Raw genomic sequence first — 436,295 nt, 5'->3', positions numbered from 1 at the left:
TAAAAAAATAATTGCATCTTGTTTTTTCTGCCATTCACTCTCTTGTTCGTTTTGGCGTGTTAAAAAAAGGACTGAAGAACGGGAATGCGACCGTTCCAATTAAGGAAAAATCGCCAGTATTAATAAATTAAATTTAGTACAATATTCAGTGCTCTGTAATCACTATGTTTATTGATGTGGCGCGCTTCATGTCTCAATGCCGACTAAACTGGCAATTCTCGTCTTACAATATTCGAATACCAACGAAATCAGTAATCACGCTCGGCGCACGTGTCATTTTCCGCGAGGACAGCGCGCTCATCGACAAGTCCAAACAGCATCTAATTTACAATAATTAAAATAATAATTTTCTAGATTTATAAAAAATATCAGAATAACTGCAAAGATTATTTTGAAAAATCTAAATATAATTATTAAAATTAATATTACTAATATAGATCTTTAAAAGAAAATATCTTAATATTTATATGTAATGCTGTTTTTCTTTATATTATAGTTATACAAATTTATTTTACATATTTCTAATTAATTAAAACAGGAAGAGATAAATAGGAAGTAAAGTTTAAGGTGTGTTTAATTTGAAAAATTTAGAAACATATATTTTTCATTAAAATATTTCATTTAAATATTATCTGTTATCCTAATAATAAATGTAGAAGCAATCTTTTCGTGGACGTATTTCTAAACTTTTCAATTAATATTATAATTTAAGAGGTAATAAATAAACCCAAACAAATATTTTGTTTCATGAAGTTTTATTATTTATTAGCACAATAATTATCATTACATAGGATATTCATGAACTTATGTCTCCAAGTGTGATTGATTATTGCGAATACATTGTTACGAAACGTAACGATACAAATACATATATTTATATCACAGTCGTAGATAATGAAATTAGTATTAATTCGAAGTTACAGTGTACTATTTAAATGCCTAGAATAATCGCCCAGACTTTTCTCCTGAAAGAAATTTACGACTCACGTGATCAAAGTATTCGTATAAGTCCCGCGGAAAGTATTACGTCTCGGATAATATGATAAAGGATTCCTCTGGGCGAGGCCTAACTTAGATATACATATCGACGCTAATTAATCTTAATCGCTAAAAGTTTGATTCGCAATGGATATAAAAGCGAAACACGCGTGCGCGTTTCTCCGCCCGGCGAAACGGAAGTTTCGAAGCGATATAAACGAGGATGACGCTGAAGGGACGTTCGCGTAGATGATACTAAGGATAAAAATTAACACGTTTTAATGACAACTATTACTACATAGGTACCTATTGTTAACTGTGCCTACATTCGCGGGATTGTGAAACCAGTCTTCTCAAAGAAAGTCGTAAAACGACATTCTCGCGCGTAACTTTCTCGGAAAGAATACTCATCTTTATTTTATCAGTTATGGACTGCTATGGACCAAGTACGTCTAAGTGAAATAATACGAAAGAAAGATTGAAAAGAGACTTCTAATAAAAATTAGAAAGACATAACCGATTAAATAATATAATATTTATATAGAACTACAAGTGCGAGATGTAAAGTTAAATTATTCGTGCGAAGACAATATTTTTCTTACAATACAAAGTGGAACGTCCCAGTTTGACGCCTAAGAACTTAAAACTTAAAAATCAATTCTTCAATATTATTTCACTTGGATAGAATTGATGATCATAGATCTTCATAGTTTAACATTTTATCGAGCGTACACATTGTCGACAACAAGATCGAGAACTTCTACCGAAATCTACGGACACATTAACGACTCGAGGGGACAGGAAGTAGAATTTGTTATAGATGGACACGCATCAATTCCACTAATTTTCTACCTAGTTAATAATCTAATTAACATGGTGTAATGTGTTACGCGAGCGTTACGAGTTTACTGGAAACGTTGCTGGTCAATACGTTGTAATAATTTATTAACTACGATGTGGACTGGTTTTTCAAGTCTTTTTCAATGTCAAGTGGAAGCGCGTGATACTCGATTCCTCGTATTAATTAAGATTCTGCTTTCTTAAACTGGTCCAAGTAAGTTTTGGCACAATACGTTCGTTTCCAGTCGTTTCTCGTCGTCGCTCCTTACCACTTTATTTCGCATTAGAATGTTCGGCAGTATTTCGTTCTTTGATTTATCGACTTCTATGTTACGCTATGTCCGCTTATCGAAGTCGCGCATCAATCTTGCGTACTTACAATTACGAATCCACAACACTGACACGTCAACGACTTGTTTTATGTTTAACATACTACGTTACACGAAGAAACTGGCTGTCCTTTTCGATTCGTTTTTCTTTTCTCTCGACGTCCTGTCTAACATTATTTCAATTACTATGCCATAATATTTCGAATTCGCCCTAACTCTTCGAGCTCTAATCTAAAGCGACGTTGCTGCAACATGCGTTAAATCAGCAGGTCTTTGCCTTTCTTCAAACGGCAGTAAAGATGGTTTTTTTTTTTTCCTTTAATTAGAAGATAATTTCTTTAAATCTTTCCTTATGAAGTTATTGGCATTTTACGGTGAATGCGGTCGGGAAAGCATTAGACTTAATTCCGTCGCGATTATTCACGTCGTGCACTTTGAAAAGCCTTTTCGACGCCGTTTTCACCGCGGCGACGCGTGTCTTTAATTAAACGTTGTATGGAAAACAACCGTTTCCTCCACTTGCCCGGTAGAGAAAGCTTCGTTCCCGCAGCGAATAGCAACAATGTCTAATACAACCGATACGATGCCCCCGGAAATATTTTGCATATATTTGCATGATTCTTTCTAATCGCATGCTCCGCTGTTTGGTTTCCGTGTCAAGGTTTCGCGTTTCTTTGACATTCCATTACGAAAGCGCTTGTTCTTCCCCTCACATTACATCGCCGCATTCGAATTGCAAAGTGCGACAAGACGGCCGGCTGTCCCGCTTTATTTATTTATTTATCTTTTTCATGCGAACCTCTAAGGATCCTTTAAAATAGGTACATACGGAACCATTCGTACACGCGACATAAAAATATAAACCGAAAATCTCTCTACTCCTTACGCGTAAAGTAAAGAGGCCGTAAATGTACTTCATATACGTATAATTAAAACGACCTTCTATCTCTATCTATCATTTACATCATCGGCTCTAATTTTCATTCCGATTAATTTCCCCTCCTCTCTACTCTATTCGACGATTAACAGCTCAACACCAGATATATTTTTCGTACGGTGTATTTAATGATAATGAAGTGATCCGTCGAGAGCGCGTTCTCCGCGGGCGAGAAACGTTTGTCACCGAAGAGACCGTCTATCGCCGTAACGTTTGATATAGGGACTTTCTTTGCGTCTACATAATAAATCTCACGACATCGATAGTTACGAGACGAGAAGGACTCTTCTCGAGGAGAAAGAAAGTGCGCGGAAACGACGTGAGAGATTTCTCGGTGAGTCTGACAGCCTTTTCGGGGCTACTTTCTGTTTACGCCCCTCCCCCGGGAGGCTGGAGTCGGGATTCCCAGTCGCGGACATAAATCCCAGTCACTCTCGAGAGTGCTTAGCGGGATTGATGAATGTTCCGTCTCGGCTCCGGCTGGACGATCCCGTAGCTCGCCGTGACACTAACGGATTAGTCCATTTCGGAGGAGAGACACGAGATCGCTCCCCTCCTCCTCGCGATCGCTCGGCGCTTCTTCTTCGTCGTCTCCTCGAAGCCCCTTCGAGCTCGGGGATCCCTTCATCACGCGGTTTCACGGACGATCTGCGTCCGCCGCGAGAAACGAGGATAACGCGGAATTCGGAGAATTCAAGGGGTCTCCCACGTGACCATTAATTCTTACCAACTAGTCGGCCGATTATACCGGAAGTGACACGAGAGAAGATAAGGGACGAATCCGAAGAGTAAAACTACGGAGGGCAAACCGCGAGGGCTCTCAGCTCTCGGATGAGAAAAGTATATCCGCCTTCTCTTTTCGGCGGTTAAAGCTTCTCCGATATATCTCCTCCTCGTCCCTCGGCTCTTGGACCTTCGCTACAACTACTTCGGAGGAGGAGCAAGAAGATAAAAGGATTTCCGGTGAATCCGGTGTCGCTTTCCAGCGAGTTCGCCTCCCTTCGATAGCTCTCAAATACAATCTCGTGCGCGCGCGCGCGCGCACTCCCTTTGTAGACTTTATCTGTTCTCGCACGCGACATTAATCGGCTCCCTCTTCCCCCGGTGGGAGGATTACTTCCGGAGGAGAAGGCGAGGATCGGGCGTCGCGCTGCGCCGTCGACCCTATGAGAGCCTGGTGGCGTCGGGTCTCTCTCAGAAGTTCGCCTCCAGCGAGCTCTCGAGCTCGGTCAGCGCCGGCACCAGCGTCTGCAGCGAGAAGTAACGCGAGCGGTCGGCCGCGTCCACGCTGGTCACGTGTTGAAACTGGCACGGCTGGCTGATGTTGCTCTTGGCCGGCAGCACCACCTTCTTCTGCGCCGGTTTCTTCTTCTTCTTGCCGGGGGCCGACAGGCTGATGTTCTCCGGGCATGACACGAGGCGCTCTATGTGCTGCCAGAGATCGTTCGCCGCCTTTGAGTTGTCGAAGCTGAGCCCGGCCAAGCGAGTGTGATCCGACGAGAGGCACATCGTGTGAAAGGCGGGTCCCGACACCTGCAAACATTTTGAGGGCTCTTAATGTTATCTTAAAATATGTATAAAGAATGTCGGAAGGCCCGGTTCTACAATATGTCGGATGCTGTAAAGCGGCAGCGCAAGTCGCGCTTTTTTCCACGGGCGGGCAGCGACCTTTGAAATCGCTTTGAAGATTTTAAAGCTGCACGAGATTCATAACCCGCCACTTACGGTTTATTGTGTCTGGGGCAAGCACGAGCGGGAAATACGAAACGGTGTTAAATGTCCGATTTTGAAATTTAATCCGCTTTGTAACATAGCGCGCCGTAATCTAAGTCTAACGAGATAAACAAGAACGCGCGAATTATTTATGGCTTCAAACTATCGTTAACATTGCGTCGCAAATTTTGCACTGTACAGATTGACATATATTTACACCGTTCGACAAATTTTAACTCTTTTTCTTAGTCCACGGACCGAGTAATTCTTTTGTTATGAATTCTTTTGTTATTAAAAATGAATTTGTAAGAGAAATTATCCTATAACGTCACATTCGAGAAAATTCGACTTGAAAGTGCCAGAAGTGACATTTTTAGTTCCTTTGAGCGTAAATAGCTAAAAGAAAACCGTGATAGAGCAATTACGTGCATTTTTAGTGATAAAGACTCTATAAGAATCCGGTTTGTGAAATCAGTGTTGGACAGTGTTACTTATTTTGTCCTTATTTAATTTATACATCATACTTTCTAAATTTCTTAAAGTGAAAATACTATCACTACAATTTTTCGAGTGATTTTCCACTTAATAAGAGTTAAAATCCACTCCAATAGAGAATTTTTTACTTTTATTGGAAGATCACTCGAAAAACAATTCTTATTGGAGTGGAAAATTTACTTTATTAGAGTGAATTTAACTCGAAAAATTGTAGTGGCAGCATTTTTACTCTGAGCAATTTAGAGAGTACATCTATATTTTACTCAATAATACATTTGTATAATAATTCTCGTTTCGCAAACATATCGATATACTGGCTTATTTACATCTGAAACCATTAACGATGATACTCTACCTTGTACGATGAGAGGTTGTCGATAGTTTCGCGCCAGAGGGTGAAGCAAGTACCGCGTTCTGCAAGCAGGATTTGAATTCGTCTCTTGGATCTGGATCGTGTTTCTCCAAGATCAAGAACTACCACGGGGATTCCGGTGAAACGGAGCTCCCACCTCTCGGTCTGAGAGGCGCTACCGAGATACAGGTTCGCCAGTGATTCACAGACGAATACCTGCGAAACACCCAGATATCTTCTCTTAAACGACATACACATGTGTCGTGACACCTACAGTCACATTTTACAACAATTTATGTATCGTCATCCGTCCGCTTAATTATGCTTTAATCTCAGTACGTTGTTCACAATGTACGGTTCATCTCGTTTCGCGTATAAAGCTCACCTGTGATTTTAATCCGCGAAAGAAGGTCTCGAGCTGCTCTCGTTCCATCTGGCTAACAGGATCGAGACGAGACTCGTCGCTGTTCTCGGAGCTGTCACTACCCTCGTAACTCGACGTTGCGGAAGTATCCGCCTCGCCCGTTGAGGACAGCCGTCTCCGTGTGGTCCCGCTATACTCGCTGTAATAGGACGAACTGTGTAGCGACAGATTCGACTGCAATGCAGGACAAGATGACGCGTAAACTGGCCCGTTCATTGTTTTCTGTAAAAAAAAAAAAGAAAAAAAATAATACATGTAAAAGATTGACAGTTCCGTAGGCGTATTTGCATTCTCTATTTATTGCGGGAGATGGATTTCGTTTCATCATCAATTTCTTTATTATGATTATTAATAAATTACGTATCATCATTTATTATAGGATTGAGTAGTATAAAAATTAAAAGGTTAAAAGGCTAATTACTTTTAATAAATTAATTTAATTGAATTGTTTTTTAAACTTTAAAGAACAGTATTTTTAAAACTTATAAACTATAATTGATTAGCTTTTTTCTCTAAGTTAAAAACCGATTCCTCCTACTTTGTAGCGATGTTCTTTTATAGCAAAGGTAGAACTTTTACGGAATTTATTATGCAACATAATATTTACATACTTCGTAATATTAAAACACATCGGATACAGAGGAAGTTTATTGTTTTGCATAGAGGGAGAGAGAGAGAGAAACTGTTGTTTGTGCATCCTGCGAGCGCGCATGAAAGTTCATTGATTTCTACTCCCGGGATTGTAGCAAGTACCTTGCCGTTCTATAAATATCCGTGACCCATTTTTTATTAGGTTATCCCAAAAGTTTTGATTGTTTTAAAAAATAAATCCGTAGAAATGTCACAAACAGTTAATCAGCACAATTCAGTCTTTTTACACTTTTAATTATTATTCCAAATTTTAAGTTTATGCTAATATGTGATGTAACAAATAATTATTTGAAAGCATAACATCCTGAAGATCTGGGAAACATTTTTCATAAGAGAAATTTAAAAAATGTCAAAATGTACTACATATTCTAAAAACAATAAAATTATCTACGTTTTGCTGTGTTGAATAATATATATTTGTGTGGTCATAAGTCTCGAGTGAATAAAGTTTTATACGAAACACAATTTCGAAAAAAAAAAACCGACAGCGTTTACAGGGGGTAGAAGACCTCTTTACACTGTGCTAACACCTGATCTCAGAGGTGAGAAAAACTAGGTCGTCGACTTGGATACCAATATGACGCAAGAGACAAAGAGTGAGAAAGAGGGAGACCTGTTCAAAAGAGGGGAAGAGAGAGAGAGAGAGAGAGGGGGGGGGGAGGAGAGGGACAACCAGCTCCGTGAGAGAGCTAATCAGCCACCAGCAGCCAGGGTCGGCCTACTTTAATGTACGCGAGAAAAGCCCGGCCTTAATTCGATTGGCATGGCATTAATGAATCGGCCGGATGAGTAATCGCTATCTACTATGTGTCATCGGTGCGGTGTTCTAGGAAGAAATTCTACTACGGGTGCGCGATTACGACGATGACGGCGACCTCGTATCCCTTCTCGTTCATTGATGGTGACGCTCTGATGCGCGATCGTGTCAACGATACCCTGGCACTTGACGAGCGCATTCCTATATGTTACTCACGATCGTTGCTGCTGACGCATCGCTGATCCGATCTCGTTAACCCTTAAACGGTCGATTAGAGAAATGCTAATCAAAATTTATTTTTCTAATGAACCATGAGGCGATGCACTTATTTGTGCATCTTCACGAAGAATAAAATTATTTTTCTCGCTTTTTCTGCTTTTATTTGTAATTTTTATGTATACTCAGCACATCGCAATCACATGGCATATTCGGTCCACTAAAAAATGGATAATGTAATGTTCGTCGAATTAAAAAAGTAGGTCAAATTGAACATTCATTAGAGTGTCATCAAAAATAATATAATCTCTTTTAATAAAAAGTAATTAATGAAATATGTAGATCAATCATACATATTAAAAATTTTGTTAATAAAATTAAATTCTTTTCCTGAATTGGATTGATAATAAAAGTCATGTATAATTCATACAGAATAATACGTTTGAATAATATATTATGAATTATGATGAGGCATTTTATATAAAACTTTTTATAAACCGGAAATAGAGAGACACTTTCTTTAAGTTAATTAATACGATACGGTATGTATCACGACAAACCCGCATTCTTAACGAATTGTTAATTTTAAATTATACACTGTCGGAACAGTGTATAATTTAGCAAGACATTGTCCAAATCGTGCTCAAACGTCATTGAAATAATTTATCTCCCCAACATCGCTTTAGATAAAATTCCGGCAGGTAGAGGATTAAAATATTGATTTGTATAAATTTAATACGACCGTATCGATTTCGCGTGAAAAGGAAATACAAATACCGGGAAATATACCGGTAGGAGAACACGACTCTCCCTTTCACAATCGACCCGCATCTATCGGTCGTGCTACCGGACATCAGTATCGTGTTTGAGTGATGAGTGATGATATCACGGTGGCGCAACATAACGATACAAATTGAAACGCGAGCCGGTCCATGTCCCCGGGTGCGTGAAACGCACACCGGAAGTGCATTGTCCACGTTACGGCGGGGGATGTGCCATTGTTCCGCGATAAGAGCCCGGTTTCGTTTCGCTTCTAGATAAACTGCAGATAATTACGATCGCACGCCGCCGCTCCGTATTCTCACGAAGCCGGCGCGCACGCTCCGCTTGGGAGGCAGGAAAATAATTACCAAGCGAATTAATTGGATTGCAACGCGCGGCGGTAGACATACTTGTGAGACTTCCTTTCTTCTTCGAGTAAAAGTATTTCAGGATTTCATAATTTTTCTGCCACTTTTAGCAGATTTCTTGGATTAAACTTTTCATTGAATAAGAAAGAAAAATAATGAAAGAAATAAGAAGTGGAAATTTTTCGGTCGAAACGGACCTTGAAGCTTAATAATATTTTCACATTAATTATTAAATCTTTATTAAATCTGACAATCTGAGAATTAATTGGAGGCGCGTGCGCGCATTATTTCTACCTTCAGTTTATAATTACATTTTAAATCTGACAATAATATTGACGGTATAATAATTTCATATGAAAATATTATTAAATGTCAGAATTATGATCTGCTTCGATCATAAAATGGCACTTTTTTATTTCTTGTGTTATTCACATATCTGTTTAATAATTTATTATTGGAAATAATAATAAAGTTTTATGTAATGAAATATTTATTAATAATTCATTAAAATTATTATAATGTCACATTATAACCACAAATACATTTATAATTTAGTCAGGATACTTCTGAGATTTTGACTAAATGATTCACTGGATAACTGGTTACTAAAAATATATGCACGATGAATTATGATGTCTTAAAAAAAAATAAATTTAAAATTATAATGAAAAATGCTAAACTTCCAAAGAGTTTAAGATTAAAAATTAAAAGTTCTAAATTAGTTGCTCCTTTGTAAGTTTCACAAATTTCAAAATAAAATTACAAAATTAACATATTTTGTATGAAAAGTCATCTCCTTAAAATAAGTCAAATTGAATAGAATATATGTACAAATGTAAAATTATATTTGTATCTACTTATGTAATCATAAGTGTATCATTATGTTATTTTTGCTCTAATTTTTTAATCTGCCGACACAGAAAAATTTTGCTCGTAATTTAACAAACACGTCCCGACTTTTTGTCCCCAATCGGGGATTGCGTAAGTGTACACGTGTGATTGCGAAAAGCATTAGAAAGTGGGACGACGATAATATATCTTATCGCGTTGCGTCAATTAAGAGGCGATAAACAACGCGGAATGCACTTAAGAAAAATTCGAGGATGCAACACGACAGGTCGGGTTAATTGCGGATAAAACTTCGCGTGTAGGATGCAACCGGACGACGAATCGTTATGAGCAATCCGGTGGAAGTCGAAACGACTCTGCCATAATTGCGCATCGTTAGAGACTCGAGACGAATTCACGCGTGAGTAAAAACCTATTTGCGCCAAATGAACTTTAAGGGCAAGGTGCGGTCTTAACATGTTCACTACCAGAAATGGATTGGAAGAACCTTTGTCACAGACTACGCTACATTTTTTCATAATTTTATTCTTATTGCATATTATTATAACGCACGCACTTTAAATATATTAATCTTTTTAGTACAGAGCTTCAAAATGCAAAGTGGGCCTAAGAAGTTCAGGATTTTTTCATTGATTGATTTTTATAACAAGATTTCAATGAGGAACATCGAGTTCCAATTTTTAACGTTTATTTGCGTTTAGATCATTAAATGAAGAATGTAATGAATAATAAACACAAGGGATATACATATTTTGTAACTACACGGAGAGAATTTTCTCTTAAAAATTACCCTGAATATTATGGTAATTGTGAGACAACGTAAACCTTGAAAAATTTTACTGTACTTTTAGCAAAATTTACTAAAATTTTAATAAAATTTTAGTACATTTTAATAAATTTTGTTAAAAGTATATGTGCATTTGTCATTAAAGCAATGCCACCATCGAGCAACTAGAATACAAGAAATTGCGATTCGAATGTAATGCTTCGATCGCGTAAAATTCTGATATCGCGCCCGATAAATCGATGGGATAGTTGTGGGATAGTTCATAGTTAGAGCGAGGCACGAAATATAGGTCAGCGCCAGGTAATCCCGATCAATGTAATCAGGTCGTCGACTTACGGTCACTGGATGCTGCGCACAGAGATGTTTCCTATATACCCCACCCTTTCCCTTCTTATCTCTTCCCTTACCGCGTCGGTTCTGCTTGCAGAGTGCTGTTATCTAACGGTCGCTTTTAACAAAGCGCGCGTATGGAGCCGTGAACGAGACGTACAGGCGTGCAATAGTTTACACGGAGATACGTACGCGCGAAGTTTTCGAATCACGGTGACAGACAATGAAACGATCGCGAGTCAAAGCCCTGTTTCTCGCGCGCGTACACGTACACGACATCGGCGAAACGAACGTTCACGTTCTCGTGCTGTCCCTTGAGACATTAATAATGCACGAGAAAATTAATTAAAAAAAATTAAGCTAATGTTAGAACGCGCTTTCCGCGGGGGAAAGATGGCTTACGGGACATTGCATTTCAACGTTTACGCTGCGAAATCGATGTCCTTATTTGATTCCGGGAAATATTGCAGGGGTAAAGCGGATTAACCCGTATGAATAATTAATTAATCAATTGCGTTGAATGGATATTAATTATTTACATATAAATCATTTAGTTATAATTAACGAATATGCGTTGCGAATGTAACTCTATCGATTTTTACTTAACTCCACACTTTCATGCCGCCGAACGGGGACGGTATTCTTAATTTAATTAAAAAACATCACGTTGCTTATTTAATTTTCGAAAAAACGGTAAAGAGGTATACGAAACTTGTTTGGTTTTTAATTTACAGCATGAAGAATTACTTTTTGCAACAAATCGCAAAAGCGCGTCTCTAGTCCTCACCTTGTAAGTGTTTTAATAAATAATGATCTTATATTCAAAATTCTGTTTTTTCTAGATTCTACATGTTACATTATGTATTCTAAAGAATAATTTTTAATTATCACATATATGTGTTATCACGAGAGATCTCAGTGCGCTATGTCATAATGAACGTGTTAAGGTAGAAAGATTTTTATCGCAATAACTGAAATATCATTAATATCAAATATTATGTTCCGCCTAAGTAATTCTGAGTAAAGTAACGCGAGATGTCTTGGCAATATCAGAACGATATCGCAATACCGAGAAGCGAGTACTCAAGTTTTCTTCTTTTAAGTAACGGTTATCTTTACAAAGAATTTTTCTTGATAATGATCTTGAAATACATTTATCGTTGGAACAAATAATATTTATTTAGAATAAACTTTTATGTATACATCTGGAAAAATATACACGTAAAGTAAATATTACTTATTTTGAATAGATCATAAATTCAGATATCCGCAAATCTAGCACCATAAACATCAAAATTCAAAAATATATTCTGAATTATAGTAATTTAGGATGCGATCAACTTGATGCTACCAATCGCCTCGAAACGGTTATCTTCTTTAATTGACCAATTCGTAAAATCCTTTGTTCTGATTGGTCAATCAAATACTTCGAATCATTTGTAGCGTCAAGTGGATCGCACCATTGATACTTCAATATTTTATGAATACTAGTTAAAACAAAAAATTCAATTTGTTTATTTTTTTCGAAAGAGCATCCTTTTTTAAAGGAAAATATTTATATACAAATTTATCTCATGTATTTATTTATATATAAATTCTTTTTAATTTAAGATAACGAGTTTTTCTAAAATCTGTGATAAAAGTATATTTTAAGGCGCGATGATCAAGAAAATATCCTCTATTAAAGATAACCGTTACTTGCTGAAAGAAAAAAAAAAAGAGCAAAATTGAGTAATCGCTATTCTTGGCAGCATTTCTTGCGCCCCGAGCGATCGTTTCGCCGGAGAGATACGAAATCGGCGACCGCAATCGCTTCGACACGTCCGTGAGACGATAGACAGGTGCGTCGCCCGGGTGTGGATGAAAGATTAATTACTGCCGGACTAATTAGTTTTGTGGTCGCGGCGTGGATACACGCTCGGGCTGGAAATTTATAGCTCGTCCGGCGCGGGGCGCGCTCCGCCGAGCGTAAAACGTGCTCGCAATTAAAAGTAGGTAACCCGGAGGCCTTGTCGGCTCTATTGTCGGCCTGTCCGGGTTAGAGCGCCGGTTCTTCCGCGGCTCATTCGTTTTGATTAGCCGACACGATTAATTGCCTTCTTTCGCAAAGCCGCGCGGAAATTCGGCGAACCTTTTGTTTCGCGGAAGGCCATAAATATCGGTTAACGCTAGCCGCGGTTTAACTGATTCCCCGCCCTTTCCAAGAAACACAGAAAAACGAACACGACGTAGGATTTGTCAGAGTCTCGGTCGACTTTAAGGTAAATAAATCTGCGAAAATTGTAACACGCTTATAAACGCGGAAGCGTATTGCAAATGATAAATTTTCCCTGTCTTTTTTTTTTTGTGAAATTTATTCGATTATTACTTTATATAATTAAGATTAGGATTTGGACAATTGGATAATTAAAAGATAAAATGATTATAAATTAAGTGCCTCTTTAGACAATTCTGTCGCCTTAGTTGAACTTACACGATTCCGTGGCTCGATGCATTTTCAGAATGTTATTTTAAGTGCAGCGGTGCGTCTCGCTTTCGCAGAGCTGCCTCTACAATGACGCGGGATGTTCAGACGCGCGTCTCCTCTGCTCGTGACACCCTTCCCGGATATTTCTCATGCCTGTTGCTGGCGAAACTCTCCTCCACTCTCGTCTCTCTCGACGGCAGTCATCTCTCCTTTGCGCCGTCTCTCAGAGCCGAGAGTCGTGACGGCACAATAAATGTGACTACAAACGACAACGGGATCCATCGGCACGTCTTTCGTCTACTTCTCTCCGTATTTCAACTCTATCATCCATCTCGACTGCCCTTTCTCTCTCTCTCTCTCTCTCTCTCTTTTTCCTTCCCTTTCCCGCTGCTTCTATCTCTCACTTTGCGCCATTCTGCGCCTATCTACCGTATTGTCTTTTCCACCTCGATGCTCCATTGCATTCCCCGCATTATGTCCCTCTGTTAGGCTGCATCGTAACGCACCCCTCAGCTACCGGTGCATATGCACGCGGAATGCATTCGCGCCGCGGAAATGCGGTTGAGCGGTGCAACGACCGGCGAGAATTCCGCGCCTAACGCATCGGGGAAACTTCGGAGTTCCCAATGGTTAACGTGTCTATGGACTCGTGAAAGTCCTTCTATGTTACAGGGAGGCGCGTAATGAGGACAAAGGAGAGGAGAGAAAGGGACGGTAGAAGGGGAGAAAGAGACGGCGGGAACGAGCCAAGTCAAGCTCGTTAATGGAAACGTTGGAGGGTGGAGTTGCGCGCATTTATTGCAATGTGCAGAAACGCATCGCCGTTTACAATGTCACGTTGTGACAGTGCATTTAAATGCCCGCCGCGTCTCGCTTATTAATGTCGCTTATTAACGCGCTTGTTAATGTCGCATTGATACTTGTAATCTACCATTGCTCGGCATTGTGTTTAGAAGTATTCGGGTCGAAGGCAGAGATGTATCTTATGTATATTTATTAATTATTCGCTGGAAGAGAGGGGACTGTAATACATCTCGCAGCCTAACATCAATCTCCTTCCGCATTATCCTGCGCGTTCGCGCATGCTTCCCCATTTTTCTCTCCGAGTTCTTCTGCTTCTCTCGGATTTTACTTTAAAAGTATTCTGGAAGTGTCCGGGAGCACAGGCGAGATCTTCTCTTCTGTTTTACATTCCCCATTGTGTGTGGCGTCTCGAGATATTTGAGACACCTCGCGTCTTAATATTTTACGTGACGCGGACGGGAATGTCGGAAAGACATGCTAATTAAGGGCTAACGTCGCTCGCCCCGAATACAACAGCGACGTCGACGTTCGAATAACGTCGTCACTATTGCAATTGCTACGTGGCCGACGCGACGCGACGCCGAGATTAATGCAAGCAACGTCGCCCCCGTTCACGTTAATTATACATGGCACTTAATATGCATTATAAAGCAACGACGCGAGAATCCCTAAAGTTTTTATTTGCATTTATCAGTCTTTTTCCAGTTTTACGCACAATCATTAATCTACGCTGTCGTATGAATTTTTCGCGTTACTCTATCTGTAATAGTCAAATAGCATGACCAGCAAGCTGCAAAAAAGTTTTAACATTCCAGCAACTGGTTTGACAGTCCTACATAATTATTTTGGTGATTTAACAAAAGTTATTTGCAGATCTGTGGCTACTAAATCTTTTTAGCAAAATCGTTATTTATTGTAATAAAATTTGATGATGCTATTTAGAAAACTTGATAAATTTTACAAAAATATTGATTAAATCTTTGTAATAATTACACATGTATACACAATAAATAAAATATTCTACAATAAATCATCTTTTATAAATATCTAAGGAGTCAATAAAATTATGTAGAATTGCATGATTTATATGATTAGCTGCATAAATTGATTTTAAAAATTATTAGTTGTGCCTTATTTCTTTAATATTGCACAAAACAAGATGTATTTTCTTAATTTTTTTTAACTTTTATATAACTTATTTTATATTTATCGTATCTTTATACTAAATGTTGCTTATGTCAAATAAGAATATAAACTATTACGATTATAGATGTAATTTAAGCTAGCGGGACACATTTAACAACTTTTCCCTAATTATTGTTAAATATATGTCATGTTAATAATTTTTACAATTGTTGTTGTTTGAAATTTTTGTTTATCGAGTTCAGACAAGCATCTTCTTGCTTGTCGCAAGAGACGAAGGTTTGCCATGGAATCTTCAAATAAATTAATTGATAAATTGCCTTAATTGTGTCAGGGAGAGAGCCAATAGAAGAGAGACACATTCGTTCTAACACTGTCCGAAACTCGGTCCGCACTTATACAGCGTTAATTATCTCCTCAATTAGGCGTGTGTCGTCGTCCACGAAAACAAGCGTCGGCCGGCTACATGCGAGGTACGACAGAAATACCAGACGCGTGACTGCTCGCATAGTAGCGTAATTATTACGAGGTATATGAATGGCTGTAATGGGAGATGGCGTCATTTTCATCAGCAGCAGCAGCCGGCGCTTGCGGAGAAATCGAGGGGACGAGCACTCACGGACAGATTCACTCACTTTCTCGTCTGTGTTTCGCAGATATTCAATCATTCATGCATCACAGCGTATGATTAATGGTGAGCGAACATACCCGGATCGGATTTGACTCAACGTGATCTATGAGTTTGCCAGTCTGATTCCATTCCATGGATTGAGTATTGGATTATTATGTTTCTCATTGGGGATTAAAATGCATAAATAATATATTTTAATAGCACATTGTAAAATTAGAAATAAAAATTAGTTGGAAATTAATTGAAAATAAAATTAGAAATCCTAAGATTAAAATGTCCAGATTATATATAATAATTTTTATATTGTAGACGATTAAAATTAATATACGTCACAAAAATTACTTTTTACTTAAAAATAATTATTGAACTTAATATTAAATATCTCTATTTATAATATAATATTTATAATATATCTCTATTTACAATATAATAAAAATAATAATAGGCATTAATTTTTATTTTGTGATAAAACCAAAAGATAGAAATTATATGATTTATATTTTATTTTTAATTATTAAAAAGAATTTTGTTTTTAAATTTGAAAATATGAAAAAGACTGATTTTAACAAACTAACAAAAAAACTAATTTTTTAATTTCTTTACAAATTTAAATTTTGCATTTATTTATTTCAAAATTGCAATATTTTATTTCTTTAAAAATACCAAATTATATCAAAAATTTAACATTTGACATGTAATAAGGTAATAATAATTTACGTTATATGGTTTTCACTTTAAATAAATTAAAATTTAATATTTTACTATTTTAATATTTAATATTTTAATATCTTAAATGAAGTAAAATTCATTTGTTATATATATGTTAAATTTATTATGCAATAGCCAATAGCAAAGTGATAACCGATTTATTAAAATAAATTGAAAACATACGAAAATATATCAAATATTTAGAGTAAATATATAGATCATATAAAACAACTATCAAAAAGTAAAAATAACAAATCAGTTAGTGCTCAACGAGAATTTGTTTTTCTACGTGTAGCGTACATACACAAGATTGTCGCGTGATCATTCGCACGGTAACGCTCGAGTGAATAACAGTACGGATCATTCGGTGTTATCTCGCACTACCTCTCGAGATGCAATCGCAACAAGTACGAGACACCAAATGCGATCATTTTCTACGATTAATTAGCAATTACGAGTGCAAGAGTTATTAGCTAACTCTCGTGATTAATAACTTGTGCGTCTATGGCTATTTGTCGAACCGGATATATCGCACGATTTAGTTAAAGAAACGATAAATGGTAGAAATTTTAAGTTATTATTTTATCACGATCTTTTATTATCACGGATATCTACGATCGATAATTATTTCTTTAACAATATTTAATTTTGTTCATATCTCGCATCACACTTTGTAATTAAAGTACAAGCGATGACAACTTGATATACGATCTTAATTTTTTTAAACATGCCAATTATTACATGATTTCTCGCGGACAAGAACAATCTTGAAGCGATAAAACTAACGTACTTCGCTGATTTAATTTGAACAAACAAACTGCAGATAGTTCGTCGCATTACGCGTTCATTTCAGAAGTGTCGTTCGAGTAATCGAACTGAAAGTCCTTTCTTAATGCCCGGTCGATTAATATCTGAGATGATGGTTCCGTTTCCGATGTGCTGATGAGATGTCGGGCAACGTTCGGACGTCAAATGCACTGCGACGAATCCTTAACCCTTGCTCGAAATTACTGTGTGTCCTAATTTACACGTTAATTTGAAATGCAAATTCAATAAAGCTGGATTATAAGCTATATGAACGGGAATGTCATAAAATGTCATGCAAAAGGCTCTTGCTAATAATTAATCCGCCGTCATAATTACGAGTATTTTTTGTGAGTGTCGTTTGAGTGCAACGCAAGGACAAATCCAGACAATACTGTTAATCTGAGAAGAGGGGGAGATTTAGAAAGTACATCGGGCAACTTTGCGATGAGCGTTATTTTTTTTTGTATTCGCATATATTTCTTCATACACGTTATATAACGTATAACGTACATTATCGGATAGTGTACACAGAAAAAAAGGATATTGATATTTTGACAATACCTTTAGTTTCAAAATGAAAATCTTGAAATAAGATTATATTGCGTTAAATAAAAAAATTTACTTGAATAAAGATTTATTTTAAGATTTTATAGTTTAATCAAGAAAATTATATTCTAATTATTTAAGAATAATTTTCTTGAATGGAAATAAAAAAATGTTGGATAGAAAGTATTGTACGTTCAAATCGAAGATTATAATTTTTTTAGAATAAAATTATTAAAATAATATTATATTTTTGAAATAACAATTATAGTATTGAAATAAGGCTACAATATTGTTGAAATTCAAGATTTTTAAATTCTATAAAAAAATTATATATTGTTGCGTATACATGAAACAATGCGTTTATATGAATATATAAGAGTTAATTTAACACTTGCTCTTTTTCTGTGTACATCTCGTCATATTATTCTTGATCACTGAGGAGCGTCTCACCCGATTGATCATTAGTTATTCGGATTAACCGATCGATAAACTCCGATAATTTCCATTATCACGTTGCAGGATTAAATCGGAATCAACGAATCACGCACGAATAGCGAGATATCATTTGCATTGCAGCTGATTTTAATGATCTTCAGCGCCCGAATAGATATTCGTAGCCAACTGGATACCGAGTATCGTTCACTGTCTCGTCCGGCCGAGATCCTCGATTATTTACACGCAATCACGTTACTGTATCACTGGAGAAATATAAACTAATTAATCTTGTTTACTGACTTGGATATCGCTGACGAGTCTGTAAATCTCAATACTCACGATTTGTACGAGCTATCTCGCAATAGCTCGGAATTGCCGAATGTTTTACTATATGATTAATGATATAGGATCATGCATTAGTGCCAAATCGAATCATCGAGCATTTGTCGATCAATCGAGAATAAAATACATTAAATGCAAGACAAAAAAGAAACAATTTATTTAACGAATTATTTAATACTCAAATTGTTATTTGTGTTCGCGTGTCAGAATTATCGCCTGATTTCGAGACGAGATTCTATTATCGAGAACAATCGTATGGGTATACGATACCATTTGAATAGTATTGACGAAATCGATTTGTAGGCGAACGCAGAGGCAGATGTTAATGCTTGAAGCGAAGAATGCACTTTCTTGTGCGCGGATGTTCATAAGCGATATCGTTGGCGTAGGATTATAAGCTAATGAATTTCTCGCGCACTAATCCGGGTCAGGCGTTGAAGGGGAAGTAATAAAGTTGTAAATCTTAGTCTTCGTCGACTCGTTAACTTCCTACGAAGTTCATTTCTTGGAGGGAGAGATGTGTTTTATTACACCTGGCCAAATACAGGCTTCTATCGCAATGTAATCGATACGAATGTGGAAAGTCATCAAGTAACAAATTTCATGGTCTTCGATCAGCGTAGTAAATTGGTAGTGAATGTGACAGAAATTATATTTTATAAACTAGATAAACTTGTTATGACGGTTAAATAACATATATATATAGCCTTGAAATCTACAATATGCAGCAACGAAAATTAATTGCAAAATGTTTATACGCCGTTTTATTTATATCTAGCAAATTGATGCAAGATATTATCTAAGATTTTATATGTTAAACAAATTTTAATCAAACCTTGTTTAACTTTTCCTCTCCTTTGAGAAATAAATTGGAAATATTCATGGTTTTGATAATAATTATTTTATACACAGTTATATATTAATAAGAAATGTATACAGAACGTTGGGGATTTTTAATAATTTGAATATTCAAATAAATTTAATATTTCGACACAATAAATGTAGTCGGAATAATTGCATGAATCCCCTATTAGCTAATAATATTCGTCTTGGTCGGAGATCGTGATCAGCAAAGAAATTCTGATCCTTGATCCTTGACTATCTTGATCACGTTTGTTTCTTGCGTGATTGATTTATGCAACAGCAGTTAGTAAGTCTCCTGAGCATTCGTGACGCTGTCGTACGTTTCTTATAAAGATAATAAATTGCACGACTGCCTTCCATCAAGAATAGTAAGCCACATTAACTTCTGAGGTTTTTGAAACCTTGATCTTCTTTATACTTTAATATAAAAAAAATATAGGTCGGATTCTTTACAATTATTGTGTTTGTTAACGATTAACTCACGGTTTATGCAATAATAAAATGGAGCATGACCAATGTGCATTCTCTGCGTTATAAATGCAGTGAGTATATGTACATGTGTCATGATAATCAAATAAACACGTAACGAGAAAGTAGCCAATGACCGCCTCGCGTTTCTACTGGTTATCGTGACGATCATCAGGCTTCACTTCAAAACAGTCGGAGATTTCCCAACCGGTGCATTTCTGTTGCTATAATCGCGACCATGCACGCGTCATATAGCGTTTGGTTGCTCCATTTCGAAACGAAACGACGTCGTTAAGTCACGTGCAACCTAGATCCTAAAGAGGATCTCTCCTTCGTTCAAATGTTACTTTACTTATTTACTCCGATATCGAGTTATTCTTTGAAAACTTGTTTCACTCCGATGAACGCACATATATCGTGTACACATTTTCCCTCCCCCAAAAAATTTGTTTCGCTCCGATAAATATCGATGTAAAATGGATTGCAAAATGTGAACTGGGGGACTCGCTGGAGAAGCTTTCGAAAATTTTCCCCGAGAAAGATATTTAAGTGGAAAATTTATTTTGCTAAAAATTCATTCACTTTGCCAGATTCCTCGCAATTCGACAGAAATAAACGGAAAGCTTCAGCGGAAATAAAACGCGGAGTAAAGAAGAGGAAATACGTATAAATTTAAGTAAAATAATATTTTTGTGTTTTACGGCAAAGTCAAAAGGTATGAGAAACTGCGTAATGTTTTTGGCACTTATGTTGTTTTACTCCTGAAATTTGCATTTAATGAAATAATGCGGCTTGCATGTCGTAGCTTTCTCTTAATGTATTCACTGACATACATTGTAATGTGTTGAATTGAGAAAAATGACATAAATTTAACAAATGGAGGCATAAAATTATTTCACATTTTATCGTTTATATTATTGTAGTATTATGTAAAATTTCGAATGAGTTCTAAAAGCTCGAAAAGCTCGCGATACGCTGTACGTACACGGTTACGCAGATTTTACTTGATAGGATTATTACGAATTCAGATATCCTTTTTGTACCATCCCGTTTACATCGCAACTACAACCATATCGGTAATCCCCGGAGATCTCTCTCTCTCCCTCTCTCGTATCCTGTGATACCTTGGCACTCTCATTCGCGAATAAAACGAATAATAAATGAGGCCCTACTGCGAGTTCTCGTAGCGTCGACACGCAAACATGTCGCATGCAATTTTAATAAGAGGATGCTTTCGAGGCGCCAGGATTCCCGCTGACGGGAATTATTATTGGCTATGCCCTGGGGGGCACCCTCTCGAGCGATTTTCCAAGTCGCGAGAGCGGATACGCGTAATTGAGAGGATGGAGCCGACGAACCGTCACGCGCCGATGGGAAATCGAGAGTAATTTAAAGTTGCTTTCTTCGTGGCTTGCGTGGGATAACGATTCCGGCGACAGATTAGCGTGTATCGTCTCCCGACGTTGCCCGTCGCGTTTCCCAGTCTGTCACGCGCACGCAATTCCGCTAGATAGGCCCAGGCAAATTCAGCGAAATTGCTCTTCATTAAAAGTACACGAGCGAATTAAACGTCATCCGGGATAAGTGGCGAGGGAAGTTTCATTTGCCTTTCGCGCAGCACGTCGTAGATAATGGTCGTAACTACTTGTCCACAGAGATCTCTCCCAACTCGACTTGGACCCCTTAAATCACCTGAGTGATAGAGACGATCTTTTCTCCGTCCACCGAACAACGGTAATTCTGAATACTTAGAAATTTGGCACAATGGCCGAATTGCCAGGTAATCAGGATAATTTCCTTCAATTGAACTTTGTTTCTTCCGCTTTATTCAATCTTGAATCAGTTGTACTTATGTTTAAAATACGCTTTTTTTTTAAAGAGAAGATTAAAAAAAGATTTTAGGGATGTGTGATTCGTATGCTTATTTTTATTTACACATAAAATGTTTATTTCTTGTAAATATTATTTTAAAAATTATATCTTTTTATAAAATATAGGTATTCAAAACATATAGAAAGATATAAACAAAAATTATATATTTTTGGTTTTATTATTCAAGTTTCAATATTTATATTGAGAAATTCTATTTAGGACCGGTTGTTTCAACTTCTTAGTAAATTTACCTGCAAATATGTATCTAGTTTTATTTATTTAGAAAAAAATAAAAATAGACATGCTTTTCTAATAGGTCAATTTACCAAGAAGTTGGAACAACTTAGGCGACATATAAATTATTTGTAACATTCATAAATAATGTTATTCTTAAATTAAAATATATAAAGATTTTTTTTATATTAAATTTTCTTATTAAAAATCTTATAATCTTGATTTAAAAATAATATTTCTTTGTAATTTACACTATTATATATTCTATATTATATTGTTATGTATAATAATTATTGTTTATCAAATTTTTACATTATAGCATAAAATATAATATGACACATTGTATTACAAAATGGATAAATTATATATTTATTATATGTTTTAAACAAAAAAATCAATGTTTTGTTAATAAAAGAAGAACATTTAAGATTTATATCAATCCCGCTTGTAACTGCGTAATTCATTATATGATCAAGGTATCATACACAACATAAAACTTGTTATCATACGCAGTATAAAAGTTTATCTCTCTTAAAGTGACACACTCGTCGTATCAGGAATAGATATGACACCTCTATTTTCATCGACATTATCTACGGTGAGGCTTATCTCGGCTGTTGATTAATCCCTCACAATCTCGCAAAGCCGCGCCTATCCCCGTAGAATAGTTCTCGATTGTGTCTCTCGATTTCGAAAAACTCGTCTAATTCGACGAATCAATACTTTCAAAGACGAAAACCCGGAATGGCTCTACATAGAGAAGCGGATGAAAGAAAAAGTATGCGGTACTCAATCTGTCCGCTTTCTCCGCACACGTGTCGGAAATCGCGCGAAATCGCCTCGCCGTGTAGAAATGTCAGATCCGAAGCACGTGCTACGTACTACTACCGTGAACAAGAGATCTCAAGATGTCACGCGGCCAAACATCTCGACGTTTACATCTGGCGTTTATTATTTCCGACGGAAGGGACCGACGCGGAAACGCTATGCTAGTCACTGATCGATAGATACAGCATCCGGCTCTTATGCAAACGTCCGGTTTATACGTTTGCGATATTACACGAGATTTTACGTCGAGCGTACGTCTTCGCTCGTGTTTTCTCTATCCCAAGTGAGATCTCGCGCGCTGGGGAATTGAAAAGAACCACCGTTACCTCACCGCCTTTTTTACCCGATCATCAGTAGACACGGTTCGCCGATACATTGTCATTGCGAGGATAGCGCGGGACAGTTTAGCGGGACAAGTTTCAACGCGTGATTACTTAGTAAACATGTCGTTGTACGGCTTTGAACGTCCGACGTGAATGAATAACTGTAAATTATTATTAAGCGAATATACGTAAACTATGAAACTTGTTTCGCCGCTCGGAGGCGTCCTAAGCGAGGTACATAAATCCCGAAGATGCTGCTACACGAAGACGGCGCACGCCGTCGCCGGTCGTGATATGCCACGAATCCAATCGGCCGGACCTCTCTTCTCTCCTTCCCTCTCGGTCCGCGTCCAGATTCGTATTCGCGCGTCAAAGGCGAACGATAAATAAGGGGATTTACGGCGAGTATCTCGCCGAGAGCCATGAAATTCCGTATGACGAAAGTGTAATATCGCTCCGCGCGATTTTCAAGCCTTCTATCGCGCCGATAAAATTTATTCCCCGCGCCTCGTATATGGGTGAAATGCGTGGCTCGATTTTGACGTGGCCGGTATTTTCAACGTAACCGACCGCGTTCGTTATCTGGACCGGATCGGTCGTCAATCTATGATTCGCTCGCGCGAAACTGATTGTGAGAGGCGATACGCGTAGATTTTTGCGAGGAACACTTTTCTCCGTATTTCGTTAAACCTGCAGCAAGTTAGAAAAGATACATTACATCTTTTCAATAGCTCGTTGGCTTAAATATTCTGTATTAATGTGTAAAATAAGATAAATTAATGCGAATTATTGCAACAAGAGAAAGTTGTGCTGGATACATATCAGTCGGCCTAGATAGTTTTATCAATATTTTATATTTTTATTTGATACAAGCAACAACAATTTATAGTAACAAATATACAAAACAAAAATAATATGGATAAATTGAATAGATTATACATATATTTTGCTAACAATCTATTTGAGACATTTATTAAATTTTCTAACTACTATAAATATTATTACAATATGTAATACTAATTGATAAGTGTTAATAATAAAATTATTAATTGATACAAATAAAAATATGTCAATTGCAAAAATTGAAATCAATTTTATCTGACGTCCTTATTTTTTCATAATTATTATTTATTAATTACTTGCAGTTGTTTTCTTTTTAGATGCATTATTACTAAAATGAGTATTAATTAATAATTTGTCATATTTTTAATTTATAAATTTGATATTTTCAAAGGCAATGTGTGCAGCTCGGGAGATTCATAGAGCGCACGTTTTGCAGTATGTCGTAAACAGATATGTAAAATATTAATTTGTTATTGATGAAAACTTAATTGTAGCGGTAAATGTCTAGCTCCAAATTTTAACATTCTTTTGCGTATAAGATCATTACCGAATAGGAAATGTAGTGGAGAGACACAAGTGGTATGTACATTCTGCCACTCTCTCCTATTTGTCATTAAAGCAATGCTACAACCGAGTAACCAGAGAAAATTGGAGATTGCGATCCGAACGTTAAGCTCCGGTCGCGTAAAATTCTGATATCGCGCGCGGTGTGAAACAAGGGATATGGGGATAGTTCATAAATTGGAGCGAGGCTTGGGAATATAGGTCAGCGTCAGGTAATTCCGATCGATGTAATCAGGTCGTCGACTTTACGTCGGTCACTGGATGCTGCGCACAGAGATGTTTCCCCCACCCCCCACCCCCCGTTCCACCCCCTTCCATTCTTATCTCTTCCCTTGGCGCGTATGCATACGCGTGCGCAAACCGTATATCCGTCCTGTTAGTAGAGTGCTGTCACCAAGCGGTCGCTTTTAGCGAAGCTGGCGCGTATGTTGGCGCGTATGGAGCCGCGAACGAGGCGTATTGTGTGCAGGCGTGCAATAATTCACATGGAGTTACGTAAGCGCGAAGTTTGCTGGTCACGGTGACGGACATTGAAATGATCGCGAGCGAAAGCGCTGTTTCTCATACCGCGCGTACATACGTATGTACACGCGACAGCGGCGAAACGCACGTGATACGTCGACGTGAATCGAAAGCCCCGGCGATTCCACGCTGTCCCTCGAGACATTAACGAAACGCACGCAGAGGTAAAATAGATGGAAAATCAGGCTAATATTTATGGAACGCGTTTCCCCGGAGGAAGACGGCTTGCTGAACATTGCATGGAATGTTGCGCTACGAAATCAACGTTCTTATTTGATTCCGGGAAATATGGCGGCGGGGAAGAGGCGAATAAACCATATGAATAATTAATTAATCAACCGCGTTGAATGGTTATTAATTATTTACGTATAAATCATCGAGTAATAATTAACGATCTGGTATGCGTTGCGAGTGTAGCTCTATCGATTTTTACTTAACTCCGCACTTTCCAAGCGCGGGCGTGCACGCCCCATCGCGCCATCCACTTAACTCCGAGCCACATTGTAACCAATCGGGGGGGTTCCCAATAAGTGTACACGTCGTTAATTCCGAACTTATTTAAAATCGTAGCGGTACAAACACGAAACTCTACACAAAACGGCCATTAAACAACGCCGATGTCTTCAGCCAACGCGGCCTGTCGCGGATTATTAAACGCATCATTTCCGTTGTGTGGACACGAGAGATAATAACAAATATAAAGTGAATTTCACAAGCTCGCACAAGCGCATTTATCATCTTGGACGTAAACAGAAATAAATAGCGACTTGAATTGTAGAATCCGATGGAATATTGAATGAAAAATGAAAAATTTCAATTTCACGATACGTGTTTACTTCCTCAATTCTATCAATTCTCCCGCTTGCTGCAACCTTTGAGGCTCCGATCCGTGATTCTGCGGTTTTACGCCTCGGATTATTATGCCAATGGGAGAATTTCTCGTGGCCGCGCGCTCAATAAGCACGCCATGCGTGCGTCGCGGTCGTACGCGTTAGCCACGGACGCACGCATACCGACATTTTGCATTTCATCGGTTCGATTAAGCGAATGAAGGCACGAAAGGCGACCGCCGGGGATTAATATATCGAAATTAAATTCTACCCGGAGGGGTAACGTAAAGGGAAGATTAAAAACAGGAATGAACAGCCCGGCGATGCGTGCGTTATTACGAGGGAATCTTGCACGCGCGGGAAAATACTGTTGAGGATGATGTAATAAATTTTCATCGTTCGCGGGGCAAGAACGTAACACGGCCGATGTCTGAAAGTGAAGCGGCTCCGATCCCCGTCTCGTTTTCCGGCTACGCAATAATAAACAATGTTGATACCCCTTCCCGAACGATTGTGTACGCGAGCCGCCGCGACTGACTCACCTGGATGAGATGCACCGTAATGCGAAAACCAATTGCGTAACTCATAATAGCGTGCAATTCGTGCGACAGCGTAATGGAGCCGGCGCAACGAACCGGTAACGTAATGAGATTAACTCTTCATCGCTTGGTTTCGGTCCGTAGAATTGATTTCTGGAGAAAATTAGTCGAGCCGCGTTCGCTCGAGTAAGGGAAACTCGACGCGATTCGTTATATGGAGTAGTTACGCTCTCGTTGTAATCAACTTTGATTCGCGTCGCGTGCATCGGGATTTTACGAGAACTTAAAATGGATTGGCGAGGAAGAAATCTTTGCGCAACCTCGACGGGCAGCGAGAGAGAATATGTCTGTATTAAATTCTTGCCCCCCCCCCCTTCTCTCTCTCTCTCTCTCTCTCGCTCTCTTTGAATTTCTCTTTTTCTCGTGGGCGTTAAAGTTTTTGCGAGCGGTGTTAATATCGCGGATATTCGTCCATATAGTTTGGTACCTGAGAGATGGCGGGAACAAAGAGATGCCTTCTCACATTCCAGATTTTATTGTATGAATAAGTGCCCTTTATGCACTTTATCAAATGCGGTATACCTCGCTTTCACTCAATCTCCTTTACCGCGCGGATGATTCAACAAATGGTTACATTAGGAAATTGCATGTATTATTATGTCAATCATAATAAATTTATAGTGTGTTTAATGCGCAATGCTAGACATTTAAAAAAAAGATTGCAATAAGTTTTACAAATTTTTAAGATGTTTGTATGGTATCGTTATTAGATTGACAATCAGTTTAATTGGCATTATTTCGAGATATTGTTTGCGATTACGTTTCGAGTCCAGCAACTTGTGTTGGTACGTAATTTATGATAGATATGAAAAATGCATTTAATATAAAAGATATAGAAATATTAAACATTAAGATTCGTTTTGACCAAAAATGACAATTCTTCTCATTTCTTGTGAAAACTAAATATTTATGATAAATAATTTTGCACAAATATTCGTTTTATTTTTTTTATTTTTTACTTTTTAAAAATAAATTGCGATAATTGTACAGATAATCATCTATACAAATTATTATTTGCTAATTCCGCGTCAACATTGTCACAGTTTTGACAGTTGCCAAAATTCAATCGCAATGATAATTATTCTCCCAACACAAAGTAAACGCTGCGAGAAAACCAATCAGCATCGTGGAAAACTGTCAACAATAAAATCGGTAACATCTCTTTAAGAGTAGAATATCTTGTATAAATGTATCATAATCTCATTAACGTTCTCTATATATTTTTTATAATTAATATCTTTACTTGTACAGCTTTTTAAAGACCTTAATTAGCGTTTGTGTTATTAAACGCATTAAACATGATTGAACTTACTTAAAAAAATATCTGAAAGCAAAGTAGAGTATTGCCATATCGCCGTACTACTAAAGTACTATGAAGCGATCTCGCAGATATTAATTTCGCGATCGTAATTGGATAAGTATCGAGAATGGGCAGCGACGATAGACATCGATCGTTCGTCGCTCAATTATAAGTTGGGCAATTTTGTAGCGTAGCAGTTTGAATACGCGCGATTTGATTGTCGATTATTGTGCGCGAAACGATCGACCTACTTAACTCGATTCACTTCGATAATACCGATCGACTCGATACGCGATACGAAGGAACGGGAGGAACTCGTTAGATAGTACTTTTGTTAGGCGAGAAAGAGTTCAATTTGGTGGATGAGAAAACTCGAAGAACCGTCTAGGCAAACGCGACAGAACTTTCCGATCGTTGTCAATTATAAGCAGCAGGAAATTTTGTAACGGAGCAGTTTGAATACTTTGAATACGTGCGACTTGCTGATTATCGCGTGCGAAATGATTGACCTGACCGATTTATTTCGACAATTCTGACGAACTCAACGCCCGACACAAAAAGACAGGAGAAACTAGTTAGACAGCACTTGTTAGCCGAAAGAGCGTTCAATTTGGCATTTAAAAGTCAAAGGACCGTCTACGTAAGCGCGACGGAACTTTCCGGTGGAAACATCGACGGCATAGGTCGTCACCAATTGTAAGTAGCGAGAAATTTTGTAGCGTGGCAAATTGAACATGTGCGGCTCGCTGATTAGCGTGTGCGAAGCGGTCGACGCCCGTCTCGATTGGATTTATTTCGGACAATGCCGACCGACTCGACACTTGACATTATAAAGAAATGGGAGGAAGAGAGAGAGACTCGTTAGAGAGTACTTGTTAGATGAAAAAGAGTTCAATTTGGTGGATGATGAAACTCGAAGAACCGTCTACGCGACAGAAACTTTCCGCGTGAAAACTTCGCCGAGAAAAGACGAAAGGTCAAATCCGACGCGTCTTATGAACCGTGAATTGAAACTTTCGTAACTTACTCGAATCTCTTTCGAGAAATTTTTTTTCAGCACTGTTTGCCACATATTAGCTCCTTCGTAATTAATAATCGTTTCTGTTTGAACTTTCTCTTTCACGTATAAAGCAAATATAGTTTAATTAGACGGTTGGGAGATAACAATTTTTTCCTGGAGGGGAATAAAGATCAATTTATAATATTTGTCATTAGCCAAAACTTTTAAAAAGAATTTTGTCAGCGTCATTACAATGTGAGTTATATATTCCCTAAATATTTTTCACTTTAACTTCCATTTGTGTGTTAATCCAAGTCAAAAGAAGAACATTTTATATAACATTGATTTATAGAACTCTCGATTTAAAAAATATAAATACAGATTTATAAATAAAAATATTAAGACATTAAGTCTTTATTTTAATAGTTTTGCTAGAAAAAAAATAAGATAAATCATTTAGATAAAACGATATATAATTTTATTTTTTATCTGGATTAATTCAAATTAAATCTTTATCTAGGATGTAACGTATGTAATTTTTTTAATTATTATCTAAATAGATCTTAAGTTATTTGAAGACAGTGCTGTCAATTTGAGTTGCGCGAAGTCTGCGCAGATGTAAAGCGATTCTCAGGGATTAACAATTTGGAAATCGCGTACTCTAGATATCGCGAGAGCTGCAGTTCGCATGCGGAGAAGATGCGGTATGTAGGTAGACAGATAGATATATAGTCTCTATCTCGGGGAATGTGCGCGCGCTATCAATTCAGGGCTGATGATGCGCTTCCGCCCACGCAGTCTCTTAGTCATTCGACGCAGCTGCCGAATAACAAATAGATGCCACTCCACAAAAATTCACTTCCGCTATCTGGTCGCACGCGTACGCGTCGGCCGCGTTGCATATTGAGCGCCGTTGCGTGCTTCGTGCATAGCGTGATATTTCTCACGTTGTTTTGCAATCAAAACACAAAAAAGCGCTTCGCAAACGTTGTTTCTACACCCGGCATGAAAACCGCAGAGATTTTATGATTCTATTCGTATTTTTTCTACGTCAAATTTAAACCGCTCGGACACAAATGTACATACATATGCGTTACGGTTAAAATTCGAAATTCAAAAGCAGATTTAAAGTTAAAATTAATTCCAGCAAAGCTTTTTTGTCAATATTAGTTTCAACAAATTTATTCCATAAATTACCTAGGTTCTAGCTTTAATTAGTTAAGATTAAGAAATCTTGTTGAAATAATTTTGACTGGTTAAATTGATTTGTAATGAATTTTGTAATTGCAACGTACACGTAATTCAAAAAAATAAATAACATTAAATTTAAAAAAATGTTATTTTATGGAACTGCTATATTTAGGATAACTTGTCGCTGTCGTCGCCTGCGATAAATTCATCATTTTTAACGACCGCGGAGGGTCGTTAAATTCCACCCACGTGTCCTCAACTCACTCACATCGTTAGTCATCCTTATTGGTGCAAGTCAGTACGTGCCATTAGCAGACATTAATCGTTAGGAGCATTTCAAAGCGCGTTCGAATAAATGCATAACTAACTGTAACATGTGTCGCAATTTCAAGATCACTCGGCGGATAATACTACGCGGCCGTTCTAAATTCCGTATACGTTGAGAAATCGCGACGGCATGTTTTATTTATAACGACGATTAAACCGTGGATTCGCCGCGCGACTATCGATGCGATTCGAAAATAAGTACATACTCACATTGTGCTGACGCGTGCGATTTCTTTTAAATAATTTCCTCCCCCGCGTCGAGCCCTCCGTTCGTATTGATTTCTCCCGCGCGTCCGCGAACTCCTCGAAGGAAATTCACCCGTGTTTGAATGAACGATAAATATGCATAATTATCGCGAAGCGATAAAGTCTGTGCCGAATGATTAATTTTATCGATTGACATCAGCAGGTTATATAACTGGGAACGCTGTAAATATCTGTTATCGCTGCTTTAGCAATAAGCTCGCGTGCATTTTAAAACAGATGCGGCCTTCGAAGCGTTAAAGCTATATCGGTATATTTACTGCAGAATAAAAAAGAAAAGGTTGCGAAAAACTTCTTAAAGAGACTTTGGTGAAAATTTCAGAGACGCAATTTTTTTTCATGCAAGAAAAGAAAACTGCGCGACATTTACCGGCGGTATATTTTTGCATATTATAAATAAGATATAGAAAAATTATATCGGCCTGTGTATATAAAAAGGCGGGAAGATCTCGCAAAGTTGTTTCACGGTCTCTAGGAACTACGTCGATTAGAGGAAACGTTTTTACTTTCTTCGTATCAAGAGTCATGCGAAGCGCTTTGTGTCGCGGGTCTCGAGGAAGAAATCCTTTGAGTAACCTTCCGAGTGTAGTAAGGTGGCAACAAGATTCTTTAGCGATATTTGCAAGTCTCGTCCGGTGACAATTACGGAAGATTCCCGCAACAGTATAACAAAAGTTCTTTCCGTGCGAAAAATCACCAACCTCTCGGGAGAATGGGTCTCGTCTTACCTTTCTGACAAAGGTCTGGGAACGGCGATTAGAGTTGTAGACCGAGAATGATGCGTGCTGCAATCGTTCTGCAAACAATAAATTACAATTACAATCTATAGAACCTATTAAAGATGTTTTTGTTGTTTTTAACTTGCATTTCTCAAACAAAAACTAAAAATAAAACTTTTAAAACGTAAATACAAACTAGAAAATGTCTTTTCTTAGAGAAAATGGTAGTTTTTATAATAAACCGCGTTTCAAATTTTGCTTTCTTCGCAAGATAATGAAAACAAGCTTCTGATAAAATAAGACTATTAATCAATAAGGATATAGACAATAATTAACACATTTTCCTTCTCTTTTCTTTAACATGAGCTATTTACAAAAAAAAAAACAAGTTAATGTATGTGAAGATCCCTAGAAGCCTTTCTGTGGAATAAAAATGTCAATGTTTAATGTCAATTTATATTTACAAAACACTTTATGTTGCATGAGATGCAACACGTTAGTACGACACACAAAAATTAAATTATATTTCTTAATGCTGTTTTTTATTCTAATCTATATGGAAAATTATAAATAAAATAGTTTTAATAGTTTTAACAAATATGTAAAATAAGCTGAAATTGTTATATGTAATAAATTGTCAATATAATACTCATTATTGTTTAAAATAATGTCCAATTTGCAAAGAAATCGTGTAAATATAAAACCGTATTTTATTAAATCTGAAAAATTTTTAGCAAATTTTATTTTTAGCAAATTTTATTTAAAAACCCATTAAAAAAAGCTATAATTTTTCAGTTCTTTAATTATCTAAGCAAATTATTTCATCAGTATTAATAAAATGCAATATTTAATTTCCGAAAAATAAGGAAATGTTGCTTTAGGAAACCTATGTTAATATTAGCGACTTCTCTCTACTTTAAATATGTAAAACACAAAACTAATTTATAACATAACGCAGAACGTATAGATAATTTTCTAAAATTTTCTCTCGACACGAGCGAAACACCAGTGGAATGTACTGAAACGAATTTTGCCTCGACGGCGAAAAAGAAAAATATTCGACGACATGGATTGGCCCTAGAGACTCTATCTCTCTTTCTCTCCGAGAGACGTGGCCGTCCATATTTTTACGACACACCTCGTCAACGATACCCGTGCCGTGCGAACGGGAAACAAGGAGTCGTCTGTTCCGAGAAAGTCTGATGTCACGTTTTACCTTCCGCCAAGGTTCCGAGCTGAGGTCGATTCTACTACGTCGCGCAGGAATACCTGCACGGATGATGATGACATAATATATACGTCGCGTCAGACCCGGCGCAATTCATTTCCCGCTGGGATACGCGAATACGAATCGTCTTAATAGACGGCGGCGGCCGCGGCGACTCCGATCGAAAACAATCGGAGGAGGTGGAGGGATTTAATTGACGTAACGCGGACGACATAGCGTCGCTGCATCAGCGAGTTTTTCGAGCGCGTTACGTTGTACACATATTCCAATTAGCGGACACGCAAAGTGCGTCACTATAGATTTATCGCGCGAGAGAGATAACGCGCCACAGGTTGCGAGCGATCACCGCGCTGACGGAACGTTTTTTTTTTTCTTCATTTTCCTTTACATTTGCGCACAACATTGACATGACGTCGCCGCCGTTAAAACTCATCGTCGGACATGCTCGCTCGATTTCCCGTTGGAAATAAAGGTTTCCATCGATCGAAAATTCTTCCATTCTCCTTATTTTACGTTAGAATTTAAATTCGAAGAAGGACGACAAGTATCACCCGAAATAGTTATTTATTCATATTTCACAATGGTCCTTAGATTTTTATTTATTCGAAGAAACGAAATTGAAAGTGGACGCGCCACGCGGGGAGCAGTTTCGGAGCTGTAAAAACGCGCGTTCACGACCGGGCGCACACGGGAGACCTTTAAAGCGAGACGGTGTGTCGGACGACTTCGAGAACTTGCCGATTAGTTCCAGCGTTAAAACAGGTTATCGCCGCGGCTGGAGGAGAGGACCGAGGATGTCGGGACCTTGCTTGCCGTCGCATGACGTCATCCACTGGTATACGGCCAGATTCTTGCCTCACGGTCGTCTCTCTCTCTCCGCGAGGTCTCACCTAACGTTAATAATTCGCGAGGATAATCGAGAATCGAGAATCGGGCTCTCGTTTCATATTAATTTAATAATAATACGAAATAATTGTCCCGCCCGTACATCCTATTCTTGTATGCTTTCAATTTTTACGAATCTCGCTCATTAAACTGCCGACCGATCTCGCTTGTAAATCACCCGTGGCTGTTATTAATCAACGTCATTAGTGCGCGCGAGAAAAATCGCCGCGGGCCTTCACGATTGTTGTTAACAAGATATCGCGTTCAAGCTGACGACATTTCTGACTTCGTGCCCGCGCCAAGGACGGGATTTATGCGCGCGCATTCAAAACCCCCCCGATGACTAATCGGCGCGGGAAAAAGACGCTCGCATAAAGCAATAATCAATTCGTTTCTTACGATCCGAGCGATGAATAATCGCGGCCGGGCGCTTTAAAGCAAATGCACATCGCGCACACGGGCCCCGCTCGTCCGTATAATGCAAGCGCGGCCGCGGTTTAACCACCCTGGAAACACGAGCCGTTGGACAGGACGATCACGTACAACGAACGTGGCTTATCACCCTCTCGGCAAAAGGATAAATAACACGTGCGTGCACACCAAGCTCCGCGATACGCAGCTGACTGGCTGCTGCCGCTCCTGGTCGCGCAGACGAACCGGAGTTGTGTAATGGAAATTTTCAAAGTCTCCTACTCCGGGCGTGATATTGGTTAAAATTTGCCTGCTAATTTTTCAGAGCTTTTATTTCCAGTAAAGTTTCAAGATCTATTAATAAACTTTAGGATAAAATTTAAATTGCGGCAGAATAATCGATGAAAACACACTGGGAACAAAATGATTGCAATTACCATAATTTAATTATAGTTTGTAACCATTTTCCGCGCCAATTCCGATGTAAATTGTAGCTGTGAGTTATTATCACTACGTAAATAGTTAGCGAATGTACGCGGAGAGAATTTTTGTCTTAAAATTTATCCTCAAAATCTGGTAATTGTAGGATAATGTGTTAACTCGAGGAATTTTACTATACTTTTAAGTAAAATTTACTATACTAAAAATATGGTAAATTACCAGATTTTGAGGGTAAATTTTAAGAGAAAATTATCTCTATGCATATTAACGTTATAGTTATATTCATTATAATTATGGCTGCATTTACTACGCAGAAACGTTCGTTTTATTTCAAGTATTCGCATAAAACGTCTTGACATTTCGCACATAAATATTTCAAGTTTTCACAACTTATTAAAAATCTTTCCGCAGTTGGTGGAAGTACAAACACGCAACAAAATTATTATCGCTAGCATTATGAGGGCAATAATTATAAAGATGGGAGCTCCTAACCGTACAATTATTCTGCAATACGTGTAATTACGGTCGCCAAACGCTTTTTCCCTCGGCGCGGCATTTGCGCGGCCCCATTACTCTACCAATTTCCTCATGAAGCTCAGCATTGTTTTCTTTCTCTCGGCTTTTAATTAAAGTTTCCTCGCAACAATAACAAATTTTTTTTAAACGCAGACACTCCGAGAAGCGCGGCAGCCCTCTACGGATTTAATCCGAGAGTATAAGTATACTCGGCCTCCCGCTGGTCGATCTTGCTCAATGACGACTCAGAATCGTGCGAAAGCCGAGGTTACAGGAGTAACCTCGCGGACCTTCCCGTTTGGTCCTTGACGGAGATGAATATTAGAGTCACGCGCGGCCCGTCCGTCGTTTAATACGAGCCGGAGGAGCCTCTGCCGTGACGTGACCGCAAACTTCATCTATCCCCGCGCGTTTTCTGCCATCGCATTTGCGCGGCGGCTATTTTTTCCGCCGGGGTCTCGCCTCGGTCTTGTCCCGAGAGCGATTCCGTCGACGCGCGAGAGAGTGATAGGGACGCGCCCGTAATTGGAGCAGAGCTGCGCGCGCGAAATTCCCACGTCGGCCGTTTTTCAACGTACGTATTCATTGCGCGAGGGGGAGGGAAGGGAATCTTGAGAAAAAAGAACAGGGCAAGGTGAAAGAAAAAAAGAAGAGAGAGAGAGAGAGAGATATACCTCAAGCAATAAATCCCGCGAAGATGAACTCGATTACGGGGAACTTTATGGCCGCGTTGGTTTGTTTCCAGCGAGATAGAACTCGAGGAATTCGTCGTGGGGTGCCAGCACGGCACGGGACGCGTCCCGTTTCCCGGGAGATATGGATCGCGCGTATCTCGTCGGGGCTCGGTAATGGTCCGCGATAAGAAATTTAAAAAAAAAAGAAAAAAAACATGGGAACAGTTATCATGAGCTTCACGGAGATACGATCTCGAATGCGCGCGTCCCGGGACGACCTCCTTGATCGCGGGCGAACGAGACGGACTCGCGTAATTGTGCGGAGTCGTTGGAAAGCACCTTTTGTCAGGTGCGAGCATCTTCGCGGGGTGCTTCAAGTAGAAACTAGCCCGAGCTCCCGGCCGTTTAACCAACGGGATTTGCGTAATTATTTCACTTATTACTCCCAGTTCCTCCTAGCTGATAAAGTCAACGAGCGAGCGAGCTTTAATTAAGTTGGAATTTATTATATTTCAGTCTATTTAAATTTAATTGAAAGTCGAGAAGAACTACAGAAATAAGGGGGAAAAAAAGTAATCCCCATCGTCAGTTGCGCGATGATAAATTATAAACAACATATTGACATATTTACATTTTAAGTGGACATAAAACCGTACTCCGTAACTGTTGTTTGTAATTGCGAGTCTAAATTAATAGTAAATTATAAGCTGCATAATAAAGAGAGGAGTGCAGCCGGAAAAAGGCAGTTACAACGTTAATTAAAAAAAAAAAAAAACTTGCGAGGGGAGAGAAAAACGGGCAAAAGCGGCGACCGCCGCCGGCCAGTTGGCGCACAGCGTAGCCCGATGCAGTCGTGTGTCTGTGACGCAAGTGCATCCAGCATCATCTGCTCCCATGCGGTTAACCCAACCGGATATGGCACAGACCCCTAGAGGTTAAGAGACATTAATGGGCTAATAGGGACGCTAATGATTCATTAGCCGGCACGTGAATGTCGACTAACTTTCCGCGACAGTCGTCCACGTCAACCGCAATGTCAACATCCGATAGCGGGGGAGGTCAAAGCCCCCTGGAAATTTCTATTTTCGGGCGCGCTATCACGCGAATTGTGAAAAGCGACCCGCGTTAGAAGAGAAATCAATAATTGACGGGAAATGATTCGTCGGTTTTAAACGCAGTTATGAATGGCGCGCGCATACCCAATTGATTGCGACCGATTCATGAAAAATTCCATTAAAGTGATACAAAACAATACGTTAATATAAGAATTCCACTGTAAAAATAATGTTTCCTTTGTCGACTCAATTGACAAAATTTTATTATTAAGTTGAAAACAATCAGTAAAGCAATATCATAAGTGTGTTTAATAATTTTTTATTCAATTAATAAAATTAATAAAATTGTACCAAGTTCGGATTGACAAACGAAAAACCTTATTTTAAGTGTATTATCACTGGCGACAACGGAAATAATTCTTCCATATTCGTCCATTCCGTTGTACGCCCAACAGATGAATTTGCCTTCATCAAATAATGACACGATATTACTTCGGAATATGAAAAATGAAACTTCTATCATTGCAATGGGAACTGATAAGATATTCAGCAGATTGGTTCCAATCGTTTTCCATCGACCTTCCTTAAACGGAGAGGCACGGCCAGTCAAATGAAATATTAATTTCCTTCTGTCACGCGCGATTTTCCACGAATCGCGTCGAGGCGACCTCGGCTCGATAATACAATGACTCAATAATACAATGATTCATTCTATAAGTTTATTTCGTATTCCTGGTGTCTCGTGTCGTGCAATTTTTTTTTTATTCGTGGGTGAGTCGCGGAAAAGGCTTTTAATGCCTGTGTGTGCACATTAACGGCGCGATATTTATCAAGAAGCGCGTTTCTTGCGCGCGACTCGCGCGCCTGCAACCGGTCGGGCCGCAAATTGCAGATCCCGAGACCCTGTTCGAGCCCGAGAGCCTTCCCACTCGATCTTCCTGTTTCGCGAAGGAGGTTTCAGGGTCTTGACACCTGACACGTTACCTAAAAGGAACGCGTGGACCTCCGCTCCCCGTGACGGAGACAGGGGAAACCGCCGCCGCCGCGCCGTGCCGTGGGCATTTTTTCCCACCGTGACCGCGCGTAGAATTTTTATCACCTACATAAGTGCATTCTTGACGAATGCATTCTTGTGCGCGGCCCCGCCGCACGTACGAGTCCGGCGGCTCTGTAGCTCGTAAAAGATTATGACACGCCGCTGAGGATGTCATTCGATGCGTTTCCTGGATGCGTCACGTTTGACCTTCGTGCGCGCTTTTATGATTTCGATCGCGGACAGATGTTGCGCCGGATAGAAATCATCGCGGAGAAGCATCGCTCGTCAACAGCATTAATTTAAAGCCTGGCATTCGCCAGGAATCATCGCATCCGCCGTCATCGAGATTCGCTTTAGCGTCAGGATCACCGACAGACGCAATTATCCTTAAACATGAACACCGCGACTCGTAATTATCCGTTACTAGTAATTGAACAAAAATGAACGGCTTCAAATTGCATCCTTCCAAATAAAATAATAACTGAGGTACAAGCGTTTATTTTCCCGGAAAGTGTTATAATAATACGTAATAGCATAAATCAATGCCGACACTTTTGATCATCGAAGGAGGATCCTTTATATCGAACGTTAATATCAAATTAAAACTGTATTCTATTTAACAGTCGTTTATGTATAAGCAAGAAATTGTAATTTAATCTTTCTTAATAAATTTGATCTTAAATTTTTGCCAAATTTTATATTTTTATTTCAATATTATTCAATATTATTTTTAAAGATATTTTTATTCGATATTTTATTGTTGAATAATAAAAGTATATTTTTTTGTTAAAACTATACAAAATTGTTCGAGTTGTCTGCCTAACGCTATTTAAGTCTTATTTCAATATTTATCTTGATGAACGAATGTTTGTTAAAGTGTACTTTTTTCTACACTATTTTTTATAGAAAAATTGTTATCGGACTACGATTCTGACCGCTATTTACTTTTTACACCGTCGCAACAATATTCCATAGTCGATTGAAGTTTTGCTTTGTCCATTCGTCGCCTGTGATCCAATCATATCGATCGTCGACACATTCGAGTTTCGACACTCTATCGACACGCTTTGAATTCTCGTCGCGCTATTATCTTTTGTTTAACATGTACGGCACATACCTTGGGGCGCGCGCCAAAACGATTTGGGCACATCGAGCATCGAGTTTAGACTTTGTTACGTCTGATCGGAAAAAAACGACCGATGCTGGATATCTGCTAAAAAACAGTTGGAGCGCGGAGCGAGGAAAAAAATCGCGTGGCGAGTTATTCACGCGTGATACGTTTGTAAAAAAAAAATTCATTACGTCACATAATATCTTTTTCGTGCACGGCGCACACCTCGCGGCACAGAAACGGTTTGAACACATCGAGGACCGAGTGAATATTTAACTTTGTAACGTCCGATCGAAAAATTAACGATGCTGATATTCGCCCAAAAACAGTCAGAGCGCGGAGCCAGAAAAATTCGTTTGGCGGCACGCGCGAACCGCTTGTAAGTAAAAGAGTTTATTACGTCACGTACTCTGGAAGAAATAGTTTTCCTAAAATACAGTTATAGCCCACTTTGGGGCTCACGATTGAGTAATCAAATTATTTGGATTGCTCGTGATTCTAATTTTACGTTTATTTTTTTTTTTTCAAATTAAACCTGTATTAACTAAAAATTGCAATTAGCTATTCTATTTCAAAGATTTTTAAATTATACTTGCCAAATCCCTCAATTAATTCCGTCAATGTCCAGTTACGCAAAAATGCCCCTTATTTTCATGCCACAACGAAGAGCAACGGCTGCATATCGAGTCTTATCCAAATAAAATATCGTTACGTCCGCAAGAAGGTGATCCGCGCGGAACTCTATCGCAAGGAATAATCCGTGGAATTTTCTTCGCGAAAGTAACCGCAGTACTTTATCGCACACGAATGCAATTCACTTTTCACATACGTGAAATTATATTCCTGTGCTGAAAACTGAGGCGGAAAGCCAGGCGTATGAAATCGATATTTGCCGGCCCTCAAATTCTCGTTTTCGCTCGGCCGAAAAATCCGCTGTGCAAACTGAACTTCAACTTCACGGGGAGGAGAGAGAGAGGGAGGGGCCAGGGAAGGGTGCGTTCACATTTGACATTTGAATGACGGCGACCCAATTATTCCTGCAACTCCTCTTTTCTCCTTGTCTGATGATGTGCCTGGACCACCACCCGCGTGACTTTCGAGAACGAGAACGAGGAGGCGCGCGCGTCTCTCTCTCTCTCTCGCGTGCCTGGGAAGAAGAAGTCGTCTCTTTGAAGTTCCCCACGGAAAGTGGAACTCGGTAGATCTTCTGTCGCGGGAGAGACGACCGACATGCTTTCTCGGCCGCGGCCGACTACTACTACCTGCCGCTGCGCGAAATGACACGCGAATACAAGTTGGTAGCTCTTTTAGCGTGTCCGACCACCACCGGAGGGCTGGTAGGGAATTCGCGTTACACCGCGGTCTCTTCCGCCGTGACGACGAACGGCGGGGGAAATCGGGAGCACGGGGACGCATTAGATTACAATAACGATTCTTTTCTTAATTTTACCTCATAAACTTACATTTATCCAATTAGCCCTGGGGAAGGGGGGGGAAATGTTTCGCGGCGCTCGCGGCAATGCGAATCGGTGAACGGGCGGAACTCGCGCGCTACATTCTTCGCGTACAAATTAACAGCATCGCTTGGGACTCGCGTGCACGTAATTGTCACTGTCACGGATCACGCATGCCGGAACGGTTACCACCGAGCGAGTTCCCTCGGACAGATCGGGGTTCCCGAATTTCACCTGCCTGAGATAAGAATGTGGAGCAACGCGCCGACGACGACGACGACGTGGTCGAGTGGGAGTAAACCTGTTCCCGTACGTCTGGGTGGAATGTCTCTCGGGTGCAGGGAAGAAAAGGAAGCCGCGGGGGCCGCCGGTGGATCTCACCCTGTCACGGCTGAAAAATGCGGGGAACGCGCCGGGGAATTACGTTGACGTTGATCGCCCGAACTGGGACGCGGCTGGAAAACTTGGGCGGGTTCCACTCACCTAATCCCTCCCATGGCTGATAACCGCGATATTGCGAGAGTAACCGTCGGACTTTTCAATTTCGCCGTACCGTTAGGCGATCGTCCCGATTAAACGTATATAGATGTACGGATATATTGTACGTCGCGACGCGCGTGCTTCTTCCCCGCGCGATCGAGGCGGAAAATTGGCGATCCATTCTACTTCTGGTAGATTTATCTCGGGGACAATGGAATGATCGCTCGCCTGAGAATCACCCAATTTCTGTTAATGCGGGATGTTTATGTTTGTTGATCCCACCGTGACTTAACTTGCACTAACTCGCACTAAAAATCTGGGTTATCTAACTTCGGAGATTCGCTCTTCCTTTTGTGTACCTTGCCCCCGCGGTATATATAAAACGGACAGAGCAAACTTAGTTAACTAAGTTCAGACTTAGGATCTTGGAGTAACAGGCTTTAGTGTAGCTGCACCTGCCTATCTGTAACACGGATTAGCGCAGCTAGTTTGCTTCTAGGATTTCCCGGATAAATATAACGCGTAATATTTTCTAAATTATAGAAAACTATTACTTGTTTTAAATATTATTGATTTTCTATGAAATATGTTATTAGCACTATTCAAAGAAATATTTATTTGAATTTAGTATTTTTTTCTGTCAGTGTACATTGCCTTAAAAAAACATGTTTACTTTAAATAAAATTCAAACCCGGGATTTTCGAATTTAAATTACGATTTTCTGCCTTGTGCTGTGTTATTTTTTTCAATGACAAATGTATTATATATATTTATATACTGTTCATTCATACTACAACAGTAGTGCATCAATCAATTACCATGTTGCATGATAAAATTATTGCAGGCAAGTCAGAGAAAATCACATTTTTCGAAGTACAATATTGTACTACGATTTCCGAAATAAATTTTATAAAAAAATTGTCTCTTAATAATTTCTACTATCAATTACAACGTTAGAACAAAGGTTAATCTCCCGAGCGTTTTTGCTTTCAATAACTTACGTTGCGTCGCGATTCTTCCACGTATATCTCGCGTATTTTCGTGTATTTCTCACCGTCGTACGAAAGAAGTGGTCGTACTTGTTTGGGAACGCCGAAATCGATACTCATTAATTTCATTTATCGGACCGCGCGAATCTACCGCGTGGCGGCATTGCCTCGAAAACCGGTTCAATTTCGCGCCGATTAATCATGCACGCGGTGCGCACGGCGCGTTTCAGCTTCACTCGTACGGTTATTCTTCGTACGAACTCGAGAGAAGAGGAGAAAGAGGAAGCGAGTATAGGCCGCGCCTAAGGAGAAGGAAGTTTGAGAGGAATTCCAGGCGAAAAATGCATTTCACGCCGAACGTCTCGCTCTCTCTCTTTCTCTCTCTCTCTTTGCGTATCCTCTTTTGCATGCTTCTAAAAAGGATGACAAAAATGAGCGCATAATAGACGCAGGGCTTGCAGACGCGGGAATTCTGCTGGCAGCGCACAATTTTTAATGTGCACGTGGGCGCAAAGTGCACGACGTGTAATATATAAATGGCACTTTTTAACGCACCGAATTTGAGAAATGGAATTCCAAGGAGCGATTCTCGAATCTCTATTGATTGGTTAAAATATTAAATTTTACGTTTTTTTATATTTATAAAATATTAAACCATGTAATAAAATATTAAACCTATGTAAATATTAAACCATTAATCTCGATTAAATTAAATTGCAATATTTAATTTATTAATAGTTTTTTAATAATAGAGTATTTTCGAACAGCACGGAGTTTAATTCTGATCAATTAAAGCAAGGCTGTAATATCGGATTATTGAATTCGACTGGCTTTAAAATTTATAAAGGCAGAAGTGTGAATATGTCAGGGAATTAAAAAATGGCAGTTCGCTGTCAATGTTGAAATGACAGTCGCGAACAATTGCGTTTTTCGGCCTTGTACTATTGCGCGCGATACTCTTTCCAGTAATTGCATGTAATTGCTGGGCGAAAGGGAACGTTCAATAATTCTACACCTCGATCGAGCCGTGCAAAGTTCGCGTTTTATTGCACAGAATTTTCAAAAACAACACATGCGTAGTATTTGCTTCAAATTGAATTAAAATAATTACATTCCGAACATGTGTAAGATCAAAATAAAAAAGTTAAATAAATAACAAGTATACATATGTACATCTTTCATGAAACAAGATTTTAATAATTTTATTAACCAAGCATATATGAAAATAAATATTTTTACATACAGTCGTAGAATAAGACCTTTTATAATTAGAGGTCTATTGAATTCAAATTATTCTTCTCTCAATTATTCCTTTCACCGCGTAATTGCTTTCGGCCATAATGTTCAGAAGCGACGAAAGTTGTAATAGCATCGGTTTGATTGATACGCATCGAAGTAGCCGCTTTCAATTGGTACGGTTGATAACTTTCACACTTAATTACAAATCCCCCACTTAATTACGATCGAAGACGTCAGCAGCTCGTTGACCCGTCCCGGGACTCGTGCGCCGCGCACCGCTACCAACATCTATCGATTTCTCGGAGGGGAGGGAAACCAGCAGACCGGAAGTGGACTCTCCCGTGCGCGCTCAAGGAGATGCACACGGTAATTAATGGAATCGCTTTTGATAGCGCGATTTATTTTCGCGGATTTGCCCCTTACATCTTCTCGCGCCTCCGCAAGTTACGTATTAATGAGACAACGGATGAGTCCTCTCGAATTTTCCCCGGACCCGCTTTGTACACCGTAAGTGCTCAAAGTCAGCGACATGATAACCGAACGAGACGGTTCCATAAGGGCTCATTTCACAAGCCGTTGAACCATAAATTGTCCCGATCGCTTCTCCTTCGACGGTACGACGGATACCCGTAAAGAGAATCTCCTTGATCCGACAACGGGCGATTCAATAGGTCGCTTCGTCAAAAGAAAAAAAAAAGGTCAACCAAGCGGTCTCGCAGTCGGCGATCGGGAGAAAGGCGAATCTCTCTCTCTCCGCCTGTCGCACATAAATCTTCATTTCGGCGATCGGGAGGGAAGTCGAACTCTCCGAGAGAGACACACCGTGACCCCGCGTCCGGTCGCGATTTTCGTACACTTCGATACATCGCGTGGCCGAAGGCGCGAAGAAGGCAAAGAGGTTCCTTCCGATCCCGTTCCTCTCTCATGCGCGCTGGAAGGCAAAAGGACCGCAGGGAGAGAGAGAGAGAGAGAGAGAGAATCGCGGCGCGAGGGGCGAAGAGGAGAGGCGGAGAAGAGGAGAAAAGATCGGTCAACGAACCAACTGACCATACAACTGGGTCCTGGTGTGTGCGTGTGACACACCTCACCTCGCACGTCCCCTCAGCTTTCCTCCGTATTACTTCTCGGTGAATTTTTGCATACCGGTCACGGCACCTGAATTTAAACACGTCGGTCCGTCTCTCTTTCTCTTTGTCTCTCTCTCTTGCGCCCTCCCTCCCCCCCCCCCTCTCTCTCTCTCCGGACACGGGAGAAGAAAGTAGCCGATACACGATCAGGTGCGCGCGCGTGATCGTTCCCGTGTTCTTCAGCAGAATAATACAGTAACACTGTGTGTACAGAGAGTATAACGTGCTACTAGCAAACTCGATGATCAATCATTTACGCGTCGTGAAGAAGGAAAATTCGCGCCTCAGCTCTCGTTTAGTTCCGAAGGATATTTCTGTTCGGGCTGACGATGATGACTACGCTTGTTTCAACGACGGTCGTATAACCGTCGCAACGGAACGGAATATAAGCGAGGGAGGCCGTAATTTCACTTGCGCTTAACGTCGCACTTCTGTAATTAATTAATTAATTAGTTAATCGACGCGCGCGTTGCTCGCGCCGCGGGAAAGTCGGCGCCTCAGCAGCCCCCCGGCTCCGCGGGTCCTCATCGCGAGGATTTATCGTCGTCACGGTTAAACCAGATTGATAAATATATTTATTATTATTCAGCTAATGACAATAAATAACGTACAAATTAACGGTTCACCTATTCGCTTCGTTAAACCTTCCTGTTCCTAATTTCTCGTTTATCTCGTTTCCGTTTTCTTACGCCATGCAGTTCCTTTTCCGCTCCGTTTTTTCCTCACTTTTTAAGCTCACGTAAAATTTCTCTTTTTCTACCCACAGCCATATTATGAATGTAACATTTATCTTTCTTTTGCAGTCTGACTTTTCTTTTGAAACTGACGGAATTTGGATTTCAGAAAAAGGAAATACATGCATAGCTTGCAAAGTAAATCTACCCAGATGGATATACTTCGATTTCCTTTGAACCAAAATTCTTTCCCTTCTTGATCACAAGTTCCCTTCTTGGTTCTTTCAATTTTTATTTATAAATAGAATAACAATATATAAGATGAAATGTATTGCAAGATATAAGAGTTTTCATAATAGAAAATCTAAAAAAAACTCGTATATCTTATATTACATTTTATCTTACACAAATATAATTCTATTCATAGATATTTTTTGTAATTGTACATTTGTTCCAAGTTTGAAGACAAAAACGAAATCTACTTATTAATTCGAACGCGGGATACTTATTGAAAGAGAGAGCCGCTCGTAAGTCTAGTTTTCACTGTTATCTCTTGACGTTGTGACAACGCGCTACATTTCTAACATCCTTTTCATCTGCTTCTTTTTAATAATTGATATTATAATCTATAATCCCCCACATTAACACAAATAAATGTTACACCAAAACGAACGGTTCTTTTCTTCATCACCCCGCGCTCGAAGATAATACTTGCGAGACTCGCGACGCCCGGATGAGCCAAACTGCTGGAGAAGTTCGGTCGAAACCTAGAAGCTGAATTTCACAAATTGACCACGCGCCGCGTAGACTGTAGCAGCCGGCTCTGCGAAACAATGTCGCACAATAGAATCAAATTGAATGTCGCGATTCCATCGGTTAACTTGCTAAGCTATTTCAAGTACCTACGTGTTTCGCGAGTTTCGGCCCCGCGAGGGGTTAAATCCGGATTGCGGATAGATCATGTCCCCCCCCCTCACCCCCGAAGTTCCTCGATTTGTCGGCTACCGAAAGACCATAAACCGCCCATACGGACACACCGGTGTCTGGTGTTCACGCACGATCGCACGCAAGAGAGATAATCGCGGTTCGCGTGGCATTCGAAGGCGCGGTATCGGCGATACCCCTTGACACAGTTTTCCGCGTGATGTATTTCTTTTTTTTTTCCCCTCTCTCGCTCTTTTTTCACTTCTCGACTTATAATCACACGGCGGGTGATTTCGAGCTGCCGCAGCTATCAATTTTCCCGCGGCGCGGCTCTATCCATCCGCGAAGCGGCGAAAGCCGAAAAAAAAAAGGGGAGAAGAGTCGCGATTAGCGATTTCTACGTGCACCTCCGGCGACTTTCTACGGCGCGAATCTACCGGGCGTCGAATCATGCCCAGTCACGTTAGCGCGACTCCGCTTAATTGGATCCTAACGAGACGGGTCCTGCTCCGTCGCGCGGCGCGTATGATGAACTCGCGAACAGGAGCGGATTGGAAGACGGTAGCGACGCGTGAGCTGCCACAAATTACGACTCGCTGCAATTTGAACGCGCCGGAGTCGTTGATGGAACTCTCGCAAATCTTCCAACGCGGTCGTCGTCGGCAAATCTCCTCCTCTTTTTCCTCTTCGCTTCTTCGCCTGCTAATCTCTCGCGCGAGAGTCTCGAGGGCATCGAGGCATTTTCTTCTTCCGTGCGAACTCGTCGCGTAACGGCCCCTTCGTTCGACTATAGAAGTGTACGCACAATGACCGATCAGCCGACCGATTATCCCAAGCCGATTAGAGCCGAGCGTGATGTGCATTCACCGATTTTTTTAATCGGCCGGCGAATCCGTCGAGACGCGAACAGGGGGATCGATCGCGCGCGGCGCGCATCGTTTAACCTTTAAGCACGTGCGCGTAACCGAGATTTCTATTTCCTACTTAAATGTTATCTGATTACCAGTCACCTGTGCAGGCTTTGCCGTCTAACAATGCGAATGCACCTGGTGGAAGAAGCGCCGAGTTGGGTAACGACGAGCTATGCCAGTTATTTTATCCCCCGACTTACCATACGTCAACGCTGTATAAGTCGAGTTTTAGTATGCGATTAGGCTCAATTTAGCAATGCTGAGCACCGATCGATTAATTTACTTGTTAATTAAACCAATCGACTAAACATTTTAATCTCTCTCGTAATTAATGCAAGCAATTAGTAGAACGGTCGCGAAACGATTTTGTATAATTAATCGTTTGATTGAAGGAAATTGTAAGCATTTATGATAGGCATAATTACAATTGATTTAATCAATTATTGAGAGAAGTCAAACATTGTTAATTAAAGAAGAATTTACCATTAATAACTTTTATGAACTTAATGAATGTGTGTGACGTGACGCGTCCGGTCGCGCTCGTCACAAGGGCGTAAGTCCGACCGAGGGGGTCGGTTTGGGGCTCCTCCTCGCCGAGTCGAGGGGGACGCGACTTTGTTTTACGTTTGTTTCTTTTCTTTTCTAGTTTCCGCGTTACCGTGTCAGATTAATTAGGGTTTAGGACTAAAGGCGCCGAGTGAAGGCTTAATTTTATTGTACCACGAACGGAGGAGGAGCAGCCATCGGGGGGAAAAGTATCGCGAGCAGTCGACAGTAGGCGAGGTGCCCCGCAAAGAGTTTCCCCGCCGAGCCGTGCGACGAGCCCGGCTGATTGTTACCGCCCTGAGCCGCAAGGATACCGTCGCCGTAAGGATACCGTGGCTGAAATTTACCGCGTGGCAACATGAGGGATTCCTGAGAGGAATCGCGCCACCGGGCTGCAGACCGGGGGAGCGACCGTCAAACTGTCAACCGCCCGCCACGCAGATCGGTACGGCCACGGCATGGCCAGCCGGGCCGACCGAAAATGGCAGAGCAATAGCACTCGCAACGGCGGAAGTCATCACGCGCGGACGACGAGGCAGGGCCACCGCACAAACTCTTCCATAACGCGTTACGTTACGTTAAGTACTCCATACGAACCTAAGTTGTACTTAAAATTTAACTCAAATCAACGCACAAAGAAATCCTTAACGTAAGAACTTAAGAACTTACGTTAAAAGTTTCTTTGTGCGTTGATGTAAGTTTAATTTTAAGTACGAACTTAGGTTAATGGAGCACTTAACGTAACGTAACGTGTTACGAAAAAGCTTGTGCGGTGGCTCTTACGAAAAAGCTTGTGCGGTAGCTCGCAGTTGGAGAGGCGAGGCGGCGCGGCGGCTCGAGCCGGTCGGCGCGGGACCGGGGCTCCTCACTGTTCGGCAAGCCGTGACTGCGTGTACTTGGCAGAGGACGAGCCCCAGATACCGCGACAGTTACCGAAGACCTCAGGGACCAGGACTCCGTTCATTATTGTAAGGCCAGCACTCGGCAGCCATCGATTAAGTAAGGTTCGGAAAAAGGCGGTCAACCCTCGTGCGGGACCGGATATCGGATACCGTTTCGACTGGTGACTTCGGTTATTCGAATCCGATACCGTTAGTGATATTGTTGTGTAAGGTAACTCGAAGTAAAGAGTAGAGTTTTGTGGCCGCACGAGGGCTCGGACCGACCGGCCCCGACTGATTGATACCGCGAGTACGTCCCTCTCGGACTACGCCGGAGCCGACAGTCCTAGGATTAGAATCGTTGTTACCGCGACTTGTTTCCGCCATTATTAATTTTGCCATTGTTCGAGCGGAGAGCCTCGTCGGCCTCCCGCCGCGTATTATCAATTCTGTCTTTTCCACATTTTTGTGTCTATAATTCGTTTCTGTCTCTATCACAGTAATATCCATGAATTAATCGTGTGCAGACGCATTGAGTAAGCTCCTTGCAGCATTGTTACCGTTTTCACTCAGAAAAGAAATATAAAATGTTCTTTTATTGTTTAATAAGTGAGTACCGAATCTTTATACGACCTACCTCGATCCGACTTCTCCACGCTTTCCGCCTCACTAAGAACCACGCCACTCTACTGTCTCGAGTAAACGAGCTACCGGCACTTGTAACGCTTTCTAGTTAGTTACCGTATTATCGTTGATTATTGTGTGGCGCGAGAAGTCGCGCCTGGCGCCCAACAATTTAGCGTATTGGGAAGTTACCGTTCTTGCAAGTTACCGCTATCGTATCGAGAGCCATCTCGATCGATATTGGGGGATACCGTATGCAAGCTGCTGATACCGTATCGAGAGCATTCTCGAGAAATATTGAGGCTACCGTTCTCATAAACTATCGCACCTAACTAGAAAAGCGTTACTCATTACCGTATAAACAGAGATTCCCGTTTAATTGGGCGTAGCCCCCTCGGACCTGGCGTTCCCGGGGGAAAGCACGTCGCATGTGTTTGCCATGTGGAAGAGATATTTGCTTTGTTTATTATATTAATCGACGCTAGACTACAAATATAATTGAAGTATTACGACGCACCGAAACAGAAATTTATCCTATCCTCATAAGCGTTCACCAAGTTCGAAGCACTTGCGAGCACTGAGTGGCAAACTTACCGAGCGCACAGTCGCTAATAGAGCAACAGTGAATAGTGTCGGACAAAGTGGTAATAATTGAAATAATTTGAAACAATTACATACAATTTGTTAACACGTGCTTTAAGTGATTCATTAAAACTTTAATTTAATGTTTAAAATCTAAAAGGTTTCCATTGTTTACTACAACCAAAAACTATACTTTTAGTCGTAATTAATCGATCGGTTTTACCCAACACTGCAATCGGGAATCGAAAACGCGCGTCGATTTTTTGTTTTATCGTAGATTTGAAAGAGTCGGCCGCAACGCACGGAAAAGAATCAAGGAAACCGGAAACGCGCTAAAGTTATTTCAGAGAAGAAGAATGCGAGAAAGAGCGAAGTGAACTCGATCAACGAAACCTGGCCGACAGTGTCGATATCGGGCGCGAAACGTTAGAAGGGAAACGTTTTACTTTACGTCATCGTCAGCTCGAACGTTAGCCCGCTATCTCGCGGCTCCGTGTATTTGAGGCTCTATGGCGGTATCGTTTTCCGCCAGTGAAATATACGTCGGGTATATCGACACCGGTTACCATCGCGCGGGTCCGCCGAGCTTACATCTGTCATCAATACCTCGAATTTACGACAAGAAATGACGTGTCGCAACGCGAAGAAGAAAATACGTGTCCATCGATAAAACTCGGCGAACCGAGCTACCCCATTGATTCGAATTTTTTTTTTCTCTCTTATGTTTTTCCTTCTTTATTAATTTTTCTCTCGTTTTGTGACGCAACGTCTGAAAAAAAGAGCTTGTTACATACGAAGCGCAAGACTGAGAATAAACTAAATTATTATTTCCGGCACCATATATTTCCTGTTTTGCCGTAATCGAAATTGCAAATGGCCGTAATAGTGCTCCGTCGTAATTACGGTCGGAGTTACGAGACAATATTTTTTGCTAGATAGACGAGAGAGTCTTCTTGCGTCGCACGTCAAGTGGCAATTGCTTCCGTAGGGATGACTGATCCCCACGGTCATTTGGACGGAGCTCGCTACTACGGAAACATTTACACATAAATTCATATACTTTCGCAGAAAAGTTAAATCGAGGCAAAACACAAGTCTAGTTTAAGAAGATTAAATGTAAAAATAAGAAAAAGTAGAAGATTAATACACACATTTGATATGTCAAAACTTGGAAATGCTTGCGATTTTCTCGCATTTTGTGAAAAGTATAAAAACATAAAAAAAGTCTTAAATTATATGACAAAACCTTTTCTCTTTCCTTTTCGTAAAATCTTTAGTTCCGAAGTTAAAAAACATTTTATGAATGAGTTCTTATACAAAAAATTTGATGTTGCAAAAAAACTTTATATTAATTTTTTTGAAAAGAATATTAAAAAGCTTATTTTTATGTAATATGCTTTTATATTAAATTTTGTTGGATAATATTTTTTAACTTCAAAGTAAAATAAAAAATATTGAAAAAAATATCAATTTTTAATTTTATGCAAATTAAACAAAAAGTCGTTAAAACAAAATTAAAACCTAGTTCGAGAGTTCCATTTTTTTTTTAAACTCCTCTACAATTCTTTTTCACAATTTTTTCGTGAAGTTGCAAAAAAATCGCAAGCGTTTTAGAACATTTGATCTGCCGTATAGATAAAGCTCATTTTTAAAGCGCAGTTTTCTGAAGAAAAGTTACGCAAGTAAATAAGTTATTGCCAAAGAGATCCTCGTGACGCGAGGAGAAGAGCACTTGAAAAAAGAGAAAAACACTTGCACGTTATTTGCAATTATACTCGCTGACTTTGCTCGAATTTCTGAATTTATCCCCGCGGCCTCGTTCCGGCCATTAGATAAAACCGAAAGAAAAGGCAATGCACGAAGGAAGCGCGTTCTTGTCCATCGACTTGCGGCTCCGAGTTCCAAAGTACAGCCGCTAATTTCAGATTACACAAAATGCAAATGCGCCATCGGCGCGCGCGTTGCGTCAAGGCCTCTTAAGTCGCACTTGATGCACCTGGGACGGGAGTGAGAAAAAGTTGCGGCAACCGTAGAGCGCGTCGAGCCGAGATAATTGGTCACGACGACGACGACGACAACGACGACGACGACAACGACGACGACGGCGTCCTCCCTTCTCGCGGGAACTAATCCTCTAATTTCGTGACGCGGGGGCCTCGAGTTTTGCCCGCCCGAGTTCGCGTTATCTTATCGACGCCGGGCTGAATCGTAGCAGCCATTGCTCAGCGCGCGACGTCACAGGTGTAATAAATTACGCTAATGTTAGCACAGGACGACACGTGGTGTCAGGGAGGTGGCCTTCCCTCCTCGTTTGCTCGTCGCGTCAACGCACGTGTCACATGACGATTTCTTAATGTCTCGATAAACGTGTGCGCCGGCCACGCCTATGTTTGCCGTCCTGCACCAACTGTGTGTGTGTGTGTGTGTGTGTGTGTGTGTTCCAACTGTGCACATTGGCAATTAACATTAAAATGGAATTTCTACGCGTGCAGGAAACAATTTTCCGCGCACGTCGCAGAGCCGAGCGTGAAATTAACTTCGTTTCGATGCCGCGCGCAGCGCGAAAACCATCGATTATTGTACAAAGTTATTTGTCCCGCCTCACAATACACCGGTATTGCATTTGATCCCGCGTACAAAGTAAATTAACCGCGTAGGAGGAGAGGGAAAAAAAATCCTGCAAGCTCGCGCGCCGCAGCTGCCTCCACCTTCGCGGGGCGGCGAAGCTATTATGATTAATGAACGAAGTTACCGTTAATTAATATTACCGCGATAACGTATTAACGAACGAAGTTACCGCTACAAGTAACGATGGAAGCCGGCGCACAATATTCCGCTTCCCGCGCGTACGCGCGCCCCGGGAGTAGCGTAATAGAGCGCCGAGGCGAACGTCAAAGGCACCCATAATGATAGAGCTCGATCATGCTGCGATTACTTCTCGATTCGTCTAGTCATCGCGACGACGGCGGGAAACTGTTACGTTACGGAGGTTTATTCGATGTCATCCATATTTCATGGAGCGATCTGGACCAGTAATCCGTTCGCAACGACGACAAACGGAGGTGACGATGATACGTCGACGGGCGAACGGTAATCCTGTTTGCAAGGATATTAATTTTTCTTTTTTTCACAATGGGAAACTCGATTATGCAGATCTCTTTAGAAACGAATGGACACTGAGAGAAATAGTGCCGAATGGATAATAACGAGAATTAAAAAGTGTTTAACACTTATTATCAAACCAATCATGTTACGCTTTTCTTTTTTTATAGATGACTATTATAATATTGAAATAAAAATAGAATATTTCCTGAGATTAAAAAGAAGCAATAATTGTCAAATAAAATATATCGGTAAAAAAATTCAATTTATTTGGATACCGCGTTTCCGCATTCCTTCACGTCAACTTTCCGTCTCGATTTTTCTCTCTATAGCTCGCGATTCAGCGGCTGGATGGAGCAATCGCAGAATCGCGTCTCGAAACGCGATTCCCAACATTGGGAATTGCGATTTTCGGACGCGTAAATGTGTGTGTGTGTGTGTGTGTGTGTGTGTACGTGTGAGTGACACGGTGATCTAATTTTCCATGTGTGCCGACAGGAGCCGGCTTATCCGCGCGACGCGACACGCGATTTCGCGCATCGCTCGCTTTGTCCCGCCCGTCTTTTGCTTCCTTTTCGCAGTCGGCGGTTTTTCACGGCACCGCGGCGCGTATCGGCCCCGAGCCTCGATCGATCGCGCACGCTTCGACGGCCCCAGCTAGCCGTGTCGTCATGACTTATGCTCCCGGCTCTCACGCAGGATCTCGCGAGCGCATGGCAAATATGCGAAAGCCGCAACGGAGACCGGCGGCGATTCGATTACGTTACGATCGAGCGCCGCAATAAATTCGTACTCTCGGGATAGTTATCGGTGGCTCTCCGATAACAGATGCGCCCGTGCCGGGGAGAAATCCCGATGAAAAAGAAGAAAAAATGGTAAATCCCTGAGCGTCCCGCGAGTTTTTGTTTGCAAATGAAATGTGCGGTGCAGAACTCGCGCGGCGATTTCGGCGCTTTTCTCTCTTTTTTTTTTTTTTTTTTTTTTTTTTTCTACAACGTAGTTCTGTCAGCGCCCGGCACTCTTGTTCACGCGACGCGGTCAGAAAATAAACGTAGCGGCGGGAACAACAAAAACGAACGCGCGCTGAGTCCGTGTCACGGAGGAAAGGAAATCTTGTATAAAATTATAGAAAATTTTATAGAAAGTTTTTTATAAAACGTTAGACATAAAATAAACTGATGCATTTTTAAATTACATTTAGATACTTAGAATATTATATTTTGTAAGAACTTTTTCTTACATTTTCTATAAAATGTTAAAAATAAAATAAACGGATGCATTTTTCATATTTAACGTATATTAAAGTCATTATATGTTATTTATACACCGAATGAAAATCCGTATGTGTTGCATTTAAAATCTGTATTTTAATAAAAAAATTTACCTTTTGCAACTTGATTGTGGAAGCGTTCATAACAAAAATATTATTTTAGATAATTTTATATCTAATCATCCACAATTTATCACAATGATTAGAAAATTTTTACGTGTTTATCTACAAGGAAAATCAATAATAACTGCGAACATATTTAAGCATACTGTGATAGTTCTCCATTAGACGTCAACCAAGGCACAAGAACAATGCAAAAGCAAAATCTTTTCGCCGTTACCATATTTTTGGTAGTCATACTCTCTACATTGCATTCAAGTAAGTGATGTAAATTTTTGACAACTTCTTTAATCGTTAATGGTTTTACAAATAATAATAGCACAAATTTTGAAAAAGTTAATTTATAACTTTGCTACACTGTACTGCCATTTTGGTACTATACAGCTATATAACTATATTTTAATATAATTCCTAACATTTTAGAATTTCAATAGTTTTTAATCTAATAAAAATAATTAGGAGAATATAGATAATAATTGTTATAGATTATTATACATTGATATTATTGAAAACAATAAATTATAAAATTATTAATTTCGTAACAATTGTATAATTAAAAACTTGCTTTTTCTTCTTTCTCTCTCTCTCTCTCTCTCTCTCTCTCTCTCTCTCTTTATTAATTAATTAATGTAATGTTAATTTTAATATATAGATATTTACACAAATATTTTTATTAGTTTATTGTTTTATCTACTTTTTTAAGGCAAGGCATTGAAATGTTATGGTTCGTTGTCAGACGGATCATATGTACCGATATTGTGTGAATACCCTCTGGATGGATCATGTATTAAATTTACAAATAGTAAGTGTTCAAAATAAGAAAATTTATGACTTTTACCACACATTGTGGATCCTACGTTCCAAATAATTTATAAGAGTAATGTTGTATCTATTAAAACGTTGGCTTTAGTTAGTTCTATTTTTTGAAATAACTACACAGTCCTGCGAAATTACACTTTTCTCAGTTTTAAGAATGGGTGGGGGTGATTCTTGTAGATTTTTTTGCGCTGAAAACGGATCTGAATGTGAAATTGCTCCAGCACGTCAGGTTTTTTTGAAATTTTAGCTTAAATGGTCAAAAAATGGTTATTTTAACCATTTTTATGAATTTCTTTTAGAGAACCAAATTTTTTCACAATTGCATCGCATATGTAATTAATTGGCGACCTCAAGAATCCCTGTGTAGGCGGAATAATAAAGAACTTGTCAAAAAGTAAGTTTGGCGCGGTAAAACGAGTGACTTTCTATGACTAAAAGTCTTGAATTCAATATTGTATATTTTTATTTTTAAAAATCGTAGAATAATTAAGGAAACTGGATTTTAAAGCTAAGTAGTAATACTATGCGATGCAATTGTGGAAAATTAAAAAAAAATTTGGTTCTCTAAAAGAAATTCATAAAAATGATTAAAATAGCCATTTTTTGACCATTTAGGTTAAAATTTCAAAAAAACCTGACGTGCTGGAGCAATTTTATAGTCAGATTCGTTTTCAGCGCAAAAAATCTACAAGAATCACCCCCCACTCATTCTTGAAACTGTACCTCACAGGACTATGCTATTATTGTGATAAAACAGTTTATTTGAATTTCATTCAATATTTGAGTTTTTTCTACTTTTCTGTTTAAATCTCTTGCAAAAACTCACATATACTACTCTTGTATGTCTAAGACATTTTATGAAGCGCTCAAAAATGCTTTAACGTTCTATTTATATGTATATATAAATATTAAAATTACAACATCTTTTTGCAGAGCTATATACCGATTTACGTGGATGCGCTATTAAAGAATTCTGTACATCTCAAGAGCCAATCTACAAATTCATCAGTTGTTATGAATGCAATACTGATCTATGCAATGCCTAAAATATGGTGTCAGCTATCACAATAATAACTTCAAGATTATTTGCTCTGTTCTGGTCAATTCAATAATTTTTATAAATTTTATTTATGATTTAATCTTAAATTTAATTTAATGCAGCTTGTTATATTACAATCTTCTTAATGAGCTGTTAATGTAATGCACAAATAATGTTATTAAAATATTTAATTCTGTTTAACTAGCAAGTGTGTTTTAATTCTAAATTATTTTAATTCATATTAATTATTACACTGGATGTTAAGCAAAAAAATATTAAAGGAATTTTATTTAATATATTACGTAATGTCCATGTCACGGAGGAAAGGAAATCTTCTATAAAATTATAAAAAATTTTATAGAAAATTTTTTATAAAATGTTAGACATAAAATAAACTGATGCATTTTTAAATTACATTTAGATACTTAGAATATTATATTTTGTAAGAACTTTTTCTTACATTTTCTATAAAATGTTAAAAATAAAATAAACGGATGCATTTTTCATATTTAACGTATATTAAAGTCATTATATGTTATTTATACACCGATTGAAAATCCGTATGTGTTGTAATTAAAATCTGTATTCTAATAAAAAAATTTACCTTTTGCAACTTGATTGTGGAAGCGTTCGTAACAAAAATATTATTTTAGATAATTTTATATCTAATCATCCACAATTTATCACAATGATTAGAAAATTTTTACGTGTTTATCTACAAGGAAAATCGATAATAACTGCGAACATATTCGAGCTGTGATAGTTCTCCATACTGTGATAGTTCTCCATTAGACGTCAACCAAGGCACAAGAACAATGCAAAGGCAAAATCTTTTCGCCGTTACCATAATTTTGGTAGTCATACTCTCTACATTACATTCAAGTAAGTGATGTAAATTTTTGACAATTTCTTTAATCGTTAATGGTTTTATAAATAATAATAGCAAAAATTTTAAAAAAGTTACTTTATAACTTTGCTACACTGTACTGCCATTTTAGTACTATACAGCAATATAACTATATTTTAATATAAATATTCTTAAAACTTTAGATTTTCAGTAATTTTTAATGTAACAAAAATAATTGGGAGAATATAGATAATAATTGCTATAGATTATTATACATTAATATTATTAAAGACAATAAATTATTAAATTATTAAATTCGTAACAATTGTATAATCAAAAACTTGCTTTTCTCTCTCTCTCTCTCTCTCTCTCTCTCTCTCTCTCTCTCTCTCTCTCTCTCTTTATTAATTAATTAATGTAACGTACATTAATTTGGATAATTTTAATATATAGATATTTACACAAATATTTTTATTAGTTCATTGTTTTATCTACTTTTTTAAGGCAAGGCATTGAAATGTTATGGTTCGTTGCTAGATGGATCATATGTATCGATATTGTGTGACGTCTCTATGGATAGATGTGTTAAATTTACAAATAGTACGTGTTTAAAATAAGAAAATTTATGACTTTTACAACACATTGTGGATCCTACGTTCAAAATAATTTATAAGAGTAATGTTGTATTTATTAAAATGTTGGCTTTAGTTAGTTCATTTTTTTTTTTAATAACTATTATTGAGATAAAACAGTTTATTTGAATTTTTTGGCATATTTGAGTTTTTTCTACTTTTCTGTTTAAATCTCTTGCAGAAACTTACATATACTACTCTTGTATGTCGAAGACATTTTATGAAGCGCTCAAAAATGCTTTAACATTCTACTTATATGTATATATATATATATATATATATATATATATTGTAAATTAAAATTACAACATCTTCTTGCAGAGATAATTACCGATTTACGTACATGCGCTATTAAAGATTTCTGTACATCTGAAGAGCCAATCTTCAAGTTCAGCAGTTGTCATGAATGCCATGATGATCTATGCAATGCTTCCGCCAAAAATATGGTGTCAATTATCACAATAATAACTTCAGGATTACTTGCTCTGTTCTGGTCAATTCCATAATTTTTATAAATTTTCTTTATGATTTAATCTTGAATTTAATTTAATGCAGCTTGTTACATCACAATCTTCTTAATGAGCTGTTAATGTAATATTCAAATAATATTATTAAAATATTTAATTCTGTTTAATTAGCAAATATGTTTTAATTCTAAATTATTTTAATCCATATTAATTATTACACTGAATGTTAAGCAAAAAATATTAAAGGAATTTTATTAAATATATTACGTAATGTAACTTGGTCTGATTTGAAAAGAACGGCACAAAAAAATAAGTTTGTTTTTGGCAATAACTTCCGACAAAACCTTCGCCGACCGTAAAGATCTTAATTAAATTAATTTTGCCGTGCCAATAGTTCCGATTTGATTTATTCTTGCAAACCTGTTTTTTTTTTGTGCAAATATATATAACACGTTAGAATATAAGTTTATTTTAAAACATCTTATTTGTGAAATGATAAATTATCTGTATAAAAAATTGTTTCGAAAATACTACTAGTATATAAAATGAGATATATCTGTTTAAGACTTTAATTGTTATTGTTATATTGCCACATTCTGCTCCTCTGTTTTTTCTATTCCTCAACCGTTGCCACCGCCCTGCCGCCCGCTTCCACCCGGCGATTTCTTGCGTGCGCCTTACCTGCAAGCAGCAGGGAAATGCGGACTCGCGCGGTTTCTCTCTCATACCATAGTAATTGCGTTGGATTGGCCTAACGATTCAGGATACGCAATCTCTCTCTCTTTCTATCCTACCGGCTTCCCGTTTTGCTTTTCCCTTCATACCTTTCCGACCTGACTCGACCGACATTCGGCGGATATTTGTTCGCGGCTAGCGAATTTCCTCCGGTACGATTTAATTGTGGCACGAGTTGCGAAATGCGCTCGGTCGTTCATGCGGCGAAACAGCCGCGGCTGTAAGATTTATTATACGACGGTCGACGCGCAAAGAGCGCGCGGCCGCACGATCTCTCGCGAAATTGAAACAGAGAGGTGCAATTAATGAACCTCTCTGCGGCTGCGGCACGCGATCACCGTGTGTTCGTTACACGCGCGTCATTCTTTTTTTTTTTTTTTTTTAATCGTAGAATCGCGCGCGGAACGTCCGCGAAAAGCGCGTCGCGGCGAATTTTTTACGGGCAAACAAGTCGTTTCAGTGTCCCGTCCGTTCGCGTTGAAATTGAAATTAGGAGCAGCGGAGAAATGGCGAGTAATCAGGTTTGGAAGGCAATCGTCAAAGCAAGTGTCTATACGAGGATGTAAAAATTACGTACGTTTTTTCGCCATAATAAATTTATTTCAATATAACTCATGCGAAATTAAAGTCTCGCCACGTTCACGCCTGTACGTGCATCCGTGAAAATGGGGGAAGGCATCGAGCAAAAAGGAAAGAGGAAAGGAAAGGAGGAGGAACAAATCCGATCTGCATTGCGATCACGCGGAAATACGCTTTCCACGGAAAAACTTTCCTCCTGCGTTCGCGGCCGCGATATTTCACACGCGTCTCTGGACCGTCCGCAGGATATCCGTTTTCTCGCACACATAACGCGCGCCACGAAAGTGGTCGGGTGATGAAGGAACAACGGCGGAAAGAAAGCACGACGGGCACGTCGATCGCGAAAGGCGTTAGCGAGAAACCAAATCCGGTTCCGTGCGCGGGCCGCGGGTTGCTTCGCACGTAGCGCGGCCGTGTCCACATTTGTACTCGGTCGTCTGTGCAACGCGAAAGAATTGCACTTCCTAGTCGCCGAGGTGTAACGATATTGACTCCGTGGGTTCAACGTTCCATGGGAAACCGCTCGTACCCTCTGCGGCGTACGCGCGTTTCGCGTTAATGATGACGATCCGAGTTATGTGATCGCGGTTGAAAAGTTTAGGGAGAACTTCCGATCGCGTTTGAGGAAATGCATCACGAAATGAAATGTAGAGACGGTTGCGCGATACAATGCAAAATTTAGACTTCCGTTTACTCTTTGTTATTAAAATTACTCTTAAAGTCGTGGTAATTGTGAGACAACGTAAACCTTGAAAAATTTCACTATACTTTTAACAAAATTTACTCAAATTTTAATAAAATTTGGCAAAGTTTTAGTAAATTTTGTTAGAAATATAGTGAAATTTATTAAAATTTTAGTAAATCTTGTTAAAAGTATAGTAAAATTCTTCGAGGTTTACGTTATCTCGGAATAATTTTTAAGAGAAAATTCTCTCCGTTATATCAATCGAACATTTAATTAAAATTATTTCCAAGCTTGATTATAATTATCAAACTCATTGTTACCAGCGCGCCCTTAACTTTTTTCATCCCCTTACCGAGTTTAAAGTTAAGCTACACTGGTGTAGACGGGTCTTGGATCCCAGACGCGTAAAACTCATTCGCTCGGCTTCGTATTTAATAATTTAAAACACACGCGTCAGTCCCGTTTTCATCTTGAAACGTACGTGAAGTTTCCGAGATAAGGGCGTATCGCGAGAAGCGCGGTCATCCCCGTCGAGCAATTACCCTCATTTTAACGGGGACCGATCCTCGATCTCGCGCCAAGTTTCCCCGGGTTAACGACGGTTTCGTGGGCGCGGGGGATGAAAGAAGCCGCGTATCCCCGCGTGCACCTGTGTGCAATCGTGTCTTCACGGGCGCGCGAATGACGGTCGTTAGTTCCCCGTTAACGCACGCTTCGTTATCCTCGTTAGTGGAAAGTACGCGCGCGGGCGCGAAATGCATGATTTCGCGTCTCTAACGAGCTCGACCGACCGGATACCTTCGATTCCGCGATGCTCCGTAAGCGACTAGAAATAGTTTGGAGGAGGCACAATGGAGCCGCAAGACATACGTTGTTTCAAAAAATTTTAGAATCCCTAATTTTCTATTTTGATTCTTTTTATTGAATAATTGTCTTGAAATTTGCAAGAGATCTTTTGTGGTCGATTTTTACACAAGGCCGAGATCTATACAAGTGATCTCTTCTGACAAAATACCCGTAGGCATGTGCTCGCGAATTTGGAGAAAGGGAGAAATAAATGAAATTCGCGGTTTCCCGGGAAGGAGGATCGAGCTACGCTCGAATAATCGCGCTACGCGTTAGAAAAATATCATTTCTCGCGCTAGAAAAAGCGATCGTTCAAACTTCACTTTTCTTCTTTTAAGTGACGGTTATCTTCAGAAAGAATTTTCTTGATAATAGTCTTAAAATATGCTCGTTATTTACTTAAAATTTTTCTATATGTACAAACATAAAAATACATATTTTAATTTACTTAAATTAAGTAAACATCGTTTATTTAAAATATCTAATAAAATCATATATTTATCATAAGCATTAAACGTTTATCTTTAGCATCAAATTTATTCAAAATATATTCTAAATTCTAATAATATACTTTAATTTTTAAAAAATTCCATTTTTTTATTATTTTGATATTTTATCAATAAAATTTTAATATTTAAAAAAAAGGATAAATTCTTATTTTGAGTGTATATGTTTTTTCTCAAATTTGACAAATATATTTTTAAACAATTATTAAGAAAATATTCTTTATTAAAGATAAATATTAAAAGAAAAAGAGTAACTTTTGTAATCTCTTTTTGGTGAAATTAATATTTTTCTGTGCGAATATCCATATCTTTAAAGATTCAACGCAGTTCTATTGACATACGAAGACACAAGAGTGTCAGATATGGAAGGAATTACCATAATTTATACAAACGCGAGAAAGGAGCGGTGAAAAGATAAAAGATCCGATCCTACGTATGACGTCACAACTGAAACGTCTCTACGCGAATTGCTTTTGCACCCGTTCCACGGACGGTGAGAGCTCGATCAATGTCATCGGATTTCTTTTTCTACCGCTAACGGATGTTCTATACGTAATCCATAGACAGACACGCGCAGGTTTTCCTTCTTTAAATCCAAGGCACTCGGAGCTTAACCACGATTGAGAGTCTCGCGGAAACGATTGCGCGCTCTCATTTTCGAAACTCGTTTCTTCCGTTCGCGGTGACACGCGACGTGTCGTTTCCTCCGTGCTCTCAGCCTTACTGCAAACAATGGATAAAATAATACGCGATTAAAAGAACGTTGAATTTGCACATGAAATTAATATCTTCCTTTCGATTATTTACATGAAAAATTATGTAAAAATTTTACAAACGTGCCTTATCTTTTATTATTAAATGAATAAATCAGTAATGTTATTTATAGATAAAAAGGACGTAGTATTATCGCCTTTGTAGATTATATCTGTCACTTATAATATCTCCATTATTAAGTTGATTAATTATGAAATAATTTCTTTAGTAGCTCGTTATTATGCAATACTGCTACCTCAATATTTATAATAGCTGAGATTTGTTATAAGTTTTTATTTTTGATTTTATTTTCAAAATTGTTTCATTGTATATTTTAGAATAATAATTTAATTATACATTTTTTCTCATTCTTTTTAAGTCTCGAGTTATCATACAGTGTCATTACATTTTTATAAATAACATTCTAAGTAATAATTATATTTCGTTACTTTAAGTGTAGAATCGATTGAATAACATATTGGTGCAAAATGTTTAGTTTAAAATATTAATCATTAACAAAGTTATTGTACATAAAATATAAATAAAAAGGGAGAGGAAAAGGTGTATACCACTATTATTTTTAGATTAATTACCAATATGTTTATTGATATATTTTTGCGTGTAAAATATGTCTGTGGCTTCCGCATGTGATATTGCAATAATGTATGCTAACAATGGAATTGTGTGCCGATTAAAGCGTTCATTAATTTTTGCTATAAATCAAAATATTTATTATATATTCGACCACATGTGTTCATATTCTCTTTCACGTTATAATTGAACGGTTTATTAGTACGTTTAATTATCACGTGGCGTAATTCTTCGGCAAATTTATTTTAAATCACACTACCTCACGTGTCAATAATCCGTGTTAATGAGAAAACGTCAGAACAATGGCAAATAAAAGATAATCCCTCCACCGGAAAAATATCTCTGATAACAATTGCAGCTCTTAGCGATAAAATAATAATAGTCGGTTTTCAACGTTTTCCAGTATTCTCTCGGCCAAATCCAGAATCGCAAATTACAATTTTTCTTTCACTTTACGTCTTCGTACGACAGCATAGCTTCAAAATATGCAGCAGACGCATTGCACGTCAGTGCAATATGAAAATCCCTGATTTCTTTTGTTTCGTTTATGAAAACTGTTATTTGTTTTTACGAAAACGCCGTATTTGTGTCGTCGGGGAAAAAAAATTAAAATCACACGAGCGAAGTTTGATTAGAATGTATCGCGATTACTAAAGTGACTGAAAGAAGTTTTGTTATTTTATTTTAAAAAAAAAACATTAAAATACTTACGGTTGCGAGTTAACGTGAACCGCTTGAATTCTGCCTCTGGGGGAGAAGAGGCGACTCCTCAAACTCAGCAGTGACACACAATAAGCATTCTTGGGGTCAAGGAAAGAGGAAGTAGGTGGTCCACTACGCAGGGAGGTACGCACCCCCTCGGCCCACCCTCGGCGATTCGTGTATGACCGCACGCACCGCGAAGCACCGGGACGCGCGCACCGCGAAATCTCACTGAATGAAAACGTATTGGTCTCTTTCTCTCTTTCTCTCTCTCAAAGCTGGAGCAGAGGATAAACACCCCGGAGTGCACGGCCAGGTCAGAGCTCCCCTCCTACTCGTTTCTCTCTCCGACGCGCTAGCGGACGACGAACCGTCGGTCGCGAAGGGTGGCGGTCGACTGAGCCGCTGAGCCGCTGCGCACCTCCCTCCACCGAGCTCCACCGATCACCGTGCATGGTCCGTGAGCACACGCGTGACTCTCCTGCGAGACCGTGTGTACACGCGCGCGCGCGCGCGTGTATGCGTGCCCGGGAAGGAATATACTCTCTCAGCTTGCACAATCGCCTATACTCCTTCACGTGGCGACAATGTATGCCACGGGAATCTCTCGGCGACTCTTTCTGTTTTCGCTTCCACGATGAGAGGCTCTCGCTCCGCGATGATTCGATGACGGTTCACTCGCGATTGAACGTTTTTTTTCTTCTTCTTCTTTTTCACGTGAGAGACTCTCAGCCGAACTCCGTTCGGTCTCCCCGGCGACGAGTCGAATTTAGGACACCTGGATCCGCTCGCGCGGATACCGAGCGTCTAAACGAGTCTTTGGTTGGTCCCCCGATGAATGGAGATTTATATTACCATTGTTCCTCTGGTATATGCGACTAGGCGCGATAAAGGGGCATTTTTATCGGCACTCTCCGACTTTCCCAGCACGGCTGTCCGCGCGTCGCGCATTTATACATCTTGACTAGTGTCGTGAATATTATGCATTTTAAAATTGGGGTCAATGTGTTGGGGTCCGCGCGCCGGCATGACCGCGCAAAAAGGTCCGGGCGGTAATCGCAATTCATTACGGGAAAAAAACGTGACGTACCCGTGGGACACTTGTTTCACAAGTGAGCTGGTTCTTATCGCTGATTTTGTACACTCTCCCGCGCAAATAAGGGCGTCCTCTCCAAAGAACTTTAACTGCATAATGAAATTTTCAGGGCGCTCTGAAAATACCCTTTGTCTTCCGCCTCTTGCAACGCACAATGAAACGCACTGTAAAGGACCACGGGTATAGAGGTAATAAAAGCCGTTTCCATAGCGACTCTCGTTATTAAAGGGAATAATTATTGAACAAAAAGAGATAATGGAGATCATTCTGTGAAACAGCAGAGACGTATAATCGTGAATAACCTTTTCAATGCTCGTAACGTGATCCGGAAATCGCGTGCTCTTTACGAGCGAATTCCCGATGCCGATAGTCAGACAAATAGGTGTGGTTTCTGCACGTTACACACAAATTTTTCTTGATCTTAATCGTAATTATGTTTCAAAAAATAGATAAGGCTCTTACATTCTAATTTATTTTCTTATATTTGGCACTGATCATATTCTACAGAAAATAATTATACACGATCAGAATATTCTACACAAAAAATTGTACGTGGGAAAACTGTGCACAAGAATTATCCTTGAATTAAAAACCGCATACGAATATGACCATTAACAGTTTTTCTACGCACAATATATCCGTGTGCAGTTTTTAATTCAAGAGTAATTCTTGTGCACAGTTTTTCCACGTACAATTTTTTTGTGTATAACATATTTGTGTAGAATATTCTGATAATGTACAATTATTCTGTGTAGAACGTGATCAGTGCCTTATATTTAGATACCCATTTCTTGTATTACAAATCAATATGTATTTGTAAAATTCGGAAAAGCACGATCCGTCACGCGATTTATCTTGTAATTTAGGACGCGGAGGATTTATTTCGAATTTCTGTTCCCGAAGCAGGGATTTTTTTTTTCTTTCAATTTTCACTGGTTTAACGGTGTTGAAAGTGACGGAAAAATCCTGACTCTGCAAGACGTCACTTTCGGTGGAATGCGTCGTTATCTCTACGTTGAAAAAGAATGAAACTGTCCATCATAAAATTTAACGATTCGTCATTGCTGCTATTTGTTGGAAAGCGTTTAAATCTAAATTGAAGAACAGTAAAATAAAGTGTTTATACAATTTTGTGTGTAAAACATGTTATGCGTCTATAAATAATTATAAATAAGGGAAAAATGCAACAATGGAGAAATTTGAAACAAATGGAATTCGACTGCACTTTTGTTTCTACGGGATTAACGTTTCGATTAGTGGAATGATGCAAGTAGATCGTGCGTAATTCAGATGGCAAATCCTGTCCCTCCTGAAAGCTTTCGTTTTTGATCGTAAATCCGTCCGAAAATTTACGAGACCGTCCACATCCATCGAATTGCATCCGCTTGATTCTCCTCCCGTCGATAAATCACAGTTATCCCGTGTATGTTGTGGATTCGATGCGCTGTTAAGCGGTCCCGTATTTCAGGCATTAAGCGATTCAAGATCTGTGAAATACGAAGCGGAGAGATTTGCAAGGTAGAGAAATTTATTCTCGAGATGGAAAACAGAACAATTTAATCGTAATTTAATTGTAATTACGAGTTGAAACGTTATCGTATTACATTTCTTAATCCACTGCGAATTAAAATACAATACTAATATGTTATAATGAATGAGCTTTTATGTGTGACGCTAAATTTATTATATTTATATTTTATTTGTTGTAATTTTTGAAATTTATATTCACTCTTAATTAATTTTTAATTCTTTATTACTAATTTTATACGACACACAACATTGAAAATTTAAATACGCACAGTGTTGCTGAATAATTGAAAATTATTTAGCTAACAATAACATAATTTACATGTAAATTAAATTTTAAATAAGATTAAGATTAAATTTAATATTCGAGTTATCAAAAAATAAAATTTATACAATATATTGTTGTTGATGTATGTATATCTATATCTATTTAAAAATAGATAGAGCCAAAAAATTCGTACGCTAAGATATATGACTGGATTGTGCGCGGGGGGGTGAGAAAAAGAATAAAGATCAAGTTTAAGATCTGTAAAGAATATTTTTACTTATTATACATTATTAGCCCACATTGTCTGCCTTACGAGAAACACAACAGCTTTATAAAAATAATTGTAAACTATTGAGTGCAATAATTTAAATTTAAATTATAATAATATACACTTATCTATTTTTAATTAAAATTATTTTTTTACCTAGATGATAACTTAAAAATTAAAATAATTTTATGTAGATACACTTATCATACGATGTTTCTATTTAGTTTTTATTTATAACTCTCTCACACGCAAATAGAACTGTTAAAGAATATTTCGTAATTGATCGGTGATCGTTCATCGAACGTAATATCACGTGTCAATTATGATACATGAAAGTATAATCGCGCGTGTCATTTGTCAACGTCACGAAGTTTATAAAACGCGAGTGCTGTTTGCACGTCGCGAATGGCGAATAATTCGCAAATATATCCGTGCTTCCGTTCTCTCAACCCCTTTGTCGCAAGCCTTTATGTATCTAACTAGCGCGCGAGCCGGATACTCGGCAACAATAACGCCTTTAATTATCGCACGCAATTAAAATTGTTTCCATCCGCGTGCTCGTGTTTGCACGCTGTCCGACGCCGAATGTCGCGCGTTTACGAAGAACAATGAAAACGTGCTGGATCTAAATTAAAACCGCCTAATTGTATTTGCATACGCAAGAACAAGATACTTGTGAAATCCTAAAAAAGTTTTATCTCAACTATCTCAACAGCGACAAGGGTTAGGTTTTATTACCGGACAAGCTCTATTTGGTACACCGCCCTCCCAATTAAACACTCCGATTGACTAGAAACATCTCTTTCTTTGCATTTAGAAAGGATTAAGCACTAAGGAAAGAGTGAAGGCTAAGAAAGGGGTAAGAAGTAGTACTTAAGAACATCTACAATCTAAGAGAGCTGTGTATCGGAGATCCCACAGCTGATCCCCCTGATGATACAAACTGCAATGTCGGCACGACGTTGTTACGGTACGCGGTATTCATCCGCGTACATCGCGGTGCGTTTCCAATCAAGAGTTTAAATCTGTTCGAGCTTTCATCGATTTTCGCAACCGGGGTCGCGCGTCTACTTCACGTGGCCGGCCGGTCGTACGATTCGCCGCGGACAGAGTTACGTTCGCTCAGCGATAAATAATAGTTTTCATCCACGTCGGTACTAATTGCGTTTAGGATTTGCATATAGTGTGAGCGATTTGGTAGGTAAGTCTCTCGGGGTTTTGCTAATTAGAACTATGCGTGCGCATTAACATTTCTCAACTGATACACGAAGGGAATCAATCAAAAGCGACATGCATAAATCTAAATTGACCTGCAACCCTGTCATAATTAATATCGCGTAATTTTATGCATTAAGAAGCGCGTAAAACGAGGAAGCTTTTCATGATGATCAAATCAATGCGAAAGCTTCCAGAGTTAGTAACAAAACGAAACTAGTAAAACAAAATATTATTCTCTGTACACACATCTCCGGAAACGAAAATCACATCTTTTCCTTTGAGTCAAAACGTACGTAATGATTTATGTTAAAATTATTTTCTAAATTATTATTTAAATTCTCTCTCTCTTTCGTATACCGCTATTGTTAACTGTTCTGTTATGCATGGAAAAATGTACGCATGGAGCATTCTCTCAACGAATGCAAAATGATCAGAATTAGCAAGTATAATGAATGAAATTCCTTAATTGGGGATAGAAAGAGCGCGAGGAAGAAGTTGTGGCGAAAATGGTAATAAAAGCTAGGCAAGAAAGACGTAAATGCAACCAACGTGCAACCCGGCAGCAAAAGTATATCCAGAAGAAAAATGTAATATTTCTTCTGGGACACGTTTTGCACAAAGGTGTTGGATTTCCCAATGTTAGTATATTTGAATCTTTGCGACATCAAAGCTTCGCGTTCAATGCAACAGAATAACATAACATACCACAACGTATTTAAACGTGAGTACTTATTATTTGGGAGCTGGCATAAAATTTACGAGGAAAGAGGGAAGGAGGAATTGCAGTCAGTCAAAAGTGCGTTAAAAAACAAAATGTAAAGCATGTATATAATTTGTCACGAAGCACATTTTTTTAAAGGAATTAAGGGATTTTTGTTTTAGAGAAAAAGAATTTAAGGGGTAACATCACAGTAGAATTCTAGTTTTAAAACATAAATTTGGCGATTTTTCATGGGCGTATAACAAAAAAAGTAGAAAATTTGTTTAAAGAACTTTGTTTTATATACTTTGAAGAGTATAAAAATTCTTTTTATAATTATTTTATTACAAAATGGCGGCGCTATAACCCTGGAATAAAAAACCACTTCTACGCGGCTGAAAAGGTAACTCTGGTATTTTTTATCTTCGAACAAAAAAACCAAAGACTTTTTTAGTCCATAAAAGATTGACTAGAGAAGTACATAGAAAATTTTTAAAATACTATTTTTTTTTTAAATAATGCATGTTTAAAAAAATTTACAACAAATCACAAAATTCCTATGTCCTAAAAAAAATTCAATTTTTCCAAAAATCTACCTGTTGATGTTACTCCTTAAAGCTTTCATTAATATAAAATATCTATATTTCAGAAATATAAATAAGAAGACTAACACAATTTCTTAACCAATCGAGGAGCAGGGATAACCGCCCGTTTTTCCATGCGTATGGACACGCGTCAAGATAGCTTTGCTCCTTCGCGTTGCAAGGTGCGGACGCTTCCCTTTGACGCGCGTCGTAATTTCTGATGCTTCGCGGTTAATCTGGCGTGGCCGTAATACACGCGCGGCGAACGCGTAACTGAAAGATGAGATTTATTCCACCGGTACGCGCCGGGGATGACCATAATAACACCATAAACGCCGTGAGAGCACGTCGCGCAACAACTCAATATGTTACCATCAAATTTATCTCCCGCGGCTCTCGTGCGCGTACAGCTATCGCGGTGCGTTCCAATCGAGAGTACAAATCTGCCCGAGCTTTTATCGATTTTCCCAACCTGGATTGTACCACCGGGTCGCGCGTCTGCTTCGTGTAACCGTGCCGGTACGATTCGCCAAGTTACGTTCGCCTACCGATAAGTGATAGTTTGCAGCCACATCAGTTGCTAATTGCATTTAGGGTTTACGTACAGTATGAGCGATTCGGTAATTCCCTCGAGGTTTTGCTAAGTGAAGTCAAACCGTGCGTGCGCATTAACGTTTCTCAACTGATACACGAAGGAAATCAATCAAGCGACATGCATCTAAATTGACCTGTAACCTTGCCATAATTAATATCGCGTAATTTTATGCATTAGGAAATAAAATAAGAGTTTCGATTATTATGTAAGGAGCCGCAATAAATTTCTTGCCGTTCAGCGGTTTTTATTGACATTTAAATTGAAAAGTTAATTTTTTTTAATTTATATCTATTTTATATTTATATGTCTGCAGAGAAAAATTACTGTATTTATACAAAGAGAAATATAAAAGGATACTTTTGTTAAAAACAATTTGTAAAATTTTGTAAACAAAGAAAATAATTGCTAGTATTTGAAATAATAGTTTCCTCTTTATCTTCATTATTATTAACATTATAAGGAAACAAATTTAAAATATAGAAAATAAATATAGGTAATAAATGAAAAACTTTTCCAAAAACCAAACAAGTTTTTTTTATTTTTGTAAATAAATCTTTAAAATATTAATCAAAACTATCTTATTATGTGTACACATATTTAACAAAAAAGTTATTATACTTACACAGAAAATGATTTGAAGAAAAAATTTTTTTATTTGCTAAAAAATTAATTTTTTAGATTTCAATAACTTTTTAATTATATTTAACCGAAATAATTATATTGGATCTCTTCTAACTGGTTGTTATCAAAATTTTTTACAATATTTTATCATTTTATATAATTATTTTGATAATATAACGTTATTTTAAATTTGTATTTGTGGTTTAATTCTTATATACTTTAGCAAAATTCTTTTATTCTTAATCTATTACGATATAATTTGGGGGAAAAGAGCTTTAACACTAATAAGATAATGCGGATATTATCTTGCAAACTCCACAAACAAGATTGCTATAATAAAAAATGATTTTGCTTCAAAACATTACCGCAGAAACGATTGCTCCGCACAGTCATTTGGGTTTAGAAAACCTATGGAGACGCGAACACGTCAATATTACTCACATACACTTATACATTATGTAAACTCACGTATATAAATTTCCACGAGCGATTGCGTAACAAATACTCGAGGAAAATGGAGATGTGACTTAATTTATATATAAGTATAACAAGAAACGTAAGAATAAAAATAAGAACAAGATGCACATGCATGTTTGATGAAGCAAGATAGCGAAAGCTTATTTTTTATTCATATCTCGTAATTAAGAAAAAATCTTGCCGTAAAATGACCCGCGCTTATTTTGCCGTGACGGTGCTTTTATAAAGATTAAAGATAGAGGGGCGAGCACTTGAAATAAACTGCTTCGTGACGCTTTCTTTCATCGATGACGAGAAAGAAAAAGGAAATGAGGAAATTCTAAGGGAATGGGCGGGCGATCGGGGAAATAAACGGGAAAATTTGCCTCCCAAGGGACACAGCGAGAGTACTGCTTTCTCAACCGTAATATTGGAAGTTTACGAGGTTTACCGTAATCGAATCTCGTTATACGGCCACAGAAGGCCTTTGGCAATTTGCTAGAGGGCCGATGCGACATCGACGACGGGACGTGTCGTGGAAATGCGAGCTTTACACTGCAAAGCATATCCTCTTTATATATAAAGGACATGTATATTTTATAACGGAATATACAATATTAGAACGGATTTCTTACGTGTCCATTTTACTTAAGCGTGACTGGCGCAATTCTTAATGTGACATTTTATCTATGTATGACAATGTCTTTTATATAAATAGGACTGAAAATAATTATTATAGAATAGACGTTAAACCGGACATTATAAAGGATGTGGTCCGAACATTATAAAGGATGTGGTCCGTCATGTATATTAAAGCGGACGAAATAAACAAAACTATTCTGGCAACGCAATATGGCGCGAGCGGTAGCGATAGCTTTGTCGTTCACTGTTACAACAGTCTGTTAGCTTGTCTGCTTTGACGGCCGTTCTCTTCGCAGTTGTGATGAGTGTTTTTGTTGCTAATTGTTGGTGCTAGTTGTGGGTGTCGATCGGCGCGGTGGCCGTCGCGGTGGGTATGCGGCATGTGATTGCGAATTTGGGTTGCTTCCCGAGGATGGTGACGCGGGTGTGTGCTCCTCTTGCGGGCATTATTCGCCTTTACATGAGCGTGTGAGAAAAGAAGCACACGTTTGCGTTGTCATCCGCGGGAGACAACTCAAATTCGTCGCGATCGCATGCCGTGCATTTGCCGCGGTGGTTGCCTCGTCGATCAGTGCCCGTGTTGGCACCAACGGTTAGCAATAGAGATGTTTATTGCAACTGAGAGGAGGGCAGCCGTTAGGGCGGACATTAGTCCGTTCTATTTATGAAGGACATTAAAGACAATGTCCTGCATATATAATTCCGTTTTAATTTCACACTTATCTAAAGTGGAAAAAAAGTCATTTTTTTCCATTATAGTTTCGCGGAATTTAGAGCGGATGTGTTTTGCAGTGTACCAGAAATAAGGCGCGATATACTGTAGTTCGGTGGCGCTTTAAACAAGACGAGGTTTTACGGTAAACGTTCAGCGAGAAAAGATCATTAATTCCTTTTAAGAGAAAATTGATCTGCTTATTACGTGACATTTATATAATAATTTTTATCACTAAATTTGTGGAATAAAGATAACATTTCTACGATTTTAGATCATATCAATTAATTAAATCACGATTGTTATCTGAGTAGTAACGAAAAAGATATATTTTATTGCCGATTATATCATGATTATATGGTCCGATACGGCGAATTTCATTCGAGCTAATATTCAAGTCGCAATTCAACGAAGTGTTTGAAACTGTAGTTAAGTTTCAAAGTACAGAATAATAAGCGGAACGCATGATGGTTGCATTATTCTCGTCTTGTGCCGGCTAATTAATTTATACGCGCATCAAGGAACTAATTAACCGTCCCGAATAAACTTTCGTTTACGATCAATTTCTTGCAAAGTGCAATGACCGACTGAAATGTAATATCTTAGAGCTATTGCCGCGGGAGAGTTGCATTAATTTATATGAAATTGCAATTATTGAGATGAGTTTTCAGCAGTAACAATCGTTACTAAATTTTTAATACGTACTAAAGTAATTAATCTAATCGTTGACTAGTCTCTTTTTGGTTTGTTTTTTTTTTTTTGCGAACTTACACTATTTTGGACTCACATTTCTTCTTTCTTTTTCTTTTTTAAAATTATTTTTATTATATACTTTTGTATGTACAAAAAAAGTGAAATAAAATAAAAATGAGTATACAAAGAAAAATCGTCAATACTGGCATATTATTTTAATCGTTTTATTTTATAAACTGCTATTTCAATTTGGTTATTATTATTTACTACGTGAGCTTGGGATCTAAATCTCAAATGTACATTTTTAGTTATTTTACGAAAACGTTAATTATTACAAAATGCAATAGTATTTTTAAAAACTGCTGCATATAAAGACACTTTCTAATTTACATTTGTTTCCAGAGTTTTATTATTAGATTTTGTATTAGAAATATTATCTAAAAATAAAATGGTATGCCAGTATTGGTGATCATCCTCTATAATACAACAAGAAAAAGCCATTTAAAAACATAAATCTTATTTCATAGATACATCAGTATATCACATATATCGGTTTAAAAGTCTTAAACAGATATATCTTATTTTATATATCAGTAGTATCTTCAAAGCAAGAGATCTTTATAGATAATTAATTATGAAGCAATCTCGCAAATATCTCGTAAATAAGATATGTTTTACGATAAGCTTATTTTCTAACATGTCACAAATACTTTTACAAAAAAAACCAGTTTTTCAAGACTAAACAGATTAAAAACCAAAATTATTAATAAGCCGAAATTAAATTAATTAAAATCTTTGCGGTCGGCGAAGGTTTTGTCGGAAGTTATCGTCGGTAAAGAACTTAGGTACTTTTCTATGTGCCGTTTTTTTCACGTAACATTAATGAAAAATTAGATGTGCATCACACGTCAGTAACTAACTGCTAATATATTATGCATTATGTGAGAGTCAAGGGATAAAAGTTATAACGATATACTATGTATATGAATTTATAAACAATATGTACGGAAAAATCACGTAGGAAATGCTTATCATAGTAATTGCACGACGGGGCACATGGCGTTACGCGCGATGAATGAATAATAAATTACTTTGCGCGTCTTATATTACATTACATCGAATTATACAAAAGAAAACATGCAAACAAAACATACTTACTTTTTGAACATATTTAATATGTTAATTATTTTTTATTTTAATTTTTAAATTTAATTTTATCAAAAAATTAAAACTGATATAAATAATAATAAATTATAAATGATACACTCTATATATATATATATGTATAGTTAACAATTATACAAAAATTCTACATACATATATTAACATTACATATATTAGTTCTACAATTCTCTATTCTCTGTTCAGATAATAATTAGCATTAAATTAGGTTTTTAACGCATTATTCGGAACGGAATAATTTTCTGTTATACAATATGGTGTGATAATAGATGTAAATAGATGTAAAAGATACGATTGTGTAGATTATTATCCATTTAAGAAAACAGAATGCCAATTTTACGTGTCTGTATAATTTCGTTTAAATTTTAGTTTTCTTTTAATACAAGACCATATTTATCTTCATCCGCTGGTGTAACAAAAGTATAGTCAAGACAAGATCAAGACAGAATCGCAGTAAGAGTATTCCATTATTAAAATAAACTATCTTTATGCAATTTCGTTGCGTAGCCAGCGGTTTATAAGACTTACAGTTAGCTGCTGCACTTTATCGTGATGCGTAAGAGAAGTGCGGTGAATGTTGAGAGGGACATGGAACCTTGAGAATTTCCTCGCTTATTGTGATTCGCGAAAGAAATAAGGTTTGGTACGTGTTCTTCCTGGCATATCAGAACGGAATTTCCCACACTGCCACGACCCAGTTTTGCATAATGTAGAAACGCAGAAAAGTTGTCTTCCGTCAAAGAAAAGTTATCTTATGTCGGATACCGATAACGCGAAAGTATTTGTTCAAAACTTAAAACAATTTGACACGCTTTATTAATTTGTTCACGTCTGCTTTATTACAAATTCACATTGAGGATTAAAATTTATTTATATATTAATATATATTTCTGTGAGACGTAGATGTACTATGAATATTAATCTAAGAAAAGAAGTGTATGTAGGTTGAATACTATTTATATAAAAAACTAAAGACCAAGTTACATTATGTAATATATTTAATAAAATTCCTTTAATATTTTTTTGCTTAACATCCAGTGTAATAATTAATATGGATTAAAATAATTGAAAATCAAAACACACTTGCTAATTAAACAGAATTAAATACTTTAATAACATTATTTGAACATTACATTAACAGATTATGATCTGTCATTAAGAAGATTGTGATGTAACAAGCTGCATTAAATTAAATTCAAGATTAAATCATAAAGAAAATTTATAAAAATTATTGAATTGACCAGAACAGAGCAAGTAATCCTGAAGTTATTATTGTGATAGCTGACACCATATTTTTGGCGGAAGCATTGCATAGATCAGTATGGCATTCATAACAACTGCTGAACTTGTAGACTGACTTTTGCGTTTCACAGAAATCTTTAATAGCACATCCACGTAAATCGGTAGTTAGCTCTGCAAGATGTTGTAATTTTAATTTACAATAAATATATATATGTATACATATAAATAGAATGTTAAAGCATTTTTAAGCGCTTTATAAAATGTTTTAGACATACAAGAGTAGTATATGTGAGTTTCTGCAAAAAATTTAAACAGAAAAGTAGAAAAAACTCAAATATTCAAAAAAATTCAAATAAACTGTTTTATCACAATAATAATTATTAAAAAAATAGAACTAACTAAAGCCAACATTTTAATAGATACAACATTACTCTTATAAATTATTTTGAACGTAGGATCCACAATGTGTTGTAAAAGTCATAAATTTTCTTATTTTAAACACTTACTATTTGTAAATTTAACACATGATCCATCCAGAGGGTATTCACACAATATCGGTGTATATGATGCATTTGGCAACGAACCATAACATGTCAATGCCTTGCCTTAAAAAAATAGATAAAATAATAAATTAATAAAAATATTTGTGTAAATATCTATATATTAAAATTATCCAAATTAACATTACATTAATTAATTAATAAAGAGAGAGAGAGAGAGAGAGAAAGAAGGAAAGAAGAAAAAGCAAGTTTTTGATTATACAATTGTTATGAAATTAATAATTTTATAATTTATTGTTTTCAATAATATTAATGTATAATAATCTATAGCAATTATTATTTATATTCTTCCAATTATTTTTGTTACATTAAAAACTATTGAAAATCTAAACTTTTAAGAATTATATTAAAATATAGTTATATAGCGGTATAGTACCAAAATGGCAGTACAGTGTAGCAAAGTTATAAATTAACTTTTTCAAAATTTTTGCTATTATTACTTGTAAGATCATTAACAATTAAATAAGTTGTCGAAAATTTACATCACTTACTTGAATGTAGTGTAGAGAATATGACCACCACAAATATGGTAACGGCGAAAAGATTTTGCCTTTGCATTGTTCTTGTGCCTTGGTTGACGTCTAATGGAGGACTATCACAGTGTGCTCAAATATGTTCGCAAAGTTATTATCGATTTCTTTTGTAGATAAACCCGTGATAAATTTGGGGATTATTGTGATAAGTTATCAATGATTAGATATAAAATTATCTAAAATACAATTTTTGTTACGAACGCTTTTACAATCAAGTTGCAAAAGGTAAATTTACTTTATTAGAATACAGAGTTTAATACAACAAATACAGATGTTTAATAGATGCATGAATAAAATATAACGCTTTAATATACGTTAAAAATAAAAAATGCACCCGTTTATTTTATTTCTAACATTTTATAGAAAATGTTGTCGTAAGAAAAAATTCTTACAAAATATAATATTCGAAATACGATATTATGTAATAATTCTGTAAAAGCATTACGTGACTATATTAATTATGTCTAGTAAACTTTTCTTACAATTATTAACAGATTCCATGTAGTGTGAATCACTGATGTCTAGAATTCTTTATTTTATCTTTTGAAAGAGTGATTAATTAAAACTTTGATGTACTGTGAGTGGATTTTTGGCACAGAGGACAGATGCGTGATCTTTATGTCACAGTCATCATAAGTAATTATTACGATAAAAAGTGTAAAGAAGGAAATATATAGCAAATATAAAGCAAAATTTTTTTTTTTTTTACAAAAGCCTAGTTAGTTGTTTTTAACAAAAACATTTGTTTATATCTTTTTTTTATAAATAATTTTTCTTTAAACACATAGGTATGAAACGCAATTACTTGCTAATTTTTCTATATACGAAGACATTTGCGTATCTTAGGATTCAAATGTTGCAATTCTGTTAGTTAATTAAAGTCCTTAATACTGTTGAGTAAATTATCGCAAATTCCTTTCATATACCTGAATGAAGAATAACGAATGCAATTAAGATAGCAATCACAAATGGACGACTTTCTCATTTTTTATATATCATGAGATTAGTTGAACCAACAACCGGTATAGTATTTCCAGAAATTTGTATATTCTTTTGTTATCGTTAATTTTTACCATGTAACTAATCGCAATAAACGCTGGATTATCGCAAGTACCCTCAATGTTATCATTTGAACGACATACTATATATTGATTAAATAAATATATTTAAGATGACAAGTGTATCAAACACTTCTATTTATTCAATTTTATAGTTTTTTATTGACAGTCAAAAAATATATAATAATTTTTTTTATTGCATGTTTATAGTTGTATAAACAAATTCTAAAATTAAATTTGAGGATTCATGACATTCTTAGCACTTTAAGCGATTGTTTTCACGGACGACTGAGCGTGACGTCGCTTGACTGGCGCGCGGGGATGTATTTTCAGTTACGAATTATAGCTAATATTGCAAAGAATACACGTTACCGTAACATTCACATTTTTTGCTTATTCAAGCGAGAAAACTACTTGACCGTTAGGTCTCGCAGCACGAGATAGCGAGTGCTACACGCTTTGATCACTTCTTAGTGTACTATAATTATTTTAAAAAGTCACAGAATGCATGCATTAATCAAACAACATCAAACACAAGTTTAAGATATAATTGATATAGATATTGTTAATTGTGAATAAAATATGTGAAAAAGTTTTAAATTTTCTATATTGACACGCGCAAATTTTACATAATAAGTCTTAAATGTCTGATATTCAATTAGTTTCCACGAAGAAAGCGATGAATCACTTTCCACTAAAGCATTATCTAAGATTCTCAGAAAATAAAGCTCAAAATAAAAAAAAAAGTCATTTGTACAAAAATAAAGTATTATTAAATACTTACGCGATTTACAGCAAATGCTTGATTTATCTCTTTGTCCTCGGCGATTTCTTTGCATTATCGCGGAAATCTTTCTCGTCCGGTACTTTAATTTCATTTCCTATGTCTGTTGATTCATTCAAAGCGTCCGTACGTTTTAACTTTTTCTAATGAAATGATCAATTTTATCTTTCAATCGATTTGCGAGAAATTTCTCTTAAAAATAAATTAATCGTTGATGGAGATTTAATTTCGTTGATCAGTTAATTCGTTTATCAGCAAAATACCGAATAAAATAATGATTATTTAAATGAAGAAAATATAACTGAAATTTATCTTAGATTTGGATTGATATAGGTAACTGATTTACAAAGTATTACTTATCTTTAAGATGATGATGTCAGTATTACATTTATCGATATAATCAAATTATTCACATTAAATCGCAAAGACTGATAGAGTATCATTTTTCAAAGTATTAATATCTTTCTACACAAAGTAAAATTCTGTAAAAACACATATTACGTAAAAGTAAGTAATTAATTTTCTATAACATGTTTTCACATAAAGCATCTTTGCATTTAAATATGAAAAATTACATAACTTAAATGTCTTGTTTCTAAATATCTCAATTTTTTTATTTTTAAAAACTGAATAACTGTTGGAGTTTTAAAGAACTTAAAGTTTTGCATATCATTTCTCCGGAAATTTATACGAAATTTACTGTACCATCGCTACATTATGCGCTCATTAACGCTGTTCTCTTTAAATACGATGCACATTTTCGTATAGCTTAAACAATAGAGTTCCTAAGTTTAAATTTATTATACTACATGATTATTCAAATATCTATTTTTTTTGCTCTACAACGTTTCAATTTAAAATAATTTAATAAAACAATAAGCCATTATTTATATATTAATTTATTTGTTTATGTATTGATTTTAACTTAATAGTGAAAAAAAGTGTGTGTGTGTGTGTGTATTTATATATACATATAATATAAAAATATTTGTGTCTAATTTACATAACTTAATGTTACGACAAATACCGTTTTTTTATAAATAATACAATATGATATTTTAGTTTTACCAACTTAATATTTTGACTTTCGAACTTTTGTAAATTGTCAAAAAAAGTGCCAGAGATAATAGTTATTTCGAAGTTACTTTGAATCCGATGTAAAGAACGGTAAAACTGAGGGACGATAAAACCGAGGAACGATTATGTTGTGAAAAGGGAGAACCCTTGTGGGTGTTCGCCAAAGCGTAAAGGTATTCGCTTCCCACGCTTAAATCACGGAATAACAATAACAATAATGCTCACAGATGCTTGAGCATCCTTGCCGCCTCCAGTTACCCGGCGTCAACGCGTTCCGCTTCGCGTTTCTTCAAAATTTTCCTCGCCATGCTAAATCGGCTCTTTTTGATCAGGCACTGAAACGCGGAATGGTAATTTCTTTTTTATTCTGTTTTTTTGTTCTTCTCTCTTTCATGTGTTTTCTAGAAACATAAACGAATAGCTTTTACAAATATATTTATTTCATACTTATTTGAGAATTTTTTATTTACTCATAATTGCCTCTTTTTACAGAAAATATATAAACAAATTAAAAATACAAGTATGTGTATCGTGAACTGTTGCAACTATAACTCGATAACTTTTAATGCATTAAACTATAAACCAACACTAATAATTTAATGCCTTTAGCAAAAGTCGTTTAGTTAAAATATTATATGTAAACAGAAAAATATATTTTACATTTATTTTATTAAATTCTATCAAAAAATCTTACAAAAGTAAAAAATATCCCAAACACATATATGCCAATGCGTAAACGCGTGCACATTTAAAAATAAGATTAATATAAATTATTATTAAATAAATATACTTAAAAGACATAGCAAAATTCTATAAAAATCTATTCAAAAAACAAACGCAAGATAATGTTCCGTAATGAAATTATTGCAATATGGTATCAAAAATTACTATTGAGCAACCATCCATAAGCAGAGAGCGTAAAAATGTCGTAGAAGATGACAGATACACTTTCATGGATTCTTGTAAACAATAATAGGATATTACAGATAGTTTGCAAGTTTGTTATCAAGTATTTGAAAAATTTACCAATAGAGAACGGGCGAGATGTTATCATTTTAATTTAAAACTATTTGACAAGAAAATCACTAAAAGTTAAACGAATACAATTCAGTAGTTTTCGAGATTGCTAATCACAAATCTGCTGTCAAAATATAAAATAGCCGATTCGGTAAATAAAATTTTATAGATTTTTATTAAAGAACGGTTTTTCCCATCCTTTAATATTGATCGAAGCGCGTCACATGTACCCTATATGTAGCATACACGTATAAAATTGCTTACGTGAGATAAGTATATCTGCTTGATATCAAGTATCGTTATAATGGTGGATTTGTACAGCTATCAAGTCACCTCCATATGTTGCAATGATACGAAATGCCGTTGAGTAAAATTTATAACGCTAATGACGCAGAGAAAATGTTCCGCGCGTCTACGAGGCGAATCCCAGCGTTTCCGTATTTTACTAATTATACTTTCTTCAATAGATCAAAGTCGTTTAGATTTATGTGGCGAAAGCGTGGAGCATTTTCAATACAATAGAGCTAATCGATATACTCGGCTTATTTTTCTTTCATTACACGTGGTACATTAATATATCTTTTGTCGCATCTTCCTTATCGTCATTAATATGATAATTTCTGTTTCAATATCGCGGAGCGATTTTATTAAAAGTTAACATAAGATAGCCCTTCGAATAAGGGCAAACATTTTTATTGATTTCTCGAAACTTAGACTGTCATGAACGATACCAACCAGAAATAAAATCTTCGTCGTGTTTTTAAAACACCAATTGAAGAGTTTCTTGCGCGTATGAATCAAATGAGAAACAAATAGAATGTAGGGACAATCGCGCACTTGTAAGACTCGCGGCTTACCTTTTCCTCGAGTTTCTGTCCTTTTGCGACACGCGGAGATGCGCGTAGAATGTCGAAAAAAAAAGAAGGTGCGGAGAATACGTGGGTGTACAAACGCATTCCGAGAGGGGGGAGAGAGTAACAAGTATGACGTAAAGTTATATGCCAGTACGTTAAGAGTTGTCAGGATAGAACTCTTCGAAACAAGGACGCCCGGATCAAATCGACATCTCGGCGCATCGCATCTCACGAGCATCAATATTGCACGGACGCGCATCATGCGGAAATAAATTTATAGCGAATCAAAAAAAGCACATGATAGCCTGGACGGCAAATTTACCTCTCTCATATACATTTCTGACAACGTCCTGTCAGTGCAATTCGCGACTAAACTCGGTATCCTAAAGCCAATAAACTTATTTTAATTTAAGTTTGTTTAAAAAAAAAGGTAATTTTGCGTGAGATAAGATTTTCCCAAAGATATTTTTATTAACGCAATTCCTAACATTATGTGTTTCTTATTCAAGCAAAATGTCATCATTAAGATAAATTTGGGCTAAATAGGGCTATTTATATAATTAATTTTGTTTATTTAAAAAACTATATATATATATTTTTTAATAGTTTTAAAAAATAAAATAAATAAAATAATCTTTTTATTTATCCTAAGTACCTTATATTATTTTATATTATCACGAAGTGAGGTCAGAAAGTTTTCAAACTAAAGTTATTAAAAAATTCAAAACTCACCATAAATTCTATTGTGTGATTTCTGTCATCCTCGAGATGGCGTATATGCATTAAAACATAGCATTTTTTCTGGTATTTTCCACTGCTGGAGTGTTCCCTAAAAAACTCTTTTTCGTCAACCATGTTAAGTCGTTCAGACAGATTCACTACTTCCTATGAATATTTTCAGTAGTTTCCAAACGGTGTGTTTTTACTTTTATTTTTGACAATAAAATGACCTAGTTCCTTGCTTCGTATTTCTAAATACTTATTAACTTTGTATTCCTAAAAATTAAAAACTTTACAATGTTTATCATTTATCTTTAAGATAAAGATTAAATGAATTTACTTGATATAATAGTTTATCGATGATCTCAAAGAGTTTCAAAAAATTCTCTGGGATATCCATAGCGTATTAAATCGTACCAGATAAAATAGATTTCCAATGGCTTAGTCTTTGATACGAGAAGTGAATGTTTTGCTATTTATTTTTCTGCTAAACCAAAGTTTATTGAACGTTGATTGCTAATCCAATAAGATCAAAATAAAAATTATTAAAAATAAATTTTAAAAATTTGTTTATTTAAAAAATTGAAGATAAAGTTACTGCCATTTAAATAGTACATTTCCGCAATTTTCTTTTATAACGATGTTTATGTATAAAATATTTTGAACAAGAGCATTTTATTTTATTACATGAATGTACTATACATAATAACAACGAAATGAGATCGGCTTGCTAAAAACACTTATGGCTGTGGCATGCGTAGATTGTAACGAAGAACTAAGATCGCACTATAAAGAAATAGTTATCATTTATCGCTAATGGACGACGGACACATTACAATTTATCTGACGAGATGATAGCGTTGCACTAGACTTTATGAGAGATTTTATGATGCATAAAATAATATTTTTTTACCACTACAGAACTGTATGTTGGTTTGTTGTTTAAGGGGCCGATTGTTCTAACTTCTTAGTAAACTTACCTGTCAGGTAAGTGTTTGTCTTTATTTATTTAGAAAAAAATGAAAATATACACACTTACCTGATAGGTTTACTAAAAGTTGAAATAACCGTTCTTAATTCAATAAAAAGGGTAGATTCGAGCTCCAGTATTCCATTATTTCTATCATCGAAAAGAAATATTTAATATTTTAAACTTTCAACAAGAGTTAAATGCGATTTATTTAAACAAACATTGCATATACCTGCAGCGTTTATTCTTTGTCAACAAGTAAGACAAGAAATGTAACGAGCATTGTGATAATATATGCCACGGCCATATAAATTTACAATAAATTTGCGTATAGCGGATAAGGAAAGAGACACGTCACGCAAATAAATAAAAAATAAAATGCGAGTGATTTTTTTCAGAATTTAAAAGAATATATATACCTTTATTAATATACATTTTAAACTTATCCAAGTTACAATTCGTAACTTATTTTATTATTACCGATACTGCAACTTAAAAACAAGATTATATTATCAAGCAAGCATGAGATTAATAAAACATTAAATAAATAGATAAGTTTTATGTATACACTTATTCTAATATTTATCATTTGAGAGCAATAATAATCGTAAACAGATGGATAATAAATACTGCAGAAAATATCGACAGTATTCCCAGTTTTGTTGTTTATTAATATTTTTTGTGTTATTCCGTTTTATTAAGTCACGTTTTTTATATCGTATTGTCAACAAAGTAATAATATTGAGTCATAAAAGATAATGCACAACGTGCCGCACAACGCATTTAATTTTTTAAACATTTTTTTTCTGACACAATAGAGTTTGAATCCCTATGGCCTTGCATACTTCAAATCAATAGATACCGTGCAAAAATTCATGTACATATCAATAGTTAGCAGTAAAATTAAACCTTGATAAATTTTTTGTGTGCGCTTTTTTTAAACATACATTTTTTATTACCCTGACAATTTTTTTATGATACTATTCATAGATTATATTAAATTTTTTAAATTTACAAATACAATAGTTTTATTTCTAAAATTTGTTAACATGTTTCTGAACATTTTTATTATTTTGTTTATATTTTTATTTACACATATTTTTTTAAATTATCTTGTATCTTATAATATATACTTATTTTATTATAACTAATAAAATATAATAACATTACAATTTCTATTTTTGATATTTTTTATCGCTACACTGCAAAACACATCCACTCTAAATTCCGCGAAACTATAATGGAAAAAAATGACTTTTTTTCCACTTTAGATAAGTGTGAAATTAAAACGGAATTATATATGCAGGACATTGTCTTTAATGTCCTTCATAAATAGAACGGACTAATGTCCGCCCTAACGGCTGCCCTCCCCTCAGTTGCAATAAACATCTCTATTGCTAACCGTTGGTGCCAACACGGGCACTGATCGACGAGGCAACCACCGCGGCAAATGCACGGCATGCGACCGCGACGAATTTGAGTTGTCTCCCGCGGATGACAACGCAAACGTGTGCTTCTTTTCTCACACGCTCATGTAAAGGCGAATAATGCCCGCAAGAGGAGCACACACCCGCGTCACCATCCTCGGGAAGCAACCCAAATTCGCAATCACATGCCGCATACCCACCGCGACGGCCACCGCGCCGATCGGCACCCACAACTAGCACCAACAATTAGCAACAAAAACACTCATCACAACTGCGAAGAGAACGGCCGTCAAAGCAGACAAGCTAACAGACTGTTGTAACAGTGAACGACAAAGCTATCGCTACCGCTCGCGCCATATTGCGTTGCCAGCATAGTTTTGTTTATTTCGTCCGCTTTAATATACATGACGGACCACATCCTTTATAATGTCCGGACCACATCCTTTATAATGTCCGGTTTAACGTCTATTCTATAATAATTATTTTCAGTCCTATTTATATAAAAGACATTGTCATACATAGATAAAATGTCACATTAAGAATTGCGCCAGTCACGCTTAAGTAAAATGGACACGTAAGAAATCCGTTCTAATATTGTATATTCCGTTATAAAATATACATGTCCTTTATATATAAAGAGGATATGCTTTGCAGTGTACTATTTAGATACAGATTTTCCTATAAATTAGTTAGGAATCAAATATGTAGGTCAATAGATAACAAAACGTAGTGCATTTCTTTATTGCTACACGAAGAGAGACAAACATGAAAACTGTAAATTTATTATTTGCTGTAATTACAGCCTTTGTCACAGTTATTCTTCAAGTTAATGGAAAACCTGCAGCCTCAAATAATTCAAAAGTCGAATCCCATCCGGACAGTATTGGACTAGGGCTATTGATTTGGATTGGTATAGTTTAATAATTGGATGCGGATAATACAGATACTTGGATATTACTCATCAACATTTAACCATGTAAAAAATAAACTCTCTATTTGTTTATTTTTAATAAAACCACACAGCAAATTAAATTAACCTTAATTATCAAATTATTTAATAATACCCATAAAAAAATATAGAAAGTAATAAGTTATAAAAAGTTAAAAACTATAATAAATAAAAATTTTCTATTTAGATTTTAATAAAAATTAATATAAAATGTTAAATAACAGTTAACAAATTAATATTAATATTAATATTTAAAAAACTTTATAATTTTTTACATAAAATATAGGTAAAATACTAAAAACAGATAGGTATATAATAGATATATAATAATAAAACGTTTTCACGATGCGTGATATATTTTATTACATATAACTAAAAAAATAAAAAATTAACAACTTCTATTTTATGTTTTGGATATTTTTTATTGTCCATTTTTAAATACAAGTTTTCCTATAAATTAGTCAAAAATTGAATAGTCAATACAAATACGTAACAAAACAAAAGTGCATTTTATTTCTTTATTACTAAACGAAGAGAGGCGAATATGAAAGCTGTATATTTATTATTCGCTGTAATTGTGATCTTTATCACAGTTATTCTCCCGGCTATTAACGGAAAACCTATTACCAAATCATATGCTGAATCCTCGCCGGATGGTGGTGGACTAGGATTGGTACTTTATATCGGTCTACTTTAATGGAATTGAATTCGGATAATAAAATACTTGGATATTATCCATTCATAATTAATTTTGTAAAAAATAATCTATTTATTTATTTTAAATAAATGCAACAGCAATTGAATGTCTTAATTGTCAAGTTATTTACTAACACCCATGCAAAAAGCTGTAATAATTTAAGTTTTTATTAAATAATAGCTAAAAATAAAGAAAATTGTGGCTTTAAAATTCGGCGTAATACGTAAAATAATATTGTTGCTTTATTTGAAATTAGCAAGAAATAATTGAATCAAAAATTTAAAACTTGAGTGTCTTGAGTATTTACGCATTATACATACACTATACATGAGAAAGTTTCCGGACATCTAGGATAATAAAATCAAATTTTTTATAATAAAAATATTTGTGACTCATACAGCATTAAAAACAAAGGAACTTAATAAATTTAATTTTTTTAAATAGATCTAAATACATAAACATAAAAAAAGAAACATTTGACTTTTTAATATTACTGCACTCTTATATAATATATTATACAATACTATTTTTTCAAAAGAATTACATAAAATAATATAATTTTGAGAAAATCCTAGTAAAATTTTAATAAAACATCTTGTAAAACTATATTTTAGCATCTTGTGTTTATATTTTTATAAATTATTTTAAAAAATAAAAAAATGGTTTTATTTATAGAAAAGTGCAATTTTATTTTTTTGGTACATAATCATGACATATGTACATATTTATAATTCTTTTTCTAAATCTTTATCTACATTTTCCTCTCGAAAAAAATTCTTTTGAAACTCAACGTAAATAGCGTAAAGAAAATAACTGTGATATTTCTTTTATCGTTCTTTGTTATGAAAGCCGTTAGTTTATGTTTTATAGTTTTGTGAATGTTAAAATTACAGTCTTATGCATAAAATAAATCGTTATTGTTGCTTATACTTTTTAACATTTAATAAATTTTATCTCATAAAGGATTCCTTTCTAAGTGTGCATAAATAATTTTGCGCTTTATTAAAACTTTTAAAAATAATTATTTCTTTGGAAAATTTTATGTAATTATCACAACAACAAAATTATAAGTTGTATTACGACAATTTTTATAAGAATAACTTTTATATAAAATATTTTGTAGATATTACATATATCATCAATTAGTCATATTTAATCTTAACTTTTTGTAATTTATCGACAGGATATTACTATTACGTGAATTTCAACATTTTGGTTTATTGCGCAATCCAGTCGCAATGTAGTAATATACATTGAAGTTTATCTGAAAACAAAACAGAACACTTTATTGTACATATCGGTACATTTATGAGATAAGTATGTATCATAAGAAATGTATGAAAATCAATTCGTATTATAACTATAATTTGCTTTATCAGTCAGATGTACAGTGTATCTAACCTACCTGTTCTCAATATGGCAATGTATCTAATTTGGCTAACCTTTCTTTCCCCCTCTATTCAAAACAATTACACAACAAATTTCACAGATAACGTTAATATATCTCAAGAAGTCGATACAATATACTTGTGTCAGTTAATTGGTCAATATCTGCCTTCTAATTACACATTATTTAAATTGTGCTCTTTTTAAATTAAAAATTTCGAAGCTAAGGTTTTGCTTTGCATAACTATCATGTGTAAATATACGCAATTTATTATTTTAGCTCTTTGTTTATGCTTTTTAATACTATATTTACTTTACATTTTTATTAAAATATTTTGTTTATAATTAAAAAAAAAAACTCTTTGTATTGTAAATCCATTATGGCCAGGAGTACTGGAAACACAATATATCTTATTAATATACAGAAGTTAAGATTTTGTTTTTTTATTTAGTGTTTAACTTTTGATTAGCATTTTTTGTCTTTCTTCAGTTAGGAACTTTGTAACAAGTAAGAGTTGTTAAGATAACGTCTTTTATAGTAAATAAACAGTTTTACGTTTAATAAATAGCAGTATGTGTCATTTTTTCCGTAAATAAGATAATAAAAACTTAATTAAACATGTTAATTTTTTATTTCGCATTCTTGCGAAAAAATATTTATAAAAAAGAGGCCACATTTGGTACATATGTAAACGACATGGCACAAGTGCTATCTTCTTCTTTAAATCTTTATTATATTTATATGAATAATTGAAAATATTTCATATACTTTTTCTAGGTCTCAGAAATGTTTTCTAGTATACATCTTATATTTTAATTTTGTATTTATTAAAAAGTGAGAAAAATCTTCAAATTTTAGGTAGGCAGTATGGGGTACAGGTATTTTCTTTGGACTGGTTAAGTGTTAAAATTGTATAGTAGTATTTATGTGATCTGTTTTATGATTTTTTTAATAAAAAGTATAAAAAAGATAAATTATTGTTTAAATGAAAAAATCATTTAACAATTGCGCATAATCATTATATTTACAATATGTAAATCGATTGTTTGATTAAACATACATATTCATACATATATATTGTCATTTAATGGAGTGTATGTGTGTGTACGTTAAATCCAATATATACATATATTATATGTCACAGCAAAGAATTGATCAATCTTTAAAGAACTTTTGGTGACTACCATTCTTTCTTCTCAGAAGCTCAAAAATCAGGCATATATGACTAAAAGTATAGAAAATATAAATTTGATAAAAACAGTTTTTAGTTTAAAAGCTTCGTATTATTAAATGATTGGCTTGTAATTAACTATAATTTTATTCATAATTTAATAATTGTTGTCTATTGTTAAAGTTTTTAAACGTTGTATTACAACGAGAAGAATGGCTTCTTCCAAAACTCAAAACATGTGGATGACAATGGAGAAAGAAGATCAGGGGATGATGGCAGTGTGGCCGGACGTTGTTCGCGATATTACGGAAATGGTTACAGATTTAAACATTCCTGATGTTGATAAATGGTTGGAAAAAGTAAGTCATTATTGATAAAACATACAATATTATACAATAATCAATCCAAGCAAAAAATAATTAAAGTTTTTTTTACGATTTAATCAATTAAACCTAGAATAAATTTTTTAAAATAATCAAATATAACATGAAATAATTTAATGTAAAATATATTATAAACAGTTTATATAAGATTTAAAATAAAATTTTACTGAAGGCAACAACAACAAAATTTGTCAAAACAAATGATTATAAATATGTTAAGAAACTTTCGCTGAAAGTGAAGTAAATAAGAATAGTAATATTTTATGTAAAAAAAACGCCAAATGTTTTAATAACACTAAAATAAATCTATAATGATCGAATAAAATAAAAAGCAACAGCATATATTATATATATATATTAATAAAAGATTTGCATATTAATATATTTCTAATCTGCGTATAATACAGGTATTACACTATAATGTCCCAACAACAAAGAAAATTTTGGGTTTATCATTAATCTATATTTATAAATCGCTAGTACCTAAGGAACAACAGACAGAAGATAATATTCGCTTAGTGCAAATTTTAGCATGGTGTGCGGAAATGGTGCGTAATTCTATTCTTTTTTCCATGACTGGTGATATCTTTTATGAACAAATTTGATTTAATTAAACACGAGATAATAATATAACATATTTAAGTCCAAAGATAATACAATGACGCAAAAAAAACTAGACAAAAATTTTGATCAAATTTTTAGGCAATTTTCAAAGTAATGCAACTTTGCGAAAAATTATCTAAATTACATGAACTTTTTTTTTTAATTAAAGGGTAAAGACTCTAATTTCAGAATCTCTAGGCAAAAGTTTGATTTGTTAAGTGTGAACCTTTTGTGTTTTATAAAAACCAAACGTGTTTTTTTTAATTGAAAAAAGTAAAAGTTTGTTATCATTTTTCCCAAGTTTTTTGTTAAAATTTTGCTAATATTAATCCAGATCCTTAAAGTTCATTCTTTTCTAAGCAAAAAAAACATGTTGAGACGATGTTTTTTGTTGATTGCACACGAGTTTGAAATTTGCATTTTAGAATATTTTAGCGAATAAATGCGGTATTTTTTGAATATCATGAAATTTAAGTATCAATATAATATTGCACATTTAATCTTGTTCGTATTTAACTCATCATAATCATACCTCGGTCATCAGAGTGACCCAATGCGCATCACGTGGAGATATTGATGGTCGGATTTTGCATATCATGTGGCAGTACACATTTCAAACTCGTATGCAATCAGTCAAAAACATTATATCGACATGTTTTTTTTAATTGCTTAGAAAATAAATATAAACTTTAAGAATCTGGATTAATATTAGCAAGATTTTAACGAGAAACTTGAGAAAAATGATAACAAACTTTTACTTTTTTTCAATTAAAAAAAACATGTTTGATTTTCATACAATACAAAAGGTTCACACTTAACAAATCAAACTTTTGCCTAGGGATTCTCAAAGTAGAGTCTTTGCCTTTTAATTTAAAAAAAAGTTTATATAATTTGATGATTTTTTGCAAAGTTGCATCACTTTGAAGATTGCTTAACAATTCGATCAAAATTTTTGTCTCGTTTTTTTTTGCGCCAGTGTACATTGTATAATAACAGCAACTTTAATAAAGAAAACATAAAATATTGCGAGTATGAATAATAATACTAACACATTTATTGCTACACAGGCATTATCCAATTTAGTCATGATCGACGACATCATGGATCGATCGTCATTTCGTCGAGGCCAACCATGTTGGTATCGGTACAATAATATTGGTTTAATGGCAATCAATGATGGTTTATTATTAGAGAGCGTTGTGTATTATTTAATTAAAAAACATTTTAAAGGAAAAGAATGTTATATTAATTTACTGGAAACATACCAAGATGTAAGTAAATATCATACAATATTGTATTTTATGTAGATATTAGTATGTCCTCTTCGTTTCTTTTTTAATTAAACAATTAATTATAAAAATATTTTACAGGCTATTTTCAAGACACAACTAGGTCAGAGTTTAGATATGTACATGATTAAATGCAACAAGAAGCCTAATGACTTAATAAATCTGGATCTATTTACAATGAATCGATGTAGATTACTTGTTACATATAAAGCATATTTAATAGTTGTACCAATATTCGCAGCAATGCATTTTGTAAGTTTACCTGATTTCTTTTTACATAAATAAAATTTTTCGTGACGATAATGCACTGTGATGTTATTTAATGTAGGTTGGAATAAAAGATCCAGAGATGTTCAAGGAAGCAAAAAACATCGCGTTAGACATTGGGTATTTAATACAAGCTCGAGATGATTATTTAGCCTGCTATGGAAGTTATGAAACTATCCAAAAAATAAGTACTGATATAGAAGAAGGAAAATGTTCGTGGGTAGTTGTTACGGCTCTTGAACGCGTCACTCCAGAACAGCGTAAAATTTTAGAAGTAAATATTATTGATTATATGATTTTTGTTAAATGTTTTCGTCAAACGTTGTCAAATTAATTTATCTTTTTATTTTTTTTCTTCTCCACATAGGAATGTTACGGAGTTTCGGATCCAGAAAAAGTGAAACGCGTGAAACAGCTCTTCGCTGATCTAGATTTGCCGAACATATATTCTAAACACGAAAAAGAGACATATAATCAAATAAATGAACAAATACAGCAACTATCATGTGGACTTCTACGCAATTATTTCTTTGATTTTTTAGAAAAGATTTGTCAGAGGGAGGAATGTTGTTTTTAAACTGTCAATTTAGAAACATGTATTTTTTTTCAAGGAAGGGTCTAACATAGGTTATTTAGGTCGGTATAATCTATTTTCTTATGTTTACACAAGTAAAAAATCTTTGTTTTAATTAAAGCTCGCAGAAAATAAATATTTTGCGGTGCTTTCTATGTCAGTAATACATAATAGTATATGCTATCATAAAAGAAACATTTTTAGATTTAATACATATTCAAATCTTTTAATTCATTTTGTTTGATTTTTTTGCAAACAGTACACGTTAATATTTTTTTTTATCACTATTGCATTTTATCGTAATATTTATATCGTAATAGGTTGTGTTTAATTCGGCGTTCATCATGATGTTTGTAAGCATTATTTGTTCTTGTTTAACTTTAAGTACACGGAAAAAATTTTATATCAAATATTACTATGTACGATAGACACGATAGTAACTATAGACTATAAGATAACATTTTAGAGAGTTATATATAGTGTGGCAATTTAATAAACAATAAAAGTTTTAATAATTTTTTTCTTGATCCGTTTTTATTACTATTTACCAAAAGAATTTTTAATATTAAATGCCCTCTGTGTAATTTTTGAACCTTTTTTAAAAAAGATAATTTTTGTTAGGATTTCACTCATTTTGTAGTATCGGATATCTCATTTCTTTTTATAAATATATTTGAAGATCCTTAAGACAATTTTAAAATCTGTATCTAATTAAAGATTGAGATTCAGATTGAATTAAAATAACAAAACAAAGTTATATTGGTTTTATTTTTTTTCTGATTACATTTTAATTATCATTTTCACATATGCTTATTACATCAGTTGGAAATACGGCTGTCCAATTTGAAGATTAATATAACACTATGTGTGGTACTTTGTACTGGTTTTGCGCGCGCGCGCGCGCGTGTGTGTGTGTGTGTGTACATGTAAATCTGTGAAAAATAATTCAAGTGAGCTTTCTCGCACAAGAGATCTCGAGATCTTAGAATTGACTCAGAATTGAGTGTACCAATTTTAATCGGACTGGTCGCAATCGGAAGCTCACGTCAATATTATCCTATCTAAAAAAGGAGATGTTAAATCGGATCGAATTTATTGTTGCCGCTTTTCCGAGATGCTGATTGGCTGTCTCGCTATAAAGTTGTTAAGTGCGTTGTGACTGTCTTCACTTCGTGTCATTTCCAGCTGTCAAACTACTTCGTGTCATTTTTAGCTGTCAAACTGTCACTTTTGATAGCTGATTGAAATAATTACAAGAAATCAGGGAAAAAGAAAAAAGAGCCAAATAAAAAATATACGAGAGGAAGAGAAAGAGAGAGAGAGAGAAAGAGAGAAAGGGGGGGGGAGAAGTAAGAATCCTTTCTAAAAAAGGGCATGGCATCGATACTCGGATCTCTCGAAGTATTGTTGTCGCTTTTCCGCGATGCCGATTAAACGTGTGTCAATAGTTTTTAAAAAAGTTATGGTGTTGTAATTAATAAAAACATTTTTTTTTAAATTATTTTGCCCGGAAAACTTGAACTTTGAAAGCTGGACGTGAAGTGCTAATTGAATATCGACAGATTTATTTATTTTAACGCAGTTTTCATATAGTTCCGGACGCGTCCAATAATTTTCTAAAGAGTTCCAGTGATATAATTAATTAAAACATTTTTTAAACAATTATTTTGTCCGAAAAACTTGACTTTTGAGGGCTAAAGGTGAGATGCTGTTCAAATATCGACAGTTCTATTTATTTTAACGGAATTCTTATATAGTTCCGGACGCGTACAATAAATTTCTAAAGAGTTCCGGTAATATAATTAATTAAAACATTTTTTAAACAATTATTTTGCCCGAAAAACTTGAATTTTCGGGCTAGACGTGAAATGCAAATCGAATATTGACAATTCTGTCTATTTCAAAGCAGTTTTCATATAGTTCTGTACGCGTATAATGGTTTTTTAAAGAGTTACGGCGTTATAATTAATTAAAACATTTTTTAAACAATTCTTTTGCCCGAAAAACTTGAATTTCTAAGGCTACACGTCAAGTGCTATTCGAATATTGACAGATCTATTTATTTTAACGAAATTCTCATATAGTTCGGGACGCGTACAATATGTTTCTGTAAAGTTCCGGTGATATAATTAATTAAAACATTTTTTAAACAATTATTTTGTTTGAAAAACTTGAATTTCTAAGGCTACACAACAAGTGCTAATCGAATATTGACAGATCTATTTATTTGAACGTAATTCTCATATAGTTCGGGACGCTTACAATATGTTTCTATAAAGTTCAGGTGATATAATTAATTAAAACATTTTTTAAACAATTATTTTGCCCGAAAAACTTGAATTTCTAAGGCTACACGACAAGTGCTAATCGAATATTGACAGATTTATTTATTTGAACTTAATTCTCATATAGTTCGGGAAGCGTACAATATGTTTCTACAAAGTTCAGGTGATATAATTAATTAGAACATTTTTTAAACAATTATTTTGCTTGAAAAACTTGAATTTCTAAGGCTACACGACAAGTGCTAATCGAATATCGACAGATCTAACTATTTTAACGTAATTCTCATATAGTTCGGGACGCGTACAAAATGTTTCTATAAAGTTCAGGTGATATAATTAATTAGAACATTTTTTAAACAATTATTTTGCCCAAAAAACTTGAATTTCTAAGGCTACACGTCAAGTGCTATTTGAATATCGACAGATCTATTTATTTTAACGTAATTCTCATATAGTTTGGGACGCGTACAATATGTTTCTATAAAGTTCAGGTGATATAATTAATTAAAACATTTTTTAAACAATTATTTTGCTTGAAAAACTTGAATTTCTAAGGCTACACGACAAGTGCTAATCGAATATCGACAGATCTAATTATTTTAACGTAATTCTCATATAGTTCGGGACGCGTACAATATGTTTCTGTAAAGTTCCGGTGATATAATTAATTAGAACATTTTTTAAACAATTATTTTGCCCGAAAAACTTGAATTTCTAAGGCTACACGTCAAGTGCTATTTGAATATCGACAGATCTATTTATTTTAACGTAATTCTCATATAGTTCGGGACGCGTACAATATGTTTCTGTAAAGTTCCGGTGATATAATTAATTAGAACATTTTTTAAACAATTATTTTGCCCGAAAAACTTGCATTTCTAAGGCTACACGTCAAGTGCTATTTGAATATCGACAGATCTATTTATTTTAACGTAATTCTCATATAGTTCGGGACGCGTACAATATGATTCTATAAAGTTCCGGTGATATAATTAATTAGAACATTTTTTAAACAATTATTATGCTTGAAAAACTTGAATTTCTAAGGCTACACGACAAGTGCTAATCGAATATCGACAGATCTAATTATTTTAACGTAATTCTCATATAGTTCGGGACGCGTACAATATGTTTCTGTAAAGTTCCGGTGATATAATTAATTAGAACATTTTTTAAACAATTATTTTGCCCGAAAAACTTGAATTTCTAAGGCTACACGTCAAGTGCTATTTGAATATCGACAGATCTATTTATTTTAACGTAATTCTCATATAGCTCGGGACGCGTACAATATGTTTCTGTAAAGTTCCGGTGATATAATTAATTAGAACATTTTTTAAACAATTATTTTGCCCGAAAAACTTGAATTTCTAAAACTACACGTCAAGTGCTATTTGAATATCGACAGATCTATTTATTTTAACGTAATTCTCATATAGTTCGGGACGCGTACAATATGTTTCTATAAAGTTGAGGTGATATAATTAATTAAAACATTTTTAAACAATTATTTTGCCCAAAAAACTTGAATTTTTGAGGCTACACGACAAGTGCTAATCGAATATCGACAGATCTAATTATTTTAACGTAATTCTCATATAGTTCGGGACGCGTACAATATGTTTCTGTAAAGTTCCGGTGATATAATTAATTAGAACATTTTTTAAACAATTATTTTGCCCGAAAAACTTGAATTTCTAAGGCTACACGTCAAGTGCTATTTGAATATCGACAGATCTATTTATTTTAACGTAATTCTCATATAGTTCGGGACGCGTACAATATGTTTCTGTAAAGTTCCGGTGATATAATTAATTAGAACATTTTTTAAACAATTATTTTGCCCGAAAAACTTGAATTTCTAAGGCTACACGTCAAGTGCTATTTGAATATCGACAGATCTATTTATTTTAACGTAATTCTCATATAGTTCGGGACGCGTACAATATGTTTCTATAAAGTTCCGGTGATATAATTAATTAGAACATTTTTTAAACAATTATTATGCTTGAAAAACTTGAATTTCTAAGGCTACACGACAAGTGCTAATCGAATATCGACAGATCTAATTATTTTAACGTAATTCTCATATAGTTCGGGACGCGTACAATATGTTTCTGTAAAGTTCCGGTGATATAATTAATTAGAACATTTTTTAAACAATTATTTTGCCCGAAAAACTTGAATTTCTAAGGCTACACGTCAAGTGCTATTTGAATATCGACAGATCTATTTATTTTAACGTAATTCTCATATAGCTCGGGACGCGTACAATATGTTTCTGTAAAGTTCCGGTGATATAATTAATTAGAACATTTTTTAAACAATTATTTTGCCCGAAAAACTTGAATTTCTAAGGCTACACGTCAAGTGCTATTTGAATATCGACAGATTTGTGTATTTTAACGTAATTCTCATATAGTTCGGGACGCTTACAATATGTTTCTATAAAGTTCAGGTGATATAATTAATTAAAACATTTTTTAAACAATTAATTTGCCCAAAAAACTTGAATTTTTGAGGCTACACGACAAGTGCTAATCGATTATCGACAGATCTAATTATTTTAACGTAATTCTCATATAGTTCGGGACGCGTACAATATGTTTCTGTAAAGTTCCGGTGATATAATTAATTAGAACATTTTTTAAACAATTATTTTGCCCGAAAAACTTGAATTTCTAAGGCTACACGTCAAGTGCTATTTGAATATCGACAGATCTATTTATTTTAACGTAATTCTCATATAGTTCGGGACGCGTACAATATGTTTCTATAAAGTTCCGGTGATATAATTAATTAGAACATTTTTTAAACAATTATTATGCTTGAAAAACTTGAATTTCTAAGGCTACACGACAAGTGCTAATCGAATATCGACAGATCTAATTATTTTAACGTAATTCTCATATAGTTCGGGACGCGTACAATATGTTTCTGTAAAGTTCCGGTGATATAATTAATTAGAACATTTTTTAAACAATTATTTTGCCCGAAAAACTTGAATTTCTAAGGCTACACGTCAAGTGCTATTTGAATATCGACAGATCTATTTATTTTAACGTAATTCTCATATAGCTCGGGACGCGTACAATATGTTTCTGTAAAGTTCCGGTGATATAATTAATTAGAACATTTTTTAAACAATTATTTTGCCCGAAAAACTTGAATTTCTAAGGCTACACGTCAAGTGCTATTTGAATATCGACAGATTTGTGTATTTTAACGTAATTCTCATATAGTTCGGGACGCTTACAATATGTTTCTATAAAGTTCAGGTGATATAATTAATTAAAACATTTTTTAAACAATTAATTTGCCCAAAAAACTTGAATTTTTGAGGCTACACGACAAGTGCTAATCGATTATCGACAGATCTAATTATTTTAACGTAATTCTCATATAGTTCGGGACGCGTACAATATGTTTCTGTAAAGTTCCGGTGATATAATTAATTAGAACATTTTTTAAACAATTATTTTGCCCGAAAAACTTGAATTTCTAAGGCTACACGTCAAGTGCTATTTGAATATCGACAGATCTATTTATTTTAACGTAATTCTCATATAGTTCGGGACGCGTACAATATGTTTCTATAAAGTTGAGGTGATATAATTAATTAAAACATTTTTTAAACAATTATTTTGCCCAAAAAACTTGAATTTTTGAGGCTACACGACAAGTGCTAATCGAATATCGACAGATTTGTGTATTTTAACGTAATTCTCATATAGTTCGGGACGCTTACAATATGTTTCTATAAAGTTCAGGTGATATAATTAATTAAAACATTTTTTAAACAATTAATTTGCCCAAAAAACTTGAATTTTTGAGGCTACACGATAAGTGCTAATCGAATATCGACAGATCTATGTATTTTAACGTAATTCTCATATACTTCGGGACGCGTACAATATGTTTCTATAAAGTTCAGGTGATATAATTAATTAAAACTTTTTTTAAACAATTATTTTGCCCGAAAAACTTGAATTTCTAAGGCTACACGTCAAATGCTATTTGAATATCGACAGATCTATTTATTTGAACGTAATTCTCATATAGTTCGGGACGCGTACAATATGTTTCTGTAAAGTTCCGGTGATATAATTAATTAGAACATTTTTTAAACAATTATTTTGCCCGAAAAACTTAAATTTTTGAGGCTACACGACAAGTGCTAATCGAATATCGACAGATCTATTTATTTTAACGTAATTCTCATATAGTTCGGGACGCTAACAATATGTTTCTATAAAGTTCAGGTGATATAATTAATTAAAACATTTTTTAAACAATTATTTTGCCCAAAAAACTTGAATTTTTGCGGCTACACGACAAGTGCTAATCGAATATCGACAGATCTATGTATTTTAACGTAATTCTCATATAGTTCGGAACGCGTACAATATGTTTCTATAAAGTTCAGGTGATATAATTAATTAAAACATTTTTTAAACAATTATTTTGCTTGAAAAACTTGAATTTCTAAGGCTGCACAACAAGTGCTAATCGAATATCGACAGATCTATTTATTTGGACGTAATTCTCATATAGTTCGGGACGCATACAATATGTTTCTGTAAAGTTCCGGTGATATAATTAATTAGAACATTTTTTAAACAATTATTTTGCTTGAAAAACTTGAATTTCTAAGGCTACACGACAAGTGCTAATCAAATATCGACAGATCTAATTATTTTAACGTAATTCTCATATAGTTCGGGACGCGTACAATATGTTTGTATAAAATTCAGGTGATATAATTAATTAGAACATTTTTTAAACAATTATTTTGCCCGAAAAACTTGAATTTCTAAGGCTACACGTCAAGTGCTAATCGAATATCGACAGATCTAATTATTTTAACGTAATTCTCATATAGTTCGGGACGCGTACAATATGTTTCTATAAAGTTCCGGTGATATAATTAATTAGAACATTTTTTAAACAATTATTATGCTTGAAAAACTTGAATTTCTAAGGCTACACGACAAGTGCTAATCGAATATCGACAGATCTAATTATTTTAACGTAATTCTCATATAGTTCGGGACGCGTACAATATGTTTCTGTAAAGTTCCGGTGATATAATTAATTAGAACATTTTTTAAACAATTATTTTGCCCGAAAAACTTGAATTTCTAAGACTACACGTCAAGTGCTATTTGAATATCGACAGATCTATTTATTTTAACGTAATTCTCATATAGTTCGGGACGCGTACAATATGTTTCTGTAAAGTTCCGGTGATATAATTAATTAGAACATTTTTTAAACAATTATTTTGCCCGAAAAACTTGAATTTCTAAGGCTACACGTCAAGTGCTATTTGAATATCGACAGATCTATTTATTTTAACGTAATTCTCATATAGTTCGGGACGCGTACAATATGTTTCTATAAAGTTCCGGTGATATAATTAATTAGAACATTTTTTAAACAATTATTATGCTTGAAAAACTTGAATTTCTAAGGCTACACGACAAGTGCTAATCGAATATCGACAGATCTAATTATTTTAACGTAATTCTCATATAGTTCGGGACGCTTACAATATGTTTCTGTAAAGTTCCGGTGATATAATTAATTAGAACATTTTTTAAACAATTATTTTGCTTGAAAAACTTGAATTTCTAAGGCTACACGACAAGTGCTAATCGAATATCGACAGATCTAATTATTTTAACGTAATTCTCATATAGTTCGGGACGCGTACAATATGTTTCTATAAAGTTCCGGTGATATAATTAATTAGAACATTTTTTAAACAATTATTTTGCCCGAAAAACTTGAATTTTTGGGCTAGACGTGAAATGCAAATCGAATATTGACAATTATGTCTATTTCAACGCAGTTTTCATATAGTTCTGTACGCGTATAATGGTTTTTTAAAGAGTTACGGCGTTATAATTAATTAAAACATTTTTTAAACAATTATTTTGCCCGAAAAACTTGAATTTTTGAGGCTACACGACAAGTGCTAATCGAATATCGACAGATCTAATTATTTTAACGTAATTCTCATATAGTTCGGGACGCTAACAATATGTTTCTATAAAGTTCAGGTGATATAATTAATTAAAACATTTTTTAAACAATTATTTTGCCTAAAAAACTTGAACTTCTAAGGCTATACGTTAAGTGCTATTTGAATATCGACAGATCTATTTATTTTAACGTAATTCTCATATAGTTCGGGACGCGTACAATATGTTTCTGTAAAGTTCCGGTGATATAATTAATTAGAACATTTTTTAAACAATTATTTTGCTTGAAAAACTTGAATTTCTAAGGCTACACGACAAGTGCTAATCGAATATCGACAGATCTAATTATTTTAACGTAATTCTCATATAGTTCGGGACGCTTACAATATGTTTTTATAAAGTTCAGGTGAAATAATTAATTAGAACATTTTTTAAACAATTATTTTGCCCGAAAAACTTGACTTTTGAGGGCTAAAGGTGAGATGCTGTTCAAATATCGACAGTTCTATTTATTTTAACGCAATTCTCATATAGTTCCGGACGCGTACAATAAGTTTCTAAAGAGTTCCGGTAATATAATTAATTAAAACATTTTTTAAACAATTATTTCACCCGAAAAACTTGAATTTTGAGAGCTAGACGTGAAATGCTAATTGAATATCAACAGTTCTATTTATTTAAACGCATTTTTCATATAGTTTTGGACGCGTACAATAGTTTTTTAAAAATATACGGTGTTTTAATTAATTAAAACATTGTTTAAACAGTTATTTTTCCCGGAAAACTTGATTTTTGAGGACTAGACGTGAAATGCTAATCGAATATCGACAGTTTTATTTATTTTAACGCAGTTCTCATATAGTTTCATACGCGTTCAATAATTTTCTAAAGAGTTTTGGTAATATAAATAATTAAAACATCTTTTAAACAATTATTTTGCCCGAAAAACTTGAATTTTGTGGGCTAGACGTGAAATGCAAATCGAATATCAACAGTTCTATTTATTTTAACGCAGTTTTCATATAGTTCTGGACGCGTACAATAGTTTTTGGAAAGTTACGGTGTTATAATTAATAAAAACATTTTTTAAACAATTATTTTGCCCGGAAAACTTGAATTTTTAAAGCTAGACTTGAAATGCTAATCAAATATCGACTGATCTAATTATTTTAACGTAATTCTCACATAGTTCCGGACGCGTACAATAATTTGCTATAAAATTCAGGTGATATAATTAATTAAAACATTTTTTAAACAATTATATTTTCCGGAAAACTTGAATTTTGAGGGTTGACGGGAAATGCTAATCGAATATCGAGAATTCTATTTATTTTAACACAGTTTTCCTATAGTTCCGGACGCGTACAATAATTTTCTAAAGAGTTCGCCAGAAAGTGAAAGTTTTGAAAATTGATTGAAAATTAACAGGTAACATTACATATAATATATTATAATTTTTAATTTATTTAAAGGGGATTAAGTATGGAGATAAAGTATGTAAGAGTGATGTTAAGAAACATGAAAATATAATATAATCACTAATTTGTGTTTAGTGAGTGAGAGAGGGGTGGAGGGAGGAGAGTGGGAGAGCGTGAGAGATAAAGAAGAGGATTAAATAAGAAAGTAAAGTGTAAGAGTAATATTGAACAATATGAAAATAATATAATTAATATCATTAATATTATAATTAATAATTTAGAGAGTGGGAGAAAGAGCGTGAGATAGAGAAGGGCATTAAATATGATAAAGTGTGTGAGAGTAATATTACAGAAGAAAAAAAAGTGCAATGTTCAATATAAAAATGCTAAGTGGCGCGCGCGAAGCGCGCGCAATGTTGTGGTCTAGTATAATAAAATTGCCATTAGATTTTTTATTATGATTTTAGTTTCTAAGATTTTTTAACTGAAAGTGAATGTCAGATTCACTGACAGCTAAATTCCAGAAAGCTTAGTAGCGACGTGACATTTGCGTAGTGAAGTTTGCGTCGTGCATCACGATTTTTTATGTATGTACTTCGTCGCGCCACTATCGCGTCGCTTGATTACATTTGTAAGTAAAGAAGCTTGAATGTAAGTATTAATGTAATGGAAAAAAAGCGAGTTCGGAAACACGGAGAATAAAACAAAGATGAATGAATAGCAGACTGAACCGGCCACTCGAACTTGTTGAGAAAATGGTAGGAGAATCGTCAGTGAGAAGAAGAGGTTGCAAGAGGCGTCTCTTACGCAAAGGAACGGTGGGCCATTTACTCTCCGGACGGGCAAGGGAGGTGAGACGGAGTGAGACTTGTTAGCCCTGAACTTGGTCACGAGGCTGGTCGGTGTTCCTATACATATATGTGGCTTGAAAGCAAGATTAAACCTATTTCCCCATCAAGCTGCCGGGGACGTTGATTTTTTTTTTGCTTCTTCCTTCGAAGAAATGGAATTTTCCAGCGCGAGAAATTTAAATGAACTAAACAACAGAAAGTCGAAAATAGTCTTAGAAGAATAAAAAGTTTGGACAAAATATGAAGGAACTTATAGAAGTGCCGAGCGAGATCATCATGGAATATGAAAACTTTCGCCAATTAGATTTCTAATATACAAATTTCCAAAGTTAATTTCAGTTGTGTTAACAAACACTGATTCTGGGACGCCATGTGCGCGCCGGAAAATGTAGGACGATGCGGGATATATTTCCGTTGTAATTGTAATGTAACCCGCTTTTACCAGCGCGACTCTCGCATGTGCATATTTTCCGGCAAATGCGTGAGCTTCCCAGAGTCCCTCGAGCTATCTTTAACACAATGGGCACCGTTACGGCCCGCGGGAAAAAAAGATCTCGGAAACGGTGTCGCCAATCTGTCTCACGAGACCAATCGCGCGCGGTCGCTTCAAGCAGATGCGATTCGCGGAGAAAACGGCTTTCGATTTGAGAGACACGCCAGCCGATTGCCTGTTAAACGCCCTAGGAATGTTTTAGAAAACGAGTCGTAAATAGCTAATGGATCAATAAGGCCGCGACGTAGGGGTATTGAAGTCTCCGGCGAGAGACGCAATTGGGTTTACGAGATGTTACCGGGAAGGTTCACGGACGGCGGCGTCCGAGAGCATGCGAGAATTGACGAGAAAGCGCACGGCACGCAAATGTGCGTGCAGAGGCAGAGGTGCGTTTAAACTTTAAATCGACGACGTCGTTATGTGCGTGGCAACTATTCTCCGCGAGAAGAGGACCTGTAATCGCGACTTCTTGAACTTCTTAAATTACGTGTACCTTGAATTTAAGTCTCGTTCGTTGTCTATCAGATGCGTACGTATGACATTAAATTGCCTAATGTATTCAAAGGCAATCGCTAAAGAGTTTTTTCAACGTTTATAGATGTGTAAATACGATTCGTGACGAGTACGATTGTGTTTTTGATAGCACGTACACATAATGGCATGTGCTATTGCGCAAACCGAGGGCATATTACGAGTGATATTGAGTCATTTAACTTTGAGCCACGTAGCTCCGTGTACACATAAGTTTCGCAATCAAAGGATTAACAAATACACGTCTAGATTAATCTTATTCTGGTTATATGCATCATCAAACATCTCTCATTACTTTCAAATTGCTTATACAAATATATACAAATTAATTATGTCTAATTCTAAACGCTGTATTTTCTATAATAAAAGAACACCAATTATAACAAATATAATTTCATAAATAAATTTTCTTTAGTGTGAATAAAACGATAGAGAATCTATAACTTTATATATATATATATATATATATATATATATACATATATATGTATAATACAATTAATTAATTAAACATTAAGAATAAAAAACATACCTATAAGAATCTTTTATTGCAAAGAAAGTTATGTATATATTCTATAAAATAAAATGCTTATTAATACTATAAAATGTGTGATAACTAAACAAAATTATCTTTTTTTTAAGGATAAAAAAGCGCTAAGAGAGTGTGTGTGTTTATTTAAAATAAAACGCTATTTATATTATATAAATCCAAGTAATAATATTTTTATTTTACATTGTTCTCATGTTTTTACAAAATAAAGGTAAATATGTGAAATCACACAAGAAACTACCTTTAAAATAAAAGGACAATAAATTTATCTGTTCTATAAAAGTATATAATAATATGACGAAAATGCTTCAATAATAACAATGGATATTTGCTGTAACTATTTGCTCTAACTATTAATATAATTTGTATGTCAAAGCATTTTAAAACATAACGTAACATAATATGTATCAATTATTTGACTTATACCAAATTTTTTTATAATCAAAATATCGAAGAAAACGTTACGAGAAATATTTGGTTCTCCATACTTCAACATTTCTTTTCGGTGCAGAGAGTTTATGTTCAGAAATATATGCAGAATTTATATACAGAATTATATACAAAACTTTTCTTAAATGTATTGTTTATGAAATAAAACTTTTTATTTTAAATATATTGCATTTTTAAAATTATGTCCCCGAATATGCAATACATGAAAAAAATATATATATGAATGTATGTACATATGTATGTATATTGTAACGACCGTAAGCATGGCGCGCCGTATATTACGGCAACCACGACGCTCTTTCGCGGAGCGATGAACGCACGATACAGGCGCGCACTTTCATTGTTCACCGCGAAATGATCGCGAGATGATTTTCAGATTTAAGTAAAATGACCGAACTTGATAACAAAAGAAACTCAACGAAAGTAAGGAAACTCGGTTCATAGTCGCCACATATATCTCCTTATCATTTTGTATATTAAATAAAGTCCGTGATTATAACATCACCGGATTATTAACCCTACATAACTTTATTACCTTGTTTATTTTTATTCTAATTTATATTTTTATTTTTATCTAACCTTTTATCTAACCTTTAAAGAGACTGCGATTTTTATCACGACGCATTAACGTGCTTTCTGTATAGTGATATTGCTCGATTGTTCATGTGCCAGTAACGATAAGTGTTATTTAAAGTGACTCCTGGGCGAGACCCATTTTGCGTGAAAGGAAGGATCATTATTTGCGGTTCTTTCACGGTACTACCGACGTGACTCTAAACCCCATATTGACCTGGACTACGCGAGCTGAATGTTTTCACCGTCGCATACTTCTGTCCGGGATCGTTCATGAGCGAAGACCATTAACCTGTGTTTGCGTGTGTCGTTGGGTCAACGGCTCATTACGCGAAAGTTTTCCCATGTACGAGAAAATTACCATCTTTGAAGAAATACAAATACTCGTGATACAAATATTACTGCTCTATAAATAAATTTGATAATAAGATCTGTGAAAAGGTGATTATATTTTGAAAGATGTATCACTTTTTAAAGAAAAATGTCGTAAAACAAAGAAAACTCTGTGAAAAAGATCGGAATCCTAAAAGAGATTCATGAATATTTTAATAACTTCTTTCTTCTTCTCGTCTATTCATTATCATTTTGATTACTTCTAATAATTTGTTGCATTTTGTAAGACATTATCGCATATACATGTGTAACAGCTTTCGTCTATCCCTTTCAAAAAGAATACTTAAAAGGACATTTGAAAAATCGATCTGTAACGAGTAAAGAAAAAGACAGATTTATATTCAAACTGAAAAAAGAATCTACGCAAATAACATTATTATCGTAAAAATAATCTTTTCCATGCAGATTTCGCAAAATCCCAAAATTCTCCGAAATCTCTTCGTAAATTGTCAAGAGGCCGGGAATCTGACCGATAAAGTTTCAGTCGAGGTATTTAGGTTGCAATGCGAGCGGCAATTTTGGCGTCACTGCAACCTTGTTCCCAGTTAATTATGCATTCGTAGGGTCGTCGACGGTCTTCAATCCGATAATTGCAGTATCGTAGGCCCGCGCAACGATCGATGGGAGATCGTCGATCGATGTTACGCCAAAGATACACCGTTAACCGCTCGTCACTTTCGGTCGTCCATTGACGAACAAGAGATAGGCATTTGGAAATTGGAACCGTGTCGGCGGAAGTGGGACTTTCAATAATGTAGCGAGGGTACAGCGAGAGTAACGCGTTCAGATCCTCTCCAGAAACAGGAAAGTTCTCGTTCGTTAAATCGGCGCTCGTAAATGTCATGAGGCCAATTAATATAATGCGTTCTGCAATACGAATACTTAACCGGGATTGACGCTCGTCGATCAACAGGATATCGACATCGGATCCCGCGCTATGTGATTGTAGCTGCAGTCGCATGTGAAGTAGCGTGCTTAAACAGGGGAATTCCTGGAATTTCGTTCGCCGAACCGTGAAATGTTTCGCGCGATTCGTGCGGGCGCCGTGTGTTCTTCGCTTCATTATTTCGAATTGATCGGAAAAGAGAGTGTTGCGTTAAACGATCGACCGTATCGCGGTCATAGAATTAGAATAGAGGAGTGGCTATCGGATTACTTCAATATTTTATTATCCTCCCTGAGAATTTAAGTTAAAGCTGGAATCATTTCCATAATTTATATTATATCAAGAACTTTAATAACAAACACGAGATAGAAAATGATATGGGCCAAGGGTTCAAAAAATTACTTTGAATAATATTTATTTAAACTACAATTTGAGTCAATAAAAAATTATTTCTTGCATAAACTGAATTAATCTAAATAAATTAAATAAAATTAGGATCTTCTGTACCTGTTGGAAAGATTGAAAATACCGTTATAAGTAATATAATTAAAAATTACTCGATTTCTTAACTTTCATAAAAATTTTTATGAACACTTGTATGTGTATCTTTATTAAAATAGACACACATTTTTTATATAATTACATAATAATGTAAGATTATTTAAGACGCGTTCTATTCTATTGCACGGGATAAAAATAAAGAAAAAACCAGACATTACATTTTTTTTTTACAAAAAAGATACTATTAGTCAGTCTTTGATTCATATTTCAAATATTACTTCCACAATTTCTCTGCAAACTGGCTTCTTTACACAAACTGAAAATCTTCATTTTGTCGCATATTTCACGTCGTTTGCACTCGGTTCACACGCTTGACTAGTCTCACACTATCCGATTCTATTCTTGATATATATTAATGATTCTCTTGCTTGCTCAAGTGGCACATCTAGGCAACTTTTTCGAGAGAGACATACATACACACATACATGCATACTTGTAATAATTATTTTATTTGCGTATATAAATCAAAGTCTGCGCAATGCAACCGAAATATTTGCGTAGTATTTTCGTATATAGAAATCGAAGTAAATTCGGAATAAATATTTCCGATAGAAATTATCTTAAGTTAGAACTACGCGAACACGTGATTTTTACTGAACACTTTCGACGATTTCCATGGCAGCCAATAGTCTACGCGTTCGCACTTCCACACGTTAGGAATTTCTCACGCCCGCCGGTTAATCAGCGCGAAGTTGCGATTTCATGCGAACGCGTCGGATCGATTTCCTTTTTCATTCCCTCTTTTATTCCCCCCTCCCCATATCGATGGATCGATATTTCTTGATGCCTATTTCCAAATCAGCGCCGGGGCGAGCCATTGAGAAGGCTCGATTAACGTGCGAGCGATCTCATGGCGTGTCTAATTCGTAAAGCAACAATGGCCGATAAGCAGCTCCTCTTGATCTCGTAGAAGTCGCTCGTTTATGTGAAATAAACGTAACGCTTTACGACAGTGTGTGTGTGTGTAAGAGAGAGAGAGACTATTTTCTCACGCGTGACATTATTCAGCTACGTGAGATCGGAAACTCGAAATCCTCATTTTAGTCAGGTGGTTTGCACAAAACACAAAGACCGTATAACGATCCCCGGGAACGCTTAAAACTTGAACTTTGGCCGATGTCACGGAAGAAGGCTGCTCCTCACTGGCCTCTTGTTGTATTCGTCGTCGATGTCATGGAGATCGGGCGGATCCGCGAAACCGCTGTCCTCGTAACGGGTGCAGCGTGAACCGGGCGATCTCGGATGAACTGGATGAATACTGTAACGAGAAGAGTAGATAACAAGAATAAAAATATAGTTGAATCCAAAATATAAAAGAACACAAAGTTACGTAATATATAATTTGTATAAGCGCAAGTTTTGTCAAGTTTATCTTTATCTTTAAAAAAGATAACATTACACAGAAAAAAATATTTTGTTTTAAGAATATCTTTATTTTTGAAATGAAAGCATGTAACATTAAATAGACATAATTTGTTGACATTTGTTTTAAAAAAATTCTGTAATATAATTCTATCAAGAAATATATATTCTTATTAATTAATAGTTTTCAAAAAAATTAAAAAAAGAGTATCGGATAAAAAAATTACAACATTTAATTATACTGGCACGGATTTTAGAAAAAGTTTAATGCAATGGCATTTGCTTCTATCTGACTGTTACCTGGTGCATCTCGAGGGACTCGTTTCCAAAGGCTCGTCGTATCGGCGAGAGAGCATCGTAAAGTCTCGATGAGCCGCGACCATTTTCTGCAGCCGCGAAATGATCTCGTAATCGGGCGTGCAGATTGGCTCTGACAATAGCTTTGCCACAGAGACGCGGAAGCTCTGAAGCTAAAATAGGAAATGAGCAATTTAAGAATTGAATTATGTTTGACATTTGCGTGACTTGCTCGAGCATTAACTTTTCTGTCACACAAATTTTGCATTCAAATAATAGTTGGCAAATGTGTGGCAAAATATAAGAACTTTAATTTTATAGAATATTTCTTATAAATACTTTTTATTGTATAAAAATATCTAGGATATATATTTTTTTTATGTTATATACAAACTTGAATTATTTCTGTAGATTTAATAATTTTAACATTTGTTACACTACACATATGCACCTAGAGTTAAAGCTTAAATCAAGTTTTTCTAAATTATATTATTTTATAAAAAACAACGTTTTCAAGAATTAATGGTCACACGTTTTTGAAAAATATAATTTGAATAGCGACGACATTCTATATTATTTTTTAATAAAATTTAAATGTAAAATATAATGGAAAAATATGACTTCTACGATGAAATAAACACAACTTATTTATCACTTTTTTTTGTTTTTCCACAAAAAATTCGCAAAACTAAAGCCTTGTCTAAGTTTATCATCCTCTTTTAAAGTTTCAATTTTATACTGTTGTTCACTCTTTCCAAATAATGATCTTTCTTCTTTTATTTCGTTTCTCTATTATATTTTCTCTATTAATATTTATATTTTCTGTACTTTTAAATGCTATTTATAGCGTACGCGACAGATGCAGCGGGGATATTGAGACTCAAGTGCCTCATGTATAATTTATTATAATTAATGCTCGCTTGTTCGAACTAAATCAAAGTTCCGCGACGCTTCGGAAAGCGAAGTTGCGCCAGCGCGACGGCGGGATAAAGCCTCACGAAATCGCATGCGAGATTTACAGTCCTTTCACGGAGTATACCGCGGCTCAGGTTTAAGTCGAAGGAGCTATTCGCTTTACAGCCCGGCGACGCGCGCGTACGTGTCTCGAATTATTATGATATACAGTCGACTCGAAATCGTTCTAAACAAGCGATGAAAGAGAGAGAGAGAGAGAGAGATTGAGCGCACAATTATACACGAGTGGTCGTTGTCGCGAATCATTGAGAGCCAAATTAACGCGAGTCCTTCGGCTTCTACCCCCGTGAAGAATTTAAAAAAAGTTTCGTTGCAAGAATCAAACTTCCGGTGAATTTATCGTAATTAGTTATCCTTTCTTTTTTGTTATTGAAGAAACAATTCCGTGCGTTCCCTTCTCGCTCGAGAGAAAACACGTGTCGCTCGAAGGAGACTTACGTAGGCTTTAAAAAAAAATGGGGACTCGAGAAGTGCATATGTAATGCACCGAGGCAGTTTGTCTGCGTAACGGAGCCCCGTGGTCGTTTCGACAGCGACTTCTTTTGCGTAATTTAATCGCTCGCAAATCCCCATTCGTGCACACGACGGATCGTAAATCAGAATTACGTGAGTACCAATGCGCGCGCCGAATATACAATCCGGCATCGAGAAACGCGGATTTCGCCCCGCGCGCTTTTTCGGCGAATAAAGGAAAACGTCGGCGTCGCAAACGCGAACTCCTTGATATTAATGATACAACTCATTTATTCCACGTTCGTTCGAACGGATCCATTTTACTTTACGTATTTATCTGTATATCCATTTTATATTTTCTATCCTTACAATTAATGACGCGTATCGCGATGAAACATCAACGCATAATGGACCGACGTAAACGTGCGAGATGGGAATATGGCGCGCGCGATATCTGAACACCATACGAAAGTAATAATGCAACTCACCTGGGATTCCCTTCTCGTGACCTCGGAGAGATTTTGCTTGACCTGAGCCATCTCGTCGCGGAGAAGCTGCAGGGAATGGTCGTTTATCGATCTCTCCTGATCGGCTGTCTCCGTGGCGGTCCTCATCTGCTCCTTCGCCATCGTCAACTTTCTGTTGTAACGCGTCCTTAACATCTCACTCTCGACGAGACGCTTCTGAAGCTCCTCTATCTTCCGGCTGCGTTCCAGCGCGGCTATCTACTCGCGGGAAATGTAAAGTGTCATAACGTCTGTGATCGATATAGTTTGCAGATTATGAAGGGTTTTCCTCGCGCGATTTACGAAGGGAATTTGTTCCGGAATTTTGTTTTCCCACTTTGCGAACAACGTTCGCAAGTGTAAAATTAATTTAACGAGGCTTCCTATAAAACTCCGGGATTAAATTATTTAAAAAATAAAATGCTCTTCTTTACTAAAGGAGAATAAAATCTTACGGAAATATGTAATAAAGTTTACGAAATGTAGCCGACATAATTGTTATTAATTGTACAGTCACAAAACTAATTATTCAGACCAACTAATTGTACAGGATATAAAAGTTTATTTTATGCTACAAGCTTATCATTTTTATGCACCAAATAAATTATAATATTTTACGGAAAACTAGATTAAAACTGAAAACGCTTGCCAGTGATGCATTTCCGTCAAAAGCGTACTTTTAATTTGCAGCATAAAATAATCTTAAACAAGTTAATTGCGTAACTAATATAATATTATTTTACTCATTTAATATTATTTCATGCTATAATTTTATCATCTTTACACACATTTTCAGACTTAAGTAAAAACATATAAAAAATGAAAATAATGTAAAAGTAATGTTTTGTTGCAATTTTAATTTAAAAACATCTTTCAATCTGATTTTGTTGATGAACAACGAGCCAATGAATCCTTTTAGTTTAAAACACAGGTTTGCTTTTGACGGGAACGTATCAATAGCAAATTTTTATTCTAAATCCAGTTTTCTCTAAATAATTGTAATATTTGATGAATTTGTAGCATAAAATAAACTCATCAATCTTCTGTGCCGGGACAAATAGTCTTATAACTGTGTATAACTATGAAATCATTGCACGCACTACGTTCTACGTGTATTTTTCGAAGCATTCGGGTTTATCTAATTGTGAGAAAGTACGACGTTCTTGAAATTACATGCCTTGTAATCCGCGGCTTCCGTCAATTGTGCACTCAATTCCCGATTCCGCGACTTTTCGTCCGACAATTGAACCTGAAGTCGCTCGATTTGTTTCGCCAGCTTTTTTGCGCTGAAACAAAATGGAAAGAAAACCGCTCATATTTTTACCTTTTTTTTCAATTAGAAGTCCTGCTGGACATTAAATGCTTAATAGCTACCTCGTATGCGGCGACAAATATAGAGAGATGCATATTCAACGCATTTGGAATAAATTGCTAACCAAAAATTATAGGTAACTGTAAACAATCACGGCATAGAAAAATTCATACCGCATCTCGGATGCATAAAGCTGCACTATTGTCAGCTGGTTAAATTTTCCAATAAACCGCGACTCTACATATCTCTCATCGAGCAACTAGTCGAGAGATATTGTTTTCTCGGTAACGTAATCAATAAACGATAACGATTGGAAACACAAATTAATTATTACAACACTTTCTGTAATGGCTTCTAAATTATTATTCAGAATGGATAGATAACTTTCGGAAATATTATTTATGCTAAATTTAAACATTCCGAGTAAATAATAGGTTTTACAAATTATACGTTTGTAAAGAGTAGGCTCAAAGTTTGTTTAAAGTTTCGTTGCAATCGACTGCATAGTATTTCAAAACCAACCGTATATTCGCCTCGTCGCGCTCGCTCTGCAATAGCGACTTCATCCTCACACTATCCTCCTGTAGAGACAGCTTTCTACGTAGAAGATCTAAATGCAGGTCCCTGCGCTGCAATTGCTCCCGCAGAGTTCGGACGCGACGTTGCAACTGATAAACCACGGAAGTCTGTAAGACGAAAAAAGAACCACATTTGTCGAGTTTTCCCTTCCAGCAAAATGTTGTTTTCCAGCATTAAAGCAAACGTTCAACTAACTCCTCGTGCAATTATTAATTTGGGTTTGAACGACAGCTCATGAGTTTTGAAGCATAACGAGAACTAAGGTGATTTTTTCATGCGACGATATTTCTATTGTAGGAGAGTTGTCGAATGCGTACTACTTGAGTAAACAATTTTTTGTTATACTTTCCGTTTGATACTAATTTGTACAAAAATAAATGTTAAAAATAAATTAGCTTAATATTTTATATATTTATTATTGTACAACGTACACGTAAAATACAGACTAACCTTTTAACGATAGCAAATTAATTTATTATAAATTTTTTGCAATATATATTGTAAAAGGTACGATTTAGGTATAACCAGTCATATACAATAATACAATTTTATATACATATATATAAAATTATATCATTACATTATTATCAATTATATAAACTGATGATAAAACTTAACATCAGTTCTGTATCTAATTTTTCAAAATGTCTTTAATATATGATATGTAATCTGTTAAATTTTTATCTATATGTCTTATTTATTTTATAGTTTTATTTTGCTAAATATTGCCTATATTAAGTAAAAGTATAAAATATAAATGAGATACAATTTAATGAACCGCATTCATTATTCTCTCTTATCTACATATCATTAAATATGCAATACATGGAGAATGAAATTATTTTTCACGAAATGAGAGGAACGTCCTGTCAAAGGAAAAGTTTCGTTTTTGCTGACATGTTATCGGAGATTATTTAATTAAAAGTTTATTTACCGCGTACCAGTTTTACGTTTGAAATAGTGACCGCAATATCGACGCTCCATGAACAGCATTGTTGATGCTATACTAAATGGAACTTTATTACGCGGCATTTCCGATAAACTGTCAATTTGAAGCAACAATTACGCCGCAAGCAAAGCTCGTCCAACGTCCTACTCGGCTATCAAAATCTATCTGGGAAAGGAGGGGGGGGGGGGGTAAGAGGGTGGGACGAGAGGAATGAAAAGCGCCTCTTTCTACGTCAAGAATACTCTCCGCGAACGGGTACAATGAAATGAATGTCTACGAAGAGGATGTCTGAGAATTCTGCGAAGTTTCTCTCTAAGGCGCTTTACTCGCACCGGGGTCTTACTTCTTTGAGGCAGGGAAGCTCGTGGAACGATCGCTCGCGAATCCTCGGTAGGGTCGTGTAGCTGCAGCACAAATACTGCGACGTGCGGTAAGCACACACGATTTGCGCGATACAAAGAAACACAGAACAAAGGAGAAGAAATTAGCAACGTGAGAGCGGCGAAATATCGAAAATATGTAAATATCAATCGTATCCCTCACCTTGTCGACCAGCTTGTCGGTCTCCAACCTGGCCAGCTGCTCGGCTCGCACCAACAGCGACTCGGTTTGAAGATCCAGCCCGATCTCTTGAGAAATCTCGTCCATTTGCATCGCCTTGCCCAGTCGATCCAGGAAGGTTACAAACTGTAAAAGAGTTTACGATAAAATCTACTTTGAAACCAGATTCTTTATGAGAGATAAATGATAAACATTGTTAGTAAAGATCAGAATCTGAAATAAATATCTTTTAATAAAAATCAGAAAATTATAACACTAGACATTTAAATAAGACATTTCTAAAATATTGTTTAAATCTTTTTAGATTATTTCTATATACATATATACATATTTATATTATATTAAATTAAGATTTAATATTTTATTTAATTTGAAGTGCTGCAGGATAGTCAATTGAATAATATCCTTAGCTTCCTGTCCTTTATGCTACGTGTGTCAAGATTGCTTTAACATTTCCCAAAGATAGAAGCGTTTGAAATTACCGTCTGCTTGTCTCTGCGTAAAGACTCTCTGGAGAGATCGCTGCTCGTGAGTTCAGATTCAAGTTTGTGTATTTTAGCTTCCAGGGCGGCGCGCTCCTCCTCTAAACTGCGTACCTTCATCATCGTGGATTCGACCAAATCGCTCTGCCGATTCGTCGACTCTGTCGCCGTGCTCACCTTTTCTCGGAGACTTTGTATTTTCTGCGGGAAAAGAAGGCGTTCGTGGCGTTTATCAATTTCGCGTAGATTAAGGGACGTTAAAGTCGAAAGTTTCCACGCAATGTTTCACGGAACTTCGACAAAATTCTCGATATATGGATTTAATAATATTAGATTAAAGGGAGTTATTTATGAAAGATTTTTCGCAAGCGAAAGCACAAAAGAATTGCGATTTTCAATAGCTACCAGCGACTGATCCTTATTGTCAGCCAGAATTTCCCGAATGCGATCCTTGATCGCGTTCTCATGGGACTCGACAAATCGGGTTGGCGTACTGACGAGGATTGCGATCGACTCCAGGAGATGATGTAATTCATTTTGTACACGTTGCGTCTTCTCCTCGCGGGCCTTCAGATCCTCTGCAAGCGGAGCAACGCGGGTTACAAAATGGCACGAGGTCGGATCGATCCAACTGTGTGATTTACCTCGCAATTGGCAGATCAGCGCCTCTTGATTGGATATATTCCCCGTCGCGCTTGTTAAGCTCCTGTTCGCGTTGACAAGCTTATCTCTCAGATCGTTCATGTCCTTCTCGGCAACCCTATATTGCATTTCTAGGCATTCTTTCTCCTAGGATAATACAATAATACGGTAATTTCTAAATTACAATCAGTAAAGATACACTGATCTTTCAGTGATAATACGTTAATTCGAAATTACTAAAAAAAAAAAGGATATTTTGCATTGATTATCACAGTTACAAATATAGCAAATCAGTGAAGACTACACTGATTGCCATTTAGAGAACGAAGGGAGGTAGGTAAAATTTTATTAAAATTTAACCGAGCTATTTTATATTGTTTTTATCATAGAACAGTTTTATTAAGTTTTATCGAAATTTTATTAAATTGTACTATAAAATATATAATAAGTTACTTCGAAGTCTATGTTACCCGACTATAAAAATAAAAAATTTTAGTAACGTTTATGCATTAAAGTTACGAATAAGATTTATTTATTCGGATTCAATCGTAAACAAAACCATGAAATCCTCGTACCTGACGCAAGCGATCTATATCGACTAACTGGACGGATATTTGTCTCTGTAACTGCTCCTTTTCCGTGGTCGCGCGATCGAGAGCGTCCCTGCAGGTTCTGAAATCCACCTCGACGCCCGTCAGCTGGGTCTCGACGTTTGTGCTCTTCGTCCGCAAACGGTTCACCTCTTGCACGAGCTCTTCGGCCTTGTGAATCACCATCTCCGGGCTGTGATGCGCCGTCTCGCAGTACTCGGCATTCAACGCGTGTGCCAACCTTCGTACGAAATCCTGTCAAAAACCGATATAAGATATCGAAAATGTGACCTGAATACAGAGGGAGGGGGGGGGAAAGGAAATAGAAAGATAGAATTGATACGATTTTTCTGTGCTCGAGGAACGAATGAGGGACAGCGTGTCGAGAGGCATGATCGAGCGCACGTGGCGCTCCGAAATATACGGCACCTGCAGATTCAAACGTGCCCGTTCCTTCAGTTGAATCTCCTCGGATATATTGTGCTCCAGTTGTCGAATTTTCTTGTCGTACTCCCTGACCTTTTCCTCGTGGTACTTTACGTCACGCTGCAAACCCTGTAGCGTGATCTCATTCCTGCCCTGGGACGCATACAGATTTCGCTCCCTCTCCTCCAGCTCCTGAAATCGTTATTGAATTCTACAAGATGTACAATTGTCTGCCGTCCGTCGGGACTATTAGATTCCGCGAGTTTCTCTCGCCGATCGTTCCGAACGAAAGACGGAACGAGGCAGAAGGAACGGAGGAATTATCCCGTCGCTCATTAACGGAGAGGCCCTTTAATCGTCCGCTTGTTAAGGCAGCAAATTAACCTGAATGCGCTTCTTGAGACTGGAGATGACGGCATTCTGCCTGGCAGCTTGCTCGCGAAGCTGATCCGCCTCAACCTGTAGCTCCACGACCCTCTGGTCCCGCGATCTCACGGCGCTTTTCATTTCCTGAAGCTAAAGAAAGAGAGAGATAGACCGAATTGATTGCTAACGGCGGCCGATTATCGAAGCGGCGAAACGATAATCGTTTTACCTCAGACATAAGCCTGTCCCGCTTGTACTCGAGGGCCGCCAACTCGCTCCTCAAAGTGGTCGTTAGATCATGAGTCATAGCGTCGTCTGGATCCACCTGAAATCACGAAGGTATTCGATGTTGTTCAAAGGTGTATCAATAAAATAAAATGTATATTTTACATACATTTCAGTTTTTATATTTTGTCGTATCCACTCATCAATAAATATAACGTGTGGACGACTTTTGTGAAAAGAAATCAAATGTAGTTTTATTAGTCAAAGATTGAAAAAATCATCTTAATTTTTACATCTAAATCTACATTGAATGATTAAATAATTTCGCAAAAATGCGAATTTGTTAGCGATGTTGGCATAATTTATTTCACGGAAGAGAAAAAAAATTATTAAAACAACTATAAATCTCACTAATTCAGCAAATCTATAATCTATAAATCCCAGTTTTCTGGGTTAAAGTAGCAAAAATTTACAGCCGAATAAAATTAACAATTATTACTAATTATATATTTGTTCTAATAACACAGTAAATTTGCAAGACAACTTTCTGCAAAAATCAATCACAAATATATAAGTTAAAACTTTTAAATATACCGATCAAGATGACGCATCTTTTGCTGCTACAATAAAACTTGTTATATGAGCAATTTTTGTTATGGTTGTTAAGAATTAGTCGCTCTAACAATTCATTGCTTTCATACATTATTTCTTTGTTGAACTATCAAATCTCCTTAGTTATAGATATTGAACATGCACGCTATAGAAGCTATAACTTTGTTGAATCATTCAAGTTATTTATTTATTTTATTTTTTTATAATGATTTTATGAATCCCCCGATATAGTTGCAACTTATATAAATTAGAGTGACAATTGTTATAAATTAACGGATTCATCGCATGCCGCGCGACGTATACGGCACTCATGTTGAGCTTCACCGTAGGCGAGCGGATCCTCTCGTAAAGAAGGCCATTTTATTTCCCGTAGCTTCCTATGTACGCAAAGGCGGGATGGCTTTAATGCCGGAGCGCGCCCGTTTAAGCCTGGAATAGATTAGCGGCGATCTTCCCGCGCGGCTTCTGAAGTTCTGACCTTTCTCTCTCGCAAAACGCACAGGATACTCGCCGCGAGTACCGCAGGTACCGACGTCACCGCCGGCTGCTCCTAGCGGCGGCCATTTGAGCTTCCACGCGTGTACGCGACGGAAACTTTACAAGACGACTCGATTATGTTCTTCCCCTCGGCCATTACGTACGTCTACCTACCTGGAGAATTGCCGGATCGTACAGAAAGTCGGCCACAACGCGGATAAGTTGGCTTGCTATTTTTAGAACGGTACTTCGAATTGTCTGTTTTAAAACGCATGCGAATTGGAAAACTTCCGTACTTCGAGATGCATGTATGATATTCTCAGAATAAATTCCTCGATTGACGTCATTGATATCATTGATCGATCGATATAACTGACCTTTATAAAAATCGTTTTTTATCATCTATATATCATCTTTTAAAAAGTTATGCTTTAATCAAACTTCTAGTAATCTCCTAACGTACTGAATTAGTATTAGATAGGCGATAAGACTTAATCTTACTAGGTACCAATTGTGTGATTTAGAAAATAATAAAGCTATTAAATTAGTACCTTGAAATTGTACCTTGAAATATTGAGATAATGTAAGAAGGACCTAACGCGGTATCCTGATATTAGATTAATCCGACAAAATTTGTAAACGGGAATATTGACGATAACTTAACGCGGAGTCGTTTGCTTTCATCTCGTTTTCATGCTGATTTACATTTGACGCGTTTAATTACTCTTTCAACAAATTTGATTTTTGTTGTGGGATCCGCGCGGAATTAAATGACGTTGATTTACTCCCGCGAAATGTGAGATTAAATTTGGGTAAGTGCCCAAACGAGAATTCGTTTCGTTAATTACAATCATAAGCAGCTTTAAGACTTAACGTATAAAAAGGTCTTTTTAACCTCCTTCCATTTCCACCTGCCTTTCCAGATCTTATCTGTAAGTCTGCGAATAAGAGCGCGTAATATAACTTTGTGATAACTATTTCATCTCGTCCGAGCGTAAACGAAAGCCAAAGAAGAATCATCAGGGAATAAACACGGCACGAAGTTTTATAAGTGAAAGCATCTTCATGCATACGGAATTGACTGATTACGCACTCTATTACCGGTAGATTTAATACTGAAAGCTGATTAAATTGCATGTGAAAGCACAGCTTACGATAATCCAAATTTTACTTTTTTTTTTAAATGTGTATTAATTAAATGATTAAATTAGAAAGTGAATTAATCAAATAATATTACATACTATTAAATTTTTATTTAATATATATATATAGAAAAAGTGGTACTATGGCCCTTTTTATTTACATTTTGTACAATAACTTTATTAATAATCAATTTTCAATTAAAAATTTAACATTTCCATTTATTAATATTTTGTCCAATCAATTTTAGATTCAAAATTATAAAATATCTACTACTTAGAATATTATTTATAAAAATGACGATAATAAATTGAAAGAGAAATAGAATGGTAATGTGGCCTTCCACTACAAAATAGATATATCACTGCATGTCTATTGGCTATTAAATAAATGATTTCATAAGTAATCAGAATTTCTTATTTAATAACAAAGATATTACGAGTGACCATATCTACATGGTTTATAATATGTCTAATTCTATGTATCTTATTTTTAATAATAATATTATTATTAAATGAAATATTATATTATTAAATAGATAATCTATATTATAATATTATAGCTGTTGTAAGCACATTAGTGGCCCAATATTTTCGAAATTTTTGAAGAATAAATTAAATTCAGCAAATTAAAAATATAATATTTCTACGTAGGCGCAGCTTCGCCGATTATTCTCGTCCTCGAAATCAATGTCGCAGACCTGCTCGATGTAACAAAGCTTGCTCGAAAACATGATCAACTCTACCTCGTCTTACTCGGATCCATATTGCAGGGTTCCCACAGGAATTTCCGCAACACGATTGCACTCGTGAACGCTTCGTATTCCCCGAAGCGCCCCGTGCTCCTGGTCAAGATGGTACTCAATGGAGTTCACGACTCCGAGGTCCGACAGCGATAGCTGTCGAATCCGCGGCGTTTTCGGCTGCGCGAAGAGAGGAAAGAGAACGGAGGCGCACGTTCGAAGATAGCTGCCACCGTCGCCAATTTTCAAAGCAATCGGATGCGCGCGGCGCGGACATAGTTACGGTGGCAAAGTTACCATCGTCTGCCTATGGCAGCGGATTACGTGACCCGAATTCGTGTCGACGCCGCGGCCGCCGTCGTCCCGGGAACGACCGACCTCGCGACTTCGTCTAGCTATATCTGTAAGATTCGCACGCGAGAATATATATATATATATATATATATATATATATATATATATATATGAGATCATGAAAACTATAGTAACAAAATTGATTGTTCGAATACGGAATATCAGCAGTTTATTTTATGCTATGGATTTCAAATATAATTTTGGGGGGAAAACTCGATTGTGTGGAAATGAAAGCCTTTGCCGGTGCACTTCCATTAAAAAAATTTTTTTTATTTGTAGCGTAAAATAAAATTGCAAAAAAGTGCTTAATTTTTAAATGTTTTTTCCTATTTTCGCATTTTAATATCATTAAAACTAATTTTTAATAGCTTTGAACGCTTTTTAAATCTAAACACAATTTTTAAGTATTTAAAAAATAAAGACAAAAACATTTTAATATTTTAAATACGTTTTCTTAATTATTTTGATGGACCTCTCAACGTAAAACAATTTTCTAATATGTATCTAGAAAATTTTTAGGTACTATAGTAAAATTACTTTCTTTGTATATTTTTTTATTACGGCAAACTACGCTGAATAAAAAAGTGATGAACAGCTGTTGTACTTCTAAAAAAGAAATATTTAATTTCAAAATATTAAAACTTAATATTACTTAATATTAAAACAAAGTTAAATTCTCTCTCTCTCTCTCTCTCTCTCTCTCTCTCTCTCTCTCTATCTATCTTTATATCTATCTCTATTTTAAATACATAAGAATATTTAATGCTTAGTTTAAAAAATTCCAACACTATTTAGCAACACAATTTTAAAATAAAAACATTTTTTAATATTAAAAAACGGAGAGAAAAACTTAATATCTTAAAATGAAACACTTCTTTTTTTAATGCATTGTACTGTGCATTAAAATGTGTATGTCAGGAACAATTAGCTTCGTGATTATACATCAGCTACCGAGGCGAGAATGTTATCGTGGAACCGAACACAATAGAACACGCTTCCAGAATTTACGGGTCACCGTATTCAATGATACTTCTCGATGGTACCACGCTGCGCGCCGTCGATTCTACATTGCAGATCTGAATGCCTACTTTGAACTAATACGAAATACGATGTATGAAAGATACATATTCATTATGAAAATGTAGAACGGATAGAGTACTCCTATTTAATTTTTTTAAATTTCTGACTACCTTATTTCTGGCGAATGCCCGCTGATTAAAAAAAAGCTTTCAGCGATGCTTATATTATACTTGTATGTAGTTCGCCGAAGGGAAAATCCCTCTCGCAATGTTGCATTCGCCCAGGAGGTTGGGGATGAAACGTCTATTACATTCAGAGAGAAAGAGAAAGAGAGAAAAGAGAGGGAGGAGGGATATTTAATTCAGTGCGCCAGCTCTTCCTTGGAAATCAGATTAAAATTAGGATCCGTGATCTTACATATGCCATATCAATTATCTCACGATTCAATTACGCGACAGAATGCGTAAATGGGATCGTTGTCCTTATCTCTTCGTGATCCGAAAGTAAATTTCTTTTCGAAAAGGCAACGCGCGTTTATTCTCTCGTCCTACGGAATGCCGTGAATTTCCATGATGGTTTAACCAAACTATATTGACTACTAATTATTCCGTGGCTCATAAATATCTCGCTTAGAACCCGAGAAACAGGCGCGACCTGTTTATCGTTAGCAAGCATTTATCTCGAATTAATCGAAACGGGCGCGAAATCACGCGGACGAAATCTCTCGTCTAAGGAAAAAGACCAACAGTTTATGAATTTCTGCCCCACCGAGGAGGCAAGAGTTTTTTTCTTCAGCGTCGTTTTTCCGCTGGTAATGCGCGAACTCGTGATTTTGCACACACAACTGCAATACACCGCAATAAAATTGCAATGGAAGTACGTGAGCGCGTTGAGAAACACAAAGCCGTGAAAATAATTTATATCTTCCCCGTCCCTTTCCCCCGTTGTTGATATCTGACACCCCGCGTGTGTCTCGTATCAACTTTGCTGTCCATTAAAAGCGAAAGTCTCAGAGGTGAAAATGTACGCGCGTACCAGCGATATTTTTTTATGTCCGCCCCGCATAATGTCCACATTTAAATGTCCATGTTAGGAGGAGCGAGCGTTCTTCAGGGGAGAGGGATGGGCTCCTCGTGCCACGGAAACCCCTCGTTTAAATATCCATGTTGGGATTTTTAAATTGGCCTTATCGCAAACTTTAAGAATGCGTCAAATAAAATAATATTGCAATGAGAAAAAAATGTTGTTAATTTGACTAAATTTTTCAACTTGATTAAATTTTTTTAGTTCAAGTATTTATTGCATTATATTTTATGCATTTAACTTAAATACGTAAAATACTTGAGCTTTAATTTAACTATTTATATATTTGACTGAAATACATAAATAGTTGAGTTGAAAAAATTTAATCAAGTTGAAAAATTTAGTCAAATTAACATTTTTTTCTTAGTGTATATTGTATAATTTATTTAACAAGAACGATAATACTTTACTCAAATGCGCGAACAAAGTGGCAAAATTTAATTTTTACGAATTACATCCAATAATTTTTCATTGGTCAAAATACGATATAAGTACAATATTATATTTTTAGAAAATTGCGGTCGAGTCGCATCTATTTTTGGCCGCAATACACGTGTCTTCGATCACCGCGATATTGCAATCGCAACGATACGTTAATATATATGGTAAGGTTGATATCGAATTTTCTTCTTCGTCGTGCACACGCAAGCAGAATTTGCACCGTAAATCCGTAGCTCGTGATTACGCTTACTTGTTTTTTTACATTTCGCTGATATTCGTTCGCATTAGATTTTTTTTTTTACGAGAGTAAGCTCCCTGAAGATCCAATGTGAAAATAACTCGGCGCGTTGCGTAAACAGGTAAAATCTCCCGGATAATAATAGGATTACAACGAGGAAATTGCGAAAAACGTGAAACTCTAGATTTCACACAATTGCACTACGCAAAAAATTTGAATTATATCATACAACCATTTTAATGGATTTTTTAATTATTTCAGTGCAGACGCACGTCTTTCTCATATGCAACTGCACATTTTTTAACATTGTGACGTATATCCTATGCATCAGATGTTTGAGAGAGGCAGTAAGAGGAGAAGACTACATAGATTTATTATATGGAAACTGTTACTCGTAAGACAGAATCTACACGTACGAGCAATTAGATCAACATATTAATACATTAATATAAGAATGTGTAGCCAATGCAAAATGTTGTATCCTTCTTTCATCGTTTACATAAAAACGTATACAATATCACTGAGGTTGAATTTGATCAAAAATACCATCTTGGATTTGTAATTTTTTTCCTTAAAGAAAAACCATACACCTGGCGCCTTTTTTTTACCTCTTTCGAAAAGGCACTTTTGGTTTTACAAATATACGTGAGTCTCCCTCCAACCGCGCGGCGGAATAGGACAAGTTAGTCCCTTCTTTCAACGGCGCCCAATAACTCGAGATCGGTTTCGAAAAACACGCGACGGCATGAGCGGTCGTCGTCGAGGTAGCAGAGCGACAGGTGAAATCGATTCCCGTACAACGCTATGGCAACGCAACCCCCGTTCACGCGCGCGAGTCGATACGCGCGCTCGCAATTTGCGCGAGTCGAGCGGAGAAGCGAAAGGGAGAGCAGAAAGGACCGATAATGATGAACGTGATAGAATCCCCGCGTGCAATTCGACGCGCCAGTTGTCTAATTAAACGCCGGGCGCGATACTTGGAACAGGTACATTCTCGAGCGAGGAACGAAGGGGTCCACCCTTCGATTAGAAATCTTTTCTATCTCATCAGAAATATCAAGAACGTAATAATTAAAACGAATTATTTCCGTTACAATAATTTCAAGTCCCATGCTGTAGGCTAACGAAAGACTGATGTCATTTCGATGGCACTTCGCGTTTATCAGACTTGATTAAATCGCAATAAATTGAATTGAATGAAATTTCGCGTTTCGTTAAAAGTTCGCACACATTAAATAAATGAATAAAGAAAGAAGCATTAGATGTCACTCCTTTATTTTTCATTTACATGATAAATTTCAACGATCAGTAGTCACCAATTATCGTGAGAGCCTTTGCAAAATATCTTTGCACTAATCTTTGCAGTTTCTACATTTGAGTAATTCTAACATTTAAGTGATTCTAAAAGCGAAAAGAGGAAGGAGAAAACACACTTGGCAGATTTGTACAATCTAAATCCTGCATTTTTATTTCGCATTAAGAACGACAGAAAACTTTCATTTCCTGTATTTTTCAAGCATAAAGACACGTCATGTAAAAACCTACGAGATAAGCGAGCTTTTCGTCGCAAGATATCGCGCGTTTGTATTTCTTAAATCTATCTCTTCAAATCTACTCTGTATAAATGTTTCTTTAATATAAATGACCTAGAATTCCAATTAAATAAGATAAACTTAAGATAGTAATAAAAAAGATAAATGCAATTCAATAATTAGATTATTATTGTTTACTATAACAAGTAAATTTTGTAAAATAAGAATAACAGTAAAATAATAATAAAATATTAATTTTTATGCGGTAGGATGAACAAATTCGGATAAGTTTTTGAAAACTTCTTTTCTTTGTTTTTTTTTACACTAAAATATTGCTCATAATACCTCTTGTAAAATTTTAAAAGGATAATTTAATTTCTAAAAAGTATACAAGAAAAATTTAATGATGTAATAAGAAAGAGGTATAATAATAAAACTTGTCTTGAAAAACTTAAGAACATTTTTATGCAATTAATATTTAATTGTGTAAAGAAAAACTAACACAGAAGCGTACAAGAGAATGTAATTTAAGCGAATAATTGTAAAATATCGCTCATTAATAACTCGTCAAATTTTTTATTTAAATTAGTGCCTAATCCGAATTTGGTCAACCTACTTTAATGAAGCTTGTAACAGATCAAAAATTGTCCAAAACTACTTGAAAGACTGGCGTGAATCTGGTGATCGAAAACTAAAATCGAATTGATCGACTAATTATATCATCAATCATATAGTGATCAATATTGCACTATCGATCTGTTTTCGATAAACGCACCGTGTGTACATACATGCGTACTGGCGTATATACAATGAGAGGCTTTGTGACGATACGGGTATGCACGTGACCGCACGTGCGATTAGCATGTGAATGCATATGTATATGTACACATATGTATAACTTTGATGCATGGGGACGATAAGCCATTGATACAGCATGTCTCATCTGCAAAAACCCCGTCCGAACTCGCGAAATTCTGTGCGTATCTACTATATTTTGCAATAAGAGATAGCAACTTGTTATAATATATATACATATACGATATATATATATTGGAATATGTGCGTGAATTATTATACACATAAAAGAAGATATCGCGCGGTATAATCTCAATCACGATGATGACTTTAATCACATATATACGTCTTGTTGTAAAGCTTGAACTTTAATTATGCACTATTACGCTCATCATATGTATGTATGTATATACATACATACATATAATGAGCGTATTTATTATTGGCGCAGCTTTACGTGATTACAAAGATCCTCGGGATCGTTTCAATTCCACAAATATCAATTCCACTGCTAAGAAAAATTAATTAAATTACCCTTTTCTTTTTAGCAATTAAAAGTTATCTTTAATAATAGATATTTTCTCTTTCTCTCCATAATTATCTTAAAATATACTCATCACAAATTTAAAAAAAAAACTTATGCACTAAAAAAAAGAGTTTATCCTTTCAAAGAATATATATTATAAAATTTTATATTTAAAAAAAATTAGAATAATAAATAAATTAAAATTTGTTTTTATTATAAATATTCCTAATTAAAATATTAAATTAAATTATTAAAATTGAAAATATGTTTTAAATAAATTTGAATAATTCGGTCATAATTTGCGAATATATGTGTGTAAACTTACAAAATATTTAAAAATATTTTAATATTTGAAATAAGTAATATTTACTTTATTCACAAGCAATCCACAGTACATATTTTCTTTATCTACACAAAATTTTAAGTAAATATTACGTGTTTTGAGCGACTGGTGAGTATATTTTAAAGTTATTTAAAATTATATATTTTTTTGCAAAAGTAGCCATTACTTAAATGAAGCAAATTAAAATTAAGTAATCGCTCTTCTCAACAGTAGAAATGATTGATTTTATTCCCGCGTGTGGTTCCCCACGTGTAATCAATGGCTACATTGTCGCACACGCGCGTGTGAACAGCAGCGGGTGCCGTGTGCGTGCGACGGCGTGCTTGTGCGAATAACGCGTACAGCGTGACCACGGGACGATGGTCACGGGGTGAAAAGGAGCGTTGGTGAGGTGCGTTGCCATCGATTGACCTTTCGGGGCGAGGAGATGCAGAGCGTCTCAAAGATTCTCAGGTCCTCCTCCTGCGCCTCCCGCGCCTCCTGCGTCACGGTCACCTCATCGGTCGCCATCCTCCCGTTCTCGTAGGTCCCGGTCCGCGCGTGAATTTCGCCGCGAGCGGGACGAAATCACTCGGAATAAAATAAAAAATAGCGAGGCCGCGCCTCACCGCGAAAGTGACATCCCTCGCGTACGGACGCGAACAGCTCGGGCGTGCGGCGGCGACACCGAGCGTCGTACCATTAAACGGCTGAGCCGCGTCGCGATGGCGGCCGGCCGATCGAAATCGCCCATCGATCCGGAGAAAACGGTCGCATGCCGCGCTCCCTTCGAAGAGAGAGTCGAGCCGAGGTTTCGCCCCCGCGGTAAAGAGCGCGGTACTTTCACCCCGCGGAGGACGCGGGTGGATCACGAGCGAAAGTAATATTATTTCTTTCTAATATTTTTTCCCCCTTCTCGCAGCTTCCTTATTCTGCGCGGTTTCGGAACTTCATTTCACTTCAGTCTCCACCATTGCTCTCGATCTTGTTTTTTTTTTTTTTTTTACACGGAAAGAACGGTTTTGTTGTAACTAAAATTGTAATTATAGATACAAATCTAAAAACATTTTTGTTGGCCTATCAACATAATTATAAGACTTTCAAGCTGGCTGGTTACTGGAATGTAAGCCAATAAATTTGTTACTAACACGAAATAATTAATGTTGCAAATTGTTTTCTGAATAACAATTTTGCGGAATAACATTAAAGCGACCTTGCGCACTGTTACATCTATATGCAGCAAGTAGTGCTTGCAGAATCAAATCCATGTCATTTACAAGACAAAATTGATTTAAATTTGTCGATTTTCAATGTTGGGTAATTATGTTAATTTAATAAAACACTATCTAAAAATGCTGCTACTCGATTGTAATATGTATAAGTTTTGTTTCTTAATGAAAGATTATAAACAATAACACTTAATAGATAAAACAATATTTCTATTAAAATAATAAATTAGTCGTTTTATGACAACAATTCTATTACATTGAAACTGAAAATATTTTGCAAATTTATATCATAAGTTATCGTAAACAATTAAGATGCGTTTATTTTTCTTCTTTTGCGCGTCCGCGGTCGCTAAGCAGGTAGTTATTGTTTATAAATGGCAACGGCTACGCTGAGCATGTAAAGAAGACATTGGTTTTAAAATGATTTTAATCGTCATATGCTGTTATTATCTTTAAATGATCTTAACATTGATCTTAATACTTTCTTTTTTCCTTTTCTTTTTCTTTTTTTTAGTGTGTAATACTATAATATTAGTCTGTCCTTTATAAATAAACTACTGAACTGGTGCTTAGTAATAATTTATGATATAAGTTTTGACGTTATAAAACAATATCGCAGCGTACATACATAGGAGAATTGTAAATTGTTATTAGCAGTTAATTATTCAATTGCAACACAGTAATTTTTAAATTTTTACGATAAAATATAATTCGAAAAGTAGGAGGTATAACACCACAAAACAAACACGAAATGCTATACATTTGACGATACATTGTCATTTGAAGTGTAATAATTCGAATAAATATACATTAAACTCTGTTTAAAATAAATAAATAGCGGAAACTGGGACAAAATCAATGAAAGAAAAATAAAAATTTTCATTTGTATCAAAAAGGCGCGGCGATAATTGAAGGGCAGTGACGTTATCGACTATAAATTGTTAATATAAGTAATATTAAATTCTTTATTTAAATACTTTGTAAACACGATTGGAGAGAGATATTTACAAGCCTATAATATCATTAAATATTACTGTAAACTTTACGTACACTTCTTTTGTGCAATTATCATCTCTGTAGATAATCAAACTTAGATGGTAACATCAATATTACAATTTTAAAAATTATTAAAATTCTAAATGTATATACACATATCTACGAAACATTATGCTGATAAAATTAATATTATATTATCAATGTCTTACTTTTTTCACTTTAATTTTAATAAGGACGCGAACTTCTGCAAGGATGTCGATGACCGAAAAGACTAAGTGGCGCCATCTTTTCATAAAAAAAATAATCACAGCTACGCCGGTGACCCGGTCATAATCTTTCTACATTAACCTAACATCACGTGTTTTCGACGATATTGTGTACATACTACAATTTTATTGTTGAGAAATGTTTCCCAAATTTTGTAATTTATGTCATAGAATCGCACACGTGCAATTGGTGCAGCTGCAAAGATGCTATGTAAGTATGACATCTGTTTATCTATTGTTTATTTCATTGCACATGTATATGTGTATATAAATACCTTGCACAGAGAAAAGGTGCCAGAAAGAGAGGTAACGTCAACCCCGTTCAGACATCAAAGGATGTAAAAGAACAGGCGCCGATAATCGTCAGTAAACGAAAAGAATTCAACTTTTATGAAGGACAGACGTACTCCAAGTATGAACCGATACCATTGGTTACCAAAGGATGGGATCATTATAAATCTAAAGGCGATTATTTCTATGTATATCCTCTCACAAATGTACGTCATAATTCATTAAGTTTCCATTATATCTCTTTCGTTTTATGATTTTAACACACACTTTGAAATTTTTAGGTGATGAAAGAGGCATATGGTGAATCGTTTAATGAACAAAACGAAGAGGATGAAGAACATAGTTCTTTTGCACATTTTGGTCTAAATCCACAACTAATAGACATCTTAAAAAGATACAGTATAACGAAACCCTTAAAGATACAGAAAATTGGGATACCTAAGATAATAAACGGCGCTAATACCGTGATAGCAGCAGAAACTGGTTGTGGAAAGACATTAACCTATCTTTTACCCATGATAGATGAAGTTTTACGATGGAAGCAAGTAGCAGGGACACGATACAACGCTCCACTAGGATTGATTGTGACACCTACTCGAGAATTGGCGTTTCAAATAGGGGTTTGTATCACAAAATGTAAAATTAATTTTTTTTACAAATCTGTTAAATGAAATGTACTTGTTTCCTTACAGCTGGAAGCAAAGAAAATATGTCAGTATCTTGGTATTCGTACGAAAACCATCACTGGTGGAAAAACAAAGAAAATAATGTTAAATCCATCTGTGGAAGAGATTGATATTGTTGTGGCTAGTTTTGGAGTCATCAGCAAATTAACCACAACTAAGATTTATAAGTTGAACATGGTCAGACACCTTGTATTGGATGAAGCAGACGCTTTATTTCATGAGACATTTGAAGAGAAGCTGCGAGTATTCTTGAATAGAGTGCCAGTACGTTTTTTTAACATTTACAAAATTTGCGCCTAATACAACACACATTTAATACAGTAATATTATTCCTAGCTTGGTTTCGTGCAAAATCCGGAGAATACCGATCTTCCTATTAGTGCCCAATTCACATTAGTTTCTGCAACAATGCCTTCGAGAATGTCAGAAGTTCTAGAGAATATCATTAATGTAAGACAATATTAAAATGTTCTCATAATTAAGATGGTATTAAGATTGAATTATTTATTTGACTTATTGGATTATTTACTATTGGTTATTTATCTGTTTTACAGGTGGAATCATTGGAACATGTGGTTTCGAACAGATTGCATCACATTCTCGTACCGCAAAAATTTATAAGGGTGGGTCCAAGTAACAAACCAGCTGAACTCCTGAAATATATCAAACCAAAAATAGCTAATAAAGAACAAGTAATTATTTTCAATAACACTAACAATACTTGCAATTGGGTCAGTATGTTCCTAAACAAATGCAACATACAAACGATTTCCTTGAATGGTGACATGCAGTTGTACGATAGACAAAACAAATACGCCAGTTTCAAAACGGGTAAATACCGAGTGTTGTGCACTACAAATGCTGGATCCAGGGGTTTGGACACAGTGGCAGTACGCTATATATTGAACTACGAATTTCCGACTGCAACTGCTGATTATATACACAGGTATACAAATAATATCTATTGTATTTAAATAATATCTCGTCTTTTACAAATTTGATGAATATACATTTATTAGAGAGGGACTGATCAAAGTTTTTAACTAAAACTAAATTAACAATTTTACCTCATTCAAATCAAATAGAATAGAAATTAAATCGAATCGAATCGTTAAAGCACAACTTTAATTGACAACATGATTAAATTGAATTTTGAGATATAGATAATGGAAAAGATTACTAGGAAAAATACATTATATAATATAAAGTTATTTTAAATATAATTTTTTAAAATTGTTAATGTTTATATTGATATTCGAATATGATTTGTATTCAAACATCTTAAATCCGAAATTTTTTAATAACTTTTTCGAAAAATATAGAATTTTTGATACAATTTATATACTCTAATACTATTATACATAATAAATTGTTTTATAAAGATGTGGTAGAACCGGAAGAATTGGTAGCGTTAAAGACTGCAGAGTGGACAATTTTATAAGCACTCCAGTTGAAGTTGCTGTGGTACGAAAAATAGAAAGGGCAATACGGAAGATGAAACCGATACCGATATTTGATATCCATGAGGAGAAGGAAAAGGACAATGAGGTCTATGAGCCATTCACATCGGAAGGTGAAACGGAGCAAGCAGTACAGGAAGAATTTAGCATACCATACTGAATTGTGTTACGCGATAGTGTAAATAAAAATTGTTTTACTACTCAATGATTTTCTCGCAGTTATTACAGTTAGAAAGTCATGCGAATACTTGACATCGTTCTATAAAGTGATGCTTTCAATTATTACCGCTTTTTTTAGTTGTAGTATTGTGGAGTATTTATTACCGAGAAAAACTGAGAGAAACGAGTAATTTTCAGGGTTTTTCTATCCTTGAAAATCATGGATGTCTAGCAGAAATTGGGAATGAGCAATATTTAGAACATTGACTGACAGAGGCTGTGATCCACTTGACGCTACAAACGTTTCGAAGTATTCTTTGATTGGCCAATTCGTAAGTCTTTGTTTCGATTGGTCAATCAAACGCTTTAAAGCATTTATAGCGTCAAGTGGACCGCAACCAGAACTAGTGGTACTAATAGATTGTATTTTTATTTCTTTCATTTTATTTAAAGAATTTCCGAATTTGTTGCTTTTATTTTGTGTAATATAAAGTTTTTGCTTGAATAACAAAAAAAAATGGAAAAAGACGTATATTTAAAAACTTACAAGATAAGTACATATTAGCTCTTGCTGTGCTTGAAGTAACGGTAATTGGAACATTTACTCTAGATACGAGTTACGCCAATAACGCTCTTTTTTTTTTCTCGCGCGGCTTACATAATGAAGTTGCTCGAGAACAGCTGCGCTAGTGCTTTACGAGGAAACCGTCCGAGTGCCGTCCGATGGGATTAATTAGCGAAATGTTGTTACCCCGTTCGACCTCTTCGAGAGACCTTACCGCGAATAACTGCTCGACCCGAGCTTATCGGATTAATTAGCATAGTCCTACACCGGTGTTATCCATCGGAATTCTTACACGTCTCTCTTTTTTTTTGCTTTGTAATTTATTTCGATCCATTTACCTCTCCTCGAGGAACACTGTAGGAATTTTGTTTCTCTTTTTCCACGACGAGATTCCAGTGTGCGAAACGTTTATCAGCGTTGGCGCGGCGCATTTGCCAGATGAGGAAGTCAATCCAGTCGCGCGTCCAAACACCTCCCTCGTCCCTCATCACTGTCCCTTCCCCCCTCCGACGCGGTTCCCTTTATCGCGCCTAAATTCCTGAATTCTGAATCTCGTGGAGGAAACCACGACCCACACACACATGCGTATGTGACACGCTTGTTCGTCCGGCGGCACTCCCACGTAGCGGACGCCCACGCGCGCAGCAAAGTAGTAATACTCTCCCCTAAATAACCGTGGTATGGACTTTGCGTCCAAGCCGCCGCCGCCGTCGTCGTCGTCGTCGTCGTCGTTGCCGACAGTTTATTGTTCACGCGCTAGGTTTTAGCGAGATTAAACGCGCCGGGGACGACGGTTCGTGCGCCCGCGCCACGTGGGGATGGGTGCGCCAGATCGTGTCACCACGACGCACGAAAGCACCCTCGCTGTCCCGCGAGACCTCCCCCATTGTGGGGGAGGCGGTGGAGGGGGGGGGGTCGACACCTCGAGGCGATATAAACGAAGGCTAGGATGGAATTATCGCTCCCGTGTCAAACACGCGTGCACGCTTCGCGAGTCCTTCGCGAAACGCGTGTGAGCAGAGAATAAGCGTAAACCTTACATCTCTGTCGCAAGCAAATTAAATTTAGGGTGGACGTTAGGGAACGAGTATCACTTACGCGCTGTGCTGTGCTGTACTATTGGGTAATTTCGTTGATCTTATTGTCGCGTTTTATATCCTTACCGTTTTCATGCCCTAAAGCCGATAAAACATTTTTCGTATAAAATATATTCGTATATGTTTCTACCAGTTTCTTTTCTTGTACATTTTCTGTTTGATGTAAAAGAAATGATAGTCATGTACTGAAAAGACAAAAACTAAAATTAAAAATAATTTTTGCATTGCTTCTTTTACAAAAAGCTATGTGAAAAAAAAATGAAGAAAAATTGCCCATATACAATCATATGTATTTATAATTTATTGAATATACATATATATATATATATATATATATATGATTACACATGGGCAATTTTTCTCAATGATTATTATTTTTTATTATTATGTAAGTATTTTAAAGACATTTCCAAAAGTAATCTTAAAGGCGTTTGAAACGATCCAATTTTTTAGACTGTGGAATATTGTTCGGGAAGTGAAAACGGAAAGGATAACGCGATAAAACATGATAATGAGGCTAACGAGATTATCCAACGTGTTACCTGGACCGTTTTGCCGCAAGTAGCGTCACGCTGTACAAATCGGTCGAGTCGATACCAATTCCCGATGTTCCCGCTCGGTGATTAAATCAACTTTAGCCGCTTATTCCGCTATGTATACACGATTTAACGAGCGCCGTTAGCAGTCCACGCGTACCGAAAGGATGACACAGTCACGCCTTCGGTACACCGTCATTAAAGTTCTCATCTACTGTCGTCGTCGTCGTCGTCGTCGTCGTCGTCGTCGCCACTGAGAAACAGTAAACGCGAGCGATGAGTTGACGGCAGCAATGATAATGGACTAATTAGCGTGGGTGGCTGTGTGACATGTAGAACAAGGACGGTACGGAGCAGCGGACGGATACGGTGTCTCTTACCTTTCTCTGATCTTACCCAGACCTCTGCTCCGCGCAACACGCGGTCACCGGGGGACAAACGCCGACCCTTTGTTCCGTTTTATGCACCAATTCTAAAATTAACATTTCCTATAAATATATGCGAAAGCTTTTTTTAAACTTTTCCTCTTATCTAGGCAACTTTTTTTAATAGAGATAATTTCACGGAGGAAAAATAAATATATTTAGATACACAAGTAAATGTATAAAAGTATCAATCTGTGCAATAGTTTGTTTTACTTTCCAAAATCTCTCTCTCTCACACACACACACACACACACACACATACAATTTAGACTGAAATACCTCGTTATTAAAAATAGAGGAAATAGTTCATTATTATAATTTTTATATGATTGAATTTCTTGTGCTTTTTTTGCCAGAAGAATGTTGACGGAGCATACAGTACACAATACCGTAACGACAAGGAAATAATTATATATAACATTTAATTATTTTAATGAGAGGCTGTAATCAGAAACAAGCGTTATGCTCGCACAAATTGCGTGTAGAAAGATATCTTACAGTTTTCACGTCGACGTGGATTGTTATTGTTTACGCGGAGATACCCAACACTGGTTTCACACACACCAGCGCGCATATGTAACCAGAAAATAAAGCAATTCTTAGAAACGCTCTATAGATAAAAACATGGTTTGTGCGTGTATACGCATATGTGTATGCGTGTGTGCGCGATCTGCGAAGAAAATATATCAGTCACTCGGCAAAATAACTTGTGAGAACCTAGTATACTTGCTTATTAACACTACTAACTTTTACAAAATATCACAAGTTTAATAATATCGCATTTAATGTTTATATAACTAAACTTTTTAAATGGAAATATTTTTACAAGAATTATCATTATTTTGATAAAAAGATTATCTTCAACTTTTTGTCTGTCTTTGTTATTCTATAATTTTAAGTTCTATATTAGACAAACAGGATGTGATTGATAAAAAAGAGACAAATACGTGAAATAAACATTTTAATTTCAACATGTTATTGAAGTTTTAAAATTGAGATATTATTGATTTATTTGAGAAAAAGAGACCGAATTATATATTAAATATGTATGTACAAGTTTTAAAAACAAAATGTTAACTTTACAGATTCGATATTACGAGGATAGTAAGCGAAAACACAAATATACGGTCATAAATCTACTGTCTAGTAAGTTGTACTACAGTCTAATCGTCAGGCTCAAACCGGTGACTAATTTTTCTCCCTGAGGAGGGTAAGTTGCCATAAAAATTATCTGTCGAATGTCTAACATTCGCTATTCACGATAACGTGTGTCCACATTAACATTGCACACGAGAGTTTCGAAACTGCATGCAGTAATGGCAGAAAAATTAATTTCGATTGTCGCCAGTCAATTTTATGTCGGATTACACAGCCTAATTCGAATTTAATTAACCTTCTGCAAGGCGCATCGTGCGCGTCTGATTTTGACGTGGCGGGCGTTTCGTCAAGTCATGCTTACTAGGAACCAGGATCAGGAATTCTGGAATCTCATTTTGATTGCGTGAAAATCGCGATTAGTTAGAAATAACGAGCTATAATGAGTTATTTGTTACGGTTTAAAATAATTACGTTGCGCTTTGCGCTTATAATTAGCGCATTGGTCGACGATCTTGATTTCAGAATGATATACAAGAAACGCAAGAGCGGCGTTTGTATTAATATTGCAATATTATTATTTGGTATTTGATATTAATGCATTATTCGATATTCCATGCTGATCAATCATTCGGTATTTATTTGCCTAATACGAAACGTTAAATTATAATAAAGTATCCAATATCATAAATCAATTATTTAATAAATATTGTAACGTTTGTCAACAATTTATCATAATAATTATTACAGAATATTCGCGCCTATTATACTTCATATACATGCTACATTAATATTGCATTTAATATAAAACCATTTGATTGATAAGACGTGACGGTCATATTTGATTACGAATTTAAACGAAAGCTTAATTTATTGGAATTGGTAGGTGAGATATCTGCACGCAGAATAATATATCATTCTCATACTAAAAAAACTGATTATTCCATTTTGACTCTTTCTTGTAACAGTTGTTTCTAAAGAGAATATTAAAAGTATATTATAAAGAGTACATTTTCTTGATAATAATCATAAAATATATATTCATTATTTAGTTAAAACAAATAATATTTATTTAAAATAATTTCTTGTATACACACGCAAAATGAATGTTGTAAATTATTTTAATTAAAGCGTGTATGAAGTAATTCTCTACTTTAAGTAATTTACTTAAGTTATGAAATGCTAAAAAAATATCGTAAATTATAAATTTTTTTTTAGTTTTTGGCATAAATTCTGCAGAATTACAATAACGCATATACTTTCATTCTAAAGAAAGATTTTCAAATCAATAAAAGATACATACGAAATCTTGTTAATAATGTACAGTAATAATTCTACATTATCGACATCGATCAAGTTTGACCGTCGTTTTACCGATTATTTTGATTATTTTCAATTCACTAATCTTTTAATTGTATTTAAAGAATTAAAAATTCTTTTCCACAATTAAAGTACAGACGGTAACATAATACGCACGTAAGAATTTTATATAAGAAAACGAAAAAAATTTTAATTTGTAAATTATATTAAATTTGTTTTTTGTTTTTTATATAAAATTCTTACGTGCGTATTATGTTACCGTCTGTACTTTAATTGTGGAAAAGAATTTTTAATTCTGTAAATACAATTAAAAGATTAGTGAATTAGAAATAATCAAAATAATCGATAAAACAGAACAGGTTCAGCATCCCCTTAAATATTAGTAAGTAAAATATTTTAGGTAAGTCGTGCACAGCCGAAACATTCTTAATATCCAATTTTTAACTATCGAATGTCGCACGATAACAATAATATCAGCGTCGGTAATTCGAACGCACGCGGCAGATTCGTCAAGTCGATTCCACATGATCGTAGTGTCAATTTTTCCCCAATTCGCGGACGAATTCTTCTTTCATCTTTTCTCCGTCTTTCCTCAGGTGTTACGAGCGCAAAGGGAGAAATCTCTGGAAACAACAGAATCATTGTATTAGCCATCGTTCGCCTAGTATCTTCTGTATTCTAAGAATATTGCCCGGGCAACATGGGAGCACCATGGTGTGGACATGTATTGCCCGAAGCTCACATGACAGAAGCGGTCGACCAACGAGAGCGAGGCGGGAGCGAGAAAGAAAGATAGACAGAGAGAGAGAGAGAGAGAGAGAGGTGGTAGTGGTGGGGGTCACAGCGACGACCACGGACCGGTTCGCTAGAAGTGAGCAGCGCAGTCATCGCGCGGAGCGCAACCTGTCGCCATTGTGGTCTCGCTTGCGTCGAGATTTTCCCCTTGCGATCGTTTCTTGCGCGTGACCGCGACATCCAGCAGCTACACTTCAACGTGGTCGCCAACGAGATCACGGACCCGCGCCGAAACAGAGGGCGAGGCGAAGGAGAGAAGGAGAAAGAGAGAGAGAAAGCGAAAGGAAACGGTACGCGAGTGTCGGTTACGCGTTCGATTTGACTAGAGTGCGCGGCTAACTTCAGCGTGAAGTCACTCGCAGTTGAACGGGCGGTGATAAACAAAGGAATCCGCGCCGCGCCGGCCGGATCGCAGTGGGTCGCAGAGGCGATCGTGATTCGTGACGTGCGCGAGTGAGATCGAATCGCGAGGAATCCCAAGAGAAATCGGAGAGAAGGCAGAGAGGCAGAGAGAGAGAGAGAGAAAGAAAGAGAGGGAGAGCTCGTGTATTGTCCGCGTGCTGCTTGCTTCGGGGTATACACCACCGTCGGTGGCGCGCGTACGTCCGTACGTAGTGTTTATGTTTCGCGACTAGAGAGTGGCCGTGAATCGAAACGATCGATCGAGAGAGAGGGATTGAACGAACAAGAGAGAAAGGTGACTCGGGTGACGCGCGCGGTGAATCGACCGTGGAAATAGAAGAGAAAAAGTGATCGAAACCCGTGAGTGATCGGATTGGTGATTTGTGAAGAAGAGAGAGAGAGAGAGAGAGAGAGGTGGATAAGGCGAAGAAGGACGAGGAGGAGCAGGAGGAAGAGGGGAAGAGGAGGCACGCGGCCGGCATTGCGTCTTGGCGCTCCAAGGGGGAACCGGAAGCCGCTATATTGGAGAGGAAGCGGGAAAGCGGCGTGCCGCTCTTCTGTGTGCCGCGGCAGAGGCGCTCGTCCCAGCCCGAAAACGTGAGTGTCTCTCTTTATTTACGTTTACGTTTACGTTTTCTTACTACCGAACGACACGCCATTTCGGCGAAATCCGCATTCGCCGGCGCGGACCGATAAGAGATCGCCGACGATAGCGGTCGTTAGGACGATGATAACGACGATATCGTTAACCGCGCGCGGCAAGGAACAAACGAGTGAAGGCTGAGTTTTCCCAGCGTCCCGTGATCGTCGTGATCGAATTAATTGCCGGGAAGGTACGTTTCTCGATGGAAAAAAAGAAAAAGGAAAACAGATACGATGCCCAGAGTCGGGACGCGTATAAGGATATATCTTGAGGAAAAAGATAGGACGACTTGTCTGAAAAGAAAAGCTGTTTTTTAACGATATCCTTGTTATCTCAAGACGTCGTACGGAGGAAAGAAAACAAAGAAAGATAATCAAGACTAATATTGCGATGCTTTCTTTCCAAATAAGTTAAAATATCCACGTAAGCAACGAGATACGTGTAAATTACGTGAAAGAATAAATCGTGTTATGAATACGAATAAAAATTTAAAATAAATGTTAATAGATTTAAGAATGTATCAAGTGTTGTGCCAGACGCAAAAAGGTAAGATGTAAGGATATCTCTATTAGAATATTTTAATAAAAAGATAAAAAAGATTAGGTTAAAATAGGCTTTTAAAAAGACCTTTAGAAAATTAAAATTAAAAACATATCTCTGAAATCCAAAACAGTTTCTTTTTTTTTATTATTACTTTAGTATCTCCTATTCAAATTGATTTTTTAAATTTTATTCGCGGTTTTGTTGCGTTCAGACAATATTTAATAGATTCTTATTTTTTTATTGTTAGTGATGTAATATAATTTACGTTCACACGTATACTTTAACTTACCTCGTTGAAATATATCAATTATATAATAATACATTACGCGATATTAGTCTTGACTACACATTTTTGTCTCCCCCCCCTCCTATCTTTATGCATCGTATGTTTAATATGCACACCGCTTGAATAAGCATACGAACGAGGAAAGAATGGAAGGAGAGAAACCACGCGGAAAAGGCGAGAAACTGCAGGGTATCGGATATCGTTCGAGATTCATCGCAATTAAGCGCACGGCGCGGCTTGGTAATTGGGCCGCGCGGGCATAATTAAAATCTCTACTCTCTTCCCTCCCCTTCCCGCTCCACCGCGCGCGTGACACGCTCCGCGATTTTAGTTAGTGACTCGCGATCGTTAACGCGAGACCGGGTAAATCGAGACAAGGTCGGCTTGTGACGACTAAATAGGAGTCACATTTCCTGAAGAAGGATGAGGGGGGGGGGGGAGAGAGAAGAGAAGATGCGATATGCTATCTCTCTCGTGTAATTAATCTCCGCGATTGATAATCTCTCGGAGGGGGCGGGAGTGCATTTCCTCACGTGCGATTATACAGCGGTTGGAATTACGTGCTCGGCCAATAGGATCACATCGCGTGCCGCTTTTCACGCAACGCGCTCTCCGCTAACGTAACGTTCGTCGTAACACAACGCTGCGCGCGCGTTAATTTTCTAATCGCGAATACCGTTCGAGCCGAAAGGTATTTCCCGCCGCCGGCGCCGCCGCGAAGCGGTCCTCCCATCGCACGCGAGGATAAAAAAAAATTCTAGGTACGTCTGGCGTTAAATTAATGCGACCGGGTGGAGCCATCAGCTACCGCTACGAACTGTGGCTGGTGTAATCAGACATTCTCCCCCCCCCCCCGCCCTCCCGAACGCATTTTATTCAGGAGCCAATTAGAAAGAATTCACATGAGAAATAGGGAATATGCGAAACGTGTAATTATACGACATTAGGATGCGGAATTGCGTACTCAATGACCGGCGATATGATCTTCGCGTATCCCACTCTCGTTCGAACGTCTTCACAATGAGCCGCGCCGCAATTTTATCTTTGCAATCTCTCAGATTGAATATTTCCGAGGCGGAACAGCTAACGACATTCTTACAGCCCGCACAAGCGTGGGGATCAGACTGACCCGGAGAAGGGTCACGCGGGTTATCGTATAAATTTAATTAAATACGTGAAATAAAATATTTTCAAAATTGTACGGCGAGGAAAAGAACTATTCTTAATTTGACTGAATTTTTCAACTGGGTTAAATTGATTCAGTTCGTTTAACTTAAATACATAAGTGCTCGAATTAAAGAAATTTCATCAACATTTTTTTCTCGTTGTAATATCGCTCTCTTTTTTTAATTTCTAATGCTTGGAAATGGTTTATTCTATGTTTAACATGTTTCAGCTTATAATTATTCATAAAGAAAAAAAAAAACGCTTTCGTGTTAACGGAGTCACGCGAGTGTTTACTTATTGTTACATAGGATTAATCCACGAAAGGATCTAAATTCTCTTAGGTTTTTATGCGTGAATGTACGCTTCGTTCTTTTAGGATGTAACAAACCGCGTCGATGGTTTTTCTTTCCAACACTGAGAAAAAATATATTATTAATTTGACAAAATTTTCCAACTAAATTAAAATTTTTAGTCAGAAGTTCAAGAGAACTTATGCATTTAATTTAAATGCACAAATTTTAATTCAAGTATTTATTTGGTTAATCGAAATATGTAAATACTTGAATAGACAAAATTTAATTCGGTTGGAAAATTTAGCCAGATTAATTTTTTTTTTTTTCTTAGCGAACGTACCAATGTCGTCTTTATGCCGCCCACGTCATCGTTAGCGAATCATCGTCGTGGAATTAAGCGCCGATGCGTGAAACGACGCTGTTGCGTGGTCGAAAAACCCTGTGCCATTGCCCAATCGCGCAACAGTCGGGCATCGTAAACGATCCCCCACGGTTCGCGTCTCTTCAGGATCTCTCATTAAGGGCCTTTACACCTCAACTTTTAACATCGTTAACGAATGACACTCCCTCCGCTCGTTCAAGAGCCTTTTCGTTAGACTGCGTCAAATAAGTCGCGTCTCGATTGCCGAGGCAATTGTCTTTTACGCCTCGATTTTAAAAAAAGGGAGAAGTAACAAATCCCAACTAAGTTTAGACTAAGCAGTAACAATAGTTTGTTTGTAAAAAAATCTAGCGTAAAAAAATCAGAAAAAATATATATTATATTTTGAAATGTAAAGAGCAGTTAATAGAATTTTTTGCCTCTAATTTAAACTATTTCATAAGAAACCACATCGTTTAACAAAAAGTCGCCCTTTTTTCAACTTTGTTTGCTTATAAATAATTAAATATGGAACAATCGGGTTATAAAAACCCGAGAAAACATGTGAATATTTATATATATCAGAAAAATGTGAAATTATACTTACTTTTATTAAACTGTAAACAATACATCGTAAAAGTGAAAGAGAAAAAGGTGTCTAGGTATACTGCGCCGCAAAGGGTTAAAGTGTTTTGAGAAAAGTTCATATAAAAGTTAAAATATAACATTTTTCTCAATCAGATCTCATTACACATCGAATCCTCGGCAAAATTATCAATTAATACATTTAATTGCAATGGAATCACTTCGTTGACACACAGGTCGGGACAATCCCTCGGAAATTCTTACAACTCCTCTCGCGGTACGACTGTTAACTCTTTTTTTTCCAGTTCGGAAAGGTGATGCATATGGATGTATGGTAATTCACGGAGGCCCGCAATCGTGTCATTCGTCTATGAGAATGTCGCGGCGTTAACGCCGCGCACCGAATGGGCGACCTTATCGTTTTCTTTCCGATCTGATTAACCTCACTGATCTTATTCCGCCGCTGTTCCACGCGCAACGTAGCGAGTGACCTCGATTTCGTATTGTGTCACGTCGCTCGTGGGAAAGAAATTTTCTAGGTGATCTCGTTGCGGTGGGTTTCCAAGTTGGTCTTACATTCGTGTAGGCGGTTTCGCTCCTTTTAAACGAAAAATTTTCATATTCCCGACGGGGAATGAAAATGTATATAAAAAAATTCTCTCATTTCTCTCTTGGAGAGGAGGTGAACGCGGTAAATACGGTAGCAACGTGTTGACGCACGCACCTTTATCACAATGACGCTTGTGAAATTAATTAAATTTCATAGATGCTCACTTTGCATTAAATTCCCTTCGCGCCCGCGCGTGGGGAAAATTAATCCCGATGGGAGGCACGGCTCGCGACTGACGGGCAGCCGGTTTTCTCACGCGGTTTTTCCTGCCAAGGTCAGCCTCTCAATTCGTAATTGCTCATCGATACCTTGGACGATCGCGTGGGCAGCCCATATATGGGCAGCGCGTGGGTCGGCGATGTGTATTATACGTACGAGAGGCGTTCGCGATCGTAGCCTCCCTCCCCCCCCCCATTCGACTCGATCGGCCGGCGAACGAGTTGTGTACGCTCCACGTCGAATTTATTCGCGGGATCGCGCTTTAATGAGAACGAGTGTCAACGAACGAGTATCGTGTTTCCATAACTCCGATATTCCGAACGCCAGAGGTCGGGCAACGTGAAAGAGAAATCCGCCCGCCTTTGATCTCGCGTCTATTCAAGAAATTGTAAATTGGTTGGCTTCGAAGCCGCATCAGCATATTTATGCGTCGAAGATAAAAGATACACGGTTGCTTGCTATCCGAAAGAAAAGAAACAAGAAAAAACATTCTTACGAGGGAAGTAATTGCGCTTTTCGCGCGCGTACGCGTCTTTCGGTTGGAGCGACGGTTTTTCGCAATTATAATACACGAACTCTCTGCTAGAGCATGTGCGGAACACATGGTACTTTTTACGGTACTTTTAAGATAGTATCCATTTGTGTGTGTGTGTGTGTGCTCCCACGATACCCCACGTGTCACGCGAAATGTGGAAAATGTCGGCCGTTTCCTTTTCAGACGGAATAAAATTTAACGGTATAAGACTTTGTTTTCAACACTTTTAGTTTCTGGTGTTTCAATCGAGAGAGAAGTAACCCAGAATCTTGTGAATGATAATAATAATTATAACTGTCCATAATAGAAAGAAAAGATTGTGAATTTTAACAAAGTACATATGGCAATATAAAAATATAAAATATATAAAGACGTACAAAAATATACTATTGAAAAATAAAAAGAAAGAAGATAGAAATATTGAACATATATCTGATTCACACTTTTAATCGATGTTTTTTTTTATTCCTTTTAAATAATTGTTGCACGATGTTCATACAATTGTAAAACAAATATGTAATTATTCTTTCTTGACAGAAATACTCTCAATTTGCCAACTTTTAACGAGCAGTCGCTCTCAAATGATCCGACATATCGATCGCCGTTTGAAATCTGTGTTTAAGAAAAAAAAAAGGGAAGAAAAAGAAAACGAGTCCCTCCTGTTCTGAAGAAGCGCTTTCGGAATTCGTGCGTGTTCACGACAGAGAACGGCCTTTGTGTCCCACACATACACACAAGTTATTGTATTCCTGACGCGTATGGCCGATGGGAGTTATTACGCCTACTTCCGGTCGTCCCATGGATGGCTCTCGTACAGCAGAAACGCGCATCCTGCACAATTCGAGGACGTTAAAATGTAACAGAGTAGACAATATCGGTATTTGTATGTACAGTTATGCATCGTTACAGTTCATGTTAAGAAAAAAGTATCTGCGGGAATTGATAAGTGAAAAGAATGACATAGCCCACTGAAAAAAAAATTTACTATATTGAAGTAAATATTTTTTCAAATAGTACCATGCAGAAGTTCTGTAAAAAATAAATAATATTTATTTCAAATAAGATAATACTTTCCGTAAGTTAGAAAATGTATAATACATTTTCTAAATGTATACAAAATGTATAATGCATTTTCTAAATTATAGATAATATTATCTTATTTGAAATAAATATTATTTATTTTTTACAAAATTTCTGCATGGTACTATTTGAAAAAATATTTTAATTTAGTACATTTTTTTTCAGTGCCCATATATTATATTACGAAAGTTTGTACGTGGTATTTCCTGCAATTTGATCTTCAGAATAGAAATTTAAAATTATGCTAAGATCAACATTCTCTTTTATTTTTTCCATAAGTAATGGAAACAGCCTGTATTCTAAAATCACAATCCAGTGAAATTCTTATTATTTGAGATATAATTTTTCCTAAATTCTACTATTTTAGTAAACTTCTTCGGTTTCTTGGAACTGTGTCTCAAACAATGCATTAATCCGCAAATTTTGAACTTTTGCAACAAATTTACGGAACTCGGACTATAAATGGACAGTACGTTATATTAAATCTCTTTTAAAAGGCTTGACTTGTAACTGCATTTCCTGATCGGTATAGATGCACTTTTTATGCAGCGCACGATGTACCGTCCACTCTTCTTCGAGATTCGAAGTCTGGTCGTTTTCTTCGACCGGTAACGACGTGCAGGCACGATCGTGTTTCGAAGACGGCTTATTATTCCTTCCTAGAATGCCGAAACGCTTGTTTTGTGTGGAATTTTTCGGTGCAGCTGCGTGCCTAATCGATTTCGAAGCCCCGCCTACGAATACCAAGTTGCGATATAATCTATATTTTCATGTTTATAGAAACACGAACATAGTACATTTATCATGGCTCCGATGCACTCCGCGCATACAGTGATTTATAATATATCCCGTTTCTGGCCGGATCAAGTATCAAATTAGCAACTCTTTGATGAAGAGTTGATTTAGATAATTGTAATTTTTTTAATATTTAAGGCTTTCATTAGTTTCTAGACTAAACATATAATTAAAGTACAGTTTTTACTTAAAATTATATAAATAATATGGCTCTTCTCAATTTACTTGTATTTTATTAAAGCTGAAATATAAAAATCTATAAAATATATAAAAAAAACAATTTATTCCTTAATATTAAATGGAAATTAATCATATTGCCAAAGATTTTGTGAGCCTTTTTTTATTAGAATAATATATATTCTATTTATCTATTTATATAATAAAATTAGGGTGTTTATTATTAGAAAAAAATCGAGAAAATCTAGAATTTGTTATTCTTAAAAATCATACATGAAATTTCACATATTGGTACTCAGAAAAATTTTTTAAATATTACTTTTAAATTTAAATTCTATCTCTGACAATTATTTCTTTAATTTTTTTTTTTTAATAATGCAAAATTTGGAAATTATCAAGAAATTTGTAGATAAAATTTGAATAAATCTCTGAAAATCTTTTATAAAAATCTATTAGATGTAATGAAATTATCACAAAGATCGATTTGTATAGCGATAATTCCGGAATGACATTTATGGCCTTTTGTGGTCGACAGCATGGTCCGTCAATTCTATCGGCACCTATCGTTCCGTGACCGCCACGAATCCCACAAATGTATCGACGTGAGCATCGAATACGCGTACTCAATCTGCGATTTTTTTTTCTCTGTAACGACTGGGCGAGTCACGAGATCGCCTCGCGGCGACACGCATGAGGCACATATAACGCGCGCGGCCACGCGTAAATTCCAGCCGATTCTCCAATTAATGCGTATCTTACGGTGCATCCTGTGGTATCGGGAACATATATACCTGACCGAGAGTCGTCGTCCAATGTTCTGCGGCGACTTAAGCCGGTTTCACGCGCATGTTGCATCTTCAGAAATGGCTTTAAATGGGATAGGAGACACACGAGGTGTTAGGTTCTTTTTCTTATATAGGGATTTCTATAAAGAAGAAAAAGAATTTCTTTCACATTTTTTGTATCATAACATTTGTACAAGATTCATGCAATATATTTTTATATTTAATGGAGATTTTTGTGATTAATAAGGCAGTGTTTGTTGTTAAAAACCAAAATGTTTTTTTCCTCTCATAATTAATAAAACATTATTTAATTATTTTATTTTTGCAATTTGAAGATTTAAAACTTGTATAAATTAAAAGTCCGTTAAAAAGTCAATTTAAAATTAATCTCGAGAAATGAGATTTCTTAATCCATTTTCTTTACATTTGTCAAGACTTTCTAGTTTCAAGGTTTTTTTTTTTTCTTTTCAAGGTTGTCGCTTTGAAGCTCTTGTGTTTCGATAATACGGACGCACGTGCGTCCGTATTACCGAATATTCTTTCTGTCATCGTACAAACGGCGGGCAGAAAGTGGGGCACACGTCCCGCGTGAGTATACGATACGGGCTTTCGGGCCACGCACAACCGCCGCGCTACGTGGGGGAGTGCATTGACTTCTCGGCTTGATAAACTTCCCTACGTAGCCGCGGTTTTGTTGGCGAGCAACGTGGAGAGCCGAGAGTCAAGTCTCGGAGGGGGAGTCCGAGTCGCGTCCACGGTGCCCGGGACGTCGTCGTTTCCTCTCCACGAGGTTCGTTCGTAGGTGAGAGCCCCTCCTCTACCCTTCCCCCTCCATTCCCTTCGCGTACGCGAGGTTCGGGCGGAGGGCTCGAGAAAAGGGCTATGGAAAGGTCGTTGTCTCGAGATGAATTCCAGTGTTGCGAGCCCTCTCGACCCCCTTTCCTTCCGCGACGACGAGGGACTCTATACGTTTGGCTGGCATGTTAAAAAAAAAAAAAAAGAAACCTCTTGTCGCATTTCGTCTACGAGCCGGTGACGAGCTCATAGATGAAATGCAACAGAAGAGCTCGTGAAGAACGCGGAGGTATTCGAAGGAAATCGGGACTGGGAGTGGCTCTCTCTCTCTTTCTCTCTCTCCCCCTCTCTTTTTAAAATGGGTTTTTAACGGCTCTCGAGCTTCAATGAGATCGGGAAAATCGTGAGAGGATAAGGAATTTCGGAGGTCCATTGTGCCCATCGCCGTCGATAGACTCGACCTTTGTGCGCGCGTACGGGAATTTAGCTCGGGACATTTACCGCGAATTACGGTAATTTGTCAAGACTCTCAATGGGACGCTCGATTCAACGACAGTGTTTTTTTTTTTCCGCCGCGCGCGTCGTTTCACCCGAGCTAACCGGCGGAATTCTATCGATGAAAAGTTGAAAATTTTATTCCGCGCGCAATCGGAGGAATAAAATTCCTCGTTATTAAAGAAAGTGTCCCGACGCCGCGCTCGCACGTTTAATTATTCCATGTAATCGTAATTTGCGAGGCGCGCCGTGTCTCTTATAGCCGAGAGAGACTTTCTTGAGGAACCACGATGTAATTACTGCAATTATTACATGGGCTCTTAAATCGGAGCAGTTAACGGTTTAATCGGCTTTCGTTCGCGCTGCGTCGCGTTGCTACGATTTTACAACGCTCTAATTACCATGGTATACCCTGCTCGACGTATCGCTTTTACGATTACGCCGTTAACGCATTTAAACCCGTTTGGCATGGTAACACCGTTCGCTCCAGCGACGAATTGCCGATACGCAACGCGATTCGCGTTCGACACCCCCTCCGATACATAGTCTATTTTTCCCTTCCGAGAGCCCCTAATCTCGCAGCGGGGAAGGGGAAGAAAGGAAATTCCCTATTGTGTCTATCTTCACGACCGCCACTAGCGGCAACGAGAGCGACTGGACCGTTTCCTGCGTCGATAAAACCTCCCACCCCCCTCTCGTCGCTGTCCGAGTTATTAGGAGCCATCGTGGCGTTCCGGGCCGGCGGGACGGGATACAAGTTCTTTTTAAAACCGGCCAATCGTAATTAATTAGGGCCGGAAGCGTCGATTGGTCTCCTAGTATTATAGTTCACGAGAGGCCGTTGTTCATCGTTTTCTCTCTCTCTCTCTCTCCCTCTCCTCCCCCTCATTCGAGCTTGCCGGTTTAATGAGCGCGCGATTGTCGCCCGCGCCGCACGCGATAGCGCAGCTTGATATTAACATTTTTGTGCGAGGGGGAGAAGGAAGGAGGATGAGTGAGTAATGACACGAATGTCGAATTTAGATTGCGCTCCCCGCAACGTTGTCACACTCAACTCTTTCAGCGTGAAAGTTTCAAACGTACCGTTGCGCGTGAGAACAAGAAATTCATATTCATCTCGAAAATATGTTGGGACGCGGAGAGTTAATATTTTATCACTTAAGGATGTATGTGTCACATTTCGAAGTATTGCCAGAAATTTTTTAAATTTTATTGAGTATTGTATTATCATTACGTTTGTATAAAGCATACAATTTTCTTACGCTGATTCAAAAGTTTCTTTTATATCCTTAACGACTTACACTGAGAGAGAAAAGTGTCTAGTATTTGCAGCTATAATTGCATAGTAAAATAATTATAGTTGCAAATATCATTTTTATAGTTATTATTGCTATAACGTTAGTGTAAATAACCATATATATGTATAGTTGTGCCAAATAGGGTAAAAAGTTTACTATAAATTATAATAATTTCTACCATACAAATATTCTACCATGCATAAATCATAATTATGACACGTTTAACCACACATATGGTTGTATGAACGAATGCTATAGCTATTGTAACAATAATATAGTGTTAAGTTAACTATAATTTATATTGTTAATTTAATTATAAAAATATTGTTACGGCCAAAAATAACTATAAATTATGGTTAATGCAACTATTTTTTTCTCTCAGTGTATATTTAAACCAACAACGAAAATTGGTTTAATCAAAATTTTCTACCATCGATAATACTTTTGATAGCGTGTGACTTGGGATACTATTTCTTTTAACTACTATTTCTAAGTCGAAATCACGACGAGAGCTTCTCCCAACCGTGATCGTATCAATAATAGCGATGGCGGCTTTCTTCGAGAAATCCAATAAAAGGTCATGGAATTCCCCCGGGAATGCACGCGATGGAGATTTCTAAGGGATCGTTCGACGAAGGGCGGATGTCTCCCTTTTCTTCGGGGGAGACGCTCGCGTCGCCGGATGAGAGATCCCGCATTCTTTCGCATAGCGGCTGTATTGTTTACGGCGCGAACGGCCGTGTAGCGTGGGCAACAAAAGATGCAATACGCGCCCGGCCACCCCCTTCGTAGAAACGTAACGATCGCGTGTATCGCGCCGCGCGGACGGGGTTTATACATGAAAAATGCTGCGGGGTGCATATTTTAATTCGTGCAGCGGAATGTCGGAAAGAGAACGTGGAGAGGCATTGAACTCCGGCTTCGTGCCCGTTTCCTGTGTAATAAGGAGGGCAGGATAGAAAGATTTGAAATGAACGAAAAAAGTTATATTAAAATAATATATATATATATATATATATAAGTGTAGAAATATACATATAAATGTAGTAATTGGGGCAAATTTGTGCTAAGTTCTTGCGAATACGGAGGAGTTTAGGCAGATGGAACTAAAAAAATAGATTTGGTATGGATGGATAAGAAAATATTGTATACCAAGTCCCTTCATGGTTATATAATGCTTGAAGTATAATACATTTTAAATACATTTTATTCTACAATACTTTTACAATTTTTACGCAATTTTTATATAATTATTCTCAAGTGTGTGAAATTATTATTATCTCTTTTATTAAAAATTACATTTTAGTGTTGCACGCTTGTAAAAAGATTCTGTTCTGACCTGTCTTTAAATAATCATTGAATGATAATCAATATCAATCAATAGCATCTAATATACTAGTGAATTACGTAAATTTATTTTTATCCCAACTTGATTATGCTCAGAACGTGCATGTATAACGGATCTTTTGAAATTATTCATATTCGCTCGAGTGATCGCCATTCTTAATCTGGATTCCCGTATCTTATTAATAAACGCTCGCGCGGATTTCCCAGTGTATTCTGCAGCTACTGGTCCATATCCAAAAAATAAAAGTACAAGATTCTATCGATAGCGAATTATTATATCTTAAATCAAAATCTCGTAAGCGAACGTAAATAAAAACAACTCGCGGGAAAGAAATGGAGGATGCTCTCACGTCTTCCTTTCATCAGGTCGATTGAATTACTATATTCCTATATATGCCTTCGGACGACCGATCGAATGTATCTGCGACCGTATCATCTCCATAAGGAAGAAACGACGAATATACTGTTACAACGCAGCGTGCGGTTAACTGTAGAGTGTTTTACGCTTTAAAACTCGATTCATATTATAGTTATGTTCCCATTTACGCTCCAGTTGCGAATCGACGGATCTAAAAACAAAGGCGACGACAACCTCCTCTCCACTTTCAATCGAAGGTGATGTATAACCACAATATGCATTATGTAGCCTCTGTATATGCATCAGATGCACTACAGGTAGCACGCAAGATTAATTCTAATAGCTCTATAAAATCGTGTTTCCATCACGTCTGCCTTTAGAGGCCAAATATGGTGAGCTATCTCGTCATATTGTATAATAATATTGAACTATCTTGCGACCTTTACTATTAGAATATTTTGGTATCAGATAAAAAAGAAACCGCATGTATGCACACTGAGAAAAGAATGTTGTTAATTTTACAAAATTTTCCAAATACTAATACTAATACTAAATAAAATTTTGTCTATTCAAAAGTATTTATATATACATTTCAATTAACTATATAAATACTCGAATTAAAAGTTGTACTCTCTAAATTTCTTAGAGTGAAAATACTGCCACTACAATCGAGTGATTTTCCACTCCAATAAAAGTTAAAAATTTACTCTATTAGAGTGAATTCCACATCTTATTGAGTGAAAAATCACTCGAAAAATTGTAGTGACAGTATTTTCACTCTAAGAAATTTAGAGCATATATTTAAGTTAAATGCATAAATTCTTGAGCTGACAAAATTTTAATTTAGTTGGAAAATTGTGTCACATTAACAACATTTTTTTCTCGGTGTACATACGTTATAGACAAATGTTCGACTAATTTTTTTAACATCTCTCTCTCTCTCTCTCTCTATGTGAATCAGTTTCCAAGGGATACGCTAAAGCGCTTTTCTTCCCCGGAGCTTATATCTCTCTCGCTTATCGTTGATATCCGAGCTGAGCGTAAAATTGTCCACGGATCGTTACATCAATTCGGCCGCTCCTCGGCGCCGGCCGACTCGTATTCCGCGAGGCGGAATCGACGAATATACTGTTACGGCGCAGCGTGCGGCTAACTGTTAAAGGCATCCACCGCCGTCGTAGCGCGCGCGTGAGCGTCAAATCATCAGCAGCGGCAAACACCGACAACGTCACCTGGCACACGGGAGTACGGGACCCCTCGCTGCTCGTTCGCCCCCGATCCCTCGCGGGCGAGATTCCCCCGGGCACGCACGTGGGGCCCCCGCGCGTGTGCGTGCGCCCGACGATTCTCCGCGGATTATATTCCCGCAACTTTATTCCACGCGTCCCCGGAACTCTAACGTTACTTGGAACACGAACCGGACCTCTAATCTACCTGTGGTATCGGCTTACAATTAAAACACGGAAAATTGTCGGATGCTCACCGTGTACACTCGACGCGCGTGATTCGATACACACTAATCCGAGTCAGCGGTAATAACACATACGTATCAGAATATTTACTATCGAAAAAATCGGAAAAGTCCGGAATTTTCACGGATTTTACTTACTCGGGGAAACTTTTGGAGTTTTATTTTTAAATTTGTTTTTTTTTTTTTTTCTAAATTTTTACAATGCAAAATATTCGATTAGCATTAGTTTGTAGGGAAAAGTCAGAAGGACACTGCGTCGTTCTAAATTGGCATTGTGTACCTCGTTGTCTTTCGAATTTTGCATTTTCGATGAGTCAGATCCAAGTATTGCGAATATATTGTCATGCACCATTTAATTTACCTAGGTATAATAAAAAACATCTATTTTTTACCGAACTACATTCAAAAATCTATAATCTTGAAATTTTAAATAAAAGTCCTGGGAGATTCGGGAATTCTCTCGACAAAGTTCGAGCGATTGCGTCCCGATGTAATATATCACGTAGGTAAAATTTTCGTCTCTCTTATCCATATAGAATTGTTTGCTCGATTAGTTTGGCGCTTGCATCATGAAACTTAAGGCGAAGCTTATCTCAGAACGCGAACTCTCCACAGATAGCAGCTGATAGTCCAGGACGGCCGGGTAATTGGATCATTTATACACGTCATACGAGAATCATTGTCGGCCGGTTACTGCTTTCTCATCATTTTAACGCTTCGTCGCCTCTTCCCGTTCGACTAGCGGCAGCGCGGATTCATCTGTTCGGCGCTATCTTCCCCCCCTTTTTTCTGCATCCTATCGTTCGTGCAGGTAGCTCGAGACCCGACGTGAAAAATCGACGGCCACTTTGATTCCCATTACCGATAACGTCGCGCGCGTCCTGGACGGACAGGGGGTCCTGTTGCAGATAGGTGCGTATTTTACGTACGTCGCATCTCTACACGCGCCCCATCTCCGATACCGGGATAATACGTGGCGTCTATCTATCTCCGCGCGCCTATCGATAGCCTCATCGGCGTGCGTTTAAAACTGTTGAACGTGACACGCGCGCTCGCAAAAATTTATATCTTGCGTATACGCGCGCTAATCGAGCGCGGCCGCCGTTATCTGTTTTAAAAAGGTAAAAATACACAGCGTGAAACGCCAGATTCGCTATCGCGCCGCTGATCGTATTACACATCCGCGTTCAATTAGACTCAATCAAGTGTCGGCGTGATTAGAATACCTGTCGATAGCGAATCTAATAATCCCGTCATGATGATCTCATAATTACGCAATAGTTATATGAAGTCGCGTTAAGTTATCGATTATACTTTGCGGCAAAATCAACGTGGCTCGAGATATAAAAAGCAGCGCGATCGCGCTACCGATAATTGCACAGCAGCCCCCGCGCGTCGTTCGCGTTGCCAGAGGAGGGTATTCGACGACGAGGTCTCGCGGATGTCGGCGCTGGAGAGAGGATCACGGGGGAGCGGCATGGGCGAGGGCGGGAGGGAGGGGAGGGGAGGGGGGGGGACCCGAGATGCCGTTAGTCCGGAGAATCACTCGGGGCACACGGGCCTAACCCATCCGCGAGAGGAAGAAAGAAAGGAGATGCTCGCCCGCGTTCTCTTCTCCCGTAATTCTTATCTGAATCGGATTTGTAAGAGTCTGGTCGAAGAACAAAGGAGTTATTTACGGTAGAGAGCAAAAAAAAAACTCATTTCTAGGTTCCTTGATATTCGCGGATGACACCTGGTCGGAGCGTACATATAGACTTCAAAATTCTTTCGAACATTTAAAAAGAGATATAAACATAAGGGGTCGTCTGTTTTCGCTGCGCTTTTACCTTTTTGTTTTAAATCTTAAATAAGCAGCTTGTAGAGAGGATCGAACTTTTGAAGCTTTTCTCTTACATGGTTGCGCGTGATGGAATCTTTTTGTGTTCATTGATTAGCGCTCGTTTAAATTCCCGCCAGGGCAAAACGTAAGATTAAAGGCCGAAGCGAATTGCAAACTTCACTTTAGCATTATCATATTTCCCACATTTTCTTGGAAACTGTGCCTGTTTCCAAGCCCGGCAAAGTGTGCCCGTAGTTGTCTAGGCGCGTCCTCGTTTCACAAAGGAATTGCAAAACGATTCTCCATACAACTCGCGGTCGCGTTTGTAAGTGCCGCCAGCTAGCGCATGATGGGCGTTGTTGTTTGCAGAAACTTGGAAAACCACTTTTCCATCGTCACCGTCGGCGAGGTCGACGCGACGGCCTGAATAATATTTTGCGCGATGGGGGTAATCGGTATTCCTGATTTCATCCGCAGCTCGTCGAGAATCAGCCAATGCTTCAAGTTAATCGCGCGAGTTGAAATAAGCTTGAAAGCTGCTTCCATCAGACCGCATGAAAAGCGCTTTAGAAAAGAGAAACGTCGCCTTTAAAAACCATTTTGTCTGTTTTTACTCCGAATTACCGTAACTGCATAATTTTATATCTGTGTGGATCGTGTAAAGTTCAAGTTTTAAAATGCATAACCTTGCTATACACGATATCGCGACAATCCTAATCCCTGAATCACACTCGTGGCGCGACAATGGTTGCGAAGTCGTACGATCTCACTGACCGGCCGTCTCGTTCCCTATAATACTCGTCTCGCTTGGATTTTCTGGGTCATGCGGTTCCGCGGTCTCCGCCGGCCTTTCTATTTCAGTGCGTTGCTTACTGTGCGTCCGTGGGTCATGGCGTTGTTCAACCGGCCCACGCGAACCGCAGGAAACAGCGAACTTGCATGTGTGCTCGGATCTTGACGGCGCCACGATGGGTGTCCGATCAATTTTTATTCACTGAAATTTCTTGAAATTTTGAAGGTAATTAAATTATATATTTTACTTTTCCCGAACTGGAAATATAAGACGCATTTTGTTTTATAAACTTGAAAGTTATGTTTGTGTATTTTCAGAGATTTTTTAAAATTACTTTGAATAGAGTAATTGTCATTATCAATGTGCCTTTAAACTAACTTGTTCATTATTCAATTGTTAAATACAAGGTTAAATACTATAACTTTAATTTTGTTTGCTTATAATCAATATCGATTTTTTAAAACTTTTTTTTTTTAACACTTTTAAGTGAAGAAATTAATTATATTTTATATTGTTTTAATAAGAATTAAAAAAAAATGATTATGAAGTAAAATGTGCTCCCTTCTATTTAATACTTCGAAAACCGGTCAGATCGTAGGATACAATTTAAACACCTGGATCAAACAGATGTGTATTCGACCACGGGCGACCGCTTGTGCAAGCTTGGCAAAACCAGGAACCCCATGAATGGCCGTCTCAACGAACCGTGGCCGTTCCATTCTCGTCGAAACGTGACAGCGTGACGTGCCGAATTCGTTTTCATTAAAAAAATGGCCAAAGGGAGTAAACACGCGTGCGCTAAATGGCCCCACGAGCGAGCGAAAATGCGCCGCGTTAAGCTCGCCGTGTTATTTGCAGGAACGACCGACTCTCCGAGCGACGCTCGGTCGTTCCTGCGGCCTTTGTTGCAATTCGATTACTCCTTTTGCCCTCTGCATCTGCGTGCATTCGGGGCCGAGTTCCCATTATGCGCGTGTGTTTTTCGTGTGCCGCTCAGCTGCCGCTATTCGTCGTGTATTCGGACAACTCGGCCCGCGAAAGTTCAGCGAGTGTAATCGTTGCGGTTCCTCGAATATATTACGTGCCCGATCGCTGCTTGTGAAACTCGATGTCATGCCTAAGGTCCCTCCACGGTGTATTACGTTATATTGACGCTTTGGACACAACGAACTTAGTCTGCGGTTTTAAAAGCTTACCTGTTTTATTTCTACATGTGCGAAAATGAATTCAATTTCTTCTCTTAAGTTTCTAAGGCTATTGTGTGAGCTACACATATTATACATATATGAAATAATTCTGTTATGTTATGCATTCTATTATGTTCCGTTTTGAGACAGAAATCAAGGTTTTTTGACGCCTAATTGAATCAAATAATTCCTTGGCTGCATAAACAAAATTTTACCCGAATTAAATCAAATTGTATCATTGAGATACTTTTAATTATTATATTAGATTAAATTTTAAGACGTAGATAATAAAAAAGATTTTTTTATGTATAAAAAAGTTTTATTAATTGATATGAATATGATTTTATAAGATTGTTAATATGTGCGGTCCATATATTCGAACACCTTAGATTCGAAATTTTAAAATTTACGTGATTTAGTTTCAATTCGAACAGCTCATCTCCAAAATTGTAAATAATAATCTGCTGCTGTGATTCATATGATCATCAAACGGCATGTGCACGTGGAAATCACTGTCTGCAGGGTGGACTGAGGGAGCGAATTAATTTTCTTTAATCGTTCAAGCCTTGGCGAAGGAGCCTCCAGGTGTTTCGTTTCCTTCGGCGGCCTTCAACGATCTTCAGCTGGCTTTGCCAAATCGTCGGCGATCGTGGAAGGGCCACGCAGGTGCACGGCGCGGATTCTTCATTACGATTTGCCTCTCAGATGTATATACGCGATTGCGAGAGTAGAGCGCTTTCCATTGTTACAATGCGTTTCGCATCATCGTCAGAGCTGAGCTTTAAACAATAGAAAGAGTCGCGGCATAGGGGGAGAAGTCCTTTCAGGTTCGCTGGGATGATACGGGGGATTTTCTTTTCGGTCGCTTCTTGCCGAGCGAGCGCTTCCTGCGAGCAACTCCGCCGCGCGGGATAATGATCAGCCATTGTGGGACACGAAACGTACTGACAGTACAAACAACGCGTCACGGTCGCTCGGCGCTAATCGCGAGAGATAAGGGGCCTCGATATGAGGGTTTGTACGCGGCCGCGATCGGCGATACCCCACGCGAAACACGTTCATTCATACCCCTCGTTAAGAACTGACGGACCACGAGGCGCGTTAATTCAGGCGAGAAAGCCGATGACGGAGCCCGATAGCCATCCTCGTATCTATCGTAATAATGAAGAGATCGGCGCGAAGTAATCGTGCTATCAAAACAGAGAAGTGCAGATACGGCCGAAACGTGTCTCGGCGCGAGAAAGTTCCCCGGTTGCATTTTCAAACGTAGAAATCCGCGCCAGCGATGTAAATCCGATTTTCCGTTAGTAGTTCCGAAGAGAAGATTCTCCGCGATTTCTCCGGTGACGCACGAGTCTCTTAGGACATCGCGCATCACTTCGAATAGCGATAGAGATACGTTAATGACGTCCGTTACACGTGCCTACTTTCAAATACCAGCTGATTTGTGTGCCCGAGTAGATTTTCACGTCATCCTGTCAGTCACGCATGCGACGATTGCATCGTCGAGGATCGAGCAAGCTCAGTGTCTATGGGATGAAATCAGTCGAACTTTTAACCTGCAGACTGCTATGTATTCATATTTCTCTGACTTTTTTTTTCCATATCTACTTTATGGCCTGCAAGGTAGTGAGATATATAACGTATTAACATTAAATAATGTAAAATATGGAGCGCCGCTGAGCGTCGTTATCGCTTTTTAAATCAAAAATTGGACGGCGCGTAAGTTTTACGTTCGACCGATCGCCCATGGTGTGAGAGGCTGGCGGAAGGAGCGGGGGAAAGGGGGAGGAATTGCAGATCACCGAGTAGGGAGAAAGAGCCGGACGTGATCCTCGGGCAGTTCTTTCCACGGCTCTTCTGTTTTTTTTTTTTTTGCCATCGACGAGACGAGAGAGAAAATGAGGACAGGACGCGAGGCCTTCGGGGTTCAATCTATTAACACGCCATAGCGATTACGCCGTCTCGATGACCCCATCTGTACTGCGATTTTGAGTTCCCGCGCACACACTGGAGAATTACTCACTCCAGTCCAGCGTCGCCACACGGACAGACGAAACGCGGCTATGTGCGTAATGGAATGGGTATAATTCTTCGATGTGCGCGGACTCGAAATCGCAGCAGAGAGAACCCCCCATGGGGTTGCGTCTCTCCGCCAGACATTTTTTTCTAAACGGTGGGTTCTCTTCCCTTTCTCTCGTGCCCTCTCTACCTCTTTCTTGTCTTCTATCGCTCTCATCGTGCCGACTCCTCCCCGGTCTGCCCAGGAACAATAAACGTCACATCGATTGGGCAACAATAGCTCACGTTTGTACGTAATCTATATATGTAACGTGGCTATTCTCTTGCACTTAATCTACGCGGGGGATACGTAATCTATGCAGGGAATAATGCTTTCTCTTCTTTTCTCTCGTTTGTCAAGCAAAATACACTTTATGCAAGTCTAGTTATTTTATTGCATTCCTTACGTTATGACACAACAATAGAAAGGAAGAAAATATATAGCTAATTTAGTTATAATCTCTTAAGAAAGTTGTTTTATATGTGCTGTATCTGTTTATATAAATCCGTATCTTCTTTCTAAATCGTGGAGATTGTTTGATTTGATTGGTCGGAATTAGCCGTGACGGTCCCATCCGTGAAAATATGAGGATACATTCCCGATTAAGCTGACGGGTAACGAGAGAAATTGGTCGCGAAGAGCGGCGAGGGGACGAATTTCCGGTACCCTCTCGGCTCTTCTTTCAGGATCCTTCTTTTATTGCGCACAAAAGGATAAGGGCTGAGGGGACGCCCTTTTCTTTACGGCGTGCAACACTCGGAGGAGATGGCTCTCTCGGCCAGCTGACGTCTACCTCATGGAAAGGGAAAACTGCTCCGCGACAAACTCCCTTGGAATGCAGTGTCCAAACTTTTTCTAGTAGCATAGTGAGTCATTCATTGTAAAACGATTCAATGACAGCCTGACAAATGTAATGCATTCCTTTCTCGACTTTGCTAAAAGTCATCGCTGCATTTAGCTGATTAATAATTTATAGCGTGTTACGTTGGAATTTCCTATTAGAAGGAAGCCCTACTGCAAAAAAATCAAAAATGAAAATTACATTTGTTAGGATGGGTAATTACATGAATTTTACATACTTCATGACGATAATATACATAGGGATAAACTTCCGTAAGTAAAGATATTTTTCATTTGCCGCTCCGTTTTAGTCACGCAATTAGTGCTACATGAATCCACCGCTGCCGTGAGTTCGTGGAAAAATTGAGGTATTACTCATCGACTTAAAACCTGTCTCTGAAGCGAAATAAATGCAATGATTGCATTCGAGGAAAAAGGAAGATAATCTTTTTCAGAAAATTCGTTTTATATGAATGAGCGCGAAAGAACTACGAAGTAGGACGCGGTACGCGAGTGTTGCGATGAATTATGCAGTCGATGAGAAATGTTGCGTCGGTTACAATCGTCGGCGCGTTGCATTATCCCTAATTAGAGCTCGAACGGTATTTAAGTATCGGAGGTTGGAGTGTTGCTGCAACCTTGGGATTACGTTTCTGCCTGGCTTACACGAGTCCTGACGCATAATTTCCTTCGAAGACTGGCACACGTAGATACGGTATACCTGCCTCGAAGCCTTAAAGGAGTTTGCGTGTTTGTTTGATTTACAACAGGATGTTTTTATCACGCGAGTTGTCAGCCGTAAATGTTAGAAATCTAAAATAGAACAATTATTTTCCAATTTGCGAACAGATTCGTTTCCTTTGCGCAAATTGAAAATTGATACTTATCTTTGTAATGGATTTTCTTTTAATGATAAATATAAATTAATTAGAAGCTTATTCGCGAAGTTTATATATTGGTTGTCTACGTTTAACAACTTTGAAAACTTTTTCCATGCGAAATTTTTGTTGTCGTCAGCCCTGTTTAGAACAGATTAACCTAGACCCTTTTCTTCCTTCGTATTCCTTCGCGTTAGTCTTTTCCCTGCCAGGAGTGAAGGTAGCAATTGCAATCGCATTGTATTCAAATGATGTCTCGAGGTTCCCAAGTCTTCTTTCTTAGACGTGACATGGAAAGGAATTTTTCCCTTGCAGTTTTCCGTTTCGCGAGAAGCATTGCGATTCTTTCAACGTGGAAATTCTCGTTATAAATTTTATTTACACAAAGGCTAAACACTTTCTTAAATATTTATTATGTTTCTATTGTTATATCAAAACGATCAGGCAAGAACATGATTTTATTAGTGAGATAAAAAAAGAGTAACTCTCAAATTTACAATATGTTATTTATTTTGTTAATATATTTAACTGATTATTATTATATTATATTCCTACTTTAGATATTATTCTGTCCATGTAAAAATAAAGCCTCCGTATTTTCCTGGAACATGACTTTGCGTGGAATAATTTAAAGATATATGAATCGTGACGCCTCGCACGGCTATATAAACATTTGCTTGCGGAAAACACCAGTCGACATTCCCGGCTGAAAATGTATGTACATTTATTACAACCAACAGCCATAATTGTATGTACGCGCGACACGTAACATTGATTATGACTAACAGTAACGTATGCACATCGACAAGAAGTTAGTGAGAAGAAGCCTGTGCCATGCGCGACACGCGCTTTACGCAGCTTGCGTTTAAAAAGAAAAATGGTGCACACTCTCATCCTTCAGTTAAGCCACAAACGAGAAATCGTGGCAAACTGAGGTATCACTTCTTTATCAGCATCTCCTCCAAGTTATCGCGTACAAATATACTTTAGAATAGTATTAGCAACTGAAATCGAGTTAAACGAGAACTCCAGAGTTGTATATGACGAACTAGCTGCTTTGATTCTTGTAACATAATTTTTATGCTTTTATAACATCTTATTTGTGTAAAATGAACTGAAAATACAGTTACATTAGATAAGGGCTGAGTGGAATTGACAACTTACTATTCCAGAGGTAAAATCAGTATATTATACAGTTATAGCAACTTAACCTTTATCGCAGTTGAAAGAATCTGTAATATCCGTATAACTACACGTTAGTTTTAACCTTTAACTAAATTTTTTAGTTAAAACTCTTACATCAGCTAGATTGTTAAACAGACTTAAATTTTTATCCGATTCGATTGTAGCTTACGTAACCAAGTTTACTCAACCCAATATATATATATATATATTTTTTTTTTTTCAGTGTAGTAATAAGTGATAGGGTAAACTTAGTACTATTTCGAACTGGTGCAATTCTGAACGTAATAAGATTTTTTTTAAGTTCACGTTTGCTGGAAGCAGGAAGCCCCACAGAACTCTACTGCTCCAGATTCTACTTCAGATACGTACGTTTAGTTAATATGATGACGTCACAGCGTTAGTATAAGATGGCGGACGAGAGTCGTCGCGGTGGGGGAAGTTGATCGGCGCATCTCTGATTATAAGCCTCTAAAGACTATGAAATCCTGTATATCAGGATACCCTACAAGTTTCCCCGATGTTTCCGTCTGCATCCGTCATGGGAAATTACCGACTACGTCATCTCACGCATGCGTACGAAGATCCCTTGTCGTAGGGAAGATCTCGCGATCTACCATCGCTAGGGTAGGGGGAGGAGGGCCCCGCTTTAACACTCTCCTTTGAGAGAAGGAGAGAGAAGGAGAGCGAGCAGCGCGCGCTCGTTCGTTCGCCGTTTATTTACTCCTGGATTTAATCGCATCCGCCGACCGTCGTTTCCTGTCGCTACGGGCAGCCCGTCGTTTTCTTGCCGTGCGAGGCAAGGGCATTAGAAAAATATTTGTCGGTCGGCTCGGACGAGTCGCTCCCTGGCTCGGTCGAGACGAGGTAATAACGTTGTTCGCCCCGACGACGGTCGTCCGCCGCGCGCCGGGACGGGAATCTGAAATTGACGGTCGCGGTAGCGATTTCGTAATTGCCCTACCTTCCTACCACGCTGCCTTTATTTACCACTCCATTCGATTACAGACCTCGACGGTGGTACGTGTCCAATCCACGGAAGGAGCGGGGAGGACAAACTGGATTGTTACGTTTTTTTTTTTTAAATATAGGAAAGTAGGGTGGGGTATTTGCGCCGCAGATGCGCTGCAAATGGGATACTCCATTACTGCTCCCAACACTTTCGCCTCTAGCCTCCCGGTTCTCCCCGGCGGGAGATTCCGGAGTTTGTTGCATTGGGGATTTCGTATTCGCTAAAAAAGTGACCGCTTTGTCTCGGCGAGCGTGACGCCGTGTCGTAAACGTCATCCGCGTCCGTTCGAATGCATAACTCCGAGGATTTATCGTCCGCGTGAAATTACCGGGGGCACGAGTGTTTTCTGTACCGACGATCTCTCTCTCTCTCTCTCTCGAGTCAGGGTCGCCGCGCGCATCGCATCGCAAACGCTGCTGCGCCGGAGATCGAAGCGTATTATGTATTGTTCGCGGCGTAAGTCGGCGGCGACGTACGCGGGTCGACGTACCGTAAGTTCGCATCGTAAGCGAATTCAAAGAAATGGCCACGGGAAATTACTCGAGAGTTTAATTCTTAAACGGCAATTGTAATCCCGAAAACGCGCGTTCCCGCGCGACATTTTATAAGGAGAAATTCCGTGGGAGAATTCGGAACGGCCACTTTCAACAGGTCTAATTAAGACAAACCCATCTTAATTACCGTCCTAAATTTTTCTTCCTGTTACGTATGATAGACATATCGTAGAATCGTTCCTAATAGCATGGGGGGGGGGCAAGGGGGGAGGGGAAACCGATTTTTCTCTAGGTTGCTTCCTTTTTTCCTCGCGGGCGAAGATCCGATCGGGAGGAGGAAATCGCGGCGCATCTTTGATGGATATCTGCCTGTAAAAATTAACATACGCACACCGGGGAGCGGGGCTAATGACCGACTAGCGCGAGACGAGATCCCGAGTGTGTAGGTACGCGGCGGCGGCGTCCTCGCGAGAGTGTGCGTACGTGCGTGCGGTGCGTGCGTGCGTATCGACGACGGCGGCGGCGGTGCGCCAAGCTCGCCTCACGATTCTCGATTCACGTCGTCGTTCGCAGGGTCAACGTTCGAGTACATCGTATTTCTTTGCAACACGGAGGAATCGATCGCCGCTAAATACGGCTAGTTTGTGCAGTCGACTTTCTTGGCCGCGGCCGCGATAGCCGGCACTCGAGCACGCACGTGGAAAGGCGGTCGAGTGGCCGGCACGCACTCGAAAAACGGGCAGATGGTGCGGCCAGGGTTATATACGTTTCTGATCATCGGGAGAAAATTGGCAGCCAACGCGTTAGTAAAATCCCGGGGAGCCAGACGTAGTGATTTATCTTAAGTTTCTGTCTGGAGGCGCAATAAACGGAAAGTCAGGCTAAATAAACGAATGTTTTATTAGAGCTACAATGTTTTTTCTTAATTAATTAGAAAACATTTCTCTGTAGGTTAAAGAGAAATGTTTTCTAATTAATTAAGAAAAACATTGTAGAAATTTCTTTAAGTGGACGAAGGTCGCCAATGCTGGCATTGACACCCTTAATTCTCGAAAGCTAGAAAACATCGTGTCCTGTATTCATATTGGTAAAAATATGATCTGCTTAGGTGATTAAAAAAAAATAAAATCCATAGTTTTCTTACATTCATGATTTTTTTTTAAATCTATTAAAAACGAATCTAATGTAATCTAATTTAATCTTTATACACCTATTTAATAGCATATTGATAATTGACATTACATGTTGCGGAACAGCATACGATATTTGTACAATTGACACAAATATGTTTTAAGTCGGAGTGAGAGGCCTTTAGAAATCTACATATGCGTTAACTTGTAAATATTTTACGTAAATGACTCATAAAATTAAAGGAAAAGAAAATTTTTTAACTTCTCACATTTTTGGCTATCTTGCGAAAATATTAATCATTGTAAAATATGTGAAACTCATCTGATATTTTCTACTTTACATTTTTATTTTTTGAAGGCTTAATTAGCTTTTGTTTGAGAAACACTATCCAAAAACAAAATAATATTGCCTTTCCTCCGCTTGAAGTTTACACTCGCCCGGAAGTAAAAAAAAAACATTTTTTTCCCCGAGTCTCATTAATTTCAGAGTTGTCAAAGTTTTTTAATTACAACACCTAATTAATCCCATTAAAGTCGTCACCCGAACCGCGGCGAGTTTAATTATGATTTACGTCACGGTTCGCCGCAACTCGACGCCCCGCTTCCCCCTTCCCCCCACCGCGACGGAGATCCGCTTTTTCGACCCGATTCTTCGACACGATCCTGACATTAAACGGCAGCGCGACGTTAAATGTCGGGCGCGCGATTTATGCGCTGAAAATTTCTCGGGCGACGACGATCAGCGCCGACCGCCTTTGTCGGACCGGTGTCAGACCCGAGACGACGCACACACGTGTGCCACGTCGCACGCGGCGAAGAAAGTGCGTATCCGCGGCCGGCCGCGCTTCCGAGAAGCGCATAAACGTCGCGAGCGGGAGTGCTCGTCGCATTGTTTCGCCGATCGGGCGCGTTGACGCGCCGGGGCACGTCGGCCGACGACGACGGACGTTCGCCAGGCGCAATATTGCGACGCGCGCCGTGATCGATGTCCGCGAACATACGGCGACCACTTCCCGGTGACGTGCGCTTCCTCGATGTGCGCCCTCGTAAATCATCTCCGGAGGTCTTCGTTCTGTTTTAAAAGTTTCGCAATTCGAAGTTCGAAACTGCGGATTGATTAGGTTTTTACCGGGCGTTTTATATTTAACGTAATGTATCGTTGAAAGAAGCACAGGTGACACGGGAAGGTTCTTTTTTTATCCCTGAAAATCGTGAAGATTTATTATGGGATTTTATTTATGTTTGACAAAATTTTTTTAATTTGAAATATTTTATTGCGACAAATTGTCTATTGATCAAAATTAAGTTGAAGAACGTTAATAGGAAATTTTGTAACGCTCGGAAATTTACTTGGATCAAATTTTTCCCTTTCTTTTATGGAATACTCGTTTGATTTAATTTGAGTTAAATACACTTTGAGGATAGAATTTATAAAGAGATAAGTTTGCGATAACTTTTCTGTTGTTTCTGTTGCTCGTGCTTTTCCAAATTTAAAACCCAAGTGGCTTTCTTTGCGATTATAATGCGATCAAGAAGGTGTAAAAAGTACGTATAATAAAATAAATTATGTTTCGAAGCGGCAATTAAAAAGTTCCTTAATCTTACCTAGAATTTTGAACAAAATTCTCGAAAGATCCGGGAATTTCTGTACAGAACTTGACCTTAAACACGCTGAATTATTGTTCTTTCGCTAAATACCGCGGCACAATGTGGCGACTTGCGAATCATTTGGCGTTGAGAATCGGGGGCTCGCTCGTTAAATCTTCGAGAAGTAACGGTAAGGGTTAAAAAAAATCACGTGGAGAGGGAATCCCGGGTATACACTCGAGCTGAAAGGCCGAGTTAACTTAAAAATCCCCGCATGTGACCCTGAAGCAAGTCATTATGTAAACTGCATATAGGAAAAGGAGAGTGGGGGAGGAGAGAGGAGGAGGAGGAGGAGGAGGAGGAGAAAGAAAAAAAGACGTATTCTCTGCATAATGTATATTTGCAGCGTGGCTTTAGTAGTCCCTTAGCCTCGCCTCGAAGTCTCTTGTATACCTCCGAGTTTATAACGCCGCGGAATATACTACTGAGGAGAGAAATACGCTATTCATACCATCAGCATTGGCTATATCTCGTCCGGCCCGGCGCGCAACACACGGGGAGAAGAGGACGGGCCGTGTACGCTCGCGCGGTATCGCTCGCCCGGACTCAAATGGGTTTAGAATTACAAGACAAAGTGAGTGGACCGAGTGCATTATCGCACCGCGCTGACATCGTGAGACCCGCCGCTCAATTATGCAGCTGGGTGTCGGCTTTCTTCCCGTTTTTCTCTCTCTCTCTCTCTTTCTTTTTCGTTTTTCCCTCGCTTTCGTTCATGCGCGCGAGTGGTATTTGCGTTATCACATCTGGACTGTGGTGGGATGATTCTAGGAACCGCGCCCGCGGAAAGATGATCCCGTGGGCATGATAAAGTGTACATACATATGCACTTATTTGAATTATTAAGATCGCGGTGAAAACGCATACGGGTCTAGGAAAAGTGCACGGATACTTTTTGCGTGTCTCTAAAAATTTGTTACTTTGACCACCCGAGAATGAAATACTACAAAAAGAGAATTTTCTTTTAAAAGTTACCCTTAAAATTGTGGTAATTATGGAACTACGTGGACTTCGAAGAATTTTACTATGCTTTTAACAAAATTTTATTAAAATTTTTGACAAATTTTGTTGAAAGCATAGCAAAATTCTTCGAAGTTTACATTGTTCCACAATTTTAAAAGGGCAATTCTTAAGAGAAAATTCTCTCCGTGCAGTAAAGAAACTTGCGAATGATACGGATGAATGGACAGTACCGGATAAAGAGAAAAGGACAGTTGATCCCGGATGATTTATTGCACTTCTCACGACAATTTCAAGAATTTTTCTACTTTTTAAATTCAGACCGTTCGCGTTACCCGCATTTATCTTAGATAATTTTCTCTTCCGGTCGAATTTCTCCTTGCGAAGTAAATATTTCGAAATTTTGCGCGTCGGTCTTTTCAGTAAAGACTTTCGTCGCGGTTGTCCGTGTAAACGCCGCGCCGGCCGGTCGTATATTTATAGTTTGACCGTTAAAAACAACATATAGCCGAGTCGCCGTGTGGCTGCGGCGGTGGCGGCCAACGTAGAGTACGGGACCGGTCTCTTAATCTTCACTCGAAATAAGCACGCACACGTGCGCCGTGCATCGTCGCGTCAGCAGCAAAAACACGCCTCGGGGCCTCCGACGCCTTCGAGACATTACCGTATTACCGTATCGCCGTTTTACGACGAACGCTCACTACTTCTGCCCGATCATTCACTAAATAGAGGTCAATATTTCGTTTTTGTTGGGATTCAATTAAATCCTATGAGATACGATAGAATTTATAAAGAGCTGTAAGAGCGCAAAATAAATAATAAATCAAATTTTATTTTTAAACATTATTAGTTTTTGAACGAAATTAAATTTCGAATAAAGCAAAATAGAAAGATAAACCAATAATTACGAGGAATCTTGTAGATGCTCGTTAATATCAATAATAGCTTTAATTTAATACTGTGATATTTCTATCTTAGATGACTTCAATTTTAAAGTTGCGTTTTAAAGGCGATAGGCACACAACTCGAAAAATTAGAATATATTAATAAAATTACATAAGAATATTACTTAATTATTTAAATAAAAAATTATGTTACGTCTATTGTTGATCTTTTCTCGATTTAATTGTGGAGAATAGTGAAATTCCATTAATTACAGATTCGTAAACAAAATCAATAACAAACTTAATATACACTAAGAAAAAAATGTTAATTTGACTAAATTTTTTAATTGAATTAAATTTTATCCATTCAAGTATTTATATATTTCACTTAACTATATATATAAATACTTGAATTGAAATTTGTGTATTTAAGTTAAATGCATAAATTCTTGAACTGACAAAATTTTAATTTAGTTGAAAATTTTTGTCAAATCAACAATATTTTTTTCTTAGTGTATACATACAATATTCCATCAATTGAAAGAAAGTAAATTCTTAATATGATTACTAATAATAAATTTATACACGGAAAGAATTTTCTCTTAAAAATTACCATGAAAATCATGGGACAATGTGAACCTTGACGAATTTTACAATACTTTTGACAAAATTTTGTAAATTTTACTGTACTTCTAACAAAATTTACTAAAACTTTGTCCAATTTTATTAAAATTTCAGTAAATTTTGTTAAAAGTATGATAAAATTCTTCAAAGTTTACGCTGTCTCACAATTACCACGATTTTCAGGGTAATTTTTAAGAGAAAATTCTCTCCGTGTACACCGAGAACTTTTATATTTGACTCTTGTTAGCTCTACTTTTTTTTTTAGTAGACTGCTACATTGTACTCGTAAAAAGTTCACAAAACGAGGCTATGTACAAGCGAGAGGTCGCTCACAGAAAGTCGTAAAAATAATCGCGTCGGTTCCGCTCTCCGTCCGAATCCCTTCCCCCCCCCGAACAAAGAGCCATCCATTCAGAAACGAAATCGAAAGGAGGATTCCGACAGAAAGGGACGAGCGGCATATGTCCCCTATGGAAACACGCGAATGCCTCCGCGCACTATGATCGACATATGCCCTCTTTTTTTTCACCGCCACGCTCGGGCGCGTTCGTTAATGAATATGCTAATGTCACGTGGCCACATTCGTGGCGGGCATCTGTCACTTTCGTTTAGCTTAGGTCGAAGTCGCATGAAAATTGAGCGCGTCACCGATGTTTTCATAAAGCGCGCTCGCGATTTTCAGCGGACGAGGCGCAAACGCCGCTTACTTCGCTACTCGTGTAATCTTGCAATCACTACGCCACGTTTGCTTACGTCAGCGAGGTGTTATAATTACGCTGTCCGTTGTCCAATCCAGATACTCTTTGTCAGCTCTCTTATTCGATACTTTCGATTAACCTTGCGAAATTATCAACCGTATCGATCTCGTATCTCGCATTAAATAGAGCCCGAAATCTTGTTTTTCTCTTTCCCTCTGGATAAAATCGAAGATTCATCAGGGGGGGGCCACTGAATTTTCGACCCGGGATCGGATTATCGCGCGGGATCGGCAGGCCGGGAGAGAGAGAGAGAGAGAGCGGGTCGCGTACCTTCGATCCCTCGGGTGCGAGTTAGGTCCAGTTACGAGTTGATCGTTTCCAAGTAACGATCCCGTACGCGGGACTCGTCGAGCGGTTTTCGTAGCGCTGGATGCCACGGACAAACGGCGACGAGATGCGCGCGAGAGATGGGCCGAGAGGGGGAGGACGGCTCTCGTCCATCAACAGGATCCGCTTGCCCCGCGGCGAACCGCGCCACTTACACCGCCCGGGTCATTATATCCCGTAATCGCCGCTCTTAATTTCATTTCGACCCCGTGTACACGCCAGAGAGAACGGTACGCGCACATTCGGGGGACACGCGAGCGAGCGAGCAACGTTTATTATCGATCAGACCGTGGGCAATTTGTCGATATACCGAAGTGACCCGCGGGATCACCAGGGTATCTTATTAGATAACGAGATAACCTCGTGATTTCCCGCGCAAATTTGCGATTATAGTGGAGAAAGAAGAAGGTATTTTATTAGTGTATAGGGTAATCTTTTAATGTACGTAACAACGCTTTCTGTAACTCGATTACTTATAAAGCATTAACATTCTTTTGAATGGAAAAGAAAACAAATTTAATTATAGAATATGTCGATCTTAAGATGGTCTAAAAGAAAACCTAATTAAAAATATTGATTTCTTGTATTAAAATCCCATAGTATTAAAAAAAAATACTGCTAATATTTGTCCCTTCGAAACGAACAATTTTTCTCTTTTTGGGTCGTCAAAAGCAACAAAGGTATCCTTGACGAAATAATCGAGTTACAGGAAACATCCTCTACTTGGTAATAATACCCTCTTTTGCCTCTCTCTTTTACACCGATAGAAAAATATATGATATTCACGACTATAATTGCATAGTAAAATAATTATAGTTAGAGGAATATCATTTTTATAGTAATTATTACTATAATATTAATAATAATAACTAATTTACATTATTGAATAACTATAAAATATGGTTGGGTCCCCAATGGACCATAAATTTATAGTTGGTTTAAACTACATTATAGTTTTCGTAACCATAATATTAGTTTATGCAACTTATGATATGGTTGCTATAACCAAAACGAAGATTTTTATACAGTTAGTTGTACCATAAAATAATCATTATAAGCATTTACCATAAATATATAGTTATTATTACCAATATTATAGTAATAATTACTATAAAAATGATATTCCTAACTATAATTATTTTACTATGCAATTACAGTCGTAAATATCATATATTTTTCTATCAGTGTACCCGCTGAAACTTGAAATTTGTTACGAGCCCTCGCAACTTGAGGATTTGGGCGTCTCGTGCACCGAATGATCTCCGGACGAGGATCAGACTAAACAAGGGAGCCGAGGTAGACGCGAGCACGACCGTAAACGGCGGTATTACTCGGCCGCGGAGCATAGCGGGTGACCGTTTTACTCAAGCGTGCGAGGAACAGAGGACTGGCCGTATCTTTTATCGGGTCTGAGCTTATCTCTAAACCACCGGGCAAACACCATAACCATCGCAGCGGTCTTCTAACGTACACAAACGGAGCAACCACTCCGTGAATCCCTTTTATATAAGCGCATATAGGAAATCAAATGCTTCGGATATTATTCTTATCTGTTTATCCAGAGATTTGGGGCGGAAAGCATTTGCACGTACATAAGTCCTTAGAAATATATGAAATAGTGCTGTCATATCAAATTGTTGCGATAGTTGATGTCTATCATACCTCAAACTTCCACGTAGCGTGATTGCACGGCCTCCCGTCGTTGCACCAGGAGAATCGCGACTAAACGCGAGGGAGAAAAATGCGTAATACAAAGGAGAAATCCTCTCGCATGGTAACTTCACTTCCTATTCCGAGAATTAGACTCGTAGCGATCTGTTCTAAGCGCATTACAACAATCACATTTTACGGTACTATAAATCTCCCTCTGCCGTTTTACGGTACTATAATATCCCTCCTTTCCCTTCTTTCTCCCCTCTCCCCCTTTCTCCCCCGTAACCTTCTTGTGATTTTTTTCCGCGGGCATGCACGCCACCATAATTTTGCGTCGATGAATGCTGACGGACGTGAAACGTTTGTATGTGCGCTACGTCACGAACGGCAGGCCGCGTTCTTCCGTTTTGCAAATCGTTTTTTTTTTTTGCTCACGTACAGTTTCACACCTCGAGGAGCAGAAGGGAGTAATCGTAAAATTGTCGTTTCTGGCATGTTTATATCGTAATTACACGCAAAAGGCGAGCATTTCTAAATTGCAGAACGACATAAATTGTTTGAAATTAGTCAGTAAAATATGGAAAAAGTTGTAACAAGCTAACTTTGTAGTTTCTAATTGCTAAATTATAAATTGTATAAGCAATTTATATAGTCATTAAAAGAACTATATAATTTACATCCAGAGTTTACGTCATTCTACACGCAAGTTTCAATTTTATTAAATTTATGTTTTGAAATACGAATTTGCTGCACTAATATCCGTCCTGGAAATTTTACATAGATAAGAAAGTTAACGTTTTTTTTTCCGAAACACTGTTCTTTCATTAATAAAATCTGCATTTTTCTATATTGTAAATTAAACATGCTTTATAATTTTATAAAAGTCAACAAGTATTCATAAAATTCAATTATTCACCGCGGATTCGTAAAATCATCGTTATTTATACGCCATTAACTTTTAATGTTAATTAATTTCTTCATTCGAGTGTTTTTATTTTATTGGCGAAAGTTCGTAATGATCGTCGTAAAGATTGTATGTAGGAAAAAAGACATCGTTACGTAATGTTTCTGCACTCTAACTTTATGTACGTTCCGAAGGAGAACTCCCGAGCTAAACATCTTTGTTTGTTTAAACGCCATTTAACGACCGTGTGGATATCATCGAAATAACGTCTGCCATTACTAGTACACTAATCACATGATATTTCACATTTATCACTGTATTAATGGCACCTTCGAAGAAATTCCATCAGCGTTATCGTGGGATCCCATTTTAGCCGCAAATAGCGCGCGCGGCGGCAATCAACGGAACAAGGAGTCACCTTTTAAAAATCTCCCGAGAGCGTTGAGAACTCGACGTGGAAGATTCAAATTCTACCGCCTTTGAAAATCTCGAGGCACTAGTACGTATATACGTACCCGGTTACGTAAAACTTCCGTTTGAAGATAATTGAAGTAGATTAAACGGAATAAGTACAGCATCGGGAATCCCAAGGACTTTGCACGTATCTCCCCGAGACACTCCGTATTATCTCACGACACAAGAGAGGAAGAGGGAACAATAAAATCGCGCACATAGGTATACTTAATTATCATGGGCGTTGAGCATTGTGGCGTTAAAGCAATTTAGCAGCGCGGTAGTCGCTGTAATTAAATCAACAATTAAATTACACCGTGTCCCTCGATCTTTGTTCTTAACTCTTTCGTACCTCTGGCTTTCCCAGAACAGATGCGTTCCACACGTAGACGGATTTTATATGGACTTTTATATGGAAACATTGATTCCAAATCGACAAAACAAAATTGAAATTAAAAATGGCGGATTTAAAATAGTGATCGCTAAAGCTGAAATACCGATATGTGTACATTCAAAATATGAGTTTGAATTATGTTTTCTGAATATTAATTATAAATCGAAGCTATTGCACGCAACTTCTGAGTCACATTGTTATCAGTATGTGAATATTTGCATTCGCTAAAATTGCCAAAAAACGACTGCGGTAGTATGCAGTATAGTACAAGTTCTCTCTAATTGATAAAACTGTTATGTGTCTTGATCAAGTATTTCCGGAATAATAAAATATCATTTTATTGGCTATATATTATATATACATACGACTATTCAACCTAAAATATGTAGAACGATAAAAGTATTCCGAAAGATAAATTGTAAGGTACGTACGCTTTAATTACACATATAAACTATTGTGATATTTATCAGAATAAAATTTTAATCTTTTTGCATTTTTTTACAATTAAATAAGACTTTAAGAATATAATTAGCATCAATTTAATAAATTTTCGACGTAACGTACGATTATTAGCTTACACAACTATATTTTACTGGAAACATAACATCGACAAAGTGTGCGTCGACATGTATTTTAGCTTGAATCTTTGAAACAAGCAAAGGTAGAAGTCGATAGGACTATTTGTTTAAAAGTTATGATTTTTGTAAGTGAGACATATATGTCCCAGAGGTACGAATAGAGAAATATTAACATATGCGCGGATGCAACAAAGGATGGCAGCATCTTGTAAAAGGTGTCCTCCTCCCTCCCCCCTCTCCAGTACGTGACGTTACGTGGTTCACGCGGGTAAAAAATTCGATCGTTTACGCAATAACGCCTGGTCGATGGCCTCATTGTTTTCATACGCACCTGCGTATTGAGAAACACGGCCAGCAGTTAACCGAATAAGAAATTACGGGGATAATGATACACACCCATCTCCGTCCACTATGATCATAATTCCGAAGCGACATTCCGTGGAAGTCAGTATTATCTGAATGACGGTTCTACGCGAGAGAAGCACGTATTAAGTATTTAGTGCGTCGTAATCTTCGTGTATCGATGTGACATCGAATCGAATTGCGCGCGCATAAACACATATGAAAGAAGAATAAAAGAAAAAACATTTCTCCCGGGAAGAAATGTGAAAACTATTACAAAATAATTATTTATTCAGTAGCAATAGTTTAAACATTAGAAATCGAAGTAACAATTGAAACAATATACAAATTATATTAAACAATAATTATTATTTTTTTATTTATGATATCAAATAAAAATTGTTAATTTATGTATAAATGATTACAAACACGTTAATACCAGGCGTTATGTGATAATTTTTACTTTTATTCTTTGTAACCTGCAAAATCGAAATACGAAAAATTTTTATCTACATTTTTATTTATATACTTATATATATGAATGGCACTCTTGTGCAGAAAGGAAGAATTTACTGTGTGTATGTGTGTGTGTGTGTCTGTGTGATCTTATCATTCTGTCTAGGGCTGACAGTTCTCGTTCACTCTAATATTCGAAACCGCCACTGATAAATCTTAATTGCTCAAGGGATATTCATTATCGGTTAAAAAGCTTCATTATAAATTACTTTAATGATTATCAACAGGAAAGACTTCTTTTACAACAGGAAAGAAAAAATTTTATATTAAAATATATATATATATAAAGGAAGACAAACAAAATATTTAAGAAATAAAGTTTCTTTCTTTGTTTCTCATTTAAAATTTAAATATTCTATTTAATGAGAGAGTTATTTAAATTTTAAATAGATGTTTGTCTTAATAGAGGAAAAAAAATTACCAAAAAAATAAGTATTCTTCTACAAAATAATAATAAATTCTTTTGCGAGTATTCTTTCGTTTTTTATATATGCATTCGAAAGAGAGTATCTTTTCAAACGTACAATCATTCTTCGAATGATCGTAATTAGAACGTTTTTTTCTGATATGCCCGCGGCTTTATTATCGTAGCGTCACACCGGCTGGAACACAAGCCAGAGACCACACTGGAATTTTTTCAAGGAATTCCGCCACGACGCGAATCATCACGTTACTAATGATTATTATCCCCCGAAGAATATCGGTCGTTGATGCACTTCGCGTCTCGCCGCGAATCGGCGTGCGACTCGCTCGCGTCCTAATAGCCGATTCCGCAAATGGATTGTGCCCGGTCGGGACCGGCGACGTGTGCAGCTGCACACCAGAATAAGAACTTTCGCGATCTCGGTGGTGCGGCATTTTATGCAGCGTCATTCGCGATGACATCTAAGAAGCGGTGGAGCGCGATTACGCGAGGTATAACGACTCCGAGATAACGGAGCTGATGGCCCCCCCGTACTCTTCGCGGGACGACACTTGACTCTCGCGCCGCCGCGCTCTTTGTCATCCCGAAAATGTGCGGCGCGTCAACTTAAGGGGGTTATTTCTGCTTATTGAAAAATTAAAGGTATTTTAACTATTTTTTTTTAATAGTAAAAATGAAATTAAATAGGGTAGAACTTTTTAGATTATTATTGCCAATGTGTTTATTCTCGGCGCACAAAAAATTTTGTTACGAAATATTAGAAAATAAAATAGTAAAGCTGAATATTCTAAAATTCCTAGTTCCTGTAATAACCAACAGGGTTTTTTTTTTGAGACAAATAAAATAAGCTTTGGCTCACTAAAAACCATCGAGTAGTTTTTAAGTAATTTAAAGTATAATTTGTTAGAAATTTGCAGCAGCGCGTCGAGCATGAATTGACTCACGTCAACTTTACTATTTTATTTTCTCATATTTTGTAACGAATTTTGTTTTGTTTTGAGAATAAACATTGGCAATGATCAAAGTTCTATTTAATTTTATTTTTTTAAATACCTTTAATTCAGCAGCACTGGTCAATCTCGTATTCCTCATCTTTCTCTTATTGTAATATTTAAGTATTTGTAGATCGACTTTCAATAAGTTTCGCCCGCTATTAATCGCAGCTTAACGATTTAATTACAGAACAGTTCTCCATTTATTTTCATCCACGATATGAAAATCTATCATATATTTCTGCTCTTTAAATTAGTCTCTTTTGTATACTTCTGATTACGCAAATTTCTCCTTTGTCCGGTGCAGATGCAGTTACACTCGCGGATATATGGCTGCGCATTAATTTATGAATCGGAATCACTCACCGCGCGCGCGTGTGTGTTTACGCGCAATAAAATCCTTCCCTATCAACAAGCCGCTCCTAATCGAGCCACATCGCGCTCTTCAACAGGATACAATATATCCGCCGTTGATGCGCCAGACGTTAATTGCATGCGGGATAGCGATTAATCAAAGCTATCCCGGCCGGATAACCGATGGTTAGCCCCGGCGCGCGGCGGAGCAGGCTTTCGCAAAAGGAAATCCCGCGTGTTAAAAGAACGCGGGTTTAAACGCTCGTGGAAAAAGTAGATGATCGGGCGTTGCGATGCCTGAATCAAGTTTACGCGCATACACACGCACACGCGTAAAGCCAACTGTCCTCAGATTACGTCTCCCGGTGACGCTGCCGATCGGTTCGCTGCTTTTTACCTACTCCGTTGCATCGAAAGGGGCTGCTCCTATAAGCCGCTCCTGTTTTGCAGATGTGTCACGTCCCGACGGCACTTACTTCGACTCTTTTCGACGCGGACTGCGAGGCGTAAATAGGGCCCTTTCAGAAACGAAAGAACGAGGATGTGTGTGTGTGTGTGTGTGTGTAACTCAATCCGCAAACACGGTCGCGCTGCAGCCGCAACCGAGCCGTGGAAGTGCGATAAGTAATTAACTATATAAACTTAGTTGAAACTTAGTGAAGTGACCCAAGATGTACTGCTTGGCGAAGTTGGGTATCTCGATCGAGACTTGGCGAGACTCTTTCACCCCCTCGCGAATCGAATTTTTCATACAAGCGGGTTAATTTGTTACAACATTATTTTTCTTAATTCACGTAAAGAGTAAATTTGCGACATTAAACGGATGATTGATCGGCTCCGCGACGCTGTTTTCTCTCTCGACAGGCACCATTGTTGACCGACCGTCGTTGATAGCGTCGTCGATCGGTTCGAGACGAGATAATGCGTATCTTCGTGTACAGAATGTCACGCATGATGCAAGGTACACACCGGAACCAATAATACGCCACAAAGGTCGATACATTATCATAACAAAATAAAGACGGTTTGTGTCTGCGTATTTTTCCCTCTCCGTATTTTTATACTTGCGACACTAATACCTGAAATCCTTATCGCCGTATTGCTAAAACCGATAGTAAAATGTAACGGATTTACTTTGTAAAAGTTAAAGATTAAAGTATTTATATATATATATAATATGAAACATCTGTATTATATATATAGAATATTTATTGACAAAATACACAAAGTATTTTGTTGAGAAATAACGTTTAATATGTAATATAAAGTAATCTGGAGAAATATCTAGTATTAATAATATCATTATATTGTATCTTAATGTAGTATAACAATTTAATTTAGCGTTGTTAAAATTATTAAACTAAGAGACACAAAATCAAATACCCCTTCCCCCCGATTTTAATAAATTTTAAATACAATATAGAAAAAAGAGAAGATATTTTTTAATAAGTGCATTCTTACACGTTAAAAGGATAAAATCGTCCCTTGAAAAATTAAATATTTTCTTTTGAAGAGCATATTGTTTAAACTATAAAAGATAAAAAATTTTAATAAAAATTAAAAAAGGTATTATTAAATACTCTTAAAAAACACGTAACTTTTTTATTTTAAAAGAAGAAATAGGCAGAGACGTGCAAATCCTCAATCAAAGTAATTCTTGGCGTAAAAACCTTATTTAAAAATTATTTTTATTTTACCTTTATAATTTCAATAATATTCACTTCGAAAGACTATAAGGTAGCAGATTTTTTTTTCAAAAGGATTTTATTTTCTTAATATATGAGAACATGCTCATAAAAAATACCGGTCTCTTATTTACACTTTAACATTTTTTAAACTTATTAAAATCAAAGGGGAACATTTGCCGTGCTTTCTTGTAAATTAACGACAAATGTAATTTTTTTTACGTGCTCTGCGTTTGTCATTATGACAACAAAAGATTTTAAAACGTCTTTGATAATTGTACTGAGATAAAATTCAAGTCAAAATTCAGTTTAAAGTGTTGCGACAAAGTCTCGTGTTGTTTCGTGCTATCAGATTGAATTACGATTTAATAAATCAGTGATACGCCATTCTTAAAATGTCATTGTAGAATGGCATGCATTTCCGGCGGAAAAGTGGCATTATCGATTCTACTATCGAATTGATACGACGACGGGGGGGGAGGGGGGGGGGAAGGGTCTTAAAGATTCAGATATCCTCCGGTTACGCAGACGGGCTGCAGTCCGTTTCCCCCTCGGCGAGGCGGAACATGTCGGTGCACGTTTTCTCCGCGCACTCTCTGCACGAGTACACGAACAAGCTCGCGCGCGATTCTACTATTGTTAATATGCGAATCCGCCTCCTGCTGCTCGCTCAGTTCGGTTATGACCATCGGGAGAGCCGCTGACCACGGGCCGGTCGTGTGCCGCGATGTCGAGAAAATTAATTCGCGGCATCATCAACGCGATCGCGTGTCTGACGCCGTCGCCGAGGAAGCGGAAAAGGGAGAAGGGCGACAACGGCGGAAACGAGAAAGTGAATTTGCCGCGAAGCGACGCGTTGATCGCGGATGCTGCGGATGAGCCTCGATCTACGAAAGAGACCGAGGTATGATTAGCGACAATTTAAAAAAAAAAGTACAACGCCTATCTTGGTTTTTGTATAAATTTGCTGAACCTTTAGCGTTTTGATCGAGCATCATTTTTTAATAATTTCAACATACATTATTTTCTGTCTTAGCTGGTTGCTTGAGGAAAATGCCGAATAATCGGCTCCGAATTTATTTAACAGTCAACTTTTGATGTGTCGCGTATTAAATAATTATTACCTCTTAATATAGATGATTTTTTTATGAACATCATTTCCGCCTTTCTCGAGTGTTCGACACATTTTTTTTTTTTCTAAAAAAAAGGAGCTGAATAATCGGCTCCGGACTTATCCGGAGCAACAACTCGGCGAACGTTAGTTTCACAATATCTCACATATTGTTTACGCATGCGTGAGACTAAATATTTGTTGACGAGAAATTTCCCCCTCGGAGGAATCACAGGGGACCATATGTATATCGATAACACAGTATCGGGTATCGTACGTGTACCGTGCACTCAAGGTCCCGACGCGACGCGACTCGATTGCATGGACCCCGTGGATGACTCACTGTCGGCGTAGCCGGCGAGAGAAAGAGAGAGAGAGAGAGAGAGAAATTCCACACGCGCGAGGGCTCTCCTCGCCTCTCTCTCCGTGACGACGCGGAACCAACGACGACGCCGCCGCCGCCGCCGCCGCCGACGGTCCTCGCATTCCCGTCCGATTGTCCCGAATTGAGAGGGTACATTCCTGAAACCTTACCGAACCGCATGCCGGAACGCGGCGATTATCGGATTCGGAACGGGCGCAGCTCGGCGCGGCTCGACATTTGACTTGCAAATGAAATTTCCAACAACGGCGCGGGCTTCGCGTGTGAATTTGTGCTTTTTTTCCGTCCTCCCTCTATTTTTTTTTTCCTCTTCTATCGATGCCCACCCTCTCGTCGTAATCGGGATCGAATCAACCGTGATCGGACAAATGACGTGCGCGATTGCGATGACTGACCGATAACCGAGTATGGGCAACGTGCGCTCGGACCACCGGACTTCCGCCGTGATTTTAATTGTCGCGAATTTTCAATTAATCGCGATGCGCGCTTTCACGCGTCGCCGAAACGGTTCTACCGCTTCCTGCAATTCTGCCAACGTTGCGGAAGATCAATATTTCGGAATTTAGAAATAACGGAATTAACGCTGATAGACGCGATTAACTTTGTTGGTCGAAAGTTGATTTTTTTTTTTTTTTTTTATTTTGAGACACCTGCAGTGACCTTTAAGCTGCATCCTGGTGTACCGTAATATCTCTCGTCCAATTCGTAGCGGCTTCCAAGATATCCCATTGCGAGACCGTGAAATATCCGTCGTGTGTCGGCAGTAAAGTATCACGATGCATTAACGCAAAAAATAATAAATGACTCTTGAATAATGTCGCAGCCGGCTACGGTTTAATTCGATCCTACGACTGATTTTCTCGCGAGTGTAATTGCGCAAGAATTTTAATACATTTCCGTGATAAAATTTCTCCGATTAAATAATGGAAATATTAAAAATTAATCTTTAAATCTTATGAACGATAAATTTTGTTTTTGGAAACTTCTGTTTTATTTATTATTTTATTCACAGATCTATATAAATTTTAATCAACTGAGATGTTGCATCAATTTTTATAAATATTTATGCATTTTATTGAAAAATTTGTATACACAAAAGAAATTGATTGTTGTTATTCGCAATATAATTTTTCTAAATATTTTACTAGAAAATAAATGCTTTAAATAAATCATTTACATGTGAAATTTGTATTTATAATATTCCATTTTTATTAAACGCTACATTTTTATAGTTTAATTGTATTTGCTATTATTTTTTATTTATAAATTAAAATTTGAAAATAATGACAAAAATCTCAATCAATTTTAATAATAAAACTTAGTTGTTTTATGAATAAATAAAGTTGGTTTACTTACAAAGCCACTAATTTATCTGCAAAATTAAATTTTAAATAACTACCTCTTAAATACTTATAAAATATTTATATATAAATCCTGTTTTTTTTTTTGTTTTTTTTAAATATTTTAATACATTTCGCTAGAGCACATTTTTATTAAAATAATTTTGAATTTCATATTTAAAAAATTGCTAAATTTTTTCCCTTTCAAATGCAATGTAGAACAATCCACAATTTTCCATAATTTTTTTATTAAAAAAATACGTATAATACATCCTTATTTATTAAGGATGTATTATATTCGCCCTCAGTCTATATATTCGGCGACGATCGCGAAGTCCTATTGGCATTTTCTATTATCATCTACAAAACGAATCTCCTTCACGAGCGCTAACAAGAGCATTTCGCATGTGTCCGCAAGTCGCGAGTAGAAAAAGGGTTGAAAGGCCGATGCTCCGCATGATGTAACCGCAATGGCGGTCCGAAGTGACTGCCCTTGGTGCTTTATTCTTTTTTTTTTTTCGCGGAGCATGATCTCGATTACATCTGGCCCTGTGAACCTCCTCTTCCTCCTCCTCCTCCACCTCCTCTCTTCCTCCTACTTTTACTCCCGCTCCTACGTCTCTCTCCTCTTATTGCTCGTCGTCGTCGAAATGGAGCCCGTGATTGATGGTCTGTTGCCTGTATACGCACAGTCGCTCGATACGTCGCTATACCGTTAGCTTATCGTCTGCATTGTCGGATTAAAGCGTGCGAACGGTCTGCGATCTGTTACCCTAGCAAGTGCAAGTACAGTTTCGCGTTTCTTCAGCCGCACGTTTCTCCTAGAGTAATGGCTCTTCAATCTTCTCTTGCGCTGCAATGATATACGCTGCTACTTCTTAAATGTCACTACGTGAAATATGCATTTCCTCGAGTTGAAAAAAAAAAACGGCATACGTACATGAAACATTTGTACTTTTACGTACATTATTACAGTAGTTTCCGCGGACGATGCTTGAAACGTGAAGTAATTTCGTTCTCTTTCTCGTTTATTTAAAGAGAGTTAATCCTGACGAATATTTCTAGTAGCTTAACCGAAAGGTTAAGGATGGCATTACGAAAATAGGTATGAGTTGCAGCGCGGAAAGAAGGAAAATAACGTTCGTTTTCGATTCCATTGTTTCTTAGTGAAGGATCTGTTTGCATTCCGCCGCTTAACGCGAAGAGAGCGAGAGAGAGAGAGAGAGAGAGGACGAGATCGTTTGTGAAAGACTATAAAACGCCTCTCGCGGCGCGACCGGCCGTTTTTCAGCGGCTCCAATGAGCGGGATCGTCACGCTGGCTGCTGGAAAACAAGCGGCTCGGCTTCATCATCCATTACGGGACGACGCGACGCGACCAATAAGTCGCGCGCGGCGGGTTCGTCGTCCTAGGATCTCTCCCTTTTTCCTCCGGCGCGGCTTCGATATACGACTACTACTTCGGGGCGCCTCGTGGAAACCCGAGTAGAGCCAGGGATACACGCTACACCTGTCATCCTCCCCCCCCCCCTCTCCCTCCCCCTTGTATTAATCGACCGGGAGCGTGCGCCGATTTTAATCCGCGATCTCGTTAACTCGCGAACGAGAGCGTTCACGCGATGTCGAACGTCACCCCTCGCCTCGCGATTTAACGTTATCTGAGAGAATTCAGGGTACAATATACGCAACGACCTGTACCGCGTGGAAACAATTAATATCGCGCACGGCTAGTGAGGGAGAGAGAGAGGAAATTAGATATACCTAATTACTCGGCTAATTATGCGTTACGTGCTCTCGCCATGCAGTCGGGCTTGCGCGGATAATGGCGATTAATTCGCGCGCTGTATACGCGCGCGGCGCGTTATTAACCCAATTTATTCGTGTAACCGATTGTACAGATTGGATAAACGCGGTGTACGCTGTTGAGGTTACGACGAGGCAATCCCCCCCCCCTGGAGGGGGAGGGGGGCGTAAGTAAGTATAACGTAGGCAGCCAATCGACGCTCTCCGCTCAAATGAATATCGTGCGATTCTCTCTCGCTCGCCTCGCATCCCGCTGCGAGACATTAAGTTCTTCTTGGCTGGATGGGAAGGGAAGGAGGAGGGGAGGGCATTATGGAACACACAGCCGCGGTTATGGACCGTAGGATAGCGCGCGGTGGACGCGCGTGCAATTAATTGTCTTTTTCCAGCGTGTCGGAATGACGTACCGCGGCGGCTTATCGTCCGGGGAAACCACTCCACTTCGAAATCCACTCTCCCCGATAAACACCACAATTCGTCATTACTCGATACCCCGCGCGCGGGAGGGGGGGGGGCAGTCTTTTATTGTCTCTACGATAATCATTATCCCGTTGCGGCGGCCGACCGCCGCAAGGGTCTCTTACAAAGGGAGACGCGCCACTGACTTTACGATGCGCCATTGTGTCCCGCGCGCGTTTTAATGTACATCCGGGTACGCTCGAGAATACGTTGTTTTATTTTGTATTGTAAATATTAGAAATATATTTCATATTATTGTGGTAATATTAGAAGGTTGATACACTGAGAATAAAAATGTTAATTTGACAGAATTCTCCGACTGAATGAAACTTTTTGTCTGTTCAAGTATTTATGTTTTTTAATTGACTATATAAATGCTTGAATTAAAATTCGTGCATTTCAGTTAAATGCATAAATTCTTGAACCGACAAAATTTTAATTTGGTTGGAAAATTTTGTCAAATCAACAATATTTTTTTTCTCATTGTATGAATATGTATGTGGATTTTTAAATTATTTAACATTGAAGAATTAATAAACATTTAGCCGTATCGAAATTTATTATATATATATGTATATATTTACTAAATATGTACAAAGTAAATGTGTATAGGAACATAGAAAGATATGCGCAGCGGTTTTCCTTGAGAAAAACTGTGCCGCTTTTTTGCGCGCTCTAGACCGGAATATTCCCTTAAGGCGCTGTCACCTGCATCTTGCAAGTATATTTTATTATTTTTATATATAAGATATAAAGAACGAAGAATCTGACTTTCAAAATATTTTGTCACTTATCAAACTACACGTTAGAAATTTTACAGTAAAAACTACCACGGTAAAATAGTAAGCGCGAACCAAGGAAGAAATTATGAAAGTTTTTATCAAATTACCATAGTACTTACACTACTTATGGTATAATTCTCCGAAATTTCTTACGATCCGTGAATGCTATTATCGTACATAACTTTTTATACGAAATTCTCTCCGCGTAAAGAAACTCTTTATATTTCCTTCTAATTTTTTCAAATTGTTTTTTTTTTTTTGTCCTGGTTGCCGGAAAACGCCGTACGTAGACGGACTCTTGCAGCAAGCCTTGCGTAACCCCGGGTTCACGCGTGCAGCATGCAGGAATGCGATAGCGGGAGCGGGAATTGCGAAACCGTCGACCGTTTCGCGAGAGAATTCGCGTCCTTTGTCTTCTGTCGCCGTCAACGGGGGTTGTTCCGATGACTGCGCTCTTTGTCTCTCTCTCTCTCTCTCTCTCGACCGGGCAATGGACCGGCGGCGGACGTGCGTGCACGCAGGCGGAGGTGCGTCCGTCCGTGGGACGGGCGCGTAATTAGCCGGTATGCGAAACGCGCCCGGCGTCCTTGAATTCGCGCACGCCAACACGCCAATATGATATATATGTGCGTAACACACCGACTTCTGGAACCTGTCCCTCGCGCGCCGCCGCCGCCGCCGCTCGATTTCCGATTCCCTGTATTGAGTAACGCGCACGGGATGCATTATCGGCGGGGACCCCTCATTACGTCGTCCACGTCGGATGACGGGAAACGTCGTTAACGCGCGCGGTAACGTCGAGCCGCGTTGCACGCACCACGACTAATACGGGACAAATACCGCGAACAACGGGGGAAGAGACGTTACACCCCGGCCAATTACTGCACTTACCAAACACCGAGTCAAACTCCGCCGGTCCTGAATTCGCTGGTGAATATTAATTGGGGATGATTCGGGAACTCTGGCTCCGGTACAATTCGCACAATTCTAACGCGTCTCCACATTTGTGAAAGTAATGAGAACGAAATTGCAGTTGCATCCGCAGACGGTGGAGAAAGCCCGCGCGACCGCGATTTCTCGCTTCCTCCCGCGCTCGTTTGTAACTTATAACCCGTATTTACCACAACGCAACGTAATTCCGCTTTGCATGTTTCACCGTCCCGCGCACAATGGAAAAATTATAATTTTTAATCGGGCGAATTTGAATCGCATTACGCCAATTAATCCGCGACCGGACGCCCCGGTTCGATGCGCTCGCGTCAGGAACACGAGGTACGTTGTTGCACCACGATCATCACGAGTTATTGCAACCATCGGGTGTAAGGGGGGAAGGTATATAAATCGAGGAAGGAGAGAATTGCGATTCTGTAATCAGCTACGCTCGCGCTCTCTCAACGCTTCGCTGTTATAGCGCGCCGCAATTTGTTATCGCATGTTTTATGCATGAATCAGGATTTCCATGTATTTCTTAACGGTGTGTTATCAGATATCTATAAGTTCCCCCTCCCCCCTTCCTGTGTATCTAAATAATATACATAATCCTTCGTTTTGAATGCCTTGGCGCACTTATGCTTTCATGAATGCAATTTTAACCCTGATAATGCGTAAAGTAATTAGAATCCTGAGAAAACATACACGGAGAGAATTTTCTGTTACATTTTAAAAGATTTGCTACAAATTTTGCGATGTGGTGATGAGCTTGGGATAATCAATATTATAAGGAACGATAGCTTTTCAATTATAGAAAGTCACTTATTCTATAAAGTGCAACTTATTCTATAAAGTGCCTAAGAAAAATTACTCCAAAGTTTTTTAAATTATAATAATATTTGATAGAAATCTGCTTTTATGTACTTTAGGTATTTAATATATATGTAATATGTTATCATCTTCTGAAAAATACGGTATGCTTGTAAAATTGACACAAAATATTTTGTATACGTTTATCGCTATATTTGCATTTATTCTATTTAAAACGATAAAGAATTATAAATTGTTTAACATACTTAAAAAAAATCACAAAAGTTTACTCTCTAAATTATGAAAATACACTGATTTCAGTGATTATACATCAATTCCAAAGTAAAAATCACTAAAAGTCAGTGAATACTCATTAATTACCACAGTTATGAGAACACCACTGCAAATCAGTGAAGATAAAGATAAGACTAATTGCAATTCAGAGAATAACTATATATTTTAGTTACAATAATATTTTATATTTTACCATGTTAATATACAAAATATATATAGTAGATATCGATAAATGAGGAAAAAAATCACGTGAAATTTTTCGAAATGCAATGTTATCTCACTACTACAATTTTCATAAAGTTTATAGGAAAATTCTCTCTCTGTGTAAGGAGCTTATCAATCTCTCGATTGATAAGAGACCACGTCATAACGTGCCGAGACCTTGTTAACCGAATAATTAGTCACAATTAATTTGCTCTATCGTGCAACTCGTTAATTCAGAAGAACTGCCCCTCCTCCCCCCCCCCCCGCGAAGGAAGTTCGATAACCCTAAGACGGCCCGTGGGCTCCGGCTGAGAAACTGTGGTCAACGTTATCTAACGCATGATAACGCTCGGAAGCCCGGGATGGAGCTTTGCAAGTGCAGCTGCGTCACAATTAAAGCGACTCTACCGGGTCCGCTCGGGCGCGCCTAATCTGTTCGCGATAATCAACGCTCTCGTCGAAGTGCGCAGCAGGAACTGCAGCGGGAGCGACGTTATAGTTTATTCTCTTCAGGAAACAATTAGCGTCCATTCTCGTTTCTCATATATACTCGCCCATAATTCGGTACGCGCGCGAGTTTCCTAGTCGCGATAGCAGAATATTTTTCTTGCTATCGCCGCCGCTTCCTCCGCCGGGGAGATTTTTCACGCTCGAGGACTCCTCGCGCGAAAAAGAAAAAAGAAAGAAAGAAAGAAAAACGCGCGAGCCGGCTCGAGCGCGCGCGTTGCGCTTCTCGCCGAGCTGCGTGGGCCCGCGTGTGGCCGACGGAAAAGGAAAAACGAATTTTCCCGCGCGTATCCAGGGCATTAATGTTATTACGTCGGCGAAGAGCTGCGGCCCGACCGACAAAAACCCCCGGGCCGTGCGAAATTAATGTTCGCCGCGCTAGGAATTTCTTTCTCCCCCCCAGAAACTGCGGGAGGATGCGTGCCACTGGTAGCCGCGGCGTTCGACTTTCTTTTTTGTCTTTCAATATACGTATCGACTTTCGGCCCATGGACACACACGCCTCTCGGAGTGAGTAATTACCCCGCGAAGATTCCCGCGCGGGACGGTTAAGGTAGAGTTATCGCCGTCCGTCTCTTTTTTATTTCTTTTTCCTTCGGACGAAATGCGCAAACAACGATGTGACTTTTATCGCGATAACGACGCGACGGTGATTAATGCGGGTAATTTTTCCAGCTAACAAAAATTGAGAAAGCCTCTCCTCGGGTGCGCGAGAAGGCAACACGCGTGTCGACATACTCCGTTTTCGCCATACTCGCGTTTCCGTCCTCGTAAGGAATACAAATACAAAATAATGGGCTTTCCCATTGCGCGTATAAAGGAGGCGCGAGGCGCAATCAACGGGCGGAAACCAACGGAAAAACGTTTTCCACGCGGCAGCGCGATGCCCATTATAAGCCCTACGCGGTTGGCTTCGCGAGAACGGTGCGAAAGCAATATTCCATGCTCCGCGCGCGGATCTTTATGCGGATTGTGCGTTCACGCTCGAGGAGGTGCGCCCGGGGAGGGAGGGAGGGGAGGGGGGGTATATGCGAACGGCTGCTTTTCCCACCGCGGTGGAAACTCGCGTAATTATGAAAAAATCTCGTTGCCCAGGCCTTTTTCATGCTGTCCTAATAACTAGCGAGCTGGTATATATACGGTTTGAATATTTCATATATACGAGACGTGAACGCGCACGGAGGGTGGAGGTAGAATGGGAGAATAAATATGGATGGGAAAGTTAAATCTCTTTTCTTCAACCAAGTCTTTTCTTGCCCTCAATCTCCCTCTCCGTACGGGTCTTCATGAGCTCTCACGAGTATTTTGACACTTGATCCTTGGACGGAATTTTCCAAGTTTTCAGGGGACGAGTTTTTACCCCATCCAAAACTTTTTGCAAAAAAAGAATGTAGGAAACTTTTTGTTTCATAATCCAAATAGCCCCAGACGTCGAAAAAAAAGCTAACGCAATTCTTTCGAAATTAATATACTTCTCAAGTTATACGTATTAACATAAGTGCGAAATGTGCGCTTTTTATTGTTGATTGGGAAATTGATTGCAATTTTTCGTCATATCCAAAGATGCATCACTTTATTATTCCTTTTTATTATATCCCTTTTAAAGTTACTCTACTTCCTTTTCGGACGATGCCAAGATTTAATATCAGGACAGGAAAATTCTGTTTGGCGTTTGGGTTCTAAGGACGTCGACTCATCGTACGGCAGCGATAACTCCCGGCGGCTAATAAAAGTCGCATGTTATCGCACGTGTGCGCGCGATAGTGGCGTCGTAAAAGAGGATGCATCACGACGCATTTTTATCTCGCACGATCCTCCCCCTGTGAAAAATTCGCCGTAATTTCCACGATGCTTCTCTATCCGTCTAATCTTCATTCCCCGCAAGAATTCGTGCCGCATTAAATTTACGAGAGGCCAAGGACAGCGTGGTCAATGCGGATTTTACGCGGCTTACTTTTGCGATTCTCGCGGCGATACATCGGAGTGTGAAGTCGCTCGCGTTGCGTATCGCCGTCGCTGCAGAAAACGGAGAATTTCTCGGGAGCGTGAACTGTTCCGTAATTGTTGGCATAATTCGATTCTAGAGGGTAGAATGTTACGTGAAATTCCGAGGTACTTCCTTTCTAACGTACACAAACTGTATATTAAAAGAAATGTGTTTTTTATATAATATTTAGAGGTTTGCTAAAAAATCAACCAAGTCGGAAAAGATGATTTTTTTCCAGAGGGCACACAAAATTTTGTAAACGTATCAATTTTTCTCCGGAGGTATAAGTGATATAAAACGAGGTTGTAATAAAGGCTTGATTAATATTATCTAATATATAAAAGATCCAATTAAAAGAAAAAGAAAATCTTCTAGACTCGTTCAGTTTCTACGAGAATTTTATTATCCATGTATCCCATAATATATTTTTATTTTTTTTTCAACTTTATTAATGATAGAGGTAAAAAACAAGGAAACATTATTTAAAATATGAAAACTAATTTTTATATTTGCCAAATTATCATTATTCTCTTTCTTTTTATCTAATTTGTCATTCCACATTTTCTTTAATCTTTTCTCCCTAATTTTTTCTTAGCTCTCCAAATCACTCTTATTTGCCAAATTATACAAATTTCTCTTTGCACTGATATGATAATTTTTCTTCAGGCATATAATAGATACGGAAACGAAGCTATTTAAAACTAAAGAACCTCCCTGTTTGATTCTTGCCGGAACAAATTGTTCACAATGTGAACGCTACTGATAGAGAATGATTTGACGCCATAACCCAGATTTCTTTAAAAATGGACTCGCTTGGTTCTTCGTAAAAAAAAAAAAAAGGAAATCTTTATTAAGGATATTTTCTGAGTCAACCATTTAATTCCTGCTCACTTAATTAACTCTGTAAGAGTATCGCGTGTCAAACGCGCATGTTGACACGATGTCCGCTCTCCGTTGACGCTGATCCCAGCTAATCGGCGAAAGAACGCAGACATCACCCGTACGTCCCGACGTTCGCGGCTCAAGGATTATGGAAGAATGCGATTCACGGACGCATTCTGAAACGGACATTCCGATCGCTCGTAGATCGGCGTCGGGAATGCGCGCGGCGTGCATTTACATAACTAGTTCGTATACGCGCGTTCCGCGCGCGCGCACACGCCGCACCGTGCCGTTTAAGAAATTGTTGTGGGATAACTGGCGGCGGCTCTCCTCGCGTTATCGAGAGAGATACGGTGCGAAAGGCATCGCGAGCCGCGGCGCCGCCGCTCGCGATTTCCCCACTGGATCTCTCCCTATCGGTGATATTGTGTGTTTCCCATCGCACGGCGCAACACGCGCTTCTCCGCGCGCACCGTGAATTTAATTAATTAATTAGCGACGGCCACGGGAGCGGAGAAGGAAGCGCTCCTCCGCGATCGAGAGGCTCGTCTGAAGGAACGTTGAGCAATATTTAACGATGCACTCCTCTATCCGCGCGCGATCGTCGAGAGATAGCCGGTCGCTTATATATTTGCTCTTGTGGGAGACGCAACGCATCGCACGGTCTCATGTAAACTTAATATCTTGAGAGAAAGAGAAGCATAAATTTCGCGCAACCGCTTCCAGTAATTTTCCGCGATGCCCGCGCGCATAGTCGATAGATTTATTCAACATTTTACATAACGCCGTAAAATAACACAACGGTTTTGCTGAAGTATCTAAAGATCTAACTGGATGCAAAATTTTCGAGAAACAGTTTCGATGGGATCTGGCAAAATTATGTTCAGACTTGTAATGCAACTATATATATAAAACTTTTTATATACTTGAGCTATTCTCTTTTCTAAGTGAATCTATTCTAAACGGAAACCAATTTTATCTCACATAAAATCGTATATCAATCCCGTCGTACGCGAATTATCGCGCTGTTGTAGAATGTACTTTGGAGCCTCCTATGTATAGCTGGGGGGAACTTTCCTCGTTCCGCACGAGTTTCTCGTTTTCTCGAACGCAACGACAGACAAATATGTCAGAACCGATAATTTTAGACCGACTCCCGGGCACGGAAATGCGAGCGAGAATAAATGGGAGTACCCGCTCGGTTCCGCTCGGCGGAACATGGTGCACGGGCGGCGCGCGGACCATCCGTGAAACCTATCGAAGCGGACATCCGATATCGAGAGAGAAAGAGAGAACGGGGGACGGATGCGCGGACGATCCACCTGCGCGACCTACCTGCGGGACCGATCCTTACCCGATGATGATGCGAAAACACGCGGTCGCACGCACCGCGGTTGCACGCACCGCGAGCATTCCCACAGGCGCGAGCGCGCGCGGAAAAGCCTCCTCCCCGCCGGCCGACGACACGCTCGCTGATCGTCGACGAAGAGGAATTCGATACACCGGCACGCCAAGGGGTGTTGCCGGGGATTTCTCTCCCAGGCAAACGAAGCGTAGGAAATTCCTGAAGGTGCGCCGGCCGCCGTGGCGGGTGGATCGCCACTTTCGTGATTGCGCTCGTCGCTCGTTTCTCCTTTTCTTCTCAGTTTCGCCGAATCAAACCTGGAATTCTTCAGGGAATTTATGTGCTGTCCCTTGAAAATGGTGGATCTTATTGGGACGCGTGGAAATCTGTGGAATTTCACTTTCAAATTTCAATCTCTCCGTCTCTCTTTCCGGCGAAATTGCTTCTTCGATCTTTTTTTTTTTTCTTGGTAATGCGAAATCGATTAGCAAGAAATATGACGCACGTACCTACATCTAAAAAAATTTTTTGCTGATACAGACAGATTTCTTGATATCGCAGCCAAAATGTATTGCCAATTTTTGTATCTGCTGGAATTTTTGGTGTCATAGAATTTGAAAATTTTGCTTCTAGATTGATTAGGTGTAATACATATCAAAGTATTTATTAATTATTCATCTATCTCGGTTGGATTTTACACACATATAATTTTTGCTAAAGTTGCAAGATTTTAAAAAAGGTGATAATACATCGTTCTAAATTAACAATGTGTGTTTAATCACTTGTTAAGTTCTGTGCTTCCAATGTAGAAATCCATATATTGTGAGCAGATTATATTTAATTCCTATACATTTTTTCTTTTTATATTATTTTCTGAAATTTAATATTTAGAACTTCACACTTAAGAAAATGATCTTGCAACTTCAACAAAAATTACACGTGGGTAAAAATGAGCTGAGGCAGATGAATATTTAGCAAATACTGTGATATGTATATGTATTGCACTTAATCAACCTAACCGAAAGAAGCTGAGTTTACAAATTCTATACGTGACAGCCAAAATTCTAGCTATACAGAAATTAGTGATACATTTTGATTGTGACATCGAAAAATCTATTCACATCAGCAAAAATTTGTTTCGGTGCAGAGAGAGTAGCTTTTTTATATTTGTATAATTACGAAGTATAAAAAGATATAGGTATGAGTCAAATAAATTAATTCAAAACGGCATTAAACAATTTTTCGATCTCACCAGAGAATTTTAAATTAAAAAAAAAAAAGAGAGAAAACTAAGAATTCCCGGAAAATCCGTGAACTCTTGCCGATAACAAGTGCTCTTCGCGATAAATAATCGCCGCTCATAAACAGTCGCGAATAATCCGGCCTCGCGCATTAAATACGGCGGCATCCGTGGATCCTGGGGATCTTCTCGCGGATTTCAGACTCCCTTTTACGTACTCGCCTCGTCGTAATCAGCCACCCGCGGGGCCACTCGCCCGCGCGCGTGTGACGACCGTCCGCGAGCATTTATCGCGAGGCATCGCGAGAGCTTCTCGGTAGTTCGAAGGTGGTCTCCCTTATCTCCCGGAGTGGCCGTGGAACGTGCAGCATCGGCTGTCGTTCTCCCTCTCGTCGCGCGACTTTGTCGGCGCTGCCCTCCCGTCGAGGATCACGTCCGCGCGGACGAAGCGCGCGCGCGCGCGATGTCGGTTAGCGGCGCGTAAGACGCGCTTTACATATAAACCGTTTTACTTTACGATCTTGCCATTTTATATGAAGAATTCTAGGAAAAAGAAAACGCGCAAGCCTCACCGTTATTCGAGTAATCATTTTATTATTTTCCAACTTGCAGCGGGAGATTCCAATTAACCGTGGAAACCGAGCGATAAATAATCGCCAATAATCGCTCGGTGCGTGGCGCATTAAACGCAGCGCGCCGTGTGCCGCGTGTTTAAACGCGCTTTTGTTTTCGCGTTAATCATCCTGCATCCCGTTCGCGTATTACGCGATCCACGTTGTGTCCGAGTCCGCGGGAACCGGCGCATAAATCACCACGTGTATGTACGCGCGCGCCCTCCAAATCTAAGTGTTTTATAAAGCGTTTAGAAACAAAACACTAAAGTGTTTTTATCGGATCAAATATATGAAAATGAAACAGGATAACTGTTTTATACATCGGATTGAAACATCAAGTTTTATTTATAATACGTTTAATACGTTTTACATAAACAATACGTTTACTTGTGTTTTTAAGCATTATATACGCAGAATAGAAAACACTAAAACCGTGTTAAAGTAAAACACTTATAGATAGAAATATCCACCGCTACGTGGTTTTCTTGTGAACAAAATGCACTTGCTGTTTAAATGAAAGGAGCTTATCGAGACCGCGGAAAGAAGTCTAATTTCGCCATCGACATATAATATTAGACTGAAATATGTCAGTCTATAAAAAGAAATCGAGAAAAATTAGATGAGCGGAATTATGAAAATTTTTCTTTAGAGTATAAAATCTCCTGGAATCGAAGCATTTTTGCATTTTTTAAGAATGCATGTGTGTGTTTAAACACTTTAAATGCATTAAATCCACGTCAAAATAAATATGTTTCTAAACGCTTAAAAGGTGACTACAAGGATTTAAACATTTTAAGCGTTTTAAAATAAAACACTTAGATTTGCAGTGGCGCGCGCGTACACAAGGCCGTGCTCGATCGCACGTGAAGGAGGAAAACGCGCGCGGAACAGCTGTTACCGAACAAAGACGCGACGAAACGCGCGTAAGCCTCCCCCCCCCCCGCCCCGCCGATTACGCGCCGATTCGCTGATGCAAGTCGCCGGAGCTCGTCATGTCGTCGATACACAGCGTCCACTCATCGCCCGGATCCCTTAATCCCCTCCGTACGTTGCGCAATGAGTCGCAAGACGGTAAACACGCACGTAGAATTGTAAAACGCTGAGAGCTCCTCTATTTCTTTTCTTTGCCGGCATCTTTGTTCCTCGTTCCGTTACGCCACGCTGGAATATCGAATTTTGTTTCTGTTTACAACGTGATTTTATGTAAGCGCATAGTTATTTATCTCTTTCTCGGTTTCAACTTTTTTCACCTCAAATTCAATTCGTAGGATTGCGTACACTGTAAAAAGTTTTGTGTGAAATTTAACACACATTTCACATGTCCCCGAGTTTATCCGCTCAAACTTTTGCGTCAATTTAGCGTAAAGCAAATATGTTAAAGGGTAACACAAATAATATATATGTAAGAGATTAACACAAAAATTTAACAGTTGGACGAGATCAGGCAGCGGTGTTTGTGTTAAATTGACACGTGTACAATGTTAAATGTAACCAAAATGAAATTTTATTTTAACATTTGAAAGAAGTTATTTTTATAGTTTTCGCTAAAATTAAAATGTTAAATTGACATAATATGTATATATTCAAACTTGGGCGGGAACTCTTTATGATTGATAACACGAGAAATATATCCATTTAACATATGATAACCATTATGAAAGGAAAAGTAACACAATTTATTTCACTACAACATGAAATATGTCGCCGAAAACTGAAGTTTTATTTACATATAAATTGTGTTATCTTGACTCTTGAAAATAGTTAATGTTAATTTAACATAACGACGATATGTTAACACGCATCTGCGTTAGAAGTTTAACACGATACAAAGTATTTTTTACGGATCAAATAAATTGCACATCGCAGAAAAGGAAAATTGATAATATATAGTACATTACGTTGTACTTCGATGAATTTTATCGAAAGATATGTCACCAGTATCGATAGATACTGGACCGAGTCATTCCCGATACATTCGGAATGTTAAACTCACGTAACCGAACGTGTCCCCCTTTACGCACGACGCTCGACATATCGTACGATGAGTCCGCCGATGCGATTGAGTCAGTGCGATTCGGATTATTATCGCTCGATACGATCGCGGCGCGGCTGTTTACGGCGAGAACGTAAGTGTTTCCTTCCGGCGGAACGGGGCTTACGGACACGGTTGTCCTTGGCGAGTCGAGTGCCCGATGAGTCAACTCGGCTTGACCGTGGGATTGGTTCTTAAGTTTCTTCTCCATTATCGCCTCGCCGGCTACCCGCAGAATCCCGCCGGGGCTCATTTCCTCGCGTTCTTTCGTCCGCGTGGTTTTTTCGCCTCGTGTTACATCTTTTTATTTATTTAAATAGAAATGTTAAATAAAATGATTTTTAAAAAAACGATGAACGGCGTGCGAGAGAATGAATTCGCTTAATTTAATTAATTTCTTTTAACTCCGCGTTGAAAATGGAATAAGTTAAGCGAGCCTCGTTCGATCCAGCCTCCTTATTAAAGCGAACTCGCTGTAATACAACGGTAATGATCGTTTCGGTAGGGAATCTCCGGTAATTCTAGAACAGCTGTGTATCTCCGGCGGCGGAGAGGTCGCAAGAAGATCGTCTTCTCCGCGAAAGACCTCTGAGAAAGGAACGACGCCGGTGCCGCGCGCGTTTAAAACGCATTTCGCACGTGACGTAGGCGCGAGAGCGGTATAAACTACACCGTACAGGCCACCCCGGGAGATAGAGAGAGAGAGACCCGGCTGTTATGCAGGTCGCGCGGCTACTCGTTTTCTCGCGCGCGCGCGCGCGTATCTCGTACGTAATAATACGCGCGGTGCAGTTTAACCCACGCGTCGCGTCGCCGAGCGTACCCAAGCGTATTGCATACGCGTCTTGTAGGGGGTGCCACGAGACGGGAGGCAGGCGAATCCTCCACAGAGGCATCTGGTATTCTGCGATCGCCTGCGCGAGGGTCTGCGCCCGTCATTATTACCCCCCTTCTCCCCCATTCCGCTCCTCTCTCCGAAAGATGCGATCCGCAGGCGGATGAGCGCCGAGGCTTTCGCGATGCATGTCGAAACGGGAATGTGAAAAATCGAGCGGCGCTTTAATGATAATTCGTGACATCGAAATCAATACTGTATTTATTTAACGTTGTGGACAGAGGAATAATATAATAAATAATTTTCAAAAGTTCTTCTTTTAAAATTAAGAAAATTTTAAAAAAGCATTAAAACTTAAAGGTAATTAATTGCAAATTAACTGGAATTTTTGAGAAATTTTAAAAGGAAAACGTTAATAACTTGAAGATGTGATATTTTTTTTACTCGAAAATTTCTTTAAAATTGGCTGGTACAGTGCGTCTTATTTGTTCATTAATTGGTGCAATATTCTTTTTTTTAAATAAAAATAATTTTATGTTACAATCATTTTGCACATTCTATAATTCTGACAATAAATCTTACACAACGCGGATTTCCGGCTAACATGAATTCTATCCCATCTAATTGCGCATTCCACAGCAGTTTACTGTGGTTGCATATGTAAGCGTAAAGTTACGGAGATATATGAGAGAAGCAGTGTGTATAAAATCGAGTTCAGCAGCGCCGCTGGTACCTCGCGAAATGTCTGCGGTTGGATTTTCATCATCGCGGTAACGAGAGTGAAGGTACAATATTTGAAGCAATAAATAATTGTCAAGGACTCTCGAAATTCAGCGAGAGTGAACGGAGCGACTAAGAAACCGAGCGTGAAATAAAATATAAAGGTACAATTTTGTTAATCGCAAAGACGGAACGTTTCGACTCGTTCGAAGTCGTCGTCAGCGTGCAATAAGCCGAAGTTTCCTCACCTTTTCCTAATCTCTCTCTTTCACGGAGGATAATTTACCATCCTTCGCTGGACGTCTGCTTCGGATTTTGCAATCCGGAAGTGACGAAACAATAAGCGACCAGGGAAATTATTTTCCGCAAGACTTGTTCGCCGATGACAACTCCGCAGAAAAGATTTCTGGATCTAACGCTGTTACTCTTAGATCATAAAATCTTCTATTCTTAAATGGACAGTTTTTAAATCTAGAACAAAATGACTTTTGATGCCATCTTAATTAATTTTCTTGCAATGATTTAGTAAAAATTTGTGACAATCTCTTATGATATTCTAGATTTAAGAGTAAACCGATCTGAAGATAAAAGAATTTCTGATTTAAATCTTAATCTTGTTTTATTTTTATACTACGTGAGATGGCAATAAGATTAAATATGTCGCGAGAATACTTTTTGCCTTGGTATCGAAAATCCTTTCTGAGAGGGCCGAATGCGTCGAAAGATTCTTCGCGCGATTAATAAAGTTACACATTTTACTTTGTGCTCAGTTTAACCGCGCCGATTTTTTTTCCCTCTCGCGTCAGCCTGACGAAATATTTGAGACGTGTCCGTTTATTCCCGGCTAGGCCAGACGTCGTCGAGCCGTCGTCGTCGCCGCGCATCCGGTGCATACGAAACTACGGAGCGAGCGAGCGAGCGAGCGAGCGGTGGCGGAGGGCGACGCGCGGAATGCGCGGAATGCAACGGGGCCACCGGCGTTCCCCGATGATCACGGGGCCGCTCTCGGTGCCCGAATACCACCGGAGGGTCCGGAGCTCCCGTTTTTCTTTTCTCTTTTCTTTCTTTTTTTTCCCCTTCTCGCGACGCGCCGTCACTCATCGCTTCATCGCCCGTGGCCGAAGTTCGGCATCGACACGCGAGCTCGAATTAATGCGGCGCTGTCGTACGTACGCGATGTAACGTATGTATGCATCCGGTACGGACACAATGGATGCAGAACGGCGTGACCGCACCCTTTCATCCGCGACTGACGCGACGACGAGGGAAAATTAGGGCTGTAGCAGCCTTCCGAGAGAGCCGTACGAAGTTATTGAATAAACCTTCGGGTCTTATTATTAAAAAAAAAAGAGATGTGTACTTATACGGAAATACTATTATTAGATACATTTATTGTAATAATTTTCTTTTTTAATTTTGCTGAGAGGAAGAGAGAAAAACTTTAAGTAAATCCCGTGGTAAAAAAAAAAAGTTTCGCCTTTGAAGTTTCGCAAATGTAGCGGGGCCGTGGTCGGGGGGAAAAATATGCATAAAACGTTTGATCTCGGCCGAAAATTAAGATCAGGTGAAAAGGTATGCGACGGCGTTTTGAGGGCGTCCGAAGGGAAAAGAGGTCGCGTTCTCTTTGCGCGCTGAGAATTCGGATCTGCGAAGCGAACGTTTGCCAAGGTTAAATGAAACGACCTGAACTGCCGGACATTCGAGGAGGCGGCGGCGGCGGCGGAGGCGTGCGCGTGTTTGTTCCCGGATACGCTCGTCGTGGTGCGTGCCGCCGAAATAATATAATACCCGGATCGGCGGCGACACGCAATGCCGATCGGCTGTCCGCGCGTGCAGCGCAACGAACGATTCGTGAGGCGTAAGCCCTCGGAGGGGTTAACAATGCGAACGACCCATTCACCGGACAGTGTTTGGCGAAACGGTCAACGGTACCCGGCTAATTCGGTCCCGGCCGGCCAGTCGGCGGGCGCATCAGGTGCATGCGTTCCTCGGCGTCCCCCCGGCGCGACGCGCTCTCTCGCGTTGCGTAGACGATATTACTATATACAATGCACTTCGGGGATCTGGAACGGGGCTAATTAAACGCGGAAAGGAGAGCGAGAGAGAGAGAGAGAGAGAGAGAGAGAGAGAGAGAGCCAGACGGCGCCAGTCCGAATACCAGCCAGAAGCGCTCTCGTGATCTCCCCTTTGAGAGTTCAATTGGAAGCGAAATTCATGTTCTTCAATTTTGTCGAGTCGAGAAACTGTAATTTGAAACGTACGCGCGTATAAAAGAAACTCATATACGTTAAACGAATTTATGTACGCGATAAACACCGTGGTATGAGTTATACGTAAAGATATATACGCAATAAATGTAAAACGGGGGAAAAAACTCATCGAATTTGGTAATTAAAGTTTCCCGTTGGAAGTAGCGCGATGTTTAAAGCGCGGTGGATAATGAGATTGTTCTAGGACAATTATACTGTAAACAATAAAATGAAAGGGGGTGGGGATGAAAGATATGTGATTTTTCTTTTTAATTCAGAAATCCGGCGATAACGAGCGAAACTCGCGTTCCTTTTAATCCGACGTACCGTCTCGTCGGTCTTGCTCGTAATTAAGGGCCAATTTAATTAAGAGGGAGAAACAGGAGAAAAGTCGCCAGCGGCAGCGAGAGGCCACTTCGCAGGATGAATGAACTCGTCGCGCGGATGTGTAGTGCCCTCGGGTATACTTTTACCAGCGTGTGTGTGTGTGTGTGTGTTTACGTGCCAAGTGCCAAGCGCAACCGCGAAAGGCTCGATGACTCTAATTAGTCGTCCTAGTTTGCGCTTGTTTAGAGACACTTAAGGCTTTATGTGCACTTGAGCCGCGTGGCGAGCGACCAGCCAGTTTCTTGCTTTCAAACGAATGCGAAGGAAACGTATATTTAATGATTTAACAAACGAACGTAGGATATCTCGTTACCTAGGTGTGCGCCTGTCGTATACGTCATCATCCGTTTCTTACGTTTCCGCTTTCTGTTCTGTTGACAGAATGAAGAGATGATCGCGAGTCTGTCAATGAACGGCGGCGGCAACGGCGGGCCGGTGAGCCGCGTGGGCCGTGGATTGGCCCTTCACAGGTCCAACTCCAGTCTGGAGCTTCCGCACAGTCCGGATCCTGCCTCCAGGGTGCCAGAGACGCCTCTCAGGAGGGAGTATGGTTCCCATGGTACGAGACAAACTTTTTCTATAAGAACCTCGAGTTTGAAGAGTCAACAAAGATCTCCCCGTTTATTAAAAGTAATTTTATAGAGGAAACTTCGTTACCTTTTCTTTTCTTTTTTTTTTCTTCATTTAACTGATTAAACGAAAGAATATTTTCGCCGCGTTTACGACAATATGATCCTGATGTGACTTTGAATCTTCGTGATGTCTTCATATTTTTTCCATTTAAAGTTCAATCCTCGAAAGAGAGATCTCAGTCGTGCTACTTGGAAAATGTTGTACATGCGTTTCCCTCAACGTTTCTCGCCCCCCCATTGCAGGAAGCATCGACGTAGTGGCGCAGTCCATCACAAACGGCGAGAACTTCTTCGCTATGCTGCAGGACTTTCGACCAGCGGAGCAGCGCGGCGCTGTCACCGGTGACTATCTGCGCCGCGTCCATCAGCAGGACGCGTCCGGTCAGCCGCTCGACGTGGACGAGGTCTGCGGCCCGACCGGCGCCGGTTCCAGTCCGAAGTTGCGGCTGAAGTTGAACAGATTGTGGGGCGGCAAGCCACCGCGGGCGATGGAGGAGACGTGCGCCAGCCCAGTGGTGTCGGCCGACGTGGAGGAGCGGCACCGGAGACGCGCCTTTGCCCATTACGATTGCCAATCGTTGACAGCGAATCTAGGCTACGCCGCGAAGCTCCGAGGGATTCTTCTTGCGAGGAGGAGAAACACGGCCACTGGGGCGTCCGCTGCCAGCGCGCTGCGAGCATCCACTCCCGACGAGACGCCCGAGGAGGACGCCGGCGACGGAAAAGGTACATTAAGAAAAAGAAGCCAATTACACGAAAAGATTTGAGAGAATCCACATAGGAGAGAATTTGTATTTATGATTAAAATCAATTTTTACAAACGGTTTTGTGTTAAATTGATACACTGAAAAAAAAAGTAATATATTCAATAAGAAATGTTATTGGCCTGCCAATTACAGATATACTCAATACAATAATATATGTTATTGCAGTATCAACATTGTACTTGCAAATATTATTGTATTGAGTATTTTATGTAGTTGGCAGCTCGCAATCACATATGTATTGGCTATATTACTTTTTTTTTCTGTGTATTTAACATGTCTCGATAACATTAAAATAATAGAATTTATAGGTAATGAAACAAATAACATGAAAATAATGTAGTTTTGGAACGTTAATTCAAAGATAAACGAATAAAATGTACATGTTTGTCAATATATTATAACCATACTGAAGAAATATGCTTTCACAATTTGTGTCAGAGTATTACATTTTTGAATTGTACGCATGACATTTGTGTTATTTTCCGACAAACTGAAAAGTTTTAAAGAATCAGATTCAGCAACTGCATAAAAAACGTATCGTTTTTGCCTAGCTTAGTTTTGGAACCAAAATCGACCTATTTTAACCCACCCTTCTTTAATACAAAATTTTTCTTTACTCGTGTAACGTTCTCATTGATGGTTTCAGGTAATGACTTGCTAGAGTCATGTCCCTTTTTCCGCAACGAAATCGGCGGCGAGGGAGAACGCGAGGTCGGCCTCACTCGCTGCGCCCAGGGCAACGGAATTCACAGACCGTCATTGTCTTACGGTGTCTCAGTGTTGGAGCCACCGCCCGGCGAGACTTTGTGGAAAAATACTTGTCCACTGCAGAAACGGCCCCTGCCCATTGAAAGTGTCGACGAAGGGGCCCACTACTACCGGCGATACTTCCTCGGTAAGCGAACGAGGGGCGCACCTTTACTTGCGCAAATCTTTTTTTTTGCGTTACATAAAAAATTCTCGCTCGTTACGCAAAGAAGATGTCTGCGTAAGTGATTGCATGTATACAGCGTAATTTTTTTTAAGCAAACTTTTAATTGGAAACAAACTGAAAATAAAATTGATCTATTTGAATAATTAAAGTGAAATTCTACGGAGTCGGTTTCTCGCTCAAAGTACCTCATAGACGGGTAATATAAAGAGAACACGAAATATCCTGTTGCAGGACGAGAGCATCAGAACTGGTTTGGCATGGACGAACAGCTAGGTCCGGTGGCCATCAGTATCCGCAAGGACGTCAGTCAGTACCGCGTGATTGTGCGTACATCAGAGTTACTAACGTTACGCGGCTCTGTGCCGGAGGAGGCTCTCGGCATCAGGCCACAAGGTCGGCCGCCCACCAGGGAACTTCTGGAACTTGTTGCGCCTGAAGTGCAATTGGGATGTCTGAGGCTCGGCACACCCGCCGCCGAGGAAGCACTGGCGAGGCTGGACGAACAGGGATTATCCAACAGGTACAAAGTTGGCGTGCTGTATTGCCGATCTGGTCAGAGGACAGAGGAGGAGATGTACAACAATCAGCACGCCGGTCCAGCCCTCCTGGAATTCCTGGACGCTATTGGTACGCAATGCTCTTTATTACATTTGCTCTTATTAGAATTACATTCTTCGTATGTAGATAAATGATAAAATTGTGTTAGAGCACATTACAAAACTAAAATTGAAACATATATTTCAAATAAAAGAATATACAATTAAAAGATCAAGTTAACGATTTATATATGTACGTACAAAAAAATTAATACAAAAATTACGTGTGAAACATAGAATATGTATTTGCATTGTGTTTTTATTTTGTCACACATGTATCTAAGATAAATGATAAATCCGAGATAAATGACTGAATACGCCCTTATAGCCGGATACAAACGGAAATTTATTATTATTAATGTTAAGTGTTCAGATGTTTTACAAGTTTCTATTATTTTCAGGAAAACTTAACAATTTTTTATATTTTTGTATATTAATAATAACATTTTATGTTTCATATTTTAATTAATTAAAATCATTTTATATCGTGAACCCTTGCAAACGTTCATAGAAACGTGACTCTGCGTATCCGGTTACTGGGACGTTTACCTTACCTCCAAGAACATTTGTTTATCTTTATCCTTATTTAATTTTAAGTTTCTTTTAATTCCTTCATTATTATCCGTCAGAAAAGGTCTCTTTGCAGAAATTTTCGCGCGTACATTAACGGGAGGCGGATTAACGCGACGCGCCAGGGAACGCTCTCGTCGAAATCGATGAAATTGTTCTCCCGTAAACGCCGTGAATAAAGCGGCCACGGAGAAGCAATTTACACGCGGGTCTTACCACGCGCGCACCACCGGGGCCGCTTCGCGGATAGTTTGACTCGCTTTATCGGCGGTTAGCCGATTCAATGCCCCGGAATGATTTCTCCTGTGCTGCGCGCTTCGTAACGCTAATCATCCGCGAATACGCGCGCGTAATTTCGCGGTCGTTACATTATACGCGAACTAACCCGCGCGGAATCGTCGTAGCGCGCCTCACGATATCGCCTTAGTTATCCCCATTAACGATTACTGTCGCTTTCTAAAAGAGAAACGCGCGTCCTATTTTTTTTTTCCTTTTCCCTTTACGCGTCGCGTTGCGTTTCGCGCGCCGCGCTTCCGCGGACGCTCGGCCGATCGTTATCTGTCGGCGTTAATTGTTTCGTGGACGCGATTACCAGCTCTCCTACGTAATCTCAAAAGCAGGAAGCGACTCGACGAGTTGTTCTCTTTTTTCTTCCCCCCCTTTTTTTTCCTAAACTTAGTTTATTCGATATGCAAATACATATGTTATAATATATTTACGTTAACGTGTCTCTGGCTCCTTCGTTGTATCTTTTTCTACATTTGCCTTTGAAGAGCTATAATTACATCCGATTAACCGCAAAAAGAAAATGGGATTGACATCGCCCGACGCGACGCCGCAAACGCGCAGGATGCGCCGTAAAGGCGACCGCGACGATTCTCCGCCGCGGCAATTGAGATAATTGCATGTTTTTTTTTTTCCCCCGTGACAGGCCAAAGAATAAGACTGCGAGGATTCGAGGGTTACAAGGCCGGACTGGACACCAGAACCGACTCGACGGGTACGCACGCGGTAGCGGCGACGCATCGCGGCACGGAAGTCACCTTTCACGTGTCCACCATGCTACCCTTCACGCCTAACAACCGGCAGCAGCTGCTGAGGAAGAGGCACATCGGAAATGACATAGTCACGATAGTTTTTCAGGTACGGCATCACGGGCCCGGGTCGTAAATTGAGGCTATCGCGATTACGCAATTGCGTAATGACTGCGCGGCGGAACGCGGGTATGACGCACAGGGCGCTCGCTCGCTTGCGCGACACGCTAGATTTATTATGCAGCTCGTCTTTATAAAAAAAAACCGTGTAACGTGAGATATCGCGAACGCGTCCACGTGATTCATGCGGTTGAATAATACGTGGTTCAAATCGAGATCTCGATACCTGTTGCGTGCACGCAGAAAGATATCGATGCTACTGCTAAAAATAGCGATTAACTTAATTCACTTTTTTGTCCTTTTTGCAAATAACTGTTTTCTTCAACCTAGAATGCTTTCTTGATAATTGTCTTAAAATCAGAGTTGGATAATTTAAATTAGTTTTGCAAGTTATTATTTATATCTATTAAATTAAAATACAGGTTTTTAAATTATATTAGTCTAAATAACAAAAAGTATTAAATTACTAGTATGTTTTGAATAAATAACACTTGTGATTAATTTATGATTTGTTTGATATATGATTTGATATATTTTAGAACTATTATCAAGAAAATATTCTTTTCAAAGATAACTCACTTAAAAAAATAGAACTGAGTAATCGTTTTCCTTAATTAGAATAACGTTTTCTGTGTATACTTACGTTAGAATTCGCGTAACAATTTATCTCTGATATAATATTAGTTCTTCAAGTTCAGCTAGATATTTCAAACAAGTAATTTCGCTCACTTGTTTTATATAACTTAAAATACAAGGTCTTATCAATTTATTATCAATAATCGTTCCTCCAGGAACCTGGTGCGTTACCATTCAGTCCGCGAAGAATACGCTCCCAGTTTCAACACGTGTTCATCATCGTGCGAGCCATAAATCCTTGTACCGAAAACACACAATACAGCATAGCAGTGTCCAGGAGCAAAGAAGTACCCATCTTTGGGCCGCCCATTCCGCAGGGTGCTGCGTTCACAAAGGGAAAGGCTTTCGCAGACTTTATTCTGGCCAAGGTCATAAACGCCGAAAATGCGGCTCACAGGTAAGTTGATTCTTTTTTTTCCAATTTTCTATGTCGATGAAATTGATGAAACTGAACATGTATTTTTTCATCAGATCCGAAAAGTTCGCTACAATGGCCACGAGGACGAGACAAGAATATCTGAAAGACCTAGCTACGAATTATGCTAGCACCACAGTTGTCGACACGGGCCAAAAGTTCTGTACGTTAAACTTTTAGCAAATTCTATGTTTTTAATTATACAACGGTATTTTGCTTTCATTAATTAGATTTTAAATTAGTTTGTTTAATGAATCAGAATGAAATTATAATAATATTCTTTTTTCTTTTTTGTGAAACAGCGATGCTCTCCTTCAGTAGCAAAAAGAAGACAGCAGTGCGACCGAGACTTTCCTGCGATGCATCACAGCGCGGCGCGATTTGCTGGCAAGTCATACTCGAAGACAGCAATCAAAATACCGATTGTTATTTAGGCATAAGCATAGACACCATCGTGTTGATCGAAGAACATTCCAGGCAGATAGTATTTGTCACTCCGTGCGTGAGCGTGCTTGGATGGCACGCCCAAACAAACAGGTGAATATCTTATTTGTAATACATATTACATTAATTTACTACACACGTCTACTAATCTTCAACTTCTTAACATTAATGGGATTCAACTTCTTAACATTAATTAAGAGAATTAAGTCTTTTAATCGTAATGATTTTTTCTTAAGTCGTTTGCTAGATCGCGCAACCACTACTTATCGCATTATTCACGACCAGTTTGTCGTAAAAAATGCCCGCAGATGATCGGAAATCAAACGATTAATTGCGGCCTAACATTTTTGTTTTTGCTTTGCGTTTTAGTTTAAGATTGTATCATCATCAAGGCGAATGCATTACCATACACGTACGCGGTGATTACGGCGAGCGGGACGAATTAATGGAAATTGTGGCTCGACTACGTGCCGTAACTCAGGGTGCACCGGCCTCCGAGTTGTCGCTGAAAAGGAACAGTCTCGGACAATTGGGCTTCCACGTTCAGCCCGATGGCGTCGTGACGCAGGTCGAGAGTATGGGGCTGTCGTGGCAAGCCGGCTTGAGACAGGCCTCCAGGCTGGTCGAAATTTGCAAGGTGGCCGTATCGACTTTGAGTCACGACCAGATGGTCGATCTCTTGAAGACTAGTGCTCAAGTCACCGTCACCGTAATACCGCCGACTAATGATGGAAATCCGCGAAGGTACAGTTTTCTAAATTATTTATCCCGGTTTCCGAGCTTTTAATTTTTTTTATGTCACAAAGAAATCTCGAATACAAAATAAAACTTAATCAATTTTACGTTAATTTCTTCTTCATGTTTTTTGCTTTTTAAGTTCAAGTTTTAATTATGCCTTTTAATTATCCAATTAAAGTGTTAACTAAATTGAAAACGAGCTTTAGATCAACTAATTAAATATTAAATATACTTTTTTTATACGACAGAGGATGCACACTGCAAAACTGTCATTACCTGTCGAATAATTACGAAGGGGATTACGAAAATTTAACCAGCGCGGATAACACGCCGAGTCAGCAAACGGCGATGTCGCATCAACGACGATACGACCGATCATTCAGCCCGCCGCGATCGAGCAACAGCTCCGGGTACGGTACTGGATCGAGCTCTAGATCGTTCAACGATCCACGGTTTCCGTTGGAGGGTACAATGACTAGCAGCAGTAGCGGACACAGTAGTGCCGATGATCGTTGGTGAGTGATTAACAGTGAAATCGCATTAATCCTTACACGACTCATCGTTTTGTTAACAAAACGTCTTTATAAACTGTCGATCGTTGAACGTGTTGTAAGATTGCGTTTTGTAATATATCACGTCTTTATCGGACCTAATTAATGTAAAAGATCATTTTACGGTTATGATAAACAAATTGGAGGAAACAGAGCACTTTTCTGATTCCAGGTACGAGCTTCTTGAACCGCAGGATCAAGACGGCGGTCATCGGCCAGACGGCACGCCGCCTCCGTTACCAGTGCGACAGAACTACCAAGCCGTGACACCTAACAAGTCCGCCCAGAAGAAGGATAAGACCCATTATGCTAGTGCCAAACAACTCGTGGATAGCTCGAAGCATCGCGAACACAGTCATGAGCATTACACAAAGGAGAACAATTATGTGTCGTCGAAAGTAATTCAAGAGAACGCGCGACACGAGAATTACCAGCGCCAGTTGGACAATACACAACATCGTGGTCAGGATCACGTAACAACGAATTATGTGAAACTACAGAAGGAGCGATACGAAATCAAGCAGGAAAATCTGTACGCATCTCAGAGGGAGCTTCACAAGAACGATGTACAGCATCATAGCCACCAGAAGCTCAGTGCGTCAAATTCTCTGCCGTTGGGACACAATGCCGTTTACAGTCTACCAAAGTCAGGCAGCAACAACAATCTTGGCAGGTACAACGAGTACGAGCAATCCGGCGGCAAGTACGACTACGAAACGCCCGCAAAACCGGACAGAAACTCGAAGTATGAGGTACAGGAAGAGAAGGTGGTCGAACGGCCGGCCAAGTACGAGCACGACGTACGAGCCCACGACAAGAGGCACGGTTACGAGTATTCAGAGGATATTTACGAGAGGAGAAATAGCAAATATGACATGGAATTAGCCAAGTACGAGATGGAGTGTCAGCATGGTGGTAATGAGAGAAAACACAATAACGACAACAACGGTGAGCACGGTCGAGAGTCCATAAAGTACGAGATGCCGCACGACTTTAAAGTAGGCGAAAAGGTCACCTGTCTGAAGACCAGCATGTCAGAGCGACCAGTACCGCACAAAGTAAGTGTCGAATATCGACAGTCAAAGGACTTTCCGGTGAGTCTACCGCCAGAAATGAGGATATCGGATGTCAATTGCCAGGAGATGACCACGATGCCCAGCGAAGACGAGTTGTCAAATGGCTCGGGCAGCGTGTCACCGAGGTTGCGACGCGCCAACAAGCATCGCGGCGGCAATCGTACCCCGTCCAGCGGCAGCTCTAGGAACCAAAGTCCACGACCTAAGCCAGGTATGAGGAACTCGCACCGAAATTCCGCGAATCTGACATCCAGCACGCTGCAGGAGGACCTCATGAGATTGATCAATCCCGACTATATTGCCGACGATAATCAAATCCTCAACAATAATCTTATGAATAGCGTGATGAGCCCAAATCAAAATTCAAACAAGATAAACAACAATATGTTGGAGATTCAGAACAGGTGCAGGTCTAGGGAGAATCTATGCGGCAATAGCACGTCCACTCTGAGCGTGTTGCCCACGAATGGACAGGAAAACGGGAACAACGGATCGGAAGTGATCCTGACGATGGCCAGACCGGCCACAGTGATCTCGAACGCCAGTACTGCCTCGAGTCCGGCTCCAAGCGAGAATAAGTTGTCGAAAGAAGAAAGGTATGAAAAATCATGAAACTTAATGCTTAATTTTAATAAATTAAATTTTACTAATAATATATTATATGTAATTGTGTCAAAAATAATAAGATAAAAATGAAGTAAGTGACTCGTTTCATAACGCGATGATTTTTCTTTAGATTATCGCCGCGCGTCACGAAACCACTTCACCCGATCATAAAATCGCACAATAATCTAACACCGATCAAAGACGTGAAGACTCACAACGACGTGAACGTAGACTGTTGGAAGAATCAGCATGCGGATTCCAACAGATCGACAAAGCAGCATCCTCAAGAATGGTCTGACGACAGGATCATCGACGGATGCAACGCAAACACGTAAGCATACACACACGCGCGCGCGCGCGCATTGAGCACTTATTGTCGAACAGTTAATGAGAACATTGTATTTTTCGCAGGAATCCCGTTTCGGACTTGCAGTCTCATCTATCTTCTCTCGAGTTGAGAATGGCGAGGGAGACGCGTATACGAATCTCGTTGGAGGACGAAGTGCGCCGATTGCGTGACGAAAATCGACGTTTACAGGAGTCCGAGAGTCTCCGGCTTTCCTTGGAGGATGAAAACCGGCGTCTGAAGGATGAGAATCACGCGGCCGCGCAACAACTTCGGCGCTTCACGGAGTGGTTCTTTCAAACGATGGACCATCAATAATCAATAATATAATAACAAATTTAAAGAATGTTCCGTTGCCCAGTGATTGTTTTATACGATCGCGAATGCGATAGTCAATAAGCTATCTGATTAGTTTTTCACTATCCTAGAAGTTACTTATTTTACAAAGATGAAAACATATCATCAATGGTCTTCAAACTAAATTTGTTATTTTTATTTTTGATTAATAGCATTTACTTCAATCGCGTTTTCTTTGCTCCTCTGTTGCTCGAATCTGAGCACAATCTTTTGTAAGTACAGTATTAATGCGACCTTTTCGCCTATACGTATAAATGTAGAATAGATCGATCGGAGGCAATTACAGATGATTGTGAGTATGCATAAACACGTGTGTGAAAATAATATATTATCCACAATTCTCTTCGTTACTTTTGTATTATATAGAATATTATATTGTAAAGTTTAAGTTACCATCGTATTGTTTCCTCTACTTGAGGATTCATGCGTTGACAACAAAAAATTATCTATCTAGATCACCCGACGAGATAATTAATACGCGACTGTCCATTTGTACAGGGGGCAACTTGCGTTAAACAATATTAATGTTTTGATTTAACAAAAAAGCGACCAAATGACCAAATATTACTAGCGAGTTAAGGACCGCTTTAACTCTGTAATTTATTATGCCTTTTATATTAATCTTCTATACAGAGTGTTATAATGAAAACGTCGTATGTGACAAAGTGAACACCGGCACAAGAACGACGCGTTAAGAATTTCTCTTTTGTAATAAGTGATAAAGAGCATAATTTTGACGTAATGTATGAAAGTGACGTTACCCTGAAAATTGTAAGTCAATCAATAAAGAGAAATGTGTACTTTAATATCCTCATTCTATTGAAACTAAGTGTGCGTAGAATATATCCTTTCTGTAACATAATACAAGTGTTCTAAAAGCATTTTACAAATACATAATCAACGTTATATATATGTATAAGGATAATGGATAGAATTGAAGGGGGGGGGGGGTCGATTGAACTGTTACCACCGGTTAGAATAAAATAGTTTATTGTAATCCACAGAAAAAAACAAGACATTTTCATGATGCCTTAAGATCTGTCTGTCTCACTGTTCTGTCAGTTTAACAAGTTTAGCTGCGATTACACTCCCTCCTGCTGTGTGTTCGAGACCACGCGAAAAAAACGCTCGCTCGCCGGCTGTGTCGCGATACCGGCAGCAGCGACAGTCCTTAATACTCGATATGCCGGACCTATTTAGAGCCAGAATCCGGCCGACCTACGAAGGATCGGATTATGCGTTTTGTGTGTCCTTAAGAGATAAAATAAGCAGCTACGGCTTTTTACTGCCGCGCGTTATCACGATTCCGGCGGCTCGCCTTACTGGCTGTTGCTCGTATCGTACGGTGTCGCGATACGCTTACTTTAATCGCATTTGCGGAAGAAATAGCGCAGTGTTTCCTCCTTCCTTCGTTCTTCTCTCTCTCTCTCTTCGTGTTCACGACGCCCGGCGAGTGAACCCGGACCGCCGATCTCGACGCGATCATATTCGTTATCGATGTGATCAGAGACAAGCAAAATATTACTCCATTCTTGCGAGTGTCACATGCGTCCTCACTGTCTATTATTTATTCATTAAATGTGTGTATTTGTGTGTATGTGTATCAATAATTAGCTCGTTTCTAATTTCTAGATCTATGTATACTGGCGCCTCTCGACGATTACTGCGCTTTCTGCGAGAGGAAAGTGAGATTATGCGAGAAGATATTTGACTGCCTACAATCGAAACACCGTGAAGTAATATTTCACGCAGCTCTGCGTGTAATAACGCTTACGTCACCGAGGCTCCTCTTCGGGTTTTTTTTTTCTGTTCGCTTAAGTACATGAGAAGTTTATGCTTAGCAAGTGTAATTACTCGTAGAGATGTTTAAACACACTCGGACTTAGTGTTATACTCTAGTAGTATTCTTTTTCCCTATCTCTAAAATTAACACGCCCTCACGTGGAAGTACATCTCCATTACGAAGTTCCGGATGAGTTATCGTTCATGCGAATAAACCTCAAAGCGCGTTTTACAGACGCGCATGAAGGGTAATTAGCGTGTAACGCTCGAGAAAGAGTCGCGCGGAGTAGTAGCGTCGAACAACTATTTTAATGGAAACCTTTACAACCCCCGTCGCGTCCGCACGGGAGTTCAGATATTCGTAATAGGGCATTCGTTGCAAGAGCTCTGTAACCGGCGAGATATCGCATCGTCCGTCTGTCATGGAAATTAATAAAGCACGACAAGAAGTGCAGCAAGACGCGGTGCCGTCTCTCCCGACGAGAACGCGAGTGTCTTTGACAACTTGTATTGTAATTGTTCTCTCGCCGCGACTCTGAACCCATGTAGGAACGACGATGCAAACCTTCGAGAGACGTACCGAAGACATTCGCAGGGATCCGGAACGTCCCTCGAGTATTTGTATCGTCTCAGAAGCTTCGTCATGTCGTACAAGCTCGAAGAGTTAAGTGAAAGCAAAACGCGAACAATGGGGCTCTCACTAATCGTGTAAGTTAAACTGTACTCGCATTTAAGATTTCGTTTCGCACGATGTGAGTACGCGCGCCAGGGAAACAATAAAAGTAAGCGGAAGGGGTTGCGCATGGCGGAGAAATTGATCGATTTTGTTAAGCATTTATATGGAAACTAACGGCGTGGCTAGCACGTGTCGCAGTGTACAGCATGAATCATGCATGTTCAGCAAGCAGGCATTATGGCACACAAAGATAAATAAATATATCGGATGGATTCGATCAACAGCAGCGAGACAGAATTTCGAGGTACAATTCAGATCGTGGTAGATAAAATCGTTCGGAAAATCAAGGAATTATGCACCGAACGTTTACCAAGAAAATTAAAAAAAATAAATATACATGCTTCACATAGCATTCTTTTTTTTAATATACAATTTTGTATATTCGCAACTGATAAGTTCGCATTGATAAAATTTTATTTGTTCAACTATTCGTAATAATTAAAAAACGTGATCGTATTTAAAATATTTTTCTTGCTATAAAAATAACTGATATAAACCTAATCAACATGCTGTAACGTGTAAAATGATCCCACAGACAGATCGATCGTTCCATCCCAATCTTCTTCATGATAAAAAGCGAGGCAACTTCGAGTAGTTGTACTTAAAAAAAAAAGACAGAAGAAAGTGAGAGAGATTTATGGCGAGTACTATTTTCTACCAACGGTAAAATACGGAGTTGGAAGTAAGAAGTTGGGCATAGATAAAAAAGACGGTGATTAAATCTACCATCTATCATGTACAGTTTTTTTTTTTTCACATTCTACAAGGTGCCCCACCTTCATCCCAAATCGAGCTTCAACGATGCGACATTATCTCGGACGAGTTTGAAACGTATTTTCTTCACAGCAATTTCATGAGAAGCGACAGGATTGTAAGGATTAAATTCTTATGAGATTTGGATTGTTCGATCAATTGCAAATAAATCTAAAAGTTCATTCCTCACAAGACGCACCGTGCCATTAATTTCGCTAATTAAAAAAAGACTCGTTTCAAACTCGTCGAGAAACCCGTCAAAACTCGGGTTGAGGACGAGACACCCTGCGCGCAAGTGTCATAATTCCGAGCAACTCGTTTGCGAACGAAGGCGAGAGGATGTGACTCCGTGGCAAAAAAAAGACAGAGATGAATCTCGTCAAAAATTTCGTCATTTTTACGTTTAGCTTCTCATAAGTTCGCCATTCGTCTCACCCGCACGCAAGATTTGCCTGGTTCGCACAGATCGAGATGATCGTACACACGCATTTTATTCTCGGGAGAAGGTCTACGGAAAAAGTATATAACACTTCACGATAAATTCGCCAATCAACATCGTGGCCGTCGTCCCGGCAATCGTTACATTCTGCTTCCCTACGCTCGCAAACATCACCGATAATACATCGACCGGAGGGCGCGTCCTCCGTTAAATACAAAAATACTGTTCTGATGCACCATATCTTCACCTATTATCCCTACCATTATGCACATTATAATCCCTGTAGTCTTTAAACACTCCGTTATTGTGGACGAGGAAAGAATACTGAATAGGGGGTAAGTATATATGTATGTAAGAGTGTGTTTGTATGTATATGTATATGTGTAGGTGTGTGCGAGAAAAAAGAGAAAGTTGTATCGCGAATGTACCGAATTTCGATCGTGAGAGCTCAGAGGTACTTTTCATTACCTCTGGATGAAAAGCGCTCATTTATGGAGAGTCGTAATGCGCGCAAGTTTTGCTCTCCATTATTCTGGAGCGTCGGTCACACCAACATCATCGGTTGCGGCTAATCCGGAGCAGCGATTATATATATATCTTATACATGAGTATTGTAGAATATATTACAAAAGGTACATATGTACATAGAGCTATATATGTGTTGCGATCAAAAAGTGATTGCTTTAAGAACTCTCGAGAGAGAAACTGTCGCAAATATCCTTAAATAGGCGATTGTTAACAATGATTTTTTAATTCGTAGTAATACTAAAAAAAACGTATGTTTAATATTATATCTTAATTTTAAAATGTTTTACTTCTGCTTCCGTTTTTAACACCTATAAATGTTTCAAGTTTAAAAACGGCGTTTAGATTTAAAACATTACAATTAAAGTTATTAAAGATTTCACTTTTAAAGATTTTAATGTTTTAAATTTAAACACCGTTTAAAACTAAAATAGTTTCAAGTACATTTTTAAACATTTAAAAATCGAGAACAGAACTAAAATATTTTAATATCTTAAAATAAAACTTTTTTGAAGTAACAGGAGAATTTTGTTTTAAATCCTTTTTCCTTTTTTAAAGAAATTTTGAAGAAAAATTGCTCAAAATTAGGCGAACCCCAGATTATTAGGTGAGACTCGGCTCCGGTGAGCGCCAAGAGTGACGCACAATGGTACACATCGAGAGAAGATAACGCTAACAGCAAAATATCAAGTTTATAATCAGAAAAGAAAAAGAGGCAGTAACGAAAATTCATAACGATAATCGATGTACAACATCGTTTTTTCCGCAGAAGAATCTTGCGTGAATTTGATACGCGCGCGTCATAAGTGACGGACTGTCATTGCGATATCGGTATTCCATATTCCTTGATTAAAGATTAATACTACGATCGTTTAATTAGTCGCGACACGGCGTTCGCGAGATCGCATTGCGTCGCTCATTATCAACTACGGTTATTAAATCGTATAATTATATTTATATTTATATATATAATATATATATATATATACTTTGTTTTATATATATAATATAATATAATATAGTATATATATTCAGCATCACAGTAAGATAGCGCCCTTCATTATTAAGTTATCGTCGATCAGCTCGGACATTATATTTTCATTCCTGTCAACAACATACTCTACAACAATTCGCTCTTTAAAACATCGTCAAAGAATCCCGGCGTGCGTCCGGCAATGCGAATACAGCGAGTTTTTTTTTACGTACTACGGACACAGGGCGACCGTAGAGTACTTCAGTCGCCTGCACGAAAGTGAGGAGAGAGAGAAAGAGAGAGAAAGAGTATTAATTAAAAATTTGGATAGGGTGAAACGTAGAACTGCATTTCGGATTGAAGATGATTAACAGCCGGAATGTCTACTCTGGTTCTGCGCGTGAGTCAACGATTAACTAAACACGATCATAGTCACATAATCGCGAGTGCGACCGTAAGAGCGATCGTAAGAATCGCCATTCTGTTTTATTTTTCCTTCATTCACGACAGATTAAAAAAGGACGAGAGATAAATGAATACAAATTTCTAGAGCGGGCGAATGTAAGCGCCAATTCTCAAGTCCATTACCAGACAATAAATAATAAACACGTCAATAACCTATGTTATTAAAACGGAAAAGAGATTGTGCACACGACTGATAATCAAACGACACGCAATTCGCTAATAAAATTCGCTATGCTAAAGCGCGCCTTCTTATTCTCTTTCGAAATAAACGTCGTCTCGCATACTCGCGAATGGTTCAGATTCAAAGATCAGGATGACGAACTGTCTAATGCTCATTCTCCGCCTCTCATCGACAAACAGTAAAATAGAGGAGTCTTACAAATGTTAGATACTTACAATTATCCCGAAAATAAATAGTTATAAAAATAAGCGAGAGTTTTATGCTTAAAATACCTTAAGGTAAGAACTTAATTAATTTGCACCACATGCGGAGTGGAATGTGTTTCCCTTACTAGATCGTAGAAGCGTAATTCTAACAGAAGGTTCAACTACCAAGTGTAAAAAACATTAACGGCAACTTGTCAATCGCGCAATTATCAATAGTGCAATAGCTCAAATAGAAAAAACGTGAATCAATAAATAAGAGTGCAACAAGAGATTATATATACGTATGACAAAGAGTGACGACCGCAAAAGAGCGACGCATCTTCTTCGCCCCGGCGATATATCGTCGACAAATTGTATAATTCGTAGAATAAATAACTGTGCTCCACAAAAAGATCGGTCTACCCGTGGAGACAGATTAGGTACAATATTTTCGATTCTTTTTCCACTCCCCCCTCCCCTTCTCCGCATTTTTATATCGCAAGTCACAGCTCTGTACGCACTGTGGAAGAATCAAGAGAGACATACTATTTACACACTCGAATCATGAGTTCGACGATCAGCGAGACAATGGGGGAGCCGACTCGCGCGATTCCGTCCATTTAATTTAAAGAGAGTTGGGGAAAACTTTTTTGTACTTTTCTACAATTTTTTTCTTTCTCCATATCTACTTTATACTCAATATATATTTATATATATATACTAACGGCGATATATCCCCGACGGTAACGTAAACGTTGTCTCGCAAAGACCCGCGGCGTCGTTGCAAAACGAGAAAAGCACCGTGGAGGGCTTCATTCAAAAATCAAAAACGGCACGAAATTCATCACGACGCCTCTCGAGTCGAGATTCCGGAGGAGTCCAACCGGAGGGAGAATCCTCCCGCGCACCCCAGGTGCCGGATCCGGCGGGATGCCAGATACCGAGAGCGAAGAGGTCGGTATACCTTAATGACTGTTTTGCGCGTAGGCCGCGCAACGGATAGTCTGACCGTTCCGCTCGCGACGCGAGCACGCGGAGCGGAGAGTTTAATCTCTTTTGACAAGTGTGTGTGTGTGTGTGTATGTGTGTGGTGGTGGCACTTTCAATACTTCACTATACCGAAACGTCGGTCGAAGATCTTATACTATTCCCGGCGCGTCCTCTTGGGACGCTGACTGACTCCTACATCGTCGCCGCCGCGCGACTTCTTCCCGATTTGTACCTGACTCTGAGCGGTAAGCTGTAGCGAGATCGCGTGGGTGTTGAGCTTCTCCGCGAGCAAAAGATCCTTGAGACCCTTCATCTTCTGACTGTACAGCGTTATCCGCGGCTTCTCGTTTTCCGAATCGGTGGTCTCCACCTTGGGCTCGACCACGTTGTTCTCCTTGGAGGTGGAGGGCGCCGCCGGCGGTAGAGTGTCGTCTGGCGGTGCAACAAATGGCTCGCCGCCGCCCTGCAGTAGGTAATCTCTGTTAAGTATCTTCTCGCTGCAAGCCGCCGTTAGGGCTTGAATACTAGGATGGGTCGACGCCGAATTGGCGGGCACTTTGGACTCTAGGCTCTTGATCAGATCTCGCGCTGCGTTTCCTCTCTCTTTCGTTTTGCAATAATTATTATTGTTGTTGTTCAAAGTCTCCTCGGGACTCGTTTCCCTCTTTTGCGCCGCGCTCTCCTCCTTCTGCTTGACCTCCGTCTCGTAGCACTCGATGACGACTTGAGCGCGTATACTGGCATCGAACTTGGAAATCGTGTTCACGAGTGGGCGGGCCCAACCTATGTGCAGCACGGGAGTGTTGGCGCCTTCCTCCCATTGGCAAATACCATCGTAGAATCGCAGCAGGTACGCGAAGCAGCGCGGTTGCCGCAACAGACGCTCGTCGACGCGTACCGCGTGCGGTATCAGTTCATTGGCAATCTCCAGCAGTTCCTTGTATATCTCCCCGTCGTCCCGCGAATAATCGTATCTGTCGCACATAGAATTCTATTAATAATCATCATTAACAAATCGCATATCAATGAGAAGCGTTTAACATATTCACTGTCCAAAGGTACACGCAGTTTCAGCGAATTGCTCGTTGAGAGAGCGTGGATGTAAAAAAATTCGAAAAAAATCATGTGTTATCAAATACTTACTTTCGCAAAACATCCGCGGCATCGGCCCACGACGCGAACGCGTTGACGTGTAGTCCGTGCCGGTACAGATATCCACCTTGATAAGTGTAAGGATAGACATGTGCGTTTCCATAGTATTTCCTCGCTGATCTCACGGCCTCCTACAAAAATATTACATTCAGAGTAATTGCAGAGATAAACAGATATTTAACGTTTTGACAAGATCACAAACCTGAAAGAGATCTATAGGCGGTGGTCTCCCAGGTGTAGGCGCAGCCTCCTCCAGCTCGGCCAGGTTACCAAGTGCCATGGGATATTTCGCTAGATGGCCCAGGTCATAAAGCAGCCACAGTAACTCCTGCTGGAGCAACGCCACTTCGGCCGCGTCGGTGGTCGCGTTAAGACTAGGATTTATGGCCGACACTATGGTAGCCACTTCCAAAGCACGACTGCATACCATCGCCTGGCCATTTAAATACAACCACGATCGAGACGCTACACCGGGCTCTACCGGCTGCCCACGTTTATCCTCGTTTCCCTTACCTGGTGATAACTCGCAATTAAATTCCTTGAATTTGTCAAGTTGCAAGTGGGTAAAAGAATATCTTAACTAAGCGATATAGCAAGTCAAATAAAAGATACAAGTTTGTTTTTAGTTCTGTCACATAGTTCAAAATATTAAGGCAAATGAGGAGTAAGTTAGGTTGAAACATATCCATAGAATAGAATAAATCATTTTAAACCTTGTTTTCGCTCGTTCACCTGACCTGAGTCTATTTTATGTTCTTTTGCATAAAGGCAATATTTAAAGGCCCACCAAAATTGATCACATCAAAGTACAATATTTTATATTACAATTAATGACAATGAAACAAATGTCAAAAACGAACAAGTCCAAGATCATTTAAAGTATAGTATTAATAACCTCCAGAGAAAAATGTAAAGTATATTTCAAAAAATCTGAAAGTTAAAAGTCTAAGAAAGAACGTTACGTACCGTGCCATGTAACCTCCGCGGTTTCCGTACCGTCCTCTCCATACACGACCCACGCATGATCCTCGGACATGGCAAGGTGCACGTCCTTGAAGCCGAGGACCTGGCAGCCAGCCACCACGGCGAAGGCGACCCCGTAACAGTCGAGCTTGTTCGCCGTGAGGTAGCTGTAGAGGCTCTGCAGGTGCGCCCGGTCCTTGTAATAGCTCCTGGTGAGGGAATTCCATATCACGTCGGAGACCTTCTTGACGAGCTCCCGGGTGGCGTACTTGGTGTCGTAGACGGTGAGATCGACGGCGCCCTTGATCACCGCGTGGAACTTGGTGTAGAGCGCCTCGGCGATGTGGTACTCGACCGGCGGCAGCTTCGGCTCGTCGTAGACGGCGTTCTCCTGGGGCGTGAAGACGCGGTTGCACGTAAGGGAGTTCTCGACCGCGCCGATGAGGATCGAGAGCAGCGCGAGGTCCGGCTCGGCGCTGTTCTCCAGCTGATTCTTGAAGATCTGCACAATCGCGGAGATGCTTCGGATCGGAAACAGGGCCCTGTCTCTGTCATGAAAGCCCGCCATGTCGTACGTCGAAGGTGGTTTGGCCCCGCCGAACTCCGAGAGGTTGGACACCACGGCGACGCACGCACGCACGTACGCACGCACGCAACGACGTACGTCGTTGGTGGCGGCGACAGCGGCAGCGGCGACGGCGACGACGACGACGACGACGGCCGATCTACGACGCCCGTGTCAGGCCCGTCGTCATCATACGGCCTCTCGCGTTTCGGCGCACGACTTCTGACAGAAATCACGCACGGCGGAAACTCGCAGCCACGGGCGGTCACTCGCGTCGGACCCGCCGACTCCGTTTGGCCAACGCGCGCGCGAATACTCCGCTGCTCCGCTGCTAGCGAACGGTGTTACGTGTTACCCGGCTCGTTGCGCGCGGCTCCTCTCTCGCACCAGCGCACCACCGCACCGCACGACGAAAACCGCCAGCGACCGCGCTCGCGCTGCGCGCTCGTCTCTCTCTCTCTCTCTTTCTCCTCCCTCTCCCTGCCCCCGCGTATCCTAGCCACCCGCTCTTGCTCTCGCTGCTGCTGCTGCTGCGACGCGTCGTAGCCGTGCTCCGGAGCAGCGGCGCTACATTTCTCCGTTCCTCGCGCGCGCGATGGACGAGCCAGGCAGCCAGCCCCGCTTTCGGGAACGGGACAAAACGGGAACCGACTTTCCGTGCATTCGAGATCGCCACCGTCGCGCCGCGTCGTGGTCACCGGCGGCGGCGACGGCGGCGGCGGTACATACGCTTTCCGTACGACGATGTGATTTTCGACGCGCAATAGACGCGGAAAATATGCGTATATGCACGCGCGGGCCAATCAACCTCCTGCTTTTTCGGAAATAATAGATACGCGATGAGGCGAGGGAGAGGGGATATGCCTGGGGGGAGGAGATTAATTGTTCGTCTGACGTGATGTCGTCACGTTAATTGTTTCTACCGTTTTGTGACGTACAAGTGGTCGCTTTTGCACTCTCCGAAGCGAAAATTCGAATAGTTTTCGATTCCGTAAAGAAAAATGCGTTAATCCTTAATTTAAATATCATCGTTGTAGCGAAGAAATTTAAAGATTATTTTTATTCACTTCAAACAGAAGCGAAACACTTGTAGAATTTTGGTATTCGGTATATTGCGAATATGAAAGCATATACTTCTGGTCGCTAAAAATGAAAGTTATTCTTGCATTTAAAATAAAAAATAAAATTGGTATAACTTAAGTGGTATATAAATCTACATTTTAATATTTTTTAGATATAATAGTAAAATAAAATATTTGTATGGAACGTCAGAAAGGCATAACGCATTTGAAAAAGAAATTTTTAAAAACTTATTGTTACTTATTTTTCTAAATTTATATTTGATAGTAAGCAGTAAAAAGATTAATCACTTATTTTAACTTGATTATTTTTTAAACAGAAACTTTAATTTATTAATTTTTTCCCTAAAAAAGTATGTATCTATGTAAAAGAAAAAAATGATAGAAAAAAATACATTCAACAATAGCGTTTCAACGTTTCACAATTTTTTAATAACATTTATATAAAAAGATATATAAATGTAAAATGATGGCACTATAAAAGAAATACATAAGCATTTGGTAGAACATGATTTAAGAGTTCAGTTCGATCTCTAAGGATTTTTTCATCTTACAGTTTTTCTGTATTTGAACCTTCCGCGTTTTTCGGCATATCGTTATGAATAATTAAAATATATACAAAGGCACTTAATCCTTCGTTGTCACATAGAGTCCAGTGGACTCTGCACTTCACTTTAATAAGTATATCTTTCGTAAAAAATAGAAAATCATACTTATAAAGCCATCTCTTAAGAGATTGAAGTACTTATCCTCTTAGCATTAAAACTATTTCGCAGCCGGGCAGAATTAGTTCGCTTTGGGCAACTTTTGCAAATTATCGATTTTTTATTTTTAACATTTTTTGTTCTCTAAATAATCATTTTACTATGTTAATAATTGAAATACATTCTCTAAACCTTAAAGTATATTATTAATCTTTTATATTAATATCTCTAATACTTTTTGATTGAACTACAAACGAATTTCATAGAGCTGGACTCAGCATGACTAATTGTATTAAGTGACGGAGGTATGACAATGAAGGGTTAACTGTCACATTATTAATGCTCACACGCGATAATTTTTAAAATCGCAGATGCTTATTTAAAGATACCTTGGCAATTCCAGCATTTTTCTGATCTACTGAGAAATCAGTGCATCTGCTTATAAATTCCTTCGATTAAAGAGGTAGTGATTTACGAATAATATAAGTGAAATACAAAGCTCTTCGTTCAAACGAGTGTCAAATAAGCCTCATGATTCTTTAGGTTACATTGACGCACGTTGTCCAAATAGGACTGTAACCCTCATCCCTAAAAATATCCTACAAAAATATCGCATACATACGAACATTTAAAGTTCATATCTTTAGCAGGAATTACAGAGGAACTTTTTACGACGTAGAGACTGATATAGTTCCATCCGTTCCAATCATTACCACTATTGCTACTATATTGTTGGTTCCGACAAACAGGATTGCATGCAAACCTATCTCTACAGCATGTCGTTAGTATAACGGAGAACTTTCAATATAAATTGATCTTCTGTATAATCGTCGTGCGGCACATGTGACAAGTCTTTAACGGAGCAGCGCAGTAGTTGCATGCTCTGTGCCCACAAAGAAAGGCAACGTTGCGATCACGCTCCATACAGATATCGCATTTATTTATCTCCTCGAGATTCGCAATCTTATTCTCCAAATAACGTAATCGTTTTAAATTTTTGTCCTCTTTCTCTTCTTCACAGATCTTTTTTCGTTTACTTCCTGACGACACATTTTTCGATTTATCATTTGGATTGACTATAGAGATTTCATCTGTAATCAAATTCATCTAGAAAATATGTGAAGATAGCACAAAACGTTTATATAATTTCTAATTTTTTGACGCCGTAATTTGTTACGCATGATGTCTCGCTAGAGCAACACGTGCAAATTCAATAAAATCATACCTTCAATTATTTCCTCTTTGATAACATTCTTCACGTCCTCGTATAGTTCTTTTTGCGATACATTATCTATACGAGATGTGGATGGTTCTGTGTAACTGGTCGTTGGATTGTTCTCAGTTCTGTAAGACAAATCAAATTACATTTTTTTATACGTTTGTTGATAAAATCAATTAAATGATTTCAAAAGTGCATAACCAATTTTTTCAAAATATGCAATCAATTTAACGTAGCGGTTTAATTAAATTTACATATCAAGACTGAACTTTGAACAAAATGTTCAAAATAATCCCATCTTACTCTAATCGTGTGCTGTTATTTTGGTATTTGTAAGATCGTAAAATATTGATGAACAGATTCGCCTGTGAACTGCCTTCCAAAAGATCGAGCGGCGTCTTGCCTCTGTTGTTTCTAGCCTGCTCAAGGAGTTTACAGCTTCTATCCACGCTCACTAAAAAACAAGCTAATGCTAATTCAGTCTTTCCATCCTCCACAGAAGTCAGATTTTCCCAGATCTATTTAAAAAATAACAAAATTTGTTAGAAAAGATACTTTTTTCTTTTTTATTTTTAAGTCATAAATGCATACAAAATAATCCTAGATTTAATTTTACAATCCTAAATTTAATTTTACAAAAAAAAAAGAAAGAAATTGTACAAAACTTAAAAAAACAATAGAAGTAAATTTAATTAAAAAGTCAGTTGCATTTAATCTATCTGTATGTACATGCATTCAACACGAATAAATTATCGCGTACCTTTTCTTTAATAAACTAAGAGTTTTATAGTTAGTCATATTAAATTTTCTCAAATACAGTTATACGGATATTAGAAATTTTTTAATAAATGTAAGTCATTGTTAATATTATTATTATTTATTTATTTATTTATATTTGTAATGATCAGACTTGAATATACCAAATTTGAAGTTAAAGCAATCATTTTTTTCTAGTGTGTCTGTATCAGAATGTATGCAATCAAATGTCTAGCTTCTTCAATTAAAATGCGAGTAATCAAATTTATCTTTATAGTTTACTGAAAATTTAAAATTAATTTACATTTCTCCAACAAGAAAACAGATTGTTATTATTATTAATTCGTTTTTTCCATTATAAATGTACAAAATATTGTTTACATATTCACGTAAAATGCAAGAATATAAACCACTTACAGTATATATACGCGGTGAATTCCGTCTTCTTCCAAATGTAGGTCTAGTCCATGAACCCAGGATACGGGCTATTGCGAAGTGCAGCGGAGTATCGCCGTTCTCATCAGTATTACTGACGTCCGCATTGTGATGCACTAACAGCTCAATGAGTGACCAATGTCCCAAAAAAGTCGCTTTATGCAATGGAGTTTGCAAATGACAGTCACGCACGTCTACCTTGGCACGGCCACCATTCTGTGAGAGAAGAATGGCCGCGATATTCCTGTGTCCTCTCCATGCCACTATGTGTAACGCTGTTTTCCCTGTATATTCATTTTTTACGTCCACTAATTGACGCGCGTGCGAAATCAGCTTCTCCATTACACTGTAAATTGACAGATTTACAAGCTAAATTAGATAAATTTTAAACACCAAATTTTATTACGTAGCATTATCGTACTAAGTCGCTACATTTGATTGAGTCTTTCTTCTGCACGTACCGAGCGTTGCTCTTGCTTGCAGCAAAATCCAAAATGTTTAAACCTTCATTGTTTCTTAGCATAAAGTCAATTCTTTCGCAAGAGCACAATGCGTTGATCATGTCTAGCGCATCCATCGAGATTGCAATGTGCAACGCTGTATTGCCCTGCGAGTCCTGGAGATTGACATCACAACGATAATGCAGCAGTACCTTCACACATTGCACATGCTGTTTATTAACTGCTACATGCAAAGCGCTTTGTTTGTAGCTGTTGACGACATTAATAGAGGCACCTTGCGATAACAGTATATTCATTTTCTTCGATTGATTGCTGTTTAATAAATAATAAAAGAGAAAATGTCTGTGTAACCGACATCACAAACAATATTCGACAACGGTTTATAACGACATACCCGTCTGCTGCGATATGCAAAGACGTATTTCCATGCTTGTCAACCGCATATAAAAAAGCCCTATCCACGGCAGAGCAGAGCTCGCGCTGTTGCGCGGCCACTTGCGAATTTTCCTGAATCGTCTTTCCGTTGGAAGCATATGTGTCCACCTTCTCAAATTTCTTCACAGATTCAATGATAACATCATCCATATCTGCACTAGGTGTGTTCATTAAAAACTTTACTTCATGATTTATAAAATCTGTGTCCTCACTGATCAGATGTTCAGAATCGTCAAAGGTCTGAGGGCAGCTATAAATATTGCATTATTGAAAATGTTGGATATACTTATCAATTCATATATCATGCTTCTTCTATTTCTTGTAAATAAAAAAAACCTATATCTAAGATTAGTTTGCTCACTGATTATATTCTTTGCGTCTACGTACAATTTTTTCGATTGTGATAAATTTATGATAATTATTGCAGGCGTGAATAACTCTGCATAAATGATCGTTCTGACAATCATCAAGACGAATTGAATTACATTTTCTATACGTTTGTTGATAAACACTAAATTATTAAAATCAATTAAATGATTCCAAAAATGTAGCATCATCAGTTTTCAAAATATATAATCAATTTAATGTGGCATTTTAATCAAATTTACATTTCGAGACTAAACCTAAAGAATGTTCAAAATAATTATATTCTATCTTACTTTAATCGTATGCTGTTATTTTGGTATTTGTAAGATCGTAAAATATTAATGAACAGATTGGCCTGTGAACTGCCCTCCAAAAGATCGAGCGGCGTCTTGCCCTTGTTGTTTCTGACCTGTTCAAGGAGTTTACAACTTCTATCCACGCTTACTAAAAAACAAGCTAATGCTAATTCAGCTTTTGCATCCTGCACTAAAATCAGGTTTTCCCAGATCTATTAAAAAAAATAACAGATACATTTGTTAGTATTGTATTGGTTATCTCAACTAGAATACGTAACCAAATTTTTCTTGTTATTTTAATAAAAATTATGATTCATATTTCAACAAGAAGTCAAATTATTATACCAATATTTCAGGTTAATTCAATCAAATTTTTTTAATGTACATATATAAAAGATTTGCTCACATATTCACGCAAAATACACGCAAAAAATCACATACAGCATTTATACGCAATGAATCCTGTCTACTTTCAAATGTAGGTATAGTCCGTGGATCCAGAATACGAGCTATTGCGAAATGCAACGCAGTGTTGCCGTTCTCATCAAGAGTACAGACGTCTGCATTGTGACGTATTAACAGCTCAACGAGTGACCAATGTCCCCACCAAGTCGCTTTGTGCAACGGAGTTTGCTGATGATTGTCACGTACGTCCACCTTGGCGCGGCCGCCGATCGGCGAGAGAAGAATTTCCGCAACTTTCTTGTATCCCTTCAATGCCGCTATATGCAACGCTGTTTTTCCATCTGTCTCATTTTCTATATCTACCAACTGATGCGCGTGTTCAATCAACTTCTCCACTACACTGTGAATTGATAGATTTAATAAAGCCAGTTATTCCAATTTCTTTGTAAACTTATTTATCAGGTAAGCATGTGTCTGGCTTAATTTTTTTTCTTAAATAAATTAAAACAAACACATATTTAGGTAAGTTTACCAAGAAGTTTGAACAATCAGCCCTTACATAAAGATTTAAAAATTAGAAAAAAATTAAATTCTAAGCACGATTAAACATTATTGTTACATAAACATAATCATATTGAGTCGCTGAGACTACATTAAGCTGAGTATATCGTTTACACGTACCGAGGGTTGTCTTCAGATGCGGCGACATGTAAAATACTAAAGCCTTGGTTATTCCTCAACATAAAATTAATCCTTTTACAAGAGCATAATATATCAATTATGTCCAGTGCATTCAATGAGATCGCGATATGCAACGCTGTATTGCCTGTATTGTTCTGGAGATTGACATCACAATCATAATGCAGTAGTAACCTCACACATCGTACATGTATTTTATTAACTGCTATATGCAGAGCACTCCATTTATACTTGTCGACGACGTCGATAAATGCACCTCGTGATAACAGTAAAAACATTATCTCTGGTCGATTACTGTTTAATAAAAAGAGGGAATAACTGACATTGCAAACGACATCCGACAACAATTTGTAACGTACCCATTGGCTGCGAAATGCAAAGGTGTCCAAGACAGGGTTCCAAGACAGTCGACCGCATATAAAGAAGCTCCAGCGTCCAGAAGGCAAATGCAGAGCTCATGCTGACCTTCATGCGCGGCCATTTGCAGGAGTGTTCTCCTGTATAGGGGAACGTATGCGTCAACCTTATCAGGATATTCCATAAGAAATTCCTGGACCATAATAACATCAAGTTTGCCATTTATATCAACGCAAGACCGTAAGACGTTTTCCATCTCATGATTTCTATTATCTTTATACTTGTTGACTGCATGTTGTAAAGTACCAGCATCCAGAAGGCGACTACAAATATCATATTGATAGTCATTCAATACTTATTAATTCATATGTGATGCTTTTTTTATTCTTCTCATAAATAACAAAAATAAACATATATCTTTTTGTTTAACTACTGCTATTAGATATGAAGCATAAATCAGAGGATCCTATTTACATTGACTGGATCTGTATTAATTATGTAAATTGACAGTATTAAAAATTTATTTTATGGAATTTTAATTCTTGGTTCCATACCTCTTCTTTTTGCATTATTGCTTGCATGTATCTTCAATGTCTATATACTTGTAATCATTGAAGACAAATACATGATAAATTGCCAGCATTAAAAATATTAACCCTGCGTTAGGCGCAATATCTATTGAATACGTTATAATGCACGTCGCTGTTTTCACACAGTACAAATGAAAACTTTTTTTTATTCATCCTAATATTTCTCAATTTGTTTTTTACTGTTTTATAAAGATTTTAATTAAAAGATTATAAGATTTATTATAGAAAAAATTAGTATTTGTGATGTACACTGCAACCATTCGTGAATAAAAAAATATTGCGTTTAACATAGGGTTAAAGCAATTAAATAATTCTTATTGAACTAATTCAAAACACATTCAAGATTGTATTGAGTATTAGATAAGAATAAATTTAGTGATAAATGATTTAAACAAATAAATTAATAAATAATTTGTTGATCATCTCTTTTCTTAATAAACTTTTAGCAAAGCAATATCATAAGTGTGCGATTTGTAAGACTTTAAGAATATAAATAAACTGATATAAATATGAATAAGTAAATTTAGTGATAAGATGTAAATGTTTATTTAGTAAAATTTAATTATTAGTTTCAAACAAATAAACTGAATGGTGAGATATTATTAAATAAGGGCAAGAGCACATAAACTATTTCATAATGCATAATACATAAGAAAATCAATTAGAATTTCTATACTTTTATTTCCATGTTAAAAATAATATTTTCTAATTATTAATTCTCTCATGCATTATGCACAAATCAAAAATATTATGTTACATTTTTTGTTGATATAAAATAAATATGATATCTCCAATTTTCACTATTAAAAGTATTCTTTGCTTTTAAATTCACAGCAAATTCCAATATTTAAGTAATTATTATGTAATTTGTAACATTTTATTTAAGCACGGATATTCACGTTTAAAATCTCAATAATAAGAAATCATAGACTTATACGATTTTGCTTGACGCGCTTACATGCACTTACATGCGATCACATTCACAATCAGTAGAAAAAAAAGTTTCAACGAAGTTAGGTTAGAATAGATTAAGTTTACATATAAGTTTAAATATTCATAAAAGTACTTACTACATAATAAAAACACAAATTATCACCACCACGTTTACACTATAAAAATTGCACAATTGTGATTATATCATTCCGTTCTTATTATTAAATAAGGTAAGAAACATCAAAAGGAACCTAAGCAATCTTTTTGTCCTTATGGCACTCGTCCCTAGTACATGCGGGAACGATTCGGTCTATATTTGTTATTAAAGACAATGTCTATTTATCAAGTATTAAATGCAAAAATAAACTATATGTTGAAATTATAACCAATCAATACGCGATCGATTGCATAGATTGCATTAGCAGCAATGTTCAAAAACTCCGTTCAATGTTATATACGTCCATGAACATCCATTACAATGGGTACGTTCGGGGAGACACTATTAATGCTACAAACGCTAACGCTATCTGAACTATTCGTGGAGCCAATAGCGCGATAGTGATAGCGAGTTCCATGAACAGCTAATAGCGTAGCAAACGCAGTTGCGCAGTTGTTTAGCCACTGCCAGCAATATTAACAAAATGTTTATAATTATTTATGTTAACTATGTTACTTATATTTATTATAATTTTTCTCTAAATATATACATATATAATACTTATTTATTTATATTTATTTTATATTAAATATTTTAATAATATTAAAATGATTATTAAACAATTAAATTTTTCAATGGAAATTGAAATTATTAAAGTTCACCAAATAAAAATTATGAAAGTTATTTACGATTTTATTAAATAAATTTTTTAATTTTTAAATAAATTAAATAATAATTAATAAGTCATATATGTTACTCTTTAATTAAAATTATTTTATATGTAATAAAATAAAATAATTTGAACAATTTCCTATAAATTTTTATTTTGTTCCATTTTTCTATATCAATTCAAAATCAAATTAATTAATTTATTTATATTTATTTTACATAATACTATATATATGTTTGAAGCTTTATGCCTAATATTATTTTTTAATGTAAATTTATGTTCTTTTGCACTATTATGTCGTATACTGTTGCTCTTGAATTGCATTAATTATTTAAACTAAAATTTTAAAATAATATATGATTACATTAATAATCAATTTAATTGATAATAATGATACTTACGTCGTTTACATATTTGCAATTGGTACAGAAAAGGATTGCATTTCAAGACAAACAGTACATGCAGTCTAATGAATCAAAATAATATATTATTATATACATATTTTGATGAAAAATAATATTAAACTCAAAGATCCAGTCTTGATCATCTTGCAGATAGAAATATATTAATGAAATATTTCACAGAAACTTTTTTATTTGATCCCTTTTTATTATTTATTAAGATTTATTAAAATGCATTAAAATTCATTAAAATTCTCTTAAGAAAAAGTACTGATTAGTCTATCAGTTACTGATGATATTTAATCAGTTACATTAACTTGTGATGTCTTACCAGTAACTGATAAGATGTTTCAAATTACTGATTAAATATATCATCAGTAACTGATAGACTATCAGTACTTTTTCTTAAGGGTTTATTAAAAATTAATATTTAACGTTTATTAAAATTTATAAAATTTATTCATTTATTACAATGTAATAAAATAAATTTTATGAATTTTAAGAAATTTTAATAAATTTGAATGAGTATATATTAAGGAATTTTAACATATTTTAATAAATTTAATAAATTTCAATGAAACAGATTAATTTTTATGGCATAAGGCTTACTACACTTATTGTAGATCCGGGCTTAAGCCCGTCTACAGAAGTTGCAAGCAGCCAGTTGCGACTTGCGACAGCCAATGATTGTCGAGCTTTAACTAGAAACTAGGCGCTCATTGGCTGTTACAAGTCGCAACTGGCTGCTTGCGACTTCTGTAGATGAAGCTTTAAGGGCCATCTACAATGGAGTGTTTTAGCCGTAACAGCACTAAAACTACGGCAATGCTGTTTAGAATAAAAACGACGTAGCAATAACATACAAGCCGACCATCAAAGAAAGGCGACCAAAAACTAATCCCGAATGTCCCAATGCTCATCGTAAGCACCCACTGAATTGGCTCAATGTCTGTTGTAGGCCGTAATCAGTAAAACAGTACGTAATGAAAATATTGTCTACGACTACTGCTACGGCCTACAACTCTCCATTGTAGATGGCCCTTTACAACCAACGACTAACGACTCATTGTAGACCCGGCTATAGGCGTAGTCTACAATGAAGATTTAAGATTTAAGCCATAAGAAATTGATTAATTACAATTGAGTATTTTTATAAAAATCGACTGTGATTGGTCAATTTCTTACGGCTTAAAGCTTGTCTTCATTGTAGACTACGCCTAAAGCCCATTCTACATTAAGTCCGTTTTACATTAATCACAAACAGCCATTTGCAACTTGCGACAGCCAATGACTGTCGAGCTTTAATTAGAAATTAGGCGCTCATTGGCTTTTGCAAATCGCAACTGGCTGCTTGCGATTAATGTTAAACGGGCTTAAGGGCCTAAACACAATGCTAGGCAACAGACAATAGGAATAGAAATAATGAAAAAGAGAAAGAGAGAAGAAGATTCTTTCTCTCTTTCTCTCTTTCATTATTTCTGTTCCTATTCATGCTTTATCCATTCTTTATGTCGATGAACGCAACCAATCACTAAGCGGTTACTGACTGCTTTATCTGCTGAACGCCCATTGCTACGTAGTAATAATTTTATGCACATAAAGTGATAGAGGCGCTGATGGACGAAAACACCCGTAAGCATGTGACTGTTTTCAGATTTCTTTGTAACTGTATAGTTGGTCAGTTATTCTACTGTAATAGAAAACGTTTCTTTTTTTTTTAATATATTCTCATCACATGTGATTATTGGAATAGAATTCGCCAAGAGGTCGTTCGAGTCACCTCATATTCTACTTATTTTACAGTTCCAGCTCAGCTTAGAGATGAAAGTAACAATAAAAAGTAAGTACACCGCGAGCGACGTCAAAATTTTCCTGTCAGTTGAATCATTATTAATATCATATGTAATTTCGCGCGATTTATTTACACATTGCACGTGTAAAATTCTTAATTATGTTATGTTAGGATTAATGTATCCACATCATTCGTAAGTACACTTTTTCGTACTATGAAATGTTTGCATGTAGATCGGCGTCTACGAAGAACGTTTCTCTTTTCAGGTTGGACAGGAGTCGCTACCTGGCGGTGGATTGCGAATGACGACAACTGCGGCATATGTAGGATGCCGTTTGACGCCAGCTGTCCGGATTGCAAGATTCCTGGGGACGACTGTCCATTAGGTAATCGAGATTGTATATTCTTTTTCCTGATATTCTACCGAAGTGAATCTTACGATCATTATTTCTTATTATTTTTCATTTTTTTGACGCTTATTTGCGTTATTTATTTAAAGAAAAAGAAAGTTGAAAAAGTAACTTTTATGTTTTTGATATTAGTTCTCTATTTTATTGAAGGAAAAAATCCATTTATATCTATAATTTTTGTATTGATACTATGTATTGTATATTTTCACATTTTCTTTGAAACTAAGAATTTTTTAAGGAAAAATAAAGAAAAATTAAAGCTTGGAGACAATAAATTATGCGATTAAAGATTTTACCTTAAGAAAAAAATCTCCATATTAAATTAATTAAAGATTAATTCATGAAATGATATCTATTTTGTTAACATGACTAGAATGATTAATTTTTTTTGTTTACACATACATATAAATGCAACGAAAAAGATTAGATTAAGAACAAGTATACTAATTAGTTAGAAATTTACATTAAACAATTCTGTCAGCATTATCGATTAAGTTATGATAATTGGAGTTTGATCACACTTAATGTCCCACAAATATAGATTAACTTTCACCTTTAACTTATACTCCTTATCTCTTTCTATGAGATAAAAAAGAATAAAAAGTAAATTAAATCAAAATTAAATTTAAAAAATTAATTTATTATTTATATAACTTCAATTAATTATTAATAACTTTTTAATAACTATAAAAATGGAACTCTTCTAACCGTAATTATTTTATCATAGTCACAAATATCAGTTTCCTTTCAGTCTAACAGCGGTTCTAATTTTGAAAGCTAGAAACGGATGAGTAAGCCGATAGACCGAGGTGAAGATTAATCAACATTTCCAGAAACGTGTATCAATCCCGATTCGTAAAATGCCGCCACGGGCGGCGGGCAGGCCGCGTCGGCGACGACGCGGAATATCGATCGACCGGCGTCGGACAAAACGCGGCTGACAGGCGCCGCTTTGTCCCTCACCCTCGGTCACCCTCGGTATCGATGCGCCGCCAAACGCGTGCACACGCACACGTCCGTCCTTCCGCCCTGCCTGCCCTCGTCCGTTTTCCGCCCTCCCTCGAGGGCCAGGTGTTCCCCGAACCGACTTCCGGTCCGGCCGGTCGGTCGCCGTCGTCCCCGAAGCCGACCAAGTCCTAACTTAACCGCCCGCTCGAACATCGTTCTCGTTTTTTCCAGTGTGGGGGCAGTGCTCGCATTGTTTCCACATACACTGCATCATGAAGTGGCTGCACTCGCAGCAGACCAACCACATGTGCCCGATGTGTCGCCAGGAGTGGAAGTTCAAGGAGTAACCGTCGCCGCTTACCCCGCGGGCCCGCAGGTGTCAGCACGCAGCGAGTGATCAGGTAAGGATGCGTACCCCTTTGTGTTTTTCTACCGGCTCGCAAACGTTTTCCTCTTGGAGTCTCTCGATACTTCGGATGCCTCGGACAAATTGGATTAGCTCTTTCCAGGAGGTAGACACCGTTGTAATCTATGTAATTCTGAATGATTTGTTGTAACAATCTAATATAAATAGTCTAACGTAGTCCGACTCTTTTGCCCAACCTTTTAAAATAGCGTTTTCTTTTTTTTGTTAGAAATGTCGCTGGGACGAACAAGCAGCCAGCAGATAACGATAAGGCATCTTTATTTACAGCGTGTTTCTTAAATCGATTCGTCGTAAATAGTATGCTATTTGCCGTGTAACAGGATTGATGTAAATCTTATTATACGAATAACTTACATATTTACCAAAGGAGAACATGCTGCTAAATTTAGAAGCTTATCTAGAGTTGTCTGTTCGCTGACGATTAACACTAGAACAACCAGCGTTATCTTATGTGCAGAACTTTGAAATTAGAGTACAAACTTCTTATTCATTCTTTTTCCGAAGCAACGACAAAAAATTTTGATGTGTGATTATCCGAATTTTGGTTTTGAAACTAGCTACGAAGAAAAGAATAAAAAATTTAGTTTATAATGGCCTATGCAGCGAAAATGACTCTACTTTGCTACCCAGTTTATGTAAATAATTTTTAAACGGGTAAATTTAAAGATTTAAATGAACCTTTACACCAATATTTATTTCAGTTTTATTAACATAAAATTTAATTTAATTCGTAACATTACTTTCTCATTAAATTTACAAAGTACGCGATTTTGCATAAGAAATAAGAATTAAAAAATGGAATAACTTTTAAACTAACAAGATTATTATGTTCAAATTTTACAAAGATATTTAAACGTAATATTAGAACAATCTATAAAGATTTAAAATTTTTGGTAATACCTTGAAATGTGATATATGTACATCCTTAAACTCGCCTGCCGCATGGCAATCCGTTGTATTCTCACAATCGATCAAAAATTATCGCCTTTCTCTCCATCCCCTTGCAAATATCCTCCCTCCAAAAATAAAATATTCTCTTTATCCTAAGTTTTATCCAGAATTTCTTTAGCGACGCGTGTAATTAATCTGCAGATGCGTCAACTCTATATGAATCGAATCGAATCAGGATACCTATTATGAAACTGGACTTCAATCAGAATTATTTCGTTTTTCTTAAAACGTAAAGTACATAATAGAAATATAACTGAATAATTCATTCTGAAATTCAGTTCCATAATACATGCCCAGTTAAAAATTTGATTCGATTCGGAATTTACTTTTTCTATGATTTCGAACTCAAACTAGTCGAAAATTTTTAATTCAAGAGTTTTGAATACAAATTATGTATTTAGAATCTCATCATAAAACAATATACTTAAAATGGTTTTATATTATATATATTTGTTATTGATTTTTGTACATCAACATTTTTTTCTTACATAGAAATGTTTTCTTATTATCTATATATTAAAATTCAATCAAACAATAACTGTTATTAATTAAAACTATTAAAAGTTACGTTTCAGCGATTTGATTTGATTTGATTCAGATAAAATTTCGTTGATTCCATTCGATTTGGACTCGAACAAAGAAATAAAATTCGATTCGATTTGAGCTGATTTGGCTTAAAAAAAAAACCTTGATTCGCACATATCTAATTTAGATATGTGCGAATCCGCCGCACATAAAACTCATGAAATAAACATGTCTCGGGAAAGCATTGTACGATAATTTTGCGATACGCAGTACTGCTTATCGATCTGCCGATCAACCCTTCGAAGATGATCGCGAAAATTTTAACACCTGACCCTACATTCACACCTCGATCTTGCAAGTTTCCGGTTCAAAAGGGTTAACGCGTGTCGTGCGATCGCAGGTTGGCCTCTGTCTTCTGCCTCCTCCTCTCTCTCTTTCTCTCACTCTGTTATCTGCCCGCTGCTCTGCTGCGTCGGCTCGTTGAATTATTAATAAGTCGTAACATCCGATGATACGCACCGTCAGTGTCTCGCGCGTGTTCGGAACGTAACGTAACGTAACAACCGCACCACGTCGTATATTCCATTCTCTTGGCAACGCGGTCCCACCGTGTCGTGGGGTTGCGGGGCGAGGGAGAGACCCCTCTTTTTTTCCCTCGCTTTAATCGCGGGAACCCGTCGCGTTCCACGATTAAAGCGGCTCCGACATAATCGCGTGCGTGCGCGCGCGAGAAAACTCCGGAGTTTAATGAAAACGCGGAGCGCGCGAGCGAAGATAGCAAAGGAAGACCGGATCGACGAAAAACCGGCACCCGGTTTTCAACCCCGGCGGCGTGTTCGGCCCGACTTATTTGCTTGCGGAAAGCAGAAGACCACGTCTCGGTTTAGGTTCTACTTCTTCTTTCGACGCGGTGGTCAAAGTACGGAGTACGAAAATAGCACGCGGAGTCATATCCGATACCGAGAAAAGTATGACTCGGCAGACCTGCGCTGCCTGTTGACAATCGAAAGAGCAACCGATCACCAGCACCCAGCCTCGCACCGAGCGTACAGTACCGAGTGAGTTTTAAGGCTCGTTCGCGCTGCCAACGTAGCCTCCGGTCGGACTTACTTTCTATCTCTTTCTAATTCTAGAAACTGGTTAAACCGAGTACAGAGCTAGGCTACGCTAGCGCGAACGCACCTTGGCAGACAAAGGGATCGTTGAGAGCATCGCGATATATTAGAGGGAATGCTATTTATTTATATCCACGCGACTTATTTGAGCTAAAGAAAGACGCCGGGCGCCGGGAGATGGATTGTCGCGTTGATCACCGCTTACGTAAGACGCGCGGCGCGCTGACGTGCGAAGAAAAAAAGAGAGAGGGGGACATCTCTTACGAAGAGACACATAATCTGCCTTGCCCGCGCGAGTACCCGAGCTCAACGAGGGAATAGGTACAGTTTCGCGGACAGAGTCGTGACGCGCGAGCGCCTGACATTGGCATTCGAAATCCGCGTCCCGATCGCGCGCCGCAACCCCGTGACCCAGTAATCGAATTTTGTTTTGACGGCCGCGTTGCGCGGTAGCGACCGGAGACGGGGGGGGGGGGTCCGACGTCTCCGAGCGACATGCAGATGTACGACCACGATCCGATTTCGACCGGTCTAGGAACCGGCGGGACCGCGCGGCGCGACGGGAGAACAGCTCGGCGACAGGAGCGAAGGGGGAACGATGGGGGGGGGGGAATCGATTTGCATTTTATCGGCGGGAGATCGGAGACCGCAAAAGTGGAACGAGTCGTTTTTGCCTGAGCCAGAGCGAAACGGAGTGCGAATAAATTCCGAGACCCGCGTTTTCCCAGCCAGCCAGTCGGGCCGGCCGTGCCACTTCCTTGAGCTTGATTGCGCCGTGAATGGGCGGGCGATCGCGCGCCGATAGCGCGTATCATCGGCGATATCACTTCGTTTCGCGAGTCCGCGGGAGGTATCGGCGGTTATCGGTCTTATCACCCCGCTTATGATCCCGCTTCGCGCTCGAGTGGCGGTAGTAAAAGAGACGAGCTTTTCCAGAAACTCGACCGATTGCCCGGGACAGTGGCAATGCACGATTGTCCGCATGTAGCGACAATCTCGAAAGTCTCGATCTTATGTAAAATCGCGTTGGGGTCGGGAAAAGTGAGACTCGACCGCAAGATCCCGCTTCGTTAACGACGAATTAGGAACAATCACGCGCGAGTTAGGAACAATCACGTTCCCCTGGAATTCTACTCCCGCAATCCTCAAAATACACGGGGGAGGAGAAGGAAAACGGGGGTGGAGGGGGGGGAGAAGGAAGGCAGCGAATGTCGTCGCGCGAGCTACGGCACTGGCGAACGGACCTCAGTGCCATTGCGGAGGACGGCGAGGCGGAGGGGACCTAATGGGTCCCTTCCCTTTTCTCCGTCTCGCTCTGTTCGCCTCCTCCTTCGATAATCCTTTCCTTTCTCTTCCCGCCGACGTCCCGTTCTCCTCGTCCGCTACGGGTTACTCTCTCACGCGATACCACGGCGATACCGCCGGTCGCGATACACCTACACCCAACGCTGGAGGTAGACGGACCCCGAGCCTGGTTGGCTCCCAGGGATCCATTTCGTTACCTGACTCCTGGGCCCTTTTAATTCGCGTGACTCCTGGGTCCCTTTAATTCGTGATTCCTATTCTTTTGATTCGTAATTCTCAGTCCTTTTAAATCGTGACTCGTCCTAATCCTTGACTTATAATTCCTAGTCCGTTTGAGTAGTGAACCCTGGTCCTTTTAATTTGTGATTCGCAATTCTTTTGAGTCGTGACTTCTAGTACTTTTAAATTGTGATTCCAAGCCCTTTCAATTTGTGACGTCCTTTTAACTCGTAATTCCTAGATTATTTAAGTCGTAACTTCTGGTCTTTCTAATTTATGATTTCCCGTTCCTTTAACTCGTGACTCGCGGTCCATTTAATTTTATATCGATCGCATCATAGAGTTTCATTTGCGTCCTCTGTAGCTTTCTTATCGCGTTCCTGCGTGACCGTCTATCTCTTACGCGCATTCCTCACCTCGCGTTTATCTCTTTTGTGAGAAATTGCAATGACGTGCCGTAGTCCGCCGAAGCACGGAAACCGATAAGGCACTTTATGCCTCACGAACTCTAGAAAGTTCACGTCTTATCGCCGTACGAGATCGCCGTAACGTTCGCGTCGATGCGAATAATACGTATTTCGAAATGGACGCACATTCGCGGGTAATTAATCGCTACACCTGCGTCATATACATACATATGATGTAAAGAAACGAAACGATATGTGACGGGTGGTACCGTGAAGTGTAGCGCTCACAACTCCATGGAATCGCGGCGAAATCGGCTTACATAAAACTCAAACAATCTCTGGGCGAGTGCGCGTATATATATGCAATTAGGACGCGCCGGTGCATTAATTGAATCCATTCGAGCGAGTCCTGTGAACACGGCTCTGTACGTTGCCGATGTAACGTGGCGATAAAGCATCGCACCGTAATTTCAGATAACTCGATAACTCTAAATTCAATTTCCTTTCGAAATTTAACGCTCCCTCGCTTTTGATATTTCCCAGCGATCGGGAATTAATTTAGATAGAGAGTCGAGAGATCGTCGAGGCTGCGTCCCCGAGAGGAAGGGCCTCGGCGATGCTAGAAAGTGTGACCGCCGACTTTCCGTAAAGTTCCAGATAGGCGCAGCCGTCTCTGCTTTTCCACCTGGAGATCTGGCGACTTTACGTAACGTAGCGCGCCGGAGCAATCCGCGAGGCGGGCGTTTTTCCTCGCCGTCATCCGCGAGAACTCGCACGTCATCGTGATCAGCGGTGCCGCGAGACCCCGGCGATGGTGAACCCTCACCATCTCGCCGTCAACCGCAGGTTCTCCTTTGCATTCGCTCCTCTGTCTCTCTGGCTCCCTTCTGCCGCCTTCCACACGCGTACACGTACTTGGGTACACGCTTACTCACCCATTCGTTCGCTCTCTCGCTCATTTGCACGCTCATTCCTTTGCTCGCTCGCTCGCTCGCTCGCTCATACACGTACACGTACACGCGCGCAAGGCGCACACTCGTTGACTACCTGACGAGAACTCGAGCTCGACCAGTCACGTGGCCACCGATCGCGAAGGATGTTTGTGGGACCGCAAAGTCAGTCCGCGGCGGTCGGTCCGTCGAGAAAGAGAGGATAGAGAGACGCGACCGGGTGATAGAGAAGGAGGGAGAGGACAGGACGGAGGAGGAGATACTGGATCGGGGATACCGCCTGGGGTCTCGGGATCGTCGCTGCTCTAGCTCTACCTGTCCGTAGGCATTCGGCGCGCGATCATTTCGGCTTATTCCTCTCGCAGTTTATCGCAGTTAAAACCTTTACGAAAGGTTTCCCTTTATTAGAATTAGCTCTCGTTTATATCGGGAGAAGTCTTGGCCGGGTCGACGAAGGGGGCCGACCGTCACGCGAGAATTAACGTTTCGTTTATAACAGAGGGTTCCTCGGCGCAGACGGGATCGCCGAATTGTTTTGTGCGTTAGAAAGTGTGGTCTTCGTTGTGCGGCATTTCGTTGTGCACTGAAACGTGGAAGACGCGATGTGACGTCAAGCGAGACTCGGGAAGTGAACTGTTGAAGACTCGGGTGACGCGAGGACGAAGTGGCTCGGATCGAGAGAAGGATGTCGGATTTCTCTCGTTCGGAGTAACGATACGCGGGTTTAAGTCCCGTGGAGTTTTCCAACGACAAAGTCGGGTTTTTTTTCCGCTCCCTCCTTTGTCCGTCGTAACGGAAATCGTAAAGAGATTTCATTGTCCCGTGGAAGTTTGTATGATTAAAAAAAAAAAGGATTTGATTCTGCCTGAAAAGAAGAGGAGGGTGAAAAGGGGAAACGCGGAGGTCCCGGAGTGTCACGCTAGACCACGGCTAGGACACGTCTCAGGTATTTGGTGGGCGATGCGATAGAAAGTTTTCCCTATCGCGGGACACGCGATAAGGCAGGTTCGTTCACAAAGAACCAGTGGGTTTGCCGGGTCTACTTCAACGCTTCCATACTTCTTCGTGGAAGGAAAGCGCGAGCGATCGAGATAGAAAGGCGACTATCGAGGCCGTAACGTCATCAACGGGGATCAGCCTCAATGACAACCTAGACAGAGAGAAAGAGGAATGGAACGCGCACGAAGGAAATATCTACATTGAAGAGTCGGCGAGGCCGAGGAATTACCTTTGCGACGGGTGGTCCCCGCGTTGGTTGCCGCGGGAATCAAAGAATCCCAGGACGAAGGCGGATTTGGGAAATCGAAGGCGCGCGCGAGGCCTATTAGCGAGCGGGCGCACGTACGGACCAGAATTGTATGCAAAATCGCGTCGGCGATATCGCGTGGCATCGGCGGCGCGATCGCGCGACCCGCTTACGGGAATAAAGAGGACTCGAGGTGGACTCGAGGGGGAACGAGAAGGGGAAGAAACGAAAGAGAGAAGGAAACGCGCGGCTGCGGCGGCGGCGGCGGCGAGAATCGAGGGTATACGCGCCGCGGCGACGATTTCGCTGGCGCAACAGCGCGGAATCATGCGGCGGCGACGTTGCACAACGCTCCCGTCATCCTCTCCGGTCGGCATTTAACGCGTGCGCCCGTTCGTGCGTTTCAAGAGAACTCGGAGAATTCCGAGAAACGGCTGCACGCGTCGCCGGACTCCGCAAACACAGCCACGGACGTGGAGCAGCGCAACCGCCTTGTCCGATGCGATTGGACGGTCGGATACGCGAACGCGATCGAGTGCGCGGGTGACGAATTGAACGTCGCCCCGAGGAATTTTACGAGGTGTCGAAACCCCGTTGCTGACCACAGCGTGAAATTTGATCGGAAACTCACGAAACGAGCCTCGAACGCCTCGGGAAACGTAGAGACGGACAAGGCGCGATAAGGACGATGATAAGCGCCGTCCGTTATCTGTTCGGGAGAAATTCTACCGGGGCGCAGTCTTCGCCTTCCGCGCGCGAGGTGAAGGCACTCCGCGGTTACCACTGACATTTAATATCGCGTTTGGTAATAGCATAGATATTTTTACGCGTCGACGTAATCACGAGTGCCGGTCGGTTCGGCTTGGAAGCGTGAGCGTACGCGTAGCGTGTACAAGCCGCGTGTCGTCATCGAGGATGAGTAAACGCCTTTGATTAGGAAGCGGAAAGCGAGCGGAATGCAGCTGGCAACCAGTCAGAGGCCTCACCCGCCTCCGGTGCCACCTCGGCCGAGTCGGCAGGTGGTTGCCGAGGCCCTTAAGAGGTCGCCAAGGCCGCCCTGTCCCACCAGGCAGGCACCGCCACCGCCGAACACGAAGCCCTGGAGATCTGATCAGCAGCAGCAGCAACAGCAACAGCAGCAGCAACTGCAACAACAGGTGGACCCATCGGGCGGACGCACGATCGTGTACGAGTCTCTCAAGGAGTACACGAAGGATGGCAAGGACGAGAGCGTGTCGAACCAGGCGCGAAACACAGACAGAAGTGTCGAGGACGCCCGCCTGGAGAACGGAGGCAAAACCTTATCCTACGATCAGCATCACGGGGCCGGTTCGGAAAGGCTTTACTTCACGGGAAACGTCCCGGTGAACATCGTGCGGAAGCGCAACAGCCTAACCGAGGATCAACGGCCGCAACGTAGGCTGGAGATCCGAAGGAACTCGCGCGGGAAGGACTTGGTTGGTGGTCTGTCGTACGTTCATCGTGAACGATGCAGGGATTCGCCTGGCAGTAAGGATCAACGAAGGGAGAACAGTGTCGTTGCCCCGACGGAGAAGTTGGTCGAAACGACAGGGACGACGACGACGACGACGACGACAACGACAGCAACGACGACGACGACGACGACGAAGCCACCGGTGGCCGTTCGAGCTGTCAACGTGTCTTTCGAAGACGAGCACCGTGTCTCATCTTCCAGTCCGGATGGCGGACGAGTCACGGTGAGTCACGCGGAAAAGTGCAACGGCGATCCGGAGAGAGCGGACGACCACGATACCCGACCGACGCCCACGTGCCGATCGTGTCCTGGCGAGCAACAATTGCAGCATCAGCAGCAGCAGCAGGAAACGTTCGCGGCGAGCGGAAAGCCCGCGAGGAACGGCGGCGTCAAGAGCGTATCCTCGATCGAGAGATCGACGAGTGCTCCGAGCGTTGACCGCGCCGCCACCACGTTGCTCGTCGTCGACGAACCAGAGCGTAAAATCGCGCCTAACGCTGTCCACGAGGACAGCAACGACAACGACAGCGACAACAATATCCATCGGCAGGACTGGCTGGAGGCGGGAGTCCGTTACTCCTCCACGCAGATTACCCTGTACGGAGAGGACGACGAAGACGATGACGACGACGACGACGACGACGACACCGTCGTCGGCAGAGACCGCATCAATGGTTACGATCATCGGGAAGAGGAGAGAATCACTGATCTCGATTTTATCAGGTAGAACTGGAATTGCGACTTCGCCGGAGATTATCCGCGATCGTCTCTACTTGATGCTAAAATTAAATCTGTTATGACGCTTTATGTGATTCATCGGCCTTGAAATGGTTTTGCAATAAGGAAAAAAAATTGTTGAGATAACTCTACCATAAATACGTGACGGCTGCCCAAAAATTTGCTCTTTTTACATCTAATGTTCTTATTCCTTATCTACACGGGAAAAAATTTCCTCTTAGAATTTACTTTCAAAACCATGGCAATTGAGAGATATGGAACAACTTCAAAGAATTTTACTACATTTTTAGTAAAATCTAATCAAACTATTTCGCAATAAAATCGTTTAGTTAAATTTTACTAAAATTGTAATACAATTACCACGCTTTTCAAATAAATTCCAAAGAAAACCAATTGTAGATAAAAATAAAAATATATAGTACAATTAAACTCTAAAAAGATTTTTTTTTTCCGAAGAATTTTTGAAGAAAATATATTCAAAAATCATATACGAAATGTTATTTCAGCATTATATCTCGCAAGACCTTTCTCTTAAAAATATATTATGCAAATTGATCTTACCTCAATTAATTATTTAAAAAATGTAGTAATTGTGAAAGACGTGCAGGTGCACCGGTGTCTTCAAAAACGTTTCGAATTTTTGTCTGCGTTTAAACCGTGCAATATAGCCTCCTCTTCGAGTGAGGTCTTGACGCATCTTATCTCGATACACTCATAATAATGTAGCTGATGGAAATATGTTGCTGAAATGCCGCGAATGCATTACAGATAAACGCTCTACGACGCAGAATCGCGACGGCCGGCGCAATGTTGTTGCGCACCGGCGTTAACGACGTATTAATTATCGGGAGGTCGCAATATTTGCAAGGCGCGCAACTTTGTTACGCGCGCTGGTCTGAATTCAACGATCCGGCAATACGAGTGCACCGCTTTCTCGCGATAAGTGCCGTGTCGACCGGCCATAAAAACCAACCGCTCGTTAGTGTAACTAACGTTCGAAAAAACGCTTCCCCTTCTCCGCCCCCCTTTTTTTTTTAATTTTTTGCTCCCGAACCGCTCTTAATTTTCTCAGTCATAAAGTTCTGAAAAATCCACGCGAGGTCTACGCTTTCGGTTACTGCGGACATGTTAATATGACACTTGCGTGCACACGCACACAAATGCGTGCAATTACACAGATTAAGGAATTTAACGAACGTTTACCATCTCCCTCCCCCCTCCAAAAAAAAAGAAAGGAGAAATGTATTCTCGAGAGATAAATACAAATAGAGGCTGCACGAACGAATTCTTTTCTCGCGAACGAGGAGCTTACTAAGAACGGCAACTTCTTGAAATGTTAAACCGATATCGCTCTCTATAACCGCGGTATCAGATCGGTATCGCCGCGCATCGATCTCATCTCTCTCGGCACGCGGAAAATAAAACGAGAGGCGTGCAAGCCTTTCAGTCGAACGGATATCGACGTCGATAAGAAGCGATTGAGCGATCGTACACTTCCGCAATGTGCACGCGCGGTGATAATAACCGCAGGGCAAAGTGAGTCATTCGCCAAATCCCCCCGCTCCCCGCCTTCTTGACCGCTTGACGGCGGCCGACACTTATAAAGACAGATCGATTTTTATTCCATGAGATCGTGGTAACGGTACCCTCGTTTCCCGCGGCCTTCCATCGTGTTACTCCGCCTTTGGCGATTTACAGAAAGGACCGTTTCGACCCGCAGAATTTGCCTCCCTCGGCTATCGTGAAATTACTCGTGAATATTAAATTCATCCCCCTCTGGATTCTGTCCGTGCTTTTATTTATTTTAGTTTATTTTTAAACTCGCGCCACAGCTGGAAAACAAGGCTCGCTTAAAAATTGAAATATTTTATTATTTAGGAGCGATATATTAATTTATTGACGCATGTGTATCGTGCATTTATAAGTCCGTATTTAATTAAATGTATGCGACCGTTAAACTTTAGCTTGTCAAACTTTACCATTGGAGTTTCTCTTCGTCGTTTCTGTTTCTCGACTCGCATTGAATATTTTATTCCTGCGAAATATGAATTATATAAGAACCTCACACTTGTTGTTCCAGCATACAAGAAAGGATCGCGATGTCTTCCCTGCAAGGATTACCCCCGTTGCCGAGGAGCCTGAGCGGCTTCAACTTGAGCGGCGGACGTTGCGAGAGCGGCGAGCCGCCTCCACCGCCCACGAGGTCGTCCAGTAAATCCCAAAGAGGCGGTAAAACGTCGCTGCAATCGTCGTCGTCGTCGTCGTCGAGGCCGTCACCACCTGCCCGACAGCTCACCACCCTGGATACCCAGCTGGCGGTGCTCAGGAGAGAAATGGTACTTGTCCGAGGATCGTTTTCACTCTCTCGCTTCTTCGCCAACGTCGTGGAATGCGGTCGCATTACTTTGAACGGGAGAATCGCACCCCGCGATGTTGTATCTCCGCAAAATATGGTTAACGCGCGATAACCGGCTTCCGAGATATCGAGATGTCGATTTTTTTTCCCTGCAATTTTTTACGCCCGACGACGTTAATTGTTTATATGATGGGATGGGAGATACGCGAAGACATTGAATCTTTATCATCCTAATTTAATTCGCCAAGAAAGCTGTAAGACTTTAAGATTTAATGATCCCACTAATCGCTTGATGATTCAGATAAAATTATTTAATTTTTCAATTTGACATTTATCATGTTGGAGAATGTTAGCAAGCAAAATGTACAGCTACGAACAGTGGATCTGATTACTACCAGTAGCTAATTTACACAACGCTTACTGTATTCAATTTATGACTCAGTCTGAATGAATAGACAAACAGTGCACTTTAAAATTTAAATGACTAAAACAATTGATATTCGTCTTTACGTCTGTCCTTTTTAATTGAACTTTTCGCACGATTTATTTTTCATTTTTCTCCTCACGTTGGAGAGAGAAAATGAAAGATCCAAAAGGTTGAGCTAAAAGCAACCGCGGTTTACTAACAAGGAAGGGAAATTCTTGGGGATTGGAAAAATATTTGTTCGTTGTATTTTTACGCGATTGTATTTTACGGTGCGCGTGCAGCTGAACATCACTCGAAAGTGCGGTCGGGAAATTGTCGATGGTGTTGAAATTGATGTCTGAAATTGTGCATCCTATATAACGGCATCCATTAACTCCAATAGAAACCATTAGTCATCTACCGCGGCGCGAAATGTATTTACGGGCATGCGGGAAAATTCCACGCCTCCGCGTGCAACAAGCACGTGCGATTTAAAAGCGACCGTCGAGGTTCTTCCGCTCAGGACGGAAGCTGTGCAAAACTCCGTAAACTCGACACGAAGATTTTGCGTCTTTGAAGTATCTGGCAAACCTTTTTCTCTTTCTAGATCACCTTTATGTCATTTTGCTTTTCACATTTGCATTTCTTCTATTCGGATGTGTTTTTCTTTTCTATACTTTATATATATTTTTCTTTGTTATCTTTATAGAATTTTTCTTTTGTCATACTTTTCTTTATTTCGAATATATGTTTTCTTTCCTGTTCGTCCTTTATCTTCGGCTTCTTCTTTGAGGAATTTTTTTTTATTCTGCGACTCCATTGTGAGCTTTTCGATCCTCGCCACTCCTCGATATTCGTGTCGTCAGTCCGGGCACGTTCCGTGAACCGTCGTCATTTTTCCACTCGGTCCTCATTTGTCCACCTCTGGTGTTCTCCCCCCTGCTCTTTTTCGCCCGATTCTTCCGCGTCTGTTTGGACGACCCGGGCGACCCGTTACCTCGAGGCCGCGATGATCGCGTGTGAGTAAATTACCGCGCGGCGCGATGAGCGTGTACTTTATGCGTGGGATCATGAGCGAGGGAAACCGGAGTATCATACCGCGATAGAGAGAAAGACAGGACGCTCTTATATCATTCAGCCGTGCGGAGGCTCTATGCGCTTTTTAATGGCTATTACCGTGCGGGATTGCTGCGCAAACACACTTCACGTGTCTGCCGCTGATGGTTACACGAGCTGCGCGTCGATTAAAGATTGAAATTCTGAAAGAGACTCTGTTTACTCCGAATCAAATTGCTGCGGCATCTCTCTCTCTCTCTCTCTCTCTCTTCGCGCGCATCTCGTTAACAGCTCGATAATCTCGTCGTCGCTTCCGACAACGAGCTGATCCTCCGGAGCGTCCCAGTTGACCCAGCGATCTCTTGCCTGTCGCTTATACATTCGTTTCGCATAGCAAAATTATTGCCGTATCACGCCGACCGTTTCACGTTTCGCCTGGCAATCGCGGCAATCTTTCCGAAATTAACTGTAACGGGATCTCGAGTGGAGGATCTCCTTCGTCCGAAGAGACGAAGAGCTCTTTATAATGAGCGTTCTTGTTGGATCCCCGTTTGCGTCAACATCTCGACTCGCGTATCTAAGTTAGGCTAATAATTTAATAGTCAATCCAGACACGGGAAGCAAACTGGCACAACCGCTCCCACGCCACATTCCCTCAGGCGCCTGACTCCACTCCCCCTTTCCCTCCGCTCTTTTTCACCTTCGTTCTCTCTTCTGCTCCTCATCCTCGTCCTTCTTCCATTCTTCTTGCTTCTCCTACGTCGCGTTGTCCGCTCGCGTCTCTCATGTTCCTCTTCCCATTCTCCTTTTGCACGTCTCTCTCTCTTTCTCTTCTATACAACTCCCTCTTCCTCGATTCCCACGGCCAGGCGGCCGCCGAGCTGCTTGGAAATGCGTCGTTTCAGTCCGTAAATCACGAGGTAACATTTACCTTGGCGACCGCACGGTAAAAGTGAATGCGTCTCACCGGCTTCTATGTGAAATTTCGCAGCGAGCCACGGTGGCGGAGTAATAAAGAAAAGTCACGGGGTTACGGAAAATGATGATCGTAGAATATATATATCTCTTTAGAAAATGTCTGAAAGTCAAGCTTCCTCCTTTTGAATATTAAGACTCGCGTGAAAGGTGACATTATAGGCACTTTACATATTTATTTCTAATCGAAAATCGAAATTGCTACGTAATTTCAATTAAATTTCAGTTCCCAGTAGAAGCTTCGTCTTCAGGAGACAAGTACAAATATGACTTTTGCGTGACTATCGAAAACCCACTGCAATAACACTTTATCCTTCATTCTCAATTGTCAGTGTATTAATATTGCAATAATTATTTTCCCATTTGCAGTTTGGCCTGCGGCAGCTCGATCTCTCCCTGTTGTCGCAATTGTGGTCTTTGAACGAGTCGATCCAGGAGTTCCGGCAGCTGTTGCAAGAGCAGGAGGACCGTGCGCCTTCGCCGTCGCCCAGCAGCGAAGAGGGGGACGAAACGTCTTACGGAGTACATCCGCCGCCGCCACCGAGAAGACCGGCGCCCACGCTGCACCATCATCGGCCACCGCGGCCGCCCAGGCCGCCCAGGCCATCGGCCAGCGACGAATCGCCGTCGAGCGAGGAGTATGGGGCCGTTTGACGTATCGTTACCGAAAGGAAGAAGCACACGAGAAGGTCTCGGTCTTCAAATCGAACCTAGAACGGTGTGCCAAGATCTCTGAACGCGAGAAAAAAAGAGAGAGACTTGCGTGAAAACGGGAACTACGATTAGTCAGGACTGGTAGTCAGGACTCGTCGTGACATTCAATTGCGAATTACTGATTCCTAAGAGTACCTGCAACCTTGCTTGCAGAACCATTCGAAATCGCAAAACAGAGAGACGGTTCTTTAATTCATGTTCGAACCGATGATCGAATGGGTTGACTGGCAGATCATTTCTCGGTAAATTAGTCGCGCTCCTAACTGTCCGTTATTCTCGCAAGCTCGCATAGCCTCACTCGGAGAGCTATTTGAGATTACCACTGACCGTTGTTTCATGATTGAAGCGAAAGGATTGACGGTTAAATCGAAACTCGACTTGGCGGGAGACCACAGTAGTTTGGCCGCCATTATGCGAACGCTATTTCGCGTATGCGAGGATAATAATCGCATCTCTCAGATCCGGGGAAGAATATCGGCTTGCCAATTTGCAATAACGACATTTCGCATATGTCGCGCTCTAAATAAAGGACTCGATTGCCGCGAGCGAGGGAGCTGACTGACTTCAGCTCTCGGCACGCCCGCTCTCCTCTCTACTTGTGATAACGCTCGAAGGGGCCTTTGATTAATGATAATCGCATCTATTTGTGCGGATTAAGATTTCTCCGTGTACTCCGCTCTTGCCGTAGAGCAATTGTAACTGATCCGAGCCCAAAGCATCGCGATTTTTTCGTGTTGTGATCCAAGAAATAGCGCGATTCTTTGGCGTCACCAACCGAGAAAGTGGCTGGTGAATCCGAAAGAATTATAGCGCTTTTTTCTCTCTTCCATGTTTTTTATACCGTCGCAAAGCTTATCCTCGTCGCTGACGTCAGGTCATCTACGCAATAAATCTGCCGTACACACGAAGAGATCGAAAACGAATTTATAATATCTTTGTAAAAAAAATTTAACGTGGGATTTCTAAACGTTTGATTTCTGATAGATGTTACAGATATACAGCAAGCCTTATAGATACGTAATATCTTATACCAAGTCTTCGCATGTACGGCAACTTCAGGAAAGCTGAGATTGTCAATGTTCCGCGACGCCCTTTCGTGTAGACTAGTACTAGAGCTGTGTATAAAAATATGTAAGACTACTACGTGCAGAAATAAATGAGACTTAATTTAAATACACGCCGACTCGTAACGAGCGTTGCGTAACGCAACACTACAACCTTTTCTTGTATGCGCCGCTATCCTGACACAGATAGTTGGAGATCGACAATGCTGCACCTACTTGCATATATGCAAATCGCATCTCGTTCCGATGCAGCCATCGACAGGGTGTGTGCGGAAATAAATAGTAGCAATAGCAGGACAATGAGGACAGAGAAATTGCTGCACGAGACCCCTTGCGTCATTCGAAATGCCGCAATAATCCGTGCTTGTTCCTATATTGCGTACTATTAAATGTTCCTTCTATTTAATTCTCAACGTAATATTAACATGTAAATATTTAAATGTATGTTAAGATAAATTATATATCTCAAGAATATTTTTGCATATTTTTACAGTTCGTAAAATTTCAACGGTTAATAAATTCTTATGTCTATAATTATTTTACCATGGTTTGAGTTTACAAACGAAAAGATTTGCGGGTTTTAAAATCGCGACTCTGAGAATTTTGAAGTAAGTGGTTTTTATTTTTGTCATCTATTCCGAAAACTTTGTGAATTCTTAGAACCTTTTTTTTGTAATTATAGATGGGATATTTTAGCGATTGTCGTATCGTGATCGTGTATGTGTAAACATGATCACTTTATGTATGATATTCCGCAATATACATATTTCTACATATTTTTATATACTAACCTAATGAAAATACATCAATTCCTAGAAGCTTAAGGCTGCGTTCCGATATTCACTGCCAGTACTGAAAATGTACAGTTTACGTCACATACACTGTAGATTTTCAGTACTGGCAGTGAATATTGAAACGCAGCCTAAGTTTAGCTTTAACAAGTCTTAAAAAAATAAAATTTAAGAAATAGAAAATATTAGTAAAATATTATAAATATATTAATTAAAGAGATTATACTATTTAAATCTAAGACTTTTAAATTTCTAGGAATTGTACTAGGATTTTTGAAAATTGCATTTAAATATTTAAAATTTTAAACTACAAAAATTTAAAAATTTTGAAATAAGTTTGAATATTGTCGTGATTACTTTGATATATTTAATCATTAAAATTTAATTTCTTTGTGTCTAAATTTTCATGGATGATCGTATCTATGTTAATAGATATTCATTTATAGATATGTACATGTTCGTAGGAACCCACATTGCACGTTCGCAATTTGAGTCGATAGAATATACGAATTTTACGATCATACGGATAGAATAAATTCGACTCTGATTACAATCCGAATGAATTTTGCGCAATACTAGAAATACTAGAAATGAAATTATATCATTGTTAAATGAATTCATAAGTTTGACGTCAACAATTTAAGAGAAGTGAAAACTTGCGATAACTTAATTAAAACGTTGGTGGACATTCTGTGTAATTGTAACGGAATATAAAAACTTTAATTTTCTTTTTCACTTTTATTCGCAAATATTATATTATCGTGAAAGCACGTTAAATAGAACCTTTTGTCATAATGTTACTTCATTTAATCCACGCGTTATTCAACTTCAATTAACTAATATTGATACTTTAAGCATCATTTTTGCATCGAACGCAAAAGTAGATATAACACGTGAATTTTATTCCACGATCAGTGCAATTTTTTTTCTACTTGACTTTTATTCCTTTTCATAAATTACACAGTATTTGGCACTGCGTTACTATTAAAGAACTTTTTATAAACTTTCATATGAAGAGGAATTTGTCGATGAACGCTGCGATTCGCGCATTTTCTTCACCGCTCAATCTATATATAGTTTTTAATATGGGCACAATTCACACACTCTGCTCTTCAACATCCACTGTCAACGCTTTACACATACATATAAGATACAACAAAAAACGCAAACAAGACGAAGCTGCCAGAGCTAAATCATCAAAAATTTTTTTAGGCAACATATTTTTTTAAATTGTTTAAAAAATGTAACATTATAGAAACGAATTATTCTATACAGAGAAGAACATCACACCTACACAAAATACTTATCGCACAAGCCTATTAATATGTATTTGTCCATATGTAAAGAAAAGCGCATGCGTCATCGACGGATTAACATGAATTGAAGACCTGACATAAAAAATGCCACGTCCCAGAAAGTTAATTGATTTCTCTTTCAAAAAAGTCCCGCGCTTAAAGGCTAGTAACAAACTGTAATTGCTTGTATGAGCAAATTTATGATATGCAAAATGAATGCGAAGAACATTCTTTTAGTGTCTTCTCGGACAAATGTATATTACTTTTGATTCACTCTTCATTTTTTCTTTTTTTCTTTGGCCGACCTTTTTTTTGTCCCGTCTTCGCTTCTCAACAAATTCATTCGCGATGATCCTTGTGGAAAGAAACTTGAATTTCCGACCGTTTTTCAAACGGACCTTCGTCGTTGCATTGATCGTGTGATTCGTTAGCGTGAACATTTGCTTTGAACACTAGAACTACCGACGAATAACTTCATTTAAATGTACTATACATCACATCTTCAGAAAAGAAGGAAGAAAGTATAAGTCAGTTAATTATTTACGTATTGCAACAAAAGTCGCAGGAAACCTAAACAGACGCAATATACAATAAGTTTGAGTAAATTGAAAAAAATTACAAATCAGTTTTAACTGCTTCAGTAGCTCTAATGTTTTAAATCTGCTTTGCTGATACGCGCGGAACAATATCTACGCGAGAGTGTAAGTGTAACTACGCAGATGCGCTATTTTGGAATGACGCGCGACAAAAAGGACGTACAATATCCCTGTAAAACAAGAAATTGTTCGTCGCCGGTAATCCTTCCCCGGGAACCATTAACGCGATCTAAGAAGAAATCGATCTCTATTGAACATCTCGTGTAGTGGATGTAACACATACAGAATGTCGTCTAATATACGTAGTTTCTCTTTAATTGTACTTACACTTATGAAAGATCGTTCAAGGAAAGTCGCACGATCCCTTCCGGATCCTCTCGTGAAAGCTCGCGCGCGCTTTTTATTCATTTAAAAAAATACCGGCGCGCGACTCACGGCTGTATGTCGCAAAGTGGGCACGCATGACTTTTTTTTTTATGTGTTTAACACAGCCGAAACTTGGCATTACACGTTAAGTGAGCATGTTGCATTAAACACGTTACACGGATTATTTCTTGAATACTCTGTCAAATATATCTTAGAAATGAATTTTTAATAACTAAAAAAGCTTTTTATTTTTTACTTATATAAAGAAATTGATTTCTTCCATTGGTATACAAGTTTAAGGGCCGGTTGTTCCAACTTCTTGGTAAATTTACCTACCAGATAAGCATGTATCTATCTTCATTTCTTTTCTTAAATAAATAAAGACAAACATATATTTACTTGATAGATAAATTTACCAAGAAGTTGGAACAACCGATTCTATGAGTTTGTGGTATCACAATAATGTGATACCACAAATAAAAAATTATTATATGCTCAGAAAAGCAATTATTCAATTTGCATTTTTTTTCTATTCAGTAATTTATCTTTATAAAGAAGTAGCAAAATTAATATTTCTTCTATATGTATACATACATTTAATTCAATTTGTATGCTGTTAGTTTTTTAAAAATCGTTTACCTACTATAATAATCTTTATCTACTATAATAAATACATAATAAGAATAGTACTGTATGTTTACTGGTCTGAGTTTGAAATTAAAATTCTTGTCATCTATAGGAATTATTAAGAAAAACCAAATAATTTGATGAGATTTGTAAAATATCTTAGAAAGTTTTTCATAGAGAAAAATTGACATTAGATAAGCTCTTTCATGAAATGATTTAGAAATATTAATTCCTAAAATATCAGACAATATTCAAGAAACACTCTGTACATGTGTTACAAGATAATTTTCTCATAGAAATAATTTGCTGATGAGGTAGTAATACCGCCGCCACTTTACGAAATATTAGAGCGATATACCAATTACTTCCCACACATAAAGACATTCATAGAAAAGTGCTTTCATACACGATTTTTATGCTGCGCATCTTCCATTGGATAATTTCTTATATTCATTAAAAATATTAAAATCTCCTCTATGTATAAACGTTACTCTTTATTTTAAATAAGCAGCTTTATATTAGCAGCTTTAGAGGAAAGAGTTTTAAGGAATAAAGTTCGCTTGAATGCGAAATACTCTTTGTGAGTGATGGAACGACCAATGCGGCTTGGAGAATTATTATTTCTCAAAAATGCAATATACATTGATTGTTTCAAGATAATCGTACGTACATGGAAGATGCCCAAGGAACATTTCGCATAAATTTGCAACGGATCCGAGAGAGTCGGTGGACCACTATTCATACGAGATTATACATCGTATAATTCGTAAAAGCGCACCGTATCCTTTACAACGACGCTAAGAATGTATATACATTTAATTTCCATTTCAACCGGACCTTTTAAACAACCACGAAGAAACAATTAGCGTCCCGCTGCCTTTCTCTTTCAACGAGAAATTTTTAACGGTCTTCCTCTCTCTCTCTCTCTCTCTCTCTCTCGTAAGCACTCATACATTTTGTACTAATCATCATCAACCAGCGATAACGATTAATTACATTATTAATGTCTAACATTATCAGGTAATTATCTTAACAATGAACTTACTGGCTAATGCTTAATGTTATTATAATAATAATATTATACTTTGCCTTTCTTGACTTTTCTTCAAGAGAACAATGACGCTCCAAAAATTTGGAAAAAAAATTCTTCTAGTGGCATAATTTCCACGTTCTAATAAAATCTGACATTTTATTCAAGTTATCTCGTTGTCTGTTTTTCGATCAACATTTTTTTCCGTTTGCTTATGGATTTGCTAAATCCATAAGTCTCCTAAATATGAAATACTAAGATGCCGAGTAACGCAAAGGTTGCTGTGTAAAATAGATATATACAAATTTAGTTCGACCGAAAAATCTTCTGACTTGTTAAAAAATGTTATTATATAATAGATAGATTTCATTATGTAAGAGATAAAAATGTAATTAAATTCAATTTTAATTAAAATTCTATTATTTTGGCAAAATTAATGAGTCTAAGAAATTTGTAACAGTGAAAGCAATGGCAAAGATTCTTAATTACAATGTGCTTGATTTCGATGATAAGATATATGAAGAATTTCTAAAATTATCAATACTTATTATTTTATATAATACTAAAAACGCAATTATATTGTGAAGAAATCAATACAAATAAAATAAATCAATTGATATATTTGATTACACACTTAAAAAATTTATAAAAGTGTAAAGTTAAAATATAAAATTGCATGCATTAATAATTCTCTCGCAATTTCTACTTTATATAAACGTATAAACAAAATAATTGTAGTTTAGCGTCATGCATAATTGCATTTAGAAAAACGTAAGGGAATCTTACAAATCTGCAAATTAATTGATATTAATTAAATTTATGATTTAATTTAGTAAAACAGACAAAACTCATTAGTCGCATAAAGTAACATATAAAACAAGAAAAAAAGCATCTACATAATTCGAATAATCGAATAATAATCGAATTTTCTTAACAACAATAAAATGCTTTAATAAAACATGATCGCTGATTATATCGGGATCTATCAATAACTCATTAATTTTCGTCGTTATTATTCTTTTAGTACAGCATATCGATCAATTTTATTTGATCATTTAATCGTTCAAAACATTTATCGTAGTTATTCTTTTTCTTTACTTTGATTCAATATCTTTCTGTTGTATTTACACAGGATAAAGAATAAAGATCTAAAAATATCCGAGCTAAGCATTTCGTGTCCAATCAGAAGATACAGCGGATTACGCAATAAAATTTCAAAATTTTAAAACAGATAAATAATAATACAAAATTATTAATCAGAGATAAGAGAGTTGCATATTCCCGGGAAAAAATCTTCATATCCAGAATCAAATTATAGATTAAATTATATCAGGGCAGATCTAATTTTTATCAATCGAGTTGTAAAATTAGATCCGCTCTATAATTTGGTCTATAACTTGATTCTTTTGACATAATTTGATCTATTTTAATATGGAGATTTTTTCACGGGTTATTTCAATAAATATTGTAAATGTGCTAAAAAAGTAAATTGCAACCTTTTATCAAGATTAAAATTGAGCGTCTTATATAAAGCGATCTCGCGACGCGGAATGAGACCAAAGAACGAGATTCCTTCCCTCCTCTTGTTTTGCAAACAATTATACCCTCTAACGTAATTTACTGGTGGCTCCAAAATTGCGCCACGCGTTGCAATTATAAAAATTGCGATAGCTGTCGCCGTGGTCGGTACCGCTCATGCTTGATGGAAACAGAAATCCCTGAAGTTTTCATTAGATCATCAGAACATTGCGTCCGCGATCCTGAAGTGTCAACCGAACATGATAGTATTCCTCGGCACCGGGTCCACCTGACGGTCCAGCTTTACTAGGCGTACATAATTACGTCCGTAATCCGTAAACGTTATTCTACCGTCCCAATGAAGGGCTATACCCAATGGACGGTCCATTTCTTCCTGACCGGGCTTGTAAGAGTAGAGTAACGATCCGAATGAGTTGAACGCCTTGATTGAATTGTGGCGGGAATCGGCAACGAGAATACTCCCGTCGTCAGCCGCTATTATGCCTTGAGGTCTCTGAAACGTGGGGGTATTTTCCTCATTTGGCTCATCGCCACTTTCCCCGTCCTGCCTCCTGACCTTTGACTCCTTCTCGCATTTAAGTATATGGCTCTCCATCATGTTATATTCAATTATCAAAACGTGGTGATTGTTGAAATCCGTGACGATCAGCTTGCCCTCAGGACTGAAGCAGATACCGCGTGGCGAGTCCAGGTATCTCAGCTGATGCGATTGGCCACCGAACATACGTAAGGGAATTCCCTCGGGGCTGAACAACTGGACACGGTGGTTCCTCGTGTCTGTGACTGCGATTTCGCAAACTGAGTTTACGGCTACGTCCCACGGATAACAGAATTGCCCCTGTTTCTCGCCGTGCTCGCCGAAGGCCCTCAGGAATTCTCCCTCCAGCGTCAGAATCTGAAACACGATGATCCCATCGTTGTGATTACAAATCCAAACGGCAATCTTGATATGGACTTCGTAAAAGAAACAATATTAGAAGCGAGTATGCAATATTATATGAGAAACACACATAGAAAAAAATCAATTTTGCTAAAGTATTTAAAAATTAAACTGCGTACAGACCTGAAAATAATTTTCCAGCTAAACTATGAAAATATGTAGATCAAGATGACCAGATTATCAAAAAGAATTTGCAGCGTTTCTCATAATTATTTTAATAATCCAATAAAATTATTTTCACATCTGTATCTATAGGTAGATACAGATGTTTAGGTACTTCAACAAAACCATGTAAATACGCAATAATATCAACCTGAACGCGATGATTATCCTTGTCGACCACGATAAGACGATGTCTGGCGTCGACGGCGATCCCGGCTGGACGATTGAACTGACAAGGGCCGTTTCCGTAGCATCCAAATTTCCTGATCAGCGTGCCGTCCTCACGGTAGATCTGTATACGGTTATTGGACCGATCGCTGATTATGATGTTACCCTCGTGGTCGCAAGTCAATCCCCACGGGCGGCAGAGATTGTCGGGATTATTTTCGCCGAAGTAGCCGAGAATTATGACGTCCGTGCTCCTGACCTGCAATTCGGATGATCTTGCAGGGAGACAGATGTTGCGATCGTAATTCGTTATCGGACGACCCCGCGGAATCGATTGCAGCATATGTTCGCTTATTCCGTATGGGAAATACGGTTGTGATAGTTTGCAATCGCGATTCGGTAAACGGTCGCCGATCGTGCCTGGGCCGTTCACCATGACGTTTCCTCCGTTGGCGATCACTGATAGCACGTTACTGTCGGAACTTCTGAAGGAAATCCAATTCTCATCTCGGATAGATCGAACCTTTGCCTTCCGATTTTGACGAATTTGCCAAATCTATAAATGCGAAATTGAAAAAAAAGCTTTTTTGAATTAATTAAAATATTAAGGAAAAGAGAGGAGAGTACGCTTGAAAATGACAAAGTATCAAATCTTCCTTTTTTTAAAAAATTAATATTGATTTATTAAACATCATTTTCTGTTTATTTTAAAAGATACTCTAGTAGCACATTTAGTTAATTTTATGTATGTACATTTATAGGAAATGTATATAAAATATAGATGTGAAAATTTTTATAAGAGAATTAAAGATTTATATTTAAAAAATACTAGTCTCAAACATATTTTCTCAAAACGTATTTTCAAAGAATTTGGCTCATTCGAAGATTAGGAAGTACGCACTCCCCCCACCTAATTGTCAAACCTTTAACTTTATGGACTGAACAGATTTTTTTAAATAACTTTTTCCATTGCTGAATTAACTCGTATTTAAATCAACTTTAAAAAGTTTCTTCTGACATAAAATGAAGAATAAAAATAGTTAATTTAATTCCAGTGAAAAGGAATAAATAATTTTGTCCCGACAGACCTACATTCTGCTTTAAATGTAAAAGTTAAATGAAATGAATTTGAAATACCTCAGCCAACACCATATCTTTCCTCTGCAAAAGGTCATCAGGATTACACACAGGGGATGATCGGGCGTCGTGGATAGCGCATTTGAGAGCACTAACGGCTTGCGATAGCCGTGTCTTATCCTCCTTCAAATTCATGTATTTCTCGTGAAGGACCTCGTACTTCCATCGGCGCGTTTCCACAATCTGTTTAAATAATTTCTTCTCCCTCTCCTCCACCGCAGACCACATTCTACGTGAAAAGAACTTAACATCAGTGAGCGCTTCCCTGGCTCTCTGATCTAACGCTGCAATGTCCAGCTGTAAAAAAAAACACACAATAAACTCCTACTCTTATTTACACATATTCTCTTATACTTTAGATAACACGTTTCTCATTCTTACTATATATTAACATAAAATATGTATTTACTTTAGGACTGTGCATTTATTTTAAATGAATTTTAAATAAATTCTATAAAGCAAAGTAACAAGAGTCCTAAGGATTCCGCATGGGAATAAAAGATTTACAAAATTGCACGTTTCCAATTGAAGAAAAAGAAGGCGAAGAAAAAGCGGCGCTTTCGAGTCGAACAGTTAACTGACTCACCCCCATATTTTCCATGTCATCCGCGAGAACGTCGATCCCGAGGTAGGCCTCGGTCAGCACCTCTTCAGCCTGACGCTGGGCGGTGTCGAGGAACTCGGCAAATTCCACCGTCACGTGCTTGTGAACGCACGGAGTAGCGCAATCCTTGCAGATGGTTTTGCAGCAAGTCTGACAATAAAACAATTGCGTGCACGGATGATCAATGCATTGATACGACGACGGTGTCAAGGCCTTAAGCGGCTGATCGTGCGCTCGATCTCCCTCGGGGGTCTCTTTTGCCGTCTCTTCCTTGCTCGAAATCGCATCCTCCTCTATGTTCTGAGCCCATTGTTCGCTCGCAGGTGACTGTTGTCCTGAATAATTCTTCTTTCTTTCAATAATCTCCAACTCCTCTAATATCGTCGGGATCAATGGTGACTCGGATAGATCCCTCTGAATACTCGGGCTACGAGTTCGCTGTATTCGTGATAGTACACTTGTGTCGCTCTCGTCTTTCTCCAACTCATTCCTCGTCAAAGTTATTAACGGCTCATTGATCACGTCTCCCTGAACACTCGGGCTGTATTCCTCACGCACGGGCGATTGTCGCCTGGAGATGTCGTCCAGCAAATCAAACTTCAGAAGATTCATGTTGAGATCCTCGAATGTCTCATAGCTCGGCCGGTAGCTCTCGCTTGAATAGCCCGAGAAGCTTGAACCAGGTACATCAGTTATGCTGGCATCCTCAAACATTCGAAAATACTCGAAATGGTCTGGCATTTCGTCCAGCTGGTGAACTGGCGAATGACTCATTAGATTGTCATCGGAGGAGCTCGAACGACTCTCGCTCGAGCAGCTCAGCGAGCTGGCCGGCAAAGGACTTGGACTGTACAGTTTCGGACATTCGTTCAAGGAATCTACGCGATTGAGGTTCGTGCGATTTAATACGCAGTCCTTGGGTTGTGGTTGCGACAGTTTGCCCGGAGGAAAATGCTTCGAAAAGCGATTTGGGCTGGAGTCCGGGTATGATCGGATCTTCTTGGCGGCTGTGAACTTCCTTGGCGTAAAGTGTTGATCATCTTGCTTCCGAGGCTTGTTTGTGAGCTGAAATAAATTATCGTGCTGTTTACCCTACGTAAAAACTCAACACTCACTAGTTTATTTAACTCGATATAATTTAAAATATTCAGAAAAATATAAAATTTGCATTAATGAGAAATTATATACAGATATCATTTTTTATAGGATGAACTGCAAATTTCAATTTGAAATTTTTTATATTTTGATCCTTCTAATTTAATTGAATGCTCATGATGCAACAGTCTTGCGCGTCTGCTCTCCACGCCAAAATTCGAGATGCATTCAAAACATATTTTATTGTATAATTGATCACCGCCTCTTGGAAGACAAACCAGAAAAATTATATACTTTAGCCAAGCAGTCACCATGCATGAGTATGCGTCAAATAAATGAGATCACTTCAGTCACATTGATGGACTAATTAAAGAGAGAGAGAGAGAATTTAATTAAAAGAAGCAAATATAAATAAACAATTCTCTAATGGTACCGAAGCAATATTACTGCATTTGTTACAGAAGGTTAAAAATATAAAAGAAAATTTCTTATTAAGTAATACAGTGATAACATAATTTTAGTTTTATAATATTAACTATAAAAGTTATTAAAATCTAAAAACCTTGGCTTGCTAAAATTAGTTTTTTAAGTACTTTGAGACGTGACATATCATGTTTAAATATTGTTCTAAACTCCCGATCAAGCTAAACTATGATTCTTATAACCTACGCGGCCTACGCCGTCGTTGAATATAATATTCTATGAATATCATTTTGTCGAACATGATCGATCGTATTATTCTATCAATTACAGATCATTTGCAGGCTACTTACTTGCATAGAGTGGCGATTGCAATCTATTCTGTTGCGGGGAGTTTTCAATTGATTCATCGTGGCGGGCAAAAATTCCTGATAAAGATCCAAGGAGGTCTCTTGTGTCGCGCGTTTGAAAAATCTTGTTTTCCTGAAACGATAGTTGGGACAAGTTACTGAATATGACATCTCGAATAAAGGCGTAAAACCGGATATAAAGATAAGAGAAGAGTTACAGAGGCAATGTAATGATAAGAGAAGATTGCATTAAATATGATCAAACTGGAATGGCGCACAACTATTATTTTTGACCCGTTACATGATCCGTTTAAAAAGAGATGGCAAAATTCTGATAACTAAATTTGTCGGAAACATTTTGCCAAAAGCCTGTTACAAATATTGTTATCGAAAAGGTGGCAGATTTGAAACAGACCGTTATTTTCAATACTGTTAACAGAATGACAACAAAAAAAGTAATCAAACTCTGCCAACATAACATGATGACAAATAAATAGCAAAAACCAAATAGAGTACGTTATATATCATGACTAGTATATAAGTTCAAATAAAATATTATAATCCCTCTAAGCAATGGCAAATAATTAGTTGGAACTTTCCCTTTTTCAATATAACTGTAGATTAATAATTGAAAATCTTTTTGTTAATAAGATTCATAACAATAACATTATGTATTGTCATTAAAATATAATACTGTTATTATAATAATTTTATAGAGAGAAAGATCACTAATCTGATATAGCACTTTATTTTTGACGGTTTATGTATTCTTTTAATAATATAGTTTATTTGGAATTAAAAAAAAAAAAGAATTTAAATTATTTCTTTAATTATTCAAAAAAGAAATTTTTAATATATATAAAGTATTTATTGTATATCAAGAAGATTACAATATTTTATAACATAAAATCTCTTGAGATGAAGCGGTACGCGTTTATAAAGCATTCAGCAGCTCGAGCTTAAATCTTAGCAAGAATCTTTGTTAAGATTTAAGCGGGGAACAATAAGCATTAACAAAGAAATCGACTTAAAAATATGCAACTAAACCCCAGCTTATGTTCTAAATAAAAAAAAAAACACTCAAACTTGAGGATTTAACAGAATTTGACTTCCAAAAGAAAGAATTTTGTACAAGCAAACAAAAATTCGTTTTCTTTGTTACGAGTAAATGTAAAAGTCATTGCAGTACATATTTCCTATTTCTCATTGCTGTTACATACTGTATATAAAGCAAGATAAATAATTTCTTTTAAAAATCTAAATAACTGTTTAAGAAATAAAATAATGCTATTCAAGAAAAAATAAAATTAACAAATTTCGTTGCTATTTTTACAATTAAAGTAATATTTTAAATTCGTAGTTTCTCAAGCAAAATGTTATTCTTTAAATAATCATTTAGATTCTTAAATAATTTTACTTAAATAATTTTATTTATTTCTGCTGTACTGGCAGTATGTAACAAGAAGCAATGAGAAATACAGATACCGCAATGACCTTTACATTTACTCATAACGAAGAAAGTTCGATCCTCGCAAAATATTATTTATATTTGATAACAAGATTCCTTGAAATTATAAAGATTTCAACCTTGGGCGAAAATTGGCCTGCTTTAACGTTTATTTTATCGACACATTATTTTAACTAGTATGACATATAAAAAATGTATTTCACATCAGGTATGAACATTGTCGCGACTTCTTTCTCGTCATGCATAATACATTGCGTTTACCAATTTGCATGCTATAGCTGATGACAATACTGTTAATAGAAGCTATGAATAAATTTAAAAAATGTATGTACAACATTAAAGACTAAAACTATAAATAATCATTTTCCTTGATATTTCTAGTAATATGAAAAACCGATTACACGAAAAAAAAACTTATTTAAAAAAAAAAGTATAAAACGATACAATTACTTAATATAAAATGCAATATATAATTTGAGTGTTAATAAGTGACTTTGTCGCGATTGCGAGATAAAGCTATTACAACATTATTTACAGACATTATTTAAAATTTGAAAATCGATAAACAGGTGAAAATTTCACTTGAACAATCGGCTGTAATTTTTACCGTGACTGCTTCGTCGATATAATTCACTTGTTCTTTTCTCGATACGACACTTTACCACGAAGCTTGTTGATATTTCAACCACCACGGTCCCTCGTTCGCACCGAACTAAACTGATTAGGTCTCGCGTTGTTGACAAGGATTTCTCGAGATATTGCGACGAGGTCACTTTGTATAATATTCGGATTATACAGTGTGTCTTATTTTTAATTTCTTAACTACTTTAATATTCTATTCCATTATTAACTTGAGAGCAATTTTTCTTCTTTGAGAAATATAATTTTTCCTATATTGTCAAAAAAGATAAAAATTTTTTAAAATTTGTTTTATAAAAAGTTTGTTTCATATACGATATTATAATATCTAAAAAAATTTTCTCTGTAAACGCAATGAACATAAAATTTTCCAACGAAAACATACAGTAAATTATCGTATAAATTATTTTAAATATATTCCCATATTGGATTATTTTAAATATATTTTCATGTTAATTATATATAAACAATATTTAATTTTGCAGTAGAAAAGTTTGCTCGTTTCTCACATAATAAATATAATAAGCAACAAGTTCGTGCTTATACAACGTGAGGCTTTGAATTAATTTCAAAATCATATCGCTCCGTCGCTTTGCTGGAATTACATTAAAACTGAAATTAAAATCTCGTTAGTATTCTCTCTTTGCAGCATTGCGAGGAAGTGAATCACTTTAAAGACATTAGGACAAACGGTAAAATGGCAGATTACTTTTTCACAATTCCTTATCTATTAGAAAAATCCAGTTTTAAAGCTGCATCTTGTAACTTGTACTTGCGTAATTGACAAATGCAAAGGCAAATAATTTTTTCTACGTTTTGTTCCAATATTTGTCTAGGCATAAATTGTCATAAATATAAGTTTTTTTTTAATCCTTTGGTATACGTGTACCAAACAGCCAATCCCTGTCTATAATAGCTTTCAAATGAGAAATGTTTCAAGTCGCTCAATCAAGCTACCCAAAACTCGCGCCTTCAGGTACAAATAAATATTGATATTTTAATATCAGGACTTTCATTTCGAAATCACGTTAAAGGTCTGCTTTTAATTATCACGCCAAGTCTGGGACACCTCGTATATTCATCATAAGACATACGTATACATGTGTGCGCATAAAATATGTGAATTATCGCCTATCGATCTGATACTAGGGGTGGGTGCGCTCCTCGCGGTAGTTAAGGCTCGAAATCTGCGACGATTTCATTCTCGTATCATTTTATATCGAGCGGAAGCACGTCAAAGAGGCGTCTCATTCGTGACTTTTCCGGAATCCGCTCCGCGGCCGATGCGGAGGGTAATATCCTTGTGATCGCCATGGCGACCAAGGTCAGATCCGCTTTTCCTCTCGAGGGTCAGGAAGGAGGAGAAAGTAAAATGGCCGGGATACCTGCGGATATCTCTCTTTCTCTCTCTCTCTCTCTCTCTCTGCGAATGTGCTTGCGCACGAGCCGCCCTGTGAATGTGCGAGCATGCGTGATCCGGCAAATTTACCCAAAATATACGAGTCCTAGCTCTACTGTTTGTCGTGTACCGACACGGCTTGATCAAATCTCGCTTGATCAAAATCCCTTTGTCCTCGCTCGTGCGCACATCCGACAAAATTTTCGTTTTATTTTTATCACAGGACGGAGAGCCACGGAGATGTAAATGTATCACCGCGTGGATCCGTCGCGAGCCTCATTTTCTCTCCACGTGTTATTTGTAAGGTTCAACCCCTCAATTGTGGGCATTACGCTAAGTGGACGAATTACACGACGGATGCGAAGTGGAGTTCCTGGGAACCTCTCTGCTTTTAAATACGGGGAGGAAAAGGGAGAGAGACAAAATTAATCGGTCTCGTCGCGTACGCACATGCCGCGCTTTTAGTGTAATTTCTCAGGACTCCGAGGGAGAAAAGATTTGTCAAGGTTACAAGCCGAGCGGCAGAGACCTCGCATCCCTTAGGTTGAGGGTTAAACGCGTATTCTCGGCCGTGCTTTCGACAAGGCACCTCGTGCCTCCATTTTTTATTTTTACAATCTCGAATTCCCGACACTTCTCGGATTTTCATCTTCAGAACCGTATGTCCACACTATGCTTGCCAATCCCGTATCGATCTCTGTAAATATTTTATGAAAACGAATTTGCCGGCTTCGCGTTCCCACTGCGGTGGGCGCTATAAATGACGTAGGCCGGCACTTTCGCTCTCGTTCGCGTTTCAATGCCACGGAAACGCTCCGTGACTATGCGTGAATACCGTGGGGCGCGGGGGAAGGGGAGGAATTGCAAGGGATGTCGTGACGTCGGAAAAAACATACGAACGCGCGGGCGATTCTCGGCAAGGTCCGCACGGATTGATGCTCCGAGCGGAATAAAAATGCCAATGGCAAGGGTAAAAAACGTGCGCGCGGAGGAGGGAAGGGGGTGGAGAGGGCGGCATAGGGTAGACGAGGGCTGAAGTTCGCGGAGTTTCCTCACCTCTCGTACGAGCGGCAGTCGTAGCGATGTGCGGCGAGCATGCTTCCCGAGATGTCCACGCTCGCGTATCTCTCCAGGATCAACGTCTTCGTCGACTGGACACTGACGCAGCACAGTTGGCCACCCGCTCGGTCGGATGCGGCCGGGTAGAATCTCCGCATGCCTCCGAGGCTGTCCGAGTGGAGAGCCGCGAGAGGAACACACTCGCGGTGGGACCGGGGCTAGCTGCCGGAGCGAGCCGCACCGAGCGTCCGTTGTAATGCTTGAGCTCGACTACTTAGAGGCCCGAGCGATCGCGTTGAGCTCCCCGAACGTTTTTGGATTCCTCAATAGGGTGACTTTTATTTTTTAATACTAGGGGAATATTGAAACGCTTTTACGAGCGATTAATAAAAATGAGTCGCAAATAGCTGATATTAATTTTTCTTATTGACCGTCGCGGATTAAAGTTCGACCAGTCAAGGGATGAGTAGGCCGAGCGATAGGCCTTATCGTTCAAAGAGTAAGACCGTAAGAATAATGTATTAGAAACGATCTCGTATACCCACGTAACAACAGCCAACACACGAACTGTCTTTCTCTTTTCTTTTGTCTCTTTCTTGTCGAAGATTATCAAACTGGAAACAGGCGTTCGTTACGGTTGCGGACAGTTTCACTGAACTTTCTCACTTTCTTCGTCGTGTTTTTCGGCGTTTTGAACCTAGTCTCTCTGGACTCTCCTGATCTCTGTAGGCTGCGGCGCGTAAGAAAGCGCGGACTTCAAAGAAGAGTGACAAGAGACTCCGGAGTTAAAAGGTTCGAGAACAATCGTCGGGATCGCGTACGATTTCCCGTGAGATTCCCGCGTTCCATTCTCGACGAGCGTCGACTCCTGGACGGGGGGAGGGTTCACGATTCCCGCGCGCCTATTTTTGGCACGAAGATCCCAGGTGACGGGGAGGATCGTCGCGAGGAGAAGAGCCACGGAACTCACTGGACGAGTCCCGCCGCGGGCGCGTCAGGAAACGACCGGCGCGTAGGATGCCGTAGACTTGCACCACGCGGACCCGGCGAAGATCCCGGCGCGAGTGCGAAGCGGTTTTTCTTCTCAGCCGCGCTTTGCCACCCTTCGCCGAGCGAGCTGGGGGTTGCGAGAAGCCGTGCGAGTCGAGCCGGCGCGCGAGAACGTCCGCCCTTTACTCCGGCTCGCGCTCTACCTCTGAATCACCCACGTCGCCCACGCATCGCGAGATGCCGGGGGCTCTCTGCGTAGGTGAACTTCTCGCGAACCCCTTCCCCGGGCAGCGCCATGCGGTTTCCGCGCGGTACGCCTGCGCCCGGAAACCATGAATGGAGGCGCCCGCTCAATGCCGGGCGGCCTTTTATTTGCTCGCTCACAGGAGCACTGCGGCATCTCTCGCCTCCTCTCACTCCTCGACGACGGGAACGAGAATGAGGAGAATAACGACGACGACGACGACGACGACGACGATGACCTTCAGCCGGCAGTTAGGGTCGATCGGGCACAAGCCAAGTCTCATTCCAGGAGGAACAGGTGTTGCGTTGGAGCCGCGCGGGTCAATCCTCTCGCACGAACACGCGTCATGGGTCGTTAATTATCAATGAATCTTTAATTGGCATGGATTGGATCTTTAATGGCTGTCGGCGGCGGATAGTAAAACAAGAATGCTTTATGTATGGGAGCGGAATTACACTGGGCTGTCGAGCTAACAGTAAAATTTCCATTTACGTCATTGTCAATTGTAGAAGCTTCATCGTCCTACGACATCTCAAAAAGGCATATTTAAGTGTAAATAAAACGCTAATTATTTTATAAGTAACGCTGGTATATAATTAAATAATAAATTATTGATCTTGTGTATCAATAATAAAAAACTTTTTTACGTTATCTTACAGCAATCAAAGTTTTCCCTTTCCTCCCCTTTCCCCTTTCTTTTTTTCTCTCTTTAGATAATTTTAGACTAAGTTCACAAACTTTTTAGACATATCAAATATTTACTCTCTAACAGATTTCTGTGTCGATAATCTCGAACAGAATTCTGTGTCGTAATTTTCAAGATTACTTCTATAGGAATTATTTATGTATTTTTTATATTAGATTTTTTTCACAGTTAAATACATTATATGATAATTAATAAAATAAAAATACATAGTGGAAATAGTATGGATTCCCTATTTACATTTTGTAAAATAACTTATTAATGATCAATATTTAAAATTAAAAACTTTACACACGCACACACACACACACTATATTATGATTTTTCTCAAATCGATGTGACACATCTTTAAAATTCATAGTAATATGAATCAATAAGAGCCATACCATTCTAATCATTTGCCATTGAGTTACGTAACTAATTTTTTATATCGCCGTTATATCCTTTCGAGAATAGCAATAGATACTATTAAACTCTATCAAAGCTCTAATGAAAATTCTAAAAATTATTTACATGCATTGTAATTTAGAGAAAATATTTTATATAACAAAAAATTTACTGACTCAAAAGTGAAGTTGTATATTATAATTAAAAATAAGAGAATAAAACTTCGGAGACTTTCGAGATCTTCCTCCCCTGTATACGCCCATGTTATATTGTACACACGTAGCTCATTTATCTTTCATGTGTAAATGCTCGATCTTGGATCCGTTATTCCGAGAATTTGTTTTAAAGAACGAATCGCATTTAACAAATCAAGGCACAGCATCCAAATTGTAATCTACGTTTCCGTTTCCCGGGACGTTCAATCTTCCACCACAATTTTCTATCGTTCGTCTTCTCCTTGCATTGCTATTTTATACAAAAACAAATACTTAATTAAATACAAATTTAAAAGAGAGAATTGCTCGTATTGTTCTCCATTGTCTAAACCGATTTCTTCTATATTGCTGCGATACCATCGGGAAAGAGTTGAACGAGATTCGAGATGCTAAGAATTAGCGGAACGTGCAACTTTATGAATGGGCAACTTGGGCGTGAGGGAACGCGTGGTGGTGGTGGTGGTGGTGGTGGAGGGAGAGAGCGATCATGCCGCTTTAACGATCGAGCGCGACCCCCCACCCTTGTCTGCCTCTTCATCCCCTTTTCTCCAGCTCGTTCACGAGCCACCCTCCTCCTCCCTCTTTCTCTCTTTCGATTTATCCCTTTGCCTTCCTTCTTCTGTGCACGATCCCATTCTCTTCCTCCCTCGCCGGCTACGTGCGCACACGTGCAATAGTGCAATTGTGTCGGTCACGGGCCGTTCATGACGGCAGTGTGCGCGGGTGTACGCGCAGTGCACGTGTGCAAATCCCTCCGGGGGAGAGTCGCGCGTGCACACGTATTCTCCTCTCAATGCATATCCATGCGCGAGCAAGGGCGGAGTGGGCACTCTCATGCGGATAGTCGCGTCGAACGCATCGGATGACAATTGAAATTGGACGCTCGCGTGGGCCCACCAGCCCCGATACACTTATAGCGGAATGTATCAAATTTAGTTTCGATACTGAAGATCTTTGAAATCCAAGCCATACCGCGCGAGAGGCACGAGAGGAAGAGGGAATAACGCTATTATAACAGCATATGCGAAATTGAATTTTGTGAGGGATAAAAAAAAAACACAATTACAGCCACGAGATACGTGCGATAAGAAATTTTGTAGAATTTTTTTTAGTGATTGTAATATCAATCGTTTATTTTGTTTTTTATGGCATTTATTTTAACACAAGATTCAATATAAAATCAATGTTATTCATTAAAAATTTTAACACGCACACGGTAATTAAGTTATAGTTTAAACTAGAAATATATGGAAAAAAGCGCGAGCATTTCGTCGTGAAAATTAAATAGAAAGCGTTAGTTCTAAATAGAAATTTGATTAAAAAAAAGAAAAAAACTTTTAAAAATAGTTTGATAGATTCAAGGCACAATGTGTATCTAATGCATACAGCATCTGAAATATGTTCAGTAAAATATCAATCCGGTAAAATATTAGTAGTACGTACATAGTTTATCATTTAACGAAAGATTAGTAACCGTAAATTTCCGGAAAGCGAGCAATTCTGCATCTCTAAATTTGATCGAATTCCGCTTCGATTCTCAGGATACGATAATTCAAAGATACCTAGAGAAATTCCCCTCACCATTGATCGTTAAGGGCGCAGCGGGCTCGGAGGGGTGAAAATCGCCCGGTGTGGGTGGCCGGGACATCGATGAACGAATTTCCCCCACCAGGGTACCCAATACTGAGAACAGCGTGGGAGCTTCCAAGGTCATCACAAGAGCAAAACGTAGTACGACGCCTCCGCCAGGACGCCCGCGCACGAGACGTAGGCGTGCAATATATATATACAGAGGTCATCTACAAGATGCTTTGAATTGCCAACAGCAATTAATACGCATTTTATTGTTGTATTATTACGAATTATCTAAAGCACAAATAATTTTATTAATTAAAAAATTCTCACTCTGATTCGAGTCATGAATTTATTAAAAGATAATACCAATCAATACGCTCTTTCGAATTCTAGCTGATGCAAATGGAATTGCATTTATTTGCAATATCAAAGCAAACTTATAAACGACACAAAACTAAATCCTTTGAGAACATAATGTAAAATATTATACAATTATAAAATAAATTTAGAAATTTATATTCATGAAAACATTCAGCGTAAAACAAAACATAAATTTTAAAGTATATTAAATATTTGTTATTTTATTGATAGCAAAAATAGCAATTTAAAGAATTAAAAAAATATTTATTTATAATTACAAATTATATTTCTTTATATTTGTCAGTTATTAAAAATCTTTTATCGCTAGATGAAAAATTTTCATATAAAAACGTATCCTATTTAATATAAAAAAAGTAATCAGTATTTTTCCTAAAGATTCATAGAGAATCAATGGATTAATTATATTAACATATCTATATTATTATTCTAAAATTCTTACATAGAAACGAATAGTGAAAAACAACAATAGTAAAAAAACTCAAGATTTTAATAATATAAAAAGGTCTGAAAAAATTGTTACTGCTATGCAAGCTTTGAAAAAATTTAAGAGGCAAAAAGATTGAAGCGTGAAGAAGAAAGAATATAGTAAGAATTGCGAGAGATAAATAGAGAGCAGACAAGATGGAAACAATTGCGACTTGAATAAGAGTACATAGAAAAGAAAAATCAAATAAAGAAGAAGACTAAAAGTAGATTTCTCGCGTAAAAACCGTGAATATTATTCTAAAGAAATGTAATGTGAAAGTAAATACTTCTAACAAACACGAATAGTATTTTTGCCGGTTACAATCACAACACCATCATCTTGTAGCTCTTTTAAAGCGTCTTCGAACATTTCACGTGTTACCAACTAAAAAATAAAAAGCAAAATTAAATAAGTATATTTTCTAAATTAAAAATAATAGCAACGTAAATGAACAGTAAACCATAATGACGCATGAATAATAAAAGTAAATAAATTTACCGTGCTGGATGATTCTTTCAATTCCGTGAAAATTTTCTGGTAGTTTAATGTCGGTGCTTTTTCCTTGCCCTTGATAAGTTTCTTCAACGCCTCGACCAGCTCCTGCCTACGTTTTCTTGCTGCCAACGACATACCGGTCGTCAGGATACTAATATCGATTTTGCCGCTAAGTGGATCAATGGCGGATTGTTTCAGTGCTTCACGATGTAATCTAATAACAATTACATATAAATTGCATTATTAAAACTAACTACTTGTATATGTAATATTTTTCGTAAATTTATCTAATAAATTTTTATTATTATTTTATTATTCTATTCGCTCTCACCTCCAAGCTTCCTCCACATCTACAATCTCTACTACATTGCTGAAACGCATTTTAGCGTGTGCCTCGGCGAGTCTTATCAAAGATTCCAATTGCCTTGGATAAGCCGTAATTTGTCCGTGACCGCTTCCTACTCTACGCATATCGACATAAGCCTGAATCAACCTTTGTTGACTCTCCTCATTGAGAACAGGCTGAACATGTTCCTTGGCGTAAGCTATGTAATCTCGCAGGATACTCATATCCACAATATCGTCCTCTTCTTCCAAAGCAGATTTATAATACAATGAGACCAAGTGCCTGGCAAGTTTTTTGTCGTATACTTCGTCTTGGGGATCCAACATGAGAAAGATCAAGTCAAAACGTGACATCAATGTATGTGGCAACATAACGTTTTCTATCACCTAAAAATAAAAGTAAAACTTTATAACAATGAATTTCATGTCAGGTATATATGTACATCATTTAATAGATATTTACTGTCTTGTTTTTATTCCATTGCGACTCGCAAGGATTAGCCGCGGCGAGAATACTCGTTCTTGCGTTCAACTGACAAATGATACCGGCTTTCGCAATACTCAATGTTTGCTGCTCCATGACTTCGTGCAGCACCGAGCGCGTGCTATCATTCATTTTGTCGAATTCGTCGATGCAACAGATACCGTTGTCCGCGAGCACTAATGCGCCAGTTTGCAATACTAACTGGCGGCTTTCAGGATCCTTCGTTACAAAGGCAGTTAAACCCACAGCGCTAGAACCTGGGAAAGAGATAACGTGAACAAATGAAGATTAAAATTGTTATTTAAAAAATGTATATTTACCCTTTCCGCTGCTATATTGTGAGCGCGGTACCAAATTGTAGACAAACTGTAGCAGCTGCGATTTACTTGTACCCGGATCTCCACAAAGAAGAATGTTAATTTCGGATCGGAAATGTTTTTTGGTCCGTTCGTTCTGTTCTTTTTTCGCCCCGCCAAATAATTGTAGCAATATACCCTTCTTGACGTCTTCGTTTTCGTAGATGCTGGGAGCAATGTGTCGCGCTAATCGTTCATATATGTCCTCCTTTTGCGACAGCAATTTTAATAATTCCACTCTTTCTGGTGGAAACGTATGACTCTTGCCTTCCTCTTGCTCGTATAGTCTACATATGTAATAAACCAACAAAAGTAAATAAGAATATCATATATTAACATATGCAAAATTGATTGGATAATTAAACAAATATGAGGCAAATGTTAATTCGTTTTGAGAATCTATATTTTAATTTTAATATGTTAATAAATATTAAAACTCTAATATACACAAGAATATAAATTATGATAAAATAAATTCATTAAAATCAATAAATGTCTGTGTTCTATGAGCGTTAGAAATAAATATCTTACCGCTTTGAATCTTGCTTTCTGAAGTGAACAACGTCAACGTGCGTTCTGTAGATGGCCCGAACATTGGTCTGCCGGGGATTAACGCGTATCGGTATTGCGCGATATATACCGGTGACAGAAACTCTATCACCAGGCGAAACAGCATCAACTAGATTATGATGTGCAAAAAGCACCACCGTATGAGGGGTTTGACCAGCTGGCATATCGTCCGGCGACTCTTGCAGCTTGATCATTTGCTTATCGGTGAAATGACTACGATTGTGTACTAAACTGAAGCAAAAATTGTTATTGCAGTGTGTGCATACTGTGGGCTCGGCTATGTGCCCCCGATCGATGACCACGGTAGTCGTGAAGGAGCATACGATGCATTTGAAGAATGCCTCTCGCATTTCCGGCATAATGCCGGATGTTCTAATAACCATTCCGGTAATCGTGATCAATCGGTCTATATCTTCTGGATTCAGGAGGCGCATGCTTGTGGTTCTCGTAACATTGTACGGACGTACTTGAATCGAGTGTTCCAATGCCGCTCCAGGAAACTTTTCAAAGAATATCTCATTCGCGGTCAGGTCAAACGCTGGTACGACTTCCTGAGGATACAGTACCAATTGATTGTAAAGCTGTGCGTTAAACGCCTCGAGATGAGCACAGTTTATATTCAAATAAGGCTCCTCCAGTACATGTATCTCTTCGAGCTTTTGCAAGTAAAGTGGTTCTGACAAATTCATGTTTTCGGGTAATTCATCGTTCTCTGCTTCTGGATCGATAAAGAACGTGATAAAACGTCTAAACTGCTGCTTGATTTGATTTACCACGACGTTCGTGCCCCAGATGGTCAATTGTGGGCCGTTCTCACCCTCAGATGTTCTTTCTCTTTCCTCGTCATTCTCTGGTATCTGCCAATAAAATTTCATACATTAACAATAATTTCATTCTTCCCTTTAAGAAGATATTCTAGTTTAGAACGCTAAAAAATTTATCTCTTTCAGAAAATTTTTTAAAGAAAACTACTGTTCATATTTTTCTAATTTATTAAAAATTTATAACTAAATATCTAATTAAATTCATTTCTATGTTACACAAATTTAAAAATATATTTCAATTTTAAACCAATTTAAATGTTTTTAAATTTACAGACATATAACAAAAACTAATTAAACATTATTAGAATAACATTTAATCGTATAAAAAAGTGTAGACATTTACTAAATATGATGTGTAAGTGTAAAAGTGTAGAAAGATGTATATAATTTCTTTTAAGTTTCAAAAAATAGGCAGCAAACTCTAGACTATAATATTCTCTTAATATATATTGCTACATGCTTTTAACTTACTTCAGCCAGATTAACTTGGCGTACACGCCTGTCAGACTGAACGTCTGGTCTTTGTTGCATAGGTGTACCCCTGACGCCACTGCGAGGAGTACGAATTGATGCCAAAGAGCTGGGAGTTCCATAATTCAGTGGTGAGGACAGTTCTATCTCACTCATACCTGCAGCAAGAGGGCTCGTCTGTATCTGTCGATTCGGAGAAGACAGTGGCATGGAGGATAAGCCCTCCGAGGACGGTGCAATAGTCTCCTGCGTTTGACGATTGCCCCATCGTAATGGAGTGTCCACCAGATTGTTACCAAATCTCCTCCGAGGTGTACCTGTGTATATGCATGTAAAACAAAAAAAAAAGATAATTTAATTTAAATATATCCTGTTTAAAAGAACTGATAAAAAATAATAAAAACATTTAAATTTTATTAGAATTTTATCTAATTTTATAGCAAAGTTATCATTTCAATTGGAACCACTACAGAGAAGTTCTTATCTCTATTGTTAATAATTAAATATTCAAAACATTTAAAAGCATATTTTTCTATATAATTTGAGTTATCTAATTCAATCTGAAAATTATAATTTTTTATACATATATATAAACAAAAAACATGATAGGATAATATCAATTTCTACAAAACACAGACATTGAAGATTGTTAAATTATATGCAAAATAATAAAAAAAGATAAATTTACAAATGAAACAATAGGATTGTATATTTTCCCTATTTAATTCGGATCTATTAAGCAGGGTAATACGTTATATTCTCAAAGAAAACGATCAAGGAACATCTTTCAACCTTGTCTGGCGATGCCGGGCGTCCCGGCAACGCTGGGTGTCCCGGCGATGCTAGGTGTCCCAGGGATGACGGGTGTTCCTGGAACGCTGGGTGTTCCAGGAACGACAGGTGTTCCGGGGACGCTGGGAATTCGTCTTCCGGCAACCGGAGGAGTCCTGGAGGTCGGGGTAGTCTGAGACTGTCGCCTCGGTGTGCCTCTCGGAGTGCCATTCGGTGTGTTAATCGGCGAACGAGCGTCATCCTGTGGAACAGGGGTAGTTGGCGGTCTAGGACTCGACATCGTTGACGACGATCAGGACGAGCTTACACCTTTTTTTTATGCGATTTCTTTCGGACCTGAGAGACCAGCGCGGATAACCTTACGAACGCTCTTGTTTTCCCGCGTAAACGCAGTAAACGCGGAATCAAGCTTGCCGTCGTCGCCATCGAGAGGGCGTCGCCGACGTTGCACTTGCACATCGGTCTTTTCCCCCCCCCCCCCCCCGTTCGCGCGACCAGGCGACCAGCTGATCGACACAAACGTCACGACGTGGAGTGAAAGAGGCGTGTTGAGTCGCACGCGGAGTGTGGAGAGGATGCGCTCGGAAAAGAATGTCGGTTGCATGTAGACGCGGGGGGATTGGCCAGCCAGGAGATCGTGTTCTCGGTCGCCTGGAGCGGACCAGCCGGAGGCTGTCATGTAGTAACAGTGATTGAATCTCCACCTCCCCACCTCCCTCGGGACATTGACAGACGTCGAATGTAATCCCTCCGAACGACGACGTCAGACTCTGTGCCAGACTGTGCCAGACTCGTTCTCGATCGCGTCGGGGATGCCTCAGCCGCGGTTTTCCACGATTACGGACGCACTCTTCATATCCTTCGCACTGCCTCCATGAATCTCTCCACTTCTCAGGAGAGGAGACACGTCGTTTCGCGTCAGCGCTTTCTTCACCCGCGCGAGCCGGAAAATTTTGATCTACGATAAAACGTACGTAGTACGCATGCATAATGTCAACACATTGCATTTGCATTCATTTATTAATTATACTGCGACTGCATTGTATACTATGCGACTATATTGCTTTGTATAAAAAAAGCAGTTATTTTGTATATTATACACATTTGCCTCGTGTATCTTTTTGTCATTACCGATATTGCGCAGCTTGTGCATCGGGGAAGAATCATGTACTCCATCAATAGAAAACCTTTATTGGGAAGCGTGACTGATAGCGAATTCGAGGATGATTTGGAAACTGAGGTGGAAGATCCTAGTGTCACTATTCCCGACGAGAAACCGTTTTTTAAGCCATACGAACCACATGACAAGTATGTCGGACACCTATATTTAATTTAAGATTTACTTATTTGCTTGTAATCTACATATGATTTATATGCATATTTTAGATATAATCTTGCATACATTGTGTTTTACTTACTTGGGATAAATACATTAATTCCATGGAGTTTTTTCATTACTGCTGATGATGTAAGTGCCATTTCTTTGGGTTTCTCATGTGATGTATCAATTATCCATATAATCTTCCTTTTAGTACTGGATGTATAAATTTAGAGAAATTCATAATAATTCGACGAACCTTACTCATACGTATGCAGAACTGCTTGAACAAAAGACAGATCTTCAAGCTAGTTTTACTTCTTATTTAAACGTGGCTAGTGCATTGCCAAGTACTCTGTTTTTAATAATAAATACATTTATTAGTAAAAGGTAAGTAAAGAAGAATCATCAAAAAACATTTGTCAGGTGTATGCTTTAAAAAATATATTCAGTCATATTTAGTCATAAGAGTGATTCAGAATTACTGCATATTCCTGATTTTCCTTTTCGAGATTAAAAGCATTTGTCTTTGTATGAGTGACTAATTGACAACAATTAAAAATCCTGTAGAAATTAATTCATCTCGTTTCATTCAGTATTTTATGCTGTATAAAAAAAGTTAGATGTGATTAGAAATTTTGAATAACATATCGAAAAAATAAAAGCGATGTTTAAAGTTTCTAAATTTCTAGAGTCTCTCTAACTGTAAGAATGGTCGGTTCCCAATGTACAATATTGCTGCTCTTTATCCTGACGACTACATTTGTCAAAATGGATACTGATAAATGTAAGTTAACAAATTATTATGAATATTTTGTCGACATATCCATTCATCATGCAATAATTAAGATTACTTTTATCAGAAATAAAACAAAAGATTGTTTTCAGGGCAACATATATTCCTAATAATCACTTTAACGACAGTTGCGCTTGTAAATGGTACGTATATGCTAATAAATAACTTATATCAATAATTATCAATAATTATACTGTTATAAAACAGTAATGATGTGAACTTTTAGCTGCGAGCGCAATTTTTGGTGGGAGTTTAATGGGTATAGTGGGCAAGTTTTCGCCAAAATATATAACCGCCATGTCTGGTGGACAAGCCCTTGGTGGGATATTCACGGCCCTAGCGGAAATTTGTTCTCTATGGATAGGTGCTAGCCCAATACTTTCCGGCTTAGTATACTTCATTATCGGTGACACAGTGCTGCTATTATCGTTGCTGGCATACATCCTTTTGGAGAGAGCAGTGAGTCAATTTCGTGTTCTTAAACATACTTTGAAATTAACTTATTATCTATGCTGAGTTTTCTTCAATCCGATTATCATTTACAAAACAATGAGATCATTAATACTTATTGTGTTTCGCTATAACGATGATGCATGCGGCGCAAGTGTTTTATAAATGTATGATAAGCTTCTTATGATAACAAACATTAAATTTCACAACGTATTACATTACCGTACGATCTGTTGAAAGTGAAAAGGAATTATATACGATTCATTTAATACGGTGGTTTTCGAGCAATTTATTTCATGAACAATTTCGTTAGATTTATAGAGTTCAAAATTTGAGAACCGTTGCTTCCTACACCATTCTTTTTTACAGCCGTTCTTCAAGCATCACATGATAGAAAAAGTACCTAATTCCTTGGAATCTGATTATTCAATCAATAGAGAGGTCAGCTTCTCGGCACGTCCGAGTGTGTCCTACAAGCGGATTATAAAGAGAATTTGGCATTATGGGATTAGCATATTTCTAGTATTTTTTATATCGTTAGCCATCTATCCAGCGGTCACCGTGCTAGTGGAGAGTGAACACAAAGGCAAAGGCAATGCATGGAACGGTAAAGATCTTTGTATACACTTCAACTCTTTAACATAGATTCCTGAACTTATATAAATCGCGACATTTTTTTAAACTACAGATATCTACGATCCATTTAGTTAAGGGATAAAAAAAACCGGAAAAAATTATTTATTTACTTGATCTTTCTTATTTTTAATTTTTATTGAATATAATTTTATGAATCTATTTCTTTTTCTTAAATACATAATGAAGTATGAAAGTGAGAAGAATGCGCTTATTTCCTACTTCTGTCGATAGATTTACCATCGATATCAATGTAAATTTCGTGTATAAGAAGTTTGCTAATTGTAGTTCAAATCTGATTTCGAGCTTCTTACCATCGCTGAAAAATTTTTTCGCGATTGACACTTTAGGATTTTATAAATGTCGAACAATAAATTCGTGGATGTTAGTTGAAATGATTTTTCAGATATATACTTTGTACCTGTGGTTACATACCTGATCTTTAGTATGGGCGATTATGCAGGGAGAGTATTATGTGGTATCCTCCAATGGGTGAGAATCTTTTTAAAAGGATATGCAAATATTCATTTATTTAATATTTACTGAGTTTTTATTTCATTGCAGCCAAAAAGCAAACCTTGGCTCGTAATGTTCATGAGCATTACTAGAGGTATTTTTATACCTGTGTTTATGTTTTGCAATGCACAACCAAGGCATCATCTACCTGTTTATATTAATAGTGATATATATTACATCTTGATAACCATCGTGTTCGCCGTAACCAATGGCTATCTCTGTAATTTAACGTTTATTTTAGCGCCTACGTAGGTATTTTCAACCATAAAACTTTACGTCGATCACAAGATTATTCCCTGTAATTATACGTGTTGATTTTGCAGAGTTGTAGACAGTGAGGAAAAAGAAGTCGCATCTGCAATGATGGGTGCCTTCTTGGGTATAGGAGTAGCGTCTGGCGCCTCACTCAGTTTGTACATGGTGAAGGCTCTTTAATACTCAGATCTTTAACTCAAGACGAATGTAAATAAGATACATGATTTCACTGCCCTTTGTACATTTGAAATCAGATAGGACCACGAGAGTATTTTAAATATTACGAGCTTGAAGGTGTAATGACATTTGTCTTCTTGATCGGTATTTTGGTAAAATATTTTTTTGTTGCCGATTTACAAGAATTCTTTTTTCCACGGAGAATTATCGGCGCATCTCTCTGCGATGTTTTATCGAAATGGATCTACATTATCATTTTTATAACTAAATTTTAAATAATCTATTTTACTACAATTGCATAATGCAATTTCATATTGGACTGTTTCAAGACATAATAATTGACGAGATGTGTCAAATTATTAGAGATAAATAATGTTAATGTTATGCGTAAAAAATTATGCATTTTTAGAGATTTATATATAATTTATGATACATTTATTACATATATATCCTAAGATAAAATATATATAATTACAATGTTACGTTCACATATGACATCAAAGAGACAGATAAAGATATTTGAGACTCTGATATCATTGTAAATTATGTACATTTAGTTTCAATCATAGCATATCTATAATTGAAAGAAATATAAATAGTAATTGAGACGAAAAATAGAAGATATATAATAAATATTAGATATAACAATAGCTTTGTTAAAAATAAATATTTAAATGACTTTATGTTAATAAATATAAAATACTTAATTATATTATATATAGTCCTCTTCACATTTAACCTGTGAAATACAATTTTAAAGGAACCTACAATAAAATTATTATAAAGCACATAATTAATATATTATAATATATATTATATAATATGATATATATTATAATATTAATATAAAGATATAATAAAGATATTAAATATGACTTAGAGATATGGTGTGATACAAATATAACTTTTTGTAAAATTTACAAATAAAATCTTTTATTTTGTATTTATTTAAATCAAGTGAGGCGCGTGGCTTTGTAGCTTCAAAAATGATTATAATCAACAGATCTCAATCGTCATCCTACATACATATAATTTTCCTAAGCTGTATCAGAGTCAGGAGGGGCGGTACTAGATCTAAAGTATTCACGATGCTAGGAATTTCGACGAAGATCTCGGACCGATTTCTAACATCGTGAACATAAAATTTAAGAAACAAACTGTATTAAAACTTAAAGAGGGCTATATACTTAAGCCTTTGCACCTAGAGCAGGGAAACGCAACTAAATTTTTTGGTGGGCCAAATATGAAAATTAAAATTACATCGCGGGTTGTAACTAAATGTACAACTTATAAATATATAAATATCTGTATTAAAACAATATATATTTTTTTATGTTATTATATTAAAACAATTGACTCTATTCATTAATCAATCAATTTTTTGTGCGAGTCAAGCTTCAATATCATGGTCTGAATTGGAAAGCCTTGTGGGGCGCATTTAGCCAGCGATTCGCTAGTTACGTATTCCTAACTTGAAGGTTGTGTTGGACTCAGAACTCATATGAAGGCTTAGATTAAGCATAAAAAAACTAGTGAGAGTCACAGAGAAACTTTTTAAATTTTAGGTAACGTTTCATATAGCCCTACTTACTTTTATTGGTGCTGCTACTATTTAAATCACAGTTTTAAGCAATTGTAAGTGTGACAAATTATTAATGCTACAATTTAGATCCGCATGAGTTTAAAATTATTTCTCCGCTTAATTGTAGTACATCTTCATGTAATTTACAAGTTCGAAAACATCGGTAAAATTAAAGCCTTTGCAAATAGAAGTTATAGTAATAGTTGTTCTCTTGCAAAACAAAATATAATAAAAGAAACTATACCAAACTCGAAGATACTGAAAATCTTATCATATTAGATTTTAATCTAATCTATAGCAATGAATTTACTATGCGTCAGTGCAGTGTTCATAGTCTGTAATAAAGTCTGTGATTTAATAAATTGATTTTATAGATATTTTTATCTACATGAATAAAACGGTTTCACATGAGCTGTTAAGGAAGTTCATGCACGACTCTCTAATCAATAGACACAAATTTTCTAAACTATTATTTTATTCATATATGAAATATATGAATGAATAATACATAAAAATAATTTATTTTTAAAACAAATAAGTTTTTAATATTTTTCTTTTAAAATATTTGTTAGATACTAATATGACTTATTCTGAGATTTCACATATTTTATCATTTTTCAAATTAAATATTAATAATAAACTGTCGATATTAAATATATTGTTTGTAGTCATTAAAAAGTTTGCGAGTCATTTTTATAACCTAGTTTTTGGTTTACATAGTCAGTAATTAATTAAAATAAAAGTTTGTACTTCCAATAAAAAATTAAACAACAACTAAGAATTGTATTAAAATTTCGAAATTTCGAGACTTTCTGGTATATATGTACGGTAAACTTATCTCATATTTCATGAGAATGTGTATCGACACTTTAATAATAATTCCTATAAATAAGAGCTGCAGTACTTCATTATGCATGAACCACCTTAAAATAATAAAATAACACATATAACCATAAATATAAATAAAACGATGCTCTTATTAGAGCTGACACGTGCCTCAGGAACGACGATATTGTCGCTCTTTGTCGGTGAGAGGAACAAATGCCACGCCTACCAAGGATCGCTTTTTGATTGTACCATCTAGAGTCTTGTCAATTTGTACTAAGGTTTGACCTGAACTTTCTGGACCGATGGGTACAACTAAGCGTCCACCAAGTGCCAATTGATCTATTAACTATAAGACAAAAAATATCATAGCGTTCATTCTAGCGTATCTAAGAATAATTCTGAGCACTTTTTTCTTACCGATTGCGGCGTTTCCTCGGCAGCTGCTCCTACGTGAATGGCATCGTATGGTCCATGACTGGAGTATCCCAATCTTCCATCACCAACTAAACAATTAATGTTTAAAAGTAAATGATTAAAAATCTAATATAATCATAATTAAATTATCATGTAGAAAATGTTATCATACAGTGCAATACATATGATTTATGATTACAATTTATGAATTTTGCTTTTAAATCATGATTATACAAATACCTTTTTATTTATTATGTTCCAAGATCGTAAATCGAATATCATTTATTATATATATTTATAAGTAAATGGATACAATTAAATTTTAAAAAATTTACTTACCAACCAATTCCACGCGTCCTTCGATCAAAAGTTCTGGGTGGTCACGTCGAATATTCTTCTCGGCCATCGTTCGAAGCTCCGGAATATGTTCGATGCCAATGGCTAATCCTTGTGGATCCTCCATCATAAGAGCCATGCATGCCGTTAGGTATCCTGATCCAGAACCGACGTCCAATGCTCTTTTGCCATTACGCAATTTTTCTTCAAGCAATTCCAGGGCATACGCATGCTAAAGAATTTTCGTTCGTTTTCCAACTTATAACTTTCTTAGTGTTTTTTTTTTTTGCAGTGCATATAAATTTACTGCTACTTGCAAAAATTGCTTTACTCTTAAACAGAATTCTTTTGCAAGCAATCTTTTATACAAAGAAAACTGTGTATAAATGAGTATACATTTATAGACATATGACATTTTCATATGTCATGAGGAAAAGAATACATTGTATTATACCATGTGAGGAGCACTGATGGTGACGCCGTAACCAATCCCTTGTGGTGCATCTACGTAAGCATGGCTGGGATCAGTGTAGTTTCCTCTGTCCACAGAACTCATTACTTCAAATACTTTGTCAGATTTAATTATCCTGGACCCTAAAATAATTTTATCATGTAGTACATATTATTTCTAATAAATATAAACAAAAAATTCAAACAAAAATAAGAAATTTCCAAGAAACAATTTTTCACCAAAGTTTATATTTCAAAATTTTATCTGCTCATATCAATAGAATCTTTTATGTATCATAATATGGAATTCAATCATTTCAAATAATAAATACTATTAAATTAATATGTCACATGTCGTTCTACAAGTCAATATGCCACTGAAAAATTTGTCGTAACACATGAGATATAAGAAAATAAATTAAAACAAAATTATCAATGCAACAATTTTATTTTTGCTGTAATTTTTGAATAAAGTATTTTAGTAATTTTATATATATTGAAGTTTGTAGAGAATCAAAACAGGTGTATTTTTTTTCTTTTAAACTGCTTTGAATTTAAACACAAAAGCCAACATTTTCGCAAATCTTTCTAGTTTTTCCGACTCGATCCGAAGCCGAACGGAACAGATAGCAAATATTGCACGAACTGCGCTATTATCCTAAAATGTCCTAAATCAATTCAGCGTCAACAAGCGCGGCGTGGGTGGTCAGAGAGAGAGAGAGAGAGAGAGAGAGAGAGAGAGAGAGAGAGAAAGAGAGAAAGGAGGGGAGGGCACGGGCGCGATGACATAACGTTGCATAACTGCGCGGCAACACTTACGTCGTAGATGTTGCACGAGCTCCTGATTATTCCTGCCGCGATAACGCCCATTCATGGCCATGTCCCGGGCAAGAGTTACGGGCGACAGGATCGCGAGTGTCGCGCAGATATACTTGACAACGCGGGACCGAATTTTGACGAGATGCGTGGCGGCCAATATGGGGTGTGTGACGAGAGACATAAACGAATGACAGAGGCGAATCAACCGTCTGTTGTCGACGCGCGATTATCGGATTGACGCGCGAATTGCGCGATAGTCGTCAATACTGGTCGGTACTTGCGTCAAACAATCGTTCACGTTGCTCGCGCAACGATCCAACGTTGGAGAACGTTCGCGCGCCACTGTTATTAGTGGGAGACCGGTTCTCTCGCGCATGCGCGACCGTGAAGCGACAAGTGCACTATGGTGCAATAGCGTAAAAGAAATGGGCACGAGTTTTAGTTATGTAGCTCGGCGATATACAAGGATAGATTAAGATTAATTATTACATTTTCTGTTACTAATTTATTTCAATAGCAGATAGATCTCTCTAAATGGAAAGGAAGTAATTAAGAAACATAAAGCGTATAAAATATATTAAAATTCTGCAAAACTTTGGGGCAACTAATGAACCCATTTTACAACACTTTACTGAACTGCATTTGATGTGCATGCGCGAAAAAATTGGCCCATATATACAATATTGCACACGTCTTGCATTTTTAAAAATAGATGACAGGCCGAGGGAGAAGTCGTGGATTTACTCTGCGTCGTATGCAAGCAGTCCAGGTGATCTCCAATCGATGTAGACATTCTACAATTACAATCTGGTCGTAAAGCAGCCAGCTTTAATTGATTTACTCACTTCCAAAAAAGAGAAGGAGATAGATAAAGAGATACGAAAAAGATAGAAGAGAAAGAGAATAAGAAAAAACTAGTCGCAACATCTTCCTCTCTTTCGCGGGGTTTGGCTCTCATATTCGCCTTGTAATCGCCAAGCGTTGATTGGCGAACGCTTTCGCGCTACCTCAATCGATCACTCGCAAATTTCGTCTAATTGAGAATTCCTTGATCATCTTTCTTCCGAATAATCTGCGTAATTCTGTTCTCAATTAGTATATCCACCTCCCATTTTCTTTGACATTTTATTCTCAGCAATAAAGTTTTTGTAATAAAGTTTAATTTAAAGTAAAAAAATAATGTTTTCTCTGTAATTTGGTTTTTCTAAAATTACGGTATTTGTTTATGTAACAATTATAATTTTTTCTCACAGAAACACAGAATTTGACAATGCATATGAACAATTAAAAGTATTAAATATATAAAAATATAAAAATGTACTTTATCTCTTTCGTTATTTTTATTTCTTTATATTATTAATTTTATTTCTTATACCTCTTACACATTTCTTCTCAGGTGAAAATTTAGTACGAATTAAGATATTTATGAAAAAAAGATATTTTTACTATAACAAGTTCAGTATTATATGATAATAGATTGTGTTCACGTGATAGCATCACCGACAGATATTACAATTACGACTACAATATGTTAATTTAGTTGAAGAGATTTAATGGACGATACGAAGGAATTAACAAGACATGTACAAAATATATATAGTTTATTGATATATCCCCAATTGAAGATGGTGTGTATTCCATATCTATGCATGCGTGAAAAAATTAGTTCATTGGTGTATAAAAATTCTGATTATCGTCAATCAGATTCTTATGCGATAATCACTTTCATTCGTCCGATCTCAAAAATTTCTTTCCGCCGCATGACACCTCACCTTTAATGACTCTAATTACGTAATTGAGTAGTAGGATCCGTGAGAGGAACGTAAGAGACTTGCATCAGTTTCTTCTTCGTGATCGTGCCGTCCGTGTTCTTGTCCACTTGCAGCAGATCTTGGAACCTCTGGAAACCTTCTATGGCCACGACCGGGCAGATCAGTCGACCTCCGGGAGCCAATTGGTCTATCAACTGCAAGAGTTACGTTTACCACACGTATCGCAACCTATGCATATCTTTACTTTTTTTCCTGACCACTTGTGCTCACCGTTTGCGGTAAAGTTTCGGCCGCTGCTCCAACGTGTATAGCGTGGTAAGGACCGTCAGCAGCGTATCCCAATCTGCCGTCTCCCACTAGGCGCATTCATAATGACCTGTCGTTAGTCGGGCAGTCTTTATCTTTTACCTTTACAGCAAAGCCACACAGTCGGTGGACAGTGTTCCGTTCGACTCTTCACGGCAACGTACATACCTACTCCACGGTGAATGGGATCACGAGTATCTTTTATTTCGAACTACATGTGTAACATCCACTTCTTGGACGGTTTTTTTTTCTGATCATGCGATGAGCTTTACACGGAGATTTAATGATAATGAGACGTGAAGGAATGGCGTAACATTGACGATAGAAGGACCTTCGACTGTCTGGTTAGGGAACTACATGACGTGTTACTCTCTTCAATTTCGCTGAACTTTTAAGTAGGTCAGGCATTGAAAAAATAGAATATTTTGCTATTTTGCAGCGATCACACTTTATTTTACAAGCTATTAATTTTTACTTAAAGCAAAATAAAAAAAAATCTATTTACTTAATCCTGCTTGAATTATCGAGTGTCTGAAACAAACGGTAAAATACATGTTTATTTCTTTCGATGTCCAGCCTATTTGCAAAAATTCAGCGAAATCGAAGAGTAACACGTAATGCAATTCCCTTGTGAGTGAGAGGACTATCAGGAGCAGAAGGAAACAGACGTTGAACGGAATACAGACAGCTTACCCACAAATTTGATGCGGCCCTCTTTGAGGAAGTGCGGATTGTCTTCGCGCACGTTTCTGGTGGAGAGTTCTATGAGTTCGGGAATATGCTCGATGCCTACTACGTGTCCGCGCGTGCCTATCATGTACGCCATGCAGGCGGACAGATAGCCGGAACCTGAACCGACGTCGAGTGCCTTGGCGCCATCAAAGAGCTGATCGGAGAGAATAGACAATGCGTACGCGTGCTGTAAAAGATCCAAATGCATAACTTATCAAATCGCTACCGAGTGGATTAAATCTTACGAAGTGCATGTTATCTTATTATTGTTGAGTGACAATTATCTCTGTGCGGTGTGTCAATACTGTTATTCAGAGAACCGTCAGATGTCAAATCAAATATGAGTTTAACATAAATAACAAAAATAAGATAAGAAGGTTACACTGATACCCTTATTTTAAAGCCACATTCCTGATAATCGTTCCTATCAAAGTCTTTATACAATATAGTAAATCATATTAGTTATATCAATAGTTTTTTCAATTTAAATCAAGATTGCATGAGCAAAATATGATATAATATAATAATAATAATCTGCATTACGTTTGTATAATGTAAACTATATAAACTATGTTTTACATGCTAATAATAAATGAATTAAGGAGATTCAAACGTTATCAGAAACAATAAAAATTATATTCTATTTCATTTTTAATATTGTATTTATATTTTATCAATACTGAAGTCAGATACACTGACAATCTCATAACCATTACTTTTATGTATTGCGTTATCCAACTTATAATAATTTATATTACTTGTATTATCTACACAAAAGAGATTCATTGTGTAAATGTAATGTAACACATAAATAATATCACAAACGAGGAGGACCAACTCAAGTATTGGTCAAGTACTGGTTTCGTAGAATGCAAGATACATAAAAAATATATTTACCATATGCGGTGCGCTGATGGTCACGTTGTAACCGATCCTCCTAGGACGATCGAGATAAGGGTCTGGCTCTTGACAGTACTTGGCTCTGTCGACAGTGAGCATAGCCACCTCTGCCCTGTCCGTCGTTAGGATACCAGCCTCTGTGGATAATCGGTTCTCAATTAAAATCCAAAGTACAAATGCACAAACAACTGCCTCTATACGGCGCACACTATTCAGTGCTACGGACCCCTAGATAGAAACCATAAGGTCGCCCATCCCCAGGCGTTTCATGCCCGCCGACGAGGGGCCATTTACCTTTCAGCTTCGCCACCATCTCTTGGTTCGTAGTGCCGTTGCAGTGCCATGCCATGCCGCCTCGCGGGTCCTGTCCCCTCGCGATCCTCCGGGCTACGGAGAAGACCTGCTTTACATAAGGCAACGCACGGATGACGGCGAGAATGACAACGGACGCATAGCGACGCAAGCTCCGGCCGATCGATCTAATTTAGGTCGCTTTTGACTTTCCGGCGACGACTAACGATCGACGGGGAGGCGTACGTGGGAGAGCCGGAAGAAGATCTAAAACGAGCGCACCTTGAAAGCCTCAGGAGAGCCTCATTTGTCGCGGGACGTCCTCATTCCTCTCGCATACGTATACGTATGTGTGTGTCTAATATGGCCGTGATGACACAAGTAGCGACCTTAAGCCGAAGGTGGAGTCGCCGAGGGAAGCAGGCGGGAGAGGGGGGAGGAAACGAAACAGCTGATGCGGTGCAGAGGTATCGATTCGCGGCCTCTCGCCCTCGAAATAGGAACGAGCGTGGATTTAAATCCCGCCGCGCCAATAGCTTCGATACCCGTTCGGAAACCGCGCGGAAATTTGATCAGGATTTTTTAATTGATTCCTAGATGCTCAATTTGTCCCACAACATTTAAATATTGCACAATATTATTGATTTTCACGGTTATAAGTTACCATTACAAATCGATGATAATACATTGAGTGTCATTTAGAGAGAATAACTTATAAAATAAATTTTGTTACATTAAAAGTGAATAAAAAGTAAGGCCGATTAAAAGTTTTTTGGTTTCCATATATGTGTTACCGTGCGTAATAGCATGCATCTCCATCAGATGTGTGCTTCTTCCAAATGAAAAAGATTTGTGTAAACATCACGTAAACCGTAAACAATGCGTAAAAAATACATGTAATTATAATCTTGAAATATATATCACCTGATAAAAAACTGCTACATTATCTGTGTGATAGAAGACACTTTCTTTCTAGTTTATATTTTCAAAGTTTTATTTTTAGCTTTTGTTTGAGAAACATTATCTGGCATAAAACAAAGTGGCATATCAATATTGTAACCTTCCTCTAAGTAAATTTTTAATTTAGTGCAAAAATTAATAGGTCATCAATAAGATCATTAAAAATAACTATTAGGAATTAAAAATTAACTTATTTAAATTAACCAAGTTCAGTTGAAGTTATTAACTTTATTATTTAACTTTTAACTTTTTAATTAATTATTACCCAACTCTGATAACAATGTTATTCAGCGTCAAGATTTTTATTCAATTTCTTTTTTACAAATAAATAATAACTCCTCAAAATTATATTTAAAATAATCTTAAATGATTATTTTAAATATCAATTGTTTATTCGTATGCGCGCAAACTCAATCTGCAATTCGAACAATTCGAAAATTTTCCTTCTTCAATCTGACACTTTGGACACCCGATTGGCCGATTCGTTCGTTGGCTCTGACTTGTCGCACGTGACGCGAAGAATTTGAATTCAAAAACTTGTCAGCAGACTCGACTTCTCTTTAATAAGACTAAGAAATAAGAATCGTTACAAAGAACATTCACGGAAAGAAAGTCACTGCGAATGTGAGGGAAACTAAGATCGAATATGAATTTGAAACACTCGGTATATGTGACGTAAAAAAATTATTGCACGCGTTATCGCAGGACAAATATACATTGTAATTTTTTCGCGTCAAAATTGGTTACTAAGAGTCGTAATTTTATCAATTAATCGTGAAGTATCGTCCGATAACGGCACCGTAGTAAATTAACTTTCTTCCGTAACTCAAGCGAGATGCAAAGGTAGTAAATCAAAATGGTACATTCTTGCTTGCGACATAATGATTTAAAATGAGAGACGCGAGATAAAGAGGACTGTATTTCGCTCGCGACAAATCGGCGAAACCATGTTTCTGCACACAAAAAAGGAAAATATTGCATCATGTTAGTTAAGGATATACATATAATGTGTTAATAGTATCTTAAAAAAAAAACTTAATTATACGATTTAATGTCAATGCCTATCATGGTCCATATTTACGTAAACTATGAACAAAGAACTAAGGAACAAAATCATAGTCTGTCCTAGTATATGTAAAAAAAATCTAAGGGGCTGTGCAATAAACGAAATAGGGAATAGAGTAAAAAACAATTCGCTATGTTAAACAAAGGAAACATATAAAACACTTTTTATTCAACGTATCCAACTGCTCCTTACCATCTGTTCTTTATTTTATTTATTGTGCACAGCCTCTAAAATTTAGACTAAAGAACAAATGATGTTAGAGAAGCTTTTCTATAAAAATTCTTGCTATAATAAGTAATTGCGAAACGCATTTATTTCTGTCAATGCAGATTAGCTTTAACTTTTGCTCAGTTTGACTTTTTTATCTTTTTCTAAAAATAGAAAGCTGAGATTAAAATTAATTGATAGAAATAGACATGAACTGCGCCTTACAATATTTTTCGTCACTTATAACTATTAACTTAATATTGTATGCATATGTAGAATGACTTTTATATTTAAGAATTAAAATAAAATGATAAAATGACTCTACATCATGATGCAAGAAGCAGAAATTTTCCAGGGTTTAGACACATTTGTACACATTTCTATTTCTGGCGGGGTCTTTGATATATAAACCCAGATATAATTACATCGATCCTATCGAAATTTAATAGACTTCCTTAAAATCAACGACGGATCCGATAAAGCGGAGTATTTACCGTGTACACAGAGCACGGTGTGTGCCTATTATTCACGTGCTTTCATTAACGAGTGACGAGATAAGGGTGCCCCTTCCTCACGAGATTTTCCGCGTGGATAGCGATCGCTATAAATCGAATTACGATTCGGTTCGCGGGTCGAGTACAAGACGAGCGTTCTCTTTGTACCAATGAATTTGGTGCTTCGTCGTTTGCAAATCTCATTCCTCGTCGATCCTTGGTTTGAGGCCGACCATAGTCGCGAAACTACCTGTGCCCTCGCGTCCGTTTGGAAAAACGTACGATGGAGAAGCACGAAAAACTGCCGGCGGAGCCGGGAAAATTGCGCCAGTTTCTTGCCACAATGGTCGGTAAGTTGGAAAGAGGAAAAGGAGTTTTCTCAGCTCTTTCCCGTGAGCACAAAAGATATCTTCCAATAAATAGTACTAGTGTGAGGTAACGTGACCTTCCTAGTTGAAGAAGAGAAACTTCCTTCGTGAAGTCTTCCAATGATGAATGCGACAATTCCTTAAAAAAAAAGAAAGAGTTATAAAAAAAATTAAAATAAAATGTATTGACATTTTTAAACAATTGACATTTGAGCAATGGTGCAAGTGACTCTTATTGTTTTTCTTATTCTAAGTAAATTAGATAAGCAACTTTGGAAAATAATGTGAGAAACAAATTTCTTCCTCCAACTTCACTTGCATAATCAATTGAAAGATGCGCTGCTAAAAGATATAGTACAGCATTGTTTTCGTGACTTGTGCAAGCATTGCACTTATTCTGACAAGGATAGAATCTATATTAAAGACAAATGGTAAATTAATTTCTTACTAATAAAAAATGGTGTATTTTCTAATATTTATGTTATTTTGTCGATCTTTGTATATTAATTTAAAAAAAATTCACTTTATAAATAAATTAAATAAATAATATAGTAAATAAATAAAACAAATTAATAAATAATAAATTGTATGAATTCTAATAAATATAAGGTAAATTAAAAATAAATTATGATAAATTAAAAATTAATTTAAAACATATAATATTTTAGGAAGTTTCTATTGGGGCTCTTCAAGCTTTATGTATTCCGTGACATATATTCGCAGTGAACCAGTTGTCGCTGTCTTACGGGATCGTGATGGGATGGCAGTCACCGTCAGCACCGCAGCTGCAAAGTCCCTCGCCTCCCATGGGGAACGAGCCTATGACAGATAACGGCGTGTCCTGGTTGACTGGGACTTTGTGCCTAAGCGGTACCATCACGACCGTGCTGTTGTCGGTGTTACCGGACAAGTTTAGTCGCAAGAGATTCGGCTACATGCTAACGTTGCCGATGATAATCGCTTGGCTGTTGCTCATCTTCACCAACGAACACGTGTACATCTATGTGTCGAGGATCCTGAGCGGTATGGCCGGCGGCGTCACGTTCTTCCTCGTATCAAACTACGTGTCGGAGATCGCATGTGACAGCATCCGCGGCATGTTGGCGAGTATCCTGGTATTCTCGGTGAACTCGGGGATAGTAGTGGCTTATATTCTGGGCGGCGTAATGTCCTTCCGCGCCTTTCCTGTGGTCAGTGTATCGTTAGCGGTTTTGTTCTTCATCACTTTCATCTTCATGCCGGAGTCGCCGGTCTACCTAGTGCGTCGAAATCGTATGCACGAGGCAATTAGGTAAATAGAACACAGAAACAAATATTCTCCTTAAAAATGTGAGGAAACATTACAATTTGCTGTTCCAGAGCTTTGAAGTGGTTGAGAGCGGGAAACAGTCTGGTGGCAGAACGTACGTTATCGCAAATACAATTGGAAGTTAAAGAGAACGCGTCCACGAAGCCCGCTAAGTTTTCGGATTTATTCAGAGACAAGGCAACGATCAAAGGATTGATAATTACCCTGGGTCTGTTCATCGGCCAACAATTTTGTGGAGTCTTTGCGATGGTAATTTTCAATGATTTTGACGGATGAAATCAAGCATTTAATGCAACATTATTTACTTGTGAATTCAAGTTCGCTGTTTTAAAATCTATGGATGGAGTGACAGCTCAAGTTTCTCGCTTTTATCATCATTTATAGTTCATCCTTTATAGTTTTACTAACATGTTGATATTATAATGTATTATTTAAAACAAGCTTTTAATTCTTTCCTTTATTATTGTCTCGAAAACAAACTGAATTGTTTTATTTTTTCCAACTAGATTAGTAACACGGAGACTATCTTCAAGTTGTCCGGCAGCTCATTATCGCCGAACATGTCGTCTATCATCGTGGGGACTATACAGCTTGTCGGATCATGTATAGCGATGTTCCTGGTGGACCGTGCGGGCAGACGACCTTTACTCTTTTTATCCTGCGCGGGAATGTGCGCGTGTCACTGCGTAATAGGCACATTCTGTTATCTTCAGAATCTCCAATATGACGTGTCCAACTATTCTTGGATACCAGTGGTGGCATTGTCCACCTTCATGATAACATACTCTTTGGGGCTAGGCAATGGACCCGTCGTGGTAATGTCTGAGATATTCAGCCGTGACGTGACCAGCCTGGCCTCGACCGTAATTCTCACCACAAGTTGGGGATCCGCCTTCGTCATAACGAAGAGCTTCACCGATCTTGTTGCTTTGTTAGGCATGCACGGCTGCTTCTTCTTCCTTGGCGCCTCCTGCGCGAGTACTTTTGTGTTTTGCTACGTGCTGCTACCGGAGACCAAAGGACGGTTACGCGAGGATATTGTAAACGAACTTAATGGTGTGCAATGTACAGAAAATAAGAACATCAAGCATATTATTGGGACAGATCCAGTGGATGCAGCTTATGTGTGAAAGTGTTACCTATGTCTAAAAGTAATAACACTGTAACAAAAAAAATACCTTCATCATTCCATTTCTCATTAGACATGTAAATTTTATACATTCTGTACATAGCTTCATCAAAGTTTATATGTTGTCAGTTTTTTAAAGATCATTATTAACGTCTTTTTTAACTAACATTGTACAATACAAGGAATAATTTTTCTTTAGTCCTTGTATTCCATTCTTATTTTCATATTTCATTTCATTTATTCGTTACTTAAAATTTAAATATTTTTTCAAATATATTACGTGTTCACTTGAAAAGAATCAAATTCCATGGTCGAAATGTCGTGAGATTATAATTATAATAAAAATTTGTATTATAAAGACAAAGTTAAATATGTAAATTGCTTCGTTTAATTAAAGAGGAGACGAGTCTTGCATTATTTACCTTAATCGATTCAATGTCTGTTGAAATTTTATTTTAATATGAACTTTATCAGAGAAATGCACAAATTTATTTAATTTTATGACATATTATTTCAAATGTATTTTATAGCACACGTCAAAAATTTTGATATATGATATAGTGTAATGAATGTATCATTAATATTGATACATGATATAGCATAATAAATTAATCAATAATCTTGACGATGTTCATAATATTAAAATAATGACATAAACGAGTATATGTTTGAATGTTGGCTGTTTAGTTTTAATAGCAAAACAGTTATTAAAAATAATAAAAATGGTACAAAAAAATTGTGTGTGTGTGTGTGTGTGTGTAATATATATTCTACAACATTATTATGCTCTAAAGGTGATGCTTTTTAATGATAAAAATTAATATATTAATTGTATACTAAATAATATTAATTATATTAATAAAAATAAATATTAGTTATGACAAGATTAAAATTTTAATGTAAAATAGAATGAACTTTTTATTTACAATCAAAATTAATGTGTGTATGTAAATATATAAATGTGTACATACATTTATGTAGATTATAAAGTATGTGGCTTTTTTTATTTACATTCTTTAGTAAAATATGTATAAATGAAGACTTTCCAAAATTATATAAATGCAAACTTATGAATACTAATTTAATAATATTTAATTGTTCACATATTTAAAAAAATATCTTAAAATCTACCAAAAAATAAAATTTTATATTACTTTCTACAAATAAATATTACGATCAATCATCACTCGTTCTTTTTCGCACGTTCTTGTTACCGATTTTTCTCTTTTTGAAAACAGTGGATGATGCCTCTTCATCATCACTATCACCAGTACTAATTTGCGTGACAGTTTTTTCTTTAAAAGTCCTTTGCGGAGGTCGTGGTTCGTTCTTTGTGAATGTGGGCAACTGTATTTGCTTCTGTTGCTTTGGTAACTGAAGATCCACTGGTTTATTTTTACTGAAATATCAAACATATTCACATTTATCTTCGATAGGAAAAAAAATGTAGTTAATTTTCGTGCAACCGCATTTTGTTAAACAAGATAATAACATAAATATAATATACTTGTATTTAAATATTAATATTATATTACTTAGTTGTATATTAATCAGCAATTAATATAGCTCCGCTCCTGCAGCAGTACTCTTCATTCCTAATTCGTGAATTATTAATTTCCAGTTATCTCATTTATAAATGCGAAGAATAAATATATTATTAGCATCCTCTTACTTTTAATTTAACACTTACTTTGATTTGGTACAAAAAAATATAATTGGCTGAAAAATGCCACGTGTTTACTCATACATAAAAAATATACAAGTGTTGTGTCTCACGAATTGTTCGTTCGCTCGAGATTTAATATTAAGCATTATTAATATTAAATGAAGGTTTGCTGTCATGCGTGATAAATCTTCAGGAAAAACGTCTTAATCCATCTTGGCGGCTGGAATAGTATGGCGTTCAAATATTTACCTCGTCTCCACGACCTGCCAGGATCCGTAAGGTTGCGGTCTCTCGGGCACACTGTAGTCTCGCCAGTAAGGTCGTTCCTCTTCGACCGCCGCCTTCTTTATTTCCGCGCTTTCGTCACCACCTTGAGTGTCATCATTTTTAACGGGTTGTTTCCTCAACTCTCTCAGCTTCTCTCTCTCGACGTTGGCCCGTTGTTCTTCGAGAATATCCGCCTTCTCGGTCGCTTCTTCTCTATCCAATTGTTCCAAGAGCTCTCTCTGGAGCATCTCCTCCTTCGCCTCCTCTTCTTGCTCCGCGATAGTCATGTAACCTTCCTCCGGAGGCTCCCAGACCGATTCTAATGTGTATCAAATGATATTACGGAATGTTCAATAAAGAATTCAATAATGGATTTACAATGTATAATATCATAACAGTGTTATAATTTTGAATGAATAAATGATTTACGAATAACAGTATTTTAAGAATGTTTTAGCTGTACATAATATTAGATTTAAAAAAGTATCAAATCTTAAGAACTGCAAGCCTCCTTAGATTTATTTTTGAATTTTAATTCTAAAATCAGCAAAAAATAAAATAATAAATAATTTGGCTTATAATAATTTAGCGTAAAATGCTTTGCAATTTAGATAAATAACTTTTAAACAAATAAGTAAGTCCACTTGTAAAATTTTGCACAAATATTTATTAGAGTATGTTTTTATTAGTATATGTAAAAAAATTTGATTTAATTTGTAAAGTTTTTTCTCATTAAATTTGTAAAAAAAATACTACAAAATACTACAAAATGTGAAACCAGTAACAGAATTGTACTACAATTTTATACAGATACTCAAACGTAATATTAAACCAATCTATGAAATTCTTATATTTTTTGTAATAATTTGAAACATGGCATAAACTTCCTTAAGAAAAAAAAAAGGCAGAAATATAAAAACTTAAACAGGAGAATTAATATTCTGTGAGAAAGATACAAGAAAAAAAAAACGATTTTAAAATTTATTTTTCAAGTACTATTTGAGATACACATTTATATTTGTATGCAAAAGATAAAAAATAATAATATAAATTATTAATAATAATAAATTGGAAAAAGAACATGCAAAAATAAAAATCTTAAAAAGCAAAATATAAAAATTGTTATTAAACAGCCGGGAGAGAAACGAGATAATAATGGAGCAAAAAGATAAAGAAAAGTCCGACGAAGAGAAATACGCACCGTTCGTTTCAATGTGCCAATAGTAAGTGTATCCTTCGGGACTGCGAGCCTCGTACCACAGTTTTCTGACGGGCGCGGTCAGACGATCATCCTCCTGGGTCTTCTTCCCCTTTCCCTTCGTCTTGCCGGCCTTACTCTTCCCCGGAGTCCTGTTCTCGCCGCTGTGCTGCTGGACGCGTGGAAATGACGGCGCGGCCTTTGACAAAGTTATCGGGTCGCAAGGATCCACTTTCGGCGAGAACTGGAAAAGTTTCGGTTTGAAAGTCGTCTCGCATTTACGAACCATGATTTAGTTTTTCTTGGGAAATAACAGACATGTGTGTAATCAAAGATAACTAGTCTTTCCGCAAGCAAACTTGACTTTTACTTCGAATCTTATAAAGATAGCGGACGCTTGTTTTACTTTTAATCGTTTCCATCGTGTCAAATAATTAAAAGGTCGATTTGAACCTGCGCACCTGTTCGCACTTGAACCTCGGTATTGTCTCTGGAGCAGCTGGCGGCATTCGATTGTAATTTTGAGGCGTCTGGAATTACGCACATTGCATTAATAAATATTATAAACTTATTATACATAAATGTATATAAAATGTATATAAAACAAAAAATTTAGTGAAACAAATAAATGATATTTTAGAGTTCATTGCCCCTAACGTGGCGAAGGAAACTAAAAACTCCTTCCATTTTTGCGCAACTCTCAAAATATTAATTGCATCTAATTTTATTCGGCACTCCTTGGCGTTATATCCAAAATTAAACGTTCAATTTAACGGATTAGTTTTGGATGTAATACTCACCTCTTTTGTCTCCACCCTGTTCAGTTTCTCTTTGATGATTCTCTGAGCGGTCATGTCCCGCGTGTTATTCTCGACATCCTTGAGATACGCAGCCATAGCCGCCTGCACGGAAGAAAGGGTTACCTTTGTCACCCGTTGTTCTCACGTCTTAATCGATATCAGTGACGAATACATACGTTCTCCATCTTTTTGATGTCATCCTCCAATTTTTTATTCTGTTTTGCCTGCTTCGCGCTATTCTTGTGGATCTCCTTGAGCCGCTTGCTGACATTTTCTTTGTGCTTCTTGCCGCCCTCGTGGAAGTCGATACTCGGTTTATTATCGGCGATCCAGCATTTGCAGAAGTCGCAGAACTTGCGGCCTTGGGACTTCCAATAATCCGCCCTGTAAGCCGTTATCACAGCCGGGATGATATCATATAAGTACATCCACGCGGGAGGGAGGGACGTCGGCAAAACTTCGGGAGGGGGGGGGGAGGTTGCGTGTGTGTAAATTTAAATATATCACAGATACAGTGTATTTCTTTCGCATGCTGAATTGATAAAGCAAGCCGCGTTCTTAAAATCTCAACCTTTCGGGATATCTAAAAATGTCTCGCTGTGCAATCCCGCCGTACAGGGATTTGTATTTTCGTAAATCCCGAACTGAAATGCACGCGGCTCGGAATAGTCGAAAAAGTTTCTATTCTCGACGTCATCGATCGGCAGGGTGAATAATTCAGCCGATTGTGGTTTGCGCGCCGTCTTCCCGGAGAGCAATTATTGAGGGAGAACGCGGACAACGTTGCCCGTAGCCTAAGGAGAAATGTTTCCTCCCCGTTCGTGATGAGAACAAATTAGTTGGCAATTAGTCTCCGACCTACGCAGCCTTGCGGCGTCACTCGACCTTCGTATTACATTTCAGTTGCGGCTGAAGGATCCTCAAGAAGCTCAATGGGGGCTCGAGTATTGCGACAGGTGGAAATAAGAAAAAAAATTGAATTTCTTTCTTGTTCTCCTGTGATTTAAATTGGACGACAATGAAACAAAGGGCGAAGTGCGATATAATTTGTAAATAAAATCGTCGATCTAAATTTATCACGAACTTGAATGCTCACTTTTATTTTGTGCGCGTAACATGCTTTATTCGCGAAATTTTTTGCTACCTTATCACTTACATCAATGCGTTAAAATTAATTAATTCCAGTGAAAATTGCGTAGCTATAAACGAACATCGAACGTATTCTTGGAAAGATGGAGCTTCAATTAAGTGCTGCCAATTAGAAGCGATACCATGTCTAATTATTGCCGGAAGAATTGAGGTCGAGAATCGAGTTAAAATCGGCTCGATGATTTTGCCAATGTGCGCAAGCACGAATATTTTTAGATTGAAATTAATTTAATCATGATAGTTTGCCTCAATTCAGCCACACAAATAGTAGCTAGTGACGAATAACGTAGACTCCAATTTACATCATTTTAAGAATGCTTTATTTGAAAATTATAATAATGGCAATTGCATTTCAAATCTCTTCTAATTTTATGAAATAATTAATATCGATCACAATTAAAGTGGTCAAACATTTTAATCAAACTGTAATATAATTTTCTCTCTAAATGCAATTAAATTCCCCAAGATTAACCCTAGAGTGGTACTCATATTTCTCTGGCGTTGATATTACTTCGAACGAAAATTCACCCACATAATTAAGAATTTTTTTATACTTTTAAGGATTCTTGTACTTTACAGGTCGTTAGAATAATTGAACCAAATTAGTTTGATGTAAAAAAAATCTCATTAAATATTATCTTAAACTTCAAAAATGTTAATAAACAACAGCTGTATTGAACTTTGAGCAACTCTAGGATTAAACACAAATTCACAGCTGACTCTGTTAATCGGAAAAATATTCATAAACACTAGCGTCATATTTCGCATCGAAGAAAGAAAAGTATTGTCAGACGGTAGGAATTTCTCGATTTCGTTAACTGGTGCCAATGAGCAATCTTCGGTGACTAAGGCGGATCGATTCACCTCTCGATTGTTTCTTTTCGCCGAGTCACCCGACGAAGCTACGAACAAAGTTTCAACCTGTTGCTGTACCGAACTGTCTTGTCGCAGAAATTCGCTTTAACACAACAAACGTATCTCGATGGCGCCCGTTTCCATTATAGATATGCGTCGCTGTGCTCTATTAACGCTTTATAAATGTTCCGTAACTAGGGTTTTATACAGGGCTCAATTCAACCGTGACAAAGCGTATACCAGTAATGAAAACGCAGTATCGTGAGTTAGAAAGAGGTGATAACAGACGACGCTCTATAACGTTCTTTCCCGCTTTCGTGTCGGGAAATAATTAGTTTTAATACATTTTATTACGCTGATGCAACGGGCATATCGTTTCTTTGTTCTGCTTTGTATTAAATGTAAAGTTAAAGAAAACTGAGGTTCTTCTGTGAAACGGTTAATTGAAAAATTCCTCCCTAGATAAAGAAAGTAATATACTGTATATGAAACGGAAATTGTGCTTTGACTTTGTTCAAAGTTTTAATTTTTAATTTGACTTGAAAAAATGTAACGTTCTTTCGTGTTAGAAAATAATTCGAGTTTCTATGCATTTTATTACACTGATGCAAAGGGCATGTCGTTTCTTCGTTATATTAAATGTAAAATTAGAGAAAACTGAGGTTCTTTGAAAAGGTTGATTGAAAAATTCCTCTGCAGATAAAGAAGATAATATACTGCTGTATATGAAGCGGAAATTGTGCTTCGTCTTTGTTGAAATTTTTAGTTTTCAATTTGACAAACTTTCTGACCTAATCCAATAAAAAGCAATAGAAATCTCTCATCCCGAGAAAAAAATGGACTTATGCAATTATATATGATCGTATAATATCATATATAATTATATATGTTATTAAATTTGTTTATATCTAATTATATATATTTATATATAATCATATTATGCCAATTTTTTCTCGGGATTATTTGTAAAATTTAAAAAAATGGCTTATAACATATAAAAAAAATTTAAGCCAATTTTTTACTTCCAAATATATTTTAAACTATAATATTTGTACTAAAAAGATTGGTAACTTTCTCAAACTCTCTGTACAAATATAGATTGCACTATATGAACAAACTTGGATATCTGCAGCATTTATCAGGCGAACAAATAGACTATCATCTGAGATCGAAGGCTCAATGTATATTCATCGAAGTATTGTAGGAATCACAAGACTGGATTGATCCCTGAGGCGCAAATCGATTACAATGTTTCATTCCACAACATTGCCTTCGGATTAACGGCAGTCAAACTCAAATCGCATATCCAATAATCGGTCGGAAACGGAGTGTGTCTCTTGTACAAAGTTAATTAATAAATACAGGTGTATCCAGCAAGAGGTGCAATTATAACACAACGAATTACTTCAGCTGTTATTTGTCGATGTTAAACAAAATGATTCATCGCGTTACACTACGTCACCTGTGTATCTTGCTGCAAAACACCCTATATCATCATTATGGAACCGGTATATTTATAACGCCATTATTTTTATTATATAGAGCATATTTGCATTAAACAAAAATATATTTATAGTACTAAGAAAAATTTATTAATAAAAAAGAACTTTTACAAACAAATTGACGATTGTAGTGATAGAAAGTAAGATAGGAATGATAAAAAATGTATCCTGTTCAAATCGCGATAGCTGAGCGAATAAGAAATCGCAGCTCAATTTATAAAAATAAATAAATAAAAACATACATTTTAGAAGCAAGAGCGATCTTTCATCAACTTTGTGCCGCGATCTCAAAGTCGAAGTTTCTCAATTCTGTACGATCAACTTGGAAATAACGCTGCTTGGAAGCAAAAGCATCGCCAAGGAAAAAAAGCTCGACGGAATTCGAAACCAGAATCTCCTCAGTTTTTAAAATGTGGCTAAAAAAAAATGCAATTTAAAGAAATATTCCGCAACTAATTCCACGTAAAGGTGTATTTCGCCATTCTCGTCGTCGGGAACTTGGAAGTGGCCCCTCTGATTTCGTTTCGAAGAGCATATTTGTATATTATTACACGGCGAGCTTGAGACCGTTAGTTTCGCGATATCTCGCTTCAAGTTTAATTAGAAGTAAACCGTCGTTTCTCGCCGAGCGATCCCGAAAGTCTGGCGCAGGCATCGCGCGAAATAATCGCCGTAGATGAATTAGGGCAACGGCAGAACATGTGGGCGAGATTAAGCGCAAGATCAATACATAAGATTTCAAAGCACACGGCCATTGGCCGAGTTCCAAAGTGGAAATATCCCCTTCCTTTGACGAAAACCCTCCGCGATCCTTCACCCTTTCACCCGGCGGTTTCATTGCATCTATCTCAACCGTGCGACCGTTGCCTTCGGCGTTGGCCGGAGGCTGATGTATGCCCGAGTTGTCGAACGTGTGTCACCATAAATCCGTTATCTCGCGTGCAGCCGCCGTTTTGTTGCAGCAACAGGTCCCCGACCGCGTCCAGCTGGTATAAATCAGCGATTGTCAAAACGCGGGATTGGAATTTATCAGTGTAAAAGAGTCTCGTCGACGGACGGACGGATGGGCGGTTGTTGACGTCGACGCCTCACGACGTCGGAAGATTATTCTCGTGTGAGACGCTCGTGTTAATTCTGACATTTCGAAGACGACGCCCCCGGTTTCCTCTCCGCGAGAGAAAAGCCGCGGTCCGGTTGCAATTCTCGCGCGCGAAACAAACACGCGATTTTGGCGTCGCGCCGCCAAAGGTTAATCTACAACGTCGCTTCCTGTTTCTCTTATCCTCTTCGCCTCTTCGCGCGCTGTTCTACTGATAATCGTGTCTCTTGTCTCTTCCGGAGTTCAACTCGGGGAGCGACGGTAAGCGAGGCGACAGCACGGAGAGCAGAGGAAGGGACAAGAAAAACAGGAGCGGCAACTTGAAGCGAGAGCACATTGTAGATTTGACTTTGAGGGTTGAATGGACCACCGCGACAACGTTCCGGTTAAATTGTCACGTCAAAAACGCGGCGACGGGCATCGCTCTAACGCCGTGTCCATCCATCTATCTATCTATACATGATCCGGGTTATTTACGTGATATTTGTGTGCTCGTGAGGTAGATGCTAATGATGCGCGTCCCGTAAAGCACCAGCTTGCTCGCTAGGACCACACGAGGCATCCACTTCACGCTATCTATAGAGCGACCGTCTCCTATTTAATACGAGCTATTAATAGAGACGGATCGCCGTGGGACAGAGAGAGAGTTTGGGCGCGATTCCCCGATGCGATTCCGCGTCTCTCCCTTCGGGGGAGAAGAATTGCGTCGCATATTATTATCGGCCGCGACGCGGCCAAATGCGACAATGGAGAAGTTTACCAGTACGCGGAGGTTTTCCGCTTCTTCCGCTCGTCTGATTCTCTCTATCGCTTGGCAGTCGCATTACGCGGTACGTCATCTTAATGTGAAGATTCGCTCGTTCGTGTTTGCATTCGCCCTTCCTTGTTTACGCCGCTCGAAATCGCGACCGTATTAATATGCACTGTCACCCCCCCCCCTCCCCACCCTCACTCTGATATTCTCGAAATACGAGAAGTAGAAATCTGTTTCTCTGTGAAGCTATTGGCAAAGGTTATATTTCCTTTCCTCTATTATCTGGCAAATTAGAAAAAAAAAAAACGTTAGAAGAATGTCGCATTAGCAATCCTAGTGGAAATTTCATGTCCTCTTTGAGCGCATTTTAAATTCAAACGTAAAAGATGTCTTATTCACGTGTGTAATTTAGTTTGCCATGTGAAAATAACACATTGTACTGAATAATAAGATAAATTTACATATCTGACGTGGTAGTTTAACACGTTCGCTGTTATTTTTGCCCGGACAACTTAATCACACACACACGCACACGGAACCTCATGCTGTTCCGCGGCATGTAACATGACTATAAAAGTTAGATATGTTACAGTAAATTTTGTATAAGCTACGAAAATACGAAAAACCATGAGTTTTTATTTCTTTAATTATCTTAACAGATCATGTTTTAATTAATACCATGCAAGATTAAACTTGCGAGAAATAAGAGGGTGCTTGACGGCCTTACTCTTAGTAATAAAATAATAATGAACCTGATAAATTTCTACAGCTTTCGCTGTTCTTCTTCGATGCTGCAAACAAACAAAAAACACGATATTGTGCGCTCGACTGACAATGTCGTGTTGCGTAAAGAGACATCAGAGCGGTCTCTAAATAAAATCACGGTTTTCTCATCGGTCGTGCAAAAGTGAATTTATTGGCGATTACGATGTGACGCTTCCGCGCCGGCCAACAACAATTTGGACGAGATTCCAAGCGGTTTATCGGGCGAGAACAATGATTTTATATCCAACGTTATGCCGACGTGTTGCTCCTTCGCCCTCGTAACGTCGCCAACAATGCGTGCCGACAATGCCGAGATCGTGCCCTTGATTTAGCCGCCGCTGTGCACGTTTATGGCCATTGTGCATAACTCGATGGCTATTTTAATGCTTCGTTACAAACGTATCGACGAAGTATAGTGAACATCAGAATAGCCTAGACACTTCCTTCTCGGTGTAAATCGATCGCATCTCCTTTGTATCATTAAATACAAAATTGATTTATAAACTTTGCCATTCAAAGTGCACAAAACATTCTTGTTTTAAGTACATCTTTACTTTTGAAATGTTAAATAGAAAGAAAGAGATCAAACTTGATTACATGAAGAATTTTATATAATTTTATCAAGAAAAATACGTTCTCATTATTCAATAATCATTTTCGCGAGTTAAGAGAAAAAAATATGAAGATAAAAAATAACAATATCATCACAAATGAAAATTTTTTAATATTATTATTATTAAATTGTACCCACATCTCTTTTTAAATAACTAATATGGTATTTAAAAAGAGATTAAAAATATATTTGGTAAAATTTAAGATTTTTTAATTATTTAAAGAAGATTAAATTATATATAAATATATTATATATAAGCTAGAATATAATTTAATGTTAAATTAATATGTTAGAACACATTAGTTTTTATTTAATATCGCGTTTTGTTGTTTTTTCTATGTACACATTTTTGTTTATTAAATAAACGAATTTTGTGAAATCTTATGATCACCATCGTCTCGTATTTAATGGCACAGGGAGGAAACATTTTGTTCAAAAAACAAGGACAAAACAATCTTTTCAAGGGTCGTAATGTGGTCCTTGAGAGATAAATGAGAGTTGTAAGAAACAGGCGGAGAGAACTTAATTAACTGCTTAGCTACTTCCAGGTGAACAATATTGATCTCAAGACAATCAGTAAGAAAACAAATTGCTTCTCCCTTGCGGCTTTATGTCACGCTGAAAAAGGGATCCTTACTTCAATATTCGATAAGGTATTTGGTGAAATCCATTTACGCGCTTTTAGATCAAGAAGGCGAATTGCGCGCTGTCAAAAAACGCCAAGAAATTCGGAGCAGGGCGGCACGGTAGGTTGGTTATGCAAACGGCATCGGGTGTCGCAAAAAGCGATTCTCCCAAATAACCGCAATAAATTTTGCTATTCGCCATCGTAATCGAGTTCCGCGTGTAAATTTCAGAGAGTAAAAACTATATTTCACCACCTTATCTCGCGTACGGGAGTGATATGTAATCCGAAAAGAGACGCGCTCGTATATTGTGTTAAACACTATCCTAATAGTATTATATTACTCGCGCATCGTGTTTAATTTGACAAAACGGTGTCTTAAAATAAAATCTAAAACTCACTTTTAATTTAATCTTAAGACACACATTTCCCCTAGTAGAATTACAACACGTACAAGCTGTAGAGAAAGACAAACGTCGGCACGTTTCCTTTTCTCGCTTACAAAAATAAAAAGAAGTTCATTTATTAAAATTGCGTCGTTACAAGTCAAAGCTCAGCGAGCGAGTGTTGAACACTGTCCCAACAACATATTACTCGCGTCGTGTATAATTTGGCAAAGCGGTATTTTGAAATAAAATCAAAAACTCACTCTCTAAATTGCAATCAATATATTTTCACTGATTTGCAGTAGTATATTTATATAACTGTGATAATTAGTGAGTATTCACTGATTTTCAGTGATTTTTATTTCAGAATTAGCGTATAAAATAAATACACTGAAATATCAACGTATTTATTTCACTAATTGACAGAGTTATAAATATACCACTGAAATCTATGTAATTTCACCGATTTCAGTGGTTTTTCACCGATTGTAACTTAGAGAGCAATTTTAATTTTAAATATGAAGACACACATTTTCTCAGTAAATCGAACAGATCAAACGCCCACGCGTAGTAAATCCCGACGCGTTAAAAATTAACCCGCAGATTCATCGGTCCGTTCGCCTTGGCGATTAGTTAACGTTCGATGTTTGTTGTCACGCGTAGATATTTTCGACAGATTCGCATTTCGAAAGCATTTCTCACGCTACTCCTCCTCCTCGCCCCGTGACAGACGTGAATCTCGTCCGGGGGATGCTCGTGCTGTGAGCAAGGTCCTCCCCGAAAATTTATGATCCATCAGAGGGTCGAGAGAGATAGAAAGACACACTTTAGACGTACGGATTCATCGTATCGCAGGGATCGTAAATTATTGTTCCGCCTGATAAATGCGGCTTGATCGACTTGAAAGAAGGAGCTTCCCTTTGCGGTATACAAATATTGACTCGCTTGAACGTTTTCCATTGTGCAGCGGCTGATATAGCGGAGATATTAATGAGTTTTACTTTCTACAAATAGTAGGCAAAACCATATATCGCAATGTGCTTCGCATTTTCTAAATTACAATCGGTGAAATCAGCGAGATCAATGAAATCAGTAAAAATACACTGATTTCCAATGGTATAATTATAAATACTTGTCAATCAGTGTAATAAATACGGATCTCTCAGCAATTATACACTAATTCAAAAGTGAAAATTACTAAAAGACAGTGAATATTCACTAATTATCGCTATAAGTGTACCACGGCAAATCAGTGATAATACACTGATTGTCATTTAGAGAGGGCAATAATTAAAATATATCGATCCTCTCGTCCATCTGGATTTGTCAAGATTGTATCAGCGTCGACTTTTCTAGTCGCGCCCCTCGTATACGCGTAAAGGCTGTGCCGTATGCATAAAATATCTTTCGCATAAAACACGAAGGCGAATTCCCTCGGCGTTCTTTCGGAAAAACGTGTCGCTGTTTTGAGAGGTAGAAGAGCGCGGCTGGCAGATTTTTTTCGGAGTGGAGCTCGAGAGGGCGGCTTCTCTTCCCTCACGGACGTTTCGCAAAAATCCCAGCGTTATTATTTTTGCAAACGCGCGACGATAAATTATTGTCCGCGTTTATGATCGAGTAAGGGTTCGTGCATGAAAGAGCATTTTAATCCTTAACGGCGCAGGCTGGCACACTCCTCGAAACTTACAACAAGCGGACGTTTCATAAATTAAACATCGCGCGCGGAAAAGAAGGGAGGGAACTCGTGGCCTCTCGTAGATGCTACCGCGTCAACTGCGGAAAATTAAAAGTGTGTTCGCGCGTATTATAAAGAAAATCCACGTTCGGATTACATCACGTTCGGCTGTCTAATCCGCCAAGAGAGAAATATGTTAAATAATGGAAAGGCCCTTTTTTGTGAACGAAATTGAATTTCCACTTAGAATTACAATGAGTAAAAGTTCGCTCCCCCGTAAATCAACTTGAAATTTCTTTATTATATGTATATTGTCTACCGAGCTATATCGTCTGGCGTGCGAATTGAATGTAAATGCGTTATATTACGCGATGAATAAGGCGGATTTCCTCTTCCCTATTTGCTCATAAATAACCGGTATTAATTAAAATGAGATAGAACAGGCGCGGGTTATTATAGCAACCCCGGGTTTCGCGTCAAAAAATGCTATTAATTAATTAATGCTTACGGATTTCGCACGGCCTGCAGGGCCGTTATTACGTTATTTTCGCATGAAATCGCGCGGGGAAACTTGCCAAAAGACGCAACAATTGTTGCAGGTAGAGTGGAGTCACGATAAAAATTATTAGACCGGCAAGTTGTTCGCACATTGTTCTAATTTTGTCGTGCTCGACAGTAAACAGTCCTCTATTCTTCCTCCCTTTCCACCCTCACCCTTGCACGCCGATGCATCTGATAAACAAGCGGCGCGGACTGTAGAAACAATCTCGATCAACGTCAAGATGAACTTGTTATCGTCATCGCGAAGATATATGCATCGAAACCTGGAAAAGGAAAGAGAGAGCGTTTTTGTTCACATTCGGCGAATAAATAATTCAATTCCGATTCGTTTCTTTGCGTGTTCGTATTGCTGGAAACTTTATGTATATTTGTCAGGCACTTCTAAAAAAAAATTAATTAAAAATATACACGCGGGCAACGCATGCAACAAAGGATACCAGAAATCGGATAAATCGGAATGGATAAACCAAACAACGTGCGAACACAAAAACGCCCACTTTGCCTACATCACAAAGTTGCATATAACAATAGTAACAGGATGTACCTTTTAAAATCAGAAATTAATTTAGAATCAGACATGTTTTTTAGCCGCACTCTTTTTCAAACGGAGTGCAGTCTTACTTTTAATATTTAGTAGAACCTCGCCGGAAAAGGATCTTAATCCTAGAGTGTAACCGTGAGTTTCCATCTAGAGATTAATTTTTTAGTATTTACTATTAAATAATGGTTTCATCTAGTCTCTTTGTTACTATATCTACATAATTATAGACTATGTATGATTAATATGAATAAAGAAATATTTACAAAAAAGTTATTTTTAATAAACCTTGCGATAATTTTTTTAACCGTGACAATAAAAATAAGGATCTGTCTAAATATAATTTTGAGTAAAATAAATCGATATACATATATTAGACGTTAGTTAAATAATTATATCGACTCGACATAAAGTATAATTATATCTATATATTCGAATAATTACACATGTGTATTCTAAAAAGATGAAATTATTTATATCTTTTTTCATATATTTCATTCCACTAGATTTTCTGAAAGAACAACTCTTTTTACTCCTATATATTAATTGCGATCTAATAATTTTGATTATTAGGGCCTAAGTTACAAAGATTTACAACAGAAAAGCCTGGAGCTTAAGATAACAATAACATCTGATTGGCTTTTATATTAAACATTAATATTCAGTCATTTAGCATTAAAATCGTATTATTCTATCAGCTTGCAATCCCTCAGGTAAAAAAGTAGAACGGTGTAAAAATATTTCTAATTATGTGAATAAATTTTCATCCATAGTAGCATTAACGTCAGAAAAATATGAGTAGCACTCTAGAGTTAATTACTAAACTTTCAGAGAGTATTTAAGCTAGAAATATTCGACGAGGAAATACAAATTTTCTATTCGCGCATGAAGCGACTTAGATTACGCCAAGAAATCTGTAATCGAGAGAGGAAATGTATTTCTGCTAAGCTCGTTTATGTATCGCTTCGCACATACACTAACTACGTTCTGCTTGCCGCTCTCGTAGGCATGTCATTCGGAGTTTTTTTGTCCTCCGGAATTTTTTCCACGGGGAAGAGAGAGAGCCTGCGGTATATAAATATCTTTATATATCACCACCCCTTGTCAGGGACAAGTAGCTCGGTTACTCTCTAAATTACTGAAAAATCAGCGAAATCAGTGAAAATACACTGATTTTCAGTGGTATATCTGTAACTTGTCAATCAGTGAAATAAGATACACTGTTCTTTCAGTGATTTCACACTAATTCTGAAGTGAAAATCATTAAAAGGCATTGAATTATCACAGCTATAAATATACTCTATTGCAAATCAGTGATAATACGTTGATTGCCATTTAGAGAATAATATAGTTGCTGACTGTGAATAAAAGCATAACTAAGAGTGACAAAGAAGACAAAGGGTGTTCGACAAAAATACCTTTTCAAATTGTGACACGAGATTGCATTGCCGAAGCGCATTTGTGTGTGCATGTGCACTTTTTCCGCGTGGACATCAAACTCGCGGGCGAGATGATGAACGATATATCAAGATAATATGTGTGTATGTGGGTGTGTGTGTGTGTTTGCATGTGTGTTTGTATGTGTGTGTCATCATGAGCGTCGTCGCGTATTCACTGATAACAATCAACGTCACTTAACGTCACCTCGTCCTCCGGTGCAATCGCGCCGTGTCGATATATGAGTTTATATGGGTTTATAGGTCGTAACAATGCAAACAGTGACGCATGTACTCGTCGGAAATCACCCCCCGGCACGATCTTCCCCTCCCCCCCCCCCCTCCCCGTGCAGCCGTACACGGGAACGAAGAATTCCGTGTTGTTGAGCATCCGTTTGAAATGACAAACGGATTAATTAATCGGCGAGCTGGAGATGACGGCGAGCGCGGCGAGATGAGACGTACGAGCCTGCGAGAGGACAGTATTGTTCCCTGGAAAATCAGGGAAGCTGCGAAAAGCTTCTAAATCACTCGATAACGACGCCGACGTCGTGGCAACGTTACATCCCGTTAATGAAACGCACTGTTAATGAAACACACTGTCCGTTATAACATTGCCGCAAACCGGCTATTAAAGAGATGCCGCGCAATTCTCTTCTCCCTTACCGAGAAGTATCGAGAATTATCGAAATTCACCCGCATTGAATCGCAAGGCTATTCCTTCTCCTCTCGCAGATTGCGATCCGCGCGGCGCAGCGGTAATTTTTGCATGCAAATTCAGCAGCAGTTCGGTAAATTGCACGGCTTTTCCAGCGAAATTGTCAGTGAGCGTAATTTCGTATCCGAATAAATTGCCGTCTCGACGGGGATGAGCTCGGCGGTTTATCCCGATGTCCTGCAACGTCCTCCCCCCCCTCCCCCCTCGGAATTCCCACGTGCGCGCGAGCAACGGAATTTACAATAACGGCGGATAACACGAGCGAGATAAGAGAGATACCCGGTGGAAAATAGTTTCGCCCCGAAATTGTAAGTTGCCCCGCGGAACGACGCGCGCCTTGAAATGACACCATCTCGGAACGAGGCACCCGAGAATGGCCCTTTTATGGTATCGCTTAGCTCGGTACCAGGGCATCCTGGAAACGGCTCGTTTAAATAAATTATCTCGCGGCGTTTGAGCACAAAACATTTGCAAAAGAAAAAAAAGCTCATTCCGATCGACGAGCACTCTAAATCCAAATGCACAAGACATGCTTCGTTTGTGTGTACGTGTGTATAATTTAATTTTCTGTAGAAAAATAACGATGTACTGAATAAAAAAATAAATTCGAGTCAACAGATTTTGCTGTAATTTTTACACGGAAAATTGAATCACGACACGAAGAAGATATTTTTCACACATATCACGAGTTCGTAAATTTGTAATAAATTAAGGTTCCGATAAGGCAAGAAGCGTTTGTTCTTAAAAAAAAAAAAGAAAAAAAAATTGACGCTTGGTTCCGCTCGCATAAATTCATCCAACTTGTCTATGCGCGAGACGAAACAAAGTCGGTCGTAAAGCAATCGGCGGTCGCTCTCGTCGAAGGGCCACGCTGTTATTTCTGGAGAATTTCACGACGCAGCGTTTATACGTGTTACACGGGCGTTTAAACGGTCCGATGTCGGGATAAATATTATTAACACGTGGCACACGTTACATCACGTGCCGCGCCACGTCAATTCCGTCAGGTTTCCGCTTACTTGCGATACACTTTTCGAAAACGCGGAGACCGGCGATCGTTTTCGTTTACGCCGACAACAAACGACTTGGACCCATTAGCGCCCGTCGTACTAATAAATATTGGCACCAGTTCGCTGCCAGCCACTAAGACTATTTTCTATTTTCAGTCATCGGTCGTTCCAAATTTTTTGACGAATTTCAGACACGCGGGCGCCGAGAAAAGCATTTTGCGATAATGAAAGTGACATTTTCACCCCGTGAACATTGTGATGCTTAAGCCCCAATCAAACTCGGAATATCGTAATTGTCGAAAGTGAATGACTCTGTCAAGAGTCACTCAATTTGCTTCAATGCCAACTCGTTAAAAAATTAATTAAAACAATTTTTAATCACATTTTTAATTAAGAATTTGCCTCAACACGGAGATACACGGAAAAAACAATTTTACTTTAGTATCTAAAAATTTTTCTAAATAATTTTACGTTGAACTATTAAAACTTATTTCTGTCTCTCTGTTTTGTAAATACCCAAAAATGTTTTAGGTTTAAACGACGTTTGAATTTCAAACACTAAAACGTTTAAAGCTGTTAAAGATTTCAGTTTTAAACATTTTATTAGTGTTTTAAAATTCCAAAATGCCGTTTAAAAATAAAACGTTTAAAAAAACGGACGTAGAAATAAAATATTTTTAATATAAAATATTAAACACTTTTTTGGAGCGTATGGAGGAAGCTCGAGCACGATGACGTCACAAAAAAATTCTCTAGCAATTAGATCGTCCAATGTAATTATTTTCAGATCTATATTTCACCAAAATCGTTCATTCCGCGTACAAACACGAAACGAAAAGAGTATTTGTCGGGAAGTGTCTATTTCAGTACGATGAGACAGATTTATCACGGCACACTCTACTAACGAGTATCGTAAAGTATATAGAATTGCACAGGGATGGCCATTACTTCGTCGAATCTGTAGAGCGGTTGTTTAACGCTGCAGTGCCAGGCGAAGATATCGGCGGAAAAGTTTCGAGGGGAGCGGAATTTATGCCAGGGATTATGCAGACGAACGCGCGAAAATGTGGCCGCGAACTTAAGTTCCGATTATTTGCATCATGCCCGAAGTAAAAAAAAAAAGGGAGCCCGGTCGTCGTCGACACATCGTCGTCCAATAAAATACACGATCCTCCTAACGAGTTCGTGGGCGAAGTCGTTGCAGTTTCCCCTGCAGACGTTTTGACCTCCTTATCGAGCTCTCCTCGCAAGAGATCCCATTTCGCGCGTTAATAATACTCACATTATAGTCCCGCATCCTCTAGCTTCGAATTTTCTAACGATTACCTCTAAGCTAATTAATAGATTGCGCGCGGATGGAAAAACGAGCGGGCTATTGTTTACGTTTCGGACGACGAAATGTGATAAACGACACGATCTCCCGCGAGCCTCGACGCTTTCCTTAAATAAACTTAATTTACAATGCATACGGATTAGATCCGCGATTATATATGAAAACCATTACTCCGACTTTAATCATATTTGCCAGTCATCGTGATTATTATTCCCATGCAGAAAGATTAACGTCACTCCAAAACGTTAATCTGATTTTTCCGCGCGGGTTTAGACACTCCGTTTGCGGAATTTCCGTCCTTAACATTTAACTCGAATTATTTCTACGTCAAATTAATTTTCGTACTCAATAACGTAATAACTGAATAACGTTCATTCTGTTCTTAATTAAAGAGATTGAATAGCTGTCGATAAACGTGAGATTAAATATGGCGGATGCTGACAATCGACGCAAATTAATTCATTTCGGAGCTTTTCGTGAAGACCGTGGAAAAGATCCTTGATAGGCGCCCTCGAGATACGATCCCCCGATCAGCTGTTTCTTTTGTCAAGACGGGAGACGCCTTGTGCACACTTGTGTGCGGTGAGTGCACTTACGTACTTAAAAAATCTCGTAGCCAAGCGAAAAATCTATTCCCGGCAACCGCTTCTAGACGCAATGGAAATTTACTTACCGCGATCGATCAACCCGGGCGCGCACGCACACGCTTGGCCACAGTGATTTTAATGAGGCCGCGGCGAGGAAAGTGTCTAATTATATAAACGAATCGCCGACGAGTCCTCCTTTTTATAGCACCATGACGATGAACATAATTACGAATGCTGTAAAGGACAATGCAAAACGCCCATGCGTAAAAATAGCGCGTTGGCTTTTGCATTATTAACGAATGTGAAAAATTATCGCGTACTGGCAATATCTTAACATCGTTGGAAAAGTATCGCATTGAAAAAAAAAAAAAGAGTTTGATAGCAGCTACCGAATATATAATGCTAATTATGCTCGGTTAAAATACAATATTGCTCAATTATATCTAAAAAATTTGGCTAGATAGAGATTGGAAAATAGTTTTATTAAAGCGATTAGCTTAAGTGTAAAAAAAAATTCATTAAAATTCTTAAATATTTCAATAAAATTCTTTCCTTTCGGTGAAATGATGGCAATTAATTTGTAATTAACCAAATATTTAATTGGCATTACTTCACTCAATACATTTGACAGCTAAATTACTAAACATTTTCATGCAGTGATATATTTCGTCAATCGTTTAAATGACTTGAATTTCAAACAACGTATTTAACGTCTATATAACTATCAAACGACGTGAATTTATAACGAAATTATAGAAAATTGTGTGAAATGCAATTTTGTTTAAAGGCACCTTCTTGGCTAGCGCTTTAAAAAACTGTTAAAGCCGATATAAAGCAAACGACATACGAGATATACGATTGACGAGAGACGATTTCTGTGCAATTTCCGTCGATCTCCCTGAATTAGATCGAATTTATAACCTCATGTCGCGCACGCTGCACGAAATATAACATACAGTTAAAAGTTGAAACGTACCGAAATACACGTACATTGCCGGATAATAAAATAAACAACGACGAATAGCATTGTGCCCCGAGATAGTCCCGAGATTGATTTTGCTTTCCTAGGTAATTTGTTTGACTATATCATTCGTCACGGAACACAGATGCTAATCGTAACCATCTGTCCGCAACCATTTCATTTTTAGATTTCAGCAATCGGATGTAACCTTCGAGTAAATTGAGATACTTATTGACGAAATCAGTAATTGCGAAATTAGTAATTTTTGCTTAATCAAGCGAAACTTTTTTTTCAACTCTGCTCCGTTTCAATACGAATTTTATTGAAGTTGACCGTCCGACGTTTCATTTTAATTATAAATAAAAAATGTAGAAAAATGTTTCTTAAAATTATATTTTAAATGTTAATACTTTGTTAAGTAGAGTAAATAATGTACATCGTTCGAATATACGTACCAGTGCATTCTGAGAAAATCTAATTATTAAATGTTTTGCGTATTAGGACGTCATGTTATTTATTATTATTCTCCTTATTTGTATATTATGCTTACACATTATATGAAAAAATATTATTTTATATTTTATTTTCCTGGAATCTCTGTAATTTCCGTAAACGTTATTTGTCGGCGTACTTTCTAAATTATAATCAGCAAAGTCAATGAAAATGCACTAATCTTTCAGTAATAATAGATTAATATTGAAATCAAAATCACTAAAAGACAATGTATACTCACTAATTATTACAAGTATCCCACTGCCAAATCAGGGATAATACACTGACTGCTATTTAGAGAGTAAGGCCAGAGCTGCGCGTGCCTTAAAAAATTTAAAGGCACCTATAAGCCTAAGTCGTAAGAAGCCATACAGATCGAAGTTCTGCGAAGATTGCGTCACTGGTCCTGGCACATCGTATGTAAAGAGGAAGGTATTCGCGTATGCAGTAGATGACGTGCGTATGATCGAGGTGGACGAAGATAGTTATTGATGGGGGAGGGTGGACAGGATGTTTGACGAACGCTAAACGATATTATTTATTCTGACGTGAATTTGTCAGCGGCATTTCCGTCGTCACGTTGCGCTCGTACGATCGCATTATCTCCGTCCGAGGGGGTGACGCGGAAAAAAAAACGCGGCGCTTTTAAGTGAAAATAGTTTATTACTATGGAGATTCTCCCGCGCATAATGCACGTGTACACAAGTGGCTCTCTAGAGATACAAAGGGTCCATAAATTCTCCAGTCTCCAGCCACGTGGATTAGGAGCCTCGGGAAAACACGTGTCCGTTGATTTGCCTTCAAAGTTTTTAATCTCGGCACAAAAGACGTCGGACCCTTTTACGAGGTATCGATTTTTCTAATAAAACTGGCTCTAATGAAATCCCCTGCAACCGAATCCCTCTAACTTGTTATAATTTCAGTTTCACACGGGAGATCTTATGGACACTTGTGACTTACACAAGAAGATAACGTGATAATGGAAGTTTGGTAATTCTGACTAGACTTAAGACTATGCCTATAAATATTGGTCCTTTGAGGTAACAGGTTCATAACGCAATCGGAAATACTTAAAATATACTCCTTTTCGTATATCGCAAGGATATAAACGTATCTAAATAAATAAATAAATAAATAATATTACTATGTATATAACGTATGTATATAACATAGATAAGGCAAAGTCGACTTGCGTAAGAATTGTTTCCTTTTTATCCTGCAACTCGATAATAATAATCTACATCTGTATGTGTTTACGATAACAATCAGAATAATTGATTATTTCATTAACATTTGGATCCAGCGTTGGATCCAATCAATATTTCGCTTTTGCTCGGTTTCGCTTCACTTTTGGACCCAAGTAGCGTCAAACGGTAACACTGGTAATTCTCTTTCTTGTTCGAGAATACGGGGGATGCGTCTTTTTAGCACAGTTATGCGATGAACAGAACTAAAAACGACTTCGCAGTTTACGAGTTACGGTAATAGGCTGTATCTAAACATTACTCGGTTTATACAATTGGTCCTGCTGGTTGCGAAAAACGAGGAACTCGGGAGCTATTGCTCGAGCTGTCTACTTAATGTCGACGTTTAATTGATGATTGATAAAAACTGCCAATATCGCGTATTACAAACGGCACTTTTATTAGAAACGACACTCGGATGCGAGCCCGAAGCTCGATCGCCTTTCCGACGTCTCTCTATCCGGTTCGATATAAAATCAGGTACGTCTAAGAAACGTTCTCTCTCTATCAAAAGTCAAGTCAGTTTTAACATCAAGTGAAAAATGTTGTATAACGGACACGATCTATTATATTTTATTAGTGTAATTTATAATTTATAAACGTGTCCCCTGCGATTAAACTTCGATTCGATAAATTACGCTAAAAAAAAAGAGATGTTAAACTTTAAGATATTATACTGTTTTATTTTTGTCTCCATTTTTCGAAACTTACAAACGTTTTAGTTTTAAAAGTGTTTAGATTATAAAACACTAAAACATTTAAAGATTTATCTTTAAACGTTTTAATATTTTAAATCTAAACACCGTTTAAAACAAAAACATTAAGTAATTTTTAAATGAATGGAGACAGAAACAAGACAAACATTTTACATGTTAAAATTAAACCTTTCTTGTTTTTTTTTAGTGCATTAGATCAGCAATTTTATATACTCGTGTAGTTTTCGAGAACTTGGTCCAGTTGAGACCCTATACCTTCTGCATAACATAACGTAATCTTCGTCCGTCCGATGTGTATCGCGGCATAAATATTTCCAAGATAATACCTGAAGTTCGATACTCTTATCGTGGACTTCAATAATTCGAAACTTCCGCCCGTAGTAGCTCGCTGCCCGATATATACGCCGCGTGCAAAGTATAAGTGCCAGAAGTCTCACCTGCTGCGAATGAGAATAATATCTAACGGGCACTACGATATTTTAAACTAATTCAACGCGAGAGATTATGGCTCGCTGCACCACGCTACGCCGCGGTTACTTGCTACAAATACTCGGAGGCGCAAACGAGAGAGGCGCGCTTTAAATAAATACCCACCTACCGAATTGATCGCGCGCGCAAGAATTGAAAGAGATACGCGCGGGGACGTCGCGCGAGCGCGAGTATGATTAACATTTGTACTTTCAGATGCGCGTTCATTCATGGAGGTGTCGAGCGTGTGGAGGCGCGAGCACCCATTAATTAACGGCAAGGGAAAAGGTCGGGGGGAGAGCTCGAGATTCTCCCGCGCGCGTCGCTCATAATATACCTTGCCTTACGGAATTTTTCCGATAGCGGCGACGATGTGGAACGATGCGTGCGAGCGGAAGATCGATCCGTGCGAGTGCGGATGTGACCGCTAAACGTTTCATCAGACGCACTAATAAAAAAAAAAAAAAACAATCGACCTTGACATTGCGACTGGGCGACATATAAAGGCAGCTTTGATGCATCCTTACGTTCCCGTTACGGCGAGCGCGCGTACGCTCCTCACTCGGCAAGCGAGCACATTCATTCCCTTCGCGACAAGTTTATTTGCGCGAACAAAGAGTGTACATGATTTAAAAAACAAAAAAAAAACGAAAAAAACGTATTCACAAACACGTTTTCATTCCTCGCTGAGACTCTCCTCGTCGATCGAGCCCGATCATCCGGGCGGCGTCTTCTTCTGCTTGGTGAGCTCCAGCAGCACCGGATAATGTAGATCCGGACAGTACTCCGGGCTGTTCGCCAGCAGCTCCAGGTGCCTCGACCACACCGTGTCGTCGTATCGTTCCGTCTGGCGCGCTATGAAGCCGCGCCTGATCGACGCCTCGGCGAATTTCTGGAATGTCGTGCCGCGCCTGGGCGCCATCACCAGAGCGACCCCGTCGTCGGCCAGCCAACCGTAGATCGTCTCCACCAGGTCTAGACGCGCGTCGTCGAAGAAGAGGCAGTCGGCGCTCAGGATCACGTCGTAGAGGCCCGACGGCAGTCGGGCGTCCTCGTCCTCGTCCTCGTCGCCGGCCGTCCGGGTCTACATCGAGAAATTATCAATCCAGATAGTCCAGGTTCCCGAATCTAAGACGGCCAAGACGCGCGGTCGATCCATTTCGCGAATCCCGAATCGCGCTCTCCGGAGTCGTAAATAAAAAATCCGAGGAACGAGGGATTCGCCCCTCCGTGCGCGTTCGCGACTCGTATACAGGGGAAGTTTCGGCAACTCGTAAAATTGAGAGAATCTGAAAACTTTGTGCAAATGTAGGAAAGCGCGAGAACTTACAAGTCGTTCCTCGTGACGGATAAAAGGTATTAACCGACGAAGCAATCTCTCAAACTTTGGAAGCAATTTTTTTTCGCGCTCTCAATTTAATCTTCGCAGCCGTTTATAAAGTTTACGAAAAATTATACAATCGTGGCTCTTCGTATACTTATAAGCCAAGTGTTACAGTCACGTGAGAGACGAAGAAATGATTCATTTTACGGGGGGGGGGGGAAAAAAGGTAAATTCGTTTTTTTCTTAATATGAAAAACGACTCGGGAAAGACGGGAATCCATAAATTGCCGGGATGCCTCGGTCAAGTTTATTCGCGGTGTGTTTTACAGTTTCGAAACCTGACCGATAAAATAACCAACAAATATCGCTCCGATACTTTTTATTTTATTATTTAGCTTCTACATACAAAAATATATTCAATATACGATCAATGATCTTCAGTATGAAATTAAAACGAAGAGACTCGATCGCTCAAAAGTCGAATACTTGAAAAGACGTGCGCGATCTTTCAACGGCGACGGTTTTCACGTAAATAGGTAGAAAAAAACCAAAGCCGGACAGCCACTTCTGTTTTAATTAATTAATATCGGTCGAACTACCATCCTCGATTTTGCTTTGCCGGTGCAAACCTGATTGGTCCCGGTCAAGCGGAAATTTCCCACGCAAAAAAGATGTCAATTGCGCGGAACGTTGCTACCGGAAGAGCACAGAAGCTACATTATAGAGACTACCGGAAATGGAGCTGAGGTTTAGCCGGAAATGTCCGAACGGTGCGTCTATATATCTGAACCGGCATCACAAGGATCACGCGGGGATTCCGTGCTCCCACGTGGCCGTAATATCGGGAGAGAGAGAGATGCACAGATATCGTATATTTTCTACTTGGATTTTCAACTCTTTCAGTATGTACATAATAAAAATATTAAAAGATTAGTAACAGCAGAATGCAACGGTGATATATAAAAATTAAAGACATTAAAGGTAAATAAAAATGTTAATCCGTCTGAGAAGCTTAAGTTCGCTAAAGCTAATTTCCGACATTACGACTTATCATCTAAAATCTGAGTGAAATTTTCGTTGAAAAAGACTCGTGGCGTAATTTCCTTCCGCGCATATGGTATATTTTCTCGAGTGTCCCGCGGATATAGAAGAGACAGCCGCGTTACACTAGTACAACATTTCAAAATATACTGCACATAATGCAACATCTTTGTATTACGTGACTCTATAACGTGGCACGTGCTCGGTAAAAAGACACCTTTCTCCCGATGCCCGTTTTATTTTATACCGTGTATTTTCGCGGACGTCGTTCGTAAGTTATAAGAAAAATTGATCGGACTGCCAAAAGCATCATTTTGCTAAACTTTCAGAGTCTCTCTCTTGTCCCTCGAACTTTTCCGATCTCGGAGAAACCTGTACAAGAGTGCCGTTGTCGCAGAAGTGTACACGAGCCATTCCGCGGTCTATCTATTCTAGGATTGTGATTCCCGGTGCTGCATTACGCTATTCCCCTTCCCCCTCGCCCCTCGGCGAGGCCTCAATTTTTCTATTCATCGGCTCGCGATGACCGCGATGACTCATTGATCGCGGCGACGAGCGGCGCATCGGACACTAACGTGCAACCGCGAAACCGGGCGTGTCGATATCCGATGGATCCCGTCGTCCGTCGTCGTCCTCGTTACGGATGCGGATCACGTCGCGGTCGCAGTTTAGCGAGACGCATTTATTCGACCGCGCAGGTCGGCGACCAGGCTGAATTCTGTGCCGCGATTAGCGTGGACAGTTACGGTAGGCTAGGCCGCCCCGGCCCGGCCTCTTCGATTCCCAATGCTCACCTGCAAAATCCCCGGAATTCATACAAATGCACACACGGCTTTTGCGCACGCGGCTCTCGCCGCGACGCATTTATTTATCCAAGAGCTGCACGTGCCGCCGGGAATCTGAGAGCTCGAAAACAAAGCGCGTGTGAAAAAAAAATTCCAGCGCGATATTTTTTCGTCGCCGCCCCGCGTTCGCGGGCATTTAATTTTTTACTCCCGCTCAAACGTAAAACATACGATTTTTCATCTGATATCAAAACGTCTGCGCCGCGACGGGAAGGTTGAGAAAAAAAAATGCTTTTCTCATTAACATTTTTCAATATTTAATTTCCGAGTACCGTTGTTGGAACATCCTCACCGCGTTTCAATGCCGCTTTGAGAATATCCCTTTTTTTTTTTTTTGAATGTACGTTTCATTATGCGCGCTTCTCTCCGTTCATAGAAATCACGCGGAATGCGATCTATTAAAAAGCGAAACACGTTTCATCACGGAGAGGAAATCAAGGCGGCGAGTTAGCGTATTTATGACGCGCGACTTCAAAGACGAGATAACATACTCCCCCCTCCCCTGTCTACGATCTGAATTAAAACGAATCCTCATGGAGGACTGCGGAAGCTGCGCGAGAGAGTCCCTCTACCGAGCGCCTCTCCAAAAAGGAATCCTCTCAATGCCGTTAAGTCCCTCGCCCGTTCGGCCGCCTCGACGCGCCGCTATTTTAATCGTTCGGGAAATAACGCTCGGACCGTCGACCGCGCGGCGCTTTCAAGAGGATCAAGAATTTCGGAAGGGGATTCACCTTGACGCGGCGGTGATTACCGTTGACCGCCGTCGTCCGCCGCTGGCGTAGGACCCGGGCGGCCCGGGCCCACTGGACGACCCCGCACCCCGCCAGGTGCTGCATGTCGTTACGGGCGACGATGCGGCGCACGTTGTCGACGCTGGTCACGTTGCCGTCCGTGAGGGTGACCGAGCTGGGATTGCAGTACTTGGCGGCGAGCACGCCGGCCAGGCAGCTCATGCCGCCCCCGAGTTCAAGGACGTTCCGATTCCGGCAGAGGCCGCGGTTCCGCAGCAGATAGTACGCCAGGCACTCCTCGGACGGCCACACGCACACGTTGCCGGTGTTGTTGAAGCCGATCAGCTCGTTCGCCGTGAAGCACTTGCTTACGCGGCGTATCTGCACGTTGTACGGCCGGCCGTCCAGCCGGACCGAGTACTCGCACCAGCCGCCGGGTGGCCCGCCGTCCGCCAGGGTGTTCACCAGCAGCGCGCACTTCAGCAGGCCGAAGCTGGTGAACCGTCTCACCGACACCTCCTCGTCGGACTCGCTGCTGCCGCTGATCGGCTCCGGCGAGCCCGCCAGCGCCCTTGCCAGGATGCGCCATCGGCTTAGGGCGCGGGTGCTCCTCTTCGTGTCGCGGGGGTCCTTCGTCTCGGCCGACGAGAGGGTCTCCCTATGGGACGAAATCTCCTGCGACCCCATGTCGCAAATCAGGCACATCGATCGTTTACTCGATAGCAATTTACGCGGTTTCCAGATTTTTCCCCTCTCGGATTACGAAATCCTGCGTTTCAAAGGGAAGACCTTCTTTCTTATGATCTTTTTCGTCAATCTTCAATTGCGATCAACCGTAGGTAGACGCTCCGCCGGAAAGGATGATCTTCCGGTCAGAGAATTTCCGTTGGTGGCTTTTCCGCAGGAGGTTTCGTCAATGAACTTTCACTTCGCGCTGCTGCTGCTGGAAGGCACGTGGGGGCGGCGCGTGTTCCTCCTCAACGCCGACGAACGCAGGATCGGGCGGGATCCTCCTCCTCGGCTCCGCGTCCTCCTTATTATCGCAGCCGGGTGCATACTTCCTCTTCTCTACGGAGGCACTCCGCCGTGAGGAGCAGAGGGGAGGGAGGAGGAAAAGCCCGACTTCTCTCGCAGTCCCGGCAAGGACGAGGATGGACGAAGGGACGGGACAAGACTAAAAGCCGCCGCACAAGTCAGGCTCTAACTCGCGCCACGCGGACGACGAGCGCGTTCTCCGCGCGTTGTCGGATCGGCGCCTGCGCCGACTTCCCTCTTCCACGCGCTCTCGGATCCTCCACACCTTCCGCGCGCCGTCGTCGTCTCCGCCGGGTCTTGTTCCCCCAAGACGCGTTGGCCGTGTACACCTCCTCGGGCGCGCGCGCGTGTGTCCGTCGCTCTTGCGGAAGGTGTTCTCTGGCGCGCGCCCTCGAGCTACGCGTGGCGGCTCCGAATTAGCGCCTCGAAAAGCGCGCCTTTCCGAGGCTCAGTGCCGAATAGCGGAAACGGCGACGCCGCTATTCGAATGCATTCGGGATTCCCTCTTGAGGGGGGGGGGGCGGCGAGGTATGATGAATCGTGCTGGCGGACTCTCGATGATTTGTCATTCGGACGAGCGCGGCGCGGGCTATCGCGGAAGTAACGTGCAACGTTATCGCTCGCGCGCTTCGATCTTTCCCTCGTTAACGCGGTGAATTATCGTTTCGGTTTCAACGCGATCGCTCGTTAATCGTAACAATGTCCGAACCGCGTAAATTCACACGAGGAAAAAATTTTGCCAAGACACATTTCAAAATTAGATATTACAATAATTATATTTACTATTATAATAATTTTATTAACATTGTTAGAATGTTGAAACTTTTTGCAGCATTGCTCATTACGCTTGAACGTTCCTCACATAATTACTTTGATGACTAATAAAATTATAATTTCAGCTCCGTATCCTCCAGCTAAATTTTCAGATACTTCAGCAAGATCATTCTTTCCGTAAAAGAATGCCCAGCTGACGGGGTAACAAAAATTAACGATCGAATGCGGTTCGTTCAAAAAATTATGATATTCATCCGTGCATTAAAATATTATAATAACAACGTTCGCATCCAATGCCGTACATTACAAGCATTAACAGCATTGGCTGGCACGTGCCGGGGATGTTATAATTATTTCTCGCCGCCTGCGATCGTATCGTTAGTTTCATTTCCTATTTTTACGACGCTCCTCGTCCCGTCAATCTAATACTAAAGCCGGCGGCGAGTGCCATAACTCGCGACGATGACGGAACGCCGAGAGCGCGCGAATGTTCGACAGGTGTTCCAATTTATATACCGAGCTTTAATGATGCGCGGAATTGCTGTTTATTGATAACAGACGGATATACGACGGATACCATAAAATCCTGTTCGCGTTAAAATCTTTTCTTTTTTAACGTCTTACGTAATTCCACGTTCTCGCGGACTATCGCGAGCTTCCACGTCGGATCGTTTGTATCAACCTTTATCATCCGTCCGCTACCCTGATCCCGGCTATTATATTAAGAAACGACGACGGCTCGTAGGGGAAGTTCGCCTAACGCCGGACGGCACCTATTGCCGGACACAACAAATATCTATACATATAGAAACGCGACAGAAAACGCTATAGTGGCAAAAGGAGAAAGGGAGGGAGTAATAACCTTGGACCTAGCGACACGCTTTTGCGACACGCAGTAAACAAATAGGAACTATCAATCGTTGCGCTCGGAAGAAAAAAATTGTACTGCGTAAATTTTAGAAGAGTATATTATCAAAACTCTTGTGATTAAATATTGACTTATATTTTTATTAAGTAATTTGGTAAGTACTTTTTCAATTACGTCAGTGTATTTTATATAAAAAGATACAGTTCAAAAAATATATTTTTTTATTTTGGATATTCGCTGTTCCCTGGTACCGGACAGAACATTTTCCCCTAATGCCGGACAATGAAAATGTCAACGTTATGTGTCTATGTTTATTTTTATAATATTGAATTATAATATTTTGTTTTTGGAGAATAGAAAAACCTAGGAGGCATTATGGAGAATAAAAAGAAAGGATCATGGGATAAGGATAATTTGAAAACTGCTCTTGATAAAGTTTTGTCAAAAAAAATGGGACTGAGAGAAGCTGCGCTAAAGTATAGTATTCCTAAAAGCACTTTACATGACAAAATAACCTGCCTAAAGTCCGGTGAAGAAATTGCATTGCAGCCTAAGCTTGGTAGATTCACCAAAACATTCCTACCAGAATATGAAGAACAATTATTGAACCATGTAAAAGACTTATCTAATCGATGTTTGCCACTTATGAAAAAAGAATTTTTAAAGTTGGCATATGACTTAGCTGTAGAGCTAAAGCTTCCTCATCGCTTCAACACTGAAAAAAGAACAGCTGGTAAACATTTTTACTATGATTTTATGGCTAGACATCCTGATTTATCACTAAGAACACCCGAGTCTACGAGTATGATGCGAGCTGTAGGTTTTAATAAGCCGCAGGTAGATTTGTTCTTCTCAAATCTTGAAAAACTCATGAATCAATATAATTTTCCTCCTTCTAACATATATAATTGTGACGAAACGGGAGTTAGCTGCGTACAAAAACATCAAAAAGTTTTAGCTCCAAAAGCTGTACGCCAAGTAGGAAAGCTTACTTCAGCTGAAAGAGGCAAGAACATTACAATCATGTTTTGCATGAGTGCTAATGGATATTTCATACCACCGTTTTTTATCTTTCCAAGAATGAAAATGAATGAACGCCTTATGATTAATGCTCCCTCACAGAGTGAAGGTGTCGCTCAACCAAAAGGTTGGATGAATAGTGACTTTTTCTGTCAATGGTTAAAACATTTTGAGAAATTCTCACATCCTTCAAAAGAATCACCTGTGCTTCTTCTCCTAGATGGTCATAGCAGCCATAAATCATTGGATGTCATAAATTTTTGTAGAGAACATAACATTCACTTAATTAGTTCACCACCGCACACAACTCACAAATTGCAACCTCTTGATAGAACTTTTATGAAGCCCTTCAAAAATGCTTACCATGAGCGATGTGACATGTGGATGAGAGCAAACGCAGGAGCACGAATAACTGATTATGATATTGCAGGCCTTGTTGGTGAAGCGTTCACAAAAGTAGCTCGATTAGACATTGCGGTGTCTGGTTTTAAATGCACAGGAATTTATCCGTTTGATAAAAATATATTTTCAGATATTGATTATCTACCAAGTGATATGACAAACGTTCCATTAGAAGAAATAAGGACTCAGACCGCTCCTGTAGCTTCCAAAGTCTTAGATGCTGTTCCTGTTCGTGACACACAAATGACAAAAGAAATCCATCCGTCTACTAGTTCTGTTCCAGATATTTCCAAAAATTTATTGAAGTTATCCCCGTTTCCCGATGCTGCAAAGAAGCGTTCCGAAGCAAGGAAGAGAAAATCCGAAAAAAGTCAAATTCTCACTTCATCTCCGTATAAAATATTAGTTGAAGAAAAAGAGAATGAAAGAAAAGGTAAAAAAGCAAAGAAGAGCCTTGAAGAGCTATATAAAGAAACTAATTTACCTGATAAGAAAAAAAGAAACAAAGCACCGAAAACAAACAGCAGTGGCACATTTATCCGGGCCTGAAGCTAATTACCTTGAAGGGTTCTTGGTTATGAGAAAACGCGAAATCTTTTTTCTAGTTTGTCATACACTTCTTTTAAGTCCGGTTATTAATGCATCAAATAATATGTTTGTGTCTTCTATACGAAACTTATTCTTGCCCTTTGGTAAATCTGTGCCTCTTTTGCCGTCTGAAAAATTTTTTGTTTTATTTTTTTATTTTTTAGCTTGTGTGGATATCTCTGAGTGTTTTGCTAACTATATTTGTGATCGGTACCTATTATTTTAAAGTTGTTCGGCGTTAGGGGACTTACTTTTATTGTGTCCGGTATTAGGGGCCAGTTTATGTTTCACTAAAATCATAAATCAAAGATTAACTGTGATTTAAGATAATTGTTCTGACAAAGTTGATTATTTTGTTCTTTTATCTTGATTTCTAATATGTTAACTTGTAATAAATACAATATAAAAAATATATAACGAAATAGTTTTTTATTTATCCTGAAAAAACCTTAGGTGTCCGGCACTAGGCGAACTCCCCCTACGCGTGGCGCGCCGCCGAGCTTTTCCCTCCCTTCGGATATATCGGATTTATTATTATAATAAAGACAGGGGAGGGAAAGGACAACGAGCGGCATTAAAAGCCGTTATAATATACGGTCGGCTTATCCGAGCGTGTCATAAGCCTGGGTTACAACATCGCTACTGAAGATCGCTGGTAGCCGTTGCGCCTCGCGTGCCAAGGCGCAGACATTAAACTGTCACGAAAACTGATGTTTAAATCTTGGCCCAAGTTTCCGGATGAGCGACGAAAAGCGCATCGCGTTAATCGTCTTTTAATCTCGTTTTATGCGATTCCGCGCCTCGCATAATCGCGATCGCACGGTCTCGATCGGAAGCGAAATATGGTATTCTAAATCTACCGGCTATATGCGTTTATTTTCATCATGAATAATAGATACGGACTCGGAATCGCCTAAATAATAAATAACATAATGGAAGTTTTATTTACACTAAAAAGAATTTTGATATTAAATAAATATATTTAGTTTAGCATCCAATTTCTAATATCTAAAAAAAGTATATTAGCATATAAAATAATTTCTTTAAATCAGGTAGAATAATATTAAAATAAATATATTTATTTAATAATATTTTTTCAGAGCCTAGGAGAAACAAAGTAATTATTAGTTTCAGTTGCATGTAATATCACGCATATGCAATTAGTTTCTACTAATCACGTATTTTAGCTCAATCAATCTCTACACCCGACATACACATGAATAATTTACTAAATAAAAGCAACGCATGTGCTACCTGAAATGTCTCAAACAGTTCCCCTTCATTCAGCTAAAAGCAGTATTGGAAATATCGTGTATTGATGTCTTCCACAGGGATTCGATACCGTTGGTATTTAATTGCGAGCATTTCACCTCATATAAATGTGAATATTAAAGAAACAGATATATTGTGATATACATTTTGATTACGGTCTTGATTTAATTAAATCCACGTCGAAAGTAGCACAAGTTTAATAAATTAAAAAATATCAAGTCTATCATCTGTACAATTTTTATGAATGTGAGCGTTTAGATGTTCGCCAACCTTCGACGGATAAAATTTATGAAGAAAGCTCACGGAAAACCCAATAAATTCTTCGGTCGGTGACAAGATTTGGAAGAAGACCAATATTATGACAGCCGGAACAAATGAATATAGCCATGGACATGTGTGCGCGCGCAAAAAGCGCTATCTTTTCTTCGCAATATCTGCTATATTAATTTAAGCAAAACGTATCTATCTAATTTAAAGGTAATAATAGGATACCTAGAAAAGTCCCACAGAACTGTGAATCTCGATAGTTCCTATAAAAATGGAGATCCGCGTCGCGGGGAGATTGCTCGAAGGAAGGAAAAAGGGGGGAACGAGGGGGAAAAAACTGCAGCTTCGGAATAAGTTACGCGCAATCAGCAGTTACCATTTCCGACTTACGTGGGCCTCGCTAATTCGGCCGGAATTCAATTTCCTCGGGATCATATCGAGGCGGGATAAACCTTGAAAATCGGTTTTACCGTTGCCCGCGGGAGCTAAGTTACTTGCGCATTCGCTTAGACGTTATTCTCTCCCCTCATGCGGCGATTGTACGGCGAGCCCCCCCCCCGTCTTATAAATGTTGAAAATAATTGACGATAATGATCGCTTCTCCGCTTTCGCGCGAGGGGGGTAAGCGCGGGGGCGGGACGGAATTGCTCGTCGGAAAGAGGATACCGAAAAAAGCACTAAGCATATTCCTACGTTTACCGGAGGAGGATAGGAGGGGGATCCTTCCGCTATATTATCGCAGATGTGGCTCGGGTTTCTGGCTTCCATTTAGCGATTTATCTTGTCGAGGCACGCGTCAAAACGTCACTACTTGCCTAGATGATCCACGTCCATTAAGTTATCATTCCCCGCTTTCGAGAGAATCAGTCTGTTTTTTTTTTGTGTGTAAATTATTTGCATGATTTTTCGGGATTGGGCGATGATATATTTATACACCGCGGAAACATATCGCTCCGACATTTCCTGTCGCGTCGCGCGTCGAATCGGTCTCGTCGTAATTATAGCGAAATCGAATTTTCAACGGTCAACGACATCGTTACGAGCGGATTCGCTTGAGGGAAACGGGTGACGCACTATTGCACAATTCATTTATTTCAGAAATGTATGAAAATTGAGAAGAAGATATTTAAAATTACATAGAAAAGATCTTATAATATTTTTTAACGTCAAATAATTGATAACAGTTAGTGAAATAATTGCGAAGTTAAACGTTCAACTAACAATCGTAAGTCCATAATAGAGAGAGTATTCTCTTGCTTTCCATTATCATTTTCATTTTTAATTTTTTTTTTTTTTTATTAAAAAATATATAAAAGCTATAAACCTACACAGTACAATTCTTTTTTGATATTTAAATGCAGTCTTACAAATTTTCTTAAATATTAGAGAAGATATTTTTGAAAGATTAATTATTTGCAAGTCTGTAAGGAAGTGTTAAAAAAATATACCGTCTGACTGATATCTTCTTCAAGATGTAGAAATTATCAAAAATAAGATATTCAAAAATATTCTTGATTCACACCAATGTAATTGAATAAAGGTGATAATTAAATGCTTGTCGATTTGTAAAAGTAAAAGTTTGGAAGGGACGTGGCGTTCCGTACAGAATTCGAAACGTATAATACTATGCACTCCCGGGTGCAAATTCAATTTCGTTAAAGCGCAAGGTGATGCGGCTGATCTCCCCGCGGGAGCGGCGACGATGCGCCCACGTTTCCGCACGTTTTCCCCCCTTCGACGGTGCTTACGTAACCGCAGTGAGGCTGCGGGCGTCTCTACTTTATATTGTTTGGCACAAATAGACGTGTGGCAGTGGCATTCGCGGTTTTACTTCGCGTGTGAAGCCGATGGCCTCTAAGCGCTACGCAAAAGGAAGAGCTTTACCTGGCTACAATAAATACACTTCTTGATTCGAAAACGTAGTATTTGATTTCAAATATTTCTAGGAGAATCTCCTTTGGCGCATCGTATATATCACTATTCTTAAATATTTAAAACGTACGCAGTCCGAACAAACAAACTGAGGCTAAACAATGCAATGGCAACGCCAGTGGTTGCTATCAAAAGCGAGATAATTTCTGCAAATGGAATCTTAAGCTAAAAACAGATCTGCTCGTTATTAATTAACTGTAGACCCGCCCGGGACAAATCCGTGTGTGTATGTTGGCGCGCGATTAAATCTCCGCTCTCCGTGCCGTTCCGATTACGCGTACTCGAAATATCTCTCATCTCTCACGGGCGTGCATCCCCGCGCCATGTGCGGCTGACGCAAGATGCACGGCGGCGATACTATTATTTGTACCTACGCAAATGTGCCCCGGAGAAGACGCGGGCGCAGACAGGCGCATAAAGACGCTATTCGATTTAACGGAGTCTACAATCGAGGCGTGAACGCCAGGAATCGCTGCGCGTTAACTATCAACGGTTTATATATATTGTTTTATATATTGTGACGGTTTATACGTTGTACAGATTTCAATTTTCACGGCGAACCGATTTCTGCGCATAAGTAAGCTGCGTTTCAGAAAAAAAAATACCTGGTTAAAGATTTAGGTATATTAACAAATTAAAAGGGCAAGAGCTAATCGTATTAAAGAATCTTACAACGGTTGTAAAGCTGCTTCTTCTGCGAAGCCGCTCTAATAAAATTAAAAAAAATTAATATCGAAGATATCCGTACAAATGTCACGAGGTAAAATAAGCTTGGATTGCTCCACAATCAAATGTTATTAATAATTACGTTATACGTTTTGCTGTACGATTGCTAACTTTAACTTTGAAAAATCACGTTTTGTTAATTTCGTATACATAAGAAATTCGTAAATAAATCATGAAATAATTATAAAAAATACTTTGTAAAACATCCTTTAGTTTACCCATTAATTTTCTTGCAGTTTTTTTTTTTTTTTTTACAAAATAGATATTTGTAAAACGACGTCGAATATTCCCTTCAATTTATCATCGTCTTTCAATCTGCGAAGCAAAAGATAAAATACGATAGAGAGTGTGACTCGCCGCAATCGTAAGCTGCAATACAGCGGAACACAATCTGCGAAAGACGTTTGAAAAATGACACAAATAGAGAATAATACGTAAACGTATCAAATATTTTATTTTATACTTGTTATTTTAATTACTCTTGAAAAAAAAACAGATATTTCGACAATCTCGTTTAAGAAAAATCAATTTGCAATTGGTTCAAGAATCTGTAATAAAAGGAATATTTGTGCATAGTAGTTTTATCAATATTATTTTTATAATTAATTAAGTGATAAATCTTTTGAAGAGAAGATAGAGACATCGTTATGAACATCCAGCAAAAGTGAATTCGAGGAACTGCGGGTCGTTAAAAAGAAAAGCTGCCGTGGAAGGCAAGAGCAAGATGAAGAGCCTGTCGCAACGTAGACGCGGTAAGACGCGGTATTGCGGCGTTTCTCTGGCAAGGGTGCCGACGCAATGCGTCTAGGCGTCCCGGGTCAGAAAAGCTACGTGACGACGATGTGAAAGAGAACGATGGAGGCGAGATGTCGTCGCCGACGCGCGCGTGAGATGCCGTTTTCCTTTTCGCCGGGATTCCCCGACAATCGCATGCATACGTACACGCACGCACGCTGGCTACGTTGGCCAATAACGAGCGCCAAATGTCCCACATTCGCTTATTAAGAACAGACAGACACGTATACGGGAGAGGCGGACAATGGAGTTGCTATTGCCGTCGCTCTATGCAACGCGGTACTGTTACAGACGCAGTCACGTCAGGCAGGTGTGCAGAGAGGAGCGTTGGAATTTAACAGATCGGAATTTCATCAATGACATTCGATTCTCTGCGCGGAAGTGTCAGTACTTGTCCACGGAGCAAGAAAATATAAATCCTCAACAATAAACTTGTAAAGAATGCGATTATAAAAATAGTTTTAATTAATCCTTTGAAAACGTAACTGCAATTTTTAAAAAATTAATAAGATAAACTTTTAAAAATTTTAACATAAAAAGAAATGTTTTTCATTCCTCTTTCTCTTTGCAATTTTATGCGTAATATCTTGCGTAATTTCTCGTAATATCTTGAATCGGCAATTCTTCGAATCTGAAGTAAAAGTTTCAAAATTTACTTAATAGTTGATTTAATATATGGCTCAAAGACCAAAAATTGTTGTTTTGTGTAAAATGCTATAGTAAAAAAAATTATATAAAATGGCAAACCCCAGACGCAAAATGTTCTTGAATTTTCAAGAAAACTTATAGTTGATTATTTATAATTAATTTTAACTTAAGTAAAAAATTACAAAATTTTTTTTTAAACCGCCTGACAGGGTTTTAATAATTTATTTTCTTATTGTATTTCATCGATATGCATTTTGGACCCGTCATATTGAATCTATTATTTTTTAAACTTATTTGAAATACAATCATTATAAAAACCTCCCGGTTTCAAACTGGACTGGATTTTTGCGTTTTCAGTAATTCAGTAATATCGAATCTATTTTGAATAAAAAAATTTTTTTTAATCTAACAATCACATATTTGTAATCAACAATCCCAAACCATCTACACTCAGTTTCGAGGAATTCGTATGAAAAGAAAAATATATACTCTAAATAGTCTAAATAATTAAATTATTCGGTTGTCTTTTTCTTGACAATTGAAAGTATCCAAGATAATTTTACAACATTGGTTAATTTTCGTTTAATCCCAACTCTGCTTTAGATTAATCGGCAGAAAGATCTTTCAGTTTTAATAATAATTTCACATTCTTCGCCGGTTTTTAAGAAAAGATGGTTTGTGAAATATTTCAAGAAATTTACGCTTCTTATAGTTCGCATATTCTTTAAAATGTACCGAGTTTATAACGAGAAAAGCTTCGCTTAGATGGTTAAAAGATTCTAATTTCGGTGCGCGACTACACAGAGAGAATTTTCTTTTAAAATATACCCTCAAAATCTAAAAATTGTGGGATAATGTGTGATCTCAAGAAATTTTACTAAGCAGTATAGTAAAATTCCTCCAAGTCACACACAAGTCCACAATTACCAGATTTTAAGAGTAAATTTTAAGAGAAAATTCTCTCCGTGTAGCATGTGGCTTTATTATGGCAGGACACCGGGTTTACGCACGTGAGAATCGACGAGATAACGCCGCACCCCGTGTCAAGGAAGTTATATTTTTAGCAGATACGGTGCCCGCGGCCGTAAGTTATACGCGCGGTAAAATGGAGATACAGTGAAAAGTTAGAGATTGAAAAAGGTAAAATAAAATTTAAAATAAAGATTGAATTCATAAATGATTGAAGAAAAAATTGATCTCTTTTCTTTCTTTGTAGGTTGGTTCTGCGAACGAATTAACAGAACAATTTCGAGCAAACAGAAGAAACGAACTTTTTATTCTATTCATCTACAATTACAAATTTAGAGTTGAGTCAAATTAATTAAAATGTTTCTGTGAACAAAAAAAAGAGATAGATAGAAGAAAAAGAATTAAAAAGAACTATTATATATGTGATATTGAAATAAAATTTTCTCAAAAGTGACAAATATAAAAAAAAAATAAAAAAACAATAACTGAAAGAAATAAAAAAGATGTAGTATTATGGTTCTCGTATTAAGAACACTCGTCATAAAAAACTCCGCTATTATATGAGAAATTTTAGTCATTACTGGATGGAATTTGTAACCTACAGTTATGCAGTAAAGCTAATACATAACATTACACATATCTGCATATATTCTACAATATTTTCTAATTATTTTAACTAAATAATATTTATTTTTGACTAATTTTATAATAAAATACTGTTTTTAAAACATCTATTTTAATGAAGAGGCTACATTACCACCCCTATTTCTCTCCATTATGCAATGCCATCGCATTTTTATAAATAAAAATTAAAATAACATTCTAAATATTAGACATTTGATAATTTTGAATCTAGAATCAATTAAACATATTGACTAACGGAAATATTAAGTTTTCTATTTAAAATACTGATTATTAAAATTATTGTACACACAATTATTATAAAATGTAAATGGGAGTCACAATAATAATAATATTAGCTTCTCGTCTAATGCAAAGCAAAGGCCGGCTGAAATGCGGAAAAACGAGATAGGAAAACTTTCACAGGCGAGATTAATAATCGGGGACGTGTTAAATCCATCTCGGCACGTAATTAACTGTATACGAGGGACTGTATGCCGCGGATAAATGTATACAATTCCGAATGCGGGATCGCAGAGGGCATGAAAATCGCATTATGCAAAATATGCCTAAGCCGTGTGTACACGAGCGCCGGGTACCGTAAACTTTTCCCGGGTACGAATCCGCGCACGCGGCACGTGGTAGCGGCACACGGGGTTAGCGGCGGCCGCGGATTCCGCTTTACGAGAAGTATACTGCGTGGATTATGCGAAGGGTTATCAGCTAGGTCCAGATAGTTGCGCTGAGCATCGCGCCAGCCGGTAAATTGAATCGCGCGGTAAGCGTAAAAATAAGCGTAAAAATCCCGAAATGATTATTACCATTCTTACAGGCGGTAAAAGAACACTTCCGCGGAAGTTACAATCGGAAGGGATAAGCGGGTTGCCGCAAAGACGCGAGCTTTAACGCGCCCACGCGTTACGTGACCTACATGTTACGTTAATTGGCCGTGAGCTTGTTAAATGATACGTAGGTGAATTTGCCTAAGTGTGTAAGTCGAGACGTCCACCGCGAAAACACGTGAGATGTACTCGCGTTTCGCAATTTCCCAAAAGAAACAACGCGCGCGCGAGAGAAAGAGAGAGAGGGGAAAGAGAGGGAGGGAGGGAGAGAGAGGGATGACGGAAAGAAATCGTAGTCAAATTCTATCAATTTTAAACAATACTTTAAGTGATCTTAAACAATTTTAATATTTTTGCAATTATGTGCCCAGATAGGTATAGTTTATAACATAAAATATTTTTGTGTGTATCAACAACAAATGATCAAATTTTCCTGTAGATACAAAAAAAACTCTCTCTCTCTGTCTCTCTCTTGTTCCATAATTATTATACATTTAATTTTTTATCAAAAATTATTATAATTTTATTAAATAAATTATTATTAGCCTTTTAAATATAATTGTATTTTTTTAAAACGTAGAAAAATTGGGAAAAATTTGGAAAAATATTTGAATATTTTTGTTATCTTGTTTTCATTTTATCAGAAATAAAATATATAGTGAGAGAAGCAAGAGTTACATTTTTCCGCTCAAAATATTCTGAATACGTAATTGAAATGATAAGGAAAGGATATCGATGTCCCTCGTTACTTATTATGACAGGATGTCGCACAGAAAAGACGAGATATCACAGAATATGTGATATCGCTGCTGCTTGATATGCTTATTGCGGAATCAAGTTTTATGCGTACAGCGATGCTATAAACGAGGCAAACGTTTCACCATATCGATACAACTCAGCGAGAAGGAAATACTTGGTATAAACATTTCAATGCTTGAAAAATCGTTCATGTTTGATATCTTCCTCAAGATAAAATTTGTAGCTAGCCTTCTGCGAATATAGACATTTTGTTGCTATGGAATTAAGTTTACGAAGAAGATTCTTTAAAATCAGGGATATAAATATAAAACTTAATTTTTTAGAGCTTTAATTTTCTCTTTCTATTATCTATCTTTATTTTAAAACACATATCGCTCATTTCTTACAACAATAATAACTAAAAAATTGTCATCTTTACTTGTCTGCAAAAAGAAAGACAATTCTGATGGGAATTTACTACAATAAATAATTAATTTATTTCTCTACAATCAGAAACTAAATCGTTACATCAAAAACGTTACATGTAAAAAAGTGATACACAATTTTAATGATTCAAACTAAAAAATATGTTTTAGTTGTGTAATCTGTGTATCAAATAAACTACATGTGGAGCTCATTCTTTTCATGATTTTTAAATCAGTTTTCTTCTAACGTTTACTTTACCTATTATATTTATTGCATTATCGCTAAGAACATATATAAATGTAACAATATGTAAACGTGTACGAGTACATTTCTCTAGCATTTCAAATTTGGATTTGTCCATCCACAGATTTGTTAAGCTCTAATAATTAGTCATCCCCACAGAATGAAGGGGGATGAAGGAATCAACAGGCACTAATTTGCCAAAGGCAAAATTGTACACAACTTTAATCTAAATTTTTATTCCCTTTAACTAAACTTCTTAATTCATCTCTCCTTTTTTTTACGTTGGAGAGAAAACAAAAGAAACGATAAAGTGTACAAGTTCAGCTAAAAAAAAAAAACAGATCTCAATATCTCATAACATTGAAATGTCTGTCACATGTGTTTACGTCAACGATTATGCTTGATTGACGCTCGAGCGTGACGAAGGAAAGCGTCAATAGTCGCGGAGATTAGATAAAAGATAGCGTTACTCACATTTTCGTAACCTCGCCGATATCTCACTGACGCTTCGCAGATGTTGTAATTTAATAATCCGTTGATTTTCTTTGTGTTTCTAAAGACGAGGGACGTTTGTGATACCTGTCGCACATAACCTCGCAAACCACAAATCTGAGGGCTGTCGCGCGCTTCCTCTCGTCTTATCACTGCACTCAATTCAAAAGACACAGACGTACACGGTTTTACGCGTCCGATCAATCGCGAATCAATTATAACGATGTAACATCTTATAATGTTTAATAAATTGCGTACACTCGCCTTCAACCCTAAATACGCCGCGTGTGACATCAACTCAGCTGATCGGTTTCAGTACAATGGCGCCATCTCTTTGGAGATGACTGTCACTGAGAGCGGTCATCGCGTCGTTTTAGATGTTTTCGTCAGCGCCTCTATGTGCGTGCACATTGAACTACGTAGTAAAATATCTATGAATCCCGTAGGTAATGTGCATGACTTTTTGGGTCTCTTCTATGCTACATCCACGTTTATTTGGTTCTGTTTCATGCTATACCCGTAAATTTTACAATTATATGCATTCATAGTTTAAATCTTCTTTATGCAAATGTGCATAATCATGTTCTATAAATGTGCAATACCACATATACATGATATAAATTTAATTAATTGATTTGATAAAAATTCACTCACCGATTGCTGTCGCTGCTCCTGCTGCTGCTACTACTACTACATTCCTTTTCCGGTTTTTATTCTGAAAATGTGATAAATATTATTTCTAAACTCAAACACAAAAGAGCAGGTAAAAAAATGTATCACTTGAAAAAATAATATATTTAATACCGAGTCGTTCCATGGACGCTGCTTTCTGTTGACATATATCATCCTGCTATTCTTGAACTGCACATTAATAAGGATCGCCCGATACTTTATTCGGCACTCCCGATAATATATCACACACGAGTAAAACGTAAACCGCGCGCGAGAATTTCACTTGGCGCGACCGTTACATTTGGAAAAATACGTGAAAAGTATGGCACGTCAAGACACACTGAACAGAAGTAAATCAATTCGCTCCCAGAGTTTCGTATCTCTGTATGATTGCGTGACGACTTGTAAAGTTTCATTATTGGCACAATCGACATTCTACCGAACGCGGATTGCGTACCCTCCTCGAGCGAATTACGCGCACACGAAAACTTTGCCCGGAACGAAAATCAACATGGCACGAAACTTCGTGACGTGACGTCACGTAACTTCGTGGAAAACCGTTTGAATGAAAGGTACGCGCCGAGATACAACTAACGCAGACAAATTCGTTTCGTATGCTCGCACGACGACTAGTAGCACTTCACTTTTAATTGGCACTCGCGATATTCTACCGAACGTATCCTTCGAGAAAACACTTTGCTCGAACGCGCACGCGAACACTTCACACAAACCGAAGACAAACGCACGATGTCGCGCTTTACACGACGCTTGAATACGACCTCTTACGTATCTCACATGGCTCGCGGGTCGTCTGTAGCGCGACGGCACTCTCAACAGTCTCGACACAACACCGTACCTGCGCACAATGAATTCTGAAGACGCGAGACACGCACGAAGTCGACAGAAAGTCCGATGCGTCCGACCGGCGCTGGAGCGCGGAGCAACATGGCGGCGGCAGCGGCGTACGGTGACTCGGCGCTACTCGGCGCAGGCGCGGCGAGTCAACCGCCTAGCAACGCCGAGTGGCGCCGACTAGCGCCGAGCACCGCCGAGTCTGCCTGCCAGCAGTCACGTACGCCACTCCAGCGCCGGTCGGACGTTCTGTTGACTCTGTGCGTGCTCGCGTATTCATTTGTGCGGAGGTACGATGTTGAGTGGTTTTGAGAATGCTGTCGCGCTAACAGACGAGCCGTCCTTTTCACGTATTTTTTCAAATGTAACGGTCGCGCCAAGTGAAATTCTCGCGCGCGATTTACGTTTTACTCGTGTGTGATATATTATCGGTAATATCGAGAGTGCCGAATAAAGTATCGGGCGATCGTTATTAATGTGCAGTTCGAGAATAGCAGGATGATGTCAGCAGAAAGCGGCGTCCATGGAACGACTCGGTATTAAATATATTATTTTTTCAAGTGATACATTTCTTTACCTGCTCTTGTGTTTGAGTTTAGAAATAATATTTATCACATTTTCAGAATAAAAACCGGAAAAGGAATGTAGCAGTAGCAGCAGCAGCAGAAGCAGCGACAGCAATCGGTGAGTGAATTTTTATCAATCAATTATTTGAATTTATATCATATATATGTGGTATTGCACATTAATAGAACACGATTATGCACATTTGCATAAAACAGATTTAAAATATGAATGCATATAATTGTAAAATTTACGGGTATAGCATGAAACAGAACCAAATAAACGTGAACAAAGTATAAAAGAGAAAGTCATGCACATTACCTACAGGATTCATAGATATTTGACTATGTAGTTCAATGTGCTTAAAAAAATGCGATTAACAATACTTGGAATGTAGATGATATCAAATGCTGTTCTAAGCAATTTTCTGTGTAAAGAAACGTATAGGGTTATATAAAGATATATATAAGGCTAATTACATACAAATAATATAAAATTTATTTTTATTATTTTATATTATATATGTGCATAAATTTATATTAATAAATCTTTTTACTATAACATAGTTTTTCTTTGGCATAATCATTTTTATACACTTATTTTCACACAGAAACATTCATTTTGATAATTTGAGACATTCATAAACTTTATTGCATCTAATTTGCATAGATAGGTCCAACATAAATGACGTGATGTGTGTTTCCTTATCCTTTTGTTTCCCGTTTTCAAACACGATCACGAGCGTCATTGTAGGATCGGTGTTGTGAAAAGCGTATGTACACAAATCCTGTAGAAAATCATTACTTTGCAATTTACTCAAAAATTACTTCGTTATTAAGTGCTTCATGGTATACCTTCGTGCTTTTATGGTAAATCACTTTGTCCATAGAGAGAAGTTCGGTGTGTCGCTCCTTTATTTTGATCTGGATATTGTCCAAGTGTATTAACGGTTTATGTGTAAATGTCTAAAAGAACATTAATTATTTAATTAAATATAAAATACTATATTTTGTATTATTTCTTTGCGATGATACTAATAAACACTATATTTACGATATTTTTAAAAATTGAAAAATAAATTTGTACTCACACCAGGGCAACAAACGACAACAGGAAAACTCTCAGAAGAGTTTACACCTCTTCCCGGATGCCTGTATCCCGAACCTGAATTTTCAGTTTCTCTAGAGTCGAAGATTATCAGAACTGCTAATATGTCGTATTTACGCTGAAAGCTCTGTATTCTAAAAAATATATATTTGTTAGCTTGCATACTTTGTGCAATAAAACGATATTTATATCTTACTTCTGATAGTAATCTACACTCTGTTTGCTCATAATACTTCTCATTTCCCCTGGACTAGCTTGTTGACTTAAAGTAGTGTGGAAATATAGAGAGCATTTGGCTAATATGGCACTGCGAAGCTTCACCAGCCATTGATACAATGCTGGTTGTTGATTAGCTTTGAGAAATGTCGCACCAAAGCCCAATTTCCAGGACTAAAAAATCTTGAATTAGAATATCTGATAAACAGTTCTTATGTACTTTTGTTTCTTATTTATTTACTGCTAACCTCCTTGCTTTGCAGAGTTCTTTCCCAAGCTGACATTCGCGTTTGCGCTCCATAGAGCGCCATTAGAGTTGGTAAAAACCTCCAATTTTGAACTTCCACTTGTGCTCTCATTAATTGCACTAATGTTTCACATTCTAATCTGTATAATAAGAATTATTAGCTTCTCATACACATTAAAGCCTACAATTCATATTAAAGACAGGGTTGAGTAGTAATTAGTTGAAAAGTTAAATTTGGTGAGCCAGATATATGGTAATTTTGTTATTTAAAGTAATCTAATTCTTAAAAATCACAAGATTTTTATTTAATAATATAAATAATAATTTCTAAAATTAATAATTAACTTTAATGTAACTTTTAACTGTTAGTTTTTTGTTCATGCAACTTTTAATTTAACAAAATTAGCAAATCATTAATTTTAGTTTTAATTTATCTTTAAAAAAATACTAACTTACTCAACCCTGTTAAAAAGTACAAGATACACACGTTAGACTTGTCTTAATAGCAATCAATGCCAAATGAGAACAGGACAACAAATAGCATGTTACTATCCCTTCTATGCATTGCAGCAATTCTTGATGCTTCATAACTTTACTGTTTACACTCATGTTGTACATTTTTTCATAGCTGTAATACAATAATCACAAATGTGACATTAGAAACAGAAGATTGAAACACTAATATACTGACAAATCTATCAGCTGGATTCTTGCCGTGATGAACTGACAGAGCTGATTGGAAACATTTGCGACTGTTGTGCCAATGGAATTCGTTCCCTTGGTCATCTCCTCTAATCTTTTCAAATCAGACTTTAACGATTCATAGACAGTCTTTAAAGAATTCTGTAAATGATATTATATAAATAAAGCTCAAGAAATAATTATCGACTAAAACGACTTCTTTGTTCTTAGATAGGACAAATATTTTTAATTTACAACATATGCAATTGAATATGATTAATCAACAACATATGCAAATGGAGAACAGAACTGTATTTGCGTATAATGCATTGATCGCTCGATAAATTAAGAAAACGCGTTTATACGTACATCTTTCCTGAGAAAGCCTTTATTCTTAGTGTTGAGGAAACCTAAATCCGCATACGAACGCTCTGCTACAGCAATCTGTGGTAAATGCATCAGGAACATTCCCCATGGACCCATTTGCGTCTGCTTGCATGATTCCCTTTCTCTTTCCTGAATTAGAAATTTACATTTTCTTTTAGTTATAAAAGAAATACACAATTGCGTCTCCATGTCACTTATGTTGACCCATATCACAGGATTTTGTTCACTTACAACTGTCTCCTTTGCCTTGTCGGAGCATAATTGAGCGACCTGCGTGAAGAAGACGTTAAGGAACTCGTCCTCGTGGTCCATCCTTTATTTTTGGTTGCAGAAAACGCGGATAAATAATGGTTAGGCCATGCGGCTGTCATACTAACGAGGTTATGTCGCAACAGTCTGCTCTACCAGCTCTGCGCGCATTATGTAAATAGGTTGATTCGATTTTGCTAAAGATGGGATCGATTTAACTTTCTATGAAATTTCCAATTTTTTTGTTAATTATTTTTGTCAACTGATCAATCAAGATTTAACTGATTTATTAGAGAAGGAATTTGATAATTTTGGACACATAAATCTTTATTATGGTAAAAAGTTATTGCCAGCTTTTAAATTTATAATTCAAAACATGTATGTATGATGTGTATGTGTGTGTATGTGTCATATTTATACTTAAAAGTTTAAATGTTTAAATAATACATATACATAAAATACATAATGAAAATTTGTGCTACATATGTACAAAGTTTATGTTGCCAAAAAGTTAAATCTACAAGTTCATGATTGCTCTCTTTACAGCCTTCTCCTTGTTTCTTCTGATTTTCTTCTTATGCTCGACAGTCTTACTAGCATCTCTGAAGAATTTGATTCCTTCCCGTTCCTCGAGAATGCGTTGCACATACATCATACCATGCAAATTAAAGCCAATAGTGTCCTGAAAAATCATTGGCCCATCAGAGAAGTAAGAATACACTCTCATGTATAATATATGAGATCAGTAAATTAATTTTCATTACCCTTAAGGTAGAAATCTTTTCTACAGCAAGCTTCTTCACAATCTCCAGTGTGGGCAAAAGATTTTGATTGGCTACTATCGGGCCATGATGAGCTTGTATCAAGCATAGAGCTAATTTGGCTAATAGCTCAGTGTGATAATCGTTTTTTAATAAGTCAGGGAGTCTCTGAAGAATATCACAGGCCGCGGAATACGGCAATAACAGTAACGTTTCCTCCAATTCACTGAAAAATACATGATTTCACTTATGTTCTCAGTTTTATGTAAAGCGTTGTTATACGTTTCATCGCGTTTTACCTGGCCCTAACTCGTTTAAAAGTTTCTATCAAGAAGTCTTCTGTGCTCGTGCAATCGTAAGCCTGCATCAATAGAGGAAGAGGTGGCGCTTTATCAGTAGAAACAGTTTTGCTCAATTCTGTCTCATATTCCTTACATACTTCCAAACCTTCCAGAATCAATTCGGCCTGATAAGAAAAACATTATGAAAAAATATACTTTAATCTTTGTTGCAAATTATACATGTGTATATATATATATATTTTTTTTTTTTTAATAATTCAACTTACAGCTTTTTCACTGCTAACCGTCTTTCTAGAGGGTAAGGCTTTCTGTTTTTGCCCTAATACCGCTGTGGTTTCCCCAGTAACTAATTCATTCTCCTGTTGTTCTCTTTCTTCTTCCGCCTCGTCTTGTAATACCAGAGGTTCGTTGGTCTTTTCGTACAATCTAATTACTCGATCGGATCCGCACGATGCGGCGTAAACCCCGTTTGGTGAAACGCAACAGTTCCAACTTTCTCCAGCATGACCCTACAAAGATTATAATTGAACAAAGATCATAAAAATATTGTAATTAAGTCGTCGATCTGTGAAATATTTAATGAAATATGTTACTTGTAATGTGATGATTTTTTGAAATATATCGGCGTCCCATTGCTTAATTTTGCCGTCTTTACCGGAGGTAAAGAAGTAGTGAGTTCCAGGCACGAATGAGAGACCCGTGATAGAGTCATCATGCGCGAAGATAGATTTGTGGCAATCGCCAAAATCCAAACCCCAGATTTTAACGTTGCGATCAGCAGAACCGGTCGCTATGAGCGTGGAATCGCTGGATATATCCATGCACAGAACTGGTAGTTTGTGTCCATAAAGCGACACAAAAAACTATAATTTAAAAAATGTAAGACAATAAAAGATGACACTTAAAATATATACTTTCATATATATTACAATAACTATAATACCTTAAATGTGTCCAGAAAGAAGATTTTAATGGTAGAATCCAACAGAGAAACAGCTACAAATCTATTATTTGGACTTATTCTTACGCACAATACACTTTCTTCAAGCTTAAGCGTCCTCACGTGCAAAACAGAAAGAACTTTTGCTTTTATCTGATTGTTGGAATCTTGAATAAGTTCGAAATTCCAAAATTTCACTGTCTGATCACCACCACCACTGGCAACTCCTTTCTATTTGTACAAAAATATTAATAAGCTTTAAACTAAGCTTTAAATGATTTATAGGTGTTAGAATATTTTTCTTGGAAAACACATTACCAAGTCGGGAAACAACGTCACGCTCCAAAGCTCCTTAGAATGTGCCGCTACTTCTTCCAAGATATCGCCAGACGCAATGTCGACAATAAGCATTTTTCCATCCTTTAATCCAACAATCAAATGTCTATCACCCGGCACAAACGTTACCGTCAAGGCATAACCGCATGGCACTGTGCGTAAACACGCTAGTGTTGGTCTACAAATTTGTTCCAGTTGTGTTAATTTCTAATATGTATACATTATTAATTAAAAACGCATATTTTAAATATGGATACTACCTATTCCACAATTTGATGGAATCTCCGCTAACAGTGGCAAATGCCAAATTGTCGGAGCTGAAACAGATAGCGCGAACCTCTGTACGATGACCATGTGCCCTTATTGAACGCAAACACTTTACTTCAGGATTCTTTTCTTCCGTATACAAAGAATGTAATTCGATTGAATTGTTATTGATTCCAACGCATAACTGCACAAAATAAACAAAATAAAATATAATGCACAAATTTTAAATGATTTAAAAAATTCGCTGTTACTAACTCTGAGCTCGTTTCCTTTGCCTATGATTAAATCAAGTCCCTTCACTTTGCCAGATACTTGAACAACAGGTAAACGTTTTATCTCATCTGTTAAGGATGGTGCACTTGGTAGTTCTTCTGTATTATTTTCTTCCCTATTGACAAAACAAAGAACTCTGTATTTAAATTCGTAAAAAAAGTTAAAAATTTCTTTTGCATTAAAAATTTTAACTCACTTGTTTTCTTTTGCTTTTCGTTTTCGTTTTTTCAATCTTTTTGTAAATCTATCTTTTACTGTGTCCTCAGGTAATAGATAAAACAATTCAATGGAATTTTTAACTCCATGGCATCCAAGAAATTTGCATGTGGAGTCAACTTCTAATGAAACAACTCGGCCGCCCGTTGTTCTTAATATACTTCCAATTTTTTCACATTTTATAGGGTATTTCTGTAAACAAATTCATAATTATGTATATTATATTATTCTAAAAATAATTATATAAATTGCATCATAAATTCAGTAACACATAAATATAATTGCATACCATATCTGTATCTACACTTTCTTCAATTTCTTCACGGTCTTCTTTAATATCCAACATACCAATAGCAGTATCCAATTCAATATTCTTATTATCAAGGAATGTTATTTTCCAAACACGCAATTCCATATCATTGCATCCTGTTATTAAATATCGATCGTCGTTCATTAAGACAAGACTCCAAACCTGCATCAACACGAATCAATATGATTAAATCAATCTGGAATATAAATAACAAATAGCAATTAAGTGGTTTACCTCTGATTTATGTCCAACAAGGGTTTTGAAGTTATGCTCTGTGTCTAAATCCCAAAACTTTACAAGTGTGTCTCTGCTGGCACTAATAATAATGTTATGTTCCTTCATAAATACCAATTTGGTTATAACACCTTTGTGTCCGCTTAATCGACATATTCCAGTTTCTGCCACAACATCCCAGACAATGATATCTGTATCCTGTTACATAAATAATAGAAATAACTACTTATAATTTTGTCATATTTACAAGATTCTTACCTGGGAACCAGTGGCTAATCTATGTCCCAATATATCATATGCTAAGACTGTTATTTCAGATTTGTGTCCTACAAATGTACTAATGTTTTCGCTGGTGGTTAAATCAAAGGTTTTCACCGTGCCGTCTGTGTAACCAACTGCAATGTGTCTTTTGTCAGGTGATGCAGCCAGACGTGTTACACATACCTTTTCTCCAGATAATATTCTTGTCTGACATTATTAATATACAATATAAAGTATAAGAATATCAATTATTTTTATATTAAGTTCCTTCATCGTTCAATTTCAATACCTTTTCTCCAAGTCGCAGATCCCAAATGTATACATGTTCGCACGCAGCAGCAGCTACAAATCTACCTTCTTGACCATCCAATTTTACGAAGACGACATTGCATCGAGGGCTCACAATTATATTTGCGTTACCTGCTGGTACATATTTTAGATATTGCTTGGTCAAACCCATTTTATTTGTAGTTTGTCTGCAATCTGAAAAAAATAAAGTAAAATAAATAAAAATTTTAATAAAATATTATTAGTGTATCTGATGTGCCATTAGAGAGTATCTACACTTTCTCTTAAAATTTTATTAAAAAAATAAAATTTCCTTATTTTTTCATTAAATAGTATTAATAATTTTTAAAATTTTATTACATTCTTATTAAAATCTCATCAAAATGTGTTTTCTATTTAGAAAATAATCTTTTCGGAATAAATTTTTCAGAAATCTAATTAAAATTTTGTTAAATGTTTATTAAAATTTAATGAAACTTTAAATCAAAATTTCATCAAAACTTCATCAAAATAAAACAAAAACTTGTGACAATAAAACCTGTATATTGTTGCGTATCGTAAGAATAATATAAAATTGCTCAAACTAACATCTTCTATTTATTAGTGCGATAATTAAAAAAGAAATAACATACCTATTTCATATGAGCTCTTTGAGGTTATAGATACACGTGGGTCACGTGTCTACCACTTTAAATTATTGGGTCCCGTCCTTTAATAAATTGAAACGAGCATTATAAAAAAAATTATATTGGGTTATTAAAACAAAAATGTTTTTACGATACAAAGATTAACAATTCTCAAAATTTTTTTCAAAATGAAACGCATCCGACCATTTGAGATTTAGATCACGTCAATCATGTGTGTACATCAACCAACAGATTGCGCATGCGTGTCCTAGTATTAGGCTAATTTTCATATGTGGTGACAAGGGCTGCGGTCCACTACTACAAATGTTTGATTGACCAATCGAAACAAAGATTTTTACGAATTGACCAATCAAAGAATGCTTCGAAACGTTTGTAGCGTCAAGTGGACCGTAGCCAAGATAGTCAGACGTTATGGATTGGTCACGTTTTGCATTCTGGGGCTCTATTCTTGAATTCATTCGCAAGAGAAACGTATTCGCAAATTCTGATCTTACAGAAAAGTTGGAAATTTATTGGCTATCGTATGGCTATTAACCAATAAACTTGTAACTTTTCTGTTAGAGCGAGTACTTGCGTATACGTTTCTCTTGCGAATGAATTCAAGAATCGAGCCCCTGAAGATTCCAGGATTTCTCTCTATCCCAATAGCCAATCAATACGCTTAGCAATGGCGCTTTTCAAATACATTTATAGTTTAACTTCATTAATACAAAATGAGTTTGATAACCTACATGTATAAATATTGTAATAAATTTGTATAAAATAAAAACAAAGTATAAGTTTCTTTGTGATTCGGCATATTTCTACAGCATGACAGATTGAGAAAAAATAAACTTGTCCAGATTATTCGAGATACTTTAGTATACGTAAGCATGACGAAAGATTTTATCTGATTTTATTACTTCATCAATCATCAGCATTGCTTTGCATACATTATTTTAATAAGTTATTAGTTTCTCATTAAAAAAAAAAGCAGAAAAAATAATGGAAAATGCATGAAATAAATATAACGTTTATACGTAAAAACAATTAAATTATTAATCTATTGCTCCTTTAATAGTAAATTATTATGCTTTTCGGTTGTAGCTAGTATATGTACGTTTCTTTTTGGGATAACTGACTCACATAGCCACGTAATCCTGTTCGATTTAGATAGAGTAAAATCACGACGAAATTCGAGTTTATCGTATATTACGGACATTCACGTAGATATCGTATACCATGTGTACATGTTTCTTAGAATGATAGTTCAAGAGAAATCTGTGATGTATATCGTAGCAAGTTAGCAAATTGTTCACAGTTATAAATACCTGTATGATTTCATGTTTAACCTTTGGACTTTCATCAGAATCACAGCATCACTATTCAGTTTAAATTAAATGAGCTATTGAACGAGTTGATGCAGAATTGTGCACTTGTCGTTTGTAGAGTTTTGACATACATACAGTACAATTGTGTGCCATAGATATATTTATTTTAGTATGTTTATATATACACAAAGATTTACAACTTGTGTCTTGAGAACGAGATCGTGTACAAAGTTGGTGAAAGCACTGTACAGTAAATCTGTTCAATATGAAGTTAAGGAAGTGGAAATTCCAGTGCCTTGGGGCAAGGTAGCTGGTACGTACAGTCTTCTTCTGTAGGTAAATGTGACTCGCTCAACGAGCAAAAATTTTATTTCATTTATCATTTTATTTCAGGCAAGTTATGGGGCTCACAGAATAAGCAACCTATTCTTGCTATGCATGGCTGGCAAGATAATGCTGCGTCATTTGATAATATAGCTCCTCTTATCATGAAAAATACACCAGTCCTGGCGATTGATTTACCTGGACATGGACTATCCTCATGGTTACCACCAGGATTTATGTACATGGAATTAGAATATCTCTTATTAATGAGAAGAATTAAAAATCATTTTGGATGGGAACAGATAAAAATATTGGCTCATTCCTTGAGTAGTATGACGACGTATTGGTATGCGGCGTGTTTTCCAACAGAGCTGCAGTATGTTATAACCCTGGATGTATTCAAATTTCCATCTTTTAATGCACAATCGCATGTAGGTTACTTTGCGAATACAATTGATGCATTCTTTAAAGTTAGTGAAAAAAAAGCTGTACAACCTACTTACAAGACGCAAAGTGAGATTATAAAGAAAGCATCTGAAAGCTTCATAAAGTTGGATGAATCGTCCCTCAAAATACTTATGACTAGAGGTACTACACAAAAGGAAGATGGAACATATGTTATTAACAGGGATCCCAGATTGCGGATTGCACCCATTCACAGTGTATTTTCGCAAGATCAACTAGAAGAATATGCGAAGCTCATAAAGTGCCCATATTTAATAATAAAAGGAGATGAAAATTTCTTTGCTGGGGAAGAGAAAGAAAATTTTTATAGAGCACTGGAGATACTGAAAGCTGCTAATGACAAAGTGCAATTTGAAACTATACCAGCAACACATCATCTTCATCTTACGCATGCGGAGAGTACAGCAGCGATTATTATTCCCTTTTTAGAAAAGTATGATTGTTAGTCTGAATATTTATTAATGTTATATTATACTGCTTAGTATTACTACTGAAATAGACATAATTTGTCAATTACGATAACAGATTAATCTTTAGAGTCCCAACATTTTTTGAAAGTGATATTAATGATTCATATATATAAGTAATTTGTATTACTTATATATAAGTATGTCAAGCTACATCACCAAGGTCAGCTCTGGCCGCTATAGTGGCCAAATCAGGACTCTAAAGATTAATAGTCAATATACAGATTAAAATTTCTATGTAATTTTTCTGAATTGTGAGTATATATGTATATTCATGAATATATTGATATAATACATATTATTTTCTAGAATATTTTTTATAAACTGATGATAAATTATAAATTTTGATAATAATTATAATAAATTTGTATTTTTTCAAGTTTTACATTGTTTTGTAATCAAAAGTACCTTACATGCGTATAGACATACAATTATATGCAAAAATTATGCTATCAGGATTGAAATATCGAAAAAAAGTCATAATTTTGAACTAAAACGCAAGGAACTGCTAAATTGCTATCATATTTGCATTGAATGTTATAAATAATGGCACATTTTTTTGTAATTACTTTTAAGTTTTGTAATACTATTTTAATAATAAAATTAATTCTAACATGAACGACTCAGTCGTAACACAAAAGTATTATGAAATTGTCTATGTAGACTATTGAATTTACCTTTAAAAAATAAATGTTTATAGAAGAAATAGAATGACTTATAACATAATTTATTATTTTATTTATTACAAAGGAACTGTAGAAAGAAGTACATAGTAGTACGTAGTAACTATATGTACAAATAGTACAAGAGACAGTCGAACTATCACCAGAATCATTCACTCATGTTCAAATGCGGTATGTATTAATGATTTGAATCTGAACGCTTATTTTGTTGAACAATGAATAAAAGGCACTGGCAAGAATTGCTTCTCTTGTTTAGTTTTAATGTACAACTCCCATTCTCTCATTTCGCAACGTCATGTTCTCAGCAAAATCTATTTACACACTTAAACCTAATATCGAAGAGTTATCACTATTATTACGTGATAGTGATAATTATTAGTGATTATATTTCACAGTGTTATTTTAAGACGTATCTTTTACAAACGGAAAACTTCTAAATATTTAAATAATCGTTTCGGTTAAACACACTGAAAAACGTTCGATTGTTCTCTAAATTGTTTGTTTATCGTCAGCATTTTGACGTAATGCAAATAGTTATATAATTTTCTTTTATATCGATGAAACGGCGTAGTTATGTTCACTTCCAGCGTTTATACATATTATAAAATAATGGTTCTAACATGGATTTATAACTCTGTTGCTATTGCTATTGTAATTATCGTAATGTTATTAAGAGTAATTGGCGCAGCGGTAGTTGTGCCGTTATTGATTTTATCACTCCATATCCGGAAATTATATGGGAAGCATATATAAAGCACATCCAAATTGGTCTCTATTATCGTTCGAAAGTCGTCAAAAATTTTTTTTGTAACAGAAAACAAGTTATCTATTGTGCTGCACTTGCGGCTCCGCGACCTGTTCTCTATTGTGAACCGGTTGTGTCAATGTGTTTTGAAACCACATCATCCAGTTGCTCAGATAATGGCCGTCCGGCATTTGATTTTCAGGATTGTCCCTTATCTGCACATCGTTCAATTCTTGAAAATTGCGAACGGTTCGGAGTTCCGTAAAATTATTGTTCACCGTATGGCCCCCATGCATCCTTACCTCCCTCTTTCTAAGGGCGTCTTTTACTAACCTTTGCCTACGCTCCTCCTCCGTCTCGATGGCAGACCTCGTGAATCTCATTTCCCTGGCTCTCAGCGCGTCCTTTCGCAATCTTTCCTTCCTCTCCTCCTCTGTCTCCTTAGCATATTGATTCAATCGGGCCTCTCGTCTCTTCGCCGATTCTTTATTCAATCTTTCTCTCCTCTGCTCTGGTGTTTCGTTCGCGTACAACGATAGTCTTTTGACTCTTCTTCTTTCGGCCTCGCGATCCAGGCGTTTCCTCCTATCTTCTGGCGTCTCGTTGTACATTCTGTATTCTCTCTTTCTCGCCGCCTCGGCGTCGAGTCGTTTCCTTCGTTGCTCCGGCGTCTCGTAATACATTCTTAGTTCCCTTCTTTTCGCCGCTTCTTTCGCCAACCTCTGCAAACGTTGCTCCTCGCTCTCTTGCTCGTACAATCTTTTCCGTTTTTCTCTCATACACTCAGCCTTCTTCCTCAATCTTTCCCTGTAGTCTTGATGATGTGCGGCAGATTTCAGCCTGGCGTGTTTTTTTATTCTTCTGGTTCCTACTTTGGTCTTTTCCTGTTCAAGAAGATTATCCTTGCCATCCGTCAATTGACACTTACGTTTTGCTAACGCGATTACGTTGTTAGTGCCGACATCGACAGGAATCTGTATATTCTGTTTAGTATCCTTCAAGATTCTCAGTTGTATATTAGCGTCATTGTTGCCGTCGCATAACCACTCCGCAGTATACAACGTGCCGTGGTCGTCATCCTCTTTTTTTATATTGATATTAAGTCCATCCAAGAGTTCGTTCGATATCGTCACTGTGGATATATTATAATTGGTCGTTTGTATCTGCTCGTCGGTGTTCCGAATGTACACTTCCGTCGCGTGCGACTGCTTTTGAAATTCGATATTTATGGAATCAGAGTCCAAGGTGTCCAAATAAATCGGTTCCGTCAGCACGTCGGTAACAGTATCACCGTTCTCTGTATGCTGTGCGTTCCCTAAAGTGGATTCCGAAGTGTTTAACACATTTGCCTCGCTCTGGTCCTTGCCGATCGTTTTCTCATCGTCGTAGCTCTTGGCCTCTTTAATCTCGATAGTACAAAAATGTTGCGCCGATGTAATTATCTCGACTTCATTGAGATCCTCGGGCTCATCGCTTTTCCGCCTGTCGTATGCTGAGATCAAGTCTGTCGGTTGACTTTTTACTTGTCCATTGTCTTCAGATATTTCCATGTCCCACGGGGAAGCAAACAACGCGCTGGAAACGCTGAAATCATACAATAATATGCTGTAAATTTGTTCGAAAATCATGTAAAATATTAAATCTGATAAATGAATTAAAATCATGCAATTAAAAAAAGTGAGGTAAAAGTTTGTGGTACTGACGATGCGTTTTACTTTTCCAGAATATTCTTACATGAAAGTCGCATGTTTCACAATTTGTTATAATTTTAAATTTATTGTTAAAATATGTAATCGAAATATATTAGAGTGTACCAAACAGATATTTTTCCTACAAACCCCTGTTCTTGCGAGTCTCTGCAAATATAACTATTTGCAAAATTATTAAACAGAATAGTTTAACAAGTCACTTCATAATTACATTACAATGTTAGTCTAACCGTTTATATGTCCGTTCGTTCGTCTGCAAAATTTTTCAGGAATGGTTTAATATTTTCAAATTTTATTTTCGCAAACATACCCCAGAATCTCGGTTTCATCAAGACAAAATACAATTCAAATCAGTTAACTGCAGGGAGATCAAAGGTTAAAATAAAAAAAATCTTTATCTAAATTTTTCTAACAATTATACAACGGTTCATCACTGCACTTATTTCCAAAACAATATTTATCATTGCGTTGAAAAAGGTTCATTATTACGTTATTTGTACGCAACTTCCTTATTTTTAAATGAAAACAGAGGTAAAAAGTATCTGTGATAAAAGAAAGTAAAAAAGCAGATTTCGATGATATCGTTTTTTTGCTCGAGTGCCGACAAAATTATGATAATTACATGCCAGGACCTGTCGGAAATGCGGTCCATACCTGCGTATCGTCTGCTTGACAGCTGATTCAAGATGGCAGCGTGGATGGCACCCTGAAGTCCTGCATTTCCGCGATGTCCGGCGTCAATACCGAGCGCGACGCGATCGTCATTCCAGTTGTCTCGCGTCACATGGCCTACTAGGCGCCGCAAATCGCGCGTAAGCTCGACATCTCGCCAGGATCCACGTGCGTCTAGCCAAAATTCATCCGAACGTCGAGCGCCGCTCGTCCATCCACGTCCCTCGTCATCGCTAACGGCAACGGGATCTCAGAAGAGCGGCCTCTGGAACAGAATTCGAGCCGCGTTTTAAAATCGAAGGTGGCGCCAACGGTGGCGCGAGTCTTTTGATTGGTGGACTTCTGGCGAATCGATCCGATTAGTTGGGCTCCTGGCGAATGTTTCGGAGCGTCATTGTCGCCTCTATTATCCGCACACTTTACGCTTGTTTTCAAAATTTTGATTTAAATCTATATTTAGGCCCGCTTGTGTCGCTTGCACGTCGTTGCACTTATTGTTAGAATCTTCGGTTTCCTTCTCTTCCTCCCTCTCTCTTTAAGCTTTAATATATATTTATCTTTTTACTTGTAAAAATTAATTAATATTAGTTCTTTTTTTTTTAAGTTTCCGATGCTTTTACACTGACGAAAAATACAAACGTACGATCGCGTAGAAATAAAATTATTATTTGTAATTTATGTTTTACACGCATTTTATTATTTACATGTGTACTTTGATTTATTTATTTTTTGAAAATCGATAATTAATTAGACAGTAATACATTGCAATATATTAGTTCTGTTTTTTTTCTTTTCCATTTCTCTGTGCATTTGTCAGAACTTCAAAGTATATCTAGTTAGAGAGAATAGATCTATTACAAATTTTGTCGATAAAATGCCAGTAAAAATGTAACAAAATCTATTATACAAAATATGATACAACAATTTGACTGCAAAAACCAAGAAGAATGTGTCATTTCTAGATGGAGTGTGTTTTCAATTTAAATAAAAATGATAGATATTGATTTATTACAAAACGACAGCTGCTGTTCGATTTCTCTTGGCACCCTGCTGTCGTCTCTGTTAGTACGAATTTCATGTAATATTCCGTTCTGCTTGTAAAACGCTGATATTTTGTTTACGGGCTAACAAAAGTCACGTCGCGGAGATAACGCGGCCGGACTTCGGCGGATATCTTCAATTCCTCGCCGAACCTCCGCTCCGCGCGGTTAACGTCCTCGCGCGTCCAATTACGCGCGCGCGGGACGTCTAAAAATGGTCAACGATTCTCCCCCGATTCCTCATCGGGGGATGCCGATAAATCTCGCCCCGCGGCAGCGGTATTCGCACACTTTTTGCGCCCCCCGCGCGATCCTGCGCTCCTCCTTCCCGAGGAACGCCGATCCTCGATGATACGCTATTAATTACCGACGCGATGCATAACGATTAGCTTTTTTCTCGCCGCCACCCCGTCGCGCCGTCGCCGAAACGCGTGCGTCCGTATCGGGACGTCTCGCGCGCGCGCGCGCGCAAACGTCAACTTCAAATGGAAACGTCTTAATTATCGGGGCACGTATAATAGTATCGGGAACGGAGCGCCCAGCAAAAACCGCCGACAGGCGCCCGCGAACGAACGAGACACCGACGACGGGGGAAAGGACTCGGGGATAACAGAAAGAGAGAGGAAGAGAGATTATACGGTGGACGGGGGAGGGGCGTACGTACGCTATATAAGTATATCGAGCCGGGTTTCTCGTTTCCCCGCCACCAAAAGCGACGACGCGTTTGTGCGCCGCGACGCAAAGAAACGTCCCGTCGCGGCGGAGATCGGCGGTACGCCGCCGGTAAGTCGCGTGAGGTCTCGGCCGCGGATCCGCGGTCGACTCTGCATCCGTGGGACTCTCTCTCTCTCTCTCTCTCTCTCTTTCTCTCTCTCCACGTGGGCACGGACGGGACGGGATCTCACTTGGAATCACTCGGGACGGACGTTCGTGCTCTCGCGACGAAAACGTCTTCTTTCACTCCGAGAACTTCCCCCTCCCTCCCCCCCCCGGATCTCCGTCTCGTGGAGCGAGCGTCCACGTGCGAAAATTAAGCGCTGATCTCTCCCGTGAAAGAGTAAGGGGGGATTTCCGGGAAATCTCATGAACGCAAGCGTTGGCATTGCGTTTCGTTTATGGCGAAAATAATATAAAAAAAAATTTGTCACGAAATGTGACAACTTTTGTAACACAAGTTTATTCTAAAGATAAGTGAATCGAGTATTTGTAAAGTCGAATTGAATCAAATTCGAATAAAATTTTCTCGGATATTTATATTACATACATATATATGATATAAACTCATAAAATGTAGGAAGAAATTTAAGAAAACAATTGTTTCTATCGTGTATATACACATAAATTGTTAAATAGTTATACAATTTATAAGATTTAAAAATAATAAAAAAAACTTTAAAATTTGACAATCAAACACGAGAATCGATATGCACAAGAGAGATAAATGAAACCATTAAAATAAATAATTGAAATTAAATCATTTACCCCGGGAAACTCACTACAATGCAGCACATTTATATTTCATTTATTACAAAAAACTGTACCGCATACAGAATCATTCTTGGCATAAAAATGTACAGAAAAGTTCTCTCTATTATATTATTATATTAGTTACAGTAATAATTAGTTTCTTTAAAATGTAGAATACCGAGATTGTGCCAACGAATCTCGGACCGTCTCTCCCCGATTTTCTCAGAAGTCACGGCACTCTCGCGTGCGAGATAACTTTATTTTTCGTTTAATTTACATTCGTTCCAGGAAGACGGATGATCCGACTGCATCGTCACAAACGCTGCGGTTTTTATGAAGGCAGCGCAGAATATATATTTTTGCATGCATGATTTCCATAACACACGCACACACACACGCACGCACGCAGAACCGGGATGATAATTTATAAAGTTCGCTTCGCGATCGCGCGACGATTACGGAATTCGTATGCGGAGCCGATCGCCGAGCGCGGAATGCCACGATGGATTGGGCTTTTTTTTTTCGCGCGACGGTTTCACAAAATCATTAAGGGACTAAATCTAATAAAGAATCCGCACGAGGCCTCCGACCGCGCGCGCGCGCGCGTTCGTAAGAAAACATTCTCGCCGAGGCGATCGGCGCGGCATCGTAATCGGTATCAATGATTATCGCTCATCCTGATCGCTCGTTATTCGGCTCACGTTGTCGTTTCCCCCGCCGTTTCGTCTCGCCGAAATAGGCCTTCTTGCCCTCGGTCACTATTGAATTAGGCGGACTTGAAGCCCTTAAATAATTCGAGCGCGAAACGACGAGCCTTCACGCGCCACGCGTCGAAACCGGTTGCAGTATCGGCCTTGCGAAACGCACCGCGTAGAATGACGTAATGACGATGTACTAAAAGAGAATTAGAATCGTTTATTGCTGCACTTTTAATCCTCTTATGCCGGCGTCTTCCTCCACGCCGAGAGGTGGGCTTTAATGATTCGCGAAACAATTCTTTGCGAAATAACGAATAACTGCGACAACTCACAATTTCTATATAATAATACTTAACAAATAATTCGATCTTATCGTTTTGCGAATACCGGAAGGAGCAGAACGTTAAAATAGAGACAACTTCGAACACTTGGGACAATCGTCCAAAATTATTACGATTGAGATTATCATCACGGTTTGTTACCACGATGTCGGTTGATGCTTGTGATGCCAAAAATTGAGCAAATCTTACGCGGTATTATAAAAGATTATCAATTCCTTAACGTCGTCACGCATTAACCTTGTACAATCGTAACGCGCGAACTGTAAACTGCGATAATGGAATGCAGCATACGGTAACGATCAATTCAGGTTAACTTTTCTCGGAAATGGTCGCCGATCGTCGGAAGGAGCCGCGCTATTTTGATGATACACTTTATTATCGCAAACGTGCCCCGCATGCCTCGCGCGAATCACAGGATTTATAGCAGTGTCTAAATTTCTTCTTTTTTTTTTAAGAAATAACACGTTTTTGCGCCATTGTTGCACAGAATGTTCGGAATAAAGGTTTTGTTGTTGCAATTTACTGTAACCATACGATTACGGTGTTTAATGGGATATTTAAGCGGATAAACGCGATTAAGAGATGTAAGAATTAAAAAATAAAATAAATGTAGATAAAGTGAAACAGACAGGTACATTGATGGATCTTGGTAGTGTTAACATTGCTTAACCGTTCAACATTTCAATTCTGAATCACCGCGATTTCTAGAACGCGTATAAGACTTCTCAGGACGCGAAATCCTGTTCCATCGAGGATTCCGTCATTATCCTTCCGTGACCGCGTTCCTTTCGCCGATTGCATTTTAATCGTCTTTCCGGGCGAGAGAGAAAGAGAAAGAGAGCGAAAGAGAAAGAGAGATCGCGGACGCGCGTAAATCGCGAATCCCGCACTCGCACGGCGGCGGAAGCTGGAACGAATGGGCGCAGCGGACACATACACGCAGAAACATCCAGGGGAAGAGAGACACGGGGAGGACACGGGCAAAACACACAGAGCGCTCGTTCCGCCCGGGGAAAAAGCCGCGGCGAGCATAATGGATATCTTTATTATCGGAGCCGCGAGAGTCGCCGAGAGACTCCGTGAGACTCCGGCAAAGTCCCGACCGCGACGTCTCAACCCTAGAGCTCCGGGATCCAATTGGTCCCGCCGGTCCCCCCTTTCGCGGCATAAATATTGATGAAAACGATGCGTTTATACGCGAGCGACAAGTCCGTCCGCGGTTAAAAAGCCGGAAGATTTATCGGGACGCGGCCCCCCGACGACAGCCATTTCCGAGCGGATCGTACATCACAAGCCCCGGAGTCCGGATCGGTTTTCGTCTGGCTGAGTGGGTTTCGGTTTCTCGGTAGCCGCACGAGAACGGCTCTCTCTCTCTCTCTCCCCCTTTCGACATATCTCATCCAATCCTTCACTGTATTTCCGAGAGATCTATTTTATTCTAGTTGTCGCGCGCGAGAAGAAGCTAAGTGCGCGCGTGTGACTTTTGTTGCAAACCGGTTTAAAGCGCGCACTCGGATAGTTCGTCGTCGGTTGCATCAGTGATTTGACTCTTCAGCGCCCGACCGAGATTCGGAGGCCGGTGTTGCGTCCGCCCATTGTTCACCGTTTACCGCAACTCCGACGGATGGAAACGCGGAGGCCAATCAACGTCTGCAATTCAAAACTAATAATGTTATAAGCGCCTTATGAGCGTTTCCCTCGTATTCTTCTTCTACGGATAGTCTTCTATGGAGCCTCTCTCTCGGTCCCTAGCGTACGATCACGAGCACTTAAGGAAGTTCCTCTGCTCAGACCCAGCACAACAAGTGGCACAGAGGTTCAAGTGAAGAAATATTCAAACGACCATTTTGTTACCTTCTTTTTTTTGGCTGTATATGGTTTAAAGTTAATAATGGTAAATGTAAGACAAAAAATTGGCTATAAAGTACTACCTTCATTACTGAAATAATTTTCTTACAAATTGAGAATAAACATTCTTCACTATTATACCATCCTTAGATTACTTAATGCAACAATTTGAAATTCACGTTATATCATCAGCACACATTTACCTACGTGCTGTATTACTTCGATTATTGTAAACTTTTTTTATCTTGTCAATTATTATACTCAAACGAGCAAGTGCATCGTTTCAAAAATTTAACAGTACTTTTCTGGACAGCTAAGATGTATCGTTGTAAAATTTCACTAACATCTGTTTATTACATCTACGTTTAACAAGACAATTAAAACTGAAAGCGCCTGAAAATTTATCGATTCTCATAAGAGCCTATGTTAATAAAATATTTAATATCTAAATAACTACCCAGTTCAGCTTTCTGAAATTTTGACAGTCAATTTATATCACCAATTTAAACTTCTTTACAAGGCTTCATGAAAATCTGTTTATTTTGATTTAGCAGCTCGGAACTCCCTTAATTACGGCATCGTGTCGAGGCTCAACGCTCGATGACGATTTTAGTTATTGTAATTTCGCAACCTCGTACAATTATATGAATGCAGACGAATCAATAGTCACAAAGGGTCCCTCTAAGAATTGGCTCGGGGTTTCGAGTTTTACACAAATACCGCTGTCTTAAGCGGCAAATCACAACAATCGGGGTGCCCGGAGATTCAGGGAGAGGGGTTCGCTCATCACCTAAGAACCGCGTAAACGTCTTCCCTTCGGCCGGTGAGTCCGGTTTCCCCTTTCTCCTATTCCACTTTCCTCCACCTCCTTCGCTACCGACAATGGGATACTCATCTGAATTTATAACGAACGCTAGTAATTCAATTTTTTGAATTAGGCACACAAATTAGAGGCTCTCGCCAATGGCAAAAGGCAGCGAGTAAGAATGGCCGATGACACAATGAATAGAGAGAGGTGCCGATCGCTGAAAAGGATCTGGCATTCCCGATGCGTTGCTCGTGAGCATTTCCATTTTTCTGCCAGCTCTCTGCGGTCTTCCCTCCCTTCCTCACCACCGTGCCGCGGACTATCTCATTTCAACGAGCGCACGCTTCCTTTCATCTCGGACACACTACTTTTCGGCCCGGCACTAAATTTCGGCCCGCAGGCATTAAATGGGGATAATAATATGGCGAGTATCACTCGACACCCCGGACTAAGAACTGTTGAAATTTTATTATATTTAAATGAAAACACCCGTGATTTTCTTTTGTGTAATAAGATATGGCAAATTTTTCCCTTTGCTTAGCCAGCCCTAAATGACAAACTGACCTTGATGTTCACCTTCAAGGAGATCAAGATCACTAACTTTTTCCGTTGTTGTTAAAAAATTATTTTTTAAACATTTTCATAAATAGAATGTAACTTTTGGATACAAAGTTTACGTTCAAGTTGAAAGTAATGTGAGGAGAACCTCTCTTCGCATTGCAAAATACATGGATAGGGGATAGGATAAAGTCACATAAAAATATATATATATATCTTTATTCAAACTATATAGCTTTAATTCGAATTTGAATTAAATAAGAATAATACTTCGATATTTCGCACTACTTGTTATAAGTTTTCAACTTTCCACGCGAAGCGAGGTTCGTCCTCTTCGTTGAGAGGATGAAACAAGGTCTGTAATTATACTATTCCTCGTAGGTTTCTAAATTGCAATCAGTGTATTTTCACTAATTTGCAGTGATATACATATTTATGATTGTGATAATTAGTGAGTATCTACTGGCTTTAAGTAATTTTTACTTTAGAATTAATGTATAATCATTAAAAGATCAGTGTATTTATATCACTGATTTCAGTAATTTTCCCGATTGTAATTTAGAGAATATGTAAAAAAAAGGGAGAGTTTTATTCATCCTTTTGATTGAAAAAGAGAGAAAGACTTATTATTTTGTAAAAAAAAAAAAAATTAAAGTAAAGAAGCGCAACAAATCAAAATTATAATACGAATCACGCTTACAAAATTCACAAGAATTTGGTTGCTTATCACTTGCTCGAATCCTATGCTCGTATAGTCACTACGTAGTCCGCACGTTAGGGACAAACGAGAGAAAAAGGAACATGATTCCTCAGCATATATGAAAGCATTACATAAGCATGTATGTACATACATCGGCTGTCTTCCCGCGTCATTCCATAGTACAAGACTTTTCGCTAAACCGCGTAATTCGACATATTACACAGCAGGCGTAGCCAAAATCATCAACTTGCATAAAATTAATCTTTTCAATAGGGCTTAACGACTTAAGAGAAATTTCCATCTGTCCCTTTCCCTTTCACCTCCCTTTCGTGATCTCTTCCGACCTGATTCCCATTTGCTCTCCTCTTCTCGTTCCTCCTCTTCCTCGTCCTCGCCGAACGCGGGATCCGTCGCCATCGGCTCTCACGCCTCGTCGTTCCTTTTTCGGTCTCGTCACGCGTCCCGTGTGCGGTTTCGTCCTCCTTGTATTTGGCGGGCCGTCGTCACGGTGGTTTCCGAGATAATTCTCGATACACGCGGCACGCACACAGATCTCTGGGCGCGTAATTCCCGGCGCGTTTCATTCGCCGCCTCACGTTTCGCGCCCCGTCCCGCTTCCATCAACCCGCGCGGGGGTTTCCTCTTCGGCTCGCGGCATTGCATTTTGTTTGTTTAAGGATGCGCAGTAGGCTGCCGAGTGTGCGGTCGAGGTGACGAGCGCTCTCGTCCAAAGGTGGAGAGTTAATTCCGAGTCCGACTCGAGGGGGGGAAAATCGACTCGGGAGCGGACGATACACGATTAGAGGTGCTTCGCGTGCTACGGATGGGCGTTATACTATGAATAGTGCGTACATGACATAGCACGTGTCTATGCCCCGCGTGCGCGCGCTATAGCTGCAATTTATGGCTTCGGTATCTACACGCGGCGGCGATCGCGAGCAGTGTAATTTAAAGAGGACTCGGACACTATATATGCATTGCAGAAAGCCGCACGCGTTCAATTAACTGCGAGATATCGTGCGTCGCTTCTACGATGCGTATCGTATCGCGTCAGATTAGATTTTGATTTGGCGAGCTCGAAAATTCGTCGGACTTTGAACAATTTTCGAATCCTCATTATAAATTGATATTAAAATTGATCATATTTATTGCTTACGTATTATCTTATGTATTATAGGGGAAGTGTCGTGCTAACTTCATGAAGTTAGCGCATTTTTTTTTGTTAGATTTTTTAGTACAAGAAATGCAGAATTGCTTTTTATTTTTACAAGGAAGCTATGAAAAGTGCTACTAAAACTCTAATTATTTTTTTATATTAATATAAGATAGGAGGGAGAAGTGGGGGGGGGGGGAGGGGAAATAATCTCGCGGACAAACGCGTAATAAAGGATGCGCGCAACGTGTGTTCCTCGCGACAAATCTGGTTTCATGCTCGTCACAGCCGGTCGCGCAGTGTAAGGATTAATTTATTCTATTCGTGCGCGTCTCTCTTCATTTACCACGGGGGACACTCCACGGTGGCTCGCGCTTTGACAACAACAGTCGCCGTTATTAATTATAGCCAGGATCGGCTTGGAAAACCGGCACCTGTTTGCGGATAACATCAGAAATCGTCATCATCAGAACTTGCCTCTTTTTCCATGGAAATTATTTAAAGACAGGTAATAAATTGATGAAAGCTAAGAAAAAAAACAATTTTTCGATTTCTTTTGTATTTTCTTCAAATATTATGTAAGCGTCTAGATAAATAAAATTTTATTCAAATCCAATCAAAATTTATGAAGTTGTGGAATGTCAAATTTACATTTTTTTTTCGAGATATTCATATTTGTAATTTCATAAGCGAGGTTTTTCTAAAAGAAATATTATTAAAATATTTACAAATAATTACGATATTTCAAAAGTTATTCGATCAATTTAATTAAAATTTTGATAACATTTTAAAGCTCGATTTGCATGGATAAATACTATGGCCATTATTTATATTAAATCAGCATAAAGGTATTTATTTAATATACAGTCAAAAGTATATAATGCGTATCTAATAAAATAAACCTCTTTTAAAAATGCAAAAAAGAGCTACTTCTAAATTTTTAAACTTATTATCTCACTTTAATCAAGACTATATTGCTTATTATTAAAAAATTGTACGTCTAATAAATCTGTATCTCCTTCGGTAAGTTATTCGCATATGACTTGCTTATATAATCAAATTATTGTGATTACGCTCATTGTCGTATAGCTTTAACTTGCTTTTTGTAATACAAAGCACAATTTTTTTCATTGATAAAATGTTCTTAATTAAATACCGCAGTGATTTGAAATAATCAGAGTTTGATTCGAGCGTTACCATTACAATGTCTCGCCAGCTCCGATCCTGAGTTGGGCGACCACCAGCTTTCGTACCGGTGGACTTATACACGCGGACCTACAAGCATCGCCGGACATCACCGGGAAACGTTGTTTAACGGCCGTAACTACTCTTAATCGCGCGTGGCTTATCCGCGTGAAACCGAGGAAGCCATCCCCGGTGGGGCGTCACGGTTAAACCCACCGAGAAACCACACGTGGACATGGACGAGTGTTAATGAGTTATAGCTGGACGGTCCGGAGCTTTTTGCGTCGGAATATGACAATATAATTAGTGGAGCCGGCGATTTCTTGCTGGACATTAAAAAGTACACGTCTCTCTTTCGAATATCGAATTCGAAATGTGTGTGAGTCTTTCATTTTGATGACAAGTTTTTTTTTCATTAAATTTGTGTAGTAAATGAAAAATCGAAATTTTAATAAAAAATAGTCTTCCCAAGAAAGTTCCTAATTATAAAAGAAAATTATAGAAGAAAGTTACTTTTTGACAGTTCTAGTTTATTAATTCAGTTTTCGCGTGACTTTTCGCACGAAATTAGATCCAGGGCGCACATAGATTTCTGAGATGAAATAACATTTTTGAAAAAAGATGGAGGGGGAGGGGAAGATTACGGAAAAAGGGTATAATTTATGGCTGTTACTCGCGCGATCCATTCGAGAAAGAAAATGCCGTCCGTAACGGCATCTTTGACAATAACGGTCGCCGGATATCAGTTATGCGACTATCAGCTGCTTTTGCATCGCGCACGCGGCCTATCCGTAATCTGCGAGAATCGTTTGAGCCGTTGCCCTAATCGCCCCTCGAACCATCCTTAATTGCCGTATCCTTTTAGATACGGAAAGCGTGACAGCTCGACTTATTTAAATAATTATTGGTAAGTAACGGAACGTCCGCGCTTTTCGCAGCGTCATGAACAGCCGCACACGATCTCTCCGATGATAATTCGATATGGTGCTTCTGAATAGTCTCTTAAGTTACCTTCGTCATCGATATTCTCTCTGTCAGTCGCATCAAGACATTTATTTCACAAATCCCTATCTTCATAATTCACTTCTTCGACATTTCCCCGTCATTTTTTTTTTAATTCCCAATATATTTATTGTACCCCTTGCGCTTATCTGCCGCCCCGGAAACGGACAAATCGTTCGAGGGATGCGTTTCTTCGTTCGCGGAGACGCAAAGTGGAGCGCGGCGCTTACATGCAGGAATGCGCCATTAACAAATGCGAGGGGCTTTACGAGGGTCATTAATGCTGCCGATATTTCACTGCGGTTCAGCGTAAGCCGTAAGAGCGTGTATTATTGCGGGACGTTTCGCGGGATGTATAGCCGCCTTCCATAAGTCATCGGAACAATGCCTTCGCAGCCATGCACGTAGGTATTACTTTGCCCCACGTTCCACCCCGCGCGGTCGAAGCGTGATCTATGCGCACAAATCTCATACACACACTCACACACATACACACACACACACACATACCCACACGTCAAACTGCATCAGTTTTATTTTCCCGTCGGGAAGATGTAAAGTTTTCGCGCTTCTACGATTTCCACAGAGATTAGCGATAAGAATTCAATTCGATAAAAAAAAAAAAATGATAGAATAAATGACTCAATAATTAACAATGTCCAAAATACTGGTAATTTGATCTTGTATGTTTTTTTGAATATATAAATTACACAGAAATGTTCCTAATTTTATTAATTTTGAATTCTTAGGGAGCTACTTATTGTTATAACATTTCATTAAAAATAAAACTTTAATTGTTTAATCATAAAAGAATATTTAAACTGTAAAATTTTCGCTTTTTGTCCCATATGAAAATTCGAGAAAATTAACAAAAATATGTCACTGAAATTATTTTACTCAATAATAAAAATAAGTAAAAAAAAAAAACGCAAAATATTGAAAAAATTATGTGTAGGTGTAATTGTTTTGTACGTTGATTATTTGAGAAACAGAATCTACATATAGACTTATAATTCTTCGCTTTACAACGACAACGGACTTTTTCAAATTAGTTTAAATTGTAAAACTTTATTTCACGAAGCGACGTTTTACCGCATAAAAAAATCGCGCCTCGCTTTTTCTTCCCAAAAACCAAGCACCGCGAACACAAAACGTGTCGAGTAACGCAGAAAGTAAACGAAGAGTGAGAGAGAGAGAGAGAAAGAGAAATGAGGAGAATATATCTTGTTTTGGACAAGACGCAGCGCGCGCACCTGCGTCGAAATAAATTATGGAGTTATCGCAATAGTTAATCCGTCAGTTAAGCGCGCCGACCTTACACTGTCTTTCCGTCGCAAATCACCGAGCGCGGGACATATCCTTAATCGATTTTACATACAGGGGGAAAATTAACAAATGGAATGTCGCTGCGTGCGAAAGGGAGCCGCGACGGCGGGATGAGAGCGTGTGGTCCCTCCTGTCCGTACATCGGCGCGTCTTGTACTTATTTTCGAATAATAGTTGCACGTTGCGATAACGCCGGCCGCGTTAGGTGGGTAATTACGAGGGTGATCAGCGAAAAGTCACTAGGACAACAACAACCTTCAAATCTCTAACGAGAGTTCCATTGCCTACCGTACATCCTCTCCTCCGGTAGAAATACATACATTGGAAACGTCTTAAATAAAGCCTACTGAATATCGCTTCTTGTCCGAGGTACGTATCGAAGGGAACCGTCGTTAGCGCTAACGAGAATTGTAGAGCTATCTCGCGTTTTTTTTTTTTTAAGCAACATTCTCGCACACGTGGCTCGATTCAGCATCCACGGAGGAACGGAGAAAATAAATCGGTAAGAATTATTTGGTTAAACCAAAATTTCGACTTCGGTGCGCTTTTTCAGGCGAGTCCTTTGTTTCCCTTTCGGTCGTCGTCGTAAATTTATCGAACGCGCGCCCCGTGGCCTTTTTTTTCCGCGATGATCCCTTAATGACCGCCGTTAATAATTACATCGTCGGGCGCTTCTTTCCTTTCCTCGTCATCCTCTCTGCGACTACGTATAACTCATCCAGTGGCGTAGCAGGGCGGAGATGCAATGCTAGAAACATGAATCATTGTCTGGACGTAGGTACTGTTATCACTTTATTTCTACCGTGCGTTAATTAATGCCCGGCAATCTTGTGAAATCATTGCCGGGGCAACGGCCTTGCAGCCCGAGCTCGCTTCATCACTGTTTCGTCGGTTTCTTGAGGCCGTCGCCGGACCCCGATTTGCTTTCGTATTAATAAAACAAAGGGAAGGCAGCGACGACGTCTTAATTCGCGAACCATTTTTACTAATTTACCTTCGAAAAGTTATATATCCCCGAGGCAGAAGTCGTTTGTAACATCGATTAAGATAAATTGACGAGACGTGATCAGCGTGATGAAGATTTAATTATTCGCATAAATTTAGTCTGCGCCACGGCTTAATTCGGTACCGAGTGACTATTTAAATGCTTATAGCCTTCCTCGTTAATAAATCACGCGTACCATGTAAAAATAACGCGTAGTGAAATATTATTCGCGCCACGTGATAAATTGTGAATAACGCGTATATTCAGAAACGATACGTGTGCGCGCCGAGCGCTATGCTGAATATTAAGTTAAATGTTATATCAAGCGTTAAACTTTTCTTCCACCTCCCCTCGCCCCGTCCTGTCCCCTCCCCCTCCGTCCTCTCCGTCTCTATTCTTTTAAGGATTTTCGCGATGTTTTCGCGAGGAAAGTTACTCTTTACCGGTGAAAATATTCGCGCGGTAAACCGAAGGGGTTACAGTACATCAGACTGTTGACGCTCGTAATACTCACAGAAGATACGTCCGGGTTCGCCGAGTCATATATCACGCGTGGCGAGCTCTCGTAAGCAGGTAGAGAGGAAGCACGATGAAGGTGGGTAAACGTGGCCTTTTACAACGTTACGTATATTTTCTTTGCCTCCCGAGGAACCGTCGTAGTTCACCGTCGCGATTTTTTATCGTGCGACTCAAAGTTTTTACTGTACACACGTACGGCTAACTCAGACCGCTCTTGCCATTCGTTGAAGTGTTTGCATACGCTCACAAAGAATGGAAAGCGCAAAACGAGATAACAGTTAAAGCAGCGAAAGTAATAGTTACCATTATTCATCGTTTCTGTTATCTGCCGGTGTTATTGCTATCGGGATTATCACGAGTATCGTTCAATTGTTATCGTCTCTGTTTTTTTTTTCCTTTATAGTTCCGCCTCTAACTCCGGGATACTCTGCACTTTTGCCGCACGGTGTAGAATTGAGCGTTTCCGCGAGATGCTCTCGAAATTCGGGCCCGACGTGCACATGTGCGGGCAATGATCATTACCGTGTAACGACGGGACCGATAATCGATCGGGGGAGAGGGGGATGCGGCGATCGATCGGCAAACAACACCGTGTGTGCGCACTCGCACCTCCGCGGTGCGCCGGGCACCCCACCCCCGGTCGTTAGGCTAAATTAAGTGGTTACACTTTGTTTGATCGGGGCCCTACGGAGGCCCGAATTAAGTTGTTATCGCGAATTAGCTGATTATACCGGGCGGAGGTGTCGGTTTGATTTGTTGTTTCGCAAAACACCGCGCCGCGCCGCGCGGTTTGTTTATGCCGCCACGCCCCGCCCCGCACCCCCGCTCCCCCCTTCCGCGCGAGAGGGAGCTTCCAGGTCGCTTATGGCTTGACCCCGAAAATAAGCCGTGCCCGATCGGCTGAATCGTTCTGACCTGGTCAGCGCACCGCACTGTGACCCTTCCTCGCCCACGGAGCGCCCCTTTTTGCCGTGCCTCTCTCGCACGGAGCCCTTAATTGGGACGGATTTTAATAGCGAGCGATCATAACGAATTATCCTCCACCGTGCGGACGTGCGAAATTGACGCTGCAAGCCCGATGTTTTGGCGCGGATAAATCAGAATTTTTCTTTCGTCCAGAGTCGCGCGCAGGAGGCGCCGAGAGGAAGAGTTTAAAAAAAAAAAAAGAAAAAAAAAGAGATTAACCCTCTCTCAGCATTGCCACACCTTGTAATCGATATCGAAACTGTTATCGCAATTTATAACAGATTTTGAAAGGAGAAAAATATAACACTCTCGAATTCCCTACAGCGCCGCGAGTTAATTGTTATTTAATTATTACGAAGTATCTCTTCGAAGCTATTTCGAAGTAGTTGAAGAGTCTATTATGGCAGCACGAGATTTCCTTCAAGCGCACACGCGGATTTACTTTGCCGTTTGCTGATAAGACAAAATAATTTTCCACGTGGACACCGCGAACACCCGTTCGCACACCCAAGAATCTCGAGTTTAACGCGTCATCACGGATCCGTGATATGTTAGGCAAGGCGAGCGAGGGTACGAGCCGAAGGGGAAGAGCGGGAAGGGGAGCCGCCGCGAAAGGGACGCGAAGAAAGGCGAGGGAAGGCTAAAGGACGTGAGGCGCCCGCGCGAAGACTGGAAAGGGCTGCCCAACGTTATTTTCCACGAAAATTATAGCCATCTATACGCGTAATCCTCTTTATAGCCGCGTTGTATCAAATTATAACTGCAGCGGCGCGCGCGCTTCCAGCGCCGTCCCCCCCCCCTCCTCCCTTCCTCCTTTTCCTGCCCTTCGTGGGGCCTACTCGTCGTCTCCCCGACATCGCCGCTTCACTCGCGGTCCACAGCGGTGCTCGTTTCTCCCTTTTTCGCTCGTCCCCGGAGCCTCGTAAAACGGCGCACAACATTCCGCCAATCATCGCGTCGGCGAGACGCGTGACCCCCGCGACCCCCGGGGCGCGACCTGGAGCCCGAACCTGGGACAACTCCGGCTCCTCGATCCACGTGGACACGGCGATAAATCGATAAGTCATCAGCACAATCGGAGGAGGCTTGGGCCGCGGTTATTATACGCTACGCGACCTGTTCAGTTAACAATAAGAGCATCATCAGTTAAATGTCAATTTAAGCGATTCCTCACCTCTTTTCTGAAACTGTACATGAAAGTCTATTCTCTCTTATGAATCCATAATTAATAAAATGAGGGGTAAGTCCTACGAGCCGACGTGGATTATGGCCGAAGAGAGGTTTAATTTGATTTAGAAAAGAATAAAATAAGTATGTCTAAGGTAAGGTTTGTCGAGAGAGGCTTAAAGTGGATTTAAAGATCTTCTTATCGCTTCTATGTGTATTGCAGTCAATATTGTAAGTAAAGAAAACAGAGAACCGATTGCGGTAAGTTGACCGATGTCGACGAGTTTGATCTTAAGCAACTGTGTCAAGTGGGACTACATTGAAAAAGTAATTTGCTAACAGTCGTGTATATAATAAATTACGTGGAATAATTGCGCTTCGTCAAATGGTACGGACGTTTATATTACCCCGGTATTACAGGCAATATATATTGTGATCGAACTTAGTAATCGCGGATTCCAGCTGACCTCTTTGTGCGATGTGATTCGTCGTTTCACTAACTTTACTGTTAGTGGCACTCTGTGAGAATTTTAAAGCAATTTCGGCATGGTTTAAGAATGTATGTCACAGCTCAATTTTGTTTTTCAAAAGTTATTTTTCCCCAAAGTTTCTTTTACATTCATAGATTGTTCTATTGTGTTGTGTATAAAATTTAAGTATAATTCTCTTATTGATTCAAAATTTTATTTTAAATCAATTTAAATTAAATTAAACTTAATTTCTTATTTGGTTTTGATTTTTACGTAAAATCGCGTTTTTTAATTACTTATTTTGACTAGGAAGAAGCATTACAAATTAAATTTTTTTACATATACTAAAACAATTCTAATAAACGTTCAAAAGTATTTAAATCTATTTTTACTTCATTTGAAACTTATATTTACGTGTACCTAAAACTGTAGCTGCAAATTTTTTATTTCGTTATTAATTAGGAAAAAAAGAATAAATCTAAAACGCTTTCAGTTTTTAAACTGATATTGTAGAATTAAAACATCCTCAAAACATGAAAGAGGAGATGACAAATAGAATCTTCATTAACTAAAATTTTTTAAATCAAATCTTTATCTTGACAATTTTGAAGATATCCCTTAAAATCTGGCAGCGAGAAAATCAAGTAAAAATTTCGCTTTAAAATCACTAAATTATCGGCAAAAATATCATCAAATTATTATCGCGGTTAACCGTGACTTCACTCGCACGCGTGTAAATGCATTGTGGCACAATCGCGCGAAGGTCGCTAACTTCAAGGTTAGCGTGATGATCTCGCGAGAGATCGGTCCAAGTCGACCGAGTGAGTCAGTAGCTGGTGAAATCGTGGCGATGGGGATTAACGGGACGACAGGAAGCGTGCACAATCGCGGAAACTAATTACGGATAATTGAATGCAGGGGATGCAGACGGATATTAGATGCGTGCTCGTATAAATCCTTTTTTTTTTCTCCCCGCGAGAGCGCATCCGCATCTTCGCTAACTCGGCGAGTGATAGGGAAGGATTACACGCGGCGCGGCGTCGTAAAACGCCATTAGAAAAATCGTCTTCACGCGTAAATCGACACGTACGTGCGCGCGGTTGATACCGTAAAACGCGCCGCGTCGTAAAGCATTTTCAGGATTCCGCGATTTTTTGCGGTCCGCGCAACAACCGTATGCACACCCGACAATTATTCCAGTGGCTCGTATAAAAAAAATATTACATTGGTACTATAATAATATTACTTGAACGATCTCTCGCGACGATAAAAATCTATTCCCATCCTATGTAATGGTACGAATACGTTTGTAAATTGTTGCATTCCGATTAATTTCCTCTACACACCGTAGAGTTATCTTCACTTTTTTTTTATTTCGGGAATTTGATTGTATCGATTTCGAACTTTGAAGATATATATAGTTTGTCGATATTGTTTCTCTATGTTATTAAATAAAACCTTTCAAATTATATAGTGATACTATAGTTAATAAAATCGTTTAAACTGCAGTAGAAATTAGAGTCCGAAAAAATTCGTCTCTAATTCAAAACAGCAGTTAACACTCGACAGATTAATTAGCGGCTCGTCGAAGGAAAACAGCGCAGGTTATCCGGAACGATAATCGGCTCGACCGATCGCAAGTGATGAATCCTTAAAGCGAGCATCCGCTGTGATAGTCGTTAACCTTTAGTCAGCATTATCTTCTGTGGCAGTAAAGGCGTGGTAAACGTTTACGGCCTTCCACAAGAACAGGCTCGGGATGCCTCGCTGTTGCGTCGTGCGGAAAACTGTAAAGTCTTTTGTTATACAATTTCACTTGCAACATTTAGAAAACAATGTGCAAAACTATTTATTCGTACAAAGCGTTTCTTTTTTCCTCTAGCCAGTAACGTGAAAACAAATTACGGCGCAGAGGGTTAATTTTCGCGTTTCGGGTCTCGGGACATCGAGGATTTAACTCGAGAGGATCCCGCCTCTCTCTCTCTTCCTTCTCTCTTTCTGCTTCTCGTACCGCGAAAGGGGCTTCCCTCGTAAGGCGTTCTTTCGCCGTCGTCGGAATCCCAGGACGCAGAAAAAGCCGCGACGGCGGACCGCGAGGACGTGCCAACCTGTAATTGTTCCTCGATGTAATTGCCCGGTCTCGCACCGGTCCGCTCCACCCCAGCAGCCCCCTACGCGCGTTCCCCGAAGAATCTGGAAATTCATATCCCGTCGCAATCGCGTGGCGGAATTTTCTTCGCGTCATTATCTAATATCTTATTCGGATTGTTTGCCAGTGTGACAATCAAGTAGGGAAACTCCAACTGTCAGAATTTTATTATTGAAAAAAAATTAAATATCAATCAAATCAATTTTTCTGAAAAAATTGGATTCTTCGCCACTAGTTTTCCGGGACGACTCTGTTAATCCGGATAAAGAGAAGAATGAGGACAATGAAAAGCGCACGATAGAAAGAGAAGAATCATCGAGTAGAATGTTGAGATGGGACGTGAAGTAGAATTACAGAGGAGACGGAGAATCTGCGAGGAAAGAGGTATAGTGTTGGAAGAAGAGGGCGAGGTCGATACGTTTATGGAGAGATTCGAAGGGCCAGGAACATAATTATCTGGCCAGTCAAGGAGCTCAAAGGCCACGGGGAAAAGGGAGATAAAGGAATGGGATTGCGAGGGGAAAGGGAGGGGAAGAATGGAGGAAAGGGATGAGTCAGGGGGTTTATTCTTTGGTACGGCTGGAATCCGAAATGTTCGGAGGGCGCGTTATCTTCTTGCGACGTTCCTCGACAGCACCACTCGCGGATTCCACGATACGGTGGCGTGAGTGTGTTAGCCTGTGCGTGTACACCGCGTGTGCGCAGGTGTACAGGTGCAAGGGAATAAGCTAGCGCACGTGCGCGAGATAATACACCTTCGTGTCTTCTCTACGACTTATATAAGAAAGACTTTAAAAGAATTGAAGAGGAACATTCGCGTACATTTTTTTTTTCATGTTTCTAATCTTATAAAACGTTCTCAGTGGAAATTTTTGCTGTATATTTCAATTCACGTTACTTGAGATCATTAGTTTTGAAAACTATATATAATATATATATAAATTATAATTATTAATATATATACACTGAGAAAAAAGTATTGTTGATTTGATAAAATTTTCCAACTAAATTAAAATTTTGTTAGTTCAAGCATTTAACTTAAATTCAAGTATTTATATAGTTAATTGAAATATAAAAATACTTGAATAAACAAAATTTAATTTAGTTAAAAAATTTGGTCAAATTAACAACATTTTTTCCTTAGTGTATATACAAATGAGATTCACACTGTTTATTTCCTGAATTTTCATTGAGTACACCACGTCGCAAAAGTTATTCTTGTTAGAATAATTATTTTGTACAATATTAAATAATTGTAAAATTAAAATCTACATTTTCTTGCCTTTTCCCCATTTTATTTGTACAAAATAATAATTATTCTTTTAACTGGAACAATTTTTGCGATGCGGTGTATCTAATAAAAATTCAGGAGCCGAACAGTGTGTCTTAATAATTAATTGTCCCTTGAAGGATTGATAAAAAGTAGCTGGGTTCTTCCTGGGATTAAAGATTAGAGCTCCGGCCACTTCGACTTTTTATATCCCTGTCCACAACGAGAAAGGGGTGAGAAAGTGAAAAGTGACGACGTTAATTAAACGCTCGGTTTTTCGTAACTCTCTTTTATCTTACGTCATCGCGCTATTTTAAATCTCTACTATCATTAATATCGACAAATAGAGATTTTTTTATGTTATACTTTTATTAGACTAATTTACTTAATTTTTAGACACATATCGCGCAGCTGGAAAAAATACGATATAGAATTCGACCGATCTTTTGTACCGGTAGTTGTAGAAAAGGTGAAAGGGAAAAGGGAAAAAGAGAAAAAGAAAGAGAAGGAGAGAGAGAGAGAGAAGAGAAAGAGAGTGCTGGATCCCGTAGAGGTAACGAGTCGAGACGGCCCGAGAACATCGGCGGTGCCACTTCAAAGCGAGAATCCCGCGCAATCAGGCCCCCCCCAGGCCCTACCAAGGCACGTTTGAAAAACCGAGCGCGAGGGCACCATCGCGTCGTCCCTACGCCTCTCGCGTACTCTCTTGCCGCTTCGCGCAGCCTCACGATCTCGGTGACCGGAGGACACGCTACGAGAACAGGAATCGTTCCGCAATCGAGAGAACAACCTCGGCGACATCGACGCGGCCAGCCGTGCTTTCTCATGCTTTCTTTTTCTATCGTCCTCTTTGCCAAGAGCTACTAACCTTTAAATAAGGGAGAGAGAGAGAGAGAGAGAGGGCTCCCTCCCGACATGGTTTTCTTAAAATTTCACTTATTTTTAGGTCGGCAACAGAGTTTATTCAATTTATACCTTTCTATTAAATATTAAAGTTCACTCCTTTTATCTCATAAGAGTATAACTAATGTAAATGTAATTATATTATAATATATAATAAATCGCATTGTACGTTTACTATGTAAACAATAATAATATTAAAAATTTGTCGAATGAGTAAAATTTGCAAATTAGTAAATATGTATTGGTTCAATAACTACATTACTATAATTTATTATGATTACTATAATAATGTTGATGAGTCAACTTTGATTAATCATATTGTAATAAAATATTTAGGAAAATTTGAGTGTCGTTCTCTTACAAATAGTATAGAATACATTTGCCTGTAAGAGATACCTAAACGTTTAAGAGCTAAAAATTAACATTTGCTCGAAACTTTCCTTCTCAATGTACATTAATTATGAGATACACAATCTTTCCGAGCTCGCTAAAATATCACTAGAAAATACACAGAAATAAATTAATTAGTTGGATCATACGGCTCGCACGCGCCGTGGTATATTAATAAATTACTTTCCGTTCCCTCTTTTCCCTTCGCGTTTGCACTGCTCTGCGATAACTGTAAATGCAGAACGACGGTCATTAGTGACCACCGCGACGCACAGGTCCGCGCTTTTTTAATTGCTTGCTCTTTCGGTCACGTATGTGTTTAGGAAAATATCCGGCAAGACAGTTACGAGTAATTACACCCGTATAAAATATTACCGCTGTATTAAATGCGAAATGAGTGCTTGGATATAATTTAACGCGTTTCTACTGTCGACGTAATAAATCCTCTCGCTTTAATACCCTTTTCTTTCCTCTCGTATAAAATCCTCTCTCTAGCGCTCCGCGAGATCCGCGCTCCTCGAATTAACGTAATCCTCGAAGGATCGTATCGGCGCTTCAAAATCGTCCTTCCGGTTACTTCATGGATCGGTATTCTTTTCACGAGCTATCACAGTTAAAAATAACGTGTGAATTTATTAGGGATCACTGAAACAGAAGAGATAACATAAAATAGATTAAATAAATTCGCTTATTTCACCGAGAATTACGCGGGCAAAATAATCAAAGTTACAAAAGCGTTTTTTAAACAGCTAAATTGATTTTCACGGAATAACCGCAAACTCCACTGTTATTTATACGTACTGTAAAAAGAAAAATAATATCGTGTTTTAATTTAATTTTGCACTTAATTTCCTGCTTTATTCGCACTGCACTCTTCGACGGGGACTGACCGAACGTGTACGGGAGCAGGAGAGGATAGCTGGAAGCATCTATCGGTGTCAGAGAGCAATAAATACTTCGGACAGGACGATCCGTGGACGCGCGCGATAACGTCGCACATCGGAGGACGATCCTGATCACATCTCCGTCGCGTCGCATACGGAGGAGAAGTTCAGATTACTCACGCCGATATGAATAGTTACCCGCGGTAATTGGTCGGGGCCTCGTTGCTCCGTCGAGATTTTCACCCGGGACGGGTTTTGTTAAGACACGCTTCTGATTGCTTCATCCGCGCTATCACCGCATCTCGAAGCGCTTTCTTTCGCGAAACGGCCGCCCGTAAAATAAATGCAAACGCTCGGGCTGGTTAACGGTAAGGCTACGCCGCGAGTGAGCGTCGCCTGCCCTTTTTTACGACTCGCGCGAACAAATTAATTATGTCGTCGCGGGGATGTCGTAGCCGCGGGATTATAGCGACTATCGATTCACGACTTTACTCCGTTCGTATAAATCCGGACTTGCGTAAATCAAATTAGCAGAGAGTCACGAGAAAGCAACCTGTAATTTTTTGCACGGGACGAATTGGAATACACGTCTCGTGATGTGTGTGTGTGTGTGTGTGTGTGTGTGCAAATCAATTTATTAATAAATTCTTATTAATAAGCTCTTTACACTGATATTTTTTTCTTCAATAGTCTCAATGGTGTTTTAATAGATCTTTGAAAATTTGCAGAGTACGTAATCTGTTGAAATATGTTAGTGTTTTTATATATAATGTCATATATACAATGTATCGTTAAGAGATATTAGTATGTACATTAAATATACATTTGAAATAATTATAATTATGTAACCTACGTCGCTTACATCACTGTCGCTAGACCCTGAATTTTGCGTTATGTCACGAAATGATGTTTATAACGCTGACGTATTAAAAGTAAGATATTATCAAATCCAGAATAAAGTAACGAAAGTCATAATACGTCGGAGATTCATAAAAAATGGACAATATTAACCTTTATGGAAAAAATTATACTCTTAATTATTGTTAGATACAATCACCTAGAAATTTGTGGACATTAAACGCGCAATATATAATACACGAGCATTTTCAAGGAACATTATCAGAGATTATCACACTGTAAGTGCTATATGTATTAGCTGCACTTAGCGAGCGGAAGTTATAAACGAAGAAGCGCATCGTTAGTTGTATAAAGCGAGCGACAAGATCATTTTTCGTAAAATAATTCATTCAGATTGTCGCAGAAGCGAGACATTATAATTGCACAAATTGCGCAAACAAAAGACGTGACAACAATCGGAAGTCGCATTATATTGTAGCGAGGATACACATCGGCCGGCTTATTTTTTTTTTTTTACGTAAACGCGTCACGCGGATTATGGAATCTATATAATAGCAAAGAACATCCGCGTTGATCCAGTAGGTATACTGTTTGTGTACCAAAGCGAACCACGATGATTAAGCTGTTTCTCTTTACGTTGCTTTGCGTGGCGGTGGTAAGAAGTCGATAATAGCTCATTTATAGTCTCAGAATGAAGCGATGTAAATTACGCGTATTATATTAATATGGATATTAATTAAATATACGAGCTTGCGTTTTATTAATAAGTCGGACTTTCTTATACATATGAAAATTGATTAAACGTTTGAAAAACTGTATATCTCTTCTAATTCGGAGGAAGTACGAGAAGAGAAAAAGAACCTAAATTATACATGAAAACAAACTTTTATAGTTTTTATTATCAAAGAGCAAAAGGAAAATATAAATAACTTTTTTTTTAAACAATACTTTTGCAAGTAACTTTTAGAGATGTTTAAGTACAATTAATTTTGCAAAATAATAATTAGAACCACGTAATTAGCGTTAACATTTCGAATTTATATTATATATATAGAGCTCTATCATTATATTCATAATAAAACATTTAATTGTCTTTTTAGTTCGCCGATACACCAGCTGATGACCTGAATAAAGTGAGTATAACTGAATGTTTTGTAATTTCTTCTGGAATTAAAGGGATACTGAACTGCTCCTCAAATTTGATCGGGATCGATAATGTAGAATCATTCATGCACATCATTAATGAGATTTCGTATATATTATTGGATCATATTTTGTTCATTTAAGCGTTTTCACTGATGACGAATTCGGTTGGATGCACCAGGGGATCTATTCTGTACCGTCTACCGACAACTATCGGTGTCGTTGCGCAGATATTTTATATGGCAAAAAGCCTGCGCAACGACATTTGTATTTTTAAGCAAATATTTTTATAAACAAGGATAAATGAATGACTCTACATTATCAACCTTGATCAAATTTGACGGGCTGTTTAGCATCCTCTTAAGACACACAAATATTTGGCAGTTTCAAATTTTCAACACAAATATGAAAAATATTTTTTTGTTTTGTATAATTTCGTCGGATAATTCTTGAGATGAGATAATTCTTATTTAAAGGTGTGGACAGGACCTGCAGGTGCAGCGATCGACACAGCTCATTATTTTATGAGGGGTCAATCTGGTAGTTCTTTAGTGCGACGTGCGGCACAAGAAGTAAGACCACCAGGAGGAGGACCACCAAGAGGACAACCAGGAGGATCATCAGGAGGATCACCAGGAGGAGGATCATCAGGAGGAGGAGGATCAAATTGAAGCAACGCCTGAAAAAAATAAATTGTGGTAGATATTTCCAAATTCATAATCGGGATCTTTCAACGAACTCATTAATAATATTTGACTTAACTGTATAAATTATATTTTTTTTGTGTTAATTATATAATTAATCGTGCGAAAACTCAACGCAAACTCATAACTCATAATTTCCATAATTATTCCATAAAATTAATGATATATATTAAACTGTTTTTAGTATAAAATTTTTCACGAATGCTTGAAAAAGAAATTTAAATAAAAAGCTGAATCGACTTTAAATAATTTATAAGTTATGATAGAATTCGCAATAAAAATTAAAAGTTTACACTGAGTAAAAAATAATGTTAACTTGACAAAATTTTCTAACTAAATTAAAATTTTGTCAGTTCAAGAATTTATGCATTTAACTGAAATGCACAAATTTCAATTCAAGTATTTATATAGTTAATTGAAATGTATAAATACTTGAGTAGATCAAATTTAATTTAGTTAGAAAATTTAGTTAAATTAATAACATTTTTTTCTCAATGTATGTGTACATGGAATATATGCGTGGAATACAATATCAAATACAAAAATAATCTATATTTAATACACATAATACATATATGTAATTTATAATTTAACTTAAATTTTTATTAGAATTCTGTCACAATTTATTTAAATCATTCAAAATGAGTACAACGTTTAAGAAAAAAATTGTTAGTACCTGCAGAACTAGCAAAGCAATCAAAATGATAATTTTTCATTAAATTTATAATAATATAATTTTTAGACTTTCCGCGACTTTGATCGCAATATGTAAATGATTAAGATTTAGATCAATTTATTTCCCCTCTTCAACCCTATTTAAAGATACTGTATATATAGCATATTTAAATAATAGAAATAAATTAATCGTTGGTAATTCTAGTGTTAAAAAATAAGATGCGCCTCATGGATTAATTTTTTTATATTTATTTCGTAGGTCTCTTACGGATAGGACGGTTACTGTAAAACGGACAATGATTAAACTACATTCAGCACTGTATCACATGTTTTACTAAATTATTTACACGAGCTAAACCCCGATGCAATTTTAGGATAATAAAGCTTGATAGTGCACCAAGTTTTTCATTATTATTTAAACCAATCCTGTCAATACTCATTTCTTTATTTCATATACTTATTTCCTAAACTAAAACATAAAAGTTTTTTAAAAATCTTTTGTACAAGCTATTTTTACTATAGAATCTTTCCTTTTCACTTCTAAATATAGGTCGAGTATCTTTCAATATATTTTCCTGATGCATTTTTGAGTAAGTAAAGATTTAGATATTCAAAATTATCTCATATATTTTATCGTCGACAATTAAATTGTGAAACGTCACAAGAAGAATAAACGTGCATTTGTAAACGTTCAAAATATGTCAAGTTTCATGGAAACAACGTTCGTTTTAATTTACCGCGTTATCTTGCCGATACCAACGTACATTTTCATATTTTTCAAACAATTCAAGCTAACTCTAGTCTACATTTACATACGCACATTTACATTGCACACATAAGGAAAAAGAATGTTTAATTACACCGCGCTGCGACTTACGTGACGATGTCGTAAATTGAGACAAAAAAAAAAGAGGAAGATCACCAAACTAACGCATCACATATTACTTAGTTTTTAGGTTACGTTTTAAACAAAGGCTAACAATAAAACTTTAAAGACAAACGCAAACTAAAAAGTAGCTTTTATCAGACAGTACAGACTTTTACAATACTATTCCAGTATTTCACAATAATTAACGTTTTCGTAATTACGATAAAAAATAATCGTCTAAGAAATTGGCATAGCAGTGACATGCATCGGGAGGTATTGGTGACTTTCCCATACGTTACAAAATTGTTACAAATTCACTCACCAACTCGACGCCACGTCATCATCCGTCTCCCTCTCGCTCCATCCAACTCGAATCCAACGGGCTTTGCAGATATACACCAGGCATCGATACACCTGCCAAGAATGCACACACAAATACCGCGATCACCGTGCGATCACTCCAATCCGTCGACCGATGCCGGCACGTGTCGAACGTCCTTCCCTCCCGCTTTCGCCGAAATCACGTCCTCGCATAACCTTCGTGTGTCGCCGTTCGTCGACGCGGGGCGCGCGCGCCCACAAATCGCCGCGGCAGTAGGTAAACAGAACGGTTAGGGAGAAGGGGGGCGTAAGTGGGTGGGTAGGTGGCGCGCGCTCGGCTCGCGCTCGCATTCCTCTCGACCGCCGCGGGGACGACCGGCGTCGTGACGATCCGCTCCGCATTGAAACATGGAAATCTCCTTCGCTCGTCCTCTCCTTGCGTCACCTCGCGTATCGTGTATGCAGTTTTCGCTTCCCTTCACGAGTGCCGTATATGTATAACTCGACACGGTCACTTCACGCCCGTGTATATGCCGCTCGATGCGTGAGATGTTCAGGTGCAGGTATTGCAGCATAATTGTCTTTTTTTTCCGATACGATGTATTTCTACCGGTTCGTTGAGCGTCGCGTTTTCATATCGCGGTATCAGTTTCTCGATAATTTTTCGTAATGCGAAGTAAATATTGCGTCGAACAATCGAGCGTCTCTCTCTCTCTGTCTCTCTCTCTGTCTCTCGTTTTCTTTCTTTTTGCAACTTTATTAATTTATTTAAGCCACGTCCCTCGCGCGTATGATGAAACATAGAAAACGCGTATCGGGAATACCGCGAGTCGATCGAAACTCATGATAATAGCTCGTTAATTAATTCTGCAAGGTAATGGCAGTGGTGCCACTCGATACATATACGAAATAGTGTCGGGACTGTTCGTCATTTTTTCGAATTCGACGATTGGCATGAACTGGGTCGCGCAGCTCCGCATGCGAATTTAAAGCTCCCTTCGCCAAGGTTAAGGTTAAGTACACTACTATAAGATGTAACGCGGACCGATGTAATTAGATTCTATTATCTGCTGTAATTTTATCGAGGCGAAACGTACCTCGGATAAACGTTTTATTCTCACGATACTTACGCGTTAGCGTGGACAACTTCACGCATAAGCGGCGCATCGGAGTGAAGTCGCTCGCGTGAACGCAACCAATCGGACTCTCTCTCTCTCTCTTTCTCATTTCTCGCGTAACAAGCATCACGACAGTGTTACGGTGAGTGCGTTGGACGGGCGTTTCTCGCATTTCGCTCATTCGACTCGTCCGTCGTTCGTTTTTCGCGTTGCTCGTCCATCCCGCCAAGTGCACGCGTGAACGTCGAACGGCGAATTAATCGTAGCGCGTGCAACGATAAATTGACCGACGAGCGGCCGACATAACCCGCGTACGACGAGCGCGAAGTTGCCTTCGCGTCCCACGGATTTGTTTCTCCGCGTGACGTACACCGCGATTTCGTCCTCGTCTTCCTGGTCGTTTCGAACGCGATCGAGCATCGCGGAGTGGATCGAGTTCGCGTTTGTTCCTCCTACAGGACGCATATCGGGAGTGTCGAATTAAGTAACGGGCGAGTCGCGATTGTGACTTCGCGTCGCCATGTTTTTTGTTTCTAACCCGCGTCGACAGTGTTGAATTAAATAATGACCGGTGTCAGTTATTTCGCGTTGCTTATTCGGTCGACGTGCGCCGTAAATATATCAGACGTGAGTGAAATAATCGCGAGTATCTCGATTATTGCGCGTGCGACCGATAATCCTTTTCCGCGATCGGTTTGTGTTGTGCGAGTGCCTGAAGGAAGCAGAAGGATCGGCAGCAGGACGAGCGAGAGGCAGCAGGGCGAGCGAGAGGTACTCTTATCGAAGAATTTATTATTTATTTTTATTAATCTGAAAATGAGGTTTTTTTTATGAGAAATGGATACAAAAGTTGAAGATGTATTGCATTTTACATTTTAAACAATGACATTTTTATTAATAGAGTAATAATTTTATTTCTTTTAATATAGTAATTATTTTTACCAATGCCACTTTTATTACAAAACAAAACTAATTACAACATTTTTCGATGTTATATAATAATTATAATTCAATGAAAATATAATAGTATCTCAAATTTTTAGTTCAAAATTATCGCCTAATTTTTAATATTTGTTAAAGATTGGCGTAATTCTTGCAATAAGAATTAGCTGAGAATAAAGAAAACAAAACATTTTTTGGTTGCAGATAATTTTTTGTTATACAATATTACGATTATAATATAATTTTATATTTTTTAGGAATCTGTCGACCGCTTCAGGACCGCCCAGCTATCGGTGAGTTTTATCTTTTTTCATCTCGAAATTTACACCAAGTATTCCTCATGTCAAACGAACAAATAAACTTATTTAAAGCTGCGTTAAAAAATTCATTAATTTTATCTGGAACTTTGAATAATAAAATTTCCGGAAAAGGCCGGAAATTTCTCAGGAAATTTTTTCACAAGATTTAAGCAAAGCAATATAAATAAGAATTAGCTGAAAATAAAGAAAACAAAATATTTTTTGATTGCAGATAATTTTTTTGTTATACAATATTACGATTATAATATAATTCTATATTTTTTAGGAATCTGTCGACTGCTTCAGGACCGCCCAGCTGTCTGTGAGTTTTATTTTTTTTTTTATCTCGAAATTTATACCAAGTATTTCTCATGTCAAAGGAACAAATTATTTAAAGCTGCTTATTTAAAGCTGGTTAAAAAATTCATTAGTTTTATCTGGAACTTTGAATAACAATATTTCCGGAAAAGGCCGGAGATTCTCAGGAAATTTTCTCACAAGATTTAAGCAAACCCACAATTAACCGAAAAGTACAGTTGGCAGATCAATGGGATAAAAGCTTCGTATAACTGACAGCTGTACGTCCGCTCGCGCGAGCGATAATTAAATAAAACGATCGGATGCAAGGGATCTCTGTTCGCGCGCGACGCGTCCACGCAATTGTGAGAACCGTCGGCAGTTTTATTCAGCGATAAACACGCGATTGGTATCGCGCGAGGACGATTCACGTCGGAGGTGACGAGGAGAGACTCGCGAGTTCGAACAAATCGAGTGACACTCGGCGCGCGATTATCCCTAATCGCCGATCCGTCGAAACGTCTTCCATTCGCGTCGCATATCGGCAGAAAAAGAGACGGGATGAAAGGACGCGAGAGATTCGACTTCGCGGATAATCGATGAGACGCACGTGAGTGACGCATCCGCCGGTGACTTCTCGATCGAGGCGAGAAGCGTCGCCGTCGATAAACGACGACGACACACGACAATGACAACGACGACGATGACGAGGGGTAGACGAACGGCGTCCCCCCTCTCCCCTTGCGCTCTTCTCCCCCGCGATTTTTCCGTTTTTACTTCGTTACGGGCGAATAAGAATCGGCAGGATCGACGCCGAGGTCTCGCTCGACCTCCGCGGTCGTCAATACACTGAAAAAAAATTCACTAGATTGAAATAAAAAATTTTTTTAATAGTACCAGAATTTTGATAAAAAATAAATATTTATTTCAAATAAGATAATGTTTTCTATAATTTAGAAAATGTATTGTACATTTTTTAGATTGATAGAAAATGTATAATACATTTTCTAAATTATAGAAAATATTATCTTATTTGAAATAAATATTATTTATTTTTTACCAAATTTCTGCTTGGTACTATTCGAAAAAATATTTATTTCAATCTAGTAATTTTTTTTTCCAGTGTAGGGGGTCAAGCTAACGCTGATTCACTATCGCGTCGCTCCTGGGTGGTAATTAGCTTCAATCCCGGTAATGGCGTCGTATATCTCGTGGTAATTTTTAACATACAGGACGCGCCGGTAGCGTTACGTCTAGATTTTATATTTTCCTGTCTTCCTCCTCCCCTCTTGCTCCTCACATCGTCATCGCCGTTGTGACATGCGTGTCCTCTTCGTGAATCCAATATCTTTGATTTAAAATAGAGTTTCACGCGTACATGATGTGCCTTCCCGGTCTTTTCACGTGGCAGAAATTTAACGCTCACCTCTACACCTTTATTTCAATCGTTTAAACTCTAAAATGTAACTTGCGTAAAGTTTTATTGTCGATCAAATTTATTGTTTCTCACAGTCTTATTTACCTGGACTTAAAAAAAAAACCAGATATCTCGTTTATTAATGTCGTTTTTTTTTTTTTTAGTTTTTATCGCGATGACTCGATAATAATTTCACAAAGACTCCGCGAGACGTCCAGATGTCAAAGGAAAAAGTTATATTCCGGCGAATGGGCCTGGGTTGCGTGTGGGAACTTTAGGATCCTTACCGGATCTTCGTGAGAGACTGGGAGGAAAGAGAGATACGAAGACGTGGGAGGAGCCGCGAGAGGACGGAAAGGAAGCTTATCGATGAGGATGTTAGAAAAAGGCGCCATAAAAAAAAGGGTGGGTCGATCCGTGAGCCGCTCAAATAACAGGTGCCTAATTGTTATTTGTCAATCATCGAATATTAAGACCTCAAGTCCCTCCCTTCGATCGCTTCACCGATCGAACCTACCGTTATTAAGCGATAGAGGAAGTGTGCGCGTCCTATCTACCGATCCTTCCGCTTTTTTGTCTGTGTTTTTTTTATAAAATGAATCTGACAAAGAGTGAATCGATTTCAATAATGACGATTAACAAAGCGTCATCGGATGTTTAAATTAATACATAGAAAATAAGTAGAATTATAATTATTTAATTAAAATTGATATTATACTCTTTTAATTATAAAAATCTTTTATTGCCATTTTTCATTTAATATTTCGCTTTTATAAACTGTATTACTAAACATTATTTATAAGAAGGAAACTGAGAAAAATAAGAAACTATTTTTCTTAGCACGAGAATAAATTTTTCCATGCGTATTTGTACGCAGATCGCGCGTCAACTTTAAATACGTCAATAAAAATCTCTCGTCCGGAGAAATGTATTTTAATTTATCTTAGATGCCTCTCGCTAAGTTTTAATCGCTCGACAATCGCAGCCTAGGCGACTGCGAGATTGTTTAATTTTCACCACAGCGCGCGCGCGCGGCGATTCGATTCGTGCACGATCACGACGCGCGATTGGCGGCATTGCTCGTCCGCGTGCTCGTGATTGGGATGACTTGGCTGGAAAGTGTCTTTCAGCGTCTCGTTTCCATCTCTTCTTTCTTCCTCTTCCCGCGGAAGAAAGCCATCGCCATCGCGATGCCATTCGGTAGCCTCGTCGGCGCGCATTGTGAGCGTGTCGGAGGAATACCGTCGGTGAGCTCGCCCGGTATATAATGAACTTCCTACTTCCACACTTAACGACAATGGAAACGGACGGCCTTAGGTGCTCGAATCCTCCCCTTCGTCCCGGCACGAAATTAGTGTGACTGTCGGCCAATCTCTCGATGACTTGAATGCGCTACCGTACATTGTGCGTCTTTTCCGAATTCTCTCTCTTTCTCTCGGTGAATTTCCCGTGGGGAAATTAAGTGAACCGTAGAGGACCACCTAGAGAAATCGAGGAGGTTGATAGATAATTATTTCGGGGAAGATAATGGAAACAGGACAGTAGGCGAATCATTACGTGAGACTCTATAGCGTGACGGTTGATTGATAGTTGGAAATTTCGGCGTTTCTACGATTCTTTCGTTTTCCACGATTACATTATACATCATCGAACGACTTTAGAATTTGCTTTCTTTCTCTTTTTCTATTTATATCTAAGACATAATCTGGAGAAGAGGAGTACTAAAAGAAACTCAAGAATTATTATATTGTAACTGTAAATTAGATTGGAGGTTTTAACACAACATAATAACAATAACGCTTGAAAAATCGCAATTACAATAATACTTGCAGCGCGTAAGTCATTTATAAGGGATGTCGATCTATCGACGGATCGATCCTCATCGCGCCGCTCGTTCCGTGGCGCATCGAATCGAACGACTGCTTCCTTTGAAGCCGTGGATATAAGAGACGTAGACACTCGAGGAAAGTGACGGCGTTATTGAATTACCGTGGATGATTTTTTTTCCCGTGCGTCCCACTAACGGAATTATGAATCGCGCCGTTCGACACCTAATTTTCGTGCGTCCGCACAATGGGGCGTTGACGAAACATTGTTCTTAATTTACTATCCCACGGCTGCCCTTTATCGCCGCGCGTTTACGACGGTCGTTTTTCTGCGGCCGACTGCTTTATCGCATGTGATTCCAAAGTATCTTCCCTACTCTCTGGACGGGCGAAAAAACGATGAACGAATTCTTAACGTTTCTGCTTGCCTTTTGTTCTCATATGCTCCGTTTCCATTTATAGTTTTCGTCACGCGCCGATAATATATTTTGATGATGTCTTATGCAACGAAATATTATTTGTCCGAATGTTCCTTATAATTATGTATTAACTTTAACTAATTATATTTTCAATTAAACGCACTTAAAATTATAAATATAAATCATTCAGATTTGTTCGTATTATATTATATGCATACGTGTAAGAATACTTTTAATGTCAGAGTATCGAGAGATTTATTATGGCAAATTTTGTATTTTTTAGTGTACGATTGATTTTTCAAAATTTCCATCGTCAGGAGAGATGTTCAAAATTTTTCGCGTGCGTATCCGTGTACTTTGTCACGCCAGCGTTTTGCGAGGTCCCGTGGGTCACTGATGTACCGTTGCCGAGTTTATTGACAGATCTCTTAGCCGATGTATACACGTCGTGCCGTTGTCAATGCGTCTCCATAAATCACAGCACGGCGATCGGGGACAAAGACTTTCGCATAGACAGTTAATCGAACGGGCGAAAAGCTCATCGCGTAGAGATTGAGAGATTTTTAATAAGTTGTAAATTAAAATTTTTCTCTCTCCTAGACTGCCATTTCCTTATAGACAATCAATGCACATCTTGCCGGCGACTTATACGATTTCCTACGTTATATCGACAGTGTTGTCATTTAGGAACCCGTTCATAAACCCATCGTCGTCGAAAAAAAATCACTTTCAATCAGGCAAACAGATATAAGGCAGGTTTTACTTCGTCTGGGGAATGATTTAATATATATGAACCTATGATGATCGAAAATATTTAACAAGATTGAAAGCTTAAGAAATAAATTATTAAATTATTGTCACTTTTTGATGTATACACACTGAGGAAAAAAATGTTAATTTGACTAAATTTTCCAACTGAATTAAATTTGCCTATTCAAGTATTTATATATTTCAATTAATTATATAAATACTTGGAAATTTACGCATTTAAGTTAAATGCATAAATTCTTGAACTGACAACTTGGAAAATTTTGTCAAATTAACAATATTTTTTTCTCAGTGTAAATATAATTGTATTAAGTATATTTTATTTTTTTAGTATATTTTATCACTTGATATATAAAAAAGAGGCAATAAACTGTATGATCAATCCTTTTGCAACGAAACGATTGCGAGATGACACATTAATAATTACATCAACGTCGCGGAAATTAAATCGCACAGCAGGCCGTTGCACACGTGCGCCTCTGATTATGTCGGGCTCGTAGCACGGGTCAAATTTATATAGGAAAGAATTATCTTTTTAATGAAAGCGATCGCGGAACGATACCTGGACGAGGGCGAGAACAGCGGTAATCTGGAGCTCCGTCCATTCTTCCGCCATTTCCAAATCTTACGGGCGCATTGTGACTTAATTCGCTTTCCTTGCCACGGCCACGATGGGTGGTCGGATAAAGATTTCTTCTAAATTTCTCACGAAGGCACACCCCGTTGAGAGAAGTCACGGTGTGAGCAAACCACAAAGAAAAACGCTTCGATCCACCACGTAATTTATTTGAAAATGACCGCCGGACTACGTAGTTTATGCGAGATTCTGTATTTACTTATTCGGCACAAAATATTTTGTAAGATCAGAAACGTATCTTTCAATCAGTTTCGAGTAAAAATTTACAAATTGATCGATGTTATTGTTACACCTTTAAACAACTGAATAAAGTATACCGCATCAATTACGTAATATTCAGATACTTAAGGAGTAATTTCTATAATATAATAAATAATAATTAAGTTTCAATAATACTTATGGGGCACTTTGTAAAAAGTTATTTAATTAAATTAATACATTTATTGTTTAAATTTCCTTTTTTTATTAAAAAAATGGCGATCGAATATTTTTAGGTAGAAAAACTTTGAATATTTATTTAGAAAATAGATTTTTTTTCAATATTAATTATCATTTACTTTTAAAATAATCTATTATAACTCGAAAGAGGGAGAGAGAGAGAGAGAGAGAGAAAGAAAAAGAAAGAGAGACTTGCTATGCTTAATCTCGATTCACGATCCTCTCTTAAATCTTGTAAACAATTAACTGTTGTAACGATATTATAATTACAGGGCTGATTACTAATTGCGCTGGTACAAAAGTGAAAACGAGCAGGCGTGCCTCGTAAATCACTCAAAATATTCGATAAAATCTGAAGCTCTTTCATCGGCTAGTCATCATGCTATTTTACAATTTTATCCTGTCGCGAATTACACTCATTGAGTTTCGAGAAAAATCGTTATTTTCACGAATCGATTACGCGATGTGCCTTCGTACAGAGAAAGTTAAAAAAATCTACTTGGATAAGTGTAATTATCATTTTACTTACACTATTCTTCCTAATTTTTAAAATATTATCTATTTGATAAAATTAATTTTCATCGCGATATAGAAGAACATCAAGATAAAGATATATAAGAAAAATAAAATCAAATCGATATAATCAAGTTATATTTATCGTACGCTGTACCTTTTGCACGTATTGTGAACAGTGAATTTTACGTGTACCGATCGTTCAAAGGTTTTTAGAAAATAGTACTTCACTCATGCGTGAATTATCGACACGTCAAAGTAAAAGTTATTTTTACCCATGCCGCCTCTCTCCGTTATGGCCAGCGACTTGTTCCTTTATCATTTGCATAATCACTCAAGAGACATCGTGGCCGTGCATATCGGGGATATGTACGCGCTATGACAACATTCGTCACGAAAATATAGCTGTAACGGACATCCAAGTAATTAGCTGAAATTTACGATAGTGATTAATCAATCTTAAGAGACGATACGCTCGATACTTTTGGTAATTTCTTATTCGGTAGTTTCCAAGTAATCGACATTTCAAGTGAAGAAGAAGATTGATCAGTGGATTAGCTCGCAATACATATATTTACCCGAAAAAGGACTACTTGTACCTATTGATACAAGCTGAGACAAATAAAGAACCAAGAAGAAAGTAGACGATTAAGAAGCACATTGTATTAAAAAAAAATTTTTCTCACCGTTGAGAAAAGACTTTTTACGGTAACAATTTGTCGCGCGACGTATCTTTATTCACTTTGCTCCACCTTGATAGACGAAATAATCCCCATTCACCGTCTCGCTTTTGCTCTACGCTGTCAGGTTTAGTAAAGTCATTGCAATATATTGGCGAATATTGATATTTCAAAGCGCGACTCTGAACGATCCTTCGAATCGTTCGATGGCGAATAACGTTCGATCATTACATGACACATCTCCCGCGTCATCCGAGGCAGGCGAAGTTAGATCGCGGGTTCCGTATCGAATGGTCATTATGTTACCACGGCGAAGGATGGATCGCGTGAGAGCCGGCAACAAAACGCCTTTTCCGATCGCGCGCCTTTATCGGATCGCATCTCTCTTTCTTTCTCCCCCCCTCCCCTCTCTCTCTCTCTCTCTCTCTCTCTTTCTCTCCACGTGGGTGGCGTGCTGTATAACATATTACACGGGGTTTTAGGACAGTTTAGATGTTCCAGTATCGGCGCGCCGTTAGACAATGGCGAATTCTCAGCCCGGAAAAAAGCATCCTTTCAGGCCGCGCGAACACCTACCAGGATCTTTAATAACGAACCCGATGCATCGTAGTCCTCCGTCCGTCTGTCTCTCTTTCACGCGGAACGTCTTCATCTCCCGGCGCCGAGCTCTGGCTCCCTTTTCTTCTCTCGATCTTTCCCTCCCCCCCCCCTCCCCCTGTACCCCCGCGCACCTCCACCGTAGTGGTCGCTTTACGTCGATTTCGTTTGTAGACCGTGCGATGACTCGCGCATCTCTCCGACGAGAGATGCGACACGACGGCAGATGCGTCGCCGATTTAACTTCCTGATCCTCTCGTCTCTGAGAAAAACGCCACGGACTCGTCTCGTCTCGGAGCGACATGAATTTAGAATCCGTAGAGAGAGAGATGGAGATAAATAGATAGAGAAAGAGGCAGAGAGAGGTGCGACAATTCCTCTCAGAGCGAATTGTAGGGATTCCTCGGCTCGTTCCTCGTTCCTCCACCGAGCGTATCATTTAGACGCGGACGACGCTCTCTCTCTCTCTCTCTCTCTCTCTTTCTCGCAGCTCTTGGACGCCTCGCGACGCGCGGACTCACGCGTGTGTCCTCCCTTCGCACGCACGTGGCGTTGCCCCGTACAGTAACACCCGCAGTCACTGACTCCTTTGAGAAGAGAGCCCGGGCTATCGCCCGTGTTATTTAGGCAGTAATCATCACGCCGCGCGTCCGAAATACGGCGAGTTCAAAGTCAGATGCGAAACTGTGGAGAATTAACGAGCGGCACCGAGAGCAATTGTCGCCCGGACGTGTCTCTCCCCGTCTCGATTCCTTTCTCCGCCGGGCCGATTGCCGGGGAATCGCTTCCATCGTTCCGTTCTCATACGGCGTCGGATAATCAGCCTCCGGACCGGAGGGACACAACGGAGGAATCGGAAGGAGCCGCCGGCAGGGTCCGGTTCACCCCGCCCGGGTCCGCTCCTATAGCGTGTAATCAGTGTCCCTTTCTTCTTGACGCGTTTTCGCGTCACCTACGGGTACCCTGTACTTTAAGAGGGACGACATATTGTTTATTTGCCACGCGGACGGGGTCCGGCCGAAATCTCGTCTCACGTCGCGGCACTCGATTTTTGCGGAAGTCCCCGCCGACATTATACGTGCAACGAGTATACGTACACTTGCCGCGAGAGCACGCATGTGTGTCCCCCAGGACCCGAATGAATGCAGATGACGATCTGGAAAGATGTGGCAATTATCGGCGAGGCTCACAGATTGATATTGCGTTTTGTAAATGTAATTGTAATTAATCTTCTAAGATTAATTCACGGAGAGAATTTTCTTCTGAAAATTACCCTTAAAATTGTGGTAATTCTGGAACAACGTGAACTTCAAAGAATTTTACTATGCTTTTAACAAAATTTACTAAAATTTTGCCAAAATTTATTAAAACTTTAGTAAATTTCATGTTGTTCCACAATTACCACAATTTTAAGGGTAATTTTTAACAGAAAATTCTCTTTGTGTGCTCACGCTGTACACATTTTGCTAAAATAATTTTTATTAATTTAACTTTATCAATGTGTGAGTATGCGCAATGTATATACTTAAATTATAATTGTTTGTGATATACTATTACACATAATTGGAAATTACAATTAATATTACAAATTATTTTGCAACAGTTGCAAAGTTTAACTTGCTTAAGCAATTTTACATTGAGAGAAAAAGAATAGTTGTAACCATGATATCACTATAACTTGTAGTCATTTTTGGAATCAACCATATTTTTATAGTTATTCAATAATATAAATTATAGTTTGTTTAAACTATATTAAAGTTCTCATAATATATTGATCTTCAAACTTATGATGTATGGTTGTCTTAATCAAAACGGAGATCTTAATATAAAGAATATTTAATATAATTTTTTATATTTAATATCTTAATATAAGTTGTATAATATAAATCATAGAACAATCATTATGATTTACTATAACCATTTGATTATTAATACTAATATTCTAGTAATTATAATAATAATTACTATAGAAATGATATATATTTCTGACTGTAATTATTTTACTATGCAATTATATGGTCGAAAATATCACACATTTTTTTCTCCGTGCAAATTACAACAAAGGTGAACGAAATTCGCATTGCGTGACCGTTCGTGTCATGAGAGCAAATTTGAAAAATTCGTAATAATGAGGTGTGAAAGTAAATGCACGGCCGTGGACGACTACCGGTTTCATTTCGACAATTCGTGATTCGAAGATGTGTGACGGGGAAAAAGGAAGGAAGAGAGCGAGCCCAGTCGCAGGCGTATTTTAGCTACGGACGACAATGTTCACGTTGCGTGCCACGCGAAGTGCATGCGTGGCGCATGTGTGTGTGTGTGTGTGTGTGTGTATGTGTGTGCGTGCGCATAAGAAATTTCCAAATACGTTGAATTATGTTATTGTAACAAGAGGAAGATGTAAGATTTCGGCAACGGCGGTAGCGGCGTTTTCGGATGCTGATCCTTGAGATACGCACAACTTGCATCAATTTCACAATTTAGAAAACAATTCACGTGCGAAACTGCGTGGCGCGATTAATTTTTCATCGTCCTTTCGCAATGAGGATAAAATATTCAACAGTTTTCAGAAATTTGAGTGAGCGACACGTTCGTCCTTTTACTTGGTTTTTAAAAGTTCACCAGCTAATATGTATTTTATTTTTGTTTCTCGAGTATCCTGTTGTTCTGCGGCTAAAGACGCGTGTGACGATAATAGCGCAAGTTAAATATTCTCAAAAGTTGTAATTTCGCGTATCCTCCCCTTTTATATTTCTCAGTACCATCTTCCACAACGGCAACATTGTACTGGCACGGCGTTCACGTGCATCCCTGAATGAAGATCCGGTGAAACAAAGGCGGCCGCGTGCGTTTCCGTTTACGCAACATCCTTCCGGTACCGGCTTACCGCTCTCGTTATACCACTTCGGCCTGGAAGTGGACCGCAATCGCTCGAATTTGTCGCACGATGCCAGGGGTCCTTCCTCCGCTTTCAATGACCGGAGGTTCGCTCACAATAGTAAGAAAGAAAAGGAAAACAGTATTACGCGATAATTAACCCCTTTACCGCGAAATGCCGGAAAATGTTTGCAGCTTGTGACGCGTTAATGGTTTTACAAACAGGAAAAGGGAAAAGGGAGGTGTATATTTTGTCAATTCTCATTCGACCGACTTTCGTCATTATATTTTAGAAAGATATAGATACTTTTTTTTCGAAAATGCAGATATTTTAGATTTTTGAACGTTATTTAATATCTCGAGTAAGGGAAAATTTTTTTCACGAATTGTGTAATAATCGAGGATAGTCTCCGTAGAGTGTAATAGAGAATAATAGAGATGAACCGGAAACAATCGAGTCGATCGGTTTTCATTATGAAGTAAGACCGGCGACGTGTAGTACCGCAAGGAAACATCCGTTCTGTAACGCTGGCCGGATGTCCGGTGGTTTTGCGCCGAACAGTGTGGTATTTGTAACAAAGTAGAAAAGGGCTCTTCGAAGTTTCTTTCGTAATACGTACGTCCGCGCGTCCGTTGTATTTCTCTCCTTTTTCGACCAAGGTTTTGCATATGGAAACTGCACCTTTTCCCGCAAAAAAAAAAAAGGATATAATAGGAAGACGCGAGATACGCTTTTGTTATTCAACGTTAAATAACCCGCTAAAGTAAACGTGTAATTTAATTACATTTAATAATGTATAGTTTTAATTTCTAACATTCTAATTATTTTCATCTATTTCATGTTTATGCCTGGTTCGCGTTTTCAAGTCTAAAGCAAACGTTCGAGCGCCCGTGAGAAATCCGGCGGCCTTTGCCTGGCACGTGATACACCGTGAGGTACGCAAAAACGTGTATTACTTGGTCTCGCGTGCGTCTCCGTGAGAAGCCGAGAAATTAATTCCACGCCGTCTAAAGTCGCCGCGACCCGAAGGACCCGTTTAAACCATTTAAGAGACGCGCGCGGCTCACATTGGGAAATCCGACAATTACTAATTCGCCGGTCGCTCGGCCGCGAGAAATCGCGATAAATCTCGCATTATCCTCGGTCCATCGCCCGGCGTGAATGCGCGCGCGCGCGCGGGTTTGAATTCACGCGCGTGCACGTGCACGCGGCGCGCACGGTGCGCCGGTCGGATTCACGCGGAAATGCTTAACTTATGAACTCTCTCTCGCGCGCGCGCGAGATTGAATAGAAACGTCTCTCCGGATCCAGCTGCACGCACGCACGCACGCACGCACGCACGCACGCCGTGGAGGATCCAGGGACTGGATCCCCCGGCGTTTCCTGGATCATTGCCAAGGTGAAATCATCGGTACGTCACATAGTGGCCGCGCGCAGCGGCGGCGGCGGCGGCGGCGGCGGCGGCGGCCGATGATTAATGATCATTCGACGGCGAGTGGATCGGTGCTCGCGCTAAGAGATGCACTTCCTCTCGCGATCGGATCCCCGAGATCCTCCTCTCACGTCGTCGGCCGGCTACCGAATCGTTACGACACTCCACATGAATCTCCGTTCCATTATCTTTTGTGTGTTTGTTCAGGCGCACGTACGCAGAAAAAAAGCATTAGTTTCTAATCGACAATATTATTCTCGTATATGCATAAGAACGTAAGATTCTCTTAAAAAAAGATAATCTTTAACAGGAACGAAATTTCTTTATGCAAGCAAGTTATTATCTGTTGATTAGTCAAATTTGTTAAAGGACAATTTTATATTCAATTCAAGAATTTTACATTCTTGCGTATATACACTGTATACATTTTTTGTAAAATTACACTTATAATAGTCAATAATTTGGAGACTCGCTATAATAGTTGTAAATTTGTATGTAATTTTATATATAAATTTTGCCATAATTTCTTTTAATTTGTTTTTTTACACTTGTGTATACACCAATACACCGTAAACAAATTTATGACGAATTAAATTATTTTTACTTGTATACTGCAAAATCTTCCAAGTAGCACGTAAAGTTGTAAAATGGCTTTTAAAGTTGTAATGTTGCTGCAGTTTAAATCACAGCATTTTTGTCTAGCACAGCCATTGCCACAACATTATAACGTTTTGACAATGTTGTAGCAGTAAAAATGGGATAACATTTTTAAGTTTTCAAAATGTTGTTGCTGCTATTTGGCTGTTCAGCTATTTTGCTATAAACAAATTATGATAACAAAATGGTGTCTGTTATTCACAGCAATCAAAATAGCTGAAATAGCTGTTGCAGCTATTTTAACTTTTTTTATTAGCTGTTGTAGTGCTTTTACAGTTAAAAATTTAGCAAAATAGCATTTGTTGTCAAATAGTTGTCAAATCAAAGCTGGCCAAACGTTATACCATTGTTATAACCACTTTTTCGCAACTAATGTAGTTAGACTGTGTTACTTGGGTTATATAATAGACACGAGAAAATTTACAACTATTATAGTTGATCTCAAAATTACCCACTATTATAATTGTAATTTTACAAGAATCTTTTACAGTGTATATAAGGATAATATTGTTGATTTGACACCAAAGTTTTTCTGTGCATATTTCCCCGGTGAACTTTCCCGAAAATATATTTCTAAATTAACGATCTTCTCGTCGGCAGTGCCTCTTTACCGATTCGGCTTACTTGCTATTAATATTAGGCGTTATTAAATAAATTGGCTGTTACTGCTTCTCGCTAATAAGCATCTTAGAGTTCAAATCGCGGATGTAAAAAGAGACAAAGATCTTGCGATGCTGGCACGCGTTACTACCGAACGAAACGGGAACAAAAGAAGTTTGCGTACAATTACCGTAATTATGTCGATCGATCGTCGTTTAAATTTGTAGTCGAGCGTGTGCGTGTGCGCGTGCAACATCAGGTGGAATAATCGATAGCGCGTTTCGCGTCGATCTGGGTCGAAAGAGTGGCCCGCGAGTTGCTATCAATTAAAGTGTAATTGCGTCTAAGACTATAACGGACGCAAAAAGCGTATTCGACGCGGAAACAAAAAATTTACGGCGGAACGGTTGATTTAACTCTGCCATGAGGGTGATAAGACTGGAGAATTGGACAATGTCCGACGGCAAAAAAAAAAATAACACGATAAATTACCGTCATTTCTTACAAATGACTTGACAATAAAGTAAACGCTCTGAGCATCAATGCCGCTAAAATGAGGATAAGATGTTTAGTACCGGTCCGTATGTGTGTGCCGGAATTGATTGGACGCACGAAAGGATTAACGGCGATTCTCGCGGAGGAGCGAGAGAGCCTCGCTCTCTCTCGAATCCTCCACGTCGACGGCTATCATCGCGCATCCACCTCGCGGCTTTTATTGCGATCTAGATCCTAGTTCGGCCGCGCGTACACACGGGAACTCTTCAGCAGGAGCCGCCGTTCGCGGCGCAGAGGTCAGTCGTTAACGCGTCACGAAAAGATGGACGAGCCGCTGCCGGTGTCCGCGGGCGCACAATGGCATATTAATGGCTGTCGGTAGCGGTGATAAATTCCTAGGTTGAACCCGCTCTCTATCTCTTTCTCTCTCCCCTCCCCTCTCTGCTTCTCTTTCTCCTTTTCTCTCTGTGGGTGCAAAAGCGGTCTTCTCTTTTCCTTTTCTTTCTTTCCTTCTTTCTTCTGCCTCTCTCTGATCTCTTACCACGGGGACAGGGATGAGGGTTCGACGACAATGAGCACGAATAACTCAACGCGCGATAAAAAGACGAAAGAGAGAGAAGGAGGAAGAGAAAGAGGCGAGAGTTATGTGCGCACAGGTGAAACGAGGGAGGACGACAGAGAAAGAGAGAGACAGGAAGAGAAATGCTCGCTACGGTTAATTGCCTTTCCTAGATGTCCGGTTAAAGATCGGCGCTAGTTAACCCGCCTTGTCCCCCCTCTCCTCCTCCCTCGTACGCCTTCTTCCTCGTCGCGAGGGGCATTATCTTCCTTGGGATGTCAGATAGCGCCTGATGCGTTCGCTATGGTTCGTCATCCTTCGCATGCACGCACGTGCGAGACGCGAGATGAGACGGATAACGCGGTCCTGAGTCCCGTGAGATTTTGGATTACGTGAAATAACAATGAGAACGCGGAAACGGCGTCGTCGTCGGCCCCGAATGCACGTTTGGAGATTTCAAATGCTTTGTAGTGAAATAATTTTGTCGGTTATTGTTCGGAGAATTATTTCTAATGAAAATATTACAATCAGTTTTAATAGGCAAAAATAAAAAAAATACCAGGGGAAAAGTATAATGCCGTTTTTTAAAAATATCATGTAAAGAGAGGGAGAGTATGCGTAGTTTTGTTAATATAATTTATTATTTATTTAATGATATGATTGCTATTATATGTTCCTATAACGATCTTCTATTTATTTTTTATTGTGATAAAGATGTAACGAGTCGGATTAACATTCAGATTCTATAAAATAATACTGATTACAGTCGAAATTATTGAATATATCGATCAGAATTATGAAAAGAGCATATTTCCCGTAATTTGATGAATCGCCGACGATTATAACGAGCAAGTTTACAAGTGGCGCAGTATCTGACACGCGTACCGATTGATGCCGCTGATACGTCAACGCGTTATAACTTTTGCACGTGCAACTTTGGTGTAATTAACAGATTGGACGATAAGCCTGGGCCTGTCAGAGGCCGAGTGAATTATGCGGGACAGCGGAATAGAAAATTGTAAATATTACGCGAGGGCATTTAAGAAGCGCTGCGTGAACACGGCGAAAGATTACCGCGGAAAAATCACATCTTACGTTAATTAAATTAAAGACGCGGAACGAGATAAAAAATACTGACACGAGCAATATTTTCCGCGATTAAATGTCAATGTATATGATTTCCGCGTTCTGTCGAAAGTATTTGTTTTATACAAATACCTGTGATATTTTGAGATGTCTATATCTACTCGCCTCCCTCCTTTCTCTTTCTTCATCTTTTTTTTTTTTTTACGATCACGATGGGTCGACTTTCCACGATCTCGGACTGAAACGGGCGGAGAGAGGCTGCTATTAAGTTGTTTACGTTGCATCTCTCGCCAATTAAATGAACGTCTTGGACCTATAAGTGCAACGACACTGTGACGTCGGGTTTCGCTACGTCGCGCCGCGCCGGCACGAAATCGGCCTAAACTCCTCTATCATCTTCCCCCCTTTTTTTTCCGTGGAAGTCCCCCGAAGCGCGTAGACGCGGTCGAAAAGCGCCGGTTAAAAGGGCGCGCATTTCCGGCGGGCCCTTTTAACCCGTGTATCCGTTGCGCGTCCCCGGGGGTGTCTTGCACGATGCGGTCGCCTTCCTCGGGACATTTTATGCCTTCGTGATAGCTCACGGCCGTTTATTAGGAAAGGTTTACCCGGCGTGTGCGCCTTCCTCCAGGCGGAACGGTGTAACCGTGGACCACGGCTCCTCAGGTTTTTGACCGCTCTAGGAATTCGACCGGGCTCTTAAACTCGTCCCCTCCCTCCCCCCCCCCCGATTCTCTCTCACCCGATCGCTCATGACGCCGATTAACGTGTCTCGGAACGCAAAAGCGTCATCTCTTCCTGAAGCGCCGGTACGCTACGGACGGACGTACGCGCCCCGAGTGCGTTCCTTCTTATTAAGAATACTGATGTGCACTTCCAAGAAGAGTCCCAAGGCGCAACCAGGAGTAGGGAGAATATCGTAGAGCCCCAAAATAACGATGTTTCGAATATTCGCTTTTTATCTGAATGTCTCGTTGGGGATATAATTTATAGAATTATCTCTAATAATCATATAATCTATTTTACTAAGGAAATCGAGAAAAGTAATATTGTTTTTATAAATAATATAAGCGCAATATATAGTTTTGTTAGTATAATTTATTATTTATTGAATTATATGATCGCTATCGTTTTCTAAAATTATCCCGGATTCTGTGTATATAGAAGTATCCATAATTCAGCATAACGGGTTCGCTTGCAACCAGGACGGTTCCTGAACGTAGACTGTAACGTTTAGACGACTCGACCGAGTTTTTAATTTTAACTCTGAATTATTTGCCATTGCTGTGTGATTAATAACAGGATGTGTCGAGACATTCTTTCGTGCTTGCTACTTTCAATGTCGATTCTCCGTCTTTACCACGAAAATATATGATAATCGTTATTTATTTTACGATAATTCACGTGAATACTCCTAATTATGTTCGGAAGTTATGCGCCGCTTAAAGAACGCGCGCTAAACTGCCCGTTCAATTTTAACGACGAAATATACGGCGGGACGCATATCGGATTCGCGCTGAGCAGAATAAAAACGCGGTCGCGCGTATATACCCTTCTCGGTATATCGTGAGTAATACGTTTTCTAATGGCTGTATTCATACGCGTGACGTACTCGTTAATCAAACGCGAACTAATGCATTTGGAATCATTGCTGCGAGCGGGAACTCCACCGCGCGGAAACGTCGCGCGCCATTAACCGCGAATCGCTCGCGGAGCGAGAAAAAAAAGGGCACGGCGCGGCATCGTAGATTAAATAAATAAATCAGTGGGAAAACGGTGCGGTTAAGTCTAAATCCGGGCGGAATAACGCGAAGCGTCAGAATGATATATAACGTCGGTTATAACGGATAGAGTTGTTAAATGCCGTTGATTGAATAAATCTCAACTTTCATACAGAAAGTTATTCCCGTTTCTTATGCGTCGGGAAACTGAATTTGTGCATATACAGGGTGTATTAGGATTTTCCCGTGCAAAATTTAACAGTACGTTTTGCGAACTGAAATAGGAGAAGAATGTTATATAACCACAAAGTCTGAAATGTTTTATTAAAAAGTTGTAACGAAAATATGAAATCGATGACTTTTTGTCTTGGTTTATTTTTTGACGTGACTTAATTGTGTTTGACAGGTTTATTTTATTTGAAACAACGTGGATCAAGATGAGCATCGGGTGACATGTAATACGTCATTCAATGATGATTATCTTTATTTCTTCTAATTATGTTCACCGTCTGATTTAATTTAATATTACATCAATACTGAGTTTACATTGGGACAAATTAGAATAAAAAATTTTTTCTCACAGATTTCATATTTTTCTTATAACTTTTTAATGAGGTATTGAAGGACCTGTTTTTTTAATACCTTTTATTATTTGAGCTCGTAGAATGTATTAAAATTTGTATGTAAAATCTGGGGACACTCTAAAAAATGTATGAAAAAAAGTTAGGAAGAGGGAGCAGAAAACTTCTTTCGGTATATTTTCATCGAATTAACCTATAATTAGTAACCCGACGGAATTGTTAATCCTGTCGGATCTTGAGACCGGGATCCGCGGATCCCGATTCGTTCGGATTTGGCGTGACACATATCGATAGCCGGCGAACGCACACACTCACACGTGACGTCACTTGCCATTTCACGAGACATCTGGCAAAAGGCAAATTGACGCGCTTCTTTTTTTGGACCACCTCTCTCGCGCTTGCTCTCGCGCCGTGGATCCCTGAAAGCGTCTCGCCCGAGATCCGAAAAGACAATCCATCGCGAGTCCCTATGGTTCCCCTTGTCCCAACCCCTCCCTCCCTTTCTCCCTCCCCGCGTGCGTTTTATTTTACGGCGCTCAGTGTAAATTGCCGAAGGATTGGAAGCAGCACGGGCAGAGCCCTGCGTGCTGCGCGCCTCCGGGCGATGAATTATTATTGTCTCGTGCCTCACGCAGCCGCGGCCTCACGTTATGCGGCCTCTTCTCTCCTCACCTTCGAGGAGAAGCCCGGCCTCGAAAAGCCCAAATAGCGAAAAATAATATCGCTGCGGATGGCGAGGGAGAAAATAACAGGATAGGTGATGGTGCTCGTGGCTGCGGCGACGGCGGTGGTGGTGTCCGTGGGGTACGGACTTGGTCTCGCGCAAAGAGTTACGACGCCCGGTATTAACGCCCGATGTTATGACCTTTGTGCAATCCCGCGATTGCGATTCAGAAATCGCCGCATCGATTGTTCCACTGCCCGGATTTATTCTCGGCGTCGATTATCTCGCGCCTCGATCGTAATCGAGGTTTTTAATCTTCCCCGACGGGTCGTACGCTGGTTTATTATTAGCACCCCTCGGCTCCGAAGCTTCCCCATACCATATTCGCGCGGGCGCACGGAGTCTCCTCGTTTCGAAATTGTAAAATCATTTTTGTATCGCGGTGAATTATACAATATATATTATCGGAGCGCACAGCTTGCAAACTGGAAGTTAAACATTCAACGTTGAAAAATGCCTCGCATATCAAGAACAGCGAAGTCATGTAAAGGAGAAAGCGATCATTATTTTCCTCGTGGTTAGTAAGTTTCTCCGTTGATAGCACCAGTGCGCCAAACGATGCGGCCAATATTATTCGTGCGTGCTAAGAGAGAAGCAAGAAGACATAAATTATGCAAATGCGCGTTTCCAGCACGTACAGCCCCTCGGTCGCGTCTCTCCCCCCTTCCTCTCCCCCGATCGCGCCTCGCGATACCGATTCGCCCGTGATTGTTTCACGCTGGCCGCAATTACGCGGGCGCGGTGTCGCCCGGGGTTTCGATTTCATGAAGACGTATTCGCGAGCGCGCGGCACCCACGTGCACGGGCGCGCGTCCGCTCGCAACAATACGTCAGCGTGCACCCACATTCATTGTACGCGGGGCAAGGCGATTTCTCATTGTAGGTGGAGGAGGAGGTGGAGGAGGCACGAGTTATTGACTCGTTTGATCCTGGGTTACGCCCCGACCTACCTTAACTTTAAGTTACTCTCGTCCCACGATCGCGTCCGGATCCAGTAACGATCCCCGGGGATCTGTCGATCTGTTCGCGAGAGAGAGTTAGGGGGGGATTTACTTTCGAATTTGAATTAACAAGGCAAAGAAGAAATCCGAATTGAAACGAGGATTTTAACTAAAATTTTAACATTATACAAATAGATTTTTATACTTGAGCAAGACTGTCTTTTTTTTCCGTGTAACTGCGATAATTTTTTAAAATTTTATTGAAAATTGTGAGCTACTCTCTGCTGAAGGGAAAACCGATCTGGTCCGGCTTCCAAACGGCACGGGCGGCTCCGAATTACCGTGGCGATCGTTCGCATCGTCGTCGTCGATTCGATCGTCAGTGCAAACGATAAGGGTCGTGCGTGGCTGCCGGGTGCCATTTAACAATGAACTCGGTAACTCGGAGAACTCACCTACCGCGGATGCCGTTTCGCCGATCGGCCGATATAAATCGCTGGCTTCGTTAGTGAAATCAGCGCCACGGGACCGCCGGCAGTTTGAATGCACGCCGTGAATGAAAGAATGATGGCGCTACGCTTAGAGCGCGCCAGGGGAGAAAGGGTACGGGGATGGGGGATGAGAGGACGGGCAGCCGGGGAGGGCCCGAAAGAGAAATGGACCGGGCTTGGCTGGAAGGCGTTGTGCGATGTATCTTTATACCTCTCGATCGTTTCGATAGCCCGCGCCGCGATCTCGCCCGAGAGATCGCTTTCCGTCGCGCGAGGGATGATCTTTATAAACTTTACTCCGTAAGTTACAAGCTCGTTGCTAATAGTACGCAAACTTGTACTCGTTACGCGCGGACGATATTCGCTGACTATTCCACGCTGCGAGGTGTTCGGAACTAAGAATCTCCCTCCTAAATCACTCGCGTATTTCAATAAGTCGAGGCCGCACATCGCCGCTGGTAATAGCAACTCGGTCGCATATTGCGAGAGCGCGGTATTTATATACGCGACCGTTCAAAATTGAGCCTTGCTGCAACACGCAGAATTTACGCCGCTGGGATACTGTTGTATCGTTACGGTGGTTGGACGCGAAATAAAGATCGAAATGCGAAGAGAGAGAGAGAGAGAGAAAGAGAGAGAGAGAGAGAGGGAGGGGAGCTCTCGATCCGTCGCGACGGCGAGACGGCAGCGCGATATGGCGAATAGTAAAAAGGAGCGTTTCTCCGCGCGTTTAATTGGCGCCTCTTTAATATTGCAAAACGGTGATAACTCATCGGATGGACCGTACAATTAGGCATGATAAGTCACGGCGGTGTTTCGTGCGCCCGAGCCGGTAGGCGCGAGCGAAGAAATTCCGCCTAGTGCAGCGAGACCGACAATAATTTGCATTCCCGGAGGCGGTCAAGGTGCGAGGGAAGAGCCGCGTTCCGAAAGTGGCCCGATTAACAGTCAGACGAGAAGGGTTGGCGGGGGCGGAAGGGGGATGACAGAGATTCGCGCGCGTAATGTGCATCCCCCCGTTGCGAAATTTGACCTCGGGATCTGCCACCGCAGCTCTTACTGACGCGGATCTAATCTACGGCGGATCTATACGTCCCTACGTTTTCGCGCATTCATCACGCGGCTTAACTAGGCGTGTCCCGATTCCCGTCGGCTCCGGGCGCCAATTCTAAGGATCCGGCGCACCAGCAGCAGCCCTAGATAATTCCTCCGGGACTCTCTATAGCGAGGAGCCAGATAAGGCAGGTGTGGCCGCGCCCCCTCGTGTTACGACCCCCGGGGGCCCCGCGTCTCCGCGATCGGATCTATCGATGTCTTCGAGATGCCGCATATTGGAGGCTTTTCTCAACTCGCAATCGTGTCGCATTGACAGATATGGACAAATTAATACGGCAAGCTGTGCTGAGTTCACGCAACATCGTCATTTATTTCGAATATTCGACGTAAAGTTTCAAGTTTCTTAATTATAGTCAAACTAGAAACGTGTTTCCCTAGGTTTTTTTAATGACAGTTTGTTTGAAATTTATGAGATTCACTCAACCTTTATTTTATACATATGTAATACATGATTTATTTTTTTTTAGTGAATGATCCTTTTTTAACAAAGAAATACTTTCTTGATGATTGTCCTAAAATATATCGTGAAGCACTCAGTATAAAATTTACTGAGATTTTAGAAATATCTTTATTGCAATGTTGCACAATTTTCTCAGAATTGCACGTAAAATGTGAAGCGGACGTTTCGATAATCTTTCTGAAAACTTTCCGCCAGTGCCGCATGGGCAGCTTCGGATGTTGACTTTCGGTTTGGTAGTTGAGGCTCGGCTACCTGTATACCAATAAACGCGAGACTCCTCTCGGCGGTGGAGGATTAGGCGAGGCGCGTGGATCCGTGCCGCTTGTAGGTCGGCGGCACGGCTATTTAATTATCGGCGCGCGATCGAGGTGCGGGCCGTATATCCGCGATACGGATCGACGGTAAACCCGCGTGCGGCCGCGATCTGTTATTACGCGGACGTACGCGCCGCGATCTTCCTCTCGGCGGGGACTATTTATAGGCGGGATAGAGAGTGGAAAAAGGGTGACGGGGGTGCGATTCCGCGGCGTGATACGAGAGGACGTAGCCGAAGTATACGTGGTCGCGTCGTTAGTCGAACCGTTGACGCTGATTATTGGCCAATGATACTGATTTCGAGATGGCACCTCCGGGGCTGTTATTACCATACCGCTTATTCCGATCGGGCACGACGATCGTGACGTACTCGACCTCGTCTTTCTCGTCTGGTGCATTTGCATACCGGGGTATCCCGCTTGTCGTATTGTCGGAGAATGAGTTATACAAGTTAATCACACGGCTTTTTTTTCCCCTCGAATTTTATTATTCGACGATAACTGATATAGTCTTAATTATTATATATTAATGTAAAATCGTTAGGTACGCAGATTAAAAATCGGAATGCACCTCTTTTCTTTTTTTAATTTACAGTATCTTTTCTCGTAGAAAATATTTTGAAGTGAAGCTTTTAATAAAAGCTCCGAGACGAGAAGTTATAACGTAGACAATGAATGTAATTAGTAATGATATTTGTATCGCTGTCACTCTTAATCCGCGGAAGGAAATTCCGTGCTATGACGGTGAATACACCATTATTTTATGCAGAGCCGTAAAGCCGCTTAATAGTAAAGGCCGCTTAATTTATACGAGTCGTAAAACTTTTTATTCTGTGATATCGGTACTTTCAGAACGGGGGATGAAGCATCCGTTATTAACTGCAATGAGTTATTCATGCTTTCAACAATCGTTAGCTTTAATCAAACTTTGATTGGACAAGACCTTTCGAATGCTCACGGATTTTTATTAAACATTAACAAAACACTTACATAATTGTGCAGACTATTCATTCGAGGCCATATAATTCGGAGTATCGCAAATTTTGACGAGCTGCATAAAATGTCTTTTTATTTTAATATATTTGTATTATACTTATGGTAATTTACAAACTTATATTCGTGACGAGTCGAAAAATGTCGAAAGAATGTTAACAACGTGACAATATCATTCTGAATCATAGAACAGCAATCGCAAATAAAGATATAAGAGCCAGCATATAAGTAGAAAAAAATAATAAACACCTCCTGTCTAGTCGTCGCGTTCGCGGGATGCCCATTTAAGTTGCGATTCGGTGTCGATTAAGACACTGTAGTTGCCTTATCGGTTTTGCCGGCCTGTCGAAGTCGATCATTACGACATTTGGCGGCCCGGCCTCGAATGCGCAAAAAGGCCCTTTCGCAATCCCCGCGCGTGATCAACAAGAGAGAGAGAGAGAGAGAGAAACATACCATTGCTCTTCTTCGGAGAAGATCTCTCCTGCGCTTATCCGTGCCGAATTCCGCCCATCTCGTTTGTTTTCGCGTCACTCGCGCGCCTTTTTTGAACTTCAAAGCGAAGAGCTCGAGGCGAGACGCAAGAAGCAGATCTTCGTGAACGAAGATCGAGTTTTTTTTTTTTTTATTCGGTACGGATATGGATTTCAGACAGTTCTTAAGTATGATAGAAATCTCTTTAATACCATTGCGAGATAATTATAGGTATCCGATGTAAATGTATGTGTCAAATCTATTAGGAGAAGTTTTCAGGATAAATTAATGGTAGTAAGTTTTGTTCTAGTAATAGTTGCGACTTTGCAATATTCTTCAATGACAAAGCTAATAATTATAATTCTTCACTGCTGTTACAATAATGATTACATATAATTTTTTTTAAGTATCTCTCTCTCTCTCTCTCTCTCTCTCAATAAGCCAATGGAAATAGCTTTTGCAGTTTCCGCATGTAGAGCAAAAATTTTCATAGAAAAATTCACAATTAAATTACTATTGAAAAGGCTCGAGTAGGGTGATTTCGCTGGTATGTGAGGCTCGCATTTTTTTCTCGCGACGCTATCGCTATAATTACTCGGCACGCGTTGAAATGTCGCGTTTCATCAGACGATAACAGGCGGTGTGATAATTAAACGAGTCGACACGTTTAGACAGCAGGAGGCAGGTATTAGGTGCTGCTCCTGCGAGGCAACAGCAACGACAGCGCCAGTAGCAACAGCAGCAGCAGCATCAGCCGATGAGAGAAGGACCGATCGTAAAACAACTTCCGCGTTGGAGCCGCGAAGTATTTCTGCGAGCGAACTTGAATTAATGACGCGGCCGTGTATTATTGTCCCTCCTGGTTCCTCCGGCGTGCCGGTGCCGGACATTACGGCAACGGTTACGCGGTGACACTGCGAAAACGCAACGTACGGTCAATGAATCGGACGGACGTGGATGACGCGCGCGAAAGAAGAAGACGCGGCCGAGAGCGGCTGAACGCCTCTCCATTAAATTATAGCGCGGTCCACACGCACCACGACGGCGACCGTCGAACCGTTAAATCGATGAATCCCGCGATGGAATTCATCGCGCCAAGGCGACGCGAGGCACTCGACTCTCGAGTCGGCGCGCGCGCGCGCGCGCTTTTCCCTCGTCGCCACCTCGCCGTAGCGAATCATCCCGGGGGAGAATTGGTCCTTCGATCGTCCGCACGCCTCAGGTGACTCGGATAAAACAACTGAGAATTTCTGGAATCCGGAACTTTGCTTGCGCGACTATTTCTCTCCCCCTTCTTCCTTCTCACAAACTGATTGTCTGTTGGAGCACCTCTGCGAAACTAATTCGTGGAATATCTTCAGAGATAATCAAAAGGAACTCTAATTTATATAATATTTTCAATTAGGTAATGATAATTTATTTCGTAGAGGTAAGATGTTAACACTTTTTGCTTTGTCCCAGTTCTTCTTTAGGCTGGCCTCTCAAATGAATGAAACCAATAAGCAAAATTCGAGTTGATACGTGACGATTGAAATAATATCGTGCGTTAATTATTAAGTTTTGGCATGTTAACAGGATATTGTGATTAGACTTTTTAATTAACACAACGATATCATTAATTACGTGTCAAGTTTGGTCCAATGTTTCTCTCGACAGAGCTGAAACCGAGAAAATATTATTAAGACTTGCAGTTGCAGATTTAATTGCACAGTAGGAAATAAATAATTAGTGCTGTGACTTTCAAGTGAAAAATCAACAGTATAATATGCGCATGGGGAGGCGAGAGAAGAGATCGGCCCGTACGATTTCTGTTTCTTGGTACATTTCGCTCGATGACGGTCGACGAACGCTCGCAACGCTTTACACCCTGCTGCGACGTCCGAATTTCCCATCCGTCAAGTCCTGAAGCGCGTTTCCGAGCGCAACGCCTTTACGAGCGCGCGATGCGCGCCAAGTGGAACGAAAAATTAAGCGCGCTCCTTTTTCCCCCGTGCGCGGCAGCGTTATTACGTTGTTATGTGGATTTTGTCGTTCTTGCGCGGCTTTCACGAGAAGTCGCGTACGCGTTCGAGACGAATTAAGTCGTCCTTCATTATGTCGCGCGCGCGCGCGCGCTGCGCATTGCACCGCCGAACGATCCGTAAAATTTACTCTTTGTGAAAGATAGAAAGGGGCAAGTGTTTTTCTTAAGAAAGAACAATATGGTGGAACAATATGTAGAGGAGCATTTAAGAGGATAAATCTTACGTGAAAAGAAAAGTTCAAATATTTCTAGCACGCTGAAACAAGAGGTTGATAATAGTTACTAAATATTGGTGTTAAAAAAGTGATAATATTGTTTTCGTACCTTAGAGGAGAAATGTCGCGTGGACTTCGCGAAGTTAGGACATTCTTTTATTTTTATTATTTTTGTATAAGTATAAGGAATACGGAACTTTTTTTTGTTTTTATAAAGAACTCGAGAATTGGAAAATGCTACTCGAACTCTAATTTATTATTATTTTTTTTACATTGATAGAACGTGCCTCACATCACAGCTTCACAGATCTAGTATATAGTTGGTTTTACGCTTTACGGTTTACAATAATGAAGCTAGTGCACCAGCTTAAACCATTATTATTGTAATTACTATTATTATTGCAATTATAACGATTGCCTGACGGCGAAGCGACAATTACGACGGCTCGGAATATTTGATTCAGAGCTCGATGAGCTTTGTATAAATGCACGAAGATTATCTCTGTGGTATTTACATGTAATATTCTCGGTAGCGGTTCGACAATTTCCATAGTTATTTTACTTTGATTTGCATCGTGTCTGATCTTATGGAAATAGTTATTTCATATGTTCTACTTACCAGGGATAGTTGCCGAATGTGCACTTAATTTAATATTTTATTAAAAAAAGATTGCATATTTAATTATCAATGAGTAACAGTAATGAAAGATAAAAACGTCGAAAACTGATGATTTAAATTTATTTTTGCATTTCATATTATTATTATTTATATTAATTATTAATATACTATTAGCATACTATATATTATCTTTTCTTAGTTTTATATTAATATTCTATTATGTAATATTAATATAAGACACTATGCAAATTTTACGATGCTACAATAAACAATATTATTCCTTATACATTATAGTAAAGTAAAATTTGCGTGGTAAAACAATTAATTTTTGTTTTTTAAAAAACATTGCTTATATTCAGTACAAAAGTATTTATGAGATACGATTTAGGCCACTGATATTGCAAGAACTCTCATCTACAGGTCTCGCTTGTTTTAAACGAGCACTGAAGAAGAATCTTGTTGCGCGCAAATTAATCAAAGAATTTTTCTCTCAGTGAGAGATTTATAAATTCGATATATATTTGTTAAAGGCATTATTCGCAAAAATAAAATCGAGCTGATAGAGCAAATATCGCGTTTTGTACACAGTGATTCGAGTGAAATGTGGCATAAATAAACGGCGTTGCATGTGGCCGCAATTTCGGTGCCCTGTTATCGTCGCCCGGGCCGTCTCGTGCCAGTTACGTCGGAACAGGAACCTGACGTGTGCGTGCCTGCCTGCCTGTCTGCCTGCCTGCCAGGACCATAGGACCGTTTCCCCGATACTGTATGCACGAGGAAGTCGCATCGTAAGTACCGGTAATTTGCCGGTACTCACGTCCCTTCGTGTATACCCGCGTAAATTATCCGTCGTGACACGCCGTCAATCCGCGTGTGTCCTCGCTATAAACATATAACGCTGGGGTCCAAAATAATTTCCTTCCTATATCGCCGGTACGAAATGTGTCAACCGATCACTTTCCATTTCAAAACACACAAATATTAACAAAAATATCCTGTTGCGCGTACATGTAATAGCGTCCCGGGAAGAAAAGAAATCTTCATATCATGGATTAAATTATAGATCAAATTTATACCAGAGCTGATCTAATTTTATTAATCGGTTTGTAAAATTAGATCTGCTCTGATATAATTTAATCTGTAATTCGATACTTCTGATGTAATTTGAAGATTTTTTTCCCGAGATCAATAACAACGTTGATTCAAAATTTTTAACTGCTATATAAAATTATAAGAAAATAATAAGTGAATAAAATCAAAAAATACGTCTTTAATTTTCGAGCATCTTCGGCAATAATAGACCAATCATGCTTTGAGGTTGGCGTAGGAACGTAAAGGAGGATTCACCGGCGGTTTTAAGCGCGTGACATTCACACACAGTTAAACGGAGATGAGCGTTGCGCTCTCGGTGTTTCTCTCTCTCTCTCTCTCTTTTTCTTTCTTCTTTTTTCTCACTCTCTCTCTCCGCGGCCCTGACCGTTCCCACTGGCGGCGTATCGAGGTCCGGGAGTTATGCGGCTGTACCTACCGCTGGCACGTAAGGCATACGTACCCCTTCGCGCGCAGGCGGAAAAGATAGGGAGAGTGAGTGCGTTGCCTGGTATCAATTTGTCTGGCGTGGTAGCAGGTTCGGCCGGCCGGTCCCGAAGGTCGCTTTGTGCGAGCCGCTATCCGGCATTCTATCAAACCAAACAGCATCCACCGCGCGCGATCGATTCATCCCTCCCCCCCCCCGCAACGGCCGCGTAAGACACCAATTATCCTCGTGGCAGTACAGAAACCCGTGAATGGAAATCGAAATTTAAACTGCGCCCTTTGCTCCTTTCCTCTCCCTTTCACTCTACCGTTCGCGATCAGTGACACCCGACGTGACACGCAACGTGTCGAAGATTACATTGGTCTCCGAGGATGAAGGATATTTTCTTGCCGAGACAACGACGGAAGCTGTTGACGCTAAATTTTGGAAAACGGCCGCTGGCCCCGACACGGATATTTGCGAAATACCTAGTTCTCCCGCCCGTAATCGTATACGTAAAACGTTAGCCGCATTTACGGGCAGTTATATCCTAGGCTTTCCTAGAAAAAGGCGATGGCCTCGAGGAACAGTTTAGAGAGGCCTGGTCCGGCCTCTTTCGCGGTGCCTAAAATCAAGAACGGAATATGCATCTCCCCTGTTGCTGCATCCTGGGTCGGTCAGGCCCTGGCCCCGCGTCTCTCGTCCGTCGATCGGCTCCACGTCTCGCGAATAGATAGAAATTATAGTAGGCCAGAATCGGGGGCCGATTTTGATAATTTCCGAGAGCTCGATATTATACTTACGAGTGTTGCCCACGACGATCCCGGAGTCGGAACGCATCAGCGGCGTCTGCATAATTTTCTCTCGTGCCCGTTGGACGACGGGGACTGATATTTCGTCTTTCGTGACAAGATGTATGGCATACGCGGGCCGTATTCAAATGATTCGAGCTATTTGGCGAGCATTTTAGGCTAAAATTTTAGGAAGGCAAAAAGTCCGTAAGGATTTCGCTTGGTGATTTAGAATTTTATATTGAATCGGTATTCGGATGATTACGCAAGTGTTTTGAATAAGAATATCTAAAATAGGAATAAGCGGACGAGGGCGTTCATTGAGGAATAAACGATGCAAACCTTCCAAAGAATCTTTTCTTTATTAACATTGCACATTCTTAAGTACATTTGGTCTTGGTCGAGGAACATTATTGGTGGGAATTTATTTCCTTAATCTTACAGGGACCGTTTAAGTGCTAAGTCTTATCGCCTAATTCTTATCTAAGTATAAAAAAAAAACAATCTATTTACAAAGGTACTTGGCGGCAGTGCTAACAGCGCAAAATACAGTCTTCGAAAAAAAAAAAAAATAGTTCCCCTTTCGTGCGCGAGATTGCCGTGAAGAGGAAAATTATCTTTCTTCGTGCCTAGGGGAGGCACAAAGGAGATCATTGTACAACAAGTAGATCGCGATCCGCAGTTTATCTTTTTTTTTTTACACCGGTTATTGGTCGATTATCATCTCAAGTGTGATTAATCATTGTGGCTCAAACCTCGCGTTAAACGCAAAGGAAATCACGCTACTCGCTTCGCCCGCATAATTTTCAAAACTGTTCCCTCAGCTGTCTCTGCAATCGAGATATAATTAACGTAATCGCCGGAGGATACTCGCCTCTCATCGAGGAGCATGCCGTTTAAAGGCCGAGAGAGCCGAAAGTGACGCCTAAAAAAGTCGCCAGATCGCCAGCTTAGATTAGATCTGTAACGAGAGCCGGTTTGTCGCTCTCCGCTTCCTCGGGACCCGCGGGACTCCGTCCTTGGCCTTGGAGCGGCGTCGAGCCGCGCGACGGATGACAAATCGCGCTGATAAGAGGGACGAAGCGCGCGCGGGCTGATGTGCGACCGGGCCCGGTAGATGAAGACGTTGCGCGCCGACTGATTAGCGTTCGCGTGTATTGTTGTATATATCGCATACGTTGGTACGGTGGTACCGAGGCCCACACATGTAGGTCTCGATCGCCATTAGCGCATCCAATCCTCGCGCGCTTTGATATTGCTTAAGGTATTTTCCCTCTTCGGCGTCGACGTCTTTCTTTTCTCTCCCTCCCTCCCTCCCTCTCTCTTTCTTTTCCCCCCATCTTTATCCGGTCTTCGCATCGTTCTTCGTTTTACCCGGTGGGGCCCTACTGCTGTGAATGGATCAGTGAATAATTAGCCCGCCGCACGTCCCCCCCCCCCTTTCGCTTTTTCCCTCGACGTCGCTCGATCGACGCGCGAATCGAATAAATCTCTATCGTCTTAATTGAGGAAGAGAGCCGGCGCGGAATATACATTTGCACGATGGACAAAGGCCCCCGTTGTTTATAACGAAATTAATTGGCCGTCCGTTCGTTGTTTTGCGCGCTAATTACGCGTGATTTATCCGCGACGGTAGCGGCGCCAATTGAATGATAATGTCCGCGCTACCCCCTCCCCTCCCCCCCCCCCCTCTTCTTCGGCAGCAGTTCCCTTTCGACGACGACGAGCGCGCGAAGACGCGAAATCGTGGGCAATTTAATCCCGCGATTTGATTACTGAGCAGGTGTATGAGCGCGACTTATCGTCTCCTTTTATAATACTGCCATTACAACGCGCACGGAGCCGTCCGTAATGGGACGCGGAATGTGGCAACTGTAAAGTATTATATTACAGCGACGCCTGTGCCGCTGAATTTTTCCGTCGTTGGCTCAATAATATTAATATTAGTGTCGCCTTAAAAATCGCGATCTTCTACGGAATCGAAAGGATGCAGGTACAGTATACATTGCGCGTGAGATAGTGACGAGTACATGTATCCCTCGCGGAGTTTCCTTCCCTCTCCGTCTCTCCTCACTCCTCCCACTTTCGACCCTTATTTATGCCTCGTGAGAATAGAATATCGCGATGATCGTAACGCCGCTTATCATCGCGAATAATCATCGCGCTTTATTTCGAGGCGCGCGTAACTAATCTGCGACTCTAAACGGCGCTGCCGTAATGACCGCGGTTATAGAAGAGAGAATGAGCTTCCACATCTCTCGCCCCGGCTCTTCTCCTCCCCCCTCCCTCTCTCTTTCTCTCTTTCTCCCCGTTCCGATCGATATAAATTACCGCTGCTCCGTGCAAAGATCAGATCCTCATCTTCAACAGATGGAGAGGATTAGCGATATTAGCGAGAGAAATCGGCTTCGTAGTGGCGCTATCATCAGCTCCCGGCTTTTACTTCTCTCTCTCTCTCTCTCTTTCTGTGTTTTCGTTCCCTCTCGCGGATCTCTTTGCGGAACGGAGAGGAAGGAGCTTTCTCACATCGGGGAATATGGAAGAAGGACTGTTTCTCCGGTTTTCTTTTTTCATCCTCCTCGCCCTCCCCCTCTCCCTCCCTTCCCTCCGTTTCTCTCTCGCGTCTCTCTTTCCCTCTCTCTTTCTCCCGTCTCTTCTTCGCGCCCTCTCTCCGTCGCTCTCGCGTCTTCTCACGTCTGGCCGGTACCATCTATCATTCTGTCAGCTAGGAGATTTCAATTTGCTCTCTTTTTGCGCCATTACCGGGCCCCGCGGCCCGCGCAAAATTGTATTTAATTGTGATTGACTGCTAAGTGGAGGTGGCCGGCCGCCGCCATTTGTCCCGCGATTTTTGCATATCCCTAATTGCGCGAGAGGTGCGTCGCGAGCTGAATCGCGGCCGAATGAGATTATTCCAGTCACGCGTCGTCTCGCATTCGTGGCGGAGAAAAAAGGAACCGAGAAAACAAAAGCGCGACGCGATGCGACGCGGTCGATCGAAGCGAGAGTCGATTGTGAGCCGCGGGAAGATCTGGCCCTTCCTCGGATTAGGAGATCTCAATGCGCGGGATGATATATCGAGGAATATAAAGAATTGGCTATTGGCGCGCAATGTTATTGCAGACCGTAATGGCCTTGTTGACGACTGCAATTAATCTGACGGCGGATATAAACAGCATCGGCCCCGATAGATCTCGATAAATTGACTTCGCAGCTTCTCGATTCGTTCACTTCTCACTTCTCCAATTAGCACGCGCGCTACGTTGCGCACCGAACGTGTAATCTCTGCGTTTGAGGCGATTACAAGTCGAGCCACAATCCCCCCCCCCCCCTCTCGAGATAATTTCTAATTACGTACAATTATTATAATAATTACCATTGAGCAGTAGTTAGCTACGGGTGGAATACTCAGGTAACACGAGGCGAGCGTAAGGCTAAGCGTTTCTTTTCCGAAAGCCGTGAACAAAATCGTGTGGAGTTCGCCCGCGAAGGGAGAGAGAAAAATAAAAAGTGAAGCGCGCCGATCGTGCAGTGCAATTTTTATAGGAGTTATTTTTTTTGAAAATTACGCATTAATCTCTTTCTTCGGAAATACGAATTTTGTTTTTCTTTTTCCTCAAGTTCCCCCCACTTCTCGCGGAGGCTATCATTCGTGCACCCCCTTTTAAGGCGAACTCCTCAATTGATACATATCGTCGACTCGAGGCATCAATGAAACGATCACGCACGTGCGCACGTACGTACGTGCGTGCGCGCGCGCGCGAGCGAGCGCGGTGATCCCTGCCCCCGCACTCTGCCCGCGCACGCGTGTGCGTACGTTACCTATGTACAGAGAATCACCTATACAGCCTCGCAATAAGTTAGACGCGCCTTGTATCAGATATATTTACACGGTGCCTCGTCGAGGACGACAATGTACGACGGTGCCTATTTACAATTAAACTCGAGGCGAGTTTACGCCCCCGCCGCGCCATTCTAGCCAGCTGTGAGGGAATACCCTCACGGTATTACAGTCAACGATCACATTTTATGCGCCCCGACCTACCCACTCTCTCCCCCCCCCCCTCCCTCTTCTCTTTCTTTTGCCCCGTAGTGATATCCCGTGTACCGGATAGACGACATTTCTCTACTCGTAAGCTTTTCGAGACGAAACAACGACTTTTCTTTTTTAAATCGCGATATTTATCGACAACCCGAGACGCCGATGAAGTTAGCGCGCGGAATATCCTATCGGCGCTCGATGTCGCGAGATTATCGGCCGCGATCTCCTCGGGCTGGTTCCCCCGGGAGGTTCCGGGGAGGAGGGCCGGTCGGAGACCGCGGCTTTTTCCCCCCGTTCTCCGCTCCGATCTTTATCGCTTTACCGATTAGAAAAACGTCCCGGAATCCCGCGGAGCGCGATACGCCGCGCGATCCCGGGATAAGTATCGGCGATGAATTACCGCCGCGCGCGGCGCGAAACTTACGCGCTCGGTTGAGCTTGACGCGCGCGATTAAAAGCGGCCTTTTTGCTCCTCGTAATCGGTTATAGTTTTGACGTAAGCTATCGCTGTCGGTGTACGTCGGTAACGTCGAAGGATAATTCATTCGCATGTTATTTATAACGTTCCGCCGTTTAAGATGTTACCGGCAAAGACGAGTAAATCGTGCTCAAACGAAATATCGCGACTTACGTAAAAGTAGCAAACGCACGTTCAAACCTTGTACATTTATTTTCGAAAGACGGTAACAACGAAATGAATCATCCTTTTACCAGAGATCGAAATGGAGGTTAATTCGTTTCGATTTTGTTTGATACGGAGAACATTGAATTTATGTTATATATCGATAAGGCGAATCCTAGCTATTTCCAAATGTCTTTAACAGTTAAATCGAGTTTATAATGAGAAGTCTCGAAGATCTTGGTCGATAACGACGCCGGTATTATATTTTTCTGCTTACATACCGCTCACGGTCGATGCCGCCGTGGTCGAGTGACTTGTTTACAAGTTAATGAAGTCCCGATTCCCAGTTCGCTCGTTAATTCATGCTCCCCGCGAGCGAGCTGTCTCGTTCTCGGTACCCCGACAATTCGTCATTACCCGCTGACGTCTCGGAGTCCGTCGAAGGTAGGGACGCGCCTCGGTCGTTTCCCGGTCGAAGAATGGTGCAGCGATCTTTCAATCTGCATCTCTCCAAAAGCCGCCGGAGGAAGTTCCAACGGTGAATTCAGGAATGTCCCTCAGACCCCACAGGGACGAAGATGTCGATCGCAATTTTCGGTTGATTTCGCGGCCTCGAGCCTCGAAATTTTCGTCGTTGTTCTACTCTTCTTAACGGAATGGATTCTCGAGTCCGTCAGATCTCTCAGCCTCCCTTGCTCGATGTTCCGCGATCTACGAGGAACGCTGGACATCGTCGCAGCAAGACATTGTTCTTCTTTTCGGAAAAAGATCCGAATCGCCGAAGCCACCGTCTTCACTTACGCTGCAGCAACTCGTAGAGCGCGGCGATGTAGGTCTGTGCCATTTGTAACGTTTCGAACTTGCTGAGCTTCCTGTCATTGCCCAAGCTGGGCACGACGTCGCGCAGTCGGTCGAAAGCGTCGTTCAGACTGTTCATCCTCCTTCTCTCTCTGGCGTTCGCCGCCAACCTTCTCTTTCTCAGCACCTCGACACCGGGCGCACTGCTCTTCATCTTATGCACCGCCGCCTCCTTGGATTTCTGGCCGGCGGTGTATTCCGCTGGCAAAACGACGTGGAGCCCGTCGTTCCTCTGATGGTACCTCGATTGATCGCATTTGCTCGGCTGGCCACTCGGCAGACCGGATTCGTTTCTCGGCACGGTGTAAGCGACGTAGGGGTGACTCCTCGGAGCGTAACGGTGATTCTCGTTCCGTGGATGATAGGTACCGCTCTTCGCGTAGCCCTTCGTGGCGAAGATGGGCTGACTCTGACCGAAGTCGGTCCTCGAGTTCGCGTACACTCCAGCAGAAAGATGATCCATCTTCTGGATATATCCTGCTGGATCCTGCTTGTTCATGACACCCTCATTGAAAGCCATCCTGGATGAAGCGTCATCGTAAGCCGTACACTGCTCGTTCATCCTGAAGATCAACTTGGCGTGTAGATCCGTGACGTTCCTGCTGCCGTCACCGTTCAACGTTGGCTGATGCTCGTTTCGGCAGCCACCCTCCTGATAGTAGCCCTCGTAGAAATCGCCGAAATTGAAGCCGGCGGTCACGTGAAGGCTGCCATTGGGAGCACCGCCGCCGATCTCCTGGTATTCCTGCTGATGGTGACTGTCCACGGAGCTGACGCTGCCGCAGCTGCTGCCCCTGGAGCGCGGCGGCTGCGGATAGATCTCCTGGTGATGCCAATTGCCACGCGGATTCGATTCCGGGCTGCTCGCCGACCCGTAGCCCTCGGAGTCCAGGAGGTCGTACTGCTGGAAGGCCACGTAGGAGGTCATCCTAATGTGTTCACGTGTCGGACGATTGATCCTCGGTTGCCGGCAGTCTTATATCATAACGTGTCTCCGATTGCGAGAGATTTCAATCAGTTGTCATCGCCTTCACTGTAGAATTTTACGATGACTGATCAATCGATCGACTATCCGATGCAAACGTCGCCAAGGATGAAATCCAAAGATCGAATCAAAGCTGCAAAGTGTAATGGTCTCTCGGGAACGTTGCGAGTTACGTCCGTTTGGGTTTCCGTCAGGCTACCGTCTGTGGATCTCCGTCGAGTATGCTTCGTGTACGGAAGCGTTCCGTAAACTGCCTTTACCTGCCGATCTCGTGGTCTGGACCATGCCGCCCGGTTTTCTTGGGGCCCGTTGGTGGGGAGCGTGGCGAGACGGAGTCCTGGGTCCACGTGGAAGGGGCTCTCCCGAGGAGTGGAAGGGGTCCACTGGGAAGTGGGCATCTCTTTGTAGAAGCCGCGCGACCAGACACGCCCCTCGTCTTCCTTCGTCTTCTCTTCGCTGGGGGCTCCTCTCCGGGCCCTCTAAGGAGTCAAAAGGCGATCGGAGCTTAAAAAAAAAAAAAAAAACCCGATCGTGTGGCACGCACCGACCGGGCGCCGCGTTCTTGACATTGGAGATCCGCGGCCGCAGGCCGTCGAGCTACGATCTCGAGTTACGCTTCCCGCGTCTCCTCTTCTTGCGCTAATTGGATTTTATTTCTCCCCTTTTTTTAGCAGGTTGTCCTTGTGACATTCTAATTTCTCTTGGAGAAAGGCAGCGTATGACTATTATCACACCTTATCGATTAATTTTTCGCCTGTCGATACATTATCCTTACTGGGATAATCAACTTCTCTAATCATTTCATGATTTCTCAATGGCAATATTTAATAACAATAACGAATCATAAAAGAAAATTAGGAGAAAAAAATTGTCTTGCGTAATGTATAATGTTAAAATCCTCGTGACATTTTTGACTGTCAATATATTATTCGTACAATAAACGCAGGTGTTATATTAATGGATACGCGGCACGCATATGGAATACAATACGTTTCGCAAGATAGAAGCGAAAATAATTTCCTTGCGAAACTTTCCAGGTCACTGATGTCAAACATGAACCAGGGAAAGTGTTTGGTACATCTAAAATCTATTAACACTTGGAAATAATTTATAAATGATATTGGTAAAACTTTCTTGATATGGAGCCTTATTGAATTACGCAGATGCGCATAAAAATGGATGCGTCTAACTGACACTAATTGGTAGAGCAACCATTCTGCTAAAACCGAAGTATTGTGATGCGAGGAAAGGATACCGCGCAGAAATTAACGAGCGTTGACGAGAATTATTAATAGTGTTAAAACACGTTAAATCGCCGCTGTGTGTAAAATACCTTGGCCTTAAAATACATCGTGACATAACGCGCTGTGTCATCGGGAGGTGTATGTTGGCAAAATATTTTCTCGGAGCTTTAATTGGCCCCGTGTTTCCCTATTTACCTGAAGCCGTCAGCTTCTGCTTTTTCTGCGAGGCCCGTGCTTTACGAGACTTTAAATACGCTGTGGGACGTGTGGACAACTCTAATTATTTTATGAAGTTTCCAATGTCCATGCACTGAAAAAACAATTTAATGAAATAATTTAGTTAATATAACCAAATAGTAACTATTTTTGATAACCGTTTACTAATTGATTATTATTATTATTAAATATATTATTAAATATTTGACTATATTAATGAAGCATTAATTAAAATTATTTTACCGAAACTTTATTATTTACATAATTAGTATTATTACTCTTTTTTCAATGTATTCTTTTTAACGAGTACTTTTTAAACTATTAATAGAAATTAAAATGAATAGCATTAATGATTACGAAAGTCTGGGAGTTTTTTATTTATTAAATATTTGAGCGACATGCTGTTATTAATATTTATAATTAATATTATTTAATGTATAAATAATATTCTTATTTTTAAATAAAGATACCTCTAAAGTTTTTTATTATCTGGTAAGTAAATATTGAAAAAAGTTTTTGATCACTATTGTTTAACCAAATTGACAAAATTAATAATATTTACTGGACTGTTAATTTGCGACGAGGCGTATTTGCATTCTCAATAAATAGTATAAGTGCATAGCATAACGAATGACGTCATCTTTTGTCAACTTCGATCTCGCAATTATCGATAATCAGGCGATATTGTGGTGCAGTTTAGCGTAATTATAACGCTGATTAAGCGCATCGTGTCAAACGCATCGTGTACTGCAGGCTGCAAAAACATCTCTATTGACAGTTCTTATTCGACGCGTCTATTTTTGCGATATTGATGTGTGGTCACGGTGGGCTCGTGCTTGACATTCCGTTTAGACCCCCGAGATCGATTTGGGATCGCCATAATTTTCTGAACAATCACATGACACGCATGTGATGATGACAACAGTATGTCAGTAATCGAAGTTCAGGGTTTATTTAAAAACCGTGATATAGTACGAGCGACAAGTTTGAATTATGTTTTATTCTGCTCAAATAACTGCGAGAACGTGCGACTTAACCCGTCCGTTAACCGAAGAGAGAACAGGGCTCTAGTCTGTTTTCCCCGAAAGAGAAACTCGGGTGCTGGGCTCCCGTAGGGCGTATCTCCATTTTCCTTCGTTTGTCGGGAATTCGGAGTCATTCTCGCAAAAGGCGGCGGTCTCAAGAAGTTCATTATCCTCCACTAATACGCACCAAATGAGCCGATCGCGTTCGCCCGACCCACAGAGGGAAAGGAACGTTCGCGTCCCAATGAATCCGAAGGGTTTACGCCCACTGGCGGATTTTAATTTATCGAAAATACTCTTTGCGGCTTGCGCAAACAAACTGTGAATCTTGGGAAACATCTTAGATTAGTTTCCAACCCTGACTTTAATTTTTTAAGATTGTAACTTGACAGTCTAGTTTCTTTAATAAGGCGACACAAATTGAGGAGAAAATTAATTTGTGTCTCGTTACCACGTGGGTCGATTTGTGATCATTAAAATATAACTTAGTCTTATATTTTGAAATAAAAATAATGAAAAAAGAATTTGGTTATCAGATAATGACTACTAAATGTTGAGTAAAACAAAGTTCATTAAATATTATCGAATAATTATATTTTTTACAGTATTTCAGGGTGAGAGAAATCTTACAGATATTTAGCGCATCAATATTATTAAATTGATTATTAATTAAATTAAAAAAATAATATTGTGATATTATTCTTTAGTTTAAGAGTTGTGCTTTCAGGACCGAAAATAACAACACATAGTCCAAAGAACTAGAAAATCACGTATGTTATTGGGACAAGATTCTATAATTATTACTGTATAACTTTTCCTCACTTTTAATTCTTATATTATACATTTGCGTTATACACTTTACAGTCTTATGTATACAATTTATCAAATAATTTTGCTTTTCTAAATACATAGTAAGAATTACAAAACATAATTATCAATCGTTTGGTAAAACTTACTAAATATTTAGAAAGTAAAATTATTTTTGATCATATTAACTGAATATTTATAATTTCAACATTTAGTATAAAACTCTTCTTTCAATGTAAGCCGCCATAAATCGGGACCGGAAGGTAAATCACGATACATTTCCAGCCTGGTAATAAAATTAAAGTAATAATAACATTTGCTACAAAGTCGCACAGCTACTTACGTTCGATATATTCACGCGACGATGACTCGTAGCCATAAGGTGAGGTCCTCGAGCTGCAATCGGGCTGCCATTACGTAATTATATAACAAAGACTAATGAGGGGCCCCGATGATTTCGCGTCCAACAAACCCGCGCGTGATTACGCTGGGGCGCAGGATCATCAATCGATCGATCCATCGACATCATCGCGTTGTCCATCAGCGCGATATTACTACGTCTCACCCGCGAGGTAGGCGACAAATACACGCGTCGGAGAGACGTTACCCGCAAGTGTGTGCGAGACTCGTGTGATCTAGGGACCTATTTATAAATCTTTCGCACCACGATCGATTCAGGATCGGACCGAGCGGAGAAGAGAAATTTCGTTTCTTATTTTTTTTTTTTTACACGAGCCGCACGCAACGCGAGCGCAATATGCGTATGCTGCGTGGATGAAATTCTTTTCAATTCCTTTTGCACATCAGCGCGCGACTCTGTTCTCTCTCTTCTCTCTCTCTCTCTCTCTGTCTTTCTCTCTTTCTCCTCTGTCGCGGGACATTAAGATCCTCTCATCTTTCTCATCCGATCCTGGATTGATCCGCCGCACAGGCCTGATGCGGTGGCGGCGGTGGCGGCAGCGGCTGCGGCTAATAACAAATTTATTGCGGCCGATGAAGTGCATAAATTGATTATTACTAGCCGGCAACGCATCTCTCGCCGCCGCTGAGTTCCAGTTCAGACAATCACCGATGATTTACAACATAATGGGGCGCGTTTGACTGACGCGGGCTTACTCGCGCGACTATTCGCGCGTACACGCGGCTTGATGCGTTTGCGGCATCGGCTACATGGCGGGTACGGGTTATCCGCCTGCGGCCGCGAGGTACAACCTCGATTCCGAAGGTGCATGCGCACGGTTTTTCCCGCGCCTCGGATCCCGAAGACGCAACGTCGTCGTTTGTCGTTTGCGCAAGAGAGCACGCCGAGGGCGACGTATAATTCGATCAGGAACGATCCCCGCGCGCGCGATGCGCAATAAAATCGAATATATCTACATGGGTTGAGAAAGGCAAATTGTATGTCGTGTATAAAATTATTGCGGAATGATATTGCAACGTTATACAGCTTCCTTTAATTTTTGTAATTATTTTTTAAAGGTTTAATTCAATTTTTTGATTTTATTAAATTAATTTAATTATATAAGTTTCGAGTAAGCTTCCTCATACGCACCCTTCTTCGTCTTTATCAATGTCTTCTATCCTTTTTTATTCCATAAAATTCGTTTCGGTCGATTTTGCTGATCGTATTAATCGTTTTCTTCGTCGTCCACATCGACGCTTCTAACAGTGCTCGTTGTCTGGCCGGACGATCGTAATGGCTGGGGGTGATTTGATTTTCTAAACGGTCCAAGGGCTCGATTCCTCAGGGTTCATCCAAACATGACCCTCGTACGGGCTGGAGATTTATGATGAACCGAGACCCTCAATTAGAATCACACCCAAAGTGTCCTAATTACAGGTTAGACCGTGGCGCTTGCTCGGCTTCTCAAAGCCGTGCCCCTCGGCGCAAAACGGTGCGAATCGCGCCAATTTCTGGGCTGTTTACCGACGAGCTCGTTAATTGTAGGAAAAACGAGCGGCAACCGGTGGGCGGTGAACATTCTCAAATTTACATCTGATTAACTGGAGTTTCTCCAAAAAGGTGCCCGTTACGTCCTTTGTTCGTCTTCATCGCTCTTCCCCTGAAGAGAAAAAAAAGAAGAAAACACGTTTCGTACATATTCGTGTACGGAAAACACTCGGTTTTTCCGAAGTATCTAAAAATTTCTAAGGTACAGATTTGAAAACAATGCCTTTGGACTATTAAGATAATTACGTAGGACGCCCAGGTGACGATGAGCAAGACGGCGAAGAGTTTCTTAACATTCCAGCAACTAATTCGAGCGTCCTACACAATCATTTCGATGATCCAGCAAAATTACTTGGTAGATCGGTAACAAGCTAAATTTTTATACACACTTAAGCAAAAGCGTTCGCTCCATGTCAACAAGATCCAGCGTACTTACGACGTTGTTACCCGCTACAGTTTCTTCACGTATACACGTGTACGACGGTGTGTCTATGTGAGCGCGTGCGTGAAAAAGATTCTAGATAAATTATATACACCTGTCCGACGCGTCTATCTATCAAGAAAGTAATTTCTCTTTAATTATGCGCGACCCATAGTCTAGCACGCCGACGAGAAATTCGCGTCTCCCGGCGTTCTAAATCTTCGCGGCGATTTTTCTTTCGGCGGAGATGTAGCACGCGGATACGTAAGTTTTAGGCTGATAAACGTCCTGTAAAGTAATGATGATTTACGCCGGAGTATCGACGCCACACTTCCTGTCGCCTGTCCGTCGCGTAATATACGATCGATTAAGCCCGCGGAATTTTCCTTCTTCTTTTTTTTTCCCCTCGATCGCGTCGCCGCCGCCGCCGCCTGAGCGCGCTCTGACTTTACTCGTTAAAACGATCTTCCGCAAAAGTCCTGCTGACGAGGTCGTATCCCCAAGATCGTTACAGCTCGGCAGCTCGGCCTGAGAAACGATCGTGGATTAAATAACAGGCGCTTCGTCGTTTTATAGATTTTATTGGCCGGTTAATAGATTATTATTGCTGCACGAACCATCGCGCATGACGGCGATAGTTCGTGCATCAATTATGTCCAAGATTTAATGTAAGAATGTCGAGACACATTACATTACATGCAACATTATTGCAATAATTTACGTAATTTAGATAATAGATATGTGATAGAGAAGAATTATTGATGTGCGTATCGGTCATCCAAATTGTATGTCTCGTAAATATTTTATATTTTTACTGTAAGCAAAACTTAAAGATAAAAATATGAAGTAAATAAGAAATGAGTGATATATTGGACAAATATTTTACAAGTCACATCTTATTTTATGCGTATTAATAACACTTAAAAAAAATTCAGTGCAGCTAGTAATTTTGGATTAATTTACTCACAGATGTCATTAAGACGCTTGGTTATGATAAATCGTATCTTTATGGTAAACTAATTTGTGAGAGACATCAAACCAGAATTTTCAACGTTTATTTGTGTACAAATGAACAAATAGATAAATAGAAAATAATAAGCAACTTAAATGATACGCAGCTATAATAAAACTGAAGAAAATTACATTAGCTGTAAATAAATGATACTGTGGATAAATAATATATATTTTATCCCCATGCGTTTATCCAGATTCAAGTTAGTTTGCTCGCTATTGAAGGGACTACGTTTCTCTTCTGAAGAGGATGCACGTGCACTATCGCGTGTTTACAGCGGTGTTTCCGTCCTTCGCGAGATGATTCTGAATTAAATGACAGGTTTCGTCGAATCTTGGATTTTATTGGCCGATTAACAGATTATTACAGCCGTTAGGAAAATTGTGTGTTTGCTTACCGATCGTGTAAGTATACAGGAGATGAGGCTATAAAATTGTGTTTCTCTTCGGGAGACGTTGCAGCCGACTAACTCGTGGATAAAGCACAATTAAATGTAAAGCGCTCAGATCGTACGCGATGTCACATTAATAATATTCTTTCGCTAAACCGGTTTGATCCCATTAATGTTGACAATCGCAAAATAGCATCCTCTCTTACAAATTGCTTACGTTGCTAAATTCATCGGTACAAAATTGACGAGGTAACGTCATACATGCGTGTCATGGTGGTAAAGTGCCTTGATCGCAGTTTATGCAGGTGCAAGGTCGAAGGGCGCTGACTTATAAAACGATCGCGCTATCGCATTAAATCGACGGGAACCTTTATGATGAAGCTTCATTTGATTTTTTTTGGGGGGGGGGGACGATTTATCCAAGATATCAAGAGACATCAAATTAATTCTCGTGTCACGATTGTCAAAAAGTTATTACGAATCTAAAACTAACGAATCATCAATGATTTTTGATTAAAGTTATTATTGTGGACCAAAAAGTAATAACTTTATTAATACAGCGAGTATAAAAAATATTCGTACAGGGAAAACATTTTTTAAGAGTCTTATTTTTAAGAAGTAAACATTAATTATTAATTTATTAATAACGAACGTAATAGATACATATTATATGTACTCGTTGTTAATAAATTACTAATTAATGTTTACTTTCTGAAAGTAAAAAGGCTTTAAAAATTATCCTCTGTACGAATACTACTTTCTATACTCGTGGTATGCGAAACGGTTAATATACATACAATTATAGTGAACACAATGTAGTTTTAGATCGTCGCTTTAAATGCGGTACGTGCTTTACTCGGACCACCAGCGTTTCGCGGCATCATTGCAGATGCTTTGATACTTAACGCGCTACGAACCGTTGACTCGACGGAACACGTGCCGGTAATAGTGCTAATTACTTATTTACTGGCAGTGCCATTCTGAAGATCCCAGCGGTGCTCGTGAGGGCCGCTCGCGGCTCTCGCGCGTGAAAGCTTCTGAATAATAATTATAGGCGCATTAATATGAATTATCGTATACGTACCTTTGTGCCCCGTACCTTACTCTTATACCTTACCCTTGCACCGCGATGCATCCGAGCCGGCGAATTATTTAAGTTCGAGTGAAATTACGGGACGGGAGTCAACTTTCCCGGACGTTCGATGTCGCAAAGCGAATCAATTTCGAGCGAACCGGAACCGCGGCGAATTATTAGAAATCTCAACGCTCTAATGAGACGTCAATATTAATGGACAAACGATCATTCACTGAGTTAAGCAACTTATGTAAGTAATCTTCGCTTTAATGCCAACGTGGAAGACGTGCCGAAAGTGTTGATTACGAAGCCGCCGCGCGCCGGTAGGTAACGCGCGTGTTGAAAGATCAGGATTGCATTACATCGAACTTAATGTCACATTAATATAACAGAAAAGAAGAGAGAAAAAAATATTTATTAAAAGACGCCAAGTAAATTTTAATTAATATAAGGGAAACATAATCAAAGCCAACCAGTAGACAATAGATAATAATAGGGATGAATAATTGTATATATTATTTTATTATTTTGTAATAATAAGTATTACATAATTACACTGTTATAATTATTAATTATACAATATTAATTCAACTTTGATTGCCAATGGTAATCGAGTATCGAAGTTGAAAATACAGAATTGACAATCGCTGCATTAAATATTAAATATTAGTATCAAATTATTGAAACTAACATATTCTATTTAACAATTATATTTCACACTATACAAACAAGAATACAATTAATTTAATAATCTAAATTGACCGCTGAGTACAATTGCCCAAGTTAGGCAAAAGAAACGTGTCTCTCCTCATTTTGTTATCACGCGTACTTAAGTACATCTTTTATTGCAATTAATCGAATGTATTCACCATTCCGATTGAGAGAGAGAGAGGGAGAGAGCCGATAGAGCCGATGTGTGGAATCCACTTTGATAATTGCAAAAGCCGAAGAAGGGGCCACTTTTCTGAGTGGCTTCGTCCCTCTCGTCGCTCGACGACGCCGATAATAATCAGTGTCAGCGCGGCGGTGTAATTTCCTCCGGCGCGCTTCCATCGGGCGACCGCCGCGCGATCATTAGCTTGCAGATTAGGTTATTCGCGGGCGCTAGTCGCGCGGAATATACCGGAGGGGGATATCGCACAGTCGCAGTCCTGCGAGTCCGAGATAACCCGTGCCTCCTCTCCGCGCGTCGTCGTCGTCGTCGTCGTCGTCGTCGTCGTCGTCGTCGCCGCGTCCGTGACTTAATATACACCTGCGCGCGCGGGATAGTTTGCGAGGATGACGAAGCTTCGCGGGAGCCGGCGAATCGTTAGTCGGGTATTCTCTACTTCTGTAAGGATCGCGAACTAGGAGGGAAAAACGGAAGAGCGAAGGGAACCCGGTCGCGGCATCGCGCGCGATTGCGCGCGGTCGGTAGAATGGGACTTTAGAAATTCGACGGAGACCACCAACGATCGCCGATCGGTGTCACCGTAAGAGCCTGCGTGTACACCTGACCTGACGCGTATCGATGATCCCGGTGCCTGATCCCACGTGATTAATGGGAAAATAACATTTTCAGTATTTCCCGGTATCTCTCGGGGGGGATTAGAATTCAACGGGAGGTTACGTATCCGCGATGTAATAATCGGATCGCTACTTACACAGTCGTCGTCGTCGTCGTGCGAGCTTACAACCTTAGAGTTAACAACTTGGGGGAAAGTACCGCAGGTGTGACGTGCCTCGTCCATCCTTGTCTCGCTCCTTGTATCCGTACGCGGACCACTGCATCGGCATCGGCGCGCGGCGCGCGTACGTAGGTCGAGGCCGCCGCTAATTTAAATCCTTATTCCCTCCCTCGTGTTTGTGTCCCCCCCCCCGTCCCCTCTCCCTCGTCAACACGGGGCTGCCCCGGGATGCCCCGTGCCCGGCGGCCATGCAAACCGGACGACCGGACCGGGCAGCAAAAAGCAATATACCTGTGGCAACGGTAGCCGGCGCATGCAAATCGGCTGCCGCATCGGCAGCAGCGCCTTCGCTCTTTTTCACTTTGTTTATTTACATTTGCGTATTCATGCCCGGGCCTATGTAAATATTCGCGTCGCGTTTATGGTCCGGGTATACTGCGTGACTTCTCGGCGACCCTACCCGATAAGTGCCTCCTCTCCCGGTGATCCGTTTTCAAAGCCGGCCTCTCGGAGGACGACGCGGACGTCGAGAACGTATCGGACGTGAAAGCTGGTAGGCGAGATATTCGCTCATCCGGAGGCTACATCAGTCCGGTTGACATCGAGCGGAAGTGTAATTGGCCTCATTGATTCCGAGCTATTTGCCTTGGCTATCGAAAGGATCATTTTCAGCAAACAGCCGTCCTTTATGCAGAAGAGAAATGCAGATCTTTCAATTTGTTTGCATAATATTGTATCGCCCTTTTTTATAATATCAGCAAAAAGATTTGATCATTAAAAGGGCAGAGAGAGAGAGAGAGAGAGAAGAAAGAATATAAATTATTTAAATTATAAAATTGATTATGATTGAAACCACATTGAAGTATAAATTTAATTACTTAAAGAGTTTTAGATAAAAAAAAAAAGAGAAGGTCCGCATGCTTTTATAACAGAAAGATAGAATTAAATTACACTAATGTTCTCGCACAATTTCTACACTTTCGTTCTTTTGACAGAGAAATGTTTCTCTCGATTAATTGATAACCCAATGAAACATAAAGGGGAATCAAAGTGAAAAGAGACTCGGTATCGCCATTATCGTCGCGCTTCGACATTTCGCGAAACGCATTACCGGTTGCCGGTGCAATTTGTTAAATTGTACTTTCTACGGGTGCAACGCGAAACGCGGATTAATTGCAAGTCAGCGTCGATTAGGCGCATCGCGTTTCGCGGATAGAAACCGGCGTCGCAATCACAGTGGTATCATCTCAGGGCGCGGAAAGAGCGAGCGGCGAGAGAAAGAAAGAAAGAAAAAGAAAGAGAGAGAGAGAGAGAGAGAGAGAGGGAAGAAGGGAGGGAGGCCTCAGCACACTGCGACGTTAATCGGAGAATCATAGGACCAACAATGTTATCCCGGTCCGTGGATAACGGCTGGCCAGATGTTGCCGACAACATCGCCACCAAGGAAGTGGCCGCGCGCGTTCTGACACCTGCCACGTCATTCCGCCGCTGCCGCTCTCGTGGAAAGAAACGAATAGAGTCCACGCGAGGAGAGGACGCGGCTCCAATTTGTGCCTCGTTTGTTTGCCGATTCGATCGAGCGTCGCGATCGATAAGTAATCCACGGCCAACGGATCTCTCCCTGATTGCCGAATATCGCACGAACGGCTCTCATTATCTAATTATATATGAATCCCGAATTAATCCCATCTCAACGAATGTATGATTACTGTCGTAATTTTTTTTTATCATTTCATTGATTTCTGAGGCAACGCCCGGTGCCTTCTCCACATGCAGAAACGTGCGCAGGAAGAGCTCGGGCGTAATTTAAAATTAGCTCGTGCGGCGTAATTGGTCGCAAGGTGGGCGCACGTGTGCGTGAAGATAGGCATTTCTGATTAATTAAGGCTTACAACCGATTGCTGACTTACCCCGCTACGGTGCCGCGCACGCAAGAACACATTTTCTTTGTACTTCTAACGTTTTCTTTGTATTTCTAACGTTCTCTTTAATCTCAATGCTGCGATATACCCAATATTACTTATTTTGTGCCATGCAATGTAAATGCAATATAAATTTATTTATTCGACGTCGCGAGAAATTTTGTCCCGTGCGAGAGAATCGCCGTTACCGTCGTGATTCTGAAAAGGATATTCGTGAAACCGAAGACCTCGCCCATTAACTTTTCATGCGGGTTCTCTCCATGAAATTTTATTCGGAGCTGCTCTCAAATTGCGGCTCGCCCATCCGTCCGATCGTGATCTCGATCGACGAATTATTTTTCAATAATCGTCGCGCGGCCGGGGTCCACCATCCGGCGGGGGAGAAAAAAAAAGTATAACACCCCCCCTGGCCGCTCGTGTTACGGAAAATTGAATGTTGACGAGCCCCAGCGAGGATATCCCTGTTCGCAGTAGGCCGAACCAATTTACGAGTCATTAAACATGGCCGAGTACCATATTGAAATCGATCCACCTCGAGTGGCCCCCGGTTGACGCGATCGTTTCCCCCGACGCTGACCGCCGGGGAGTTGCCTCTCGCTTTTTTTTTTCCTTTCTTCTTTTCCCTCGTCCCACCTTAACGACTTCTCCCGGTGCGCGGGATGCGTGTCTAATTTCTGCGTAACTAATTTCTGCCGGCCGGGCCACGCGCCACCACGGATAGGCTATACGTTAGAACGCGATTTAATACGGCTCGATTTAGCACGCCGCTCGTTGTTAAAGCGCGAAGAGTAAACCGCGGAAATAGCAGTTTTGCCACGTGAAACAATAGCCGAGTTTGCGCCGCGTCGTCGTCGCGTGCTATAATGCACCATCATACACCGGTCTAGCCATTAACACGGCTCAATCAACGGCAGAGCGGGGAACGAATTTTATGAAAACATTGGGAGATACGCGAGAAACTCTTTCGCGGTGTGTCGCAATTTTCTTTTTTTTAATTAGTGCATACCTGAAATTTCAAACGTAAAGTAACGGTGAGTTTAAAGCTAGCGGTGATTCACGCTTGTGTAAACGATTTTGCGTCTAATGGCGAGACGTTATAGTTGCGTCTGTTTCAAGACTGACGGATTCGTTCGAAGTTAACGGAGTTTCGCGAGCGGAATCTCCGAAGTCGTTGTCCTTAAATGTATTTCTGAACTACCGGATGCAGGAAGCCTGATGTATTGGTCCCCCGTGCACACTATATATTATAATTTCTGCCTGATCACTTGGATCTCACCGTTAGAGCACTCGTTAAATCACTCGATAAATTGCCAACTCGTTATTCAATTTAATGTAGACGTTACTTGCGCGCTCGTGCACACACTAACGAGTATTATTTATTATACACAACTCTTTTAAGAAACTTGACTATTTTTTTCATACATATCTAATTTATTTTACGAAAGAACGATTTGTTAACAAAAAGGAATTTGCTCATAAATATTTATCCATTAGTAGTATTTTAAAAAGGAATTAGAATCAGTTTAATGAAAACGTCATTATTTAAAGATGCATGGCATAGTTCAAAATATTATCAAAATAAAAAATTTTATGAATTGTTCAATTATTACGTTTGAATAAAATATTTAAGCATAATTTTCTTATTGGCCTTTCTCTTATTTAAAAGTTATTTCATTTTATTGATGTTTACTTATTAATGTTTACTTTTCTTGATTTTTATGTAAATCGTATTTTGTAGCACTTAATTCTTAATAAGAAAGAATATTACAATTTAAATTGTTTATTTGTGCTACTAATAAAATTGTAATAAATATTTGAGCAAAAGTTTATTTTTCACTTACTCGTTAAAAACTATTTATTTAAAACTGCAGCAATGTAGGATTACTTTCACTATAATTTTCCTTTGTTGTTTTCTTTACGGCTAGTTTTAAGACTTTGCGATTTTTGCACTATTTAAAATCAAAATTATTTATCATTAATTAGATCGAGGAAAACATAATAAATTTAAGAAGCAATTTTCAATTTACGCAATTAGCTGGTTGCTAAAACATCTTGAACTTAAAAAAATTAGGCAAAAAAATTTATAAACTGCCAACTGCGAAATATAAAACTGATTTTGTACATTGTTTTTCTTATTTATTTTTTGCAAATTATAAATTAATAGAGTAAAATATAATTTTTTATTTAATAATACTAAAGTAATATATTTAATTAAATTAATTTAAAAAATTAGTTATAGGAATAATTTTAAGTTTTGCAGTTGGCAATTTATAAATTTAATCGTTCGAATAAGTTAATTGGAATTGTTAAAACCGGTCTATAATAAAAACCTCGAGTGTTTATGATGATTTTAGTAGATAGCGATTAAGCCGTTACTATGATGCGACGGTCTCTCTCTGTCTCTCTCTCTCTCTCTCTTCCTTCGTTGAGATCATCTTCACGCTTGGTGACTCGCCGCACACCTTTTTGGCGGGAGATTTTGTAGATAACTATCCGCTAAAAATACGGCTACTCCTGGCTGCAACGGTCGAAATGCATGAGGTTCGTTGGAATCTACATGGGCAGACTGTAAACAGGGCGCTTCCATCGTCGCTTACCCTCTCTTCTTTTTCGTGTTTCCACGGCTCGTTGCCCACGACTACAACGCGATCGCGATGAATCAAAGGGCGGCGGCTAAATTGCATTGTTATTTATAAACGTTCATCGCGCGCCAACGAGACGATGTTCATCGTTTAAAAATCAATACAACATTTAATCTTTTTGTAGTAAAGAATAATCTTTACAAAAAGATTCGTTAAATATTCCAACTTTTATTCAACGTCAGTGACATCATTTAATGCTACGATATTCAGTTTTAAATATACCGATAAAACATGAATAGGAAAATAAGAGTTTACTCTTTTTATATAAATTTTGGATATAAATTTTCTACTTTTCTATTTCCTATTTTCACTCTAATCATCTTGTCAAAACGTATCATGTACATTGGGAATTGTTTACAATAATAACGGAAGCAGGTGGGACTGTAATTATCAGTCTATACATGATTTTGCTGCAGTATCAGCTGCATCATAAAGTTCGAAGTGCCATAAATCGGATAATTTACGAAGCGCTATACCAAAGCATGCATGATCCTTCGACACGGAAAATTATGATATTCACGGAATATCCTGAAGGCGAAAACAATTAATTGAAGAAGAAAATTGAGATCGCGTTACTCGTTACGAAAATTGAGGTCGCATTTTGGATATACAAACGGTTACGTAATTATTTCTTCTCAATTGCAGCCGCGCTTGATTTAGCACCCAAAGTCGGAAGGCAGTGGTCGGCTTACCGTTCGCGTGAAAGGTTTTTCCCCTCGTGGGATACACAGGCGACAGTCTAAATTCTTCAGGCTAGACTCCTGACTGCGCCTGATCATGTAAATCAGGAAAATCGGAGAAAAGTAGAAATCGATGCGACTGCACTTGAAAATAATCGAATGCCATTACCGCGGCCGCAAAATAAATCTCTCTCGCCTGCTTCCTGACGCGGAGACGTCGCCCGTACAATGCTTTTGCTATATGTATATAAAACGTCGTTATTATTTCGATAGATACGCGTATAAACATATATATGCTAAAGTGGCAGCACCGTTACCTGGAATCGGCTCTTGTACGGTCGAGTACCTGCCGGCCGGCCGTCGTATTGGTACCTGCACGAGTGCTCGAGTACCGTGCCGCGGCGCGCCATTAGGCATTTCTATTTAGTTATCGGCCGGTCTTTTATGATCGTTATCTTTTATAGACAGGTATAATAGGAGCGGCAGGGACGTAATTGTGTTTAGCGCGTCGTCTTTAATGCGTTTACGATTACGTCAATCGCGATTGTTTCCCTCTGGAGGAGCGCGAACATCGTGATTACTGCTGCCGCAATCTCCGCTTAATTAATTGCTTATCCTATATACATGTAATTTATTAAATTATCTTTTCGTACGGCGAGTTAGCGGGTTATTGATTCTCAAAGCGTCGAGGATTATTATTTATCCGAGTTCTTACAACGATAAATAAAATTATTCTTTTACACGGGCCGCGTTTCATACCGGAATGAGGAAATCTCGTGTAATGAACGGTGTCGACTTTCCTTATCAACGAGGTCTTTCTCTTCGAACGGCGAGGGAAGATCGACGTTGACTCGTTGCCCGAACGATTAGCGTCGAATCCATGTTTGTATACGTGACATTAGCGTGGGTGTAAGAATGTAAATTGTGCACTAACAATACGCCGGTCGCGAGACGAACGTCGCGGACGCACGGAAAGAAAGAGACAGGAGGAGAGAGAAAGAGAAAGAGAGAGAGAGAGACGGCGGATGATACTTACGATAATCGTACGGTCATCATCTTCCCGTTATCTATGATAAATTTCTAAACGTAGAACAACGACCACGTAATTTCGTCAAGTCACGTTGGCGTACGTTAACCGAGAAAATTCTCGCGAAAAACGCTCTAACGAACGGATAGCCATAATCTCCCGATGTTCGCAAGGAAAAAGTCCGTGAGGATCTCAATGAAATCCTCTTAACGTTTCGATGCGGCTCGATTGGCTGAAGAAGAGTTCTACGGCTTAGATTCTCTAACCATCCGACTTTTAAGACTCCAGTTGAATAGGGGATGTCGAGGCAAGTTTGCCAGTTTAAATTACGCCTATACACGGAGAGAATTTTCTCTTAAAAATTACCCTGAAAATCGTGGTAATTGTGAGACAACGTACCATACTTTTAATTTAGTAAAATTTTATTAAAATTTTAGTAAATTTTGTCAAAAGTATAGTAAAATTCTTCAAGGTTTACGTTGCCCCACAATTACCACGATTTTCAGAATAATTTTTAAGACAACATTCTTTTCGTGTAGACTGGTTTTTTCTAACAAATGAAGAAGCGTACAATTAAAAAACGGAAGGATTATTAATTGATAAAATAAGGCGATGACAATTTTTTTAAACCTCTGTGAAAGAATGTCGCTTTGCATTTATATTCGAACTTTATCAATATAGCTTCACGCACAAATCACACGCCTGAGATTAATGTAAGTATCTCTAATAGACGATAACGAGCGTCTCGAATTTACCAGCGTCACGGAAGAAATTAATTTCGATCGCGGGAGACATTAACGCGCGTTCACCAGAAATCCGTCAAGCCATCGGCCGCGTCGGACGAAATGCATTCGACACGCTCGGTCGAAGAAACGGTAAGGAAGGTGCGTCGTCGCGAACAGTAAAAGATGAGGTGCAAGATGAAGCGCCGACGACGCGACGCGACGGTGGACCGGAGGAAGAAGAGAGATCGAGAAAGAAAGAAAGAAAGAAAGAATCGTCGTCGTCGCGCTCCGTCGCGTCCGACCGACGTGGCGCGCAGTGGCGATTTCTCGCACATGACTCACCGAAATACGGCATTACGACATTATGCGCGCGGTATTAAAGCCCGCACGAACGGGGAGAACGTGTCTGACGTTGCCTTCGACACCGCACGAACGGCCAGGCGAGCCACACGACCGGCACGTGGGGTGTAATTGTAGGAGAGGAGAGAGAGAGAAGAGGCACGCCCCGTGCGGCCGAGGCCGGCCGGCCACCCCTTCTTCCTCACCGACGGCATGCCGCGTCTCGCAACCCTGCGTTTCGCGTGCACCACGGCGTGACGGAGCCACGTCGGATGTCGCCGGTCAATCAGGGAGAATTTACGCGGCGGGAATACAAAGCCCTCGTCACAAAAAAAGAGAGATATTAGGCCGACGATCGGGAACAAACTGGTACGGAAGAACGGAATTAGAAGAAGCTGTAAGCGACAGAGGAAAACGGATAGAAGGCAGATGACATTGTATTGGATTATAATTTTCAAATTGATATCATAACCATCCGCAAGTTTATCGACGGTTCAAGTAGCGCCGATGGGCAGAAAGCAATAATCGTATATTGCGAACAGTCACGGATAATTATCGATTCCGATCTTGCGTCTCCTAACAGGGGACAGGTAAGTGCGGATGTTTCTACGGTAACACCGAGTGGCTCAACATAGCACTTCGCTTAGCCCAAGTTGTCTGTCGGCGCCTGCTCGAGGTAGCGGTATTTTATGATCGGCGCGACTGACTGCAAATTACTCGTCAAAACGCTCGGCTACCCTTGTCGGGGAGCAACGAGATAGAGACAAGAGGCTATCTATCGTCGTAACAATAGTCGCAACCAGCGGCCGAAAGAAGGGAAGAACAAAAAAAAAAAAAACGGAACGAATCTTTGTCGTCGTAAATTTTCGAGCCTAACAGTTCGTTAACGATCTTACAGTTCGTAACGATTGGCAAAATGCTGGGATTAGGAAACTTTTACGCCTTCACGCGATTAAAAGGGCCTTAGGATAACATCGATAGTATTTTGTCACTTCAAGAACAACATTTCAAGAAAAGATACAACTCTAAAGTGAATTTGTCGATGCAGCCGCGTTGTCTTAATAATTGTTTTGTTGACAACATTTTAAGCTATATTTATTTTCTTATGTTATCTTCACAGTACTTTATTCGATCCGATGAGTTATAATATCAAGTTTTATTAGGAATAATCGTCGATTTTATGCAATGAAAGAATTACGTCCGCGGATCTTCTTTAAATAAGAGTTTGTTAAAAGATATGATAATTACAGCTGCCGTCAGGCGCTAATTGGAGCTAGAACTTGGCTAGGGCTCAAAGGGTTAAATACACATCTCCGACGTTCGACCGAGGCTAAAATATAGAGAATACTCTATTAGGACAGGCCAGGTCAAAAGAGAGTGGCGGCGCGATCGTAAATTAGGCGTACCGATGACACGTCGTCGTCGGGGCGATCGTTTCTACGTAGACGAAGGGGGATCACCACATGGCACGAGCCGACCGGTCGGTCGGGGAGCAATAAATGGGGACTCTCGTGTGCCCGGGCCCCGTCATGATAGCCAGGATAGCGTGGCGCGCAATCGAGAAGTCGGTGTCATCTGTTGCATCGGTTACATCCTGACCGGCGGAGCATGACTGCAGCAGTGCCGACGGTGGTCGGCCACCGTAACCGAGGGGTGCGCGCACGGGGGGGGGGGCTAACTACCCCCTAATTGCCGGGCCCGTTAACAACGCGAGAGTACCCCCTAACAATTATTTAATGACAGGTTAGTCTCGGCCTCGGATAGATACGGACCGGTCGATTTCCATCAAACTTATTGAAAAGTCTGCGGTCGGCGAGAACACGACGCGTACGACTTTACGTGTAGATCGACGGCTCCGAATAAATTGCGAAGATGCAAAGTGCAATTGCGAGCGTGAGAAGAAATCTCGCGATTGAATGGGCACAGGGGGTACTTTTGTTTTCGGTTATTTTTTCACGTGCCTACGTATATTACGCTCGTCGTTTATTTTCCGACTCTCAAGACAGAGGCCCCCTTATACGGGAACGTATCTTTGTTAAAGCACATTTTCTCATCTGAAAACATTAATTTTGATATTACGCGAGCTTCGCGCAGAACTTATTATCCATTATAAGGAAGCTCCTACAAAGACGCGCGTGGCAGATAATATTGAAAGACCGTTCGATTAAATGGACAGTGCTCATTTGTCATCGACTTTGGATTATTTTTTTTTATTCTTCTGCATATTCTTCTGCTCCGTAGTAGAGTTTAGGTTTTATCCATTTACCGTCGATACGCCACGTAATGCAACGTTTACAGTTAGAATATACACATTCAATGCCGCTTCGAAGTATCATGCCTGACAGTCGATGACCTTAGATATGCAATTATAAGAGAATCAGTTGGCAACAAGGAAGGACTATAGGGAATCTATAATATTAAACGACTGTCAGAGACAACAACTCGGAATTCAATAATTTCTTGCTCTGTGTGTATGTGTGCGTGCGTGCGTGCGTGTGTGTTTGTGTCACAGACATAATATATTAATAAATAAATAAAATCAAGAAATGATATAATACATACGTATATCGTCACTATCTGATTAGTATGTCGATCGTTCTCCTTAATTCCTTGTTATTTTTAATTATAATTTTGCTCATCGATTTTTCTTTAGTTTATTACGATTTAAGGATTAGTTCCTCTTCAATTAAAATTCTGTTCTGTAAGAAACAGAATTGTCGAATTGACTCGAGAGTCCCTGATGGCTATCCTACCGATACGTCGGCCTGCGATGTCCTTCCGCCAATCTGTCCTGACAGAGGTGCTCGTGACGGTGGTGCGGCGTGCGCCAATCGGTTTTGCAGTCCGCCGTGAATACCGCGTGGTGTATTCATCATAGTGGTCATCTGTGCGCCATATTTCGGACAGGGCGCGTGCCGCGTGCCGATAATATGGCGTCCGCGAACGCAATAATTTAGTCGCGGCCGTGTAGAGAATGGCGCGAATTCAGAAGCACGGCGGGTCGACGGTGTGTAATGCTAGGGCCTCGATACCAAGATAATAATTTATACCGATCGACGTAAATATAAGGACATTGCAAATAGCATATGGCAATGTCCGTGACGCGGCTTGTCGATTAGAACGAAAGAACCTTCCGAATTATCAATGCCTGCTAAGATCAAAAGTAAAGTAGCTCTCTAACATAAAGGAATTATTCAAGAATATTTTTCTAAACCTGAAGACACATATAGGAGGGAATGTTGTATCTAGAAACATGTTATATATATTTAAGAAATAAAAGTGTTTAATTTTTAAATATTAATATGTTTTACTTCTGTCTCCGATTTTTAAATAAAAATGTCTTAGTTTTAAACGATGTTTAGATTAAAACACTAAAAAAATGTTTAAAAGTGTTAAATATTTTAGCTTTATTATTACCTTATTATCAATATTTATAAAATTAAAGTTATTTTTTCGCAAATTTTTGCTTTATTTTGAAATGTGCCTAGAAATAACGTACAGCTCCTCGCACGTTGGCCCATTGATTATTTTATCTCATACAACTGATACCGAGGGGCATAAGAGATAATAATAAGATATAATAATGAGATGACGATGAGGTCCACCTAATTTAAAGTATAGAGCGGTTGGGTGCTGAATAGCTCGTGAATTAAGTTTTAGTAACATGTGTGTTAACATTTTTGAGTCTTCCGGGCATAATTTTAGTGTGTAGGAAAGAGAAGAATCGCACATTGTATTAGACATGGGAGAAAATCGGAATCGCCAGGAGAAAGATAAAGAAAGTGCATTATAACAAGTCGTTTTATTTCTCGAATAGACTCCACAATAAAGTGTGGTTTCTCCTTAATTCCCTCTTTGCACTTTTTATTTCTCACTTGCGCGCAGCCCGCGTGTCATTAGATTATTTCTGGCAGATCCCTGCGTGACATGAGCTCGTCTGCGGCGTAGCTCCTTTTTTCTTTTCGTCGCGGCTCGCGTCGTCGTTTTTCTATCGTCTCGAGCGACTTCTTTCTATCGTCGCGCGACGTTACACACTCCCGTGCAGACTATTATGGAACCGCATTTATGCCACGCGTGTAGAAAAGCGCGTCGGGCCGAAACGCCGATCTCTTAACATAATGCCGATGCGCCGCCGCAGACTCTTTTGCAAATTATAATAAACCGTCTTATGTGCTCCTTTCATTTTTAATAGAGGCGAGTTTTCGCTCTTGAGAGGATTAAAATTAATAAATCCTTTGCAATGAATGTAAATGAACAATGTAAATGTGCAGCTATGATTAAAAAGAAATTTCGTTTTTTTATTCTGACATTTGAGTAACTGATATTTAAATTTAACTCGTATTTTACTTCTGTGGAGCTGAGGTCCTTAATTATTAATGAAAACAAAGTTGAGAAAAGTCATATCTGAACAATTTGAAGACGGACGGACAAACGGATGATTAGACTGTAAAATTATTAAATAGCTACAAAACTTAATAAAAGATATATTTTGTTAGCTTTCGCTTTACCATGCGAAAAAGAAACAAAAGAATTTTGAAACAGAAGTTTCTATTTCATGTCAATCGGCAAACACACAGCGTTCGTAACTATGCGTACAAAATATTAAGCGGGATTTTATCTGGCTAATACTTTCATATACATTTACCAGATACATAAAAGATATTTGGGAAATCTATTCTTGAAAATTTGTAGAATGTACATTATATATAAAAATTTAATCAATAAGTAATAAATTCGTTTTGAATGTCTAATCTACGCAAGAGCTAAGTTTTATTGTACATTGTAATTCTCAAGAGTAGTTTTTATAGAAATAAAGAATGCGTTTGATGATCAAGCTTGACCTTCGGCCGAACGGCGATCGAAAACCGGCTATCTCGTGCGTGGTGCAGTTTCTGGATGAGCAACGAGTTTCTTTGAACGCGCGCACGTCCTCCGGGGACATCTTTACCGAGAACTCAGATTATTATATCATAACGATCGGCAGTGCGGCGGCACTTATGATTTATCGTATCGTTCTCGCTTTGAACGAAATTCTTTTTTCTTTTCTTTCCCCTTCGATTCTTCGCTGAGCATTGATTGCACGCGCGCGCGCGCGCGCGCGCGATGTCGATTAAGCACTTTAATTAGCACATATTGATGAATATTTCTGATCTTATTTGAGTTTTCCACTTCGCTTTATATACCAGCGAAAACGGCTCGACCACTTTTTAACGAGTTTTCCAGAGGATTAATTTAATAACTAGCGAGCAAGACTAATCAGTCGGCGTATCAAAGCGCTCTCGTTTTTTCGGCACGCTTCTACTTAATTAACGGAAAGCGTGAAGTTAAATGACTAAGCGAATTGATACGAAAATTATAGATTGCTAATCAATTTGTAATGTTACTAAGTATCTTTTATATTTTTTTTGAACAAAACGTTTACAAACGTTAATGTTTATTAATGTAACAAGTATCAAGATTTACAAGTCTAAAAAGTAGAATACATGCACAGAGTTAGGTAAAATTTATAATCAGTTTCGATCAGAAACTTCAGCATTTAGTAAAATGAAACATTAATTAATTATTAATTTTGACCGTCATATAAATATTTTGAAACACATATATCGATGTCTGTAAAAAGACGATTTTGATGTGATTTTTTTTTCCAAGGGAATTTAGAGCGGCGCCAGCAAATTGCGGCGGCGTTTTAGAAAAACGTGAGACGCATTTTGGCGGTACGGTCCTGCGAACGAGTTAGACTGCGAGCGATTAGATTTTGATAATCGGTTCCGCGCATTCTCTTGTTACCCAACGATTGTCCCGAAAGGATTAACGACTTTCCGAATGGGCCGAATGTCGGGGCGGTAGAAAAATCCGCTCCGATACGGAGTCAGATGGCTATGAAATTGATCTTCGTCCCGGGTGCCGACTTTGACACCATAAGGGTAGCGAAAGGTGTCTCGAAATTTTCGGTTTCTAGATCGCCCTCTCTCGTTGTACCTGCAGCCCGGAACGAATCGCTTCTCCCATGGGACACGGCGGAAGAAAGGTTGCGATCTAAATTTGATTTTGATCATCGGAATTTTGACACTTTCAATGTAGTCACGTTTAAAGTCACGTCTTCTGTGTCTAATACAAAATTGTCTAATCGTGGCTAATATTCTTTCACAGAGTTTCCTTAAATTCCTGATACTGATAATTATAATAGAATTTTAATAAGCATATCAATTCGAAGAAACTGGATCTTGTTATAATAATTAGAACATTTAGAAATATTCGGTATCGATAGAAACTTTATATTATTTATACTATTATATAATTTACTGATAAATTTACTGAAACTAATACATTAATTAAGTGACGCAATAACAGATATGTGAATTGTAAAATTTGAAAAGTCGGTTTACTAAATATCAATACTTAGCACGAAGAAAATGGAAAAAAAGGATAATCGAATCCCTCGGACCAATTTGTTTTCCCAGTTGAAAGGGCGCGGAGCAATGCTTTCGGCGCAAATTGTGCCTGAAATCGATTTTCAGCGATCCTTTCGATGCTTGACCACTTCTAGTCACGCCCTACAGCCGAGTGACCACTCGGTCAAAATCTGTCTCAGTTTCCCGCTGTCTCTTCGTTTTCTTTGGGGAACGTATCCCTTCTCCGCCCTCCTTTCTAACGGGATATTAGCTGTGTTCTTTCTAACTAACCTAGTACTAAAAGCTAAATATAAAGGTGTGAATATATTGTTATATACGAGAGTTTATATAAATGAGTATCACAAAATCGATGTTAATATCGATGCTATTCTTATTTACTTAATTAATTTTGTAAATTTAGATACTTTTTTATATATTTAAAGTAACAATCTAAATAAAAGATATTTAAACATTAAAAAAATAATTTTTTAAATATTTACAACATATCATATATTAACTTGCTAATAAAAATAAAAATCTGATAATAACAAAATGCGAAATAAATGTCAGTTCACACTTAAAACTATCTCTTCAAACTCGCCATTTGCAATAAAATACTGTCTACGGTGTCAGATCTTATTTAAAAAATCGGCAAATTGTCGCGAAATACGTTTTATGCTTAATTATATATGTAATATAATTTGCCCCGAGGACAAAAATCCCGTTTAAAGTATTTTACCATTTAACCGATATATCGCAGGAGATTGAGGATCTTCTTTCGTAACAGCGAGCGCCGAAACGCTGGTCCGTCCGTTCAGGTAATTAATGATCGCTAATTGCCGGACATCTGGTGCTGGAAGGGATCCTTATTTACGACAGGAAGGTGGACGTCCATCTAGAGAAAGAAACGAAAAAGGAAATCATACGAAATCGCTAACGAGCTCTATTGTGGGGCACGTGCCGCTGTCCGCCTACGTATCTCGAAATGTGACCGATTCTTTTCTTTTCTCCTTCTCCCAATCTCGCCAATTTAACGGAAGGAGAGAATCCTCCGATCGAAACCACCGTCCGCATTTCGTCCATTTGTTCGTCACCTTGCCTCTTTCCGAGGATCGGTTTAGACAACTCGCTCAATCTTCGTCTTTCGAGCCTCGACGCACAACCTCAATATCTAGGGTTTGAAACTTGAAGCTTTATATGTATTCCCAGTATTATGTTTCCGCTGTAAACAATTTTTGTAAAATTACAACTATAATAGTGGGTAATTTTGAGACCAACTGTAATAGCTGTAAATTTTCTCGTGTCTATAATTTTGCGGTATACAAGTAAAAATAATTTAATATGTCATAAATTTGTTTACGGTGTATACACAAGGGTGAAAAACAAATTAAGAAATTATTGCGAAATTTATATACAAAATTACATACGCATAAAAATTTACAAATGTTATAGTTGGTCTCAAAATTACCCACTATTATAATTGTAATTTTACAAAAATGTTTTACAGTGTTGCTAGTAGAATTTTAGTGATACACAGAGACAATCCTTCCAATTTGAAATATCTGTTTAATATTGGATTCTTTTCCCACCCTCTTCCATAATCCTCAGAAACGAAAAGCTCTTCATTTTCTCGTTTTTTTTTTTGTCCAAGCTATCTGGTTAACATGCTTTACGCGTTTTTCATCCTCGACATCTTTTTTTATGAAACCCTCGCGTGTCCGTCAACTTTTTGACGGGCAAAGAACTGGATCCATGGCGAAGTGTCGTGGGTTTTGAGAGCTCGCAGATAGGATACGTCGGGACGATCAGCGCGGTAACAGATCCGCCGAGAGCAATTTGACGTGCGTTAATTGACCATTCGGCCAGATCGATGAAGGTGCACCATATACCGAGCACCTTTTAAGGACGCCGTGTCATATTCTCACGCGTGCACATCGCTCTGATGTCTTACTTGTGTGCCATTTTTCGTGATCATGTTCTCCTCTCTTGTCTTCGACGGGTCTTATCGCCTTCTTAGGGCCATCGAGATCGCCGTGAGGAATGTTGTCCGTTCGCTTCCGACGCTGTCCGACAAACGCTCTGGCATGATTGACATTTTTCTTTCCTCCAAATTTGACATGCAGCTTGCGCGAATAGCTGTGTTTTAGGAAAAAAGACAAGTAACGACATAATTCAAGTTTTTTGTACTATCAGTCCCACAAAGAACATTATTATAAAGTAAGGTTTAATGATTATTTGACTATTAAATTAGGAGCATCAAAAAATAATGCAGTTATTTTCAAAACTATAATTTTGTATTTACAAAGAAAAGAGTTTTTTAACAAAAATTAATCGTGAAATTCTTTAATTCTCTAATTCTATGCACAATCGTATCCATTTTGAAAAAAAAAATAGCTTGCGAGTTTGGATCCACGGTTGGAGATTCTTTATTACGCATACCTAGTACGTAATTTTCGTCATATAAATAGAGTCGCTTGATTAAACACATATAAAGCATGATTGTTCTAAACGTTTGTAAGTAAACGGTACGTGTTTCAATGTCTTGCATGCTACGAACAAAGCGTGGTATCGGCGACAGCTGCCGGTTGTCATATGCGTAACGCTATATTAATTTGCGTTCGTCCGGTCGTTTCGGCGGTGAAAGAATAAGACGCGCTACCGAGGAACAACTGGACAAAGGACAGACGCGAGTAATTAGAGCGAAATTACGGAGCGGCATCTACGCGCAGTGAGGCATTCTCACGGTATCAAAGAAATATTTTGCAATAGACACACGTACACGTATCACTTGCACGGTCCCTCGAGAAAGAGAAAGCGGCGTCTCTATGTCGAAGGCGGTGTGTGATGACAAAACCGAAAATAATGAAGGCGCCGTTGGAGAAAAGCGCACGTGAATCGTTCGCATCCGGAAGGGGGTTTCGAAGAGAGGAAAGGGATGGGAGGGGGAGACTTCCATGGGGAAACGGAAAGGTGAGCAACAAGTGCGTGTGCCGGTCACGCGCCCACGTGCAGAACCGGAAAATCGACGTTTATGCACGAAGATGACCGGAAGAATGCGGTATGACATCGTGCATCGCGGTATAGCGATTCATTCTGCTTAATCATACCCAATCGGCACAGCTGATACGACTTGAAATAGTCGACTAAACAAAGTGAAATCATCTGCCTCTTCTTTTCTTTTAACTTTAAATGTAAATTTATGTCACGATATCGATTTAATTTATTATTTTATTATACAAGCAACATTTAACAGTATTTATTTATTCAATTAATGACATATTATTACGACACAAAAAATTGTTTTTCAAATTATTTATGAAAAGTAAAATATTTTAAAACTTGGTATTCTTTGTAGT

The 436,295-nt window shown here is 38.9% G+C and overlaps 26 protein-coding genes and 3 long non-coding RNA genes across 59 annotated transcripts; 14 read left to right on the top strand and 15 right to left on the bottom strand.

Moving 5' to 3' along the window:
• Window positions 1–738: 738 nt before the first annotated feature.
• Window positions 739–63,314, bottom strand: LOC105834199. Its single transcript, XM_036291556.1, has 5 exons — window positions 62,910–63,314; window positions 31,429–31,496; window positions 6,030–6,290; window positions 5,648–5,860; window positions 739–4,617 (listed from the first exon to the last, which is right to left on the bottom strand). The coding sequence occupies exons 3-5, from the start codon at window positions 6,282–6,284 to the stop codon at window positions 4,279–4,281; spliced, it is 807 nt and encodes a 268-aa protein (XP_036147449.1). The 5' UTR covers window positions 6,285–6,290; window positions 31,429–31,496; window positions 62,910–63,314; the 3' UTR covers window positions 739–4,278.
• LOC118647184 (farnesyl pyrophosphate synthase-like) lies at window positions 47,853–91,551 on the top strand. 4 transcript variants are annotated; one of them, XM_036291552.1, is made up of 7 exons: window positions 47,853–48,088; window positions 88,092–88,267; window positions 88,699–88,839; window positions 89,962–90,165; window positions 90,265–90,435; window positions 90,512–90,724; window positions 90,818–91,551. In XM_036291552.1, the coding sequence occupies exons 2-7, from the start codon at window positions 88,121–88,123 to the stop codon at window positions 91,025–91,027; spliced, it is 1,086 nt and encodes a 361-aa protein (XP_036147445.1). In that variant the 5' UTR covers window positions 47,853–48,088; window positions 88,092–88,120; the 3' UTR covers window positions 91,028–91,551. The 4 variants fall into 4 exon arrangements, with proteins under 4 accessions (XP_036147445.1, XP_036147446.1, XP_036147447.1 ...); XM_036291553.1 differs by having other exon boundaries at window positions 47,853–48,119; XM_036291554.1 differs by having other exon boundaries at window positions 47,853–48,124.
• Window positions 56,052–58,069, top strand: LOC118647185. The gene is made up of 3 exons (XM_036291558.1): window positions 56,052–56,439; window positions 56,909–57,004; window positions 57,358–58,069. Exons 1-3 carry the CDS (start codon window positions 56,373–56,375, stop codon window positions 57,540–57,542), a joined length of 348 nt encoding a protein of 115 aa, XP_036147451.1. The 5' UTR covers window positions 56,052–56,372; the 3' UTR covers window positions 57,543–58,069.
• On the bottom strand, window positions 74,553–82,618 carry LOC105830080. 8 transcript variants are annotated; one of them, XR_003625723.2, is made up of 10 exons: window positions 82,510–82,618; window positions 82,347–82,427; window positions 82,221–82,287; window positions 81,725–81,823; window positions 81,320–81,583; window positions 78,942–79,117; window positions 77,640–77,782; window positions 75,756–75,973; window positions 75,211–75,309; window positions 74,553–74,875 (listed from the first exon to the last, which is right to left on the bottom strand). XR_003625723.2 is itself a non-coding variant. In XM_036291557.1 (3 exons), exons 1-3 carry the CDS (start codon window positions 75,820–75,822, stop codon window positions 74,691–74,693), a joined length of 351 nt encoding a protein of 116 aa, XP_036147450.1. In that variant the 5' UTR covers window positions 75,823–75,902; the 3' UTR covers window positions 74,553–74,690. The 8 variants fall into 8 exon arrangements, 1 of the variants encoding a protein (XP_036147450.1); XR_003625722.2 differs by lacking the exon at window positions 82,221–82,287 and having other exon boundaries at window positions 82,510–82,617; XR_003625724.2 differs by lacking the exon at window positions 81,725–81,823 and having other exon boundaries at window positions 82,510–82,616.
• Window positions 91,552–106,006: 14,455 nt separating the features above from the next.
• Window positions 106,007–126,728, bottom strand: LOC105839601 (coiled-coil domain-containing protein 170). Of its 3 annotated transcripts, none has more exons than XM_012686031.3 (15): window positions 125,442–126,728; window positions 115,732–115,827; window positions 115,521–115,652; window positions 115,140–115,328; window positions 114,696–114,965; window positions 114,123–114,267; window positions 113,884–114,056; window positions 113,479–113,679; window positions 112,979–113,122; window positions 112,779–112,853; window positions 111,430–111,593; window positions 110,773–110,881; window positions 109,578–109,814; window positions 107,665–107,834; window positions 106,007–107,260 (listed from the first exon to the last, which is right to left on the bottom strand). In XM_012686031.3, exons 1-15 carry the CDS (start codon window positions 125,538–125,540, stop codon window positions 107,122–107,124), a joined length of 2,343 nt encoding a protein of 780 aa, XP_012541485.1. In that variant the 5' UTR covers window positions 125,541–126,728; the 3' UTR covers window positions 106,007–107,121. The 3 variants fall into 3 exon arrangements, with proteins under 3 accessions (XP_012541485.1, XP_036147444.1, XP_012541486.1); XM_036291551.1 differs by lacking the exon at window positions 125,442–126,728 and adding an exon at window positions 118,702–118,944; XM_012686032.3 differs by lacking the exon at window positions 112,779–112,853.
• Window positions 126,729–127,485: 757 nt separating this feature from the next.
• Window positions 127,486–130,142, top strand: LOC105839603 (probable ATP-dependent RNA helicase DDX28). Its single transcript, XM_012686033.3, has 7 exons — window positions 127,486–127,711; window positions 127,785–127,997; window positions 128,073–128,411; window positions 128,484–128,741; window positions 128,814–128,927; window positions 129,032–129,423; window positions 129,860–130,142. Exons 1-7 carry the CDS (start codon window positions 127,640–127,642, stop codon window positions 130,095–130,097), a joined length of 1,626 nt encoding a protein of 541 aa, XP_012541487.1. The 5' UTR covers window positions 127,486–127,639; the 3' UTR covers window positions 130,098–130,142.
• A 6,579-nt stretch (window positions 130,143–136,721) lies between these two features.
• On the top strand, window positions 136,722–206,811 carry LOC105841124 (signal-induced proliferation-associated 1-like protein 2). 3 transcript variants are annotated; one of them, XM_028189995.2, is made up of 14 exons: window positions 136,722–136,928; window positions 196,360–196,537; window positions 196,854–197,336; window positions 198,024–198,272; window positions 198,543–198,938; window positions 200,409–200,620; window positions 201,423–201,664; window positions 201,739–201,845; window positions 201,985–202,219; window positions 202,496–202,870; window positions 203,113–203,379; window positions 203,588–205,087; window positions 205,228–205,428; window positions 205,509–206,811. In XM_028189995.2, exons 2-14 carry the CDS (start codon window positions 196,369–196,371, stop codon window positions 205,759–205,761), a joined length of 4,689 nt encoding a protein of 1,562 aa, XP_028045796.1. In that variant the 5' UTR covers window positions 136,722–136,928; window positions 196,360–196,368; the 3' UTR covers window positions 205,762–206,811. The 3 variants fall into 3 exon arrangements, with proteins under 3 accessions (XP_028045796.1, XP_012543705.2, XP_012543704.2); XM_012688251.3 differs by lacking the exon at window positions 136,722–136,928 and adding an exon at window positions 175,600–175,970 and having other exon boundaries at window positions 203,113–203,274; XM_012688250.3 differs by lacking the exon at window positions 136,722–136,928 and adding an exon at window positions 175,601–175,970.
• A 4,415-nt stretch (window positions 206,812–211,226) lies between these two features.
• Window positions 211,227–216,918, bottom strand: LOC105841123 (menin). The gene is made up of 4 exons (XM_012688249.3): window positions 214,948–216,918; window positions 214,184–214,494; window positions 213,973–214,112; window positions 211,227–213,803 (listed from the first exon to the last, which is right to left on the bottom strand). The coding sequence occupies exons 1-4, from the start codon at window positions 215,510–215,512 to the stop codon at window positions 212,984–212,986; spliced, it is 1,836 nt and encodes a 611-aa protein (XP_012543703.1). The 5' UTR covers window positions 215,513–216,918; the 3' UTR covers window positions 211,227–212,983.
• Window positions 216,919–216,992: 74 nt separating this feature from the next.
• On the bottom strand, window positions 216,993–224,738 carry LOC105841125 (E3 ubiquitin-protein ligase MIB2). Its single transcript, XM_012688252.3, has 12 exons — window positions 224,496–224,738; window positions 224,382–224,420; window positions 222,724–223,044; window positions 222,347–222,658; window positions 221,702–222,065; window positions 221,258–221,472; window positions 220,558–220,848; window positions 220,164–220,475; window positions 219,685–220,048; window positions 218,815–219,029; window positions 218,518–218,636; window positions 216,993–218,383 (listed from the first exon to the last, which is right to left on the bottom strand). Exons 2-12 carry the CDS (start codon window positions 224,384–224,386, stop codon window positions 218,094–218,096), a joined length of 2,808 nt encoding a protein of 935 aa, XP_012543706.1. The 5' UTR covers window positions 224,387–224,420; window positions 224,496–224,738; the 3' UTR covers window positions 216,993–218,093.
• A 2,355-nt stretch (window positions 224,739–227,093) lies between these two features.
• On the top strand, window positions 227,094–268,951 carry LOC105834213 (leucine repeat adapter protein 25). Of its 9 annotated transcripts, none has more exons than XR_003625685.2 (4): window positions 227,094–227,312; window positions 227,531–227,650; window positions 228,854–229,023; window positions 268,825–268,951. XR_003625685.2 is itself a non-coding variant. In XM_028190278.2 (4 exons), the coding sequence occupies exons 3-4, from the start codon at window positions 240,100–240,102 to the stop codon at window positions 243,445–243,447; spliced, it is 522 nt and encodes a 173-aa protein (XP_028046079.1). In that variant the 5' UTR covers window positions 227,657–228,776; window positions 228,854–229,023; window positions 240,081–240,099; the 3' UTR covers window positions 243,448–245,045. The 9 variants fall into 9 exon arrangements, 6 of the variants coding, with proteins under 6 accessions (XP_028046079.1, XP_028046078.1, XP_012531981.1 ...); XR_001138870.3 differs by lacking the exon at window positions 268,825–268,951 and adding an exon at window positions 235,021–235,977; XR_003625684.2 differs by lacking the exon at window positions 268,825–268,951 and adding an exon at window positions 240,081–240,216 and having other exon boundaries at window positions 227,097–227,312.
• On the top strand, window positions 229,031–229,642 carry LOC118647095. The gene is made up of 2 exons (XR_004964400.1): window positions 229,031–229,134; window positions 229,258–229,642. It is a non-coding gene; the product is annotated as an uncharacterized LOC118647095 (long non-coding RNA).
• Window positions 246,081–264,952, bottom strand: LOC105834225 (E3 ubiquitin-protein ligase TRIM71). Of its 2 annotated transcripts, none has more exons than XM_012676542.3 (6): window positions 264,377–264,952; window positions 255,695–255,824; window positions 253,809–254,891; window positions 253,223–253,519; window positions 252,069–252,641; window positions 246,081–251,710 (listed from the first exon to the last, which is right to left on the bottom strand). In XM_012676542.3, exons 1-6 carry the CDS (start codon window positions 264,592–264,594, stop codon window positions 251,045–251,047), a joined length of 2,967 nt encoding a protein of 988 aa, XP_012531996.1. In that variant the 5' UTR covers window positions 264,595–264,952; the 3' UTR covers window positions 246,081–251,044. The 2 variants fall into 2 exon arrangements, with proteins under 2 accessions (XP_012531996.1, XP_012531997.1); XM_012676543.3 differs by having other exon boundaries at window positions 260,254–264,517.
• On the bottom strand, window positions 265,220–269,986 carry LOC105834226 (DNA replication licensing factor MCM4). Its single transcript, XM_012676544.3, has 8 exons — window positions 269,555–269,986; window positions 268,763–269,079; window positions 267,429–268,324; window positions 266,862–267,184; window positions 266,521–266,798; window positions 266,044–266,444; window positions 265,716–265,926; window positions 265,220–265,601 (listed from the first exon to the last, which is right to left on the bottom strand). Exons 1-8 carry the CDS (start codon window positions 269,832–269,834, stop codon window positions 265,506–265,508), a joined length of 2,802 nt encoding a protein of 933 aa, XP_012531998.1. The 5' UTR covers window positions 269,835–269,986; the 3' UTR covers window positions 265,220–265,505.
• Window positions 269,987–270,092: 106 nt separating this feature from the next.
• Window positions 270,093–274,883, top strand: LOC105834216 (equilibrative nucleoside transporter 1). The gene is made up of 11 exons (XM_012676530.3): window positions 270,093–270,524; window positions 270,699–270,862; window positions 270,941–271,022; window positions 271,087–271,262; window positions 271,565–271,659; window positions 271,761–271,811; window positions 271,895–272,127; window positions 272,488–272,725; window positions 273,158–273,243; window positions 273,316–273,515; window positions 273,591–274,883. Exons 2-11 carry the CDS (start codon window positions 270,720–270,722, stop codon window positions 273,700–273,702), a joined length of 1,416 nt encoding a protein of 471 aa, XP_012531984.1. The 5' UTR covers window positions 270,093–270,524; window positions 270,699–270,719; the 3' UTR covers window positions 273,703–274,883.
• Window positions 274,112–279,569, bottom strand: LOC105834218 (protein-L-isoaspartate(D-aspartate) O-methyltransferase). Its single transcript, XM_012676531.3, has 5 exons — window positions 278,129–279,569; window positions 277,314–277,453; window positions 276,863–277,091; window positions 276,527–276,612; window positions 274,112–276,455 (listed from the first exon to the last, which is right to left on the bottom strand). Exons 1-5 carry the CDS (start codon window positions 278,307–278,309, stop codon window positions 276,279–276,281), a joined length of 813 nt encoding a protein of 270 aa, XP_012531985.1. The 5' UTR covers window positions 278,310–279,569; the 3' UTR covers window positions 274,112–276,278.
• Window positions 279,570–279,712: 143 nt separating this feature from the next.
• LOC105834219 (protein-L-isoaspartate(D-aspartate) O-methyltransferase) lies at window positions 279,713–282,550 on the bottom strand. 3 transcript variants are annotated; one of them, XM_012676533.3, is made up of 6 exons: window positions 282,412–282,550; window positions 282,133–282,225; window positions 281,836–281,975; window positions 280,900–281,125; window positions 280,171–280,256; window positions 279,713–280,094 (listed from the first exon to the last, which is right to left on the bottom strand). In XM_012676533.3, exons 2-6 carry the CDS (start codon window positions 282,185–282,187, stop codon window positions 279,912–279,914), a joined length of 690 nt encoding a protein of 229 aa, XP_012531987.1. In that variant the 5' UTR covers window positions 282,188–282,225; window positions 282,412–282,550; the 3' UTR covers window positions 279,713–279,911. The 3 variants fall into 3 exon arrangements, with proteins under 3 accessions (XP_012531987.1, XP_012531986.1, XP_012531989.1); XM_012676532.3 differs by having other exon boundaries at window positions 282,133–282,238; window positions 282,412–282,528; XM_012676535.3 differs by having other exon boundaries at window positions 279,713–279,771; window positions 279,901–280,094; window positions 282,133–282,471.
• Window positions 282,551–282,706: 156 nt separating this feature from the next.
• On the top strand, window positions 282,707–288,287 carry LOC105834227 (facilitated trehalose transporter Tret1). 3 transcript variants are annotated; one of them, XM_012676545.3, is made up of 4 exons: window positions 282,707–285,206; window positions 285,948–286,515; window positions 286,584–286,782; window positions 287,040–288,287. In XM_012676545.3, exons 1-4 carry the CDS (start codon window positions 285,140–285,142, stop codon window positions 287,661–287,663), a joined length of 1,458 nt encoding a protein of 485 aa, XP_012531999.1. In that variant the 5' UTR covers window positions 282,707–285,139; the 3' UTR covers window positions 287,664–288,287. The 3 variants fall into 3 exon arrangements, with proteins under 3 accessions (XP_012531999.1, XP_012532001.1, XP_012532000.1); XM_012676547.3 differs by having other exon boundaries at window positions 282,707–285,655; XM_012676546.3 differs by having other exon boundaries at window positions 282,707–285,655; window positions 285,893–286,515.
• A 529-nt stretch (window positions 288,288–288,816) lies between these two features.
• On the bottom strand, window positions 288,817–330,006 carry LOC105834220 (WW domain-binding protein 4). The gene is made up of 7 exons (XM_012676536.3): window positions 329,662–330,006; window positions 291,770–291,977; window positions 291,594–291,695; window positions 291,255–291,323; window positions 290,797–291,037; window positions 289,578–289,914; window positions 288,817–289,061 (listed from the first exon to the last, which is right to left on the bottom strand). Coding segments are annotated over exons 1-7 (1,182 nt in total). The 5' UTR covers window positions 329,664–330,006; the 3' UTR covers window positions 288,817–288,838.
• On the top strand, window positions 307,724–311,548 carry LOC118647093. Its single transcript, XR_004964399.1, has 2 exons — window positions 307,724–308,267; window positions 308,348–311,548. It is a non-coding gene; the product is annotated as an uncharacterized LOC118647093 (long non-coding RNA).
• Window positions 310,782–316,245, bottom strand: LOC105834221 (calmodulin-lysine N-methyltransferase). The gene is made up of 2 exons (XM_012676537.3): window positions 315,022–316,245; window positions 310,782–312,164 (listed from the first exon to the last, which is right to left on the bottom strand). Exons 1-2 carry the CDS (start codon window positions 315,724–315,726, stop codon window positions 311,796–311,798), a joined length of 1,074 nt encoding a protein of 357 aa, XP_012531991.1. The 5' UTR covers window positions 315,727–316,245; the 3' UTR covers window positions 310,782–311,795.
• Window positions 317,887–320,130, top strand: LOC118647092. Its single transcript, XM_036291320.1, has 2 exons — window positions 317,887–318,598; window positions 319,616–320,130. The coding sequence occupies exons 1-2, from the start codon at window positions 318,074–318,076 to the stop codon at window positions 319,667–319,669; spliced, it is 579 nt and encodes a 192-aa protein (XP_036147213.1). The 5' UTR covers window positions 317,887–318,073; the 3' UTR covers window positions 319,670–320,130.
• A 2,244-nt stretch (window positions 330,007–332,250) lies between the features above and the next one.
• Window positions 332,251–334,717, bottom strand: LOC105831227 (KICSTOR complex protein C12orf66 homolog). Its single transcript, XM_012671221.3, has 9 exons — window positions 334,637–334,717; window positions 334,388–334,534; window positions 334,029–334,180; window positions 333,825–333,965; window positions 333,339–333,477; window positions 333,071–333,264; window positions 332,858–333,008; window positions 332,622–332,732; window positions 332,251–332,554 (listed from the first exon to the last, which is right to left on the bottom strand). Exons 1-9 carry the CDS (start codon window positions 334,715–334,717, stop codon window positions 332,384–332,386), a joined length of 1,287 nt encoding a protein of 428 aa, XP_012526675.1. The 3' UTR covers window positions 332,251–332,383.
• A 189-nt stretch (window positions 334,718–334,906) lies between these two features.
• LOC105831231 (WD repeat-containing protein 3) lies at window positions 334,907–339,744 on the bottom strand. The gene is made up of 15 exons (XM_012671226.3): window positions 339,475–339,744; window positions 338,844–339,037; window positions 338,552–338,761; window positions 338,294–338,491; window positions 338,039–338,221; window positions 337,730–337,941; window positions 337,516–337,648; window positions 337,254–337,444; window positions 336,976–337,171; window positions 336,661–336,888; window positions 336,311–336,580; window positions 335,984–336,226; window positions 335,715–335,881; window positions 335,419–335,641; window positions 334,907–335,336 (listed from the first exon to the last, which is right to left on the bottom strand). The coding sequence occupies exons 2-15, from the start codon at window positions 339,012–339,014 to the stop codon at window positions 335,172–335,174; spliced, it is 2,790 nt and encodes a 929-aa protein (XP_012526680.1). The 5' UTR covers window positions 339,015–339,037; window positions 339,475–339,744; the 3' UTR covers window positions 334,907–335,171.
• Window positions 339,745–340,092: 348 nt separating this feature from the next.
• On the top strand, window positions 340,093–342,977 carry LOC105831230 (probable serine hydrolase). Of its 3 annotated transcripts, none has more exons than XM_028189878.2 (4): window positions 340,093–340,355; window positions 340,991–341,112; window positions 341,193–342,021; window positions 342,806–342,977. In XM_028189878.2, exons 3-4 carry the CDS (start codon window positions 341,234–341,236, stop codon window positions 342,855–342,857), a joined length of 840 nt encoding a protein of 279 aa, XP_028045679.1. In that variant the 5' UTR covers window positions 340,093–340,355; window positions 340,991–341,112; window positions 341,193–341,233; the 3' UTR covers window positions 342,858–342,977. The 3 variants fall into 3 exon arrangements, with proteins under 3 accessions (XP_028045679.1, XP_012526679.2, XP_036146997.1); XM_012671225.3 differs by having other exon boundaries at window positions 340,918–341,112; XM_036291104.1 differs by having other exon boundaries at window positions 340,093–341,112.
• LOC105831229 (uncharacterized protein C05D11.13) lies at window positions 342,764–372,397 on the bottom strand. Of its 2 annotated transcripts, XM_012671224.3 has the most exons (4): window positions 372,264–372,397; window positions 345,847–346,129; window positions 343,817–345,067; window positions 343,562–343,698 (listed from the first exon to the last, which is right to left on the bottom strand). In XM_012671224.3, exons 3-4 carry the CDS (start codon window positions 345,031–345,033, stop codon window positions 343,695–343,697), a joined length of 1,221 nt encoding a protein of 406 aa, XP_012526678.1. In that variant the 5' UTR covers window positions 345,034–345,067; window positions 345,847–346,129; window positions 372,264–372,397; the 3' UTR covers window positions 343,562–343,694. The 2 variants fall into 2 exon arrangements, with proteins under 2 accessions (XP_012526677.1, XP_012526678.1); XM_012671223.3 differs by having other exon boundaries at window positions 342,764–345,067.
• Window positions 353,668–360,660, top strand: LOC118644174. The gene is made up of 2 exons (XR_004964348.1): window positions 353,668–354,985; window positions 355,694–360,660. It is a non-coding gene; the product is annotated as an uncharacterized LOC118644174 (long non-coding RNA).
• Window positions 369,106–371,473, top strand: LOC114254221. Its single transcript, XM_028189880.2, has 4 exons — window positions 369,106–369,206; window positions 369,652–369,684; window positions 370,171–370,392; window positions 371,333–371,473. Exons 1-3 carry the CDS (start codon window positions 369,165–369,167, stop codon window positions 370,363–370,365), a joined length of 270 nt encoding a protein of 89 aa, XP_028045681.1. The 5' UTR covers window positions 369,106–369,164; the 3' UTR covers window positions 370,366–370,392; window positions 371,333–371,473.
• A 148-nt stretch (window positions 372,398–372,545) lies between the features above and the next one.
• LOC105831228 lies at window positions 372,546–375,810 on the top strand. Its single transcript, XM_036291106.1, has 3 exons — window positions 372,546–374,151; window positions 374,580–374,615; window positions 374,908–375,810. The coding sequence occupies exons 1-3, from the start codon at window positions 373,945–373,947 to the stop codon at window positions 375,028–375,030; spliced, it is 366 nt and encodes a 121-aa protein (XP_036146999.1). The 5' UTR covers window positions 372,546–373,944; the 3' UTR covers window positions 375,031–375,810.
• A 29,709-nt stretch (window positions 375,811–405,519) lies between these two features.
• Window positions 405,520–409,367, bottom strand: LOC105832580 (basic helix-loop-helix neural transcription factor TAP-like). The gene has a single exon (XM_012673673.3). It carries the CDS (start codon window positions 409,344–409,346, stop codon window positions 408,354–408,356), a length of 993 nt encoding a protein of 330 aa, XP_012529127.2. The 5' UTR covers window positions 409,347–409,367; the 3' UTR covers window positions 405,520–408,353.
• Window positions 409,368–436,295: the final 26,928 nt, after the last annotated feature.

Source organism: Monomorium pharaonis, chromosome 8 (assembly GCF_013373865.1).
Source record: "Monomorium pharaonis isolate MP-MQ-018 chromosome 8, ASM1337386v2, whole genome shotgun sequence".
In the NCBI taxonomy this organism is placed as follows: Eukaryota; Metazoa; Arthropoda; class Insecta; order Hymenoptera; family Formicidae; genus Monomorium; species Monomorium pharaonis.
The sequence above is the reverse complement of the archived record's forward strand: the minus strand, read 5'-3'. Positions and strand labels throughout refer to the sequence as shown.

Excerpts from the sequence above, each read along its gene's own strand:
- LOC105834199 (XM_036291556.1), bottom strand. The coding sequence starts at position 6,284 with ATGAACGGGCCAGTTTACGCGTCATCTTGTCCTGCATTGCAGTCGAAT. Across the intron at positions 5,861-6,029 it reads TTCGCGGATTAAAATCACAG|GTATTCGTCTGTGAATCACT; the intron begins GTGAGCTTTATA and ends GGTGTTTCGCAG. Across the intron at positions 4,618-5,647 it reads ACAACCTCTCATCGTACAAG|GTGTCGGGACCCGCCTTTCA; the intron begins GTAGAGTATCAT and ends AAATGTTTGCAG.
- LOC118647185 (XM_036291558.1), top strand. The coding sequence starts at position 56,373 with ATGCAAAGGCAAAATCTTTTCGCCGTTACCATAATTTTGGTAGTCATA. Across the intron at positions 56,440-56,908 it reads ACTCTCTACATTACATTCAA|GCAAGGCATTGAAATGTTAT; the intron begins GTAAGTGATGTA and ends TACTTTTTTAAG. Across the intron at positions 57,005-57,357 it reads ATGTGTTAAATTTACAAATA|AGATAATTACCGATTTACGT; the intron begins GTACGTGTTTAA and ends ATCTTCTTGCAG.
- LOC105830080 (XM_036291557.1), bottom strand. The coding sequence starts at position 75,822 with ATGCAAAGGCAAAATCTTTTCGCCGTTACCATATTTGTGGTGGTCATA. Across the intron at positions 75,310-75,755 it reads ATTCTCTACACTACATTCAA|GCAAGGCATTGACATGTTAT; the intron begins GTAAGTGATGTA and ends TATTTTTTTAAG. Across the intron at positions 74,876-75,210 it reads ATGTGTTAAATTTACAAATA|AGCTAACTACCGATTTACGT; the intron begins GTAAGTGTTTAA and ends AACATCTTGCAG.
- LOC118647184 (XM_036291552.1), top strand. The coding sequence starts at position 88,121 with ATGGCTTCTTCCAAAACTCAAAACATGTGGATGACAATGGAGAAAGAA. Across the intron at positions 90,166-90,264 it reads TACTGGAAACATACCAAGAT|GCTATTTTCAAGACACAACT; the intron begins GTAAGTAAATAT and ends AATATTTTACAG. Across the intron at positions 90,725-90,817 it reads AACAGCGTAAAATTTTAGAA|GAATGTTACGGAGTTTCGGA; the intron begins GTAAATATTATT and ends TTCTCCACATAG.
- LOC105839601 (XM_012686031.3), bottom strand. The coding sequence starts at position 125,540 with ATGGCGACCGATGAGGTGACCGTGACGCAGGAGGCGCGGGAGGCGCAG. Across the intron at positions 113,123-113,478 it reads TACGCAGAGACAAGCAGACG|TTTGTAACCTTCCTGGATCG; the intron begins GTAATTTCAAAC and ends ACTCTTTTACAG. Across the intron at positions 107,835-109,577 it reads TCACGAGAAGGGAATCCCAG|CTTCAGAGCTTCCGCGTCTC; the intron begins GTGAGTTGCATT and ends TTCCTATTTTAG.
- LOC105839603 (XM_012686033.3), top strand. The coding sequence starts at position 127,640 with ATGTTTCCCAAATTTTGTAATTTATGTCATAGAATCGCACACGTGCAA. Across the intron at positions 127,998-128,072 it reads ATGTATATCCTCTCACAAAT|GTGATGAAAGAGGCATATGG; the intron begins GTACGTCATAAT and ends TGAAATTTTTAG. Across the intron at positions 128,742-128,813 it reads TATTCTTGAATAGAGTGCCA|CTTGGTTTCGTGCAAAATCC; the intron begins GTACGTTTTTTT and ends TATTATTCCTAG.
- LOC105841124 (XM_012688250.3), top strand. The coding sequence starts at position 175,794 with ATGTCGAGAAAATTAATTCGCGGCATCATCAACGCGATCGCGTGTCTG. Across the intron at positions 175,971-196,359 it reads GATCTACGAAAGAGACCGAG|AATGAAGAGATGATCGCGAG; the intron begins GTATGATTAGCG and ends TTCTGTTGACAG. Across the intron at positions 200,621-201,422 it reads TAGTCACGATAGTTTTTCAG|GAACCTGGTGCGTTACCATT; the intron begins GTACGGCATCAC and ends TCGTTCCTCCAG.
- LOC105841123 (XM_012688249.3), bottom strand. The coding sequence starts at position 215,512 with ATGGCGGGCTTTCATGACAGAGACAGGGCCCTGTTTCCGATCCGAAGC. Across the intron at positions 214,495-214,947 it reads CGCGGAGGTTACATGGCACG|GTAAGGGAAACGAGGATAAA; the intron begins GTACGTAACGTT and ends AGTTATCACCAG. Across the intron at positions 214,113-214,183 it reads CGCCTATAGATCTCTTTCAG|GAGGCCGTGAGATCAGCGAG; the intron begins GTTTGTGATCTT and ends ATATTTTTGTAG.
- LOC105841125 (XM_012688252.3), bottom strand. Across the intron at positions 220,849-221,257 it reads AATAACAGCATACGATTAAA|CTGCCCTCAGACCTTTGACG; the intron begins GTAAGATAGAAT and ends CAATATTTATAG. Across the intron at positions 218,384-218,517 it reads CAAAGAGGAAATAATTGAAG|ATGAAATCTCTATAGTCAAT; the intron begins GTATGATTTTAT and ends ATTTGATTACAG.
- LOC105834213 (XM_012676527.3), top strand. The coding sequence starts at position 236,724 with ATGCAGCTGGCAACCAGTCAGAGGCCTCACCCGCCTCCGGTGCCACCT. Across the intron at positions 237,986-240,080 it reads ACTGATCTCGATTTTATCAG|CATACAAGAAAGGATCGCGA; the intron begins GTAGAACTGGAA and ends TTGTTGTTCCAG. Across the intron at positions 240,337-243,162 it reads CGGTGCTCAGGAGAGAAATG|TTTGGCCTGCGGCAGCTCGA; the intron begins GTACTTGTCCGA and ends TCCCATTTGCAG.
- LOC105834225 (XM_012676542.3), bottom strand. The coding sequence starts at position 264,594 with ATGACCTCTGTATATATATATTGCACGCCTACGTCTCGTGCGCGGGCG. Across the intron at positions 255,825-264,376 it reads TGCGCCCTTAACGATCAATG|GAAAACAAGATTTTTCAAAC; the intron begins GTGAGGGGAATT and ends CTATCGTTTCAG. Across the intron at positions 253,520-253,808 it reads ATGACATGGAAAATATGGGG|CTGGACATTGCAGCGTTAGA; the intron begins GTGAGTCAGTTA and ends TTTTTTTTACAG.
- LOC105834226 (XM_012676544.3), bottom strand. The coding sequence starts at position 269,834 with ATGTCGAGTCCTAGACCGCCAACTACCCCTGTTCCACAGGATGACGCT. Across the intron at positions 266,445-266,520 it reads AATGGAATAAAAACAAGACA|GTGATAGAAAACGTTATGTT; the intron begins GTAAATATCTAT and ends TTTTATTTTTAG. Across the intron at positions 265,602-265,715 it reads TGAAAGAATCATCCAGCACG|TTGGTAACACGTGAAATGTT; the intron begins GTAAATTTATTT and ends TTTATTTTTTAG.
- LOC105834216 (XM_012676530.3), top strand. The coding sequence starts at position 270,720 with ATGTACTCCATCAATAGAAAACCTTTATTGGGAAGCGTGACTGATAGC. Across the intron at positions 271,660-271,760 it reads CAAAATGGATACTGATAAAT|GGCAACATATATTCCTAATA; the intron begins GTAAGTTAACAA and ends GATTGTTTTCAG. Across the intron at positions 273,244-273,315 it reads TATGTGGTATCCTCCAATGG|CCAAAAAGCAAACCTTGGCT; the intron begins GTGAGAATCTTT and ends ATTTCATTGCAG.
- LOC105834218 (XM_012676531.3), bottom strand. The coding sequence starts at position 278,309 with ATGTCTCTCGTCACACACCCCATATTGGCCGCCACGCATCTCGTCAAA. Across the intron at positions 277,092-277,313 it reads CCATCAGTGCTCCTCACATG|CATGCGTATGCCCTGGAATT; the intron begins GTATAATACAAT and ends AAAATTCTTTAG. Across the intron at positions 276,456-276,526 it reads CCGAGGAAACGCCGCAATCG|TTAATAGATCAATTGGCACT; the intron begins GTAAGAAAAAAG and ends TTTGTCTTATAG.
- LOC105834219 (XM_012676533.3), bottom strand. The coding sequence starts at position 282,187 with ATGGCATGGCACTGCAACGGCACTACGAACCAAGAGATGGTGGCGAAG. Across the intron at positions 281,126-281,835 it reads CCATCAGCGCACCGCATATG|CACGCGTACGCATTGTCTAT; the intron begins GTAAATATATTT and ends GATCTTTTACAG. Across the intron at positions 280,257-280,899 it reads GGGCCGCATCAAATTTGTGG|TGGGAGACGGCAGATTGGGA; the intron begins GTAAGCTGTCTG and ends GAATGCGCCTAG.
- LOC105834227 (XM_012676545.3), top strand. The coding sequence starts at position 285,140 with ATGGAGAAGCACGAAAAACTGCCGGCGGAGCCGGGAAAATTGCGCCAG. Across the intron at positions 285,207-285,947 it reads GTTTCTTGCCACAATGGTCG|TGAACCAGTTGTCGCTGTCT; the intron begins GTAAGTTGGAAA and ends ATATATTCGCAG. Across the intron at positions 286,516-286,583 it reads CGTATGCACGAGGCAATTAG|AGCTTTGAAGTGGTTGAGAG; the intron begins GTAAATAGAACA and ends TTGCTGTTCCAG.
- LOC105834221 (XM_012676537.3), bottom strand. The coding sequence starts at position 315,726 with ATGTGCCTGATTTGCGACATGGGGTCGCAGGAGATTTCGTCCCATAGG. Across the intron at positions 312,165-315,021 it reads GTAATCACCGCCGCGTCAAG|ACCCGGACGGCCGGCGACGA; the intron begins GTGAATCCCCTT and ends TTCTCGATGTAG.
- LOC118647092 (XM_036291320.1), top strand. The coding sequence starts at position 318,074 with ATGGAGAATAAAAAGAAAGGATCATGGGATAAGGATAATTTGAAAACT. Across the intron at positions 318,599-319,615 it reads ATAATTTTCCTCCTTCTAAC|AAAAGAAACAAAGCACCGAA; the intron begins ATATATAATTGT and ends CCTGATAAGAAA.
- LOC105834220 (XM_012676536.3), bottom strand. Across the intron at positions 291,038-291,254 it reads CGAGGTTCAAGTGCGAACAG|TTCTCGCCGAAAGTGGATCC; the intron begins GTGCGCAGGTTC and ends AAACTTTTCCAG. Across the intron at positions 289,062-289,577 it reads TGGCAGGTCGTGGAGACGAG|TAAAAATAAACCAGTGGATC; the intron begins GTAAATATTTGA and ends TTGATATTTCAG.
- LOC105831227 (XM_012671221.3), bottom strand. The coding sequence starts at position 334,717 with ATGGACCACGAGGACGAGTTCCTTAACGTCTTCTTCACGCAGGTCGCT. Across the intron at positions 334,535-334,636 it reads ACAAGGCAAAGGAGACAGTT|GAAAGAGAAAGGGAATCATG; the intron begins GTAAGTGAACAA and ends TTTCTAATTCAG. Across the intron at positions 334,181-334,387 it reads AAGGCTTTCTCAGGAAAGAT|AATTCTTTAAAGACTGTCTA; the intron begins GTACGTATAAAC and ends TATCATTTACAG.
- LOC105831231 (XM_012671226.3), bottom strand. The coding sequence starts at position 339,014 with ATGGGTTTGACCAAGCAATATCTAAAATATGTACCAGCAGGTAACGCA. Across the intron at positions 337,942-338,038 it reads AAAGTGTAGATACAGATATG|AAATACCCTATAAAATGTGA; the intron begins GTATGCAATTAT and ends ATTTGTTTACAG. Across the intron at positions 336,227-336,310 it reads AAAAAATCATCACATTACAA|GGTCATGCTGGAGAAAGTTG; the intron begins GTAACATATTTC and ends TAATCTTTGTAG.
- LOC105831230 (XM_012671225.3), top strand. The coding sequence starts at position 340,971 with ATGTTTATATATACACAAAGATTTACAACTTGTGTCTTGAGAACGAGA. Across the intron at positions 341,113-341,192 it reads GCCTTGGGGCAAGGTAGCTG|GCAAGTTATGGGGCTCACAG; the intron begins GTACGTACAGTC and ends ATTTTATTTCAG. Across the intron at positions 342,022-342,805 it reads ATTATTCCCTTTTTAGAAAA|GAACTGTAGAAAGAAGTACA; the intron begins GTATGATTGTTA and ends TTTATTACAAAG.
- LOC105831229 (XM_012671223.3), bottom strand. The coding sequence starts at position 345,033 with ATGGAAATATCTGAAGACAATGGACAAGTAAAAAGTCAACCGACAGAC.
- LOC114254221 (XM_028189880.2), top strand. The coding sequence starts at position 369,165 with ATGATTAAGCTGTTTCTCTTTACGTTGCTTTGCGTGGCGGTG. Across the intron at positions 369,207-369,651 it reads CGTTGCTTTGCGTGGCGGTG|TTCGCCGATACACCAGCTGA; the intron begins GTAAGAAGTCGA and ends TTGTCTTTTTAG. Across the intron at positions 369,685-370,170 it reads CAGCTGATGACCTGAATAAA|GTGTGGACAGGACCTGCAGG; the intron begins GTGAGTATAACT and ends TCTTATTTAAAG.
- LOC105831228 (XM_036291106.1), top strand. The coding sequence starts at position 373,945 with ATGACCGGTGTCAGTTATTTCGCGTTGCTTATTCGGTCGACGTGCGCC. Across the intron at positions 374,152-374,579 it reads GGCAGCAGGGCGAGCGAGAG|GAATCTGTCGACCGCTTCAG; the intron begins GTACTCTTATCG and ends TATATTTTTTAG. Across the intron at positions 374,616-374,907 it reads TCAGGACCGCCCAGCTATCG|GAATCTGTCGACTGCTTCAG; the intron begins GTGAGTTTTATC and ends TATATTTTTTAG.
- LOC105832580 (XM_012673673.3), bottom strand. The coding sequence starts at position 409,346 with ATGACCTCCTACGTGGCCTTCCAGCAGTACGACCTCCTGGACTCCGAG.